Source organism: Tenrec ecaudatus, chromosome 14 (assembly GCF_050624435.1).
Source record: "Tenrec ecaudatus isolate mTenEca1 chromosome 14, mTenEca1.hap1, whole genome shotgun sequence".
NCBI lineage: Eukaryota > Metazoa > Chordata > Mammalia > Afrosoricida > Tenrecidae > Tenrec > Tenrec ecaudatus.
Window position 1 is genome coordinate 43,944,702 of NC_134543.1, and position 576,716 is coordinate 44,521,417.

Here is a 576,716-nt window from a genome sequence, read left to right on the forward strand (position 1 = left end):
AAGAGTCCCCAGTAAAATGATCTTTTAATATGAAAAAAATACATATTATCCAACTATTTGGCCATTAATGACATTAATGAATGCCAAGGTGAGAGGCGAGAGAAATGCTGGCTGTGATGGGAAAGGCTGTACATGCACTTGACTGAGCCATGGTTCACAGTGGTTCTATTGGATGACAGGAAGTGGTCCGCCTCCATTGTTGCCCAATTCCATAGTTCACATAACAACTTGGTCTTAGGAACCTAACTATGTCCAAAGAAGTGAGGGCTGGGTATGGTTTTTCATATTTGTTTTGTTGAATACGCTGCTTTGACCCTGTGAAGTGTCAAAGGAGACAAATCAGTGCAGACGGGCTGATGCAGCGGAAGCTTCTTTGAAAGGGGACTCAAGCTGAGCGCCCTGAAGGACGGGAGGCTTTTTATGAGAGGAGAGAAAGAAAGACATTTATTATGAAAGACAGGGATGAGCTGGTTCCGGAGCAAGGTGTTGGGTGTCAGCTGTCTGGACTGTCTCCTGTATTTATCCTCTAGATGTCTCCGTCTCTCTCTGTACAGCAAGTCCCTATGCCTCGGGGGAGTCACAGGATGCAATGAATCAGCAGGTTTGAAAATGCGTTTGAAGTGCGAGTCCTTAACAGGCAAGGTAAAGAGATGGGTCAGATCAACAATTATTACTGCCGACTCTTCTCTTCTCCAGGCTAAATGTGCCTGACGGTTGGGCTCAGCTGTCACATGGCACGGACTCAATCTGCCGTTCGATGCGAATGGAGTATACTTTACTTTGTGTGTAGCCGCCTTCCCAAAGTGTCCCGCTTAGAATTCTCTTCTTTGACCCTGTCTGACACAGAGTGGAGAGGGGCTGGAACCACATCGGTATAAATATTGTATTTGGATGAATACAGCCAAAAATTCAATTAGCACCATTAACTCTTATAGTCATAATTGTCCACCGAAGTTCCTTTTTGTTCTAATGTGATATGCAATTGTAGCTCCTCCACTCGGTGATTCTGGCTGGAGTCCCTGGGTGGGGCAGATGGTCCATACGCTCAGCTGATGACAACGAGTTGGAGGTTGGAACCCACCCACAGGCTTCTCAGAAGAAAGGCCTGAGGACTTACCTGAGAGACCTCAGCCACTGAGCCACTGTGACCCAGCAAGTCAGCTCCCAGCTCCCCGGTACACGCCTTAGCAATCGAATAGAAGACAAACAGAAGTAGTTGTGCCTATGCTCCTTGCAGCACTGTTTACATTCGCAAAAAGATGCCCATCGAGTGATCAATAGATACGTCAAACGTGGCCGTGTCCAGCCAGCTCTGACTCACAGTCACTCTCCCTGCCACAAGTCCTCCAAGTTGGCCTGTTCGTCTCACTCTGTACTCTCATCTCTGAATGACCTCCACCAAATTGCAGTCTGTAACATGATAACACTCAAATGTCTATGAACAGTCAAATCCTCTCTATTAAAGCTCTCTGTGTCCACAGTCCTGAGGGCCCAGGCCTATTCATTGTTCCCAAACTCAATGCTCCTCAGACTCTACTCATGGTTCTTTCTTCCAAACCTGGTCCCACACTCAAAAGTCACCAAGTTGGGGCCCACCCTCCACCTAGTCACCAAACTCTGAAACCTGGGCCCCTTTAATATTTGTTATTTTCATTCACTGACAATATCTATGTGAGCGTCTGCTATAAAGATGTAAATACCTAAACATTATTTGAAAATCTGCATGATATCATTTAAGTCCATGCAGTGGAGACTGCTCTTTACAGAAATGGAGAGAGACTTATTGGTTAAATAAAATGTCCATACTTATACAGGTAGTACATGACTGAGTGGGTTTGGAAGCAATTAAATTTTATTTCTAAGCTCAGAGCCTAATAGCTACACCACACTGCCTCTTACTGGTTACTCTTTTAGTAATATCTTATATTCATTCTTAAATCTTTATCCTGCAGTTGCTGCCTCATCCTTTCTTGCTTAGCTACAATTGTGTCTTACACATTCTTTTTTTAAAAAAGATACTTTTTATTGGGAGCTTTTACAGATATTATAACATATCATAGTTCCATCACCTCCAACAGTTTTGTGCAATTGCTACCACAATCAGTTTCAAAACACTTTCTTTCTTCTTGAACTCCTTGATATCAGCTCCCCTTTATCCTTTTCCACCCCTCTCCCTACCATCCCCACCCCCCAGGAACACTTGTTTATTTATTTATTTGTCCATATCTTATACATCCAATATATCCATTCACATACAACTCTGATGTCCGATCCCATCGAGTGGGGTTATACACTCATCAATGTTATCAGCCCCTATTCCCACTTTCTCTCACCCTTCTCTTCCCATACCCGCAGGGAATCATTACTTCTGTTACTGTTTCTGAAGGGTTATCTATCTTGGCTTTCATGTATCGAATGATCTTAAATATACAAATAAACCTATGCAAATCTAACATGAGTAATGAGGTAAACAAATAAAAACCATAATTGGGAGTGGAGGAAATATTAAGGAACTAGAGGATAGTTACATGGTTCATCAGTGCTATACTGCACCCTGGATTTATCATCCCTTCTGTGTGACCCTTCTGAGAGGGACTGTCCAATTATCTTAAAGGTGGGTTTTGGATCTTCATCCCGATTTGGTTTTCTGTTTTTGAACTTCTGATACCTGTGTCTTAAACATTCTTGACTCAAATCTAGATTGATCTGAAGACAACTTTCACACAGCCACCAAAGCAGGTATTTAAAAACAATTCTAATCATTTCTCCCCTCCATTTGTAATCTTCCATTAATCTTCAGACTTAACTCTTCAGCTACAAGACACCATGTTTTCTGGTCACCATGTACCCTCCTAGCCTGATGGAGCATGCGCCATTTCCCCCATAATACTTTTTACATCTCTAAAAGGAGACGTGACATTACAGCCCCAAGGCTTTACATGTGTTTTCCCTGTTGCTGAATAGTCTCCCAACTTAGATGGGTGGCTCTGTGGTTGCCTATTTCTACAGTCTCTTCTATCTTACTGACTCCCTCTCCAGGTTAAAGACTAAACAAAATAAATCAGCTATTTTTAGCTCTTCCCTTGCACATAGGCATGCCCACATGACTGGTTCTGGTCACTAGGAAGCAGTTAGAAGTCCGCTCGGACCTCTGGGGAAGAGGACGGGGGAAATCAGTGCTGTCCCCGTCCCTCTGCTCTGAACAGGGACAGTATTTTTGGAGTGGTGACAGCGATGTTGAAATCATGAGGCAACAAAGCAAAGATGAAACATCGCTATACCAAGGATGCTAGAGCAAAAGAGAAAGTAGAGCATCAACACACAGCGGACTTACTGTTGTCTACCTCTGGGTTTCTCATCTAAGCCACTGCGTGTCAGAGGCTCTGCTCCTTGCAGCCAAGCCACGTGCCAAGTGACTTTCAGGTCTAGCATCTTCTACTTTAAAATCCAAAGTATCTTTCCTGGGGAGTATTTTTTTTTTACTTTGAATCCTGATCCAGATGCTTTTTCTTTGGCTCCTAAATTTACTATGTATAATTCTTTCATAGAACTCATCACACTTAATGTAACCATTTATTTGCCTGCTTACTCCATTAGACTATAAGGTGTTAGAAGACAAGACTGTGTCCTATTTGATTTTATAGTTCCAGGGACTGTCACACTGTCTAACCCTTGGTGAGCCTTCAGGACTTTACACAGGCTATGCTGGAAAGTATGAAATACCCTTTGAATTCTCCCTTTTAGGCAAAAGATATGGAAATTTCTCATAATTACTGTATTGTATCCTTTAAAGTAGGAAAATCAATTTTCTGGTGTTAAATTGGGCATGTTGTTGTTGTTAGGTGCCATTGAGTCGGCTCCGACCCTTAGTGACCCTGCGCACAACAGAACAAAACACTGCACAGTCGTGCACCATCCTCACAATTGTTCCCATGTGCGAGCCCACTGATGCAGCCACTGTGTCCATCCATCTTGTTGAGGGCATTCCTCTTTTTCACCACCCCTCCACTTTACCAAACATTATGTCCTTCTCCAGGGACTGGTCTTTCTTGACAATATGTCCAGAGTATATAAGAAAGTCTTGCCATCTTTACCTCTAAGGAACACTCTGGCCTTATTTCTTCCAACACAGATCAGTTTGTCTTTTTAGCAGCCCATGATACTTTCAACATTCTTCTCCAGCACCACAATTAATTCAAATGCATTGATTCTTCTGCAGTCTTACTTTTTCAATGGCTTAGGTAAGGTGCACCTCCGTCTTCAAAGAAACATCCACGTTCTTCAGCACCCTGATGAGGTCTCGTGCAGCAGACTGACTCAATGCAATACGTCCTTTGATTTCTTGACTGCTGCCTCCATGAGCATTGATGGTGGTGTAGAAAGTGCCCAGAGGAGAAGAACTCGTAGATCCGGAGGAAGTTTGGAAACAAGGACTCTCAGACAAACAAACAGAAAAAGGCTTTTGGCAGTAGATTTTTTGCTCAAAAGGCATAGTGCAGGACATGATTTAGGCAGAAGATGGAAATGTAGTCTTTCAGGGAGGAATGCAGAAAAAGGGAAACAGCAAACACGTGAGTAAAACATGATGGTATTGACTGAAAAATAATAGTGATTTGTGGGATTCAAACTTTGTAGGAATAAAAGACATGGCAACACCAATTATACTTAAAAGGAGGCAAATGGACTTAAATGTTATAAGGTCCCTTTGTTGTCCTAGAAGTATGAATAGTACTAGTGTACAGGAGACTTTAGTAAGTAAAGGAGTCCTGGTGGCATAATGGTTACAGGTCAGGCTGCTACCAGTAAGGTCAGTGGTTAGAACCCACACCGTAGCTCCACAGGAGAAAGATGGGACGTTTCCACTCATGTAACAGGTGACCAGCTCGGAAACCCACAGCGACAAGTCTACCCTGTCCTATAGGGTCGCTGTAAGTTGGAATCAAATTGATGGCAATGCATTTGGGTTTTTTGTTAATAAGGAAACGGTACATGTTTATAAGCTATAGTAGCCACACACACACACACACACACACACTTCAAGAATGTATGATCAACAAGTTAGTGAAATCAGTTACCATCAAATCGGTCCCAGCTCATGTGACCCCCTGTATGTCGGAGGCTAGCTGTGTTCCATAGGATTTTTCAATGGCTGATTTTTCTGAAGCAAATCTCCAGGCGTTTCTTCTGAGATTCCTCCAGGAAGGCTTGACCCGCGGATTTTCAGCAGCCAAGCACATTAATCAGTGGCATCACCCAGGGACTCTGAGCAAACGAACACAGACTAGGGTATGAAATTATAATTTTGAAAATGTTAAATTAATGTAAGAAAGGAGTGAAGAGAGAGAGGTGAATAGAATGGGACAACTAGTAAGCAAAGAGGTAGAAAGTGGACTGAACCCCATATGATGGGTCCATTGCCCACCACCAAGCAGAAAAAGCCAACTGGCAGAAGGCATGTGATTATGGAGGAGCATGTGGATGGAGGAAGGCAGGGAGGAAACTTCGTGACTTCAGCATGCAGGAGGTCGTAGTGATATTTTCAGCTGACTCTCTCGCTTGTTCTCCATGATTGTGAGCTGAGAGTGAACGCCTCCTACATCCTGGAAATAAACTCTCTTTGCTGAGCTAATTTCAAGCAGGGTCTGTTCCAACCTTCTGGTGCACACAAGTGACCCCTGACTGAGACAGCGGTCATGGTCAATAGGAGCTGGGAAATATGGTCTCATTAGCCCGGTGTCTGGGGAGGAAGCGCCTGTGCCTTGATCACACAGCTTCCAGCACTAGAATGCTTCCACGGTCCAGGTTTGATTAATGCTGATTTTCCTTTCCTTTATAGCCATCAATACCCAGCTAATCACTCTGTATTCATTTGAATAGAATGGTGGTATTACTTCTAAAATAACAGAATGCTAAAATGTGCAAAGTGAAAACATTTCATGCTAAGGAAACAAAAGAAACACAAGGGCCTCTTGGTTGTTGTTTTTTTTTCTACCATGACCATCTGGTTTTATAATTAATGTCTTGCCAATGCACTGACATATTTTCTATGTAAATCTTTTACATTCTTGCTGCACTTTCAATTAAATTCCCTGAATTAAAATGTTGTACCGTGAGTCAGCAGTTAAAGCAAACATGTTTTTCCCATTCATTTTCCTTTGGGAAAACCCAGTCCCAAATGAAGAATGCCTGCCATCCTTAAGTTCTCCTTTTCATTGATCCAGATGGCCAGAATTCCTTCTGGAGGTTACCACAGTGCTTTGCCCTGCCAATCGACACCATTTTCTCCGTGATTGCTAGTATGGCTTCTCTTGCCCTTTGCTTCTCCCAGCAGCGAGTAACGGAATCCGTACTCTGCAGACCAGCAGACACGGAGACTCCTCAGTTCTGTGGGTGGTTCCAGGCATGACGTGCCATTTTCCATCCATGCCGGAACCCAGAAATTCTCGCTTTGTATTTCATTTTAGAAGTACTTATTTTGTTCTCTGAATTGTACGGGAGAAAGTTAATATTTTCAGAAGGAGAGAAGTACAGTTCTCCAAAGAGCATTACAGAAAGATCACTTAAAGGCATTCTTTATGAGAATGTTCTCCAAAGTGTGACCCAAGCGTTATCAAGATCCCCGTCAACTTTCTGTTGGCCTCAGACAAATGACCAAACGACCATCTGCCGCACATGTGAGTTTGAAATGTTGCTGAGCTCAGGGATGTCTTGTTCCCGAAAAATCTAAGGCAGCAAGCACTTCTTTTTTGAAAGAGAAAAAAAAGTCCTTCTGACGGCAGCCCACCAAGGACACAAACTTAGCTGTGGATGCACTCCTCGCCACACCCGCTATAGCCAACTTGGTGAAAATGATGTCCTACAGAACGTCATCCAAAATGTCAAGAAAGACTCGGCAGATCAGACCACTGGCCATTTGGTAGAACTGGACTATAGGTTGTACATTATTCCAGGAACTTTACCACCATTCTCTCTAATCACAACTGAACCGTGTTAGCCCCATTGCACAGATGAGGAATGGTTAATTTTCCCCAAATGTATACTTCGGTATTTTCTTTTACAGGTAGAGATATTCATATAAATTTAATTGAGTCTAAGAGAATTTGCTTAGGACTTGAATAATAAAGGGGGGCGGTACGTAATCCTGAAGTGATAACAGGGAAATAGAAAATTTTAATTACATTTTAAGCTTCCTACCTTTTTCATACATCAAAACAACAGTAAACTATTTAATACCCTGAAATAATGTGTCATCATTTAAGACACACACACATGGTTTAGGAAAAGTTTCTGGCTCTTCACATGCTTTGTCCATCTCCCTGCCAGTAACCAGGCATGAGTTGAGGGTAAATAGACCTAACCATGTGGGTTATATACGCGTATGAATTAAGGGATAATGAATTCTAAAACAGTGTGCATTCGGGGTTTGATCAAAGCCGAATTACTCATGAAAAATATGTGATCTATAAGGGGCCTCCCAAAAAGTGCAGGGGAAAATGGACTTAAGAGCGCTTGCCCACATTTTGGAAGCCCCCCACCCCCGCCATGCAATCTGCAGCAGCGGCATCCCTTCCTACACAGTGGCGAGGCACATCAGAAAGAGGGAGGCAGAACCAGCAGAAACATTCAGACCCAAATGCTTAACATACTTTTGTTCCAGAATTTTCCCACAGACGCCCAAAATATCTTTTTAAGAGAATGCAGCCCATTAGACCAAGGGAAAATGGCAAAGTGAGCAAAATCTCATTATCTTAGCAGATTTAGCACAGCTGCTGAAGCGCAAGAAAGCACCGGAATGACAGCAATAGAACCCTCCTCTCCTTTCATGAAACCCACACAAGCCCACTTGCCATCGAGTAGATTCTGACCAACAGGGACCCTATAGGACACAGTGGAACTAATTGCTCACTAGAGTTTCTGAACCTGTAAATCTTCACAGGAGCAGGGAGCCTCATGTTTCTCCAGAGGAGTGGCTGGTGGGCTTGAACCATCAACCTTGTAGTTAGCAGCCTAACACTTTACTCACTGTGTCACCACATTTTCTAGCTACGTCAGTTTGTGTCACTCTTTCTCTGGTTGGAGAAAGTCAGATTTTCTCACTGGTAGTGTTCCTGGGGCAGGTTGATAGCCATCAATCCAAGCTCTAACTGACAGTCGGGGAATCAAGCTTCTTAGTCAGCACTCTCTCTCCCTTTTACCTTGATTTTGGAAGTTGATCCCCTAACACCCTCCCCCGCCTTTGGAAGCTGTTGCAGTTGTTTCTGAAGATGTCTGCTTTGAGATGATGCTCAGAAGTGTTTTCCCCTCTGAAGTATAGATGCATTCATTCCATGAATGAATGAATAAGTAATTGACATCAGTGCTATGGAGATAAATGAGGTGATAAAACTGGAAGATGGCTGGGACTGGGGTACGAGAGCTCTTTTGAAATGGTAGTAGGCACTTCTTGGAGAGTGACATTTGCGCTGAAAGACTCAATCATTCAGGGAATGATAGTTTCAGGCAGAGGGGATGGGAGGGCAGAGCCTTGGGCAGCAGGGAGCTGAATGTCATCAGAGAACAGAAAGGTCAGGAAGGAGGTCAGGTAGCTCAAACAGAGGGAGAGGGAGAAGGGTGGGAAGCCGGATGGAGTGGGGCAGCACAGGGAGGGCCTGGCTGGGAAACACAAAGTTTAGATTTTATTCTACAGACAATTGGAACCCCACTGAAGGGTTTACAGAGAGAACGTGACATGCTATAGGATTTCAGTTTCTCAAAGCCCACGTTGGCTCCAGTTTGGGAACTGGAGTAAGGTGAGCATGGAGGCAGAGAGGTGGCTTAGGAGGCTGAGGCAGATGGGAGAGACCCCACTGCCCCCCACCCCTGTGGGGAAATAGCATGAATACTTAAGTTGAAGGAGGTTGACCACCTGCTTGACCTAAGATCCCAGAGCCTGCTAATAGGAATTTTCTTAAAGGGCTAGAGAGGGGAAGGGCAGTTGGGAAACACATTTTGTTCAGCACCCTGCCTTATTATATAGTCCTGTTATATTCCTCTATGTGTTGAATACATTACCTGTATTTTTATATCTATTTTATCAGTCCGGTGATCTTCAAAGTAGGACATTATTGAACTCGATGTTGCAGACAAACAAGTCAAGGCTTAGAAAGGCTAAATGATTCATCCAAAGTCACAAAGCTAGTCCCGTATATACTCGTGTATAAGCTGAGTTTTTCAGCACATTAAAAAAAATCATTTTATTGGGAGCTCATACAACTCTTATCACAATCCATGCGTATATCCATTGTGTAAAGCACATTTGTACATTTGTTGCCATCATCATTCTCAAAACATTTGCTTTCTACTTGAGCCCTTGGTATCAGCTCTTCATTTCCCCCCCTCTCTTCCTGCTCGCCCCTCCTTCATGAACCCTTGATAATTTATAAATTATTATTATTCTGTCATATCTTAAAGCTGTCTGACGTCTCCCTTCACCCACTTCCCTGTTGTCCGTCCCCCAGGGAGGTTGTATGTAGATCCTTGTAATGGGTCCCCCTTCCCACCCCACCTTCCCTCCACCTTCCCAGGATTTTCATTCTCACCACTCATCTTGAAGGGATCATCTGTCCTACATTCCCCGTGTTTCCAGTTCCTATCTGTACCAGTGCACATCCTCTGGTCCAGCTTGTAAGGTAGAATTGGGATCATGATAGTGGGGTAGGTGGGTGGAGAGGAAGGAAGCATTTACGAACTAGAAAAAAGTTGTATGTTTCATCATTGCTACACGGCACCCTGACTGGCTCGTCTCTTCCCGGAGACCCTACTGTAAGGGGATGTCCAGTGACCTACAACTGGGCTTTGGGTGTCCACTCCGCACTCCCCCACCATTCACTATGATATGATTATTTGTTCTGTTAATGCCTGATCCCTGATCCCTTCGACACCTCGTGATCACACAGGCTGGTGTGCTTCTTCCATGTGGGCTTTGTAGCTTCTGAACTAGATGGCCGCTTGTTTATCTTCAAGCCATTAAGACCCCAGATGCTATACCTTTTGATAGCTGGGCACCATCATTCAGCACATTTTTAATGCAGTTTTTGTGGTTAAAATTAGGTGCCTTGGCTGATATTCGGGCCGGCTTATCCTCGAGTCTATACAGTAACCGATGACGATGCAAGATGAACAACTCCTTTCTTTCACCATGTCAACTGGAAGAAATAAAATGGAAGAAGGAAAGAAGGACTTGGGTTCTATGAAAGACCATAGAAGCGATGGCTCTGAGTTCACTGACTGGTTACAGTGATGTTTACTCTCAACACAAACCAGAAATTACTTTTAAACATTTACTTCCCATCTGGGCTTACTGAGGATGATGGGGAGCAAGATGATGGTTAGATCAAGCCTTTGGAAAGCAACAAGATTTGAAAGCATCGTTATTGACAAATAACCATTCACTCTTATTGAGTCCCTGCTGACTCATAGCGACAATATCGAACAGGGTAGACTTGTGAATTTCTGAGCCTGTAACTCTTTATGGGAGTAGAAAGTCCTGTCTTTCTCCTGAAGAGCAGCTAGCTGGTGGTTTCAAACTGTTGGCTTTGCAGTTAGCAGTTCAATGTGTGACTACTATGCTACTAGGAAGCCTAACAAGTAACAAGACATGAACAAATTAAGTAACCCACCCTTAACCAAAAAGAAGGGAGTGAGGGGCAATATAAAAAAAAAAACACACTAAAGCCAGATGGAGCAGATTACAACTCAAAGCAACTCCATCCGTATCAGAGTAAGGTTCAGCTCCATGGTCTTTCCAAAGACTGAGGACAGGATAGGAAGGCAAGGAAGCAAGGGAGGGAAGAAGAGAGGAAGGGGAAGGAAGGAGGAAGGGGGGAGAGGGAGATGCTTCTATACCATAGAAACTTCAATATTTACATGCATAGCATTTTAGTTATCAAGAAAGCATCTTCTGTGTAGGCCGACAGGAGAAAGACCCTTGATTTCAATTAACTCATGGGATACAAATGCCCCCTAGAGGGCCACAGATTAGATGTTGACTAAAAACCAAAGATTAGACGTCTAATCTAAGCCACAATTTACATGTTGGCTGCAAGGTTGGTGATTCAAGGCCATCAGCTGCCTGGAGGGAGAAAGAGGGGAGTCCCAAGAGCCTTCAATACAGGGTCACTGTGAGGTCGAAGGTGTCAAGATCTTTGTGGTACTTGGACCCATTATCAATGCTCATGGAAGCAGCCGTGAAGAGACCATAAGACATGCTGCATTAGGTAGATCTGCTGAATAAGACCGTTTTATAGTATTTAAAAGCAAGCCGGTTACTTTGAGGACTAAGGTGTGCCTGACCCACGCCATGGTATTTCCCACTGCTTCCTATGCGTGTGAACGCTGGACACGGGATAAGGAAGACCAAAGAAACATCGATGCATTTGAATTGCGTTGCTGGAGCAGTGTTGAAAGTACCATGGACGACTCCAAGGATAAATCCATGGGTCTTGGGAGAAGTACAGTCAGAGTTCTCCACAGAGGCAAGACAGTCTTACATACTTCGGACATATTGTCAGGAGAGATCAGTCCCTGGAGAAGGACATCATGCTTGGTCAAGAGGATGGACCATGGACGAAGAGGAAGGGCCTCAGCGAGCTGAACGACCAAGCGGCTGCAACAATAGGCGCAGGTCTAGGAACAATCGGGAGGACGGCACGGGACCGTGGAGTGCTTTGTTCTGTTGTGACCATGGAGGGTCACTATTGGCCGGCTCGATGCCCCTAACAACATGAGCCAGGGCAGGAAAATAGATAAGGCGCCTACTCCTATAAACAGTGACAGTCTCAGAAACCCACCGGGGCAGTTCTACCCTGTCCTGGAGGGTCACCATGAGTCTGCATGGACTTGACGGCGGTGAGTTCTAAGTCAGGATCTGCTCCATGGGAGGGGGAGGGCTGAGTGGAGGGGGGACTGCAGGTGAGTTGGCTTGAGGGTCACAATCCCTGCTTTTACTGCCTTGTCCAGGAGCGTGCTGAGAATTTTACAAAGAACACTCAGAGCTTTGCCTCATTTCTGTCACTGTTTTTTAAGGAAACGGTGGCCTAGTGAGAAATCGCAGCAAGGTCAGGGCCTGGAGACAGGCTAGTGGGAGACCCCTGCTGGCTTCCAAACACAGCCTGGACTGGCCTTCTGCAGGGAACGCTGATCGTTTATCAGCCCGAGTGGCCTTACTGGGGTTGCAGGAAGGCCCCGGGAACCACCAAATATTTGGTTTTGTTCGGAATAAGGACATCATCTTTTGAATCACATTTCCCCCAGTTGCTGTTGCTTTGTGTCCAGTTGTCCCTCTGTTCAAAGTACACACATGTCTGTGGGCGGGGGGTTCGGCAGGCCCTTGGTTCTCTTGGAAGATTCCCAGATGCAGCAGGGACCTGGGGCTTTCAGTGAGCCCGCTGCAAGCGCCTTGGCCGGGGCCTCAGAGCAGGCTCCATTCCCAGGCCAAAGCAAACGGCCACGGTTGCTGGAGGCCCCAGGGAGCCGTCTGCAGTGGCTCCCACCGGCTGTCTGAACAGGCAGGTCGCTTCCCTCTGGGTGCCCCCCCCCCCTTCACCCTTTTCTTGGCTGGGGATGGGGGCAGGCAGAGAGCTGAGCAAAATCCTTCTTGGAACCCAAAGCTGCCCACCCTTGGGGAGTCCGGCCAATTATCAAGCTCTTCCCAGGAGACCCTGAGTCCTCTTCCTGGGCGGCCGGCGGCAGCGGGAATACATGCTGCTGTGTCTCTCCAATGGAGAAACGGCCCTTGGGACTAACCCAATGGGGGGTCAAAAATAGGACACATAACATCTAGTCTCTCCTCTGCCTAAGGAGCTCTGCTGAAATTAAAATGGCTTGTTCAATGTTTAACTTAACCCTTCCTAATGACAACACTCTGAATCAGCTTCCAGAAGCCAATGATCTCTATGGTGTGCGTCCCCTCAAGCAAATGCCGCCCATGGGGTGGGGGTGCGGGTGGGGGTGGCGGAGATCTGGGCCTGGATGTGGTGTGACAAAGAGATGTGGCATGCTCCTCCTCAAGGAGCTTGAGCCCAAGCCGGAGGCCCCCCAAACCCACTGCTATGGGTCGGTCGATTCTGACTTACAATATAGTTGGGGCTCCCTAGGGTGTGAATCTCTATGGGGCAAACAGTCTCCTTTCTCCTGCAGCATGGTGATGGTGGGTTTGAACCTCCTGACAGTGCTACCAGGACTCCACGTCAGAGACAGGGCTCACCAATCAGCACACAGCATTCTGAAGAGGCTGCCCTAGCTGGCTCCAGGCTTGTCCCCCTACCTAGGGCTCCGGACCAGGTATAGGGTAAGGCAGGTATAACACACAACCTAGGTGCAACTGAGAAGGTAGGGGCGGGGGGCGGAGGGCCAGAGACAGGTCTCCTCACCATTGCAGTTTCCATCTCCAGCAAAAATCGGGTTCATTGAGGAATCTGAATCAGATGACCAGCAATGCTATTTTCTGTACACACAAAACTGAAAGAGCTCGCTGTCACGGAGTCGATGCTGATTCCCAGCGACCCTAGAGAACAGGGCAGAACTGTCCTTCGATGGGTTTTTAAGACTGTAACTCTCACAGCGGCCGAAAGGCCCGTCTTTCTCCTGCAGAGCGGTTGGTGGTTTTGAACGACTGACTTAACCTCCTTCAAAGGGGCTTCAACAAATGGGTGGAAAAAATGGAATGAATGATCACGGAATTTTCCCATGGACTTTTTGAAACCTTCTCAAACAACCCCTCTGCTCCTGTCACATCCCACGTGGTCAGCCCCCGGCCCATGCAAACATAATGCTTCGACAGAGCAGGGCTGGCAGAGCAAGGGCCTTCAAGGGAAATTAGGCTGGAGTTGCCCACAGGTGCTCCCCAGGTGGTCTCAGCCCCTGGTGATGACCTGAGGAACGCCCAGGGGAACAGTCAGCTGCAACCAATCCTCTGAGCTGCCTGCCAGCCTGCCTGCTGCCTTGAAATAGTCCAGGTTTCACTTATTAAATATATTAATCTGAAGTGCACGATTTGTGGTAGTTTCACTGAGTGGCTGGAGGCAGGGAAAGCATTTGATCCGGTGGGAAGGCTTAACCCTGATGGGCTCAGTGGCTTTCACAGCCTGATTTGGAAATACCTGGAAACAACTTTGAAAGGACTAGATGCGAGGAGTCAGAGAAACACAAACAAGGCCCCTCCCCTGCTCGGCCCCAACCTGCCATGTGACTCAGAGGACATTGCTTAATGCAGTGACAGCATTTCAAACAGCTGCCCAGAGGGGCTTTAAATAGACTTGATGTAATTCAGTGATTTATAGAGCACAGGTTACCAAAATATGAAAGCTCGGAAATGTCCCCAAACCGAGACTGCTCTGGGAGTCGAGCATGCATATGTGTGGCTCCTTCAGAAAGCTGACTGGTGCGAATGAAGGGCCCGGAAAGGGGGAATAACATCTGACGGGGGCTTCCACATAGAAACCTCCTCTCCCGGCAGCCAACAAGTCCCCTAGAAAGGCACCAACATCCAGGAAACAAGCCAGGCAGCTGCTCTTTCACTGCGCGGCAAATCTATTCCAGGAAATTGCAGGGGAGTGTACGAATTGAACGTGGCTAATGAAGTGTCCACAGACTTCTGTGAAATAAGTCACAATGATGTAAACATGTCATAACCTTAATCAATAGCCTCCCCCCCACCAAGCGCTTATCAATTTGGAACTGGAAATTATTTTCATTTTCTTTTCGTTGCATTTGAGCAACCTTCCTTGTTTTCTAATCCTTAAAGAGTCTTTGTGGTTGTTACACAATTTCATGTCAACTTGATAAATGAGAGTGAAGGGGTGGAGTCTAGCCTGTCAGTCAGTTCACAGCCTGGTGATCCCTCCTTGTGGGCATGGCCATTTCATGAGGATTCTGGGACTTTTTCTCTTTCTCCCTGGAGGCGGAACACACAATCTCTCTGTTTCACATTCCTGTTGATGGGCCACATGGAGCCACACTGATGGCAGTCAGAGTTCTGGAGATGGCTCTGCCGCCACTGGATCCGGAAGACTTTCCACTCGCAGGCCTGTGATCTTCCTGTATTCGGCATCATTGCATGTGCTGTGTGAGTCTAAAAAGGAATTTAGGGACTAGTATCAGACATGTGGGTTAATATTGGACTTATGGATTTGATCTAGACTGGGTTGGGATGTTTTCTTAATATGCAATTACTCTTGGATATAAAAGTCTCTTACACACATATGAGTGTCTCTAGATTTCTCTAGTCAAGTCAGACTAACACAGTCTTCTACTTCAAAAAGTATGCTCTGAACCAAAGATAGGTCTCAGAGTTGGGACAGTTTAGATCTTGTCAAGTATAATGAAAGATGACAGGCTATCCTATTTAGACTTGTAATGGGGTCATTTGTTTGAGGATACCCTGCTAAGGTTACTTTGGAGACAGGAAAGTTTCAGGGTGAGGAAGACTATGAAGATGAGGAAGAAGATTATGATGGTAAAAGGAAGTAGTATGGATAAGGAGAATGAAAAAAAAATTGAAGCTCACTGCCATCGAGTCCATGCCAATTCATAGTGACCCTATATGTGTTAGTCTGGGTTCTTTAGAGAAACAAATCTACAGAAACTCATTTATAAGAGGGAGTTTTATATAAAGAGTAAGTGCATATCAAGAAAACACCCCAACCCAGTGCTGACCATGCCCACTAATCCAATACCAATCCACAAAGTCCTTCTCCAGTTCACAAAACACACACAGTGATGCTGACTGCACAGGAAAAGCCTAGTCAGTGAATGTGTAAGCATCTCAGCGCTGGCAGGGGCCTCCACACGGGTGCTCCAGCACTCAGGGCTGCATCGGGGTAGGCCCATGTGGCTTCTCCTCAGGGATATCTTGCATGAAGTGATCCCTACCAGCTGAAGCAGGGAACTGACAAAGGCAGCTTCACCCTGGTCTGACCATCAGAAAGCAAGATACCCAAGAACTAGAAAGGCGAGGCTCACTGAGTCATTTATCCCTCTGCCTTTCAATTAACCCCACATGTGTTTATCAGCCAGGTTGGCACAATAAACTAACTGCCTCACCCTACAGGAGAGAATAGAACTGTTCCTCTGAGTTCCTGAAACTATAACTCTTTATGGGAGTAGAGAGCCTCATCATTCTTCCATGGAGCAACTGGTGATTTTGAACTGCTGACCTTGCAGTTAGCAGCCCAATGTTTAACCTCTATGCCACCAGGGCATATTTATTGGTAAATGCTTATCTTATAAATAAGGGAGAAGGACTCGGAAATGAATTGGTGCTTTTTGCTACAGGCATGGAAGAGAGTGGTAAGAATGATTAGCTTTCCCTATGTATTTATCATCACAACCACCATCAACATGACCTCCACTCCTACTATCTGCCATCTTCACCATTGTCACCATCGCTGCCAGTTAACCACCATCAAGTCTACCACCACCATCAATCACCAGGACTGCCACAATCATTACACCTCCATCTCTGCCTCGACCATCTCCATTCTTGCCATCACCATCCAAAAGTATTATTTCTCTGGGATAAATTGGACATCCAAAATAGATACTTCTTCTCTTCCTCTCGATCCAAACCAATTGGAATATAACCAGATGCACTTCTACCTTTCTGCTTTGCCAGCATTCTTTCTCTTGCTTAAGTTAAGGCCCTGACAGGCCTAAGGGAAAGAGCCTTAAAGAGAGGGGAAATGTACCAGTGCTGGGGTGGACAGTGGAAAGAAAACTCGATAATATGGCAATCTGGGGCCTTCTCTCGTAGGTGGACTTGTCAACAGTCTGACAAGGTTTCCTAGCCTGCGTGCAGAAGACAGGGTCATCTCAGGGACGATCTGACACACAAAGAACTCTTCTGAAAGAGACACAAAAGCAATGAGTCCAAGTCCCCCAACTTCATCAGCCTAGAGTTTTATATGGAATAGGAAGAAAGTTTTATATCAAATGCTAATTACCATTTGTTAGCCATGGCTTTTTGGGCCACTAGGTTGACTGACACACACACACACACATATATATATATATATATATAATTTTCTTCTTTCTTTCCTTTATCTTTTTAAATCATTTTATTGGGAGCTCTCAAAGATATTATAGCAATCCATAATTCAATTAGATAAAGCATAATTGTACAATTACTGCCACCATCATTTTCAAAACATTTCCTTCATTCTTGAACTCTTCGATGTCTGCTTCCCTTTATCCCCACCCTATCTCCCTGCCCCTATCCCCCAAGAACCCTTATTCTTATATTATAAATAGTTATTATTATTATTTGCCACATCCTATACCATACACTGCATCCATTCCCCTACAATTCTGTTATTCATTCCCCTTGAGTGGAGTTATATAGTCATTTTTGTTATTGGTTCCTCCTTGATACATTTTTTAGATTCAATAAAGAAAAGGACATCATTCACATTCATATACATATAAATATAGTGACTAGTTGCTAATTCATGCCCGTAGGAGAGAGGATAGAAATTGTTGCCCCAGTCACATTCATATGTCTGACAAGTCTACATTTATGTATGATCACACACTTAATACTGATAAATCCATGCTTATTGGTTCATATAACCAAATCATACAAAACCAGAGAGAATGTGAACCGAGACATGCATTAAATCCCATCAGGATATGCTCTGAGCCTCTCCTCTCGGCTTGTCTTGGTTGGTGTCTGCTCCACTCTCCCAAACTCACTTTCTCCATCCCCTGGAACAATGGGTCACTGGCAGCACCCTGGTGGCATCTTGGGAAGGTGATGGACTGCTAATCACAAGGTCAGTTCCAAACCACCAGGTGTTTGGCCAGAGAAAGATGAGGCTTTCTACTCCCATTAAGATTTGCAGCCTTGAAAACCCCTGGGTGCAGCTCCACTCTGTCCTATAGGGTTGCTTTGAGTCAGAATGGACTGGGTGGCAGTGAGTTTGGTTTGGGATTGGTTTGGCAGCATCAGAATCAAACACTCATGGCCTCAGGATTAGAAGAAAAGAGTCTTCCTCTGAATTTACCTGTTTATGATTGGGAGAAAAACATATCCTGGAGGAAGGATTCTGATGGCTTAGCTTGAGTCGGTGGCACATCGCTGCGTAATCACTGGGGTCAAGAGGTGGGGCATGGCACTTAGCCCAACGTAGGTCAGACACTTATCCTCAATCAATAATTGGAGCCAGTGGGATGAAGTCCCATACACAGCCATTTCTTTTCATTTGAACCACATGGCTAGGGCAAGAGAGAGTGAAGAGGAGGAGGGTTTGGCCTCCCCCAACAAGAGTAAGCAGAACAGCTGTAGGTAACCAACAGGAGTTACACAGCCGCTCAATTATGCCTCCTACAGAAGTTATTTGAAAAATCCACACTATAACTCAGTTATATTTTAAGCAAAATATTTTTTCCGGCCCTGTAGACCCCGCCAGCTCTAGAGACAGTTGTGACACCATGCCCTAAGGTCACATATAAGACTGCCTTCTTCAGAGTGTGGGAGTGGGCATAGCATGAGGCGCTACCTTTAACCAGCTATTCCTTGGTGTCTCATGCTGTTTCAATTATACAATGAAAAGAATGAGTCTCTTTTTACCCAGTATCTCAGTCCCAATATCTTTTCATCACAGTCCTAAAAGCCGTAGGCATCTATTTCCCAGCTAACCCACACCCCCAGGCTCTCACCCTTGCCTTCCTCCCCAGGACTCCTTGTCTTCCTACAGTAGACTTGGCTATGGTGAACCACCTAGGTTTCCCTACAGGGCTGACATCTCATTCTCCCAGCTTCTGAGACTATGATGCCCCATTGTTCCAGAAATTACCCCTGAACATGAGTCCAGTGCCCTCCTGCATCCATTGATGGTCAATCCGGGATATAAAGGACTGAGACCTTCCTGCAGGGCAGGGCGATTCTGAAGGACTCTCCTGGCCCCAGCGATTCCTGTGGGCTTAGTGGAGTCTTGGTTGCACCACACCACTTTGTGTTTAATCCTTCTTTCCTTGGCCAAGTCCTCCTTAATCCACTCCCCCCAGCCATGCTGGTGTGGAGGGCTCGGGAATGAACTTCCTGTACACAAGCTCTATCTCATTGTCCATGTCTCTGGGGACAGCCTCACACACCCTCAACCCGAGCACCTCAGCCTCCAAAGTGCCTTTTTTCCTTCCTCTTGTAAGAGTTACAGAGCGCTGGTGCATTACTGGTCACACGTTGGGCTGCTAACCACAAGGTTAGCAGTTCAAAACCACCACCCAAAGGGTGAAAGACAAGGCCTTCTACTCCCATAAAGAGTTATAGTCCAGAAACCCACAGGAGCAGTTCTACCCTGTTCTATAGGTCTGTTATAAATCAGAATTGACTCGATGGCAGTGAGGGAACACACATCATTAGTTCCATGGCCCTATTTTCAAAGAATCAACTACTTTGGCTAAGAAGATGAAGGGTTAATCTAGGTCCCCATTAAGGTAATAAGTTTGTATTTCAGAAAAACTTTCTGGATAAAGACAGCAGGGATGGAGTTGTAAGGGACAAATTTTGATTCAAGCTAATTACGTTATAACATAGGTCCTAGGAAAGTCTGGATGGAGCCCAGAAGCGCTACTAGTCAATAGGTTGGGTGTTTAAACCCACCAACCGATCTGTGGGAGAAAGAAGAGGTTATCTGCTCCAGTAAAGATTTACAGCCTCAGAAACCCTATGGAAGGTTGCTATGAGCCAGTGCGCACACAGTATACATGTCTTTGTGGAATGGGAGAGATGGTGACTACCCTGTCTCTCCCTGAGAATTCTCATGACTGGTATGTGAGGTAGTACATGCAAAAGCCCTAGGTTGAAAAGATAGCCTGCCCATTTGCCCTAGCTCCCTTGTAATCCTGAACCTCACACTCTCTAACTTCCATTTCCCAAACCATTTGGAGTGGAGCATAAGTGTTTCATACAGTGCTTTCCTAAGGATAATAGTTATTATTGAGTCGTCATGGGGTACACGTCCTACTAACGACCACCATAGCAGAGCCCCAAATCCAAAGCAAACCCATCAAGTCAATTCTGACTCGTATCGACTCTTTACTGGGTTTCCTAGAGCCCTGGTGGACTGCTTACACAGTGGGCTGTGATCAAGGTGCAGTTCAATACCACCAGTTGTTCCATGGGAGGAAGATGAGACTTTCTACTCCTATAAGGAATTACAGTCTTGAAAACCCACAGGGACAGTTCTACCCTGTCCTATAGGTTCGCGATGAGTCAGAATCGACTTGATGGCAATGAGTGAGTGATTGAAATCCTCCTACTGCTTGTGGGTTTGAACTGCCAACCTTGTAGTTAGCACTCCAACACTCACCTGCTAGCACTACCGGGCTCTTCCTTGACTAAGCAGGGAAGAAAATTCAACACTTTGCTCCCCTTCCTGCTGACAACGCTGGAAAGTGCGTGCTTGCTCTGTTTTATGGATGATGAAGGTGACCACTGGCAAGTTTGTCAACCTGTCTAGTAAAGACTGAGGTAGAGCCGGAACCAGTTCCACCTGATACCAAAGCTCTGAATGATTAGAAAAACTGTCTGATAAGAATGCTTTGAGAGAACCACCGAGCCCACGTGGAAGAAGCACACCAGCCTGTGCCATCATGAGGTGTCGACGGGACCAGATAACAGAAAACTGCAACAAAAAAACCCCAAACAAACCAAAAAAACGTATTGTTGAGAACAAGTGGGGTGGGAGCAGAGACCCCAAACTCATCTGCAGACATTGGGCCATCCCCTCACAGAAAGGTCACAAGGAAGGGATGCATCAACCCGGGCGCAGCAGAGCACCGATGAAACACATACTTTTCCTCTGGTTCCTTGAGGCTTCCTCACCCCCTGCTCTCATGACCCCAATCCTGCCTTTCACTGCGGGCTAAGCCAGAGCACATGCACAGGTACAGAGATAAGAGCTCATGGCACACGGAATCCAGGAACAGGAATGGAGTAGCAACATCAGAATGGCAGGGGGAAGATGGGGACGGAAGGGGAGGAAGGGGGAACCGATCGCAAGGACTGACACATAACCACACACTCCCCTTCAGGGGGACAAACAGCAGAAATGGGGTGCTGGGAGGTCAATATAAGATATGAAAAGAAAATAATAATAACTTATAATTTATCAAGGGGTCATGAGGGTGGGAGGGTACGAGGAGGGAAGCGGAGCTGATACCAATGGCTCAATAGAAAGTAAATGTCTAGAAAAGAATCATGGCCACATACATACAAATATGCTTGATACAATGGATGGATGTAAGAGCTGTAAGAGCCCCCAATAAACTGATCTATTAATAAACAAATAAAATTGGGGGTGGGGAGAATGCTTGGGAGATTATCGCACCCCACCTTAATGATGTCATTTCGGGAGAAGACTGAGCAGCTCAAGGAGTTCCATTTTTCCTGGGTGTGGAGAAAGGGTTAAGGCCCTCCCTGCAGGGCCCTCTCCTAAGCTGGCTGGAAACCCTGCCTTTCTGTGGCATGCCAAACACAAGAGCACTTTCCTGCGGCTCCCGGGGCTATAACATCCTCGCTGGGGCTGCGGCTTATGACCTATCATCACCTTGGAGATCAGCTTGGAAAGTAAGAAAAATATGACGTGAGAGGTTTTTCTCTCTTAAAGCCAGTCTTCAAGACCAGCTACTTTCTGAGGAAAAGCAAGATTGTTGAAGGGCCAAGACACAGTGGGTTTATTTCAGCCCTCGGTGATGCAGTAATAAAAGGAAGGGGTGGGGGGCAGGGGACATTTTGCTTAAGGAAAGTCTGAAGCGTACTGGGAGTCGGCTGGCTTGGGTTTAAGAGTTGGTGTGCAGCAAAACAACCAGATATAATTCTTTGGGGGGAAAAGAAGTCTAAAAAGAAAAGTGTGTGTGTGTGTGTGTGTGTGTGTGTGTGTGTGTGTGTGTGTGTGTGTGTGCAGGGACCACCTCCCTACGCTTGGGCAAGGGCAATCAAGCCTAAGAAGGTGTGCCGCGCCGTGCCAAAAGCCAAAGAGTATTTCCCTAAAACCACAGCCCCAGTCATATGTTATTACTTATGCTCTGGTTGACAATGACTGGCACAGGGCATAAAACAGTCATGTCTGGTGGATTTGGCATGGCTCTATGTTAACAGGAAACTATGCTCTTTTGATTCTGTTGATTGGTTTCCTGCTGAAGGCCATCCATGAGAGAGCAGAGAGTATACAAGACTATTGTCCAATTTCCATCTTTCCCAGGGCCTCTTGCTCTGGCACGGGAAGTTGGCAGGCTCTGTTGGATGTGATCAGGTCCCAGTCAGGCACAATAATGCCTGCAAGGCTGGTGGTAAATGTTGCGTTTACAGGTTGGTCAGGGTAGGAGGTACCATTGAAATGCAAGAGCGAACAGCATACACAAACCACCAGAGTTGAAACGTGTTTATTCAAGGGCAAACACATAGACTTGATTCATTCATTTCCATCAAGATCAAGGGGACCCTGCCACAACACAGCAGGAATACCTGCCTCCCAAGGAGATACTTGGAAATGCTCCAATGGGATGCTCAGGCACAAGGGAGAGGAAGGAGGATAGGTGGAGGTTGGCTCGGCTGCAGGTCTCCCTCATTCATGGTTTCTAAACCAATTTGTCTCAAAAAGTCACTGAAAACCGGAGGGAAGTTGGGTCTGGGCTTGAGAAAACCTCTGTTGACTAGCCCCTGTCATCTGCCTTCTGTGCCCATGTGCAGGTGACATAGCCTCAGAAGCACCATGCATAGACTTTCTTAATTGGCATAGATCATGCATGTTTTCTGTTGGTTTGATTTCAGGATGGAGTTTTGAGCAACTTTCTGTTAGTTTAATATCACGTTTGTAATAAAGCAATTCCTTAAAAAAAAAGATGAAAGAAGTCATGCTAACAGTGGGCTTCAACTGATCCCCCACAAAGCAATGCCACCACTGCCAGGCCACTTCCAGTCTGGAAGTTCCCCACTGCCACTGAGCAGTCACCTGCTGCCAGCTGAGAGGAAGGGAAGGTTTGCTCTTCTGTTTTGACCAGAGACATGAGCAGCCCCAGAAGGGCATCCCGTAGGTTTCTCATAACTCTCTTCGCTGGGCTGGGTTATCCCCCATCACACGCACTGTCTCCTACTTTAAGTAACAATAACTTAGTCCATGGAATTGCCAAGTGAAGTAAGTCACAGGATGTTGATGTTGTTCATTGCTGTTGAGTCTGTTCCTACTCATGATGACCCGGTGTGTGTGTGTGTGTGTGTGTGTGTGCGTGTGTATGTGGAGTGGTTCTGCTTATCCACAGGATTTCTGAGGCAGATCGCCAGTCCAAACTTCCAGGTAGTACTCAAGCTGTTAACGCCACTCAGGGGCTACATGGTAGAGAAGATACTATACAGCATAGAAGAGAATCCCGACATAGAGGAGAATTTCCTATGCAGCAAGCCACATCAAGTCAGTTCCACTTCTTGTACACACAGGACACTGGTGGGTCTGAACCAGAGCTAAAACCAGTTTATTTCACTTTGACTCTCTAATGAGAATTTGCATTTCCACCTTAGGTGCGCTGATGCGTATGTGCACAGAAAATCTTGTTGAAATGCAGATTCTAATTTAGCACAGATAGGGTGGAAGTAAGAACCACCTAGGATCTGTGGAAATGTTCCAATGGGGAGCCCTGAATTGGTATGGTAATGGCATGGTTGGCAGTTCAAATCCACTAGATGCTCCAAAGGAAAAAGATGAGGCTGTCTGTTTCTATAAAGGTTTACAAAGCCTCAGAAACTCTGTAGGAGTCTTTGTGAGTTAGAATCAACTCGATGGCAGTGAGTATGGTTTTGCTTTGTTTGGGGTTTGGGGTTCTTGTTAAAAATGTAGCTTCTTATTCAATCTATCTGGTGGCACTACGAACTGTCAGCAGGGTGGCAAGCTCAGCTCCGAACTCCACTCTCTGCAATCATCAAAGCTCTGCTCTGCCACTCCCTTAATGGGCTTTGCTGAATGACCTAGAATGGGCCTGATGGGAAAGAAAAGGCCTTGGAGGGGAGCCTTTAGCTCTCACTAGTAGGTTCAAGGTTAGCTATGGGCAGGAGTGGGAGGGGTTTCTTGCTACTCTGCTGGTGGAGGGTAGGAAAAGGCCAAAGAGTTAAGGGCAGAATTTTAAGAGCCAAGCCCACAGAGAGCAAACGATTACACGAGGAGGTTCCTGGGGGAGAAGTTGGTGGGGCCGCGCACTCATTGTCCCCGGGGGTTAAGGGAATTGATGGAGCAGTTTACAGCGCTCACTTGGTTTACATTAATCACGCGAGTCTCCTCCAGATGAGGCCTTCGCATGGCGGTCTCTTCCCGTGTTTCTTTTCTCTCTCTGATCCTCTCCATCTTTCCATCTCCTTGATGGCCATGTTTTGTTGCTATCTTTAATGAAGTCTTCACTCCAATACTTCCCATCCTGAATGGGTGGCTGGGTGAGTCAGTCAAGAGGTCGAGGCCCTGAAGGATGGGTTACAATGTGTGCTCAAGAGAAGAGCTAAGGGCAAGAGGGTGTTTGGAGGTGGGGGGCAGGGTTGGGGGGATGGGAAGGGCCTGTCAGTGAGTTCTCAGCTCTGTGGAGAGAACGCAGGGCATTGGTGAGGGACAAGTGCAGAGCAGGTGGGTCGCCAGGCAGCCATCCAGGCCCTTCCTTGAGATCCTCCTGGTCTCCCTCCAGGAGAGACAGGTCGGTCCTTTACCTTCTGGCTTCTTGAAGGGTCAGTGAAATGCTGGGATCCTGGTTGCTCACTGCAGCCTTTGCCCTTGGTCCCTTTGTCTCCAAATCTTTTCAGGTCCTCCTCTCCATTGAGGCCCTTCCATGAGCCCCCCAATGTTCTATTCACCATCCAGTTTGTACAACTTGTCAGAATTGGTTAGCTTCAAGCCCAGTCTGGGAACAGAGATCTCTGATTCCTGGTCCCTGGGCTTTCTGATCATGAGCTTTGTCCCCTTTTACTTTCAAATTACTGACTGTGCTGGTTAAGACTTTTTGTCCACTTGCCTGGGTCAGGATACTCAATGCTTTGGCAATTAAGATACCGAAATCTCCCAGGATGAGCTGTCAGCAGGGTGTGGCCTGCTTCTAGTATCAGAATGCTGTGGAAAAGCTCGCTTGCTCTTTTGCTGGGTCTGTATCCTGTATCTGGCTGGATCCATCATCTGACTTCCAGTTCTTTCGACTTGAGCTAGCAGCCTGCTGTCTTGGCTGCTTGTGGTGAAGTGAAATTATTTGCTATGACTCTTTATTCATAAACTTTGTAACTCCCGCCCAGTGGCTCTGTGGGGACATGTAAATAAGTTGCAGAACACTCTAGCTCAGGGATGGTCAGTTTTGCCTTTCCCCTGAATAGAAAATGAGCCATCTCAGAAGCACTGTAACTGTACTCATGCAGAACCTGTATGGGGACCAAGAGAGACAGTGGTGTGAACAGAACAGGCAATACTGCTTGGTTCAAAATCAGGAAAAGTGTGAATCAGGCTTGAATCCTCTCACAATATTTATTCAATCTGCACGATGAGGAAATCAGGAGAAAAGCTGAATTATGCATAGAAGAATGCAGAATCAGGTTGGAGGGAGATTTATTAACAATCTTTGATATATACAGTAGCACAGTGTTGCTGGCTACGAGTGAGGAAGACTTGAAGCACTTCCTGATGCAGATCCAGGATGGCAGCCCTCGGCATGGATGACAACTCAATGTAAAGAAGGCCCAATCCTGACAGCTGGACCAACAGGCAACATCGCAATAAACAGAAAAAGACTGGATTGTGTCCTGCTTGGATCCACAATCACTGCTCATGGGAGCAGCAGTCAAGAGATCAAGGGACACATTGCCTGTATCCATCAAAAAGAGGGGAAAGGTCATGGAGTTTTACATTGCTGGGGAAGAATATTGAAAGTACCGTGAACCGCCAAAAGGACAAACAGACCTGTCTTGAAGGAAGTACGGCCAGAGTGCTCCTTGGAAGCAAGAAAAGCGGGCTTCATCTCACATGCTTTGGACGTGTTGGCAGAGAAATCAGTCTCTGGAAACACGATCATGCTGGGTCAAGTCGGGTGAGGGCAGTGGGAAAGAGGAAGACCCTTGACATGATGGATGGGCACGGTGGTTGACAAGACGGGCTCAACCATAAGAACAACTGTGAGGATGGTGCAGGACGAGGCGGCCCTTACAGTGGTCCACAGGGTCACTGTGAGTCAGAACCGGGTCGAAGAACAGAGAACCCCACAACCTTGAAGAAAGAAGAACCAGATGGGTGCATGGGAGATCCCTACATAAAGTGTCCATGGCAGCGGAGGCACCAGAAGCTGCAGCCCTGAAACCACAACTCCCCTGACTCATGAATATCTGGGAGTTCTGTGTGGACATTGCAAATGAATTACTGAACCCAGCATGGCAAGATGACTGAGTGTCAGAATAAGTAAAGAAAGATGACCATAGAGGCATGTCTGACCCTGCCTCATGGAAATCAGGAAACCAGAGGAGGTCATATGTGATGATCAGCCCATTCCTACCCCCAATCGCCTACCATGTCCTGCAGCACTATGAACACAATGACTGGATCCACAATCTTTTCTAATCTGCACTTCTGGCTACTTGGTAACTTCCCTGATAACCCCCTCATAATCATGAATATTGTCTGTCTGGCCAGTGCAATGGAATACCAAGTGGTATTAGTCTGGGTAGACTAGAGAAACAAATCTAGGGAGACTCATATTTGTATAGGAAAGAGCTATATATCAAAAGGCAATATTATATATTGAGAAAATATCCCAGCCCAGTCCAGCTCAAGTCCATAAGTCCAATATCAGCCCACATGTCTGATACTAGTCTTTACATCCCTTTTTAAACTCACACAGCACATGCAATGATGCTGAATTCAGGAAGATCACAGGATGGTGGGTTCAAAGTCCTGCGGATCTAAAGGCAGCATCTCCAGGGCTCTGGCTGCCATCCGCGTGGCTCCATGTGTCCTGCCTCCAGAGAAGAAGAGAAGAAACTCCCAGAATTCTCATGAGAAGACCATACCCAGGAGGAAGCATCAATCAGGCTGTGACCTGATTGACAGGCTCAGCTCCACCTCTTTACACATAGTGCCCTCAAGTTGACACGAGATTACGTAACTACCACACACACTCAGTAGGGTGGCCTGGGAGGCAGGGTTTGTGTCAGAATCGGGTAGAGGTTGGAGGTCTGACCTCTGCCTCTTAGGAAACACTCTTGGGCAGACGTGGAGCTGGATTTTTGATCCTCTGGCCTAGTCAGAGGAGGTCATATCGTTTCTTATAGAATTTCACTGTTGATCCTGAGAGTTGACGGCAGCCTGCCAGCCTTGGGTGCATTTGCCTCTGCAGCCAGAAACCTGCCGTCTAACCTGCCGATCCTGGGTTCATCAGCCCTTGAAGCTACATGAGTCAGCAGAAGCCTCCAATCTGACATCTGACTTAGACTTGGAACTTGCCCACCTCTACAACTGTGTGAGCTATTTCTCTGAGGAAAACTTCCTTGTATATGTATGGATTGTGATAAGCATTGTACAAGCCCCCAGTAAAATGATTAAATAAACAAAAACACCCTCCCTGTATATGCACACATATAAGCTTCACTAGTTCTACTTCTCTAAAGAGCCCAGCCTGAGGACACTAACTGCTGCCTTCGGTAAGAAATAACCTTCGATATTTCAGGTCCAAGCCAAACTGGAAACCACTCTGGTAAAAAGTGCTTGGGTTTCTTTCTTTTTTTTTTTTTCTGTTGGTGGCTTGAAATTCTAGTTGACTGGGGACATTGTTTTTCTTGTGCCCGTCACCCTTTCAGTCTCTGATTTTTTTTTCTTTTTGCCTTTCTAAGGGATTTTTATTTTTAATTAGTTGGGATTTCTTTTTTTTTTTGAGCAGCTATTTTATTTATTTATTTTTTTAATTTTAACAATTTATTAGGGGCTCATACAATTCTTATCACAGTTCATACATATACATACATCAATTGTATAAAGCACATCTGTACTGTCTTTGCCCTAATCATTTTTTTCTCCTCTTTTCTTTTTTTACATTTTATTAGGGACTCATACAACTCTTATCACCATCCATACATATACATACATCAATTGTATAAAGCACATCCATACATTCCCTGCCCCAATCATTCTCAAGGCATTTGCTCTCCACTTAAGCCCCTTGCATCAGGTCCTCTTTTTTTTTTCCCCTCCTTTCCCTTTCCCCCCTCCCTCATGTGCCCTTGGTAATTTATACCTCATTATTTTGTCATACCTTGCCCTATTCAGTCTCTGATTTAATTGGATATTCTGCTCCCATATTTACATTATCCTCAAGCGACATTTTAAAATATCTGTTGCTGTTGAACGAATTTTAAGTCATGTGTGAACTGGGCCCCACAGAGTTTTCAATGACTCATTTTCCCAGAAGTGGATCACCAGGTCTTTCTTCAGAAATGCCTCTGGGTGGACTCAAAGCTCCAGCCTTTGGATTGGCAGCCCAGTGTGCTAACCATTTGTACCACCAAGGACTCCAGACAAACGTTGTTGTTACTGGTAGGTGCCACTGAGTTGGTGCCAACTCATGGTGACCCTATGTTCAACAGAACTAAGCACTGCCTGGGCCCATTCCTATGTGTGGGCCCATCTTGTCACATGCCTTGCTCTCTTTTGCTGTTCCTCTGGTTTACCAAGCCTGATGTCCTTCCCCAGGGATTGATCTCTCCTGACAACATGTCCAAAGTATGTAGATGACATCCTGGCCTCTATGGAGCATTCTGGCTGTCCTTCTTCCAAGACAGATTTTTCAATTGTGGGTTATGCATTGGGTTGCTAAACACAAGATCAGCAGTTCAAAACCACCAGCCACTCTGAGGGAGAAAGATAAGGCTTTCTACTCCTGTGAAGAGGTACCAAGGCAAGCGTAGGACTCACGTAATAAGGGGAATCAGAAGCATCAAGAGTACCCTATGTTTCCTCCTTTAGTGACCATCTTTACACCATGGCCCCTTCTTCCAGGAGAGCGATGGGTGTGGGGCTAAGCAGGTGCAGGAGTCGGGACTCCCGGGGAAGCCTTGACCTGCTGAGGCTCAGCCCTGTTGCTCAGGGAGGGTTGCCACCCTGCAACAAAGTGCCTCTAGAGCCCCCTGGAACTCGATGCTCGGAGTCACTATCCATTCAGACGTCAGAGGGGCTGGATTCAACAGCGCCGTTTGATTTCCACATTCTTTGCTCTTGCTCTCTCTCCCTAAGATTAGCCCACAAGTACAGGCTTGTATGTGGTTCTCCCTGTGTTTCTGGTGCTTTGAACACAGTCTGCAGGATAGTAAGTTCTCAACCAATATCGTGAAATACATGAGTGAATAGCGACTCCGTCTCAAACAGTCTGAATTGCTGTCATCACTGTAATGTAAGAAGGAAAAGAAACCAACAAAGCCACTGTGACATGTCCATCTGGCTGCTCTCCACCCTTCAAACACCAGAGCAACGAAACTGCAAACTCAGAGACTCCCAAACCTCCTCATTCCGTTGGGAGATGATATCGATCTCCTCATTGCCTTTGATACCTTGGGGTTGTGGTGCTGGTGGAGAATATGGAATATGCTACGGACTGCCAGAAGAATGGACAAACCTGTGTTGGCACAGTACGGCCACCACGCTCCTTACAAGCAATGACGCTGAGACTCGGTCTCATGTATTTTAAACATGCTGTCAGAGGGAGCTCTGGTAGTGTAATGGGTTATTCATTGGATGGCTACAAGGTCAGCTGTTCAAATCCACCAGCCACTCCATGGGAGAAAGATGAGAGTTTCTACTCTCGTGAAGATTTACAGTCTCGGAAACACACAGGGACAGTTCGACCCTGTAGGGTGTCCTGTAGGGTGGCCATGAGTTGGAATCAGCCTGATGGCAGTGAGTTTGGTCGGCTTTCTCAGGAGGCACCAGTCTCTTGAGAAGGATATTGTGCTAAGCAAAGTTGGGGGTCAGGGGAAAAGAGGAAGTCTCTCAGGGAGTTGGACTGACCCACGGCTGTAACAATGGGCTTATTAAGGATTGCAATGATTGTGAAGATGGCGTGGATGGCGGCGGCGGCATGTTTTGCTCCCTTGTGCATGGCCTGGCGATGAGTTGGAACTGAGTCAACAGCATCAAACCACAGCAACAATGTCCTTCCCTTTCTTGCCTTGTTTTTCTTTCCATTCTTGGATGTCTTCAGATCTACTCATAACACAAGTGACCCCATTCCCCTTGCTGGTTCCAAACCACATCCATGCCATTTTCCCCTTCAGTTTGCCTCTAGTAAAAGAAAAAAAATTCAAATCTCCCAGAAATGTGACTCAGAGGGAATCGACTTTAATGTCATCCAAGGCCATGGGGAATTTCTCCACCATGAGCCACATCCCCTATGCTGAGAACTTGGGTTTCAATCCAGGCAGAGCATTTCAAACCGACCCCCCCACCCTCCCCAGCCTCGTGCCCAGTGGCCACAGGAATTTCTCCTTGTCATCTGTGTTGTTGCCTCCTGGGACCAAATCGGTGAAGGCCCCCTTCCCGGCCCAGCAAGCCTCAGGCACAGTTGCCCTGGAGGAAAGCAGCCCGTCAGGATGCTTCCGGCCGCTGTTCCTCGCCCACAGCTGTGGAGGGAAAAGCAGCCCCCAGGCAGGTTTCTCGCTGGGCTCGGGGCCAGGGCACCTCAGATTTTCCACCCCAGCTGGAAACAGGACATGAAAGGTACAGGTTGGGAAGGAGCCGTGACCGCTGAGTTCAAAGGCCTCATTCATAAAGTTACCCAAAAAAGGAAAAAGAACCACTTTCACTATTTTGATTGCTCTGCGCTCTTTGTTCTTTCTCCTTTCCTCTCCAGTTGGCGAAACAGGTCCTGGGCTTGAATTTGAACACGAGAGAGGCGGGTGGAGGGAGGGCAGGAGAAAGGAAGGAGATAAGTTCACCAAAACACACGCTCAAGGGTGACACGCAAGCACACGTTATCCAAACAAGAGTTAGAAGGAAGGCTTTACCCGCATGTCCAGGCAGTGGCAATCTGAGAACCCACTACCTCGGTCATGGGAATGTCATTGACAAATATTCCAGCCCTTCCGGAAGCAGGGAAATGCTTCGGGCAGACCAGCGACTTTGATGAATACTGCAAGGCCATGTTTGAATGAGAGAAGCTGGGGAGCACCGGGGGAAGGGCACAAACCAGGAGCCTGTCCAGCCCAGGGCTCAAATAACAAGAAGCAGAGGAAGTAGCCCGTGCAAAAGGGGATGGTCCTGGCACATAGCGAGTCTTCAACAAACACTGGTAGAGGAATGAATAATGATGTGAGGTGCTTCGCGAAGACCAAGGAGCCCCGATGGTGTAATGGCTTACATATTGGGCTGCTGCTAACCACACCGTCAGCAGTTCAAACCCACCAGTCCCTCTTCTGGCGAAAGATGAGACTTTCTGCTCCTGTAAAGATTTACAGCCTTGCTGATGTGTGGAATGTTATAGGAGCTGTAAGAGTCCTCGATAAAATCATTTTTTAAAAAGATGTATATCCTTGGAAACCCATAGGACAATTCTACTCTGTCCTCTAGGGGACGATGAGTTGAAATGGATTCGATGGCAGTGTTTCATTGAGTTTTGTTGTTTGTCTCTTTCTTTCTCAAAGATGTGAAGGGATGCTGGCTTAATAGTAGCAACAGCTGCGGCGGCAGCAGCAATCGTGTCATGGCTAAAGCTCATTGTTTGAGACAAAAGGAATCTATCCATTCCTGTTTCTGACCTTGGACTTGGCCAGCAGCTGCCAGAAAAGGCAGGACCAGGAGGAGGCCCAGCTACATCCAGGGTGTCTAAGTCAGGCTGATGATGACCACAGTCACCTCTGTGGTGGCAGAGGCAGAGCAGGCTCACAGCTCTCAGAAAGGACAATGTCAAAATGGCTAAGGCTCAGAGCCCTTCATGCTCAGGCATTCCAGATGCTCTAACCAAGCACCCTGGGGATGAAGGAATGTTTTCCTATGCCTGCTATTTTAAAGACCAAACCTTGAACTTTAAGGTGTCTGATGCCTGAAAATTTTAAGTCAAAGTGTAGCAGACTAGCAGGGCTAAGAGAGAAGCTGAACATTATCCAGGCAACACTGCACTGGCGGAAAGGCTCCATTATTTAACAAAAAGAAAGAAGCTACATCAGACTATTTTAAGTAAAGAAGGACATTTCTCGGCTCACCAACCAAACTGTTAGAAGATAGGGCTAAGATTGACGTTAGGCACTAGTGGCACCAGGCACGTGAACACAGTTACAACCCTTATCGTAACTCCTAACAGTCCCAGGTTTGTTTCCAAGCTCGGTTTTCACTTCTTCATCTGCAAAACAGGGAGATTAATAACCCGCTTGCCTACCACACAGAAATGGAAAAATTAAAAAACTTAGAAAATACTTGCATTGAAGTTGTCTACAGTTGACCTTGCTAATCTGCTCACTTTGGGTCTCTTCCCTAGTGAAACTTCTGTTTAGGTCTTTTGCCCAGTTCCTCAGGGGGTTAGCTGTTTTTCTTCTTTTTTAGGCTAGGAGGGTATTTTAGATTTTAGTAACAAGCCCTTTGCCTGTTGTGTCATTGCTACAAAGCTTCTCCCAGTCTACGGGTTCTCTTGTTACTCTCTTGGTGAAGTCTTTCAATGCACACCAATGTTTTATCCTTAGTATCTCCCACTTGTCAATTTCAGTTTCACCTGTGTGTGTACCCTTCCTTATTGAAGTTAGCCTACGTATTCCCTGTGCCAAGTGTCTTAGGTTTGCTCCAATTCCTTTGTTGATGGTCCTGATGGTTTGGAGTTTTACTTCTAGGTCTGTGATGCACCTTGAGTTTGTTCTTGAGCATGGGGTGAGATAAGGGTCTTATTTCATTTTTCTACAAGTGGATACCCATTGTTTCCAACACCACTGTTAAAGAGGGCATCCACTTCCCACTTGATATTTTGGGGGCCCTTGTCAAAGATCAGTTATCTATAAGCTGATGGTTTTATTTCTGGATTTTCTATTCTTTTCCATTGGTCTGAGAATCAGTCATTATGCCAATACCACACTGTTTTGACTACTGTAGTTGTGCAGTAGGAGTTCAAGTCCTTTGTCCTTCTTCTTGAGGCGTTCTCTGCTAATTCTGGGCTTCTTCCCTCTACATATGAAATTGGTAGTCAGTTTTTCCAATTATTTGAAGAAGGTTGTTGGTATTTGAATAGATATAGCATTAAACTTACATAGTGCCTTTGGTCAAATTCACATCATTACTATATTGAGACTTTCTGATCCATGAGCATGGGATATTCATCCATTTGTGGAGGTCACTTTTGGTTCCCTGTAGTTTTCAGTATATAAATCTTTTGGTGTTTTTTGTTGTTGTTGTTAGAGATATCCCTAGACATTTCAATTTGTTCTTAGCTGTTGTGAAGGATAATGCCTTCTTGATCTCCTCTTCTGGGGTCTTGTCTGATGTATATAGCAAACCAAGACTTCTGTTTGTTGATTTTATGTCCTGCCACTCTTTCCCATTCCTCAATCACTGCCAGTACTCCTGTTGTGGAGCTTTGGGGATTTTCAATGTATAGAATCATGTCATCTGCAAATAGTGATAGTTTCACCCCCTCTTCTCCCAGCTGGACACCTTTAATGTCCTTCTGTTGCTTTATGATGTTAGCTAGGACCTCCAGTATGATGTTGAATAGAAGTGGGGACAAGGGGTGTACCCTTGTCTGGTGCCCTTTTTCAGTGGGATTGTTTTCATCTTTTCTCCATTGACTATGATGTTGGATGTTGTTGGCTTTTTGTAGATAACTTGTATTAACTTGAGAAATTTTCCTTCCATTCCTGTCTTCTTAAGTGTGTTCATTAGGAATGGGTGTTAGATGTTGTCAAATGCTTTTTCTGTGTCTATGGATATTATCATCTGATCCTTATCCTTTTCCTTATCAATGTGGTGAATAATGCTGATTGACTTTCGGAGGTTGAACCATCCCTGCATCCCTGGAATGAATCCCAGCTGATCATGATGGATGATATGTTTTATATATTTTTGTATTCTATTGGCCAATGTTTTGTTAAGGATTTTTCATCTATGTTCATTAGCAATATCAGAATGTAGTTCCCTATTCCTGTGGGATCCTTGCCCTGTTTAGATATCAAAGTTTCACTGACTTCACAGAATGAGTTTGGGAGTTTGCTGTCTTTTTCTATGCTCTGGAATAATTTGTAGAAGGTAGGTGTCAGAACTTCCCTGAATGCTTGGCAGACTTTTCTTGTGAAGCTGTCTGATCTGGGAGATTTTTCGATGGTGGTTTCTTGATAACCATATCTATTTCTTCTTTTGCTATGGGTCTTTTGAGGTTCTTGACCTCTATCTGGGATAATCTAGGGAGGGATTGTTTTTCAAGTATTTGTCCATGTCTTCCACGTTGTTGAATTCATTCGAATACAGACTTTCCTAGTACTTTGTGATTATCCTTTAAATCTCATTGAGGTCCATTGTGATTTCTCTGGTTACATCCCTCCTCCTTGCCAGTGATGTTTGCTCTTGGTTAGGTTTGCCAGAGGTCTGTCATTTTTTTGGTCCTTTCAAAGAACCAGCTTTATGCTGCATTGCTGGGTTTGTTTGTTTTTTCATTTTCTATTGTCTTCCCACTCATTTAACTGTGCCCTGATTTTTATTATTTCTTTTCTTTTGCTATTGGAGTGATTGTTCTGTTGACTCTGTTCTAGTTGCTGGAGGTTTTGTGATAGCGTATTAGTCATAAGTCTCTCTTCCTTTTCATATATGCATTAATCACTATTAAACTTCCTTTGATAACTGATTTTGCTGGATTCCATATGTTTTGGTGTGTTGCATTTTCATTCTCATTATTTTCTAGAAATTTCCTAATTTCCTCTCTAATCTGAGCCAGTACCAGAAGATTCATGTTACAGAAGATCGGTTTTCCTCTTCTGAGAAGTTAAAGATTATTGTGCCAACCTGGTCGATAAACACACGTGGGGTTAATTGAAGGGAGGGGATATAAATGGCTTGGTGAGCCTTGACTTTCTAGTTCTTGGGTCTCTTGCTTTTTGATGGTCAGACCAGGGTGCAGCTGCCTTAGCCAGTTCCCTGCGTCAGCTTGCAAGGCTCACTTCCTGCAAGACATCCCCAAGAAGAAGCCACATGGATCTACCCCATACAACTCTGGGTACTGGAGAAGCCATGTGGAGACCCCTGACATTGCTGAGATGCTTACACGTTCACTGATTCCGCTTTCCTCCTGTAGTTGGCATCATTGCGTATGTTTTGTGGGATGGGAGAGGATTTTGTAGATTGGACATATGGGTTAATGCTGGACTTATGAGCTTGGGCAGCACTAGGTTGGGATGTTTTCTTGATGCGCACTTAACCTTTATATAAAACTCTTATACATGAGTTTCTGTGGATTTGTTTCTCTAAAGTATTCAGACTAACACATCCTCCAATTGTTTGCCCTTGTTTTTCTGTTGTCCTTTGGAGTTCCAGCTTTATGGTCTGGTGGTCTGAGCGGGACGTCTCAGTAATCTATGTGTTTGAATTTACAGACTGGATTTGTGACCCAGAATATAGTCTGTTTTTGAAAATGAGCCATGTATACTTGAAAAGAATGTTATATTTTTTGCATTTGGATGGAAAGCTCTATAAATGTCTATTGGGTCCAGTTGCAAAGAAAGGGGTAGCTGACACCACCCTGCTGGACCTGGTGAGGGGTTATCGGAGCCCTTAGGCAGATGCAGTGAACTTAGAGCATTTCAGCACATTCTTGAATTGCTATTCAGATGAAAATTGCAGGGAGAGGTCTGAACCAGACCCCAGTATACTGAATTTCCTTTTAGCACCAGCTCCCAATATTGGCCTCCTTTCCTCTTAATTTTCTGGTCTAACAGCAGGAGTGCCGGGCAGGTGATTCTACCTGGATGCCATCTTGACTCCCTTCCTAAAATGTAATATTATATCATTTGACCTCCGTTTTGACCGATCTAAAAGTTTTTTCGGTATGATGTTTTTTTAAAAAGTGAAGGGGAAATGCTAATGGCCCAAGTCTCTGGTGAGCCCCCTTTGATCATAGGTCAGGGATGTGACTAACCATGTTATCATGCAAAACACACTGTAAAGTGCATCATTGCAGGTGCAGATAGGTTAAAATTTAACACCTTATCATTTGATCCCTTTTAAATTTGTTCTAGTCTTTCAATATATTCTCCTTTCTTTTTGATCAAGGCTTTTCTGTTTTACTTTGCTAGTGTTGTTAGTTTTTGTTTTGTATGTTTTCTGTATATGAAATTTGGAATAGATAGATCTATACAGACAGTGGCTGCATTCATGGTTTCTTGGGGGTCTGGCAGGGAAGGTTTCAGGGAAACGGGAAGCTGGTAACAATGAGGACAAGAAAGAAGAAAATGTTCTAAAATTGATTGTGGTGATGAATGCACACGTTTCTTGATATGCTTCAACTACCGAATTGTATAATATGTAGATTATGCGCCAACAAAACTAATTAACTAAGCACATTGGTTCTAAATAAACTCTAACACTGATCTGTCATTTTCTTATTAATTGAAAAACTCTACATAGGTTCATATAGATTTTTAAGGATCCCTAGAGGTGCAAAGGCTAAGTGCTAGGTTGTTAATAGAAAGGGTAGTGATTTGAACTCAACAGCAGCTCTTTGGGGAGGTGGTATGGTGTAAGACAAGGCAATCTACTCCTAGAAAGGTTCCGTCTAGAAGCTTATGTTAGTCCAGGTTGACTAGAGAAACAAATCCAGAGACACTCATATGTGTAAAAGAGAGCTTTATATCACAGATCAAATGCATATTGAGAAAACATCCTGGCCCAGTCCAGATTAAGTCCATAAGTCTGATATTAGCCCATATGTCTGATACTAGTCTAAAAATTCCTCTTCAGACTCACGCAACACATGCATTGATGGAAGATCACAGGCTGGTGGGTGAAAACTCTTGTGGATCCAACGGCAGTAGAAGCATCACAGGGCTATCTCTGCAGGTCTCTGCTACATTGCTCCCTCAGGTCTCAGGTAGCTCCACATGGCTTGTCCACAAGAAAACAAAGGCAGAGAGAATGTGGAAGTTCCCAGAATCTCATGAGAAGGTCATTCCCACAACAAGACATCATCAGCTGTGACCTGATTGGCAGGCTAGACTCCACCCTTTCCTCTGAATACCCGCAAGTTGACACGAGATCATGTAACTACCACAGAGACCCTTATGGGGGCAGTTCTGCTATCGCTGAGAGGGCTGTCGTGCATCGAGATCGACCCAATGACACACAGTAGCATCGTTTTTTAAATTGCATCACTGACAACGGTTTGGGGTATTATACACTTGGCACCTTTTCTCTTAGTCCTACGATTTCCATTGTGCATGTTTGCAAAACCAAAACAAAGTCCACTACCATTGTGTCCATTCTGATGCCATGTTATAGCAGAATTGACTGTACTGTAACTTAATATGTATATAAAGATATAAATGCATGAGACTGTTACTATCTGGATCCTTTCATTTCCTTATTTCTCTACACCGAAGAACAAGAATGCTCCAGAAATCCCTCTGTCTCCTAGCAGCATGTTCTTTTCTTTTCAGGTCCATTAATCTTGTCCTTTCCTCCCTCGGCTGCCTGCTAGAAGCCTTGCACTCTGTCAGAAAAATGGTGTGGTCTCTCTGGTTTGCATTTCCATTAGTTGAGCCTCCCCTCCTCTTCTTCAGCATCAGGAGGTACTGGCTGAGTGCACAGGAGTTAACTGTAGCTGGCATTCTTTCCAAGGAGACATAGTACTGCAACGTCAGCAGTTGAAACCCCAGCCACTCCATTAAAGAACGATGAAACTGTCTCCTCCTGGTTTATATTCTCAGAAACCCAAAGGGGACAGTTCAGTTGTATGCTGTAGTGTCCCTGTGAGTCAGAATTGACTGGACCGCAGAGGGTTGGGTTGGGTTGGGTTGGGGGCACTTTCCCAGGTAATGAAGGGAGCAGCCATTGAAAGCAGCCATAACTCTTGTGTGACATGGATTTGCACTCTCAGAAGCAGCCTTGAAGGCCTGGGGGCTGTGGGCTGGGAGTCTCCAAGCAGTCCTTGGGCTGTTCTGGAGCCCCACTCTCCTCAGGCCTCTGCAGGTGTGCCTCTATGAAAGCAAGGCTGAGACCAGCCCTGCAGGAGATGAGGAGGCTGGGATGGAAATCAGGCTCAAGGTTACCTAGAAAGCCACGTCTTCACGACTGCTATTTGTAGACAGCTTTTCCTGGGGAATTTTATTATTCCTTCCTGGCTACCTAACACATGTCAGAGTTTGGAAAGTCAAGGAAATCCCCCACTGGGTAAGCTTTATTTTACTTTAAAAAGTGAGTTTCTGGCTCTTCCTGTTTCTGAACTCCAGTAGCTTTGTCTACATAAGGACACCACTGTGTGGCTCGGAGCAGCCAACCTCAGAATGAAAGGTGTAAATTATGTAGCTGCAGTGTGGTAGAAACTTCAAAACCACATCAGTACAAAGAAGCCTAAAGGTGGGGACAAGAGAATCCTTCTGAAGTCTGAAAGACTTTCTTTAACCTCTGAAGTTTGGCTGAACGGTGTGTGATTTAGGACCCCTGGTGGTACAGTAGTTAAAGCACCCGGTAGGAGATTGAAAAATCAGTGGTTTGAACCAACTTATGGTTCTGCAAGAGGAAGACATGGCAGTCTGCTTCCATATAAGATTTACAGGCTTAGTACCCCTCAGGGGTACCTTGTCCTTTGGGTCACTGTGAGTCATAATCAACTCAACAGCAGTTAGGTTTGGGATTGGGGCTCAAGAAGATGGAGTTGCTAGATAATGTGAATGAACAATACACTTGGCTAACCCAAAGGGTGGAGGTTCAAGAAGGTTGCAGAAAGGCCTGGTAACCTACTTCTGTAAAATGACACTCTGTGAAGCACAGCTCTACTATGACACATACAGGATTGCCATGGGTTGCAATCAATTCCACAGCACCTGCTTTTTGTATTCTTCTCCCAAGAAGAACACATTGAATTTGACTAGCAACTAGGAGAACTGTGCATGATTCTGACTCCATCTCCTGCTCCCTCACCATCTTTACTTCAGCTTTAAATCACAGGCCACAATAGCATAATGCTGAATAGCTTCTGCCACAAGACAGTGTTTATAGCTTGAAGGAAGTGTGTGTGTTGGGAAGGCTGCTTTGGAGAAACATCTGAATAAGCAATGCATTGCTCTGAAAGCATCGACTCTGAAGTTCAAGAGTTTGCTCAAGAGACCTCCTGCTGAGAAACGAGATGAAGTCCAAGAGGTAAGAGCTCTGTGGGCTCTGGGGTCAGGCTACTTGGGTTTGATTTTTGGGTACCAGTTTCCTAGAGGTCAGGAAGTCACACTAGCTGATAACCTCTATTTCTTTACTTGGTAAGGGCAGGCGACAGTATTACATAATTCATAGATTATTATGAAAAGTCAATGGAAAATTCATGAGAAACCTAAATACATCCATCGAGTGTTAGCTATTTTTACGCACCTCATATTACCGTATGAATATAAGGAAATAGCATGCAGGTCCATGCAAAGTACCTATTGCTATTTTCAAGAAGTGAACGTCACATAATGGTACCTTCCTCCAGGGGTTATAGTCAAGGGTAAGTGAGTTGCTACAAGCACAGTGCCTGGCACACGCTGCTGTGTTGCGCTGTAAGGTGCCATCGAGCTGGTTCTGATTCACAGTGACTCCGTGGCCAACAGATTGAAGCGCCGTCCGATTCTACCCATCTGAACAATTGTTCTGGTGCTGGAACTCATCGTTGCAGCCACCGTGTCAATCTATCACATAAAGGATCTTCCCCTCTCACTGTCCCTCTACTTTACTAAGCATGGCGTTCTTCCCACGGACTGCTCTCTCCTGATAATATGTCCGAAGTACAGGAGACGAAGCCTCACCAGGCACCTCTAAGGAATATTCTGGCTGTTCTTCTTCCAAGACAGATTTGGTTGTTATTTTGGCAATCAATGGTACCTCCAATATTCTTCACCAACACCCTCATTCAAATGCACCCGTTCTTCTTCAGTCTTCCTTATTCAATGTCCACCCTTCACATGCAACATAGTGGTCATAATGTCAGACCATCTCAACTGTACATACAGAGCTCTAGGTAAGTGAGGGAGGAGCACATAAAACTATTTGTTACTATTTTATCAGAGGTACACTCCTCGATTCTTTTTGCCTATTTGGGTCCAAATACAGTCCTTTTTTAACGCTAGTCTCATGAAATTATATGTGAAGGAATCCTGGTTGAATGTTGGTTGGGAAACACATTGCAGAATCAGGAAAGTGATCACAGAGACAGCATAAATACACAGAGCCCACACCCATGCCCCCAAAGAACTCCCTGGGCCCTTCCCTCCCTTCTGTAATGAGCCTGCACCACTACTAGGGGCAGTAGTGTGCTACAGTGCACTCCTATCAACTTTCCAGAATTGATCTTGCACAGACCTGTCTAGCTCTTCCCTCAGTAACTCCCGTATTACGTGCTGAGCACTGGGTTTGCAGATGGTTACAGTTTACAGTGGGAGCCCTAAATCCATTTTGAGTCTCTATATGAATTCAGTCTCCATGAAGTTCTTTTTGACTGGCAAGATTAAAAGCTTGGCCTTCAGCCAGAATGAGTTTGAAAGTAGATTGCTTAGATTCCCCTGACCAGGCGATGGAGGGCCAATCTCCCCCTCAGTGACTGGCCTTCCCTCAATATGATGTTGATGGAAATTAGGGAACTGGAGTTGCATGGTCATGAATCATACCTCAATGACAGTGGTTGCAGGGCTCCACGGGGGTCGGAGGGCCCCAGCACCAATTCTGCGAGCTTTTCTAATCTGCGTCCGTGTACATAGCCCCATCATGGTCCTTTTCTTGGTTCCTAAGTGTCATGTGTGTCTCTGATGAATTGGTCTACCACTGTGGTAGTTACATAATCTGGTGTCAATTTGAGGATTAACAGTGAAGGGGTGGAGTCTAGCCTGTCAATCAATGTATAGCTATTGAGGCCTCTGTGTGGGCCTGACCTTCTCCAGAGGATACTGGAAACTCGTGTATTCCTCCCTGGAGGCAAAAGACACACTTTCTCTTGGCTCACTCCCTTGGAGACTCTCTCCTTCCCTGTGAGACATTCCTGAGCAGAGGCCACATGGACCTACCCTGATGCAGCCCTGGGAGCTACAGAAGCCACGTGGAGACCCCTGCCAGCACTGAGATGCTTACAACACCACTGTATCTACAAGACTTCCCACCCACTAGCCTGTGATCTTCCTCATTTGGCGTCATTGCATGTGTTTCGTGAGTCTGAAGAGGACTTTATAGATTGGTATCAGACATGTGGGCTAATATCAGAATTATGGATTTGATCTGGACTGGGCTGGGATGTTTTCTCAATATTCAATTGCTCTTGTATATAAACTTCTTTCTTATACACATGTGTGCATGAATTTGTTTCTCTAGTCTACTCAGAATAACACAATCACCAATCAAAATTTTGTGATGAATTGCCTTTTTTCCCCCCATGCTCTTTAACTTAGTCAGGTAGTTGTGAATATGGCCTCATGACAGGATGGTCTTCCTCATCTCTATGATTTGTTTTCAGCATTGTCTTGTATTTGTCCTGCTTAAGGCTAAATAAAGGGATCTCAATAGAATAGATTTACATTTGGGATTTTTTTTTTCTTTTCAAGTACTCCATGTTCAAGTTAATAACCTGTAACTGGTCAGAATGGGAGTATTTACACCACAGAAATTGGCCACGGCCACAATTAGGGAGTTTTTCTATGAATAACCCTTTCTTAATTTACCAGCACACCAGACTGCACTATGGTATGAAGGATGTTCATTCCCTCTTGAACAAATCCTACTTCCAGAAATTCCCCACAGACTGAGGACGATCTGCCGCTTCTGGCTTCCCTTCAGCCAGCCTATGATTGCCAAGCTGTGGTCCTCCTGAAGTACTGCCCACCTTTTGCTCAGGGCAGGAAGAGGCAGGATGATTCCCTATCCCATTTCACTTACATGCTCAGACACCACCATACTAAGGCACACACTGAAAAGATGCAGGAGCTTTTAAAAAATGGTAGTATACTCTTAAGAGGAAATCACAGCACAGAAGAGACTAAGGTTGAAACAAATGCTAACTTGGTTTTAAGTCCTAGGTGTGTCCTCGTGGAGAAAACGCCATGCCCTCTCTTTGGAAACGGTACACCTGTGCTCCCCTGGGAGAAGATTCCACTCCCAGGATGCTTCCTAAGAACTATAGTGCAAATGAATGACCTCCCTCAACTCCTTCAACCATTGGTAGGGTGAGTATGAGTGTTTACAGCCACCATTAAGCTGGGGAGACAACGGGGAAATGAGGGAGTCTCGGTAAGCTCACGGATGGGGTGAGCATGACTCTGTGAATTCACGTTTACTTCGCAACATTCCACATCAGAGAGAAACGCAGGACTTCCACTTTCAAACTAGTTGACCTCTAAAAGGAAATAAATACATTTCCAAAAGACAAATATGAATTTTTCATCAAAATAGTACAAGCTGAATAAGCGGTTCGTTCTCAACTCTGGTTGCACATTGGAATCCCCAGGGAGTCATTTGAAGACGCTGATGTCTGGGTTCCACCCCAGCGTTGGGCTTGGGCCCGGCCATTGTTATTTTTCGTACTCCCCAGGAGAGTCTCCTGTGTAGTCTGATTTGGAAACCATCATTCTAAATTAATGTTCAGGGAGGAGCAGTTCCATAGTCAGCTCAATGGGTCACCATTCTTATGTCAAAACACTATCTGGATGACCAGGCCAGAGAACTGGTCTTCATTGAAGTCTTTAATTCAGCAGTCCCTGCTGACTAAGGGAAGGAGGGAGAGAGATTGCCAGTCCCTTCCACACACACGATTTAACTAGTCGTTGATCTTTCCAAGTTATGTAGTGAGTCAACCATTAATTGCTAAAAAGTAGCACCTGTGACAAATTTGAGTTTTGTCTTTTGCTGTCCTTTCTCCCTTTGGCCAAAAAAAACCCCCCAAAACCGCAAAAACCAAAACTCATTGTCAGAGAATCAATGTCGACCCAAACCCATGCCCTATAGGACAGGATTGTCTCTATGGGCTTCTGAGACGAATTCTCGTGGGAGTGGAAAGCCTCATCTTTCTCCAGTGGAGTGGCTGGTTTTGAGCTATGCACCTTGTGATTAGCAGCCCGGCTTGCAACCACTGAGCCACGAGAGCTCTTCCCCCTTGAAGCAAGTCCTGTCAAAATCACAAAGTGAACCAGTAGACAGAGTAGGACCAATCTTGAGACCTGGTTAATCTACAATTTGAGTCATTGCCATGGTTGTCAGTAACCGTCCACGTCTAGTCTGTCTGTCCCTGGCTAGCTAGATGGAGGGGGGGTTCTTACTAGTCAGTGTTCTTTCTCAGAACTGAAATGCCCTATGGTCCAGGGCACCCCGATCGAATCCTTCCTGTTGGCTTCCATGGACAACTGCCTCTAGACAGGTCAATAGTCACTCCTTCTTGACGAGTAGGAATTACTCCTCCCAGACTGTTGCCCAGAATGCTGGCGCTCTCCCTCTGATGACCAGCACCGCCCAGACCAGGCTAATAGAGAACTAGGGGAAGGCAGAGAATGTGAGGAGGAGATAGTATATTGAGGTGACTCAGAGAGGACAAAATCAGACAATCATGTTTGGCAGAGTCAAGAGAGAGAACAAAAATGGAAAGTGGGCACTCGGAGGTCTAAGGAGGTAAGTGAAGTCCCAAATTGGAGACATTGGCTACTTTCAAGACTGGGATCCACCCACGGCTGACGTACCTAACTCAGCTAGAGGGCCATGGGATTTTGGGAGGGGGGGAGTTTAAAAGGGAGGCTTGGGGACTTGACCAAAGACTTGGGCTACTCTCAATTGTCAATAAGATCTCTCCTTGCTCTGAAATTAAAATCATTTCCAGGAGAAAAATTTTCTTTAAGTGTGACGGTCGAGGTCTAAATTTTGAATTCTTGATTTATATTTGTGGAGACAAAACCAACTTTTTTGTTTCTCATGTAAAATTTAAAAAAACACCCAAACAAAAACATTTCAGCTGGAATACAACCTCTTTGGTTCCCTGAACATTTTGAAGTGATTTATCAGATGTTTAAATCTAGTCCCAAAGCGAATATATGTTGAGCTATACTTTAATTATTAAAAATTGGAGTATGTTTGAGAAAAAATTACCTTCATATATGTTTCATTTGCATTCAACTCTTCAAAACATTATTTAAATGTTACTTCATTAAAAATGATCTTTCCAGAATTAAAACGCAGGAAGTTCGGTTTTATAAGAAAACAAACAGATTTAAACACTAAACTGTTTTCTTTGGGTGGGATCTTAGACCAAAGAGATGGAATGAATTTTAAAATTGGCAAAATATAGCCTTCCCTTTCTGATTTATTCGATCACAGGCAAAAAGCCACAGAGCGTTCATAGGAGAAAACTTTCACATGTATTCTTGATTTATGTAACGCTTTGTTCATATCAAACTGAAACAGAGACTTAGCAAGCATGGCGAGTTTCTGTGCTTTATGTCATGCTTCCAGCCTCATTTCTCATGGAATCTTGTGTCACGGGCTCAAGTTTAACATTTTCCTAGCACTCGGCTCTCTTGGGGAAGAGACAGTCCTAGGACACGTCTCTCTCATAGGAATAAGCTGGTGTTGTATCCACTGATTACCACCACAAGAATTTATTTTGTCATAAACTGTAGCGATCATGAGAACTGGCTTGTTACATTGAAAGAGGCAGAATATTAAAATCCCTAAGTGGTTTTCCATGTTAGTTTGTGGTCACCCCCTTTTCTCTCTCTGTCTCTATCTGTCTCTGTGTCTCTGTCTCTCGCTCTGCCTCCCTCCTTCCTCCCTCATCTCCCTTCATTTCTACCTGGGAAAGGCTATTCTGTGAAATAATAGGATTGCAATTATTGCTGAGTTGATGGAAAGCTTACATGTAGGTTGACCACAAACTCATAAACTTAATAATCTTGTTATTAGGGTCTTTGTGATTATAAGAAATTCAAACCCCAAAACTAGATTTATGTTTAAGAGGTAAAAAGAAATATCAGCAACAAAAGATACTGCCCTTCTTTCAGATTTGCTATTGGTAACTTTTGCCTTGTATTTTCTTAATCAGCCTCACTAGAACTTGATTAATTTTCTACTTTGTATCAAGTGATGAGCTTTTATTTTACTCGATTCTCTCTTTTTCTACCACTTACTATTTTACTTGTTGGTACTTTCAGCTTTATTATTTCCTTCAAGTACTTTCTTTGGGCTTAAGTGAACTTCCTTTTCTAATTTCTTAAGCTGTGATAAGAGTCACAGCTTGCGTCTTCTCTGTGCAGTCATTATTTCCAATTTTCTTCTAATCACGCCTCTAGTTTCATTCTGCAAGTTTTGATATATTGTGTTCTCATTTTAATTCACCTCCAAATGTTTTCTAAAATTCTTTGTGATTTCTTTCTTAGTCCGTGAAACATTTTTAAATGAGTTTTTAACTTGTGAGCCTTTAGGGATTTTCTGTTATTTATTACGAGTTGGATTGTTCTGCTCAGAGAATAATTGGGTCTGATTTCAATCTTTAAAATGTAGCAATATTGATTGATGGTCTAGAATATGATCTAGGTGTTATGATCTAGACAATTTTCCATGGTCTCCTGAAAAGAATATGTATTCTGCTGTTGTGCGCAATGTTCTATAAATACCAATTAGGTCAAGTTGGTTGACAGTGTTATTCAAGTCTTCTATATTTTTATTATTTTTGTTGCACTTGTTCCATCAATTTCTTAAGAGATGAATATTGAAATAGGCTGCTATAATGAATATTTGCTTATTTTTCTTTGAGGTCTTTTCATATTTTTGAAACATTTTATTAGGGACTCATACAACTGTTATCACAATCCATACGTACATCAGTTGTATAAAGCACATCTGTACATGCTTTGCCCTCATCATTTTCAAAGCATGTGCTCTCCACTTAAGCCCTTTGCATCAAGTCCTCTTTTTTTCTTTTCACATTTTTAACATTAGGGTAGCTTTAGGCTTATAGAAAAGTTAGATTATAAGGAAGAGTTTTAAAATAGTGATGAAAATGTCAAATAATACCTGACAAAAATAAGAAAACTGTTATTTAAGCTACTTCCATATTGTTTCTTGATTGGCATCCTCATTTGCAACTTTCTTTACTTTTATCTGAGCATCATCGACTGTGTAACTGATCCTCGACCATCTTGTCACTGTAGGAGCAGGGTCCTAGTCCTTTATAGATGTACCAGTTAAATAATAGTCTTTGTGCTTGGCAGTGTAGAAACAGGTGGCTTCTCTTCTCTGAACATATGATCATCTTTGAAAAACCCCTTCCGCTTCTACTGGATTTACAGCAACTGTTCTGACAATATTTTTAGCTCTTTGAACAATTTCACAACCTTCATAATCCACTCATGGATATCTCATGAGGATTTGGGATCTAACAAAGCTGAAACAAATGACAGAAAGTGTGTCACCCTCTGATTGGCACTTTTTCTCTTGATGTTACATATTTATCTACTGGAGTAACAAGCACTAGGGAATCATAATGCAGTATTTCACCAAAATTATAATGAGCTTTGTGAAATGTATAAATAAATATTACAAACATAGTTCCATCTAATTCTTTATACCTATGGACAGAATGAACATTACTTAGGTGCTTAGAATACACTGTTGCACAGAGAAAGGTGAAAAATGGGTAAGGAATATAAATTTGTGATTTTGACATTGGGTGGCTGGGCAGCTTGCCTACCTTACAGAGAACCTGACTTCAAGTGTCATTTTAATAACTGATTCCCTGAACTCAACAGAAAAGTAGGTATCAGGTGTGAACCAGTATGAGCCCGCTGAATCCCATCACTGACTATGAGTCTGACTTCACTCAATGGCAGTGAGTTTGAATTTGAGTTACAGACTTTTGGGTGCAAGAGTACACATAGAAAGTGCACATGCTAGTAACATATCAAAGGCACATGCTAGTAACATAACTTATCATTGATAATATTATGTTAATTATAGTGATAGTCTATGCAAGGCAGTGTGTTCCAGGTACTTTCTACCTGAATGTGACTTTCTCCCCCTTTCTACACTTAACTCTTTAGAAGAGAAGTAGGCAAGACCATAGTTAGGGACTGGAGAGTTTAGCTCCACCTACTCGAGGGGTGGAGGGGATCTATATAAATGGTTTTGAACTTCCCTACCAGCGATTTTTGTCCATTTCTCTCAATTATTTATTTAATCATTTTTATATGAATGCAGAGTTATGTATATTTATTTTATACTTTAGGCTATAATACCATATTAGTTTATTTATATATTTGTTGCTCAAATTGTTCCAGCTTTGACCATTGGGAACTTTGTCTGGTTGGTGCTCGTTCTAATTGGTTTTGCTTCATGTTCTTTGAAGTTGTCTTGTTAGGGACGTGCATACGTGCATCCATAGGAACATTGGGTGTTTCTGACAAATTGGCTCCTCTGCCATAATAAAAACAGTCATCCCTTACAAGAATGAAGGCGATGTTCTAAGACTGGCTGTGCTGATATTTGTACAGCTCTTCTGGGTGCGATTGAATTGTATGATATGCTAATGATATACCAATAAAACTGCTTGGGGAAAAATAATTCTCTGTGTCTGGAATTGTCCAATATTGTGGATAAATATACTGACTTAATCGGATAGTGTGTTGGGGAAAAAAGTTTCTAAAAGGTTCGTTACCCTACAGAATAAATAAAGGTCAGTTATCCTGCTTACCTCAGACTCGGGCTACAAAGCAATGTCTGAATCACCTGCAGATCCAAATGGAGCCAAACAGAAATTCAGTTGGCAAGAAAGTGCTGGAGTGCCTTAACATATTTTCAAATATCATGGTTTTGAATCTACCCAAACCAACAGGAAATTAAAATTCACTGAAAATTACTCTACCAAGGCTCACAAACCAGAATGAGTCAAATATGAGATGATGAAATGTCAAGATTGATTTGTGAGCCCTTGGCTCGTGAACTTTATGGTTACTCCCCCCCGTTTTCTTCTCTTCCTCGGTTTATTCTAAACTTTTCACAAATTTGGACAAATGACGCCTGGCTATGCCTGTTCTTTCTACAGACACTGGGAATGTCTCCATGTCCTTCTGTCTCCATGTCCTTCTCCCCACACCCCTCTCGCCTTTCTTTCATTTCCACTTCTCTCACTCCTTTCCCCGCTTGATCCTTCTCATGAAACGTGCATTTATCAAGTGTCCGCTCTGCGCAACACACAATTTCTCTCAAGCTTTTGGATCATGACCCACAGTAGGAACCACATTTGACATCAAAGCCCAGCGCACACACCCTTTACTGAACTCTCTTCTTCACCAGGCACGGTGTGGCATGACATTCTCTTCTATTCCATTCTCATTCATTTATCTCTCTAATGTGTGTAAAGGCCACTAAAAATTCATAACCCACAGTTGGACCATTACCTGCAATCTAGAAATGTAGCTGGGAGGGCTATTGAAAAACCCACACTCACTACGATCAAACAGATTCTGGCACGGCGACCCTACAGAACAGGGTGGAACTGCCCCGGCGCCTCTCCGAGGCTGGAACGCTGTCCAAGACGTTTCATCTTTCTCCCACGGAGCAACTGGGTTTAGGGTAATGGGTAAAACAATCAGTTTCTCACTACAGCGTTTCCATTTATTAAATGTCTTTTGTTGGAGAAATTGTGTTCTCTAGGTCCCACTTTCTTTTTCTTTAAAATAATAATTCTATCCTATAGTGTTGATGCGAAAATCAAATTAGATAGCATATCTCAAGCAGTTTTCACAGTAGCCAATATAGAAGGTGTGTAATAAATGGAAGCAGTGATGACTTCATTTAATTAGCATATAATTGTATAGTGTGCACTGTGCCGGCATTGCTCTAATCACTGTATCGATATTAACTCAGTTGATCTCATACAACCATGTAAGGATGGTCCTATTTCTAGGCCTTTACAGATAGCAAACAGAAACAAGCCATTGAGTAACTGCTCAACCGATAAGCACCAGCGTTGACTTATAGTTAAACCCATGGCACGCCCATCTTCATCTCATTCATAATAGCAAGGTGATGGAAACGACCTAAATGTCCATAGGTGGCAGAATAAAGAAACATTGGTACATACACACAATGGGAGACTATGCGACATTTAAGAATAACGATGAATCTGTGAAACCCCTCATGACATGGATGAAACTGGGGGACATTATGCTATGTGAAATTAGTCAATCAGAAAAAGACAAATATTGTTTGAGACCACTGTTATAAAATGTTTCTTTCAGGTTTTTCACATGAACAGAACCTGTCTTTGTTGGCTGCCTGGGGTGGGGAGGAAGGAAGAGAAGCGACATCTCAATGTGGTGAAGGGGAAGACAATGTCCAACCCGAGGGAGATGGGCTAGACATGGCGAAAGAGAGCAAGTTGTTTGGAGGTTTGATAAGTGTTGAAGGTAAAATTGATGATCTTCTCCATAAACCTTTACAATAAAAAAGGCTCGAACAGAACACGAAATGCACAGACCTAGATGGAGGCTATGCCGAGAAACAGAAGCTCCCCATTTTATTTAATGAAGGTTTCGGTTTCGCGGGGAGGCTGGGGGGTTGGGGAGCTGATAGCTGATAAAATGTTAGGGATGATCGCACAACTCTTCTTACCATGGCTGAGCTATTGAACGTCTTAATATGACTAAGATTGATATATGAATTATAATCCAATAAAACACAACAATAAAGGTTTCTATGATGTTATAGCAATAAAAGTGCATCCGCCTTGTTGAATCGGAAACGTTTTTTCTCAGTAGACTTTTACTCAAGTCGCAATGAAAAGTTTACTAAGACAAAGAAAGCTGCTCAGGTGACTCTGAAGCATACCAAGCTTTGAGAGTCATGTTTAACTTAACTGCGGTCTCAGCTCCTCACACCTCCTTTCCCAGACATCTGGGATGAAAACACCGAAGGCAATGGCCCGAGTCACCCAGAGTGCCGAGGCGAGAGCCCTGCTATTCTGAACCTGCCCACTCCTGCCCCTCCATCCCCCGAGAAGCTGAACACAGAGGCAACTCAATGCCCTGTGTCAATCACAACTTTGACGGCATTCTTAGACATTGTGCCTACCCTTAACAACAACACTGTTCACTGGTCCCTAATAACAGTCACACTATCAAAAGGGTTCCAGGACCTAGGCAGCGTCGTGACAATGACCCAGGATTTTGTGACTCATCGGTATTAATCTTCCTTCTGGTTAAACTGGCTTGGACAAAGCCCAAAGGGAGCCTATTCTTTTTCGTAATTGTGAGGAAATGCAAGGGATGTGACTTCCGGGCTGATTCCCCACTGAGTGGAACCAGGCTGCAAGCAGAGAGGAGGTGAGAGTGAACCCAGCCCCCGTGCTGATGCCCATCATAGGGCCAGCCTGTTGGCAGCCCTCATGTCTGCAGCTCAAGCTGAGCGTTGGATGCCTTCATGCAATCCACACATAAGGCAATGAAAACACTAAAGTGATTTTCTTTGAAATCTTTCCCAAGTTCCCTTTCCATGGTTGTTGTAAGAAATCGCAGAAGGAAGAACAGCGAATGAGGCATTCCATGCAGTCCTCTCTGGAGGAGACTTGGAGGTGCGGATCCTTGGGCCGATGGTGGCCAGGCTTCTTCATAACCTAGGAAACCCCATGCCTACACTTCTCCAGCTAGATAATAAAATCAGCTAGTTGGCTTCAAAAGCCAAGCTACCATCTCTAGCCATAATTGCGTTTTGCCAATTGGCTGTTGGCCTAGTGATGAATAAAGACGTAGAATTTTCTCCACTTGGAACGGCTATCAAGGTCCCAGCAAGAAAACTCTTAAAACCAAACTCCCAGCCATTGAGTCGATTCCAACTCAGATGGCAAACTCAGAAAGGGTGGTGGAAGATGATTCACGAAGAGATTATTAGAGGGTGTGAGTACACGTACAAAGGTTAATGAAGCACCCCGGCCCACCACAGCACCACTCCCTTCCCACATTCCGTCCTGAAGAGGAAGCTGTTTGCAGAGCCTGCTGAGAGCTGTCATCACAGGACCTGTGACTGCTAGTCAGGGAGGCAGCCACTTCCAGCCCTCAGTCCAGCAGGTAGACTGGAGGAGTCACTACACCAGCCTTCCTCTCTGCCCCCTCTCATCTCCCACTGTGCCTCTTGGTGGCTGAACCCTCAGGAGACCAAGGGACAAGAGATCTACCTGATGCGGTCGTCCAGGTATATGCAGAAGGGTAAAGTAGATCCAAGGGACAGGGGAGAATGTCCGGCCAGGCTGGACAGAGTCCCAGCAAAAGGACAACCCCTGGTATGCACCTACAGAGCACACACTCCCACACTGTCGTGATGCCTGCCTCTGAAACTCGGCAAGGCACACCAACACGCACGATCAATGGTAAAAACCTAGACATTTCCCAATGCTTATTTTTGTTACTCAAAGACAAACAAACCCCAAACCCTCGCTGCCTGGAGTCAATGCTGACTCATAGCAAGCCCCTGTGGGTTTCCGTGACTGCAAATCTTGCAGGGAGTTGAAAGCTCAGTCTTTCTCCTGCTCAGCTGCTGGTGGTTTCGACCCGCTGACCATGCGGATCACAGCCCAACTCCTAACCAAGACGCCACCAGGGTTCCTTCTGTCATTCAAAGGGAAACTGGAAAAACCCAGCAGCTAAGGGCTGAGTAAATAAAGCAAGTGAGCAACCTCAATGATCCCTGGTAGTGCAATGGCTAAAAGGTTAGCCGTTCAAAGCCCATCCCCACCCCTACCCCGGCCAGTGGCTCTTCAGCAGGGAAGACCTGGTGACTTACTTCTGCGAAAATGACACTCAAGAAAACCCTATGGGGCCGGTCAATCCTGTCCCCTGGGATGCTCTGCACCGGAACTGACTGAGTGGCACCCAACAACAGGAAACGAAGGGACAGTTGTGGCTCAGTGGGGAAGTGTTTCCCTTCCATGTGGAAGACCCGGCTAGATTCCTGGTCAATGGCTTCCTGCGCAGCCACAGCAGACCTGAGAGTGGAGGCAAGCTTGTTTTCTCTGAGACTGGGTGGGTTTCAGCAGAGCTTTCAGATTAAGGCTAGCAAGAAGACTCTGGTGAGCCACTTCCCCAAAGCAGCCAATGAAAACACTACAGCTCACAAGGGGCTGGTCTACAGCGGACCGTTGGAGGTGTGTGGGGGGTGGGGGTGGGGAGGTTGCAGCATCTCCTTCCATTGTCCCTGGAGCGGCCACGAGTGGACTTCTCAGGCTGCCTCCAGGTCCATTCTTTGGTGCATTCGGCTCCAGCTGCAACGCCAAGTGTCTCCTCCTGAAAGTCCAACAGTGTCCGCCTGCTCACTGTTGATTTTCCTCTCGCCTCAGCTCCCGCAGGGCGGAATGTCAGCCGAGTGGCAGGGAGCCTGCTCACCAAGGAGCTGGCAGATTGCTTTGGAAACCCATCCCTCTACTGGAATTTAATAAAAACCACCCACCAGACTCGGGGTGGGGGCTCTCGCTCTTCAAACTATTCTTTTCAGAGAGAGAGAGAGACAGAGAGAGAGAGAGAGAGAGAGAGAGAGAGAGAGAGAGAGAGAGAGAGAGAGAGAGAGGGAGAGAAATCTATCTGTTGCAGAAAAGACATGGGTGATGTTCACTGCCTAGGAATCAGCATTCAAATGCACCAACCTGAGCTTTGGCCTCAGGTTTCTACCAAGTGCCCCCACTCTTCCTTCTCCCCTGCCTCTGTCCATCTGAGTAGCTTCATGGGTGTTTCCTGGGCAGTTCCAGGTATGTTCCCACCCATGCTTTCTTCATGTTGATTCAGAGCAGGAGTGATGTTGACCCTCAGGCCATGTTTAGCAGAGTGTGGAGAACATTTTGATTTTCTCGACTGAGGAGAAGGTTGTATTGGCCTCTGATGGGTACAGGCCCCAGGGATACTGCCAAACATCTTACAGTGCACAGAACGGCCCTCACAACAGAGAATTGCCAGACTCTAAGAAATCCTGCCGGAGACTGAGCTTGCGTTGTCCCCCTCAGTCCCCACCTCCAAATCCTCTCCATTCAGCGATATCTAAGCCTCTGTTGTCCAATGTAGTGGCCATTACCACATATGGCTCTTGAAGCCTTGAACTCCAGCTAGTCCTCGTTGAGATATGCTGTAAGCGTCAGATACACACCCAACTTAAAACTTAGTATAGAAAAATGGAATGAAATATTTTGGGAGGTATTTTCATAGTCATTGTGTTGTGAAGGGACAATACCTTAGAGACAGAGCAAAACAAAATACATTCTCAAAATAATTATTTTACCAAACATTATTTTGTGGCTTTGTGAAAATGTAAACTGCACAGGAGGCACGCATTGTATTCCGATTAACAGCAGGGTCTCTGGTCCTGGAGGAATGATCTCACTGAGACATTGTCTTCCTTACTGTGGACACGCTATCGGGAGAGACCAGCCCCTGGAGAAAGACAGAATGCTTGATAAAGGTCAGCAAAAAAGAGGGAGCTCTTCAACGTGGATCGAAGTGGCTGCAGCAATGGGCTTCAACATCCCAATCATTGATGCAGAAACAGGCGACGGCTCACCCTGGATGGGCTCACTACGAGTCGAATTGACTCCGTGGCGGGTCTTAGGTTGGATGTGGTATGTGCTCGCCACGAGTGAGAACCAACTCAGCAGCTACTAACAACAGTGGTCTAGGCAGAGCATCGACAACCTTTTTCTGTAAAGTCTTCTCTTCTCCTGCTCATCCATCTTTCTTACCATTCGCCTCCTCCTTCAGCCCATGAAGAGCCCAATATAAAGCTGGAAGGCCAGATAAAAGCAGGCCCCAGCCCATTCAGCCGGCGGGTTATAATTGACTGGTCCCATCAGATCAATGGCTCCCAAGAAGCAATCTTTCCTTCCTCTGTTCATCACAGTAGAGGACTTGACCTCCTAGCACCAATCATGGCCCTCCTCTGACACCTGGCATTTGTGGCTTGGTCGCAGCCCCCTCTGAACTCATTGGCTCCTAGCTACAAGAGGACACAATACCTCACACCAAGCATGGCACCCAAGGTGTGGCTAAATCCTCCCCCTGCACTGGATGGGGAACGCAAACTCAGAGGATTCCTGTGATCATGCAAGTGTTCAATGGAACACAGCATTTGGCTGTGAACCTACCTCTTTGTGATGATTTTATATGAATAATTACTCTGGGTGTTCAAAATTAAGTATGCATTGACTTGTAGAGATGAGAGGAATATGAAAATGGTTTTGCCATTCTGCTTATAGTTCGGATTACCTTCAAGAACCCAAGTTTTTTATTGAGTTGAATTAGAAAGTCTATAGAATTATGGTCTGCTGTTTCCAAAACTCTGATTGTTTTTCCAGGGAGTTACACACACGCATAAATGTGTGTATGTTGGCAGCTGAGAATAACAGAGTATTATTTTAAGTTCTGAATTCCTCTCAAATGGGAATGAAGTGTTCTCCTGACCCTTCCTCCACTCCGTATTACTGCCGACATCTGCAACTAATTGATGATCTATAAGTCAAAACTGTGACCAATGCAAAAAACCTTGAGCAAAGCCTGCCTGGGCTCCACTGACCCTTCTTAATGTCTTTCAGATTACGAGTAAAACAAGTCACCTTTTGACTGTTCGACTGAGTATCAAACAGTAGCGGCGAGTCTTTATCAAACATCAGCTAATATAATCAGATAACATGCTTACCGGTGAAAATCTAATTTAGAGCATTTTAAAAATTCATTTGGATTGTTTAAACCTAGACATGTGTTGAACAGTATGGAGGATGATATTGTCAGCATGCAATACAACTTGTTAAAGCCACATTTTTAAGTTCACAAAATCCAATGATGCGCACTAGAATACCTTTGCCATTAATGAGTGACACTTCAGGAAAGCACAGGCCAAGATGGCATGGTGTTTTGTAGATGTGTGTGGGGACAAACAGCCATGTGTTGTCTGAGGGAGGCGGCGCTCATGTACAACCTCACTGAGCCCCTCATCTGTAAAATGGAGACGGTGGACATATCCTCAGGGGGGTCTGGTGAGGATTCAACTTGACAGAGTTTAAAGACATGCTGGACGCATTGTTACTAGGTGTCACAAGCCAGTACAAACAACGATACCAAAGGCTATAAAATAAACAGTAATAGGCAAACATAAGGAATAATACCTTTACATTATGTGAAATACCTAAGTCGTGGTCTTTATACGGAGCCCTGGTGGCACAGTGGTTAGATGTTTGGATGCTGGCAGGAATCTCAGCAGTTTAATGCCAGCCCCCACTGCCCTGTAGGAGAAAGATGGGGCAGTCTGTTCCATAAAGATTTCCAGCCTGGGAAATCCTATGGGGCAGTTCGACTCTGGCAGCATCTCTTTGATGGCAAAGGGCTTAATAAGTTATGGGCTTGTTCTCCTATTTGTGTGTGTTTACAGAGTGGCCTGCCTTGGGTTCATGGAGAGAATGGTTGACCAGTGAGTGTCTGCTCCACTCCTCTGGGTGCCCCAATGCAAGGCTGTCCACATGAGGAGCACCTTGCTTCCAACTCAGGGGTCAGCCATGGCTGTGTGGTTTCCTGGCCCACTGTCTATACTTTTCAGACCAGCTCTTCCCCAACAGTCAATCAGATCACCTGAACTGTCAGCTTCATCCACGCAGGAGGATGACTGCTGATCTTGTGAGATCCCCCCCAGGGCAAAGCTGACATTTTCTGCTACCCCACCCCTCGACCACCCTCTCAAAGAGGCAGGAACGTTCGGGCTCTTTTCACCTGCTGTGGTCAAATCAAACAAGACACAGACGCTTTATTTCCAAAATGCATTCTGTTTCTTCATAATGCACCTCATTCCAGAAAATGCATTTGCTGTGACAGATGCTTATGTATTGTAAAGTGTTAGCAGCCTTGAGGATGGGGATTAGGGTATAGACCCCCCACCCCCACATGATGCAAGCTCTGGGATGGGGATTTGCTTCATGGGACACCTGTCCTCCCACCTCAGCTGCTCTCCTCAGCTCTGGGACACTAGCCTGTGGAATGAGGTGGCCCGAGAGCCAGGCATCTCTGCAGATGAAGGATCCCCCAGCCAAGGCTGGTCAGAGAGCCAAGCTCCTGGGCAGGAGGCTGGTACTTTTGACTCCCTCCTTCAGTATTAAGCAGTGAGCCCATTCTGGAGGCAGGTGTGTATACTGATGAACAGTCTGTACCAAAGTCCACTCAGCCTGTTCCAAAGGCCCCTTTGGCACTGCCACTACTGGTACTGAAGACAGTCACCAAGGAGCCCAATTACCTGGGACCACACTTAGGAGGCTGTTGATGGACTGGGCCAGCTCTCGTCATGATCTGGGTGGGGTGTGTCCAAGGAGCAAACAAATATCAGAGGTGACCAGTACACACTCATACACACATTGCACACACTCACAGTAACTCACTCATATGCACACACACTCATGCACACTCATTTCTGCCTATATTCTCCCTCACACAGACTTGCACACTCATATGCACACTCATGCATACTCACACATTCATATACATTCCTACATGCCTACCCATTCACTTATACACATCATGTATGCACATTCATGCACACTTTCATGATCACTCATACACATACACTCACACCCCTTGTTTCACATACTCACTCATAAACACACTCAGTAGTGTGCAATGCAGATCTGTGCACCCCCATGCACACCTACACACACTCACTCATACACGCAGACTCACCCACACACATTCGCCCACTCTCAGCACTATCTACGCACTAGCCGTCTGCTCGGCTGGAAATCCCTCTGAGCTGAGCGAGAGCTGGCCAGGCCTCCACAATGCTGGGCCGTCCATCACTCCTGTCTCAGGTTTGCTCCTCGGAGAGCCGCTGTTGACCACAACTGCCTTGGCGCCCGTCCACCATGAGGGAGTCACAAAACTGGCATTTAAGTCCGGAGCGGAAAAAACACCCCAAGCTTGTTCGTTTTTCTGACAGGTGCTGGAGCCCATGAAAGGTCAGATTCCAGCGCACAGTCACATCCTGGCTTAGCCGGCTCCGGGCGCACAAAGGCCCGTCTGTCTCCCCGGAGCAGGGCTGTGGGGACCGAGGCCAAGGGCTTGAAATGGCCGCCGGATGGCCCGCTCCTGCTGATCCATTCCTTCACGGACATTGGCCTAAATGGAGCATCGGGAACCCCAGCTGCCAAGGACGTGTGAAGCCGGCGGAATGAAGAAGAATGCAGGCTTTTTTCTTGTTTGTAATTGCAAGAGATATTAACCCCCCGGCGGCCCATGAATTGATGCCCTGACACCAGCCTGCTGCGGCTCATTTGTAAAAGCCCTGGGACCCTCCTGTTTCATGTTCAAAGCCTTGTCTGTCTGAAAAATCGAGTGAAGGCGGGCCTGTCAAGCCCTGGGTGCGAGGCTGGGCGGGAAAGTGTCTGTTCTCTTCCCTGCCCAGGGATCGGGGCGAGCCGGGCATCGCAGCACCTCCTGGAACACCGTGCGCGTTTCACTGAATGTGGCCACATGCTTGAACGGGGTGCGTTTGTTTTTGCAGCCTTTATGAGAACAGCGCCCCAAGGTGCCTGACTCCAGGACCCCCATCCTGGATTTTTCACTCCTTCTAATCAGCAGAAGGTCGAGAGTCTTTCACCCCTCTAACTGCTGTCGCCCAGTGGTGGCTTTGCAAGTTGCCAGGTCGCCGAAGCCACATCGCCAGTGTTTCCAAGAGCAGCAGGGTCACCCCTGGTGGACGGGTTCCAGACTAACAAGAAAGGTCTAATAATGCACTTCCCCAAATCAGCCCACGAGCGTGTGCTGGATCTCAGATGACCGTCTGATACGGTGCAGGAAGGACAGTCCCCTAGGTGGGGAGAGAGTCAAAAGGACAGCTGGGCCGTGACAGTAGACTTAATCACCCTAGGGTTCATGAAGATGGCCCAACAGAGTAACGTTCATCCTCAGACACATTGTCATGCCGCCATGAGTCACCGCCGACTCCATAGCAACCACGACAATGTCTTCCAAAGGTCACCAGCTTCCCCAGGGGGATCCCTTCTCGGGTCAGGCCATTCCTTTGCCTCCTTCCCCTCTCTGTAACTCTCCACCGGACCACGGGGAAGGCACGAGAGAGCGCGGCTCCTGCACACCACCTTGGTCAAGGAACAGGAAGACCCTGGTCTTGTCGTAAGAAGAGTTTCCTTTACAAGGTCCTTTCACATGGCGAGCTCAATGAAATACTGCCTGACGGGGGAAGTAACTTATTTTGGAATTACCCTGCCTCTTCCATCGATCAAGATCCTGTCATTAGACAAGAAATGTTCTCAATAAAATAAGCAACAGACAAGGCCACGTGGAAGAAGCACACCAGCCTGTGCGATCATGAGGTGTCCCTGGGACTCGGTAACAGGCATCAGACGACCACAAACGAACAAACAAGCATATTGCTGAGAATGAGGAGGGTCGGAGCAGAGATCCAAAGCCCATCTGTAGACATTGGGACATCCCCTCACAGAGGGGTCACAGGGAAGGGATGAGTCAACAGGTCGCAGTAAACCACCAACGAAACACACAATGCTCCTCTGGTTCCTTGGTACTTCCTCACCCCCCACTATCATGTCCCCAGTCCTGCCTTTCTCTGCGGTTAGACCAGAGCATGTGCACAGGTACAGATAAGAGCTCAAGACACATGGAATCCAGGAACAAGAATGGGAATAGTGATACAAGAAGGGTAGGGGGCCGGTGGAGAAAGGAGGGGAGGAAGGGGGAACTGATTGCAATGATTGACACATAACCATACCCTCCCCTCCAGGGGGACAAACAAAAGAAAACACGGGGGAAGGGAGACAGCGGTCGGTGTGAGATATGAAAATAATAATTATTTGTAATTTATCAAGGGGTCATAAGGGTGGCAGGGTGGGAGAGGGAAAAAAGAGAAGCTGATCCCAAGGGCTCAATAGAAAGCAAATGTCTAAAAAAGAATGATGGCAACATATGTACAAATACGCTTGATACAATTGAAGTATGGATTGTTATAAGAGCTGTAAGAACCCCCGATCAAATGATCTTTTCATAAAACTAATAATAAAAAAATAAGCAACAGACTGGAAACTTCGACCCTGGCTTTCTGTCTGAGCTTCCCAGCCCCCCCCCCTCCCCCGCATTCTCAGGGTGCAGAGGAGTGAATTCCAGCAAGCAAATGAGAATGGCTGCAAAGCCCTTCCTGGGTTCACCTTCCCGAAGAGCTGACTATGCGCCCAAATCCAGCAGTCTGTCCCCACTATATCCAGTTGGCCAGATTCCATGGCAGGGGCTCTGCAGTGCTTTGTCCCGATGAAAATTTGCTAGCAGCCTCTGGAAAAGGACAAGACGTTGATGGGTCCTATCCCACCCACACTCCTGAATTTGACCAGCCCTCTGAATCGCTCCCTGTTTCTTTCCAAACCATTCGCTGCTCCTTTTCACAGCGGAAGCAGTTTTTTTTTCTTTCCCTCCCTGCTCTATGGAGTAGGTGATGCAAAAGGAACCGGAAGTTCAGAGAGGCCCCTGGTATGGTGGAGGCAAGACTCCAAAGACCATGTTCTTAGTCACCGACCCTCTCACAATCACTCGGCTGTTAGAAATAAATACTCCCTCAATCATCATTTTAAAGAATATAGTAGGAAACCAAACATCCCCAAACTCACTGCCATCGAGTCAATGCTGACTCCTCTTGACCCCCTGTGGGTTTCTGAGAGTGTAGCTGTTTATGGGAGTAGAAAGCCCATCTTTCTCCCTCCAAGCTGCTAGTGGTTTCGAACTGCCGCCATGCAGCTCACGGCCCCATGTGCAGCCGCTACACCGCCAGGGCTCCTCATGGTAGGAAACTGCATGGTCAAAATAAAGCCAGTTGCTGTCATGTTGAGTCAGTCCCAACTCCTGGCCACCCATGCATGTTAGAGTAGACTGAAGTCAGGGTGGTGGGGAGAGGGGTCTCAATCGCTGTGGCCATTCAGAAGTGGACTACCAGGCCTTTCTTGGGAGGTGCCTACTGTGGACTTGAACCAACATTCTTTTGGATGTTAGTCTAGTGTTTAACTGTGTGTGCCATGGGGATGCCATGGTCATCGTACTAATGCTAGGTGTCATCAAGTCAGAGCATGAACGCTGCCCAGTCCTGCGCCATCCTCGGAGTCCTGGCTGGACTTGAGCCCAGTGTTGCAGCCCAGTATCAATCCATCTCGTTGAGGGTCTTCGTCCTGTTTGTGGACTTTCTACTAGGCGTGATGTTCTTCTCTAGGGACTGGTCCGAATGCCCATAACAGCTGGCATTTATTGTATCCTCAGTAAGTACCAGTCATTTCCAACAGTTTTGTGCAAATCTCCTATAACATTCCTAGCAGGTCAGTAGTAATGTCCCCATTGTACATGCTAATGACTGGTGAGACACAAAAGACCAAGCGATAGCCTGACCTTGATCCCAGACTCTAGGCTTTGGCAATTCAGCCGGACTGTGCCCATAAATTGGCAACACTCATACAGCCCACGGTCATTTATTAGTATCAGAAATAATAATGAGGACACAGAGTTAGTATGGAAACCCACCTGCCTCAAAGCTCCTTCCTGCTAGGTTTGTGGACCTGCTTTGGGAATGAATGTCAGCTTTCCAAAACTGTGAGTTCTGTGATTTCCCAGACTGCCCTGGGGCTGTGTGTGTGTGTGTGTGTGTGTGTGTGTGTGCGCGCGCGCGCGCTTGAGCACATGCAGGTATGTGTGTCTGTCACACTGCAGGGAGCTTTTCCTCATTTAAACAGTCAATTAAAACCCACTTTGGCACTTAATGCATGACACTGCTTCTCAGCACTCAGCTGCCTTCCCAGCAGGCCTTTAATTTGATAAAGAGCTTCTAATAACGACTAACAGAGGCCCAGTAAGTTCATTAAACCTTGTCCTTTATTTTGCTTTCAAGGTGTGCCCTTCTCGTAAAAGGCCCAGGGTTTGTGCTTGCAAAGGGCTGTAGACAATGTTCCATGCTTCAATGAGAAAAGTATGTCTGTCATGTCCTGGCAAGTTACCCTAAAAGTCTCCATTTCAGCATCATGTCAGGCTTGCACGGAGGCCAGGAGCAGATGGAAAAACCTCTGCACCCAGTTGTGTGGAAGCCAGGGTTCAATGGGAGATGGGTTTCCTCTGAGAGCATAATGCTGAAAGATGACCTGGCTGTCATATTGAACTCCATTTATCCCATTTCTCTAAAGTAATCTGAGAGTCCAGATGGGTTGTATAAACAGAAGAGGAGGTTCCTGGGAGTTCACCAGCTTAATGAAGCCCGTATGTTTGACTCATATAATAAGTATTTAATCATGCTGATGAAATTCATTTAAAGCTCAGCCACACACGCTGTTGTCTAAGCCCCGATGACGCCCTATATCACTCCTAGAGCTAGCTGGGCCAGACAGAAAGTTGGTGACATTGAGGGTGGAGACGGGTGCTGGAGGGTTATACAGGGAAGAAATATAATGAGAACGGAGAGCTGGCTTGCAGACCCATTGCCTCAAGTCCTCGGCGCTCTGCTCAGCATCTGCCAATGGTGAGGCACTATGGGCGGGGCGAACCTCATGCATCTCTTCTCTTCTTAATGTCTGAGGGCCTAAGGCAGAGACAGTAGGTAGGTTGGGAAGCTTTCCACGTCAAGTAACAGAAGGCCCAACTCAACCTGCTTCAACAATCTAAAAGTTGTCTGGATTGGAAATCCTGATGTGTGATGCTGCTGGATTAGGTGAGTTCAACAGCTTGACCGCCTCCAGGGCCCAGGTCACAAGATGACTGATTGCACACATTGAAGACCTGATAATGTCTAGTGGAAGAAGAGAAATCATTTCTTCCTTATTTTTAAAATAGTTTCATTGCCATATAAGTCACACACAATTCAATAATTGAATCCCATTAAGGAGGCTGATGTCCACAATCAATTTTAAGACATTTCTTCATTCTTGTAGTAATTATTGTGAGGTTCCCACTTCCCCTCAACCTCTCTTGCCCTGTCTCTAGACAATTATTAATTAATCCAGTAACTGTTTTCATAGATTTATCTAGTTACTATGGAACTACTAATTCACACACAGAAAATCAAACAAGAAACAAACAAAACAAAAAACCCAACTAAAATTACAAAATAAAACAGACAAGAACCTCAATCTAAAAGCAGAAAATATTAAAGGATGGAATAAATTTAAGTGGGTCACGAGGAAGATCAAATGATAGCGTGTTACATTTAAACCCAATTACATCTGCCATGATCAACTTTACAATGCTCTCTATCTAAAAGCCATAGATCACTGAAGATATGGTCGCTGTAGCAAAGTGTGGTAAGAAATCAGATGGTGTCTGACTCTCACAATGAATAGGGTTCTTCTGGGGTCTTCAGAGCCTGTCTTCAAACAAGCAGCCATCTAAGTGAGACATCCACTAAGTCCTCAGGGAAGAAGCACACCAGCTTTTGTGATCCAAGGAATGTAAACAATAAAATACAAATCTGGAGGAGGGAATAGTAGTTGAGCTTAAATTCTAAGTATCCAGTTCGCAGAAGGCTGTGGCTCCCCGTGGGAACCCCAAATCTCATTTGCAGGGTTCTCATGTGGAGTAAGCCTCTGCTGGATCCCTCTGACCATCATCCAGGGATTTCAATAGCCTTGCTGTCAGACAAAGAGCATTTCTTCCCTAATGACAAAGAAACCTTTCCTAAAAGTGCCCCCTTACCCTAATCAGTTTTCTGCTTACAAGCCAATCACTGGCAGAGGGTGGGCTCACCGTGATTGACTTAAACTAATACCCCTGAGCAGCAATAGCACAGAACCGGTGTAGCCAGCTCGTGACAACTTGTGCGAGCTGAGAATGGGCATCTCTAAAATTAAGGGACGCACCACTAAACAACAGTAGCCTTCCCACCACTCCCTCTGGAGGCTGTCCTCGGAACACACTGTTGTGTTAGCCCGTGCTGGCGGGTGGTGGAGAGGGAATAAAGCACACAGCGCCTGGCTGCTCTCTCCAGGGGCTTGCACTTGCTCTAGGATGAGAACTTCAACACAGGGCAGACCTAACCGTGGGTCTATTTCAAGTTGTGGGGCTTTTCCCTGGCCATGTCAGGAGTTTGTTCTCTTATGAATGCACTCAACCTGAGATCTATGAAGTCAGTATCTTGTGCGGGGGGAGGGGGCGGGGGGATCCACTGGGGAGAGCTGCTGTGACTCCAGGTCTTGGCTTGGGTTCTGGAGCATTCCATTCACCAAGTATCTGTTGGTAAAATGTCCCCGATGAGTGGGACATAAAGTGTGACCTCCAGGAAGCCGGAAAGAGAAGAGCAAGCACAGGGATGCACGATGGCCCAAAGGGAAGGACACTAAGAGCGTGCACTGTTGGAAAGGGGCCTTGAAGGCAGGTAGCATGACAGCGTCCGACAGCAGAAGCAAGATTGTAAAGGGATGACCAGTCTCCCGGTGGTGCTGGCCTGGCTGATAATGGAGGAGCCAGGTTGTGTGATGATACAGAGAGCCTGGGTGCCTGTGCAAAATTGATGCTGAAATTCACAGAAGCGTGGGCAACCCTGAAAGGGATTTTGGCATAAACTTTTGTTAAACTCAAGCATTTATGAAAGGCCACAGTCACACATGGTCTTCAAAAGTAAGCCTAGCCACAAAGCTAGTGGCTCCCCTACCCGCCATACCCATGGGGGAGACTCCCGATCAACGTACATCAATAATGACAGCCATGATCATTGTGGATTACATTTATAGGCCATTTTAGGATTTAAAAATCATGTGTACATGCATCATTGAGGTCTCACAATGCCATGTGATAGATATGATTACTATTGTTCTTAATTTACGAAGGCAGAAAGCAACCAGATCACATATGCATAGTAGAACCCCGGACACTGATCCCTGACACTGACCCCTGACGCTGATCCCTTCTAGAAGGAGCGTCGAGATGCGATGCAGTGGAGTTCTGAATCAGTTGTTCCCATAAGAAATAACTGAAAATGCTGTATCCGTTCTCAGCCCCCAAGTTTTTACCCTAACCTTGCCTTTTTATACAAAACATTACACAGAAATGTCAAAGTAAATGCGTTCAGAGTTGAACAATATAATTTAAATAAGAAACACAACATTTAAAGTGTTTAACAACCACAGTCTGGCCCATACCTTGAGACAGATGAGGATCTGGACCTGTGGACACGGGTGTGGAGAGGACACATGGAGACAGTCGTTGTTGGGAAGGGGAATCCCTGTCCATCAAATCAACTGGGAGCTGCTTCTCAGGAGGGTTTGTCCCCCACTTTTTGCCTCTTTTCACTAGGACCCGGCTGGTTTTCTCTAAAGCAACGGTTCTCAGTCTGTGGGTCATGACCCCTTTGGGGGCTGAAAGACCCTTTCACAGGGGTCGCCCGATTCATAACAGTAGCAAAATTACAGTGATGAAGTAGCAACAAAAATGATTTTATGGTTGAGGGGTCCCCACCACATGAGGAACTGTATGGAAGAGTCGCTGCATGAGGAAGGTTGAGAACCACTGCTCTAAAGAAAAAAATCTGTCTAATGCGGGCTGCCGTTGGCGCTTCCGGAACTGTTTTCTAAAAGGTTTTACTAAATTATCAGCAACAGTATTGATAACACGGTTAACCAGTTCCTTATGATGATTCGTTTAAAAACACTCTCTTATGACCCATGTTTTTTATCTAAAACAGTACAAAAAGCCACAAAAACTAAGAAAATTCTAGCAAAACACTTGGAACACAGCTGCAAACGGTTTAAAAAACACAATCTAACAACGCTAACTAACGCCGAGTGATCGAAACACAGACTGCTTTTGTTTACAAGAATCACGTGCGTCGGGTCGGATTCCGATGTTTTGTTCAAGCTTCGATGCAAAATGTTCTCAACATTTCACAATGAAATCCAGTTATGCCGTGTCCTGATGCGGTCGAGTGCTGGGCTTCCACTCGATTGGGAAGAAGAATTTGGAGCCCTCTCCCTTCTAGTCTCATCCTATCAATAGTTCAGACGTTAAAATGATACTGTGGATGCATATTCTTCATACACAAGCCTGGCCAAAATACATTAAAGGCGTTAAAAAATAGACAGTGGAAGTCATACAATATATACTTGACGGAACACCTGTGGGACAGAAGGTACTAGAGTCCGTCTGGTGTTAGGTCACCTCATGGTGACCCTGTGGACAATGGTCTGAAGCAACGTCCAGTCCTGCACCGGCCTCACAATTGGTGTCGTGTTTGAGCGCGTTGTCTCAGCCACTGTGTCCATCCATCTTATTGGCGTCGCTTCCTTCTTCACCGACCCTCCACTTCACCAAGGATGATAATTTTGTGTCAGCTTGACTAGGCAGGGATTCACAGTGACTGCCATTTAAGACCAAGGAAGCCCCCAATGGTGGCATCTCCCCAAGGACATGGCCTGCTTCCCACATTGGCAGATGTGTGACAAAACTTGCTTGTTTGGGGCCGAGTCTGGATCCTGCATCTGGCTCATGGGCCTCCAGTTCTTTGGACTTGAGCTGAATTGGGTGCTGATCTGCGGCATCCTCGCCCAGCTGCAATTCATTTTTTAGTCTCCTTCATGTCTCCCCAGCGATTTTAACACTTTAAAGAGCAGCCCCCAAGCAGGTTTGCCCAAGGCAGCATGTTGTTTGATTTCTTAACTGCATCTCCATGAGCATTGTTTGTGAATCCAAGTAAAATGAAATGCTTAGCAGTATCAATCTGTTCTCCCTTTATTGTGATATTGCTCACTAGTCCAGTTGTGGGAACTCCTGTTTTCTTTATAGTCTGTTGTAATCCATACGGAGGCTACATTCTTTCCTGTTCATTAACAGGTGCATCAACTCCTCTTTGCTTGCAGTGAGCAAATTTGTTCCATCTGCCTATCACGGGTGGTTAATGAATCTTCTTTCTCCAATACCAATACGTTCTATCGTCCACCCTCTCAGGTCACTTGCTCGGCATGTGCACCGAATAGCGTGGTGACAGAAACAACCTTGATGCCCCCTCTTCTTGAGTGTCAACCATTCGGCACTGCACAGCTGGTTCTTGGTCTGCGTGTAGATTCTACATGAGCACAACGAAGTCTTCTGAAATCCCCATTCTTCACGCTGTTAGCCATAGTTGGTCCATGCTCAGTCAAATGCTTTTGGATAGCCAAAAACCCACAAGGAAACATTTTTCTAGTATTTTCTGCTGTCAGCCAAGATCCATCTGATGTCAGCAATGACAACCCTCCTTCCATAGCCCCTTCTGAATCAGCTTGAATTGCTGGTAGCTCCTGCTGACATAGCCATGCCATGGCTTTATCTCCAGAAAAATTTTACTGGTATGTCAAATTAATGATAGCATTTAATAATTTCAGTGTTTGATTGGGACACGTTTCTTTGGAATGAGCACAAAAAAGGATCACCTCCTGTGAGTTAGCCAGGACACTGACTTTCCAATTTCTTGGCCTAGACAAGAGTGCTTTCTAGTGCTACATCTGCTGTTGAAACATTTCAATTGATATTTAGTCAATTCCTGGAGACTTGTTTGCCACTAAGGTTTCAGTGTAGCGTGACATTACTCTTCAATACCATCAACTCTGGATTGCCTCTTAAAATGCTTGCTTTAATGTCCTCCAGTCCTTTTTGGTACTGGGCTGTGCATTCCTTTCAGAGAAGGAATCGATGTGTCCTGCGGTACACAATAGTTTGCCTCCAATATTGAATCCAATATTGCAACTTAGGGAGTGAGAATTGATTTTTCTCTTTTGTTTTCGGTTCTTTCTGCTTGAAAAACGCGGAGCGTGTTCTTCCCTTTTGGTTTTCTAACTCCGGATCTTTGCACATCTCAATATAAAAATAAAATTTCTGTCCCGCTCTTTCACTTCATCATTTCTTCCATTTGCTTTCACTACTCTACATGAAACAACAATTTTCGGAGTCTCTTCTGGCACCCAATTTGGCCTTCTCTTCCTTTCTTGTCTTTTTAATAACCTTTTGCTTTCCTCATAAATGATATTCTTGACGCCACCCCACAACTTGTCTAGTCTTTGGACATCAGTACCCAAGGCATCAAATCTATTCTTGCAATAATCACTAAATTCAGGTGAGATGTGTTGAGCATCATATTTTGGATCCCCTGGGCTTGTTTTAATTTCCTTTACTCTTATTCTGAACTTCTTTATGAGCAACTAATGGTCTGTGCCACAATCAGACGGGACCTGCTTCGGCTGATGACATTGACCTTCTTCGTGGTCTCTGCTCACAAATGTAGTCAGTTTGATTTCTGTGTAACCAGTCTGGAAAGGCTCGCGTGTCTAGTTTTTGCAGTTCCTGAAGTTGGACCAAAAGGTGCATTGCGTAAGTCATGGATCGTGCACAATTTACTCTTCACTCTCCAGCTTCACCTCCATCACCAAGGACGTGAAGGGACATTTTCCGCTGACCAATCCTTCCACTTTGTTTCCAGTTTGGGAATGCAAATCACCAGTAATTATCCAATGCATCTTAATTGCAGGTTTAATTGATTTCAGACTGAAGAAGTTAATGGTGTTCTTCAGTGTCTTCATCACTGCTAATGATAAAGAATCTCGCATTTCTATTCACCTGGGCAGAAACCAACTGAAATATCTACAGTCACAATAACCCTACATTGGAAACAGCCCAAATGTCCATCAGCAGTAGAAAGGATAAACAGAGAGAGGATGAACAAATTATGATTATGTTTGTACAGTGGAATACCATCTGCCATACAAATGAACACACTACAGAGACACAACCACATGAGTGAATATCAAAACCTATTGAGCCAAAGAAAATCAACATAAAAGAGTATATATACTCTGTGGTTCAATTCATATGACATTCAAGAAAGGTGGTATTGATTGGGAAATCTTCTTAGGTAGGGAACGGACTATCTTTTGAGGTGGGAGCAAGTTACACAGGTACCTACATGGTAGATCAGACCAGGGTTCAACCAGAGAAACAGAAATGCGTGTCACATGCACACATGCAAGTGCATGCATGTGTTTGTGCATGCTATCTACAGAGATTTGATTTTGTTTGGAAATAAATTGGCTCATGAGGAATTTGTAGAAGCTGGATAGGCAAGTCCAAGATCTGAAGGTCAGGCTAACACGTTGGAAACTCTTTGACAGCTCTTTCTTAGGGAAACCTCAATTTCACTCTTACGGCCTTTGAACTGGTTGGAAGAGGCTCAAGAGACTATTGAGAATAATCTTTACTTAAAGTCAGCTGATTGTAGATGTGAATCACATCAACAAAATACCTTCACAGCAATACTCAGGTGTACTTAATGTTTTTATATCTGTAGGGCCCAAGGGGCATTGGTGGTGCTGTGATTTAGGCGCTGAACTGCTAATCTAGTGGCTACAAGTTGAAACCCGCCAGTCTCTCTGCAGGAGAAAGGTGAGCCTGCCTGCTCCAATGATGAGTTACAGCCTTAGAAAGACTGTACTGGGTGGCTAGGAGTCAGAGTCCACTGGATGGCAGTAGGTATAGACTAGTCCCTTACCTCAGTCGTACGAATGTTTGACTTCCGTGGCTAGTAACCGTTGGAAGTTCTGTGTGTAGTCTACTTCTGAAAACTCTGTGCAGCATGCAGACATGGGTCTCCATGACTCTCGGTCCACTAGACAACCTAGCCACGATGAAACATACAAGTAACCATGCGTGTGTGCCAAAATCCACCAACCTGTACACTTGGGATTTATGAACTTTAACCAAAAATACATGAACAATGATTCTCTATTTGTGGAGAGAGTGTTGGGAATGGCCTGTTTCACTTTCTTCTTCATAATGTTTGGATAGTGGTTGAATTTGTGCAGTAATTAGGGATTGAACTCTTTTTAGTTGGGCCATTTGTTGGTTTTAAATTACAAGTGTGAGCGGTAGGATCTGCTTTAGTGTCCTTCCCAGGGCACTCTGCCCATATGGCTGTCACACTGAAACATGGCACAGGGACAGACTAGTCCTGCCAGGTCTTCTCCTGTCTCAACTCTGAAACCATGTCTCTGGAATGAGCTCCTGGCCTCCAGCACCATGAGGTTTTCTTTCACTGGTTCACATCACTCCCTTTTATTAGCAGCAGCCGGGTGATTTATTTACCCATCATTCCATGTAGAGAAACCATCAGCCTTGGAAGCTTCTGGAAGTGGGTTTTAGCACCAAATTTTGCCAGAATTGATTCATAAACAAATATACAACTGTCATGGCATTTCTCAGAGGAAATATCTCCTCAGGAAATACCCCTTCTACAGAGAACTTCCATATCCATATTTCACTGGTCTCCTAGCACATCAAAAAGACCTTGGTGGCCAATGTTTCTTTGTGTTTCATGTGAGACCTGGCTGCCTTAGCTCATCATCTCAGATGCCTCCTGTTCCACTGGCTCTTCTCTCTCCTCACCGCAGCCTGATGACGGCTGCTCTCCTTCGTGCAGGAAAGTCTCACGGCAGAAATGGAAAAAGAGATGGAGAGGAGAAAATTTTAACTCTGAAGTTTTGAGCCAGAACGGGCCTGCTATTAAAAAATAACCAAATTCTTTGCCACCAAGTCAGTCCTAACTCATGGGGACCCCATGTATGCAGAGCTGAACTCTACTCCCTAGGGACCTCAAGGCGGTAAGGGGCCTTTTTTCGGTGGTCCCTCTAGACAGGTTTGGACCACCATCCTTCAGTTAGTTGTCAACTGGTTAACCATTTGGCAACCCGGAGAGTCCCCAGGTCTACTGTCAGTGAGCAAAACATGGGCAACCAGAAAACCACGTGTGTGAACCCAGTGGCTGAAACTGTGGTCCAGGCACCACACAAAGGACTGGAGGTGCCAACAAAATAGATGTGGCTGCCGACCAATAGCCATAAGCCTCTCCTGACAGCAGGTGCAAGAGAGAGACGGGAGCAAATAGAGCTCCTTTGTGCCTGTCATCGCAGGCCGGTGTACCCACAGTGATGCGCCACCCATTCGTCCCGGGAAGAGGAGGAAGAAAGAGGAGAAGGGGTGGGGGGGGGAGTCTGGCTCAACTCTGGAGCCATAAATCACTGAACGAGAGAGCCTTTGCCCAGTGAAGCTAGAGACTCTTTCTGGAACTGCCCGTGGGTGAGCCTGAGTCTCATAAATCACCAAGGCTCTGCCAGCTGCAGCTCCACCCTCTGGCCCCATGGGAAGGGGGTGGCAGTTTTGTTGGTGGCTAAAATGTAACTGCCCCAAAGGGCTGTGGGGCAGGTGTCTGCCAAGCTGTGGGCACAGGCCCATTGTGTGTGCTTTCCTTGGGTGTGATAGGGGAGAAGGAGCAGGGATGGCTGTCTCTGGGAACATGGCCTGGTGGCCTGGCCTAGTGGAATGTCCTTGGCCAGCTCTTTGTGAGTAGTCAGAGGCAGTCAGGAGATGAACCTCATGACCAGATGACTTGGGCTTGCTGGAGCAGCTCCAGGCTTCAGAGTCATCTGAGGTCACTGGAACGTCCTTGCTAGGTCCCTCAGGTGGCTCTCTGAATTCTACGGGCTCAGCTTCTAATTTTTAGCTGGACTGGACATATCCAGGAAGTAAATGGATCATGGTTGACCTTTTAAGACTTTACTAGGTTGTCCCATACACAGAAAGGGACAGAGTGCTGAGAGTAGTTGGTTCCTCCTCACTCCTCCTCCCTGGTGAGCTACGTAGAACCCTGTTCCTGCTCATGACTCTCCGAACCGGCAAACACTTCATCACACTAAAAAATAATACTAATAACAAAGCAACAACAAAAAACCACTACTCAAACTGATTACAAGGATCGACCTATAACCCCCTCCCTTGGGGACGGACAACAGAAAATGGGTGAAGAGAGACATCATACAGTGTAAGACATGACAAAATAATAATTTATAAATTATCAAGGGTTCATGCAGGAGGGGGAGCAGGGAGGGAGGGGAAAAATGAGCTGATAACCAAGGACTCAAGTGGAGAGCAAATGTTTTGAGAATAAAGTTGGCAACAAATATGCAAATGTGCTTGACACAATGGATGGATGTATGGATTGTGATAAGAGTTGAATGAGCTCCCAATAAAATGATTAAAAACAAAATTAAAAAACCAGAAAATTAATAAAACCAAAAGTTGCTTCTTTGCTATAATCAAAAAACAAAAAAAAACCCAACTCACTGCCATTGAGCCAATTCTGACCCATGGTGACCCTATAGGAAATGGTAGCCCGTCTGTGGCTTTTTAAGACTAAACTCTTTGCCGGAGTAGGAAGTACCTGGTGGTTGAGAACTGCTGACTTTGAGGCTAGCAGCCCCAAGCATAACCTTTACGTTCTACTCAAACGTCTTCTGGGAAATCTTCCATAACCCCTACCTCATACCACCAAATACCCAAATCTCAGAGAACCAAAAAGAACTCTACCCTAAAAAATTATTAAGCCTCTACTGTGTGTCCTATAGAAGACCCTTAGCCAATGAAAAGTCTATTCATCACCACAAGTCATTATGGAGATGCTCCTGGACCAAGCAGTATTCTGTTCTGTTGTGCCTTCATTCACTGTAAGTCAGCACCAGCAAGCATGGGCCAGACACCGTCGAAACAGGAGCAAACAAGGTAGATGGCATGCCGGTCCCCACTTTCATGGAACTTTTCTTATGGATGAGAGACACAACATTTAAAAAAATGAACAAACTAACATGGTCACCATTTGATACGTGCTCACAGAAAGAAACAAGAAACTGGAAGCAAAGAATGGGGCCGAGAATGAAGAAGCTACTTTAGATGAATGAGGGAAGAAGGTCTCTGCGCAAATGACGTTTCAGAGAAAACTGGAAAACCAAAAGGAACCGGACACGCGGACCGCAGGGGGAGGACACACAGAGTGCAGGGGGAGGACACGCAGAGTGCAGGGGGAGGACACGCAGAGTGCAGGGGGAGGACACGCAGAGTGCAGAGGGAGGACACGCAGAGTGCAGGGGGAGGACACGCAGAGTGCAGGGGGAGGACACGCAGAGTGCAGGGGGAGGACACGCAGAGTGCAGGAGGAGGACACGCAGAGTGCAGGGGGAGGACACGCAGAGTGCAGGGGGAGGACACGCAGAGTGCAGGGGGAGGACACACAGAGTGCAGGGGGAGGACACGCAGAGTGCAGGGGGAGGACACGCAGAGTGCAGGGGGAGGACACGCAGAGTGCAGGGGGAGGACACGCAGAGTGCAGGAGGAGGACACGCAGAGTGCAGGGGGAGGACACGCAGAGTGCAGGGGGAGGACACGCAGAGTGCAGGGGGAGGACACGCAGACCGCAGAGGGGAGGACACGCAGAGTGCAGGGGGAGGACACGCAGAGTGCAGGGGAGGACACGCAGAGTGCAGGGGGAGGACACGCAGAGTGCAGGGGGAGGACACGCAGAGTGCAGGGGGAGGACACGCAGAGTGCAGGGGGGAGGACACGCAGAGTGCAGGGGGGAGGACACGCACAGTGCAGGGGGAGGACACGCAGAGTGCAGGGGGGAGGACACGCACAGTGCAGGGGGGCGACACACAGACTGCAGGGGGGAGGACACACAGACTGCAGGGGGAGGACACACAGACTGCAGGGGGAGGACACGCAGAGTGCAGAGGGGAGGACACGCAGACTGCAGAGGGGAGGACACGCAGAGTGCGGGGGGGACACGCAGAGTGCAGGGGGGAGGACACGCAGAGTGCAGAGGGGAGGACACGCAGACGGCAGAGAGGAGGACACGCAGAGTGCAGGGAGGAGGACACGCAGAGTGCAGGGTGAGGACACGCAGACTGCAGGGGGGAGGAAACGCAGAGTGCAGGGGAGAGGACACGCAGACTGCAGGGGGGAGGACACGCAGAGTGCAGGGGGGAGGACACGCAGAGTGCAGGGGGAGGACACGCAGAGTGCAGGGGGAGGACACGCAGAGTGCAGGGGGAGGACACGCAGAGTGCAAGGGGGAGGACACGCACAGTGCAGGGGGAGGACACGCAGACCGCAGGGGGAGGACACGCAGAATGCAGGGGGGAGGACACACAGACTGCAGGGGGAGGACACGCAGAGTGCAGGGGGAGGACACGCAGACTGCAGGGGGGAGGACACGCAGACTGCAGGGGGAGGACACACAGACTGCAGGGGGGAGGACACGCAGAGTGCAGGGGGAGGACACGCAGACTGCAGGGGGGAGGACACGCAGAGTGCAGGGGGGAGGACACGCAGACTGCAGGGGGGAGGACACCCAGAGTGCAGGGGGGAGGACACGCAGAGTGCAGGGGGAGGACACGCAGAGTGCAGGGAGGAGGACACGCAGAGTGCAGGGGGAGGACACGCAGACCGCAGGGGGGAGGACACGCAGAATGCAGGGGGGAGGACACACAGACTGCTGGGGGAGGACACGCAGAGTGCAGGGGGGGGACACGCAGACTGCAGGGGGGAGGACACGCAGAGTGCAGGGGGAGGACACGCAGACCGCAGGGGGGATGACACGCAGACTGCAGGGGGAGGACACACAGACCGCAGGGGGGAGAACACGCAGAGTGCAGGGGGAGGACACGCAGACCGCAGGGGGGAGGACACGCAGACTGCAGGGGGAGGACACGCAGACCGCAGGGGGGAGGACACGCAGAGTGCAGGGGGAGGACACGCAGACCGCAGGGGGGAGGACACGCAGAGTGCAGGGGGAGGACACGCAGAATGCAGCGGGGAGGACACGCAGAGTCCAGGGGGAGGACACGCAGATCGTAGAGGGGAGGACACGCAGAGTGCAGGGGGAGGACACGCAGAGTGCAGGGGGGAGGACACGCAGAGTGCAGGGGGGAGGACACGCAGAGTGCAGGGGGAGGACACGCAGACTGCAGGGGGGAGGACACACAGACCGCAGGGGGGGGGACACGCAGACTGCAGGGGGAGGACACACAGACTGCAGGGGGAGGACACGCAGAGTGCAGGGGGGAGGACACGCAGACTGCAGAGGGGAGGACACGCAGAGTGCAGGGGGGGGGACACGCAGAGTGCAGAGGGGAGGATACGCAGAGTGCAGGGGGGAGGACACACAGACTGCAGAGGGGAGGACACGCAGAGTGCAGGGGGGGGACACGCAGAGTGCAGGGGGGAGGACACGCAGAGTGCAGCGGGGAGGACACGCAGAGTACAGGGAGGAGGACACGCGGAGTGCAGGGGGAGGACACGCAGAGTGCAGGGGGAGGACACGCAGAGTGCAGGGGGAGGACACGCAGACCGCAGAGCGGAGGACACGCAGAGTGCAGGGGGGAGGACACGCAGACCGCAGGGGGGAGGACACACAGACCGCAGGGGGGAGGACATGCAGAGTGCAGGGGGAGGACACGCAGAATGCAGGGGGGAGGACACGCAGAGTCCAGGGGGAGGACACGCAGATCGTAGAGGGGAGGACACGCAGAGTGCAGGGGGAGGACACGCAGAGTGCAGGGGGGAGGACACGCAGGGTCCAGGGGGAGGACACGCAGACTGCAGGGGGGAGGACACACAGACCGCAGGGGGGGGGACACGCAGACTGCAGGGGGAGGACACACAGACTGCAGGGGGAGGACACACAGACTGCAGGGGGAGGACACGCAGAGTGCAGGGGGGAGGACACGCAGACTGCAGAGGGGAGGACACGCAGAGTGCAGGGGGGGGACACGCTAGTGCAGAGGGGAGGATACGCAGAGTGCAGGGGGGAGGACACACAGACTGCAGAGGGGAGGACACGCAGAGTGCAGGGGGGGGGACACGCAGAGTGCAGGGGGGAGGACACGCAGAGTGCAGCGGGGAGGACACGCAGAGTGCAGGGAGGAGGACACGCAGAGTGCAGGGGGAGGACACGCAGAGTGCAGGGGGAGGACACGCAGAGTGCAGGGGGAGGACACGCAGACCGCAGAGTGGAGGACACGCAGAGTGCTGGGGGGAGGACACGCAGACTGCAGGGGGGAGGACACGCAGAGTGCAGGGGGGAGGACACGCAGAGTGCAGAGGGGAGGACACGCAGACGGCAGAGAGGAGGACACGCAGAGTGCAGGGAGGAGGACACGCAGAGTGCAGGGTGAGGACACGCAGACTGCAGGGGGGAGGAAACGCAGAGTGCAGGGGAGAGGACACGCAGACTGCAGGGGGGAGGACACGCAGAGTGCAGGGGGGAGGACACGCAGAGTGCAGGGGGAGGACACGCAGAGTGCAGGGGGAGGACACGCAGAGTGCAGGGGGAGGACACGCAGAGTGCAAGGGGGAGGACACGCACAGTGCAGGGGGAGGACACGCAGACCGCAGGGGGAGGACACGCAGAATGCAGGGGGGAGGACACACAGACTGCAGGGGGAGGACACGCAGAGTGCAGGGGGAGGACACGCAGACTGCAGGGGGGAGGACACGCAGACTGCAGGGGGAGGACACACAGACTGCAGGGGGGAGGACACGCAGAGTGCAGGGGGAGGACACGCAGACTGCAGGGGGGAGGACACGCAGAGTGCAGGGGGGAGGACACGCAGACTGCAGGGGGGAGGACACCCAGAGTGCAGGGGGGAGGACACGCAGAGTGCAGGGGGAGGACACGCAGAGTGCAGGGAGGAGGACACGCAGAGTGCAGGGGGAGGACACGCAGACCGCAGGGGGGAGGACACGCAGAATGCAGGGGGGAGGACACACAGACTGCTGGGGGAGGACACGCAGAGTGCAGGGGGGGGACACGCAGACTGCAGGGGGGAGGACACGCAGAGTGCAGGGGGAGGACACGCAGACCGCAGGGGGGATGACACGCAGACTGCAGGGGGAGGACACACAGACCGCAGGGGGGAGAACACGCAGAGTGCAGGGGGAGGACACGCAGACCGCAGGGGGGAGGACACGCAGACTGCAGGGGGAGGACACGCAGACCGCAGGGGGGAGGACACGCAGAGTGCAGGGGGAGGACACGCAGACCGCAGGGGGGAGGACACGCAGAGTGCAGGGGGAGGACACGCAGAATGCAGCGGGGAGGACACGCAGAGTCCAGGGGGAGGACACGCAGATCGTAGAGGGGAGGACACGCAGAGTGCAGGGGGAGGACACGCAGAGTGCAGGGGGGAGGACACGCAGAGTGCAGGGGGGAGGACACGCAGAGTGCAGGGGGAGGACACGCAGACTGCAGGGGGGAGGACACACAGACCGCAGGGGGGGGGACACGCAGACTGCAGGGGGAGGACACACAGACTGCAGGGGGAGGACACGCAGAGTGCAGGGGGGAGGACACGCAGACTGCAGAGGGGAGGACACGCAGAGTGCAGGGGGGGGGACACGCAGAGTGCAGAGGGGAGGATACGCAGAGTGCAGGGGGGAGGACACACAGACTGCAGAGGGGAGGACACGCAGAGTGCAGGGGGGGGACACGCAGAGTGCAGGGGGGAGGACACGCAGAGTGCAGCGGGGAGGACACGCAGAGTACAGGGAGGAGGACACGCAGAGTGCAGGGGGAGGACACGCAGAGTGCAGGGGGAGGACACGCAGAGTGCAGGGGGAGGACACGCAGACCGCAGAGCGGAGGACACGCAGAGTGCAGGGGGGAGGACACGCAGACCGCAGGGGGGAGGACACACAGACCGCAGGGGGGAGGACATGCAGAGTGCAGGGGGAGGACACGCAGAATGCAGGGGGGAGGACACGCAGAGTCCAGGGGGAGGACACGCAGATCGTAGAGGGGAGGACACGCAGAGTGCAGGGGGAGGACACGCAGAGTGCAGGGGGGAGGACACGCAGGGTCCAGGGGGAGGACACGCAGACTGCAGGGGGGAGGACACACAGACCGCAGGGGGGGGGACACGCAGACTGCAGGGGGAGGACACACAGACTGCAGGGGGAGGACACACAGACTGCAGGGGGAGGACACGCAGAGTGCAGGGGGGAGGACACGCAGACTGCAGAGGGGAGGACACGCAGAGTGCAGGGGGGGGACACGCTAGTGCAGAGGGGAGGATACGCAGAGTGCAGGGGGGAGGACACACAGACTGCAGAGGGGAGGACACGCAGAGTGCAGGGGGGGGGACACGCAGAGTGCAGGGGGGAGGACACGCAGAGTGCAGCGGGGAGGACACGCAGAGTGCAGGGAGGAGGACACGCAGAGTGCAGGGGGAGGACACGCAGAGTGCAGGGGGAGGACACGCAGAGTGCAGGGGGAGGACACGCAGACCGCAGAGTGGAGGACACGCAGAGTGCAGGGGGGAGGACACGCAGACTGCAGGGGGGAGGACACGCAGAGTGCAGGGGGGAGGACACGCAGACTGCAGGGGGAGGACACGCAGAGTGCAGGGGGAGGACACGCAGAGTGCAGGGGGGAGGACATGCAGACCGCAGGGGGGAGGACACGCAGAGTGCAGGGGGAGGACACGCAGAGTGCAGGGGGGAGGACACGCAGAGTGCAGGGGGGAGGACACGCAGAGTGCAGAGGGGAGGAAACGCAGAGTGCAGGGGGGAGGACACGCAGACCGCAGGGGGGAGGACACGCAGAGTGCAGAGGGAGGACACGCAGACCGCAGGGGGGAGGACACGCAGAGTGCAGGGGGGAGGACACGCAGAGTGCGGGGGAGGACACGCAGACCGCAGAGGGGAGGACATGCAGAGTGTAGGGGGGGGACACGCAGAGTGCAGGGGGGGGACACGCAGAGTGCAGGGGGGAGGACACGCTGAGTGCAGCGGGGAGGACACGCAGAGTGCAGGGAGGAGGACACGCAGAGTGCAGGGGGAGGACACGCGGAGTGCAGGGGGAGGACACGCAGAGTGCAGGGGGAGGACACGCAGACCGCAGAGTGGAGGACACGCAGAGTGCAGGGGGGAGGACACGCAGACTGCAGGGGGGAGGACACGCAGAGTGCAGGGGGGAGGACACGCAGAGTGCAGGGGGAGGACACGCAGAGTGCAGGGGGGAGGACATGCAGACCGCAGGGGGGAGGACACGCAGAGTGCAGGGGGAGGACACGCAGAGTGCAGGGGGGAGGACACGCAGAGTGCAGGGGGGAGGACACGCAGAGTGCAGAGGGGAGGAAACGCAGAGTGCAGGGGGGAGGACACGCAGACCGCAGGGGGGAGGACACGCAGAGTGCAGAGGGAGGACACGCAGACCGCAGGGGGGAGGACACGCAGAGTGCAGGGGGGAGGACACGCAGAGTGCGGGGGAGGACACGCAGACCGCAGAGGGGAGGACACGCAGAGTGCAGGGGGGGGACACGCAGAGTGCAGGGGGGAGGACACGCAGACTGCAGAGGGGAGGACACGCAGAGTGCAGGGGGGGGGACACGCAGAGTGCAGAGGGGAGGATACGCAGAGTGCAGGGGGAGGACACACAGACTGCAGAGGGGAGGACACGCAGAGTGCAGGGGGGGGACACGCAGAGTGCAGGGGGGAGGACACGCAGAGTGCAGCGGGGAGGACACGCAGAGTACAGGGAGGAGGACACGCAGAGTGCAGGGGGAGGACACGCAGACCGCAGAGCGGAGGACACGCAGAGTGCAGGGGGGAGGACACGCAGACCGCAGGGGGGAGGACACACAGACCGCAGGGGGGAGGACACGCAGAGTGCAGGGGGAGGACACGCAGAGTCCAGGGGGAGGACACGCAGACCGCAGAGGGGAGGACACGCAGAGTGCAGGGGGGGGACACGCAGAGTGCAGGGGGGAGGACACGCAGACTGCAGAGGGGAGGACACGCAGAGTGCAGGGGGGGGGGACACGCAGAGTGCAGAGGGGAGGATACGCAGAGTGCAGGGGGAGGACACACAGACTGCAGAGGGGAGGACACGCAGAGTGCAGGGGGGGGACACGCAGAGTGCAGGGGGGAGGACACGCAGAGTGCAGCGGGGAGGACACGCAGAGTACAGGGAGGAGGACACGCAGAGTGCAGGGGGAGGACACGCAGACCGCAGAGCGGAGGACACGCAGAGTGCAGGGGGGAGGACACGCAGACCGCAGGGGGGAGGACACACAGACCGCAGGGGGGAGGACACGCAGAGTGCAGGGGGAGGACACGCAGAGTCCAGGGGGAGGACACGCAGATCGTAGAGGGGAGGACACGCAGAGTGCAGGGGGAGGACACGCAGAGTGCAGGGGGGAGGACACGCAGAGTGCAGGGGGGAGGACACGCAGAGTCCAGGGGGAGGACACGCAGACTGCAGGGGGGAGGACACACAGACCGCAGGGGGGGGGACACGCAGACTGCAGGGGGAGGACACACAGACTGCAGGGGGAGGACACACAGACTGCAGGGGGAGGACACGCAGAGTGCAGGGGGGAGGACACGCAGACTGCAGAGGGGAGGACACGCAGAGTGCAGGGGGGGGGACACGCTAGTGCAGAGGGGAGGATACGCAGAGTGCAGGGGGGAGGACACACAGACTGCAGAGGGGAGGACACGCAGAGTGCAGGGGGGGGGACACGCAGAGTGCAGGGGGGAGGACACGCAGAGTGCAGCGGGGAGGACACGCAGAGTGCAGGGAGGAGGACACGCAGAGTGCAGGGGGAGGACACGCAGAGTGCAGGGGGAGGACACGCAGAGTGCAGGGGGGAGGACACGCAGAGTGCAGGGGGGAGGACACGCAGACCGCAGGGGGAGGACACGCAGAGTGCAGGGGGAGGACACGCAGAGTGCAGGGGGGAGGACATGCAGACCGCAGGGGGGAGGACACGCAGAGTGCAGGGGGAGGACACGCAGAGTGCAGGGGGGAGGACACGCAGAGTGCAGGGGGGAGGACACGCAGAGTGCAGGGGGAGGAAACGCAGAGTGCAGGGGGGAGGACACGCAGACTGCAGGGGGAGGACACGCAGAGTGCAGGGGGAGGACACGCAGAGTGCAGGGGGGAGGACATGCAGACCGCAGGGGGGAGGACACGCAGAGTGCAGGGGGAGGACACGCAGAGTGCAGGGGGGAGGACACGCAGAGTGCAGGGGGGAGGACACGCAGAGTGCAGGGGGAGGAAACGCAGAGTGCAGGGGGGAGGACACGCAGACTGCAGGGGGAGGACACGCAGAGTGCAGGGGGAGGACACGCAGAGTGCAGGGGGGAGGACATGCAGACCGCAGGGGGGAGGACACGCAGAGTGCAGGGGGAGGACACGCAGAGTGCAGGGGGGAGGACACGCAGAGTGCAGGGGGGAGGACACGCAGAGTGCAGGGGGAGGAAACGCAGAGTGCAGGGGGGAGGACACGCAGACCGCAGGGGGGAGGACACGCAGAGTGCAGAGGGAGGACACGCAGACCGCAGGGGGGAGGACACGCAGAGTGCAGGGGGGAGGACACGCAGAGTGCGGGGGAGGACACGCAGACCGCAGAGGGGAGGACACGCAGAGTGCAGGGGTGGGACACGCAGAGTGCAGGGGGGAGGACACGCAGAGTGCAGAGGGGAGGACACGCAGAGTGCAGGGGGAGGACATGCAGAGTGCAGGGTGAGGACACGCAGACTGCAGAGGGGAGGACACGCAGAGTGCAGGGGGGAGGACACGCAGACCGCAGGGGGGAGGACACGCAGAGTGTAGGCGGGAGGACACGCAGACTGCAGAGGGGAGGACACGCAGAATGCAGAGGGGAGGACACGCAGACTGCAGGGGGGAGGACACGCAGAGTGTAGGCGGGAGGACACGCAGACTGCAGAGGGGAGGACACGCAGAGTGCGGAGAGAAGCTTAGGGACAGACACTCAGCAAGCAGTTGGAGAACAAGCTGCTCTGGGTCACACCAGCTCCCAGGGAGGAGTGGAGTGGTAGCCCTCGCTCCCTACCGCCCAAGGCCACCAGGTGGCTCCGATTCTTGGTGACCCCATGGGTCTGAGTAGTCCTGTCCACAGGGGTTCCAATGGCTACTTTGGGGGAAGTGGATCACCAAATCCTTCCTCCAAGGGACCTGGGGGTGAAAGCAAACTGCCAACCTTTTGGGTTCCAGCAAGCTCATTAACCAATGGCCTCTTTCATAGAGCATTTAGTGCCCTTTTGGCAGGTGTCCTGGTGTAGCGGTCTCACTGGCTTACTTGCCTCTCTTCCCAGCAGAACTGTGCTCTGCTCGTTATTCTGCCTTCAGCACTAGCCCATCTATAATGGATGAATGTGCAGGCAGCTGGTTCTTGAGACCCATGTGGATGGATCTCATGCCTCTTTCCCTCTCCCCCTTCCCTCTGTTCCAGAGGCGAGGAAGAGGCCCCTGCTGGCTCTGGTCTTGCAGGAAGGAGATCCAGGCCAAGTGGCCGGAGCTTCATCCAAGACTTGGCCTCCGTCCTGAGGTAACCCTGGCATCAGAGCTACCATGCTCACGGGCCTAACTGCTGCAGGTTCTGAGTGTCTTTTCACCTGCTGGTGATGCCAGCGTTTCTCGCAAGACTGCCTTTTATGGACTCACCCATGTTTTGAATGCATGCCTGAGACTCACGGTCAAGTCTGTCCAGTGTTTAGAATTTTTTACAATATATAATATCTGGTAGGTATGAATGTGCTTCTCAACACATGACTTGCATTGTGGTGACCTGCTCTGATTATATACAAACTTTTCCATTTGGGTTTAGTGCAGGCCTCTGCGCCAAGCACAGGGAGGCTAAGAACCATACAATTCCTGCCTTCAGAGAGCTGACGATTGGTTGGGGATTGGGGGGGTGAATACAGTTACAAGCAAATAGCCAGTTAACCCACTGATACAGAGCTTATCTGTCTCATAGCGACCCCATGTGTGCCATGGTAGAATTGTATCCCACGGGGCTTTCCGTGGCTGAGGTTTTGGAGGTAGATTGTTCGGTCTTTCTTCCGCAGTACCTCTGGGTGACCTCCAACCTCTAGTGCACTACAATTTGCACTACCCACACTCAGGGACACTGTGAACAAATACATGCTGGAAAATATTTTCTTTGTTTAAAAAATCATTCTATTGGGGGCTCATACCTCTTATCACAGTCCATACATGCATCCATGTGTCAAGCACATTTGTACATTCATTGCCTTCATCATTCTCAAAACACTTGCTCTCCACATAAGCCCTTGACACCAGCTCCTCATTTTCCCCTCCCTCCCCTCGCCCCCTCCCTCATTAACGCTTGATACTTTATAAATTATTATGTTGTCATATCTTACACTATCTAACGTCTCCCTTCACCCACTTTTTGGTTGTCCATCCCCCAGGGAGGAGGTTATATGTAGATCCTTGTAATAGGTTCCCCCTTTCTTCCCCACTTTCCCTCTACCCTCCCCGTATGGCCACTCTCATCGATGGTCCTGCTGGAAAATATTTTCATTGCTATGATACAGATATCAGTTCAGTTCTCACCCAGGACAGTGGTTCTCCACCTCCCTGATGCCACCACCCTTTCATACAGTTCCTCATGTGGTGGTGATCCCCCAACCATTAAATTATTTTCATTGCTATTTCATCACTGTAATGTTGCTACTGTTATGAATCAGGGGACCCCTGTAAAAGGGTCATTTGACCCCCAAAGGGTCCACGACCCACAGGTTGAGAACTGCTGACCCAAGATGATGAAGTTTGCTTGTGTGGAGAAGGTGAATAGGGGCAGTGGGAGAAAGTGAGTCTGTGGTGATCAAGCTGACTGGAGAGAGGGAGGGGGCCCTTCAGGAAGAGGGAGCAGTATGGGCAAAGAGGTGGGAAGTGGTCTGTCGTGTTAACTGCAAGTCTATTTATTGGCAAATCTCAGAAGTGGAGGCTGGAGAGACATGTGGTGGGCAGTGGTAGAGATGTAGAGGGATTTGTGTACTCAACTCAGGAACTTGGACTCCATCCTGTTGGCACAGCGGGTTCCTGAAGAGTTCTAAGTAGGACGGTGGGGAGAGGTCACATTTACCCTGGAGAAAGACTGCCGGCATGGCAGCAAGAAGCCTGGAGGAAACCAGTCCCGCGTAGAGTAAGAATGGTCATCGCACTGCATCTGGGAGCGAAGAGCACATTATGGAGGTGTCAGGGATTTGACAGCACTGGGACTGAATCCCGGATGGGACATGGAGAAGGAGGGGAAGTGAGAAGCTGAGAACAGGCTCTCAGGGGTCCTATGGGAGTGGATGGGAGTGACTTGCCCAGAGATCGAATACAGGGGGAGGAGTAGCTTTGGCAGAAAACCCAACTCGTGTTGGAGAGCTCGATGTGGAAAACTTAGTTACATCCTTAGAACTGGGCAACCGGACTCCCTGCTCTGGCCCACTTTCTACCCTTTACCACAACCCAAACCAAAACACACCTCAAAATCAAATTCATTGCCAACAAGTCGATGCTGGCTCATAGCGACCCTATAGGACTGGGTAGAAGGACCCCTTTGGGTTTCCAAGACTGAACCTTTACAAGAGTAGATTGTCTTTTTTAATTCTCCTCCCATGACACATCTGTCTAGACTTGGCTCCCGAGGAGTTCCATGTTCAAATGGCCCCAACATGTGATCTTCGTAGGTCTGCCCTCCCAAGGGAAGCAGCCCTGGGACATAGCGTGTCAGCGTTGTGCAGTCCCCTGGAAGGGTGGTGACTTAAGCCTACTCAATGGCTCTTTGGGAGGCAGGACCGGCGACGGGCTCCTCTGAAGATCACAGCCCAGGAAGCACCATGGGGCTGTCCGGCTCTGTCACAAATTGACTTGACAATGCCCCGCAAGGGAGGCTCACATTGCTCGTGTCACAGCCCTGGTCCCAAGCAGTAGCCAAGGGGCTGCTGTTTCAATGGGCATGGGAATGACGTTTTGATGTGCACCTAGCTTGCCCCCACACTTATGATGGTATAAAATCTCCTGCAGGATGGGACAGAGTAGGGGTTTGGGAGAGAAAGAGTTTCCATTTATCTTCCATCCATTCAAGAATAGACCTAGAAGTAACTAGGGACATCAGCTTGGTTTTCTGGAATCTTCTAGACTCATTCCAATATCTTTAATGCCCAAGTTGGTCTGTCTTGATTTTCAGACCCGTCATCATCTTGGTTACCCTGCTTTGAATGGACAGAATTTTGCCTAACTATAAAGTCAGATCGCTGCTGCATAGGCCTCAGCGTGGGCTGGCAAGGACATGGATGTGCATGGGCCTGGGTTCCCCTCCCAGAGCAGGGTTACAGAAACTAGCACCACTCAGACACCTGGCCTCTCTCCACAGTCCCAGCAAGGAGATCACCCCTGTTGCTTTCCCACCAACGCCCAACCCTTTCGGGGGGCCGTCTAGGTTTCCAAGGTCCCCATGTGGCACTAAAAAGTTTGAGCTTGGCTGCTAACCCTGGTCCTACAATCAGGGACAAATCAGGGACTACAGCTACCTATACTAACCCCCCAAAGGCATTGTGGGATGTAAATGAAACTCAGGTGCGTGGGAGAGATACTGCCTGGGAAAGAGTCCAGAGCCTCTGGGCTGCACTTCTGATAAGCAGATAAGCTCCCAAAGAACAAGAGAGAAGGAAAGACTGAACTTTGCATCTCATGATTTCAGCAAAGCCCAAGTTAGGAATTCCCTTTGCTTTCAAGTCCCGAGGCCTTGACCCAGCCGCCCCTGCTTTCTTCTTTTCGTCTCTTTCACCACAATCAGCAAGCTGACCCCTTTCTCTCGGCTCTGATTACCATGTAGGTCTTCCTCTGCAGAGCAACAGCCATCTGGACCGTCTTCTCTGGGCGCCACGGCCTCAGCAACTCATCACCTGCCTAATAATCTAACCTGAAAACATAGCCTTTCCCATGTGCTCTGAGCTCCTCTCTCCTCCAGCCACCTCCCCCTAATTCTGGTTACTTTATACGACACTAGAGGCTTGGCTGCTGAGCAAAAAGTTCGATCATTCAAACCCACCAATCGCTAGGCTGGAGAAAGACGTGGCAGCTGCTTCCATAAAGATTAACAGGCATAAAAAAAAAAAAAGATTGACAGGCTTCGGTGCCGACTGCACAGCTCCGATAGGTTGGAACTACTGAATTCTGTGATATGTGAATGATGTCAATAAAACTGTTCAAATGAAAACAAACCAAAAAGACTTACAGGCTTATCAATAGCACTGAATTATACATATAGAGGTCGTTGAGCCGGAGGATGCTTTGTTGTGCATCGTTTTGCTAGAATTGTCAGGGGAGCCAGCCCCTAACAAATCATCACAGCCCCAGCAGGTGAATTGTACAGCGATAATAAGTAAAGATTAGAGCAAAGTCGTGGAAATAAGAGAGAAGAGAGAGACTGAAATAATGGAGTCAGACACATTTCATGGTAGCATGCTCACCTCAGCTCCTCTTGGGGTACAGGGTAGGAGAGAGGGGGAGGGGAAGGAGGACAAGGGGAGAAGGGACAGGGAAGCAAGAATAGGTGGGTGGAGAAAGCCTTTTATTGCTAACCAAGGCATGCAAGCCCCATAATTATAGGTAAAGACATACGTCACAGGAAGGGGGTGTACTATAGGTAATACGGTAATGAGAGGGGGCGATCTAGGGGTATACACACTCAATAGGAAGGGGAGGGACTGGGGCACACATGTGACAAGATGGGCGCATCCTAGATTCAGGATGGCAGCCTAACTTTGGATGTCACTGAGCAGGTTTGACCTGTTCTCTGGATCTCCATGGAAATAATTACTGTACTTATCAGTAGGGTGTGAGCCCCACCTATAGTGGACCAGACTGATGGCTGAATGCCTTCAGGGAGAATATCACTTAAGCATCTGACCTCCCACCACGTGCTGGCAAACAGCCTCTAACATTTGGCTTATCTTTCGGGGAGACAAAGCTGGAGAAAAGTCTTTTTATCTCCCATACAGAATTTTAAATATATATATATATATATATATATATATATATATATATATATATATATATATATATATACACACACTAAGTTCAATGAGCACAAGGAGAAATGTCCTCAAATGGATTGTGGTCATGATTGTACAACCCTTCTCGGGGGGTGGGGGGGCTTGGGCTTCTGAATTGTAAGACATGTGGCTGGAGTGCTGCTCAAACTGTTAAAACAACAAAGGTTCTGTCTGAGAAGCCCCAAGGGGGCAGTTCTCTGTGTCCTCTAGCGTCACTGTGAGTTGACTCAAAGGCACTGGTTTGGGGGATCAGTGAGGGTGGGGGCAAGAGGGGGTGGACTACCTAGAGCACACGCCTTACAGAACACACTCATATGGTGACGTCTCTGGATTGCCTAGATGTCGTCTGGCTGTGACATTTTCCGAGGTCCTCACTGCCGTCAGTGTGGACACTCGCTTCAAAGCCACTCTGTTCTTGGTTGGGGGCATCCCGAGCTCACACGTGTTCATCAGGGGGCCCCTGGCACGCTGAGCCCTCTCCAGCGGAGGGGTGTGCAGATATGAATCGCAGGCCTACAGAGGCCTGACTTGGGTGTCCCCGCGGTGTTTCATAAGCCCTGACAGCCCCTTACTATTGTTTTCAGGAAAAGGGGGGGCTCCCCTGACTCTCACACCCCTGGAAATGAATGAACCTTGTTCCAGAAGGAGGGAAGGGGTTCAACGTTTCCTGCCATCAGAAGGATCAAGCATGGCGGAAAGAAAAGAGGCCAGCCGTCCTCCTCGTGTCCGCCCAGCCGGAGCACGAGGCCAGCCGCCCCTTTTCATTGCCTTCTTCTGTGGTGCCCTCAGCGGGGAGGCCGCAGGCTGACTGTCAACAGCTCTATCTATAGCAGGAACCGGGGCAGGCCCTTCCCTGACCGCCTGGCCACTTGCACAACGCCTCGCTGACCCGAAGCACAGCTGTGGGAATCAATCACCTCCTTCCAGAACTCACCCTCAGCAGCTGCGGGCCTCAGCTATTTTGATCACCCCAGGAAGGCCGTGGCCAAGGACGTGCCGGGCTACTACCTTTGCGGGAGGTGGTGTTGTCAGGGCAGCTGAGCCTACGCCTCAAGGTGAAACCCAGAGGGCCTGGGACCATGACAAGCACTTGATCTCCCGCCACTCTCCTGTCGCAACGAGGGAATGAGTCCAGGGACGCGGTGGAAGGTCCCCTCGTGGGTGGGAGAGGACACCACGTGTGTGCAGGAGCCTGGATGTCCCCCACAAGCAGGGCCACAGAAGTTGGCACCACCCGACGGCCTGGCCTCTCTCCACGGCCCCAGCGAGGGGATGTCCCTTTTGGAGAGCCTTCTAAGTGTGCAAGGCCCCCACATGGCACCAAACAGTTTGAGCTTGGCTGCTGGCCTGAAGGTTGGTGGTTCTAGCCCACTCAATAACATCACAGAAGAACGGCCTGGCGATCTATCTCTAAACTGTATACCTGAGAAAACCCTATGGGCGAGTTCTACTCTGTAACACACAGAACCACAAGGTCCGGTTTGTTTCGGTTTCCAGATGCAAAGCTTGGGTGGGGGCCGGCCGGCCCTATTTTCCCTGGAGTTGTCCTGAATCGAGGAGAGGACAGATCAGACCATCACCAGACCCACGATGATCCTTTGCTTCTACAGCTTCCTGCCTCGCACTTGGGCCTTTGCCCGGCCAGAGTTTATAACTACCTCCTAGCTTTCTTCCCCAGGGAAGAGACTTTGAGGTGTTAGGGCAGCTGGTGCCAAGGCATTTTATATTTCTGAAGGTCCATCCGATCCCCAAACAAGTTCCTTTAGCCCGATCCTCTGAGGTCAGTCAGTATTTTTAGTGTGTTTAAAAATAGGCTGGAGAAGCAGTCTCACTGTGGTGCACGTGTGCTTTCTCAGGAGGTGGGGGAGGCCGTGCTGGCCGGCACCCTTGCCGGGCAGAGGGCAGCAGAGGTCTCTGCATCTCCGCACAGCATCTCAGCGCATAGGAGGAAGGAGCTGGGAAGCAGCCTGAGGCTCTGCTGCCGTGTGCTCCTGGGGGAGAGGCCTTTTAAAAGGGGAAAACGGAATTCTCTTCTCTCTCTTCTAGAAGGATGGGGGGGATAGAGTCGCTAGTGTCCTGGGTTCTAATGAGGGGGAAAGAAATGAGTGTGGTGGGCCCAGAAACACAGTCCTGTCCTGAGCTACAATGACTAGTCTGCCCCTGTCTACCCCTAGCCATTGAGGAATTGCTGAGAGGCGGAACCAAGAGCTGCCTAGTCAAGATGCCTTTCCAACGGCAGAGGTGGAATGAGAGCTACCCAGGGGAGGGCAGGAGACAGGAAGAAAAGTCCGTTTTGAAGTCCTGAGCCAGTAGATGCCCTTGCCTCAATAAGCCTGCAGACCCAGAGGCCCTGGGAGACAACCCCAGGGTCCTGGCTAGCAGGACTGTCTCACTGCCTGGGGCTCTCTGTGGCTGTGGACCTGACCAAACATGTGGCCGCCCTGAAACCCGAGTCTTGGCCACAGCCGATGTCAAATTAACAAACCATTGAAAGAATAAAGTCACTTGGTGGCACTCTCATTCACAGCTGGGGACTGTGCTCATTGACATACTCCTCTGCAGGACAACTGGGCAATTCGTTTGGGACCTTAAAAATACGCATGCCCCTTGAGCTCCTCCGTTCAGCTTAGTGAATTCCCCCAAAGCAGAGACTGTCCCCCCAGAGCCCAACAGTGCGATGAGTAATGGTGAAGCCAGGTGATGAAACCGTGGCATTAAGTGCCGGAGGGGTGGGAAAGTGCTACAAAGGCAAGGCTGAGTTTTTAAAGACTGTATAGAGAGAGGGTGCGATGTTAAGATCTTACTGCTGTAGCAGTTGCTAGAAAAAGAAAGGCCCTTGCTCTGGACAATCCCTTGATAAAGCCACTGAATCAGAAGGTAGAGGTGTTGACAGGTGTGCAGAGTAACATCAGAAAAGACATTTGGAGAGGTGGTGGGGGGTGGGGGTGGGCAGGGATGCCTGGGGCCAAGGGAGAAGCAGGGTCAGGAGTGTGAGACCTGGCCAAGTGAAGGGCCCAGGAAGCCCAGTTGGACTGCCTGTTAGGCCGCTCAGGAACAAAGGTGCCTGCTGTTCCATTTGAAGTTGTTACCAGGCTCCGACTCTGGGAGTGAAGGTCTTTTGTGAAAAGGGAATTTGGTGGGGAGTCTCCATGGGAAGACTCAATAGCCTCCTCTAAATCTGTGAGATGCACAGTGATCACAAGAGCTGTAGACATGGATGCCGGAGAAGAGGGGGCTCATTGTGATGATAGGCACGCTGACCTCTTGGAGTTTGCAGAAACAATGGGGGAGATCTGGGAGCCCTGGAGGGCAGAGAACAGGGTTCAGCCTCTTCCAGGTAACAAAGACTGGGAGATCCTTACTGATAACAGACTGGGAGAAATAGAATTGAATAAAACAATAAACTGTAAATCCCAACCCCTATCAGTGGGTTTTTTTTAATGTATGCTAATGAATAAGGTTAGTGTTGGGTATGACTTTAATCAAGCTCTTTGGAGCTATATCACAACCAAACCAAGCTCAGCACCATCAACTTGATGCCTTCTCATAGGGTTCCTGCAGGACAAGGCAGAAGTGGCCCGGTGTGCCTCCACGACTAGAACTGTTCACAGGTGGAGAAAGCCCTGTGTTTCTCCCCCTTTGAGATAGAAAGGAGATTAAACCTGCGAGTGAGGGAAGCAGAGATGGGGGAAGAGATGCCAAGTTACATGAGAAGATCGCCAGAAGAGAAGCTCAGAGTCTTCCTCCAGAGCCCACAGAGCCTCCTGTGATAAACTACACTTTGTTGCTGTTGTTGCTGTCGTTAAAATCACCCACTGGTGGCATTTCGGTTATAGAGGCACTAGATAACCCAGCCACAGACTTATATGTATATCCGTTGACACAAATCTATACACACAGGGCTGAAATAGTACAGCGTTGTACCAGTGAATACTTCTGATGCTGGGATTAGGGTGATACTATTTCCCTATTTAGATTAGAATTTCTTGATGTGTACCGATGAAACATAAAACACACATGTAAATCCAAAATGGCACCATCCCATGTGAAATGTGGAATGGTGTGGGTCTCTCTGGGGTGCTCTGATCCCACCATAGAGGCTGCTCTTCATGCCGTCAGGCTCAGACCTGGGTATTGCCACTCACGCACCCGAGACCCTTGAGCTTAGAGACATGCTAAAGATGTTAGATGTCTGGAGTTGAAATACCTCAGTTCTCGGCTTCCCGCGATGAAAGAATTCACGCTGAGCTGAAGCCCGTTTTGTAATCCAAGTGGGTTTCTATGAAGGATGGGACAAGTTTCTAGTTTTACAATCTCAAAGAGGTTCCAACTGGGCCAGAACAACCATATGCAAAAGAGCACCCATATGTGTGGATCTTGGTGGGGGAGGGGGTCGAGGGGGATCCCAGGAGGTCAGAAAGTCAAGAAGCCTAGAGGCTGAGAGCATGTGGACAAAGAGGCTGTGGGCTTTGAGTGTGCAGAGCGGCAGCCAAGCAGGGACCCTTCCCCTCTACCTGCCTCTGACCAGGAGCAGGTTACAAGAGCATCCTGACCCACTGGGTGCTCCTGCCTTTAGTCTAGCCCACCCCCTGGCTGGGGGAAGGCGGGGTTGATGGTATTGGTTGACCCCATAGGCTGAGTTAGTCCCACCTGGGTGATGTCATGAGCCTGGGCCTAGTTTGGCCCACCCAGGTGTACCTCCCGCCTGGCGGGGTGGGGGTGGGTGCTTGGAGTAGGAGCATGCTCAGTTTGAGGTCCTCATAGGTGTCTAATGGTTGCCTGATTTCTTCCCAACCTCCTCTAGGGGGGCCTTTGCAGGCATGGGAGGGACAACCCCTGTCCCTAAGCTAGCTCCCTAACAAAGCCTAACAGTCTCATCTGCGACCCCATCCACTGCTCATGCTACCAGTCCCTGCAAATGGAGGGAGAGATGATCACAACTCTTGAGGCATGATTGACTGTTATTTTTCTGGCTTCTCCAGCCTCCTCTGTTTGTTTGTACACCTCTCCTAACAGCTTGCGGCAAAATATTTTCCTATGTTTTTCTTCTCTTTCTAATGAAGCAGAAACTTTCCCCTGCTGGCTTGGTTTTCTTTTGGTAAAGAGAAATTCTGAACACAGAAAACAGAGTAGACAAGATAACAGACTCATCTGCTCATTACACTCTTTGGTCGAAAAGGAGAACATTTGTGCCTGACTGGCCTAGACGATAATATTGCACCGCACTCCCCTACCATCCCTGTGTCAGATGTGAACATGCTTCCCTGCCCCGCCAGTAATCCTCGAACGTTCCCTCAGAAGGCAAGGAAGTGGGGAAAATTATTTGGAGGGTTATTTTTCTGGTCCGCTTTCAGAGTTTTTTTAACTATGACCAATGTAGGGGTCACAACATTCCCTTCAGCACATCTCCCCTGCTCATTCCTTCTTTTCCGAGGAAAAACAAAACAAATCAAAAACTCAGTGATAATTAAAAAAATTAGACAGGAATTTCTTAAAAGTATATTACAAAAATATACACATGGTTTTATTCAGGCAGTCCCAGGTTACAAATGCCCGATGTATATCTACAACCAGTTATGAACCAGCCCTTGTGACACTGATATTAAAAATCCAGGGTACACACAATGGTTCATAATAATAAGCATTGATAGACAAGCATCAACGGGAACTGGTGGCGCTGCTGGGTAAGCACTGAACTGCTAACAGCAACGTTGGCTGTTCAAGCCCACCAATCACCCTGCAGTAGAAACGTGAAGTTTTCCTCTCCCATAAAGACTTATAGCCGGGGAAACCCTAGATAGGGTTGCTATGAGTCAGAAGAGGAGTGGCCACTAACTGCAAGGCCAACGGTTTGAAACCACCAGCTGCTCTTTGGAAGAAAGCCTGGGCTTCCTGATGCTGTCAAGAGTTACAGTCTCAGAAAGTCAGAGGGGCAGTTCTACCCGCTCTTATAGGGTCATTGTATCCTGGCATCAACTTAATGGCAGGGAGCTTTTTTGACATGAGTTGCAATCCACTTGATGGCAGTGGTAGAGGTGGTCAGATGCACATCCCCGAATCTAAGCCACAGCTAACAGCCTCTCTCCATTCATGACAAAGACGAGTGACGGAAATCATGGGCACTTGGAACCATCAGTCCAAAAGATCAATGGACCACGTGAACTTCAGCCTCCACAACCCTGAGATCAGAAGAACAAGATGGTACCAGGCTACCTGCGTGGAAGGTCCTGGATAGAGTGGGAGAACATGTAGAGATAACTTCAACACAATTAAAAAAACAAAAAAAAGACCAAGCTTGCTGTTCTGATCGAGACTGATGAAACCCCTGAGGGTATGGCCTTGAACTCACCCCCAGATCTCCGAGGTGATCGATAACAGCAGGGGGCAAGCACCCCTTAGAGCAGTAACCATCCGAGATCAAAGGGCAGCATTGCTCCGAAGGCAGGCAGGGACCGGAAAGGGGCGGATGCACTGACAAGCCCCGTTACAGTGTGGGAAGTACAATCAATGTCAAAAGATGCAGGAACTGTTGATGGGGAAACCAATTTGCTCTGTAAACTTTCACCCGGATCACAATAAAGAGTGTTTTAAAAGCTATGTTTGGGGACACACAGCTGCCTACAGCATGGGCGCAGTCTCCTATAGGATGGATGCCCTGGGCCTGGGCATCAACTACAGTTCTTGGATATCCTTAGGGGAGTAGAAAGGATGGTGTGTTAGTCTGGGTACTTTAGAGAAACAAATCCACAGAGACTCATGTATAAGACAGAGTTTGATATAAAGGTTAAGTGAACATCAAGAAAACATCCCAACCCAGTGCTGCCCAAGCCCGCAAGTCCAACATTAACCCATATGTCCAACACCAATCCACAAAGTCCTCCTCCATCTCAAAAACACACGCAATGATGCAGGAGGAAAGCCAAATCAGTGAATGTGTAAGCATCTCAGCACTGGCAGGGGTCTCCATATGGCTATTCCAGCACCCAGGGCTGCATCAGGGTAGGTCCATGTGGCTTCTCCTCAGGGATGTCTTGCAGGAAGTCAGCCTTGCCAGCTAAAGCAGGAACTGGCTAAGGCAGCTGCACGCTGATCCGACCATCACAAAGCAAGAAACCCGAGAACTAGTAAGGCGAGGCTCACTGAGCCATTTATCCCTCTGCCCTTCAATTAACCCCATATGTGTTTATTGGCCAGGTTGGCACAATAAACTACCTCAGATGGCATGGAGGCAAAGGTGGAGGGTCAAAAAGAATCTGTGGGAAATGGAGAGACCATGCAAGAATTGTGATCATGCAAGACAATGGCAGTCACCCTTCAGGGCCATGTCCCCATGCCAAAGGCTGAGTAGGGCACCAAGGGACCAGAGCAGGTCGACCTTCAATCCAGTGAGGCCAGATTATTGAAGACAGATGGCCGAGAAGGAGACAGTCACGGTGTGGACTGCGCTGCTGGGGCCAGCTGGGTGGAATTGGAGAAATCTTAGGGCTCACTTGGAAAGGAGGGGCAGTCTTGGCGAAGGTGCAGGGTGAGGACAGGGAACAATCTGGACAAAGGGTGGCCAGTACATTTCGCAGAAAACACACTGCTGTCCATGTTAACAGTTCCGACATGTGTCCCTGACGCCGAGTTGGACAGAGATTTTTCTCCTTTAATAAAAAATGGTCTTCAGCGTGACATCCCCGTGCTAACATGGAAATATCAGGAAATTGTTAAGCTAGAAACTAAAAATTAAGCAACACCATGTGACTCAGTGGTGGAACCCAGTGACTAACAACTGGAACCTGTTCAACACAAAGTCTATTCTATCCCGGAGACTCCATGTCCCCAAACCTCCCAGTCAGGTGACTCATAGGAATTCCCCCCTCCCACCCTGCACATCAGGACTAGCTGTCCACCTGCTCTTCCTCACATGTATATAGACAATGCATGCTCACACATGTTGACATGGCACACACATACCTGTATGTTTATACAGAGGCACCCAGGTGGTACGGTGGGCACTCACTGGACTCTGATATGCAAGGTCACCAGTCTGAACCCACCAACCGCTCCTGGGAGGGGAAGGAGGGGCTTTCTACTCCTGTAAATAATTCCGCCCTCGGAAACTCACAGAACCTGTTCTAGCTGCCATGCAGGCCACTAGGAGGTGGCATAGACTCGGTGGCAGTGAGTTTTGGGAGATGTTCTGTACATACCTGACAGTAAATGACAATCTACTCTCCAGAGCAGCGCTTCTCAACCTGTGGGTTGCGACCCCTTTGGGGGTCAAGTGACCCTTTCACAGGGGTCGCCCGATTCATCACCGTAGCAAAATGACAGTGATGAGGTAGCAACAAAAATATTTTGATGATTTGGGGGGGTCACCACCACATGAGAACTGCAGGAAGGGGTGGCGGCATGAGGAAGGTGGAGAACCACTGCTTCAGAGGGCCGTCCTGGCCATCCAGAAAGGGCTCTGTGGAAGGAAAGAGTCTTTCCGACCCTGGGTATCATACCATTTGGATTTGGGTTTTGCTCGAGGTCCATTTCTGTACAAAGAAGACTTGGGTCCGTTCGTTCCTACTGATGATGCTCTACAAGGTGCAGGCAGGGAGGAAGCCTCGGGGGACAAGTCCAGCCTAGTCTTGCCCACGTGCAAATTGACATGCCGAAACGGATCCCAGGGACACAGAGAGAGTTTGGCCAAGCCCCAAAGCAAATAAAACTCTCTGGCCCCAAGGAGGCAGACAGTCCTGATTCCGGACACACGAGGTAAATGCCGAGTGGAAACTCAACTGCTGCAGCGAGCGATTGCTCCGATGGAGCAAATGTGCTGTGAAATCAGTGCTGGAGAATCATCTGGAGTTCATCTTAGTGAGATCCAAAAACAATAACTGCCTCCACGGCCCGCCCCAGAGGGAGCCTCTGAAGCTCGCTCCCAGCGGCAGAAGCCCGGAAAGCCAGCCGCAGTGGGAGCCAGGCTCTGGGTCTCCACTCTGCCCTTGTTTATTTACAAACCGGCTTTTCTTTCCCACCTCAGTTGATCCCTCCTCTCTGCCCCCTGGGCGCCCAGCGCATCCATCATGTCTCTCACAGGCAGGCAGCAGAGACACAAATAAAAGGGAGAGGCCATTAACGCCTCAGTGACACGACCCAGGGACACAGCCCACACTGCCTGGAGTGCAGGGTCCTGAAGGGACCTTGGAGTGTGCCCCAAATGGCTCTTGAGATTCATGCTGGGCAGGTGGCTAAGCCAAGAGTTTTCCCAAGTGAAACCCAGGCATCCTCCCTGGCCCTGGCCCCCTGGTCCCCCTGCCCACAACTGCGAAAGGGTACCCTGGAACCAGAGGAGGTGAAGCCAATGAACGTGGCAGAGGTGGTCACGGTGCGGTGCGGGCTGCACTGGCTGGGCCCACTGTGCGCATTTGGGGGCATCTTGGGGCTTGTTTGGAACCAGCGCTGGGAGCACAGAATGGAAGTGCCTTGGCTGCTAACTGCAAGTTTGGCTGTTCGAAGCCACCCAGGAAGACCTAGCGATCTGCCCCCTTAATGATGGCAGCAGAGGGAAAACTCCTCGTCACGTGGGGTCACACAGGGTCAAAATTGATACGACACGTTGTTACAGAGCTGGAGGGAGTGGAAAATGAAGGCAGTTGCCGAGTTGGCCTAGAAAAGACACGACCCTTAAAGTTAGGCTTGGTATGTCCTGGCGGTCCCATTCGTCAGCCACAGAGGAGCAGCTCTAGTCCCTGATCCTGCATCCTCGGCCCTGCTTGCAGACTCCTTTCAGCACATCAACTCTTCCAGCGGAGCCAGGAGGCCAGCCCAGAGAGAGGTCACCTCCCCACTAGCCAGGAGGCCTCTCAGCCTTTGAGCAGCTTAATTATGGTACTTTCTCCCACTGACAATGCTTGGAGCGCTGAGTAATTTAGGGATTAGCTGCCATGTGACAGGCAGGTGTTTGATATCACAAAAGGTAGACTGAAATGGGAGAGATTTGGAGACTTCAGCCTCCCCTCTGCCATGGACACCCGCCGGGACCCTGGGGCCAGCCCACTCAGGCTCTGTGAGCTCACTTGGAAAAATCAGACGGTTGGGCCGACTGAAGAAGGGAAGCAGCCATGGGAAGGAGTGGGAGGATGTTTGTAAGCTGCTTAGCAGACGAACGTGACAACATGTCAAATTTTCCAAGCAGGTTTCCAACCCATTCTGCTAATGGGTCTTCCAGAAGCCCCTCTCAACAACATTCAAGAGGTTTGGTTCCCAAGCCTGCCTGCACACAAGCCAGTCAGTGATGCTCCTACAGAGGACGAAGCCCACCGACAGAGCCACACCTGTGCACAGGCCCTATGCACTGCCTTCCGCACACCCCTTCTCTTCCCACACAAGGAAGGGGGCTGGATTGGAAGCAAGTGCGAAGGACATTACCAAGGAGTGATAGAGGGCCTACCCTGATCATTTTAAATTACTGAAAGAATCATTGCCAAACCTTGGGTAGGGCTGTGTTTGACACCTGGGAACATTGGTGTGTGTGTGTGTGTGTGTGTGTGTGTGTACACCATCATCCCAAACAGGGTCCACACCTTTCAGAGGTGGTGGCCTGGGGCCTGTCAGCATTTCTACCCCTAACCATTATAGACTGAGATACTCCACATCAGGGTGCCGATAATTATAAGGACCCTCACACCTATGAGCACTCACTGTCATCCAGTCAACAGTAGAACTGCCCTTGGGGGTTTCTGAGACTGTAACTTTTTACAGGACTAGAAAGGCAAGTCTTTCTCCTGCTGAGGGGCTGGCTGGTGGTTTTGAATTGCTGAACTTGTGGTTAGCAGCCCAATGCATAACCACTATGCCACCAGTACACCTATGATGGTGAGGACCCAAAGAGGCCATAAGACCTGGGAAAGATACAGAGCTTCTTACATGGAGCTAAGAGACTGGGCTGGCAATGAAGGTCTTAGGATGCTGGAGTAAAGAGTATATGTGAGAGAAATCCCCAGGAAATGGGATAGAAGAGTTCTCTCTCCGTATCTCTAGAACCTGCTTTCTATGGTCTACAGCCCAACCTCCATAACACTGGTAAATTCTCCCCCTTTCCGTCCTGCCTCAGAGAAAGCAACCCAATACATCTATGAGGGGGAGTCCAAAAGTGTTGGCTTCAATCCGCAGATGGCTGCGAACGAGTTCTCTCCGTAATCCACACGCTTGTCTTCGTCCGGTCATGGGGCCTTCCAAAGGCAGTCCAATGACCAAAAAAAAAAAAAACGTGGCTTCTGAGGGGATTGCTGCACCATTAAAATTCAAGGGAGAGAAGCCATCTCAGAAGGTTGTGGCAACTGCTTTGGGGAACTCTTTTTTTTTTTTTTTTTTTTTAACAATTTATTGGGGCTGATACAATTCTTTTCACAGTTCATACATATACATACATCAATTGTATAAAGCACATCTGTACAGTCTTTGCCCTAATCATTTTTTTCTCTTTTCTTCTTTTACATTTTATTAGGGACTCATACAACTCTTACCACAATCCATACATATACATACATCAATTGTATAAAGCACATCCATACATTCCCTGCCCCAATCATTCTCAAGGCATTTGCTCTCCACTTAAGCCCCTTGCATCAGGTCCTCTTTCCCCCCCCCTCCCTCCCCATTCCCCCCTCCCTCATATGCCCTTGGTAGTTTATACATCGTTATTTTGTCATATCTTGCCCTATCCGGAGTCTCCCTTCCCCCCTTCTCTGCTGTCCCTCTCCCAGGGAAGAGGTCACATGTGGATCCTTGTAATCAGTTCCCCCTTTCCAACCACTCACCCTCCACTCTCCCAGCATCGTCCCTCACACCCTTGGTCCTGAAGGTATCATCCACCCTGGATTCCCTGTACCTCCAACCCTCATATGTACCAGTGTACAGCCTCTGTCCTATCCAGCCCTGCAAGGTAGAATTCGGATCATGGTAGTTGGGGGGAGGAAGCATCCAGGATCTGGGGGAAAGCTGTGTTCTTCATCGATACTACCTCACACCCTAATTAACCCATCTCCTCTCCTAAACCCCTCTATGAGGGGATCTCCATTGGCCGACACTTGGGCCTTGGGTCTCCACTCTGCACTTCCCCCTTCATTTAATATGATATATATATATATATACATATATACACACATATATATACATGTACACATATATACACATACATACACACACTTATATCTTTTTTTTTTTTGCATGATGCCTTATACCTGGTCCCTTGGGCACCTCGTGATCGCACTGGCCGGTGTGCTTCTTCCATGTGGGCTTATTTGCTTCTGAGCTAGATGGCCGCTTGTTCACCTTCAAGCCTTTAAGACCCCAGGCACTATCTCTTTTGATAGCCGGGCACCATCAGCTTTCTTCACCACATTTGCTTATGCACCCATTTGTCTTCAGCGATCCTATCATGGAGGTGTGCAGTCAATGATATGATTTTTTGTTCTTTGATGCCTGGTAACTGATCCCTTTGGGACCACTCGATCACACAGGCTGGTGTGTTCTTCCATGTGGACTTTGTTGCTTCTGAGCTAGATGGCCGCTTGTTTATCTTCAAGCCTTTAAGACCCCAGTCACTAAAAAAAAAAAAAAAAAAAAAAGACCCCAGTCACTATCTCTTTTGATAGCCGGGCACCATCAGCTTTCTTCACCACATTTACTTGTTCACCCACTTTGGCTCCAGCCGTTGTGTCGGGAGAGTGAGCATCATAGAGTTCCAATTTAATAAAAGAAGGTATTCATGCATAGAGGGAGTGTTTGAGTAGAGGCCCAAGGTCCTTCCGCCACCTTAATACTTGACCTATAAATATAGACACATAGATCTATTTCCCCATCCTTCTATATATATTTGCGTGTACGTCTTTGTCTAGACCTCCATGAATGCCCTTTGACTCCTAGCTCTTTCCTCCATCTCCCTTGACTTTGCTTTGGGGAACTCTTAAGGGGAAACCTTGCTAAGTTTTCTCAAAATGCACAGGATGACCACAGTGGCCTACTTAACAGAAGTTTTAAGGACATAGAAACTGCATTGGTGAGAAAAAAGGCCAGGAACATTGCACCGAGGATGTTTTTTTTTCCTCCGTCACAATGGATTTGCTCATTCTTCGAGAGTAGGACAGGCTGTCCCATGAGCAATTTGTGGAGAAACCGTTCCCCATCCACCCTACAGCTCTTCCGACGTCCTTTTAGTCCCAAATCTCAAAGAACATTCCAAGGAATCTGATTTGAGTCCCTTAAGGGCACCCTCAGTGGTCATTTTGATGTGGTGTAAACCGAAGAGCCCAGAATTCTTTGGAGAAGAGAGAAAGAGATGGAAACACCGCCTTTAGAACTGTATATACACAGGTGGAGGCTCTGTCACGAAGCAGTCACGTGGCACTTGGGATTCTTTGTTTAATAAAGTTTTCTGTGCCTTTGCAGCAATATTGCCTCACCCTTGTATTTCAGTGACTGCCGGCTGGGTGGGAAGAGCCACCCGGCACACTGCCCACCACACACCACACCCGACCTGCCTGTATCTTCGCAGCCAGAGGTGACCAAGTCTTGTTTCTCACACAGTGGCCGCAAACCAATGATCCCCTGGGAAGGCAACTGCTCCGAGTCTCAGAAGTTCCTGCTGGCCCACTGGCAGGGTCCAAGGTCTTTCGAACTCATTGGATATTGGGATGCAATAGAAAGCAAGAGGAAGATTCCACGCGTTGTCGTTGCTAGGTGCTGCCGAGTTGACTCTGCCCCCCAGCAATCCTGTATACCACTGAACGAAGCGCTCTCAGTCCCGTGTCATCCTCGCAATTGCCGTATTTGAGCCCTCTGTTGCAGCACTGTGTCCATCCATCTTGTAGTGGGGTCTCCTCTTGTTTTTCCTGCTCATAGATGTCACCAAGCGTGATGTCCTTTTCCAGGGACTAGTCTCTCCTGTCCCATTGGACAACATGTTCTAAGAATGTGAAACGAAGTCTCACCATCTTTGCCTCTAAAGAGCATTCTGCTGTACTTCTTCCCAGCAAGATTGGTCTGTTCTTTTGGCAGTCCATGGTACTTTCAATATTCGTTGCCGGCATCATTGTTCAAATGTATAGATTCTTCTTTGGACTTCCTTATTCAATGTCCAAATTTCACATGTATATGAGGCAGTTGAAAATACCCTGGCCTTGATGAGGGCAATGAATGTACAAATGTGCTTTACACAACTGATGTATGTATGGATTGTGAGAAGAATTATATGAGTCCCTAATAAAATGATTTAAAAAAAAAGAAAATATCCTGGCTTAGCCTCAGAGTAACCTCCTTGATTTTCAACACTTAAAGAGGTCTTGGGCAGCAGATTTATTCTAAGGCAACACGTCTTTTGATCTCTTGACTGCTTCTTCCATGAGTATTGAGTGTGGAGTTCAGCAAGACCAAACCCTTGACAGCTTCAATCTTTTCTCCATTGTATCATGATGTTACCTATTGATCCATTTGTAAGGATTCTGGCTTTCGTTATATTGAATTGTAATCCATGCTGAAAGCTGCCATCCTTGATGTTCATCAGCAAGTGCTGACCCTCCTCACTTTCAGCAAGCAAGGTTGTGTCACCTGTGTATCACAAGTTGTTAAGAAGCCTTCCTCCAGTCCTGATGCCATATTCTTCTTCACATTAGCCAACTCCTTGATTGTTTGCTCAGCATATAGATTGAATAAATAAGATTAGATAATACAGACCTGACACACACCTTTCCTAATTTCAAGCCACGCAGAAAATATTCCCTTGGTCTGTTCCCATAACTGCTTCTCATCTGGGTAGAGGTTCCGCGTGAACACAATGGTGTGTTCTTGAATGACCATTGTCCTCAAGGCCATCCATTGTTTGTTATCATCTCCACACTCAAATGAGTTAGCATAGTCAATGAAACACAAATAAACATCTTTCCAATATTCTCTGCTTTGAGTCAAGACCCATTTGATATCAACAATGATATCCCTTGTACCACATCCTCTTCTGAATCCAGGCTGAATCTCTGGCAGCTCCCTGTCAATGCACCGCTGCAACTGTTGTTGGATGATCTTCGGCAAAATTTTACTTGTGTATGATATCGATGGTATTGTTTTGTAGTTTGAGCTTTCGACGGACTCATTTGTCTTTGGAATGGGTACAAATATAGGTCTCTTCCTGTCAGTTGGTCACGTTGTTGTCTTCCAGATTTCCTGGCAGAGATGAGAAAGTGCTTCCAGTGCTTCATCGGCTTGTTGAAACATTTCGATTGGAGTCCATCAATTCCTGGAGCCTTATTTCTGGCTAGTACTTCCAATGCAGCTTGAACTTCTTCCTTCAGAATCATTGGTTCTTTCGCACATGCGCCCTTTTGAAATCAACTAGTTTGGGGAAGAGGGTGTTGACTGTGTGTCCTTCCATCTTCTTTGGATGCTTCTTGCATTGGTCAATATTTTGCCCGCAGAAATTTTTAATACTGCAACTGCAGGTTTGAGATTTTCTTGGGTTCTTTCAGTTTAAGATAGGGTTGGTGTGTTCTTCCTTTCTTGTTTTCTAATTCTAGCTCTTTGCACATTTCATTATACTATTTCCCTTTGTCTTCTAGGGCTGCCCTTTGAAATGTTCTGTTCAGGAGATCCCCACTTGCCCCACTCTTCTAATCCTCCCTCAGCACCTGTGAGCAAAAGTCATGGCGCTTGTACACCAAGCCCAACTGACATCCACATGGAATTGCAAAGAGGCTGGCTTTTTTCACGACGGGAGTTCTTTTGTGCCTTTGGTTTGAGAGATTTTGAGTCGACGATTGTAATTCAAAGGCTTGGCTTATTAATTTGTGGCATCTGGGTCCTTGCCTGGCATTTACCAATGTCTCTGGCAAGAGATTTCAAGTTGCTTTTGTTTTTTTTTAATAGTTTTATTGTCCTATACCTCTGATATCATACAATTTGATCATTCAATCATATTAAGATGTGTGCAATCATCACCACATCAATTTCAGAACATTTTCTTCTTTTACTTGTTGTATTTTTAGCTCCTTCTGTGCCCCATGGCCCCAGGCAATTATCAATCCATGGATCCATCCTGAATTTCATATGCAGAAAATCATACAAAACACAAACAGGAAGCAAACAAATAAACCAAAAAACCCAACAACAATGACAAAGTAAATAGAAAAACTTCAATCAAAAAGAAGGCAGATGATAGATCCGGGGTGTGGTATGGCACTAATGAAACACATAACTACCCTCTAGTTCTTTAATATTTCCTACCCTTACCATTATGGTTTTTATTTGTTTTGCCTCATTAATCATGTTAGACTTTCATATGTTCATTTGTGTAATTAAGATTGTTCGGTACATGAAATCCAAGCTAGATAATGCTTCAGAAACAGTAATAGAAGTAATGATTCCCTAAGGGAATGGGAATTGAGGGGAGAAGGAAGGAGAAGAAGGGGGAGCTGATAGCCCTGATGACTATAACCCCACTCGAGGGGGACAAACAACAGAATTGTATGTGAATGGATACATTGGATGGTGTAAGATGTGGCACCAATAATAATAAATAAGGGTTCCGGGGGGGGTGGTTGTGGATAAAAGGGAGCTGATATAAAGGAGTTAAAGAAAGAAAATGTTTTGAAACTGACTGTGGTAGCAATTGTACAATACTGCTTGATGTAACTGAACTATGGAATGTTACAATATCTGTAAGAGTTCCCAATAAAGTGATTTTAAAAATCAGGAAATATTAAAAACTGAAACAACTTGAAATGGGTCAAAAGAGAGCTCAAATGACATTATAGACTAACTGCGCCTGTCCCAATTGACTCTACAATGCTGTCTGATAACAAGGCTAAGCACATCCCTGGACAGTGGTCAGAGGGGATTCACCAGAGGCTTGATTCATATGTGGTACCAGCATATGGATATGGATATGGGGTTTCTATCGTCATTCAGAGCCTGCTGTAAACTGGGTGTTCACAATTTAAGCTCTAAAACCATTCCCTCCTTTGGTTCTGGATTTTATTATTTATAATCCTTGCATCACACCGGCTGCTGCGCTTCTCCTGTGGACTTACCTGACCCTCACTTAGATGGCTGCTTGTTTTGAGACAAGCCTTTAAGACATGACACACTATTCTTGAGCACCATCTGGTTTCTTCGCCACACTTAAAAAACTTCAAGTTTAACCTTGGTTTCTGAATCCCCAAGACAATGGCCTTTAGACACCCTTCAAACCTGGCACTGAACGCAACAGTAGACAGACCCGTAAGGTGAAGAAGAACACTCTGCAGGAACATGCTACTCTGAACATTCAACTGCAGGAGACCAAAAGGGCAGCATTTTCCACAAAAATCAGAAGGTAGGACGGAGTAGGAAAGCTGAGTGAATGGGAGGGTGGAACCCAAGGTAGAAGTGGGAAGTGTGTTGACCCTTGGAGGGGACTGCACCCAAAGTCACAAAACAATCTATTATCTATCGTGACTTGGGAAATTAAAGTGTCAGCTTTCACTTAAGCCAAAATAAAAACATTACCATCAAACACGTGCATACACACACAACTTTGTTTCCTTGTTATTCACTTCCCATATGCTCCAAGGTGGTGCAAAGAACAGACCGCATATGGCCCCAGCGTCAGGAAGCTGATCTTCTATGGGCAGAACCAGGCAAGAATTAGACAGGATCAGAGATGTCACCTCTGAGAGGGCAGGGATTTTTGTCTTTGTTTCCCCAGACCCTAGAATAGTAGTTGGCACCTAATAAATGCTCAATAAGTGAAGAAGTGAATGAGCAAGAGAGCCTCAGTCAGAGTTCAAAGCGTAACATCAAAGTTAAGCCCCTCCACGGGCTGCTGACTGGGAAGGTGGGCAGTTCAAAACTACCATCCTTTCTTGGGGGAGAAAATGAAGATTGTCCACTCCGCTAAAGACTGACAATCTCAGAATCCCTAGGCAGGGTTGCTATGAGACGGAATTGGCCTGATGGCAGTGGATTCTGTTGTTGTTTTGGTTTGGGTTTAAGCTTGAGAGGGGGTGGAGGTGAGCTCTGGCCAAGGCGGGCTGCTGTAAAGATTAACTCAGTAACTCACACGGAACAGATCATCAGTTCCACCCCAAGCCCCAAACCCCAAGCCCCAAACCCAAATCCATTGCCATCAAGTCGACTCTGGCTCGTAGTGACTCTATAGGGTTGCTGAGACCAAATCTTTCTGGGTAGATGACGTTCTCGCTCTTAAAGAGTGTCTGGTGGCCTTGAACGGAGGGCCCTATGGCTAGCAGCCCAGCACCTGACCCACAGCGCCACCAGGGATCCTTCATCAGTTATCTGGTGAGTGTTTAATACATATCTGGATGTGAAGGAATCCACGAATGGTACAGTAGGGAGCCCTGGTGGGGAGTGAGGGTTACATGTTGGGCTACTAACCTCAGGGTCAGCAGTTAGAACGCACCATCCACTCTTAGGAAGAAGATTCCAACTCTCAGCTCTCAGAAAGATTTATAACAGCGGTTCTCAACCTGTGGGTCATGACCCTTTTGCTGGTCCAATGACCCTTTCACGGGTCGCCTCAGACCAGCAGAAAACATATTTCCAATGGTCTTAGGAACCAAGACACCACTCCTCTATCCGTCTCCAGGGGAGTCCATCCACATGTAAATATGCCCACATATGAGTACCTGGCATTAAGACTGTTACACATGCTACACCATGCTTCAAGACAAAATTTCATTTATTTGTCATTAGAAATAAATATTTCACAATATATAATTACATATTGTTTTGTGATGAATCACTATGCTTTAATGTTCAATTTGAAACAATTAAAATACATCCTGTCTATCAGATATTTAGATGATGATTCATACCAGTAGCCAAATGACAGTTATGAAGTAGTAATGAAAATGATTTTATGGTTAGAGATCACCACAACATGAGGAACTGTATTAAAGGGTCGTGGCATTAGGAAGGTTGAGAACCACTAATTTATAGCTTCTGAAACCCAAAGGGCCAGTTATATTCTGTCCTATAGGGTCTCTATGAGTCGGAATTGACTAGATGGCAGTGAGTGAGTGAGTGAGTGAGTGAGTGAGCGAGCGAGTGAATACTACAATTAACGCACTTGGCTGCTTCTGAAAGGTTGGAAGTTCAAGTGCACCCGACGATATCTCGGAAGAAAGACGTGTCAATATACTTCCCCAAACATCAGCCACGGAAAATCCTTTAGCTCACAGTTCTGTTCTGACCAACATAGGGTCACCATAAGTTGAGGCAACTTGATGGCAACTTTCAAAAATTATAACTACTACTAACAATAACAAAAATCAATGACAAGAGTCAAACAGAAACCCAGCCCAGTAACAATAAAGTAAAAACTTTTGCTTAACTAGCTCAAAACCATCCAGCAGCTCCGTGCTGTCTAAGATGAAAGTTGGTAGTCAATGGCTCCACAACGAATCTTTCTCTGGTTCCGCAGCTTCCTCTCCTGTGCAGGCCATGCCTCCCGGCAGTCACTCTGTCTCTGCCTGGCATCCTTGCTCAGGCTGTGTTCTCTTCCCTGCTCCCCGTCTCCCATGCCAGCTCAGCGGCAGAGCCCAAGTCCAGGCGCTGCTCTCTCAGCAGGGTTCACCAGGCAGGGGCCCAGCCCACTTTGAAGAACAGAGAGACTCTTGGGGATGTAGGGAGGACTGAGGCACCCAGGGACCAGCAACAGCACGAAGCCATCATCACCCCTGACCACCACAGAGGCTCTGGGTTTACAGGAAGCAGCCGATGCCAGAACCATGGCTGGGCCGGGTAGAGTCAGGGAAAGAGACCCTTGGCCTCATTTCACTTCTGACCCCGAGTATCCTCCCAGTAACTCCACTGGCAGGTCCCCCGGGAAACCAGGGCAAGGGGCCTGTTGGTGCTGCCAATGCGGTCAGCCCTGGGGACCGAGCAGGGAAGGGAGAGTCTGGGGCAGCCAGGACACAGGAAGCACGCCCCGCTGCCCTCCCGAGCCCACAGGGCACTTTGTGCCGGGGCGCTTATTTCACCCTAAGCCAAACAGAGCCACACTGGCTAGCGACCTTTAGTTCCAAGGCGGGTGTGTTGTCTCTAAAATTAACCACAAAAGAGCCCCGTGGTCATCAAGTCGGTTCCAATGCATATTCCCCACGTGTGGGAGCAGAGCCGTTCTGTGGGATTTCCCAGGCTACGGTCTGGATCGACGTAAAGCAGCACAAACCAAGCCAAACCCAGCCCTCCGCCACGGAGTGGATTCCAACTCATACACGCCTGCCCTTTCTCCCTCAGTCAAACCACTGGCCTGCGGTTCACAGCCCACTGCCTAGAGATGGCCTGAAAAGTCCAGTGGTAACCAGATCCATTTCCCTGGAGTCTATTTTGACCCACAACCTTCGTAAAAGAACAGAGGACAACTGCCCCATAGGGTTTCCCAGGCTGTACATCCTTCCGGGAACAGACTCCCACATCTCCCTATCTTTCTCCCTTGGAGTGTGGAGTGGCTGGTGGGTTTGAACTACTGACCTTTGGGTGAGCAGCCAACCACTTTCACCCCTGTACCACCAAGGCTTCTCCCATAAAAATTATACTCTAGAAAACGCTATGAAGCCATTATGGGGTAGCTCTGAGCCAAAAATCAACGTCGTGGTGCCTGACAACAATCATCTTTACAGACACAGCTGGCCAGGCCTTCCTGCCTCTTCGTAGCTGGATGAGTTTATTCCACTCATCCAGATGGAGTTTAAACTACCATCCTAGGGTAGTGGTTGACATAAACTATTTACACCACACAGGGATCTAGTGCTGCTGCCATGGCTAGCGTGCAAACCCCAAAGCAGGGGTGGGCTCAGATGCTTCCTCCATCCCCTCACTACTCCATACACCCGCCCCACTTACCACCATCATATCCCTACCCTACTCCCACCCCCACCCCCATCGCCACTTTGCTGTCTTGCTGAGTACAGAGCTGACCTTGTAGTACGTGCTTAGTAAATCAGTGCTGAACGCTAGCTGGGGTCTGGGAGATGACGCGTGGGTGGGATCAGTGCAAATACATATTGAAAAATCACCCCTCTCTGGAAGAACAATTGTCAGGCCCATTTCCTGCTGCAAATGGAGCCAGGAGACACTCGGGGCTTGGCAAGCTGACAGCTGAGGAGCAGCCAGGGAATTTAGCAGGAGACAGAGAAAATGAGTCCTGCGGGTCTGGCCCAGCCCCATCAAAAGCAGTCTCTCCTCCCAGAAGCAGCAGGCGAGGTGGGGCTGAGGCTGGCTCTCCTAGCTCAGGTCTGTTAGGAGCCAGAGCGTGGGAGTCAGGGAGACAGTGGGGGCGGCAGTGGCATGCTCCTGAGGCCAGGCCAGGCTCTGGGGCCACAGTCATTGTCACCTGAAGGGCAAGCAGAGTCAGGAAGAACTTCAGCCTTTGACAGAATAACTGAACCTCTGCTCCAAGTAACCTGCAAGCCATGCTCCGCCAAGAAGGCAGCTCTATGAGATGATAGGTGGCCTTGCTGAAGTCCTTTTCAGGTGGGAGCTCTGTTACTTGCAGCCAAGAGCAACCTAATGGATGTCACCTGAGAGGATAAACGTCGGGCCATCTCCCTCTAGGACAGGGGTGGAGGACCTTTCTTTTTGCCAAGGGCCACTGGGATATTTATAACATCAGCTGAGGGCCCTACTGGTCCAACGTTTCAGTAACTCACCACTGATGTGATGCTTGGAACTGCTTCTCTTGGATGAGACGTGTGATGTTAGCTGACATTGGTGATTTCGTAGACCTTGGGTGCCCTGTTGACCACATGTCCCCCATCCCTGCTGTAGGACTTCATCAGGCCAGTGCCCACCCCATCCCCCAAAAATACATCTCAGCAGTGATGTATTTGGCATTTCCAAAGTCACCAGCTGTCCGTCTGTGATGACTTGTGGGTTGCTAAAATGCTGGCAGTGTTAGGCAGATAGGCAGGGATGGGATGTCCATTGATGCATGCCCAAGAGAGCCAAGCACGAAAACAAAGGCCTAGGTTCCTCCCTCCCCCCCTCCCCCCGCCCCACCCCGCCCCGCGGTAGGCATGGATGGGCGTTAAACCTGGATCAGCCCACCTGGGCCAGGTGATTGCAATTCAGCCAATGGGGTCGACCTTGGGTCGTTTACCACGCCTCCCCCTGGAATCCTTGAAAAGGCAGGAACCCAGAGGGAGAGAGGTCTTTTTTGGAGGAAAACTTGGGAGAGAGATCTTTGTGTGACCCCAAGCAGTCTCTGCCAGGCTACATGGTTGAAAGGAATCCTATGGGTGCCGCGTAAAACCTGAAGCTTCTTTTAACTCTCATTAAACTCACTTGGATCAGGAACCAGGCTTCGGCGTGAATTCTTTCTCGTGCGGAGCCAAGGACCAAGGTGTAACTGTAGCCCAGAGTGAGAGAGTACCTTACAGCAGCTCTGTTACCAGTATTTCAAATACCAGCAGGGTGGACAGGCCTTAGGGAAGCTTCTGGACTAAGACAGACTAGGAAGAAAGGACAAGGGAGCTACTTCCAAAAATTAGCCAATGAAAACCCCGTGGATCACACCGAATATTGTCCATTGTGGTGCTGAAGGATGTACTTTCTGGGAGGCCGGGAACACTCCAAGTACACAGGAGCCACAGTGATGGCCTTGGACATGCCCACCATCATGAAAGGTGGCACAGGACCAGGCCATGCGATGTTGTGCCACACGAGGCTGCCATGGCAACCAACAAAAGCACTATCAACCCATGACACATGTATCCTTCTACAACTCAAATATTTATGTAAAAACTGTGAGTTCTTTTAAAGAGACTATTGAGTGAGCAGTAGGGCAGGGGTGTGTGTGGGATGTGACTGCCTGAATGCATGCCGGTTGGCTAACAGGCTCTGGATCAGCTAGGAATAAGCAGACACGGTAGACGTGAGCGAGTGTCAATTCAGCAACTGCATCCAGCCTGGGCCAAGTGCTGACAACCCAGCCGATGGCCTGTCCTGCTCTCCTGGAGCTTCCAGCCCAGCAGGGCACGCCTTGTCTCAGGACCATCACGGCAAATTTTCTAAGGGAGGAAAGCATTTGATCCAGGGCTTTGTCTGGAGGGGATGGGGCCACGGCGCGGGGGTAGGGGACAGATTGAGGAAGGAACTACTCAGGGAGCTGCCACTCATATTGGTCCAGCTCAGCAGCAGGCCCCCACTAGCCTCCAAATAAGCTTTGGGATTTGGGGCATTTGCAGTAGGAAGAGCCCAAGTAACTGTGAGAGCAAGTAGGTCGGGCTTTACAGAAGGGGGGTGGGGGAGGGTGTACCTGGGCACCATGCCTCCTTTCCCCTCAAACATGACTGAGTCTCACCGCCCTTCCTTGCCCCCACTGGGACCATTTTAGTAGGACATCACCTTCCCTCCTGGACGAGGACGAGCTGATGAGGAGAAACCCACCCACGGCCAGGTGATATGCCCCCTGATGTTCCAACCTTGGACCCTTTTAACGACCTGCAGGGAGAAGAACCTTTTACTGCCAGGAAGAGGAACACCAGGAAGCCAGCTCCCTGCTCCTTGGGCACAGGGGGCCAGTGGGGCGGGGTAAGATTCTCCGACCCTGACTCACATGGTGTTTCATGGGGAAGGGAGGGAGGGTCGTCATGACCATACTGAAAAGCAGTTAAGCCCAGTCGCACGGCAGCAAGAACTAAAACTGCGCCATTGGATCGGGCTTGCAGGAAAGTAGCGCACAAGCACAGTGGGCGGGCGAGCTCGGTGTCCTGAGGCGGGCAGGGCGCGCATGGCAGAACTGGGATGGGCAGCCTGACTCAGGGCAACCCCCCAAGGGACAGATGAGTCTGCACTGGCTGAGAGGTAGGCAGTCGTAGGAGCGCTGGTCCCGTAGAGGTTACGCGTTGGGCTGTGATCCTCCAGCAGCAGCTCGGCAGGAGAAAGACTGGGCTTGCTAGCCTCATAAACGGTGACAGTCTCAGAAACCCACCGGAGGCGGTCACTGTGAGTCCGCACTGCCGCCATGGCGTGAGTTTGGTTTGGATTGAGCGGTATTTGAGGAAGGAGGCTCGATGGTGCCGCCACGTGCTAGATCGGGGCTGCTAGCCACAGGGCAGTCATGTGCACCCACTAGCTGCTGCGCTGAAGAGAGATCCCCCAGGCTGTGGGCTGCGATGTAGATTTAGCCTCTCAGATACCCTGTGGAGTAGTTCTCAGCTGTGGGGTCACCATGAGTCAGAACTGACTCCATTGAGTGTTTTCTTGTGTGTGTGTGTGTGTGTGTGTGTGTGTGTGTGTGTGTGTGTGTGTGTGTGTGTCTTAGAGGCATTTTAGAAGAGACCGGCCTGGCAATTTGCTTCTAAAGGTCACAGCCTTAAAAACCCTCTGGGGTGGCTCTACTTAGCAGGTATGGGGTCACCTTGAATCCCATCCCTAGGTCAGAGTACCCAACCAGGTGCTGTTGCAGGGATCCTGCCTCCGGTGGGCAGATCAGAACTCAAACTCACTGCCATCGAGTCGATGCGGACCCATAGCAACCCTATAGGCAGGGTAGAACTGTCCCTGTGCGTGTCTGAGATGAATTGTGTACAGGAGTAGAAAGCCCAGTTGGCTGGTGGTTTCGAACTGCAGACCTTTGGGATCACAGCCTAGTGCATAACCAGTACGACACCAGTGAGCTGTGTCCAAAGCAGATCACCAGACCTTTCTTCGGAGAGACCTCTTAGTAGATTCAAGCTTCTAAATTCTGGGTTAGCTTCACAGTTTGCATCAGCCAGGGACTGTCTGAGGCTCCTCTGAAATCAGTGCTTGGGGGTGGGGGGGAACACCCTCCAAACTGGCCTCTCAGTGGGAGGAGAGCAAGGTCCTGAGACTCTAAGCGTGAGGCCTACCGCTCTTCGTCAGAAGAAAAACCTCAGGCTCCTGGGGGAGGTGACAGATTTGTATCCATGGCTAAAGCTGCTGAGTTTTTCCATTCCTGGTGTTTCTGGGCCTGAGCAAACACTTCCAGCAGCAGGAAAACTTGAACAGACAGCCCAGAGGAAACCCGGAGAAGTGGGGTGGGGGGCCCAGCAGGGAGAAAAACAGGCCCTTTCACATAGGACAGGAGATTGACAGATGTTAAGTGGGGGGGGGGGTTGAGGCTTAACCAGGGGCGGGTGCCACCCACCAAGAGTCAGAGCGGGGAGAAGCCCTCCTTCCATGCGCCAGGACGCTGGGCATTGAGCACACCCAGTGCAGCTTGTTGGCATGCCCCCTTTCATCCGTCTGTAAGCGCTTCCTGAGGCCCAACTCTTTACCGGGTGTAGGACCACCAGCCGAGGGAAACGCCACAATGGGAGCGTGTTCTTTGGTGCCTGCCTTTGTGCTCCTCCCTCCCTGTGCCCACACCTGCCCCAACCCCGCTGGCTCTCATCTTCTGGTTGGCAGTTCCCACCGACCCGGTGGTATCACGGAGAACAGGCTGGAGCCAAGAGGCTTGAAAGCTGGATACCACAGCAAAGGGTGCTTTGATTCCCCTCGGGAATCCCTGGGTGGTACCAGCAGTTAATTCACCAGGCTGCTAACTGAACGACTGGAGGGACCAGTCCACCCAGAGGCACCCAGGAGGAAAGGCCTGGTGGTCAACTTCTGGAAAATCAGCCATTACATCCCCTAAGGAATCAACTCAATAACCACAACTATCTTTGCCCCCACTTTCAGTGATGTGAGCCAGAGGCAGGGATGGGCACAGTGGGGGAGCTATTTCTGCAATCTTTTTGCTGCTGTCCCTGTCTCACCCAAGCCACATGCGCTGGTTCCCGAAGCCAGCGAGCTGCCTGTGCTGTGTCAGGGGGAGATGCAAAGCAGCATGGCTGCAGGACTTGCCTACAAAGACTCTCTCATCTTAGCTGAAAGAAGACACAGTGTGTGCAGGAAACCTCCCGCAGAGCACAGTAGAGGTAAACAAGAGCCAGGTGAACATCCGGGGTCTTAGAGAGCCAAGAAGAAGCCACTTGGTCCTACAGTTCCTGAAGCCTGCTTCGAATGATGCCTATCCTGGATTAGAGATGAGCACAATGAACGACGCCTTATTCTCCTAGCAGACTCCACTTCCCACCGGACCTTCATCCCTGTGAGACCACAAAGCTTGCTTTCCCCAAAGTCTGTGAGCATAATCACAGGAAGACTGACTGAGGGCCTTCTGTGTGTCGGGTTCTTCAGTCCCGTCTTCACAGTCATTCCACCATATACAGGTGGCATCCCATTTTACAGAAGTGAAAACACAGGTCGCGAAAAGATTAAGTCACCGCCAAAGGCCACACAGCCGAAGGCAGGATTTAATGCGGGAGAGTCCGAGTCCGAGTCCAATCCCAAAGGTTTCCTCCCCAGCCGGCCTTCCACTGCGCAACGTTTCCATGGCGGTAAGACTACGGCCAAGTCCATTTTAAGAATAATAAATTTGTAGTGCATCTGAAAGGGAGGTGAGCCGCTGCACATAGACCCATGTGTGCCCTTCTCTTGAGCAAGACCCAGGAACTCGTAAAGAACCACAGGTATACCTGGAATCCGCTTCTCCTTCCGGACAGAAGTCAGCAGCCCTCTTCAGAGCATCACAAGGCAAGACAAGGGCTGCTCTCAGCACGGTCTCCTTGAATCCTGCTGTGCACGAAGGAGTTATTCTAGGCACCCGGCTGCAGAGCGTGGTGACCAAAATAGAAATGCAAGTCTTGCATACTGCATCCTCAGAGCCCAGCAACCTGACCTTTTCCACGATGGGCCGGGCTGGCTGCTCTGCTTGATCGAACTGCATGGACCCTGGCTCGGTCCAAGGTTGGCTGGAAGTGCCAGGTGCCCTGAAGGTGATAACTACTTTCAGAAAAACACTTGCACCCAAAGTTAATCTTTTAAAACACTTTAGCCTCACATGATGCAGCCTAAGAATAGGCACTGAAAGCCGACATGTTGTTTCACAAGATTTGGGCCAAAGTCAAGCATGGTTTTTGACTTGACCCTTTTAAATCCTGACCCTGATGGTCCAGGTAGCTGCTCCTGGAGATCAAGTTCTGTTCCCTCACAGTCACAGGCTGGAGGTGGTAAAGCTAGCACATGGGTAGGGGTGGACTGTTGACTCAATAAGCAAGGGAAGCACCACTCACATTCTTGCACCATATCAAAGATGCTCTTTCTAGGCATGGTTGGCATGTGTCTCTCTTTAACCTTGTGGTGCACCAAATTACTCAATACGGCCTTTCTAGGTATAGCCCGTCTTCGCAACGCTCACTGGGTCAGACAGTGAACATGGGAAGCGTTTGTGGTCCACTAAGAGCTTGGGTAGCTTGCTAATAATGCAAATAAGATGTACGGCACCCTTGTGGGGGAAGGGCTGTGCAATTTAAGGTGCATGGCCCCCTAACGAAGGTCATGCCTCCTCTCCCAAAAGTCCCAAATGAGCCCTCCCAGAGGTAGACAGGGAGGCCTCACTGCCTCCGTAAAAGAAGAGCCAGGTAGGGATCAGGTATCAGGCATCATCAGAACAAAAAATCATAGTGAATGAGGCGGGGAGTGCGGAGTGGAGACTCAAAGCCCATCTGTAGGCCACTGGACATCCCCTTACAGAAGGGTCTCGGGGAGGAGACGAGCCAGTCAGGGTGTGATGTAGCAACGATGAAACATAAAACTTTCCTCTAGTTCCTAAATGCTTCCTCCTCCCCCACTCTCATGATCCCAATGCTACCTTACAAATCTGGCTAGACCAGAGGATGTACACTAGTACAGATAGGAACTGGAAATACAGGAAATCCAAGGCGGATGATCCCTTCAGGACCAGTGGTGTGAGTGGCGATACTGGGAAGGTGGAAGGAGAGTGGGTTTTAAAGGGGGAACCGATTACAAGGATCTACATGTGACCTCCTCCCTGGGGGACAGACAACAGAAAAGTGGGTGAAGGGTGGCACTGGACAGGGCAAGATATGACAAAATAATAATTTATAAATTATCAAGGGTTTATGAGGGAGCGGGGAGTGGGGAGGGAGGGGGAAAATGAGGAGCTGATGCCAGGGGCTTAGGTGGAGAGCAAGTGTTTTGAGAATGATGAGGGCAATGAATGTACAAATATGCATTACACAATTGATGTATGTATGGATTGTGATAAGAATTGTATGAGCCCCTAATAAAATGATTCTAAAAACAACTGAGGTGCAATAAAAAAAGAGTAGAAAGAAAGAAGAGCCAGCGCACTTCCTTTGGACACTTTCCCGGTGCTGAAAATCTCCCAGATCCAGGACACAAAACCAAGAAAGAACTACAATCCTGAAGACAGTCAGAAACAGCAGCAGAGAAATGGTGACAGCAGGAGACTTGAAGAAGAGAGTGCAGTGGGCCTTGAGGGCCCCATAGGGAGAGAGCTGAGTGCTTCATGCAGAAGGCTTGTTGACAGGGTGTGGTGCTTCTGATAAGTTGGTGGAACTAGGTTTGCTGAGCCACAGAACTGAGCACTTTGGGGCTGAGGCTTACTGGGAGAGTGGTGAGCCTCTGGGTACTTATTGGCAGAGTTAGAAGAACTTTGTAATACTTGCCTGAGCGGGGTAAAGGGCCAAGGACGAGTAGGACCATGAGACTGAGATGAGGCTGTCCTGATTGAAGAACGGTATCCTGAATAATTTCTGAATCTGAGTTGTAACCGATTAGTTTCTTAATAAATACTATCATGGTGATTAGTGACTATTGTAGGTGTGTTCTGTGTGGTCACAGCAACGAATTCTCGAACCCAGCAGAGAAGTAGAGAGTGCTGTGGAAGAGGCCGTTGGTATTGGAATTGGTTTAAAAGAAAAAAAGGTTGAAAAATGGAAGCATGTCTCACCTCAAAGGAATCAGCCTTGGACTCCTGAGCTTGGTCCTCCCCCTCCTTAATAACAGTAGTGAGGCTGTGGCGGGACCTGGCAGGGCTTCACTCTGTCGTACATAGGGCCACCGTGTGTCGAAGCCGGCTCTGTGGCACCTAAGACCAACAATCCCCTTGAAATGCTGGGTCCCACTCTTCCCCCGTGTCGTTTGTACACACCGCCTACTGAAGCATACTCTCCCTTTCAGCTTCACAGGCCCTGACTTTGACCCATGTCTTGTGGACATGTCCTCAGGAGAGACCCGTCCTGGAAAAGGGCATCAGGCCGGGTAAAGTAGAGGGGCAGCGAAAAGAGAAAACACCCGCAGCCATATGGGTCGACACCGTGGCTACAACAATGACCATCAAACCTCACAACTCTGAGGACCACACAGGACCGGGCGGGGGTCGTTCTGTTGGGCACTGGGTCTCTGTGAATTCGAGGTGACCCAACGGCACCAAATCATAACAGAGACAATGTACCGCAAAAGCAAGGTAAGCTTGGGCTTACTTGTGCTTACTTAACTAATCTATAGTGGAAACTGTCTCACAGTTTCACAACTGTTCACCACAGATGAGTAAATAAATTTAAGGAAATGCACGCCTCCCTCAATGACTGGCTTATCTGCCCCTGGGCATGGAGACAGCCAATGGGAAGGTGCCAGGGGAAACAGCGGGTCCACCTTCCTCAGCATCTTCCCATTTGGTCCCTGCTGGTGCCCAGCTCGCCCGCACCAGGCGTTTATGAACTCGAGTTCCTGCAGCCGGGCCCAAACGTCTATCTCCATGCAAGCAACAAACGAAAGGCTGCCAATTCTTCCCCGAAAGGACTCTTCTCTGGGCTGACGCTTCACCCTCCCCACTCCTTCGGTGGTTGCTGCTGTTAACATATGCCTCCTCTTAGGAAAGGTGCTTTCTTTTTAATGTTCTCTCAGCAAAACAAAATGTTATCGTACCTTGTCAGGGGGGATCAGGCGTTTGGGAGCATGTACTGGCTTGGGAAGCCCGGGCTTAAAGCATCGGTCTCAGACAGCTTGTCTTTAGACTCAATCCAAAGTCCAGACCAGCTCAGGACGGATGAGCTTGCAGGTTTTCCCCAGGAAAGGTACGAGCCCTCCTGCAAGTTGTCCAGGGAGAGGTGGCCCGAGAAGAGGCCTGGCCCGACTCCAAATGGGGAGGGGAGCCAGGCAAAGACAGACTGTGTTTTCTTTAACCTTCTGCCAACGCTCTTCCTATCTGCCTCACCACCAAACCCAGAGGGATGGGGGTGGGAAAACAAATCCCCGGAGGAAAGAGAAAAGGAACTGGGCCGATTCCAGTCTGGAAGGGATGTTCATTACGGATGATTTCCCAGCCTTCACGAAAGACGGGTTATTATGGGGGCATCACTTATCAGCATTCTCCATCTCTCCAAAGTCCAGAGAGAGAGAGGGAAGGGCCTCAAAATTAGGGCAGAATGGATCTACTTAGGACTTGCTGCGCCTCGTGTCCCCCGCCCGTCTGCCCTTTGTGGGTTAACTCTTGCTCCGCCTTTGTCATCTTCCCAGTCCCAAATCAAGCAGTTCGCGCAGCCTCTGCCCCGACGCCCCAGGCAGGCCCAGTGGTTCCTTTCCCCCCACTTCCCAGGGAGCCCTGGGCTGCTGTGGGAAGGCGCCAGGCTGCTAACTGCAGGTTAGTGACTCACAACCCCCTCTCCAGTTTTCAGAAGAAAGCTAAGTCTCTCTGCTCCTGGCAGGATGTGCAGACGTGGAAGCCCTCTAGCAGCCGGTCTCCACCTTCCTCAGGCCACCACCCTTTCCCACAGTGCCTCGTGTGGTGGTGACCCCCCAACCATAACATGATTTTCATTGCTACTTCGTGGGTGACCCCTGTGAAAGAGTCCTTCGACCTCCCCCGACCCCCCCAAGGGGTCGTGACCCACAGGTTGAGAACCGCTGCTCTATTGGGTCCCTGTGGGTTTTCAGGCTGGCACTTCAGATGAGGTATTTTTTAATAAGCCATTTTCTCTTTGTCATGAAAACATCCCGGTTCAAATGTGGAAAATGTGAAATGCCAATGGCAAGCTTCGGTCAAATTCCCTCTGCGCTTGGCTCTCCTCTAGACCATCTATGTGTGTTAACCCTGGCATCCAAAGCATTGTCCCCTGACTGTCACAACAGCAACTAGCCCCACCGTCTCAGCCGCTCCGGAGCCTGGGGAGGCTCCCACACCAGTCATCAAAAATGAGCCCTCCCGGAGGCAGAAAGGGAGGCCTCACTAGCACCATGAAGAAGAGCCGGCAACAGAGCACTTCCTTTGGACCCTTTCCCTGTGCTGAAAACCTCCCAGATCCAGGACACAAGACCGAGAAAGAACTACAACGCTGCCGGCCGGCCCCAGCCAATGCCTCCTCCGGAACTTGAACTTGCCGTTTACCAGGAAGCCAGCAGCTGGCTCGGGCTGTTTTAGGTGTCGTCAAGCTTAGAAAGGCAGACCTGGGTTAGGTGACACGTGGGGGCTTCCTCCAGCTCTCTCATGTGGGCATCTGCACTTCAGAGGCGCATTTGGCGTGTGCATCCATGTGCGTGTGCGCCCTCATAATATACCAGTTTATCGATCACTGACTGGCTGCTAGAGTGAGTGTGTAACTCCGTCACCGCCTTGGACGCTCTGAAGGTGTGTGTGTCCCCAGAGGATCAGCCAATTAGTCCCTTATGCCCGTGTTCATTCACACTTCTATTTTTAAGCAAAACTATTTACTTACTTAACTAACGTTTGGCTAGCACAGCGAGCTGGTGTTTGGGAAGCAGGAAACATCATAAACCATGTCGATGTTATTCCCTGAAAGGGCTGTTTCTTTAAAACCAGCCCTGTGCTCAGAAGGCAGGACAGAGCTGGAGCAGGTCCAGAGAAATGCAATCAGATGGTCAAGAAAATGGAACGGCTGTTACACAGACTTCAGGGGGGAAGGAGGGTGGGGGTCTCTTTCTTTATGGAAAGATGAAGGATGGAAGAACATGTGGTACAAAGTTCTAACATTGTGGGTGGAGTTGGGGGCAAAACAGACAATGAGCACAGGAGTTGTTTCCGAATCCCCAGACAGTAAACTCCTTTTCCTTTCTGCATTGGGCCTCACGGTAGGTTTAGGCACGCAAAAAGGAAGCACAGTTAGGCATCACTTAAAGCCCATGTACATTCTATGAAACACGGCATGAGGCAGCTGGAAGGTTGTGCCAATGTCGTCTGATCCTGCTTCTTGTTCCCAGCATCCCAGGCAAGCTCCAGGCCTTAGCGGCGACCCTCACCATGCTGGGAGGGGCTCACTGGTGTGTTTGGTCCTTACTTTGCCTCATCAGCAATTTCTTCCTGTCTGATAGAGGTCCCAGGAGCCCTGGTGGGTTAGTGGTTACACCCTGAGCTGCAACCGCAAGATCAGCAGTTCAAATCCACCAGTGGCTCTGAGGAAGAAAGACTGGGCTTTTGACTCCCGTGAAGCATTGCCGTCTTGGAAATCCAAAGGGGGTGGCTTTGGGCCAGCACTGTATTGGTTCGAGGTCCCACTTTCATTTTTTCCAGCCTTATAGGCTGTTGTGGGGCCCAGCCTTGAACCACTTGAAGGACTACTTTTTCCCTTTCTTTTAAAGACTGTGGTGATTGTCCGGTTGCGATGAGCCCGGGTCAGCCAATAAGCACAGTATGCAACAGCTTGCATTGACCAAGGTATGCTCTGGCTTAACTGTGCTTGCTTGCCAACTGGTGGTGAGCAATCTCGCCTGGGGTTCCAGTTGGAACCAGGCGCTGCAGATCAGTGGGCAGGCACCCTTGGTCCTGTGGAAACCTTGCTCATTGAGCCATCTGGCTCGGGTGAGCAAGAACAGTCGCTGATTTTCCACCCTGTGTTGTTTAATGACATTTTGTTTCACATCCAAATCAATTCCTTCTCCTCGGCCTCTTGCTGCTGCCTGCACCAGCGCTAGGTTTGCTGTCTTTGGAAGCCAGGATGCACTTCATGGTCCGATTTTCAAAAGAAAATGCAAGAGCAAGATAACTACGCCACTTAAGAAATGCACAATGCTCTCCCTCAGATGGTGCTGCCTGTGGGTTGAAGGTGACACTGCTAGATGACAAACTTCTTCGATAGAAAGGGCAGTCCAGTACATGCATAAGTGTCTATCACAACTACCACACGGGTTATAGTTTCTCGATGCACTGTGCCGTTATGAGCCTGCAAGTACAGCTGCTTTGTGTACAAGAGACATGGGGTGTGCAGACTGTTTGCTGGAAGCTATTGCTGTTGCTCTGTCCATTCTCGGATTTTTGAATTCATTATAACCCAATGGGACCGCGGATGTACACACTGCTGAACATTTGCCCCAAAGGACACTATACAGCGGATGGCTATGCTACTGCTTAATTGAGTAAGAGGCTTGCTTTTTTTTAATACAACTTCCCACGCATATCCGTTTCATTGTTTCCTTTTGTATCTGTGCATCAGTTAGAGCCTCATCTAAGTGGTTAGGAACTCGTCTAGAGCCTTAGCAGTCCAGCAGTTAAAGCGCTGCGCAGGAGCCAGAACCACAAACTGGTCGCTGCTTTAGAAATGGACGAGCCAAGGAAGCACAAGTTAGTGAGGGAGCCCGGGTGCAGCAGCGGCTTACTCATTTGGCCGCTAACTGCAAGGTGACGGAGATAAAGATGAGACTTTTTAGTCTTGTAAAGATGTACAAACTCAGAAACCCACCGGGGCAGTTCCACTCGGGCCTATGGGGTTACTGAGCTTGTTTGAAAGGCTTACAAGAAAAAGCAGGACCAGACTACATGAATCGGAGTGGACTCGATGGCCGTGAGCTCTGAGCGTACAATAATAAGAGAAAACCGGGCGGGAGGGCGTTTCCTAGGCTGATGTTGGTGCTGGCATTGTGGGCAGCTGTGCCCTCTACCAACCGTGCCTTAGGCGAAATATTGGGCTGAAGGGACCAGACATCAATACATACAGACGCATGTAATGCTGTCATAGCCTCTGCTATGTGTGCCTCAGTGAGCTGAGGAGCCCGGCAGTGGGCACACAGTTAAAGCACTCAGCAGCTCCCCAACGCTGGGCAGTTCGCACCCCCAGTCACCCCTTAGGAGGAAGAGGATCGCTGTCACAGCCTTGGATACCCCATGGGACGGTCGCCTCTGTCCCATACAGTAGCTCTGAGTTGGAATCGACTCGATGACAACAGGTCTAGGTTTTTTGTTGGTTGGTTTTTTATCAGTTAGCTAGCACATTTAATTTTCGTTCATTTACAAAAATAACCACACCCCACTCAGTTTCATGGTGTCACTGTTGTATAAAGAAACATTTTTTTTAGTGAGGAGTCATGTCAGGTGACAAATAGCAGTCCTTCCTAACAGTCGGACCAGCAGCAGTAAGGAGTGCATGGACAGTCTCTTGGAAACATCAGCTCAGTGGCTCCTTTTGCCCAGAGCACATCCCTCTCTTTCTGAAATGGAAACCATCAGTTGCCAGCAGGTTGCCTCCAGGGACGTGTTCCGAAGCACAGAAAGGGGTGATGAGAAGAGGCTAAGACCCCTGCATAGGTTTTGGTTCAGCAGGTTGTTCCCATTCCCTCTGGCTTCTCCTGACAGAGCCCTTACTTAGCAGATAATCATGTTTCGGCCTCCCGAACATGTGATTCCCATTAGTTTTGCCGTGTTGCCTAGCAGGGCGGCCAGCTTTCCTGGGTTGGATGCATGTGGCTTCCCTCCACAGAGCCAGGGGAGCGCCAACATCTTCGGCTCCAAGTGAAGTTTTGGAGATCTTTGCCTTAAATGGTAATTATTCTGGCAAAAGCCCTTCCTACCTTGCTCTACATGCCATCCCACCCAACGCAGAAAATGACTTTCGGCAACGTCTTTCTTGATTTGAAAAAATAGCCTTGGTAAAGGTGCAACCGCTTTATAAATGGAATCTGGGCGTTTTTCTAGGCCATTTGAAAATGAACTTGCAACGCCTAATAGCTATTTTACACACCCATTCCCCTCTCTCGGAGACCTTCCAGAAGTCGAGATCCCAAACCAAACACTTTCTCCTGTGCTCTCAGACCAGTTCTTCTCAAGGCAAGCAAGACATTCCCATGAAACTCTCGCTTTTCCAGGTTCCAACGGACTGTCCCACGGGGACAGAAATCCCTTCAAAGTTGTTTTTCTCGGTTTTAGGATACTTTATGAAGACAAACTCTTAGTCCAATCCCCTTGGCCATGTAAAAGATGTCATCGGTTGTATTTTGGGTCAGGCGGGAGTGTTACAAAATAAGCATCCCCCTATTAGCGCACACGGGGAATGTTTGCTGACACCTCCACTCGAACACAGTAGGTGATTTGGCAAGAATTTGGCAAAAAACAAGCCACTCCTTAATGAGGTGCTGGACAGTGTTTGCTGGAAATGAAATATGAATTTAAAAAATAAAATAGGCTGCATCTTAAGCATCAAACTGAGGTCTGCATGTGGCCTTTAAGTCTGAGTTCCCCTGGCTTAAGGTTTGTGGCATATCCTGGGCCGGGCAGGGATAGTGGTCCTTTTCCTAGCATGACTCTGTTTCTGAAGTAGGCTGCGGAGAGAACCAGGAAAGTTCTTTTTTCTCTATTTCCCCTAGCAGACATTCCTTTCTGAAACTACTGACAATTTCTTTCATCTGATTCCCACTTGAAAGGCCCAGGCACGTGTAAGTTAACAGGTGGGATCATTGCTGGTTCTCCTGGCGTTTTTTCCTGTTCCACACACTCCCGATGCACACCCTCACCCCCACCCCCACCCCCCAACACAGTCACACTCCATTGTTTTGATGAGCCTCCTCGGCCCTGACTCAGTCTTTCTCAGCCACCTCATTGAAGGGTGAGGACAACAGAGATGGCCATGGGCCCTCAAACTCAAGCCCTTATTATGCCCTGCTCTCCCCTCTAGGTCCAGCCTTTCCCAAAGTACCCTTCTCCCCCTCCTCCTCCTCCCCCCCCCCCACACACACGTGCACGCTTTTGTCTAGTTTTAAGTCCTTGGTTTGTAAGTGGACTAACAGTTGTGAAGTAGTTAACAGGCTGATCCTTCCTAGGTACATTGCAGAGTCTCTGGCAATATTTCTCTTAAACCTAATGCAGAAATGTCAAGACATCCGACAAAACACAAGGAGCCCTGGTGGCCCAGTAGTTACACGTTGCGCTGCCTTCTGCAAGCTCAGCAGTCCCAAACCACCTGCCGCTCAGCAGGAGAGAGATGGGGCTTCCTGCTCCCTGAAAGAGCTACAGTCTTGGAAACTGTCTGACAAGCTTGCTCGGAGTCAGAAGAGACTTGATGGTGGTGAGTTTGAGTTTTAAGGCGAGGGCAAAAGAGGGAGGATTGAGCAGTAGACTGACCTTTGTGGTTTCTTCCAAACACACCACCTGTTCTAGTGGTTCCTGCGTCCAGCTTGTGGAGGTGGGAAATTTCAACATGGTCCAGAACCCAAATGGTGATGGTGGTGGTAGTGGTGGTGGTGGTGGTGGTGGTGGTGGTGGTGGTGGTGGTGGTGGTGGTGGTGATGGTGATGGTGGTGGTAGTGGTGGTGGTGGTGGTGATGGTGGTGGTGATGGTGGTGGTGGAGGTGGTGGTGGTGGTGGTGGTGGTGGTGATGGTGGTGGTGATGGTGGTGGTGGTGATGGTGGTGGTGATGGTGGTGGTGGAGGTGGTGGTGGTGGTGGTGGTGGTGATGGTGGTGGATGTGGTGGTGGTGGTGGTCGTGGTGGTGATGGTGGTGGTGGTGCTGATGGTGGTGGAGGTGGTGGTGGAGGTGGTGGAGGTGGTGGTGGTGGTGGTGATGGTGGTGGATGTGGTGGTGGTGGTGGTCGTGGTGGTGATGGTGGTGGTGGTGCTGATGGTGGTGGAGGTGGTGGTGGTAGAGGTGGTGGTGGTGGTGGTGGAGGTGGTGATGGTGGTGGTGGTGGTGGAGGTGGTGGTGGAGGTGGTGGTCATGGTGGTGGTGATGGTGGAGGTGGTGGTCGTGGTGGTGGTGATGGTGGAGGTGGTGGTCGTGGTGGTGGTGGTGGTGGTGGAGGTGGTGCTGATGGTGGTGGAGGTGGTGGTGGTGGTGATGGTGGTGATGGTGGTGGAGGTGGTAGTAGTGGTGATGGTGGTGGTGATGGTGGTAGTGGTGATGGTGGAGGTTAGGTGCCACCAAGTCAGTTCCAACCCATGACAACTCGACGCACAACAGAAGGAAACACTTCCCAGTCTTGCATCCTCCTCACAATTGTTCTGAGGTTCAAGCCCATTGCTACAGCTGCTGTGTCAGTCCCTCGCATGGAGGACCTGCCTCTTTCTCATCGCCCATCCACTGTACCACGCCTGATGGCCCACTCCAGGGACTGGTCTCTCCCGAGAGCATGTAGAAAATATGCAAGACGAAGTCTCACCACCCTCACCGTCAGGAGCACCCTAGGTGCACTTCTCGGAGACAGACTGGTTGGTCCTTGTGGCAGTCCATGGTGCATTCAATATCCTTCTCCAGCACCACCACTCAACCACATCCGTTCATCTTCGGTCTTCCTGATTCCGTGGAGAAGGCCCTGCGGGGGTTAGGTTTACTTTAGTTCTCAAAGTAAACATCCTTGCTTTTGAACACGCCAGGTCTGTGCAGCAGATTTACTCTTGACTGCTGCTTCCATGAGCATTGATTGGGGATCCAAGCAAGACAAAATCCTTGATAATTTTAATGTTTAAAAAAAATCATTTTAGGTTGGAAAGGGGGAACTGATTACAGGGATCCACATGTGACCTCTTCCCTGGGAGAGGGACAGCAGAGAAGGGGGGAAGGGAGACTCCGGATAGGGCAAGATATGACAAAATAACAATGTATAAATTACCAAGGGCACATGAGGGAGGGGGGAAAGGGGAGGGAGGGGGAAAAAAAAAGAGGACCTGATGCAAGGGGCTTAAGTGGAGAGCAAATGCCTTGAGAATGATTGGGGCAGGGAATGTATAGATGTGCTTTATACAATTGATGTATGTATATGTATGGATGGTGATAAGAGTTGTATGAGTCCCTAATAAAATGTAAAAAAAGAAAAGAGGAGAAAAAAATGATTAGGGCAAAGACTGTGCAGATGTGCTTTATACAATTGATGTATGTATATGTATGGATTGTGCTAAGAGTTGTTTGAGTCCCTAATAAAATGTAAAAGAAGAAAAGAGAAAAAAATGATTAGGGCAAAGACTGTACAGATGTGCTTTATACAATTGATGTATGTATATGTATGAACTGTGATAAGAATTGTATGAGCCCCAATAAATTGTTTAAAAAAATCATTTTATTGGGGCTCTTACAGCTCTTGGAACATTCCATACATCAATTTTATCAAGCATATTTGTACACATGTTGCCATTATCATTTCCAAAACTTGAGCCCTTGGTATAAGCTCCCGTTTCCCCCCTTCAACCCCCATCTCTGTGAATCCTTGATCAATTACATATTATTATTTCATATCTTACACTTCCCATTGTCTCCCTTCACCCATATTTGTTATTTTCCCCCTTGGGGTGGGGGAATATATATCCAACCTTGTGATGGGTTCTTCCTTTCTCCCCCTTCCCCCTCCCTGAGTATCCCCCTACCCTCATGCTATCATTACTCCCACTATTCCTGAGGGGTTTATCTGTCCTGAATTCCATGTGTTGATCTCTTATCTGTACCAATGTGTGTTCTCCAGTCTAGCCAGATTTGTAAGGTAGAACTGGGTCACGGTAGTGGGGGCGGAGGACGCATTCAGGAGCTAGAGGAATAATGTATGATTCGTCAGTGCTATACTGCACCTGGGTTGAATCATCCCCTCCTTATAATCCTTCTGTGGGGGGGATGCCCAATTGGCTCCAGATGGGCTTTGGGTCTCCACTCCAACTCACCGTGTTCGCATCCATAGAGTTGTTTGTTTGGGATCTTTTGATACCTGATACCTGATCCTGTTGACACCTCATGATCACACAGACTGGTGTGCTCCTTCCATGTGGGCTTATTTGCTTCCCTGCTAGATGGCTGCTTGTTTAACCTCAAACTTTTAAGACCCCAGACACTATATCTTTTGATGACAACTTCAATTTTTTCTGCACATATCATGTTACTTATTGGTCCATTTGTGAGGATTTTTGTCTTCCTTATGTTGACCTGTAACCCATAGTGAAGGCTGCAACCCTTGACCAAGCAAGTGCTTCAAGTCCTCCTCACTTTCAGCAAACAAGTTTGTGTCATCTGCATATCACAGGCTGTTAATAAGCCTGCCTCGAATCCTGATACCACATCTGTCTTCATGTAATCTTCATATCATCCAGCTTCTCTGAGCACACAGATCAAATAAGTATGGTGAGAGGATACATCCCTGATGCACGACTTTCCTCATTTTAAACCTTGCAGCATTCCCTTGTTCTGTTCACGCAAGTGCCTCTTGATCCATGTCAAGTTCCACATGAGCACAGTGGAATTCCCAAATTAGTCTCCATGTTTTAACATCATTTCCATCTGAAAGGAATTCTATTTCGTTCCATTGGAAAGCTTGTGAAGAGTACATGCTTGATTAAAAATGAAACCTTCTGAGTTGCGCTCCTGCCAAGTATGCAGACAGCCCAAACCGAGCGTTGCTTCTATTGTTGTATGAGTAATAACGAACAAACGCCAGAGGAACTGCGAAGTCCCAACTTTCTTGAGCCCATCAGAAAGCTAAAGTCCCAAGGAGGCCAACCCCTGGAATCCAAGAAAAGACATCTCTCCCTCCCAGGAAAGATGGAGCAAGAGCATGGCCTTACACCTGTGGGTGGGTGTGAGAAGAAGAGGCCCAGGACCCTGAGCAGCAGATGTGTGTGTGTGTGTGTGTGTGTGTGTGTGAATGTGTGAGTTTAATGTAGCTAAAAATGTTATCAGTTTACTAAAGGCAGCTGTCATGCGTGTAGCTCAGCCTTGAGGAATGCAATACAAGGAGAGTTCACCCTTCCAGGCAGGCTCATCTCCACAGCCTTGTCCTCTGCTTGAGAAAAGATTGAAGGTAGGACAGGAGACCTAAGACCCTATAACCACAATCTTGCTCCTCTTTGTTCCCCCAACTCAAAGAACTTTTAAAAGTGACAGTCTCAAAGATGCCCACACTGTCATTTTGAGGTGCGTATTTAGAGAGGTAGACAACACCTGCAGAAGTATGCAGTTTAAATGAAGGATATTTAGTGGGGGTGGGGGGGATAGCCTCATATTTTGGGACTTTTGATTAATAATGGGTTTATGAGTTTGCATTTATGTGTGTGTGTGTGTGTGTGTGTGTGTGTGCACATAGAGAAAGAGAGGTTGGTTTACTTCAAGGAAACAACCTACATAATTGTGGGGATTGGCAAGTCCCAAACCCACAGGTCAGGCAGCAGGCTTGAGACCTCTGCTGCAACTGGGCCAATTAAAACTCGTTGCCTCTGAGTTGATTCTGACTCAGACCCCATAGGGCAGAGTACAAGAGGAGGCAAGCTGTTTTCAAGGTACTTAATCTCCATGGGAGCAGATTGCCACATCTTTCTTCTGCAGAGCAGCTGGTAAGTTTGAACCACTGACCTTTCAGTTAGTAGCAAAGTGCTTAAATGTGAAACTGCAGAATTGGCGGGGCAGATGGTGGCTAGCAAATCCCAAATCTGCGTGTCTGCAGCAGGCTGGAGACGTTGGCAGGCTGCAAAGTGCAGAGTCAAGAGACCTTCTGCCAGACATCCATTTATATTCAGGACGCAACCACACCCCCAGGACAACTCCCTCTTTCAACTCATTGGTTGATCACAACAGATCACATCACGGAAAGTAATTACATCCCTTCACAGTAGATTTCATGACAGCAGCCAATCCAGTGGCTGCCAGACCACTGAGGAGCACAGGTTAGGCAGAAAACATAAAATTAATCATGATACCATACCAACCACACAGCCCAAACCCAGCTCAAGTCCTGATGAGAGCGTCTCAGCCCTTCACAGTAGATGTCTGATCCTGGGAGATTAGTTAAACCAAGGACGATAAATGTGTGCAAGGCTAAACAGGGCAGCGCTATGAATATGGCTAGATGTTAGCTGTGCAGGTGAGGGGGCGGGGCTTAAAAAGTTGATGGGAAAATGGAATTAAAAGATAATGGAATTTTCCCATCAACTTGTTGAGGCCTGCTCATATATGGTCAAAAGATCTGCAGAACAATATAAATTGCACGATCCTATCTTTTAATGTGCATACTCACAAACACACAAATTGTTGATGCCAACGAGAAACCAGCACTGGGCGTCAAGTAGAAAATAAGTTCCTTGGAAGGATACTGAGTAGCCAGAATCCACAGAAAGCCTGGAAAACCAAGCTAAGAATTTTGGGTGGTAAGACAGCCAACGACATACCCAGCTTGGTGTTTTCACCACATCGACAGGAAGGTGGGCACCCATGGGCTCCTGATTCTGCTGTCCCCATGAGAAATCTCAAAACATGCCCTATATTGTTGCATTATTTCCTGGAAATCTGAGTCTTGAATGGGAGGATTTGACCCAGTCTCATTCATAGAGCTTTCCCAGAACCAGACCAAGCAGGAAACAGGGAACGACATAGCTGCACCCTTTTGCTTCTGTGCTGGGAGACAGTGCTTTGCCTCACACTGGTTTGGGAATTCTCTTCAAATCAAAATGGTGTTTGGATGCTGTGGTAGTTAGATTTTTGGTCAACGGGCATGTGGAGGGGTGGAGTCCGACCTGATGACACCTCCTGGGGGGTGGGGCCTTGTCCTAAGAGAGACGCTGAGGACTCCTCTTAGCTCTTCCTGTTCACCTTCCTGCTTCCTGGGACTCTGTGCTCCGGTCTGGGAACGGCTCCATGTGGGCCACCTGCCTCTCAGGTCAGGTTTCCACTGACGTTGGATCCGTGCGACTCTGTACCCATCGGCCTGTGATCTCTGCCCAACCCCTTCACCTCTTGGCATCCTGTGGCCTGTAGCTAAGCGAGTCAGAAGAGGCCTCTGACTAGCATTGGACCCAGAGACTTAAGTTGGACGGGGCTGGACACCTTCTTAATATGAAGTTGCTTTTTGATATAAAGTCCTTCCTTATACGGATATGAGGTCACTGACTTTGTTTCTCTAGACAGCCCGTCTTAGCACAGATACATACCGACGGTTAGCAAGCAACAGAAGGTCACTATACAAACAGACACACACACAGGATAGTCACAAAGCTCCATGATTAGAAATGTGTGTGTTAGTTCTAGGAATGCCTTTTTTTTTTTTTTGGTTTTCCGATACATTGGGATTTCGTTTCTATATAAACACTTGTGTCATTGTGAATGGGGCGGTTGCATTTCTACACTGTTCATCTGTGATGTCGGCATTACTTTTCATCACCTACTGCAAGCTAGGGCTAGGGGAAAGCATTCTGTTTCCACCACGAAGCACAATGCTCATCGTAAGGCTTTTTGGAGGTGGCCTGTCTCATCGTGAAGGATCCCAGTGGTGCTCTGCGTTAGGCAGAGGGCCGCTAACTGCAGAGTTGGCAGTTCAAACCCGCCAGCTGCTCCAGGGAAGAAAGGTGGGTTCCTCTGCTCCCATAAAAATGCACATCTCAGAAACCCTGTGTAGGGTCTCTGTGAGACAGAATTGACTTGACCGTGGTGAGTCGTTTTCTCATTTGGCGAAAATTCCCTTCTATTCTTGATTTGCTGAGTTGTTTTTAAGATTGCGAATGGGTGTTATTTTTGTCGAATGCTTTTACTGCATCATTAGTGTACTCACGTATTCGTTCTCCTTTCAGCTATGACAGCACAACTTAAATAAATTCCTTAAAAATAGTCTTGCCTTTCCCAGGTAAACCCCACTGGTTCAGGTTGTAATTTATCACCCCTAATCCTCACTTATCAATGTTCTTATTTATCTGCTCTTTGGCATTTATGGCTATAATAAAAAATGCACAGTCTAGTTTGTACATTAGCAATGTACATCCAGCAGGAAGAAATGCTGAATTGTGAGGAGAGTCAATGTTGCCTGTGATGGTTATGATTGTGTGCCAACTTGGCTGGACCAGTGATGTGGCACTTATGTAATGATGTAATCATCCTCTATTTTGTAATCCCATGTGGTCTTCCTTCATTCTCACATTCAGCTCATTTTCATATAATGGTCTGGTCTTTGGAACCAAATCATAAATGAAGAGTGAGTGCATTTTAACGTAGTTATGATATTTTAGTAAGGACTTTTGCATCAATGTTCATGAAGGATATTGGCCTTCAGAGGGCTTTCTTTATAGTGTGTGGTTTTTTTCTTTTTTTTCTTAAATTAGGATAATTTTGGCCTCATAGAATTAGTAGTGTTATTTAGCCTCTCCTCTATTTTGGGGGGACAGATTGTATAGATTTTATTATTTCTCTTCTTAAAACAATTGGTAGAGTGTTCTGAAATGAAACTGTCCCTCTTTGCCTGAGTGATTTGTTGAATTTCTTGAAAAACTTCCCAAGTAGAATTCCATTTCTTTTTGGATATGACTCGTACAATTCTTCTTGAGGGGGTTTCAGCAGTTTGTGTCTCACAAGGAATCGGTTTCCTTCATCTAAGCTGTCAAACGGAGAGGCATACAGTTGTTCGGAGTATCCCTAATTTCCTTTTCCTTGTCTGTGGAATTCATCGTGATGGCCACCTTTTTACTCTTGATGTTGGTAATCTGAATCTTCAGTGGAGCCTCTGGATGGTGCAAATAGTTAACTCGGCGGCTCACCAAAAGAAGTGTCTCGAAAGAAAGGTCTGGAGACCTACTTCCGAACAGTCAGCCACTGAAAAGCATGCAGGCCACAGTACTATGTGAGCTCACATGGAGTCACCGCATGTCAGGATCATGACTTGACAGTAGTTGGTGCTAGTATCAACTCTATCCCTGGCCCCCAAAAGCCATTTTATAAGCCATTAATCCAGACATTATACCATTCCATAGTTCAATCATACCAAGCATCAGTTTCAAAACATTTCCCTCTTGAAGTTTTTCTATCAGCTCCCCCTTTCCCCACCCCCTCCTCCCTGCTGTTAGCCCGCCCCCCCCCACCCCAGGAACCCTTATTCTGGTTGCTATCTCTATATATTCCTCTCCCTGGGGTTTCACAAGCATAGAAAAATCACATAACAGAGAATCAAGAAAGCTGGCAACAATGACAAAATACAACAGGGTAAGCCCCAACATGAACCAAACAGAAAACATGAACAAAACCTGATCAAGCCCTCTGACTGAATTATGGATTGTTTTAACCTCTGCAAGAGTTCCCTGCAAAATGGTTAATAATCATAACCGATCAAGACCCCAAATGTATCAGAAGGGAGAGCAAATGACAAGGTTTTAACTCTATGTTTATGTCAGATGTATCCTTTTCATCCACGATCGTTTTCTAATCCTGTCTGATGACCAGGTTATTCCCGTGCCTCATTCAAGGTTAGGGGGAAAGCACTGGAGGTTTATCCCCTATGGAGATCCTGCAACTCTATTCTGGGCTTCCATAGTCCCCCATAGCCCTCTGAACCCCAGCAGCTCACAATGTAACCTCTGACACTGTGCCCTCCTTCAGATTTGCATTACATCATTTATTCAGCTCTGTTTCTCTTGCACAGTAGGGATGGTAGTTTGCCAATTTCATTGAAGAACAATGTATTGGATTCACTTATTTTCTCTATTGTTCTGTCATGATTGAGTTCTATTCCTCTTGTTAGTATATGAGGGGGGAAACCATAGTAAACTCCCCAAAATGGAATTTTTTCAAAGTTTTGTATTTATTTTATTTTATTTTTTTACAAAACAACCTCATCATCTTCAAAGTACTTTCCATTACACTTAAGACATTTTTCAAATCTGATATTCCATTCCTGGAGGCTTTTTCAAACTCATCTGCTTGGATAGCCTACAGCACCTCCCTCGTTTTTTCTTCACCTCTTCTACATCATCCAATTACTGTCTTTTTATGTCCCTCTTCATTCCCAGAAACAAAAAGAAGTTGCGTGGAGTGGGATCAGGTGAGTCAGGTATATGGGGCAAGAGAGGCATGCCGGTTTTTGCCAAAAACTGACACACTGAGACGGCTGCATGGGCAAGTACATTGTCATGGTGGTAAAACCACTCCCATCTGCCACAAATCAAGCCTTTTTTTATCACACACTGCTACATAATCTTTTCAGAACCTCTAAATAGAAACCTTGATTAACAGTCTGACCTGGTGGAATGAACTCTAATCGCACTACCGAGTCAACCTTTTCACCAATTTGGAAAGTTCACAGATGCCCAGAACGAGGTTTGTCAACAATCGACATTTCGACTTTTTTGGAATGAGAAAAATCACTTACTTGTACACTCGAGTTTTTCCCATAGTACGGTCCTTGTAAGCTGTGTCCAACATCACAACAGTTTCTGCATTTCCTGAGCAAGAAACAAAATTTCACAGCATATGCTGTTCTCTTAACTCAGCCATCACAAAAACAGAGGTTCAAGCAAAACTCACAGAGAAGTTTCCCAGGTGATGCCAATGCTCTCCCAAGGGGAAAAATGTGTACTATGAAAGATCTGCCCAGCAGAGTTTTCCAGTTTTTTTCTTTTTTTTTTGGGGGGGGGGACTCCCTTGTATCCTTTGCACGGGATTCCATGTCTTCTGCTGCTTTAGGTTTCATTTGTTCTCCTGTCATCTCTTAAGGAGGAAGCTTAGATTAAGAACTTTGACGTTTTCTTTAAGACTTCCTCTGTGGCTCATAGGTTATCTAAAAGCATGCCATTTAAATTCTAAATGTTTGGGGCTTTTAAAAAATCATTTTATTGGGGGCTCATACAGCTCTTACCACAATCCATCCATACATCCATTGTGTCAAGCACATTTGTACATTTGTTGCCATCATCATTCTCAAAATATTTGCTTTCTGTTTGAGCCATTGGTATCAACTTTTCTTTTTTTCCCCGCCCTTCCTGCTCCCCTCTCCCTCATGAACCCTTGATAATTTATAAATTATTATTTTGTCATGTCTTACACTGTCTGACATCTCCCTTCGCCCACTTTTCTGTTGTCCATCCCCCAGGGAGGAGGTTATATGTAGATCCTTGTAATCGGTTCCCCCTTTCCAACCCACCTTCCCTCCACCCTCCCAGTATCACCACTCTTGTTTGGGGGTTTTATAGATGGGTTTTTACTTTTTCTTGGTGACTTCACCATTTAAATGGTCCCCCTAGAATCATGCTGACGTGTTGTCCTGTGTTCCTACGCACATGCAAGTTGTGATGTGCCTCACCAAGAAAATCCATGTTGGGCCTTCAGTCGGGCATGAGCTCCAGTGCTGTGCATGGTGTCTCCACATGAGTGAATCCACAACAGCCACTACACGGGATGTCTTTGTGGCAAGACAGCTGCACCAGGCACTGTTTCGATGCACTGTTTCGACGTCTGTTTAAATGTGGGAAGGCTGTGCACTGTTTGTTTGGGGCGGGGTCCTTCAGGTGGACGTCACTTCCAGGGATGTGGTTCCTTGCCTTTGTCATTAAGCCCTCTCACTGGAGTCTCAGTGTGCACATCAGTCATTGTCCCTGGGAAACGGATGGCATGCCCTAAGAGGTGGTTTAAAAAAGATACGTAATAAGAAACATTTAAGAAAACCAACCATGGATAGTGAAGTTCCCCCAGACTTAGTGACAATGGGGCTGTTCCTGTGGATGAGGGGCAAAGGGGGGGGAGCAGTTCCCCAAGGACAGCACTCGGAGGCTTAGGGAAGGAGGGGTGGAAACAGGAAGTACAGGGAGGAAGCGATGGCCCATTGAGGGGTTGCAATGGATGAAACAAGGTTTGTGAATGGTTGAAGGGAAGGCCGATCGTCTGCTCTGTCAAGCTTTGCCTCATCCGCAGTCAAGTGTGGTGCTTTGGTCTAAACAGTTCCCATGTTGCAGTCTTCTTCCCTGACCTCTCAAGCCTAGTGTAGGCGCCCCCCAATGTGCTCCCAGAGTGTCCTCCGTGGTCCTTCTTGGAGCACTCTGACAAGCTATCTGTTTGCCGGGCTAAAACCGAGATTCGTAGACTAGAAAGTCCATTTGAGGGGACCTGCCATGGCAACAGGCCATGGTCTAAATCCTGAAAAAAGTGAAAAAGGAGGGCAGTTAGCAGGACTGAAAGAACATTCTTCAAACTTCCTGTGAAGTGAGGAAGCTCTCTGACTGTGCACTAGTAGCGGGCACCAAGTGCCCAAGATTGTAATAATATGCTTTAGAGAGGAGGACAGCACAGCTGAAAAAATGGAGATATCCATCCATCCATCCATCCATTTCCTTGGACTGTGTGTGTGTGTGTGTGTGTGTGTGTGTGTGTGTGGCACGCATGCGCACTGGGCTAGGGGATTCAGGAGAATGATCCCTGCCATCGACAATAAGACTGCTACTCCACTGTCACTTCCCTGGGGGCACAGACTGCCTCTCTTGCTTTATTGACGCCCGGCACTGAAGAAAACGCAGCACACCTTCATGGTACGGAGCCAAGCTCCGATGATGGAATCTATCTTCTATCCTGGTTCCTAACAGCTGTGAACGAGCAGCTCTTGGGGGCAGTTTCCTGATAAGGTCACATGAGAACGGTCCTAGTGCCTTCTGCAGAAGACTGCTTGGGGACAAAACATCTAGTAGCACAAAGTAAGCCACAACTGTTAGTTGTCTTTTATTGGCAGGAGCACCGGGGGGCTGTGCAGCGACCTGACTGTCGGCTGGACTGTGGGGCTCTCTGGAACACGAGGGACGCAAACTGGGCCTGGAGAGGCAGCTTTGGGATTTCCGTGCAGGGACAGCAAAAGGGTGGGCTCAGTCCCGACACCCCACACTGGCCAACATCAACCCCCTGCTGAGGCCTCTGGGCTCGTCTCTTGTGCAACTGGGGTTTTCATTCTTCCGTCAAGCCTTCCTGCTTCCAGGTCTGGCTAATTCCCCCTTCTGCTCACAACCCCCCCCGCCCCCCCCCATGCCATCAGGCCCTGTAATTCCATCCCAAGGCTCCAGAGGTGCAGAGCTGCAAACCAGCATGTTAGCCACCATCGCTGGCTCCCCCTTCAGCACATAAATCTAGTGCCGGGGATTACCTCACGCCAGAAAACCGAAATCCAAGTCAGATGGTTAAGGCATTAAATAGCAGCGAGTGTTGTAAAGACTCAACAATGTGAACCTTCCAAAACGAACCATCCTGACCTCCCTCGCGCTGACAATGCGCGTGTGACATCATGTGTAAATGAGCCTTAAATTTGAACCAGGTGCCGAGAGCTGTCTGGCGTCTCCTGGCTGCTGTGTTAACCACTAACATGCACAGGGGATTCTGAGGCAGTGAAAAGGAGGGAGGCGGTGGCAGCGAGCATTCAAATCGCACCCACCGATTGGGCCCAGGGCCCCCAGGCCCTGTAAGGCACATTTCCGGAGGGCTGGGGAGCCCACGGAATTTGGCTGGCTTCACTCAGCAACGAAAGCACCTCCATGCAAATCCACCCGCCCTCCGTGGCTCTCCGGATTGAGCCGGGCTGTTTTGATTTGCCTCCGCGAGGCAGGACTCTGAGGCTCAGCCCGTCTGGTGACGGAGCAGGCGTGCTGGTCCGGGCAGCTGGAGATTAGACTCAGAAGGCACAATTCCCAAGGAAGACGGCCAGTCCCAAACCTCAGGTGCTGGGAGGTGTCGGAGGCTGGGGGTACCACGGATTCCTTAAGCCGGCCTCTCCCTACAGCAAGGCAACAAGGCACACATGCTATTGAGAAGACTGAGTGAAACTTGGAGGGATGGAACGGGGTGCGTGTCAGGGCTGGGGTGTCCCGTCTTTGGTAATCACAGGTGTGAGAGAGTAGATACATGGACGACCTAGGAAGAAACCACTTTTGAAAATGACTCTTGCGTCCAGTAAAGGGTGTGGTGCTGGGCTGTCGGACGCTCCCCTTGCACGGTGTGAGACCAAGCAGGGCCACAGGAACGGGAGACGGCAAGGACCACAGAGTGATTTTCTCTCGTTGCGGATTATTCTAGAGCAGTGCTTCTCAACTTCTCATGCCGCGACCCTCTCATACAGTTCCTCATGTTGTGGTGACCCCAACCACACAATTATTTCCGTTGCTACTTCATCACTGTCATTTTGCTACTGTTAGGAATCATCATGTAAATATCTGATATGCAGGATGGAGTTTCATTGTTAGACATTGAACAGCATTAAAGCGTAGTGACTCATCACAAAAACAATATGTAATTCTATATTGCGAAATATTTCTTTCTAATGACAAATCGATGAAATGTTGTCTCGAAGCACGGTGTAGCATTGGTCACAGTGTTCACGCCGGGTACTCATCTGTGGGCGTATCTGCATGTGGGCGGACCCGTCTGGAGACAGACAGAGGAGTGGTGTCCTGGCTCCTAAGGCCATCGGAAGTATGCGGTTGAGAAGCGCCATCCTAGAGGTCCCAGGCATGCTGATGGAAAGAAGCATGGAGTGGAAGAGAAGTCAAGTCTGGGCTCCGGGGATCCCACAGGGTGTCATCTTCAGAGAAATCCTCTGTTGGTCAGGGCAAGCTTGTAAGCCATCCCCGCTCACCACGTGGTTGTCCTGAGCGCAGTCTCCTCAGTTGGTGGAGTGGTGGCACGGATGGGAAGTAGGTCTGGGGTGGAGGCTCTACAAGAGCTGGCCCTCTTGTGTCTTCTCTAAAGGCGATTACAACACGATCACTGCTGTCCTCGGGTACTCTCACAAGGCGGTTCCCCCTCCTGGTACCACAAAACACTGCCCGATCCTCCACTGGCCCCCCAATCCCTCCTGTTTGAGCCCAGTGTTGCCGCCACGGCTTAATGCTACACTCTGGTGGAGCCTACGAGTAGATAAGAATGGCATAGAAACGAGGTGAAGCATCAAGATGTTGGGCACGGGAGCCCTGAGTAATGAGCGAGCAGAGTTCTATGAAGTCAGACTTGGAAGTCCTTCCACAGGAAGTGAGAGTTAAGTCTGGAATAAGCACGAGGAGCCGTGAAGATAGCATGATCGGACTGTGGGAAAGTGGGAGGGCAGGAAGCTAGAGGGAGTCTCATAGGCTGCCAGAGGTTCTCATGGGCTCTGAAGGCATGAAGGCACCAGGAGCCACGCGCCATTCCCTGGAGCTGAACGTTAGGGCAAATTAGGTAGAAGGGTTGCCATGTCTCGTCCTTGAACTAGTCACTCCTGACAACGTGTCCCAAGTATGCAAGACAGTCTCGCCACCCTTGCCGCTAAGGAGCACTATGGTCATGCTTCTTCCAAGGCAGAGCCCAGTCCCTGATAAAGTGGGGGGGGGGGGGGCACGGAAGAAGGTCCTCACTGAGATGCATGGGCCCCGTGGCCGCAACGACGGCGCAGGACCGGGCAGTGCTTTGTTCTGTTGTGCACAGGGTCGTTTTGGGCCGGAACCGACTCAGTGGCACCGAACAACAACAGTCGTTGAAGGCTGACCGGGTTTTTGTTTTGCTTCACACAGCGTTTGGAAGGTGATGGCAATGCAGAGAGGCCATCGTTGGCACCCCCACTTTGATCATGCTTCGCTCAGAGGCCTTCAGCTGGGACTCACCAGAATTCTGCTTGACCTCAAGTGCAGACGTGGCCAGTTTTTCGAGATTCTCTACAAGTAGGATGCTTCCACCTCCTCGCTCAAACTGCCATTGTGTCAGCTAGCTTGCCATGCTCAAAACGGCTTGTCATGTTCAAAATAAAATTCAAAACCAACCAACCAACAAAACCCCTGCTGCCGTGGAATCAATTCTGACTCATAGCAACCCTCAACTGGGCTTCCGAGGGAGTAAATAGCCTCGTCTTTGTCCTGCAGAGCAGCTGGTGGGTTTGAACTGCCCACTTACTGGTTAACAGCCCAACACCGACCATGTTGCACCACCAGGACTACTTACTAACTTCCAAACATGCCCTGCATTTTCCTATGTGTCTCCCCTCTAAGTAGGAATCCCTGCATCCCATTCTGCTCTCTACTTTGACTGCCCTTCACGTTTACTTAAGGAGTAACCTCCTCCACAAACTTCCTAGTTCTCCTGGGAAGCAGTGAGAGCCCACTCCTATCGCCTTGTCCAGTCCAGCTTTTATGGTCCCTGACACACATCAAGTTACGCCAGTCCTCCCAGGAGGCGAATATGCACATGGCACACCCAGCAGCCAAACCATGTCCTATAGGACATACAACGCAAGTCACAAACTCCAGGAGTGGTTGACCTGCTGGGGATGACAGCTCTGCTGGGGATGCCACGCAGGCCTCTGGCCCGGTTGAGAATCTGACCTCCCCAGAAGGAGGGCCTCCGTTGCTGGAGGGCCACTCTCCGATTCGTGGGAAGCGAGTTTGTGTTTCACTACAGAAGTGACAACACTGGGAAATGTTTGGGTCTGGGAGTGATTAGACATCTTTTGGAGGACTTGATTGAAAAGAAAAAAGTCAAGGAAAACCACTTTTACACTCACATTAAAATGCATGAATGCAGCTCTATTTAGTCTGACTAGCTAATAAATTGAGAACTATTCTGAGTGGATGAAAGCAAAGAATGTATCTGAGTGCAAAAGAATGACAAATCCTTAGACAGAGACATGAGAGCTCTCTAAATATCGTGCTTCCCTGAGAAGCGTAAATATTATCATGGTGTCTTTAGAGATAACCGTGCCCACTGATGGCATTTGTTTCCTAAAATGCTCCGTCAAATGCTTTCTTCCTCCAAATCCTGAAAAAGCTGTCAACAGTTTTATTAATCTGTAAACCAGGAGTTGATTAGGTACTTTCCCAAAGTTTAGAATTAGCAATGATTTTAGAGGCATGGAACTCAATCAGACATTAAGTTAGTTTTATAACCAAGATTTCTTCCTTCCAAATATAAGACGAAGTCAATGAGCCCCAAACCAAACTCCCTGCTGTAGGTCCTCACAGCCACTTCACAGGGCAGGCAGAAGGGCCTCCGTGGGTTGTTGAGGCTGTAAACCTTGGCGGGAGCAGAAAGCCGCGTCTTTCTCCAGTGGCACCGCTGGTGGATTCAAACTGCCGACCTTCCAGCTAGCAGCCCAGGGAGTCACCCACTTCGAACCAGAGGCCTCAATGAGCCCTCCAAATCAAGCTCACTGCCATGGCGTCAATTGTGACTCATGGCAACCCTATAGGACAAAGTAGACCCTGTGGGACCGTTTCCGAGCCTGTAACAGTTTACAGGAGTGAAGCCTCGTCTTTCTCCCACACAGCTGGCTGGTAGTTTCAAACTGCTGACTTTGCGGTTAGCAGTCCAACACATAACCACTACATCACCAGGGCTCCTTTCAATGAGCCCTAGGAGAGAAGAAATCTCTTGATGTTTTGACATAAACTCTGTTTAGACTGGTAATTTCCAAATGTTAGTGCATGTGAGAGTTTTCACTGGTCTTTGATATGAAAAATAAGGATGACGACATATTTTCCAGCAACCTAGACCTACTGAATTTAAAATAGCTTTTCTTTATAATATGGCCTTAACAATAGTTTTCATATTAAAGAATGATGACAATTTGTTTTTAATGTCCCCAACTTGCACAACAAAAAGTTGGCACTCTTACAAATGTCCCTACCATTTATTTTGCAGTTCCAAAGAGTCCAAAGAAATCCAAATGTCTTAGAAACACTGAATTCGATTATTAATGGTCTGAGCTATACTTGGATTTTTAAAATTGTATTTGGAGAGAGTAATGGAACACAGAAAGTTGGACTTGGGGCATTTCAAAGCATCCAAGTTCCCTCAAAGTCTGATTGACATATATTGGAACACACTTCTGCCCTAACTTAATTCCCTTACCTCTTTGCTTTGTCAGAATTTCTCCTGAAGCACTTGACTAAGAAAAGCCCGTCATGCTGGGGCAACAGACCATCGCTCAAAGAGCAGGGAGTGGCCCCGAATGCTGGCTGCCTGGGTTGATAGAACAGACGTAGGTGCAGCGTTTTAAATGAACAGAGCTGCCTTCTGCACCGTCGATATAGATGGTGGACTCACTCTTGAGTACAGCACGTCTGTCGAAACGACTCCTAGCTGTGTCTGCTAGGCATTCACGATGAGCAGGCTAGAAACGCACACAGACTTCCCCGTCAAATGTGATTTTCCCTTCTGGATACAGGGCCTTGGATCCAGTTAGCCTCATTACATCTCAGAAACAAAGATTTTTTTTAATCTGTCATGTTTGGTGAAAGTTCACACCGAAAGCAATTAGGTCCCCACTGTGCCATTTCCACACAAATGGCTCGCCGACATTCAGTGAGTTACAGCTCACAGCGAGTGCCAACCTTCTTTGTGTGCCGTTCGGTCCCCGAGCCCTGACCGTCTCGTCTTTGCTTCTAAAATGATATCATTGATGTTTTGGTCTCCTGCTATCGGCTTTTAAGAAGGGCACTGACCCTCCAGGTCCTGCCCTCTGTTTTGCGTGCACACTCTGCCACCCCACTCAAAGGCCATCTCGGGATAGGCTCGGGGCTGGGCGGAAGGAGTGGCTCAGGGTGGCAATCGAAGGGAGATCTCGACTGTTCCCATTGGCCTTTTAAGAATGTGGGCTGTGCCCCACATGGTTCTCCCCTAAATCTAGGACCAACTCTTGTAGCCCTGGACTAAACCGTAATTGTCTAGTCCATTACGTAGAGGGAACATAGCTGTGTGGCCTCAGATTGTGCCCACCTCACATTCATTGAGACAGTTTGCTTGCATAATGCTTGGTCTATACACAGAAGCAAGAGTTCTTATAATCACATTGCCATGCGTTCAAAAGACCACACTCAGATTTGTCTCACAGTCTCAGGGCTAGTACAACTCCTGGCACATACTACCTGCTAAGTAAACACGTGCTGAGTGAATTACCTCGCCCCTTTGCTTGTGATGTACATCAACCCACCGATCAGTGTGGCATAAAAGCACTTCAACCACCATTGAGAAAAGCAAGATGCATTCTCTGCAAGTTTTCCTTTTGCGTTTATTGCATCTCGTAGTACTAAGTCTTGTTCTCCCATCTGTTGTTCCCCCGCTGGCACCTCCATTTCCCTCTCCGCCCATTTACTCTGTCCCTTAGGTGAGTAAGCCTCTCACTCCCACCCGTCCATCTGGCCATCAGCCAACACGAGGCTTCCTGCGCCTCCTACCTGCTCGTCTTGATTGAAACGTTGACAGTGGGTCACGACTATAGTAACCACACAAGCCAGATTGCTGAGAAACAGAACAAAGAATTGTGATGGGAACGATCTACTTTTCCTTTAGTAGAAGTTTGTTTTCTGTTAATCCTAATACATTCGGAAAGGCTGTCATTGTAGGGAAATGATTCGTAGGAGGAGGAATAAATAGTGTGGTGTGCAGAAGAATTTTCTCAGAACTGTGAAAGGTTCAGAGTTCTAAGCCCCCAAACTGTGACATACTCAAAATCCAAGCAGAGAAATTTGCAGGAAGCAAAATAGGGTTGTATCAACATGCCAAGAGAACAGGATAAAATTAATTCTGCTATAATCCCTTGGTTTCAACCATCTCTTTTCCATCTCTGTGTACTCTACCAACAAAGTCAGCCCAGAGACAGCCCAGAGAGGAAACACTCTCCACACCCTGCTACCCACAGATTATCCCTCCAGTAACCTGACCCTGCAAACATGCAGAGCAGAAAAAGAAAAAAAATCCGTTTCCCTTTATTATTTTTTAAAATTATTTTATTAGGGACGCATACAACTCTTATCACAATCCATACATACATCAGTTGTGTAAAGCACATTTGTACATTCATTGCCTTCATCATTCTCAAAACATTTGCTCTTCACTTAAGCCCCTGGCATCAACTCCTCATTTTCCCCTCCCTCCCCAATCCCCCCTCCCTCATAAACCCTTGATAATTTATAAATTATTCTTTTGTCATTTCTTGCCCTGTCGTACGTCTCCCCTCACCCACTTTTCTATTGTCCGTCCCCCAGGGAGGAGGTCACTTGTAGATCCTTGTAATCGGTTCCCTCTTTAAAACCCCACCCTCTTTCCACCCTCCCAGTATCACCACTCACACTACTGGTCCTGAAGGGATGAACTGCCCTGGATTCCCTGTGTTTCCAGTTCCTACCTGTACCAGTGTACATCCTCTGGTCTAGCCCGATTTGTAAGGTAGAATTGGGATCGTGATAAGTGGGGGAGGAGGAAGCATTTAGGAACTAGAGGAAAGTTGATGTTTCATTGTTGCTACATCACACCCTGACTGGCTCGTCTCCTCCCCGAGACCCTTCTTTAAGGAGATGTCCAGTGGCCTACAAATGGGCTTTGGGTCTCCACTCCACACTCCCCCTATCATTCATAATTATAATATTTTTTGGTTCTGATGATGCCTGATACCTGATCCCTTTGACACCTCGTGAAGGCACAGGCTGGTGTGCTTCTTCTATGTGGGCTTTGTTGCTTCTGAGCTAGATGGCTGCTTGTTTACCTTCAAGCCTTTAAGACCCCAGACACTATATCTTTTGATAGCCAGACACCATCAGTTTTCTTCACATTTGCTTATTCACCCGCTTTGTCTTCAGCGGTTGTGTCAGGAAGATGAGCATCATAGAATGCCAATTTAATAGAAGAAAGTGTTCTTGCATTGAGGGAATACTTGAGTGGAGGCCCAATGTCCTTCTGCTAACATAATACTAAACCTACAAATATATGCACGTAAATGGTGACATCCTCATAAATATATTTGCATATGCACATGCCTTTATTTAGACCTTTATAAATGCCCTTTGCCTCCCAGCTCTTTCCTCTATTTCCTTTGACTTTCTTTTTGTCCCACTATCATGTTCAATCTTCATTTGGGTTTCAGTAATTCCTCTTGGTTTCATTACCCTTGATCATGCCCTACCAGGCCTCCTACACCCTCCTCACCACCAATTTGGATCACTTGTTGTTCCCTTCTCCCTGAGTTTGTTAATACCACTACCTTTCCGTCCACCTCCCCCTCTCCCACGTCCCCCCAGAACTGTTGGTCCTGTTGTTTTCTCCTCCAGATTGTTCATTCAGCCTATCTTATTTAGACAGACCTGCAGAGATGACAACATGCACAAAAACAAGACAGAGGAAAAACCAAGCAACAATATACAACAAAACAACAACAAACCAATGACAAAAACACAACAAGAAAGAAAAGCTTGTAGTTAGTTCAAGGACTGTTTGTTGACCTTTAGGAGTTTTCCAGTCCAGTCTGTTGGGGCACCACACCCTGGCCCCAAAGTCTACCTTCAGCATTCCCTGGGGACCTCAGTGCTCCATTCCCTTGCTGTTCTGTTGCACCCTCTTAGTGTTTTGTCTCGGTGTGGCGGGATCCAATCGGGCACAAGTTCCACCTACACTGTATCTCCGGTGTTGTCCCCTGTAGGGCTATGGGTCAGTGAGGGACATCATGTCTCATAGTGGGGCCGGCCATGTGGTCCTCTCTGTGGACTGGCTACTCTCATCAGGAACATCATCATCAAGGCCTGCTGGGCCAGGATGTGCTCCACTTTCTCCTTCTCCCCCTTTATCTGCTCCTGTGTGCTCTGATCAGACATATCCCTCTCCCAGAGCTGCAGATTCAATGCCGTCCTTTGAAATAAATTTTTTGGGGGGGAGGGTGCCAGTTTCCCTTTAAGAGATATTCCTAATTCACTAATATCTCATGTGATGCTTGTCACTTCATTTCTGCTAAAATAACCTTGTCCTGGGTCCTAATGTGAACTCCTTTCCAGGGACTCAATGGTTGTACACATTCACCCCTGGATGGAATGTCCATTTCAAACACAAAATATGTAGCATTGTTGCAAATTTCAGGACACTTTGAGAACGAAATCCATCCTTCCTAACTGATCTCTGCTCACTTAATTTCCCAGGTGTAAGGGGAAAGAGACAAAAAGTCCTTAAAGTTGGACCCTTTATAAGTATGTAAACATAGAACATGAGAATTTGCAAAGCTAAAAATGCTTTGAGGAGTGTACCCCACCAAGAAGACTTAGTTAATGAGTAGTTCATAAATCATATATAAAGTTTACTTGGACCTGCCGAGTTTCGTTTCTGTTTTTCCATTGGCAAGTTTACCAGGACACTACACTTAAGTTTCAAAGATGGGGCCACGGGAGGAAGTACTACAGTGCAGGAGCAAGCCAAAGAAGATGGTCGGGCGATCTGATAACTTGTTCTTACAGGCCATTGAGTTAGTTCTGACAGCTGTGCCACGCACAACAGACCGAAACACCATCCGCCCCTGTACCATTCCCACAATCCTTCTTCCCTTTGAGCCCACTGTTGCAGCCACTATGCCAGTCCATCTCCTCCATGGTCTTCCTCTTTTTTCTGACTTCCGATAGAACCAAGCATGTTGGCCTTTTCCAGGGACTGGCCTCTCCTGATAACCTGTCCAATGGACCTGATGCAAGTTTCATCCCCCTCGAACATAAGGTACTTCTTCTGAGACAGATTTATTTGTTCTTCTGGTAGGCCATGATATTTTCAATACTCTTCACCAACACCATAATTCAAATGCAGGCTTTCTTAATGTCGATTCAAATTCTTCTGCGGTCTTTCTTAATGTCCAACTTTCACATGTGCATGAAGTGACTGAAAGTACTCTGGCTTGCTCATTGGACCTTGGGTGGGACCCCTGGGTGTCCTAGGAAAGGGAACTCAGAACCACTATATATTTAGTACTTCAATGTTCCTCTTGCATTAATATGGCAGGTATTAATCTGATAGGCAAGGATCTGCCCTTACAAGAAACGGTACAGGGAATTTTTCCTTAGCACCAACCTCCATGCTCAAAGTAAACAAGAGTTCAATAAATTAAGAAATCTATCTGTAGAAAGAAACAACTCATGGATTGTAGCTTGCAATTGGACTGTATTTGAATCAACTCCTCATGTCAACAGTACCTTAAATACTATGCCACTGGAAAATCATTGATGTTATCAATGCAGTCAGTCACCTTATACCCCAGGAGGATGATTGGCAAGGTTTTCCTTGTTTTCTCGGGGGAAGGGGGGGAAGAGAGGGAGGGTCCTCTTGTTTTTATTATTGGTTTCGTTTTTGTCATCATATGGTAACCAAAGTAAACCAGTCATTCGAAACCCCCATGTAGACAAGCTGATGGATTCTGGGCCCCACTTAATTCTAGCCCCAATCCAAGAACTGTTAGTTCTTATAACATGGCCTCGTTCAATACTTGCCTACATGAGATCACTGAAGGTGAGGACGATAGAGCAGAGTGTAATCAAGAAAGCAGATGGTGCCAGCTAGCCATTGGAATAGAGTCTGGGGTCTTAAAGGATTATATTCAAATAAACAGCCACCTAAGTGAGGCGTCAACTAAGTTCACATAAGCACCATCCAAATATGATGGAGAAATATTAGAGCTTAAATTGTGAACACCTAACTTGTAGAATGATATGGAGGGCAGTGGGAGCCCAAGATCCATTTGTAGAGTATCTAGTCAGATTGATCCTCTGGCAGGTCCCCTCTAGCCACAGGCGAGGGACTTAAAACAGTTTTACTATCAGACAGATTATGGCAGATCGAACCATGGTATAATATACTCGGTCAGTTGACCTCCCTCTTGACCCATCCTGAATTTGCTCTAGGCTCAAATAGTTCTTGCTTGCTCCACAAAAGAAATGTCTTCTCTGACTTTTTAAATATTGTTGGCAGTCTTTTCTATTTTTTTACCTTTATATTGTTACTTTCTTCTTTTTTTTTTTTTTAAAAAAATTACTTCTGCTAGGTTTCCCAGTTTATGAAGCACAGAAGGATTGGATGCAGAGGTAATACTGGTGCAACAGTCTGTCTGGGAGGGGGATGGGAGAGGGAAAGAGGGACGGAGGGAGCCAACAAAGAATGCAGGAAGCAGAGGGAGCACTAGAATTGATTGTGATGACATAAAGGAGAATTAACTATGGAAGTATACTATATGACTACTTCTCATATCTAAGGAAAACTACTTAAAAAAAAAGAAAAAGAAACCCAATGTGACCAAAGGTTACCATGAGTGAAGGAGGAAGAGTTTTTCCTTAGGGGGCATTGGGCTTATGTTAACAGTGGAATAATTTGGAAAAGGATGTCAATAAAGGCTATATCACACGAAGAGCATAATCAATGGCACTGAATTACACATGTAGACGTTGTGGAATTGGAGAATGCTTAATGTGTATATTTTTGACAAAATTTTGTTTTAATTACATAAAAACGAGTACAAGATATTCTAAATTTGATTGTGGTAATAACTGAACAACTCTTCTTCATATGACTGAACTATTGAATTTATTATATGTGGATGAAGTGCCAATAAAATTGTTTTAAAAAAATGCCCTGGCTTCGGCCAACCACACTCTGGTCTTTGACATGAAATCTGTTTGGTGCAGATTGGCTCCATACAGTGTATTGTGGGCTGTCTTAATGCTCTCTATTTTACCGCTCTTGGTTCTAATATCCATTGGAATGGCTACACAGACTCACAAAATTCATGATTAAAGGGTTTATTAAGGAAATTAACAAATTGTAATGCCAATGAAAAATGTTCAAGGTTGAGTTATTTATCAGGATAGGTTACAAAGTTCTTTCAGGTCTCGTAATAAATGCCCAATGGGACATACTACTGCACAATAAGCCTCGACTCAAAGGCATTCAGCTCAATCTCCAAGAACCAGGAAACCCAGCCACCCTGAATGAAGTGTACAGAGGCTCCCCACTCCCATAAGCCTCAGCCAAAGGACCTCTGCTCCACTTCCATGGGTCAGCAAGTCCAGCTTCCCCATTTAAATGCCCAGAGACACCCACTCTGCAAGCCAGGCTCTTGCACAAAAGCACTCAGTCTTACTTGCTTCATGGGTTGGGGAGTCCATCACCCTGCTCTGGCTCCTGGTTCTGCTGCTGCCCCTCTGGTGGTATACCTGTTTTCTGGATCTAGGAGGTTCACAGTGTGAACATCTTGGGTAGGGGAGATGGGGTCCATTCCTGGCTGTTGTAATGAAATCCCTCCTCCTTAGAAGGCTCATTTTATGCACAGCAGGCTGGCATTACAGAAAATTCTGTTCACAATTACTCACAGGCGAATCCTATCAGTATTTTCCCCATCTTCTTATCAAACCCATGCAACATAGGTCTTTTGATGGGAGTTAGAGACTTTGCCAGAAGAGCTACATTAAATAGTTCACAGCCGCTGCATTTGATTTCTTGACTGCTCCTTCCATGAGTATTGATTGTGGGTCTGTTAGGTAGCAAGATGGGGGGGTTGTTCCTCTCTATGCCTAGGGGCCCCCTACAGGAGGTTGGAAGCTCCTGGTTAAAGGGCAGGTGCCAATTCAGGCCCTTGAGCCATGTGGGCTTAATTCAGTCAATGGGGTCAGCCAGTACCATCAACCACGCCTCCCGGCAGAAGACCCTAAAGAGCCGGAACCTGGAGAAGACCTCTCTTTTTTCCAGCTGCTCCTCTGCCTTCCACTCGGCTGGGCTGCGGTTCCGCTCCACCAGGCTGCGGTCTCTCTCTCTTCTCTCTCTCCCTCTCTCTGTGGCCTCAGGCTGTCACATGGGCGTGCAGTGCCACGGGGGTGCCTGTGTTCGGTTTCCTGTCATGCCTGAAACTGCTTCTAGTTTATAAAACCCCACTTGGATCACAAACCAGGCTTTAGCGTGGATTTCCTTCTCGTGCGAAGTCAAGGACCAAGGCGTTTCCCACCCGAGGAATCTAACAATCCACACAAAATTGAATGCTTGGCAACTTCGATCTTTCTTCATTCATCATGATGCTGTCTGTCCGTCCAGTTGTGAGGATTCTGTGTTGATACTGAGCTATAATCCACAGAGAAGGCAACAGTCCCGGAGGTCACTGGCAGTGCTTCAAGCCCTGCTCTTGTTCAGCAAGCAAGATGGTGTCCTCTAGATCTCGTAGGTTGTTAACAAGCCCCCTCTAATACTGATGCCACGTTCCTCTTCATATCATCCAGCTTTCTGATTATTTGCTCCTCTTACAAATTGAATAGACTTGGTGAAAGGATGCCACCCTGACACACGCTTTCCGGTGTTCCCTTGTTCTGTCTGAGTGACTGCCTCTTGGTCTGCACTGATTCTGCCAGAGCACAATGACGTGTTCTGGGATTCCCATTCTTCTCAAGGCGCTCCATAGTCTGTTAGGATTCCACACAGCCCAATGCATTTGCATATTCAATAAAACACAAGTAAACATCTTTCTGCTATTCTCTTTCAGGCAAGCTCTCATATCATCTTCTCCGCTGAATCCAGCTTGGATTTCTGGCATCTCCTTATCAATGCAGCAACACACTGCAACTCTTGTTGAATGATCTGTAAAACTTTACTTGCATGTAGTATTAACATAGTAGTATTAATTTGCACATTGTTGGGTCACCTTTCTCTGGAGTGGGAACAAATATGGATCTCTTCCAGTCAGTTGGTTAGGTAGCTGCCTTCCAAATTTCTTGGCAGAGATCATTTACGACCCATCCAATGCCACAGATGGAATTGGCAGCTCGTAGAGTCCATGGTACTTTCAAGATTTCAATCCTATACCTAGATTGTGGTGCATTTGAGATCTTGTTTCTAGATGAAGAAGAAGGGGGAACAAACCAACCCAACTTCAAAGGCTTCCATCCCGTGGGTGTTCAAAGGGCCTCCACATAGTAAATCAGTGTACTGCTGTCTTGTTTTCTCTGCAGGGAGACAGAAATCATAGAGGTGTGAATTGCCCCCATTCTCCTTAATGGAGTGTTAACTTCAAAGGCTGTTTTAACCAACTAAATGCCTAGCTCCTAAGTAAACATTCCCCTTTTGTTTTCTGTTGTTATTTTTTTTAAGTATTTTAAACATTTGCCTCCCAATTAAAAAAAAACTAATTTATAATCTTAGCATTTCAGGTCTTTTAATTTAGTAAACAAGTCTCCAAATGTTAAAAAAAAGCATCTATTTTTGTACTTCACTTCATTTTAAGAAGTAATTACCCAATCCATTATGAGCATTAAGCTCATAGAGACACACCCAGATTTTTCAGGAACACTGCTGAGGGGTGGTGCCTGGATGCTGTTCTGGGTCATCCTGATAAGAGTAAAAGTAAAGGGGGCCATGTTCTTACCACCTCTCCTATCCCCTTCCTCCTCTCCCGGGGCAAGTTGTGATTCCAAACAGCCAACTAGGTTAGGCAGAATGTCAGAGTAAAATGAAAATAAATGCCCCCACCAGTAACATCTTTGCTTGTAGCTAAGTATTGTGCAGAGTGCTCAAGAAGTTACTTGTCCTGTGGTCAAATCTCCCACGATCCTGTTCTATGAGCAGGTGACAAATGTATGAGTTGATGCCCAGCTGTCATCATACTTACCATTTGCCCAGGGGCACCCTTGCATCTGTTGCAGATTTAGGGTTATTTTGGTATTACTGGAGTTGGATTTATTTAAGCAGCTGAATCATTTGTACGTGGATCCATAATTTCATACCCAGAAGTGGAGAAGTGTCAGATTGGTGAGCTGAGCTGACCTGAAGCACTTTCTAAGGCCAGGTCTGGCTGTATCGCCAGGGGCTTGCTGAATGCCCAGTTTCAGGAGGGCATTTGCGGGTAAACTGAGCAGGGGGTGTGGAGGGGAACTGCAGGGAGCAGAACACTTCACTGTCACCTGGGGCCCTGCCCTGTGAGCAAAGGCGAGAGAAAGACTGATGGTAGCAGCTTGTGAAAGATGGAAGACGAAGAAACTCAAGATGGACCATGTCCTTGAGTCAAAGCAAGTTCACTGTGCTGGTCCCGATGACGAAATCGGGAAAAGGGGATAAACACTCTAGTGGCATGGCCTGTCTGTATGAAGTGATAATAACTCATCCTCACAACATAATCCTATACAGCAGCGGTTCTCAACCTGTGGACCGCGACCTCGTTGGTGATTGAAAGACCCTTTCATAGGGGTTGCCTAAGACCATCAGAAAACGCATTATTTCCCATGAAGACACTGTTCCTCTACCCATCTCCAGGTGGGTCTGCCCGCATGCAGATACACCCACATATGAGTACCTGGCGTGAGGACTGTTACCCATGCTACACCAGCTTCAAGATGAAATTTCATTTATTTATAATTAGAAATAAATATTTCACAAAATAGAATTACACATTATTTTTGTGATGAATCACGATGCTTTAATTATGTTCAATTATGTAACAAAGAAAATACATCCTGCATATCAGATATTTATTTACATTAGGATTCATAACAGTAGCAAAAGTATAGGTATGAAGTAGCAACAAAAATAACTTTAAGGTGGGTGGTCACCACAACATGATGAATTTTATTAAAGGGTCATGGCATTAGGAAGGTTGAGAACCACTGATCTACAGTATCAACTCAACTCATAGATGTGAAAATTGAGGCTTAGGGAGGTGAAGCAGTAAGTGAGGTCACTGACATTTGAACTCAAGTTGTTCTGATCCCCAAATGGGGGCTTTTTCCATTCCACCATGGGGCTGTCAAGTTGCCTGGGAGTATCTTGGTCCAAAAAAGGCAGCTCAGCTTTCAGATTCTTCAGTCCCAGTGTCCTAAGTGGGAAATAAAAGAGCACCTGCAAAGATATGTATTTTCATATATGCAAACGATCACTTTGCATGTAATCCCCTACCTTCCCTGTGCACCCGGGCAGGATTACATATTCATGCATACACCAAGCTTTGGAAGGTACTTTACTGAGCCCTTTGCTGTGCCCACCCACCAGGAGCAGAGCCAAGCTTCTGGTTTCTAACCAGTAACAGGGCAGGTCAGGGGGAAGCCAAAATTATTTAAAACTCTCAAACAAAATATGATCTAAATTATCAAGATTTGTCTCTGCTTGCCAAAAATAAATCATGTTTTAGTGACAAACTGAAAAAGCTCAAGAGAACTTTCAAACACACAGTCACCACCACAGTTTTATCGTATAACGAACAACAGAGGAAAATCAGCAGAGTTCTGTCAACAGGAGTTGGGGCAGAGCGAGATACCAGGTGCAACAGCCATTCCTATTAGATTGCTGTAAGAGGTCGATGTTGACATTAACCCACAAGGTAAGAGGCAATTTTCTATATGTATTTAAGGCACGGATTTCCCTAAATCAGAAAACACACAACATGCTAAAACAATAAAAAAGCAAATTAAATCAAAACAAACAGGCAAACAAAGATGTCCCAATATATTTCAGAGCCTACTGAGGTTGCTTCTTAGATGAATATTGAAATGGCAAACGTTTTGTTATCGTTACCACAAACAAAACAAAAACAGCTCTATTCCCACTTCCCCCTATTCCTTACTAGTTTGTTCTGCTTTTCTGTTAATTTTTATAGAAACATTAGCCCATATAAAAAGGATTCCCTCCAAACATCTTCCAGAATCATTCTTCTTGCAGTTAATGGCCACTTACTCTTCATAAAACACGGGAAAAAACTTCTTTCATTTATTAGTCCAGGTAAAAATGATGAGTGCTAAACTGAAAGTTCCAATCAAAATTCCAAAGACGAGCAAAGCACATGCCTGTGGAAATAAAAGTTGGCAGTGGGGATAAAACAATTTAAGAGTATTTTTTAACACCCCACCCATCATAATAATACACTTTATGTTTTATAATACAAATATTTCTTGATGTAGATAAAATACCTAATATACGATGATAAACTATTTCCTAAAGTAGGAGATTTCTAGGAGAAAAATCATTCAACCTACCCCAAGCTTTTTCCGTGAGAAAAAATCTTCTCTGCTGAGCTTAAGATAAAACAGCCCAGGGAATACAAAAATCAAGCAGGTTGCTGTGCTGGCCCCTTGAAGCAGGAGGGAGGGGTGAAAAAAAGCGTGTTACTAGGGTTAAATGTGAGCCTGGGTAACAATTTTTCCATCTTATCTATTTTGTGATGTAGATTTTTTTAAAATAGAAAACTTACCAACCACACCAAATATATTTCTAATGTCAGGAACATATATTGCAAGCAAAACGATGATGATGTTGAGTGCGAGTGTGACCAAGGAATGGCGGATCCATGAGAACGGGAAAGTGGAGAAGAGAATCATCATCAACGCTTTCCGGGCCTGCGCAACAGAGAAGGAAATGGGTTTAAGCAAAGGGGGTGGGTCAAATGAGACAGGGCCACACAAACGGTGATGACATTCTTGTCTCCTAAACTTTCGATCCTAGAAAGATAGCATCAAAGGGTCTAGACACACAAACTAAGAAATGCAGCCGCAGAGAAACTGATGAAATTCTACAGGCGTTTTCTTTTCATCTTGAGGCGTTGTCTTGCACAGATTTTCTGTGGGTTGCGAAACTGTTAAGTTACCCACAACACTGTGTGATGACATCATCGTCCTGTGTGATGACATCATCGTCGTTGGCACTAAATTATACTGATAGACGAGCTGAGAAGCTCCCTGCCATCAAGTCAATTCAATCCGGGCTCACAGCGGCCCTCGAGGACAGGGTACAGCTAGCTGCCCCAGGGGTCTCTGAGGCTGTCATTTTTTACGAGAGTGGAGAGCCCTGTCTTTCTCTCAGTGGGTGGTGGTATCAAACTGCTGACCTTGTGGTTGGCAGCCCAACACGTAACCACTTTGCCACCAGAGCTCCTGGCAGAAAAACCAAAAAATCAAAGCCGAGGAGAAAGTAGGCCACGGGGCAGAAACGGCGCACTCACTACTTCATTTGATAGCGTCTGTGTCATAGCACGGGAATCCGAAAACCCACTCACACACTTCTCATCACTCAGGCAGGCAAGCCGAGGTCATGTCCCCAAACCTGTTTTCCCAGAAAGTGGCCCCACCCCTCCTGCTCCTGCCGCACCATCATCCACACAGCAAGGCCCCTTAGAGAGCTAAAACATCCACCCAGACGCTTTTACACCCAAGCCTTTGTTTCTATTTTCTCAGAAATGCTTAACATTCTTCTATATAATAATTTCAGCAGAATGTTCATCTGTTTTATCCCTTAAATTAGTGTTCCAGAGCAAACACACCATTTTGATGAAGATTAAACAAGACCGTATATGTGAAAATAAACTTGCAATACGCCAGCAGGAGCTGATTTTGCTAACTCGACTTTTTACCCTTCATGCACATTCTTTTGAAAACAGAATACAGAATTTAAAGGGGGGAGGAGGGAATGAAAACGACAAACTAAAAAAACCAAACCCCAAATGTTAGAAGTACTACGGTCTCTAAATTGGAAACAATGCCGTGGGAGAGCGTAAATCTAAACTGGATCTCAAAAAGCACAAATTAGCTTAGTGGTCTGCTGTTATTTTTGTGCTTTCATGGGGCCATATGTGAGTATGAGGTCTTTGATCAATTACTCGACAAATGAATAAGATATACAGGACTCGATGTGATTCCATCGCTCAAGTCTGCAAAGAATTAGGGTTGCCATATTAGGGGACCGCTACACGGAGCCACAGGCCCTGGAAGGGCACTTACCGGGAAGTGGATGAGAGGGACTGTCAGAAGCACAGCAGAGAGAATGCACAACTTCACAGCCATGACAGCCACGTCATGCGGCAAGTATTTGCTGTAACCCCGCAGTAGTTCTGACTCCACGTTGTCTGTCAGTGAAGAAAACAACGAGGATCACATTAGAAATGATGGAGACAGCAATACAAGCAAAGTTGATTTTCTTTGCACAAGTGGCTTTTATATTTTGGAATCTCAGTACCGACTCAACAGTCTTCCAGAGCCTATGAAAGCTAGTCTTCTTTTTCCTGTGTCTTCCCCCCCCCCACCCCACCCCCAAATAAATTAGAAAGGAGCCCAGGCAGAGCCTCTCCCAGAATGGTAAGGAAAAGGTGGATATATATTCTCTTTTGAAAGCCTTTCCATTGTCTCAGGGTCTTCGAAATTTAGGTTGCTTGCTTATACAGTGCTTTCAAGTGTATTATTGAATGTTATCCACACAAGAATAATAGGAGACAGAGAAGTAGATTCAGGAAGATAAATGACTCGACCATGATCACAGAATCCCAAGTGGCAGTGCTGCAAACCCCAGTTTGCGTGTGGCCAAGTCTAGGCGTTCTCTGCACTACTACACTTTGCTGCGACCGCAGCCTTCTGCACGCGCGCTCCGCTTCACTGACGGTCAGCTGGGCATTTATCTCTCTCGGAGCAAGAGAGGAGCGTGAATGTGGTCGGAGGGAAGCAGCTGGAGCAGGAGTGAGGGACCGGCGTGGAGAGCTGACTGTGCTGTGTCCGCGCAGTTCCCAGGGTGTCCTTCCCCCCTCTCAACGACCCCCCAACCCTGCTGGGCGTCTGAAGGCAGGGGTGTTGCATGGCAGTGTCAGCTGGGGACGCTGCTGTGGCTGTGGGCGGCCATTGAGTCCGACCCCATCCTGACTGACTGGGGATCAGACTGTGGTCATCTATGGGGTTTTCATGGGCTGGTTTCCAAAGGGGGGCTACTGTGTTTGACAGACATCTTGACTATGAAGATTATCACCCAGTAGCTGAAAGACCACTGGCTTAGTGTTCAGGAAATATGCTACTAATTTGTGACGGGTTCATGCACCTAGCTGGGCATCGATGGCTCATCTATAAAAGGAATGAAGACCTCCACTCATGGCCACCAATCTTTTTGACAAGATTTCAGGCTATAAGACCATCAGTTACTGTTAGACTGATAAAAAGATACGATAAAACTTTTCTTGGTTATGATGAACAAGTACAAAAACTCCATCGTGAATAGCAAATTGATAGCTGAACATTTTTCTACTTTTGAAAAATGAATGCCTTTTATGTCTACCTGGATGCTATGTATCTAATCCTCCTACCGTGTGGTTTTCCTCCGTTGACTCTTTCTCCTCTGCACAACATGTGGGCACTCTGGAGAATGTGTGCGGGTGGTGGTGGCTGAGACAACACAGCAGGTCTACTTGGTAAGCGCGCAGATGCCGAAGAAACCTTTCATTGACTTGCATAAAGTCTGTAGGCTCTGTGTGGCCTCTGGGGTCATACAACAATTACAGGCAGATTACAAGAATTTATCCAAGGTTTTGTCATCTATAATTAAAGAATTTAGGACCTACAATGCACAGGCACGCAGGCAAGCGAGACAGGCAGACAAGGAGGTAAATATGATTGGAGTTTAACCCAGATTTTTCCAAAAGTTCACTTTAAATTACACTTGGTGCAGGGGCAGTGAATTCTTTAATGTGGCTCTTCCAGACAAAGTCCCTAACTCCCACCAAACGTCTTGTCCTACCTAGGTCTGGTAAGAAGGTGAGGGAAGATACTGATAGGATTCACCTGTGAGTAATTATGAACAGGTTTCTCTGTAATGCCAGCCTGCTGTGTATAAAATGAACCCTCGGAGAAGCAGGAGGAGGAATCTCATTACCAGCAAGAGCCAGGAGTGGAGTGTGTCCTCTGGACCCAGATTCCTGTATAGTGAACCTTGTGGATTCAGAAGACAGTTATAATATCAGAGGAGCAGCAGCAGAACCAGGAGCCACAGCATGGAACTGAATGTTGGACTTCCCAACCTATGAAGCAAGTTTAAGACTGAGTGCGTTTGCGCAGGAGGCTGGCTTGCAGAGTGGGTGCCTCTGGCACTTAATTGGAGAAGCTGGGCTTGCCGACCCATGGAAGTAGAGCAGAGTGCCTCTGGGCCGAGGCTCACTGGAGTGGGGTGCCGCTGGGCTCTTAATTCAGGGAGTTTAAGCGGAATGGCTTTGGGTTGGGGCTTATAGTGGAGTGGTGTGCCCCATTAGGCATTTATTAGCAGACTTGACAGAACTTTGTAGCATCCCTCGATAAACAACTCAACCCTGAACATTTCTTTCCGGCATTATAACTTGTTAACTGCCTTCATAAATCCTGTAATCATGAATTTTGTCTGTGAGTTCTGTGTAGTTATTCTAACGGATATTAGAAACGAGAGAGAGAGAAAGTATAGGCCGTTACTGAGTCAGCAAACTTGAAAGAAGAGCAAGCTGGGTGCAGTACAATTCCCGACAAGGCAGCAACAGTCATCGAGGCACTGGCTTGGGAGACAAGTAGAACTGAATCCAAATCCCAAGTCCACTATTTGCGACCGACCTGCGTGCCTCTAGCCACATTGCTCAACCTCTGGGAGTCTTACCAGGGTGTTGCAAGGATTGAGTTAGGCAACTTATGTAAAACCCCTCGTACCTACTTAGTGCTGTAGTACTAACACAATCAATGTACTAGCGTCAACCCCTTCTCCAGTCCCCTCTGAATGCAAGCTTGCTTGTAATCTAGTACAACTCCTAAGCATCTAATTGGGGATTCACGTAACTATTTCTCAGTCACCCTGGAGAGAGGTCACTTGAGGTTTCTCCCACAGAAAACTCAGGGCCATCGAGTTGACTCTGACCCTCAGAGACGCTGTAGGCCAAGGTCAACTAGGGGTTATCACGGTAGCCTTTCAGAGGCGGCTTCCTCACTTGCCTTCCACAGAGATCTGCTTGTGTTTTGCTGGGTCGGACAGTCAGGGTGATGGGTCAGCAAAGGAAAAAGGAGGAGGTCTATATTGAAGATCCTTGGATAGATTTGAGCGAGTGACAATTTTTAAATATAAAAATTGGCAACTATCCCTTGTGGAATCTTACTGATACAATTTAGGGAACTCAAGTTGTCATCCAAACCAACAAACAAAAACAGGGTTTCTAGATTCCACGACTTCTGTTTTAGTAACAATGGCTTACTTCTCTTTGTGATCTGTCCAGCATGCTATCATGCCTGTCCTGACGGCGGCGCCCACTGGGCTCTCCCACTCTCACCCACCAGGCATCGTTGGCACGGACACATGAAAGCCAATACGAGAGATTTAAACTAGTGGAAGCTTTGATTACTGCTGGGCCAATAGAAAATAGCAAGAAAGGGGCATCTAGCGCAACTGCTGCTTTCTCACTTGTAGGAAATTCCACAATCAGAAACCGCATGATAACACTCGAAGCGTTGCCAGATTAAAATTAAACGGCGTGAACACAGTAAGAGAAATGCAGTGCGGAGCAGCAGAGCATGTGAAATCCCACAAGTACCGTAACACCGAGAGCAGTAACGCTAACACACCACCCGCAGTAGCCCTGTGTGTAGAGGACCCCCAGAGACCCCTGGAAGCCAGGCCTGGCCTTCCACTTGCCAGCGCACAACCGCTGCAAACCTACAGAGCAGCGTGCTGCCCGGACACTCAGCGTCCAGTGGACTCAACAGCAACTGGTTCTGTTCTTGCTGCATGTCCGGTACTGTAACAGGTACTTTACATATAACTTATCCCCTCAAGTTATCCCCATGGTAAGGGCGGCTAAGAGAGGAAGACACTGGCTGGCTGAGTATGATTTGTGCTACGATTTCTTGTTTCCAAACTAAAGAAACATATTTGAAAATTAAATGAGAGCTACTGTTTCTCCCCCCCTTGTTCTGGAGTTTTAAATTTTACTTTGGCTTTTTGAGATTTTTATCAAAAAGGGTGAAAACACACTAAACTGTCAACCTTTCAAATATGAAGACACCCTAAGTTTGACTTTATGGATAGAAAAGAACAGCTTTTAAGGATTTAAGAAGCAAGTGGTGGTGCATTCTTGAACACACACATATGCAGAATCCTGTGATAATTCAGCCTGAAGGCAGAGGTCTCACCTGTAAATATGTAACTCTCATCCAGTACGAAGTCTTTTCTTCAATTGTTTCTATGCAGTTAAGATAAAAGATGCCTGCCCCATATGAAAAGCCCCCAATGTATCAAATTCTCAATTAAAATACAATCATTATTAAACATTTTATACTAGAGAGACATCAGTGTCCTTCAGCTTGAAGTTTTCTTGAAGGTGTTTTAGAAATTCATATGAAGTTCTTAATACTGAACTTGCTTGACCTTCGTAAGAGAGGGTAAGCCATTTCTTTAAGGCTCCGGGAGCTACCACATTAACCGCTATTGTAATCTGACAGCCCGTACAGACTGATTTACTCTTGAGAAGCAGTTCAAGCTGAGGTGTGAGACCATTTCTACAAGAATCTATCCAAGGCGGTATTAGCTATAGTTAAAGAATACACTTACCATAAAAAGTCAGGTAGCCAAAGAGGGCAGCTACAAAGTAAATGAGGAAACTTAAAGCGACTGCCACATTGGTTACATTCTGCATCCTTTTCTTGGACGGGCTAAAAGACAAAATGGCAAAAGCCTAATCAGTGATCTGATGTATGTCTAAAGAAACAAATGTCCCTGAACTTAACCAAGAGGATATCTCATTTATTCAAGACCCAGGTAGTCATAGCAACACACCAGACTCCCTGATTTGAAATGGCGACACAAAGATTATATTTCTGGACATCATTCTCAACTTGAACAAAATTAATTCTTGGTTTGTTTGTTTTTAGTTTTCCTTTCTGTGGGTGTTTTTGAAAAACTAATGTTTAGCATCTAGTGACAAGAACGCAGACTCATAAAGGGGAACGTCATTCAATCGGAAAGGCCTGGGGTAACAAGACATACTTCACATATTTAAAATATCCCAGGAAGATGCAGTACCTTTGAAGTTCACAGTAGATGGGCAATACTGAGGTGTGGCAGAGAAATGAAAACGCCATGGTTGGTATGGCGTAAGCACTCTGGAGGAGAAAAAGAGACAAAATTATTAAGAGCCACTCTGTTGAAAGAAAGGTTTCATCAGACAATAATCTCGAATCTTTTAAAAAATCTGTTTGGTTACATTTATGTCATCTTTCATGAATCATGTCTTTGTAAGATTTAAAAATTATTATTAAGAGGGACACAGTTATGGCCCAACAGCAAATGTCTGCCGGGATTGTCGGCTTGCCTATACAAGCCAGAATACTCCTTGGCTCCTTTCCCACACTGCAGTGCGGTTCCTAACAACACTACAGATTTGTGTTACAGATGAAGTTGGAGAAGCAGATGGAGATAAACATTCACCCCTGGGTGTGATGAGCTGGGGTCGCTTGACAGGACTGGGTTTGGCATTTTTGTTTCGTCCAAACAAACCACAGTTTTGGCTTATGTATAACACCGATTATTTGATGTTATTGGGTTCAGATTAAAAGTAACTTCAGTATGAGGATAAATGGTAGTTAGGTTAGATAAGCACAATACCACTTAGACATGTTCTTATTGTAATTCCACGCTTTCCTAACGTACACAATTTTAAAACATTCCATTCTCCTGAACAATAAGGACTTCAAACCTGCTTTCACTCTAAGCAGCAGTTCTCAAACTGTGGGTCGCGACCCCTTTGGGGATGGAACGACCCTTTCACAGGGGTCACCCCATTCATAACAACAGCAAAATGACAGTGATGAAGTAGCAACAAAAATAACTATGGTTGGGGGGCCATCACAACATGAGGAACTGTCTGAAAGGGTAGCGGCATTAAGAAGGTAGAGAACCGCTGATCTAGAGGAATAAGGGAAATATTCTTAATCTACAGGAGATATTAAAGTAGGAATCCCTTTCATGTTGCCAGCATCTCTATGGTGTCTCTTAATGAGAATGAACATCACCTATTCAAGACCCATAAACTCTTCGTGATCTAGTGTGGGTCTCTTTCTTCCTCTTCTTTCTTTCACTCCTTTCTTTCTTCCCCTTCCTCCTTTCCATTTTAATAGTTAACCAGCGCTAAAGGAAGTGCCACAACAAACAAATGTTACCACCTAGAGAAAAAGACTGTCTGCAAAATGCACGGTGGTGATTTACTCTCTCTCTTGGGTGGAGGAAGGCCAGCCCCACCCCCAACACCAGCTAAGAGTTCACTTTAGGCTCATTTGCAAAAGAAGCTCCAGATGATTGCCCCGCCTTATCTGGGGACACAAAGCTTAGAGACTCCTAAAGCTAGTGTCTCCTGACACTGGATTAGGGACATGAGAGTTGAATTCACACATTTTGCTTCATACACACATCAATCTGCTGGCTGGCCAGTGACCTTGCCAAGATCTTCAAGGTATATAGATCTTTACCTAGACAGCTTCCCTCTGGGGCTTCAGGGACATTAAAGAAGAAGGATCGGAAGGGAAAAGCTACATGAAGACGTGAGCACACTAATATCCTCTACCAAGAGAGCTGTGAGTGGAGAGAGAGGCCTGCGACCCACACGATCACTTTTCTGCACAATCAACAGGTGTGAGGGGAACGGTTCAGCAGAGAGAGGTCCAGATCACAATTCCTGTCCCTGCGGATGTTGGGGAGCTTTGCAGGTACTTCCAGTGTGTGGATGGAGAAGTAGGCTCTCCTCGGGCCTTAGTGACTTGTTTTTCTCTTCTGCTCCAGGTCTTGGAAATTTCAACTTTGGAATGTCAGCCAGAAGGCATACTAACGGTACTCAATCCGCTGATCCAATGACGAGCCCCAAGGTTCTACTCACAAGGGACGGATTTTTGATATAATTGACTATTTAGCTTTACAAGTCCAGAGGGCAACAGGAAGTCTGTATTCAGACAGGACCTTCTTGGCTAGACCAGACATTCAGTAAATCAGTTCTCTGAAGCAGCGGCCCATTTAAAACAGGTTCCATTTAAAGACATGCCAAAAAAAAGAGTTGACTGTTTCATAATGGGCCACCCTGTGTCAGATAATATTATTCTTCTGGTAGGTAGCCCTATACTTAACACTTTCATGAAAATTAATTAGTTACAGGTACAAAGGCCTAAGAGACCCTGTTACACAAATCTTTTAAAACTTGAAATGTGGGGGGAAAATCAACCCAAAGTATCTGTTAATAACTTACACACCTCTTTGGAGAAATGAAAGAGCTTTGGTTTACAGTCATCTGTAGCATTTGAAATCTGTTAAGAGGATGGAGGGGAAAAGAGAAACCAACAGCAATTAAAAAGTCCCAAATACATCAACCAAAATGACAGGCATATTACCATATACACTCGACTATAAACTGACCTGAATATCAGCCGAGGCACCTAATTTTACCACAAAACTGCATTAAAAATGTGCTGAAAAACTCGGCTTATTCTAGAATATTTATGGTATTTCACCTAGGTGTTCAAATATTTCCAAACAATGTTCCCCAATGCAAATCACCATTACGTTTTCATTAATTAGAAATAAACTATTTGTCTGGGTTTTAAAAATATAATTTTTATAGATTACAATAGTTTAAACTATAAAGGATAGAAAAATAAGCTATTACCTGGAAATATTCCTCTCTGTAATTTAATGTCAGAGGACAAGGAATGGACCATTTTTTAATGATCACCTATAAAAATATAAAGACAGCATGTGCTTTAGTTTTTTAATGAAATGTATGAGAAGAGATTGATTACTAATAGAGCAACTTTATCTCACATAAATCTAAAACCATAACAAAGAAGATGCTTACAGACTATTCTCTGCTCATAAGATTTCCCCCACTTTTATATTTAAGCAGAGCTAGTTAGACAGGGATCGTGATTTAATAGAAAAATGAACGTATATGGTCATGTGTTTGGTTTTTCTTTTTACATTTCGGTTAGTGGAGATCCGCCCCCTCCTCCACCCCCCTAGTAATGACCGAGCGTACTCTTATGCCAACGTTTAAAACGCTAATAGCAACGTGGCATTGAAAAAGGAAAAGAAAAAATCCAACTCCAAATAAGACACCCGTTTTCAGTGGCAGCAGTCTGAGTACAGGGTCATTGGCAGGCTGGGAGCAGTAGCATGGAGTAAAACATTAACAGCTGTTTTGGAAAAGGTCATAGGCAGAAAGAAGTGGAGACCCTCATGCAAAGGGGGAGCTTGGAGATTTGAGATTTCTCAGTGCTGCCCTGCCCCAGAACCCCCCTCCCCCCACTGCAATTCCGGTTTGTTATTTTTGGTGACTGGGGAGAAAACTGGCTAAGCAGCAGCATAACAGGAAAAACCAGCTGGTAAAAATAAATTGGAAAGGGGGAGAAAAAAACACACACCAAGACATTAGAAGAACACCAGAGGGATGTTGTTTCCCAGAAAAAATCGATAAAAACGCTTCAGGATTTGACTCTTCATTGAGGCATCCTGCTCCCAGAGCTGGGACTGTGCCAACAGCAGCCGGGCTGCAGCCATCTCGGGCACCTAACCGCTCCCTGGGCAAAGGTGCGCTGCGGCGGAACCCAGCACACAGAGGCTGCAGACCGGTTCCGCTAAACACCATCCTGATTCCTAGTGGGTATTCATCTTATGCTGAGTTTTACCGAATTCCATCAAAACTTCACATGGGGACAAACGGAATTATGGGAAATCCATGCTTTTAGGATTAAATTAATGAGTGAGCAAAAAAAATACCCCTTAATTAAAGCCCTCTGAATTCCTCACCAAGGAGTGGAGGCAAAGGTACAGATAAGCAGGTACCTGTGCTTTGCCATTGCCAGGTTTGTTGTTAATAGGAAATAAATGTGAATGATCAATTTAACAAAAGAAAATAAAAATATTCTCACAAGCTTTTCTGATAGGTTTTCAAAATCAGAATGAGGCTGGTGGGGGGGCACTGAGAGGTTCAGTTATTACTGGTTTCTCTTTATACTCCACTTTAAATTTCTTTCTTTTAAAAATAGATTTATTTTATTATTAATTAGGAGTTAATGTACATATCATTCCATAGTTCAATCACATCGAGCAGGACTGTGCAACTGCTACCACAGTCAGCTTCCAAGCATATTTTTCTTCCTGGACTCCTTAACATCATCTCCTTTACACCCCCACCCACCACTGTACCCCCACACCCAGCTCCAGAACGCTAATTCTGCTTGCTGTCCCTATAGGTTCATCAATTAATTTCCATGTCTAATGACCTCAGTTGGTAACCAAGAGGCTGGAAGTTCATCCATCCAGAGGCAACTTGGAAGAAAGGTCTGGTAATCTATTTCCAAAAAAATACAGAAGAAAACCTTATGTAGCTCTAGGCTGACACACGAGGCATGAATTAGAATGAACTTAATGGCAACTAGCTTTGTTTTCAGCACAGGTGGGGGGAGCAACAACCACTTACTGAGCCCTTACCATAGTGGGCTATGCAAAGGACCAGCTACCCACAAGGTCAGCAGTTCGAAACCACCAGTCACTCATCGGGAGACGACGAAGCTTTCAACTCCTGTAAAGAGTTACAGTCTTGGAAACCCATATGAGCAGTTCTAGCCTTGTCCTATAGCGGGGTCGCTAAGAGGGGAACTGACTCGATGGATGTGAGTTTGGTTTGCATGAATTTATCATGTACCAGGAGCCCCTGAGTAAGATATGCTGGTTGTAGTGAAATGCCATTGAGTGGATTTGAACTCATAGCCATCCCATGTGTGCAGAGTGGAACTGCTCCATAAGGTTCCCAAGGCTGTGACCTGTCAGAAGCAGATGACCAGGCCCATCTTCATCTTCCCAAGCATCTCTGGATGGGTTCAAATGATCGAGTTCATGCTTCACACGTTTGATGCTACCAAAAAGGTTAGCCATTTGAGTCCTCCTAGAGAGATCTTGCAAGAAAGGCTTGACGATCATGTTCTAAACACCAGCTCCGGACCCTCGAGAGTCTAGTTCTGGCTGCAAACGGCAGCAAGTGAAAATGAGCAGAGACCTTATGCAAAAGTGGAGCTCAGAAATTCTAAGTGCTGTTCCCCTTCCTTAGTTCTCCTGATTTGCTTGGTTTTGTATATTTTAAAATTTAACACTTAGAGATTCTAAAATAAATAAACCAATTAAAATAGCTTTAAAGTATACAGTGTAATTCATTGTCCCATTGGAACTCACATTTAAATTGTGCTCACAGGTAAAATAACCTGAACGGTTGGTAAAGCATTATAATGAATGCAAACTGCAGTTATTATTTCCATATGACCGTTACAGCAGAATTCTGCATCATGTATGTCATGACGGACATGAATACTATGAAAACTACAGGAGACATCAATGCATCTGACCTGCTTCAAAACGACGGTGAAGGTGAAATTACTTCTACCCAGAGGAGCCCTAGTGGCGTAGTGCTTATGCATTGGGCTGCTAACTGCAAGGTCACTGTTCGAAACCACCAGCTGGTCTGAAGGAGAAAGATGAGACTTTGTACCTCTGTAAAGAATTATGGTCTGGGGAACCCCGAGGAGTTGCTCTACTCTGTCCTATGAGTTGAAATCAACTTGAAGGCCGTGAATTTGGTTTTTGTTTATAGAAAACCAAAGAGGAATTGATGTCCTTGGATCGGAGCACTGGAGAATAATATCAAAAATACTATATGCTACTAACAGAACAAATAGTATGTTGGAACAAGGATGCTACTCAGAAAGCTCCTTAGCAGTAAGGATGGTGAGATTTCGTCTTGTGTATCAGGCCGAACCAACCCCGAGAGGACATTATGCTTGGTAAAGAGGGGGGCACAGAAAAACAGAAAGCCTTTCCACATGGCAGATCAACACATGGCTCATGTGAGGGTGGTACAGGACTGGGTCGGGTCTCCTCCCACCACGTGCAGGTTGCTGTAAGTTGAAAACAACTCCATGGCACCTCACAACAACCACATGTGCTTTCTGTGACATGTATGTAGCCATACTGGTCAATTATGATGGAAATGTTTATTAGTTTCCCCTCTTCATTCAAGATCCTATATACTCAACTCGTTTATTTGTAAGATACGTGTCACAGACAATTTTGGTGGAGGACAAAAATTTTAATGTTGGTAAACAAATGATTGAATGCAAACACTAAGTTTTAACTTTTAGTTTTAAGAGCATTCATTTGGATATACATGTTTATTATGTATACTGAAACCAGGAACAGGTCTTATGGTAGTTACATAATCTTGTGTCACCTTGAGGATGTTAAGAGTAAGGGGCGGAAGAAGCACACCAGCCTGTGTGACTAAGAGGTGTAGAAGGGACCAGGTATCAGATATCAAAGAAAAAAATCATAACAGTGGGTGCCAACCTTCCTGATATGATCACTGAAGACAAATGTGTGCATATGTAAATGTGGTGAAGAAAGCTGATGGTGCCTGGCTATCAAAAGATATAGCCCACATGAAAGAAGCACACTAACCTGTGTGACCATGAGGTGTCCAAGCGATCAGGTATCAGGCATCAAAGAACAAAAAATTCTATCATTGTGAATGAGGGGGAGTGTGGAGTGGGGACCCAAAGCCCATCTGTAGGCAACTGGACACCCCTTTACTGAAGGGTCGCAGGGAGGAGACGAGCCAGTCAGGTTGCAGGGTAGCAACGATGAAACATACAACTTTCCTCTAGTTCTTAAATGTTTCCTCCCTTACTATCATGATCCCAATTCTACCTTACAAATCTGGCTAGACCAGAGGATGTACATTGGTACAGATAAGAACTGGAAACACAGGGAATCCAGAACAGATGATCCCTTCAGAACCAGTGGTGAGAGAGGCGATACCTGGAGGGTCGAGGGAAGGTGGGGTAGAAAGGGGGAACCAATTACAAGGATCCACATATAACCCCCTCCCTGGGGGATGGACAACAGAAAAGTGGGTGAAGGGAGACGTTGGACAGTGTAAGATATGACAAAATAATTATAAATTATTAAGGGTTCATGAGGGTGGGGGAGAGGGGGGGGTAGGGAAAAATGAGCTGAAACCAAGGGCTGAAGTAGAAAGCAAATATTTTGAGGATGATGGCAACAAATTTACAAATGTACTTGCCATAATGGATATACGTATGGATTGTGATAAGAATTTTAAGAGCCCCCATAGAATTATTTTTTTAAAAAGAGTGAAGGGGTGGAGTCTAGCTTGTCAATCAGGTCATAGCCTCATGATGCTTCCTTGTGAATGTGGCCTGAGAATTCTGGGAACATCCTCTTTCTTCCTGGAAGTGAGCCTTACACTTCCTGCACTTCCCCTTCCTGTTGAGGAGCCATACTGGGAGCACTGGAAGGAGCCATGTGGAGGAGACCCTGCACCAGCGCCAAGCTGCTTCCACTGGCATTGGGTCCACAAGACTTTCTCCCATCGGCCTGTGATCTTCCTGCATTTGGTTTTAGTGTGAGTGACTATGTGCGGCTGTCTAAAGGGGAATTTATGGACTAATATCAGACATATGGGCTAATATAGGACTGATGGATTTCATCTGGCCTGGGCAGGGGTGTTTTCTCAATTTACAATTACTCTTTGATATAAAGCTCTTTCTTACACATACATGAGTGTCCCTGGATTTGTTTCTCTAGTCAACCCAGTCTAACACAGGTCTTTATCAATCACATTTAAATAATTTGAAGTGGTTTTATTTCGTGGGTTAACTATATTCTATATGGCTGTGACAGCTCTGAAATCTGGCACTATCACATGGCTTAGCTACGGGTAGAATGTTTTGCTGTAACAGATGGCAGTTTCCTATCATAGAGAAACATTTATAAAAAGGGAGAGTTTAAACATGTGTATGAAAGGAACATATATGTGTACAGATACATATATATTTTTTCTTGGCCATTTCAAAATGTTTAGTTGCAGTTAAATACTGATTGTGGAGTAAAATGCTATGCAAGGAAAGGGAAGCTTTTCTCTCCTGTTTTTTTTTAACCCCTGAAAAATTTCACACTAAAGAGACTGACTTCTAGAGGTTAAAACCTATTTTAGAGGAATTAAAAGGAAATCTGAAATGCAAATTCCCTTTCATCTTTATAATAAACTGTTTTGTGAACATAAGAAGAAATTAAATTAACCATCTGATTCTTTCCTATAATGATATTGAGCTAGTTAAAAAGTGACAAGACATTCTCTATGTAGAAAAATAGCATTAGTCTTTTAAATGAGCATTTTCGCTGCTGAATTAGATCAAACTGGAGAACTGAAGCATTCTAGTTATTAGTCCACCTCAATGGCTATGTCCCCAAAACTCACGGGCACGGAGTCAATTACCACCCACAGCAACCCGAGAGGATTGCGTGCGACTGGCCCTGTGCGTTTCTTTCCAAGGCTGTAGCTCTTTGTGGGAGTCAAAGCCTTCTGTTTCTCCGAAGGAGTGGCTGGTATTTCAAACTGCTGAACTTGAGAGCAGCCGTCCAGTATGTGGCCGACTTCGCACGGGGCTCCTGCTTTCACGGAACAGGAGACTACAGCTGATGGCCAGCATGGCGGTGGTTTTATAGGTCGGATTCTCACGCCTAAACCCGCACACATAGATGCTCTCAGCTAGATATAACATTGTACCGCACCTAGAGCTTTAACTCTCGAGATGCTGTGTCTGAAATGCTACCCCCGAAGCCGTTTCGAAAGAGATCGAATGAAGGAAAAGAATTCTGTGAGACAAAAGCACTTTTAATGATACAGCGAAATAAAGTAGGATGCCCCTCCCAACAGCAGAGTTAGGGGGCGGGGGGAGGGGAGAGGCAGTCACACAATGCACCAGTTTCAGTGAGGAGATAAGCAATGCATTGTGTTTTAAACTTACCACAAGCGCAAAGAACACCATAAAGAAAAATGATAAACTACTTGTGTAGCCAAGAAAGCCTGTAAAATAACAGTAAAATAAAAAGCAATTTATAAGGAAAGTGATCCCAACACACAGCTACAGCTATCCATCCCAGGCATGTCTTCGATTACAGTGCTCGGTATCTGGGGCTCAGGGCTCAGAAGAACAACATCATTTCTGTAGCTCTGTTGAGCAGAATTGTAACTGGCTGACCACTAATGGTACACTGTCAGGAAGGGCTGCTCTTCACTGTTCCGCTGTAAAGATTTCATTTAGTGGGGCAGACTACTGCAAACCAAGGGTAGGTGACGAGGCAGGGCCAAAGGCTGCACTACCTAGAATAAGGCCAAGTTGAAAATGATTCACAACTGCTAAATATGTGACACTATGGTGTTTAGGAGCCCCTAAATATTTTCTTGCCTTTCAACAAATCATGTGTTCTTTTAAAAAGACTCACCTATTTGGGGAAGAAGCGCAAGAGGAAACACAATGGCCATGCAAATAATTAAGAGTAGTGTCTGTCCATCAAGATACCAAGATCTGTGAGGGAAAAAAAGTTCAAGTTTAGGCACAAGACTCCCTAGGATTGTGCTTGTGCATGTGTGATTGCACACGTGTGCACACGCACATGCGGGCAAGCACACATAAGTTATAACCATTACAACCATCCACTGGGAAAAACCTGCTTCATTTTCTTGAAATGATTCTTGTGAGAGCCTATAAGACTGATTTGCAAATTTACATGAAAGAGGTCAAAGTCATGTGACTCTTTAAAACATTTTTTTCAATGACCAAATGGCCACATCTTTAAAAACAAGGTAAGTGGTGATGCTGGCAAGGAGTGATGAGGCGTGAGTAAAACTGGTGAGAACAATTGACGCGCGGTCTCCAGAGAAGCCCTCAGACAGCCCTAAGGAAGCTCTGAGAGTCCTTCTGTTTCGCTAGGAAGGCTCCTGCCTTAAGAGCCATCTGGCTTGTCTCATCTTGACTCCCAGAGTTCGGAAGTGTGCCTCGTGGGAATTTGGGACTAGTTCTCTCAGGAGCCGACTTGGAGCTGCAGACGGTCTCCAAGGGATGCTGGAGAGATCTGGCTGAGGCTGTCCAAGACCTATGAGGAGCTGGATTTCCCATCAAAGTCCTACTGCCAGGACAGACCCTCTTCAGATACAGCCCCCTACTCTGCAGACTTCAGATTTCCATTTAATGAGCCTCAAAACAACTCTCAAGACCACGAAGTACACAGGCACACACATCAATATTTCCATCCATATGTCGATATTGAGAATCAACAGCAGAGCGTCTTTGAAGATCGAGGGTGTAGAGCTCCCTCGGATGCTATTTTCTTCAATATTTACACCTCTCTGGGAAACAGGCTAGGGGTTTTCTATATCTTATGTATATACAACAGCAGGATTATACCATGATTGTTTTATTCGCTCAACAATATTGATGGTATCTCTCTCCATCTTACAAAAACACAATTTTCTTGAAAGTGGTTTTAATAACTTTGTAAAAATCATTTAATAAACACAGAAAAATAATCCAAATAAATGCCACTGAAATCTCTTCAGCACAGATAGGAGGAGGTGGGCATTCTTTCTGATACAAATTCCTCAAAGCCACATGTGTATAATTTCCATAAATAGGATCATACTATATAAGCTATTTTGTCATACCTTTTTCTTGTCGTCTTCTTTTTTTTTCCCACTGGCTCAGAACTAATTCCAGGACACCCAAAGTGTGTCAGATCTTTTTTCTAACTCAGGGAGATCTCATGAAGATTTTCCCACATTAATAATAACTAAAACCCACATCATCATAAAAACATGACAAAAGTTGGTGGGAGGACAGATTGTGTAAGTTACCTCTCTAAAAATCAATTTGGCATGAGATATTAAGGCCTTCAAATATTTTTACCCTTTAACAAAATATTAATAAAAATTAAACAACTAGCAACAAGAACAAAGATTTTTATAAAAAGATGCTTATTAAAATAAAGATAATGAAAAATAGAGATAATTTAAATGTACAAAGCCACAACAATCTTAAACTCTGAAACAATCATTAATGAGAACATTTTACAAGTATAATAATCCAGTGAATTTTGCAGTAAATCTCATAGAACTCGGAGGGTAAGTTAAGAAGTATTGCGACTATAGTTCCAGCTTAGATGTGCACAGGTTTATTCCGAACAATGCATGTTTAAACATGTTTCTGTGAGCCATGAATGGCTAAAGACAAATTCTATTAATAATACACTTGTCTTAGTCATGGTAGGGTGTCTTTAAAAAAATCAATCATAACAGCAGCTTCTGAGTCGACCTGCTGGACCAATTCAGTTCAAGGCAGAGGTCAGTTCAGAAGGTTAATGGCAACTGTTTTGGGGGATTCCAAAACAGAACTCTTGATAGATTTTCTTGAAGGATACAGGCTGATCATAAGGGCTTATTTGGAGGAAGCTTTAAGAAAACTGACAACTGCACTGGTGAGAAAATAGAGGTAAGGTTGGTTTTGTTTTGGTTTCTCCCATCATAGCAATGCACCAGCTCCTTCTTTGACCACAGCAAGAGAGCTTCCCTACAGGACTATTGTCGGCTAACTTAATCCATCTACCTACTGCCCTGAGCCTGCCCTTCTCAAATTTTGTTGTTGTTGTTCCCAATGCTCAAAGAACATTGGAAAGGAACCCAATCTGAGTGCCTTTCAGATGCCAAAACGAACTAAACAAATAAAGATGTCAAAACTGCTGTTTCGACACGGTGCATGTTGAAGAGCGCACTCTTGTTTCAGGACGGGTGAGAGGGGCAGACGCTGCCTTCAGAAGTATATATGCACAGATAGAGGAGAGCTTTACCTTCTGGTATTTTTAGCTTAACAAACGTTTCTTGATCTCACAGCAATACCTTTTCACTTACTCTTATTTCTAGGTCAGTAAGAGATCAATGGATGGTTACACAGTTTTTAAAAAAGATAAAAATAGAAAATTAGTAGAAAATACTAATGACATATTATTCATTATGTGAAAAAAGTCAGGGGGCCCCAAGGGGGGAAAATCAATGGAAATAATAAAAATACCCTTCTTAAATTTCTGTAATGTAGCTACAATCCTTTTATATGGTAACATACACATATATCAGGTAGATACACTCAATAGTAAAGTAAAATTCTTGCTAAAATTGAAGTTGGGGGCATCGAATATCCATAGGGATTACCAACTTTGTTTTTAAGTTTGTGGGAGAACTTGTATTATGGGGGTGACTTAGAATCAAAACAAATCTGTAAGTAAAAGTATATTAGTCACAAACTTTTAGACTTTGATTTTGGTTACCAGTTACTTGTACATTCCTTACCCAGTGCTCAAGTAGACAGTGTGAGAGATTGGCGCTAACTGCGATATTGTTCCATAAAAGACAAAGCTACATATGAAAATGGAAAAGAGTTTGCCACAAAATATTGAAGTCTCACCTTAAGCAAACGGAGCCTGTTTTCTTCATTTGCGTAGACAACCACTAGACAGGCACACACTAAACTAGTCAGGCTGAGAGAGGGGTCCATGGAACTATATCCACTCGTTTCTCTCAGACCCCTGGGTTCACTTCACAAATGACTCACAAGGAGACTAAACGAACAAACAAAAAACCAAAGAGCAAAAATCTCACTGCCCTCAGCTCGATGCTGACTCATAGCGACCCGATAAGGCAAGGTACAACTGCCCCTGTGGGTTTCCCAGACTGGAACTCTGTACAGTAGAGCCTCACCTTTCTTCCCCAGGGTGGCTGGTGGTTTCAAACTGCTGTCCTTAGCTTGGGGTTAGCAGTCCAATGTGTACATCCCTTCATCACCAGGGCTCCTCACAAGGACACTGGGGACTACTTTTCCAAGGCATTTAGCGACGTTCTCAGAATTCCACTGGTGTCCTCTTACCCTTTCCCACCAGGCCGTTACACTCTCCCCCTGCCATGGTAAAGCAGGTCTTCCTCAACACAGAAATCCCTGGCTTCGAACATGCATTTTATGATTCGCTGTTTCTTTTGCACCCTGGCTAGTGAGGAAGTCCTCTCCAAAGTAACTGTAATCGTTACTAGTGGGTGTCGACATCTTCCTCTTTAACAGAATAAGCAGTAGCACAAATCACCCTGCTCCTAATTTTTCCTTCTAATTCACGTCTTTAGGAAACTATGTGTCAGAAACGGAAAACTTCGCACAAGCGTTTCCAGCTCGAAGGGGCCTGAAGCAGCAATCTGTGGATTCCTATGTACCCCTCAACTTCTGGTATGTGCAAGGCCCTGAGAGTACACACGTTAAAAACATAAAGTGATACTCAATGTGACCTTCCAGTCACTCTTGAATAAAAATCAAAATGGGAACGTCAAAATGTCCCTCACTGAGGAAGTCCTGGCAACTGTGTTTCTGAAGCTGGCAGAGAGCCTGGGGCTCGCCTTCCTTCTGGGGCCCAGCGTCAGGCCCAGACAGCCGCGGTGCCAGGAGGCGGAAAGTGCTCCAAGGGGCACCCGAGCCATTCCATCGGTGAGCTGGGCCGCAGGAGACTGAGCTGCCAAAGTAGCACACTGGCCCCGAGGCGCAAAGACACTTCTGTACTTGGTATCAGAATGAGACATTTTTCAAAATCCTGAACTGTTTCTCTATCCTATTTCAGAGAACAGTTCATTCATGTCTGTGGAGGCCGCCTAACTGCCCAAAGCGCAGACTGGCCTGGGGAGAACTGTCCCCTCCCAGCAGCCACGGGCTTCAAGCAAGACGGGCCTTACCGCTCAGAGCTCTCGGGGTTCTCAGTGGCATTTCCCACATGGGTAAAATCAGCCCGGGCAGGCCGAGCTGAGTGACATGACGCACTCTACTCGCTCGCAGGTGAGGGCACTTTCAGATAATGCCTCCATCTTTCAGGATTGAACTTTACACTCTTCACAGGGGGGCTTTAAATCCCTACCATAACACACGTTTCTGGCAAACAACGTCTCTATCCTGATTTGTCTACTGGTAATTAATTATTTCTTATCCTTTAAAATTTGTGTTAATCAAGCCAATTAGAAAGACAGTGCTTTTCTTGACTGTTCTGAACCATAGAGGCAATCCAGTCATGCGCAGTAAAGTGAGTTTAGGAATCACGTGCTGGTCACACCCACCTGAATTGTGTTTGGCAATGGATCATGTCCAAAGAACAGAAATGATTAAACTCACAAACAAAAACCCCAGCGTGAAATGCAAATCAGTAAAACTCAATCTCAAAAAGCATTTATTAAATTTTAAAAGCCCAGACTTTAGAAGGATGTACTAACGACATATTTCCCCAGTCTTCATTATCTAGCAGAACTCCTGTTCTCCAACCATGATCTAAATACACATTCTCTCTGAGCCAGACAATTAAACAGCTGTACGCTTCCTAGAAAACCCACTTGCTCAGTGGATTTAATCCTATGTGATAAAGCGCTCCAGGTATGCAGTGCAGAGTAGAAACCCTGAGCTGTATTGAAAATGCTTTGGCATGCAGATGGTTTTTTCCATATTTTAATGAAAACCAGATTTGATTCGTAAGTTGCTTTAATTTCATTCTCGAATGGAATGGGACAAGAGGATCATATGTTCTGAATTAGGATCTTACTCACATCCCATATCAATTATGTAACTCAAATGCAAGACAACTTAATTGTGTCAATCATATTCCCCTGACAAGATCATTAAATGTTAACAGAGAGCTTCCAACTTTTAATAGCCACAGATTTAAAAGTTATTCTATGAGAAATTTAGATGCAGCTATATATAAGTTCAATGGAAGTATTACAGCCTGATTTCTAATAGCAACTTGTGAAAGTCTAATCTGAACGTTCAAGTGCCATAGAGAGCCTGGAAAACAAGCCCCTTCCAAAGGTCTCAGCTGCAAAATTCACTGTAACTCAGATGCTGACGTGAAAGCATATCGGTGTCACTTTGACCTTCAAGAAAAAAATTGTTACGTAATTCTACCAAGAACAAATATACCCTATTTATTTAATTACCACAACATTTGTTTCTTCATTATTTTACAATATTAAGCTATAAAAACTGGCAATTTACCTGCATTGTAACCAAGTTGTATGATTAGTCATTGACAAATGTTTTTTTAAAACTTTAAAATCCAAAGTGAGGAAATAATCATTACATTTGAAACAAGATATGGTTGTTAAAAACACATGCAGTTGTAAACAACCTAACAGATCATGCAAACTGGCACAGTAGTTCTACTAACATGAGTACATATGAGGCAATTTTTGGTGGACCCATTGCTATCAAGTGGATTCTGACTCATAACAACAAACCAGGGTCACCTCTCCCAAGACCCGAACACGAACACTCAATGATATAAACGGTTATGGATTTAAAAGGAAGCTCAGGTAGAAGTACTGTATTAAAGAAGCCCTTCATTTAAACATCAGTTCTGGCAAATACTTACCACTGTAATTATTTCTAAAATTTCATGTGTGCTTATATCCCATCTCTTTCCATAAGACACAGCACATAAAAAATTTAAACAGAAACCACCAAATTCAGGACAAAGAGAAAAGTACACATGACAACGATTATGATGACAGTTCATGTGATGTATTTAAACTTGGCTCTAAGCTTCCTGGTAGTCAGAGCAAAAAGGGAAATGAACACCAATTTTAGTAGTAGCGGTACTGGAAATTTTTCTCTACGTTTACATTGTGCTATCAGCTTACAAAACCATGTGTTCGTACATCTTCTTTGATCATCTCCCCTCTTGTCAAAAAGACAATGTGGGTACCCCTGGTATCCCAGGTAGAGAAGTGTAGAGCCTCTAAGTTATAAGGTTAACAGAGGAAAAGTGAACTTTCTGAGATTGTTGAATATGAAGCAGATAAACTAGAAATCACAACTCTCAGTAAGGCATTCTTTGTTCTACCTCCTATTGCCCTTAATTCCTCAAGGGAAATTCACCTTTTCCTATCCTTAAATTATTAAAAAAAAACACAATTTCTCATGAAAGTTTTTTAGGACTGCTGGTTGTCCTCCATATTTTTACAGAAAACACAAAAGTGATTTTCACATAGCTATTTATTGAAACAATCATCTATCAAATTAAGAGCATAAATTTAAAATGAAACCAGACAAAGCTATAGATAACACAGGGAAGTTGTATCGACTATGAAAATGAAAGACAATTTCTTCTCCTGATGAAAAATCTCTAAGGACTCCGGTCTCCGGTCTCTGAACCATCATGTCGTGCATCTGAGGCAGATGGAAAGGACGGCATGCTTGCCTCACAACTACGTATCTGCAGTTGCCGACGTGGAATGTTGCAATAGAAGCCACGTTGTAAAAACTAAACCGAAATTTCGAAAGCTTGGCCCACATTCCAGAACAAGTTCAATTATGGAGCAAAGCAACGAAATATTAAAATCTATCACTCTGCCCAGTTTTCTTTTGTGGCTTAAGAGCTATGTGAAATGATACCTTGATGAAAATTGAAAGGATTAATTCTGTCTTCTCAAGTTCTCAAAATTTCTTGTTCTACATAGTAAAAGAAAGGCCTAATCAATCTGTTTCCTTTCCCCCTTTACAGTGATAAATATCAATAGGTGGATGTGGTTTAGTGTTTTTAATACTGTTTTTAAAATAGGAAATGAAACAATTTAATCCCTACAAATCACTTATTCTCTTTACCAAGCTTTCTAATAGCGATCTCACACTCATTTGGTTTTCTGTCACATTTTTTACCATATGATTTGCCGAGAAGTGAAACAGCATTATACACTCCCCTCCTTTGTTTAAGATCTTTATTGTCAGCGCTTCCAGCCTTTCCTTAGTTCCAATATTCCACATCCTCAGGAACTTCTCCTTTACTCCTTTTCCAGAACCATCTCAAACCCTTCTCCTCTTCCATCTTGGTGCCTCCCCCACCCACGAGGAGCGCACAAGGACTCGGTCTGGTTTCTGATCATTCCCAGCATGATGGGTAATCAATAAATGGCTGCCAACTGTCTCCTCCTTTTTCACTATCGCCCTGATTGTTAAGTGTCTGGAGGGCAGGGACTATATTTGTTTTGCTTCTCCCTACCCAAACCCAAACCAAGTCAAACTCACTACCACAGAATCGATGCCAACTCATGGAGTTCCTAGCGGACTCTGCCCGGTGGGTTGCTGAGGCTGTAAATCTTGACAGATGAGAAAAGCTTCATCTTCCCCCTGGAACAGTGAGTCGATGTGCACCGCCAACCTTGCCGCTGACAGCTCAACGGATAAGCTACGATGCCATCAGGACTCCTTGCTTTTCAGTAGCGTGCAAGAAATATTTCTTGTATTCAGAAATGAATGGACAGAGTGAAACATTTTTTTCTTACCCGCTGTAGTCTCCAGGTAAAAATTCTGAAATAGCTGCAGGAAGTTCAGTTTTAATAATTAAAAGATAAGATGACATAGCTGGGGAAAAAAAAAAAGCTCCTATTAGAACTCTATTTTTTCCATGTACAGAATAATCTATCCACAAACATAGATGTCCATTAAGGTTCATGATAGCATGTGGAAAATTAACTTATTCTCTGTGGAGAAGCATTGTGGAGAAGTTCATTAACATTTTTATTTACATTGCAAGCCCAGAGCAAACTATCTAGGAAAGAGGGCGGGTCATCACTACAGGTCGTTTATAAAATTCGGTTGGAAGCTAAAGCTCTCATAGGTTCTTACCTCTGTGCAAGACACTGGGGTTAGTTTTGGAGCAGCTGACAGAGAGGTTCAATAAGTAGAGCTAAGAGTTTTGATTCGTTCCTTCTTACTGGAGACAAAGCTCCCCTGATGCCGGGCTCCCTCCCACTCGCTTTCTCTTCCTCTCTGCTCCGCCCACAGGCGATGAACCCCATTGTGAGGCAGAAACAAGCCCTCTGAGGAACTACATTCTAAATTACCCTCTAAAACAGATGAGAGGAGTTAATGGAAACATTAAGCTTATTAAACAGAGTTAAAAATGCTAGCTTTTATTTTATTAACATGGCTCATCTGGCCCTGAGGCTAGCGTTATTTCTCACATTATAATGACGAGACCCAAATAATAAAAGCATTGGTAGCATTTTAATGATGATCCTATTTCCAACGTAGCTACGAAAAAGAAAATTGTAGGAGCCTTCTCTAAGATGGTAGGAACTATTTTAGTTTAGTTACATAATACAGAGGCCATTTATATATACACACTTGAGTTTGAACTTAAATGTGTTAGTAAACAAAAACTCCGATGACCTGGAGTAAGTTTAAGAAGCAAGAGTCTCTCCCTCACCACCCAGATATTGAGTCAAAAGAGAAACGGTAGTATGAAAATGCTATGGAGAATTAATCGTGTTCTCTGTGTGTACATCAACCTAATTGCTTACATCTATTTCATGCAACGTTATGTTTTCTCCTTGGACCTAGAAAATTAAGAACACCAAGTCTGAGTGGCAAAAATCTAGGGGGGGGGGAGTTGATTCAAAGACTAAAATGGTTTTAGAAGAATCTGAATGTCTTAACCAATGTATTTGTCAGGAGCCCAGCTTCTCCAGGCTCAGCACAATGCTTCCGTGACCGTAACTGTGACCGCGTTCCACTGGGGACAAAGGGGTGCTCTCTGCAATCTCTACCACTCCCAGCAGGATGCGTCACATGGGATGGGTGCCATTTAGAAACTTTAAACTTTTTCAAAAGAAAAACAAGCAGCAACACATTTTTGGATTTTCAGGTAGTGTGACAAGTATATTTCCAGGGTTTAAAATGCTTTAAGAAGCTTAATTTTATGTGTTTAAAAATGAAATTTTATGAAGAGCAAATCTATACTGTATTGTGGTTTTATTTTAAAATAAAACAAACACACCACTGTTGAGACAAACAATATAGAATATACAACTAAAATAGTGCGAGGAGTCAAGGGGAAGGATTATAGTTTCCAGGCGAATTTGTATGAAGACAGACCACAACGCTCCTCCACAGACACTCCATTTTCTTAGTCAGATACGAGGAGACTGTCTCCTCTCCAAAGCGTCCGCGTCAGAAACCCCCCCAGGGCCGTTCTCCCCTGCGTTACAGGGTCACTATAAATCTGAATTGACGAGATGGCACGAGTTTGGTTTTTCAGTTGTAACTAAGTAAAGCGTCCTCAAACCTCACTGCTATAAAACAGTTAAGTTGATATCATTCTCTGTAGTGAAAAATGTGAATGTGTGTGTATTTAGTTTATGACCGTTATTTCTTCCTCCACAGTGAACGTGCCGCTACTGACTAAAACTCATTGAGACATTTCTTCAAAGTCTCTTTTCGTTTGGGAGCATTATAATTGACACGTGAGAAGGTATTCTCTATTGTGTATATTCTCATAAGGAAACACGTTACTCATTTGGCACAGAACAGAAGGGATGGTTGGCTTGCCCTTCTCCACTCAAGATCTGAAGTCTTTGTTTGTAACGCTTTTCCCATTCCAAAGAACTACACGCATATGGTGTGACGATGACAATCATGAATTGAATTTTCTGAAACTGGCCTCGAGCTACTTCAATACATCCTGCAAAGGAGAAAAAAGGCTAAAGAACTTTGCAACAAGGAATGCAGACTTCCTACACAATGAAATTTTTATCTGTCCATCAGTCTTTCTTGCTTGGATTAATCCAACACCATATGTATTTCTAAAGTTTCTGAGATTTATCTCTCAGTAATTTTCTATTATTTCTTTTGGATCTTTAGTTGTAAAAAGCTTCAATGAATATAAGATCCTATTTCTTTCTAATATGCAATCTGTCATCCTTCCCAGAATTTCTATTAGCCCCCAGCAAAGCATTTGATCACTTTTATCCTCTGTTGTAGCCTTAACTCTTTGGTTTTCAAATGAGAGTCCTGTTTCACTAGTTTTCAAGCTGTAGTATCATGTGCATTGCTAGAAATGTGCACTCACCAAACATGTTTCTCTCACTCTCAAACAAACAAACACAAAAAAGCCAGCATATAAAATACAAATACAATAAAATGTGTAAAATGTTGCTTTCTTCTTAGAGAATTCTTGTTTATATCTTAAGAATTACAAAAAGTACAGCTAACTCTAAGGGAAAAACAAACATTAAACAAGTGAAGTAGAGAATGTTAGTTTTATTAACTAAAAGTAGACTTTGTGCAAAACGGCTGCCTTAGCATGTTAAATACACAGAAAGGAAACAAACAAATAAAATCACCAAGTATGCGCTGCTGGGAAACATACCTTAATTAGGTTCACAGAAAAAGAAAACCAGTTCAATAAAATAAACTGGAAATGTTTTAAATCCATCAATAAAAAAAGAAAACCGAACCTACTACTATCCAGTCGATTCCAGCACATCATGGAGAAACCCTCTGCCAGGTTTCTGAGGCTTTGTAAATGGCCAGACATCTCTCTCCTGCACAGTGGTTGGTGAGTTTGAACTGCCAACCTTGCCATTCATTGGCAGTCCTATCAAGACTCCTTGAAGACACCAATGCCCCCAAATCAAATTCACTACTATCAGGTCTATTTCAACTCATAGCAACCCAATAGGACGAAGTAGAACTGTCTCTGTGGATTTCCAAGACCATACATCTTTATAGGGAAAGAAAGCCTCATCTTTCTCTAGTGGAGTGGCTGGTGGCTTCAAACTGCTGCCCTTGTGGTTAATAGCCCAACGTGGAATTACACCACCATAAAGCTCAAACTGCCAATGTTTTTAAGCAAAATGTCCACTGGGCCAAAGAGCTACCTGTTACATCTTTTTTAGTCTCATGACTTCCATGAATGGCATAAGGAAATGTTAGACACAGGTCATAAACAAGAATTTATCAATGATTTTTATGACATTGACACAAAACAAAGACGGTTAAAAGAAGACCCATCATGTTGTACTCTAAATCAATTGCTGTAACAGGGTTATCTCTAGGAGCCATGATGGGCCTGGCTTCCACATCACCAAAGCCAATCTTGGTTCTGCACGACAGACCTTGACGACAGCTATCCAACCATTACAAAATATTCTGTTTCCTCACACTAACTGATTACGTGTATCCCTCTCTCCTTCACTGTAAACCTTACTAATAGAACTGCCCTGGGAAGGGAATTTAAAAATTTGTCAATCTAATCAAAACACAAAATTTAGAAGTATTCTCTTAAACCCATGTGGAAAAACAACTCCCACACAAAACATGACAAAATCAGAGTACGATGTGATCAGGTAATAAAGTTGTAAGGGATGAATACAGGTTTTCCTGGTCAACAAGAGAAGTGTGTGTTGGCAGCATGAGCGTTGTGGGGAGAGAAGCTGTAAACAGCAGAGAGGCAGGGGCTCTGTAGACGCAGAACCAAAAAGCAGTGAACACGGATAGCGTTTTGGGTTCTGACCACACACTTGGCAGCTAAGTGGTTTACATGCATTTCTTTATGTAATTTCCACAACAAACACATGGGTGCCAGATATGACTTTATTTTAGAGATGAAGAAATCAAGGCAGGAAGCATTAAGTCTTGCCCGAGACAACGCAGCTAGGGAAGGTAGAAGTGGCCAGTCCACTTTAAGAAATCTGCACCATTAACTAGTACGCTCCGAGAAAACACAAGGGCAAAATGAAGCAGGAATCAATCGAGAGAAATAAAAGGGAGAAAAATCAACCCAAAGGACCAGTCCCAGAATTTCATTTCACTTATCTACTTACTTATTTACTTCAATCAGTCTTTACACAACAAACTTCTTCTAGATGTTGAGTTTAATAATTGGATTATAGGAGAATAAAGAATTTATATGACCCCACTGCCATCCAGCCAATTATGTAGAACCCATAGAGATTCTATTGGGCTGAGCAGAATAGGCCTTGTGAATTTTCAAGACTATAACGCTTTTATGATAATAATTATCATTTCACCTGGAGATGTATTTTTACTTGTGTTTCATTTCAGGGCTGTAGCTGGGTGGCTGATGTGATTAATTCATGTTTCCTCAGAGTAGCTCGTGAGTAGAACTGTTCAGAATAGAACTGCCGTCTACTGCTATGAATTCACACATCTACAGCTATCATTGTAGTTTGGGGAGAAAAATGTTCCCCCTGTAGTATATCTCAGGGAGCCCTGGTGGTGTAGTAGGCATGCACTGGGTTGTGATCCACAAGCCGCTCTGCAGGAGAAAGACAAGACTTTCTACACCCGCAGAAACTCACGGGCAGATCTACCCTGTCCTACAGGGTCACGATGAGAAGACAGCAACTTGGTGGCGCGGAGCTTAGGGTTTGTTTTTAGTTATAGTAAGTCTCTAGGACAGTATTCCTGCACCAAAGAGCAACAACAAAAAGGCAATCTCTTGTCCCACAAACCAAGGGCTTCTAGGAACTGCCCCCTCCCAGCACTCTGAAAATGCTTCATAATTTGTCATTAAACAAGTATACAACAACTTTAATCAAAAGACAGAGACTTAATTAGAAGTCAAGTCTAAAAAATCATAAGTTTACAGACATAATTATCCTTTTTGTTAAACACTTAAAATGCATGTATAAAGGCAGGATTACTTACAGCTGGTTTGAAAACAGAATTAGGTTTTCAGTACTTGGGGAGGTTTAGCAACTTCTTAAAGGATTAGTCAGCAGCCAACCCTAAACAAACAGATGTACTATGGGAGGAAATAAAGGTTGCCTTTCAGCCAAAGAGATTTTTTATTTTAAACATGGTTGTAGTTATGGATAGCAACTGGTTATTCTATTAAATGTGCCTTACTAGCCTACTAAATGTCCAAATGCCACTAATTTTAACCCCATTCAAAACAGTGCACATATAATCTGAATTTTTTTAATCCTGAAAATGATGTGATTTCATTAATGGGTCCAAAAATGAGAGTATAAATATATAGGTACAAATGCTCTCCATTAAATCTTAAAATTGAGAAAACATTTAAGTAACCATATCTATGTATTGTTCTCAGAGATCCTATAGTTCAACAGAAGTGATTAATAAAAAGAAATTATTTTTCTTAAAAATGATGTCGCCAGTAAACTTTGTCAGAAGTACTTGAGGAAAAGATCCCTCCTTGAGAATTTCCTGTACTCTTCCAGAGCATTATTTGCTTACTTCCCAAAAAGCTGCGGACTGGCCACAGATGAGCTGACCAGCAGGTGGCGTTAAAACAGCACAGCTAATACCAGCGTCTCAGGAAGACAACACAAATGCCATAGAACTGAAAGAGGCCACACTTCATTATCCTCCGGTAAAAAGAAAAAAGGAAAACACAACACCTCAATGGTCTCAACTGTATCCGTGTTAAATGGAGAATTTGAAAAACTATTAAGCATCTGTGGCATTTATACTTTTCTGCCAATGAGATTTAGAAACCATGCTACTCAAACACACCAAATTGTCTTGTTGGGTTTCTCTTTAAAATTCAGATTCCCATTTGTGCCTGAGTGAATGTCGGGGCATTCTGGTAATCTCAGGGAATGTCATGAAAATGAGCAGTAGGGCTCTCTTTTCACAGTACGTTGCTGAGTGGGGTGGCAGTTGCCACCAAGTAGGCCTGACTCACTGCAGCCTGATGTACAACAGCAAAGGTTGTTCGATGTTGGTATGTTCGAATCCACTGTTGTGCCTATTGTGTTAATCCATCCCATTGGGGGTTTCCTTCCTCTATTTTTGTTGACTCTTTATTAAACACGATGTCCTTTTGAAAAAAATGATCTCTGATGGAATCAAAGTAAACAAGCCAGAGTCTCATCCTCTTCAATTCTCATAATGTCTGTTGTTGTTATGTGTTGTTGAGTTGGTTCCAACCCGTCACAAGCCTATGCCCCATCCTCACAATCGTTATGCTTGAGCCGATGGTGGCAGTCCCTGTGGTAGTCCCTCTCCTTGTCGGTCTGCCTCTTTGTCGCTGACTTTCAATTTTGCCAAGAATGAGGTCCTGCTCCTAAGAATGGTCTCTCCTAACAACATGTCCAAAGTACATGAGATGAAATCTCACCATCCTTGCTTCTAGGGCGCTTTCTGGCTGTACTTCTTCCCAGGCAGGCTTGTTGGTTCTTCTGACAGTCAATGTTCTTCTCAAGCAGCATAATTCGAACACGGTGATTCATTTTTACTCTTCCCCATTCATTATCCAAGTTCCAGGCATATTAACGGATTGAAAACCATGGCTAGGGTCAGGTGCATCTTAGTCCTCAAAGCGCCATTCTTCCTTCAACAGCCTTGCGCAGCAATTATTCCTATGCAGTAAGTGATCTGATTTCCGGGCTCATGCTTCATGAACATTGGCTGTGAGTTCACTCAAAAGGAAATCCTTCACAACTTTGACATCTTCTTTGTTTATCATGATGTCATATTGGCCCGGCTGTGAGGATTCATGTAGCTCACGTGAATAACTGCAGTCCTTGATCTTCATCAAGCCTTGCAAATCCTCCCTTTTCAGCAAGCCTAATTGTGTCATGTCTGCTTATCACAGGTTATTAACAAGGCTTCCTCCAATCTTGATGCTGTGTTCTTTTTCATAAGGTTCATCTGCTCTGATTTTATTTGCTCAACATACATATTAAATAAGTATGGTGACAGGATACAACCCTGACACGTTTTACCTGATTTTAAACCTTGCAGTACTCTCTCGCCCTGTTCCTACGCCTGCCTCCTGGTCCATACACAGGTTCTGTATGAGCACAATCAAGTGTTCAGGAATTCCCACTCTTCTCAATACTATTCATAGTTTATTATACTCCATAATTCAAATGCCTTCACCTAGTCAATAAAAACACAAGTAAATATCTTTCTGGTATTTTCTGCTTTCAAGATCCATCTGACATCAGCAATGACATCTCTCATGCAATCTTCTCTTCTGAATCCAGGTTGAATTTCTGGCAGCTCCCTGTACTGCTGAAACTTGTTGAAAGAACTTCAGCAAAATTTTACTTGCATGCAATATTAATTATATTGCTTTTCCATTTCCACATTCTTTTGGATCACCTTTCTTTCAATGGGAACAAATACGAATTCTCTTCTAGGAGGTCGGTCAGGTAGCTATCTTTCAAATTTCTTGGCATAGATGAGTGAGTGCTTCCAGTGATTCATCAGCTTGATGAAACATTTCAGTTGGTAGTCTGCCAATTCCTGGAGCCTTGTTTTAGGCTAATGCCTTCAGTGAAGCTTGGACTTCTTCCTTCAGGATCATTGGTTCTTGATCATCTGCTACTTCTTGAAATGGTTGGAAGTTGGACATGTCTTTTTGGTATGGTGACTCTGTGTTGCACCTATCATCTTTTGGTGCTTCTGACAAGATCCACATTTTCCCATAGAATCCTTCAATATGGCAACTCAAGGCTCGAATATTTTCTTCAGTTCTTTCAGCTTGAGATATTTCCTTTCTGGCTTTCTAAATCCACATCTTTAGCACTTAACTATAATGCTTTACTTTCCTAACTCCAGGTCTCTACACATTTCATTATAATACTTTGCCTTCTCAAATTGCCCTTTGAAAATTTCTATCAAGCTTTTTTACATTATCATTTCTTTCATTTATGTTAGCTACTCTAGATTCAAGGGTAAGTTTCACAGTCTTTTCTAACAACTTAAGACATTCTTCTCTTTTTAATGAACTTTCGCTGTCCTCATATATGAATTTCTTGATGTGATTCCACCGCTCATCAGGTCTTGTCATTAGAGTTCACTGTGTCGAATCTGTTCCTGAGATGTTCTCAAAATTCAGTCAGGTGAGATATACTCAAAGTCATTTTTTGGTTCTCATTGACTTGCTGTAGTTTTCTTCAACTTCAACCTGAACTTATAAATGAGCAATAGATGGTCTATTCCACAGTTGGCCCCTAGCCTTGTTTTGGCTACTAATATTGAGCTTCTCAATCATCTCTTCTGATAGATGGTAGTCCATTTGCTTCCTCTGTATCCTGTCTGGGGAGGTCCATGTTTACAGTTCCCAGTTATGTTGTGGCCAAAAAGTATTTACAATGAAGTCCTTGGTCTTGTAAAATTCTATCATGAAATCTCTAGCTTCATTTCTATCTCTAGCTTCATTTTGATAGTCCAACGACTGTCCCTTCCTCTGTTTCCAACTTTCACATTTCAATCGCCAATAATAACCAATGGATTTTGTTCTCAGGTTTGATCAATTTCAGACTAAAGAAACTAGCAGAATTACTCAGACTCTTCATCGCTAGCTTTAGCAGTGGTTTATAAATTTGAATAATATTCACATTAACTTGATCCTCGTGTGGGTTTTATGTATTATCCTATCACAGACAGCATTGTATTTCAAGAAAGACCTTGAAATGTTCTTGTAGGCAATGAATGCAATACCATTCTTCTTGAATTGTCATTCCTGGCATCGTCAACCACAATTGTCTAACCCCAAACAGCCAAATACATGCTCACTTCAGCTCATTAATGCTTAGGACAACGATCTTCATATCCCATTTCTCCATTTTCCTAGATTCATACTTTGTACATTCCATATTCTGATTATAAATGGATGTTACAACTGTTTCTTCTTATTTTGAGTCCTGCTCCATCAGCATGCAGGTCCTGAAAGCTTTACACCACTCACACCATTATGGCTGACTCTATTTTGAGGAGTTTCTCCTCAGTCATATTTTGAGTATAAAATAAATCACATCAGAAAGAATAAAGACTTGAATTTGGCAGAGTAAGTTTTAAATCTGGGCTTGATCATGAAGTAAAGGCTACCCTAGCTCTCTGAGCATTGGTCTCTTCTTCTTTTTTATTAAAAGATCATTTTATTGGGGGCTCTTGCAGCTCTTAAAACAATCCATACATCAGTTGTATCAAGCATATTTGTACATGTTGCCATCATCCCTTTTTAGGCATTTACCGTATATACTCGAGTGTCAGCTGACCCAAATATCAGCCGAGGTACCTAATTGTACCTCAAACACTGCATTAAAAATGTGCTGAAAAACTCGGTTTATACATGAGTATATAGGTACTTTCTTTAGGTCTCTTCTTTGTAAAACTTAGGATAATATCATCTACCTTGAAAATTTATTATAAAGGCCACATAAGTATATGCCATTATTTTTTAATTCCACTTTTCCATGATTTTTGAAAACCCTTGTATTTAAAGTATCTAGTACTGCAGTTCTCAACCTGTGGGTCGCAACCCCTTTGGGGGTTGAACGACCCTTTCATAGGGGTCGCCTGATTCATAACAGTAGCAAAATTACACTTATAAAGTAGCAACGAAAATAATTTTTTGGTTGGGGGTTCACCAAAACATGAGGAATTGTATTAAAGGGTCGGTTGCAGCATTAGGAAGGTTGAGAACCACTGATGTAGTAGAATGCTTAAATTAAATAGCATCTATTGTACTATTTTTCAGTTCTAAATCATCACTGTAAAAAACCAGACCATTAATCTTCAAAACCATGCTATCTGAACTGTACTTGTTACAGACGGACACTTAAGTATAAAAATTCAATTTGATACTACATACCGACTCTTCACTTATTGTACAAGGGGAACCCCCCCACTCCCCAAAACCTGGATTTTCTCCCCCAAAATCTATGTATTTACATTTTTATTTTTTTTTTACAAAACAGCCTTAGCACATTCAAAGTACTCTTAATTAAACTTAATACAACTGTCAGATCTGCGATTCCATTCTTGGAAACATTTTCCAACTCATCGGTTTGGATGGCTGACAGCACCTCCCTCGTTTTCTTTCTTCACCTCTTCTATGTCATCCAATTGCTGTCCTTTCCTGTCCCTCTTCATTCCCGGAAACAAAAAGAAGTTGCACAGAGCCAGGTCAGGTCAGGTCAGGTGCATGGGGCAAGAGAGGCATGCTGTTCTTTGCCCAACACTGGTGCACTGAGATGGCTGCATAAACAGGTGCGTTGTCGTGGTGGCAAAACCAGTCCCAACTGCCACAAATCAGGCTTTTTTCTTTTTCGGTCATACACTATTATGCAATCTTTTCAGAACCTCTGAATAGAAAGCTTGATTAACAGTCTGACCTGGTGGACTGAACTCCAAATGCACTATGCCCCTCACATCACAAAAGAAATGAGCATCTTGGTCTCTGGTTTCACTTGAAGCGCATTGTGGAGCAAGTGGCAATGGCATCTTGCACTGGCCCTATTGATGCTTGCTTTAAGGGTCGTAAGAACAGCACCACGTCTCATCGCCAGTAATGACCTTGGGGGGAAATCTGGGTTGCTTCGGAGCTGTTCTTTCAAAACAGGCATGTTTCCAGTCAATGCTGTTGTTGCTGGTCAGTCGGAACGTGAGGCACACATTTTGCAGCATCCGTTCCCATTCCCAAATCTTCATTAAAATTCGCTGAACTGAGCTCCCAGATTGTCCAGATAACTTCCCCATCTCTTCAATGGTCCATCGTCGGTCTTTGAGCATGAGTACAGACATTTTCATCTGTTTGGGAAATGATGGATGTCCAGAACGAAGTTTGTCATCAATCAACGTTTTACCTTTTTTTGAAATGAAAAAGCCATTTGTAAACTTGAGTTTTCCCGTAGCGCTGTCCTTGTAAGCTGTGTTCACCATCATACCAGTTTCTGCGGCGTTTGCCTGAGCGGGAAACCTAATCTCACAGCTGATCACTATTCTCTTAAATCAGCCATCAGAGAAACAAAGTCCAAGGGAAACTGCTTTTATGAAAAAATTCACTGTGACCAGAGGGAACCTTCCCAGGTGACTCACTGAGTGCACTAACTCAGACTGAGTTAGTTGCTCAATGCTTGCTTAGTAGGGAAAATGTGTACTATGAAAGTTTCATCTATCGAGCTTTTTTTTTTCCTTTCGGGGAGTATAGCCATGCATATTTGTTATCTGGCATATAGGAAAAAACTATACACTATCCATTACTATTGCACACGAGCTATTGATATCTAGCAGTAATAAATAGCTAATTGTAAGTAGAGAGTAATACTGGCTGTGAAGATTAAGACTGTGTGTCAATTAGGCTGGGCCATGATTCTCGATGGCTTGGAATTTATATAATAATGGAACTCGACAGTTATGTAACAATGTGGTCTGCCTCCATTACATGATATGATATGATGTGCTCATTCTCCTTTTTCGAATAATGCCAATTTTCACAAATGACTGGTCTTTGTAATTGAACCATGCTAATAAGAGTGTATATACATCATGTAATTTTGTAACTATCCAATGTATTTCCAATTTATAAATAGTCCAAATTTATTTTGAAAAAGCAATGTTTTAAAAATCACAAATGTGGCATATTACAAAACAAAACAAAATACCACCACCAACAACAAAGCCACTGCCATTGGGTTGATTCCAACTCATACTAACCCTGCAGGGCAGAGCAGAAAGGCTCCTTTGGGGTTTGGAGGTTGTGAATCTTTACAGGAACAGAACGTCTCTCTATTTTTTTTTTCCTGACAACATATTAAAGACCTCTCAAATAAATATATTGTTTCTTCTCAATCATACACAATTTATCATTAGCAACTCCTGAGGAGTTTCATAGGGGTACTTTTATATTAGGAAATTACTTCTTGTTTGAAGATAACCAAGTAGCCATCTAGCTGAGAAGCAGTAAAGCCCAGAAGGAAGAAGCACACCAGCCTGTGTGATCACGAGGTGTCGACAGGATGGGAAGAGCCAGCCAGGGTGCAATATAGCACCAATGAAACACACAACATTCCTCTAGGTTTTTAATGCCCCCCCACTACCAGGACCCAAGTTCTATCTTATAAATCTCGCTAGACCAGAGCATGTACACTGGCACAGATAAGAGCTCTTAAGACATGGAATCCAGGACAGATAATGCTCTCTAGAATCATAATAGGGGTGGCGATATCCTGAGCATAGGGGGGAGAAAGGGGGGACCAATTGCAATAGGTGGCGTATAATCACACCTACCCCATCCCAGGGTGATCAACAGACACATGGATGAAGTGAGACAGCAAACAGTTTAAGATATGAAAATAATAATTTAAAATGTATCAAGGGTTCATGAGGGAGGGTGAAGGAGGGAGAGGAAAAAAAGGAGCTGATACCAAGGGCTCAAATAGAAAGAAAATGTTTTGAAAAGGATGATGGCAAACTATGTACAAATGTGCTTGACATAATGGATGCATGGACTGTTATAAGAGCTGTAAGAATCCCCAATAAAATGATTGAAAAAAATTACTTCTTAAGGCTGGAGTTCTTAGACTTGACCTCACTAGGCTCAGAAGCTCTCTTAAAAGGGTGATCCCTAAAAATTAAAAATAACAAAGGAGGTGTACTCCTTTTCTGAGTGACAATGAACCAGCATTTGCAAAAGCTTTTAGGATAAAAGTTGTTGGTTCGTTTAAGATCCCAAAGAACAAGAGAGCGATCATCATCTGAACCAAGTACAACCCTTCCACTTCACTTTCCTATACTGAAATATATAAGAATTCCCCTAAGAATTCTTATGGCTCTGTGGTTCAGTGAATTACTTGATATGGTTGTTCTATTCATAGCCAAACAACTTGTTCCTGAAGAGGTTGTAAGAGAAGGTGGGGAAAGTTGATGATAGATTGCAGTTTTGAGTGATTGGTACTAGACCTAATTGTGAAGCATGGAATTCTGCCTTGTGGACCGGTCAGTTTTGCCATCCTCCTGTGTAGAAAATGAGCCACCTCCCTTACAGAATGAAGCATGAGCTACAGTGGTAGACTACCGTAGTTCACCAAGCAAGTAAAGCTGAGTGGCGTCAGGCAGGAGGCTCACTTGTTGAGCTGGGTGTCTCTGGGCACTATATTGGGGAGCTGGGTTTGCTGACTCACCGAGTTATAGCTGAGTGCCTTTGGGTGGAGGCTTATGATGGAGTGGGGTGCACTTTGGGTATTTTTTGGCTTCTGTACATGACACTCAGACAATGGGCCAACCAGCTCCATTTGACTGTTTCCAGGGAGCCTCTCACCAGGATGTACGTAGGCCATTCACGTCACCACAAAGGCATATCTAATGCGCAACCCAAGCCAGCTTCACTATAAACTTTTGCCCATGAAAACCAGCTTTGTCCTCCGACAATACTGACTTGGTCTAGTTTCCTTTTGGTATTTCATGTTTAGCTTTAAAAATATTTGAAGATAATGATCAAGCTACCCTGGCCCCCCTTCTCTTCTTCATAAATACATCCAGAATATTTTAACACACTTTGAAAGAGGACAACACACAAATCTACTCAGCTCCATTCAGTTCCACAAAGGTTTGCCAAGTCACAGGTGCTGTGCTTCAATGTGTTCGGATGCAAAGAGAATTTAGATATAATTCCTTCCCAAGCGGACTTCACAAATAGTGGGAGAGAGTGGCATATACGGAGATAGCTTCAATTGAATAACAACTAGTACTAAAATAGAGTTGTGCCCAATAGTAAGTACATATGAGGGAGCTTCAAAACGTTTGTTGAGAAAAGTAATAAAAAACAATCAAGTTTTTCCACGAACTTTGTGAAGCTCCCCTCATGTAAGATCAGAGCACAAGGAAGGGGTCAGAATGAAAAACAGCAACTGCTATTTGGGGCATTGTGCAGGGTCACAAATTTGGATCTCAATTCCCAAATCAAAATTTCTCTATAAAATGCTACAGAATGATTCAATATAACGATTTTTACTATTCACATGGACAGGATAATGAGGAGTTGAAAATATCACATCGTATGTTCTTGTTCCAAAGTATCACCAATGTTCAACTATTCAATACATACTGCTAAAGTAAATGATTTCAAAGGCACTCGTGTGTGTGTGTGTGTGTGTGTGTGTGTGTGTGTGTGTGTGTGAATTTGGAAACAAAGTTTTAATTCTACCTTAGTGTGAAATATGTTCAAGGAGAAAGTAGAATGGCCATTTCAAGGTTGTTCTTTTTAAAAAAAAAATACTTTCATTGGAGGATCTTAACATCTCCTATCACAATCCGTACATTCCTCCAGTGTGTCAAGCACATTTTACATATGCCGCCATCATCATTTTCAAAGCATTCTCTTCCCACTTGAGCCTGATATCAGCCCCCTATTTCTTCCCCCTCCCTCCCCTGCCTGCTCTCCCTCATGAACCCTTGATAAGTTATAGATCATTTTTTCCATATCTTACATCGTCCTCTGTTGCCCCTCACCCACTTTTCCATTATTCATTCCCCTGGGAAGGGGTTCTAAATTGATCCTTGTGATTGATTCCTTCCCCTCCCCACCCATCCCCTAATCCTCCTGGTATCTCTACTCTCCTTGTTGGCCCTGTGGGGTTTATCTATCCTGGGTCCCCTGTGTTTCAGACTCTTATCTATAGCAGTGTGCATGTTCTGGTCTAATCCGACTTGTAAGGTAGAACTGAGGTCATAATAGTTGTGTGAAGGAAGTACCAAAGAGCTAGAGGAAAGTTGTGTGTTTCATCAGTACTATAATGCACCCTGATTGACTCATCTCCTCCCTGTGACCCCTCTGCGAGGGGATGTCCAATTGTCTACAGATGGGCATTGGATCTCCACTCCATACCCCCCCCACACACACATTCACCTTGGCTATTGTTTTATTCTGGGTCTTAGATGCCTGACAACTGATCCCATCCACACCTCATGACACACAGGCTGGTGTGTTCTTCCATGTGGGCTTTGTTGCGTCTCAACTAGATGATCACTTGTTTATCCTCAAGCCTTTAAGATGCCAGATGCTATATCTTTTGATAGCTGGGCACCACTAGGTTTCTTACCACATTTGCTTATGCACCCAATTTGTCTTCAGCAATCATGTCGGGAAGGTGAGCATCACAGGATATCGGATTGTTAAAACAAGTGTTCTTGTGTTAACGGAATACTTGTGTTGAGGCCCAATGTCCATCTGCAACCTTAATTCTTAACATATAGATATGAGTACATAGTTCTATTCCCCTCTCATTATATGTATATATTTACATATGTACATGCCTGTATTTAGGCCTCTATAAATGCCCTTTGCCTCCTTTCCTCTATTTCCTTTTTACTTCCATCTTGTCCTACCTTCTTGTTCAGCCTTCATTCGGGTTTAGTAATTCTTTGCTGCTACATTGCCCTTCATTGAGGTCCACTTGGCATCCTATGACCTTCGTTAAATTGATTTTAGTTCACTTGTTGTTCTCTTGTCCCTGGGTTGGTTCTCCCACCCCCTTCCTTTCTCCCACCTCCCCTTCTCCCATATCCTCCTGGAATCACTGGTCCCGTTCTTTTCATCTCCAAGTTATTTATCCCGCCTATCTTATCTAGATTGACATGCAGATACATTAATAAGTGCAAAAACCAGGCAAACCCAAATAAAACAACAAAGGAAGTCAAAACCAACAAAACAATAACAACAACAAAAGGCAAGAACAGAATAACAATAACAAAATGAAAGCCACTCACAAACATGGAAAAGCCTATAAACAGTTCAAGGTTTGTTTGTTGGCCTTTATGAGTGTTTTCCGATCAAGTCTGATAGGGTGCCTCACTCTGTCTCCCAAGTCTATTTTTGGTATTCCCAGGGGGTTCATCATCTGCTCCCCTGCTGCTCTGCTGCATGCCCTCAGTGCCTCACTCCAGCGTGATGGGGCCAGATGGTCAAAGGCAATCTTGAAGTCATAAAGGAAGAAATTCATTTTCCTGTCTTCTGGTGTGGAGGGTAAGGTTTGTGTGCTAGAAGGAAATTATTTGGTATACTATCTGAGGAAGCATTCACTTCATTCTCTAACACCTTTTGTTCCCTATGAAAATTCAAAAGATTAAAACACAAAAGTTTAAGAATTCCAAGACAGTGTCAAACACAATTATTAGAGGGAATAATATTTTTTTCCTCGGTCACCAACAAACTAAGAAGTACAGTTGGAATTTGGTTTACAACAGTTTACGTGCAAAAGCTCAGATGTTTTCAGTATCAGAGAGAAACTTGATTAAAACTGTCAATGTCAAATGATTTTGAAGATTTACATGCAAAGATTAACATTTTCTCTGATCACTTGTGTAAGAGCCAAGGGCCATGCATTTCCTTCTCTGCATTTCCTTTTGAACGAGTAACATTTACTTAGTCCTCCAGTCACTGGTTAAAGAAAATTAAGGCTCAGTTAAGCACCAAGTAACTTCTTTGCAACATATATAAACACAATTCCCAAATTATAGAATTACATGTTTAATACATTTAGTAAGTCTCATTGCCATCAAGTTAATTCTGATTTTTAGTGACTGTAGAAGACGGAGTAGAACTGCCCCTGTAGGTTTCCCAGGCTGTAAGTAAATCTCTACAGATGTAGAAAGTCTAATCTTTCCACCACAGAGTGGCTGGTGGTTTCAAACTACTGACTTGATGGCTAGCTACCCACCACATAATCCACTACACCACAGGGCTCCTTCCTTTAGTAAGTAACTATTCACAATTAGAGTAAATTTTATTTCTACATGGGTCTCAATATCAGGATCAGTTTTTAATGGAAATACAATAAAAGATACAGGCCTTTAAAAAGGATTCCTATTTATTTCACATCTGCTTATTTTTGAAAACCAGTTGATCATTTTCAGTTTCTTAGAACATTACTTACAAGTTGGGTTATGACTGTAACACTGATGCTGATGTTCTGCAAACCTTCACCAGACTCACCATTAAAAGCTTTAAAAAGAAGACCAGCACCACTCTCTCTAAAGTAGGATCTGCCACTGAAGGCAGATGGCACGATAGAGGGCTAATGCTTTGTAATAGCCTAGAGAGATTTTCTAAACCGTATCCTATCATAACCACAGAAAACCAATACTTCAGAAGAATGATGAAGACGCAATAACAGGCTGAGGCACTTTTTGAAAGCCAAGGTTTGCCTGGAAGTTCATTTAGAAGTTACTGTCACAAGGGCTATTAAAGCAACTCCATCACATCTATGCGCACGTGGTACATTTCAATTGCTTACCTCCAATATTCTGAATTATTATGGTGCCTGCCACCACCACCTATAAAAGAACAAATGTATTCAGAAGATGTAAGAGGAAATAATATAAAAGGATTGTTATTTTATTAAAGCTCAAGCACTAAAAGTAAAAAATAGGTGCAAAAGTCACGAATGGAGAAAAATTGGAAAGAATAAAAATTCCTAGCCATAATACATAAAATTAATAATCATCACATAAAAAAGTCATTCTTTAATAGTTCCACTGTTGCTATAAAGAACACTTTTGAAAGTTTTCCTGGCAGTCATTTTTAAAGTGTTAAATGCCAGTAATGGGCAGATTATCAAAGTCCTGAAAAGAGTGAAATGGAATCTACTTGGCCTCATTCTCCTTTTTTCACTGGCTTTACCACACTCCTGTACTAGTGCACTGGGACCATGTGGGTGTGTGTACCAAGGCTGCATGACATAGAAGGAAATGATATGGCCTTAAGCCAAGCTTTTGAGCATCCCTGTCCCAAGAATTAGAAGGAGCCCTGATGTCGAAATAGACTACGATGCATTGGGCTGCTAACCTAAAGGTGGGTGGTTCAAATTCACCAGCAGCTCCATGGGAGAAAGATGACGCCATTAACTTCTATAAGTACTTACAGTTCTGGAAACTCAAGGGAGTGATACTCTCTAATAGAGTCACTATGAGTCGAAATGGACTCAATAGCAAGAGGTTTGGGCATGTCCCGGGTATTTAAAAAACATGGATTCAAAGATTTTCCAGCCCAAACAGCCTCAGATCCAAAATACCTAAGGAAAATGTTTCAGGCTCAAAACAGAGTGAAGCAGGTAGAAAATAAGAAAATTGGCAGTAGTAATGACTAGTTGACAGAACTCCTTCCCTTTCAAAGGGGCAGTGACTACGCAATGCTGACCAGGTGCTGACAGAGGCAAATGTGTATTCAATGCAGCCAGTTCCGACAGTCCAGAGAGAGCTTAAAAATTCTAATGCTTTCAAAATGTCATGACCAGTTAAAAATAAAGAAGATTTGAAACAGATGGAATACGCTTGAGGACCAGGTTCAACCTGCAAGCTTGCTATCTCATGATCTTTGACTGACGAGACTCCAAGGAAAGTCAACATAGCACTTTGCCATGCTCATAATCAGAGAAGGTGGTTCAACATGCTGCTTCCAGTTGGGCTTTTCAATGACTCCGATCACTGTGGATCTATCTGAGCTGGCGCACCCTCAAGGGTATATTTCATATATGTGGAGCTGTTTAGCCCTCAAGGATCACCCAGACCTTTGACTGGTAACAGATCATCCCTCCGGCCCACTTCTCCTAAGAATTCCATCAGAGCTCTTGCCTATCTTGGGAACAATCTAAGTGTTTGGGACTGGAGGCCTTGGGCTCTGAATTCTGGCGAGAAGTCATGGGAGATGTGCTGTCTGACACTAACATCTTGCAAACAAAACTATGCATATAAACCTTCTCAAAAGTTACCGCCGATCAGTCACAGCGGTTTGGGAAAAATGGTTTTGTACTTTTGTATATAGATTGTCCTCAGGTTATGAACTGTCCAACTTAAGACAACTGGTACAGTCTCTTTAGTGTTATGCAAATTTACCCTCACCTTTGAAGCTGTGACACAACAGACTGCAACACACGCCTCATCGAAATCCCCTTCATTTAGTGTGTGTGAAGCTTTGTAATCACCGAAAAGCCTTTGAAGTTTTTCTTGCACCAAAGTCAGGAGGAATTAGAACCCTCTATTCCAGTGATCCTCAACCTTCCTGATGCACTGTGGTGGTAAACTCCCCAACCATAAAATTATTCTTGTTGCTACTTCATAACGGTCATTTTGCTACTGTTATGAATCAGGCAACCCCTGTGAAAGGGTCCTTCAACCCTCAAAGGGGTCATGACCCACAGGTTGAGAATCACCACTATATTCCAATTTACCACACAAATTCAACTTAAAAGAGACGCTTAGTAACAGATCTCGTTCATTTTACCTATGGACATCTTTTACATGCTATAGATATTAGATAGCTACTATTAAAAATAAATTGGATTTCTCCTCTATTAGCATATTGCAAAAAACAAAATAATAACAGCTTAGTAATCATTATCTTTCTGGTATTTGACAGAATTTAAGCATTTAAAATCTAGAAAGGCAGGATACTGATTTGTTTATTTATCAATCAGTGTCTACACATGGCATTTACTTTGGTAAGTGAATAAATAAACTCATGAACTTGTAAATAAAGTTAACGTCTTCTTGATTATGAGAAGAATGATCTCATATATCATATCCATATGATTTCTGGAAAAAAGAGCAGTTGAAACCCAATTGTGGAACTGAGGACGAGATAGAGAACAAGCAAACAAACAAAAGAACAAGCTCCTGATTCAGAGTTTGCTCCCCCTCTAGTGAACCTGCCTACAAAGCATTGGGTGCACAGATTAAAATGATATTGCGACTACACTAGTGCTTCAGGTAAAGGAGGCTTTCAACAATCTTCCAATAGCCGCCCTTGAGACTTTATTGTATACAAGGAATACAGAGCAAATGTACTGTGAAATAATGACGAAGACAGTGATAAGTCATGTTCACAGATGATCATTTTAATTGACCAGAGATTGTAAGTATTTTTTCTTCTTCCTTGGATAAACTAGATGCAGGAAATTACTTATTTTACCAAACATCCTGATCTTTAAAAAACCTGAAATTGTTTCAAGCAATGACTGATAAAACCCTTTACCCTCAGATAAGGCGCCCAGTGGCATTGTGGGTTAGGCATTGGGCTGCTAACCTCAAAGTCAGTGGTTCAAACCCACGGATGGAGAAAGAGGAGACCGTCAGTTCACATACAGATGTACAGTCTTGGGAGCCCTCTATAGGGTCACCATGAGTCAGAACCAATTTGATGGCAGTAGGTTGTTCAGGGACTACCCTCTGATAACACATCTTTGTTTTGTTCAGATTTCAAGGTTATTAAGGTCCAAGACGTAAGAGGACATGGCATAAAATAGAAACATTCCCTTTCGTACTCGAGCTGTTAGCCACAAGGCTGACTCAGGTTCAAACCCACCAGTTGCTGTCAGAAGGAAGACGCTGACTGCTCCCACGTGGATTTCGCAGTCTCGGAAACGCTATACAGAGTTGTTATGAGTCAGAACTTATAGCAATGGCTTGGGTTGGGTTTAGTTTGGTTTGGTTTAGTAAACTATCTATAATAGAGAATCCAATAAATAAACTGTATTTCCTTATTCTGAGCAGGAGAAGCAGCAGAATTTGAATATGGGGTTCTAGAATCTGGTACTGCCTTTAGGTAAATGGGGACAAGCAGGGCCTCAATGTCCTCACCTAGAATTGTGGAGACCATTGGGTAATCTCCCAGCACTGTGGAACTACTAATTGAAATGACTTTCTAATTCTCAGTTTCACAAATAGTCCGGTTATAATTTTAATCCTGGGCTGATTATTCATCTGTCTTTATCAGGATTTGCTCAGAGAATACCAAGTTATTAGGAAAAGCTCAAAATAGGCCATTGGTACTGCTTTGAATGTATGTCGTTCCTCCCCAATAGGGTAAAATAGACTAAAAGATTTAAGTGCTGAATTAAAGGTATTAATGTATTTTAGGAAGGGCAAATATTGCTCCCATCATTCTCTTTTTCCCCCATTTTACTTTAGGTTTATTCCCATTTATTGCTCTCTACGTTTATACCTTTTCCCTTAACATGTGGGGTGGGGGGTGGGTGGGGGGATTGGGGGTGGGACGTAAATTGAATTTTGGACAAAGTAAAGAAGAAAAGAAAATTTACCTTTCCAGGCAATCCAAATGCAAAGAGTCCAAGGTCTTCGTAAGATGTCACAGCTGTTAAGAGAAATGATCATTTTCACGTTGCATATAACTATTTGACTGCTAGGTCTTAAAGAGAAAATCATTCCACTATTAGAAACTATGTATCATTCTTATGATGCCATTCAATGAGGACTTGTCATAACCCGAGAAAAGAAAATTTTCCCTCACATGTTCCAATAGAAGTAAAAGCAAGAAAACTCTTACTTAATTGGACATTTTATATAAATATCTATGATAATTTTCTGCATTAAATCTTAACTTTCATCCCAAATTAAACCCCAGAATGCCTACGATTTTCAGATGTCTTTGTAGACCAGAAGTCTCTCTTTTTATGCATGCCTAGTGGTTTTCATTCATTTTTAATCGCCAAGGATACTATGTATGATGGTATTACACAGTATCTTGTATTGTCGAAGCCTCTGCCTCAACTGCACATATTAGTCATTATTTTCCAGCTTGCTAACCAGGAGTTTCTGATAAGGCTGTCAGAATTAACATACAATTTAGTCACCAACTACCATCCATACTGAAGGACTGCATTTAGTATGGATTACAACTCAATGTAAAGAAAACCAAAATGCTCACAATAGGTAGATCAATAGGTAACATCCTGATAAACTGAGAAAAGTTTGAACATGTCAAGGATTTTATTTTGCTTGGATCCACAATTATTGCTCATGGAAGCAGCAGTCCATAGGTCAAAACACATGCATTAGGAAAAATCTGCTGGACAAGACTCCTTTAGCGTGTTGAAAAGCAAGGATGTTACTTTGAGGAGCAATGTGCGCCTGACTCAAGCCATGGTATTTTCTGCTTCCTCCTATGCTTGTGAAAGTTGGACACTGAATAAGGAGTTCAACTGAAGAAGAATCCATGCGTTTAAACTGTGGTGCTGGAGAAGAACAATGAAATTACCATGGACTGCTACCAGGACAAACCAATCTGACTTGGAAGAAGTACAGCCAGAGCGCTCCTTAGAGGTCAGAATGTCAAGGACATACTTTTGTCAGGAGAGACCAGTCATGCTTGGTAAATTGGAGGGGCAGCAAACAAGAGAAAGGCCCTGGATGGCACAGTGGCTGCAACGACGGGCTCAGACATAGGAACAATTGTTGAGGATGGCGCAGACCGTGTAGTATGCCCTTCTGTTGTGTATAGGGTCGCTATGGGTCAGCACCTAACAACGACAACTATGCAAACTGACCCACCTGGCATCTATTTTTCCGTTAGCTAGTAAGGGATAATTATAAATTTGTGATTTCTCTCGGGCATACTGAACTACCAAAAGTAGTGTAAACATTTTTATTATTAATTTTTCAAATTCCTAGTTGCTTAGTCCTTAATGTAGGAACAACTGCCTTTTACAGTTAGACTAAATCTAAAGCAAAAGCGACCACTTTCTTGAGAAACGTGTAGATTTGTGTTTTATGAGGATACAGTCTTAGGATGGGTTCCAACCCGTTCCAATGTGAAGGCTATCTAAAACCTGCACAGAGTGCACTCCCTTCGGCTATCACTTGAGCGGTCTCCTATGTACTGTTGATCATGCAAAGGCCTTCAAGTGTGCGGATCTTAGCAAACTATGGAGAGCCTTGAGAAGAACGGGGATTTCAAACACTTCATTGTGCTCAAGTGGAACCTGTACATGGATCAAGAGTCAGCTGTCCCACAAAAATACTTCGTGGTTTAAAATCAAGAAAGGTGTGTTTCGGGGCTGTGTCTTCTTGCCAAACTTATTCAATCTGCATGCTGCACTAAAAATCAGAGAAACTGGACTATATGAAGAAGAATGGGGCACCAAGTTTTAAGGAAGGTTCATTGACAACCTGCGATATGCAGATGACATAACCAAGCTTGCTGAAATTGAGGAGGACTTGAAGCACGTGCTGATGAAGATCAAAGATTGCAGCCTTCAGTGTGGATTACAACTCAATGTAAAGGAATTCCAAATCCTCATGACTCAGACAATAGGAAACATTATGATAAACAGAGAAAAGATTGAAGTTGTCAAGGAGTTCATTTTGCTTGGATCTATAATCAATGCCCATGGAAGTAGCAGCCAAGAGATCCAACAATGCATTGCACTGGGTCAATTTGCTGCAAAAGGCCTCTTTAAAGTTTGAAAAGCAAATATTTCACTCTGTGGATTAAGGTGCACCTGACCCAAGTCATGGCATTTTCAAGCACCTCATGTGAGTGTGAAAGCTGGATACTGAATAAGGAAGACTGAAGAAGAATCAATGCATTTGGATTATGGTGCTGGTGAAGAAGACTCCAAGTACCACGGACTGCCGAAAGAACAAAGTCTGTCTTGGCAGATGTAGAGCCAGAATGCTCCTTAGAAGTGAGGATGGCAAGACTTTGTCTCACATGCTTTAGAACTGTTGTCAGGAGAGACCCGTCTCTGGAAAGAGACGCCACGCTTGGTAAAGCAGAGGGGCAGCCAAAAAAGAGGACGACCCTGGATATGATGGATTGACATCGTAGCTACTACAATTGCTCAGAGAGAGACACAATTGTGAGGATGGTGCAGGACCAGGCAGTGGTTCGTTCTGTTGTCACAGGAACCGAGTCAATGGCACCGACCACCACTAGTCACGAGCAACTCCACCCTCACAAAACAGGTCTTGCACCCAATGCAAGTCTTCACTGGCAATGGTTTCTAAAGCCTAGCTAAGTAGTTAAAGCCATATAACGAAGGTACAACATAATTTTAGGGATGCCCATTTTTCCAGGCTAATGGAAAATGATAGGATCGTGATAATATTCATGATAAAACAAATACTTTTATCCCACAATAAGTAGGGGATGTATTTTTTTCATCATAAAATAACATTAAATTACCATATATACTCGTACAAAAGCCGAGTGTTTCAGCACATTTTAAATGCAGTTTTTGTGGTAAATTAGGTGCTTCGGCTGATAACGGTCAGCTTATACTCGAGTACATATGGTACATTTCATCTCATCTATTTAATACATATAACAATGAAATGGTTCGGAAAAGCAACAAATTGAGTTGTTGGCCTAGTACTAACAGCAGTTCTGCTGGTAATAACAAGAGAGTAGCCAAGACCACGTGCATAATCCTATAGCTTGAAAAGTGCTTGCCCTTAAATTGTTTATAATCATAATATGATGTGTATACTTAGCAAATAGATTTTAGAGCAGAAAATTAAGAACTCAAAATTTTTCTTCTATGTAAAATGTCTAAACATTTCTTTCTCAAAATAAGCATATTTAAAGTGAACACACTATAAAAATTCTTAATTTTATGAAATGGATCTTTACTAGTTCTACTACTTTGTTTTACTATTCTGCCATAGAATTGAGTGATGATGTTACACAGGGGCATAATTTCCTATTTTTATCAGTTCATTGTCCTGGTGTGTGTGTGTGTGTATACATACATATATACAAATATATTGAGAATTTGATTTTGTCATGTTCATATTATGTTTATAAAATAGACCCCGGCCTATTATCTGTCACTGTGCAACATGAAACTCAAGAAACATCACTTCATTTTAAGCAACCTTCTTTTGAGCTAGTTAAATACATCTACTCTTAATAACAAAAACAAAAATCAAATAAAAAAAACTCTTATAAAAATTTACAGGAAAAGTTTTTATTTCAGGTTGCCATATGAGAATATACAAAATACCTGCTTTTACAATGATCTATTTTACATTCGTTTCTTAGGCAGTGAGTATATTTTTAAGACAATAATCCATCGCCATCTAACAGATTCAGACTCAGGGAACTATATACAGTTAGCAGCAGCAAACGTTCGGAGCGTTGTTTTCTAGTTTTGTAAACATAGATAGCTCTACCGTGGCAAGCTCCCAAGGCAAGAGTGACAAAAGTTAGCGTTTAAATGGAGACTGCGTCCAGCACTCATATCCCAGCTCTCTTCGAAATCAGGATGTTTGGCTAGTCATGCAGCTTCGTCATTGCCAGCCTTCCACTTCTCTGTTGTCATAAAGAGAAGTACCTTTCTAGGTCTGCAATATCATGACTATAAATCATGGCTTTTGGCTTAATATTGAGGCCTTACTTGAATAAACTAGGTTCAATCAATCCAATGCTGTAGCTCACCAAAGTTTTCCGGATCATTTTGATATGTAACTAAAAAACCATCAATGAAATGTACACTTAAAGTTCTTTTTCTATCAATTGGGCAAGTTCCTAAAATACTAGCAATCGTGTAAATTGGTACTGACTTTTTAAAATGTTATTTGAATCAGGAGTCTTTCGGTTGTCAACCTTGGGAACTTATATCTTAAAAAATAAGACTAAAACTAAATTCAGAAATAAATCATTACATGCAAAGATACACATCAAGACATTATTTACATTAAAAAAAACCCAGAAGTAATCTGAATGATCAATAATGTAAGGAGTTAAGCTATAGTATGTACATCTGTTGGTATTAATAGGTAGCCATTAAAAGTATGTTTTATAATAAACATGAAAAACGCCAATATTTTTACATAAAAAAATTGAATCCAAAATTTCTTTTTTTCCCTCCCCTTTGATTTTCTTGGGGGTCGGGGAATAGCCTTTTTCAAATATTCTATAACGACTATAGTGGGGTAATGGAAATTCACTTTTAAATATCATATCACTTGAACAATTCCATTTCTCCCACCATACAGTTTAAATGCTTTATTTAAGCTGAAATTTTTGTTTTCTCCGGTATTAAGTAATGGAAGTATTACTTAGTCTAACAACATGCAATATAGTCTACCCTCTGATATGATTTTTTAATACCTTATTTATAAAGCAAGAGTCCCATCCCCAACCCAGAGATGCCAAAATAAGAAGCAGTGATCATAAATTGCACTCACAGCATATTCTTATAGAACAGGGATATCACTAATTATGAAACTTATGAAATTAATTCATTCTTTTATAAGAATTCATACAAGCCATGCCTGCATCATCTCCCATAACTAAATAAATGAAAGCAATCGTTAGCAGTCTATTTTAAGAAATTATAGTTTGGTATTAAAGAAACCATTGCTGTGTTTTCAGGGCACAGAAACACTGTAAATCATAATCAAGTAAGTTGAGGAAAATTCCTCTTTGTGCACGCCCCATCAAGACACACGGCAGAGCTGTGTTGGCTAGCCCAAGAGTCTGGCCTCCACAGGAACCATTGGGAGAGCTGCTTTCCATGAAGTAGTGGAATATTTCCAGCTAGTTAAGACAGTGTTCTGTCTGCTTTGCATTTTTTCCTCAATGAAATAGGACAATTAATAAACTCTGGTACAGTACAAAGCCCAAGTTTCAGCAGCAGCAATATTATCTTTGGATCAGGATTGAGGGACATAAGTTATTCAAATATAGTTCAGCTCTCAGAAAGCTGGCCATTTGGAATGTTCCCTTATTATTTTAAAATTATTTTCCTTCTGTGTTTTCCATCATTTTCCCCTCACTTTGTTTCCTCCCTGAGAGTGTCCAAGAAGGTCATTCTCTGATTGTCTACTGTGTAATTTTATGGCCACTTCTGATCTATTTTGGTAACATATGTAGGTGCCAGGTTACCAACTAAATGTGGCATAATTTGAGGGCATTTGATACAGTAAAAGAAAACAGAGGAGTATTTTCCTTTCAAGTGGCTCAAAGTTTGTGATACTGAATGCACAGAGAAGAATCCCCACACAATACTTTGCTCTGCAGTGAACAATATTTATAGAAATAAATCCAATAATTGCAATTCAACTTTTAAACTCAACCTGAAGATCAAACATGAAAAAACTTAAATATGATGATAAACCCAGAAAGCAAATATTATCAACCTTGACAATGCAAAGAAACAGAAAGCAGGCTATGGGAAATGGAAGGGGAGAAGTTGGTGACAGGAAGAATTTGTTCTTGTTGCTGGTGGCAATGGACTGACTCAGAGTGACCCCATGTGACAAGAAGAGAACTGCCCCCAGCCTAGCTGGGTTCTTGCACGGAGAAGTGGTAGCAGGACTCCTGAAGAGAGATCATGAGACAGAGCAGCAGGCTTCCGGGCCCGTAGAATGAGTAAAGCTGAGTGCATGACTCGGAGGGCTGGCTGGCTGAGAGTGGAGTGACCTTTGGGCACTTTTTTAGGGCCCGAGAAGCCCTATAACATTGGCCCAAGCAGGGTAAAAACCAAGGAAGCATGTGGCTGAGAGGCTGAGAACCAGAGAGATGTGCTGATGACCGAAGAGGTGCTGTTGTGAACCACAGTACTGTACCCTTAATATGCTCTGATCATGACTTAACTTCCCCAATAAACTCCCATATTCATGAGTATTCTCTGTATGTTCTGTGTGGCCATAGCAACAGATTATCAAACCTAGCAGAGAAAGAGCAGTCCATGGGAGAGATGGTTGTCTGAATAAGATAAAGGAAGCTGGAAGGTGGACACATACCTGACTTCTGTCTACAGTTTTCACGATTGGGGAACAGTCTCATCTTTCCCCTGCAAAGTGGCTTGGGTGTTTGAACTGTTGACTTTGCAGTTAGCAGAGCAATGCTTAATCCACCATACTGCCAGGCCCCTTCCTTTGTACCTTACCAAAATGAAACTCACTGATGTTGAGCTTATTTTAAGTCATAGAGACCCTATAAACCAGAGTAGAATTATCTCACTGGTTTTCTGAGGCTATAAATCTTTATGGGCGAAGAAAGTCTCATCCTACTCCTGAGGAGTGGCTGGCGCCTTTGTACCTTAGATATTAATAATATTACACTATTTTTGGAACCTCAAATACAGTATGTAGTATAATTCCTCTGTATGTGTTGGAATATTCTTTCTTGCCCGGCTTAATAAGCAAACCCCTCAGTCGTGCAGAGTATTTACTGACTTTCACCCCCAACTCTGGGCAACTCATTCCCTCCTATGAGCTGTCTCCACACATTGCACATGTTCAAAATGTTACACTTAATCCACTGTGATAGTTAGGTTTATTGTGTTAACTTGGCAATAAGAACATGTGGGATTAATAAGGTTGCAGTCTGACTGGAGGGGAAAGAGATAAATGGATAGGCAAGCCCTGCCTCTCGCTCTCTCTTGCTCTCTGGTGATCACACTAGCATGCGGCTGCCTTAGCTAGTTCACTGCCTCAACTTGTGAGCTACACTGCCCATGGGACACCCAACCCATGGATCATGTTGCTATAGCTTTAGGTTTCTTCAAGACCTGCTTCATCATGCTACTGGTATATATATATCACTTGAGCTTGGGACTGTTGGATCCTGTAGTCGGGATGACGGTAGGTGACCTGCCCTGCTGTTTGCTGCCTGTGGCCAGACTACCTGCATTGCTCTAAGGAAGACTCAGCTGTCTGCTTCCTAGACCTTAGACCCAGCAGCCCTCTGTGAGTTGAAGGATTTCCAGTATATTAACTGTTCCACGGAGGTGAGTTGAACTGAGCCCTCTGTACTGCTGTGTGGACTAATTAGCTGTTATATTCCTTCATGCTGTATATATCTATTCATATATATATACATATATTATATATAATGTTAAGTGTCCTAGCTTTGTTTCTCTAGAGAACCTTGTCTAATACACACACTAAATTAAACTTAGGCATTTCATGCATTTATTTCTCATATTAACTAAGAGCTTTTTCAAAGAAGGAACGGGTTCTTATTTATCAATAGGTAAGTGAATGACTCATTATCCTGAATTGTTTAACTAGATAGACTTTACAGTCTACTTGTCTAAAATGAAACTTGTGTTTATTTCTAACCAACTCCTCCTACTGTGTTACTCCCTTCGTTGGCAACACTATTATTAACTCAGTAGAGTAAGTTAGAAACATGAGTTACTCCAGGTGTCTCTTTCCACACTGAGAAGAGAGTTTCGTGATTCAGTCAGTCATCACCTCTTCTCAATTACTATTCCTCCAACTTTCTTAATTTAGCATTTTCTTTTATCATCACCTCTTCTCAATTACTATTCCTCCAACTTTCTTAATTTAGCATTTTCTTTTATGTCCCCCATTACTGCCTTGGTTGAATTCTTCACTGTTCTTAAACTTTTGTAACAACCTGGCTGTTGTTAAGCTAATAATTACTGTTTGTGATAACTGGAGGCAGACATTCAAATTAGAGGACCCTCCTTCAGGTAGAAGAGTAAGAAAAGAGTTTCCTTCCTGAGGACAAACCCAAAGGCAAACATAACCTGGCCAGCTGACTATGCCCTTGTAAAAAGGACGACCTCAATTCAGAGGTTACTCTGAGGTCTGCCCCTCTAGTTGCCATCCTGGGAGTTCCTTTCAACTCTTCCCAGAGCTAGCACCCCTGTTTCTTTGTAGTCCCTAACTTTGTCAAAGGGTATCCGCCATTGATCATTCAGAAAGAGCACAAGGGAGATATTTTTTTTTACTTCCTGAATGTAAGAAATGCCATTGTTCTACTTGCAATTTAAATAATACTTTGGTTGGGTATAGGATTCGATATTAAAGTCATCTCTACAAGAATTCTGAAATTGCTTCTAAGAAGCTTCTAAAAATTATGACATTTGATTCTTGGTAGAAGACTTTCTTCTGTTTCTCTTCTCTGCAAGCTTTTTGGATATTTTTATTATAACTGGGTTTCTGATTTCTCACATTGACTTGTTTTATTGTCAATTCTTTTACCACGATTATATGAGGAGGTACTCTCCCTGCCACCGCCCGCCACCCCCCACCAATGGAATTGTTCAAAGCTATGTATTTAAATGTTTTTTACAAACAACCTTATCACCTTCAAAGTACTATCCATTACACTTAATACATTTGCAAAATCTGCAATTCCATTCTTGGAAACCTTTTTTCAAACTCATCTGTTTGGATGGATGACAGCACCTTTCTCATTTTTTTCTTCACCTCCTCTATGTCATCAAATCCCTGTCCCTTCATGTCCCTCTTCATTGACAGAAACAAAAAGAAGTTGCACAGAGTGAGGTCAGGCAAGTAAGTACATGAGACAAGACAGGCATGACAAGTAAGTACATGAGATAGTTTTTTGCCAAAAACTGGTGCACTGAGATGGCTGCATGAGCAGGTTGTGGAGGCAAAACCAGCCCCCAGGTCTGCCACAAATCAGGCCTTTTTTGTCATACACAGTTAAACAAAAATTTTAGAACCTCTAAATAAAAAGCACAATTAACAGTCTCACCTGGTGGAACGAACTCCAAATGCACTATCTCCCTCAAATAAAAAAAAAAACAACCAAATGAGCATCATCTCGATCTTTGATTTCACTTGCCAAGCCTTTTGGAGACAAGGTGACAATGGCGTCTTCCACCAGTATGATTCATGTTTGCTTTCAGGGTGGTAAGAATAGCATCATGTCTCATCCCCAGTAATGCCCTTGGGAAAGTAGTCTGGATTGCTTCATAGCTGTTCTTTCAAAACATGGCATGTTTCCAATCGATGCTTTTTCTGCTGGTCAGTCAGAACCAGAGGCACAAATTTCACAGCGACCCTCTCATTCCCAAATCTTCCATTAAAATTCGCTGAACTGAACTCATCGGTAGCCCAGATAACTTCCCCTCTCTTCAACGGTCTGCCATCAGTCCCTGAGCACAAGTAAATGAATCTTGTCAACATTGTCATCTGTTCAGGAAGTTGATGGAAGTCCAGAGCAAGGTTTGTCATCAATCGACATTTCACCTTTTTTGAAACAAGAAAACCACTCGAGTTTTCCCCAGAGCACTGTCCTTGCAAGCTGTGTTCAACATCATAACCGTTTCGGTAGCATTTTTCCCAAGCAGGAAACAAAATTTCACAGCTGCATGCTGTTCTCTTAAATCAGCCACCACAAAAAAACAAGGTTTGAGGGAAACTGCTTTTATGAAAAAATTCACTGTGACCAGAGAGGACCTTCCCAGGTTAGGGCCACTGGTGCACTAGCTCAGAGCGAGTGGCTGGATGCTGCCTGTGGGGAAATGATACCTATGAACGCTCCACCCAGGGGAAGTCTTTAGGGTTGCTTTCTTTTGGGGGGGTCTGGGGGGGGTTGCCCCTCGTATTAGATACAAAGAAGTCTCTTTCCATTTAGAAGGTAATTTCCTTCTGCTGCAGAGACTTCCCTTCTATTTTGCTGCTGGCCGTTTCTTGTACTGCTCCATTTGTCTTTCCCTGTGTGAAATTCCTCTCATTTGGATGTTGGACCTTCTGCACTAATCCCAAATTTTCTATTTTCAAGCTTTCCCACCCCACTCTCTTTAATTCTAAGGAATTTCCTGAACTTTTTTAATTCTACTACTCAATTAATTCTAATTTTATTTTTAATTTCTACTACTATTATTATGTAAATGTACCCCATTTTATAACTTCCTGTTCTCGTGTCAGTATGCAAAATCTACTTTTAGCTCTCTGAGGTTATTCAATATAGATATTTTTTAACCAAAGTTTTCATCTGCTTCTTGAATTTATCTGTTTCCTTTTATTCCTGTGTTCCTTTATCGCTTACCTTCCTTCTTTTATTGTTATAAGCATATACCATTCATGTTAACGGTTTTCCTCAAGTGTCTGGTGAGATTAGGCTATCTGTTGATTGTCCAGTCAGTGTAAGACACTGAAAGGCTAAGCAGAAAGCCGCTCTATGGGCATGACTAAGGCTTACTGAACGGCAGGCTAAATTACATGACAGTCAGGAGGAATTCAGAAGTTCCTTGGAGTAGCCTCAATTCTTTGTTGGTACAGGTATTTCTTCTTGGACCGAGGAGATTCCATAGACAGCATTCCTCCAATCCTTTAACTTGATGTCAGCATTCTCAGAACTCAGGAGAAAGGAGGCGGGGATTCCCATCAGAGAGCTGACTTCTCTTAGTGCCCGTGTTTTGAGCAAGATGACCGGCTCTTTCTCTACCTACTATCTCTGAGTCCAGAGTAACTCTGGTTTACCGTCTCCCAAGAAGAAAAGTCCAGACTTCTGAGAAATCTGGGAGAGATGGTAGCACAATGTAGAGGAAAGTGAACTCCGGAGATACACTGACTGGTTTGAGTATCGGCTCTTCTACTGGCTAGCTGTGCAACCTCCAGAAAGTTCCTTGATCTCTCGGTGCCTGCTTCCTACTGTCTAAAATTGAGAGAATCTTATCGCATAAGACTTGAGAAGCTTATCTCAAATCATGATCAGTGAAGAGAGCATCAAGCACACAGTAGTAACCTGATGGTTAGCTTTAAAGAAAAACAAAAAAACCCTGAACTGATGGTTGCAGTTAGATTTTAGGTCAACTTGAAGATGCAAGGACGTGTGGGGGTAGAATCAGGTCCGGCCTGACGACGTCTTCCTTGGGGGTGTGGCCTTCTTATAAGAAACTGGGAACCTTCAGCTCTCTCTGCCACGTCACTTTCCTGCTGGCTGAGACTTTACATGCCTCCAAGGGTGGTCGCATGTGGGCTGCCCAACCCTGAGAGCTGCCACTGCCCTGCCATGTTTCCCACTGACTTTGGATCCATGTGACTCTGCTCCCACCAGCCTGGGATCTCCCAGCTTCCTCTTCTGCATCACCAGCCTACAGTGACAGGAGTCTGAAGAGAGCTCTGGCTTGTAGACTTGAGTTAGACTGGGCTGGGATACCTTCGTTATGTTTAAAGCTCTTTCTTATACATATATGAGTGTCACTGGATTTGTTTCTCTAGACCAGGGGTCCTCAAACTACGGCCCGCGGGCCACATGCGGCCTGCCGAGGACATTTATCTGACCTGCCGGGTGTTTTTGCCCCTTATGTTTTTTTTATTTCAAAATAAGATATCTGCAGTGTGCATAGGAATTTGTTCATAGTTTTTTTTTTTAAACTATAGTCTGGCCCTCCAACGGGTCTGAGGGACAGTGAACTGGACCCCTGTTTAAAAAGTTTGAGGTCCCCTGCTCTAGACAATCCAGCCTAATACACTGATAGAGGAAATGGCATAATTGTGTTTCCTATCTCAGACCCACTTACCAGATAAACATATGTTCATCGGGGCGCAGTGATTATGGGTTGAGCTGCTAGCCAAAGGAACAGCAGTTCAAAACCACCATCCTCTCCACGAGAGGAAGATGAGGTTTTCTACTCTCATACAGATTCATAGTCTCAGAACCCATAGGGGCAGTTCTACTCTGGTCTACAGGGTTGCAGAGAGTCAGAATCGACAAGCTGGCAGTGAATTTTTAGATTGTTTATTTAAATTTTAATTTTCTCCTTTCTTCTTTGAAATCATATGGTACACACACGTTAAGATTCAACACAATTAAAATTCCCAGTGAGTAGTTATGGTCTATACTGCATAGTAGCATTTAGAAATCTTTACAAAGTTGAATGGTGTTGCCCCAAAGTGTGAGGTACAGGAGACATGAGTTCAACTGGTTGGTACCATTCTCTGAGGCCACGTGAAAGCTAACGAATGGAATGGTGAACGTAGTTGAACATGCCTCTGGGGTATCTATGCAGAGATCCAATTACATTGTGAATACTCGAATCTAGAGATTGGATTGGAATCATGAGCCCATAGATTTTTGTTAAGTTATGAAAGTTTACAGTGTTACTCAGGGACAATGTATTATAAGCCTGGCCAAAGAAGAACCCTTCAAGGCAGAGACTGCTGCATGTTTCTCTCTTTCTACCTGAGTAACAAAACCCACTACCACCTGTAATAAAAATGGTATTTTCCAAGCCCCATTGCAACCATTTGAATTAAGTACTAGAAATAGGTTGCAATCGCATTAAGGAGGGAGGAATCTCTTTAACTCTACTGTTGGGGGAACGGCCTGCCTCCTGGCTTCCCATTAAAGCAGCAAGAAAAAGCCTTAATAAGGGGACTTGGAAGTGGGTTACCTCTTCTCTCTCGACTCCTTTTGCTTACTGGACTTTCCAGATCGGGGTACACAATAATTCCATTTCTTACTCATACAGGGGTACCATATGGGACCTTGCTGGCCCCACTTCTACATCTGTTCCAGGTGGGGAAGGAACGAGATCTCTTGAGTGTAGCACAAGAGGATAGACTGTGGAACAACTGCCCTCTACCAGTGTCCACCAGTGAACTCTACCAGTCACTCTGTCTCTTCCTGTGTGAGTGAAGTGTTTACCCACTGACTAACACAGCTTGTGTGGCCTGTCACTTGTCAGTGGCCTCGAACAGTGGTACAACATCTGCTCATTACAATGTGGAGGTCACAGCTGGAGTTTCAGAAGTCATCCTGGAACTCAAGGATCGGCGGTGTTGGGGGAGGGCAGGAGCAGGGCAGCACACATGAATGTTGGAACAGAAATACTGCCCCTGTGATGCACCCTTAATAACACTGTTATACAACCATACCAGTTACAGATTGCTGACGTCAGGTTCTTTTTACTGAGAAATGATTTATCTTGTTCAAGCAACTATTTTCTGGGTGTTTTAGTCTATTGCCTTTTCTAAGGCAATAGTTGAAAGAGACAAATGATAATGGTAGAGATCGTTTATTGAACAATTATTACAACTAAGCCAGGCTTGGGTTATCTGCATTCTTTTATTTACTCTTCAAAATAGCCCTGGTAGCTACTGTATAGATAGGCTTAATTATCATCCCCATTTCTGATATTTGAAAAGTGAGGACCAGAAAGCTTATGTACCATTTTACAATTAACCAGCTACAGAGTTATTATTATTATTTTTTACAATTAAGGCTAAAGAGATTAAGTCCTTTATATGTAACTTCAGTTCTCAAGAAAACTACCTATATATCCCAAACCCTGCATAGGAGAATTTCATAAAAGAGACCCGTCATTTTTAAAAAGACAAAACGTTCTCCTAATCTTTTACCTTCAGGCAAATCGATGGAGATATTCATGTGCAAAGGATTATGATAATCTTTCTTTTGACCACTTAATCCTATCTGAGCATATTCATTTAGTACAATCCAATAAACTAAGGGGAAAATTGGCTACACACGATTCTCTAGTCTTTTGCTGCATTGATTGTGAAAAATAAAAAGCCTACCTCCACAGAGAATCTCACAAGGACTGAGGGGATTCAGTCAACAGAAGACGGGTACATCAGTGAGTGTGAAGGAGCATGAAGAAGTTAGTCCATGGACCCAAGGAAGCTGGGGAAATCAAAGGAAAAGAGGAAAAAGAGAAATCGTTTTCACTTTATAATTCCCCAAGGTAACAGACAGAAAAGAACACCAGATGAGTCCAGAGCTTTAAAGCTAAATATAGACCAACTGACAGGCAGGAAAAACAGGAATACTACCTGCAGATTTCCACCAACTCAAGTAATCATTACGCCCAAATAAGTGAGATGAATAAAGCAAAAGTGTTCACAGAGACAAAATTAATGAAAATCTTAATTTTCATTAGCATCTATAATTAAAAGAACATCTACAGTTAAGTAAGTATTTCACACACACAGAAGTGAAATGTCAAAATATGTCTTTCAAAGGCCACTCAAGCCTCGGGATCTACAAATACACTCACCAATGCATTCATCGCTGGGAGCCCTGGGAGCACAGTGCACACTGGGCTGCCAACCTCAAAGTCAGCAGTTTAAAACCACCAGCAGATCTGAGGGAGGAGGATGAGGCTGTCTACTCCATGAAGATGTAAAGCCCTAGAAACCCAGGGGGCAGGTCTGCCTATTCGAAGGTCTTGATAAGTTGCAATCCACTCCATGGCAGTGAGAAGGCTATCATTCCTGAATTCAGGATGCCATGGTGAACACTTGTCCCTTAATTGTTTCCTTGTACTTGTACTTGTCTGTACGTCCACCCAAGTCCATTGAGATCAGAGCAGAGCCCTGCCCAGGAGGGCTGGCTAGGCCCAGCTAAGTCAAGCCTATATTCGTAAAGTAGATGGCCAATGAAAACAGTTCAGGTTATTCACCACGTGGAGATGAGAGAACCAACTCTGCCTTTGCACAAGAAACATCTTGCGGGCTTGTCTATAAAATATCCTCCTACAGAGTTTTGGAATGAGAATCCCTGAGGTTTATAAATCTGTAACTACAAGATCTGTAACTGTTTCTGAGGCACAAGCAGGCTTTAGAAAATCAGACTTGTGCCGTGGTTTCTTTGTTTGTTCTTTAATACTTTTGTTGGAGATCTTACAGCTCTTTTCACAATCCATACATCATCCATCGTGTCCAGCACATCTGTACATATGTGGCCATCATCATTCTCAAAACATTGTCTTTCTACTTGAGCCCTGATATCAGCTCTTCCCTCCCCCACCCTTCCTACCTCATGAACCCTTGAGAAATTATCGTCCTCTGTCTTCCTTCATCCACTTTTCTATTATTTGTCCCCCTGGGAGGGGGTTATAGGTCAATCCTTATGATCAAGTCCCCCTTTCTCCCCTCCACCTTCTCCTTATCCTCTTGGTATCTCTATTCTCATTATTGGTCCTGAGGGGTTTATCTGCCCTGGATTCCCTGTGTTTCCAGTTCTTATCTGTAGCAGTGTACATGCTCTGGTCTAGTCAGATGTGTAAGGTAGAACTGAGGTCATGATAGTGGGGGGGAGAGAGGGGTGGGAGGAGGAAGCATTAAAGAACTAGAGGAAAGTTGTATATCTCATTGGTGCTATACTGCACTCTGACTGGCTATCTCTTCTTTGTGACCCTTCTGTAAGGGGATGTTCAATTGTCTACAGAGGGGCTTTGGGTCTCCATTTCACCCCATATACCTCCCCCAATTCACACTGATATGATTTTGTTCTGGGTCTTAGATGCCTAATACCTGATCCCATCGGCCACTCATGATCACACAGGCTGGTGTGCTTCCTTCATGTTGCTAGATGGTGGCTTGTTTATCTTCAAGCCTTTAAGGCTCCCAGATAGCGATAGCCGGGCACCATCAGCTTTCTTCACCAAATTTGCTTAAGCACCCATTTTGTCTTCAGCGATCGTGTAGGGAAGGGGAGCATCACAGAATGCCATGTTATTAGAAAAAAGTGTTCTTGCCTTGAGGGAGAACTTGAGTTGAGGCCCAATATCCATCTGCTGCCAATGCAGTGGTTTTAGAACTATTTTTAGAGTCCTGGAATTTTCAAGTGGTACCTTTGGGCTACCCTGTCTTGTTTTGCCAGAAAAGTCTCACTTTAATCTGTATTATGTACCTGCTTAAAATCTAAAATATCGTAAGACAAGTTAAGAAAAAGGAGACTTCGTCTACCTTAGAACTGAATCTGTCACTCTCTGAAGCCAAGCTTACTGCTGTCCATTCGGATTCACAGAGACCAGCAGGAGATGCCCCATAGTTGTTTCCAAGGCTGTAATTCTTTACAGAGGCAGACTTCCGCATCTTTCTCCAGCAGAGTGCCTGGGGGGCTTGAGCCACAGATCTTCTGGTTAGCAGGCAGGTACTTAACTCACTGTGTCACCAAGGGCTTCATCCAACCTCTCCTTGCAACCAGTTCTTCATCCCCATCACCTTCACTTGATGCCATGCAGATTTTTAATCATTAAGAAGGCTTTGCGCCTTCTTTTGTACTAAACCAAAACCAAACTGAACTACCAAACTCACGGCCATCAAATTGATTCTGGCTCACAGTGACCATTTAGAGCGGAGCAGAACTGACCATATGGTTCCTGCAAATCTTCCCAGAAGCAGATTGTCTCATTTTACTTCTACGGAGTGGCAGCTTGGTTTGGCCTTTGTAGCCAGGGCCTTTAACCACTGCAATATCAGGAATGTTTTCTTGCACTAACCCACCGCCATGGAGAAGATTCTGATTCAGTAACACTTTAAGATGGCATAGAACTACCCCCTTTAGTTCACAAGGCGGTACTTCTTCATGGGAGCAGACAGCCTCATCTTTTCTGCAGAGGGGTTGGTAGGTTTCAACCACCAGCCCTGTGGTAGGTTTGAACCACCAGTCCTGTGGTTTGAACCCATGGCATCACCAGGCTTCCTTTCTTGCAATAAAACTCCAAAAAATTTACTGTCGTCAAGTCACTTCTGACTTAAAGTGGTCCTGTAGGGCAGAGTAGAACTGCTGTGTAGGTTTCTGAGGCTATCAGTCTTTATGGGAGTTTGAGAAAGCCTCTTCTTGCTCCTGCAATGCGGCTTGCAGTTTCAAACTGTTGACTCTGCAGCTAGCAGTCCAACGGATAACCACTACACCACAGAGACTCTTTACAGTATAGTACGGCTAAATAAGAGCTGTATGCACTTGTTACAACTCACAAATTCCATTTAAAGACGCAGATAGAACAGCTCTCATTTATAACCAGGGCAAATTGTACTTATTGCAACTTAAAAGACCTTACTCAATACATAGGTAAATTGCATACTAGAGTTCCAAATGGAAAACACCCACCCAAACATGTTGTATCAAACTGCATAGACTCCAGTCATTTAGAAGAAGAAAAAACTACTTTAATCCAGACTTACAAGTAAATACTAACAAAGCAAATCTAGCTTAATTCCAAAGTTTTGCAACTTCCCCTCCTACACGCCACCTTCTGCCACCTTGACTTCTGACAGAAGAGGGCAGGGGCAGTAGGATTAAGCCCGGGAAGGCATTCTTGAGAAAATCATCGCCCAGGATCCGACTGAATGCCTGGCTGCCGCTTTCCCATGAGGAAGGACAGTAGATATCAAGCACCTTCTGGGAGCTCACCAGCTGACTCTGGGCCAGACCTCTGTGCGTGTGCTACTGAAAAAGGCAGGGGAGGACACCACTGTCCTCCTCCCCTTTGGTCCTAGGATAATCCCCCAGAGGCTTAGGTCTGGATGGCCTGACCTTCTGAAATTCTCCATTCCAACACCCAACAAAACCATCGAGTTGACCACAGACACGCCAGCCTGTAGCAGATACACTCTCTAGCGGCTGTTTTACCACCTCAGCCGGCATCGTGGTTTCACTTACCTGTGTGAACACACATACTAAGCAGGAGATGGACTGAGTAAGAAGCCAGGAGAGCAACCATCAGCAGCAAGCAACTAAAATGGCAAAGGATACAAGTCAGGATCCCCCACGCTTCAAACATCCCACCTTCATTTTGTACCTCACTAGAGGCAGATGGCCTCACAATCAGATGATCACCACTGCGCTGATGCCCACTCATGGAGAACCCGTGTGACAGAGGGGTCCCCCAGGGGCCCTGATAGCACATGCTTGAGCGGAGTGCTGCTATAGGGCCGGCTAGCAGTCAGAAACCACACACCCCTGCGGGAGAAGGATGAAGCGGTCTGCTTCCTGAGAGAATGCAGAAAGCCTTGGAAACCCTACGGGGCACGTCTCCTCTCATTTATGGGGTCATGGAGTCAGCTGCAACTCGATGGCACGCAAAGTATTTTCAATGGCTGCCTTTTGGGAAGTAGACAGCCCATCTTTTCCTCCAAGGCACTGCAAGCGGACTGAAACCTCCAACTTTTTGGTTAGCAGCTGCGCCATGATCTTCAAAGAGAGCCCCAAAGTATGCTGATTTTGTCTTGCCTTCAAACTGACTCACAGCCATCGAGTCGATGCAGTGAGTTCCCGAGACGGTAACTATTAGCAGTAGAGAGGCCCAGCTCTCTCCCACGGAGCGGCTGGTGGTTTGCACTCCTGTCCTGTAGATAGCAGCCCAGGGTGTAAAACCTATGCCAAGGCTCAGGCGTCATTTTTATTTCTGAAGTTTTAAGATCAGGAAAATGTGGGTTATATTGAAGCGGCACAATAACATCTGTGATCCTAGGATTGTACATTATATCATCCACATCCAATGAGGGAATGGTATCAGAGCTTAAACTGTGGGATTCTGATATGCCGGTGGTTCTGGATGACTACAGGAGCCCCAAATGTATGTGCAGGACCCCGTGATTGCCCTCAGACCCTGACTGAGGGACGGTAATAACTTGAATGCCAGATAAAAAACACTACCATCGAGACTGTAATCGATTTTAATGATACATCTGACTTTAATGGCTACACTTGTCATTCAGTCTCCCCTTTGATACACTTTGTACTTAATTTGTTTTTTTAATATTCTCTGGGTTTGACTTTTTTTCCATTTGGTTTCTCTCTCTCGTATTTTGCCATTGTTGGTAGACTTCTTGACTCTTATGTATTTTTGTTTTTCAGTATATGAAACCCCAAATGGATGAATCTATCGAGATCAAACTAGAATAAGGGTAGGCCAGCAGGGCACGGCAGTGGAGGTGGGGGAGCGCATGGGGAGCTGGTATCAAGGAGTACAAGAAGGAAAAAAATGTTTTGAAACTAATTGTGGTAGCAATTATACAACACTGCTTGATATGACTGAACTATTGACCGGTATGATGTCTGGATTAGGTCCCATGGGAGTTACGTAACTTCACGTCACCTTAAAGATGTATAAAAGTGTAGGGTGGCATTCAACCTGTCAGTCAGGTCACAGCCTGATGGTACCCCCCTTGTGGGCGTGGCCTTCTCAGAAGGAGGATATTGGGAACCTTTCTCTCTCTCTGCCTTCGCCTCCTGCTGGTTGACCCTGATGGCAGCCAGATCCCTGGAGATGCAGCAGCACCATTGTACCCACACCCACGTCTGTGCCCTTTCTGCCCTCCGCATCGTTGCATGTGGCTGCGGGAGTCTGAAGAAGGGCTTGTGGACTAGTCTGGGACTGGGCTGGAATATTTCCCTGATATACAGTTACTTCTTGACATAAAGCTCTTTTTCACACAGATATGTCGCTGGATTTGTTTCTGGAGTCAACCCGGTTTAACACAGGTCCTAATAAAATACTTTGAATTAATATATATGTAAATGGGTGAATATCAATAGTAAAATAAAAAATAAATTCATCATAAAATGAAATAGTCCTAAACGAGAGTCCATACATATTTCATTTAAGGTAAGCTTTTCATTGTGAGCTGAGTGAGGTATATAGAGTAAGTTGGTTTTCTATTCAAGAATTCATAAATCTTTTGCCTCATGCTATTGTTTGTAATGACAACAGTGCATTGGCTTGTTTCCCACTTTGTTACTCTTCTCTACTTGCATTTGTCCTTCTTCTGTACCTTCTGAGGCTCATCCCAGAGCAAATGCTACCCCTTTGGTTGCTGATGGTGATTGTTCTAGGCAGTGTGTCCTTCCCTCACGTTACTGATACCTTTTAGGCCTAGCTCCTGTCTCACTGAAAGTTCAACACTGAGGTGACCAAGGGCTATGATCTCAGGGTTTCTCCTGTCTCCATTGGACCAGGAAGCCTGGTCTTTTTGTTTTTTTAATCATCATTTTGAGTTTTTTCCTACGTATTTCTCTGATTCTATCTAGGACCCTCTATGGTGATCCCACTTAAACTGGTCAGTGGTGGGAGCAGAGTACCTCTAGTTCTTCATACTTTAGACTCATTGTGTCCATGGGTCTTAAATTTTTTTCATTCTTCTTTGCTCTGAAGACCAACAGTAGCATTTTAGATGACCACTAGAAACCCCTGACCACTACTGACAAAAGCAGAATGTAGAACATTGTCTTTTGAACTGTTATGTAAAATGACCTTGATATCCCAAGACTATAGTACCAAGCCTCTAGGCCCAGTGACTCTTTCCCTTAGTGCTAAGAAGTGTATATACCTTTGCTCCCTATTTGCTGTGGTGGCATCATGGGTTACCCGTTGGACTAACTCCAAGGTTAGCCGTTCGAATCCACCAGCTGCTCCTTAGGAGAACGGAGTGGCTTTTGACTACCATAAATAATGAGTCTTGGAAACCCACAGGGGTAGTTCTAACCTGTCCCACAGGATCAGGTTTGAATCTGTACCGACTAGATGGCAGAGGTTTGGTTTACTAAAAAAAATGGGAGTTTATACCATGTGCAAATATACATAGAAATACCACCTCCCAGATCTATCTATGGGAATAAAGTCCCTTTCACCTACTCATCCTGCCTGTCTGCCTGTGTATCACTCAGATCACCGTCTTATGTCCAATAATGCAAGTGATAACTCTCCTGCACATCTCCGAGTCTTCCGAGTCTTTAGGGCTATTGTGTTGTCCAGCCCATTGTTTATATGTCTTTCCCCTCTCCCAAAAACACATATGCCAATTATTAGGAATCCTGGTGGCACTATTGGCTAGCTACTGGGATAGTAACCCCAAGTTTGGTGGTTCAAGCCCACCAGCTACATAGGAAAGGGAACATGCTTGATGGGAGTCTTTTTGTTTCTTCCATAAAGATCTGCAGTCTTGGAAATTCTTTACAGGGTCACTACGAGTCCAAATGAACTAGAAGGTTGATCTTGGTTTATTGTCTAGTTAGTGACCTCCTCTCCCCTCCATCAAAAAAATGTTTTCTTCTCTTGGTGTAACCCTTTCTTTGACTTTTTATATTAGTGGACTCAGACAACAATTTTCCTAATGTGACTGACCTACTGTCACTCAGCACAATGTCCTCTAGGTTCATCCACATGACATCTTCCTTGGCTTCTTCATGACTACCGTAATTAAAGTTGCATAATATGCCATTATATGTATGTACAATCACCTATACATCCAGCCATCTACTGATGGGCACTTCGGCGTCTGTCATCTCCTTGCTTTTGCGGGTGATGCTGCAGTGAACACGGTGTGCAGACGCTCTTCTTTCTTTAGGACAGTGAGGGACTGCTGGCTCAGATGGGAGAGAGCAACACACCCTTTTCCACGGTGGGTCCGTATAACGGTCCGACGGCAGTGCTTGAGAGCTCGGATGGCCACGGTCCAACGGCAGTGCTTGAGAGCTCGGATGGCCCCACACCCGTGCCTGCATTTTTCTGTCTCGTTGACCCTTGCTCAGATTACTGTAGTGAAACAGTATCTCAGCGATGCGCTGATTTGCATCTCTCTAAGGGCTAAGGATCGTGAGCATGTCCTCTTGCGGTTGTTGTCTTCATGTGTTGTTGTTTGGGAAAGTGTCTACTTAGCTCCTCTGTCCATTTTAAAATTAAGATTTGTCTGTCTTTTTGTTGGTGACAAGTTGAAGTTTTCTACACATTTTCACATTAGTCCCTTTTCAGATAGGCCATTGTTCAATATTTTTCCTCCAGTCTTTTCACTCTTTGCGAGAGTCGTTTGATGACCATGAGTAAATTAACTTTGAGAAAGTCCTAATCATGTAATATACACTCAGCTGTTTGTATATTTCTGTGAATTTTAAATTTCCTGGTAGGCTTCTACAAACAAAACAAATACAGTATTCATTCATTCTCTTAGACATACTGCTTGCCAGGGGCTACCGACCAGGTCCTGTCTTACAGGTTTTCAGAGTTCAGTAGAGCTTTAAAAACAAATATGAAAACATTGTAACAACAGAGTGACTGCACAACATGCTAACAGACAAAGCAAAGAAGCCCTGTGGCACACTGGGTTATGTGTTGGGCTGGTAACTGCAAGATCAGCAGTTTGAAACCACTGCCCCTCCCTGGGAGAAAGCTAAGGCTGTCGACGCCTATAAAGATTTACAGTCTCAGAGACCACACGAGCTACTCTACTCTGTCGTTTAGGGTCGCTGTGAGTCGCAGTCAGCTTGACGGCAGTGAGTTTGCTTTTGGGGGATTTGGAATATACAAAGCACAAAAACCCAGGCATGTCTTTTGTGGTGGACAAACTGGCATCATAACCAAGCCTTGGAAGATGAAATGGAAAAGTCAAGAGAATAGGTGTTGAGCCCCCAAAAGGAAAGCAGGATTATTTATGAATAGGAGGCGACGAAGAGGAATCAAAGGATTTTATGCTTTATGCACCTTCTTAAAAGTTCTGTTCATGAGTAGCCTGCCTGGTGACTTTAGTTCATTTTAGCCAAGGCTATGAATTGAATTACGTCCTCCGCAAACGACGTGTTACAATCCTCACCCTTGTAACTGTGGGTACGAACATCTTTGAAAACTGGGTTTTCTGTTATGAAGGATGTGTTCTGAACCAAATCACTTCTGAATGAGAAAAAGCAGATTCGATAGGAAGCAAGCACAAGGGGCAGGGGTGGTAAGGAAGGGATGCAGGTAGCATGCAGAGGGAAGAGACTCCACCCCAGGGTAGGCGGAGCTTTCTCCTGTGACCAAACCAAAACACCCACTGCCATCAAGTCAATTCCTACTCATAGCGACCCCATGCCCTTAATTCATACTTGTAGCCTGCATCTGAGAAAACACATTTCTGTTCCGTAAAACCAGCCACTTGTGGTACTTGTTACAGTAGGCAATTTGATACAATGACTTAGCCATTTCTTAATTATGTAAGAGCTACAGATCAAGTTTCGACTTTTAAAAATCCGCCATCCTTAAAGAAAATGATAAAAAGTATTCAGTAGTGTTCACTCCACAAGGAAGGCAAGCAAGAAAACGCTACACTCCTAAAAATAAGGTAACTAGAAATTACAGACTACCGTTTTACAGGGCCTGACTCACTCTTTGCCTCTCTGTGTACTTCCCCGTGGGGGTGGGGATGGGGAATAGTTAAAACAAAAACTCACCTAAATCCAAGGATGCCAGTATTCGCCATAACAAAAGCTAAGCCAAGGATGCCACTTCCCATGATAGCGTTCATCAAATTAAACACAGAGAAACCAAAGGAAACACCTCGAGGTCCCTGGGCATGGCGTTCCTGGAAGCACACAAGTGTAATCCTGTTAAAACGTTTGGATGGGAAATGTCTGGTCAACTCATTGCAAAGTTCTCTTGCCACCAGCCAGGCAATGTGACGCAGGAGTGTCTCAATTAGCATGGATTCTTTTCTTTTCCCTCCCCACCTTTCACCTTTCTTTTTCTCCAACTCCAGGCATACTTGAGCTTCCTAAGAACGTCAGCAGTACAGAGACCAGGTAGACCTTAAGGAAAACTCATGACCAACCTTATGACTGCAGGAGATAAAGATAGGACAGGAATGAGGGGAGGCAGGAGTGGACGCACAAAGGCTGGAGAATGAAGTCAGCTTGAGGTTGCTGGAATAAACTACTGCTCCCCAAATATTAGGATTGCATAACCAACCGCTGGTAGACCTCACTAAATTCGTCCAGCTGATGGGCAGTTAGGAACAGAAAAAAGAAACGGAAGCATATTGCAAGGGGGAGGGGAACGCTGTCCACGGGCTTCCTCCAAAGAGCATTTGGGAGCAAAGTCCTAGAAACTGCTACTGTCCAGGAATGTGAGGTTCTCTGCATGTTTTAGAATCAGAGAAGTGGTATGCACACATTAGGCCCTCCACTCACTCCCTCATCGATAAGTATCTCTGTAGTAAGATGTTTGTAGCCCCCTCAATGATTAAGGCAGAAAAGCAAGTCTCGTGACTTTTGCAAAGATCTGCCAAAACTGGTAGTGGAAAGAGGAAGCCGACAAAGAGGCTAACGAACAGCACTGAGTCACTTGAAGCCCGGGCAGCTCCTCCAGTCCTGACCCCAGTCCTCACTGAGGGCTACATCTCTTTCATCCAGGTCTGCACCTTTTCTTTTTTTGTTTTAAATCATATTTTGGGAGGCTCATACAACTCTTAACACAATTCATACATACATCAACTGTGTAAAGCACATCTGCACATTCATTGCCCTCATTCTCAAAACATTTGCTCTCCACTTAAGCCCCTGGCATCAGCTCCTCATTTCCCCCCCCCTTCCTCCCAGCTCCCCCACCTGCACCTTTTCACTTGTGGGTTTTGGCAGTGGTTCTCACCCTGTGGGTCGCGACCCCTGGTGGGGATGTCCAACGACCCTTTCACAGGGGTCGCCCGATTCCTCACAGTAGCAAAATGACAGTGATGAAGTAGCAACGAAAGTAATCTTATGGTTGGGGGTCCCCACCACAGGAGGAGCTGCACCAAGGTGGAGGAGTCCTGCTAGGGCAGGACGGGTGTCGCCCACTTTCAAGGGCTCCACTGGATCGCATCTGGAGCTCGGCGGCTGCCTTGGGGATCCTCGCCCCTCCTCGGGCAACACAGAGGGTCTGGGTTTAGCCTCTCCCCGCTCCCCTTCCAAGCCCATTCTCATCCCCGTCTTGGCAAAACTCGAGCAAAGCCACGGGCACCAGGGAGGAGCGACGCCCACTTACGTTGCTTAGCAACGGGCTGGCCTCTTCTGCCTCCGCCTCTTCAGGCTCCTGGGCAGAGACATACCAGCCCCGCTCGACGTTGATGCTCCCCCAGGGCGCCTCCATGTTCGGGGCCGCCGACTGCCGAGCCCGTCTGCGGCCGGGACCCGAGCGCTCCGTCCTCAGCCGCGCCGGGGCGGGGCTGCCCGACGCGTCCTTCCGGCATTCCCAGCCTCCTGGCCCAGGCAGGCGGCGGCGGCGCGATTTGATGACGCCGCCCGCGGAGGCGCGCGGCGATGACGTCACGGCGGCCCGGCCCGGCGACCCATTTCCGACCGGCACCGGAGCATGAGGTGAGCGGTGGGCTCCGGGAGCCGGCGGCGGGACGGCCGGGGTGGCGCGGCGCCGGGGATGAGGTTGACCGCCGGGTGCCGGCTCTCGGAGCCTGGAGCGGTGGTCGCGATGGCCGTCCCGGGCCGCTCGGGGCGCCTCTGCCTCCAGCCACTTGGGCGCCGGAGCATCGCCATGCCTGCCCGCCGCTTGCCCTGGTGCTGAGTGATGTCCGAGTTCGGAGCAATCGGTTTTACGATTTTCACAAACTCTTTGACCGTGGCGGGAACCGAGGCTAAGTGACTGCTGGACCATCCCACGGTCCTCTGCCGGAGCCCGTGTGAACCCAGCGTGCCAAGTTTGACTTCATTGTCCTACACGGTTCCGGCACTGGCCTCGTTCTTTTTCCCGCGGAGACCTCGGGTTGTGCAGTGCAAGGGGAAGACGTGAAGCTGTTGATGCGATGTGCACCCGCGTCTCAGCTAACTTCTCCTCTTCCAAAGCCTCGAGTTGAGGCAGGACGTGTGGAGTAATGCGTCAAAGACAGACAAACAATAGATCTCACAGGGAGGCCAGCCGGTCCTGACTGAAGCCAGTCAGTCTTGAGCCTAATGTCTGTTCAGCCCCCTCTTAGCAACTAGTTAGTAGACTTTGAGTTCACTAACCTACTTTTAAGATTGGCCTCACCCTCTCAAAGGGGATAATGTACGTGTCCGGTCAGCACAGCAGCGGACACAGTCAGCACCCCGAAGAAGATTATTATGAATATTGCCACTGGTAAAGCCACAGATGTAATGACCGATTCATTTAGAGATGACCCTTTAATTCAAACGTTAGCCTTCCTGTTTCAAAGTAGTTCTGTAGGAAATTGTGGGTGCTGAGATTCCATGAGTATGGGGAGGCAAACGAATCACTAGGCCTTCTGTCCTGGCAGCAGGTGGGTTGAAGGCACAAATTGCCTTATCTACCACTAACAAGTCATCCTGACATGGAAAACAATACACTTCATCCACAACACTGAAACTGTCGTTGTCCACATACAACAGCATTTAGAGATCTCTTCTCAAATGCTGTTGTGGACATGCAAGTTGGTAGCTTTGTGGCATTTTAAAAATGATTGTCTTTTGTAGGATCTTATGGCGGCCATTTGGATTCTCAAGAATACTTCTGAAAGTGGGGCACTGGATCAGTACTGAACCCAAACCACCGATTCCACCAGCACAAAAGCTGAGGACATGTGCCCTTGTCTTGGAGGGTCAAAGGAAGCATTTCTCAACCATGCCGGAAGTAGAAGCATGCCGGAGAGACCCTGAATTGTTCTCCCCACCCTCCAGTGTCCGAGGAATGACGGAACTGGATAGAACAGCTTTTACAAAGATGGTCACCATTCCAGTCCTTAAAGTGAGAAAAGAAATAGTCAGTCAATTGATGCGCTCTCTTAAAAGGGCAGCTCTGCAGCGCCCGGGCATAAAACGGGTGATTGAAGATCCTGAAGACGAAGACGGTAGGCTCATTATGTTGGATCCCTATAAAATGTTTTCTTCCGATCCCTTCGAGAAAGCAGAACTCAATCTTTTAAAGCAGCTCGATGTCAGTCCACAGATAACAAGGTATAATTTGGAACTAACTTATGAAAACTTCAAGTCAGAGGAAGTTTTGAAAGCTGTGCTTCCTGAAGGCCAGGATGTGACGTCTGGGTTCAGCAGAATTGGGCACATCGCCCACCTGAACCTTCGCGATCACCAGCTGCCTTTCAAGCATCTAATTGGTAGGTGTGTCGTTATTAATGTTCAAGTGCTAGGGAGCAATTCTAGCAAGACCTAGTTTTCGTTCTGAAAATGTTTTTATAAATAGCGAATTACAGAAGTGGGCATTTAACCATTCTAGCTTTAGGCTGGGTCTTGAGCTACATCTTGAAAATGCCCTTTTGGGGTAGTTTTTATGGAGTCTGTTGTGGCCCCCAGCTAGAACTGTGCTCCACAGGGGTTCAGCTGCTGGCTGGCTTTTCTGAAGTGGCTCTCCCCAGATCTCTTTTCCCAGGTGCTTCTGAGTGGTTAGCAGCCCAGCACATCCAGGGCTTGTACCACCCTGGGACATCACTCCAGAGTCAGAAAAAGCAAAAAAACACTGCCATCAAGTCAGTCCTGACTTACACTGACCCTATTGGACAGAGTAGAAGTAACTGCCCCCTAGACTGCCACATCTTTCTCCAGAGCTGGTGGGTTCGAAGCATCACCAAGCTACCAGTTGGCGAATGTGCTAACCACTGCACCACCAGGGCTCCTTCCAGAGTCGTAGCCCATGGAACTCCACTGTCATGGAGTCCACCCCAACTGGCAGGGTCTCTGTGTGGTTTCTGATGCTGTACATCTTGACAGGAGCTGACCACCTCACCTTTCTCCCTTGGAGTAGTTAGTGGATTCGAGCCAAGGACCTTTTAGTGACCAGTCCAACGTTTACGCAGCAGCATCGCCAGGTGTCAGTCCGAGCTTTTATTTAAAGTGCGGTATAAGTTAAAGATCCATTTGATCCAATTAATCTACTGTATCTATTAAACTTTAATCACTTGCCTTGGCAGAACTGGCAGCTGCAGTGAACGGAGTACCTTGTTGGGGAACAAGACTCGTTAGACTGTTGGGTGCTAGTTTCTTACTTTTGGGAGTTCTATAGTCACAAGTCAATAATACTTATTGAGCCTCTTCTGTATGTTAAGGACCATACTTTGATTGTATTTTTACTGCTCCATGCCCATGGGAACCCTGATGGTATTGTTGAGTAAACGTTGGACTGCTAACCACAAAGTCAGTGGTTCAAACCCATCAGCTACCCCTTGGGTGAAAGATGAGGCTATCCGCTCCAGGCAAGATTTAGTCTTGAAAACCTATGTAGGGGCACTATATGTCAGAACCAACTTGATGGTAATGGGTTAGTCTTTAAGAAATGATGCTTTTGCTCATATTTGGGTTGTACTGGATTTGAGCCTGGCTTCCTAATTCTGTAGGACAAAAAGGCAAGAATGAGTCAGAAGTCACAATTTTCCTTATATAAATATTTGATATACATGCCGTCTCCAGGTAAATAATTTATTTTTATTTTTAAATGCATCTGTTAGGAATTCTGGGAATCATTTTGACAGTAGCCTGCATCAGTAGGCGTTCAGGCGGGTACCGTGGTGCATGGCCTGTCTCTTGATGAAGGGGCAGATAACGTACAGTAGGAGCACAATAAACACTTAGGCAGACCCAGATCCTTGTGACTGGGGCTGGGTGTAAGTGAGTCCACTGCCTACTTTAACTCCAAAGGCCCTTTGGCATTCCTTCGTTATTGCCTCTTTCATAGAGAAGCAGGCATGGGGTCAGGAGCCCTCACGGTACCCTAGTTCCCGTGCAGCTCTTTAAAGGTAAAACAGGCTCATATTGTGCCAATTTTTAAATGTTTACTATAGACTTTCAGAATAAGCTTTGTAAAAAATACTATCTCATTACAAATTAAACTAATGCACCTTCAAAATTGAATTCTGATACTTGAAACAAAGTAGGGTAAGAGCAATGATTGGTTTGTTGATGATGTATTCAGAAGCAAGTGCCTAATTTTGAGAGAGAGATGCTGGACAAACTGGTGGTGTTATATTCAGTACTGTTATGAACTGACAGATCAAGTTGTCCTTAGGCAATGGGAGAGCATGTACCTTAGAAATGCTGTGAGTGAAATGTTTTAAGACAAAAAATAAGTTTGGAATAAGTCCTCAATATACTATTTTGGTATATGATTCTCTATGATCATTGTAGCTTGTCTGTTCTGGCAAATGTTTGAGAAAAAGAACCAATTAAGTAAATAAACTTTTATTTTGCTGTGACGCTAAAAGAATCTGTTTGTTTTAGATGGAAAGGTGGTTTGGCTGACATATAGTGCCAAAGTGGAAGCATTTGTTTCAAGCACACAGTAAAGCAAGCATTTGCTTGGAAGCCAGTGGGAACAAGCCGGTGTTTTTGTGGGTGTTTTCTGAGACCATTTGTTGCCAGTATTCCTCCATCTCTTTCCTTCCATGCAGTTCCAGTTCCTTCCTTGATGCCGTCTTGCTTACTTGTGCTGGAATACTGGAAGTTTAGTAAAAGCATGGAGGCTCACAGAGTTGTAATAATCTGCTGAATTTTGAGGCTTGCCTGCCACTCTCCACAGGGAGGGAGCTCTGGTGGCGTAGTAGGCCAGACCTCGGGCTGCTAACTGCAGGATGGGCTGTGTGAACATACCAGCTGCTCCCGAGGGGGAAGCTGAAGATATTCCCTCCCCTTAAGATTTCTAGCCTCAGAAACCCTGGGGAGCATTTCTGCTCTGTCCCATAGGGTCATGAGTCAGAGTCGACTTGGAGGACAGTGAGTTTGGTTTGGCGTTCTTACACACCGTAAGGAGTTACTGTCTTATGAGCCATTAGAAAGTACACTTCCTTCAGTTTCACATTTGCAACCAATAGGCAGTCTTATGAATTTTCATCTTTTCTTTTAGGCCAAGTTATGATAGACAAAAATCCAGGAATCACTTCCGCAGTAAATAAAATCAATAATATTGACAACACTTATCGAAATTTCCAAATGGAAGTGCTGTCTGGCGAGGAGAACATGATGACCAAGGTATGGGGTGTATGTTATCATCTTCTGCTGTGGATTATCAAGATTCTCCAAGAGTCAGAAGCCAGGATTTGAAAAGTATTTCTAGCACCCAGCGTTGATGCGTCTGTGAGACTGTGAGCCCTAGCGTAGGCATGAGGACGAAAGGGGACACAGAAAGTGTGTGGTACTGGCTCAGTCTTTTTTATTTTTTAAATCCTTTTATTGGAGGCTCTTACAACTCTTATATCACCGTCCGTCCGTCCGTCCGTCCATCCATCCATCCATCCATGGTGTCAAGCACATTTGTACATTTGTTGCCATCATCATTTCAAAACATTTGCCTTCTACTTGAGCTCTTGGTATCAGCTTCTCATTTTTTCCCACCCACCCTCCTTCCTGAAACCAACTTGATGATTTATAGTTTTTTTCCATGTATTACACTGTAGCTCACTGTCTTAAATAGGCTGCAGCATCCTAGTAGTAGGAATTTATTCTAAGGATCTAATTGGACAAAATAGTAAAATGGTTTAGTTTCTCCACGATAGGTTTTATAATAAAATAAGCAAACATATAAAGCCACCTAAATGTTCATCAGTACAGAATTAGTTAAATTCAAGTGTAGCAATAATGTGGTCATTAATCATTAGAGGTTCTAGGGAGAAGTGATCGCAATGATCGACACACAAACCACCACCACCCCCACGCCAGGGGACGAACAACAGAAATGTTTCTGGCAAAGGGAGATAGCAATCAGTGTAAGAAATGAAATAATAATTTATAAGTTATTAAGTGTTCACAAGTGGAGGAGGAAGGGAGGGAAAAAAGAAGAGCTGATACCAAGGGCTCCGATAGAAAGTAAATGCTTAGAAAATGATGATGGCAACATATGTACAAATAGGTTTGATACAATTGATGTATGGAACCTTTTAAGAGCTGTAAGAGCCCCCGATAAATTATTTTTTTAAAGTCACCCATTGGTAAATTAAGTGATATACAAAGGAAGATACAAGACAGGCTCTATAGTGATTCCATTTTATTAAATATGTGGATATGCACGTAAGAGGGGCCCTCAGGGAGCTCATGGGAAGATGCTGTTCACCTTCCAATTCCATAACCCGTTTGCAGTCCCCTCACACGGGGGCAAGTGAAAAGTATTGTTACTAGGATCCCAGCGCAGGCGCACACCGGCTCATTGTGAATGAGATGTGTTGAAGCATGTCTCTGAGGGCAGTGCGCTGCTCTCTTCTCCCGCTAGTCCCAGCCTCAGTCTCAGGGGGCGTCAGAAAAAGAGCTCACCAAAACCCTGACTTCTCAGGGGACCTGCCGAATGAGTTGAGTTCAAGGTAGAGAGGTCAGCTCCGAAGGTGATGTATTTTAGGATTCCCAAGGGGTAATCTGAGCATATTTTCTCAAAGGACATAGGACGATTCCAGGGGCTTATTAGGAAAGTTTTTAGAAGATTGAGGAAAGGGCCAGGAGAGTTGCGCTGAGGAATTGATTCCGTCAGGACAGTGCACCTGCGCATTCTTCACGGGTGGCTAGGGCTGTACTAGGAGACCTTTGTGGAAAAACCTTACTCCCTCCACCCTTCAACCCTGTCTTGCCCCTTCAGACTGTTTGTTCCACAAACCTGACTATTGAGGAGGCCAGTGCTACTGTCTTGACGTGTATAAATCAGGCCATTCTTTCAGGGACGGCTTAGAGATGGCAGTGCTGCCATGAGACAGGTACAGACCAGATGGAGGAGATGGACATTTCGCTATTTTTGTTTAATATTTCACTGTTTTTGTTTAACAAACATTTCCTTTGATTTGGTAGCTGTGCTTTTTAAAAAAATAATTATTGTGAGCTCTTACAGCTACAACAATCTATAATTCAATCCGATCAAACGTAATTGTACAATTACTGCCACCATCAGTTTCCAAACATTTGCTTTCTTCCTAAATGCTTGATCTCAGCTCCCGTGTATCCCTTCTTCCCCCCTCCTGCCCCCCAGGAACCTTTATTGTTATGCTTTTTGACTTCGCTTCTGTTTACAACGGAATGTAAATAGTGGCTCTCTTTCTACATGCGGTCTTTATGTTCTTACTGAAGGAGCAAGCTCAGGGCTGTTGAGCGTACCTTGAGGTTAACATTTCAAACCCATCAGCTGCTCGGCGCTGCTGGAGAAAGATGACGCTGTATGCTCCTGTACAGATTTACACTCTCAGAAACCCTACATTGCTGCGAGTCACAGTCGACTCGATGGAGCTGGACCCTAAGTTTGGTTTGGGTCCTGATTTCAGTGGACATAAAGTCATATTTGTTAGTAGCTTCACAAATACTGTAGTTGATCCTCATTATCTGTGAATTCCATATTAGGTGTTGACAGTGTTTCGTCATTAGATTTACAGAACTGAAGAACTCCAGCCTTTTGTTTCTTCATCCATAAAATTAAGGGACGTAAATAATGGGCAGTTTTACCCCACAACTAATTTTGGTTTGGTTTGGTTTTCTGTCATAATACGGAGCCCTGCTGGCACAGTGGTGCTCCACTGCTGCTCTGAGAGAGGCCGGTGAGGCAGTTGGCTTCCTTAAAGATGTGTCGCCGTGGAAACCCTATGCCCCGCCATGTAGGGAGTTGCTGAGAGTCGGAATCGACTCATCAGCGGTGGGTTTTATCATAATCCCAAAGAAGTGGTTGAAAGTCTTCACTTTCTTTCTAAGACGAGCTTCGTTGTATATACTTGGTTTATCCAAGAAAATTGGGAAATGTAAAAAAATGGTAATGATTTCCTATATAATGGCTCTAATTTATAAACAAAAAACTTGTAACAGAATACCTCAATGTCATATCATATGTCTGCCACGCCTGTTACAGATGGAAAACCAAGAGGAAGGAAGCCGGCGCCGTGTACATGTTCTACCTCCAAACCAGCTGTTCTCATGCAGCTGTGCCTCATGTACTTTTCGAGTTCAGGGGCTTTCCTTCTCCATCTAGTAACATGCGAGTATTAAGCCAATCAGTTGGCACATGTGTAAAAAGTCATATGGTTTGCAAAATATTTGTTGGTCCTTTAAGATGAGAGAGACCATTTGGCTCTAAAGAGCTAACTTTTCTCATTACTCTAGTGAAAGGTATTTAGAGGCTTTTGATGTAGCATAAATACCAGGATTCTAGTTAAAAGCCCTTAAACGCACTCTTATTTACTCTATGAGGAAAGGTGTGTGTGTGTGTGTGTGTGTACACACACCAAACCAGCTGTCTTTAGTTAATTCCAAGTCATCATGATGCCATGCATGTCACAGTAGAGCTGTGCTCCAAAAGGTTGCCAGTGGCTGTTTCAGCAGATGACGGGCACCTTGGTGTAGACGCGAACTTACAATCTGTGGGGTAGCAGCTGACCGGCACGTTGTTTGTACAATCCAAGGGCTCCTGTATACAGACCCCCCCCCCATATTTTTTAAAAACATTGATCGGTGCCTGGAATTTGAGAGTAAGCACTTTACTCACAAGTATAATATTCTTTTTCAGGTGCGAGAAAACAACTACAACTATGAATTTGACTTTTCCAAAGTCTATTGGAATCCCCGTCTCTCCACAGAGCACAGCCGCATCACAGAACTTCTCAGACCTGGGGATGTCCTATTTGATGTTTTTGCTGGGGTTGGGCCATTTGTCATTCCAGCAGCAAAGAAAAATTGCACTGTATTTGCCAACGATCTCAATCCGGAATCCCATAAGTGGCTAGTGCACAATTGCAAATTAAATAAAGTGGACCAAAAAGTAAAAGTCTACAACTTGGATGGGAAGGACTTCCTTCAAGGACCAGTGAGAGAAGAGTTAGTGCGGCAGTTGGAACCGTTGTCAAGAGAAAGAAAACACTCTGTGCATGTGGTCATGAACTTGCCTGCTAAGGCTGTAGAGTTTCTCGGTGCCTTCAAATCGCTTTTAGATGGGCCGCCTTGCCGTAGTGAGCAGCTTCCCATAGTGCACTGCTACAGCTTTTCCAAAGATGCTCATCCTGCTGAGGATGTTCAGCAACAAGCTGGAGCTGTGTTAGGGGCGTCCTTGGAGGCATGCAGCTCGGTTCACCTAGTGAGAAATGTGGCCCCTAATAAGGAAATGTTGTGCATCACCTTTCAGATTCCTGCTGCTGTCCTCTACAAGAACCAAGCCAGAAACCTAGGTAGGCCCGGATATATCTCTTCACTTAAGTCACATGGTTGGTATAATGGTTACACATTGGGCTGCAGTTTGAAATAACCAGCCACTCCACAGGGAAAGTACTAGGTTTTCTACTTCCATAAAGAGTGAGTCTCGGAAATCCAGAGAGGCAGTTCTACCCTGTCCCAGAGGGTTGCTGAGTCAGGATCCACTCTGATGGCAGTTGGTTTTAGTTAGACTCATTGCTTATCCACTCTGGCTATCCAGCAAGTTTGTTTGCGTTTATGACAATTAGTGCAAAATCTAACCATACTCACCAACGAGATTTTGTGCATTAACCAAGTTTGGGGGGAAGAGTAGTGCTGGAGGTAATGGTTAAGGTAAGCTTGGCAACTTGGCTGGGGCATGATTCTCACAGACTAGACAGTTCTGCAATGATGTCGTCAGCTTCCATTTTGATCTGCAGTGGCCATCCTCCATTTCCCTCTACTCTCAACTCACTTCCATCGAATCAGTGCTGACTCATGGTGACCTGGTGTGGATTTTTGAGACTGTGTACGGGAGTAGAAGGCCCAGTCTTTCTCCTGAGAAGCTACTAGGTGGCTTTGAACTACTGACATGTGGATTGCAGCCCAACACATAACCACTACGCCACCGGGCTCTCCAGTCCCCCCTGTGTGCAGATTATTTCATAAAGACTTGGTCTCTGTAACCTGACCATGTCAGTAAGTGAGGAGTGGGAGTAGTTTACATTCCTTAGTAAATCTGGAAAGCGGAAGGCTAAATCTTGTTACCCAGATTCAGGAACCCGCTGCCAACTAGTCAATTATGACTAGTTTCTGTGAATCTCATGAAGTTTAGTATGTATGCTGTTCCATAAAATAGTGGATGATTTTGTTAAAATATAAGTCCCTATTAATACAGTAGTCCTATTTAAGTTGACTAGATTGCAAGTCTCTGAAATGCCTGTATTATGTAGTCCAGTTTTCAAATGTTAAACACCTTACCTAAAATATGTTTTCTGACTTTGTTACAGAGAATCGTGAAGAACCACCTCTTAAACGGCAGAAGACAGAGAAAGCCTTTCCCGAAGAAAAAATACAAATAGCAGCAGACATTTAAATGGAATAGTTTCTCTCTTAGACTTTTATATAGTAAACTACAATTTATGATTTTAAAAAATGTTAGCAATTTCGTAACTATTGAGCCATTGTGTTGAGATTTTTAGATCAAGGGGTAAGTGAACCATGCCTCGCAGCTCAAGTCTGACCCACCCCAACTTTCTGTATGGCCCACAAGCCAAGAATGGGGATTAACAGTTTTAATGGTTCGCAGAATCACACGAATATTTTGTGACACGAGAATTATATGACATTCAAGTTTCAGAATCAGAAGTAAAATTTCTATGCAAACAGGATGTGCTCATTTCTTAACTCATTGCCCGTCGTTGCTTTCTGGCTGTTCTGTGGTACCGTGGAGCGGGATGTGCCGCATAATGAGCCAGTGTATAACAGGGAAACCCGGCCGGGTGCTGTGCCACCGTCACAGCTGTTGTGTTGGAGCTTACTGTTGCTACCCACTGCGTCTATCCATCTTGTTGAGGATCTTTCTCTGGTTTGCTAATTCGCTACCAAGCCTCTCTGTAGGTACTGAGCTCACCTGATAAAACTGTCCAAAGTATGTGAAACCAGACCTTGTCATCCTTGCTTCTGAGGTGACCAATCTAGCTATACTTCTTCCAGGGCAGGTTTGTTCTTCTGTTAGTCCACAGTACTTTCTATTTTATTCACCAACACTATAATTCATAAACCAATTACTGTATATACCCGTGTGTAAACCGAGTTTTTCAGCAATTTTTTGTGCAGTTTTTGTGGTAAAATTAGGTGCCTCGGCTAATATTTGAGTTGGCTTATACTCGATTGTATACATTACATTCTCCAATTTTCTTAATTCATTTCACACATACACTATAGCTTGGGTCAGGCCCACCTTTTCAAATAGACAACCCTGTTCTTTAAAACTAAGTGGGCCTTAGGCAGCAGATTTGCCCAATGTAGTGTGTCCTTTGATTTTTTGACTTGCTTCCATGACATTGATTTTTGGATCCAGTAAAATAAATCCTTGGCCACTTTGATCTTTTCTCCTTTTATCATAATGCTGTGTATTGGTCTAGTTGTGAGGATTCGTGTTGTCTTAAGACAATGGTAATCCATACTCCTTGATCTTCATTAGTCCTTTCAACAAGCCATGCCGGTCTTTTCTGCCTATCAAAGGTTGTTGATGAGACTCTAATCCTGAAGCTGTGTTTTTCATATAGCCCAGGTTTCTCATATTATTTGGCTCAGCATACATATCACATAATTATGGTGAAGGGATATAGCCTGGTGCACACCTTTCCTGATTTTAAACCAAAAAGTCTTCCCTTGTTCCACTGCGATGAGTGCTTCTGTGTACAGTGAGTTCCTCATGAGCACAGTGACGTTTGCTGGAATTCTCCATGTGGTCCCACATGCTCCTCCGGGTGACCCATTGTTTTGATCCACACACTCTAATGCATTTGCAGAGTCGATAAAACAAGGAAATATTGTGCTGGTATTTGTCTTAGGCAATATCAAATATTTTTGGCTCCAGCTTTGTTTCAATTTCTATAATAAAGTAGGCTCAATTTAAAACAAGTCTTAATGTTAAGTATAATATCAAAATATTCTGTTTACTCATTTGATGTAAATGTGTTATTAAGGTACTGAGAACAGGGAACAGTTCTTCAGACGGGGTGTTTTATTTTGGCAGTTAAAAGCAGCAGTCTGAACCATGAGACCAGTGACACTGGCCTTCTCTTCCCCTGGAAAAGCCAGTTTCAATTGGGGAATACCTACCACACAAAAGGAATAAGATCCGTCTGGTGTAGTTTGACAGAACTAGACTTGATTTTTAAAAACCTGTGTTCTAATCCTGGCTTTTACGGACTAATATGTATGATCATGGCCCAGTAGATTATTTGGTTTTCTTATTTATCAAAAAATAGCGTGTGTACAGATAAGATGCATGTTTGAAAGTACCTATTCTGTAAAATAAAATGGAGTCATTAATATAGGGATATCACTCCTCGTGGTACCACAAATCTTGTTTCACAAAACTAACCAGGTGTAAGCATCAGTTATAATGTACATTTAACAAAATTCCTTAATTTTTCTTGAGAAACCATGTCCCATCTCATGGTCTATGTGGCAGACTCAAACAAGACTGAGATGGTGCAAAACATCCATCCTATCTACATCCCAACGTGTTAAGGAAAACCTTGGGCATAATAAAAGCTTTTGAAGTTCAACAGAAAACTATCGGAGTCTGCAATTTATAAAGAGGGAAATTTCACTGAAAAGGTACCTTTTCTAGTCTCTAAGGTTTCGTCATAAAGTGAGCTCACATCTGAGGTGAACGGTGCCATTTAGGTATTAAATTTTATTAACTTCTTTGAAATTTGTCATTAAAGTAGGGTTATACTGTGCTCTGGTTTAGCCTGTGTGGTTCACAGCTGGGAACTCTAGCACCTTGATCAAGGCTTGCCCCACTTTCCACAGCTTCAAACACTTACTGGGTCCCCAACACTGAAAAAGGAACATTGTCACAGGTCAGGTTTTACTTGCCACAACCTGCAGGTTCAAGAAAATATGTCCACTTGTCTGGACTAGTTTTAAGAAGACATTGGGAAAAAAAGGAGTTGGGGGAACATTTTATGAGAAGAAATAACAGACTTGGAATATTAACACTAAATGTTGTAATCAAAAAGGCATTTAAAATGTGTTCAAGTAAAACACTAATAAGAGAAAAACCACAAAATTTAATATAAAGTCTAGCTTTATTTTTAAAACAATTTTACAAGTCTGTCTGTTAACCTCAAACTTACATAGGTGAATTAGCAATATCTTCCATCAGATGGCTTACGGCCTTAGTCCCTCAGAAGAATGGAAGTGAAAATATCAATCTTTTTCACAACATGCATCCACCGTAACACCCAGGTTAACTCTGAAGTGCTCTCTATAAAGACTGGCATATAGCTATGCAACACAATTCTGTGGTGGTGCAGCTGCCTGGGGCTACAACTTTACAAGCTTGCTTTACTGTTGCCAACTGCTGGTTCTGCTCCACGGTCCAAATCTTGTAAAGTAGGAAGGAAAAGTTAACTGGGCTGCCAGAAAAGCCCACTGAACGCATCCTGCAGCGCCCGGTGACACGCCAGGGAAGAAGTGTAGCCTCCAGCAAGGTCCTGTGGAGCGGCTGCTCGGACATGGCTTAGGTACCTGAAAGGAAGCACAAAAGGGCAGCACTGACATACACCGCGTGTAGAAAACTGGTAGCATTTTTAAAACAACAGTAAAACTCACATTTTCAAAGGAATTCTGCAACCAAAATGCTGAGACTACACATGGATGGCTGCCTTCCAAGAAGAAACGTGCAAGTGCATGGAACGCCTAAGCTTCAAAACTATCTGAGCGCCGCCGCCCCTCACCCAAGAGCAATAGCCGTCCTACCTCTGCTGAAAAGGGGACTTCGGAAAATGCTCTCTAAGAAATATCTGGGATGGAGCCTAGGTTCAAACTAATGTCCCAAATCACAAATATAGAGAACTTACAAAATCTCACAAGACAGCCCATCTCACTTCTTTCTCTCCAGTGGCCCACTTCTTTGCCGCGCTACCACAAACCAACATTTATGTTTGTCCCTAGGTCATGAGATGGGCAGGGAAGCCAATTTGGAAATTGGTTTCAGCAAATCTGGAATACTATACAAAGGAATATGGATAATTCATTTATCCAAAGATAATCTTTACACATTTTTAAGTGAATATACGAGCGGGTATACACAAGGGATTTTTTTTCCCCCCAAAGCTACGTATTTAAAAAAAAAATTTTTTTTAACAAAACAACTTTATCACCTGCAAAGTACTCTCCATTACACTTAATGTATTTGACAAATCTGCAATTCCATTCTTGGAAACATTTTTCAAAGTCATCTGTTTGGATGGCTGACAGCATCTCCCTCATCTTTTTTCCTTCTACTTCGTCAAGTCGCTGACCTTTCATATCCCTCTTCATTAGCAGAAACAAAAAGAAGTCACATGGAGTGAGTGAGGTCAGGTGAGTAAGGTTCATGGGGCAAGAGAGGCATGCTGCTTTTGGTCCAAAACCAGACGCACTGAGATGGCTGCGTGAGCAGGTGTACTGCTGGGTTGGCAAAACCAGTCCCCCGTGTGCCACAAATCAGGCCCTTCCACCCCCCCACCCCCCAGTTATGCAGTCTTCAGATCTTCAAAATAGAAAGCTTCAGGAAGTTGATGGGCGTCTATAACAAGGTTTGTCATCACTAGACATTTCACCTTTTTTTAGAAAGAAAACCATTTAGAAACTTGAGTTTTCCCCATAGCATGCTGTCCTTATAAGTTGTGGTCAACATCACAACAGTTTCTGTGACATTTTTCCCAAGCAGGAAACAAAATTTCACAGCCGCCCACTGTTCTCTTAAATTAGTCATTAAAATAAAAAGGTTCAAGTGCTGTTATGAAAATATTCAGTGACAAGAGAGAACCTTCCCAGGTGATGCCACTGGGTGCACTAACTCAGAGTGAGTTGTTGGATGCTCGCCTAGCGGGAAAAATGCATACTCCGCCCAGTGGAGCTTTTTCCATTTTTTTGTGTGTGTGTGTGGGAATACCCTCCCCAAAAGTCTAGTGAACTAGAATTTTAGTATGATTAATCTGGAAGTGGAATATACATTTGAAAACAAACGAGAATACCATCTGACTTTGGTAAGCAGTTAAAGTAAACAAGAGTCCACTGGTTTCCTGGGATATTTGCCTGGCATCTTTTTAAAAGAATATACTTAGCCAAACATGTTTAAATGATTAAAGTTATCTGTGACAAGTCACTAAGTTGTTTTTAGAGAGCACTCAATCAAATTATTATTTTGGTTTTAAAAACAGAAGAAGAGACCCTATTTACTTCAATCATAAACATAGTCTTTAAACAATTGTAAATGTCTGCATTGACGAAGGTAGATAAAAGAGCTTGAAAAACAAGATAATCCTAGCCAAAGAAAAAGCAGCTTGCTAGCATGACTACCAGCACAGCCAGAAAACAAATATTCCAGCTTTGCTTTAATGCTGAGTTCAGAAACCACATTGTTTCTTGAGGCCTCAGGAAGTAGGAGCTTCACTGGCCTTAGAATTACCAGTGCAGCAAAAGAATAAATCAGGTACCACAACATTTTAATAACTTGGAAACTTTTCTATTCATTCATTCAAACTTCCTGTGTGTCAAGCATTTGATGCATGAGCAAACTATTATTTCTAACATAATAACAAGTCTGCTTTTCATTTGTATTCATGTTTAATAAGCCTGTGTGATTAAAAAATATATGGCAATATAAGAGACCAAATCGAAAAAGCAGTCAAAGTAAGACACAGTCTACAGCCCCCGGAACTGGCTGTAATTTATTCACACTGCCACCAATCAAGGTGTTAACTTCATTCTTTGCTTCTCTGCCAAGGGGGAGGGGAAATGGGAGGTGGGAGGGAATTCATATTTATTGAGGAACAATCTCAGTTTTTTTGACAATATACATATGTTAGTTTTTAAATTTTCCAAAAGCTGTACAATTATTTATAAATTATACACGTATAGTATGATTCTAAGGGAGAAAAGAGACCCCAAATTCAAAACAAATTTATAAAAACAAAGTCCTGGTTATGAAGTCTTAAACAGGACAAAGAAAAATCATCTGCATGAGAGATCATCATCACAAGGGCATTATGGTGTCCAAGGATTCATAGACATTCAGTCACTTAAACAGTCTGTGGAGAACAAAGGAAACTTCCAAAATCCTGAGTGAGGGAGATCAATTCACAGGTCCAGACAGGACACAAGAAATAGGGAAGGGGCTGTCTGTCCCGGGGATACCAACAATACTGCAGGTTCGCAAAGCTTACACAACTGTTTCAGGGCCCTCTGATCAAAGGCTGTCAGGGTTGTAATGTTGAAGGATTCCGCTGGCAACATGTTTAACATTACAGGAAGCACCAAGTCAGTGGAAGGAGTCACTGTAGCCCCCCCACCCCCACTCAATCCATGTTCAATCATTTCACAACCAAGTTGTACAAAAGGAAGTGGTCTAAACTGCATTGAAGGCACTAGCAAAAGCAAGGCTCCAGGAATTGATGGAATACCAAATAAAATGTTTTGAACAAGATGATGAAGCACTAGAAGCACTCACTAGTCTGCCCAGAAACCTTAAAGAGTTACCTGGCCAACTGACCGGAAGAAAGGCGTATGTGTGCCCATTACAGAGGAAGGTGAGGGAACAGAATGCAGAAATTACTGAACAATATCAATATTAGGACAGTAAAATTTTGGTGAGGATTAAAAAAAAACCGGTGACACTCATGAAAAGGCGGTTGCAATAGCCCATTAGCTCGAGAGCACCGTTCCCTTTCTGACACACACGGGGTCACGCGCTGGAACTGATCCACCAGGACTTTGTCCACACACCAGATGATGCTCTATCACTCTCATTTCTTTCTTCAGACCCTCAAAAGAGCACAGCTACTGACTTCTGGCACAATTCAAGCACCACAGTCTGATGCCTATCAACCTCAAGAAGTCAACGATAATAAATAAGCAGTGGTTTCTGTAGCTGTGATACAAACCACGGAGCAACTGACTGTTTGGATTCATCACATGCTGGTACAACTTGCTTCTGGGAAAGTTGAGTCATACCTTCTCTAGCTTGGCAATTCAAGCATAAACTTGGAGTGTGCATACAACTTTTTATATGTTCTCCTGAGAAACCTGAAACAGCTGCACTGCTGGCAAGAAAACACAGGACCACCAGTAAAATCCCCCAAACAGTTGCATCTTTTAATTTATGACTGTGCACTGCTTCTATAAAGAATATATAAAACAGTTCAACTTTCATAGGTAAAACATAATAAGCAGTCATACTCATTGATGTCATAAATGTGTAAAAAAAGTTTATTTAAAATGATTAATGTTTGAAAATAGTATTTCTTGAACCTAACATTCATAATACAGGGCAATGAGCAAATATTTTAAAATCTGAGTTATTAATACTAAGTTGTATGAGTCTCACTGCCAAAATCAAGTCAATTAAAGTCTCTTTGGAAAGCATTGAAGAAAATGCACTTCCCTTCTAGCAATTATTTACATTAAACATGCCTGTGAATATGGTGTTTAAGAGTCCTTCTTATTTACATTACTGTTTTTGATCTCTAGGGCTGCACAAAACGGTTACTGTTAAATATTTCAACCAATTTTCACCATGGCAACCTACATTAATTCCAATTTAGAAAAATAAAACATAGTTCATTCTTGTTATTCAGCTGTGGGCTTTTACTTTCTACATATCTAAACTTAATGTTCTTAAACCCTTTAATTATTGTGGTGCACCAAAGTATTTTAAAGGATCTGCCACACTGAAACCGCACAATGAGAATCTAGTGCGTTGCCTACTTTTTCACATTAATCCACATCTGTGTTGCTTTAATTCCTCCACGACTGTTACAAGCACATCACTGACCAGGGTTCCTGGGGTTTCTGGCAGAGGTCAATATCATTTCGTGTACACCTTTATACAACAGAAGGAGGAAGAAGTCGTTGCCAAATTTATTTCCAAACGTCAAGCTCAGTTGGGTTTTGGAGCCTGGAGGTAATTGCTCTATTTAGCCAATCCCAGGACACAATTTCTGCTTTCCATGGGCTTATTTTAAATACCTGTAAATCTTATAAGCAGAAACCAGGAATGTAAAAGAGGTTTGCTTATTTTGGTACCTATACCTTATTTTTACTGAAAGCAGACTAAACTCAAAGATTTGAAAAAAATATATCTTTGATTATTTTCTTAAGAAGACCTTTAAAAAGTATATTTTTAAAAGCATGTCTAATATAATTCTTATTAAAAAAGACATTATGTCCTAATTTATGCTCTGCCTAAAGTCACCTTCTGTAGCCATAACCCATCAGAGTCCCTTTCAAATGGCTTTGGAGAAAGGAGAGGGACACAGCGGCTCCTGAGCGGGGAGGAAGAAAGGCTAACTAACACACATGGAGGTTTGTTCCAGAACCTTGACTTCCTACGCTCTCGTTTTCTTCTGTACCCTTAACAGCTTTTGCTCCCAAAGAAGGTGGTATAATTTCCACTTAACTTCATTCTCTCCATTCTTTAACATAAGGGAATTCCACTGAGATTACTATTCCCCTTCCTTTAAAAGCCCTGTACTGACCATCTGGCTGGAGTCTTGGACTTAGGTCATTTTAGTGCTATTCAACAATGCTTTGAGTCATCAGCCAGAGGCAGAGAGGGGACAGGGGTTGTCTCACACAAGACCAAGAGAGGTAGCATCTTCCCCTCCAGTCATAATCTGCACATGATAATCTGCTTTAAAATCATGACTCCCGAAAATCAAGAAATCTCAGAGCTTAAGTTGAAATGAAAATGTAAAAGTTCCTATCAATTTCCTCCATCTGAAAACGCCAGGTACTATGGGGAATTAAAATTTGGTTCAAACCAAGTGAAGGCGTTAACTCAAAAGGCTAATAAGCTTTTACTTTTACAAGGTAAAAGGGCTTTCTCTTCACAAGGTAAGACTTACATTTTGGAATCTTGCATTAAATGGACCAGTGGCAAATAGCTCTACCTCCTAGCCCAAAGAACTCACCTCTCAGCGCCATTATAGGAAGCTGGCCAGCGGATCCCAGCAATCAGGGCCAAGAGCTCTTATAAGAAAATGAGCTGAACCCTCGTGGCATTGCCGTTACGTTTGGGGCTGTGATCTGCGTTGTCAACAGTTTGAAACCACCAGCAGCTCCACGGGAGAACAACAGGACTTTCTACTTTCGTAAAGTTACAGACGTGGAAACCCACAAGGCGCTTACTATTGAGTCATCATTGGCTCAATGGCTGTGAGTATAAAAGATTTACATGAACAACATTAAGTCTACCTTAACAAGATATTCAAACAAGGAGAGTACCGTATATGCTCAAGTATAAGCTGACCCGCATATCAGCCAAGGCACCCAAATTTACCACAAACACTGCATTAAAAATGTGCTGAGAAACTCAGCTTATACACGAGTATATACGATAACAGTATGTGCAAACAGCTATTACTTAAAACAAACATTCTGATAACTGAATGTAGTGCTCAGGTGCCCTAACCTGTCAGATCCCGGTATGAGAATATCAGCAACACTGTCTACAGAGAGGAATGGGCAAAACTATGGCCTGAGATGCATGAAAAGGCACTGTACATCAGAACCACTGTGCATAATGTTGCTTATAAAAACGTGTGACTTTACAACTAAAAAACACAACCGACTTCCACAAGCTCCCATGATGTTACTATTCACAACAGTATTACCTAGCGAGCATGTGAGAACACAATGAGTTAAGAAGGAAGGAAGGAAGGAAGGAAGGAAGGAAGGAAGGAAGGAAGGAAGGAAGGAAGGAAGGAAGGAAGGAAGGAAGGAAGGAAGACTGGAGGGCTGGGGGCATTCACTGCCATCAACTCATGGTGGCCCTATAGGGCAGAGGAGAACTGCACCTGTGAAGGTCCCATTTACTTTTAACTGTGACTCCTGGATTTCTGTCTAATATAACTCGTCCCAAAATAAGGTGACCAGACGTCCCGCTTTTTAACAATTTTTCCCACATCCAGCAGCATTTTAAAAAGTCCCGATTTTTTTGAAAGAATGCACAACAAGCCAGAGTACACAGTTTTCGGCTGCCATGTGGGTAGTTCGCCAGGATATGAGTTTTATCAATGGTGTCCCGCTTTACCAGTGCTAAAATCTGGTCACCTTACCCTAAAAGAAAAGACAAAAGTTCCCAAGACTGCCTATTTGTTGCAAAATAAAAACCCCAACTGCAAATGTGAAATTGAAGGGACAAGATTTTCTAATGTCTTACAAGGTAAAAACTCCTTATTGTGTATAAAAAAAACAAAACAAAACTCGCTGCCATAAAGTCCACGGACTCATAGTGACCTTCAAAGACCGAGAGGAAATGCTCCCCAGGTGTCTGAGGCTATCACTGCTCAGGAGAGTATAATGTCTCGTCTTTCTTTCTCTTGCAGAGAGACTGGTGGTTTCAAACTGTTGACCTTTCAGTTAGCAGCCCGGTGTGTAACCTGCACCACCAGGGCTCCTTAATTCATCAGAGGGAGAACATGATAAACAATGATATGCGTGCTCCTTAGAAGCAAGGCTGGCAAGGCTTCACGTCCACACTCTGGACATGTCATCAGAAAGGCCCAGCCCTTGCAGAAGGACAGCATGCTGAGGAGAGGGTCAGCAGAAAAAAAAGGTCTGAAATGAGATGGACTGGCACAGTGGGTACAACAACAGGCCCAAACATAGTAACAATTGTGAGGATGGCAGAAGGCGAGGCAGTGTTCCAGCCGCTAAAACTCAAATACAAAGGGGAGCTTGAAAAGCATGGATTATGCTGCTTCCCCAGGTCAATGAGTGGAATCCAAAATGCAGGACATGAGTAAATGGGAAGGAGAAGCAATGAGAAGCGAAACAATTCAGCCATTGGGTTGCTATTCTTTACAAAATATATACTTTTTCTAACCCTGGCGCCCTTGAGCAGTACAAACAGTTAAATGCTTCACTGCTAACCGAAGGGTTGATGGTTCAAAACCTGGGAACACAACAAGTCTGATGATCGGCTTCCAAAACAGTCACAGTCTTCAAAGCCTAGTGGAGCGCAGTTCTGCCCCGCGCATAGGAGGGGCTTGTGCTCAGAATGAACACGACAGCAGCTGGTTTCCATTCATATGTATATGTATGCATATATAACACATTATATGATATTGCATATTTCTCTATTAAAAAGTAATACCTGAAGTAGTCATAACTATAGATGCTGGGGCCCAAACAATCTACATGTAAATACCATCTCAACTGAAAGGTCCAAGTGGATGTCTCCCAGGCAGCACTCCATGGGAGGGGGAAAGGCCTGAGGCCCAGCTCCTGTAAGGATGACAGTCTTGAACACGCCAGGGGCAGTCCGATCCTGCCGTGTAGGGTCACTGTGAGTCCGAGAGGAAGTCAACAGCAACAAGTAATAAGTTGTTAAAAACAGAGCTTTGAAGAAGCAGTTGATTCTGGTTTACCCCCCTACTGAGATACACTGAATCTGAACCTACATTTGAAAAAGATCCTAAGTTGATTCTTCTGCATACACAAGTGTGGACTTCAAAAAGTTCAAAGAAAAGTAATTAAAAGATAATAGAAACACCAGTAAAACCTCGGACACCATTAGGGCCTTGTGCTAATGGTCTCCCTCTAAATGCCTTTGTCTTTGTTGTGCCCTTGTGCCATCTAAGACTTTGATAAAACTGTCTTTAAAAAACAAACAAACAAGGATAATGGAATTTTCCCCATACAATTCTGAAGCCCTCTCATATATTCGTACCGTTAGATCTCCAGTTATCTGGTTAAAATGTCAACTCTGATTGAGTGTATCTGGGGTAGAAAGGCAAATTTCCACTAAGGGTCAAACTGGAGCCCAGGTTTAAAAAAAAAAAAAAGACCTAATAAAGCATCTAAACGAAGTGGCAATCAAAAGGACAAGTGCCCCAAATCTGCCAGGAGAAGGCAAGGGGGGCAGGGAAGCAGACAAACGGAAGAGTGCTGACCCATCACAGGGACAATCGGTGGATGAACAAATGACTGGGAACACTTGCTAGGAAGAAGTAGTAAGTGACACAAGCTAAATGGTAAATCTGATCATCTGGAAGCTTTACCTACAGTAATAGTGCAGATTTTTATTTCTTTACCAAAATGAATTAAAACGCACTGCGATTGAGCCAATTCTGACACCCAGCAACCCTATAGAGCAAAGGAGAACTGCTTGTGTGGTTTCCAAGGTTGTAAATCTTTACCAGAGCAGAAAGCCTCCCTGTTCTTCTGAGGGTTTGAACCAGTGACCTTGCAATTAGCATCTCAATGAGTAACACACTATGTCACGGGCTTCTAGAAACACACGGTGGCTAGTATTACGGTAATTCAATTCCCCACGCCACGCTAAGGTAGTTATTTAAGCACCGTCCTAGTTTTGCCGAAGGAAAACTTTCCCTGTTGCTGTGGTTTTCTGCTGACTGTTAACCCTCTAAATTAAATATAAACAACTTTAGTTTTCTCCTTCCACCGGTTCACCTTTTTATACCAACCACATAAATATATATAATGGCTTACTAGAACAGCCATAGGCTTTGGAAACATACATTTGTGTTAAAATCACTCACTCGCTGACCAGTCACTAACATGATTTTGCGAAGTATTTGTATTTCCCACACCAGTTTCCCTGTCTGTCGGAGGAGGATAAGAAGAATAAGAAGATAGGGATAATAATATACATATTCTGGAGGCTCTTTGAGGCTCAATGAGGAAGTCAAGTAAAGTGGTAGGCTGGGCATTCAGGAAAGTGTAGCACCCCTTTCCACACGACATCTGCTCTTTGATGTTATGAATGCAAAATCCGTTTGCACAAAGGGTGGGCCTCTCACGGTCCTGATTCCCAATGTGCTCTGCTCTCTGCCAGTTTGTTGTACTGTGGAGACTTGCATGCTTGGGGATTCCATGATGCTGGAACTATGTGACCAACGTTTTGGAGACCAGCTGGTATTTTGAATACCATGGCAGACAGGTTTCAGTGGCACATCATATTAAGACAGATTAGGAAGAAAGGTTTGGTGATTTATTTGTGAAAATTAGCCAAAGAAATCCCTCTGGATCACAATAGAACAGGCCAATAGAGTGCTGAAGGCCCCCGCTTGGAAAGCACTCGGAATCCGAGTGGCCACAGCAATGGCTCAGGGCACATCGCTGGTCGATGGTTGTGAAGTCAATGCAGGGCGAGGCACCATTTCATTCCATCTGTGCTACAGAACCTGGGTCACCATGAATTAGAATCACTTGTGCACCACATAACAACAATGAGTAAGTAGGAAGTTCTCCTTCCCCGCTGGTGACTTTCCTGTCCACTCCCTAATCTAGTCCAATGATAACACTGTCTTCTTTAATTGGACCGCCAATGACAAAGATCTAACTGGGACACAGAAGCCTTGTTTTGTTTTAATTAGACAAAAGATAAGAAGCTGACCTACACGTTAATCTTTTTTCGTGGGGACTTGGGGTAGCCCAAGGATATTAAGGCATACCTAGCAAAAGGTAAATGGAAAATTTTATAAAAGTATATACACACAAGTTACCTTGGTATTCACACATATGTGTACAGTTCTACATAAGCACACCCTCCAAACCAAACTCTCTCACTGCCATTGCGTTGATCCTGACTCATAGCAACCTGTAGGACAGGGTAGAACTGCCCCTGTAGGTTTCTAAGACTGTGAACTGTTTATGAAAACAGAAAGCCCTATCTTTCTTCCCAGGAGCTGCTGCGGTAGTTCTGAACTGCTGACCTTTCAGACAACAGTCCAATATGTAATCCCTAGAAACTTTTATTTCAAACGTTGAATTGACAGGTTATTTCTACTCTTGGCAACTCCCCAGGTAATCCCCACATCCTGTGCCTCGACTGGCCGTTCTCAGATCGTCTTGCTCCTCGTTGTAATCTCCACTTCTCAGGCCTGGTCTCGGACGCTGGCTCCTACCACATTGGATTAAACACAAGCCATACGTTCCCAAAAAAGCACGAAACAAGGCTCCCCAAATTCTCCTTCATTACCTGCTCCCGAAATCATTAGCTCTCTGCTTGGCCTACCACCTCTCTTCGTCACTCACTCACTACTCTTTGAAATCTCTCTGAAAAAAATAAATAAATAATAAAAAAAGAAATCTCTCTGAAATACATCGTTTCTGTTATCACCTCTTTCTGGATAAGCCTTACTTCTCTCTCTCTTCAGCTCGTCCCTCTCCCCTTATAAAACCCAAACAACCAACACTGTCACAGTGGAGTCCAACTCATAGCAGCCCTACATAGGATTTCTGAGACTGTATATCTTTCTGACAGCAGACAGCGCATCTTTCTTTTAGAGCTGATGGGTTAAGCAGTAGATAAATATTAACATCTGGAGGGAAAATGAGTGATTTAGAAGCAGAGTTAAAAGGATTTAAAATGGGGGAAGGGGAACACTAAAGAAGATATTACCATATATACTTGTGCATGAGCCGAGTTTTTCAGCACATTTTAATGCAGTTTTTGTGATAAAATTAGATGCCTCGGCTGATAATTTTAAGTATAATTCAGGTCGGCTTATACTAGAGTACATGAGTACACTAAGAAAGAAGTTAAATCTCAATGGTAAGGAATTAAGAAGCAACAATAAGTCAAAACAAAATCAAACATGGTAATAAAAATAAGAAAAATGGAAGGGGAAATTTTGAACTTAAGTATTATGGTAAGGTGTTTATTTTGCTCAGAAGAAAGACAGATGAAACACTTGTCCATTCTAACTGATAAGCTTCCTTCCAGTTTTTGCTCTCATGTAGTCATTTCCAACTCATGGCAACCCTACGTGTATCAGAGGAGAACTGGGCTCCGTGGATCTTCATTGACTGAAATCATTGCGAATGGACAACCTCAGGTCTTTCTTCTGAGGCACCTCTAGGTGAACACAATCCTCCAGCCACCAATTTTCCAGTTTGCAGTCACACACATGAAGCGGTTTGCATCACCACTCGCTGTACTTTCCTGCTTGAAATATTTAATAACTTTGTTAAGATGCCACCCCCTCCTCGATACCACTCTGGATTGGCAAAAAAATTTTCTGCTCTGAATTCACATAGTACTTCACACATTTGTGTATACCACAGCCACAATGTAAACTACATATCTTTTCACTAAAAGTTAATCATATTTTCTATGTATCCTAACTTGTAGGCAGAGTACAAGTTTTTAAAAATTAAACCAGCGTTCTCAGGAGTTGAAATGTAGATCCAAAGTGTGATCATGATAATTGGTGGCAAAGGAAAATAGAGGGGCTATGAAAAGAGTTACCGCCATAACTTATGAAACTGTGGAGTAAGATAGTAGAAATTTGAACAAAGGATAGACTGGACTTCAGTCCATGAGGAGGATGGAAGATTTTCTGATAATTAAAAGGTGCCTATAACGATAGGGAGGTGAAATATAATATTCATGCCACCGGGTCCATTCTGATTCATAGTGACCCTTTCAAAAGGGTGGAACTGTTTCCAAGACTGACTTTGCAATTAACAGCCCAACTAGTACCCACTAAACCACCAGGGGTCCTTGTAATATATAATCAACTGTTTTAATGACTTTATCTGAAATATAAATGTCTGTATTTTAATAGGTATATTTGAAAATTACTTTGAGATTTTAATTAATCCTGTCCCATTAGCAGAACTCTTCAGAGTGTTAACCAATTTTATACACAAAGAATTATAACAGGGTATAGCTATAAAGACAAAGAAAACCATGAAATTCAAACAGAAGTGGACACACCCAATGCTACATATTTTGTAAGATATTTATTTTTTCCATTCAAAGCACCTTCTCTGAAAAGCTCTATTTCATACACTGGAATCTCAATTGTGTCAACAACTTGGATAAATCTCTAAAGCAAACAATAACAAGCAAAGACACAGTCAAGTGGGTAAAGTAACTGATGTTTTCTCTTAATTATGGAAAATTCTATTTTCCAGCAAGTGAAAACAGGTTCATAAAACATCTACTCAAGTGACTCTTGCAGTAGAATCTGAAAAAGTTCCAAGAGTTCTGGTTTAATGCATAACAATTTCAAGAAGCATTTTTAATACTTAAACCCACAGAACATTTGTATTCTCTTCCAAAGCAAAACCACAGCATCACTTTGAGAAAAGGGTGGGGATGAGGGGGAGAACAAAACTATACCCATTATCAGAGTAATGTGCTAATGCAATCAATGGGACAAAAAAACTGAAGCTTTTCTGGACTAGAATGTTTTAATAGACAATTCAGTTAGTTAAATACCACTTGGACTAAAATCTTCTCGTGTGAAGAAAATATTTTCCTCTTATTTAAAAAACATAGCATTATTATCAGTCTTCTCCTTTGCTTGCAGCCTACATTTTTGGCATGTGACTCTGTACATGCTGGTATAACATTTTAAATAAAAGCACATTCCAATGAGTTACATATGACTTATTTTCAAAATTATGATTTTTTTCAAAGTTCATTTTTACAGAACATGCTTCAATACATTATAAAATATTATAGTTATTTTACCTCTTTAAAAAGATTAAAGTAAGAAACCCTATGTTGTTTTTTGATTTCTACTTTCTGGGAAAATAATCATTTCTACCTGACATTCCACACTTCATAAAATAGGCTAAACAAATTTCTTATCTCCGTATCATGCTCTGTGTTGGAACTTCTACAACACACCCGAGAGTCAAAAAGTGAAGCAAAGTTCAAACTAAGAGACATTGTTCCTTGATATATTTTGCTTCTAATCAGTTTTGATTCCCAAATCCTCTATTTTGGGGAACTAAAAATAGGACAATTCTATTTGAAATAATATAAAGTAAATATCAAACATAAAACCCTCTCTTAAAAGATTACTAAATATAACTTTTTATGATTCAAAATAAATTAGAATAGCAGTAATAAAAGACAAGTATGAAAAGTAATAGAATAAAGAAGATAAGGAGAAACCATCTCATCTCCATGTCTCATTAACAACTAGAGCGCCTGAAACCCAAATTGTTTAAATTTTTTCTTCTTGGGAAAAAAAATCTATTCATTGAACAAACATATCTTAGCCATTTACTATGTTCCTATCAGGTATTATCCTAAATTCTAGGTGACAATATACTGTACATACACAAGTAGAAGCCAACCTGAATATCAGCCACGGCACCTAATTTTATCACAAAAACTGCATTAAAAATGTGCTGAAAAACTTGGCTTACTGTCAAGTACATACAGTAGTTCTTTGTCCACAAACATAAAGTATACTACAAAGAAGGCCATGAAATAATCAATTTTTAAATACAGAGGAATTGGAAGTATGGAGAAGTCAAGAGAGTGTTCCCAGAAAAATCTAACACATAAGTTGATACTCAGAATTGAGTACAAAGAGTCCCTGTGCCAAGAAGAATTAGTCTATATTCAATCATTTCAGGAGGGAGCACATGGTCATGAATTAATGGGTTCTGAAGGAAGAATTCTAAGACATTGGTGAAAAATAAGGTGCTAGGAATAGACCAAAGACCAGTTCCAACAAATGAATATGACAAAGGAAGCACTCACTTGTTTATGCCAAGAAATTTGGAAGAAAGCTACTTCACTAACCTGTTAGAAGCCATCCATCTTTGTGATAATTCCAAAGAAAGGGCATCTAACAAAATGTGGAAACTATCAAACAATATCATTAGTATGACACTCATAAAATTTGCTGGAGATCATTTAAAAAGAGTTGCAGCAATATATAGATAGAACTGTCAAAAATTCAAGCTGGACAAAGAGGAGGACCTGGAACAAGTGATACCAATGCTGATGTCTGACAGATCTTGGCTGAAAGAAAGAGAACAGCAGAAAGATGTTGGTTATCTGGTGTTTCACTGACTAGGCAGGCATTTGACTGTGTGGATCATAGCAAACTACGGATAACTCTATGAAGAATGAGAAGCTCAGAACACTTCATTGTGCTTAAGTGAAACTGTACATACACAAAGAGGCAGTCCATAGAACAGAACAAAGGGTTTACAATCAGATAAAGTATGTATAAGGGTTGTATTCATTCACCATAGTCACCATACTTAATCGGTATGCTGAGCAAACAATTCAAGAAGTTGAACTAAATGAAAACACACAATTAGGACTGGAAAAAGTCATTATCAGCCTGATGATGTAGCCTTGCTTGCTAAAAGTCAAGAGAACTCAAAGCACTTACTGATGAAGATCAAAGGCTTCAGTATAGATTAAACAACATAAAGAAAACAAAATCCTCACAATTACAAAGAAAAGAAACATCATAGTAAACAGAGAAAAGATTGAAGTTATCACAAAGATTTCACTTCACTTGGATCCACAATCAACACCCATAAAAGCAGCAGTCAGGAAATCAAACACCAAATTTTTACAGTAAATCAGCTGCCAAAGAATTGTTCAAAAAGCAAAGATGTCACTTTGCGACTATGGCACACCTGACCTAAGCGGTGGTGTGTTCTATTGCCTCATAAGCATGTGAAAGCATGACAGTTACGGAACAATGAAGAAAAATTAATGCACTTGAATTATGGTGTTGGTGAAGAATAATGAAGATATTGTGGATTGCTCCAAGAACAAACAAATCCGTCTAGGAAGATATAGACCACAATGCTCTATAATAACGGGATGGTCAGACCTGTCTCAGATACTTTGGACATGTCAACGGGAGGGACAGTCCCTGGAAATGGGCATCACGTTTGGTCAAGTGGAGGATCAGCGAAAGAGAGACAGTTGGACACAGGGGCTGCACCAATCAGGTCAAACGTATCAACAACTGTGAGGATGGCACAGGACCAAACAGTTCTTTTTTTCTACTGTTACTAAGGGGCTTCCAAAAGCTCACGGAAAAATCCCACTATCTTTCAGTTCCATTTTTCCACAAACTTTTTAAATCCTTTGAACAGACAGTCACTATGAGTCAACTGGATTCACATTCAATAAAAGTTATGGGGCTATAACTCTAAAAACCTTAAATGTCTAATTATATGTGAGCTAGAAGAGAGACTAAATCTTAAACAACTTGTGGGACCTGGACGTGGAAGATTGGCTCAGCTAGAAAGTTTTGCCATAGCAGGATGTACAATAATTGGAGTAGATTTCATAAGAAAAATAATAAGTTATCTTTGAGACATAAATTATTATACTTTTTAGACATATGAGTAGAAAGGTAAAGATATACAAGATTCAGCTGGAGTCTTGAGTTTAAAACAACAAAAAATAAACTTACGTAAGTTTTGGATTTAACAGAAATCATTGCACCTTCATAACTGGCTTCCTCAGAGCCCTTAGTTTTGAGCAAGTGCCTCTGGGACATCAAGGGGTAGAGTGGGAAGAAGTGTCAAGGAATCACAGGACTGTCAACCTTCACTCCAATCACAACAGAGTCATTCTGTCTTGATCATTTTACATTTGAAAGATGATATTAAAAGAAAAAATTGCTTTTAAAAGTTTGATAAACTATTATATCATAACTTTATAAACAAACAGATTTGGTGTTAAGTTCTAACTATCCCCCTTAGTAGCATCCTAAGTTACACAGTTGGTTAGGATAATTATAAATTATTAGAAATGAAAACTGCCTAACACCAAATACGGTACACAGTAGGTACTAAGTAATATGAGGCGAGACTAAAGGTAAAAGAAGGGCTTGGCATAAAAGCATCATTTAGGAATAAACAGAAGAAGCAATAATGACCAGCAAGATTTAGAAGGAGTGGGCCAAAAAGAAAGAAAACAGAAGGGAAATAGTGTAAAGACACAGTTTGTAGAGCAAGAATGGTCAGCAGTGTCCAACGACAGAAGAGGTAAAATAAATAGAAGGATCACAAAGGGCCTTATAATTTGTAACTAAGACGTCAGTGATTATATTAACAAGATCAGATGTTAAATAAAACAAACAATAAGGAGCCCAAAAGCCTAAGACTTCTTCAAAATCTGGCTGTGAAGGTAGAACAAAGGCAGTAGTTGAGAGGAAAATTCGGGGCTGCTGAAGTAAGGCCCTATGTTGTTGCTAGCTGGAAATTTGCTTATGCTCCTGTGGTGAGGGAAGAATGCCAATGGAAAGGAGGAGACCTGAAAAAAGGATGGGGACCAATGTGACGGTACAATATCTTTTCACTGCATAATCGCCCTGCTATTGGATTGATGCTGACTCATAGCTTCCCCGAGGGTTTCCAAGCCTGTAACTGTTGGCAGCAGTAGAAAGAGCACAGAGCACGGAGCAGCTGGTGGTTTCAAACTGCCAACCATGGGGGATCACAGCCCAATGTGTAACCACTATACCACCAGAGCTCCAAAATGGCAAAAGACACAACCAACAAGTGGTGTAATTAGTCTCAGAGGCAGGACAGATTCCTCTCTTCTTCTACAAGGATAAACAGAAAGCGTTGACATTGAGTGCAATGTTAACTTTTGAGTATGACTTTTGAGGGAATGAGTTAATATTTGTATTTTCTCAATGAACTGGTGGAAAGGTTAGCTGTGAGTGTGAAGGAAACGTGTTGAGCTAGAGAGATTGGGAGAAATGGTGATTTCAGAAAGTCACTGCGTAGTGACTTCAGTCAAGTAGGGGTTTATGCAAAATAATTTCTGATTGGCACAATCTGCTCAGTTGTGTGATTTCTTTGCCAGCTGTCCTCAGCAAAACTCAAATATTTTAAGGAATCTCCAATTGCTCTTTACATGCAGGTTTAATACCCTGTCCTAGAAATACTAAAACATTCACGCGATCTTGACTCACAGAACAATGACTCAAAGAATAATGTATGGTATGTGCATATAAAGGAATTTTAGAAAGTGCTCCAATGGAGAGGTATGCTCTTATGTCATGTGGTTATGAAGAAAAATTAAAATGCTTTTTATAGATAATGGAATTTATATTCATGAAGGTAAGAAAAATATATATAGTTAGAATTCCATAATAAAAATATCCTCTGTCTATTCCCTAGCAAATAGCTCTGGGCGGGGGTCAAAGTACCCGACCTGTCTCTACAACTGAACTTTTTTATGACACACTGTAAGTTCAGAATGTTTGTTTGTTTTGAAATGAAAATATCACCCGAGTTTCATGAAAACATTTCCCAACTCAATAGGACACTCTAGGTTTGGGATCATCTCTACTCAATGAAGCTTTTCTTGTGCAGGAAAGCGCCTGGCTGAGGCCTGGTGAGTAAAAGCACTGGAGTCCACATGGTGATGGCAAGTGGCACTTGGTAGCTTGGAGACTGATTCATGCCTTCACATTAGCTGCTTAATTGCACGGACTAAATTTTTCATTAGCTGACCAAATACTGCTTTTATTGGCTTTGGGAAACTGCTATAATATATTTACAGTAAGAATTTTCTAAATATTTGTGTTCTCGGAGCAAACATAGACTTAACACTCTGAAGTTCTCATTATTTTTCTATGAATAGTTAAGACAGTAAAATGGATCCCAGTACTGGTCAAAAACTAGAGATTATTTCTCACAGAAAATAATGAGTTCTAGAAACCAAAATTGAAGTACTTAGCTTTCTAGAATTTACACAAATTGTAGTTTTATAATTCTTAGTAAATTTTATGGAAGCAGCAGTCAAAAACCAAATGATGTAATGCATTGGAAAATCTGCTACCAAAGACCCCTTTAAGTATTGAAGAGCCAGGATGCAGCTTTGAGAACGAAGGTCCTAAATGATGTTATTTTCAACCACCTCAGATGCATGCAGGAGCTGGACAATAAATACGAAATACCACAGAAAGCTGATTTGAATTTGAAAATTAAATTTATTTGAATTATGGTCTTGGAAAAGACTATACACCAAATACCATGGACTGCCAGAAGAATGAACAAATCTGTCTTAGAGAAAGTACAGTCTTAGAAGTGACAATGGTAAAACTTTGTATCATAAAGCTTTGACACGTTATCAATACCTGAAGAAGCACAACATGCTTGATAAAGTTAAGGGTCACTGAAAGAGATGAAGACCCACAAGGAGATATATTGGCCCAACAACGGGATCAAATATAACAATCGTGAGGACGGTGCAGGACCAGGTAGTATCTCGCTCTGTTGTACACAGGGTTGCCCTAAGTCAGTACTGACTTGACAGCACCTAACAAAACAAGAAGGCCTGTGACAAGATGGACCGACACAGCAGCTACGACAAGATGGACCGACACAGCAGCTACGACAAGATGGACCGACACAGCAGCTACGACAAGATGGACTGACACAGCAGCTACACTCATGCGTAGGAACAACTGTGAGGTTGGCCCACGAGACAACCTTATGAGTCGGAACTGGCTTGACGGACGCAACAATAAGGTCTCCAAAGGGAATCAGCTTTGATGGTGGTATAAGCCAATATATCCTGTAGAGAATCTTATGCAGCCAAAGATTTTGCTCTGAAAAGTTTGTATTTCACTGACTTTCGAAACTTGACTTAAAAAGGACAGGGCAATAGTCTTGCTATATGCCCATACAGAATTATTTATATGTTATCCTAATAGTCACTATGAACATTAAATAAAATTAATTTTTAGAACCTCAATTTTGATAAACAATATTCTTTTTGCTTTTCCATTTATCATACATACATTCTTCTGAATTATTTCAATTGCAAGCATATGTTACTAATTGGCCATTTAGTGTTGAACAGGAAAAATCCTGTTGCTATTTTTTAATTCTTCAATGAAACAAATGTTTATCAATCCCTATATTTAAGACTTAAGACAAAAAAAGACTTAAGGCATGTTATTTTTAAGGGAAAAAATCACCTTTTTCTTTTTTGTAGATAATACTTAGAGTATTTACAGAATGCACTAACCAATTCATCAACGTTTCATTATCTTGAAGCTTTAGAATATGCATTTTTTTACAATACAAGGCATAAAAGTCACAATACAAGGTAGGGAGAGAATAAATTTAAATGGAATCTACAATCTTCACAAAACAGGAGGCGATGAGGTTGCATCAGGGTACAGTTTCAGAAACCTTACAGGAGTGAGAATTGACAGGATGACAGTGGGCTTGGTTTTATCTCTAGACAAGTATCAAATATGCTGTTCTGGAAGGAGGAAATCACAATCCTTAGAAGTTATGACTGAGAAAGCAGAAATTTCTTAGCTTGTGTCTCCTGGGTTAAGCATGCTATTTAAACTTGCGATTGGAAATCACAAATAAAAATCTATTCATGTATGACCACATTGTTGTTAGGTCATCAAGCTGGTTCTGACCATGATGACCCTATGCACAACACAATCTCTCACGGCCCTAACCTGCACCGTGCTCAAATAATTCCTGTGCCTGAACCATCTCCTTGGGAAGCTTCCTCTTTGTTGCTGTCCCTCTACTTTACCAAGCATTCTTCTTCAAAACCCCACCGGATGCCTGGAATTTGGATTCATGAAAGTTACCGTATATACTGAATGTAAGCCGAGCGCCAAGTATAAGACAAAGTGCCTAATTATTACCTGGGAAACCAGAAAAACGGATTGACTCGACTATAAGCCTAGGGTGGAAAATGCAGAAGCTATTGGTGAGTTACAATAATCAAAACAAATGAAAATAAAATTACTAAAAATTAAGACATCAGTGGGGTAATGTATTTAAATATTTATTTTAAATTAAAAAAACAAATAAAAGAACAAGTCATTTAACATTAGTAAATCAGCACAGTAAGTGGAAAATAGAGTCAACAAAAACAATAAGGTATCAACAATGATACCTTAAGAGTACTATTCCCTGAGCTCAATCAGCAACCAAGCTAAAATGTAAAGAGTTGAAATCCTTCAAAACTAGATTCCTCATCATCATCCGGATCCCAATGCAGAGCTTCAGCTGGTGTGAGGTCATCATAGACACTGTCCTCACTGAGATCACGGTCATCACCATCACTGCCGTCATTTTCATACAAAGCGCAGTCTTCACTGCTATCCATAGCACTGCTAATACTACATTTCTGGAAGGCACGTCGCACCATGTCTTCTGGAATGTCTTCCCATGCATCTCGAACCCACTTTGCTATGAACTCTATGTCAGGATTCATGAGATTTCCTCCTTTTGTTAGTCGGGCATCACCAGATGACATCCATTCAGGCCACATCCTTTGCACACGGTCTTTAAAAGGCTTATTCAAAGATACATGCCATAGGACGGCTCTGATTGGTTAGATGTGAGTAAACAAACATTCAAAGCCCTGCAGTGTCAGCGGAGCTTTGAATGAACAGCAGAGAAATGGCAATCGCCTGCGAGATAATGGGCACTCGTCTAGTTACCTCGGAGGGGGGGTGGGGTGGGACAGCGAGATGTTACACCTCGCTGGGGTACCACTGACCCGTGTATAAGCAGAACCCCAGTTTTTCAGCACAAAAATGTGCTTATACACAAGTATATACGGTAACTACTTTTTCACAATAATGTAAATAATTTTAAATGACCAGATGAATGCTGAATTCTGATAACTTGGATTATAAACTGCAGGAACAAACAATTAGAATATTTACCCACTGCCATTCAATCAATTCCAATTCATAGAACCCATATTCAAATGTCTGAGGCTGTATGGATTGTAATAAGAGTTCTAAGAACCCCCAATAAAATGATCTTTTAATTATAAAAAAATCCGAGGCTGTAAATCGTTACCGGATGTGTTAGACAGGGTTCTCTAGAGAGACAAACCAGATTTCTAGTGATTATATATGAATATATTTATAAAGATAGATATATAATACAAGAAATGAACCATTAAATTATATACAGATAGATAATACTAGAAATTAACGGTTAAATTATAAAGCAGTGAGGCACAGAACAAGCAAGGCGAGGCTCACCGAGCCATTCATCCCTCTGCCCTTCAGTTAATCCTACTTGTATTTATCGGCCAGGCTGGCACAATAAACTATTGCACCGGAGCAGATAGCCTCTACTTTCTGTTGGGTTTAAACAACTGACCTTGCAGTGAGCAGTGGATGATCAGCCCACAGCGCCCAGGGCTCCTACTAGAATATGTGAGAGTATGGAAACTCCCTCCCTTTTGCGTTCTCAGGTCCGATTACAACGAGGTGGCTAGAAGTACAGATAAACAACGACAGGTCTGGGTGGTCACAAATCTGTAATTTATAGTGCTGCAGAGTTTTATTTGCAATTTTTTCCTAGGACAAAACTCTCACTGCCATCAAGTTGATTCCAACTCATTGCAACACTGTAAGACGGGTAAAACTGCCCCCTTGGCTTTGGAGACCTGTAACTCTTTACTGGAGTAGAAAGCCTCGCCTTCCTCCTGTGGAGCAGCTGGTGTTTCCACCCTGCTGACCTTGTGGTTAATAACCCAATGTGTACGCAGTATGCCACCAAACCACCTTAAACGCTCTTTAAAAACTGAAAACCAAACTCTCTGCCCTCGAGTGGATGCCGATTCACAGTGACCCTACAGGACAGGGTAGAACTGTCCTTATAAGTTTCCGGAACTATAACTTTTTACCTGAGTGGACAACCTCATTTCTCTCCAGCAGAGTGGCTGGTGGTTTACCATTTGCAGCCGAAAACAAAGTAACCCTACGCCACCAGGGCTCCAGCTCTTTAGGGATACTCAATAAAAGATTTGAGACCAAAAGTTTAAAAATCTCTGTGATTAATGAGAGTACCCATATTGAACAAATTATTTCAATCACAGAAGCCACTTCATTTACTAGTTTGTTTCCCTAAGAGTGTTTTGATCAAGTTAAAATAATAACAAAATAAGGGAGAGTGGAAAAGAGTTTATCCAAGTGTCCCTGACCTTTGAATAAGAAGCAACTTTCAGTTTTTGACTGTTAACAGTTTTAAGTCTTTGGAATGAGCAAGTAAAATAATTGGTCGATTTTGTTGTACCTTATTAGAATCTATTTTTAAATACTGGAAATCTTTAAGGGAAATAAAAGTTTTCTGTCATCATTCTCTAGCTATATAATTTTACAATTTAAATTATTTTATTGAAAATATTCTATGTCTGAAGACAAAGCAAGTGAATAAGCAAATGTGGTGAAGAAAGCTGATGGTGCCCAGCTATCAAAAGATATAGTGTCTGGGGTCTTAAAAGCTTGAGGGTAAACAAGCAGCCATCTAGCTCAGAAGCAACAAAACCCACATGGAAGAAGCACACCAGCTTGTGTGATCACAAGGCGCCAAAGGGACCAGTTATCAGGCATCAAAGAACAAAAAATCTTATCATTGGCTACACACCTCCATGATACGATCGCTGAAGACAAATGGGTGCATAAGCAAATGTGGCAAAGAAAGCTGATGGTGCCAGGCTATCAAAAGGTATAGCATCTGGGATCTTAAAGGCTTGAAGGTAAACAAGCGGCCATCTAGCTCAGAAGCAACAAAGCCCACATGGAAGAAGCACACCAGCCTGTGCAATCACGAGGTGTTGAAGGGATCAGGTATCAGGCATCAAAGAACAAAAAAATCTTACCATAGTGAATGAGGTGGGGAGTGCAGAGTGGAGACCCAAAGCCCATTTGTTGGCCACTGGTGGTCCCCTTAAAGGCTGTCTAGGGGAGGACACGAGCCAGTCATGGTGCGATGTAGCACCGATGAAAAATACAACTTTCCTCTAGTTCCTAAATGCTTCCTCTCCTCCTCCCCACTATCATGATCCGAATTTTACCTTTCAGGTCTGGCTAGACCAGAGGATGTACACTGGTACAGATAGGAACTGGAAACATGGGGAATCCAGGGTGGATGATACCTTCAGGTCCAGTAGTGTGAGTGGTGATACTGGGAGGGTTAGAAGGAGAGTGGGTTGGAGAGAGGGAACTGATTACAAGGATCTACATGTGACCTCCTCCCTGGGGATGGACAACAGAAAATTTGGGGATGTGAAAAAATAATAATTTATAAATTATTAAGGGTTCATGAGGGAGGAAGAAGCATGGAGGGTGGGGAAAAAATGAGGACCTGATGCCAAGGGCTTAAGTGGAGACCAAATGTTTTGAGAGTGATAAAGGCAATGAATGTACAGATGTGCTTTACACAATTGATGTATGTATGGATTGTGATAAGAGTTGTATGAGCCCCTAATAAAACAATTAAAAAACAAAATAATAACATATTCTACTTAATAGTAACACCCATTTGTTACAACAATTTCCTGAATTGGCGGGGATTAAAAGACCAAAGAGAAAATAAATTCATCATAAAAACATTTTTTTTTGGTGAGTAACAAAGCAGTTGTATAACTGAAAGATTTTTTTTGATCTACCATTTTTTTAATTTAAAAAACATAAGTACATACCCAAATAAAACAAAACTCCGATACACTACAAAACTAACTTGGGATACTATACAATTACCAGTGCTTAACAATGGCATGTCCTGGAAATTTTAAACGGAATCAGTAATTAACACTAGGTGGCAGAAAGTCATGTTCTTAACTATAGTGCGTCCCCAGGTTATGAATGCTCCACTCACAGAAAATTTGTACTTGCTTTTTAATGTGCTGTGCATTTGCCCACTTCGAAACAGGGCTTCGAAGCAGTAATCGCTGGTTCTGTAATCACTGGCAGAGTGAAACTAAGGTGGATCAGAACTTGCAAGAATAACTAGATGGGGAAAATTAAAGGTAGAAACTGTAGAATGGGAGACTTGGATTGGATTATTGTCACGGAGCCCTGGTGGTGAAGTGGGTTACAGTTGGGTTGCTCATCACAAAAGTCAGCAGTTCAAATCCACTGAATCCAACAGCCACTCGTAGGGAGAAAGATGTGGCTTTTATACTCTTGTAAACAATTATCGTCTTGGAAACCACAGGAAGAGTTCTACCCAGTCCTACAGGGTCACTATAGGACAATATGAGTCGGCATCTACTTTGTGGCAGTGAGTTTGGTTTGGTTTGGTGGAGAGCAACACACATGGGAACCAGGACATCAGTTATCATCTTGGAGAAAGAAACCCCTCGAGGAGATTTGGCACTGTGCGCACCACCCGGGTTTTTAAGAGGCACATTGAAAATCCAGCAGGGAATCAGCCCAGACCTTTCCCCCACCCAATTATCATTCCAAACACATTTTGCAAATTCCAGTTCATCTTGGGTTTTACTGCCTCAGGCATGACCAAATAGAAACTAGTGAATCAATTCCTACCTACTCACAACAAACTATCACAATTTGCTGCACAAGCAGCTTTTAAATCATTGAAAAGGCTTCAAACTTTTTCTAGCACCAAAGTATGGCTAATACACACCCAGTCAAACTTATGGTCAAATTCAACTTAAAGACATTCTTAATTGCATTCATAATCTAGGGAATGACTGTGTACCTCAAGTTTTAAGATTTCAATAGAAATCAATTATTGATGCCCCAAACTCATTCTTGGGGGGCGAAAATGAGGACATGACCTTTTCAGATCATCCATGTAATTTTGAATCTTAATATTTTGTAATACTGAAGAGATTTATGAGAATAAAGAACTGAGTAAAACCCATCCTTTTATTTTAGCTCATCCTAAGTCTTGGTAGTGACTGAATTAAAATAAGTAACTAAAAAAGGTTTGATGTTGAAGTTCCTCCTTTTCAGTGACTTTCAGCCTAATCTGTATATTATAAAACCCACTCCCATAGAGCTGATTCCAATTTATAGTGACAGAGTAGAATTCCTTAGGGTTTCCAAAGCTGTAAATCTTTACGGAAGCAGACAGCCTCCACTTTCTTTCTCAGAGCAGCTGCTAAGTGTGAAGTGATCTTGCGGTTAGGAGCCCAATGCTTAGCTTACTGCATCACTGAGGAGCACTGTCAGACAAGGAGGCCCAAACGCGAGGCTTAGAGCAGAGATGATTTTCACATCTCTCTCTGCCTTCCCTATTTTGACCTCTTATCCCTGGCAGTTCTTCATCATTTAGCATTTTCTCTCTTCATATTATTGGGCCTGGTACCTCTCCCTGTTCATCTAATACATCTGCTGCATTAAGAAACAAGAAAACTAATCAAGATGGACATAGTTAAGGATGGGATAAAAACAGCATTTGGTTTGTTGTTTTGTTTTTCCGCTTTGCTTTGCTATGACATTTGCACAGGAAAGGACTTGTGAACCATGCAGAGGGGTGATGAAAACACAGGCTGAATTAAATAAATCTACATCCTCCTTCTACTGTTCTTCTGGAAAATAACCTATGACTAAGACTTGACACCAAACTACATGCATATCATCTCTACAGATTAGCAAGTGAAGCTGAGTATAGCAATGTTTGCCTTAATTTGATTAATCTCTTCCTGAAGACATTTTTTAAGATCCTTTTTCTTATCCTTTCTCATTTAGTTTTAAAACTACTTTTTATTTGTAATCAAGGAATTTAATATGACTTTTTCATGTTATCTTTGGAAACAATGTTAATTCATTACATGATATGAATCTACTCATTATTGTGAATCTTTCAGCACCTCAATTACTTCATTATAAATTAAAGATGTTGGACAAAATAAAGTCAAAGGTTCCTGCTTTCTCTGAATTCTATGATTTATTCATTTCCTCACTATAGTTTCTTATCTTTCCTACTGAGCAGCATGAAATAAAGACAAGGACATCTTGCCTCCAAATAAAACAGCTTAAACAGTGTTGATCAAAAATGAAAGGAATTCAGAGAACAACACGGCTGGCCCCACTGAGACATGAAGTCCCTCAGTGACTAAGGGCAATACAGGGGACAGCACCAGAGACACAGTGTGGGAACTGCACCTGACCTGATCCCACCACACCGAGGCAAATCACTGGGGGAGTGTAGCGGAACAGCAAGGGAATGGAGCAGCAAGGTCCCCAGGGAATGCTGAAAGTGGACTTTGGGGCCAGGGCGTGGTGCCCCAACAGACTAGACTGGAAAACGCTCCTAAGGGCCAACAAACGATCCTTGAACTAACTGCAAGCTTTTCTTTTGTGAAGTGTTTTGTTTTGTTCTTTGTCAGTGGTTTGTTGTTGCTGTTTTGTTGTCTGGTTGTATACTGTTGCTTTGTTTTCCTCTGTCTTGTTTTCGTGCATGTTATTGTCTCCACAGGTCTGTCTGAATAGGACAGGCTGGATGAACTATCTGGAGGAAAAACAATGGGACCCACAGTTCCGGGGGGGACTTGGGGTGGAGGGGTAAGGAAGTGGTGTTAACAAACACAGGGACAAGGAAACAACATGGGACCCAAAATGGTAGAGAGGGGGGAGTGGCAGGCCTGGTAGGGAATGATCAAGGGTAAGGTTGTGTAGAGAAGAGGTATAGCTGTAGCCCAGGTGGGGACATAGCATGGTAGTAGGGCAGGAGGATAGTCAAGGGAGATGGAGGAAAGAGCTAGGAGTCAAGGGGCATTTATGGAGGCCTAGACAAAGACATGTACATGCAAATATATATATATATATATATATATATATATATATATATATATATATATATATATATATATATATATGAGGGTGGGGAAATAGATCTATGTGTCTATATAGGTTTAGTATTAAGGTGCCGCAAGGACCTTGGGCCTCTACTCAAGCACTCCCTCAATGCATGAATATTTTCTTTTATTAAATTGGCACTCTACTATGCTCAGCCTCCTGACACAACTGCTGAAGCCAAAGCGGGTGAACAAGTAAATGTGGTGAAGAAAGCTGATGGTGCCCAGCTATCAAAAGATATAGTGTCTGGGGTCTTAAAGGCTGGAAGATAAACAAGCATCCATATAGCTTAGAAGCAACAAAGTCCACATGGAAGAACACACCAGCCTGTGTGATCGCGTGGTCCCGAAGGGATCAGTTATCAGGCATCAAAGAACAAAAAATCTTATCATTGGCTGCATACCTCCATGATACGATCGCCAAAGACAAACGGGTGCATAAGCAAATGTGGCAAAGAAAGCTGATGGTGCCCGGCTATCGAAAGAGAGTGTCTGGGGTCTTAAAGGCTTGAAGGTGAACAAGCGGCCATCTAGCTCAGAAGCAACAAAGCCCACATGGAAAAAGCACACCAGCCTGTGCAATCACGAGGTGCCAAAGGGACCAGGTATAAGGCATCATGCAAATATATATATATGTATGTATGTATGTATGTGTGTGTGTGTATGTGTATATGTGTGTGTGTGTATACCATAGTGAATGAAGGGGGAAGTGCAGAGTGGAGACCCAAGGCCCATTTGTCGGCCACTGGAGATCCCCTCAAAGAGGGGTTTAGGAGAGGAGATGGGTCAGTCAGGGTGACATGTAGTACCGATGAAGAACACAGCTTTCCCCCAGATCCTGGATGCTTCCTCCCCCCAACTACCATGATCCGAATTCTACCTTGCAGGGCTGGATAGGGCAGAGGCTGTACACTGGTGCATATGGGAGCTGGAGGCACAGGGAATCCAGGGTAGACGATACCTTTCTGGACCAGGGGTGTGAGGGGCGATGCTGGGAGAGTGGAGGGTGAGTGGGTTGGAAAGGGGGAACTGATTACAAGGGTCCACATGTGACCACCTCCCTGGGAGATGGACGGCCGAAAAGGGAGGGAAGGGAGACTCTGGATCGGGCAAGATATGACAAAATAACAATCTATAAATTATCAAGGGCTCATGAAGGAGGGGGGAGCGGGGAGGGAGGGGGGAAAAAGAGGATCTGATGCAAAGGGCTTAAGTGGAGAGCAAATGCTTTGAAAATGATTAGGGCAAAGAATGTACGGATGTGCTTTATACAATTGATGTATGGATTGTGATAAGAGTTGTACGAGCCCCTAATAAAATGTTTTTTAAAAAATGAAAGGAATTCAGAAGGCTGTGAATGTTCCAGGGACTTCTGAGAATGTGCAAATTCCTCAACCTGATTCAATTACATTACAACTTACTTTTGCAACCCTATCGTCTACTATTCCCACTTATGGAACTACTGCTTCAACCAAGCTTCAATATACATTATGCCCCATATATATGGGAACTTGAAAAGTATGTAGGAAAACTCGTTATCCTTTCATTCCATTTTTCCACAAACATTTTGAAATCATCTGTATGCCCTCCTGCTTTTCCATAATTCCTTACCTGTTCACCAAATATCTACAGCAGGAAGGTCAGGTCATTTTTCTTTCTTTTTCTTTTAATCGTTTTATTAGGGGCTTATATAACTCTTACCACAATCCATACATACATCAATTGTGCAAAGCACATTTGGTCAGGTCATTCTTCATTCTACTTGCCAAAATTCTACCCTGGCTGAAATTCCGGAACATGTTCCCCAGAGCTTTCCGAAATCTCTTCCAAAGAATGGAAAGCATATATAAGGGGACTTCAAAATGTTTCAGGGGAAATGGAATTAAGGATAAAGGAATTTTTCCATGAAACTGTTGAAGTTTCCTCAGGCCCTTTGGAATCAGACAGTTCAACATTTAACTTCTATCTCTCTCAAGTGCACTTGCTGTGGGAGAAATTGCCCTCTATGAGGCAGGGTGCAGGAGTCATGGATTATTTCCTGTGGCTCTATAGTCAAAGTCTCTGTAACTCCCACCAAACAGCCTTTCCCTGCATGGATCTGGTAAGGGAGAAGATACCGATAGGATTCACCTGGAGTGCCCTACTGGTGTAGAAGTGCCCTGTCCTCTGAGAAGCAGGAGGAGAGTTCTTATTACCAGCAATAGCCAGGATGGGAGCCTGTCCTCTCGACCCAAGATCTCTGTGCAGTGAACCTCTTGGATCCAGATGACAGCTACCCCATCAGAGAGGCAGCAGCAGAACCAGAAGCCAGAGCATGGAAGAGAGGGATGGACTTCCCAAGCCCAACCCAGCTGGGGCTGGGGCACTCAGTTAAGGCTGAGTTCTTTTGTGCAAAGGCGGCTTGCAGAGTGGGATGACTTCAGGCGCTAGATTCAGGGAGCTGACCCAGGCAGTTTAGGCTGAATGCCTTCGGTTGAAGCTTACAGGCGAGTAATTTATTAGCAGACCTGAAACCTTGTAACTTGTCCTGGTAAACAACTACCCTGAACATTTCTCATAGGCAAACGCTTTAATCATGAATTTTGTCTGTGTTTCTGTGCAACCATTGCAATGGATGTTAGAACCCAAAGGAGCGAAATAGAGAACACTAATTAAGACAATACATAAGGGAAGGGATTTAAGTTATAGAAAAAACGGGGCTGAGAAACAGTAAAGCAGCAGTTCTTAACCTGGGGGTCACGACCCCTTTGGGGGTTGAACGACCCTTTCACAGGGGTCGCCCAATTCATAACAGTAGCAAAATGCCACTTGTGAAGTAGCAAGGAAGATAATGTTATGGTTGGGGTCATCACAAGAGGGCTGCGGCATGAGGAAGGTTGAGAACCACTGCAGTAAAGCCAACCAAGTAACAAAGTTGTAGTTGCCCTTAGGTCATTTCATCCCCTTTGCACTACCTAAACCTTGAAGAAAATTACAGTGGGTTTTTCCTAGGGTGACCCATTTAAGGCACCCTGTTCCTATGTCGAAGACATCACAGCATGGGCCAAAGCTCTTTAAAAGCACACCATGTCACAGAACTAATCTTGCAAGTAAACAAAGAACAGCAACACAATTATGGAAAGTGTTCAGACTTTTCTTCCTACTCTGTTCTTAGTCTAAAAAACTCTATAGAAACATGTTCACCGGGGGTGACCCTTGTAGAATTTGAAAGACTGGTGGCACAGCTTCCAATATCGGAATAACATGCAAGCCACTTCAGTACAACAAACTGTCAGATGAATGGTGTCACATGGAGGTATATGAAGGGGTTTCAAAAAGCTCATGAAAAAATTGTTATACTTTAATTGAATTTTTTGATGAGCTTCTTGAAGACCTCACCCTCCTCCCTCCCCCCCATATAACAGGAGAGGGTATGGAGGAAATTTTTAGTAATTACATTTAAAATTAATGAAAACTAATATCCTTATAATATGAAATTTAAATGAGGAAAAAATAAACCTAGTAAGAAAAAGAAGTCTGTATATTCTAGAAACAGAAAATAATTTAATTACAAATTATTCTATAGGTACATATGATGGCTATTCCCATCATAAATTTCCAACATGATCAAATAAACTATTTCAATATCTCATTGAGTACCTAGGGGGGTAACATAATTAATCCATTATTGTTTTCAAAAATTGGACTATCTTAAAAATATTTTACCTTGACAAATAAAGGCTCTTTTCAGAGTTTCAAACAACTACCTAACTATAACATTAAAAATAAGCATGTATCTGAACTTCAACGTAGTTAGGAGTATTCACCCACATTAACAAAATAGTATATATTAAAAAGCTTCAGCCATTCAGGTCTAAGATCTCTAAAATCATACAGATTTTAAAATTACAAGACACTAGAACACACGTTGGAGAGTGATCACAAAAAGAAAATGATCAGTTCCACTCAACTGTTGCAATGGGCTTTGTTATGACAGAACATTTTACAGTGTACCTACTTCAGGCTAGCCCAGCAGCTGTGCCGAGTGGTAGCAGTGAGTCAGGAAGTGGCAGCTGCACATTCTTTTTGGCAGCAGAAAGAATGCAGTCCCTGTCCCCCACTGTCTTCTTCTCTTCTTCGGCCTCCAGGACACATAGGCAACAAGAGTAAGCAATGTGAAAAAAAAAGAAGGCAGAAGCAGCTGCGCCAAACGTTGGGATGTTAGCTGTAACTCTCCCACGGGCCATGCAAAACTGTGAGAAGACGAACTGACGAAGATCCTCACCAGGCTTGTGCTCATCAAGCCAAGATGTGGGGAGTTTTGCTAGATTGTCCCTTCCATACCTTCCACTTGAAGTTGGTCTAATCAAGTCCTATTAATTCTACTCATTAAATCTCTCTTGAATGCATTCTTTCAACTCCATCCTCACAGTATAGAACTCTGTTTAGGGTTCTTTAGTTGTTATTTCAGTCCTGTAAATGTGGTTGCCTTAGGGGTTTTTTCTCTAAAATATGAATCTAAATATCATTTACCTATTAAAAGTTCAACAGTTCCCTATTGCTAAATATAGCCCAGAGCCCATTTAGAACCAGCAGTAGTTTTCAATCTTCATTTCAAACACACACATACACATAAAATAGAAGAAAAGTGTATCACTCAAATATGGGCTTCAAAAATTTCGTGGAAAAATTCTATCTTTTAATTTCTATTTTTCCACAAACTTGTTGAAGGCCCTTATACTTAATATACCAAGAGTCTTGGAAGTGTAGTGGGTATTTGCATTGTGAAGCTAACCTCAAGGTAAGCAGTTCAAAACCACCAGCTGCTTCACGGGAGAAAGATGAGACTTTCTATTCCAGTAAGGAGTTACGGTCTCAGAACTCTACTGGGGGAATTCTATCTTGTCCTGTAGGGTTGCAATGAGTGGGAAGCAAATCATTGGAAGTAAGTTTGCTTTTTGTTTTAATACTTAACATGTCTAACAAGGGTCTTCATGATCTGATCCCAACTAAAAGTTGTGTTTCACAATATGTTCTGTAAAATGCGATGCTACATGATTTGGGCAATGTAATAAATCATATTAAAACCTGTTGGGAGCCTGCTTCTGGCTTCTTGTTACCCTTAAGGCTACTGCTGTTACTGAAGGTGCTGGTGGAGGCCAGCGGGATAAACACTGGCAGCAGCTGAGAAGACAGCTGCGGGAGTGGAGAGAGGGGCAGCAAGTGGACAGCACCTGGCCCTGCCTGCTGTACTGCCCACATGTCCAGAGAAAGTCGAAGAGTTTGTACCCTCTGCCTGCCTCACCTGTCTGTATCCCACCCATGATCCAGTGCTCTAAGAATCAGGGTCTGGGGTCTTTAAAACCACTATGGCACAAGGAAAGCTGCCTTCCCTTTAAAAAATAAACAGAACCTTATGGGATCACAGACATATGTTGTTCAAATGAGTAAGTGGCACAAACCTGTAGTTTTTTTATCACTCTCTGAAACGAATACTAATCAGTGCTCTTCTCAGACTGATGTACTTACAGGTACTGAGCCCTTTGAAATCTGAATCTTTCTCCTGTGACAGAAGGGTGTAGTCCAGTGGTTCTCAACCTTCCTAATGCCTCAACCTTTTAATACAGTTCATGTTGTGGTGACACCCCCCCATCCCCACTCCAACCATAAAATAATTTTCATTGCTACTTCATAACTGTAATTCTGGTCCTGTTATGCATCGGGTTACCCCTGTGAAAGAGTCATTCGCCCCCCCCCAAAGGGGTCACGACCCACAGGTTGAGAAACGCTGGTCTAGTCAACCTGTGTTTATCCTTTACAATGGACCTAAAAGGGACAGCATCTCTGTGAAGTCTTCCTTGACCCTCTCCAAAGTATGGTGCTTTGACATAACAGTCTCCCTCTCGAGCTGGAGGCACAGGGAATCCAGGCCGGATGGTCCCTTCAGGACCAGGGGTGTGAGGGGCGATACTGGGAGGGTAGAGGGTGAGTGGGTTGCAAAGAGGGAAGCGATTACAAGGATCTATATATAACCCCCTCCCTGGGGGACGGACAACAGAAAAGGGGGTGAAGGGAGACGTTGGACAGGGCAAGATATGACAAAATAATAATTTATAAATTATCAAGGGCTCATGAGGGAGGGGGGAGCGGGGAGGGAGGGGGGAAAAAAGAGGACCTGATGCAAAGGGCTTAAGTGGAGAGCAAATGCTTTGAAAATGATTAGGGCAAAGAATGTACAGATGTGCTTTATACAATTGATGTATGTATGGATTGTGATGAGTTGTATGAGCCCCTAATAAAATGTTAAAAAACAGTCTCCCTCTCCAGAATGGCAGGTCTTGAGGGAATAGGTATAACTGACTTGGATATTCATAATTCATCTAGCACAGTGACATCTAATATACTTCAGAAAGAAGAAATTTGGCACTTGGTCCTTCAGTGGCAGTGAATTATTTAATTATGGTTCTTCTAGCAAAAGTCTCTAACTCCCACCAAATGACCTTTCTCTTCCTGGGTCTGCTAAGAAGGTACGGAACGATACTGACATGAGTAATTGTGAGTAGGATTCCTTGGAATGCCATCTTGCTCAGTATAAAGTGAGTCCTCTGAGCAACAGGAGGAGGGGTCTTATTACCAGTAAAAGCCAGGAGCGGAGCACATTATCTGGACCCAAGATCCCTGTGCAGTGAACCTCCGGGATCCAGAAGACAGCTATGATGTCAGAGGGCATGGAACAGAGTAATTGACTTCCCAACGCGAATCCACAGAGCCAGTAAGGCTGCGTGCTTTTGTGCAGGAGGCTGGTTTGCAGTGTGGTGTGCATCTGGGTACTTAATTGAGGAAGTTGGACTTCCTGCCCACAGAAATGGAGCTGAGTGCCTCTGGGCTTAGGCTTACTGCAGTGGGGTGCCTCTCGGCACTTAATTCATGGAGCTGTGTTTGCTGACCCAGGAAGCTTGCACTGGGTGTCTTTGGTTTGAGACTTCAACCCTTCGGTATGACCCTTTGGGTATTTATTAGCAGACCTGAAACTGAACCATGTCCTGGTGAACAACTACCCTGAGCATTTGTTAACTTCCTTAATAAACCCGTTAACCATGAGGATTGTGTCTGAGTTCCTGTATAACCATTGCAGTAGATATTAGAAACTAAAGAAGTAAAATAGAGAACATTAATTAAGACATTTCAGGTACTATCAAAATTCTCTTTAATTATCTTCAGTTTAAATTTTTATTTGTGAAACATCTGTCTGTATCTTCAAAGCACTATGGAGTAGTGTGAAGAAACAAAAATGAATATAAGATGTTCTCTGACTTAGAAGAGCTTACAGGAAAAGATAGAAGGAAAAGATACAAAAAGATAAAGTGGCTCTTAAGTAATGTTTGTTGAAGCAGGATGTCTCCTAAAGTAAATGCTCTGATATTACCTAATGGCAGTGTTTGTAAAACAGCCAAAACTAAAGAGTTCCTTGTTGCCTTCTTCTTTTTAAAAAACTTGGACAAGTAATCAAGGAAGCCAGTTTTGCTTTTACCAAGACGTGTTATATTTTTTTCTGACCTCTGAATGCAACATTTTGGGTTTGAAGTGTGAAGCAAAATTTAGACCTTTGGCTTAAAAAGTTAGAGGTTGCTTATATTAGGTTGGAAGAGAAGGATTGTTGTCAAAATATCTCCTGGCTTGGGAATCATAAACCCTCTTGATCTAAAGCAGTAATAATAACTATTCATTTTAAGATTTCATTATACATTGAAAGGAAAGATTTGAAATGTTTCCTTTACATTTTTCATTAAAAATAAAAAAATTCCTTAGACTTAACACATACTTGTGTTTAAGATAGGCTAAATGCTAAAAATATACTTCAAGAGAAGAAAAGTCAAGGAGAAGTCTAGAACTCAAGAAGCAAAAAATTTTTTTTAAAAGAATTAAGTAGCATTGCTTCCACTAAGATTTACTGAAAAGAACATGGAATATACATGGCTCTAAAAAATTCAATGCAAGAAGGATTGTTTGTCCACAACTGGGCATCTATGTGCAAAAAAGACGAAATTGGTGCTTATTTCAACCATGCATGAAAATTAATTCAACAAGGACCAGAGTACTACGTATGGGAACCAAAACTATAAAACTTCATGTGAATTAGGTGGGGGGAGGGGGGGAGAGAAATACCTTATGTGATCTTCATTTTTCTCTTTAATGTCTTAAACAGCTTTATGAAATCTCCCAATGGCTTGCTCAGTCCCCCTCTCTTTTCTTTGCCTACCTCCCCATCTGATAGTCCATTATCTTCCTCTTTCCCTAAGTTAGCAGCTGACTACTGTCTAACGGTTAGAAATAATGCCTGTGCTGAGGTTCTCAACCTGGGGCTCACAACCCCTTTGGGGGCCCAAGGACCCTTTCACAGGGGTCTCTCCTAAGACCATTGGAAAACACATATTTCCGATATTCTTAGGAACCAAGACACCACTCCTATATCCATCTCCAGGCGGGCCACCCACATGCAGATATGCCCACATAAGAGTACCCAGCATGAAGACTATTACCCATAGCTACGACATGCTTCAAGACAACATTTATTTATTTGTCATTAGAAATAATATTTTGCTATATATAATTGCATAGTTTTTGTGATTAATCACTATACTTTAATTATGCTCAATTTGTAACAATGAAAATACATCCTGTACATCAGATAGTACTTACATTATGATTTATAACAGTAGCAAAATTACAATTATGAAGTAGCAACAAAAATAATTTGATGGTTGGGGTCACCACATGAGGAACTGTATGAAAGGGCTTCGGCGTGAGAAAGATGGAGAACCGCTGCTTTAAACCATTGATTGCATCCCTTCCCGCCTTTCCCTTCTCATCCCTGGTAACCATCAGAGCCTGTTTCTTTTGGGATGAAAAACCTTTATAAAGAAATCTATCAGTGGTCTCGTTTATTATTTATTCTTTTGTGACTAACTTCACTCAGTATGTCCCCCAATCCATCAATGCCATGAGGTGCTTCCCAGTTTCATCATTTTTAATGATGTTTAATATTGCATTATGTATATTAAAACTCGTACACTTTAAGGCTAGGCAAAAGTTTCTTAGCTGGAATATCAAAAGCAAAAAGTTTTAAAGGAAAAAAAGAGATAAATTAGACTTCATCAAATTCAAAACGTTTGTGCTTCAAATGACATCATTAGAAAATAAATACTTGTAGAAAGTATTTATAAAATACTTAATGGAGAACTGTTATCTTGAACATATAAAGAAGTCTTAGTGAGACAACCCAACTTAAAAATGAGCAAAAGATCTAAACAGACATCTCACCCCAAAAGATATATGAATGGCTAATTACATAAAATGATGCTCAATATAAATAATCATTAGGGACATGCAAATTACAAATATAATGGGACCACTTTTCATCTACTAAGGAAAATACCACACCTACTGCCATCTAGTTGATTCTGCCCCTACATAGGGTTTCTGATACTGTAAATCTTTACAGAAGTGGGCAGCTTCCTCTTCTGAGGGGGCTGGGGAGTTTGAACCACTAGCCTGTGGTTAGCAGTCCAATGCTTATCCCCCAGCTCCACTGGGGTTCTGCTTTGACCTACTAAGACAGTTATAATTAAAACAACAGATGATAATAAATGTTGCCAAAGATCTGAAACAATGAGACACTCTTGTTAAAGTAAAATGGTACCAAACCAAATGTACTGCCATAAAGCTGATGCCAACTCATAGCGCCCCTAGAGGAGAAAGGTAGAGTTTCTGAGACTGTACCTCTTTATAGGAGTACAGAGCCCCATCTTTGTCCTGTGGAGCAGCTGGCCTCATGGTTAGCCGACCAATGCATCACCACTGCCCTACCAGAGCTCCTCATCAAATGGTACAAGCCCTATGAAAAACAATTGGGCGGTTCCTTAAAAAATTAAACATAAATTTATAACATTATCTAGCAATCCAATCCTAGGCATATACCCAAGATAAATAAATGTCCACACAATACTTACATGTGACTGTCTTCTATAGCCTTATTTCTAATAAGCAAAAAGTAGAAACTAATCCAAATGCCCACCAATTGAATATGGGGGTACATGAATGAAGAAATAATTGTATATCTATTCAACAGAATATTATTCAGGAATAGAAATGAGTAAAACACAAATGCATGCTACAATAAAATGAATCAGACACAAAATGTCACATGTTGTGCGCTGCTCTCTGTATGGTATGTGCGGAATAAGCAAATCTATAGAGACAGTCAGGAGATGATTGCTGGCTGCCTGGATCTGGAGGTTGGGGGCCGGGGATTAACTGTAAGCTGGCACAATGGGTCTTTTTCAGGGTGAGGAAAAGCTTTTAAAACTGGATTGTGGCTAAGGCCAGCAACATAGTGTGAAGGCGGCTAGAAAATGAAGATGGGCCTCTGGTTCAAAAAGCAAAAAGAGATCATGTCCTTCAAACGTTCTCTCTTGTCCGGCCACATCTCTTTTGATCTGCTATTTAATGCAGTGCACACTCAGGCATGGGGTTCCTCACAGGCACACGGTGTACATATAATAGACCTGACCTTCTTGGACCTCCAATCCAAAGGGAGGTGGAGGGCATTAGTGGCCACTGGGCAAGGCAGCAGTTAAGTAAGTAAGAACTTGTCACAGGGAGATGGGCCCCCATGGCTCCAAGTCCCAACAGCATTCCCCATCATTTAGAAAACAAAATGTCAAGATAAAATCCATCACCCTCACTGGCCCTCTACTTCATTAAGCATAACTGGTCTGCTCCAGCAACAAATCCATCCTAGTGACGGTACAAAGACAACAGGCTGAACAGTGTTCTACTGTGACCTACACAATTTTCATTTGCTAATTGTCGAAAGCAGATCTCAGGTCTTTCTTCCATGTCTGAATTCATCTGCAAGCTTTGCTGAAACCTGTTCACCACGGACAAACCTGTTGGCATTTGAAATACTCGTGGCATAGTTTCCAACATCAGAGAAACACAAGCCACCAGAGTATAGCAAACCAACAAAGGAGTGCTTGCCATTAACCCAGTTTATATTAAAGGGTTGGTTAAATTCCAAATAAATAAGCACATAATACAGCAAATGCAGAATTTCATAATAATGGAAGAAAACATAAAAGGTAACTTGATGGAGAGGGTTTGTAAAAAAGGGTTGAGGTTAACAAAAGGGTTGACAACAAGGGCAAACGTAAAATGCATGAAAAGTGGGGAAATTCCAAAAGCATCACTTCCAAGACAGAGAGCCTAGTTTTTAAAACTAAGCCAAGAGAATGAACATCCCACATAATACTCTACCCATTCCTCAGAGGTTTGCAGAATTTGTGGTAGTTATATAATCTGTTGTCAATTTGAGAAGATTACGAATGAAGGGGTGGAGTCTAGGGCCTCTGTGTGGGTATGGCCTTTTCCTGAGGATTCTGGGAATTTCTGTATTCCTTCCTTGGAGGTGGGAGACACTCTCTCTCTGAGCTCACTCCCTGGGAGACGGACGCTCTAATGACAAGACATATGGCACTACGCTGACAGACCCTGTGCCCTGGGAACTGGAGGAGCCTCGTAGAAACCCCTGCCAGTGCTGAGATGCTTCTACCGCCACTGGAGCCACAAGACTTTGATGCTTCTACCGCCACTGGCCTCGGATCTTCCTGCATTCGGCAACATTGGATGTGCTCCATGAGTCTGAAGAGGACTTTATACATTGGTATTGGCCATATGGGTTAATATCGGACTTATGGACCTGAGCTGGGATGTTTTCTCAATATTCAATTGCTCTTATATATAAAACTCTTTTTTATACACATATATGAGTGCCTCTGGATTTGCCTCTGTAGTCAACCCAGACTAAAAGTATTCAACTATATTAATTATCTATCTGAATTCAGTTACTATAACTCTGTAATGAAGCATACTCATTTACCCTTCACAGGTGAGCTAATTTTTAATCATAGATACATGTTATATAAACAGACAGTGAAATGATTGCTGAAGACAAAATGGTTGCATTTAAGAAAATGTGGTGAAGAATGCTGATGGTGCCCGGCTACTAAAAGACAGTGTCTGGGGTCTTAAACAAGTGGCCATCTAACTGGAAAGCAACAAAGCCCATAAGCAAGAAGCACACCCGCCTGTGTGCTCAAGATGTGTTGACGGAATCAGGTAAGAGGAATAAGACCCAAAACAAATATTCATATTGTTGAGAACAAGGAAGGTCGGAGTAGAGACCCCAAACCCATCTGTAGATAACTGGACTTCCTCTCACAGAAGGGTCACAAAGAAGGGATAAGTCAGGCAGGGTGTAGTACAGCAGCAATGAAACATAAACGATTCCTCTGGGTCTTTGAGGTTTACTCACCCCATATCATGGCCCCAGTTCTACCTTACAAATCCGGCTAGACCGGAGTATGTATACCAGTACAGGCAAGAGCTCTTGACACACGGAAGCCAGGACAGATAAACCCCTCCGAAACAGAAATGGGAGTGGCACTACCGAGAGGGTAGGAGGAATGTGGGGGTAGCAAAAGGGAAACGATTGCAATGAGCAACACATAACTCCCCCCGCGCCCCCCACCCTGCCAAAGGGGAAGAACAACAGAAACATGGATGAAGGAAGACAGCGGTTCGTGTGAGATATGAAAAAATAATTTACAATTTATCGAGGGTTCATGGGGGTGGGAGGGTGGGGCAAGTAGGGGGGGGAAAGAGGAGCTAATACCACAAGCCCAAACAGAAAGAAAATGCTTAGAAAATGATGATGGCAATATACGTACAAATAAGCTTGATACAAGTGATGTAGGGATTGTTATAAGAGTTATAAGAGGCTTCCAGAGGCAGGAGGGGGGAAACAAGATGGGAAAAAAAAGAGTTATAAGAGCCCCCAATAAAATGGTTTTTTCTTAAATGGGCAGTGTAACACAGCAGACTGTATTTGAAGAATCGTGGATCCATGTTATGAAGACTTTAAAAAAATGAACATGGCATTGGCGAGAAGAAGGTCAGGGAAGTTGCACTACAGGATTTTTCCCATCACGACCATGTACCTGCTCAGTCTGGAGAGCGGCAAAGGCCGCCCTGTGAACATTTCATTAGGAAAACAACTTATCCACCTTACACTCTTGCCCTTGTCCCTTCACAATTTTTGTTCCAAACACTCAAGGAACATTAAAAAGTAGTATGATTGGAATTCCTCCAGCATACCAAAACTGCTACTTTGACAAGTTATAAATGGAAGCGTGCAGAATTCTTCGGGGAACAGGTAGAGAAATGAGTAAAGAGAGAATCTTCAGAAGGGTCTAGAGCTCGATGGAGGTGATGTGGAGAAACAAGAGCTTCAAAGTGCAATGCTTTTGTTTACTAAAGCTGTAGGATTTTACAGTAATACTTTCTTACTTGTCCACATATTTTTTTCTCTATATGGGCTTAGTGTTTTGTTCTGAGAGTCAGGGAGTGGGCTACTGTTTGTCTGATTAGTTTTTAAAAGCACAAAAGTTCAAGTATGTGTAAATATATAAAGATTTACCATTTCCTAAAAGTTGATGGGTGAAATTTTTTAAAAGATGTGTATTTCATAGTTCTTCCTCCAAGTAAAAAGCAATGCTTAATTTTTCTTAATATGGCTGCTAAAAAAACAAAACAAAGTTCTCCATTGTAATCTGTAACAGAGATTTGCTACTGTCAAGCATGTAGGCATGGAGCACAATTTTTTAAAACCCAGAAACTGAATTTGAATCATTTTTTAAATAGTACAAAATTAGTAATACAAATGTTTAAGTTAAAAACTCTACGTATATGTGAAGTGATGCATCTGAATTGCGGTGCAGGCAAAGATTACTGAAAGGACGATGCGCTGCTATAATGACCAACTTGATCTGTCTTGGAAGCAGCAGGGCCAGAGTACCCCTGAGAGCGTGGTCCTCAACCTTCCTGATGCTGCAACCCTTTCACACAGTTCCTCATGTGGTGGTGACCCCACCCTCAACCATAACATTATTTTCGTTGCTACTTTATAAGTGTCATTTTGCTACCATTATGAATTAGGAGACCCCTGTGAAAGGGTCGCTCGACCCCCAAAGAGGTCGTGACCCACAGGTTGGGAACCACTGCCTTAGAGGCAAGGATGGAAAAACTTTGTCTCAGTACTTTGGACATGTTGGCAGGAGAAATCAGTCCCTGGAGAAGGACATCATGCTAATACCCCAAAACCTACTGCCATTGAATTGATTCCAACTCATATTGACCCTATACGATGGGACAGAACTATTTCTCTGGGTTTCCTGGACTGCAAATCTTTTTTTTTTGAATCACTTTATTGGGAGCTCTTACAGATAACATAACAATCCATAATTCAATCACATCAAGCAGTACTGCATAATTGCTACCACATCAGTTTCAATACATTTTCTTTCTCCTTGAACTTCTTCATATCAGCTCCCCTTTCTCCCCTTCTTCTCCCACCAGGCTATAAATCTTATGGGAGCTGAAAGCCTCATCTTTCTCCAGAGAAACATATGGCTGGTGGGTTTGAACTGCTGACTTTGCAGTCATCAGTCCAATGCTTACTCACTACACCCCCAGGACTCCTTAATGTCAAGTGCAGAAGTAGTTAATAAGTTACAATACTGAATACTATAAATGATGCAAAGGATAAAAATGGATGATTCCAACTCAGAGATTATAGAACAAAGTAGAGCTGTCTCATAGGCCTTGCTACGCTTTATTCCACGAGAACAAGATCCTTTAGCGAATGGCTGGTAGATTCACACTGCCCACTTTTTTAGTTAATGATTATGCCATGAAGGCTCCTTTAAATATGACAGACAATATATAGTAAATTAAAAGAAATAGCAAAACAATATATAACATTGTTGATATAGCCTATTGTAATGTATGCTATATTGTAATACAGCACAGACTGTTTTAGTGTAAAACACACCTTGTGTAAGAAATTAAGAAAAGTTATAAAAGGCAATTTACCAACATCTGAGTCAGTGATTCTCAATTTTAGTCTGGAGACTGTATCACTTAGGAACCTGTTAGAAACAAAAGTTCGGAAGTCTCACAAGTTCCAGTGAATCAGAAACTCTAAGGGTGGAACCTTAGAGTTCTAAGTTCTAATAAACCCTCCAGTCTTTCTGATACATTAGACATTTTGAGAACCACTACTCTAGATCCTTCATGGGAATTAAGGGCCTTTTGAAAATGTATGGAAACTATGAACTAACTTTCTCTGAGAGAGGTGTACACTTGGACTCATTTTAAATTCTGCCTGGGTTTCAAAGGAGTCATAGACAAACATGAGGGAGAAGGTATTTGCAGTATGCACAGCACTATTTCCAAATGGAATTTACCTAATGATCCCCGGGACTCGTAACCTGTACAAGTAACATGTCCTCTTTAGGCTGCGAAAATTAAATTATGAAAAACAAAGGCAACCCCAACCACTCCAGTCTGGAACATCAGTATTTTTTCGGGTTTGTCTTCACGAGCTCAGATCCCAATGCTGACATAAAAACCTCTAATTTCTGACCTTTACTAGTTTCTAGCTTGAATCTATGGCATTTACCATGGAGAACTATAACATGATCACTACCCCATCTGACTACCAAGCTGCACTTCTGACCCCAAGAGCAAAGCTTTGAAGCAGTGTGTTTTGTTGTTGTCATAATGCACTACATTAGAAACAATGAAGCAGAGAATTCATATGTTCTAAATCTCACAGGGTAAGTGAATCTCTGATTTTTCTTAAATTGATAATAAACAATAGCAAACTACAGAGATCTCAAGTTATAACTTCCTAAGAAAATAAAAAGACATAAATTTACAGGAATTAACTAGACAATTGGAATTTGTCTTCTAATTTTATTTTCCCAAAACAATTGTAGGTTTTTGTGGTAATTTATGTAATGAATTTTAACCATACAAAAGCACTCATGTTATTTTAAGAGAAATATTCCAACCCTTCTTTAAAAACAATATATGCACACCTGCTATTCTCCTATCAATCTGAACAGGAAACCATTCCTCCTCTGCATCATGAGCAACAGAAAAGTACTTATTAAAACATTAATCACAGTCCATTATATTATGACTCACTGCCAAAAGTTCCCATTACATCACTGAAAATACCTATTAACCAAAACCTGCTTCTGACAAGTTACAGGAGTGTAGTGTTTAGAATTTAGTAATGCAAAAGTTAGTTTCAAAAGAACAGTTACATAATTGATTTTGCAGTGGTAGCAAAAATAATTTTTTCCCGACATTTATTACCAAAGGTTGATTTAACTAGTGTTTCTACTGTAAAGTTATTCAAAAATTATTTCAAACTTCACCTAACATTATTAAACACATTCACTATGAAATAAATACCAATGACTAGTTAAAGAATTTCAAAATGTGCTGAATACACCACTATATGTAAAACTATATTGTCTTGCGTAAATATGGGCCTTGTTTAGAGTTTTGTCTCACAGGAAATTGTAGCAAATGAAAACCATCCCCCTTCTCCACTCCCACTCCTCAGGATTTATGTTTTTACATTTAAAACTAGTTATGTAAAGAAAAAATATGGCAACATAGCCTTCAAGTTGGAATAATGACTGTGCTGGACATTCTGTATATGTTGAAATAATTGAATATTATTGGAAGCAAAGTTAAAGTATATTTTCACCCTGGACCAATAGAACCAACTCTCAAGTTTCATTTGGTGCACTGTTTGCTTGGGGAGTGGTGGCACGAGCTTCCTACCTTTAAATTAAGATCAAACCACCCAAAATCAGGAGGAAGGGGTGGATATTTAGGTAATAAAGTGCTATGAAAAAAAGTAGAGGATTTCAGATGGTGATTTCCTGAGAAAAGAGACCACGTATGACTTACTTTGTTTTTGTACATTTAACATGGTAAGTCAGTGGTAGAAACTTGGATAATTTCTCTTCTGTTTGTTAGTAGTTTCCAAGGTTTTCCTATAATGAACATGTGATTTTTAAAATAAGGAAACTCCAATAAACTTATTTATTTTCATAAAAATGCTTAAGATAGCTACAATTGGGAGACTTCAAGAGAGCAACAAGCTTACTTGCTATAAAGTATTATATTGTTTACATATGAAGAGCCCTTGACATATAATTCAAATTCAAATGTCATAACCCTTGTTTTTCTGAACAAGGAGAGAATGATCTTTTCTAATATCAAGTTCAGTGCTTCTAATTTCTACTTTTTAATTTAGTTGGAGAATTCATGGAACAGTGATTTAGACAAAGTCAGGGCATGAAATATATCTTAGTTAATAAGGAGACAGAAAATAAAACAGACCTGGTTTAGAACATGATAACCATAAATTAACAGGGTACTTGATCCCAAGTGCCAGCATGTTTTACATTTGAAAGGTTAAGAGAGTCACCAAACTACACATGCCTAATAATTGCCTAACAACTCAATCTCTAAATTATTCTTCGTTTCCCACTTTAATCTCTAAATGGAAATACATTTTCTAGATAAAGAAGTCATCTCCAAATGAAAATAGGTCTTTAAAAAATATGAATCTCTCAGGGTACACCTCAAAATAGTCACCTGAATTCTAGCCTGTTAGCTCAAATTCTCACCAAGAATTTCAATGAAGAATTGAAGAAAATGAAGAATTAATTAATCATTATACTTTATATAGTACTTTCAAGTATCAAGTTAACTGACACATGATTAAGATAGATGGATGTTTTCTTGCTAATATTTTTAAAAGATCTGTATTTCATGTGAGTACAAATATATGATCCCAATGTGAATATAATTCTTTCTGTACACGATTTTTACTGTACATATTATTACTAAAAGTATTACTTTTAAAACTCAAAATGTCCCTAAACAAACATTTTCCACTAAAACAAGACAACTATAAACAAAAGAAAAATTGCAATGACCTACTATTACCTTTCTCATTTTCCCCCGTGATCCATCTACGTGTTCACCATCCCGATTACTCTTTCTGCTATATAGTGTTGACGATATAATTATTTGATATCTATCTATCAGTTTGGCCAGAAAGTCAATTAAACAGGGCACTATTATTTTTAAATATGCCTTTAAGTATTATTATAATTCATGAATAGCTGAGATTACAAATAAAATCAATATTTAGAATCAAAAGAACCTATTTTTCTTGAATAAGAAATTTTTATACAGATCAAAGAGAAAACTAAATGATCTGGCTACATAATATATTGTTTTTATATTAAAGTTACTTTGGTCCTAAATTGTAATTTGATACTCAAGATGAGAAAATAAACAAAATCAACTAGCAAACTTAAGCTGAATTTCAACTTCAAGAATAAGTTAAAGTTCAAAACACACAGAACTTACTGTGTATAAGCAGAGGTAACAAATGTTAAATCAAATGGTAGTACTTAGTCATAGAATGTTAGTATTAATATGAACACCTAATATGTTTGTACTATTACTCCAAAGGCTTATAATTTATTAATTCATTTAATCTTTAAAACAATTATCTGAAGCAAAAACCAAATAACCAAACTCACTGCCATTAAGTACATGCTAACCTATACCAAACACATATACACACACACACACACACACACACACAAAATCCATGGATTTTCTTTTTCTCCCAACAAAACAATCTTATTACCTTCAAAGTACTCTCCATTACACCTAATACATTTGTCAAATCTTCTATTCCATTCTCGGAAACAGTTTTCAAGCTCATCTGTTTGGATGGCTGAGAGCACGCCCTCATTTTTAGCTTCACCTCTTTAAATTGCTGTCCTTTCACATCTCCCTTCATTCTGGGAAACAGAAAGAAGTTGCACAGAGCAAGATCAGGTGAGTAAGGTGTGTGGGGCATGAAAGGCATGCTGTTTGGGGCCCAAAACTGGCAAACTGAGATGACTGCGTGAGCAGGTACATTGTCGTGGTAGCAAAACCAGTTCCCAGTCTGCCACAAACCAGGCCCTTTTTTGGTCTTATGCTGTTATGCAATCTTTTCAGAACCTCTAAATAGAAAGCTTGATTAACAGTCTAACCTGGTATAAAGAACTCCAAATGCACTACCGAGTCAACATTTTCATCCGTTCAGGATGAAAAGGAAGTTCAGGAAGTTGACATGCATCAGAACAAAGTTTGTCATCAATCGACATTTCATCTTTCTTGAAATGAGAAAACTACTCGTACACTTGATTTTTTACCATAGTGCTGTCCTTGTAAGCTGTGTTCAACATTACAACAGTTTCTGCAGTATTTTTCTCTAGCAGGAAGCAAATTTTCAAAGCTGCATGCTGTTCGCTTAAATCGACCATCACAAAAAATGAGGTTCAAGCAAAACTGCTTTCACAAAAAAATTCACTGGGACCAGAGAGGGCCTTCCCAGGCGGCGCCACTGGTGCACTAGCTCAGCAAGTTGGTTTAGCTTGCTTGGTGGGAAACATGTACATGCCAGAAAGCTCTGCCCATAGCAATTCCGTTTTGCTTTTTGTTTTGTTTTGTTTTGTTTTGGGGGGGATGTACCCCGTCATGTGTGTATTGATATATATTAGTAAGTACTAATATCCTCATTTTGCAAATAAGCAGACAGAAACAGAGAGATAGTACAGTGCTTAAGGTGTTAGAAGAAGTAATGAAAAACAAGACTATTTGGCTCTGGGCGGTCCTGTGCAGAACCTTTGGTTCAAGCCCCTGAGCTCTCTATGGTTGCTACAAGTTCCTTCAGGTCTGTGCATCTTTGCTCTCAACACTCCAAGGCCAGAGCAGGAGAAACCCTGCGGGACAGGAAAAGGAGAGGAATCTCAACAGGGAGAAAAAATAGTGAAAATGAAAGAACACCTGAAAACTAAGGACAGGTGGAAAACGAACAGGCACTGATTAAGGCCAAGCCACACACCACTGACACCCAGAAGACAAGTTAGGAAATGAGTGGAAGACAGAAAAGCAGGGAAAGGTAGATGAGGAAATGACAGAGGATAAGGGAGAGGCTGAGGGTGAGGGGAAATCAAAAGAAGAAAAGCCAGCAAGTGAAAGCAAGGTTGCAGCCAAGTACCCAGCTCAGGACGATATACCCAGAAAAGAAAAACTGACAGTCTCCAGGCATAAGGAAGCCATCCAGGATATGCATTTGAACAAAGAGGAGATGATAAGAGTTTGCTGAGATAGCAAGGGTGGAGGATGAGGCGAACAATGCAATCAGAAACTGGAGGGCAGTAGGTGCATGCAAAGAAGTTGCAGAATTCCTTCCACAGGAGAGTCCAAGGGAACTTAGGGGTGGCTGTAGGGTCCAACAAAGGGGTTTTGAAGCCATACATTCCTTAGGTGAAGTGCCGTTAAGCCTCATTTAATGTTGTGACCCATTAGAACATGATCCACCCTGCTCTCTTCTTGCTTGCATTTCCCTGGCAAACATTTGCCCAGCTCTGTGCTTTAACCTGATGCTGACATTTGGCGTTAGGTATCCCACTAGGTACCGACAGTCCTTTGCCCCAACAACAGCGCTCTGTTTCAGTAGGGAAGCTTCATCCATTGCATGAAATAAAAAATGTTTATGTACATTCTAAAATTAAACAGTTAAACCATTAAAAAATAACAAAAACCCACAGTTTCAAATAGAAGCAGTTGGCTTCCAGAGTCTGTTCTCTTACTCTCTAAACCAGGCGTCCTCAAACTGTGGCCCGCGGGCCACATGCGGCCCACTGAGGACATTTATCTGGCCCGCCAGGTGTCTTTGCCCCGTTTTGTTTTTTTACTTCAAAATAAGATATGTGCAGTGTGCATAGGAATTTGTTCAGTTTTTTTTAAACTATAGTCCTGCCCTCCAACGGGTCTGAGGGACAGTGAACTGGCCCTCAGTTTTAAAAGTCTGAGGACCCCTGCTCTACACTATAAAATTCAGTGTGATAATAAACCTTAGTTTGGAATTGTTACATATTATGATGGCTAAATTAATAGGGAAATAGATGACATTTCTGTTGACAATTTATCAGACTATTGCTGCTCATAAATCGCGCTGATTTTTCATCAGGTGAATGGCGTGTATATGACCCAAACTTCTTGCACGGTGCCATCTACTCCGCTCTGACTCAGATGACGCTGTGCACAATAGAGGGAAACAGTACCTGGTCGGGCACCAGGTCCACGATTGCTTCTATGGTTAAGTCTGTGTTGTCAACCTCTATCATTGAGGTTCTTCCTCTTTTGGCTGAACCTCTCTACGCTGACTAAACGTGATCCACTTCTCCTGAGGCTGGCCTCTCTCGATGACATGGCCAAACTACAAGTGAAAGTCTCCCCATGCTCACTTCTAAAGAGCATTCTGGCTGTAGACTTCATCCAACATACACATTCACTCATCTGGCAGCTGGTGCTGCATTTAATATTCTTTGTCAACACCATAATACAAAGGCATCCATTCTTCTTCAATCTTCTCTATTCGTTTTCCAACTTTCACATGCATAGGAGGTGATAAAAAAATATCAGGGATTAGATGCATGTTAGTCTTCAAAGTGACGGCTTTGCCTTTTAACACTTTACAGAGTTCTTTAGCAGCAAATCTGTCCGAGGTAAAACATCATTCAGCTTGTGTGTATGTAGGCGCCTAAGATTTGGATGAACATTTACAGAGCAAATTCACTTTTCAGTCAACAATTTATACATATTTTGCCTTATAGCATTAGTTACAATTCCCTTCAATGTGACCGCATCCTTCCCACTTCTTCCCTCATCCTCATTTTTTCCCTGGCTTCTGAGCTTTGTTTTGAGTCAAATGCTGCTCTTTGGTCTCTGAAGGTTTATGATTTGGAGGAGGATAATCCTCCTAAGTGGCATCCCTCACTTTATTGCAATGTTGCTTGTTTAGCTGTAAGGTGATCACTGGGGTGGATAAAGTTCCAGATTTGAAGGCTCTCCGAGAGTCATCGTCTCAAAGGTTCTACCAGTCTCTGTCTCTATCAAACCAGAAAATTATTTTTATGATTTTGAACTTTGTTCTGCATCCCCACCCCTACCCAATTCATTCGAGGGTTTTTGTTTTGTTTTGTTTGTGGTCCTGACCAGTCAGTGGTGGTCACTGGGTACCATCTAGCTGTTTTTATCTCAGTGTAATGGAGGCTGTGGTTGACAGCATCCATTAGTCCTCTGGACTAACTGTTCTCTTCAATCCTTAATTTTCATTACTCATCTGGTTTCCAGATAAGGAGAGACCAGTTGTGTATTAGAAAGTCACTCCCTAGCTTTTAAGACCCTAGATGCTATTTACCACAATAGGGTGCAGAGTATTGTCTTTGTGAACTATGTTACATCAATTGACTTAGTTCTCCTTAAGACTGTAGTCCTACACCCTTAAACCCACTGACTCATTCCCACAAGGGATTTAGTTATTGACAGCTGCCTCTATTGGTAATGAGTTTAGGTCTATTTAATAGGCAATTATTGATAACTTCAGTATTCTCTGTTTCTTATGATGTTATATATTGGTCCACTTGTGAGAATTCTTTTCTTTCTAATCCATGCTAAAAGTTGTACTCCTTGATCTTTACCATTAAGAGCTTTTAAGTCCTCTTCATTTTCAGCAAACAAGGTTATGTTATTTGCACATTCTAGGTCGTTAATAAGTCTTCCTCCAACCTTAAGTTGTCATTCTTCATCTAGTTCAGCTGGATAGTCATCATGCCTTCAGTGCAGCTTGGACTTCTTCCTCACTATCACTGGCTCGTAATCACATGCTGCCTCCTGAAATGGTTGACATCAACCAGTTATTTTGGGTACAGTGAGTCTGTATTTCTTCCCTCTTCTTTTGATGCTTCCATGTTGTTTTGTATTTTCTCCAGAGAACGTTTTAATATTCTTGCTGGAGTCTTGAATTTTTTCTTCAGTTCTTTCAGCTTGAGAAATGCTAAGTGTGTTCTTCCTTTTTGGTTTTCTAACACTTGGTCATTTCAAAGTTCATTCTAATGCTTAAATCTCCAAAGCTAGCCCTTGAAGCTTCTGTTCAGCTTTCTTCAGCATTTCTTCCAGTCCCTTTAACTACTCCACACTGCAATTAGCTTTGGAGTCTCTTCTGACATCCATTTTGGTCTTTTCTTTTTTCCTCCAGTCATTGTAATGATTTTACTAACTACCTAGCTAAAAATAGCACCCTACTCCCACTATTACATATGAGTATTCCTCTGCAATGCTAAATTTATCTTCAAAGCACTAATTGCCACTTAATAGATTTATTTCTTTACTTTTATTGATCGTTTCTCGGGCTCTCTTTTGTCCACTGCTGTCTCTTCAGGACCTAGAAAAGTGCCTGGCATATAGTAGGTGCTTTATAAGGAATTATTGAATGATAAACAAGTGAATAACAAGGAAGTATCTATTGTTTCCTCAGTTACCATGGGCTAACCAGTAAAGTTTCATTTCCCGATGGAGACAATTACATATAGGGTCTACAGAGCCTAACAAATTTTATAGCAAATTCTAATAAGAAAATGAACTTATTAGAGTCCAGTAAAAATCTGAATTAAAATATTTCATGGTAATAATTTAGTTAGTACTGCTTTTCTTTCTGAAATTAATGTTAGAATATGTAGAATCACATATTTTTAGTTAATATTATGATTTAATGCTCTGAACATTCTCAATACAAAAAACTACGCTGAAACCAGCTGCATAATTACATTTCCTCAGTGACCTTGTAATCTCGTGAGCATTTACTCTAGACTAAACAGCCTCATTCAGCTGCCCTGTGTCTGACTGTCGATGAAAGAAGCTTGTTTGACAACTGCTTCAACCAGAAACATATTTTTTTCCATGACTGCATGAAACAAGATTTAAAACTTACCAGACTAGAGTCAGCTGAGAACTTAGAAGTTCATGTTAAATGTGTGAGTTGATTTCTAATTCAAATGCCAACAAAAACACTAATAACACTTGGCTATCATGGCTAGCAAAAAATATATTAATTTAGTAATACTTTCCTGATTATAATAAAATATATGTCATGTTATACATGCACACATATTACAGTATTCTGGGGAGTTTTGTATTTCCCCCATTCTTGCATCTCTTTGAGGATGCTAAGATTTTTTTCTAATAATAAAGCTAACACACACAAAAGCTAACACATAACACCTACCGAAGAGTGCTTAAGAACACAACATAAAACAATGCGAACCCCTTTGGTCCACTCTTAAGTCATTCGTTCCTACACTAAATCCATATAAAAAACCCACCTTGGCTCACAGGTATTTTAGAAAATAATCAATATTTTCTAATACATATTCTAAATTATGTTGAGAAAAAGATAGCATCTGGGTAACAAAAAGCAGGTCAGGAGTCACCAGGGGCCACTACTACTTCCAGGATGATTGCAATGTGCGCTGTCCTGAGTGTGGGGGTGGGAGCAACTGTGTGCATTTGCCAGCACTCACTGACACACACACTTAAAATAGGTAGTTACTGAATGCAAACTAATAAATCTGATAGAATAACTTGTAGTTTTGTAAAGTGTTACAGATTGCTTTCAGGTTGTTTCATAGATGGACACCTACTTTCTTGAACTTATCATTCAAAATTACTTATCACTGAAATTCAGTCTTCTCTAAATTCACTTGGAAGTAATCGTTATGAGTAAAGAATATTTGCAATTGAAAAAAGGAATCTCAATACATCATTGTACTTAATAAGCACATCAATAGACATAAAATGAATGCAGTAAAATCAAATCAAAGACAATCTATTCACAATTCAAACGTCTAAGAAGTGACTTCTTCGACACAATAAGAAAACTAACTTAAACAGCCAGCCTCATAGTTAAAGGTGCAACATTTGAGGCATTCACAGAAAGTGAAAAACAAGAAACTGAAGCTAGGACCAGCTATTAGCAGCCTACAAGTTCTAGACAAATTCAATAGAGGAGGAAACGGCTGTCAGCAACACAGCACTTTACAAAAGACAATTTCACTTTTTTAGATGACTGACTGACTCTTAGATACAGATTCATTCACCTAGCAGAACTATTAAAGCTATTAAGAGTTATGTAGCAGACAGATATAAAATATCTAAGAGCTTTCATTTATATCTGCAAGAACCAGTTAGAACATATACTGAAAACAATTTTATAACAACAAAATTACAAGTACAATGAAAATTAATTTTCAAAAAATGTATAAACACTAAATACATTAAAATTATCTTTTACAGAAGATGATGATGTTCCAAATGGAATGTGATAATAATGATTGGATAACTCTTCTTGATATGACTAAACTACTGAATTGTATATATGGATTATGTGCCAATGAAACTTTTTTAAAATGCTCATTTTTTCTGATCGATTTTTAGGTTTGATGAAATTTTTTTTTTAAATCTCAAAAGGGGTTTGGTAGTATCTAGGGAGTGATGGGAAGGCTGTGGTTTAGTTGTGTCATTGAAGAGTTTCGTTGTTTGCTTTTTTCACAGTATTTTATTATGAAATGTTTGAGCATCCAGAAAAGTGGAACGAATTAATATACAGTGCATTGTTGAATTGACCAACAAAATTTACTTAGAAGATCAAATGTATAAAAATGCTAAGAATATTTTTGAAAAAGATAAGCAACAAGGGAGTATCTGCCCCACATGTGGCTGGCAAATTCTAAGCCAGCCCCACGGATTCCCGCCCTGGTGTATATGTGCCTTGCATAATTCCCTTCCCTTGAGGGTAAGCTTAACTATGAATAAGATGAATTTCACTCCTGTGATTCTATTACCTTATACAACAATGGGGATTTACAGACACAAATCCCAAATGGGACCATTGTAAGCCCTAAAAAACCTCACTGCCATCAAGTAGAAAAGCAATGCCAGGATACTATTTAGCCAGTGGTTACTGTGAGGAGGATGAGGGGGAGCACTTCAAAAGGACACAAAGGGAGTTGCCATGTTATTGGCAATATTTTCTTTCTTAAAATAAATTCTTAGATTTTTGTATGTACAAAATGTTGCATAATAAAAATTAAAATAGTCATTTCAAGAGCAAGAAATTTAAAGCATGATTGGGATTTTCTCCTTCTAACCTTGAAGATGAAACCCATCATGCATTCTCTATCTAAAAAGAACCTCATCCTGCCAACAATTAGAGTGAGCTTGGAAGAGGATGAGATGCCTCACTCAGAGAAAACCAGAGCATCAGCCAGCACCTTAATTGGAGCTCTCTGTTGCGCTGAGTGAAGGATCCAGCTAGCCCATGGGCAGACTGCTGAAACTCCCAACACAGAACTGTGAGATAGTAAGTGGAAATTTTAAGCACCAAATTCATGATAATTTGTTACATCGCAATAAATAATGTATCACTCTCACTGCCATCACATAGATTCTGACTCATAGTGACCCTATAAAGTAGAATTGCCCCTGTAAGTTTCCAAGGCTGTAACTTTTTAAGAGAGTAGAAACCTCATCTTTTTCCATCTTGACAGCTGGTAGCTTTGAACTGCTGAACTTGTGGATCAGTGGTGCGATGGTAGCCCACTAAGCCACCAGAGTTCCTCTAAATAATGCAAACACTACTTAATACTAAAATATACCATGAATCTAATAATAGTTGTGTCTGTTTAAAAAAATCCTGAAACAAATTAATGGAAAATAAGGAGCAGCAGAGGAAATGTCTTAGTACATTTAAGAGTTCGTATATGGCAAAAATATCACACATAATGGGGGAAAGCTCAAAAAACTGAACTCATTGCTGTTTAGTAGATACCAATTCATAACAACCCTATGGAAGAGTAGAATTGTAAATCAGACAGCTCATCTTTCTCCAAAAAACTGGCTAGTCGGTTTGAACACACCAACTTTTAAGTTATCAGCCCAATACTTAATCTATCAGCCCAAAGTTCCTAACTTAATGGAGAAAGAAAAGGTTTCTGAATAGGTTATTTTGGGCCAATTAATTCTTTGTAGATTCTTACCATGAAATAAATCCCAGATGAATTTGAAAGTAAATGTAAAAAGTTAAGCCACATAGAAACTAGAATGTAGATCAAACACATATATAAAGTTTTTGTTGGTTTAACAACTTCTTAAGTATGAGAGCAATGGAAAATAAAAAAGACATTATTGACACGTTTTACTGCATAGAGATTTGTTTGAAACTACTATGAATTATAAATATGTAAGTAGAATTTTTTAAAACTAAAAATAAATATTTAAGATTTGAAAGGTTTAATAGCTTAATATGCAGTTGGCTCATAAACATATATGGAAAACATGTTACCCAAATAAAAGAGGGACATGGAGATAAAAAGATAATTCACACATAGAGAGGAAATATGCAAAATAAGTAGATGGGAATAATCTGTGCCACAAATATAAAGTCTCCTTAAAAATCAAAGTATGTGCTATGACACAAAAATATGAGCTAGCACCATAATGTTCTTAGGCAGCCAACTATGAGAGGGGCAGACTATGCATCTCTGAAGACAGACAGAGGTCCGATTATATACAAGCGTTCAGTTCATAAGCTCAATTTATCAATTTTTAAATCAAAAGAACGTTCATGAAATGTATCTCCATGATTACTGTGGATGAAACAATCTCTTATTTCCTCAAGAAGGAAAACTTTTCATTGTTTTGCCAATAATTGTAGGCCCTTTTGCTTAGCAAGTTGATTTTTTTTCAACCCTAAACCTAACCCTAACCCTTGCAAGTTGATTTTTAGCAATGTTCTTTGACCACATAAAAATCAAAATCAGTACGTGCTGATAGAAATCAAATACAATGCTTCTTTTTAATTACCCTCAGGTCTAGCTAACTGAATTAATTAAATACTGTCATTGCTATAGCATGTTTTTATTACTACCAACTATGTAAGAACCGCTAAATAAGCTTATCAGGTGGTTCAGAGTGATTCAAGATATTAAGCCATCACAGTTTACATCTATTTTTAAAGCTCTCATGATTGGTAGGATATACCTTAGTTATGCCAAAGAAGAAAAAAAGGTACAAATCTCATACTATAGAATTTTAGTTTCAAATGGCATCAATCAAACTCATAAATAAGGATAACAGAATACACATTTTACTTAACGGTCTTATTGAATTTGAAAGTTATAAAAAGAAAATAATAGATTTTACAACAAAAGAAATTCTGAAATTTTTGTGAAAGCCAGTCTGATCTTTCAGTTTTACCTATATTATGATTATTTTACCCAGAAACTACAAGGATTTTGAATTATTTGTGTGGTCAATAAAATGATAACTCATAACAAAGTAGCCACACTTCCCAACCTATGTAAATATTTCATCATGTACTATTTCCAAAGCTATGTCAGATTCCCTTCAATGTTAGACAAATTTCTATCTAAGCACATTTTTTCATTATATTTCATTATATTCATCAAGTATTTGAATGGCTTGGAAATCTACACAAAAGCATTAATTCAAATATGCTATGAAGCTCACAAAAAATCCAAGATTTATATAAAATCATACTGGCATAAATTATAAATATTTAAAACAAATTTTTAAATAGCATCTGTGAAGTAATTTTTAGGAATTATGGGAGTAGATTAAGAAGTTGTATTACCTTTACATGGAAAAAATAAAAAAGGAAAACTTGTATTTATTTGGAAAAAGTTATATCTACTCTATACTATTATCAAGCTGGTTTTTAAAATTCTATAAGTTTTTATAAGATAACTCATGTATGTCTTTTTAAAACAGCTTTGTTTGATTAAACCATTTGAAAATTGATTAATAAAATTGAATCACAAATGCTCATAATTTATAACAGTTAAGGGAATAACTCTTCTTTGGACTGAAGGTAGTCAAATATTAACTAGAAAACCAGCTGATTATTAAAAAGACAGTATCATATTGCCAATGAATGAGACTTTCCTAAAGTAACTACTAAAGCTGTAGTCTGGGGAATTTCAATTAGCAGCTAAGTTTTCCCAAAGCTTGCTGCCATTGCCACAGAATTAATAAAACATGTTTACATATTGCCTGCAGCAAACCAGGAAAGTATTGCTAGTGTGATTTAAGGTATAATTATATATCCTTAATATCCTTCTGAATGAGAAATTTATACTTCATTTATACTTCAACTATTTCTTCAGTTTAATTAACTTTTTAGGACAACAATCTAAAAAAATGTGCTTCTAATTTTATCCTCTACCAAAGTTATACAAAAAGACAAAACTGCAGTTCTCCCAGTACCTGTGGCATCCACACCCAAAAAGACATGATTAAAATTATTTGAAAATGCCTACATCCTCAATTTGGCATCAATCTAAAGTGAAACTACAAAGAATTTTATTTAGCTTCATCATGTTGCATAAATGAATAAGTAGGAATAAGAAAATGGCATCAGAGAGCCAATTTATAGTCTATTTGAGTCTACAGAAGTGGAAATTATTTGGGGGAATGAAAAAAGAAAGATGAGCCGAAGCTACCGGCCTGGGTGGGAGCAGAGGAGGGTGCATTACAGAGAGAGACCAGGGCACTCTTCTAGCCCAGATGCAAACAATCCTTAGGAAAGACGTGAGATTAGTAACATTATGATAGCTTTAGCCAACACATGTGCATCCAGTAGCACCCCTGTGCATACCAAACCCTCCTTGAAAAGGCACTTCCCAGAGCAACTTTTAGTTTCTCTCTGAATGGTTCTGAAAATTAGATTACGTAAAGCTATAAGATAAAGAATTATAAGAAAATTATGAAAGTACACCACTTCAAATAGTAATTCCAAGAAGAAAATAAATTGCTGTTAAAATTAGATTAGGTAAGAAAATTATGAAATAAGCCAGTTCCACTGGACAGAGGAGAGGTGCCACAGGGTTACAGAGGCTGTCAGTTGTAGGGACAGAATGCCCAGCCTTTTCTCCATTGGAGGAGCTACTGAGTTTGAACTGCCAACCTTTGGGCTAGCTGCCTCTAGCATTTAACTTTTGTACCAAGAGAACCTTAGAAAATGAACTAGTAGCATTAAAAAAAATCAATTTTGGGATTTATTTTGGCACATATCTAAGTATGAGATCATAACATATCACCAAAGAGACCACTTGAGTTAAAACTGGCATTTAATTCCTTTGTCACAGTGAAAAGCTGTGGAGAGGGAAAGTGTGAAATACAGCTAATTTAATAGAGAAATAGATGTTTCTTCATAGATTATGATTATTTAGAGATCCCTCCCTTCCACTATTTAACCACAGACAGCTAAAAGAAACTGTTACAGTCAATATCTAAAGCTTGCAGTCCTATAAACATGTTTGTATGTAATCAGAACAATTTGCCTTCTAATGGTTGAGCTTACAAAATAAATGTACAGTCTTCATTGAGATAAAAAGGGAGAACTTTTAGAACCCTGGAACTAACTATATTCCAAACATTCAGTAGTTGATGATAGCCCCTTCCCAATGCCACCCCCCCAAATGGGTGATCCTATCTCCTATATTTAAGTTCAGATTTTAAGCGAAAAAACTTGGAAAACGTGTAAGGCAATAAAACTCTATAGTTGTATCTTATCTAAAAGACACTTCTTTGCAATTGAAAATACAACCTTTAACAGTAAAAGCACAATGAAGCCAAAAAGGCCTCTATATCTAAATATCAATTAGGCTATATCTGCTTTATGCCAAATTTTTAAATGGCTAGTTAAAGAAGATTCACATACATAAAACACCATCACCTCACTACCATCCCAGTATATTCAGAGGGAAGCATGACTCCATGGTGGAGGCTCAGTTGAATTGGAAATAATTAAATCTTAAATGCTAGAAGAAATGAACTATTAAAATTAAAAGTCAAGTTTCAGATGCTGGAAAAGGGCAAAGAACTGGGGAAGAAGTTAACCAAAAAAAACCTTACTGCTTCCTTTCACTAGTCTACATCAACACAGGCAAAAACCATCAGCCACTAAGAGAAGCAGGAAATCCACTCATACATAGGGGCGCAGGAAATTCCCCTATGCTCTAGATCAGGGGTCCTCAAATTTTTTAAATGGGGGCCAGTTCACTGTCCCTCAGACGGTTGGAGGGCCAAACTACAGTTTAAAAATAAACTATGAACAAATTCCTATGCACACTGCACTATCTTATTTCGAAGTAAAAAAAAACAAATGGGGCAAAAACACTCAGCGGGCCAGATAAATGTCCTTGGTGAGCCAAATGTGGCCCACAGGCCGTAGTTTGAGGACCCCTGCTCTAGATCCTGAAGTGGGAGGTAGAAGTTGTTTGCTTCCAGGGAAGACAGAGAAACAAATGGGAAAACACCACTCTGAGACTCAGACATAAAGTCAGCTTCAGGGTAGGGTTGGAAAAGAAAAACCCCAAGAAACACCCGTGTTCTCACCACATGACTTACTCCAAGTACAATAAGAGCAGCTTGGTGCGGGGAGGGCCAAAAGTGCGAGCCCTTCAGTGGCATTGGATGGAAAAGTGAGCTGGATGCCGGATGTGGATTAAGACATTACTCTAGCACCCCAACCCTCAAAATTGGCACAAAGTAGCAACAAGCCATAAGGGGTAGAATCTTGTGTCCTTTAGTGTCCTTTAGTGCACAAGATTCACAACCAAATCCAAACCAAGCTCAAGCCCACAGGCTTAGTATTTCAACTCCCCACCCTAATGTCCTGAACAGAAGGAGGGATATAAATATTTCTGGTCATAAATATTATTTAATCTCAAGATGTTCTGTTATATAGAATATCCATCAATCAATAATTGCAGGAAACAAAATGAAAAAAGCAGGTAAAAACAAGCTACTGTCAAGATACAAAATAGCCAAGATAACCAGCCCAAGATATGTTGGGATGAACATAAATAGGTTTTACAATTATCCAATTTTTGAAACCAAAGTTGGAATGAAAATAAGGACTGAAGAACAAAACATATGGCATCTTAAGGTATAAGACATGATCAAAAGGTCTGTGACATATGAAAGAGGTTTCCCAGAAAAAACACCAAAAGAAAATTGGAAAAGCAGTATTTTAAGAGATAATAATTAAAGCATTTCCAAAATTAAACAAAATAATAGATTTTAGAAGCTCCAGGAAAGTTTTAAGATATCTCGGAGGGGATACCTCAAAAAAAAACCTTAATTTTTAAAAAAGCTCTATATTTAATTTTTTTTTTTTTACAAAACAACCTTATCACCTTCAAAGTACCTTCCATTACATTTAATACATTTGTCAAATCTGCGATTCCATTCTTGGAAACATTTTCAAGCTCATCTGTTTTTGTCACTTCTTCTACATAGTCCAATCTCTGTCCTTTCATAACTCTGCATTCACAGAAATAGAAAGAAGTCTCATAGAGCAAGGTCAGGTGAATAAGGTACATAGGGCAAGAGAAGAATGCTGGTTTTCGTCAAAAACTGGTAAACTGAGATGGCTGCATGAGCAAGTGCATAGTCATGGTGGCAAACCAGTCCCCCATCTTCCACAAATCAGGCTTTTCTTGGCTCACTGTTATGCAATCTTTTCAGAACTTCTCAATAAGAAAGCTTGATTAACAGTCTGACCTCATGGAACAAACTCCAAATGCACTACACCCCTCACTTTAACACACACACACACACACAACCAAAGGAGCATCATCTTGATCTATTATTTCACTTGATGAGTTTTTGGGGAGCAAGATGAGAAGGTGTCTTCCACAGGCTTGATTGATGTTTGCTTTCAGGGTCATAAGAATAGCACCGTGTTTCATCACCAGTAATGACCTTGGAAAAAGTCTGGGTCCTTAGCAGCTGTTCTTTCAAAGCACGACATTACTAGTCGACACTCTGGTGGTCAGTCAGAACCTGAGGCACACATTTGGCAGCGACCCTTCTCATTCTCAAATCTTCCGTTAAAATTCACTGAGCTGACCTCTAAGAGAGTCCAGAGAACTTCCCCGTCTCTGCAAAGGTCCGGTGGTTGGCTTTCAAGCACACCTGCACAAATTTGGCGGGAAGCTGACAGAAGTCCAGGAAAAGTTTGGTCATCGATCATCGTTTCACCTTTTGCAATGAGAAAACCACTTGTACACTTGAGCTTTTCCCATAGCGCTGTCCTTGTAAGCTGTATTGAACATCACAACAGTTTCTGCAGCATTTTTCTCAAGCAGGGAACACAATTTCATGGCCACAAGCCATGAAATGGCCGTCACAAAAAAAACAAGGTTAGAGCGAAATTGCTTCACGAAAAAATTCACTGTGACCAGAGAGAACTTTCTCAGGCAACACCACTGGGTGCACTAACTCAGAGTGAGTTGCTTGAGGCTCGCCCAGCAAGAAAAATGCGTACATAAAAGCTCCGCCCAGTGGAGGTTTTTTCGGGTTTTGGGGGGTGGTTACCCCTTATTTGTCTGTAAATGTGTGATAAATTGTTATAGAAAACGTATTTTTAAATCCCACTTTTTAATCCAATCTAGCAAGTTCTGCCCATTAATTAGACTAGCTGTGTGCTGTCCAGTATGGTAGCCACTAGGAACAAATGACTACTTAAATTGAGCTAAATAAAACTAAAAAACTCTGTTCTTTTGCACAAATCCACTTCAAGTGCTCAGTATACAATAGTGGCTACATAATGAAACAGCACAAATATCAAACACTTTCATCATTACATAAAGTCCTATTGAATAATGCTGGTTTAGAACATTTATATTTAATCTTATTGGTGTAGCTAAGATTAAATCTACCACTTTCCTAGGTTTTCAAAGGTCCCATTTATTTTTCCTTCACGTCTTTTCTTGCCTTCTTTTTCATGAGTTTTAATTTTTATTATCTTAATTTTTCCTCTGCTACTGGCTTATTGGCTATACTCTGTTTTATAGAATTTGTTTTTAAGAATTATTTTTTAGAATTTGTTTAAAAGTATATATAATAGTTCTTTAACCCATCTACCTCTAAATAACATTATACTAATTCACATGTATTATAAAACATTAAATCACATACTGCCTTTTCTCTCTTTGCCTGGTTTTTTTGCTATTTTTCCATCCATATATTTTACTTCTGCATGTGCGAGGAAACTGACCTTGCACTATTGTTGTGAATGGCATTGTCCAGGATTGCTCTAATGCATTTTATAAAAACTAAAGAAAAACTGACATCAAAATTTACCCAAGAGCAGAGAATTAAATTATCTACCATGTTATAGTGATCTTAATACAGAGTTTCATTCATATGTGAAATATTACACATCACGTTCTACATTTTGGTTTTAAATTATCCGCAGCATCCAGCAAGGCTGTGCATGTACTTTTCAAATATACAGATATCTACTTGTGCCACTGAAACTGCTATGGCCGTCTACATCAGCCACAAAGCCAGGCGACAGGTTCATTTCCACATTAAACACTGTGATCGTTCGTGCTATGTGTCACTTGTCAGGCTAGGATTCCCAGGGGCTTGGCAGGTATTTGACTGAAATTGCTCTTCCAGAATTTAATCCGGTTCATGGTGTGATCTGATAAAATTAATTAAAAGAGGAGTTTCCTTGATAGTGTCGCAGCCTACCTCTCCCATATATAAATGGATGCTCTGACTTCTAGTTCTTGGGATCTAAGACTAAAAGCCTTCAGCCTTCCATCTGATTTAAAAATTTTAACTGTATTAGCCCCCCTCTCAATCCAATGAGCCAGCAGAAGCCTCCAGCCTGCCATGTAAACTACAGATTTGAGGTTTATCAGACTTTACAACTACATTAGTCAGTCTGCCACCTAACCCACAAATCTGGGATTTGTCTGTGAGTCATTTTCTTAAAGTAAAATCTCCCTATATATTTAGATACACACTTCACTGGTTTTGTTCTTCTAAAGAACCCAGGTTAAGAAGGTACATACATTATGCATATTAAGCCACAAGGCCAGACATACATTATAACTTTTGAAAAAACATGGTTCATTTCTCATCAATGTTTCAATGTAGACAGCAAACAGTGAGCAAATCTACTTTTCTTTTCCTGGCAGGGAGCCCAGCTTTTATATTTTTACTGGCTTATTATAGACTACATTAAGTCCCAATTTCTAAGAAATATATGGTGAGCTAAAAATGAGCAGCCCAGTGAACTGGGCTGCCAAGGACAACCTTAAAGGGAAACTAATGTAATCACGTCTCAATCTCAAGAGCCCTAGGCAAGACCATCCACAGAAAAATTACATTGTATTAAATACTGTTGATGTGTTAAGAAACACTAAAGTTTTTACACTGACAACATTAAGAATGTTAGCGCTAATTAATAAGAGTGAAAATAAATCCCTAAACGTCAGTTCCTCAATGTGACGTTTTGGGGGACACTTACCCAAGTCTTCCTAACATCTCGAGCTCAGGAACATGTGGCCCACAGGACTCTATTTGCAGTGGCTGATATTCATATAGAGCTTCTTCAAGCTTCTGAATAGGTGCTAGTGAAATCTGTTGACCCTATTTAAAAAAATTAAGGAAACTTTAATTTTATTATTTTGAAATTGATATATACCATAGTTGTTTTAAAGACAGACTTCATGTTTTCTTCACAGTAATGCTTCACTAACAGTAAAATTATTATTAGTTTCAGCTACTATTCCATGGGTATCATGCACTGCATTACTGTGACCTATTTTATATAACTAGCATATAATCACTGAGATATGATTAAAGCAGGAAAACCGAATCAATCATTAAATTCAAATTTAGCTTACATACTTGTTCAATGTGAATGATAGAACTGAGAAAAATAAGCGATATCCAATCTCACATTTTCCTATTCTTATTATATAAGAAATTATTATTATATTATAAGAAATTTTAATCAGTGTTCTATTACAAGCTATAAGAGGGAGAAGCTAATAAAATTATTCTCTGCAAAAACTTTGCCAGATAAATATATACTGAAGAATTTATAGTGAGATCAAACTTACTTACAAAATGTAAACATGATCTTAACACTATGCATGCAATTACAAGCATAAAGTTTTATGATAAAATCTGATAAACTGAACAAAGACATTTAGCTATTTCCTGGGAAGAAAGTACTATTTATAAGTATAATAAATGAATCAGAAGACCACACTAGACCATAGGATACAAATTCAAATGCCAAACCGTCATGTAGCACCACTACATTAAGATTTACAAATTTACCATACATGTGAACAGTAAATACATAGTTTTGAATAATCTCCTTCTTAAAAAATATACTGTGTTTTATACAAACAATACACATTATACAGTTTTTTCACCGTTTCAACCCCTTCAAACTTAAGTTTCCTATGATGTGATGGGTATTTTAGGAGTGGGCACATTAGATATGAAAATATAATAAGCAATATTTCTTGATTCTAGTCCTAATCTTATTTTTCTTGGATTTTTAAAACTTTTTAATAAATCCGTAATAAAGTTATTAATTCCATAACTTGTATACTTCCTAATTAATGTACTATTCTTTGATTTTCTGTTATTTTACCCAAAATACTAAATAGGATACTTTTACATTTGATATCTTTTATTTAAAGAAAATAAAAACTGTGAATTAAAACTGCAAAGTCCAATTTTAACAAACTAAGAAGCAAGATGTTTGCAACTGAGTCATAGTTTTTCTCTTAAAGGGGTTTAATTCCTTGTAACATTATCCTACCTCCCATAATAGCCATCTTATTAGCATATCACTACACTATAACCTTAAAAGTATTTCATTCTTTCCTTTCTAAGATGTTCACCTACACTTTTAAAAAATCTCACAGCAAAGAACTGAACTTTAATACCTCCAAAATTATTTGGTTTCTAAATCTTAGAATTCTAAATTCTATTAAAGCACTAAATTCCTGCCATTGTTAAGTGCTGTCGAGTCGCTTCCGACTCAGGAACTATATGAGCAAGAGACAAAACACGACTACTTAGCCCTGCGCCAGCCTCACATTACTTGTTACGCTTGAGTCCTTGGTGCAGCCACTGTCAGCCCAGCTCATTAAGGGCCTTCGTCTTTTCCACTGTCCCTCCACTTTACCAAGCTTCATGTCCTATGCCAGGGACTGGTCTCTCCCGAAAACATGTCCAAAGTACGTAAGGTGAAGTCTCCTCATCCTTGCCTTTAACAAGCATTCTATCAGTACTTCTTTTGCTTTTTTTTAATTTAAATCATTTTATTGGGGCTCATACAACTCTTATCACAATTCATACATACACCAATTGTGTAAAAGCACACTTATACATTCGTTGCCATCATTCTCAAAATTCACCTTCCACTTGGGTTCCTGGAATCGGCTCATTTTCCTTTTTTCTCTCCCCCTCCCTCCCTGCTCCCCCCTCCCTCATGAACTCTTGAAAATTTATAAATTATTATTTTATCTTATCTTATACTGCCCGGCATCTCCCTTCACCCACTTTTATGTTGCCCATCCTCCAGGGAAGAGGTTATATGTAGATCGTTGTGATCAGTTCCCCCTTTCAACACCCCCTTCCCTCCCAGTATCACCACTTTCACCACTGGTCCTAAGGGGTGCACCTGTCCTGGATTCCCTGTTTTCAGTTCCCATCTGTACTGCTGTGAATCCTCTTGTCTAACCAGGTTTGCAAGGTAGACTTGGGATCATGATAGTTGGGGAAGGAAGTGTTTAAGAACTAGAGGAAGGTTGCTACAGTGAACCGAGTGACTCATCTCCCCACTACCCCTCTGCAAGGGATGTACAGTTGTCTACAGATGGGCATTGGGTCCCCATCATGCGTTCCCCTCATTCACGATGATATGATCCCCCCCGCGCCCCCCCACCACCACCGCGGCCTCTGGTGCTTGAAACCTGGTCCCCTCGGCCCTTCATGATCACACATGTTGGTGTGCTGCTTCCATGTGGGCTTTGTTGCTTCTGGGCTAGATGGCCGCTTGTTTACTTTCAAGCCTTTATGTCCCCAGACACTAAATCTCTCAATAGCCGGGCAATATCAGTCTTCTTCACCACACTTACTTATGCACACATTCGGCTTCAGCGTTTATGTGGGGAAGGTGATCACATATGATGGTTTTTGTTCTTTGGTGTCTGCTACCTGATCCCTTCAACACCTCGTGTTCACTTAGGCTTGTGTGCTTCTTTTCTGTGGGCTCTTTGCTTCCGAGCTAGATGGCCACTTGTTTGTCTTCAAGCCTTTAAGACCCAGGCGCTATATTTTTTGATAGCTGGGCACCAACAGCTTTCTTCACCATGTTTGCTTATGCACACGTCTGTCTTCAGCGATCATGTTGGGAAAGTAGGTATCATGGAATGACCGTTTAGCTGAGCAAGGTGCTCTTGTATTGAGGGAATGCGCGCAAGGAGGCCCAATATCCACCTGCTATCCTACTACTAAACCTATAAATGTATGCACATAGGTCTATTTCCCCCATAATCATAAATATATTTACATATGTACATGTCTGTATTTAGGCTTCTCGGTATGCCCTTTGCCTCCTACTCCTTTCCTCTATTTCCTTATGCTTTCCTCCTGTCCCACTACCTTCATTCTGGTTTCAGTAATTCCTCTCAGTTACCTTGCCCTTGTTCACTCCCTGTCAGTACTTCTTCCAAGACAAATTTGTTTGTTCTTTTGGCAGTTCATGGTACTTTCAATATTCTTTGCCAGTACCATAATTCAAGTGCATCGATTCTTCTTCAGTCTTCTGATTCAATATCCTATTTGCATATGAGGTAATTGAAAATACAACGGCTTGGTCAAAGTAACCTTGCTTTTCAACACTTTAAAGAGGTCTTGTACAGCAGATCTACCCAACGCAGCACACCTTCTGATGTCCTGGCTGATGCTTCCATGAGCACTGGTTGTGTATCCAAGCAAGATGAAGTCCCTGACAATTTCAATCTGTTCTCCATTTATCATGATGCTACCTATTCGTCCAGTTGTGAAGATTTTTGTTTTCTTCACATTAAATCGTAATAAAGTTGTATTCCTTGTTCTTCATCATGGGTTCTTCAAGGCTTCCTTATTTTAGTCAAACAAGGTTGTGTCACCTACATACTGCAGGTTGTTAATGAGACTTCCTCTAATCCTGATCCTGAGTTCTTCTTTATGTAATTCAACTTCTGTGATTATTTGCTTAGCATACAGATTTAATAAATCTAGTAAGAAGATTCAACAGTGTCTCACATCTGTCTTGATTTTAAACCATGTTCAACCATGCATTCTGTTCAAAATATTGCCTCTTGATTCATGTAGGTTCCATATGAGTGCAATCAAGTATTAGGGAAATCCTGTCTTCCCAAAGCTATCCATAACTGGTTATAATCCACACAAATAATTTTTGTTTTTCATTAGTTAAAACTCTTTTCATTTTTATTTTTCCCCCAAGTTTTATTGGCACATAATTTACATATCACATAATTGAATAGTTCGATCATTCAAACATATCAAGGTGGAATTGTACAATCACCACCCCATCCAACCTGTAGGATTCTCTGCTCCATGGTTGACTCACCCACAAGTGAGCTGTGCAACCAGAATCTGCTCCTGAGCTCCCTCCCCCTCCCGCCTTCTTTATTTACTCCAGATCTCCTCTTCCCTCTTATCAAATGCTTTTGAATAGTCAATAAACACCAATAAATATCTTTCTGGTATTCTCTGCTTTCAGCCATGATCCATCTGACATCAGCAATGATATCCCTTATTCCATGTACTCTTCTGTATCCAGCCTGAATTTCTGGTAACTCATGGTTGATGTGTTGAGGGAACCATTGTTGAATGATCTTCAGCAAAATTTTATTTGCAGGTGATATTAATGATATCATTTGACAATTTTTGTTTTCTCGTAGGTAATTCTTCTCTAGAATGGGTACAAATATGGATCTCTTCCAGCCAGGCAGCTGTCTTCCAAATTTCTTGACATAGCTGAAACACTGAACATCTTGAACATAGTGAAACATTTCAATGTGCATTCTGTCAATTCCTGGAGGCTTGTTTTTGATCAATGCTCAGTGCAGACTAGCCTTCCTCCTTCAATACCATTGGTCTTGATCATATGCTGCCTCTTGACATGGCTGAATATGGACCGGTTCTGTTTGGTACAGTGATTCTGTGTGTTCCTTCCATCTTCTTTTGATGCTTCCCGCAATGTTCATTATTTTCCCCATAGAATCTTTTAATACTGCAAATCAGGGCTGGAATATTTCATCAGTTCTTTCCATTTAGGACATGCTGAGTGTGTGTGTTTTTTTTTCTTTTTTGAGCTCTCTAACACTAGGACTTTGCACATTTCATTATAAAACTTTACTTTGCGTTGTTGAGCTTCCCTTTGAAATTTTTTGTGCAGCTCTTTTATTTGGTTTCTTCCATTTGCTTTATGGCTACTCTACAATTGGGCACAAGTTTCAAAGTCTCTTCTAACATCAAATTCAATCCTTTCTTTCCTGTCTTTTCAATGACTTTTTGTTTTCTTCATTATAATGCACTTTTTTATTATTAATCATTTTATTGGGGGCTCATACAACTCTTATCACAATCCATACATACATCCAGGGTATCAAGCACATTTGTACATTTGTTGCCATCATCATTTTCAAAACATTTTCCATCTACTTGAGCCCTTGGCATCAGCTTCTCATATTTTTCCCTTCCCTCCCCCACCTCCTCCTCATGAACCCTTGATAATTCATTAATTATTATTATTTTTTCATGTCTTACACTTCCTAAAGTCTGCCTTTGCCCACTTTTTTGTTGTCCATTCCCCTGGGAGGAGGGTTATAGGTAGATCATAGTGATAGTTCCCCCTTGCACCCCCCACCTTACCCTTGCTCTTTTAAAAATAGTTTTGACATATAATTCACAGATCATACAATTTAATCATTCAATCATATTAGGAAGGATTGTGTAATCATTGCCACAATCACTTTCAGAACATTTTTTTCTCATACTCATTGTTGCTAGCTATGTATGATGTGCTTGATTGCATCCTCCAGCTCTTCAAATCTTCTGCCATTAGTGTTCAATTAGTCAAATGTGCTCTTTAGATTTTTCTCAAAATTCAAGTGAAATATACTCAAGGTCATATTTTGGCTCCCAGGGACTTGTTTTCATTTTCTTCAGCTTCAACTTGAACTTAACATATGAGAAACTGATGATCTGTGCCACAGTCAACCACTGATCTCATTTTGGTTGCTGATACTGAATTTCTTTAGGATCGCTTAACACTAAATCCTAGACTTACACTCAACATTCTTGGACCTCTATCACCCTAATCACAATCCTCTCATTTTCTGATTTCTAGGTGATCTCAGCAAGCTCAGAACACTTCATCATAACTATATACAAAGATCCAGAAAAAATTAAGTCAAGTTGCATTAACTAGCTTAACTCTCTCCATTCTTACCTCCTTGTTCACTATATCTGAGAAAGAAGGCCTTTCTCCTTAGCAAAGCCAATCTTTCAGTTCTTTGATTCTATCTGTTCTATTGCTGGCAGTGAGGCACCACCAACCAACCAATCTTCTGACATGGCTGATTTTATACCTAGCAAGATGGCAATCACAATTAATCCTGTTAACACTCACAGCTGAATCATAATGCAAATCTCACCTCCCTCACTTTCTTTATTCCGATGCATTAGGAAACAAAGGACATTTGGTAGGAGTAACAAATTCTATAGCTGGAAGAGCCATATTAAATAAGTCACTCCATTACAAAAAGAGTGAGACTCTGACACTTGGTCTTGAAAAACACCCAAATTGAATAATTCAAGTAAATGTTTATGTTCTTCTGAAGTACAACACAAAACTGAGAACCTTTTCACTTCTGATGTTATTGTCATACAAGTAAAAATAAGTTAATAAATTAAATAATGAGGCTTTGAAAGTGAAAATGTAAAGAATAACCACCGACAAGTATATAACCTTAAGTAATAGGTATGCAGATTTTACATCCCATAATACAACTGACATCTTTAATAATTAAATCTTTTTATTGGGGGCATGTACAACTCTAATCACAATCCACACATATATCCATTGTGTCAAGCACTTTTGTACATTTGTTTCCCTCATCATTCCCAAAACTTTTGCTTTCTACTTGAGCCCTTGATATCAGCTCATTTTCCGCTCCCCCCCCGTCCCCGTGAAGCCTTGATAATTTATAAATTATTACTATTTTGCCACATCTTACACCATCCAACATCTCCCTTCACCCATTCTCCACTGTCCGTCCCCCAGGGAGGAGGTTATTTGTAGATCTTTGTAATCGGCTCCCCCTTTCTACCCCATCTTCCCTCCACCCTCCCGGTATCACCACTCTCACCACTCGTGCTGAAGGAATCGGATCATCTGTCCTGGATTCCCTGTGTTTCAAGTTCCCATCTGTAACAGTGTGCAACCTCTGGTTTAGCCAGATTGGTAAGGTAGAATTGGGATCATGATAGTGGTGGAGGTGGGGGTGAAAGCATTCAAGAACTAGAAGAAAATTGTATGTTTAATCACTGCTACACTGCACCCTGACTGGCTCGTCTCCTCCCGGTGACCCTTCTGCAAGGGGATGTCCAACAATTGTTTATTTTACTCTCATGGAATATAACAAAATGAAGGCTGTATTTCTTCTTAGAGTCCTAGATTATATTTCAATCATTTGCAAGTCAGAAATATAAGCATATGTACGTACATAAAGACTGTTCTAAAATCCAGCACATTTCCATATAGAAAAAAAATCTAAGAGGGGGCGGTTTTAGACACTTAGTGGAAAAATGTAATTTAAAGATAATGAAATTTCCCCATGGGCTTTTTGAAGGCTGCCTCTTACAAACATGTGAAGAACAATATAAATGTTGATAAAGATGGTTATATAAATTTGAATTCCGAAGTAATTGGCTGAAATGTAGTGTTCAGTTTTTCTCACTGAGAAAATTCGAAGGCTAATTTAAAATTTTAGTTTATAATCAAACAGTTTTATCTGTCAAATAATGTATACACTCCAAATGTTATCATTGCTTATTTTATGCCATAAAAAGGCATAAATCATTTTTGAACTAACTAAAATATGGGGGTTGAATTTCCAAATCAAAAATATGACCTAGGTTTCTGAAAGCATTTAAGAGATGATTTACTCTAAAACAACTATTTTTAAAACTCTTGTCATCATGTAAAAGAAAAACAAATTATGATATACCAAACAATTAAGAATAACCTTGTCAAATAAAACCTGTTATTTTGAATAAAAATGACAGCAACTGATTCTATTTGTAAACATCTGAAGATACACTGTTGAAATAATAGCATAAAACACTAAAAATAAAAATTCTGTGCCAATCAGTATATGATGTTGCTAACAAAAGTTTTTTCATTGATAAAGGATTGGCCACCCACTGCCATTAAGTCAATTCCGACTCATAGCAGCACTATAGGACCGAGTAAACTGCTCTTTAGGATTTCCAGGACTTTAAATCTTTACTGGAGCAGATAGCCTCTTTCTCCACTGGAGTGATTGGTGGGTTCAAACCACCGACCTTGCAATTAGCACTTCAATGCATAACCTATTGCATAACCAGGACTACTAAAATATCAGTAGTTAACAAGGGCTCAAGAAGAAAGCAAATGTTTTGAGAATGATGATGGCAACAAACGTACAAATGTGCTTTACACAATGGATGTATGTATGGATTGTGATAATAGTTGGGCCCCCAATAAAATGACTTAAAAAAAAGTATCAGTAGCTTAGGATAAGATAATAGGTAAAATAATCCCAAAAGTCCTTTAACACATTTTAAATTCTGGGTCTAGTTTTGCTGTCTTCAACTGCTGTGCACCAAATAAGCCTGTTTTTCATCTCCGTTCCCACAAGATCAGTGTTCAGTACTTTACCTTATGGAACAGTGCCTTCCACTGAAGAGCTGCTCAATAATTTGGTGTGAATAAAAAATACAAAACAACACGTAAGAGTTTCCAAATTGCTAAATTTAAGAATGCTATTATTTGGGCATAAACAATTTGAATTTTGTTAATCACATGGATTGTGAGGATAGACAACGTCTACTCCAAATTTCCTTCTCTAGACTTTAGTACTTTTTTCTTTCACTCACTCATTATTGCGTATTAGTGGATGCTTTTTACTCCTACTCATTTTAAGACCATTTAGAATAACGAAACATTTTGATTGTTCTGCCACACTTACCACCTATTCATATACCTACCATGTTTCAGGAACTGGAAAGTACAAAAAGACCTCAGGGAACTTACATGCTAGTATATCACATTAGACATCTAGTAAATCGCATCCCAACCAAATTATGCCTTCTCCTATTCCTCCTTCCCAAACCAAACCTAACTACTCTTAGAGCTCCCCGCACAGGGCTCCCAAAACTGCAAATCTGTATATAAGCAGACAGCCTCATCTTTCTCGTGTGGGCTGGCTAATAGGTCCAAACTGCTGGCTTTGTGACTGCCAGCTCAAGGAACAACGTTCCAATCATGACATGAGAGAAAAATGAGGCTGTCTCCTCCCATACAGATGAATGGCCTCAGAAACACTAGATAGGGTCAATGGATGTCAAGAAGAACTTAGGGTGGTGGTTCGCTTAAACTCATAATATTGAACTTATCAAATAATATTGAACTTATCAAATATTGAACTTATCAAATTCTATAGAATACATTACTATTAATAAATGGAGTTAGGAACCAGAATATTTCACTGTTCTTACACCATTAAACCACTACAATTCTAATAACCATTTCCAGATAAATAGCTATAGGAAATATTGAAAACGCAAATATTAAACACAGAATCCAGGAACAGGAGTGGGAACAGTCATACCAGAAGAGTAGGGGAAGAGGGGAAGAAGAAGAAGAAGGGATGAATGGGGAACCAATCGCAATGATCGACACATAACCATACACCCTTCAACAGAGAGAACAACAGAAAACAAGGGAAGGGAGACAACGACCGGTGTGAGAGATAAAAATAATAACAATGTACAATCTATCAGGGGGTTACCAGGGCGTAGGGGTGGCAGGAAGGTGGGAAGAGCTGATACCAATGGCTCAAAAGAAAGTAAATGTCTAGATCAGAATGAGGGCAACATATGTACAAACATGTCTGATTCAACTGATATGTGGACTGTGATAAGAGTTGTACCAGCCCCTAATACAATGAATGAATTTTTCTTAGATTGGGGCTTATAACTTATTTTGTTTCATATGTTTTTGTGTGTATGAAGTCCAGCACAGGTAGATCAATAGAGAACAATGATTGGATTAATGGTTTCTTAGGGTTTTGTTAGGGCAAGTTGGGGAAAATAAGGAGCTCATAATAATAATGAGTACAAGAAAGAATAAAATTAACTGCCATGACTGCACAAATCTTTTTAGTAAGACTAAACCAGTGAACTGTTTGATATATGAATTATGTCAATAAAATAGATCTATGTGCATATATTTATAGGTTTAGTATTAAGGTAGCAGAAGGTCATTGGACATCCATTCAGGTACTCCCTCAATGCAATAACACTTTGTTCTGTTAAATTGGCATTCCATGATGCTCACCTTCCCGACACGATCACTGAAGACACAGCAGGTGCATAAGCAAATATAGTGAAGAAAGCTGATCGTGCCCAGCTATCAAAAGTTAAAGCATTTGGGGTCTTAAAGGTGTGAAGATAAACAAGCGGCCATCTAGCTGAGAAGCAGCAAAGCCCACATGGAAGAAGCACACCAGCCTGTATGACCACAAGGTGTCAATGGGATCAGGTATCAAGCATCAAAGAACAAAAAATCCTATCATTGTGAATAATGGGGAGTACGGAGTGGGGACCCAAAGCCCATTTGTAGGCAATTGGACATCCTCTTAAAGAATACTTGTGGGGAGATGAGCCAGTCAGGGTGCCGCGTAGCAACAATGAAACATACAACTTTCCTCTAGTTCTTAAATGCTTCCTCCCCACCATTATCATGATCCCAATTCTACCTTACAAATCTGGCTAGACCAGAGAATCACACTGGTACAGATAGGAACTAGAAACACAGGGAATCCAGGACAGATGAACCCCTGAAGACCAGTGGTGAGAGTGGTGATACCAGGATGATGGAAGGAAGGTGGGGTAGAAAGGGGGAATCAATCGCAAGGACCTACATATAACCCCCCTCCCTGGGGGATAGACAACAGAAAAGTGGGTGAAGGGAGATTTTGGACATGACAAAATAATAATTTATAAATTATCAAGGGTTTATGAGTAAAGGGGGTGGGGAGGGCAGGGGAAAATGAGGATCTGATACCAAGGGCTTAAGTAGAAAGCAAATGTTTTGAGAACGACGATGGCAACAAATGTACGTAACACAATGGATGGATGGATTGTGATAAGGGTTATTTATACAAGTCCCAATAAAATGAAAAAGGTGGGGGGTTATTCCTCACAAATGGACCAATAAGTATTGATGAAAAATGAAAAGATTAAAGTCATCTGGTATTCCATCTTACTAGGATCCACACTGTAAGAAATGTGATAGTGGCGGCAGCACCAGATCGCCTCTGACTTCACAAGAGGGAAGGAGGCAAATCTCCATCAGCAGCAGCTGAAGGACAGTTCCTACAAGAGGAAGTCAGACATACGTTGACCCTCTTCTGGCACCAACCACCCCTCCTGCAGCACTCTCTATTTCTCAGATGGGTGTGATAAATTATTGCAACAGTCACGCAGAGTTCACAAATCATACTCACATTATGAGATTGGGGGAGCTAACAGGTTACAATTTAGGGTAAGAAATGCTCAAGAATAAACAGTCGACACAATCTTCTCAGTCATAGACACAACTCTTAAGGTTCTTCAGCTCTGTTGGAAAAGCCCACTGGGCACTACACTTCACCTGAAGGCACTTTGCACTAGCTCCATGGGTCAGCAAACCAATTTCCCCCAATTAAAAGCCTAGAAACATCCCACTCAGCAATGGAGCCTCCTGCCTCAAAGTACTTGGCTGCATTTGTTCCATGAGTCGGGAACAAAGCACACTGTACTACGTTCTGGCTGTGCTGCTATCATTTCTCTGGTGTTTCTCTGGTGACACACTTATGTCCTTGGATCAAGGAGGTTCCATGTACAGGCACCTAGGGGGTCCAAAGGATGTGTTCCACCCCGGCTCTTTTTTACTGACAGCAGTGAGACTCTCTCCCTTCCGTTTCATTTTAAATCCAGAAGGATTACAAAACTGGCCAATTCCATCATTTGATTTCTATGTTGTAACAATCACAACTAACCTGCTAACAATCATCCACGACTGATTCATATAATCCTATCACTCTTTCTCTTACATAGACCCATCAGGAAAAAGTCATTTGGGGACGTTACCAAAAATAGGGCTAGAAGGGTCATATTAAATAATTTACTGCCTTACACAGCACATACCCATGGAAGCAAAAGTGAGCAACCAAAGGACACATTGTGTTTGGAAAATTTGCCTGCAAAAGACCTCTTCAAAGTGTTAACGCAAAGACGGACTGGCCCAGTGGCGGCCACAATGGGTAGAAACCACAATGACTGTGAGGAAGGCACAGGACCAGGCAATGTTGGGTTCTGTTGTACAAAGCTATTTACAATCAACTCCAGGGGACCTAACAACAACACTGACTTACACTCGTGTATCAGTTCTGAAGAGCACATGTTAGCCTTTAAAGTACAGTTCCAATAGTCATTTGAGGAACACTGGGGTCACAGTAAGGAGTGTTGGTGGTGCACTGGGGGAAATGTTGGGCTGCTAAACCACAATGGGGGTTCACACACACTCGCTGTTCTGCAGGGGGTGAAATTAACCTATCAGTTCCTGTTAAGATTTACAGCCTTGGAAACTGTGAGTCAAGATCAACTCAACTGCAGTGGGTTTGGTTTTGATTTTGTTGGTGGCACAATAGTTAAGTGCTCAGATGCTACCGATTCAAACAGAACAGTCACTCTGTAGGAAAAGTTGTGACCTTCGGTCTCCATAAAGATTGTTCATGTTGTCAAACACCTTGAAGGGCTTCCAACTCACGGTAGCCCTGTCTACAGCAGAAGAAAACACTGCCTGGTCCTGTCTCTATCATACAATCATGGCTATGTTTCAGCCCATTTTTGCATGCACTGGGTCAATCCAACTCATTCTAGGGCAGTGTTTCTCAACCTTCCTCATGCCGCAACCCTTTACTACAATTCCTCATGTTGTGATGACTCCCCGCCACAACCATAACATTATTTTCGTTGCTTCTTCATAACTGTAATTTTGCTACTCCTACAAAAGGGTCATTTCACACACACACACACACACACACACACACACACACACACACACACGTCACGACCCACAGGTTGAGAACCGCTGTTCTAGGGTCTTCCTCTTTTCTCAGACTAGCTACGATACCATGTATGAGATTGTTTTCCAAGGATTGCTCCCACCTGATAACATGCCCAAAGTACATCAGACAGAGCCTTGCGATCGTCAATTCTAAGGAGATTCCAGCCACTTCTTGAAAGACAGATTTGTATGTTCTTCTCGTACTTCATGGTACAGTCAATATTCTTTGTCAAAACCATAATCAAAAGGCATTAATTAATTTTCAGTCTCCTTTAGTCATTGTCTAGCTTTCACATATGTACTAATACAAGGCTTGGGTTAGACCTACCTCAGCCTGAAGTGATATCTTTTCTTTTTAACACTTTTAAAATGTCATTTCCAGATTTCCTAATGAAATACATTTTTAACTTTCTGAGTGCTGTACCTATAGGCACTGAGTGTAGATTCAAGTGAAATGAAATTCTTGAAAACTTCCTCAATATTCTGTTCATTTATGAAGATGTTGCTTATTGACCCAGGTGTGAAGATTTTTGCTTTCTCTTTGTAGGTATAATCCATACTGAAGGCTGTAGTGTTTGATTTTCAACAGTAAATGGTTTAAGTTCACTTTCAGCAAGCAAAGGTTATATTATCTGTATATTACAGGTTGTTAGTAAGCCTCCCTCCAGTCCTGATGTCTCACTCTTCCCCACATAATCCAGCTTTTGGAGTTATCTGCTAAGCATATGGATTGAACAAGTGAGGTGAAAGGATACGTGTTGTTACTGAGTGCCAGCAAGTCAGTTCCAACCCATAGGGACCCCAGGTACAACAGAAGGAAACCAGCGTGGTCCTGGGCCATCCTCACAATTCTTCCTATGCTTGAGTCCACTGTTTCAGCCATTATCAATCCATCTCGTGGAAAGCCTTCCTCTGTTTCAGTCCCTCTACTTTACCAAGTATGATGATCTCTTCCAGGAACTGGCCTCTCCTGACATGTCCAAAGTATGTCCGATGAAGTCTTGCCAACCTTGCCTCAAAGGTGTACTCTGTCCAGGGCAGCAACTCTAGATTTGTTTTGTTTTTTTCTCGAGTTCTTTCAGTTTCAGATATGCTGAGCATGCGCTTCCTTTTCAGTTTTATAACTCGAGGTCCCTTACACATTTCATTGTAATATTTTACTTTGTCTTCCTCGAGCTTCTCTCTGAAATTTTGTTTAGCGTTTTGATGTAATCATTTCTTCCATATGTTACTTTATGATTAAGAGCAAGTTTCAGAATTTCTTTTGACATCTACTTTGTTCTTTTTCTTCCTCTTTTTAATAACTTTTTATTCCTTCCTGTACAATATTCTTGATATCATCCCATATCAGGTCTTCTGTCATTAGTGTTAATACATAACATCTGTCTTGAAATGTTCACAAAATGCAGGTGGGATATACTCAAGGTTGTGTATATTGGCTCTTGTAGATTTGGATTCATTTTCTTCAACTTCAACCTGAACTTACATATGAGTAACTGATGATCTGTTCCACAGTCATCCCTTGGCCTGGTTTTAGCTGCTGGTATTGAGCTTCTCTATCAACTCTTTCCACGGATGTAGTCAATTTGATTCTGTGTATTCCATTTGAATAAGAGCACATGTTTTGTATTGTTGAAAAAAAGCATTTTCAATGAACACATCATTGCTCTTGCAAAATTCTACCATACAATCTCCAGCTTTGTTTCTATCACTAAGACCGCATTTTCCAACCACTGTTCCATCCCCTTATTTCCTACTTTAACATTCCAATTACCAAGGCATCTTGAATGCATGCTTGATTAATTTCTGACTCAGACATCAGTAGAATTCTACTTCTGCATCGTTAGCTTTGGTGGTTGGTGCATATTTGAATAACAGTTATATTGAATGAATAACAGTTGTTTTGAGTGTATATGGATAGGCATTATCCTACCACAGACAGCACTGTACTTAAAGTCAGATCTTGAAATGTACATTATGATGATGAACCAATCACATTCTTCTTGATGATTTCATGCCTAGAATAGTAAACCATATGATTTTCTTATTCAAAGTGGCCAATACCAGTCCATTTCAGCTCATTAACACCTAGAATATTGATTTTTTATGTGTTCCATTTCATTTTTAAGGACTTCCAATTTCCTAGATTCAATTTTTGTACTTTCCCAGTTCCAGTTAATTGATGTTTTCAACTGTTTCTTCTCATTTTGACTCTTGCCCCATCAGCAAATAAAGGGCCTGAAGGTTTTTTACTCTCATAGGCTTTACTCCATTCACGTCTTTATGGTCAGCTCTACTTTGAGATGACAGCTGTTCTGCAGTCATACTTTGAGTGACTTCCAATCTGCATGGCTCATCTTCTGGCACTATCTCTGACAATAAATATTCTGCTTCTGTTCATTAACTTTTAAGTCACTGACAATGTTTTGGTGCTATACAAAGGAATTTTCAGTGGCTAATTTTCCTCTCACGTGGACAGCCGTTCATTCTCCTAGTCTGTTCTAGTCTGGAAGTTCTGCCTAAATCTGTTACTCTAAGTGACCCTGCTGGTATTTAAAATACCAGTGACATAGCTTTCAGTATCACAGCAACACACAATCCACCACAGTACAACAAACTGACAGACAAGAGTTGGGGGTGTTCAACAGACCATCACTTATCCCACTTCCTGAATTTCCTGTTCCCATTCCTCCGACTTTGCTAACCCTTTGGTAAATGTCACCCTTTTTATTTCAACTGGTTATTTTAAGTTGTACATACCCCAAGTTGTATTAATGCAAGCGGTTAGTCCGTTCTGAACTTGAAGAGTGCCTAAAGGCCATAATACGCTTGAGGGTTCCACCAGTGTTTATCTAATCAATAAACCTGGTCTTTTATGATTTTGAGTTCATTTCTCCCACTCTATCGAGGACTTTATAATGCTATCTATTTCTAAGCAGTTGTGTGGTAGCTGGGCACCATCTACTTCTTTTAGTCTGAGGGTCGTGGACACTGACATTAGCACAGTCCACTGCTCCGCTGCGTTACTTCCATGTCTACTAGATTCTCCTCCTTCTCCTTCCCTTTATCTGGGAAGAGACCAATAGTTGCCTCTGGGATGGCTTCTCGTTCGATTATAAGGCCCCAGTCACTAGTCACCAAAGTAAAATATATAACATTGTCTTTGTGGATTTGGGTCTCCACTCCACACTCCCCTCATTAACATTGATAGTTTGTTTTTTTCTGGGCCCTTGATGCCTGATACCTGATGCCATTGACAATTCATGATCACACAGAAAGTTTTTTGTTTTTATTTTATTTTAATCATTTTATTAGGGGCTCATAAAACTCTTATCACAATCCATACATACATCAACTGTGTAAAGCACATTTGTACATTCGTTGCCCTCATCATTCTCAAAACATTTGCTCTCCACTTAAGCCCCTGGCATCAGCTTTTGTCCCCCTCCCTCTCCACTCCCCCCTCGCTCATGAACCCTTGAAAATTTATAAATTATTATTCTGTCATATCTTACACTGTCCAACGTCTCCCCTCACCCACTTTTCTGTTGTCCATCCCCCAAGGAGGAGTTTATATGTACATCCTTGTAATGGGTTCCTCCTTTTCACCCCACCTTCCCTCCACCCTCGCAATATCACCACTCTCACCACTGGTCCTGAAGGGATCATCTGCCCTGTTTCCAGTTCCTATCAGTACCAGTATGCATCCTCTAGTCTAGCCAGATTTGTAAGACAGAATTGGGATCATGATAGTGGAGGGGGGGAAGCATTTAGGAACTAGAGGAAGGTTGCATGTTTCATTGTTACTACACTGCATTCTGACTGGCTCATCTCCTCCCCGCCCACAGAAAGTTTTTATACATACAATTCAGTGACATTATTTTTATCATGTTGTACAATAATAACCACTACACTTTTCTAAATTATCCTACCACAATTAAGAGAAATTCCGTACTCCCTGGCCTACACAATGATTCCCTCCTTCCAATTCCCTCCCACCCCTGCCCACCTGTAACAATCTTTAGTCTTGATTCGTTGCCTTATTCCAGATCAATGGGATCAATGTTGTTCTTTACTATGTGTGTGTGCCTCAATTTCTCTTTCAACACTGAAACATTGCTGCTACACCAAGGCCTCAAGTACAAGGCACATGTTTTGAGAAAGATGATGGCAACAAATGTACACACGTCCTGACATGATGGATGATGGATGGATTGTGATGAGTTGTATGAGCCCCCAATAAAATGATTTTTAAAATAAACACATTGCTGCTTCTTTTTAAAGTACTTTGCCTTGCATTTATCATCGCTTGTTTCAAAATGATTTTTTATGGGAAAAAGAGAGGAAATTCTTCACTGCTTTTTTTCCCTGTCTTGGTATTTTCATCTTCAATTCAAATGAGCAAAATGTATATATAACATGACTAGTTAATATGGTGTTTTAATGTTCATTCAACTGAATTTCATGAAAGAAATGACAGGGAGATAGGTTCTGAAGGTTGAATTGGGACCAAAATAGAGGGAAAGAAAAAGTATACCTAGAGAAAGAAATTTCAATGCCAAGAGTATATTCATGAAGTACAGTGGTAAAAATGTAAAAGAAAAAATAGGAATTGAGGAAATAGAAACAATAGACAAGCTTAATGATCCCCCCCCCCACCGGCCCCGCTTAATGATTATTTTTATCAATTTAAGTGAAAGTTGTGAAATAACAGTAGTAGCAGCTTAAATGAAAGGCAGGTCTCAAAGACAACTTTGTTTATTTTACTTTGTTTTGTTGTTCTAATTTTTTTTTCCTTGATAAATGAGGCAGTGTTGAAAAGTATTCATTTTACATTCTTTCTCTGATGCTTGTCTTGCTACTGAATTAACATTTGTTGCCAAGAGGACATAGTGTTCAGCAACTCATATTTGCTTCTATAAAAAGATCAAAAAAGAAAAACATCAAGGAGACTATTTAGTGAGACAAAACCTTAACTCCTTAAAAGATTCTGTATTAATTTCAGGGGGAAATGTACTTCACATAAACTTTAAAAACAATCTTCCAGTATTGACATTTTAGCTCATTTACTTTCAGTAATGACTAAAATAACTTTCAAAAATAATTCTTGGCATCAAAATTGAGCTTTCAACTAACCAACAATAATAGCAAGTTATACATAAGTATAAATTTTGGAACAAGATAAAATATAAAAATTGCTCTAGGTAGGGTTCAAAACAATAACAACTATTATTATTATGTAAGTGAAACAGAGATGTCATAAGGTTAGTAGTCCTCCAAATGCTTTTTAAATTACATATAATTAGATAGATCATATCTTATTCAGACCTTTATCTTCAGTAACTAGTATAGGAGTTAGTATGTACTAAGAATGCTTGTTTCATGAATGAAGAAATATTTTGTAATAATCCACACTACCCTCCAAAAACAAAACTCACTAGTATTAAGTTGATGTCGACTCAAAGCTATCCTACAGGACAAGGTAGAGTTGCTCCTAAGTGAGTTTCGAAGATTGTAACTCTTTACGGAAGTAAGAAGCCCCATATTTCTCCTTCAGAGAATCTGGTGGTTTTGAACTGATGACCTTGTAGTTGGCAGTCCAATGCATAACCACTATGCCACCAGGGCTCCACTTACTACCTGAAAATATTACACAACAGATCTCTTGCTTTACGATCATTTAATTACATTTTATTACAGAATGAGTAAATTTTGTGCTATTCTCACTGTAGAAATGAGAAAAAAAAATAGGGTAGTCTACAACTGGCTTTACCTTTGTTATGTCCTAAATGCAAGCAACAAACACTATAAAAACCCTACTTATTGCAGCTTGCTTTTTACAAAAACACACACATATATCCACCACCTCTCACAGAACTACCAATTAGATCTAAACTAGTTAGTACACTTCTTCCCTTTCACGTGGAATTGGGTATAACCTGTCTCTTAGTAAAGTCATAAGGACATAAATTGTGGTTACTAGCAATATAGTCCTATGCAAAGATCAAAAGAATATATTTGAACACCTATTATAAGCTTGGCACTACACATTTGAGGTATAATTTTGACTATTTTACAGGAAGAGAAACAGAAAGCGAAGTAATTTATCCAATGCTGCCAGAATCCACTAAAATATGTTCCTTTATTTAAAGAATTGTGAAGACGTGATAGAAAAGGGATACTACCCAAACTAAGCCTACTTCCAAGCATCTAACTCGGTGGATTTGAATTCACATGTATTAAACATAAATTAAAACATACTTGTTTTTGTTAAATTATATGTTCAATATACATGTTTTTATTAAAAAATTTACCTTGACCATTGAAATGTAATACTTGTAGTCCTTGATCATTAAAATGTAACACTTTTTATTTAAAAACAAACAACCAAATCGATGTGAAGGAGCATGTATGCAGTGGAGACCCAAAACCCATCTGTAAGAAAATTAGACAGTCCCTCTCAGAAAGGTCAGACAGGCAGGATGAAAAATACAACTTTCCTCTAGTTCCTAAATGCTTCCTCAACTCCCTCCACTATCATGATCTCAATTCTACCTTACAAATCTGGCTAGACCAGAGGGTGTACACTGGTACAGATAGGAACTGGAAACAGGGCAGATGATCCCTTCAGGATCAGTGGTGAGAGTGGTGATACTGGGTGGGTGGAGAGAGGGTGGGGTCGAAAGGGGGAACCAATTATAAGGATATGCATGCATATAAACTCCTCTCTGGGGGACGGACAACAGAAAAGTGGGTGAAGGGAGACATTGGACAGTGGAAGATATGACAAAATAATAATTTATAAATTATACTGGGTTCATGAGGGAGGGGGAGCGGGGCGGAAAGAGGAAAAAATGAGGAGCTGATGCCAGGGGCTTAAGTGGAGAGCAAATGTTTTGAGAATGATGAGGGTAACAAATGTACAAATGTGCTGTATACAATTGATGTATACATGGATTGTGATAAGAGTTGTATGAGCCCCCAATAAAATGATTTAAAAAGAACATTATGATACATTAAAAAAAAAATCCAGGGTGCGGTATAGCACAGATATACCACATAACTATCCTCTAGTTCCTTAATATTTCCTCCCCTTACTATTATGGTTTTTATTTGTTTTACCTCATTAATCATGTAACATTTGTGTATGTTCATTTGTATATTTAATATCGTTTGGTACATGAAAGGCAGGATAGATAAGCCTTCAGAAACAGTAACAGGAGTAACGGTTCCCTGAGAGTAAGGGAAGTGTGTGGGCGGATAGGACCTGATAGCACTGATGACTGTGTAACTCCACTTGAGGGGAGCAAACAGAATTGCATGTGAATGAACTTATTAGATTGTGTAAAATGTGGCACACAAAAACTATTATAGGGAAAAAGTAATAATAAGGGCTCCGGGGGAAGGATGAGGGACAGAGGGAAGCTGATATCAAAGGAGTTCAAGAAGGAAAACTTTGTTTTGAAACTGATTGTGGTAGCAATTGTACAATATTACTTAATGTGATTGAGTATAGATTGTTACGATGTCTGAGTCTAGGCTGTCAAACTGGAAATAGCCAATGAAACTTCCGTGTAGACATGGCCTTCTCCTGAGAATTCTGGGAAATCTTGTACTTCCTCCTAGGAGGCGGGAGACACCTCCCTCTCTCTGCTGACTCCTTTGGAGAGCCACATGGACGCACCCTGATGCAGCCCTGTGTGCAGAGAGCCATGCAGAGACCTCTGCCAGCGCTGAGATGTTTCCAATGCCACCGGATCCAAAGACTTTCTACCCACTGTCCTGTGATCTTCTACATTCTGCATCATTGCATGTGTTTTGTGAATCTGAAGAAGACATTATAGATTGCCGTCGGATATATGGGCTAATATCGGACTTATGGACTTGATCTGGACTGGGCTGGAATGTTTTCTTAATGTACAATTAGTCTTTATATAAAACTCTTTCTTATACACATATGTGTGCCCATCGATTTGTTTCTCTAATCTACCCAGACTAACACAATATTTTACAACTTAATAACAAAAAAAAACAACTTAGACATTTCACAAAGGAGGCTATTCAAGCATCCGCCAAGCACAGGAAAAGACACTTACTGTCATCATGCATTACAGAGAAACAAGTCAAAAGCAAAATGAGATTATCATCTCACCATCAGAAAGGCAATCATCACAAACACACCCAAACTAGAAAACAGGAGGCATTGCAGATGTTGAGGAAAACCCAGAACACTTATGCACTCCTGGGAATGGAAAATCCACCGTGGAAAAAATGTGGACCACACATTACCATCGAAACCTAGCAGTCCCAATCGTAGGCGTGTTCTCCAAGGGGTGAAGGCAGGAATGAGCACAGGACGCTGTATACCAACGCTCACTGTAGCGCCTGCCACGATGGCCAGAAAGTGGAAACAGTGAAATGTCCATCAACAGATAACTGAATATATGGCATACGGTATAGACGTATAATAAAGTATGCAGTCACAAAGCAAAATTAAATTCTTATATATGGCACAACATGGGGAACCTTGGAAACATTATGCTGAGTTAAATGTGTCAGCTATAAAGTACACAAATTTTATTATCTCGTTTATATAAAATAAGTAAATATACAGGAATCAAAAATATGGAGAAAAGAGGAAGAGAGATTGTTTGCTTAGAAGTCAGTGAGTTTATATTAATGGTGGTAGAATGACAGAAAGAATGGTTGCACAACTTGAAGAATGTAATAAATGCCACTGAATTATATATGCAGAAACTGCTGAATTGGTGTATACTTTCAGTACAATGAAAAGCTTTATTTTTACTTCAGTGAAAACTAAAAAGACAATCAGTATTGATCAAGGCAGGAATTAAATACTTAAACTTTTTAAAGTAGTGCAGAGAAATTACAATCCTTGGTAAAACTTTTATCTGGAAACATGTATGAGGGGGCATCAAAAAGTTTATGGGAAAATTCCATAATCTTTTTTTTAAATAATGTTTTTTACTGTAAACTAGATGGGGGGGGTTACATATTAGGTCATTCGTTTTATATTCAACAGTTTAAACTTCTAACCAACACCCCCCACCCCCACCCCAACCTCCTATAGTTTCCCCTTCAGTGGCTCCTTGATTTCTCTTCTCTCTCTTATGAATCACTATTTTCTATTTCACCCAAATTAACACCCATCAACATTCTGGCCTATTACTTTCGCTCCCCGCCCCTGCCTCTCCCACCATGGAGTCTGTATTAGTGTTCATTTGGGCTTTTTCTCTTTCCCTTTACAACAGAGGTGTCATATAACACGTGTGTCCTCTGGTGATCGGTTCATCTCACTCAACATTCATAATGCTCTCTAGGTCCATCCATGTCGGGAGGTGCTTCATGGTTCCCTAATTGCATTTCAGTTCCATTTTTCCATGAACTTACTGAAGTCCCTCGAATATGTTCACTGGACCCACATAAGCAGCTCCATAAAAACAAAGGAATACACAGGCTATCACATAATTTGCTTTAGGCTTATAAAATTTTATATACTTTATTTTACAACCCTCCTTTCATTTATAAATAATTATTTTAAAACTGAGGCAAATTTGGTAAAACGGTGTCAAAGGGGGCACAAAAAAAGTTAGTTTGGGAAAGTTTCATGAACACAGCTGTGAAGCCTCTCTGGAAATAACAGGCTTGATAAAAGACCTAATGCTGTACCAGTTGCTGAAGCAGGTGTGACTGCCACTCAGCCGCATTTGCAGAAGCACATTCTAAACATTGCTAGTAAATCTCAATACTGCAACCAATGGCTGCCTGCCACTTCACTATGACCATCATTTTTAAAAATAAAGAAAGTCACTCTATGACCAAGAACAACACAACGTAAAACAAAACACAACTGCATGTAAGTTCTATAGTCCATTACCGTATATACTCGTGTATAAGCTGAGTTTTCCATCACATTTTTAATGCAGTTTTTGTGCAAAATTAGGTGCCTCAGCTGTTATTCTAATCCGCTTATACTCGAGTATATAAGATGACTGCCTAATTATATATTATATAATATATATATAATTTTTTGGTATTATTCATCCTAAGCCCAAAATTTCCATTGGATGGGAATCTGAGTTATGTCTTTTTACTATAAATATATGAAAGCATTTGTGAGATACTCCCAAAAGGGTCCTATTATATGAAAAGAGGGTGGCATTTTCCCTGGTCCTACATTTTGACCGTTTCTATTAGAGACAGAAAGCTCAGGAGAAATCGGATGATGGCAGCATTTTCCTCAGACTGTTGACCCTTCATTCAACCCTTCATTTGAACTCACCCACATCTCCATGCCCCCACCCACCCCTGCTACTTTGTTCTACCATGCTCATATGCCTACCTTTAGCATATTACCACTATTCAGAACACTGGAATTTAACAAACATTCAAATAGTCAGCGCTTCCAAGTCTGCACAATTATTATGAAAGTGAATCGAAAGTTCTTTAGAAATATGCTGGCATAAGTGCCAAATAAATGATTTTAACTTCTTTGAAAAATATCTAAACACATGTAGATACATTTTCTAAAATTAATTTGACGGTTCTTTTGAATGATTTTCCACTGTTAACAATGTTTCCTGAACTCCAAGCAACATGGTTTCTTGTACCACATTTTTAAAGTTGCTTTCATTCAGCTGCATGTGTCAGTGACCTCCAAAATGACCTTTACAAAAGCAGTTGTGCACTTTACTATGGTGCAAATCCTCACAGACAAGTTGAACCTGTTCTTTTTGGCTCTGAGCCCTTGTACTGAATACACAGCTGAGATTTATTATAAAAGGGGAACTAAGGGGCATTATTGCACAACATTTATCCTTCACGTATAGCCAAATATAATCTTTTACAACCTTTGAGAGCTCTTAAATAAACAGATCTTCTATTAATTGCAGTTTCTTTTTTGTCACCAATCATATGGCATATTGAGATTCATTTTACATTAGGAAAAAGCTAATACACAAAGTACATGTGCTAGGAGTTTGTAAAGTAGTTAGAATTCATCTCTTTCTAATATTTATTTTTAAATATTATTTTTCATACTCAGATCTAAGGATACCTCCTTGCTGTCTTTAGCAAGGTCAGTGCAATGAAAAAATTAATTAAAATCTGTCTTCAAAATTTTACACTTAAAAAATTGAATAAAACTAAATTTTCCAGGAGGGGGGAGGGGGAAAGGTGCAGGGGACGTGGATAAAAAAATTAAAATAAAAGTAAATAAGTATTTTTCCTACATCACCCTTGAAAGTCGTTTTAGAACATATTTCAGAAAACATTAACCTTAACTACTCATATTCTTTTATATTTTGTAATTTCAAAGTTCAATTTTAATTCAGGTTTTTCCACAGCATTTTAAGCACTCTTTCTATTCTAGATTATTTTCAACTGAACGCTCATACACCAAAGATGATTACCAAGTTACTTCTGAAGTTCAAGTAGATCTGATACCCTGTGGGGAAGAACCAACTTCATAAATTCTAAGAAGTCATTCTAATACCAGGAATTATCACACCATTTAAATGAATTTTTCAAGATTTGCTAAATGACTTCTTGTTGAAAGAAAAAAGTTAATACAGTCTTGAAAGTACTCTATCCCGACAGTCATGTTCTAACTAGCTTATCAGTTAATTGTACAACATTAAGGAAACTAAAATATGTTGATCCGGGTGAATATTTTCTTATCTAAACTCTAAATTCTTCTAATTTTTCCCTTAATATTAAGTGCACATACAATTGAAAAAATGCTTGTATACCCGTTCCTAATTATGTTTAAAAATGATCAAGATTGTTAAGCTGATTATTTTTTAATGTGAAAAAATTCCAGTGATGCATTTTTAGGATGTAGGTGTTTAATAGTGAACAAGAGAGGCTATTTTGGTCTGGGGTCTTAAAGGCTTCAAGATAAACAGACAGCCATCTAGCTGATAGCTGAGAAGCAACAAAGCCCACATGGAAGAAGCACACCAGCCTGTGTGATCATGAGGTGGTCAATGGGATCAGGAATCAGACATCAAAGACCCAGAACAAAAAATCATATCATTGTAAATAATGGGGAGTGAGGAGTAGAGACCCAAAGCCCATCTGTATACAATTGGACATCCCCTTACAGAAGGGTCACAAGGAAGAGATGAGCCAGTCGGTACAGTATAGCACTGATGAAACATACAACTTTCCTCTAGTTCTTTAGTGCTCCACTCCCACTCCCCAATGACCTCAATTCTACCTTACAAATATGGATATACCAGAGCATGTATATGGGTACAGATCAGAGCTGGAAACGCAGGAAATCCAGGACAGATAAACCTCTCAGAACCAATAATGAGAGCAGTGATACCAGAAGGGAAAGGAGAAGGTGGGGCGGAGGAGAAAGGGGGCACCGATCACAAGGATCTACATATACTCCCTCCCAGAGGGATGGACAACAGAAAAGAGGGTGAAGAACAATATCGGTTAGTGTAAGACATGAAAAAATAATAATTTATAAATCATCAAAGGTTCAGGAGGGAGGGTAGGGGAAAGAAGAAAAAATAAGGAGCTGATACCAAGGGTTCAAGAAGAAAGGAAATGTTTTGAAAATGATGATAGCAACAAATATACAAATGTGCTTGATACAATGTATATATGTATATGATAAGAGTTGTACAATCCCCCAATAAAATGGTCAGTGGGGGGGGGCGCATTTTGAACAATTTATATCCCTAACACTTTCCCCAATTCTGTCTAGGGAAAACAAGTAAAAGTTTGTGAGTCTGAACATAACTTTTATTCATCCTGACAAGAAAAAGCATTCTTCCTTTAAATGTATAATCTTTCATGGAAAAAAACAATTACCATTTTAAGTGTTTCATAGACATTAAATCTTTAAATAGATATAAAATAGTAAGAATATTACTGGTTCATTTTAGTGATAATAGCAATCCAAACTACACAGCAACATAAAAATTGATGAGAACAACTTTAAAACAAAGGTCAAATATGTAATAGATGTTACAAGACATGATCTGACTTTATGTCAACACTGGTGAGCTTTGAAATTATAGTCTCTAATTCATCCCAAAATACATGTGTCTTAATAATTCCAAATAGCAAAAGCTATTCTTAGTGAAGGCATAAAATAATAAAATGTAAAATAACATGTGAAGAGCCCACAGATACAATGTCAAGCAGGTTAACCTCCAAATCACTGAAAGCAGCTGTTTAAGAACAGTCCCAGTCCTGCTGTTGTGGGTCTTCACACCACAATACTTCTCCCACCTATGTCTCCTCCACAAGAATGCAAGCATATGTCCTTCCTATAACTTCTTAGTCTCTAAAATCTTCATATGTGTCGCCAGGAAAATACAGTTTTACAAATAGGACTATGAAGTCCAAATACTGAAATCCTACCTCTTCCCAGATTAAGATTTGTAATAATCTTCAGTTTAACTATAAAATTGGGGGGGTTTCCTTTCCTTTTTTATTTATTTTTTATTTTATTTATCTATTTATTTTAGTCATTGTATTAGGGGCTCATGCAACTCTTATCACAATCCATACATACATACAATTCTGTAAAGCACATTTGTACATTCATGGCCCTCATCATTCTCAAAACATTTGCTCTCCACTTAAGCCCCTGGCATCAGATCCTCATTTTTTCCCTTCCCTCCAACTCCCCCCTCCCTCATGAACACCTGATAATTTATAAATTATTATTTTGTCATTTCTTGCCCTGTCCAACGTCTCCCTTCACCCACTTTTCTGTTGTCTGTCCCCCAGGGAGGAGGTCACATGTAGATCCTTGAAATTGGTTCCCCCTTTGCAACCCACCCTCCCTCTGCCCTCCCAGTATCACCACTCACACCACTGGTCCTGAAGGGATCATCTGCCCTGGATTCCCTGTGTTTCCAGTCCCCATCTGTACCAGTGTGCATCCTCTGGTCTAGCCAGACCTGCAAGGTAGGATTCGGATCATGATAGTGCGGGGTGGGGGAGAGGAGCATTTAGGAACTAGAGGAAAGTTATACGTTTCATTGTTGCTACATCACACCCTAACTGGCTCATTTCCTCCCCAAGACCCTTCTGTAAGGGGATATCCAGTGGCCTACAAATGGGCTTTGGGTCTCCTCGCCGCACTCTCCCTTCCCCCTCATTCACTATGGTAAGATTTTTTGTTCTGATGATGCCTGATACCTGATGCCTTCGACACCTTGTGATCACACAGGCTGGTGTGTTTCTTCCATGTGGGCTTTGTTGCTTCTCAGCTAGATGGTCGCTTGTTCACCTTCAAGCCTTTAAGACCCAGACGCTATACCTTATGATAGCCGGGCACCATCAGCTTTCTTCGCCACATTTGCTTATGCGCCCATTTGTCTTCAGCAGTCATATCAGGGAGGTGAGCACACAATGATATGATTTTTTGTTCTTTGATGCCTGATAAAGGTTTAACTAAAAATATATACTGTAGAACATAGCAAAGTCAGATATCCACAAAATATTAGCAATTATTAATTCTACACCATCATCATAAGGAAGGAGTATTTCATGCCATCTCTACCAACAGCCATTTACAACTAGTTCAAAATCATATCACATCAAAGATAATTTTTCAAAAGATAAGATATGAAACATCTTCCTATAGAAACAATTCATAGGTTCCCAAACGTATTTGGCTTACCTTTTTTTTTCTGAAAAAGAAATTATTTAGTACCCTTCTGGTAATTAAGTTTGTGTGATTTACTCCATAATCCAGGCTAAAGTGCAGGTAGCTACTTTTGCAACCGCTCCCCAAATTGCTCTAATGCTACCCAGTTAACAATATTGCCCACTTTAGGAAACATTGGTATATATGCTGATACTATCTCAAATTGGGAGCATCTAAATTACATTAATTATCTTAAATTTAGTTCAGGACCCTGGAAGCAACACTGGAAATAAAACAAAGAAAAGATTAGGTGCACCTACTACCTTTCCCCAGCCACTATTTGCTCCTAAAGATGAAGCTGTCTGCGCTAGTAAAGATCGACAGTCTAGATACACCCTATTTAGGGTCAGTGTAAGTTGGAGCTTACTCAGTGCCAGTGGGTTTGGTATGTTTGTTTATTTGTCTAAGGCTATGAACACTGAGTCCTAATTGGAAACACTCACCCAAATCTCTCTGGGTATGTGCTCACAATTCAACCATTTGCAATTCACCACAATAGAACCCTCCCTTCAGAGTAGCTGATAACAGTAAAGTGTAAACAGGGAGAAATTTACTTGGACAGTTTTGCTTAAACAAACACTTAGTGTCTAGCTTTTATTATATTATTATTAGTTTCTAAAAGAAATTTAAATATTGCGGAGGGGGTTGGAGAGAGGAAGACACAAAACAGAGCAGTAGTTGCCTTTAAAGAGATGACCTAAAAAATACCAACTTATCTTTTTTTACCTTGCATAATATTTTTTAAACTTTAATATATGTTCAAGGAAATTACCTAGGCCAATTGTTTTCATCTTCATACTTCTCTATATTTATTTTTTTTTAAACATAAGCAAACAGATTCTTTAAAAACACTACACTTTTCACAGCAACTCGATGAGAGTAGCTTCAGGAATTCAATAAGGACTAGGAAGGTTACAGAAGCTCTAGGTAATCCAGGTGTATATAAATAATAAGAATCAAGAAATATCAGCATTAGGATATTAAAGATAATCTCCAGTAATATTCACCAGCGGGTGTTTTTTAATTACCGCTCCAGTATGCATGTCACCCTGCAAAGAAAGGCCAAAGCACCAAAATTGTCTATACAGGTATGTCTCAGGACTCAAAGGCCCAAAGCCTGGGGTTTTCAGTAGTACAATTCTTACCTTCCATGCAGGAGATCTGGGTTTAATTCACAGCCAATGAATCTCTAGTGCGACTACTACCCCTATGGTCAGAGAGGCTTGTGCATTGCTATGGTGGAGCTATTTAACCAAAGCAAACAAGGGAAAAAAGGTCTGAAAGTCTACTTCCAAAAAAATCAGCCAATGGATCCGAATGGTCCAACCCCAAGCTGATCACAGGATGGCCAAGGACCAGGCAGCATTTTGTTCCCTCTTATTCCAACAGATCAAATTCCACATGTCTATTAATGTACACAGGAACAAGGTCAACAGTTCAAACCCACTGTGAGGAGAAAGACCAGGCTTGGACAGCCATAAGGGAAGTGACTGTGTCCTACAGGTAGGTCTCTGTGAGTTGGAATTGGCTGCTCGGCAGTGACTAGTAAAACATACAACCACAGTATTAGTTTCACAAAAGTTGAGCTACAATTTTGCTTTTCTCCAATGGTCTTTGTCTCATAAGGTATTCTAGAATTAACTTTTGCATAAGAAGAATATTTTCTTGCTGAGAAAAGCGCATGGATGTCAATATATATAGTAACAAAAATACGTACTTCTAACTTCTTATGGCAGCTTCTGTAATTACATTATTTTAATCAAGAAAACACCAAAGTAACTTTTATCTATGGCTTCATCCAAGGTTTTTATTTACTCTGCATTTTTGGTTTATGCTTCAGTAATTTCAATTGACAGGGAGAGCAGTGTTTGTTTTCATGCATTTACCGACAGTATCTGCTCAAAAGAAATTCCCATGGAAACCCAGTAAAGAACTGCTTTTAAATTTCCTAGTATCTACAAAGTATTATCCTTAAGGAAAGTCATTAATCCTTTTTAATGGACTGTATTAATAGCTCCTAGTATAACACTGAATGTGTTATTCTACCTTGTCATTGAAGGGTACTGTTCTAAAATGTTTAGACTGCTCCTACTTTTGGAAGATTCTACTTCCAGTTTTAAATTTTACATTTGGAGTTAGTCATTTAATGACTTTCTTCATTATTGCTGCTGCTGTTTCATCTTTTCTTTTTGATTAATCTACTGTGTTATATATGGAAAAATTATAGGTTAATCTGGTGACAGTCTTTATTATTGATCAATTACAAGAAAATCATTGCTAGAATTTTCTGAGTATATTTCATTATTTTATTCTTATAAATAACACAATGCAAGGTACATAAAGGTTGGAAAAATCCCATTCTCTTTTAATTCTATTTTTTCACAAATTTTTTAAAGCCTCTTTGTACTCCAAGAAGGAAAGAGGTTATTTGGTTATGGCCCTATAGGTATTAACTCAATCAGAATTTAATCGAACTCAGTCTAGTGTTAAAAGCGCTTGCCCCTTCTCTCACTGCTATCCTGCCTGTCTTCTATGAAATGTGCGGGGGAAAGTGGCTAATCAGTGGCACGAAGCTAATATGAGAACTGCCTGTGTATATACGACAGAGAAAAGGGAGGTCTGCTGGCCTTGGATACAGCACAGAACCGTGCTAGCACTGATGACAACAAAGAAGAAGAATGCAACATTATTTGCCATTTCAAGGATACAAGACCTTCTGTCAGAAACAGGTCATTGTATTCGATGATCTGGTTTCCAGAACTAAAATCAATAATATAACAAAAAGACAATTTTACAGAGCCCTATCAAAACCATTATTTCTCATTCAAGAAACAAAGCATGCACAAAGACACTGAATGAGTTCCTATTACTGATAATACAATTAGCTCAAGGTCTAATATTATTTTTCCAATCAAATTCTTTTTCTTTTTATTTCTATCTCTACCTCTCTCCCACTTGGCATATTGACATTCCACTACAATAATTTAAAAAATCAAAAACTAAATCTGTTTTTGTTAACTCCGATTTTAAAATTTAACTGAACTTAAAAAAGCTAAACTCTCCTTGATTTCGATTTTTCTATGCTTAGTAAACATGTCACTAAAAGAGATTAATAATATCCAGTGTTTTTACATAATCCTGAAAACCCTCAAGGACAAGGAGATAAGACTGCCACAGTGGCTATAATAATAGGCTCAGACAATGATTTTGAGGATGATGCTGGATTGTGCAGTGCTTTGTTCTGTGGGTAGTTTGCTATGAGATGGAACCGATTCAACAGCACCTAACAACATATTCACTACTATAAAATGTTCTGCAATTATAAAATCTTAGTATTATTACAGATTATAGATATAATAAAAATCTAAGGTTGGAGCAGTTCAACACACCTCACTCTAGCGACTTTAGGTGCATCATAAAAAGTCCATTTCCATTGAGAACACTCACTTTTAGAACTGAACAGAACCCTGGAAGACTATGACTACTCAGGAAGTTTTGAATAAATATCTGTCATTTATTTGCTTTAATTGCATCTATCAATATAAATATTTATGACCCTCAGAATATATTGTCAAGATGACGTGAAAGAAAGCACTGTTATTTATCTTATAAAAAATAAGCCCCAGAAATGAAAAGTCCCAGTAAAATAATCTATAATTATATTTATATTAAACATGAATGATTTGCTGTTTCTCCAAAATAACATGCAGGAAGTCAGCAATTCTCAAACGTGAAAAGTATTTCCATCTGCTTAACAAGAAATATATCCAAAACAAACAGAGCTTATGAAATTGTACTATTTTTATTTCTGTGCCATCTGTTTTTGTTCTTTTTTTTAGTCCCTCAGTCTCACTCACCTTCTTCCTTTCAGTTGCCTGCTTAGAGCTTACGGTAAAACTTCCTCAGAGAATAAGGCAGCACAATTAGATACCCAGTTGGGGACTCTAGCCCGTACTACTTGATACTACTTGACAATGACACACTCCAGAGCTAACTATTTAGATACAGAATCTCTCAAAGAGACTAATATTATGTCTTAACGCATATACTAAATATTCTATGATAGTTTTAAGCTAGTCTTAAAGATGAGTATGCAATATTCATGAAAAGGCAGACTAAATTAAAATGGTCCTCAAAAAAGTCAATTATCTTTGATTACGATGTGTCTTATTTTTACACATGTGTTTTTATCTGACAGAAAAGAAATATATGTGCCTATATATGTATAAAATTCTAGGAGGTAAGGATAAAATCTGAATGAAGTACTTAATGCAGCAATATATGAAATAAAATAGAAAACTGAAATAATATTACTGTTTCTCATCAGCAAAATTACGTAAGTACCCCTTCCTAAAATAATGTTATTGCATCATATAGGTCTATAAAATTTTGAGAACAATGACAATCATAGGATAATATGATTCAATAATTATTTTTTAATCATAATGCTACTCTACAAAATTTTCTGTTAGGATTACCTGTTTATGCCAAAGCTCAAAAAGGGTGTTAAGACTAGGGACATTTAAGCCCTAACAAGGAACAAAATTAGGAAAGATAAAGTTTGAAAATACTTGCCACTAACTTAAATTGAGGCCCTAACATGGAACCGTGAGGAAAATGAAGAGAAGGCATCCCTGGTTTCCATTCTTTGGCATGAGTAGCACTTGTTAGTCTACCTTTACTACAGTTTACTGTGCCAGCCTGGCCGATAAACACAAGTAGGATTAACTGAAGGGCAGAGGGATAAATGGCTCGGTGAGCCTCACCTTGCTTGTTCTGTGCCTCAGTTTAAAGGGGTCCACTACCTGTGGGATGCCTAGCCTGTGGGCTGTGTCGCTGTAAGTTGAGGTCCCTTTAAGCCCACACGATTGGAATGTTCATCTCTGGAGCTGGGGACTGACAGTTGATGACAGTTGGGGACCTGCCTTGCTGTTTGCTGCCTGGGTATATATAGCCCAGCTCTCTTTACAGAAGGGGACTGGCACCTGGCAGCTCTCAAAACTTGAAGGACTGCTAGTGTCTCACCGCTTTATAATTTAACTGTTAATTTCTTGTATTATCTATCTGTATATTATTTAACGGTTTATTTCTTGACTTATATATCTATCTTTATAAATATATTTATATATAATTAATAGCAATCTGGTTTGTCTCTCTAGAGAACCCTGTCCAATACATTTTGGTACCAAGAGTGCTTCTAGTGAAATAAAACTATAAAAATTGAATTCTTAAATTGGTTTTCCAACCTATTTAGTCTTGACGGGGATACGTCTACTACCCGTACTAATCCACGGTGTGAAATAGCTAATATAATACCTAAAATAGCACCTAAAGTAGATGATGTGCTGGATAAAGGAGATGCTCTAGGCAATCGAATATTTGATATTTTCCAGGAGTTTTGTGATAATGACAAGTATAGGGAAGCTGGTTGGCTGGTCCTTTGTACAATGGAAAGTGTTATTAAGGAGAGGGATGATCTCAGAGCCTCAAAAGCACGCCTCACGTGCAGACTAACAGATTTGAAAACTTCCATCTGTGCTATAAAGGAGAGCCTTCTCTCCTCTAGTAAAAGAGCTGACATTGCTGAGAACCAGGTCCAGAGTCTCATTATACAAGTGGCTGAATTACAACGGCAGCTGAATTGCAGATCTAGAGTAGTGTCTGAAACCAAAGTAAGGGCATTAATTGGGAAAAGTTGGGACCCTGAAACATGGGATGGGAACATATGGGCTGATGATCCAGAAGAGGAGGATATTGAGCCCTTAGAAACACCTGAGCAGATTAGCCAAACTATTCAAGTTGATATGGCAGGTGGGGCTGCATCAGTAGCATTACCTGAGGAAGATGCCTCGCAAGATATTGCTGAGAGCACCCAGGAAACACTCTCACCACCCATGATTTCCACTAGACCTGTCACTAAAATTAAGTCTCAGAAACCTCCTAAAGGTGAGGTTGAGAGGATTATCCAAGAAGAAGTGCGCTACACACATAAAGACCTGTTCGAGTTCTCAAATACATACAAGCAAAAGCCTGGAGAATACCCCTGGGAATGGTTACTCAGGGTGTGGGATACTGGTGCATGAAATGTAATATTAGACCGGTCTGAGTTTCTGGATATGGGACCCCGAAGCACAGACTCTTCTTTCAATGTCTCTGCGAGACAGACTAAAAAAGGATCTAAGTCTTTATTTGGTTGGTTCAATGAAGCATGGACTGCCAGATGGCCTAGATTAGACCAACTTGAAGTACCGGACCTACCTTGGGACACTGTAGAGGAAGGCATCCAAAAGCTTAGAGAAATTGGTATGTTAGAATGGATCTATCAAGATATTCCCATAGATCCAAAAAGGGGGTGTCCTGAAGACATACCCTTTACCACGACCATAAGGAACAAGTTTGTGAAGTGGGCCCCAGCATCTCTTAAGACTCCTGTTATTGCTATTCTATGTGCACCAGGATTAACAGTGGGCACTGCCCTAAGCGAACTCCAACATTTGCCCACAATAGGGCTGATTGGTCCCCGTGATGGTAGAGGGCAGGTGTCAGCACTGAATCAACAGACAGGGTGGGCGTGGTTATAATAGACAACAAGTATTCAATAATAATCAAAGCAACCTGTCTCCTGTGGAATTATGGCATTGGCTACTTAGCCACGGTGTCCTTAGGAATGAAATAGATGGGAAGCCTACTAAATATTTGCATGATCTGTACAGGCAAAAGAATGGTAGATCAGGTGAACAGCAGAACAGACAGTTACGATCACTCAATCAATTCCGAGACCTGAGCCAGTTTACAGACCCACAACCCCTTGAATGAAGGGGAGGCCAGGTCCCTTGTAAGGAGGATCCTGCTACATTACTGAAGGTTTATACTGTTAGTCTTTCTTCTAGCCTTCCCCAAAGGGACCTGCGGCCTTTCACAAGAGTGATTGTTCATTGGGGGAAAGAAAATAATCAAACTTTTCAGGGATTACTAGACACTGGCTCAGAACTGACACTAATTCCAGGAGACCCAAAATGTTTCGAAGGCCCACCAATCAGAGTGGGGGCTTATGGAGGTCGTTATCAATGGAGTTTTAGCTCAAGTACGCCTCACTGTGCGTCCAGTGGGTCCCCGGACCCATCCTGTGGTTATTTCCCCAGTTCCAGAATGCATCATTGGAATAGACATACTTAGTAACTGGCAGAACCCCCACATCGCATCCCTAAAGTGTGGAATAAGGGCTATCATGGTAGGAAAGGCCAAGTGGACACCATTAGAATTGCCATTACCTAAGAAAATAGTAAACCAAAAGCAATACTGCATTCCTGGAGGGATTGCAGAGATCAGTGCCACCATCAAATACTTGAAAGATGCAGGGGTGGTGATTCCTACTACATCCCCATTTAATTCACCAATTTGGCCTGTAAAGAAGACAGATGGATCCTGGAGAATGACAGTGGATTATCGTAAACTTAACCAGGTGGTGACTCCAATTGCAGCTGCTGTCCCAGATGTGATTACATTGCTTGAGCAAATTAATTCTTCTCCTGGTACATGGTATGCAGCTACTGATCTGGCTAATGCCTTCTTCTCCATACCAGTCTCAAAGGACCACCAGAAGCATTTTGCCTTCACCTGGCAGGGGCAACAATATACTTTCACAACTCTCCCCCAGGGGTACATCAACTCCTCTGCCCTCTTCCTGACCTGCTGATCCAAATATAGCAACCTTCAAGTTTGAGAATTCTTTCTTTGCTAGCTGAAATGTATCATTGAAACCTGCAAAATTTCTTATTAATATCTTTGAAATATATATGACTATTTAGACAAAAATTGCAATATGAAATTGGTGCTGTCAATAACACATGTAAATGTACTATATATTCCATTTACAGCTTTTAGATTAGGAAGGACAGATAAATTGGCCCATATAGTTCCACAAAGGAAGTCTTGTTGCACAATGGTTCAGTACCTGGCTGCTAACCAAAATGCCAGTAATTTGAACCTACCAACTCTTTAGGAGAAAATAATCCAGCAATCTACTCCTCAAAAGATTAAAATCCAAAGCTATCAAGTTAATTTCAACTCATCACAACTCTATAAGAAAGTAGACCTGTCCCCACGGGTTTCCAAGGCTGCATATCTTGATGGGAGCAGAAAGCTATTTTTCCCCCTATGGTTGATGGGTTTGAACCACTGACCTTCAAGTTAGCAGCTCAACTTGTCAGAGCCCCTATTCCACAGAGCTACCATAAAGGTTACAGCCTAAAAAATGCTATGAGGCTATTCTACTTTGTCCCTAGAGCAGCAGTTCTCAGCCTGTCGGTCGAGACCCCTCTGGGGGTGGTCGAACGAGGGTCGCCCGATTCATAACAGTAGCAAAATGACAGTTATGAAGTAGCAACGAAAATAATGTTATGGTTGAGGGGTCAGTCACCACAACATGAGGAACTGTATGAAAGAGTCAAGGCATTAGGAAGGTTGAGAACCACTGCACTGGAGAATTGTTCTACATCAGAACGGACAGTGGCACACAACAACATGGTGCCAAAGCTCCTTCATTTTATATGAATTGTCACAGTGATGTGTGACTAAAAAGGTAATATAATAAGTCACATAATTGAAATTAAGATGGAATTTTGGAAAATGTTGAATAAAAAGATAGGAAGCCAAGAAATGAGGAATAAAGGGACAACAAATACTAAAAACCAAACTATATCAATAATATCATAAAACGTCGATGGAATGAATTAAAAGCCAGAGATGATTGGAATGCTTACAAAAGAATCATGCAAACATCTGTCTCCAGGGCCCTGAGAACAGAAAATCCAGACAGTGCTCTGCTACTATTACCAATTGCTCTAAAAAGAATCACATTATAAGGTCTTGGGTAGGGTAGGAGATAAGCATGAAGTAAAATGCAAAATAATTTTTTAAAAGACCTGGCTTAGTGATCCTACAGATACCAATAGGACCCTCAACACTGTGGTCTTTGGTCTTTCACTGTATCTAGATCTGAACTCATTCCTGGGGCTCAGTTTTTAGCCAAACAGTAAACATATCTAAAAGAGGACTAATAACAACATTAATGTGCAAAAATATTCAAATCATCAACAATTTCCCAAGGACAAAGGGGCAGCATTTCCCAAGGACAAAGTTCAGAAAAGAAATGCAGACAGGAACCAAGGACAAAGTTCAGAAAAGAAATGCAGACAGGAACACAAGGAGATAGGTGATGCTTTGTGGAGAGGATTGCAATGAATGAGATGAAAGTAAAATGACGATCAGCTCTCTGAACCTTCACCCAGTTCACTACAAGAAGTTTAAGTGTCGAGGTACACAAACACACACACACTTGTATAATCCAAGGATTGTGAATGATAACATCCAAACCCAAAAGAGAGAACAGTCTCAGGGTTGAAACTGTGAACACCTGGTTTGTGGAAGGCTATAATGGCACTGCGAGCCCAAAGTCCATTTGCAGGATTCACACAGGGCTAAACCTCTGATGAGTCCTCTTTGATCAGAGACAAGGGATGTCAACAGCCTTGTTATCATGCAGAGTGCACTGGGTTTTGTTTGGTTTCTGTATTTTGTTCTCGGTGTTTTCCTGTATGAAATCAGGATGAGTACAGCTATACACAGTGGCTACATTGATAGTTTCTCAGGGGTTATGGCAGGCGAGGTTGTGGGGAGACAGGAAGCTCATAACAATGAGCACAAGAAAGAAGTAAATTTGATTGTGGAGATGACTGTACAACTCTCTTTAATGTGACTGAACTATTATATTGTGTAATATGAGAAATATATACTACTAAAACTCTTTTAAAAAAGAAAAAAAATAGAAAAAAACAAACTCACTGCCATCGAGTTGATGCTGACTCATAGTGACTCTAGAGTACAACAAGGTAGAACTGCCCCTGTGAGTTTCTAGAACTGCAACTCTCTAGAGCAGCGGTTCTCAACCTTCCTCCTGCCACAACCCTCTAACAATTCCTCAGGTTGTGGTGACCCCCAAACTATAACATCATTTTCCTTGCTACTTCATAACTGCAATTTTGCTACTGTTATGAATCGGGTGACCCCTGTGAAAGGGTCATTCGACACACACCCCCCCTTCAAGGGGTCACGACCCACAGGTTGAGAACCACTGCTTTACAGGACTAGAAGGCCATCTTTAGAGTGGCTGGTGGTTTTGTACTGACCTTGCTGTTAGCAGCCAAGTGAGTATAAAAAATATTTAAAAGGAGTCCTAAAGGTATTTGAGAGTATATGTAAAGTATTTAGTATTTTAATGGTATAAAATAAATAGTTATAAATGACAAAGTTTACCTGCAATCAAAATTTTACTTTTACTTTTGAAGAAAGGGTCTGAAAGCCACATCTGACATTCTCCAGCTACAGAAGGGAAAAGAAAAATTCAGCTTCACATCTGCCAAAGGCTGATTCTAACAGGGCAGAGGTCAGACATGCCTGTACCCTTCATGCTTCCATACCTTATTCGGATACCAAGCATCCCTGCCCAGGCATTCTACTTCTCTGCTAGGTTCAATGATCCATTCCAATGGACAAGAACTCACAGACAATACTCATGATTAAGGGCTCATCAGGTATTCCCAGTATAAATTACCAATTAGACATTACTAGACTTTGAGCCTGAAAAGAACAAATAAGGCAAGACCCAAGCACAACACAGACACAACCTAAAGTATATGGGAAATGCCTGAAATATGTCAACAAAGCCAAGCTCATAAGTTAGAAGAGACATACTGATAAAACAGATTTATAAACAGCAGAACACTGGACATTACTCTCTTAACTTGAAGTTGTCAACACTTTCTTTTCCTGCACTTGGTGACTACTGAGTTCTGGGCCAAGAGGCATGCCAGCAATGTCCCCTTGCTGGAAGCTCGCAGCCTGAGGTAAACAGGCTGGCTTCTCCATGCACTCAGAGACTGATGAAGTGCATCTAAGCCCAAAATGGGTCCCAGTAGCATTTCCTCGTTGCAGGAAGTGCTGCTGACCACAACCCCCAAATGAGTAACCTTCCTTGCCAAGACGCTGATCCTTCCTTGCAAGATGCTGACACAGCACCTACCTTAGACTAGTAACATAAGACTCTTTTGCTTAAGAATTTGCTTATGAGATTTGAAAGTGTGACTCTCTCCTATGGGAGCTTAGTGGAGCTCCTCCTGTATGAGTTATTTCCAATAGTAGCCTGTGAAGAGCGGGAACAAAAAGTTTTTCATCTTCACTCCTTTATACATATATGACTACTGACTGCAGTATATAAAACTCCAATTTACAAAGGCAATTCAATGTCTCCTATATATGTTATAGGATTTTCTTAAAATGCCAGGGAAACTAAATTACAAAATATTAAGAATAGCAACCCTACATACCAAAAACAAAAAACCAAGCTCACTGTCATCGAGTCCATGTTGACTCACAATGACCCTCTAGGCCAGGGTAGAACTGGCCCCCTGTGAATTTCTGAGACTGTAACTCTTTATGGGAATAATAAGCCCTGTCTTTCCCGAGGAATGGCTGGTGATTTTGAACGGTAGACCTTGTGGTTTGCAGGCCAATCCATAACCACTCCGCAATCAGAACTCCTACAGAATCATTTATTCCATCTTAAACAGGACAAAGATAAGATTAAGACAGACCATCAAGAGGAGGTCATAATGACATGCATGGATTCAACATGTCCAAGTTATAAAGCACAGAAAACAGGAAATATATCACAAAACCATGATTCGTGGCATATAACTGATCATAGTCACAGGCGAGACTACAGACGTAGGAAAGACACCACTACTATAAATTAGAAAAGTTCATAAGATTAGTTTCAGAGTCCTCTGACTACGATATAACACATAACCATGCAACCTTAGCACCCTAGTTTTCATCAAGGGCAAGCACAAGCAGGGTGCTGAAGGCAAGATTGTCCCTTCTAGGGCTGGCTAGGGGAGTGGTAGCAAAGGCACTTTGCCTGAGAGCAAAGTTTCTTACAGTGCTGGTCACGAGGGTGGAGGAAGAAGGGAAAACAAGGAGCTGATACTAAGGGCAGAAATAGAAAGTAAATGTTTAGAAAATGGTGATGACAACATATGTCCAAATATGCTTGATATAATTGATTTATGGATTGCTATAAGAGCTTTAAGAGCCTCCAATAAAATGATCTTAAAAAAAAAAAGGTTGAATTTATGTGGTAACTCAAAATGGATTTAAGGTTCCCACTATAAAGTGCACCTTTCTGCACACCTAGTGCTCAGAATTTATAAAACAAAAAGAAATTTAGAATGCTACCATTAATCTAAGTTCCAGAAGACTAAATGAAAGCACATGACTTCTACTGCTACCTTCTGATTTGCTACCTAAGTCCAAATTATATATTCTTTTAAAAACAAGTAGTATCCTGTCAAAGTTTATTTTTGTTTTACCAGCAAAATGATAAAGCAATTAAGCTGTCTGGCACAAATTCACAGTTTTATAGATTATTCGGGGGGGGGGAACAGTGTCATTTCATTGAATCAATTCTGACTCATAATGACCTTATATGATATGGCTGAGTAGAAATGCCCCTTTGGGTTTCTGAGCCTTTAAATCCGTGTTTGCAAGGGGAGGGATACCACCCCCTGGGGGCACTGGAACAATCCAGAGGGGCTGCAAAAGCAGATGCTTACACTTCATCCTGGATCGTGGACTGTAGTACAAAAGTTTCTAATTGCCAGGGAAATGCTGAGTAATTTTTTTCTTCTGAAAAGGGGGCAGTGGGCCAAGTAAGTTTGGAAACCTAGGCTTCATATCTCTATGGAAGCTGACAGCCTCATCTTTCTCCCATAGGACAGCTAATGAGTTCAAACTGCTGACCTTGAGGTTAGCAGCTCAATACATTGCCCACTATGCCACCAGGGGTCCTTAATGTCTAATACAGAAGTAGTTGGGCAAGTTACTATATAAAATACTGACTATTTAATAAGGTATTTTCTTGTTTCAAATAGAATCTTTGGTTATATTCATTTTCTGTAACTGTTTCCTAAATGATAAAGCACTATGCATGTTAACAAATAAATTAATGACTGGAAAGGATTAAGTAATAGGTGAAGCTAATACCTAAATATGTATTTGTTACATTCGGAAAAAAACAAATCATGTCACAAATCAACACTTCTGGCTCAACCACAGATCATCTGAATTAAAATTTAAAATTAACAGGGTTAAAACACACAAACTATTTTCCCCGTTTGCAATTGCATGGCATGCCCTCTCATACTCCTCCCCAATTACCAACCACAAAACCAAAAAACTGTACTTAAAAACAGGCTATCATTGTCCTTCAGTTTATTTACAGTTGGCCTTGGTTGGAAGCGGAGTTTAGTTTAAAATGATAAGATATACAAAATTACCACACGGATACATGATAAGGAATGTGATTTACATTGAATACGACATAAGTTAGGGATTAACAGTATTCATTCATTGGTATATTATTCAGTCATAAGAAGGAATTAAGTTTTGATATTTGCACATATGGATGAACCCTGAAAAGATTACGCTAAGTGAAAAAAATTAGGTATAAAAGGATAAATTATTCTATGAGTCAACTTACATGAAATAGCTAGACTACACAAATTCAAAAAGAAAGTAGATCAAAGATCACCAGAGGCAGAGGACAAAAGAAATGGAGAATTGCTGTTAAGTGGGTATTGAGTTTCTATTTGGGATGATGGAATAGTTTTAGAAATAGATAGTAATAAAGGTTGTACAGTATTACAATGCAACTAATGCCAGCAAATTGTATACTTAGACTCTTAAAGGGATTAATATAGATAATTTATATGCTATACAAAAGGATTCCAAAAAGTTAGTGGGAACATGAAATTAAAAGATAATAAAATTTTTCCACAAGCTTTTTGAAGTTCCCTTGAACATATTGTACCACACACAAAAATATTTTAAGCTAAGCATAAACCTAATATCTGATGCAGAAATTCTACTTCTAGATATTTACCCAAGCAAAAGAAAAGCCTAAGTTCCCACAAAACCTACATATATGTTTATAAATCATTTATTCATAAACATTAAAAACTATAAACAACTCAAACGCCTCTAACATGCTCAAAGGAACAAAAGTAACCTTTGCCTTTTAAAACTGGAGTCTTATCTCTAAATAGAAACACACTTTGGTAACGCTTTACAACGTTGTGTTGCGTACTTACAAGGCTCAATTTGCACCAGTAGGTCCATTCTTGAAGAGTGTACACATCTTGTGTCATCTGAGCACTAAACTTCATCCCTAAAAGGTACTGATTTGACTTCAGATAACTCCTCTCACTTCAATACTGCATATCTTTAACACTACCTTTAAAATACAGGCATACAGTAATAAAAGTCAGCCAATTCTTCTATAAATTCTATCATATTCAGTTTAAAGATAGGAAGAACAAAATAGAATATTCCATTCCAATTCTACATTCTTTCATAGTTTATTGAGTGGTCTCAATAGCAAAAACATAAGCAATGTGCATCATGTTTATGAGTGATTCATTCTGTCTCTAAAATCTACTTCACTGCTGGTGTTATTTTCAAAACAAAACAAAAAAAATATTTGACTTACATCAGAACTGCCTTATGATGGAGCAGCTGGGCTGGAACCCCATCCTAAGCCCGGGATCTATTGAGGAACCCTTGGTTGTCTCTACCTTTTGCTTGCTCTGAACATCGGTGTGCAAGCATCTGTTTCAGTCCCTCCTTTTCAGTCTTTGAGAGATGCATGTACTGGGGATTGGAAAATCTACATCTTTTTCTAATTTTATCTTTGAGTATCCGCCCAACAGTTCTCCACAGTGGCCACATCATTTCACATTCCTACCAGCAACTAAATGACAAGAATTCCAATGTATCTATATCCTCACCAACACTTATCTTTGTTTTTCTAGTAAAAGCCATCTTAGTGCTGAGTTTTAAAGTTTGGGTTGTTTTACCTGTTTTGCAATAGTCTTCCTTCAGCCCTCACCTCTTGTGTAACTAATGTTTATAACTATTTCTTGCTTTACCAACTTCCAAAAGGATCTCCTCGTTAGTGGGGGTGGGGTGGGGGTTGATGCCTCACTAACATGGAATAAATTAGTGTAGATAAGGCTTTGAGACATTCATTCTCACATAATTGGAATGCTGCATTTGCAATAGTAGATACATTCTGGAAGTGTCTACACATCTCTCATATCAACTGCTGACATTAAGAATCACAACCAGTACCATTTATTGAGAACGTATTATGTGTGGGGGATTGTGCTGGGTACTTTATTCATATAATTTAATTTGTAGCCATCCGCAGTTTATGAATGTCAGACTTACAAACCAATATTAACCAAACCAAAATCTCTGCCAAAGAGTAAATGCTGACTCATAGTGACCACCTGCTTATAGAGTAGAAAGCCCAATCTTTCTCTTGAGGAGCTGCTGGTGGTTTTGAACTTCCAACCATGCGGATCAAAGTTCAACACATAACCATTACAGCACCAGGGCTCTTGTACAGACAAATATTAATTGCCCTTTAATATTAGGTAAGTTTGTTCTCTCCTAAGACTAAATTGAATTCTACTTGCAACAAATTCTTCATCACCACTACCTGTACTTGCCGTACATGGAGCGTTTGAATCACTGAAAAAGCTTCTAGCTTCTTCTTGCACTAAAAACGTTTTAAAAATCAAATTCATTGCCATTGATTCAATTCCTACAAATAGCAACCCTATGCAATAGAGTAAAACTACCCCTGTGGGTTTCTGAAACTTTAAATCTCTCAGGAGCAGAAAGTCTCGCCTTTCTCGCAAGCAATGGCAGGTGGGTTTGAACTGCTAACCGCAGTTAACAGCTCACTAAGGCCCACTGCACCACCAGCGGTGCTCCTGTCCTAAAGTAAGGTTATCTCAGACTCATAGCACCTGTTCCAACATTTACATAATCCACTTACAGACTTAAAGACATAGTTAGGAATTGATCTCATTCATAATCCAAGGAGAGGTTATAATGTATCAATAAACTTATGAGATAGCTATCATTATTACCCTTTTACAGATGAGGGGTAAAAAAGTCTTGGAGAAGGTAAGTAATATGCCCATGGCAAAGAGCTGTTCAAATCAGGGAGCTGTTTGGCTACCTTAACCATGACTTTATAATATCATCACACTTTCTGTACTACTCTGAGGAAAGTATTGAAAAATATATTTAAGGAGAGTTACATATTTCATAGTAGCTGTACATTTAGGGTAGCTCAAAAGGCCTGGAAAATAAACCTCTATTTTAAAAGTATACACTTGATGAACATTCCAAACAAACGGATCCAAAAAAAAATCCTATAAAATTTCCAAACATATCAAAAAAAAATTTCCAACATATCATTAGTTTAAAGGATCTCTCCTTTGAATGAATGGCTGAAATCAATACCTGTTTAAATTCTCATTATTCTATCACGATTGTAGTATAGAAATTTAGAAAGCTAAAAATGGCCTAAATTGTAAAAAAGCAATATAAAAACAAAACAAAAGGCAATATGGACATAGACTAAAACATAGAAGGAAAGACAAGAGAGAGATATTTTGTTTTCTACTTTTTATCGGCAGCCTTTAACTATTTCTCTAACAATTATAACAATAAGAAACATTTTCCTACACTGCAAGTTTAAAAGTCCATGTAGCATAAGAAAATACATACAAACATAACAGTACTTACAACATAAAAGTCTTGTATACCTTGAACATGTCTTATTGATGGCTTTTCAGTTTCTTTTACACTACACATATCGATAATCATAGCTATCTCCCCAGCTCACACACACTTTTAAACACCTGAAGCTTCCAGTGTTATCTCTAAAGGTGCCCAAGGCAAAGAAGAAAGCCCTGCCCCTCCCAAAATGGAAGCCAAAGCAAAGGCCTTAAAAGCCAAGAAGACCATGAAGGAAAATGTCCATAGTCACACTCACCAACACCACCCTTCCAGCTACTCAAGATCCTGAAGTAACCAGGCAGCCCAAACACTCCTGGAAGTGTGCCCCAGGAGAAGCAAGCTGACCACTGTGCCATTATCAAGTTCCCCTTGACCAGAGAGTCTGCCACAAAGAAGATTGAAGATAATAACACACTTGAGTTCATTGTGGATGTCAAGGCGGACAAGCACCACATCAAAGAGGCCATGAAGAATCTCTAAGATGTGGACGTAGCCAAGGTGAACACCTTGATCAGGCTTGACAGCAAGAAGACATATAATTGACTGGCTCCTGACTATGATGCTTTAGATGTTGCCACAAAATCAGAATCATCTAAATTGACTCTAGTTAGCTAATGTTAAAAATAATCCTTTTCAATACACATATATAAATACATATATAAATATACACATATATATGTCTATAGATAGATATGTGTGTATAAATATATATATATCTTTCAAGTAAACAAAAATAATAAGACTTACCATTTTGATGCCTGTGGAAAATGTCACTGGCTTTATAGATTTGGGTTTCTCAAGTTGCATTTCCAGTTGGGTAGATCGATCTTTATGCTGAGCCAAAAGCAGAGCAACAGGAAGATCTGAACTCTCCTGAAAGAAAAAATAATTCATGTGAAGACGTGAATAAGGAAAGCGACAAAGCAAAAGGCTTTTATATTTTAAAGCATGCCTTTTTCAGAAGCACTAAGTCAAACTAAACATTCACTTTATGGAGAATAATTTATAGAAAATATTAACATTCCATAATAAGAAAAGGCTGCCATAGACTCATAAATCAAAATAACCTGCTAAGAAGTATTTTTATAAAATCCACATTAAAGACAATATAATGGGGTCCTATTTCATCTGGCAAAGCCAACCCAATTTAGTAAAATAAAAATAAAAATTTTGAAGCTAATCACAAAAAAAGAGTAGTACAAAGTAGTATAACTTAGATCAGATGTTTATCTAAGACACATTCTTCCTACCAGTAAATTCAGGCCAGTATGAAATTGTTTCACATTAGATTCCACCTGAGGCTGTTTGGAAATGATCCTTGTTATGTTTTGCACAATAGAACTATTGTAAGTCCTACCAAATATATATTTATTTTCACCTTTACTAACACATTTTTAGAAATTAAATGCAATTTTTTAATTAAATAAAAAACTATAAACATTTTTAAAATCTTACATGGATATTAACTCAAGACCATTATTTATATATAACTGCAAGCACACATATTAGTAATGTAAGCAAATTACTAATTGAATAGTTTTTACATAAACCCTCATTTATTTATTTATTCTGTTTAACATGAGGTTCTCTTACATATTTAAAGTGCTTTGAAGCTATGATCTAAAACAAATGATATCCAGACATTTCTTTTGAGTTATCAGGTTAAGTACATAAGAATACCAGAGAAAGAAGCCAAGAGGGGAACAGATCATACAAAAATACATACTAGCATACACACAGTACCTTCTATATTAGTAAACAAATATGAAGGTACAAATGCATTACTATCTCCTATATTAAGGATACCAACAAAAACAAACATTATTCAAATGATCTAAAAATTTTTTCTTTTTTACTAGCAATTACCCCAAAATAGTCTGGCACTCTTGTGGTGATGTCAGGAAAACACTGGACTGCTAACAGCCAAGTTGGCACTTCAAATCTGCTCCCATAAAGATTTACAGCTGTGGAAACCCTATATGGGGGCACTATGAGTCAGAATAGACTCAATGGAAGCAGTTTTGGGTTTGCCAAAAAATAAGAAGAGTTCCACTATTCATCTTAAAGTAATTCTAAAGAAACCCTATCATTAACATATCACAGTATGAAAACAAATAAAACCAACCCACTGCCATCTAGTTGATTCAGATTCTCAGTGCCTATGAGCTTTCAAGGAATGGCAAATCTTCACTGGAGCAGACAGTCTTAGCTTTCTCCCAAGGTATCTGATAGATCGGAATCTACAACCTTGAAGTCAGTGGTCCATTACATACCCAAAAGCACCAGCACCACCAGGGTTTCTTGAAAAAGTAACTAGCAGATTGGAATTTTCTTCCCAAACCCAGAACTTAATATTTTTAAGAGAAGAATGTGGCTAATTCATATAGTTAAAGAAATAGCAAACAATAATTCTTAGTAAAATAATTCAAAAACATAAAAAACAATCTAATTCAACAGAATTTCCCTAAAATAGAGTTGTACCTCAAGATTTTCCAATAAAAATGCTTTGAAGAGCAATGTTATAAAATTTTTAACTGTGAAAAAAATTTTTTTAACTGTAAATAGAATATTAATTTTACTTATAAAACGTAGCCTCTTGAAAGGAAGAAAATCCGAGACCTAAATTTAGCAATAATAAAGCAGAATTAATGAAATATTAAAAGAGAATATACTTGGCAGCTTTCATATTCTATAATAAATCACTAGTATTACATTAGTAGCAAATAGGGTTTCTGTAAATTCCTACAGCTAGGTTTTTCTTAAGAATTTTATAATGAAATATGTTAAAGAATTTCTCAAATTATACTCCAAATCAATCCAAATGCTCTACGATAGCTGTCCCTGGAGAAGGACGTCCTGCTTAGTAAAGAAGCAGGGCAGCAAAAAGATTAAGACCTTCAACAAGACGAATGACCAGGACGAACTATCTGGAGGAAAAACAATGGACCGACAGTTCCGGGGGGGACTTGGGGGGAGGGGTAAGGAAGTGGTGTTAACACAGGGACAAGGGAACAACATGGGACCCAAAATGGTAGTGAGGGGGGAGTGGCAGGCCTGGTGGGGAATGATCAAGAGTAAGGTTGCATAGAGAAGAGGTATAGCTGTAGCCCAGGTGCGGACGGAGCATGGGAGTGGGGCAGGAGGAAAGTCAAGGGAGATGGAGGAAGGAGCTGGGAGTCAAGGGGCATTTATGGAGGTCTAGACAAAGACATGTACATGCAAATATATATATGAGGATGGGGAAATAGATCTATGTGTCTATATTTATAGGTGTAATATTAAGGTGGCGGGAGGACCTTGGGCCTCTACTCAAGCACTCCCTCAATGCATGAATATTTTCTTACTTATTAAATTGGCACTCTACTATGCTCAGCCTCCCGACACAACTGCTGAAGCCAAAGTGAGTGAACAAGTAAATGTGGTGAAGAAAGCTGATGGTGCCCGGCTATCGAAAAAGATAGTGTCTGGGGTCTTAAAGGCTTGAAGATAAACAAGCGGCCATCTAGCTCAGAAGCAACAAAGCCCACATGGAAGAACACACCAACCTGTGTGATCGAGTGGTCCCGAAGGGATCAGTTATCAGGCATCAAAGAACAAAAAATCATATCATTGGCTGCACACCTCCATGATACAATCGCTGAAGACAAACGGGTGCATAAGCAAATGTGGTGAAGAAAGCTGATGGTGCCCGGCTATGGAAAGAGATAGTGTCTGGGATCTTAAAGGCTTGAAGGTGAACAAGCGGCCATCTAGCTCAGAAGCAATAAAGCCCACATGGAAGAAGCACACCAGCCGGTACGATCACGAGGTGCCAAAGGGACCAGGTATAAGGCATCATGCAAAAAAAAAAGATACATGTATGTGTGTATACCATAGTGAATGAAGGGGGATGTGCAGTATGGAGACCCGAGGCCCAAATGTCGACCACTGGAGATCCCCTCATAGAGGGGTTTAGGAGAGGAGATGGGTCAGTCAGGGTGCAATGAAGTACTGATGAAGAACACAGCTTTCCCCCAGATTCTGGATGCTTCCCTCCCCCAACTACCATGATCCGAATTCTACCTTGCAGGACTGGATAGGGCAGAGGTTGTACACTGGTGCATATGGGAGCTGGAGGCACAGGGAACCCAGGGTGGACAATACCTTCAGGACCAGGGGTGTGAGGGGCGATGCTGGGAGAGTGGAGGGTGAGTGGGTTGGAAAGGGGGAAATGATAACAAGGATCCACATGTGACCTCCTCCCTGGGAGATGGACAGCAGAGAAGGGGGGGAAGGGAGACTCCGGATAGGGCAAGATATGACAAAATAACAATCTGTGGATTATCAAGGGCTCATGAGGGATCGGGGAGCAGGGAGGGAGGGGGGAAAAAAAGGACCTGATGCGGAGGGCTTAAGTGGAGAGCAAATGCTTTGAGAGTGATTAGGGCAAAGAATGTACGGATGTGCTTTATACAATTGATGTATGTATATGTATGGATTGTGATAAGAGTTGTATGAGCCTCTAATAAAATGTTTAAAAATTTTTTTTCAATATTACACTGCACCCTGAAAAAAAAAGACGAATGATCCAGGGCTGCATTTACGACGTCCCACACAAAAATAAAGGAGGTGAACCTGGCTGTGTGTCATCCTGTTGTACACAGAGTCGCTGTGAGTAAGAACCAATCCAAAGGTACCTAATAACCTCTCTAAAAAACAAAGGTTCTTATGAGGGAAAAAAAAATTTTTAAGACAAGATGATCACTCAAAATGTTTCTAATCAAAAAGCTAGCCTGTCTAAAATCCTAGCTTCACATTAATAAAAAATGACCTTAAAGTTAAAATGTCGAGCTGAAATATCAATAAATATTCTAAGGATCTAAAAACTAATTTTAATACTAAGGCAGATATTTTACTTCAAGCCTGCTTTGCTTTAGTTCAAAGCTGCAGAGCTTAAAAACCTTAGTTGAGTGTTAAACTAAAATGAAGCAGGCACTCACATCAACGGCAACAACAGAAACCAGCAAAGGGATAAAATGACTATGTGAAACACATTACTCTGGAGAATTCATAAAATGCAGATTCAGAACTTGCAAGCTATTTCATTGTTCTAGCTTCCACTTTACTATGAAAGGTTCCCTAACCTACATTAATTGCCTGTAGGCACACTGCTTAATATTTAAAGAAATTTAATAAGCTTGCCAGTAATACTCATTAAAAGCTTTATAATGACCATTTTTAAAAAGATTATTTTAACTGACTTTAAGCTAGCCATCTGGCAAACAATATTTCTAATAAAAATCAGCTACCGGGTTTGACAGCAATATTAACCCATACAAAATTTAATGTATAAACTGAAAAGAATTTTCAAACAGGAATATAAAAAGATTTAATAAGTCAGGATCTATTTTAAAATCCTTTTCCAAACTGCTGAATAAAATGAATTTATTTAGGATTAAATAAATCGACATTTTAGGCAACATTATGGCAAAAGCGAAGCCATAAACATTAAGACCATAACATCAGAATCCTATCATATACAGTATAATGCAATGCCAATGCTTTTTAAGAGGTTAAAAAGTTACTTTTAGCACAAAGAACAAACTCAAAAGCTGGAGGAAAAATATATAGTAGTAGTTTTGCCTAAATTATGTCCAGAGAATAATTCTACCATTTAAGCCTCTAGATGTATTTATATACACCAATGCTTTTCAAAAATGTTTCAATAAAAAAGTTTTAATAAAATCAAACTTATAAATAAACAAAAGAAAAGCAATTTACCCATTTTGTACCTTATAAAGGATTATTTCAATCAGCTGATAAAGTCTAAAAAGATGTTAACATTTTTAACAAAGAAATTTTAATAAAGATTCAAAATTAAAGTAACTAAGGGTCTTTAGAAATAAATTTTAAAATGGAAACTAGAAATACAAACTGCAGGGGCATTCTAAACCAATCTGTTGTAATTAATTGTACTAATGAATACAGTAAATTACTATGGATTACCTAACCGCCATGTTACAAGATCTGAACAGCGAAGGAAGTATGCACAGTAATGACTTGCAGGTGAAGAAAACAGGAAGGATTGGGGGTGGAAGGGCCTCACAAAAACCAGTATTAACTCCAGACGATACAAAGTGTACAACACTGGAAGTTTCACATCTTGCTTCATGCCTCATTGAATTAAAGGGGAGCTTCATGCCTACAGCAGTTCAATGAGGCAGCAAAACTTAATACTTCTGAGGACTAAAAAGATATGCAAGAATAAATTGCTATGCAAATGAGCAGACCTCAAAACAAAGTCTAAAAATCCTTCATTTTAGGTAGAATTGGAATGCTAAAAGCAAATTTTCAACAGGGAAAAATGAGGTGCTGATGTCAGGGGCTTAAGTGGAGAGCAAATGTTTTGAGAATGATGAGGGTAATGTATGTACAAATGCGCTTTGCACAATTGATCTATGTATGGATTGTGATAAGAGTTGTATGAGTCCCCAATAATATTTTTTTAAAAACAAATTTTTATCTCATATCATATCAATATGTATTTAAAATTTAATTCAATTAATTATATAGAGCAAAGCATTACTTTAAAAAAATGAGAAGCCTTTCAATCAAATACCTAACTATTAACATTAATGTTAACTAATTCATTTTTAAGATTTTTTTTCTTCGCCAAACTTATGTCTACAAAATTGTAAAACACAGACACATGTCATTTCAACTGTTAAAGCCATACTTTCAACTTAATAGTTTCAAGAAAGAGCTCATGAAAGTCGCTAAAGAAAACACCATTATTCTGTTTTATATGCTCTGACCCCATTTCAGAACAAAAATTCACATTCCACTCATAGAAGATAGACTTCTATGAAATCTTTCTCTACAGAAACCTTATTAATGTCCTTACTCTTCGTTTTCCTTTACTTTCTAAACTACTTTAAAGTTAGGTAATAATCCTTTCTCTTTTTATTCCTTGTTATCTGACTTAATGGTTTGGGGGCAAAATCTCACACACACACACACATTCCCCTCATAAAATACCAGCAGATCAACTAAGCAGGGAAGCTGAGTGTGTTAACACTGAAGGAATATCTCCTGGGAATAAATTATGTGGCCAGAATGAGGAGAATGCAAAATAACTAACCCAGAGAGGACGATTTTCTAGTTGTGATTTCATAAAAATCACACAGGGTTCGAAGCATCAAATAATACAAAAAAGAGCTTGAAAAGATCCTGGAAAAAATCCATTATTTTTTTATTCTATTTCTTTCCATGAAGGTTTTGAAGCCTCCTCACACAGTGTCAGGTCTAGTTATCATTACTGCTATTATCTAACATGTTGACTACTTGGAGAGTTAATTGCTGCAATACTTCTTTAAAACATGTTAAAACTGTGTGCAAAAATATAAAGTATAGTTTTAACAAAGTATCAGAGTGATTATAAACTTCAACATGGAGCCCAAATACTTCAACACCCACCTCATGACCCACTCTAGTTTCTAACCCAAAGAGCTGTTAGCATCAGAAATAAAAGAACAATTGTTGGTTGAGGGAAGGGAGGTAGGCTCCTTACTCAGCAATAGTTATCACCAAACGACAACCTGAACCCAAGTAGAAGCATTCAGATGTCCAATGTGAAGCTGTGGAAGCAAACCCAGAAGATGAACAATGCTGGTCTTTATCTTAATTAGCATCAATACACACCAGTTCATCTAAAAACGCCTGCTTATTCTTCCTTTTTAGAATCTGCTGCAATTGTTCTTCTTTTTGTATAAACAGTCTCCTTTGTTCATTTTCCTGTCGTTCCACTTCTAAAGCTTCTTCCAATTCTTCCTGTTCCCGAGTCTAAAACAAAAATATTTATATCTAGCATGGTTAAATTTATAAACCAAGATCTAATTCTCTTTTGAAAGCTTATGGCACACTAATCACTCATGGCTTACTAGTACAGCAATTGCACTTTAAAGGTACTAGATTTCATTTTATTTCAGGTGGATAAAGACTGATACCTAGCACAAACCAAATACCTACAAGGCACACAAGGTCCAGCTGCATAACTGTATGGGAACTATGCTTAGTAATAGACTCAGGAATTTATAATTATTACAGACTGTTTCAAATCATTCATTTTAACGAAGGAGGTCACAGGAACAATCTCCACACAGAACCCTTGATAGAAACACTTTATTTAGTAGACTGATTTTAATAGAAACTATTTTCAGAACATATTAGATAATGAAAAGTTATCACTTTCAGTCAAGCTTCTTTCCAAGCTAAAATAAGTGTTTACAATAGTAGGGTCCCAAATAACAATCATTTAAGCTAAATTCTGAAAAGCTGAAGTTCTATTTTCTAATGGAAAAATATTAATTTTAAGTCTTTATAAACAGCGATATTCAAACCTGAATACTGACAGAATATAGACAGAAAAGAAACAGATTGGCTGGCTTCCTCGTTATGAAGTTCAGCAGGCTTGGAAAATCATCCCAACTCTAACTTTTATTTAAATGTAACATTAATACTTATTCTTTGCTCTTTAAGTCTTGTGACGAAGAAACACAGTAAAATCTGAATGGCTCTGTCTTAAAGATGTTACTCTGTCATAAAAATATTATAGTAACTTCTTTATAAAATATTCAGCAAACGACTAAAAATATACAGCACCTCAAAGCAAATACGGAATGTGGAGAAAACAAGTTTGGAAATCACTAACATAAAGGAGCCCTGGATGGGTGTTGCGTCGCTAACCAACACGTGGACCGTCTAAAGGCACTAGCTGCTCCATGGGAGAAAGATGCAGCTGTCTGTGCCCACAGAGATCTCCAGTCTCAGAAACCCTTAATGAACAAATTGACTCTGTCCGAGTGCTCAACTGGGTCACAGTGAGATAGTGGGGTAACATAATATGAATTACCGGGGCCTTCAGAGAAAAGTGTATTTTCAAATATGAAATCATATTTAAAGACTAGCAATTTTTTTTCAAATTCACATACTTGACAAATGTCCTAAAAACAAATGTCCATGCTGAAAAGATGCTGACTTAAACTTTAAACGCAGTCTGTTCAGAGTTCATCACCTGGTCCCACAAAGCTGATCTCTTTTCTTGTTCCTTACTTCTTTGCCTAGTGCGCACCACCCTCTCAAGGAAGCCAACCAGAAACCTGTTTACTCCTCCCACCTCCATCCTCCTTCAATTAAATCAGTTACGAAGACCTATTAGTAATGTTTTACAAACATCTCCTCCTCTATTACTAGGTCACTATTCTATCTCAGGCCCCCGTGAAGAAGGGAATTTAATCATGATTTAGAAAAGTTTCTACACAAATAAACATATCCAGTTAAGAGCTAAGATGTAAGGCCTGGAAAAGTGAACCACTTGATTAAAATCCCAGAAGCAGAAAAAGATGATCGCATCACAAGCATAAACAACTATGGCAAGTGTTGCACAGGTAAGCACACGCAAGAAAGCGGAGCCACAGCTGACAGAGAAGCAAATTCTCCTTGGGATGATGAAAAACAGGTAAACTCAGAAAAGGTTTCACACTGAGGTTGAGCTAAGACTTCACGAAATAGTTATTTGACTCCATTGGACATTGGACCAGCCATGTAGGCAGGCAGAATTAAGGCAAAAAGACATGAAACAAGATGTTATGCTTAGTACAGCCATGTCATGAAGTACAAGGGATGAGAAAGTATTCTAGAAAAAAATGGAGAGACCAGCAGAAGGCAGATCATGGAAGCTCTATATCAAGGCAAGTGGAGAGACATTAAAGGAATGAATTTATAGGGTCCCTTTGGAAAGGTGGAGGAAGGTATGCAGACAGAGGGTGGCTCAAGAATAAAGATAAGGCCAGTTAGGAGAATATCTGAACAATGCAGAAAAGAAATGATAAGCTTCCTAAATAAGGTAGTAATAGAAGAATTACGGGAAGAAACAGGTTTGAAAAAAGGAGACTATCAACAGAAAATGCAGACTGACCAGATAAGGCCTGAAGATAGTAGATGCTGGCACCATCCACTATACGGACTGTGGCAAGAGAAACAGGTGGGAGAGTGAAGATAAAAATGTCATGTCTGCAGTAAACAAGTGGCCATCTAGCTCAGAAGCAACAAAGCCCAAAGGCATCAAAGAACAAAAAATCAAATCATTGTGAATAAGGGGGAGTGCAGATTGGGGACCCAAGACCAATCTGTAGGCAACTGAAAACCCCCTTACAAAAGGGTGATTGGGAGGAGAAGAGCCAGTCAGGGTACAGTGTAGCAATGATGAAACACAACTTTCCTCTAATTACTAAATGCTTCTTCCTCCTCCCCCCGACCCCATCATGATCCCAATTCTACCCTACAAATCTGGCTAGACCACAGGATGGACACTGGTACAGATAGGAACTGGAAACACAGGGAATCTAGGGTAGATGATCCCTTCAGGACCAGTGGTGAGAGTGGCAATACTGGGAGGGTTGGAAAGGGGGAACGGATTACAAGGATTTTCATATATCTCCCTCCCTAGGGGATGGACAACAGAAAAGTGGGTGAAGGGAGATGCCAGACAGTGTAAGATATGACAAAATAATAATAATTAATAAATTATCAAGGGTTCATGAGGGAAAGGGGACCAGGAAGGGAGGGGAGAAAATAAGGAGCTGATACCAAGGGTGAACCCTTGATAATTTGTCTTCAGCGGTCATATGGGGGAGGTGAGCGCATAATGATATGATCTTTTGTTCTTTGATGCCTAATACCTGATCCCTTCGACACCTCATGATCACACAGGCTGGTGTGCTTCTTCCATGTGGGCTTTGTTGCTTCTGACCTAGATGGCCGCTTGTTTACCTTTAAGACTTTAAGACTCCAGATGCTATATCTTTTGACAGCCTCACACCATCAGCAGGAATTCCCCCAACATCTCCTGGTGGAGGGCAGGCGGGTTTTCCCCAGCCTCCCAGCTGAGTGGAGTGCAGGCATAAATAGCCTAGGCTAAGAGGAGTGGTCTGGAGGTCAGCAGCGGGGTGTGAGAGAAAATGGAACAGGCAAAGAGGGAAAAACTAAAACAAACAAAATCTACGCCCTCTGAGACTGGGGGGGGGGGGCAGTATAAAGAAGAGAGGGAAACAAAAATAACAATATAGCTGAGCCCCATCCCTGACCGTGGGGCTGCAAGGGTTTAATCCCGGCCCTGAGGCTGCAGCACACTGTGGCTGTCTGAGATAAAGCCCCCATGCTGGCAGGCCTAAGGTCAAACCCTAGCCGGCCTCCAATGTGGTAAGCCCAAAGCCCCCAGCCCCTCAAAACCTAGTGGATCTGTGCCTACTTATCTTTATGATGCTCCTCCTGCGATCCGGCAGTGTGGAATTTCCTTCTTAGTAACCCTCCTGGACTGCTTTCTGCAGTCACTCTAGTATGTTACTCAGTTGCCATCTTCCCAGAAGTCCAAAAACTGGAAATAATTCTTTAATGCATCTTTGCAACTTAACTTCTAAACTGAACTCTAAGCTTACCTAAACAAATGCAAAAACCTCCCACCTTTCTCCCTGACTTCCGGCTTGCTGTGGTTGTCAGATGTCTTCCCAGCAATTTTAACACATCATGACTCCATGTGACAGGGAAGCACCTTTTTTTTTTTAATTTAAATCATTTTATTAGGGCTCATACAACTCTTATCACAATCCATACATACATCAATTGTGTAAAGCACACTTAGACATTCATTGCCCTCATCATTCTCAAAATTCACATTCCGCTTGAGTTCCTGGAATCAGCTCATTTTCCTTTTTTCCCTCCCCTTCCCTCCTCACTCCCCCCTCGAGGGGAGGACCTTTCTAATGGGAACAGATCTCCGGCTCTTTCTCCCACTGAATCATTAGGTGAGTTTCAAACGCCAACCCCAGAACAACTTATTTATATAAGTCCAAATTACTTTTTCCGTTACATAAGGACTTATATGACCTTATGTGTCCTTTTTATTTCTTCAAACTGAGCTCTGTCTTTATATTTTGGCAACACAGAACTACTTATAACTCCCAGAATTCCTCATGTCATCATGATTTTTCCTTGACCTGTAATGTCCTTGTGGCAGCTTGCACCTCCATCTCAATCACATCATTTTTCACCTGCTAACTTCTACTTGTTCTTCAAGGCTTCATTCAGGCATTATCGACCTGGAATGCCTTTCTTCATCTTCCCAGACTGGATTAGATCTACCTCCTCTGTTCCCATAGCTCTTTCCAAGTACTTTTGCTCTTGCACAGAAATTACCCTATCTCTGGAGGGTCAGGACACTTACTCGTCTAAGTATAATCTGTACCTCTCAGATGTTTATAACTGTTGGCTACTTTCATTATTTTAGAGGTTGAATTGTTAAACATTCTATCCAGTAATTTCAACTCTGGCTCATGAAAACCCAGAAGCTAAAAGTAAAACATAAGATAATCTTCCCTAAGACTGTTTGAAGATTAGAATGCCTTTATTAATTTCTCACTGCTCACTCTAATTGATGTTGGGGCCAACTCTACCTCCTCAAGCGACAACTAGACAACCAGGGCAGAACTAGATTGTTCTTTCCTTGCAACTCTCAGTCTGATTTTCCTGCTCAGAAATACAGACGTATTAAGCACTCACTTTAAAGGAACTCATTTCCAGTATGAAGTAATTCACTAGGGTTACAGCAACAAGTTTCCTGGATATTTCGTTTTCATGCATCTTCTCATGTACTCAGAAAAGAGAGGAGAGTAAAATATGCCAAGAGTAGTAACATGTATTGCATACGCATACTCTCCGAGATGAGACAGCATTTTAAGGAAACCAGGCTGGTTATGAACAGAATGAGAACATAGTGCCAATATCCTGACAGTTGGATGGTAGGAAAGACTGACTAAATGAAACAGTGAAAGCAAGAAGCACCTCCTAAGCGCAGTTGAAAATACCAACTAAGGGACTCAAATATCACTACAGATGACTACAAATTCATGATAAAATGTTTAACTTCTGTTTACATCAAAAACTAAACAGTTTATACTAAAAAAAGTATCCCTGCCATTGAGCCGAAGTCAACGCATAGCAACTCTACAAGACAAGGTGAACTGCTCTGTAGCTTTCCGAGATTATAACTCTTTCCAGGAAGAGAAAATCGCATCTTTCTCCAAAGTTACACTAAAGAAATAATCAGATATCTGTATCCATACACTTCTTTTCACCTTCCAGAATTTAAATCCTTAAATATATCCAAACAAATTTTAACACGAGATCAATTAACACAAACCAAAATTATACGTGGCACTGTTACTAATTTAGTAGAAAAAAATGGTAACTAATAGAAAAGCCAGAGTTAAGTTTAGTCTGCAAGTATGTTCCTCTGATTTACCATCTTGGAGGTGTGTACCTTAGTCCTCAAAGTAATGTTTTTGATGTCAACACTTTCAAAAGGCCTTGGCAGCAGATGCACCTACTGAGATGCACTGTTTTGATCCCTTGACTGCTGCTTCTGCGAGAATTGATTGTGGAATCAAGCAAGACAAAATCTTTGACAAGTTCTATCATTTCTCTATTTAGTGTGGGTCAATTTTGAGGATTCTGGCTTATTCTACATTGAGTTGTAATCCATAATGAAGGCTGCAATTGTTGATCATCAGCAAGAGCTTCAAGTCTTCCTTATCTTCAGAAAGCAACGGTTTGTCATCTGCATATGGTTGTTAATAAGCCTTCCTCAATCCTGATGCCACATTCTTCTTCATATAATCCAACTTCTCTTGGTGAGAGCATACAACCCTGTCACATACCTTTTCTGATTTTAAATCATGCCATATTCTCTGGTTCTGTTAGCATGACTGCCTCGATCCAGGTCCCAGTCCCCATTAGTACAATGAAGTATTCCAGAGTTCCCAGTCTTCTCAAGGTTCATCAGTGTGTTAAGACCCACACAGTCGAATGCCTTGGCATAGTCAATGAAAAACAAGTAAACATCTTTCTGGTATTCAATTTCAGCCAAGATCCATTTGATATCAGCAATCATATCTCTTATTCCACTCCATCTTCTGAATCCAGCCAGCTCCCTGGTCAATGTACTGCTTCAACAGTTGCTGGATGATCTTCAGCAAAATTTCACTTGCATATGTTATATTGTCTTTTGAGTTTCTGCAGGGTCACCTTTCATTGGATAGGTGATCTCTTCTAGGCAGTTAGTCAAGTAACGGTCTCCCAAATCTCCTGGCCTAGAAGAGTGCTTCAACACTTCATTTGCTTGGTAAGGCATTTTGATTGCTTTTCTATCAATTCCTGGAGCTTTGTTTTTTCAATTATTTTATTAGGGGCTCTTACAGCTCTTATAACATTTTTCAGACATTAATTGTATCAAGTATATTTGTACATATGTTGCCATCATTAGTTTCTAAACGTTTACTTTCTATTTGAGCCCTTGGTATCAGCTTTGTCCCTCCCTCTCCCTCCTCCCTCTCATGACCCCTTGATAAATTATAAAGTATACTTATTTTCATATCTTCTACCGACCGCTGTCTCCCTTCACCCACGTTTCTGTTGTTCATCACCCTGGGTGGATGGGGGTTATGTGTCTATCATTGCAATAGGTTCCCCTTCCTCCCCTGTCTCCCACCTTTCTCCTGCCCTCCTGGTATCAATACTCCAATTTTGGTTCCTGAGGGATTTACTGACCTGGATTACACGTGTCATGAACTCTTATCTGTACCAGTGTACATGCTCCAGTCTAGCCAGAACTGAAAGGCGGGACTGTGGTCATGATAGTGGGGGGTGAGGAAGCCTCAAAGAACCGGATGAATATTGTGTGTTTCATCAGTGCTATACTGTGCCCTGGTTGACTCATCCCTTCTTTGTGATCCTTCTGTGAGGGCATGTCCTATTGTCTACAGATGGATTTGGCATTTCTGCTCCAACCCCCCCTCATTCTCAACAATGTTTTTTGTTTTGTTTTGGGTCTTCTGGTGCCTGCTAGCTGATTAGGTCGACACCTCATGATCACACAGGCTGGTGTGATACTTCCATGTAGGCTTGTTGCTTCTCTGCTAGATGGCCACTTGTTTATCTTCAAGCCTTATATGCTATATCTTTTGATAGCCAGGCACCACCAGCTTTCTTCATTACATTTGCTTATGTACCCATTTTGTCTTCAGCAATCATGTCGGGAGGGAGAACATTACAGAATGTCAGGTTGTTAGAACAAAGTGTTCTTGTGTTGAGGGAAGGCATGAGCAGAGGCCCAAAGTCCATCCACTTCCTCAATGTATTGCTAGATAAATATATGTACATAGACCAATACCTCTATTTTTATGAATTAATATATTTACATGGATACACACCTATGTTTATACATCTATCCATAGCTTTACTTCCTACATCTTTCCTTTAACTTCATGCCCCACCATCACACTTGTCCTTCTTCTGCCTCTTAGTAATTCCTCTCAGCTAGACTGCTGTTGCTCCAACACCACGGGGATATCTACATCCTCTTCATTACCCAGTTGTTTCCCTGTATATGGCATTGTTTGATCACCGCTCCTTTCCACCGCCTCCTCCACCTCAAGTCCCTCCAGAACCATGGGTCCCATTGCTTTCTCATCAGGCTTGCTTCCCATGACTATCTTATGGGAGGTGAGGTAGGTGAGTTAAAGTTTATTGTGCCAACCTGGCTGACAAACACATGTGGGGTTAATTGAAGGGTGGAGAGATAAATGGCTGTTAACCTCGTCTCGGGTCTCTTGCTTTGTGATGGTCAGACCAAGGTGCCACTGCCTTAGTCAGTACCCTGCTTCATTCAGCTGGCAAGGCTCACTTCCTGCAAGACATCCCTGAGGAATAGCTACATAGACCTACCCTGATGCAGCCCTGGGTGCTGGAGCAGCTGTGTGGAGACTCCTGCCAGCACTGAGATGCTTACACATTCACTGATTCAGCTTTCCTCCTGCAGTCAGCATCATTGCATGTGTTTTGTGAAATGGAGGAGGACTTTGTGGATTGGTGTCAGACATATGGGTTAATGTTGGACTTGTGGGCTTGGGCAGCACTGAGTTGGGATGTTTTCTTGACATGCACTTATCCTTTATATAAAACTCTCTCTTATACCTGAGTTTCTGTGGATTTGTTTCTCTAACGTACCCAAACTAATATAGAAGGCAACACAATAACAGAGACCAAACAAAAAGAAATAAAAAGATTGAATAAAAGGGGGGATGGGGGGGTGTTAAATAGCAAAACAAAACAAAAAAGAATACATAATTCCAGGTCTGTCTCATGACCTTTATGACTATCTCCCTACCAGTCATTGGGGCGGGGGGCGGGGGGGGGGGGTTCTAGGAACTCCCTCTCACAGCCTGAAATCTATTTGGGGGGCTTTTAGGAGCTAGGTTTTGCTCCAGTTGCTGATCTGTTATGTTCCCTTCTTGGTTTTCCTACTGTGGGGGTTGCCAGACCAGAGTCACTCTCTGCCGATGTCCCCAGTATTGTCCTCTGTTGTAGTATGCTCCAGCTAGGAAACATGTCTCGAGCTCTTTTCAGCCCTACAGTGCTCTCTGTGCCTTAGCAGCTCCATAAATGGACATCATCCTCAGGGCTTGGTGTGCCAGTATGGGGTCTAGTCCCTGGCTCTCCCTTTGACTAGTACTTTCAGCGCAGCTTTAACTTCTTTCAGTACTATTGCTTCTTGCTCATATGCTACTTCCTGAAATGGTGGAATGTTGACTACAGTGTACCTATGGTGTAGAATGGCTCCAAGCTCAAACTGTCCACTACTGGAATAGAAAAGTTCAGGAAAAAATCTATTTGGTGTTCATAACTTTGCTCAATAGTCAGCCACAAATTCAACTTGAAAAAACCTGCCTGGGTCTACAGTGAGTCACAGGTTGCATCTCGTTGCAGACCCAAAGGGGTGACACGTTAGTCTAAGCACCGCTCTCTCACTCAGACAACATATAATGCTTACATTAGTGAGTCAAAACATTCGTCATCGTGCCTTTTGCACTTTATTTACATAAACTATCATAATCATTGCTCCAAAGAAAGTGATACCAGCAGTAAAGGTACAGAGAAAATGATGAGAATCATGATAGAGTTAAAGAAAGATACTGTTGTGAAATTTGACTCAAGTCACCTGATTTGGCAGCTGAATACAACATGGCCAAATCAACACTGTCAACTTTTTCAGGGGGGTGGGAAGGAATGAAAGCGGCTAATGTAGTGAAAGGTGTGAAATAGGTAACCACAGAGCAAAGAACCCAGACCATGGAAGAGGCTGAAACATTACTGTTCATTTGGATAAATCAGAAACAACTCGATGGCAAAAGTGTGTCCAAGGCAATGCTCCTAGGTTTTTTGGTTGTGTGAATCTTTTTTTTAGCAAGCACTTTTAGAGAAAGAGATACACAATTTTTTGAGCCCTCTACACAGAGGGCACCCTAAATTTAAAAAAAAAGTGTATCCAAGGCATTGATATGCGAGAATGTTAAAAGTAAATTCATAAGTGTAAATTTGGGGCCTTAGAACCAAATATTCAATTTTCTGTTATATCTTCTCAAACTTCTTGATTTTCAAACACAAATCTGGAATGAATTGAGTTCCATAACCGAGATACCACTTTAGTTCTTTTTGGTTTAGTGACTCTTGATTCTTTCCATCTTCGTTTGATGCATCCTGCATCATTCAGTATTTTTGCCCAGAGAATCTTTCCACATTGCAACTCAAGGCTCAAATGTCTCGAGTGCTTTCGGTTTCAGGAATGGTAAGCACTTTCTTTCCTTCTGGTTTTCTAACTCTAGGCCTTTGCATATTTCATTATAATATTTGGCTTTATCTTCTAAAGCTGCCCTTTGAAAATTTCTAACCAGTTCTTTGACGTTATCTTTTCTTTCACTTACCTTATTGTACGATTAAGGGTAAGTTTCAGAGTCTCTTCTGACATCTTTGATTTTTTTTTCTTTCCTGCCTTTTTAATGGCCTTTTGCTTTCTTCATGTCCTCCCACATTCATCAGGTCATCTATCATTAGTATTCCATGCATCCAATGTGCTCTTGAGATGTTCTCAAGATCCAGGTGGGATAAGCTCGTGTAGGCTTTTCATTTCCTTCAGCTTTATCCTGAACTTACACAGCGGCAGTTGAAGCCTGCATAGTGGCCCCCGGTCTCATTTCAGCTGCTGACACGGAGCTTCTCCGGTATGTCTTCCCAAAGATTTAATCAATTTGATTTCTGTGTATTCCATCTGGTGAAGTCTATCCATGTGCATATAGTCACTTCTTGTGTTCTCATAAAAGGTATTTGCTACAAACAAGTTGTTGGTTTTTCAAAATTCTATCATGCACTCTCCAGCTTTGTTTCTATTACCAAATCCTTATTTTCCAAATACTGTTCTTTCCTGTTTCTAATTTTTGCATTCCAATAGCCAGTAATTATCAATGCATCTTGATGCATACTTGATCGATTTCAGACTGAAGTCATTGCTAGAATTCTTCAATTTCTTCATCCCTAGCTCTTGTGGTTGGTGCATAAATTTGAATAATAGTTACATTTATTGGAATTCCTTGAAAGCAGATAGATATAATCGCATCACAGACAGCATTGTACTTCATGATTGATTTTGCAAGGTCCTTTTTTGACAGCGAATGCCATACCACTCCTCTTGATTATTTCATTCCTGGCATAGTAAATTATATGATTTTCTGATTCAAAGTGGCCAATACCAGTGCATTTCAGCACACTATTGCCTAGGATATCTATCTTTATGCAATTCCTTTAATTTTTTACAACTTCCAGTTTTCCTGGAAGATTCATATTTTGCACATTCCAAGTTCCGATCCTTAGTAGATTTTTGCTGTTGCCTCTCCTTACCTTGAGTCGTACCCATCAGCAAATGAAGATCACGAAGGCTCCACTCACCTCATTCTTACCATGATCAACTCCACTTCTAGAAATCAGCTCCTCCTCAGTCACACTTCCGGAGCCCTGGGACCCCAGGGGCCCATCCTCCGACACTACCTCTGCCAATGTTCTGCTTCAATCAATTAGGGCTTCAGGATCTGACAATATTTTGATGTTATGCACACGGTTTTAAGCAGCTCTTTCTTCCAAGCCCAGTCCTTCTTTGCTGTCTGGAATTTCCACTGTAACCTGCTCACTTCAAGTGACCTTGCTGGCATTTGAAATACCAGTGACATAGCTTCCAGCATCACAGCGACACACGAGCCACCGCAGTCCCACAAACTGACAGACAATGCATTATACAGTATGTGCATTATTTGCATTAAAATGTTCATTGTGAACTTGTGTTAATTTCTAATCAATAGGGTGTTTACCTCCCACTTGAGACCTTCATGAATGCCTAAGTTTCTCCCACTTTTGATTGAGATAAAAAAAGAATGTCCAAGTATAAAAATGAACCTCCATTATTTTATGACTATTCTCCAAATGCACACTGACCAGAGAATGAGACGAACAGGCAAAACTCGCATTAACAACCTACTTTCAGGATTAAAAACTCACTGCCACTGCATCAATGCCACCTCAGAGTGACCCTACAGGACAGGGGAGAGCTGCTCCTGGGAACTCTGAGACTAACTCTTCACAGGAGTAGAAAGTCCTTCTGTCTACTACACAGTGAATGGTTTAAACTGCTCACGTTGGGGATATCCACCGAAGGCACAACCCCTATGCCAGTAAGGCTCCCACCTTAAGGGTCCACACCACTAATGCAGAGTTCTTTTTGCCACAGTAGCATGTACCTATTTATATGCCTATATACACATATCAGTGGTTCTGATTGAAATGTTAACTAAACTCCTTGGAAGGAAATGTTACCGGTTTTTTAAAAAGACGGCATTTTAAAGTTTTTAAATATTTAGCACCAACCAGCTTCAGCTTATTTTTCTGAATCACATCCTTGTTTTCCTTTTGGTACTGCTCCATTTTCTTTTTGGTGTTGTCCAAATCCACATTGTTGGTCAAGTTGAAAACTGTATCAGAAAGAAAACAGTGACGTAAAATGCAATTTAAATATAAATCTTAACAATTAAACATTCATCACAGCAATTTCTTATTCATTGAACGTGATTCCTTATAGTTGTTTGTGTCCTTGAACTTACTTTACTACCTATTTTAAAAACTACTTCCAGGCACTACATCTGTATTTTCTGAGTCAAATACAAAAACTACCTGCTAAATATCCAGAGAAAAAAAAGCAAATCCACTGTTCGAGTCCATTCTGATTCACAGTGACGCTATGCAGGGTTTCCGAAGCTATAAATCATTTGGAGATGGTGCTTGTTTAACCTGTATACACCCTGAATGGGTAAATGTTTACCACATACATGCAACTAATCAAAAGATTAAAGGCCATATTGACCCAGTGGTACATTGAAAGAAAGACCTGGCAATCTGCTTCCCAAAAAAATCAGTCATTAAAAAGCCTACCAAGCAGAGTTCAATTCGGACACCCATGGGGTCACTATACGTCAGATTTATTCAAAGGAAACTAGCTTATCCCCACTGGTCCCCAGAACCTTCTCACGCTCACCCTTTGCTTAACCTAACACCCTCTCAAATAGTTTCTACACAATATTATCATAACGGCAATCATAGATAAATCAATGCTAATCTTTGTAACTCCATCATATTATAAAGTACCAATTAATCACTGAGAAGAATAGGAATTCCATAACACTTAATTGTACTCTTGTGGACCCTGTACGTTGACTTAGTTCCTTAGATTAGAAAAAGGGAATGGTCTATGGTTTCAAATGAGGAAAGGGTTGTATCCTGTCATCATATCTAATCAATCGATATGCTGAGCAATTGATCAGACATTGGACTAGATGAAGAAGCAGCAGCAGGATTAGACGAAGGCTCATTAATAACCTGAGATATGCAGATGGAACAACCTTGTTTGTTAAGAGTAAGAAGGACAGTGAGCACTTACTGAGGAAAATCAAAGAGTACAGCTTTCTGTGTGGACTGCAGCTCGATGTACAGAAAACCAAAATCCTCACACTGCGCCAAGAGACAACATTACGATAAACAGAGCAAAGACTGGGTTTATCAGGAATTTCATTTTACTTGGATTGACAATCAATGTTCATGAAAGAGGTAATCAAGAAATCAAATGACATATTGCAGCACAAGCCCTATTGAAAGTGTTGAAGAGCAAAGATATCACTTAACATGTGCCTGACCCAAGCCATAGTATTTTCAATTACCGCATATGCGCGTAAAAGGGAAGAAGACTGCAGAAGAACTGATGCCTTTAAATTTGGTGTTGACAAAGACTGTACCTCAAAGTACCAGAAGAACAAACAAACTTTTCTTGGAAGAAAAATAACCAGAATGTTCCTTAGAAGAGAGAAGGAAGACTTTATCTCACATATTTTGGACTTGTTATCAGAAGAGACTGGTTCTTGAAAAAAGTACATCATACTTAGTAAAGGGTGACTGAAAAAGAAGGCCCTCAACAAGATGGATTTGACACACTGGCTACAACATGGGCTCAATCATAACAATTAATGAGGTTGGGGCAGGAAAGACAGTGTTTTGTTCTATTATAAAATGGGTCATGATAAAGTAGAACTGACTGAGTGGCAACTTATAGCAACATTTACAGTTATTGATGCATTAAAATAACCACGTTTTAGATCTGAACAAGGCAAAGTAAACTAAATTTCAAAGTACAAGAACAAAGCATCTTGGATTCTTGTGGTATGAATCTATTAAAAAGATAATGAAATTGGGATCCTATGTAAACCTAACAGTTAAATATACACAGTATAATCGTAAGCTAGACATCTTACTATTGATCAAATTTTTAAAATAGAACCCAGAAATAGGTAACTCCAAATTTGAAGTGTATTTAATGTTTCTTTTTCATTAAAAAATGCAGTAATCCTCAAATAAACAATTTACTTATTTCATCTTTTAATTTCAAAAGCAACTAAAATCAAAGTCAAACTTACTGCCACTCAGTCCTGATTCTTAAGGCAGATGCAAATCCTCATGATAAATAAAGCAAACCTCTCTTTAAAAACACAACCATAAAAATGCATTCATGTCATTGAAATCTTCCAAATGAACCAAGCCTTTTACATGTCACAATCAATCCATTTGGTATAATAGCCTTAAAGAAAAGGGAATAGAAGCTACTTTTTCTATAACAATTCTTTGGCCCTGGTTTAGCTCAGCTATTGACCTGTCTCTAGTCAAGTATTAGAAGCCAACAAAAAACCTATTGTATTCCCTGAAAGATTTAATGTTAAGCATAATTTTGAAGTCTTTCTGGCATCCAGAATTTATAATTAAAGCCCTTGGGACTTTCTCACCCTTTTAGAATAAGTATTCTCTGAAGTAAAAGCATAATCTGTTGATTGTGAAATGAAAAGAAAACCTTTGAAATAACCCTGGGGGCCAAAAGGACCAAGAAATTCATGTATAGATGTCATAACTACAGAAAGGAACATATTGTTAATGCTAGGGAAAAAGTTCATCTCCATGTGTAAATTATTGATGCTGTTATTCAGAGTTACATTTTTACATTTTTGTATTCATAATGCTCAAAGGATTTATGATTAAATTTCTATAATGAAATGACTTCAATCCTCAATTTATAAAAACTACTAACTAAATTCCTCTTACTCTAGGCTTTAATATCTGCAATCGCACTCCTCTCTATTAACTACACTCTGAACCGCCCAAGTATGCTCATGGACCTGGTGGATTTAGAAACATAGACGTTCAACATTTGGCTCCATTATTTACTAGCAATACGATTTTCAGCACGGTTCTCAACCTCTCTGAGCCTCTTCTCTGTAAGGTAAATGGGGATAAAAATGCCTGTGGAAATTACATGAGATACTGTGGCTACAGTCCAGTCCAGCATTTAGTAGACTCTTGGTACTCTAAATTAACATTTTATAAAACTGGTAAGCACAAATGAAAAATAGCCAAACAGATATCACACACATCTACTAATCTTTATTTTTCACTAATCAAGCCAATATAGTTATCACAAACATCTACTAATCATCTTTATTTTTTACTGAACAGCTTTTAAAATATGAATAAAACACAAAGATACCTGCATAGAGAAAAATTTTGTGTATTTGTAATACAGAAAAAGCTGTATTTACACCGTAACAATGTCACACTACTAATTGGTGGAGCCAGAGGTTAAAAACAACTTGAAAGGTCTAAAACTAACTTCTTTACTTTATCCTTCATTTATACACACGTCCAGTTTCTAAAATAAACAAAAAAAATAAAACATACTGCCTATTTTATTATCTAGATTAACACCATACAACTATTGAAGTTTTAATTTATCCATGCTTGCTCTTCTAACTCCCTCCATCAAATCAGTCACTTTATCTCTAAACATCCCCTTTGCTTATGCCTACAGTCAGCAACCAATACCACAAGCCTTCACTATCTTCACTAAATCAGTGTAATGGTCCCTTAGGAATGCTTTCCCTACCCAAGTATCTCCTCTCAATGTTTCACTTCACCACCTCACTGTTCCTGCTGACTCACTTTCAGCCTTGAAAAAAACCGTAAACCCCAACAATTCAGCTTACAAAGCCCTCCATAACACAGATCTCGGCTGGGCTTGTTTGTTGGTTTGGCTTTTGTATCCAACTCATGTTAGTCAGTCCCATGTTCTATTTAACTGCGTGAGGGCTACTTTCTTATTCTCCACTATGTTCAACATCTCATTTCTGGGCCTTCTTCGGTGCTTTTTTTTTTTTTTTGTCCCAAATTATCTTCCTTCCCCTTTAATGTCAAACTCAAAATGTAACAGTTTCTCTGAGCTTTCCCTAACTCACCTCTGTCTCCTAATATTAAGTGATCTGCTTCCTGAAGTGTACTTCCATAGCACCTTATAAATGCTTGTAAGACTCATTACATCAAACTATACTTGTTTAAAAAAATATTTTAAATTAGTTATTCATTTATAGAATCATCTCTCCATTATAGTCTGAGTTTATTTGGGGCAAAGATTACATATTCCCAGCAAATAAAGCTGTTCACATAAAACAATATGAGCCAAAGTTCAGAAAATAAACAATAAATGCATGAAGCTACATCTCAAATGTCATCTGTTTCTTCAGATATAAAGAAGCCCACTTAATCAACATGATCAAGATTAGTAATTAATCATATAGGAACACCTATTCAAAGAGAAAAACACACAATCAAATATCTTATTTTAAAACATATACAGTACATAGACTGTCAATCTCTGACTTAATAGCAGACCACCCCAGCTAGTCTTCAGCTGGAGTTTTGCTTCTGTCTTGGATAAATCATACCCACCATCTGTATTGTCCAGTTTCTATTTTTAAGTGGAATAAATACTTGAGGAGCAAAATCCTTACGGAAGTTTGCAAATTTCCCCACCTTTATATACTATTTAAGTAAATAATATAATTACAATACCAAGTTCAACTGGCCTGAAAAGATTTATTTACCAATGCAACTAACTTTTAGTATATAACTGCTGAAGACAGACGTGCACATGGGAGCAGCTTCGAATGGAGAGTATTCATTATACTGTGGACATCAGCCAGTACATTTTATGGATGGGCTGGGCATCTCAGTTACTCCACTAAGACAATTAAATGGGGGCTGGTTACAAGAGCATCAATATAAGCAAACAGAGACAAGCCTTTCTTGAACATAAGAGTACAAATATACCATAGCAAAGTCATCTTCAAAGTATATGTTCTAGCTATGTTTTCTTTGCTAGTCAAGAAACGATATCACACTATATATTCCTAATATAAAGATCTGTTCTTACCTGCTCATCTTAATTCTGACTCCCAGACATAAACCTGCTTTTACCTATAAGCCTTGAATTATCCACACCTTTAACTGATTCACATCTCATAGCAGCAGACATTATATTTTTAAGATTACATATTGTAAAGGACTTACATTGTAAAGCCCCCATATTGTAAAGGACTTATCTAAAACTCTGTTGCAGAATCAAGATGCAAGGTCAGCAGTTTGAAAGCACCAGCCACTCTGAGGGAATAAAAGATGAGGCATCTACTTCCATAAAGAGTGACCATCTGAGAAACTCACAGGGGCAGTTCTATACCGTCCTAACGGGTCTCTAAGAGTCGATATCGACTAAATGGAAGTGAGTTTGTGATAGTCACACTACCTAAAAAGTGAGTGTAAACTGAGTTTCTTCCTTTTTTTTGTTTTTTCTTCCTCTTTTCTATACAATTGCTTGCCCTATGCTTAATATCTACCTAGCATCAAATTTCTACATGCTTGCTAACTTGCCCAGTTCTTGCAATATTTTATCCTCATAGTCTGTATTGTAACATTCCCATTTTGCAAAAGCACTCTTAATTTTACTATTTTTTACATAAAATTCTTAGCCACTCACTCGTGGTTGCTAGGATTATACAGAAAGTACAATAAGCACAATCAGAAGGAGGGGGGAGAAACAGCAACTCTTAAGGACTAAAACATCCCAGAGTCTAAATTATGCATTGAACATGCTATGTGCTATGGCATAAAAAAAAAATCTAGGTATTTTAAAAGAGGTTCAGAAACAGTACAGTTGGGGCGGGGGATACTAACTTTTTCTTTTTCTTTCTAACTTTTTCTTAGTACAGATATTAAACATGTTAGAATACTCCATTCCTCAATAATTTGAATTTTTGTAGTTTAGTACATATGCATAAACCTCAGGCTTCCTCATGCCGTGACCCTTTAATACAGTTCCTCATGTTGTGGTGACCTCCCAACCATAAAATTATTTCCGTTGCTACTTTATAACTGTAATTTTGCTAATGTTAGAAATCAGGTGACCCCTGTGAAAGGGTTGTTTGACCCCCAAAGGGGTTGTGACCCACAGGTTGAGAACCGCTGCTCTGAGGAATGACCGATAATCATAGTGTAAATGACTACTTCTTAGAACTCCAAATTTACAAAGAAATTGTGCAGAAAAATACCCGGTTCCCAGAGAGACCTCACCCTCCTGCACACTGTTCCCCTTACTATTAACAACTCGCATCCTTCTGGTACATTCTTAACAACCAGTAAAATAATATTGATATACTATTATTTACAAAAGTACATGATCTACATGGGTTCATTCTTTCTCTTGTACAGTGTAGTACAGTGAGTTACTCAATATGCCCTTGTAGCCACACAACACCTACATGGACCTGTGCAAATAAAGTGCATGGAACCCGCAACGGTAAAAAGTACGTGTCAGCTCAGCTCAACTGTGATTTTCAGTCATTGACAGTTAAGTTATAATATGATTTGGCAATTATATAACGATGCAATCATCCTCCATTTAGAAGTCTGGTATAATTGTCCTCCATATTGTAATGAGTATTGTAAACCTAACCTCTGTACCTATGGCTATGGTCCCATTTGGTAGTGAGTTCTCTATTGTGTTCATGATACAGGATGAGGATGGGAAGTATCTGGAGTTTCCACCTTACCGGAAGGTATGACTCAAGTTTCCATCTGTAACCCAGCCATCACCTTTGTCACGTGTATTCAAGTCACACACTAGCATTTTCTTGCTCAAGTAATGGAAGTTTCCTTGAGGGTATGGTCCAGTTTATATACCGTTATATTTACAGGTAGTAGTTGAGCTTAAATTCTCATCACTCTGGTTTGCAAAAGGTTATACAAGGCAGCGACAGCCTAAAATCCAATGGCAGTGTGCCACATAGATTAAGCCTCCATTGAAAGCCTTCTGATCATTAGCCAAAAATAATCTTGCCCTCAGGCAGAATGCCTTGGCGAGTGGTCTGCCCCCACCCCTCTCTGGCCAGCCCAGGAAGAGGCAGACTCTCCCTTAGGAGGTTTCCTAGGTGTGCCCTTGATGGTGATCACTGTACTGACAGTACAGAGGGTTGCAGGCATGAGTTTGGCCTCTCAGTTTAGCCTTGACTGCATTGGCCAAAAGGCTCTGGACCAATCTTATAAACCCTTCTATCTAACAATGTACATGTCCCAATCAAGGTCCTGTCCCTGCTTCGGTAGTCTTACCTATAACCGTGATGTGTTGATCTGCCACCAATCATGCTTTTGCGATAGCTTCCTTTGTCCGCCCATTGCCCTTTGAAAGCATGGCATCATAATCAACTGTTGGATGCCATTTTAACCTCACGTTGATGGTCTGCCTCGTCTGGATGATGTGTCTGTGTCTTTGTGTTGTCTCTGTCTCTTTTAAGACTTAGCAAATGTTCTCTGTAAATTATATTTGAAATAGGGGTCTCTTTTGTACCCTAAGACTACATAAATGCTCTGGCAAAGTTCTCTCCCTTGCTTTAGATCCAGCATCCAGTTTGCTGCCCTCTGCCCTCAAGTTCTTGAGCTAGCAACCTATCATCTGATCTGGTTCCCCAGCTTCTGAAGCCTGTCATCTGACCTGCCAATGTGTCTTCATCAGACTCTGCAACCAGGCTACTCACAAGAGCTCTCTAGCCTGGTGGCTGGCTGCCTGACCCCCAGTTTGGGGACTTGTTAGCCTCCACAAGCACACGAGCTGTTTTCTTGATGATTCCTGAGTTCTGTGAAATACTGCAACAAATTACAGAACCCAAAGATGGGAAGGAGAATCTGGGAGGAGGAGGAGGAGGTGATGTTAGACATGATTGAGTGGTACAACAGCTTGGAAAAGTTGGACATTTGGGATATCTTTAACCTCCGATTCATTTTGTGCTGATCCTCATAAAATAAATTATTCACAGTCCCATGCATTTTTGATAAATGCATGCCAATTGTATCTAATACTAAAGTACCATGAAGAATAATTTAATGTCATCATTTTAAATATGAAAAACGTGGATATACTTTAGCTTTCAAGTTTCAGAAGAAAATAAAAAAGAGGACTGTTTGATCCGCATCGCTTCATTCTATTGTCACAGGCCGTAAACTCTGTGTCGTCGCCCACCCTGGACGCTGCAATAATGGCACCTTTAGAAAACGCCATTAACTCTGGAGCCAACAGATAATCACTGCCAAGTTTTAATGTCTTTCAAATCTTAGGAAAACAGAAACAATATTCTTTCTTATAAAAGCATCCTTTTGACTAATCTCATTAGAAAGAAAAGATTACACTAATCTCTGGTTCCTGAATAACAAAGAACACCACTTCAACAGTCAACAGCTTCAAAGTATTTAAGACTACTGTATTCTCATAAGCATAAAATGATGACAAACAAAATATGCTTTAATCAGAGTGGATAAAACTAATGAAAATAATACAGAACAATGTCTGAATAGCCTTTCTTTTTGTTTAAACTACTCTAGTAATATCACCAGCTAGACTGGCCTTCCTTTCTAGTTATTAGGCAGTACCATAGTTTTTCATATTTTTCCTAAAACAAAATGTTTATTACTTTAACTTAAATATGTCTTCAATCTGACCATTATGATTCAAGTGTAAAAGAAAGTAATTAAACCATCAGCTATCACAATGAGACTGGTTAGAAATTTTTATAAAGGGGCTTAAAAAAGCTTGCAGAAAAATGGAATTGAAAGGGTGAATTTTTTTTCCGTGAACTTTTTGAGATGGTCTCCCAGCCATTGAAAAAGATAAAAGGGCAATTTCTGATACATTAGCATACCAAAAGCGCAAGTATTGCAAACATACCAATTTCTTCCACTTCTTCCAGGAAGTCATTATATTCTCTTAGACTAGCAAAGTCTTCTTCTCTTTTATTGTATCTTTAAGACATGGAGGGAAACAGCAACATATTACACATCACTTGTTTTCAATCGTAGCTCACAGATATATTTGTTCTTAATTCATCAGAACAAAAAGGAATTGCTTACTGTTTTCTTGACACCAAGGTTTTAACTAAACCAAGTATGCAGTAGAATTAGGAGAAAATGGTTCAACATACAAAATCCTTCTAAGACTTAAGAGAAAGGAAAATTAGGAGCTTGAAGTAATTGAAATTAAGCTTAACCAGGTTTATAACCAGAAATTAGAATGTTGTTTAGTTCTCATAAAAAGATGTACTACTTTTCCATAAAATTAAAATTTTTAAAAGACCCTCCTGCCCCTCCTTGTCATGACATCTAAAACAACCTGTATTAGGAAAACCTTATTATTTTAATATACCTGTAAATAATTAGAAAATTAATTACAAGAGTCTAATCATAAAAATGTCAGGATCTAAGCAAAACTCTCTCTCAGAATTAATCCAAATAATGAAAGAGCAGCTTGGGGCACTAATAAAGGAAGGTTGGGTAAGTATCTAAAAAGATGCTACTATATAACACTGGGTTGAAATGGACAGATTCTCCCAAGAAAAGTTTTTTAACCTTTACTTTCTAAAATGTTTTGATTACTGTTAAAAAGAAGGATAAAGTAGCTTAAAGTAAAAGGGCAGAAAATAAAACACAAATGTATTAGCAAAGAATAAGAAGTAAAAACAAAAGTGGTAAGAGATAAAATATATATACCAATACATGACTTTTGCAAACATCCTTCAATATCAACTTGAGTGCCACCAATATTCAACCACTAACTTTATAGTATTTTTCTCTACCTATAATTAAATTGCTTTATTGCCTGTCTCTAGACCAAAGCTTCGTAAAACATTGTGGGTCACAACCCCATATGAGGGCATGGATCTGAATATTGAGGGGAAGGGTGTCACAAAAAGTTGGGCAATACTTAAAGATTTCTGAACCTGGTTTCTGAACCAAAAATTAATTCAAAATCCAATACATAAAGAATCCGAGGTGTTTCTGGCAGCACTTGGCACAGCATTTGTCTGTGTGGCAAATTTCTCAGGTGAAGGGGGGGGGGCGGAGTCCTCGAATAGGAAAAGTTTAAGAAGTCCTGCCCAGAAAACCCGTTGCTACTATACTATAAGCCTCGTGAGGGCAGGACCTGTAGCTATTTCCACTCAGTTTCACTTCCATTGTCTAACCTGCCTGAAACTGTTTGAGCACAGTAGATTCACAATGCGAGTCAGTTAAAGTAAATGTAGCAAGTAAATAAAGCAAGCGCATTGGGAAACCATCAATCAAGATTTAGTCTTCTCTGACAACATTACTGCTAGTGATGTTACTAGAAGTTGAGTTCTCTAAAGGATTAGTCATCTATACACAATACTGGTACTCTAAAAGGGGCGGGGGTCAAAGCAGAAATGTACATGATCCTTCATTTGCTTTCAATTTGTTCATTGCTAAGATCAACTAAATGCCTGCCACAGAACGCACACTTGCTTAATAAACTCTGTTGAAAAAAATATAGAGATGAACTTACTTATTCAACTGACAATTTGTCCACATTTATAGAAGGGTAAGTCAAATAATAGTGCTAATAGGGTTTCAATTTATATGTGATTGAGTTTATTTCAAATAAACATGTTAAAACATGTCTCAGAGCAGTGATGGCTGCTGGCAAGTTCTCACAGTAAAACACTGTCTGAGTCTTATAAGGTGCTTTCAAATGAACTTTAATCAAAATAATGCCTTCTGAGGGGATCTGCTGGGCCAGCTAAATTCAAAGTGGATAAGTCAGCTTGGAAGGTTATGGCAACTGGATTTTTGGCGAGGATTCCAATGGGGTTACCTTGATAGATTGCCTCAAAAGACAACGGACAATCATGGAGGCATATTATGAAGAATTTTTCTGAATACTGAATTGGTAAGAAATAGGACAAGAAAGTTATACCAAGTGATTTTTTGCTTTATAACAAAAAAAATAACAGTGTACCTCCTCATTCTTCATGGATTGCAAGTCTAGTCTAGAAGAATTTTATTGGGAAACCTCACCCCATCCTCCCAACAGTACCAATCCTGTCGTTTCAGAGTTTTTTTGTTTCCAAAACTCAAGGAAATTGATTGAAAAGAGGCATAATTGAGTTCCTGGAGGATGTCAAAATGGCTCTCTTGATGCAGCATAAATCAAGGAGCAGAAAATTCTTCAGGAAAGGGTTACAGAGACAGAAACACCACTTTCAGACATGATAGAGACAATCAAGAAACAAAATGTTTTACATTGTGACACTTTTATTGAACAAAAGTCTCTATGATTTTTGTAGCAATACTTTTTTGCTTACCCTGGTATGATTTGCTAATGATATCAACAATTAAAATAATTTTATTATAAATCCTGTTTGTTTTTGTTTTTACTTGTGTACACTCTTTATTAACTATTTTTTGTTTTTCTAAGTCCTCTATGTTGGCGTAAGCATTCAGGTAATAATACTTACATCTTTAACACTTTTTTCCTAATCTCAACCTCTTTGTCAACAGTAGGATCTTCAAAGAGTTGTACCCTGAAGTTGCTCTTTCTAAGTGGAGTGCCACATTCAGGACAATTTCCAGCTCCTCTCACGAAAAGCAAATCCACACAACTTTCACATCTGTAAGGATAAAAATACAAGGTAGTTTAAACTAGTATTCAAATTTGTAGCAAATGCATGGTTTGCCAATTTTTCTTTTAACATGAAATCAATCATTGTTACTTGAAATCTTACCAAAAGCCTGTTGGCAAGTTTTCATTTTTATCTGAAGCGGATTTTTCAGATAGAGATATACCAAAGAATATTGGTTATGTTTTATAAATTAAACCAACTGAGTGGGGTCCACGAGGATTCCGATAGAAAAGCTAGGTGAATGGCAATAGCAAGCCCAGGGAAGATTTGGGAAGTGGGCTATGGCACTGAGTAGATTGCAACTAATGTTGCAAAATGAAATGTGTGTATGTTGTTATGTGGGAAACTGATTTACTCTATCGACTTTCCAACCCAAACAACAATGTTTGTTTTCTGACTGGATTCAGAAGACAGGAAGACAAAGAGGCCTATAAAAAGTGATCACCTCCATCCTCAGTCCAGCATCCTATTTATACCAATGCAAGAGAAACCTCAGTGTACTTAAGTAAACTCCCCCAAGAAAAGTTTTTTAACCTAATTTTCTAAAATATTGAAATTATTAATGTCCAAAACAAGGATACAGTAGCTTAGAGTAAAAGGACAGAAAATAAAACACAAATGTATCAGCCAAGAGCTCCAGCCTCTGGAGAAGCCTGTAGATTACAGGAATTAAAACAATGCTTCATTTTCTTTCAACTTGTAAGAAAGTGTTTTGCAAGCTCCCAGCCAACAAGAATTAGAAGGAACAGGTGCTAGCTCAAGGAGATGCTCTAAGGCAGAGAATGCAGCGACCTGGAAGTGGCCCAAGGTGTATGGAAAAAGAAAAATCCACCCCAGCTCCTGCACACAGAAACCCAAAGACAGAATGGTGGCTTGTAACAATTTTAATCACTTAAAACTGGCTGCCTCAAATCAACCCAAGTGATTGCCTAGGTAAGCAAGGTTTCCCAGATCACTTCATCCCCTCTGCTCTCAGATGGTGCAATTCCGGAAAAGGTTTATTATTTCTTGGAAGGTTTCAGGTGAAAAAGTATTAGGTGAACCTCTCTGTATCAGATTCTCAGGGGCTTATTTCCTCGGGGCTTAATGGAAACTGTTGCTGTGTTGTTTTGGGTAGGTCCAGGCACCTCCTAGTCAGTCATCCTTGTTCTGCCCAACAGACTAAGGTTTTGGAAAGGCTGGCTTCTGTAGCCTCTGCATCTTGAGGGGGTAGATGGGCAACTAGAAACTCAGGCTACATGAGAAAACTCAGGTTAGTTCAAGGACAAACCTTGAATTAGAGCTCTTATGTATTATGCAGCTAGTACGTAGTTGTTTTCTTGTGGAATTATATTTGAAGTATTTGAAAATGCTTTGAAACTATGCATAAAGTTTTCAGTGGCGAAAACTTCTTCCGAAGTAGGGACCTAAGTCCTTCTTCATTGTCCTTAGTGGGGAAGCTCCTCGGAAACCTGTTCACTTTGGGTGATGCTACTGGCATTTGAAATACCAATGACATAGGTTCCAGGGTCACAGCAACACACAAGCCACCACAGTCCAACAGACTAACACACCAGTGATGGTGAAGATGAATGTTTAAAGTAAGTGGACTACTAAAAGCCGATCTGTATTAGAAGAAGGATCGAATGTTCTTTAGAGGTAAGGGTGGCAAGACATCACCATACTTTGGACTTATTGTCAGAAGAGACCAGTCCCTGGAAAAAGACATCAGGTTTGGTGGAGGGGCAGCAAAAAGAGGAAGGCGCTCAAGGAGATGGACGGACACAGTGGCTGAAACAATGCGTTCAGACACAGGAACAATTTTGAGGATGGCGCAGACTGTGTAGAGTTTTCTAGTGTTGTACCCAGGGTCGCTATGGGTCAGAGTTGACTTTATGTCACCTAACAACAACAACCACATGTATAAGTGCCCAATCGATCCTAATCACCCATTATTTTATTTTCTTCACAGCACTTTTTAAAAACCTCAAACTCACTGCCATTGAAGTGACTGCACTCTTAGCGACCCCACAGGACAGAGCAGAACTGACCTTGTGGGTTTCTGAGGCTATGTAAGTTTTACGCGAGTAGAAAGTCTTACCGTTCTCCCAAGGAGCAGCCGGTGGTTTCAAATGGCTGACTTTGCATTAGCAGCCCAATGCAGAACCTATGACACTATAAGGACTCCTTCATATCACTTAACAGTTAGTGTGTGTGTGTGTGTGTGTGTGTGTGTGTGTTTTATAATCACTTCTGTCACCCTCATCATTCCCGTAATCTTATTTCCTTTATAGCACTTAGCAATGAATGTTACTTAATCGCTCCTTATCCTCTCCATAGAATTTAGCAATGGAGATATATATTACAAGAAAGATGTGTGAAAAACAGTCAAAATTAAAAAGAACAGAAGAAAAAGTTAGCAATACATGAAACTGTCTTATCTGTGTAATGACTTTTCTCTCTCTTTAGCTACTATGTATATTTCATGAGGCAAGGACATGACCAACCTTGTTTTCTGTCCCCAGTCTCTGATACTTATGACGTACTCAAATAAGCTTCACTAAACAAGGATAGATATAAAAGCAAATAAAAAGATAAATTCTAAAGAATAAGATAGGCATTTGACATATAGAACAAGCTAAATGAGAAGAATAATGCTAGGAAATTAGAGTTTTTAAGGATTTTACTAAAAATTTGATATTGATTTTACCACATTTCTATCTTTAAAGTATCATTTTTTTAAATAGCAGGAAAAATAATCCCAAAGAGGAAGAATACAGACATTTGTCATTACCAAGATCAACAAAGCCCCAGAAAAAAAACAACAACATTTTAGATTGAGGAAGATTGGGAGCGGTGCACCTTCCCTATTCTTTGTGGTTAGAAAAATTCAACCCGACTAGAGAAGTTGGAAACAGGCACACTTTCTAACTACACTGAGTCAAGATAATCCTAAGCAAGGAACCATTCAAACAATTCAAAACTAGAGTTGCAAATAATAGTCTTTATTTCAAAGTCTTGAAGACTAGGCTAAGTGCAGAGATCAGTTAACAATGCAATCTATAACATGTTAATAATTCTTAAATTCATACTATGTATTATACATTAAATTATTTGTTTAAATTGTAGTAAGGAACTTTAAAAGGAGCTTATTATTCCATGCAATATTTTTCTTCCTGATTTTAAATGCTAACAAAACATACAGTTAAAAATAAGAGTTCCAATATATAGAAGTATATAAAGAGGAAAACTTGAAGTTCTATTTCTTTCGGCAGCATACATCACTTCCCCGAGGTAACTTACTTCTGCTGAGTGTAGGATTTACATGGTCAGCATTATTTCCACATGTTTATGAAAGATATGAGGAAACCAGCCATAGACAAAAAGAACAGGAGAACAAGTTGATATTTGTTGATTCAGTTCATCTGGCAACAGAGCAACCAAAACGAGTATGTGGGCAATCTTTTACCTCCAAGAGAACAAGGAATCCCCCCCACCCCCCCCAAAAAAAAATCTTATAATCTCCAGAACACAGGGGGAAAAATGCTAAAAAAGCCAAATCTTCAACCATTCCTTAGTTCCCAAAATATTTTATGGTTTTGTTTTTTTTCTGGGAGTGAGGGGGTTGGTTTTGAAAACCCAGAAGGGTACACACCCTCCCTTCTCTCTCTGCATTAGCTTATTTTTAGCAGATTGTATTTTACTTTATCACGAATATTTAACTATATCGAACACTTACATTAGAAGCAGAGCTGGAATACTGTCAGATATACTCAGAACTGTATGAAAACTGGTGAAAAGCTGTCAGAGTGCATGCCAGAAGATAAGCCCCTCAGGATGGAAGGCACTTAAAATACTACGGAGGAAGAGCTGCCTTCTCTAAGAAGAGTCAACCATAATGAGGTGGATGGAGGAAAATCTTTATTTGATGTGACATGACTCAAACTGAGAAAAACAGCTGCAAACATCTAATAATAATTGGGACATGTAATGTACAAAGTTAAGAATCTATAAAAATTGAAAACTGCCTAAAATCAATGAATAATGATTGATAACCTAGGCATGAGTGAGCTGAATTGGCACTGGCCGTTTTGAATCAAGCTATCATGGAGCCCAGGCAATCCACATGGCAGCTGCTCTGCAGGAGAAAGATGGGTGGTACAGAGCTACGGTCTCGGAATCCCATGATGCACACCTTCCACACACGATCGTCAGAGACAAAGCGGATGCATAGGCAAATATGGTGACGAAAGCTGATGGTGCCCAGCTATCAGGAGATATAGAGTCTTGAAGGCTTTAGGACAGACAAGTGGCTGTCTAGCTGAGAGGCAGCAAAGCCCACATGGAGAAAGCGCACCAGCCTGTGTGATCACGAGGTGTTGATGGGATCAGGCATCAAAGAACAAAAATCCTATCATTGTGAATGAGAGGGAGTACAGAGTGGGGACCCAAAGCCCATCTATAGGCAACTGGACATCCCTTACAGAAGGGTTGTGGGGAGGAGATGAGTCAGTCAAGGTGCAGTATAGCAACGATGAAACACTCTTTCCTCTAGTTCTTAAATGCTTCCTCCCCCCACTATCATGATCCCAATTCTACCTTACAAATCCAGCTAGACCAGAGGATGTACACTGATGCAGATGGGAACTGGAAACACAGAATCCAGGACAAATGAACCCCTCAGGACCAGTGGTGAGAGTGGTGATACCGGGAGGGTGGACAGAAGGTGGGGTAGAAAGGGGGAATTGATTACAAGGATCTACATATAACCCCCTCCCTGGGGGACAGACAACAGAAAAGTGGGTGAAGGTAGACATCAGACAGTGTAAGACATGACAAAATAATAATAACTTATAAATTATCAAAGGTTCATGAGGTTGGGTGGCAGGGGAGAGGGGAAAAAACAAGGAGCTGATACCAAGGGCTCAAGTAGAAAGCAAATGTTTTGAGAATGATGATGGCAACAAATGAAAAAATGTGCTTGACACACAATGGATGGATGTATGGACTGTGAAAAGAGTTGTGCAAGACCCCAATAAAATGATTTTTTTTTTAAAGAGTTACAGTCTCAGAAACTCACAGGGGCAGCTCAACAATCTCCCACGGGGTTGCTATGAGTCAGTATTTGTGTCAGTGAGTTTGAGTATCTCTTTTTACAGATGGTTTATTGTACCAGGAATGGCAAATTCAAGAAGTGTCACATTCATCATCAAAAAGTACATTTCAGGATCCATTGTGAAGTAAAATTCTGCTTATGATAGAATGATATCGGACAAAATCAGTGCCAATTAAATCAGAGAATTTTAGAGGTGGAAATTGCCCCCTGTAGCTACCCTACAAGACAGAGACTAACTGTCCCTGTGGATTTCCAAAACTGTAAATCTTTATGCGATTAGCCTTAACTTTCTCACATAAGTAAAAACTGCTGACCTCAGAGTTAGCAGCCCAATTCATACAATACACTACACCTTGAGGGAACCTCCAAAGAAACAACATGACATATAATGTTATAATGTTTAGGATCAACTAAGTTAAAGTGCCCATAGAAGATAAACAATGTATTCAGCATATTGCCCTCCCCACACCTCCTCTCCTCTCCTCAAGAGACAATGGGACCCTGGACCAGACTGACCCAGAGCTACATATAATGAACTTAAGCTAAAAACAACTGTAAGCATTGCAAAGGCCAGGCAGTGTTTCATTCTGCTGTACACAGGGTCACTATAAGTCAGAACAACTAGAAGACATGTAACAACAATTAATTAGAATATAGATGTGCAAACGTGTAAAACAAGGGTACACATTTCATGAACTTTTTGTGGTTTAGAAAACAGTTATTTTCATAAAAATATGCTTCTTGTGTTACTATGTAGGTTTATTTTTAAATGAATCAATATTTTTAAATTGAAAAGATAGTAAGTATTAAAAGATGTAGCTTTTTAAATAAATGCTTGTTCCTAACCAAACCGGCAGCCACTGTGTCAATTCTGACTCATAGCAACCATATAAGCCAGGGTAGGATCATTGGTGCATTCAGTAGACTTGCACTGGTTAAAAAGAACCAATATTTAATGTTTTGTTGAGTTCAGCAAACTACATCGTTGTTAAATGGCACTTAAAATCTGAGTTCTCTTTAAGGTGGACAGCTGGCAAGCCCCAAAGTGGAAATCACAAAATTACATTGTTTAATCTTTTTTAATGTTCTTTTGCACAAGGGTATTGTAAGTAATGTTCATTCCGTTCATAGATGTAAAAAATTAGATGGAACTATGCTTGTAATATTTATTCATTTCATAAAAGTTATACTATTAATGAAATATTACATTTTTATTCCCTTGCACTTTTTATTTCAGTAAACAAATATAGAACATCGAGAAAAGTGTCAAACAAGCAGTGGGTCAACACTGTCATTCGTTTCAGCTTTCTTATGCCCCAAATTCCCACAAGGCATTATGATTGGATTAGACATTCATGAAAGCGTTCAAAGAGCTAAAATAATAAATAAAAGTGTCAGAACAACTGCTATAAGTTCAGCAGAAGCAAAAAGAGATTTTTTCAAAGATAAGCATAATATGTTCACAGAAGAGAAGTTGTCTGTTTCTGATAAATCAAACACAATGACTAATGTCTAATTGGCCTACTTCTAAAGGAATGGGAGGGATCCTACTCTTACAGTGAAAAGACGGTTAAGGATAAATCACACAGCTGTCTATGCTTGGATAAAAACAAAAATTATTGCAAGTGAGGATACCATTTGAGAGACAATACAGAAAAACCTTAAAGAACAATTTTATTGTTTTTGTCAAGTATTAATACTTTTCATTAATATTTTAAAACTTTCTTTTAACATAATCTAGTTTTACATACCTCCTTTATTGTTCTTATTTAAGTATTAACTGTATGAAGTAATAAACTACCTTTTGGTGTGTCATTTTTTTATACTGTAAGCAGATATTAGGGCGCTAAGCCAATGATTACAGTATTTGACTCCCATCGCTGGGCAGAACTGCCCCTGTGGGTTTGCAAGACTGTCACTGTCAGTCAGCAGCCCAGCATCTAACCATGATGCCATGAAGGCATTTTCACGAAACTCCTCTAAATTTGGCTTTCATAAATCTGTATTTTTCTATTTTCCAATTCATTGATTATTGCTTTTCTATCATTTCCTTCATTCATTTTTCTTAGTTATGTTTTTATTTTATTTCTTGGCATATAACAGTCCATTTTCCTTTTTTTATTATTATTCTGAAAAAACACAATGAATTACGGTAATACGACAGTAAATTCCAGAAGATCCATGGGGGGGGGGGGGGATATAGAGGGGAAAAATTGCCATCAAGATAATTCAAACTCTAAGTGACCCTTTACAATGGAGTAGAATGATCCTCAAGTGGTTTCCAAGGGTCCATCTTTACCAACGCAACTGACCCATCTTTCTCTCTCAGGTTCAAACCACCAATCTTGATCAGTTCCAGTGTTTTTATCGACTGTGCCACCAAGGCCCTTTCATTAAGTCAAGAAACGGATTTAATTTACTACAGTGGAACAGTGGTTACAGGGCCATCAACCATTTTATAAGCAACAGGTGTGGCAGTCTGCTTCCACAAAGGACCACTAAAGCAAACGACACTCCCATCAAGCTGATTCAGACTCATTTCAGTAACTCATACTGGCCCTGTGCATTTCTGAGATGCAAATCTTTGTATAAGTGGAAAGCCTCGTTACTCTCCTGTAGAGCAGCTGTTGGTTTCAAACTGCTGACCTTACAGTTAGCACCCCAATGCATAACCTACTACAATACCAAGGCTCCTTTCCACAAAGATTACAGTTTTGAAAACCCTGTGGGGCAGCTATTCTCTACCCTATAGGGTAGTTACAAATCAAAACAGATTTAACAAGAGTAGATTTTGAATGCAAAACTCAACCTTATAAGATTATAATAACAGAAGCAACAAAGCCCACATGGAAGAAGAAGCACATCAGCCTGTGTGATCACAAGGTGTTAAAGGGATCAGGTATAAGGCATAATCAGAACAAAAAAAATCTTACCATAGTGAATGAAGGGGGAAGTGCAGAGTGGAGACCCAAAGCCCATTTGTCGGCCACTGGAGATCCCCTTACAGAGGGGTCTAGAGGAGGAGATGAGTCAGTCAGGGTGCGATGTAGCACCGATGAAGAATAGAGCTTTCCTCCAGTTCCTAAATGCTTCCTCCCCCCATCCCCCCACTATCATAATCTGAATTCTACCTTGCAAGTCTGGCTAGACCAGAGGATGGACACTGGTGCAGATAGGAACTGGAAACACAGGGAATCCAGGGCGGATGATCCCTTCAGGACCAGGGGTGTGAGTGGCGATACTGGGAGGGTAGAGGGAGAGTGGGTTGGAAAGAGGGTACTGATTACAGGGATCTACATGTGAACTCCTTCCTGGGGGATGGACAACAGAAAAGGGGGTGAAGAGCAGATGTTTTGAAAATGATGAGGGCAATGAATGTACAGATGTGCTTTACACAATTGATGTATTTATGGATTGTGATAAGAGTTGAATGAGCCCCTAATAAAACGTTTTTAAAAAGATCATAACAAACTTGAAATCTATTTAAAACCTAATATTTTATACCTGTAATAATTTTATTTATCTAAATGGTAGTCAATACTTTTTCATTGCATTAATAAAGATAATTTTTTCAACTTTTAAACAAATCAGTAGTCACCTAACAAATACTTAAATGTTACTACATATAAAAGAACTTAAAGCATGGGCAGGCGGCTGGTAGCCGGAAACTGGACTGATCTCAAAGAAACCCATCCACTGCTGCTCATCCAATGGCCCCCGGGGGCCCTCTCACTCAGCAGAACCCAAACCCACCAGATGTCTGGTGAGCGAGGAAGACAGGTGCCGAGTCCAGGCATTTGTCTAGGAATCAAGATGAGACATGCGTGTGTGTGTGTGTGTGTGTGTGTGTGTGTGTGTGTTTTGGTTGGTTGGTTGGTTTTAGTATGATTTTAGTATAGTTTGTTAAATTTCCTCTCTTTTCCTATTGATTTCAGTGGATGGAATCATATGCTACCTTGACTGGGCTGTGCAAATAAGTGCATGTTACAAGTATGTACAGGGTTGGAACAACCAAGGTGCTTCACACACACACTTGTGAGAATTTCAGCGTGGCTCCCCACTCTAGAAAGCTTGCCTTACCCCCTTAGCATTCACAGAAACATCTTTAGAAGGCTCAAATCTTGCTGGTTTTGTTTTCTCTCCTGCCCTTTAAGGCCAGGCTCCATGGGAACACCTCGTGTCTGTCCCACATGGTCAAACAGCTCAGCCTGGTCTGCACCATGCTCAGGCTGAAGACTTAAATGCAAATTTTTCCTTTGCAGGGTCCCCTCCTTCAGACAAAATTATTACTGCAATAAAAGCGTATGTCAAGTTATGTGAATAATTCCAATATTTAGGAAACATTTTTGAGAGTGGTAGGAGACCTAGTTCATATAAGGTTCTAATTTTATGTTGCATAAAACCTCAAATTCCTCACATGGGTTTTGTTTCATGCACCATCACTTGGACAAGCCGGAAAGATGACCTGATCATTCTGCGATCTAAGTGTTAAGGGCAGAGGAGGAACACATCAACATTTAGAGGGAGGGAAAGATTGTTTTTATACCCCAATCAAGAGCATGCAAGCATTTCTATTCCTTGCAGGGTTGTTTTTTTTTTAACATTTTATTAGGAACTCATACACTCTTATCACAATCCATACACACATCAATTGTGTAAGGCACATCTGTACATTCATTGCCCTCATCATTTTCAAAACATTTGCTCTCCACTTAAGCCCTTGGCATCAGGTCCTTTTTTTCCCCGCTCCCCTCTTCCTCATGAGCCCTTGCCCTGTCCGATGTCTCCCTTTACCCCCTTTTCTGTTGTCCGTCCCCCAGGGAGGAGGTCACATGTAGATCCTTGTAATCAGTTCCCTCTTTCCAACCCATTCTCTCTCTACATTCCCAGTATCGCCACTCACACCCCTGGTCCTGAAGGGATCATCCGCGGGATTCCCTGTGTTTCCAGTTCCTATCTGTACCAGTGTACATCCTCTGGTCTAGCCAGATTTCCTTGCAGTTTTTTTTTTGTGTGTGTGCCTTGCAAATAAATAAATATCTATCTTATGTGAGGAAAAATAAGTAAACAAACCGTACCAGGAACATAAAACCAAAAGCCAAAGACACTACCATAGAATAAATTCTAACTCATAGTAACCACTTAAGGCAGAATAAAAGTGCTCCTTTGGTTTTCTAAGGCTGGAAATCTTTACTGGAGCAGAAAACCTTAATCAGTCTCCTGTGGAACAGCTGGTGCGTTTGAACTCATGACCTTGTGGCTAGTAGCCCACTGCTATCACCCACACACCACCAGGATTCCACATAGCACATAAACCAAACTCACTGCTATCAAGTCAATGTCGATTCATAGTGACCCTATAGGACAGGGTAGAACTGCCCCTCTGAGTTTCTTTTTTTTTTTTTTAACATTTTATTAGGGACTCATACAACTCTTATCACAATTCATACATATACATACATCAATTGTATAAAGCACATCTGTACATTCTTTGCCCTCATCATTTTCAAAGCATTTGCAATCCACTTAAACCCTTTGCATCAAGTCCTCTTTTTCCCCCTCCCTCCCCGCTGCCCCCTCCCTCATGAGCCCTTGACAATTTATAAATGATTATTTTGTCATATCTTTCCCTATCCGGCGTCTCCCTTCACCCTCTTTTCTGTTGTCCGTCCCCCAGGAAGGAGGTCACATGTAGATCCCTGTAATCGGTTCCCTCTTTCCAAACCACTCATCCTCTACACTCCCAGTATCGCCCCTCACACCCCTGGTCCTGAAGGTCTGGATTCCCCGTGCCTCCAGCTCCTATATGCACCAGTGTACAACCTCTGTTCTATCCAGACTTGCAAGGTAGAATTCAGATCAAGGTAGTAGGGGGGTTTGGAAGCATTTAGGAACTGGAGGAAAGCTCTATTCTTCATCGGTGCTACATCGCACCCTGACTGACTCATCTCCTCCTCTAGACCCCTCTGGAAGGGGATCTCCAGTGGCCGACAAATGGGCTTTGGGTCTCCACTCTGCACTTCCCCCTTCATTCACTATGGTAAGGTTTTTTTTTTAATGATGATGATGCCTTATACCTGATCCCTTCGACACCTCGTGATCACACAGGCTGGTGTGCTTCTTCCATGTGGGCTTTGTTGCTTCTGAGCTACATGGTCGCTTGTTCACCTTCAAGCCTTTAAGACCCCAGACACTATCTCTTTTGATAGCCGGGCACCATCAGCTTCCTTCACCACATTTGCTTATGCACCTGTTTGTCCTAAGCCCTTCTGAGTTTATGAGTCTGTAATTTTTTACTGGAGTTAGAAAGCTCCGTCTTTCTTCCAAGGTGTACCAAGTAGTTTCTACTGCTGACCTGGCAGATTGTAGCCCCACGCATAACCACTAGGCCACCAAGAGTTCCTCACCTAGCAAATACTAACTGTTATATTAGTGTTAGATGTGTGACACTGTTGAGTAATTATTGGACTACTAACTACAAGTTAAGTAGCTCAAGCCCACCAGCCACTTCCTGGGAGAAAAGTGAAGCTGTCTGCTCTCATCAAGATTAACAGCCTCAGAAATTCTATACAGGATCACTATGAGTCAGAATCAACTGATGGTAAAAGAGAATTTCATCCTATTTTCCTTTTAAGTATTCTACAACCTCCAATATATAATAGATACTACCTGAATCTACTCTCTTTAGAGTATTAATATGTAAATTTTTCATTTTCATTGACTCCATGGGTATATTCTAGAAACGTATTTCTCAAAAATCACTAAAATTAAAAAATGATTACCTCTAGAAAAAAATAAATCTCAAAAGCTAAATATTACATCTGATGACAATAGTTCTTGATTTGTCGTAGAAAAGGCTTACAGAAAATATATGAGCAAAACTTCCAGTAAGGGAGGATAAGTTTGCTGACTCCATTAATAAAAGCCAGCTTAGTGATCTAGTTAATTATTCAAATTATATATAGCCAACAGAGTTTAAGTGAAATTTTTTAAAAGACTAAGGATGCAAATATCTAATAGAGCTAAGCAATAATAAGCAAAACTCAAGACACCTACAGCTTTTACCTGGGTTTATATTATCAAAACTCTAAAGATTTGTTTCTTTTGAAAGGATTTCATATCTAAGCAAAATTATTGCTTACTTTCAAGAATTTAGACTAAATTAACTGTCTTTAAGAATTTATTGGTGTTTTAAAATTAATTTCACATATAACCCACATATTAACAATTGGCCTTTTTTCCTTAAAAAATATAAAGCATTGTTTTTGTGACAAAGAATAATATAACTATGCTAAAAATTACCTGTACAGCAAAATGTACTACTTATTCCATGTAAAGCATTAAGAATAGTCTGTAATATGCAATATTCACACTGAATCCTCTTCTGGTAATCTATAGAATCTAATTTTATTGATAAATATTATATAAAGCTATAAATTATAGGCATAATTTACAAAATGCCAGTAATAGACATGCTTATAAAAAATTAACAAGCATAGAAGTTAGTAGTTCATTAATTTAAAATTAAGCTATATAATTTTAGCATCTTATTTATTCATTTATAAATTTAGACAAGGAGGGAAAAATCAGGTTCTTAGTCTACAAGGGAATATCTTGATTCCATGCCCAATATCCAGGCAACCCTTCCCCAATGATTCAAATAGGACTACAAATCAAGTCAAGCCACTTATTTTTTTTTTCCTTATCCCCTATCCAGAGGTAGTCAATGACTGACTGGCTTAAGCTTATCACTAGATGCCATCCTCCTAACAATCAAGGCTAACTGAGAAACAAGCAAGCAATACAACACTGAGATATTAAGAGAGATTTGCTGGGACCCTCTGGGGCAAAAAGTTTCCTCTCATCCCCTCCCTTTAAGCCTAAAAGAGAAAAAAAAATCTGTTTTATTTATCTAGACATCTCTATCTTGATGCATACTACAACAAAGATGAACTTTGAAAATAGAATGAAACAAGTTAGTCACAAAAGGATATATCTTTTATGCTCAGATGGAATGTCTAGAAGAGGCAGATGTATAGAAGCATCTTCCACAGTCCATATTTGAAAAGAAACCACCAACAGGAAAAAAATTATTTTTTGTCGAGAAATAGAAAGGAACTACATAGACTCTCTAGTTACTAGAATAGTCACATTATTGAGCTATAAGATGAAGCCTCATTTTAAGACCACCCCATACGGGGGCTTCAAACAGGTTCATCAAAAATTCCATTATCACTGACATCCATTTTCTATGAACCTCATATCTGCAGAAAAAGCATTTACACATTGATATTGTTCTTCTATCACTGCTTAATACCCATAAGTAAAATATCTACAATTTATTTTTGCTTACTAGAAATAGCAAATCTGCAAGTTAAATGATTAAAGTAAAATTGTGAAGCTTATTCTCTTTGGAAGTTACAAACCTAATAGTAAATTTAGGATTCATTCCTTCAAAACCTTGATGTCAATTTTGATAACCATCACTCTCAAATTTAAATAAAATGCATATTTAAAAAGAAAATGATCACCTAAAACAGTGGTTCTCAATCTTCCTAATACAGCTCCTCATCTTGTGGTGAATCCCCCCAACCATAAAATTATTTTCATTGCTACTTCTTAACTGTCATTTTGCTACTCTTATGAACCAGGCAATCCCTGTGAAATGGTTGTTCGACCCCCCCAAAGGGGTCACGACCCAAAGGCTGAAAACAGCTAATCTAAAAGGATGAGTTAGGATTTACTTCTTTAGACACTTGATTCTCTGCAATAAGTATAATTGACGGCCAAGAATTATTATTAAACATATAAAGCCAGCCATTTACGATCATACTTGTTTTAGGCTGGGTGGTTTAAAGAAACAAAACCAGTGATACTAATATATGTAATAAGAAAGAGTTTTATATCAAGGAGGTATCCCAGTCCAGTCCAACTCAAGGCCATGCGTCCAAGGTTATCCAGAGTCCCCTTCAGACTCATGCAGCTGTAGGCCAATTATGCAGCAAAGTGAAGCAGGAAGCAGGGAGATCACAGGCCAGTGAGTGCAACAAGTGCAGATACGAGGTAACTGGGAGCATGGCAGGATGATGACAGCTCCCAGAGTCGGAGGTGCACATGGGACCACCACAGAGGCAAACAGTGAACCCAAGCCAGGAAATAGGCAAAGGGCCAGAGAGAGAGACAGAAGCTCCCAATATCTCTTACAAAAAAGTCATACCCCACAGAAGGCATCATCAAGCTGTGACCTAATTGATAAGCTGGACTCCACCCCTACACTTTCATTGAGGTGCAAGTTAACATAAAATCTAACTACTACACATACCACCTTTTTCTACTCTGAACAGCAACATTATTGTTATTAAGATTGGTTGGATCCATTCTAACTCATAATGACTCTATGAACAACAGAATGAAACAAATACCCAGTCCTACACCAACCTCACCTTCACTGCTGTTTTAGTCCATTGTTGCAGCCACTATTTCAATCCCTCTTATTGATGGTCTTCCTTTTTTCACTAACCCTCTACCTTACGAAGCACGATGTTTTCTTCCAAGGAAGAAATGCAATATGTCACTTGATTTCTTGATACTACAGTCTTTCCGGCTGCCACCCATCACTCCCATTTACAGAAAAATTATTGAATCAAGAGTTCTTCTTCATATCCCATTCTCTCTTTAACTCATTCCAAACAGTCTTTTATTTTTTACTATGACAGAGAATTTTGTGTTCTTATCCTACACCAGTGGTTCTCAATCACGACCCCTTTGGGGATTTGAACAATCTTTTCCAGGGGTAGCCCGATTCATAACAATAGCAAAATTACAGTTATGAAGTAGCAACGAGAATAATGTTATGGTTGGGGGTGGGGGTCACCACATGAGGAACTGTATTGAAGGGTCGCTGCATTAGGAAGGTTAAGAACCACTGTCCTAGCATTAACACAACTGGCCACTTCCATGGATTATCAGCGGGCTACATCTTTGGATCCATTCAGCCTATCTCAGATTCACTCAGTTTGGCATCTACAAGCATGTGGTCTTCTAACTTCATCTCTGTGCTTCCTGTTCATCAGCCCCTGCAACTATATGAGTCTGGAAAATCCTTCAGCTTATATCTGACCCATGAACTTGAACTGTTCTGGACTTACCCATGTCTACAACTGAGTGAACCATTTCTCATATAAAGCTCTTTCTATATACATACATATACAAACACCAACAATTTTGCTTCTCTAGAGAACCAAGCCTAAAAAAATGATAAGTAGAAAAAATTTTTCAGCTGTCAAGGATTTCATTTTATTTGGATCCACAATAAAGACCCATAGAAGCAAAAGTCAAGAAATCAAATAACATATTACACTGGACAAATCTGCTGATAGAGACCTCTTTAAAATGGTCTCAAAGCTGTCACTTTCAAGCCATGTTAATTTCATTTGGCTCACATGCATATAAAGCTGGAGAACGAGTACGAAAACCTGGAGATGGAACAATCCCTTCGAATTATGGTTCTAGTGAAGAATATTGAATACATCACAGATTACCAGAAAATGAGCAAATCTGTCTGAAAGAAATGCAGCTAGAATGCGCTTCATAAGCAAGGCTAGTGAAATTTCATCTCAATATTTTAGACATGTTGTTACAAGGGACCAGACACTAAATAAGAACATTATGCTTTGCCAGACAGAAGGTTTGGGGGGCGGGGGGGGGGGAGAGCGAGACGACCTCCAAAGAAATAGACTCTAATTCTACAGATCAACTATATGAACAATTGTGAGGCAGGTGCAAGACTGATCAATGTTTTTTCTATTGTCCATAGAATCAGAACCAAGTGGAAGGCAACTAACAACACCATCATGAATGATAAGCAATGCAAGATTAAATTTAAGATTATAGTTGTATTGTAAAGGATACAAATGTAAAGGATAGTTGTATTGTAAAGGATACAAATCAAAATCGGGGGGAAAAAATGGTTCCCAACCTGGAAATTCTGGGTCCCAAAAAGGAACACACTACCCTTGTACATGCATTAGTGTTGTTCATGGACGAAAGTCCCTAGAGCCTGTACTGAGATCTCATTATCTACTCCAGGTGTCCTGGTAAAGTGGTATGGTGGGTTATACATTGGCTGACAATCTGAAGTCACGATAGCAGCAGTTCTAAACCTCACAGGCGCCGCCCAATTCATAACAGAAGCAAAATTACAGTTAAGTAGCAACAAAAATAATGTTATGGTTGGGGAGGTCACTACAACATGAGGAACTGTATTAAAGGGTCATGGCATTAGGAAGATTAAGAACCACTGCACTATAGGATCCTGTGGGGCTCTATAAGGTCAATATGAGTTGGAATCAACTCAAGAGCAGTGAGTTTGTTTTTGAGTATGTAGCATCGTGGGTTACAAGTTGGGCTGCTAACTACAAGGTCAGCCGTTCCAAATCACCAGCTGCTTGAAAGAAGAGAGGTGAGGCTTTCTATTCCCATAAAGAGTTACAGTGTCAGAAATACACAGGGCAGTTCTACTCTGTTCTACAAGGTCGCTATGAGTCAGAAGGGATTCAGTCGCAGTGAGTGAGTCATGACTGATGATATCATACCCCATGGAGATCAGCTGATATCTGGCTACTTGGTGGTCTTTCTACCTGGACAGCCTGACCTGAGTCATCTCATTAGAATAAGCCCTCAGGTGTAGTATGGAGGACTCATTGAAAGTATTTCAATTATTAGGGGACTTCCAGTTTTAGAGATTATCCCTTAGGAATCAGAGAACAAGGGCCAAATTACTCTGGATAAAGTTCATGTACATCCCACACGGTCAGAAACTCTGATCACTCTGATTTTTTTAAGGCTTTCTCTTCTTGCCACTCAACTCCCAAGTCAAACGTTCCCTCTTCAGAAATAACTTATTGGAAAACTGTCCATACTCCTCTCTAAAAGAAGCCCGAGGATGCATTAGTTAAGCATGCAGCCACCTACTGAAGGATCAGTGGTTAAAACGCACCACCAGTCTGACATGTGAAAAAATTCTGACAATATGCTCCCACCACAAGGATGACAGTCTAAGCAGTTCAACTTTTGTCACGAATTATCTCTATGAGTCAGAATAGACTCATATCTAAAACAAAATCTCTACCTATGCTTAAAAACAGCCAAGATTCTTGTTGAAACTTGACCTCTCCATTTTTAAAAATCTTACCCATCAGATCTCAACGTTGTCTTCCTTAAAGACCCTCCCTTGCTACTTAACCTAAAATTGATAATCCTGGTGGTTTTTTTTCCCTCACAACTAATTCTGTCAGATTATTCGACAACTATCAATCCTAGACAACTCCTCATTTTATACATTCTAAGCTCTCTCCTATATATATGAAAGTTGGATGCTGTAATTGAATTATGTAAAAGTATCATGATCTGTCAAGAAAAACCTGTCTTGGAAGAAGTACAGCTAGAATGCTCCTTACAAGCAAGGATGGTGCAACTTCATCTCATGTGCTTCGGACATGTTTGTCAAAAGAGCTAAGTCCTTCCAGAAGGGTATCATGCGTGGTAAAGCAGCGGGACAGCAAAAAAGAGGAAGACCTTCCACAAGATGGACTGACAAGAGTGTTTTCATCGTGGGCTCAAGCAAACACTGTGAGGATGGCACAGGACCCAGCAGTGTTTCAGGCGGCTCTACACAGGATCGCTAGGAGTTGGAACCCACTCTAACACCTAACACCCAACTCTTAACTCTAACACCTAACAGCATGCTCTCCCCATGGACTAGAAATCTGAGAACTACATTTTCCAAAATCCATGCCAACAAGGCACAAGTTTTAATTCGACCTCATGTGAAGCATCTGGAAGAGTTTTAGAAAGCAAAGGAGCGGTAGAAGCCTTGTTGCTCCCACAATAGCAGACAGAACTAGGAACTTCAGTGCCCTTGTGGTACTGTCAGGTAAGTGTTGGCCTACTAACTACAAGTTCAGCAGTCCAAATCCAGTAGCTGCTCAGAGAGAAAAAGACGAGGTCATTTGCTCCCATATTTACAGTATCTTGGGAATAAGGCAGAGGAAGTTGAGAGGAGAGCTAAAAATGATGAGTATATGAATGAAGAAAATGTTCTAAAACTGCTTGTGGTGACGATTATACAATTATTCTTGATGTGATTGAACTGTTGAACTGTATGATATGTGAAATTATATGACAAGAAAACTGTTGAAAAGTAAAACTTATAGTATCAGGAATCCTATATAGGTTCACCACAGATCAGAATCAACTAGACAGCAATAAGTTGGTTTTGGGTGAACTTAAGCAGATGACCAAACCAAAATCCAAACTCACTGCCATTGAGTCAGTGCTGACTCATAGCAACCCTGTGTGGGTTTCCAAGACTTTAACTGTTTACAGAGGTAGAAAGCCCAGTCTTTCTCCAGCAGAGCCACTGGTGGTTTTGAACTGCCAACCATGCAGATCACAGTCCAACATGTAGCCACTCCACCACATGAATTATACCCACAACACTCAGGTGTTCAATGAGTTACCCACTTACATGAAACAGCAGCAGCTCTTCAACCCTGCTCTTCCTAACTTCCTGAATGTGGAAGCCTCTCTTCCCTTACAGTCCCAGCCTTTCTAACAGGTTTATAAGCCTATGATTGCTTGAAAGACCTAGGGTGGTTTTTGTTTCCCTGATTAAATCCCAACTGGTACACACCTGCACTTTTCATGCATAATCCACTTGTCAACATCAATAATTTTATATTTACTAATTTTTGTGTTTATTGACTGTCTCTCCCAATAGATTATTCCACTAAAGCACAGAGATCACACTTGTTATGCTAATCATTGCACCCCAAGACCTTTGTTCTAGAACAAATATCAGCTACTCAGCACATCAAGGTAAGTGCTCCGACTCTAAAGTCTCTGTAGCGTATCACAAGTTCAACCAACAGCTCTGCAGAAAACACTTTGTCATGCCACCTCAGAGCCTCGGAAGTATTCTTCATCTTACCCTGGCATTCCACAACCTTTACTATATCAATATATACAATTAAGAATTTTCAAATTGGCTTTTTACTTTTAGATGCAAAGAACTGTTTCATTTGTGATTAATATGAAATTATATTATCTCTTCGATAAAGAAATAAGTCCATTTCCAAATAGCTAAGTATCTGGTTTGGATTTTAACATAAGATTCCTAATGAATATCCTACTATAAAACTAGCATAATCCAAAGTAATTTTAGGTCCCTTAAAAGTGTTTTATCTACCTGGCCCACCAAGCCCTGAGTACAATATTTCTGCTCAGAGCAGCCAATGCAGAGAGAGGACCAGAGGTCCAGGCCCTCCATGAGACAGGATGTCCCTCAGTGCCCCATAGCGCTACAGGGACAACACTAGAGACACACTGGAAATTGTGCCCGATCTGACCCTACTACAGCGAGGCAAAACACTAAGGGTGTGCAACAGAACAGCAAGGGGAGCACAGCAAGTGAGTCCCCAGGGAGCACCAAAAGTAGACTGTCGGGCCAGGGTGTGGCACCCCATGGAAAACACTCAAAAAGGTCAACAAACAGACCTTGAACTATTTATAGACTTTTCTTTTCTTTTTTGTCATTGGCTTTTTGTTGTTTTATTTTCTTTTGTTAATTTGTTTTGCTCTATCTTGTGTTTGTACGTATTATTACCCCTGCATGTCTATCTAGGTAAGATAGGTAAGATAAATACGCAATAAGCCAGAGGAGAAAACAACAGGACCAACGGTTTGTGGGGTCATGGGAGAGGAGTAGGCTAGGGAAAGGAAAGGAAGTAGGTGTTAACAAACCCAGGGACAAGGGAACAGTGACCGAAAATCACTGGCAAGGACGCTGTAGATGCCTGGTAGGGCAAAAGCAAAGACAATGCAACCAAGAAGAATTACTGAAACCCTACTGAAGGCTCAACATGATAGTGGGACAAGAGGAAAATAAAAGGAAAAAGAGGAAAGAACTAGGAAGGAAAGGGCATTTATACAGGACTAAATACAGGCATGTACATATGTAAATATATTTATATTAAATATAACGATGGAAAGGGGGAGAGGGAAGGGAGGGGGAAAATGAGGAGCTGATACCAAGGGCTCATGCAGAAAACAAATGTTTTCAGAATGATGATGACAACAAATGTACCAATGACCTTGACACAATGGATGGATGTATGGATTGTCATAAGAGTTGTACGAGGCCCCCATAAAATTATTTTTTTTTAATTTTAAAAAGAAGTTACAAAGAACTGTAAGAGGCCCAAATAAAATGATTTTTTAATCATTTTATTAGGGGCTCATACAACTCTTATCACAATTCATACATACATCAATTGTGTAAATTACATTTGTACATTCATTGCCCTCATCATTCTCAATACATTTGCTCTCCACTTAAGCCCCTGGCATCAGCTTATTTTGCCCCTCCTTCCCCCATAAAATGATTTTTTTTAAAAAGAACATACAACTTTTCTCTAGTTCTTTAATGCTTCTAACCCCCCAACTATTATGACCCTAATTCTACCTTACAATCTGGCTAGACCAGAGCATGCACACGGGCACAAATAAGAGCTGGACACACAGGGAGTCCAGGACAAATAAACCTCTTGGGACCAATATTGAGAGTTTCCATACCAGAGGAGAAGGGGAAGGTAGAGGGAGAGAGAGGAACCAATCACAATGATTTACCTATAACCCTCTCCCAGGGGGATGGACAAAGGAAAAGTGGGTAAATGGAGACACTGGACAGTGCAAGGCATGAAAAAATAATAATTTATAAATTATCAAGGGTTCATGAGGGCATGAAGGAGGGTGGGAGAGAGAGGAGAAGAATGAGGAACGGATACCAAGGACTCAAGTAGAAAGAAAATGTTTTGAAAATGATGATGGCAATAAAATGTTCAAATGTGTTTGACACAATAAATATACGTATGGATTGTGATCAAAGTTGTACGAGCCCCCAATAAAATGATTTATTAAATAGAAAAAAGTTTTATCTAAATAAATATTCAAACAAGGAAAATGAAACTGTTTATAGTATAATTGAAGCCATGTACAAAATTGTACTCCATTATTTATTTTACAGGAAATTCCTATTTATTCAGTAAAAAGATTTTCAAAGCAAATGTACACACCATAAAAATGTAATTTATTTATTCACCAAACTCAAACTAGATCAGCAAAAGTGCATTAAAAAAAAAACCTGCTGTCAATTCTGCCTCTGAGCAACCCAGTAAGAGTGAGCAGAACTATCTGACAGGGTCTCTGAAGCAAACCGTTAGAGCAGCCAGCTGCCTCGTCCTTCTGCCACAGAGCAGCCCAACACGTAACCCACTCTACGACAGGCACTGGGAATACTACCTCAGGGAGAATATTAAAATGGTGCAAAAAAATTAAAAATAAGTGGTATAAAGGGGCTAACCACAAGGTCAGATGTTCAAACCCACCAGCTGCTTCATAGAAGAAGAGGTTGCCTATGTAAAGATTTATAATCTCAGAAAAGTGTGGTTCTACTCTATTCTTAAGGGTCACTATGAGTCCCTCAGATGGCAGTAAGTTTGGTTTGGGTCTGGGAGAATATAAAAAATGTCTGCCCTCATGAAGCACTATGGACATAATGTTGGATGGAAGGTGATAAGAATTATAAAACAAAAATAGAACAAAATACACAAAATGCTGAGGGTAGCAGCAAGAGTGACGTAGACAAAGCAAACAGAAAGGAAGATCAGAGTGCAGAATGTAAGAGCTCATGTTAGGCAGGCAGAACACTAAAGACTCTGCAAGAAACGGGAAACCAACGCAGGGTCTTGAGCAAAGAACTAACATAAAGAGGAACTGCTTATTTAAAAGTTTACTCTGGCTGTTTTGTGAAAAATAGACTATCAGAGTAAACACAAAAAAACATATAAACTAATTAGTCATTCTAATGTCCAAGAGCCTTGATGGCATAATGGGCTGCCAGTTGGACTGTGAACCACAAGATCAGCAGATGGAACCCACCAACTGCTGAAGGTTTCTGTTCCTATAAAGATTTTTAAGCTCAAAAACCCACAGGGACAGTTCTACTGTGTCCTATCAGGTTGCTGTGAGTCAGAACTGAATGGATAGCGGTGAGTGGGTAAGATTATTATAGCCAAGCAACAGATAGTTCTGACTCAAACCAAGCTAGTAACAATAAACATATAGTGACATTTGGTCAGAGACTCCTCAAAGTCATTTTGAAGAAGAATAGTTATTGCCAATAAGCATGAAAAGATGAACAATCAGGAAGATGCATTCTAAACCAAAGCATTTAAAAAATTAGAAATCTCACAGTATAATAGGGTTAATGGTTTTAGGGTTATGTGCTGAACAGAATTTTTTCCAACTTTTCTTTCAGGATAACAGTAAAATCTTATGTTTTTACCCTAAAATTATACAATCCCTTGGAAAATAATTTGGCATTTCCAATTTAAAAATACACATACCTTATGACCTAATACTTCTACTCAAGAAAAATCTCCCAGAGTAACCCTGGCCCATGTGTACCTTGAGACATGTACAGGAATGGTGTGACAACATAATTTCCAATAACACTATCCAAATGTCTATTAACAATAGAATAGGTAAATAAATTGATCCAATTAAATAGTATTTATAAGTAGACATGAACAAATTACAACTATGTACCATCAACTTAGATGAATTTCAAAAGTATAACTCAAAGTCACAATATTGAATCAAGTATCTACTGAAAAAACAGATATATAATACACTTACACAAAATTCACAACTAAATTAGATGACTGTTTAGAGATCTAGTAATATGTGGCAACTTTATAAAGAAAAATTCAGAGTATTATCTATGTAGGAAAAATAAGAAGGTAAGATAGAGTAAGGAGAGACTTCAAATTATTAGTGATTCAAATTATTAGATTTCTTAATCTAAGTGCTAATTACACAGGTGTGTGATTACTGTATGTTCAATGTCTACATTTTTATCTGAAAAAAAGAAAAGGTTATTTTTACAGAAACAATTTTTAAAACATTTTAACTTAAGAGATGTGAGAACTTTTGAAAGCACGTGCATGGCCTTGCGATCCCCGTATTCTGATACAGAAGAGCAAGGCACAAAAGGGATTTTGGAAAGAACTGAATGAGGCTGTCTATTTTAAGCCTCAGAACTCTTAAATAGGGCCAGTATGAGTCACAATCAAATTGATGACAATAGTTTTTTTAATAGTAATTAGAAGCAGCTTTATCATCAATTAGAACTAGCTGAATCCAGGTTGAAACATTTACAGGTTTGTGTATTTGCTTTTACTTCAGGCAATTTATTTAATATTTCTAAATCTCAATTCCATCATCCATAAAAATTTGATGTTAACAATGCAATAATGATGTCAGGTAAGCATTGGACTGCTAAACACAAGTTTGGGGTTCTAACCAACTAGCTGCTCGCTCTTCAGGAGAAAGAGAGAGCTGCTGTTCGCATAAAGATTTACTCTGTGTAATGTTATTAGTCCAGCTGTGAAATTTTTTGTCTTCTTTATTCCACACTGATAGCTGTAGTCTTTGATCTTCATCAATAAGTACTTCTTCAAGTTCTTTTTACCAGCAAGGTTTAGTCATCTACATATCATAGACCATGAATGAGTCTTTTTCCAACCTTCGTATATTACAGCTTCTCCAATTATTTGCTTATCATACAGACAGAACAAGTATGGTGAAATAATTCAACCCTGATGCATGCCTTTCCTGATTTTAAGCCATGCAGTATCCCTTTGTTCTGTCTGAAGACTGCCCTTGGACACATACAAGTTTCACACGAGCACAATTAAGTCTCCTGGAATTCCCATTCATCACAATGTTATTCATAATTCATTTTGATCCAAGAAGTCTTGTGCCTTTGTACAGTCTATAAAACATGCAGGTAAACACCTTTCAAGCATCTCTGGTTTCAGATAAGAGATCAGCAATGATATACCTGTTCCACACCTTCTTGTGAATTCAGCTTGAATGTTAACCCAGCAACTAAAGCAAACCCACTGCCATCAGGTCAAATCCAACTCACAGGATTCCTATTTAGTGTTCAAAGGTTGTACATCTTTAACAGAGAGCCTCAATTTTCTTTTGTGAAGCAGCTAGTAGGTTTGAACCACCCACCTTACAAGTCAGCAGTCCAAAACTTCCCTGACAGAGCTACACCTTCCAATTAGTTATATAAAAATTTAGTAAAATAAAGGGATGGTGGGTTGGAAAGGGAGAACCAATTACAAGGATCTACATGTGACCTCTTCCCTGGGGGACAGACAACAGAAAAGTGGGTGAAGGGAGACGTCGGACAGGGCAAGATAATAATTTATAAATTATTAAGGGTTCATGAGGGAGGGGGGAGCAGGGAAGGAGGGGGAAAATGAGGATCTGATAACAGGGGCTGAAGAGGAGAGCAAATGTTTTGGGAATGATGAGGGCAATGAATGTACAAATGTGCTTTACACAATTGATGTAGGTATGGATTGTGATAAGAGTTGTATGAGCCCCTAATAAAATGATTTTTTAATTTATTAAAATAATAAAGAACATTCAATATTGTACCTAGAATATAGTAAGCATTTCTGCATTAACAGTATAGTACTTTTTAAACCTTGGGTTAGTCTGATTTCACTCTTTCCCCCACCTCTGTTTGAAAGACTTTAGTGTTATCCTGAAAGAAAAGTTGGAAAAAATTCTGTTCAAAAACATAACCCTAAAAAAAAAAAAAGAAAGAAAGAAAGTAAGAAACATAACCCTAAAAACATTAGAATTCATCCTGGTGTTCCCATATGCCATTATCATTTATAAAGATGAAAACAAAATTTCAAAAGATCAGCCAAGACTCTTAAAAGTCCACGAAGGATAAAGTTATTAAACATGCAACTCCTCAAAATTACAACCACCCTATTTATGAGAAACAGTATGCAGTTCTTAATAAATGGATTATATAATATACTATATATTCACCCTCAAACAGTAAGGGAGTATGCCAAAATGAAAAAAAAAATTGTATTTTCTTTGCCTCTAAAATCATTAAGTATAATAGATACAATTAACCATTATATTTCATTCCTGCCCTGGGTCATTATTTTGGCTTACACCTTAAGTATCTCTCAGAATAGACCTTAAACTTGACTCTATCCTGAAATGTACACAGTATCCAAGAAAAATCCCAGTGGAATAAACTGGAATAAAACTGTGAGCTAGCCAGAGGAAGCAAGGTGTGATAAATTCCAGGTTTGTGGGGGTAAGAATTTGCATGCACCAGAAACACATAAGTCACAAATGCACGGAGCACAAGGGTTTCTTGTGCATATTACCAGTGACTTGTTCCCTATTCACCTTCCAAAGTGTAGTTTAGGTTTATATTATACTCTGAATCCAAAAGTGTATTGTTAACACCTCAAGAGGCATATGGAAATCATTTCCCTGATCTATTCCTATATTAAAAATATTTACTATTAAGAGAAACAGATCTCTGAACCCAAACTTTAACAGCTTATTAAAACAGAAACTCCCAAACTTGATTTACATTTTTATTACTAAATAGTAACTCTCTACCATTTCTCCGAATTAATATTTTCTTTTTGAAAAAATCATTTTATTGCGAGCTCTTCCAGATATCATAACACTCCATAGTTCAACCACATCGAGCATGTTGTACAACTGCTATCACAGTTTCAAAATATTTTTTCTTCTTGAACTCCTTGATATCTGCTTCTCTTTATCCCCTCCTTCCCCTAATATACCCAAGAAACCTTCTTATTTTTTTGCCATGTCTACACTTACTCTTAGTCAAAAGGCCAAGAAGCAATATTCTTTGCCATGATGTTACACATCTGCTATATCCATTCACATACAATTCTGCCAAGTGTCCTCAAACAACGGCCCGCGGGCCAAATGCGGCCCACCAAAGACATTTATCCAGCTCGTCGGGTGTTTTTGCCCCATTTGTGTTTTTACTTCAAGATAAGATATGTGCAGTGTGCATAAGAATTTGTTCATAGTTATTTTTAAAACTATAGTCGGACCCTCCAGTGGGTCTGAGGGACAGTGAACTGGTCCCCTGTTCAAAAAGTTTGCAGACCCCTGTATCTAGCCCATCAAGTGGGGTTATATAGTCATCAATGCCATCAGCTCGCTATTCCCCTGCCCAAATTAATACTTTCTATTTCTAAAAACCTATTCACATTTTTTATTGTTTCAAATTTCCAGCTGCAATGTAAATGAAGTTCTAGCAATTATCCATTTTATTATTGTAATAATTAAGTTATTTTATCATAATAAACCTCCAAACTAATATCTAAATCATCATATAAAATAGTATTAAATATTTGCTAATTAATTGTTCTACATCTGGTAAGTTTCTCAAAAGGTTTTTAAAATCAAGACAGTTACCAGAAGGAATAATTTTATTACATAATAGCTGCTATCTTTTTATGCCAATTGCTATCATTTTCTTAGGTAGTACCAAAAAAAACTTGAAAAATTAAGAGATTCAGGTTTAAATTCATTATTTTCCTATAGGAGAATCCTGATCCCAATAAAGAAAAATGTGAAACACAATTTAAAATTCCAAATGAAGTCCAGACTCTGACATCAATGATGTTGGATGCGGCCCAAGAACTACTTCCCTACAATAGTCTTTACACCTTAAACCTCAAAGCAAAACTAGCCATGAAGATTTCTTTGGACCAAATAATAGTTTAGCTTAATGAGTAAAGTATGTTCATCTTGAGCACTATACTACATTAAAGAATTATCTATGTAGAATCAAACTGACAATAGCAACTCAAAAGGTTAGGAGAGAAGCTTAAAGGGGAATGAGTTTATGTTAATAGCGCTAGGATAATTTGAAAAAGGGCAGCAAGAAGAGTTATATAATTTAAAGAATGTAGTAGTATCACTAAATCGTACATATACAAATTATTGAAATGGTGTCTTCGGCTGTACATATTTCTACCAAAACAATCAAATATTAAACATAATAAAAAATTCATGTTACATTTTTATTTTTGCATGCAAAAATTAAATATATAGTATGTATAAGTAATAAATTTTGAATACTGTATTTATATATACCTATCTATAAACTTAATATTTTATGTATAAAGTTTTAAAGTTATAGATTTCAAAATGTACAAAGGCAGATTTTAAGGGTTCTACATTTAATGAAGGGTGCTTCCATTTTCTACATCTGTCACATATAAAACAAAAATTCAAAAATTTAACACATCTTAAGTCAGAATTTTTATTTTCTATGTAACCAGAATACAAACTGTTAGCAGTAAACTACTCTAATTACATCTCTGCTTTCCAATAATCATTTTTCTATTTCTCAAATATTTTTAGCTTACTTGTCACTAGATTTGCCAGGGCACAGTATCAACCTATTTAGTTATGTTACAAATTTTGTCCATAACCACCTAGCTACCTACTAGTTATCAATTCCCCATTACTTATACTGACCCCTTGATCACATTCAAGCCTTCAATTCATTGATATTATCTTTAAATCCCAATTACATGTTCAAGCTGTATTTCCATTTTATAAACACTCTAGATTCCAAAGCCAACCATATCTGCAATCACCACTTGTCAAATTTGTGTATTTGCCTATTTATTTATGCATTCCCTGTCTTATTCCAGAAAAAAAGTTCATTTAACCTTCAAAATCTCACTCTTCAGATAATCATCAAATTCCCAAATAGATTGTGAATAGGACACTAACCCATCCAAGGGGGTGGGTAGGGGGGTGTTGTTTATATCTCCACAGGGAAAGAGGGACCAGACTTCAAGCCAGTGCTCCAAGATGTGAATGCAACATACTGGCATGAAGCAGAGAACCAATAGAGAGATTTGAGGGACCAGCCCCATCCCAACTACATGGATAACCCCTTCTCCCCCCAGAAGAATTTGCTTCAGAGGACAGCAATGAAGCTACGGCTCAAGGAGAGGGACATGTCTGATCAGAGCACAATGGAGCATATGAACCGGGAGGAAGAGAGAGTGGAGCACATCCTGGCCCACCAAGCCTTGAGGACAATATCGCTGCTCAGAGCAGCCAATGCCCCACTACGAAAGACGACATCCCTCACTGACCCATAGCCCTACAAGGGAAAACGCTGGAGACACAGTGTGGAAATTGCACTCGCTTTGACCCCACCACAACGAGACAAAACACAAAAGGCATGCAACAGAACAGCAAGGGGAGCTGAGCAAGGAAGTCCTACAGGAGTACCAGAAATAGACTTTGGGGCCAGGTCGTGCCCCACCATCAGATTCGCCCAGAAAACACTCCTAAAGGTCAACAAACAGACCTTGAACTATTTACAGGCTTTTCTCTTTTTTTGTCATTGGTTTTTTTGTTGTTGTTTTCTTTTCTTTTGTTGCTTTGTTTTGCTCTGTCTTGTTTTTTATGCATATTATTATCTTTGCATGTCTATCTAGACAAGATAGGTGGGATAAACAATCTGGAGGAGAAAACAAAGGTTCCAGGGGGAACACGAGAGAGGGGGAGGTGGGGGAAAGAAAATGGGTGTTAGGAGGCCTGGGAGGGTGTAAGCAAGGGCAAAGTAATTGAGAGGAATTACTGAAACCCAAATGAAGGCTGAGCATGATAGTGGGACAAGAGGAAAGTAAAAGGAAATGGAGGAAAGAACTAGGAGGCAAAGGGCATTTATAGAGGACTAAATACAGGCATGTACATATGTAAATTTATTTATATATGATGATGGGGAAATAGATCTGTGTACATATATTTATAGGTTTAGTATTAAGGTAGCAGATGGACATTGGGCCTCTACTCAAGTACTCCCACAATGAAAGAACACTATGTTCTACTAATCTGACTTTCTGTGATGCTCATCTTCCCTATCATCTTCCCTACACAATCCCTGAAGACAAAGCAGGTGCATAAGCAAATGTGGTGAAGAAAGCTGATGGTGCCTGGCTATCAAATGATATTGCATCTAGAGTCTTAATGGCTTGAAAATAAACAAGCAGCCATCTAGCTGAGAAGCAAAAAAACTCCACATAAAAGCAGCACATCAGCCTGGGTGATCACAAGGTGTCAATGGGATCAGGTATCAGGTATCAAACAACAAAAAAAAAAAACCCTATCATTGTGCAAGAGGGGGAGCGTGGAGTGGAAACCCAAAGCCCATCTTTAGGCAACTGGATGTACCCTTACAGAAGGGTTGCAGGGAGGTGAGCCAGTAAGGGTGCAGTATAGCAACAAGGAAACATACAACTTTCTTCTAGTTTTTTTAATGCTTCCTCCCCCGCACTATCATGATCCCAATTCTACTTTACAAATTCAGCTAGACCAGAGGATATACACTGGTACAGATAAGAACTGGAAACACAGGGAATCCAGGACAGATGAACCCTTCAGGACCAATAATGAGAGTAACAATGCAAGGTGAGGTAGAAAGGGGGAACTGCTTACAAGGATCTACATATAACCCCCTCCTGGGGGACTGACAACAGAAGTGTGTGAAGGGAGACATTGGAGAGTGTAAGACATGACAAAATAATAATAATTTATAAATATAAGGGTTTGTGAGGGAGGGGGGCAGGGATGGAAGAAAACGTTTTGAGAATGATGATGGCAACAAATGTACAAATGTGCTTGACACAAAAGATGGATTATGATAAGAACTGTATGAGCCCCCAATAAAATGATTTTTAAAAGAAGAGAGAAAAAAATTCCCAGACAGGTTATCTTAGACAATTCTGTCTTACCTTCATGAACATATTAACAACAAATCTTCCCAATTTACTTCTATCTCAAATCTTACCCATTTTCTTCAATTCAACTCTAACATATCAATGTCCTCTTCACACTCATTAATCAAACATAAAACATGGGGTTCAAAGTATAACCTCTAAAAGCAAACAGACCATTCATTACAAATCATTTGTGATAACCTTTACCTATTAGATGATTTGACAGCTGGCAAACTATACTAATCAAAATACAATGAGCTTCCCATTAAATCACAATCCCTAATCTAAGAACAATTAGTTTTTAACAATGGTTTTGATCAATATCTCCCCTCATGAAATGATTACTGAAGATATGGGTGCTACAGTGTAGTGGGAAAAAATCAGATGGTGTCCAGCTATAGCAGAGAATAGCATCTAGGAGCTTACAGGCCTGTTTTAAAAATAAGCAGCTGTCTAAATGAGTTGTCAGCTAACACTACATGGAAGGCATATGTGATCCAATCCAAGATCGGAGAAGGAAATTATATTAGAGCTTAAATTCTGAGCACCACATATACAAGCCTATGTATTGCAGTGAACGTCCAAATTCCATTTGCAGAGTACCCACTTTGATTAAAGCTCCATTGACTTTCCATGGACCATTGACCAGGGATGTGAATCATCTTACCCTCAGACACAGTGCATTGGAAAGTAGATTGCTGCAGATAAAGTTAGATTAACATTTAACATATTATCATTTGTTTCCCTTTTGATTATTTTTAATTTGTTCTGGTTTCTATTATCTTTTCTTTTCTCTCTGAGATTTTTCTGTATTTTATTTTGTTGCTTTTGTTGAGATTTTCTGTATGACTTTTCTTTATATGAAACTCAGGATAGGTAAATATATAAAGACAGTAACTATATTACCAGTTTCTATTTTGAAATGCAATCTCCTGAGTCCTACTCCAAGGAGTTAGGGGAGCTCCAGGATTTTGCTTTTTAACTACAGTCTCAGGTGATTTACTAGTTTGACAACTCACACTTTAGGAAAACAAGGACTTATGGGAATATGAAAGAGAAACGATAAAATGCAACATAAGGTTGTAACATTCACAGATGGTGGTGGTAATAGTAGTGGCAGTGGTGAAGATTACAATAAAGATATTACTAAATGAAACAGGAAAAGATTAACAAATAGGTAATATAATATACTTTATTTAAAAAGAGAAAGATTTTCAGTAAGATAAATTGACACAGTGGCTGCAACAATGGGCTCAAACATAACAACAAAATAATTGGGAAGATGGTACAGGAGTAGACAGTGTTTTGATCTGTTGCACAAAAGGTCACTATGATTAGGAACCAACTCCATGGCACCTAACAACAACCTAGTTTCTGAACATTTGTTGAATTGTTTACATTTCTCAAAAAAGAGATATAAGGTTACACATAAAAATAAATGCATGCATGTGTTTTAGTTAACATTCAAAATTAGTCAATAACACTAGCCTATGGGGGGAAAATATTAAAAACCAAGATAACGATTTTCATAACAAAGGAAAGAGAGAAAATAATTGTCAGGTTTAACTGCTTTAAAAACTGAACATTAAAACACTGTATAACCTGCAAAACCAATCATTTTTCCTCGCTGGGCAAAGAGTCAAGAATCTAAAACTCTCACCAGCACCTGCATTAAACATAAAGCCACACAAAAATCAATTGTCATTGAAAGATAAATCCATGTGACTGTTATCTCTGGAGCTTAAGCAAAATTCGTTTACATGAAACAAAACATCTTATTAAATGACCATATCTAAAGCAATTCTTTGTTTTGACAATAAGTAACTTAATTACTTTTTTCCATCATTGTGGATCTAAGAGGTATGTTAAAATGTTATACTCTGCCAGGTGGATTAATATGGATTTTTTAAACTATGCTCATACTAACACTGTTTCCTGGTCATTGTAATTCTAAATTAAAGATAATAACAGGTTTAGAGAAATGATTCTGCTCTATTACTACTCACCACAAAATCCAAGTTTTCACTGCTTGACGACTTCGACTAAGTGGGAAAGCGCATGATATATATAGCACATTCATAAGCTGGAATTTAATCAAGTGAAAGTTGAATTTATAGAGCACTGAGGTCTCTAGCTTTACTAAACTACAGTGGAGTCAAACAAACAAAGTAGATCGGACAAATCAAACAATCTGAACACTACTTTATTCACCTATAAAATGGGGCATGGGTCTAGATACTAAGATGGTATAAAGAGCTTATGATTCCAAGGCGTTACCACATGCATATACGAGGCGGTATCCCCCAAACACCAAAATTGCTCGGGGCGGGCAGAACTTTCGAAGTGCACATTTTTCCCTCTAAGCGAGCATGCAGCACTCTTACGTTAGTGCACCCAGGAGCACCACCTGGGAAGGTTCTGTCTGGTCACAATGAATTTTTTCATGAAAGCATTCGCTCAAACCTCGTTATTTTTTTTTATGTCAGATTTAAGATAACAGCATGCAGCTGTGAAATTTTGTTTCCTGCTCAGGAAAAATGCCGCAGAAACTGTTGTGATGTTGAACACAGCTTACAAGGGCAGCACTACGGGAAAATCTCAAGTGTATGTGATTTTCACATTTCAAAAAAGGTGAAATGTCGATTGATGACAAACATTCTGGCATCCGTCAACTTCCCAAATGGATGAAAATGTCTGAAAATGTTGACTGGTAGTGCATTTGGAGTTCATTCCACCAAGTCAGACTGTTAATCAAGCTTTCGATTCAGAGGTTCTGAAAAGATAGCGTAACAATGTGCACCCAAAAAAGGCCCGATTTGTTGTGGCAGACATGGGTGGTGGTGGGGGGCATGGTTTTGCCATCAGGAAAATTCACATGCTCACACAGCCATCTCAGTGTGACAGTTTTGGCAAAAAACAGCATGCCTCTCTTGCACCACACACCTTACTCACGTGGCCTCTCTACAAGTGACTTCATTTTGTTTCCAAGAATGCAGAGGGACATAAAAGGGCAGCAATTTGAGGCCATAGAAGAAGTGAAGAAAAAAACAAGGGAGGTGCTGCCAGCCATCCAAACAGATGAGTTTGAAAAATGTTTCCAAGAATGGAATTGCAGATTTGACAAATGTATTAAAGTGTAATGGAGAGTACTTTGAAGGTGATAAGGTTGTTTTTAAAAAAAATTTAAATAATTGGCTTTGAAATTTTTTTTCAGTTTTTTTTCTTTTAGTACCCCCTTGGATATGCTGGAAAATAACCCATTCATCTTTTAATGAGTCAATAAAAATTATATAGGCTTTGTTTTATTCCACATTTGTTTGTGTAAGCAAGTATCTATTTTAAGAAACCCTGGGAAGCACAGCTACTGTGGAAAGCTCTAGCCATGCCTTAGCAGAGAAGCAGCTTAGAGGGTCACACACAGTCAAGATAATAAAGAAGAAATGTCTAAAGAATGCGGAAAGGTTTACCAAAAAAAATCTACTTTTGCTCAAATGTAATTTTTATCTCTCGTGAAGGAAGAGATTATGAAAATGAATAGCCCAATTGCTGTTTCATTGAGGTCTGGGTCAGGAACCAAATTCTGTTTGAAGGTGGAGACAGAAGGGAGGGCTCTTGTGAGGAGGCATAAAGGCTTTGTTTGCCTTGGAATGGGAAGAGGGAGTTTATATAGGTTCTAGCTGTTACATTCATTAAAAAGTGAGCTTTACAATACAGCAGTTTCCATTTCATCTATAAATTAGCTATTACAGATAAGTAGTTAACAAAGACCACTGCATCTATTTGAATATCTGTATTGCATTAGACAAATCTGCTGCACAAAAGCTCTTTAGAATATTGAAGAAGAAGGGCGTTACTTTGAGGACTAAGGTGTGCCTGACCCAAACCCTGGTATTTTCAATTGCCTCATAATGCATGCAGAAGCTGATAAATAAGGAAGACAAAAAAGAATGCCTATGAATTATGGTGATGGCAAAGAATATTGAAAGTACCATGAACTGCCAGAAAAACAGCAAAATCTGTCTTGGGAAAAGAATAGCCAGGGTGCTCCTTAGAAGCAAAGATGGTGAGATTTCTAGAAGGCCAGCAAAAAAGAGGAAGACCCTCAATGAGAAAGACTGAGCCAGTGGGGCAGCAATGGGCTCTAATATGGTAAAGAACGTGAAAATGTGCAGAACTGGGCAATAGTTCATGATGCTGCACTAGTCGCTATGCACCTAATACCAATAACAGGAAATATCCAGGGGTACCAATGAAAACGGTAATAAATTACATTAACTCTCTAGAAAGGATTTGTTTCAATCTCACAAATTTAGCTTATTTGGAGAAGAGGTCAGCATGAATGTGCAGTTTGAAAGCAAAAACAGCTTCAAATTTTCAAATCTACTTGTTCATTAAAATATTAAAATAAAAAATGTGTACAAAATTCATTAGGCTTTATAAGAGTCTTTAATGATAGTAAGTTATCTATATAGCAATTAAACTGGGCTTCAAATAAAGTTAAAAAATGTTTATTTTCTTCCTTTTTTCTTAATATCTCTTAGATACAATTAATCATGGCTAGGCAAGAAAAAATTCAAAAGATAAGTCACAATTTAACTATTGATGGAATAAGCCTAAAAATTGAATAAAAACCTAAGAATACTATTAATGTAAAATATTTTACCATGGAGCATTTTAAAATATTTCCTATAATTAACTCTCTTGAAAATCTATTTTGAAAACACCTAGAATCCACTATATGAAGATGAAGTAAAGAATTAACTAAAAATCTTCCAATGTAGATGAGACGTGCCCAGAAAGTATAGTAATTACAACAAAGAATCTGATAAGGTTTTAAGTCCCAAGAATTAAGGGTGATATTTCTAAACAAACAGAGATTACAGTCTCCTAGGTAATGGGCTACAAACTCAAAGTGAGGCAGAAATTTGCTATGGCTACAAACTCAAAGTGAGGCAGAAATCTGCTATATGATGAGAGCAGATGATTGCTTATAATATGAAGAAAAGGAAGGAAAAATGTGAAGAATGGAATAAAACATGAAAAATATTAAAATATTATTTTTAAAACTAAAATGCTATCATTATAAAGTACCAAAATTAGAATTTAACCCATAGATAATAGTTTAATTGCACAGCCACCACATTAATTTATAATATGATAAAAATTATCAACCCACACCAAAAAACAAGTTCAATTATACTTTAAATAAAAGTACCACTTAGAAAATCTTGAAAAGGTAATCTCTAAAGTCTTTCAAAAAGTTTCTATTCAATAATGAAAAAAAATCTAATAGTCAGGCCAAATATAAGATTATTCTGTATCTATAAGCAGTACTCAGCACATAGGAGTATTCAACAATCATCGAATAAAAGAATACTTTCCTACATTTACTGAACATGAACATAGAATAAACTCTTCAGTGCTTCCAATAGTTTAAACAACCACCTAAGGGCTAATAACTGAAATATGAACAACTTCCAAATCTGAAAAAAAAATCTGAAGTTTTAAAATAACAAGCCCTTTCTTTTCCTCAGTTATATGAGTAGACTATAATTTTCTCAGCAGCTATTCCAAGTATTGTTATGTTTTTGTTGTTATTGTTTTACTTAAGGGTATTATTACCTAAGTATGGAATATCTGAATAAAACTATTTTTTAAGTTATTGTGAAATGTTTACCTCAGATACTCAATGAGAATAATACCTGTTTATTATGTGCCGTGGATATTGTTCTATCAGAGGGACCCCTTCCCATCCTATCACAGCCCAGGTTATGAGCTGACACAAAGAGCCCTCCACCAACACCCTTCCCTCAGGTTCTACACTGAAAGCGATCGTGGCAGCAGTAAGGCCAGAAGGAAAGAGAGAAAGCGAATAAGTATCTACAATTTTCAGAGGTTCTATTTTCATAAGCATTTATCCAGAAAAAGTGCAATGGCCAATGGAATGAGTACTATGCATAGCTAAAACACAATGATAAAACCACAGAGCACTCATGGCAGGGATCCACCTCGAGACCATCATGATGAGAGAAATTAGTCAATCACCAAATGGCAGCTATTATATGAGACCACTGTTACAAAGGGGGGAAAGAGGCTACATGAATGTCTTCAGCAAAGGAAACAGACTTTGGAGGTTATAGATGGAAAGGATGCCAAGTGAGGGAAGTGAAGCAATAGGCTGGAGAGGTGACAGGTATTTGCTTGGGTTAGTTAGTGAACCACATGCGGGAAAGGTAAATCAAAGGAGGGGGGAGGGTAAGATACAAGTTATTGGGGGTTTTGATAAATATAAACTGTTGAATACAAAATTGATTGTCTTAAATACAAACCTACACCTAATTCACAATAAAATATCATTAAGGAAAAACAAAAGAAAAAGTGCAATGGCAAGAAAAGTTGAGCAAAAAATATTTTCTATTAAAAATGTTAAAAATCTCTGGTGTTTCTTTGTTATATTTTTAATAAATTGATACAACTGCTGTTGAATGAGCAAACAGGCTGTGCCAGGTTACAAACTTCAGGCTGACTTTGGAGCAATTCTTATTTGGCCTTCAATGTCACAGGAATCTGCCCTACTTTAAAATTATGAAAAGAACTCCTCTCGCAACAAAGTCGTCATCATTTGCTGCACATGCAGTTTTGGAATCATTGAGAAGCTTTGAGCCTTTTGCACGCAGCAAAGCTCAGTAAGAACTGAATTCCCGTGTTTTGATGCACCTAAAGTTTTGTAAAGACACAGTTAGGAATAGATTTCATTCAGACTCAGGAACTGCCTGTACCCAGCTGCCATCTGAAAATCAATCGTGCACCTGGTAAGTTCACAAAAGACTGACTCACCTGTGTGCAATCCATTATCCTTTGAAAAAAGTCCAAATGTGGTACTAGAGGCACAATGTACTTTTTACCAGAAAAGAAAACAACTTTTCCTTGTCCTGCTTTCCAGCTGCCCTAAGAATAGATCTCATACTAATTGTAATATGACTCCTTCAGAGAAATAATAGAGAAAATGCTTAAGACAATAGCTATTTCATGATATTGTATTTCTAAATGTTCTTTCAGACTCTCATTATTCAGAAGTTTTGACGATTTTTAAACTAAAACTTGTACCTGTGTGTTTGATTAAAGCACAACCAACTAGGAGGGGGAAATGCCTTAAGTTTGTAATATTTATAATTGGAAACTCATTACTAAATAGTCATATGAAAGACAATAAGCTGTACCTGTGACAGCGGTGAGAGAAAGTTACTGTGGCCTTGATGAAAGTCTAAGTGTTGCAAACGTATACGGAGAAACTGGCGCTTTCATACACTATCGAAAGGAGTTAGTTAGTGCATTTTTTAGATTTTTACAAAGAGCTATCAAAATTTTACATTTCTAAATTTAAATCAGTAGTAAAAATATATACAAAGAAATATAGGCTACAAAGGAGGTAAAATGGCATATACTGATACTCAAGATCTATCATCATTAGCTGAAAAAAGCAAAGGAAAGTGGTATACAGGGTTACTCACTGAACTGCTAACCACAAGGTCAGTTCAAAACCACTAGCCACTGTTCAGTATAAAGATGAGGCTTTCTACCTGTAGAGTTAGTCTCAGAAGTCCACACGGGCAGTTCTACTTTGTCCTCGAGCGTCACAGTGAGTTGGAATTGACTTAATGACACTGAAATGATTCTCCTTGTGCAAATTACAAAAACCAAATACCATATATGCTCGAGTGAGTTTTTCAGCACATTTTTTATGGAGTTTTTGTGGTAAAATTAGGTGCCTCAGCTGATATTTGGGTTGGCTTATCCTCGAGTATATATGGTATATAAGCTCTTTTTGGAAAGCACTTCTTTGTAGTTGCTTTGGTGGGGTATGAGAGGGCAAAGATAACTTTCATGTTATACCTGTCTGTCCTTTTAAATGTTTTTATTACATGTACATGCTATTTTCTTTTTTTTTAGATCATTTTATTGGGGGCTCTTACAGCTCTTATAACAATCCATATATCAATTGCATCAAGCATATTTGTAGATATGTTGTCATCTTTATTTTCTAAAAATTTACATTCTATTTGAGCCCTTGGTATCAGTTCCTCTTTTTACCCTCCCTCCCCACACTCCTTCATGGCCCTTTGATAAATTATAATTATTATTTTCATATCTTAAACCAACCACTGTCTCCCTTGCCCCCCAGTTTCTTCTCCTCTCCCCATCTTCCCTCTACCCCCCAGGTATTGCTACTCCAATTTCTGAGGGGTTTATCTGACCTGGATTCCGTGTGTCCTGAGCTCTTGTCTGTACTGGTGTACATGCTATGTACATGCTGTATACATGTTCCGACCTAGCGAGGATTGGGGGCATGATAGTGAGGGATTAGGAAGCCTCAAGGAACTAGAGTAATATTGTGTGGTTCATTGGTGCTATACTTCACCTTGATTGACTAATCCCTTCCTTGCGACCCTTCTGTGAGGGAATGTTGCATTGTCTACAGATGGGTTTGGGTCTCTGCTCTGACTCTCCTGTTCTCAACAATATGTTTTAAACAAAAAACAATGTTTTGTTTGTTTGTGGTCTTCTGATGCCTGCTACCTGATCCCATGGATACCTCTTGATCGCACAGGCTGGTGTGCTTCTTTCATGTGGGCTTTGTTGCTTCTCTACTAGATGGTCGTTTGTCTAACTTCAAGCCTTTAAGACCCCAGATGCTATATACCTGGGCACCATCAGTTTTCTTCATCACATTTGCTTGTGCACCCATTTTGTCTTTAGCGATCATGTAGGGAGGGTGAACATCACAGAATGCCAGCTTGTTAGAACAAAGTGTTCTTGCACTGAGGGAGGGCTTGAGCTGAGGCCCAAAAAGTCCGTCCACTTCCTCAATGGATTGCCATATAAATATCTGTATCTATGCCAATACCTCTATTTTTATGAATATATTTACATAAGTACACAGCTGTTTGTAACTCTATCTATAGCTTTGCTTTCTAGATCTTTCCTGTTTCCTTTTACCATCCTCCTTTCCTACCATCACAATCACCCTTCTTCTGCCTCTTAGTAATTCCTCTCAGTTAGATTGCTGTTGCTCCAAACCCCCACCCTTCCAGGATCTCTACATCCTCTTCGTTGTTGATTTTAATTCCCTAGTTGTTCCCTTGTATATGGCACTGTTTGCTCACAGCTCTTTTCCTCTACCTTCTCCTCCCCCTAAGTCCCTCTGGAACCTTCGGTCTCATTGCTTTCTCCTCGGGCTTGCTTCCCATCCCTATCTTACATAGGTAGGCAAACCAACAAGAACTTAGATAACACACACACACATAAAAACAAACAGAAAATTCAATAGAGAGAAATAGAAATATATATAAAGAAAAACAATAAAAACTAATAAATAAAACCTGAAAAAGAGATAATTCCAGGTATGTCCATTGACATTTATGACTATTACCCTACTGGTCCTAGGGGGTTCCAGGAACTGCCCCTCTTAGCCTGAAGTCTATTTGGGGGGCTCCTTAGTGGCTTGGCTTTGCTCCCATTCATTTTTTAATTATTTTAATAAATTAATATATCATATCATTTAATTAATGTGTAAATTGAATTTATATTATCCCCTTGAAATGCATAATTGCACAAGCTGTGTGCAACTATATGCTTACACATTTCAACTTCTTTTATAACATCTTTTCCCTTACCAAACTGGCTTCAATTTTCTGCTATTATTTACATGAAAACTAATTTGAAGAGTTATTCTTACATGGTAGTATATTCCCCTAGCAGAATAAACTGAAAAAGTAAAAATTACTATCCCAAAAAATAATATTCTTCCTTAAGTCATAGAATGATTATCTACCCATTCCTCACTTATCAACATGGCTTCACTTATCAACATGGTTAGGTTCCAAAGACCAATTTGTTAAAAATCAGTATTATACAAAAACAGAGAATGGCCATGTGGCATCAACTCCCTTCATCTGTACTATGAAAACCCCACCAATCCCTGAGGTCATCTGCCAACGCCACCTCCCCTCTCCTTCATGACTTCAGTCAGCCCCACTGCCACATGCAGAGGACCACCCAAGTGCTACTCTTCTCTTCATCCTTGTGGTCCCTTCCCGCTCCTGTTATAACTGGATTTTCAAGATGGGTGGCCCTATTGTATCCCCTCAACAATCTCAAACAGTCCTTGGTGGTTGTGTCAAGAATAAGGGGCTCCTTGTGCATAGATAGTAGGGCCTGTGTGTAGTGGGAGAAAGGGGTGCAGCTCCCTGCTGGGTCCCATCTCCCCTCCCCACCTATTAGCCCCCATTAGGAAAGAGCAGCGAGGAAGCATAAGGGGACTGCAGCAGTACTGGTAAGCTGCCATGGGGACCATGCCCTGAAAATCTGAGTGCTCCATCTCAAGGGTTCATTCTGACGACTGCCCAGCCCAGCCATGCCACCCCTTGGGGCCATGAGCTGAAGTCAGAAGCCAGAGCCCTGCTTTCTCATGGGTGCCAAAGGTAGCCCATCTTCAGGGCACTAGCTACCACTTCCCTGGTCTCAGCTCCTATGGAAACCTAAACCCTACCAGGCATTAAGTATCCTGCTGCCATGGAGCCTCGCCCAAGCCCCACCCACTCACTCTGCCTGGCACCCAATTAACTCAGGGAGACTGCATCCCACGAATATCACACCCCTTTCTTCTCTCCCAGATAATGGAATACAACGCAATATGAGCTTCCTTTCTGGTTCCACAAGTCGGGGTCCCCCTTGTCAGGGAACTGGGTATTTATTACTGCTAGACATGAATACTTAGAATATAAATTGCACATAATTTCAACCCCACTGCTCCATAGTTTACCACTTATAGAAATAAGTCTGTGAACAAAATTAAGTGTTTCAGAAAGAATCAGCTCCTCAAACTTCTACTTCAGGTAGGCTGATCAGAAAAAAGTACAAATCAAGAGCAAGCATGAAAAAAGAATTTTCACCACAGGTCCTAAAAGCATTGAAAGGCTAAGTAAATACTATGAACAACTGTATGCCAACAAATTCAATAACATAGAAGGGGAGAAATCTGACACAGGAAACAGAAAATCTGACTATGCCTGCATGTGTTTGCAGTAAACGGCAATGGAGGTAGACATATCTGACCTCCTCTAGTCCCCTATTGCCATGAGGCAAATGTCAGACATTTATGTATTACCTATTTATTACCTATTCTTACACTAACCATTCTTCCCACCCCACTCTAGATCTATGCTGGGTTTGATAATTTCCTGCAATGGCCATGCAGAAATCACAATTAAGGGGATTACAGAAGTTGATAGGTTAAAAGTCAGGATCAGCAAACAGTATGGATACTGTAGTAGTTATATAATCGTTTGTCAATTTGACAGGATTGAGCGTGAAGGGGTGGAGTCTAGCCTGTCAATCAGGTCATAGCCAATGAGGCCTCTGTGTGGGCATGGCCTTCTCCTGAGGATTCTGGGAACTTCCATATTCCTCTTTGGAGGTGGGGTCTGTGTGTGTGTCTCTCTCTCTGCTCACTCCTTGGGGGACACTGCAGCTGACAAGACACATGGAACTACCTAAGTGCCCTAAGCTGGAGAAGGCACGTGGAGATCACTGCCAGTGCTGAGATGCTTATGTGACTGGATACAGAGACTTTCTACCCACTAGCCTGTGATCGTCCTGCATTTTGGCATCATTGCATGTGTTTCCTGAGTCTAAAGAGAACTTTATATATTGGTATCAGACATATAGATTAATATTGGACTTATGAGTTTGATCTGGACTAGGCTGGGACGTTTTCTCAATATTCAATTGCGCTTGAATATAACGTTCCTTCTTATACACACATGAGTGTCTATGAATGTTTCTCTAGTCCACCAGACTAACACAGATACACTCATTGGGCTGCTCAGCCAGCAGCCAAGTGCTTTTCCATTCTCAGCCTCTCAACTATGTAGCCCTTTGGCAAAGGAAGCCAGTTCTTCTGTCCCCCAGTCCATAGTCTCAGGCCAGAGAAGGAGAACTTGCTACTATCAAGTTGATTCCTACTCACAGTGACCCTATAGGACAAGGTCTAACTGCTGCTGTGGGTTTCCTAAACTGTAACTCTTTAAGGGAGTAGAAAGCTTCATCTGGTGGTTTCAAACTGCTAATCTTGTGGTTAGCAGGTCCAATATGTAACCACTACACCAGAGAGCTCCTCGGATAAGAATGTACTCCATAGTCTCAGTGCTGTTCCTCTTAGTCTCCGTACCACAGTGCATTAGGTGTTGGTGGCCTCAGACAAAGAACTTGAACATGTTCTTCCATTTTTTGGAGTGGTGTTTGTTTTCGTTTTGTTTGGTTCACTGGGTACATTTTATCGTTAGTAATATGTACTACATGCAATGTTATTTTACATAATGTAATATTGCCAATATAGAGCAGTGCATATATAGCTCGCAAAGAAGAGGAATTGACAGATAAGAATTTAATGGATTTTGGAGAGGAAAGAAATGCTGAAGAATAAATAATGAGGAAAAGGCAAGAAATCAGTTATTTATAAATTTTTTACGTGAAGGATGAGCTGAAAGTTATTTCTGTACTAAATCAGGAGCTTCAGTTGCTTCAAATCATGAACACAAATTCTGATCAGTTTGCTTAAGTTAAAAGCAATATTCAGGAAATGGAGAGATGTTACTACAAAACATATAAAGCAAAAAAAAAAAAGAACTACAAGGATAACACTCCAAGTCAGAAATAGGAAAAGAAATGGAATGTGCGGCTCACTATCTCTACAATCTTTTCACCTCTTTGCTATGTGACTGAAAGAACTAGATGAGGTCCTACTACCATTAATTGAACATACTGATCCAAGAGTATATATGTATACAGAAGAATCCTTATCAAAAGCAGAAAAGTGCAGAACAGAATCTCACATACTCTTAAGATCTTTCTGGAGCCAGGGAGGCTATATGAACCACTGAAACTACTACCCCAAGATAATCTTTAAACCTTAAACATTAAATTAAAATATTCCTGGATGTTTTCTTAAAAGAAGTGTAGCATAACTAGTAAAGAATGCATGCTTTAAACACTGCTCATTTAAGATGCACCTGCATGGGAACAAATTGACAGCAGCAATTCAAAGGATTAAATAGAAAACTAAATGGGGTAGTAAATTGATGTCAATGATAAAGGAACGATAAGAGAACATGCAACCTGAAAACATAATCCATGTCACTGAATGACACAGTAGAAATTGTTGAATTAGTATGTGTTTTGCTGTGAATATTCTTAATACCACCCAAAATGAAAGACCACCTAAAATGAAATAAATTATTTTTTAGATCACTAATTTTTCCTTTTCAAAAGGCATCTTTAAGAAAAAGGTAAGGCACAAACTTGGAGGAAAATGTTATATTTATATATACAAATACATATATATATTCTATATCAGCTAAAAAACTTCTATCCAGAATATTTTTTAAACTTTGTATTATAATCTGAGTGAAAATTCAGAGTAAACTGGTTTTCCATTCAATAATTCATAAACATTTATTGCAATCTCTACAGTATAATGACTTTTTCCATTTTCTCCCTTTGTTTCCTATTTCCAATCATCCTTCCAACCTTCTAAGCTTTATGCATGGGCAAATACTACCCTTTTGGTCTTAGGTGGCTGATTATTCCAAGGAGCACATCCCTCTTTACTGTGGCTGCTCACCTTATAGGCCTATGCTTTGGCTGAAAGTTGCACCACAGGGTAAGTTCTATGCCAGGTCTGAAGGGTTTCGAAGGGCTAGTTGCACCAATCTCATAACAGACCAGTAGAGCTGGTAATTTTTATTCTTTTCAATTTTGTTCCATGTTTTTGTTCAGAATATTATTTTCTTGGTAATCTAAAAGCTTTTTAACAAAATGATGGGAACACGGTCAAAAGATTTTAAAAGACGCTTTACAAAAGAGGTTATATGGATGGAAAATAAGTGCATGAAAAGATGTTCATCATCACTGACCATTATGGATCTGTAAATTAAAATCACAATGAGCTACCACTACACACCCATTAGAATAAGTAACGTTGTTTTTTTAAGTGACCATACAGTGTGTGGCAAACGTTGTGGAGCAGTTGGAACACTCATAAACTGCTAGTTGTAAAACAGTACAACCATTTGGAAGTTTTTAACTGTCCTAAAGTCACATGACTTACCATAAAAACTAGGCACTCCAATCCTAGATGTTTACCCAAGAAGTAAAGCACTTTACATGATTTTTTGGGTAATAGTTAACTGTTATTGTAGGCAATAAAAGACACCTTAATCTCAAATTTAATTTATGCAGGACATTTATGAAATCTCCAGCAGGACAAAGACACATCACCCAAATGAAGGAGGCCATCAGCACATGGTCATAATGACATCCAAGCGTTTCCAGAGAATCTGTAGCTTAAAGAGAGGACATGAGAGAACGACGGAAACTGTCACAGATGCATGACTGGCAGCAGATCAATATGTCACCATTAAAGTGTGACTATAGAAACAGGAATAGAACCATGACTGGGACACATACTAACGAGATGGAAGTGAAGACAAGATTGATCCAGGGCCTTCCTATCAAGGCAGGCAGGGTAGGACTCATGGTTATGTGACCAGTACCCTCATCTCCACCAAGGAAGAGCCCAGGCAAGCCCTTCTAAGGGAGACTACGCCAGCCCAAGAATGGTGGTGGTGCTCAGTGTCAGTGAGTTAGTTTCAACCCAAATTGACCCTGTGCACAAAGGAACGAAACACTGCCCACTCCTGCCCCATCCTCACCATCATTCTGACTCTTGAAGCGAGTCCACTGTTGCAGCCACTGTGTCTAGCCATCTTCTTGAGGGCCTTCCTCTCTTTTGCTGCCCCTCTCCTTACCTAATATGATGTCCTTCCCCAGGATCTGGTATTTACTGACATGATGTCCAAAGTATGTAAGATGAAGTCTTGCCATCCTAGCCTCTAAGGAGCACTCTGGCTGTACTTCTTTCTTCCAGTCTTTTTAGCAGTCCATGGTACTTTCAATATTCTTCGCCAACAAAATGTATCAATGTTAGTAAACCACCCTCAAGTACACTCTACCTGAAAGCAAAGCTAATTCGTCTTGCTGGTTAATGGTCAGAAAGAGATTTAATGGAGGCTTAATCTATGGAGAGATGTTGGATTTTACTGTAACTATAGTCTTCCATCTGTGATATGCAGATGACACAACCTTGCTGGCTGAATGAAAGGAGGACTAGAAACACTTGCTCATGAAAATCAAGGATTGCAAACTTCAGTATGGATTACAACTCAAAGTAAAGAAGACCAAGCTCCTCACAACTGGGCCAATAGGTAGTTACCGCATCATGACAAATGGAGAAAAGGTTGAAGTTGTCAAGGATTTTGTCTTGCTTGGATCCACAATCCATAGCAGTCAAGAGATCAAATGATGCAGTGCATTAGATAAATCTGCTACATGAGAGCTCTTAAAAGTTTTTACTTTAAAGACTAAGATGTGCTGGATCCAAGTCATGATATTTTCAATTGTCTCATATGCAGGTGAAAGTTGGGTATTAAATAAAGAAGACCCAAGAAGAATCTATGCATTTGAATCGCGGTGCTGGAGAAGAATACGGAAAGTACCATGGACTGCTCAAAGGACAAACAGATCTGTGTTGGAAGAAGTATAGCCAGAGTGTTCCTTAGAGGCAAGCATAGCAAGACTTCATCTTCCATGCTTTGGACATGGAGTCAAGAGAGACCAGTCCCTGGAGAAAGATATCATGTTTGGTAAAGAAGAGTAACAGTGTGAGTGGGTTGGAAAGGGGGAACTGATTACAAGGATCCATATGTGACCTCCTCCCTGGGAGATGGACGGCAGAGAAGGGGGGGAAGGGAGGCTCCTGATAGGGAAAGATATGACAAAATAACAATGTATAAATTATCAAGGGCTGGGGAGACCCTTTTCACGAAGATGGCGCCGAAAGCAAAGAAGGAAGCTCCTGCCCCTCCCAAAACGGAAGCCAAAGCAAAGGCTTTAAAAGCCAAGAAGGCCGTGCTGAAAGGCGTCCACAGCCACAAAAAAAAGAAGATCCGCACGTCACCCACTTTCTGGCGGCCCAAGACCTTGAGACTAAGAAGGCAGCCCAAATACCCTCAGAAGAGCGCCCCCAGGAGAAATAAGCTGGGCCATTATGCCATCATCAAGTTCCCCTTGACTACAGAGTCTGCAATGAAGAAGATCGAAGATAACAACACACTTGTGTTCATTGTGGATGTCAAAGCCAACAAACAACAGATCAAACAGGCTGTGAAGAAGCTCTATGACACTGACGTAGCCAAGGTCAACACCTTGATCAGGCCTGACGGGGAGAAGAAGGCATATGTTCGACTGGCTCCTGACTATGACGCTTTAGATGTTGCCAACAAAATTGGAATCATCTAAAGTGAGCCCAGCTGGCTAATGCTAAATATAAACTTTTTCAATATAAAAAAAAATTATCAAGGGCTCATGAGGGAGGGGGAAGAGGGAAGGGAGGGGAAAAAGAGGACCTGATGCAAAGGGCTTAAGTGGAGAGCAAATGCTTTGAAAATGATTAGGGCAAAGAATGTATGGATGTGCTTTATACAATTGATGTATGTGTATGTATGGATTGAGATAACAGTTGTATGAGCCCCTAATAAAATGTAAAAAAAAAAAAAAAAAAAGAAGAGTAACAGTGAAAGAGAGAAAGGCCCTCAAGGAGATGGACTGACATCCTGGCTGCAATGATGAGCTCAAGCGTGGGAATGACTGTGAGGACAGCACAGGACCAGGCAGGGTTCGTTCTGTTATGTGTAGTATCGCTTTGGGTGGAAACCAACTCAATGACACCTAACAACAGCAACATAACCTTCCAAACACAGTGCTCAGAATTTAGCTTCTAATACACTGTTAACAAGTCAGCTTGGTTAGTGGATAAATTGTGATATGCATATGCAAGGAATACTACTCAGTAATATAAAGGAATAAACTGTTAAAAAGGTAGATGTAGCTAAAAATTAGTAAACTGAGTAAAAGAACTCAAAAATACAGACTATATGACTGCAAAATTCTAACAAATGTAAACCAGGCTATGATTTGAGAATGACGAGGGCAATGAATATACATATGTGCTTTACACAATTCATATATGTATGGATTGTGATTAAGAGTTGTATGAGCTGATTTTTTCCAAAAAAAGGAGTGTTTTCCAGCTGAGTGTGTTGGGGCACCAAGCCCTAGCACCAAAGTCTATCTCTGGTATTTCTTGGGGACTTTGTTGCTCTGTTCCCCTTGCTATTCTGTTCCATGCCCTTAGTGTTTTGCCTCGGTGTATTGGGATCAGATTGGGTGGAAATCCCACACTTTGTCTCCAGTGTTGTCCCCTGTAGGGCTATGGGTCAGTGAGGGATGTCCTGTCTCACAGTGGGGCCGGCTATGTAGTCTTCTCTGTGAACTCGCTGCTCTGAGAAGGAATATCTTCCTCAAGGCCTGGTGGGCCAGGATGAATGCACTCCTCTCTCTTCCTCCCCCTTCATTTGCTCCTATGTGCTCTGATCAGACATGTGCCTCTCCTGGAGATGCAGATTCAGTGCTGTCCTCTGAAATAAATTCTTCTGGGGGGAGGGACAAATGTCCACATAGTTGGGATTGGGGCCGGCCCCTCAGACCTCTCTAGTTTAGACAGTTATATACTTGCGAAAACACCACAACTGAGATAACACATAATTTTGTCACCTCCAGAAATTTCCCTGTGCCCTTTTGTAATTCATCCTTCCCTCCATCACCAGAGCCTTACTGGCACAGCAGTTAAAGCATTTGACTGCTAAGCAAATGGTTTACGGTTGGAACCCAATACCTGCTCCTGGGAGAAAGGTGACAGCTGACTTCTGTAAAGATTACAACCATAGGTAAGCCCTATGGGACAGTTCTACTTTCCCCTAAAGATGAACTAGGAATAAGAATTAAGGCAATGGCAGTGGATTTGGTTTTGTTTTCTATCTCCATTCTTTTTTCTTCCCCGCCCCCTCCATGCTTTCCCTCCACCCCTACCTTGAATCTTAGAGTACGGGAATTGCTGAAACCCAGGTGGGGACTGAGCAGGATAGTGGGACAGGAAGAAAGTCAAGAGAAATAGAGGAAAGAGCTGGGAAACAAAGGGCATTTATAGCGGTCTAGATAAAGACATGTACATATGTAAAAATATTTATACATGAGGAGGAAATAGATCTATGTGCCTATATTTATAGGCTTAGCATTAAGGTAGCAGAAGGACATTGGGCCTCCACTCAAGTACTCCCTCAATGCATGAATACTTTCTTCTATTAAATTGGCATTCCATGATGCTCACCTTCCTGGCACAACCGCTGAAGACAAAGCGGGTGCATAAGCAAATGTGGTGAAGAAAGCTGATGGTGCCCAGCTGCCAAAAGATATGGCATCTGGGGTCTTAAAGGCGTGAAAGTAAACAAGTGGCCATCTAGCTCAGAAGCAACAAAGCCCACATGGAAGAAACACACCAGTCTGCATACTCACGAGGTGCCGAAGGGATCAGCTATCAGGAATCAAAGAACAAAAAATCATATCATTGTGTGCTCACCTCACTGAAGAAAAATGGATGCATAAGTAAATGTGGTGAAGAAAGCTGATGGTGCCCAGCTATCAAAAGATATAGCATCTGGGATCTTAAAGGCTGGAGGGTAAACAAGCAGCCATCTACCTCAGAAGCAACAAAGTACACATGGAAGAAGCACACCAGCCTGTGTGATCATGAGGCGTTGAAGGTATCAGGCATCATTAAAACAAAAAGTCATGTCATTGTGAATGAGGGGGCATGCAGAGTGGAGACCCAAAGCCCATCTGTAGGCAATTGGACATCCCCTTATGGAAGGGTAGCAGGGAGGAGACGAGCCAGTCAGGGTGCAGTGTAGTAACGATGAAACATACAACTTTCCTCTAGTTCCTAAATGCTTCCTCCCCACTATCATGATCCCAATTCTACCTTACAGATCTGGCTAGACCAGAGGATGTACACTGGTACAGACAGGAACTGGAAACACAGGGATTCCAGGGCGGATGATCCCTTCAGGACCAGTGGTGTGAGTGGTGATACCGGGAGGGGGAAGGGGGGGAGGGGGAACTGATTATAAGGATCTACATATAACCTCCTCCTTGAGGGACGGACAACAGAAAAGTAGGTGAAGGGAGAGGTCGGACAATGAAAGATATGACAAAATAATAATTTATAAATTATCAAGGGTTCATTAGGCAGGGGGTAGTGGGGAGGGAGGGGATAAAAAGAGGAGCTGATGCCAGGGTCTTAAGTAGAGAGATGTTTGAGAATGATGAGGGCAATGAATGTACAAATGTACTTGACACAATTGATGTATGTATGGATTGTGATGGGAGTTGTATGAGTCCCAAATAAAATGATTTTTTAAAAAGTCTAAACTAAATAAATTATATGATTAGAGTACCTACCACTGAGTGAAAATCAATAACTCAATAAAGGTGGAAAAAAAGCAAGTTAAGCAAAAAGGAAAACATTTCATCGGTGACAGCACCAAAATTGTAATTGCATACTCTGCTTTTAGAAGCTTGTTCTATATTCATAATCACATGTATACAATCACACAGTTGTTCAATGAAGAATTACAGTGAAACCTGTGAGAGCCAGAACGCAATGGGACTGCACTCTTTTTCCAAGTCTCAAAAGTTCTCCACCTTTGACAAGGTCCAGTCTTACCATTCTTCTGTTTTTCTGTAGCAAACATTTGCATTTTCCCACAGGTTCTGGCTTTCACAAGATTTCTGTAATAGCAAACATCTGAAAATAACCAAAATACCCATGACGATATGGCAGGTTAAACATATTCGGGCATTTTAAGAATATGGAAAACTCTACAATCATGGAAATGATGTCCAGCTATATACATGAACAGAAGTTAGCCAAGATATATTAAATGAATAAATAAAGCAGCAAAGAAATTCATATGGTATTATTCCATTTGTGGATACCTGGTGGCATAGTGGGTTATGCACTGGGCTGCTAAACAACGTCAGCAGTTCAAGACCACCATGTGCTCCACGGTACAAAGATGAGGCTTTCCACTCCATAAAGAGCTAAAGTCTTGGAAACCCACAGGAGTAGCTCTACCCTGTCCTATGGGGTCGCTATGAGTCAGCATCAACTCAGTGACAATGAGCTGAATGATTCTGTGTGTGTTTAGTTTTCCTAAAATTAATAGCAGAGAGACTTCTAGCTATAATTACATCTAGTTAACCTTAACCTATTTAAAATCCTGTTAGTACACATATTTTATAATTTTCACAAAGATACTGTAACTCTCCAAAATAAGCACAGTAAGTATCCCATAAAGGTGAGTTGCTAGGTCCAATCATAACATGCTAAGCACTTGGTGCCAATTGTCATTTCTTTAATCTTCACATCAAAACTATGAGATTTTTATCATCGTTTCACAGATTTAGGAATTTGAAGGTTAAAAAAGTTGAGGAGATACAGAGGGTCAGACAGCTAGTACACTGTAACACAAGGGCTTAAACTCAAGGGGTTTTTATGCTAAAATAATACTTTTAATCCCTATATCAAACTGTCTCTCTGTAAGCATACATAATTTAGAATGCAAAAAACAATAAATGAAAAAAACTTTTTTGAAAAAGGAAATAAATGAATTCAGCAACCAGGAGTACAGTAGAGACAATATAATCAAGAAACAGGGGTTCAATTTCTAGTTTTATCAATTGGTTTTGAAAAGAAAAACTTTTGTTGTTACATAAGCATATGTTGCATCAAGGGAGCCCTGGCGGCGTAGCAGTTATGCACTGGGCTGGGATCTGCATGGTCAGCAGTGCAAAAGTAACAGCCCCCTCAGTGGCAGAAAGATGGGCTTTCTACTCCTGGAAACAGTTACAGTCTCAGAAACCCACAGGAGGGTCAACATCAACTGGATGGCAATGAGTTTGGTTCTTACAGTTCATCAATTAATTCACTTCAACCATATGGCTTTAATCATTTCTCATTTTTTATATTCCAAATTCTGCTTGTACAATATAAAGACGAGTTCCTATTCTAATGGCAAAAAGCATAAATTCAATTAATCTACATAGCAAATAGAAGATACAAATTTCCAAAAGGAATGACAAGCATTAAACTTATACTAGCTGTGGCAATTTATGATTATGGATATTATTTCTATTATAAATCATATGCTTTTTGCATTTAGTTGTAGCACATTACATAGAAAACTTTTTGTAAACAGCCTCTAGGATTAAATATTAGTACAGTATCAGATGTTATTAAGAGAAATAATAAGACATTCATTATCTGAAACTACAGAAGGAATATCTTTGGGAAATACGAGTAGGGAGTGGGAGACAGGAAGGGTTAGGGGGTTGAGGAAGCAAACAATGTGTGTGGGGGCAGAGTATTCTCCAGAACTGATGATGATTACACAACTCAATTTTAAAATGATTTAACAAAAAGAAATAAAATTAACCATGGGGCAGGCGAGAGAGTTGGGGGTGGTGGGAGAAAAATGTTCTAAAGTTGATTGTGGTAATGATTGTATAACTCTTCTTGTCATGATTGAGTTGTGTGATATTGGATTCAATGCCAATAAAACTGTTTTTAAATAATATTCATTATAACATTGCATCTTACAGTTTACAAATAAATTTACCTTTACTTAGGAGCAGTGTAAATTGTCTTTAAATTTTTTGCTTAACATTAACTTAAAGAAATTCATTCTTAAATTGTGATAAGAATTGTACGAGCCCAAATAAAATTATTTTTTAATTCATTCTTTCTGCTATCAACTGCATTAAAGCAAATATGAATAAAGAACTTTTTCTGATAGTTTCATATTTTATTATTGAAGTTTAAAATCTCAACTAGGTATTCATTTGCTTTCTAGCATTCCTAAAAAAGAAAGCAATGCAAGTTTAGCAAATTCCTGTTAATAAATCATGTTATTTAAGTTGCTACCTGTCTAATTATTTATTCACTTTCTATCTAATTAAGCTTGGGCCAGCACACAGGAATCACAAAGCAAAAGTTTAAATGAGTCTTCTGTAGAACCATTGGGCACAACTTTTCTTTCTAAAAATATTTTTAGAGAGACAATTTGGCATCTTTTTAATAAAATTAATAAAAGAGCAGTCTTTAAAATAAAACAATGAATCCCCTGGCTATGGGCAAAGAGACACCTGATTGGTGGTGGTGCTCTTATATCAGTCAGGGGCAGAGCAGACTGGCAGCCCTTTGTTCATCCTAGCTTGATGCCTAGATCGTGGCCAGAGCTGTTTCATGCCTAGGGCACATTAAAAAAGAAAAAAAAAAAAAGAAAAAAGAAATAAAAGAAAACAATGAATGAAAATATTTTTTTAAATCATATTCCTAATGCCAAAAGAAGGCACCCTGGTGGCACAGTGGTGACGTGGCTGCTAACCACAAGGTCACTGGTGCGAGCCTACTGCCACTCTGAAGAGATGCTGCAGTCTGCTCCCAGCCTGCTAAACCTACGGGAAAGTGCTACTCTGCCCTGGAGGTCAGTATGCGTGCAATTCAATGCAAGGGCAACATGTTTGAATGAGAGAAAACTGGGAAATAAATCATTAATATGGTACTTAGGTAGTCTCTAATTGATTTCCAAATTAAAAGTCAGCCATGTCACACTTTTTCCCCTGTCGAAGAAAAATGTATTAAGCAAAATTATAAATATGTGAAACCATTATTTTTCAACATATCCTCTATCTAGGTCTACATACTTTTTTTTAACTATCATGTCATGTTTTATAATCCTATTACTTTAAAATACATTGAAGAAGACAAAATACTTTAGTAACATTATCTAAAGTAAAACTAGACATTGATTGTTGGCTTGTTTCAAGACAAGTTAACAGGTATACTCAGAAAGCAAACACTATAGAATTACCCAAGAAGCTAAACATAACACTGGTAAATTCAGAGACATTAGATTTAATGGAGTGAACTGCTTATAAGTAAATCAGAGTTGCTACTAAATGCAGTTTGCTTCAGTTACCTGAAATTAGAATAGCAAGCTCATTAAATATATATCATTCAGTGATGCATAGGCACTGCACCATATTGATGGAGCCCTCATGAATTTTCAATAACATAGCCACTATCACATCTGTGTTCTAAAAACACTGAGTGGGTTATATAATCATTCTTCACTTCAAAGTTCTGGGGTTTTTTAGATTCCAATATAATAATACAAGAAAAGAAAACTTAATACTCCATAACACTGTTAATGAATTCCATTACATTTTATATCCACTTGTCTGTTTTTAAGATATGTATTATATACTTCTTTGTGCATCCATATACTGCAGGGCAGTGAATTATTTAATGTAGCTTGTCTAGCCAAAGTTTCTAACTCCCACTAAATATTTTTCTTCTTCTATCAGTCTGGTAAGAAGGTGGGGAAAGATACTGGTAGGATTCACCTGTGAATAATTGTGACCAGAATTCCCAGAAAAACCTTCCTACTGTGCATAAAATGAGCCCTCTGAGAAGCAGGAGGAGGGATCTCATTACCGGCAAGAGTCAAAAGTAGAGTGAGTCCTCTGGACCCAAGATTCCTGGGAAGGGAATCTCCTGGGTCCAGAAAACAGCTATACCAATAGAGAAGCAGTAGAGCCAGGAGTCAGAGCAGGGAACCGAGTGATGGACTTCTCAACCCAGGAGCAAGTCAAGCTGTCTGCTCTCCTGCAGGAGGCTGGTCTGAGGAGCAGGGTGCCTCCGGGCACTTCATTAGGGAAGTTGGGCTTGCGGGCCCTTAAGAGTGGAGCTGAGTGCCTTTAGACTAAAGGTTTGGCATTTATTAGCAGACCTGAAAGAATGTTGTAACAAATCTTGATAAACAATTGAATCCTAAACATTTCTCAATGGCATTACAACTTGTCACCATTCTTAATAAACCCTTTAATCACGAATTTTGTCTGTGAGTTCAACGTAGTCATTGCAATGGATATTAGAACCCAATGAATGGTGTAGGAAAATTAACTAAGATATCACATACATTATGTGTTCATAATGTTTATTTCCTGATATACAATATGAAAAATAAACATGTAACATAAAGATACTATAAAATTAATTATCCTCCAAATCATTTCATCACATACACAATACAATCCATTTAGGCCTCCTAATGTTATCCGGTTATATCTTTAAAATATTGTATGTTGATACCATAAAAGATGATCAATCAAAAATAAAGTTGTGGTTAAAAAATAGGATTGGTGTAAAAATAATTTTGGAATATTTAAACTAATATATTTTTAAATTTAAACTGGCACCTGGAAATTAAACATAAAGGGAAACATGCTTTAAATATATCAAATTGATTTTAATAATATATTATTTTGATTCTACACATAAAATTAGTGTAAGTTGAAACCTGGCTATATTAACATGAATTTTATTTAGCAAACACATAATCAAATTGTAATGGATAACTCCTACATGGGATTTATGCAGAAAAAAGAGAAATTAAGTTTACCAGGTGGGCTGCATAACCATATAACCTTACTCAGGCTTTAATTTCCCCATTTCTTTAAAAAAGGGAGGAGGGAAGGAAGGGGGCTATAAAATGGTTGCTAAATGACTTTCCATTTTAAATTAACTTCCTATCAATCCTTAGGACAAAACCAATAGCACTGAACAGCCTGCACTTTTGTGCAGGCTTCCAGCCTAACAGATCAGGAGAAATACATTCCCCCCATTCCCAAAGGTGCCAAATTTAAGATCCTTCCTTTGAAACTTCAGTGCCTGCTTGAACAAAAAAAAAGCCTAAACCCATTTATGCACTTGGAATCACCTAAACATTTTTGTTCCTTTAATGTTAACGCTGCAAAAAAATCCTCAATATTTAGAATGTACCCACAAAAAAGCATTCACTTTCCCAGAGGCCCTTTTCCAAAATCAGCAGATAGCTAGGATTAGGCTGCTAGAACTTCAGGTTTCTATTTCCTTAACAAATAATACTTTTTGAACATATAGCTTATTTAACAAACAACATGAAACTCACTTTCCATCTTAATTTTTTTCCTATTTTTTATCTCTAAGTCCTGCTTTTCTTCCTGGCCATAAGAAAACCCTAATTTTCTTTTAGTGACTCAAAAGGACTAAAAAGAGGTACACTAAAAAAACCCTGGGGGCAGGAACTATGCCAGCCACATTCACTGTTGTGCTCAGCAAAGGCAAAAACTATGTGAGCATACATTTGCCCAGATCACTCGTTTTAAATGCTCATCACAAGGTCAGCAGTTCAAATCCTCTAGTCATTCCCTGAGAGAAAATTGAGACTTTCTGCTCCCATAAAGATTTACAGCCTTGCAAACCCATGGTGGCAGTTCTACTCTGTCCTATTCAGTCACTATCAGTGGAAATTTACTTAATGCTAGTGAACTTGAGTTTCTGGTTTTCTCCTGAACAGATAGGTGGTGGTGGTGGTGGTTGCTATGCCATCAAGTCCACTCCCACTCACAGCTTCCCTATGGGGTAGCACAGAACTACCCCCAGGGAGTTTCCTAGGCTGGAAACTTAATCCGAGCAGATCTCCTGGTCATTTCTCCCACAGAGGCAGCAGCAGATTTAATAGCTGACTTTTTCACTAGCTGCTAAATGCTTAACCACTGTGTTACCAGTGCCCCTTAAGATCTAAGTAGGAAAGCTACTGTATACAAACACTCCAGGGGTGAGGTCCAGATAGTATGGCAAGGGGCCAGACCAAACCCAGGGGTACATACAGTAGCCAACTAAAATGGGGGTGGAGGGAGGAAAGGGGAAAGGGGAAAAAAATGATGTGTGATGTGGGAATAGGGCACTGACCCACCCAAGGGGAGGGTATTGTTTGTGTCTCCGCAGGGAAAGAGGGACCAGATATAAAGCAGATGACTGCAGTGTGAAAGCAAGGAGTGGGAAGTCAGTGGAGGGGCCTCAGGGCTTGGCCCCCATACCAGCTACGTGGACAACAGCCCCTCACCCCAGAAGAATTTACTTGAGAGGACAGCACTGAAGCTCCAGCTAGGGGAAAGGGACATGTCAGATCAGCACAAAAGGGAGCAAAAGAAAGAAGAGGAAGAGAGAGTGGATACATCCTTGGCCCAGTAAGCCTGGAGGACGATATCCCTGCTCTGAACAGCCAATGAACAGAGGGGACAATATGGCTGATCCCACTAGGAGACACATCGTCCCTTGATGACCCAGGGCCCTAAGGGGGACAACACTGGAGACTCAGGACCGAGACTGGCCCAGACTGACCCTGTGACACTGAGGCAACACACTAAAAGTGTGCGACACAGCACCCGTGGGAGTAGAGCAGTGAGCCCCGAGGGAGTACAAAGGACAGACTCTGGGGCCAGAGCATGGTACCCCATCGGACCTGACTGAAGGACACGACTAGAGATCAAAAATCAGACCTTTATCTATTTACAGGTTTTTCTTTTAAAATTTTTTTTCTTTTAATTAATTTATTCTTCTATGGGTAATTGGTTTCCCTTTTTATTGTCATAACTGTGTTCTCACTCATTGCCTATCTTGCAATGACTTAATTTTTGGTGCATATTATTATCTCTACAGATCTATCTAGAGAAGATGAACTGGACGAATAGTCTAGAAGAGAAAACAACGGGACCAATGGTTCCGGGGGGACATGGGAGAGGGGAATGAGGGAGTAGGGAGGTGGTGCTGACCAACCCAGGAACAGGAGAGCAATAAGTGATCCAAAATCAGTAGCAAAGAGGGTGTGAGTGGCCTGGTAGGGAGTCAGCAAGGGCAAGGTAACCGAGATAAATTACTGAAACCCAAATGAAGACTGAGCATGATAGTGGGACAAGAGGAAAGTTAAAGGAAATAGAGGAAAGAACTAGGTGACCAAGGGTATTTACAGAGGTCCAAAGACTGGAATGTACATCTGTAAATATATTTATATGAGTGTGAGGAAACATCTATGTGCATATATTTAGAGGTTTAGTATTAAGACAGCAGATGGACATTGGGCCTCCGCTCAAGCAGTTACTCAAGGCAAGAACACTTTGTTCGAATAAATTGGCATTCCATGATGCACACCTTCCCAACACGATTGCTGAAGAAAAATGTGTGCATAAGCCAAGCTGACAGTGCCCGGCTACCAAAAGATATAGCGTCTGGAGTCTTAAAGGCTTGAAGATAAACAAGTGGCCATCTAGCTGAGAAGCATCAAAGCCCACATGGAAGAAGCACACCAGCTTGGCTGACCACAAGGTGTAGAAGAGACCAGTTGTCAGATATCAAAGAGCTAAAAACCATATCAGTGGGTGCTCACCTTCCTGACACCACCACTGAAGACAAATGTGTGCATAAGCAAATGTGGTGAAGAAAGCTAATGGTGCCCAGCTATTAAAAGACATAGTGTCTAGGGTCTTAAAAGCTTGAAGATAAACAAGTGGCCATCTAGCTGAGAAACATCAAAGCCCACATGGAAGAAGCAAACGAGCCTGTCTGACCACAAGGTGCAGAAGGGACTAGTTATCAGACAGCAAAGAGCTAAAATCCCTATCAGTGGGTGCCCACTTCCCTGATACGATCAATGAAGCCAAACGTGTGCATAAGCAAATGTGGTGAAGAAAGCAGATGGTGCCCAGCTATCAAGAGAAATAGCATCTGGGGTCTTACAGGCTCAAAGATAAGCAAGTGGCCATATAGCCAGAAGCAACAAAGCCCACATGGAAAAAACACACCAGCCTGTGTGACCACAAGCTGTCAAAGGGATCAGGTATTAAGCATCAATGAATATAAAATCATATCATTGAAAAGGTGGGTGAGTGCAGAGTGGACACTCAAAGTCCAAAGGTAGCCAACCGGACACCCCTTGCTGAGGGGCTGTGGGGAGGAGACGAACCAGGCAGGGTTCAGGGTAGCAACAATGAAACATAACTTTCCTCTAGTTCTTAAATACTTCCTACCCCCCCCCCACCCACTATCATGATCCCAATACTACCTTGCAAATCTGGCTAGACCAGAGGATGTACACTGGTACAGATAGCAACTAGAAACACAGGGAATCCAGGACAGATGACTCCTCCAGAACCAGTGATGAGAACGGCGATGCCTGGAGGGTGGAGAGAATGTGGGATAGAAAGGGGGGAATTGATTATAGGAATCTACACATAGCCTCCTCCCTGGGGGAGGGACAGCAGAGAAGAGGGCAGGAGGAGACGTCAGACAGTGTAATATATGACAAAATAATAATAATACATGAGTGATGAATGGTTCACTAGGTGGGGGAGTGGGGAGGGAGGGGGAAAATGAGCAGCAGATATTAAGGGCTCAAGTAGAAGGCAAATGTTTTGAGAATGATGATGGCAACAAATGTACATGTTTTTGACATAATGGATGTATGTATGGATTGTGATAAGAATTGTATGAGCCCCCAATAAAATGATTTTTTTTAAATCTAAGTAGGACCCAGAAATTTCTTAAGCCCATGAGAAAGACTAACTGTATAGTTACTAATAAATATGAATAACTAAGAAATTACTGTTAAGTCTTTGCTTTGAAGTTTCCATTTTATTCAATTAATGTCAACCCACTTAATGTCTCAGGAACTTGTTGCTAAGTAAACTTAAAAAAATTCCTGGAACTTAACCCAAAAAGTAGAATTCTTTTGCATTTAAAGTGATAGAAATAGCACGTGGGGCAAACTTACGAAAAAATCTTAAAGACATAAACATCTTGATAGAATCACTGGCCTTAGAGCTCAGAACCATGGTCTCAGGTAACCTCAGGGTCAACTAGAATAACACGGATCAAAAGACAATGTTCTACATCCTACTTTCGTGAATAGTGACTGGGGTTTTAAAAGCTCCTGAGCAGGGATACAGTGCAACTACTGTTCACATGGAGCCAATCAGTCCAACAGACGAATGGACTACTCAAACATCAGCCTCCATAACCCTGAGATCAGAAGAACTACATGGTGCCCAGCTACCACGATCACCTGCCCTGACAGGGGTCACATTAATCACCTGCCCTGACAGGGGTCACATTACAAAGTCTTAGATCAAAGGAGATACAACATAAGGACAAAAGCTCAAAGATCAAAGACTGCTGGAAACCCCAAGACTATGGCCTTTACCAGGGGCATGATTGATAATGTTCTCCAAAATAAAATAAGAATGTCTCTAAAGTGAACTAGAGACATATATAAACCATAGATAATGAATAGATTTGGAGCTTGCACTTAATTCTAACCCAATCTAAGAACAAATAGTTCTTATGACACGGCCCTGCTTGATGCTTGCCCTCATGAAGAGATCACTAACAATACGGGTGCTACAGAAAAGTGTGAAGAAACTAGATGGTGTCTGGCTATCAGAAAGAAAAGCATCTGTGGGCCTCAAAGGCTTGTCTTCAAACATGCAGTCATTTATGTGAGGTGCCAACTAAGTCCACGTGGAAGAAGCACACAAGCTTGTATGATCAAAGGATTGTAAATAATATACCACATATACTCGAGTATAAGCTGACCAGAATATCAGCCAAGGCACTTAATTTTACCACAAAAACTGCATGTAAAATGTGCTGGAAAACTCAGCTTATACACAAGTGTGTACAGTAATACAATCCAAAGGACGAAATAGTATCAAAGCTTCATTTTTTTTCAAAGCTTAAATTTTGAACACCTGGTTTGCAGAAGACTAGATGACAGTGGAAACCCAAAATCCATTTGCAGGGTCCACAACTGGATTAAGCTTCAGTAAATTCCTCCTGACCATCCATAGCCAGGGATGTGAACAGCCTTGTTATCAGACAGACAGCACCGTGCAAAGTTAAAAGTTAATTATAGCAGATATGGTTTGGTTAAAATGTTAACATCTTATCATTTGCTCTCCCTTTGCCTCATTTTAAAGTTGTTGGTTTAAAAAGAAAAATGAGCAGGGGAAATACATGTGGATGAAGCCTACAGTGCCTCCCCTTCTGACCACAAAGCAGGGAGGTGAGCAGCTTTGCTCTCATGCAGAAGGCATTGGAAAGTAGGTTACTAAAGATGCAGGTGGGTTAAAATTTAACACCTTATCATCTGATCTCCCTTTTGAATTTGTTCTAATTTTTAAAATTTTCTGCGTTCTTGTCAATTGAGATTTATCTGCTTTGCTTTGTTATTGTTGGTTTTTTGTTTTTGTATGTTTTACTGTACATGAAATCTAGGGTAGGTAAGTCTATAGAGACCATAACTGGATTGATGGTTTCTTGAGGGTATGGCTGAGGAGTTTGGGAGGAAATTAGAAACTAATAACAATAAGTCCAAGAAAGAAGAAAATGTTCTAAAAATGATGGTGGTAATGAATGTACAATTCTTCTTAATATGATTGAAATATTGGATTGTATGGTTCAATTTTCAGCCAAACCATAAAATTAAAAAAAATTTTAAATACTCATTGCTGTCCAGTTGATTTCAACTAATAGCAACCCTAAAGGGCAGGATAAAACTCCCCTTGTGGGTTTCTGAAACTGTAACTCTTTCGAGGAGTTGAAAGCCTCATCTTTCTCCCAGAGAAACAGCTGGTAGTTTTACACTGCAGACTTTGCTGTTATCAGTCCAAAGCGAATATTAACACTAGGAAGGTTGTATTCCTTTGAATAATCAACATTTATCCAAAGACAAAGATCCGAAAGGTTAGGAACGATAGGAGGAATGGGTATGAGAAACACAGGAAAGAAGGGGGATATGTGATGTTACATTGCTGGGATTGCAGTCACGGGATGAAGCAAAATATGTATGGATTACTGAATGGAAAATGATCTGTAAGCCTTCACTCAATTAACAATAAAAAGCTTTAGAAAAGAAAGTTCAAGAAGGGCATGCTGTTTTCACTGATCTGAGTAAGCAGAAATCAGCAATCAAGGTAACTCATGTGCCTAAAATCTACAATCAGAAGTTCCAGAAAGGGGCGTCAGAGGGAACAGGGAGGGGGTTTGAGTCTTCCACAAGCCTTGGCCAAAGAATGGAGTGCACATGTAAAGACATAAGAGAGAGCAGCTGAGAAAGGAATGCTGCCCAGCCAGAGTAAAGAGAACACAACGCCTCGGGCAGGGGTCAGAGGCACCAAGGCCTCACAGAAGAGTAAGGGCAGAGACAGCTAGACTCAACCTAACAGAACCTAAAATCACACCCCAGCAAATTGTATAAGGAGGAAGGAAAGACATTAAGTTGTTGTGAACCCCAGAAATCAGAATTAGGTTAGAAACTAGAGGTTAAACCCTAGGCCCTATACCTGCAGCTGTAATGCCATTTGGGAAGAGGAATTTTCTGGTTATGTTTATGAGGTTCTATCAGCGTAAAGTGTATCTTAAACTAATCGATCGCCCATGAGATTTTTTTAAATGACCACATTTGGTATAGAAACATGGAAGCAGAGAGCGAGGACAGACAACACAAAGAGTGCCCAAGGAAACTCATGAAAGGCAGCTCCTTCCCCCAGAGTCAAGCTAATTGCGGCGTGGGAGATTACACAATGGGCTGCTAACTGCAAGTTAAACAGTCCAAAGCCAGCAGTCAGCTCTTAGAAAGATGAGGCTTTCTACTCCTATAAAAAATTTAGTCTCAGAAACCCACAGAGGCAGTTCAACTCTGTTCTATAGGGTTGCTATGAGTCAGAATCAAGTTGACGGCAGTGTGTGAAACTATGAAAAATAAATTTCTGTTCTTTAAAACCACCCATTGTCTTAAAGCAGCGGTTCTCAACCTGTGGGCTGAGATCCTTTCATAGGGGTTGCCTAAGACCATTGGAAAACACATATTTTCAATGGTCTTAGGAACCAAGACAGCGCCCTATAACTGTCTCCAGGTGGGCCTGCCCACAGGCAGATATGCCCACATGTAAGTACCTAGCATGAAGACTGTTACCCATGCTATACCATACTTCCAGACAAAATTTCATTTATTTGTAATTATAAATAAATATTTCACAACATAGAATTACTTACTGTTTTTGTGATTAATCACTATGCTTTAATTATGTTCAATTTGTAACAATGAAAATATATCAAAAATAAAGAAAATAAAATATATCCTGCATATCAGATATTTACAAAGATCTACATGTGACCTCCTCCCTGGGAGACAGACAACAAAAAAACAGGTGAAGGGAGATATCAGACAGTGCACGATATGACAAAATAATAAATTATCAAGGGTTTGTGAGGGAGGGGGGAGCAAGGAGAGAGGGGGAAAAATGAGGACCTGATACCAGGGGCTTAAGTGGAGAGTAAATGTTTTGATAATGATGAGGGCAATGAATGTACAAATGTGCTTTACACAATTGATGTATGGATTGTGATAAGAGTTTTATGAGCCCCTAATAAAACAATTAAAAAAGAAAACAAGAAGAAAAAAAAAGCAGTCATCTAAATTCACAAGGAAGGAGCACACCAGTCTGTGTGATCCAAGGATTACAAATAGTTAAATACATGATCAGAGAAATGAATTGCATAAGAGCTTAAATTCTGAGCACCAGGTTTGCAGAAGGCTGTGGATGTCAGTGAAAGTCCAAATTCCATTTTCAAAGTCCCCACTCGGATTAAGTCTCCAATGAACTCCTTCAAACCACTGATTACAGATGTTAATAGGCTTGCCCTTAGAGTGCACTGGAAAATGGATTACTGCAGATATAGTTTTCTTAAAACTTAACATATTATCATTTTATTTCCTTTTAGACACATTTTTTAAATTGTTTTATTGGGGGCTCATACAGCTCTTATCACAATCTGCACATAAATCGTGTCAAGCACATTTATTGTACATATGTTGCCATCATCATTTTTTTTTTTGCCATCATCATTTTCAAAACATTTTCTTTCTACTTGAACCCTTGGTATCAACTCATTTTCCCCCTCCCCTACCTTCCCCTTCCTCATTAACCCTTAATAATTTATAAATTATTATTATTTCATGTCTTAACACTGACCCATGTCTCCCTTCACACACTTTTCAGTTGTCCATCCCCCTGGGAGGCAGTTATATGTAGATCATTGTGATCAGTTCCCCTTTTCTCTCCCCACCTTACCCTTACCCTCCTGGTATCTCTTATCATTGGTCCTGAGGGGTTTATCTGTCCTGGAGTCCCTGTGTTTCCAGCTCTTATCTACAGCCCTATTTAGACAGATTCTTAATTTATTCTAATTTCTATTATCTTCTACTTTCTTTTCATTTGAGGCTTTTCTCTGTTTTGTTGTTGGGGTTTGGGATATGATTTTCTTCATATGAAATACAGGATAGGTAATCTGTAGAAACAGTAACTGAATTACAGTCTCCTAGGGTTATGGCAGGGAATATTGGGGGTAATACCAAAACTCACTGCCATTATGTTGATTCTGACCGATAGAGACCCTATATATAGAGCAGGGTAGAATTACCCTTTTGAGTTTCTGAGACTGTACTCCTTATGGGAGCAGAAAGCCTCATCTTTATCCCTGGGAGTAGCTGGTGTTTCAAAAACAGACCATGCAGTGAGCACCCACCATGGGTACAAGAATGAAGAAAAACATTCTAATTGTGATGATGACTGCACCATTGAAGTGTGTGGTACGTGAATTATGTGCCGATAGACTGTTAATAAATAAACTAAAAGTAAAACTAATGCACATGTAGCATTTCTAATACATTAACACTAGATATTAGAAACACCAATGATAGTAGTTAAGTGTTAGTAGATGCCACTAAGTCAATTTTGACACATGGGGAACTCATGTGGCAGACAACTATCCTTTAGGATTTTCTAGGCTGTAAACTGGACCAGAGCAGATTGCAAGATAATTTTAAAGTCAACGGTGGGTTGAACCATAAACCTTTCAATAAGTAAGTGAGCACTTAGCTGCTGTACAACTAGGACTACTTCAGGAAATAAGGTGAATATAAGATTATATCTTACTACTTCACACCAACTAGGATGGCTATAATCAAAAATAGATAACAGCAAGTGTTAACAAACATGTGGAGAGACTGGAACCCTCACACATAATATTGTTGAGAATGTTAAGATCGTGCAGCTAGAGCCATGGTGGCACTGGTGGGTAACCACAAGGTCACTGGTTCAAACTCACCAGCCAGTCCACAAGAGAAAACCCACACAGGGTGAATAAGAGTCAGAATCCACTCAATTGCAGTGGGTTTCTGGTTTTGTATTAATTATTCTAATGAGCCTGGTGCACAGTGGTTAAGCACTCTGCTGCCAACCAAAGGTCAGCCAATGGAACCCACCTTTGTGGAAGACAGATGTGGAAACTTGCTTCCTTAAAGGTTAAAAAACAAACAAACTCACTGCCATTAAGTAGATTGCTACTCATAGGATCCTAAAGGACAGAACTGGCCCTATGGGTTTCTGAAGTTGTAAACCTTTAAGGGAGCAGAACGCCTTATCTTTCTCCTGCAGAGCAGCTGATGAGATTTCAACTGCTAGCCTTAAGTGGGAAACCCCAGGGAGCACTTTCACCTGTCCTACTACCGGGTGCCTAGGAGTCAGACCGGATGCTGCAGCAATGAGTGTATTAAATAGAAACATAATATTTATAAATATAAATATTTGATCATGTTTCTACATAAAATTGACAACTTAAGAGAAAATATAGAAGACAGCAGAACGTATTAAACAGCTATCATAGGGAAGCAATTAGCAAAATTTAAACTGGAAATTTCAGGACAAACCCAAACATCAACAAATATGAGACAAAAGAGGTGACTGAGCGAGAAAAAAATCTTAATATGGAAAATATTGAATTTTGTAAATTAGGAGGGTGAGTACATGTTTTGGCTTATTATATTACAAGTGCTTTGTGTTTTGTATATATTCTAAAAGAAATAAGGAGATTTAGTGAACCAAATATGTACAGTGATTCTACAGACAGGTCTTACCAAGAATGGTTGGAATGGCATTTACATCAGCATAGATCAGTTAAGTGAGAAGAACTAAATACAATTGACGCCATCTACTTCAATATGCCTCCGAATTCTCTGGAAAGCTCACCTCTTTAAATAGATGACCCTGCCAGACAGACAAAGAAAAACTATCCTTGCTGTAATTAAGAAACTGTTGATCCCTCCCTGAACTAAAACTCAAAACTATGAACTCCAATCTTTTTCTGTGTCCATGCAATCAATTTCTATGGGTGCTTCCTGAATTGAAATGATACATAGAGAATATGCTTCCTCAGTGGCTACCTGCTACAAGAGAAAATGTTGCCATTACCTTTTATTTTCTCTCCTCTTGATTGTTCTCTTCTCTTTCCTCCCCTCAAAGGCACAGGCTGTGTGCTCCGCTTACTGTGCTTTGCAGATGACTGCACATTGCGCAAGTGGTGGGCTTCCACAGGCCTGTGCTGAACAACACTGTCAGGGCCATGCTTTCAATAACGTGCTCACCTTGTGTCTCTGTGTCACATTCTGGTCATCCTCACAGCATTTCAGACTTGTCTATTGTGCAATTGCACACTTGATAACTACAGAATTGTGTAAACGTAACTTTTATATGCATTGAAAAGTCAAAAAACTCACGTCATTAGAATGACAGAGAAAGTCACTTCCTTGTAGTGGTTTGGAATCAAACCTGTTGAATCTCCAAAGTATGCCTGCACTCCTAAGTAATCTCATCAACTCCTCTTTCCTGTCTTTCAGGAAGCACAGTTGTTGGGAGGAAAATCGATAAACGTTTTGGGCAATTATGAGATAATCCTTATCAAAGTTCTAAAACCATGTACTCTCACTTAACAATTCACCTGATAGCTTGCAGGTTTTATCTTATGCTATACTTGTGTAAACGCTCAAAGATAGGTGTATAAAGATGCTTACACCAGTGAAAAGCTGAACATCTAAATAGATGTTAGAGTTGGTTTCATGAATCACACTATAAAGCAAACAGTTCAGATGCTTTTCAACTTAAGAATGAAGACAAATACATACTGATTTTAAAAATAACTAAGATATACTTAATGAAAAAGGCAAGGCTATCATAAGGTCATTTACGAGTATGCTGGGGGTGGGGGTGGGGGAAGGTTCTCTACCGAAGCTTGCATACCCACAGAAAATGTCCAACTTAAGCAACTTAAAAGTTGCTAGTTCCAGGAAAATGAACCAGTGAAATTTCCACTTTTTGTTTAATACCCTTATGCTGTTTTAAAATCGGATAATTTTTAAACTGGTTAAACAATTTTTAAAAAGCAGAGCGTGCTCTCTTTTATTCACTGATACAGAGTTGTAGCCTAGTTGAAGATCTCTTAACAACCTTGCTGCCATGGATCTGTTTCCAAACCACAGTGACCCTGCTTACACAATAGCCAGGATAATGAAGAACTCCAACAAAACAGATCGTGAAGATGACACAGGGCTAGGCCACATTTTGTTGTTGTGTACAAAGTTATTATGAGTCAGAGGCAACTTGAGAGCAACTAAGAGTAACAAGTTAATTTTTAAACACTGTGATGAAGTACTACCTCTATTTTACAGATAAAACAAACAAGAGCCAAAGTTACTCAGGGCTGCCCAAAGTTACACAAAAATAAAGAATATGAATTCAAGCAGACTGATTACAGAGCTTATACGCTTAGGCAATTCCTTCTTGAGCAATACTAGACAAAATACTGAATGACACTGTAATACGTCAAGTCAAAAAAATTACTGCAAAGTGGTCTGCAGCTAACATGTTAATAAAACAAAATACATACAATACTAGAACGAAAAAGACAAGCCTTATTCTTATGAAATAGCATACCAGACTAAGGATAGAATAAAAGCAATTTCCAATAAAAATAAATACAACAGTATAATAAAAATGCCACTTATTTGACTGAAATTCCACAATCTTTCCTAAAAAGCTGATTTCTGTTAAGTAGAAATTTCTTCCAGTCAATTATAGCTAGCACCCTTCCAAAAGAGCACATTTGAACAACCCCGTCTCCTTTAGGACCAAGGGTTAAGAAATGTATTACAGGAAAATAATGGTAAACTAGACAAAATCTCTGTAAAAACCCACTGTCTACAGGGCTTGCCTCACTTCCTGCTTCCATGCATTCTATATTACTGTTGCTTTATTTCTAGCCATTTAATCACAAGTTTTACTGTACTTCCTTTGCTAGGTAAGGTGAAAGCAAATAAAGACTAATTAGAAAAAGGGGCCAATTAATTAAGGTAATAAATTCTATCATAAGTTACTAACAATTCATGCAAATTGTAATTACCTAAACACCTTGTCTTCAACATCTTTTTTTTTTTTAATCTCTAAGAACCCTCAGAAAAACTCCAGGAATTGAACATCATATCCTCACCCCTGTATGGGGCCTTTCATTCCAAAGTACTTTAATAGATAGGGTCTTATTACCACAAAATGTGGCAAGGAACCGTTTAACCAATTACTGCATTTATTCTTCAAAGTACTCAAGGTCAATCTCCTTCTTTTCCCACCTCAAACCAGCAAAAAGAAATCCCTCGCCTCAAAATTGGGCATTCTCCAGAGTCAGACTTCCAGATTCCAATTCTAACAAGAGCTCATGAAATAAATAAGGCTGACACCGGTGCCTGCTTTCACAGGACTCTTCTGAGAATGACCTGAGATAAGCCAGGATAAGACCCTTAGAACAGTGATTGACACAGTGTACGCGAAGCATCTCCAAAATTAACTCCGTAGAATTGGGATTGTGCCCCCTTTCAGCGATGAGCCCATTGTGGAACTCCTTCGGGACAATTGCGCGCAGAGATGAATCCATACAATCTAGAACTGCTGTATCCACGCATCGTAATTTTAATTCCTCACAGCCTTTCGCACTTTTCCAAAGAGGTCATGCAAAATTAAATACACACACTAATACCCTACGCCACGCTTTCAACCCGCGCTACGTCAGGAGCCGGTTTGGCAAACCTGAACCTGGCACTGACCGTGGAGGTTTCCGTGGGCTATGGGGGAAGAACCTGCAACCCAAAGCAGGCCGGGGTCGCTCGGCGTCAGCAGCCACCGTTCGTCTCCAGAAACCCACGCGTTTTCCTCCCTCTGGTCAAAATGAACCGCCCTCTTCAGCATCCTGAACCGAAGCCACACGTCTCTGAGAGAAGGCCCCCTCCCGCCTCGCCCCCAACGGCATCCGCACGAGTACTTACAGCGTGTGGCCACACACATTCACCATCAGCTTCAAGGAGGGATTCCGGTACTTGGTGGTCTTACATCGCGGGCACCCCTGGTCGTCCATGGTCCCTGCTCCCCCACACACACGCTCCCCGAAGGCGGCTTCCCTCGCAGCCCCGGCCAAGCCCCTCCGCCCGGCCCCGGCCGGTCCCAGCAGCAGGCGCCCCGGCGGCGGCGGTCCGCGGAGAATGCGTGCCGGCCGGGGCGGGCGCTGCGGCGCCAAGGTTCCGCCCGGAGGCCGCTCCGCGCTGGCGCGCCGGCCTAAGCCTTCCCCGCTTAGCAGATCACAACCCACTTCCCCTGCCAACAGGTGACCTTTCATCCTCTTGGTCCCAGAGTTGGAACCACATCATATCGTTTTCTGTAAGGCTTGAGTCGCAGAGATTAAACTCTAAAACGGCTATTTTTATGTCCTATGAAAATATACAACTGTGAATCAAATGAACAAAACTACTGAAATGAGCTCTGTAACCATATACCATATCATTGTGATAATGCTACAGCGTTCGCGGACATTTCTTGTCTTTTTTTTTTTAAGAGCTGCATGTGATTTCACTTTTCCAGCTCTCTCGGGAATGGTCTGTGGGTGTTATTTTTATTTAGTTTGGGGATTAGAATATAGCTTTGTGAAATTGACTTTACAAATCATTACCACTATCAGAAAAAGAAAATAAAACGTTTTTACAAGGCAAATTGGACACAGCCTCATCTCTTGCACCCAGTCGGGTTTTTTTCAAGGTGCTGTGCACAATTAGAAAGATAAATTCCATTCCACCCTAGCTAAGAACATTCCCATAAACTCAAATAGCTGTGGCTGGTGTTATAACCAGTGACTAGTAATTTCTTTTGGAAATTTTGATAGCCTGTGCTTGATACTTTTCTTTTGTATCTGTGAGCTCAACATAAACAAAGAAAATACTGTGAATTCTTACATATGAAAAGTTTGGAAATTTTTATCTACAATTATACCCTAAGTGCGATATATTTTCACTAAATAGCAGAATACTTATACAAATAATAAAATAATATCTGGCAAGGGTTCTGCAAAGGGGCTTACCTCAAGACTGTCAAACAAGCCTAAGAATCTCTACACGCACACACGCACGCACGCACGCACAATAAAAAACAAAACACACAAAAAACAAAACTACCCTGCAGTTAATTCTAACTCCCACAGCAGCCTTACATCCCAAAGGAACAAATTCATAATGGCTCGATAAGACGTGGTATACTGCTGCTCTGGGTTTCAGAGACTAAAGAACTATCTAGCTACAGGAGTAGAAAACTTACTATTTCACCTGAAGAAGGAACCTTGATTGCCTAGTGGTTATAGGTGGGGCTGTTCACCACAAGGTCCACAGTTCAAAACCATTCCACAAGACAAAGAAAAAGTTGTCTATTTTCATAAAGAGTTAGAATCTTGGAAACGCACGGAGACAGTTAGAACTGCTCCTGTGAGGTCACTATGAGTTGAGGAGTCAGGATCGGCTCGATGGCAGTGAGTGTTTGGATTTTTGTTTGTGTAGTTGGTTGGTTTGGTTTGGTTTGGGGGAAGAGGGGGACTCCTGTGGAGTAGCTGGTGCTTTCAAATGGTTGACCCTGATGTTGGCAGCCCTGGGCTAACCTCCAGGCTGCCAGGGCTCCTAGAGACTCTATAGGGAAGAGTAAAACTGCTACAAGGGGTTTCCAAAGTGATGAATCTTTGCAAAAGCGGACTAACGCATAACTCTCCTGTAAAGGGGTGGGTGAGGTCAACTGAGGACCTTCTGGTTAATAGCTGAGTGGTTTATCCACCTAGTACCGAGCGAGCCGAATGTTTGTTTCCCATTCCCATCAGATATTCATTTTCCCAAATAATAAAAAGGAAAAACATTACAAAATGGTATGCAACTTTAGTTCAGTAATTCCAAGATCTGAGACTGGAATCTTTGCAAATTGAAAGCCAAATTCAGACCTTTTATCAAGATTATAAAATGAACTATGTAAATGACTCTATCAGATAATAAACTTGTCTGTCCTATATAAGTGACCACATCTTATTGACTCTAAGACATGTAAACAAGGACTTGTTGATACTTATTGACTAAGTAGAGAAAATGATGACTAAGTGAATGATCATCCATGATAACGTAATGTAAAAATGTTTATGCCATTCTCTCTCGTAATTACCTTCATCTGACTTAAATTCCCTCTAGACAAGTGCACACGCAGAAAAGATTTTCAAGTCAACACATACAATTACCCAGTAATTTTAACTTTTTATATTGCACTCTTTTCAGTAAAAATAACATTATTTTTACTGGAGCAAACAGAACACCAAGGGGAGCAAAACAAAGAAGACCCTGAGGAATCCTGAAAATAGACTTCAGACTTGGAGGACAGGGGTTGGTACCTCATCAGACTCAATCAGAAAACATTCATAAGGGTCAGCAGACAAACCTGGAACTATTTACAGGCCCTTTTCTTCGTCTTCCTCCTCGTCTTCGTCTTTGTTTGTGTCTATCTATATAAGATAGGCATGATAAACAATCCCAAGAAGAAAATAATGAGACCTATGGCTCTAAGGGAACAGGGGAGAGCTGGAGGCGGGGGAATTAGAGTGAGGAGACAACAAACCCAAGGAGAAGGGAACAACAAGAGATCTAAAATCGATGGCAAGGAGTGTTTAGAACACGTGGTGGGGTTTGATCAAGAGCAATGTATCCGAGAGGAATTACTGAGAGCTGAATGAAGGTCAGACATGATAGTGGGACAAAAGGAAAGTAAAAGGAAATACAGGAAAAAACTAGGAGGCAAAAAACATTTATAGAGGTATAAATATAAGCATATATATATATATATATATATATATATATATATATATATACCATATATACTCATGTATAAACCGAGTTTTTCAGCACATTTTTTTAAATGCAATTTTTGTGGTAAAGTTAGGTGCCTTGGCTGATATTTGGGTTGGCTTATACTCGAGTATATAACAATAGGGATATAGGTCTATGTACATATATTTAGATATCAAGTATATTTAAGTATCAAGGTAGCAGATGGACATTAAGCCTCTACTCAAGTCCTCCCTCAATGCAAGAACACTTTGTTCTAATAATTTGGCGTTCTGTGATGTTCACCTTCCCAACACCATCGCTGAAGTCAAAATGGGTGTGTAAGCAAATGTGGTGAAGAAAACTGATGGTGCCTGGCTACAAGACCATATAGCATCTGGGGCCTTAAAGGCTTGATGTCAAACAAGAGGCCATCTAGTAGGGAAGCAACAAAGCCCACATGGAAGAAGCACACCAGCCTGTGTGGTCACAAGGTGTTGATGGAATCATGTACCAGGCATCAGAAGACCCAAAACAAACAATTATATTTATGGTAATAAGGGCAGTTGGAGTGGAGACCCAAAGCCCATCTGTAGACAATTAGACATTCCATCACAGAAAGATCACAACGAAGGAACAAATCAGCCAGGGTGCAGTATAGCACTGACAAAATACACAACATTCCTCTAGTTCGTTCATGCTTCCTCCCCCCACTATCATGACCCCGGTTCTATCTTACAAATCTGGCTAGATCAGAGCATGTACATTGGTACAGATGAAGCCCTCGTGTACAATATTAGGAGTAGCAATATCATGAGGGTAAAGGGAAGGTGGAGGTAGAAAGGGGAGAAAGTACAATGCCCCTTCAAGGGGGACGAACAATTGGAATGTGGGTGAAGGGAGACAGTGGATGGTGTAAGATATGAAAATGATAATAATTTATAATTTATCAAGGGCTCACAAGGGTGGCAGGATGAGGGAGGGAGGGAAAAAAGAGGAGCTGATATCAAGGGCTCAAGTACAAAGAAAATATGTTGGCTCTGCAAGACATACCTGCTGACAAGCCACATGGAGCTACACTGATAGAGTTAGAGGCCTGGAGCTAGAGGAGTCACATGGAGACTCCTGCCTGACTGAGATGCTTCCACTGCCACTGGATCCAAAAGACTTTCCACCTACTGGCCTGTGATCTTCCTGTATTTGGCATCATTGCATGTGTTTTGTGAGTCTGAAGAGGGATTTATAGATTAGTATCAGACATATGTGCTAATATCAGACTTATGGACTTGATCTTGGCTGGGATGTTTTCTCAATATAAAATTGCTCTTTTATATAAAGCTCTTTATTATACACACACACACACACACAAAAGAAAATATGTTGGAAATGATGACGGCAACATATGTACAAATGGCGACACCAAATGTTGTCCTGAAGTAGAGACCTATTATCTTCTTAAAAGAGATCACACGCTCTAATCCAGTGGTTTCCAACCTGTGGGTCGAAACCCTTTCACAGGGGTCATCTAAGACCATCAGAAAACACATACCTCCGATGGTCTTAGGAACCCAGACACCTCTCCTCTATCTGTCTCCAAGCAGGTCCACCCACATACAGATACGCCCCCATACAAGTACCTAGCGTGATGACATCATCGTACCAACCCCATAACATACACCCTGTACAAATACAGGTGTATGTGACAGGGTTGGCACCATAATGTACTTGTGCAGACCAGTCACATGTGTGTAGAGAGCAGCTACGGTGCAAAGAGCAGCTACTGTGTAGAAAGCAGCAGTACATAAGGTAATATGACACTTCAGGAATTACATATTGTTCTTGTGGTTAATCACTATGCTTTGATTATGTTCAATTTGTAACAATGAAAATACATCCTTCAGAACATTACAAGGCTGCCCATAAACATGACTAAAATGTATTACTGGACCAAGGGTAAAAAAGTTTTACAAGACAAAATTTGGAAATTAGAGCAAAATCTCATTACTTGATAAATAAAACAGAAAAGAATCATGATCATCCTCAAATGAGATAGAAAAAGCACAGCCTAATGCTCCCTGGTGGTGAATGGGTTAAGCATTGGGTTGTTAGCCATAAAGCTGGAAGTTCAAGCCGACTAGCCACTCTATGGGAGTCAGAAGAGGCTGTCTGCTCCCATAAAGACGTACAGCCTTGTAAACCCTACGGCGCAGTTCTACTCTGTTGCATAAGGCTGCTATGAGTTGTATTCAATTCAACAGTCGTAGGTTTGGTTTTTATTTCATGATGAAAAGTCTCAATAAAATAGGAAGAGAAAGGAAGCTTCTCAACATAATTGCAAGTATGCATACAAAACTAACCACCACCAATATCCTCAATAAAGAGAGGTTAGAAGCATCCCCCTTTAGAAAGAGAATGAGAAAAAGATGCCCATTGATTACCACGCTTGTTCAATGGTGCACTGTCAAAGCAGTCCATCAGGACAGAGAAATAAAGGGCATCCAAATTGGTAACTGTTGTCTCAAGAAGAAGTAGTGGCTATAGGGTGGGGGAGGGAGGGGATAAAGGGGAGCTGATGTCAAAAATTGCAAGAAGAAAGAAAATGTATTAAGTGATGGTGACAGCAATTGAACAATTATGCTGGACTTAATGGAACTATGGCTTGTACTATCTGTAAGAGCTCCTAATAAAATGTTTTTTAAAAAAAGAAAATACATCCTGCATATCAGATATTTAAATTAGAATTCATAACAGTAGCAAAATTACAGTCAGTTTAATACCATCACCAGACATTGATTGTGTCCTATAACAGGATACCCCAACCACACTGTGAAGTGAATTGCATTTCCCGACTCCTTGAGATCAAGGCAAAGAAAGCAGATGGGCAAGTACTAGCGGGCAAGCCTGGTGGCAACGACTGGTTGGACACTATCAGATAAGTGTTAGCCATGCGCTTAAAAAAAGAGCCCACTGCCATCGAGTCGGACTCAGTGACCTAGATAGAGTTTCCAAGGCTCTGAGTCAGGGGTTCACAACCTTCCTCATGCCGCGACCCTTTTGCGACCCTTTCATACAGTTCCTCGTGTGGTGGTGACTCGCCAACCATAAAATTATTTTCCTTGCTACTTCATCACTGTCATTTTGCTACTGTTATGAATCCGCATGTAAATATCTGATATGCAGCATGTATTTTCAATGTTACAAATTGAACATAAGTAAAGCATAGTGATTAATCACAAAAACAATATGCAATTATATCTTGTGAAATGTTTACTTCTAATGACAAATCAGTGAAATTTTGTCTTGAAGCATGGCGGAGCATGGGTAACAACCTTAATCTAACAACAGGAAACTACATTGCTATATTTTGAGACAGTATGCATAAAAAGCCAATGTCAGTGCCAAGGTTGAGATAGCTTCATTCTCACCAGATCAGCATATCTGCATGTGGTCGGACCCACCTGAAGACAGAGGAGCAGTGTCTCGGTTCCTAAGACCATTGGAAATATGTGTTTTCCAAAGGTCTTAGGCAACCCCTGTGAAAGGGCCACGATCCACAGGCTGCGAACCACTGCACTAGCTGCTCTGCAGAAGAAAGGTGTGGCAATCTATTTCTGTGCAGATTTCCAGCACTGGACACCCTACAGGGCAGTTTTGTCCTGTCATGTAAGGTTGATATGAGGCAGAATTGACTTGACAGCAGCGGGATTGGGTTTTTTGAACAAATAAGATCTGAACAACAGTTTGCCATTATTATTATTTATTATTATTATTAATTAGTGGTGGTGGTGGTGGTACTGTTGATAGCTACTATCAAGTTAACTTGACTCACTGCAACTTTATATACAACAGAACAAAGTGTTGCCCACTCCTCCATTGTACTCACAATCACTAGCATGTTCAAGAGCATTGAAGCTATTGTGCCAATTCATGGAACCAAGGGCCTCCCACATCCTCATTGGCTCTCCACTTCACCAAACATAATATCTGTCTAGTGACGGGTCCCTCCTGGTGTCCAACACAAGCAAGCCAGACAGTGTTCTGATGTGATCCATAAAGTTTTTATTGGCGAATTCTCAAAAGTAGTTCACCAGTTCTTTCTTCCTTAGTCTAAAAGGATCTGCTGAAACCAGTCTACCATGGATGGCCCTGCTGATGTTTGAAATATTGGTGGCATAGCTTCTAGGATCATTGCAACATTCAGGCCGCCACGGTGCAAGAAACCAACAGATGGATAGTCTATCCAGTGCCATCTAGTAGATTCTGACTTCCAGAGAGACCCTATACGTGGGTAGTAGTAATATACAATGGGGATAACCTGGGCTTAAGTCAGACAGACCCGAGTTCGAACCAAGTTTCATCACTTTACTTCCTTTAAATAATGCATTTCAGAGTTGCTTCGATGGTTGATTACATAATATTAGAAAGAATTAGAATTCTTCCACAAACATTTTGACACTCCCTGGAACATGCATATATAAAGCGCCCTCAATAACAGGCACTTGGAAATGCATGCCAGTCGTCCAGTGGCTGTCACTAACAGAATGGTCAAAGAGCTCGAGGAAGACAGCACGGGCAGTGATTCGTAAAGCTTGAGGGCATGATGAAATGCAAAAGCCAAAGAAAACCACCGGACCACAAAACTCCCCACCTTTGTTAAGGCAGGTACGTCACACAAGTAGAGCAGTTAAACCCTTTCTTTCTTTTCCTGAATTTCATCTTCTAGCATTCCTCCCTCAGGTAACAGCTGAATCCATCTCCCTGAGCCAGTTCATCAAATTAAAACCCCCTTTTCCAGCCCCAAGGGTGCAGACCCAGGTAGACTTTCTTCATCTAACGAGGACAGTTACAGTTCTGCCCCTTGAGTAAAGATAGCACACCTCCTTACGCTGGAAAGTAGCTCCTCTCCCACATGCCTATGTGGTTTTTCCAGGCCTATAAACCCCAAGGCTGGTCCTCTGACCCAAGGATTAACACACAACCCTGACTGGACCAATCAGAGATCTGCCTTGGGATTTGTCAAATTGCACATAACTCTTCTCTAATGAATATGGAAACTGTGACCTAGGCATTCCTGACATCCATGATCCTGACTTCCTAAAGAAAGTCTTTTTGAAAGGTGACAACTAAGTTGATGAGAGGCAGAGCTAATGAAAAGGGACAGCAGGTCTTCCGGTCCAGCCAGCTGCTCTCCTGATCTTCAGGTTGCTTGGTGTCATGATCCATTTCTCCTACGCCAGTTCAAGTGAGGTTTCTGACTCCTAAGGAAATTCTTAACAACAAGCAAGGGCACAAGTGTTGCTAAGCCTCTGAAATGACTAGAAAACTAAAACCCACTGTTACTGAGTCAATTCTGACTCATGGCAACCCTATAGGACCAAGTAGGACTGCCTTTTCAGGTTTCCTAGATTATTACATTTTAACAGGCGCCAAGAGCCTAATCTTGTTTCTGCAGAGCAACTGGTGAGTTCAAATGTAAGACTTTGTAGTTAACTCGATGAGTGACCCATTCCACCACCAGTGTAGTGACTTCCTCCTAGGAAATGACTACAACCTGCCATTCACTCAATCTTGACCAGGATGATATATCTCCACTGTTGCCCATAGAACTCACCTTGATCACTCCCTTCTCAACTACTGCCAATTAGTATCTTCAGGCAAATAATTTGGTCTTGGAGAGTCCTAGTTGTTGCATCCAAGGTTGCTTCCACTAGTCAGAGATGAACTCTTTCTCTCGTTCAAGTGTAAAGAGAATTCTGATTGGCTTGGACTCCATGGTGACCGATTAACTGTGGCCATGATAGGAGGCACCAGTGTGACCACTATACATGTCCACCACAGCATGTTATCCAAAAGTCTTCATAATTTGTTTCCTTTTAAACTCATCTCCTACCACACACTTACATAAAACCCACCCTGGAGACACACTACATTATTCAATATTTCAGAAATATCTATCACTTTCATGACTCCACGCTTTGCTCATTTTGTTCCCTCTGCCTCCAATGAATGTCCATGCCTGTCCTCCCACATTTTTGTTTCTCTTTCAAGGCCCAACTGAAAATTCACTTCCCATTGCCCTCCTCTCCTCAAGACGAGGCTCGCTCTCCTCCGCATACCCATGTCTACTTTGTACTTATGAATATGCTTTAAGACCCCCGACTAGATTTTAAGCTTTTCACGAACATAGACTCCAATGTATTCGCCTCTCTAGCCTTTAGTATCTGATTCAATGCCTTATCAGGACTCAATCAATGTTGACAAATGAATAAGCCTTCAGAACAGTTCACTATGTCTCATCATCAGCCATCAGTCACTAGATAACAGTGCGTGTATCAGCACTAGATAACAATGGAATATCTTCTCTGCTGAGAACTCTAACAGGTGCATACATTTTCCAAAATCGAAAGGAGTCACCAAATGATAGGTGATAGGGCTGGCCTCTTGCTTTCAGACAGTCAAGGTTGGCCTTAAAATGGGAAATCACCATTCACGGTGGCAAAAGAAAATTATATATATTGAAGCGCAAGCAAATGGAAGCTTTTTCTTTCTCCCCCCCCCCCCCCCTGAGCAGGAATTTTCTTCAATGTACTAAATATACCAAAGGATTTTCACATATTCTTATCACGATCTTCAGACTGGAGGGAAAAGTGACATAAAGAAGGACCTTGGTTTTCTGATCCTATTCCCTGTCACCCAGTTCTAGACTCTGCTCTGTCTTCCCAATCACTACACAGTCTTAGACAGCCCATCACCACAACAGACTCAGTGAGTATAGATTACAGATTTAGGAACAAGTATTTCTCAAATTCACAAATAGAATGTCAAAAGCAGCACTCTGAGGTATATCCTACCCCCTTCTTTTCCATTCCAATGTAGCTGACCATGTTTGAGAAGAAGACTCATGGTCTACTTTGAACTGCTGGCAGAATGAGCTCCAAGGCTCAGTCTACTAAAGAAATCTGGAACCCAGTGTTGGATTTCACTTTTGATCCCACAGGGATCTTCTTTGGGATCTATGGAGTAGAAATGTAGTTATAGACTAGTAATGTCACAGAAGGCCACTGCTGCTTCTGTCTACTCTGTTGAACTTGGTGCTCTGGAGGCAATATAGAGAAGATATGCAGAAATAAAATAAATGATTTTCCAGAGCAATGTGCTGTATCTGATTGAATATAAACATGTAGTAGACTCCAACGGTCTGACCTTGCATAGCCTCTTATTGCACAGGAGCTCCTAGTTGTGCTGTTGGGTAAGCATTAGATTGTTAACTGCAGGGTCCGAGGTTCAAACCCACCAGCCACTCCATGGGAGAAAGAGGAGGCTCTCTGCTCCTATAAAAATCTAAAATCTCTAAAAAAAAATTCAATGCCATCAAGTCGATTCTGACTCATAGTAGTTCTATAGACCAGAGTAGAACTGCCCCTGTGGGTTTTCAAGACTAATTCTTTATAGGAATAGAAAGCCTCCTCTTTTTCCCATGGAGAGCTGGTGGTTTCAAAATGTTGGCCTTGCTGTTGGCAGTCCAACATGTAATCATCATGCCATTAGGCTCCATCTATAGCTTAGGAGACACATTGGGTCACTGAGTCAAAATCTGCTCATGGGTAGTAGGTTTTGATTGGCATCCCGTAGCAAAAGGAGGGGCCCTGGCAGGACAGAGGTTAAAGTACTTAGCTACTAACCTGAAGGTTAGCAGTTCAAACCCACTAGTTTCACTATGGGACAAAGATGCCTGCTTGGGCATCTGCTTCTGTAAAGATTTACAACCTTGGAGACCCTGGGTGACGGTTCTCCTCTACCTATAGGGTTGAGACGGGTCAAAATCAACTGAACAGCAATGGGTTTACGAAAAGAATAATTCCATTAGGCACATACAAATGAAAAGTCCCCTGCTTTGCACTAATATATGGAAGAAAATAAACATCTATTGGGCATTCATTATGCACCGGGTGCTTTTGACACGTCACCACCCTTAATCCTCATAAGAAGTCTGACCACTTTTAGTAATAGTCCAGCGGCTAGGATTAAATCTTTATCTACCTAGCTGATCTCTAAATCCACATCCTTTCTACTCTACTGCACTACCTCCTGTTTACTTTGCTCTGACAAATATGTTCTAAAATTCTAGGGAATCATATGCAATGTGATATCCTTGATTGGACTGCGGAATAGAAAAAGGAAACATTAGAGAAACTGGTCAAATCTGAACAAAGTCTGTTGCTGTTATTGTTGTTGTTGCTCGGTGCCGCCAAGTCAGTTCTGAGGCGAAGAGCCCCTGTGCACAGCAGGATCTTCACCATTGTTGCTGGGGTGGAGCCCCGTGTTCCAGTCACTGATGTCAATCCATCTTGTTGAGGGTCTACCTCTTTTTTGCTGACTCTCTACCAAGCATGGTATCTTTTTTTAGGGACTAGCCTCTCTCAGTCGTATTAAAAGTATAAGAACTGAAGTCTAGAGATTAGTTAAGAGCAACTAACCAATGTGAAGTGCTTTTCATAAATGTTGCCTAATAAGTAAGGGTGCTAGAATTAGAGGAGACTGGGTGAAGAGTGTGGAGGAACTCTTTGTGCGACCTCTGTCATTTTTCTGTAAATGTAAGTTATTTTCTGTAATAGTTCTCAATGAAGTCATAAATCTCAGGCATTGTCCAGAAACTGGTTGGAAATGGATGTTTCTAATCAGTTGGAAGTATGTGGTCTTTTTGATGATTCACCAAACTCATTGTCTTCTCATTGATTCCAACTCACAGTGACCCTGTAGGACAGGGTAGAACTGCCACTGTGGGTTTTCAAGACTGTAACTCTTTACATGAGTAGACAGTCTCATGTCTCGTTCTCAGCGAGGCTGATGGTTTGAAACTGCTGACCTTGCAGTTAGCAGCCCAACTTGTAACCACTACACCACCAGGATTCCCAGGATTTCATTGATTAGGAATTTTGAATCTACCAGAGAAGTCACCGCTGACTTCCTTTTATTAAGACAATATTAAAGCAAGCTAACTCCAGTATCAAGTGGCCTCTTGTTTGACCAGCACTAAAAGTAAACCTGTACACACACACACACACACACACACACACACACAGAGCTCACCAAGCTGATCATGACACAGCTGCTTTCTAATATGCTGAAGTAGCCGGCTGCTATGAGTAATTGGGAAGCCAAAAACAACAGAAGGCTACCTTGAAGTAAAGGTTAGAATGGTGTCCTTAAAATGTTGGTTTTGAGCAAGAGCACCAGTAGACAGACCCACATAAGCCAGAGAAGCAGAGATAGGCTCTTCCTTAAATGAGTTAAGATCTTATGCAAACAAGAAGGAAAGGCCTTAATGGTAGCAAACTCCAGCCCCAGGCACTTCAACCTCAAGCCAGGGGGCTGTCTTCCACCATCCGCCTAGTCCTGGGGAAGGGCTGCTCATCCCCATTGGTCCGGAAGACATCTGCACCTACACATGGCGTTTCTACCTGGACTATCATCTTCTAGTAGAACTAGTCATACGCATACACTTTAAATGTTCATGTGGAAGATTTACATTTCCATACCTTTATTTTAATCTAAAGCTTGAATTCCTTCCCCTGGACTCATCCATGAAAAAAAATCTATGGTTTAATATTCTCTACATGTTTAGTTACATTATAACCAACGCAGCTGAGCTGCTTGTTCTAATTACATTTTTAAAGGTGTTTTGTTTTTCTTCTCAGCAGGCCATTTATGCAAGCTGGAGGGTTTCCGTCTTTAATTTACAGTCAATGTTTCCCCCTAGAACATCTCTTAGTGCTAGGTTAATCGTGACCCTGGATAGAGACATCTGGGGGGGCGGAGGGGGGACGTGAATGTGTGATGGTGTTGGGAAAACGCTGGAGAAGCTTCCGACGACGTGTCCTCCTGAAGGTTTTGTCAAGTAAATGCTGAGGGTAGTCTAGTTGCTAAAGGTTTCATCCAGGGCCACGGATATTCCCTCTGGAATGGCAGGGCTTCTCTTTGAAAGAGTCCGGTGTCCGGTTTGCAGGCCACTTTGGGTAATTTCCCGCCCAGGAGCGCAGCCTGAAAAGAATGTCGGTGTTTCCTTCAGGTAGAAGTGCCCGGGGGTCAGGCGGAGAGGGAAGGCAAGGGGTGGAGTAGGAGGAGGGTGATCGACAGGGATACAGCGGTGTCTCCTCCGCCCCCTCAGCGCGAAGTAGCCAATGGGGAGGCTCGGCCGGGCCGGCCCGGCCGCCTGTGCCATATAGTATGCAGCAACCCGAGGAGTCACGTTGGGGGAACGGCAGAAAGCAGCTATCCGTTTACACTACTTTGCTCTAGCTGCTATCTTAATGGTGACTGCGTGGCCGGGGGGAAACCTGATCGGCCAGATCCAGCCGAAACCGGGAGGGAGGGAGTGGGCTTTCCGGAGGGGGGGAGGGGGAGGGAGACGCCGGAGGAGGAGGAGTACGAGAGGGGGAAAGAAAGAGGAAAAGAGTGCGAGGGAGTGAGGGAGGGAGGAAAATAAACAACAAAAAATGTCCTCTTCCTCCCCCACCGGGCAGATTGCAAGTGCGGCGGACACCAAGCAGGAGAATGGGATGGAAAGCGCCTCGGAAGGGCAGGAGGCGCCCCGCGAAGTGGCGGGGGGCGCGGCGACGCGGCTGAGCCCCCAGGCTCCAGCCTCTTTCCCTCTGGAGCCCGGGGATGCGGCGGCGGTGGCCGCCGCCGCCAGGGTGAGCGGAGAGGAAGGGGCAGCGGCGGATCAGGTACAACTCCACTCGGAACTTGTGGGCAGGCACCACGCCGCCGCCGCCGCCGCCGCCGCGCAGACCCCGCTGGCCTTCTCGCCCGACCATGTCGCCTGCGTGTGCGAGGCGCTGCAGCAGGGGGGCAACCTGGACCGCCTGGCCCGGTTCCTGTGGTCCCTGCCCCAGAGCGACCTGCTACGTGGCAACGAGAGCCTGCTGAAGGCGCGGGCGCTGGTGGCCTTCCACCAGGGCATCTACCCCGAGCTCTACAGCATCCTCGAGAGCCACAGCTTCGAGTCGGCCAACCACCCGCTGCTGCAGCAGCTCTGGTACAAGGCGCGCTACACCGAGGCCGAGCGCGCCCGCGGGCGGCCGCTGGGCGCCGTGGACAAGTACCGGCTGCGCAGGAAATTCCCCCTGCCCCGCACCATCTGGGACGGCGAGGAGACGGTGTATTGTTTCAAGGAGAAGTCGCGCAACGCGCTCAAGGAGCTCTACAAGCAGAATCGCTACCCGTCGCCCGCGGAGAAGCGGCACCTGGCCAAGATCACCGGCCTCTCGCTCACCCAGGTCAGCAACTGGTTCAAGAACCGCCGGCAGCGCGACCGGAACCCCTCGGAGACCCAGTCCAAAAGGTGAGCGCCAACTTTCCTCCTCCTCCTCCGGCCTCTCCCCCACCCCCTTCCCAGCTTTCTTTTCCTCCAAGTGCCTGCAAACATGGCGCTTACCTTCCCCACCGGCCTGGTCCGGCTGCCCACCTCTCCCTGCCCCCACCTCTCTCCCGACCCCCGCCTCTTTCCTCGACCGGGGCGGGGGGCGCCGGTGGCAAGGGGCGGGGAAGCACCTCTCTTACCCTCCCCCCCACCCCAAGTTTCTGGTCGCCCGCCTATATCCCAGTCCCCACCCCCACCTCGGCTGGTCACTGCTGCCCGGTTTCCCACCCCCATCCTGCTGCTGGCTTTGAAGTTGCCACTCTCCCCGGTACAGGCCGAGCCCTGGGAGCGCGTGAGGGCGCCGCGGGGACGCTCGCTGCCGCCCGGGGCTGGCGCCGGCCGGGGTCTGCGCCTCCACAGGGTCCCTGCCGACCCCGCGCGCGCGCTCCCGGACTCCCGGGGCTCCGCCGCCGCCACCCCCCACCCCCGTTCCCAGGCCTGCGCTGGAGGTCACTGTCGCTGCTCTGGAGGGAGGGGCGTGTGGGCAGGGGTTGGCGCCGAAGGGGTCTGGGGACGTGGAGACTCTACGTGACAGAGTTAATCATTCACCCTGCGCGCTGCGGTTCCCTTCGGGGCCGCCGCAACGTGGGGTGCTGGCGCGGCGCGGCCCTACTGTGTTTTGAAACCTGATTCTGAACTCCTGTGGGTCGGGTTTCAGCGGGGTTGAGGGCTGCTTCCTGGGTCTGGGCCACTGCGGAGCTGTGTGGGGTGGCGATGGGGTCGGTAAGGCGACCGCGAGGGAAGACTGGGGCGCTATCAGCTCAGCACCTCCTTGAGCGCCCACTCTGTCGACTTTCTTACTTTTGATGGCAGCTTTTCCACTTTTATGCGTTCTCCCGAGTCAGATATTGTGGCTGGTGCGGGTGCTATTAGGTAAAGTAGGAAGGGCGGCCAAACGAGCTGGTGTCTGCAGACCCTTGGGAACAGGAGATACAATTCAAAAGCAGCTCGCGGGTTCTGCTCCGGGGAGAAAGCGAGGTGAAGGTGACCACCCCGCGCACTCCGGAGCCCGCAGCGGGGCGCCCTGGGTGGCTCTTGCCAGTCCTTAGGAGGATGGGAGGAAGGCACAGTACCGGCGCTTTGCCTCCCGGTAACCAAAACAAAACGCGCCCCACGACCTGCAGCACCCTTCGACCGACGTGCCGAGAGACCCAGCGTCACCCCGCGCCACCTACCCGGGTGCCGCTAGAGGCCGCGGGTCCCCGTGCTCCGAAGGCTGGGACAGAGGGTGGGGTGCCGGGCGCCGCTCGCAGGCCAGCTGCCCCTGCAGAGCTGGGCGCTTTCTTCAGGCCTCCCCTGGCCCCCCACTCCCCTCCGCGGGGTTCTTGCCCCCGCCCCCAGCCTAGTTGCCTGGTTTAGTCCCCTCTCCGGATCTACCTCCCACCCAAACTCCAAGTGAGTCACCGTCACTGACGGCGACGGCAGCTCAGCCTCTGCTCGTAAATCAAAGCGCTTTCTGCGCTCTGGGCTCCGAAACCCAAATCCCGGGTAATCCCCTCCCCTTGGCTTGAAAGGAAAGCGACCGCCGGGCACTGCAGGGATGTAGGATCCTCTCTGCTGGGCCAAGTCCCACCGAGCTTCCAAACTGACTCTGCCTCACTCTTTTCTCAAAACCTCCCCCAGCCACAGACTAAATGGGAAACCTTCACGACCACCCCGATTTGATCTGTCCCCCAAATTGGAGTGTTGAGCAACCGAAACACAGGCCTGCCTGGAACCGAAGGACAGAGGGCGCTGGGGCAGGGGTCTGATAGTAACAAGGCAGCTAAGTGACCCACACCCTTTCCCGCCCACCTCACCAGGGCACTGGATGGTGTGTGTTTAATAGGCCCCTCTGGCTTCCTTTGGAATCAGAACGACTGCCTATAACTGTTCTTGGGTTGAAAATACTTTTCCTACAAGAACAGCCACTTTGGTGAATGAGAGAGTCTGGTGGAGTTGAAGTTTGTGAGCAGGTGAGAAGATGAAGTCTTGTTAACTAACCTGCAAACAAAGCTGAACACTCCTCCCTTCCTGCTCTTTGGCGCTCGCTGGAATTCGTTGGAGGGGAGGGGAGTTGCACCTCATTTTCGGAAGGTTTTCGGTGGCCTCCGTGGCACTGAGGAATAGTGCGTCATTGGTGTGGAAACCTATGAGTGTCCCTTAAGTCTGATGAGCTGGCTTCTCTGCTATTCAAACCTCCTGGGGTCTTCCCAGGTGCTCTGCCTGGTCAAGAACTGCTGAAATACTGCCTTTTCTGGGCTTAAAGGCTGGCTTTCCAAAATGGCACTCTGTAAAGTATCACCTCTCTGACCTTCTGAATGCCTTGCTTTTCCCTCCATACAGTGAGTCAGATGGCAACCCCAGCACTGAAGATGAATCTAGCAAGGGACATGAGGATTTATCTCCTCATCCACTCTCTGCTTCATCCGATGGTGTCACCAACCTCAGCCTTCCTGGTCCCATGGAGCCAGTGTATATGCAACAAATTGGAAACGCTAAGATATCACTAAGCTCTTCCAGAGTTTTGTTGAATGGAAGCTTGGTACCTGCAAGTACTTCACCTGTTTTCCTTAATGGTAATTCTTTTATTCAAGGACCCAATGGAGTTATCCTTAATGGATTAAATGTGGGAAATGCACAGTCAGTGTCACTGAACCCACCAAAAATGGCATCAAACATTGTGAGCAATGGCATAGCCATGACTGACATTCTGGGCCCTGCCTCTCAGGATGTGAAGGAATTCAAAGTCCTCCAGGGTTCTGCGGCTATCTCAGCAGCGGCCACCACCTCCTACAGCCCCAGTGCCCCTGCATCATTCCCAGGGCTGAGACCCGGCACTGAGGTGAAAAGAGAAGGCATCCAGACAGTGGCCTCCCAGGACGGAGGCTCCGTGGTGACTTTTACTACGCCAGTGCAAATTAACCAGTATGGCATTGTCCAGATCCCCAGTCCCGGGACACAAGGTCAGTTCCTTAATGGGAACCTTGGATTCGCTCCACTGCAGCTGCCTCCCGTTTCGGTGGCGTCTTCACAAGGTAAAGGTCTCACTGGGTACCGTGGTGCAACAATGAATGCATGTAGGCCAGTTGCTGTAAATGATGCATTATGTGAGAGCTGTGATTGACGGGACCACTCAGGTGCCTTAGGAACTGCCACAGCTGGAGAGTAACCTTGACTTGATTCTCGTCCTTCACAACAAACAGCCTGCTTGGTTTCCTCACATCCTGGGGATGAGCCTTTCTTTTCCTAGCAACTGAATGGAAAAATACCGTTCATAGCAAGTCTTGCCAGTGCCACAATTACAGAAATATGATAAGTCAATCACTGCTTACAAAATAACCCGCTGCTTGACATCTTAATATTAAAAATTAATAATATTGCTTAGAACACAAAATAAGTCTAGCAGCGGGTAAGGACGGTGTATGCTCCTCCTCCATACCATTTATCTGGCCCCTAATCCCCAACGTGTGCAAGAAGACCAAGCTCGAAAGACCTTGTCACTCCAATAATTAAAGCTAAACAGACCTAACGGAACACCCAGGAAACGTGTGCTTGGGTTTCTAGTGGTCTCATGTGTCTGCCCCTCTAAACGTGTCTTTAAGAAGACAGCCACCAGCCTTGTTTCAGAGGTTTATGGATTTTCTATGAAATTCAGGAAACCTGAGGCTGATAAGCTTTTTTTTTCACTAACCGTAAGCCTATCTGGGTCCCTCCATGTCATTTTCTCTACGTTCAAATGACCATGGTTAGAATCTGGCAGTAGATTGCAGAGGAGCAAAAATTTAGAAATGGAAGATGTCAATATGGTTTGCTTTCCTGTAAACAAATCTTGAACAAATCTCGACAGATTTTTTTTTAAATGAAAACAAAACAAGCAATGTCTGGCCTTAAAGTTGTTCAGTTTCTGTAAGATTGTTTTACCCCCACACGAAATATGCACGGTGCTTTCACATCTGTGATTTACTTAAACTGGTTTGAGGAATTAGCAGGAAAATCATTGTGAGAAAAGCTGTAATCTGTATGGGGGGGCTTCTCCTTAGGTAAGAGGTAGTCAAACCCAGCAGTCCTACAACATACTCTACTGAGCTTCCCCCCCACCCCTCATTGTTCCAGGCTTTAGAAAGATTGAATCCAAGACAAAGTGCAAGTACTAAAGTGTTACAATTATTTAATTTACCTTCCTGTCAATATGTAACAGTTTATGGTTGCTGCAAGCCGAGTGCTCACTCTTAACATTTTAAAGACAACAAATCTGAGCAAAAAACGGTGTGTACATCCAAGAAAGAGAAAAGGCAGACATACTTTTGATGTATAGTCTACCAGAAAATGATAATGAACTAATAGCTAATTTTTAATGAGACCTTTAATAAGGATAAGAAAAGCATTTTTCAATTAATGTATGTAAGATCAAGTGATAGGGCTGTCTCTTCGGGTGTGTTGGAGGCATAAGTGTAACCAGATGGGCCCAGGAACGATGTTCCTCAATAGAAGTTGAGCATTATAATTTGTTGTGAAGGCCTTTTCGGATAACTCAGCCTTTCCCTCAAAAGAATAACCTTTCTCCAAAATTTCTATACAAGATAATCTTTCCATAGTTGGGAATTTATATGGAAAAGTAAAATATCCACATATGCTATTCATTTTATAATATAAGAAAAACAAGGGTGTGAGGTTTTTCTTATCATCATTAATAATCTATTGTTATACTTTATACCCATGTGATTTTCAATTGGAATTTTTATTGTCCAATGTATAATTCAGTTGCCATTTTACTTAACCATCAAGCTTTAGATCATATATGTTTCACCCCTTTCATATATATATAAAAATCATTGGCATAGTGGTTATGTATTGGCTTTCAATGTGGAAAGTCAGCACTTCTAAACCACCAGCTACTCCTCAGGAGAAAGACAAGCTTTCTCCTCCTGTTAAGAGGTTACAGCCTCAGAAACTCACAGGGGCAGTTCTATCATGTCCTATAGAGTGATTAAGAGTTGGAATTTTGGTTTTATACATTAAGGAGCCCCGGTGGCAATGTGGGTTTGCATAGTACTGCTAACTACAAGTTTGGAAGTTCAAATTCACTAGCTGCTCTGCAGGAAGAAGGTGGACTTATCTGCTCCCATAAAGATTTACAGCCTCTGACACCCTATGTAAGAGTCTGTGAGTCAAAACTGACTCCAGGTATATGGATTTGGTTTAGGATAAACATTCAGAAATATGATTGACTTTAAATGGCAGTTGGGACAATACAGCATCTATCATATTACTTGGGGGAGCCCTAGTAGTGCAGTGGTAAAAATGTGTGCCAACTAAAAAATGGTCAGTGGTCCTAATCCACCAGCCAGTCTACAGAAGATATGTGGTCAGTGTGCGTCCATAAAAGTTACAACCTGGGAAACCCAATGGGGCAGTTCTCTGTCGTGTAAGGTTGCTCTGAGATCGGATCAATTGGATGACAGTGAGGAATTATGTTATTTTGAGTCTAACAAAAAATAGCTAACAATTTGTTTTCATCTACTCTGGCAAATGATTGTGCACACAAATAAGTAAACATCTATTTTAGCCACCTAAGGGAATTTCTAATTTCAAACCTTTCTCAAATAAATGCAGTTGTTTCACCTCATGTGCACACTGCTCGAAGAAAGGTTTGTCTTGATACCATATTTCAAGGATGAACACTTTCTAAGGGTTAGATGTTTGAAAAGTGTTCACATAGAGTATCTTAGTCATTGTTGGTTTTTCCTCCTGCATTCCTTTGGATTTAGGCTGCTTAAAAATATTTGGAAAACACAAATAGCTTTTTGACACTTATTTACCAATTGTTGTAATTTGCGAGTTCCAACTCATGGCGACACTGCCTGTGTATAAGAACAGCTCCATGGGGTTTTTATGAGAGAAAGACAAGGCTTTCTGCTCCCATAAAGAGTTACTCTGGGGCGGTCTCCCCTGTCCTCTGGGCTCCCCAGTATGAGCCGACTGATGGCAGTGAGTGGGAGGGTGTGAACGCCAGGACAGGCTCATTACTGTTATTCTAATATTTGAAGCAGGGAACATTTGGGGTTACCTTTTAGTTACCTGAAAATACTACTTTTGACATTGTGTTGTTTTCTCAAAAGTAAGTGAATAGTTCACCGAATATTTAGGATTAACATTAAGTGTAACCCATCTGAATTATTAGGTTATAATCTCTTCCCCCAATCTACCTTCCCTCCACTAGCAGGATTTGAAGGCCTGGCTCATCTATTTGCCAGCGTTTCACTGTGCCTAGGTACAGACTCGGGAAGAAAAGGATTTTATTCCATGTGTGTAAGTGTGGGAGAGCTCTTAATTTATCCACCTTGTCTGTGTTAGGATTTGAAGAGAGGCAGTTTTCAAGTTTAGGGGGTTTTGTTTTTTTTTTCCTTTGGTCCCACAGACCATTAGAGACAGAGCCTCAAAAGACAGAACCTTTTAGGCAAGCATTGCCTCCATGCTTTATGTTCATCTGTATTCTAACGGTTCCTTTCAATTGGTATCATGCTTCCTACCCCTACATTGCTATTTGAAATGTCAGATCTGGCACAGCTAAAAAAGGAAAAACCCTCTTGAATGTTTGTTGACTTGACATCACTTTATGGTTAGTTTGGTGAAAGTTTGAAACTTGTCTGTACAAGCTTATATGGTTAATGCTAAGCCCCGGGGTAACTCATTTTGTGTGGTGTTTTCTGTGTTTCTATTATGTCAGTTACTGAGCATCCTGAACAAAGGTTTTTTATTGTGCATTTATGTTTTCTAGTTCTAACTGGCAAAGTTGGCCATAACTATCAACTAAGAGACATCAGTTGATAGTAGCCCCTTACCATCAAGTTGTAAATCTTGAAGGAGCAGCCAGCTGCATTTTTCTCTCATTGAACAACTGGTGGGTTTGAACTACCGACCTTGTAATTAGACCCTCAAAACATAACCCGTTATACCTCTAGGTCCAAGAAGACTGAAATAGGAAACTTAGAATGAATTTCTTTTTTAATTTTTGTAGATGTGATTTCAAAACCACTAATTTTTCCCTCCCAATTGGTCATTAAAATCACCTGGAAGAAGGATGGATGGATAGATAGATCGATAGAAATGGATGGATGGATGGATGGATGGGTGGGTAGATAGATAGATAGATAGATAGATAGATAGATAGATAGATAGATAGATAGATAGATAGATTGGTTCTAGGATCTCCCAGGCATTTAACTGAGTCAGACTCTTCAAGAAATAAACCCCAAAAAGCCAGTTGCCGCCCAGTTGATGATGCCAACTCAGATGCCCCCATGCATATCAGAGCAGAACTGGACTCATGGAGTTTTCAATGGCTTGTTTTCCTTATTCCAAATAGACCATCAGGCCTTTCTTCGGTGGCATGGACCCCTACGTGGACTCAAATCTACATTTAGGTTAGCAGCTGGGGGCTTAGGCGCCTTCAGAAGTGTCCCTGGAAAAATTCCATTATGTTTTCCTTCCATTTTCCCCAGAATTTTTTGAAACTCCCTCGCACCACCCAAAGAATCTATCGTCTCAAGCTCTGTGGTAAGTGTAGTAAAGTAACATTGGGCTCTGAGGATCAGGTGCAAGTGTTGGTTCTTCACAGGTAGCATTGCTGAGAGAAACCGTGTGTGCAAAAAGTAACGCTTTTAGATTCCCTATCTCTGCCATCAACAATAATCTGTACTTTATTCTTTCTAGGCAATATTTCAGTCAGTTCAAGCACTTCAGATGGGAGCACGTTCACAAGTGAATCCACCACAATCCAGCAAGGAAAGGTTCTCTTCAGCTCTCTTTCCCCCGACACCGTCGTGTACACGGTCCCTAATTCAGGCCAGACTGTGGGGTCTGTTAAACAGGAAGGCTTGGAGAGGAGCCTGGTGTTTTCTCAGTTGATGCCTGTCAATCAGAATGCACAACTAAATGCAAACCTGTCTTCTGAAAATATCTCGGCAAGTGGCCTCCATCCCCTGGCCTCCTCGTTAGTTAACGTCTCCCCAACTCAGAACTTCTCCCTGACTCCCCCGACACTGCTCAGTCCCTCCGAGCTCAACGCTGACATGGGCGATAGCCAGCCCATGTCTGCACCTGTGACGAGTCAATCGGCGGTGACATCTGTCAGCAACACTAACTATGCAACTCTTCAGAACTGTGCCCTTATTCCTGGTCAAGACCTAATGTTGGTTCCTATGACCCAGGCTGTCCTGGGGGAAATTGTCCCTACAGCTGAAGACCAAATAGGTCGCCCCTCCCCGGCAGTACACCAGGATTTTGTCAGAGAAAACCGTTTGGTTCTGCAGGCAGTAGCTAACATAAAAGACCATTTCTTGCCCGATTCCGAGGGCAAAGCAACAAGCAACTCCATGATGCTGGACTCCAAATCCAATTACGGCCTCGATGGCAGGGTCGAGACGGTCTGTGAGGATCTGGGAACAGACAAAAAGGAGCTCGCCAAGCTCCAGACTGTCCAGTTGGATGAAGAGATGCAAGATTTATAAACTTTATTTCCCTTATATTTTTTGGCACTCACAAAGAGGTCTTTTCAAAGAGCCCTGAGAACATCAAGCATTTTCACACTGAAAGGAGAACACTCTAGTTTTGCAAGCAGATGTATTTAAGAGATTTTGGATTGACTTGGGTGGCGGATCAGGTGAAGTAAAAAGCAGTGGAGCGACATTACTGTAACCTTTTTGTTCCCATATGCTATCTACCCTCTGAAACAAATGGAGACAAAGGAGCAAGATTAACTGTATCCAGGGAACATGGTTTGGTTCTCTTAAAATAATTTTAAGTTCCAAATGGAACTTGATAAGTAGTTGTGTTTGGGTTTTTTTCTTAATTAAAAATGTGTACATCTATCATAGAAAATGGAAATAGGCCCAGAGCATTTGAAACAATGCGGTTCTCTGTGTTTACTCTTACTCCATGGGCATTGATTCAGTTAGGAAGCATAAATGGAACTCCATCCAAACTGTTCTAATGGTGTATTTTTTAAGTTACGTAGCTTAGCTATATATCTCTGACAAAATATGTATTTATGTTTTCCAGCATTTTCACAAAAACCTTGGTTTAAGTCTCTACCCATTTCCAAATGTGACTGCTAGTAGTTCAGTGTGGCTGAGCGAGTTTGAAATGCCACTGAGCACTCGGAAACTTCACCATAAATGCAAAGATATCAGCTCTATAAGCAGAACTTGAGTAATTACAGTGGGTTTTATTTATACTGTTTGTCTTTCTCTTAGACTTCAGGCACTATGAACTGAAAACGGTTTTCTTACTGTTTAATTTATTTTTATTGTTTGAACAGGAAGTGACCATAGTTGTTTCCAACAAAGTTTTACTTTTTGTAGGATTTTAAAAGCAATGATTTTTATCAGGAGTCTATTAAAGTCAATATAGTAACACTGAAGCAGGAAATCTAACTCCCAATATTGGAATTTTGGTACTCTTTTCACAGCCTGGCTCTTTATTTAGCAACCCTGGTCCATTTCAATATTGCTGGTTGGTTTGTTTTTGTTTTTTAATAGAATTCTACGTGCCTTTTTACCTTGTGGCCTTTTTATTACTCTTACTAAGGTAGAGATATGTCCACATACGCACTGATAGTTCTTCTGTATCCCGCCAGGGTCAAGTTCACCAGAGAACTGCTTCAAATCTGAAGAACTTAAGTTTCACAAATGCTATGTATTGTGTTTATGATGTAATGGATGACTGATGTTGATGCGTTTCATTATGAAAATAAAACCACAATTTAATTCTAGGCTCCCAGGAAGGTAGGCTGTAGGCTCTCCAAGCCACCACTCTAGGGGAAAGGAGAACTATATAAAATCTACTACACAGAATTCTTTCCTATTAAAACTTAGTTTGAAATGTGTTCAATTATTACTGCATTTATGACCCGGGACTCTTGTATGCACTGAATGATCAGGTCCTCTTCCAGAGTACATTTTGGGAGGTTTCTGTCAGAAGCTTGTTTGATAATGTGAGTTGCAGTTACAGTTTTTATCAGGACTTTGAACACACATGTAACAATGCAAATATATGTAGCGAGTAAAATACTCTGTTCTCTGGAAAGCAAGAAAGGCGAGATCGTGGTCACTTCAAAGATGACAACGTTGCTGAGCGGCTCGCTTTCCTGAAGATCAGGACAAAGGGTCCACTCTAGCTCTCTACGTGCTCGTTGGCCAGGCCTTGGCAAAGGGCCTTGGACGATTAACTTCTGTCGCTGCTGCAAATGGAATTTGCAAGCAGAGATAAAGAGCTCGATGAAGAATTCCTCAGCCATTGTTGTGATTAAAAAACTTACATCACCTTTTTTCTTCCTTTTCGGTAAAATTCATGAATGTACCTAAACTGCTGAAACGACATGTTTTGGTTTGGGTTTGGTTTTACAAAGTCAGATTTTTTTCGGAGTTCTCTTCCACTGTACCACTATAAGCTTGTTTTTTGGGGTGTTTCAGGTGTGTGCTGATCATGTTACTGAGCTCAATTACATTGTTCTGTAGTGTAGTTTACATGAAAATGATGTTTTCCACTTGATTGCTGCAGATATCAAGAGTTTGTTACTTATTTAAAAATACCCGTCCAATAAGATAGATGGGGAGATTTTAAAAGTTATATATGTTACATATATATATAACTGGAAAAGTTTTATAGTAAGCATTTCTCTTATTCAGAGTTCTTCCTCTTTTCTCCTTGAAGAAAAAGATAGCACAAAAATGAAGAGTTACCTAGGAAATTCACTCATACTCCCAACGCGATGCAATGATAACCTTATGATCACTCCAGCTGGACAGTATGCCAAGTAAGAATCGATGCACACGATAAAGGACGTACTGTTCTTTCCTATCCTCTTGGTAAAACAAGGGCCAGTTTGTATGTAGCCCATGTGTATGTGAATGAAAATGTGATAAACCTCGTGATCTCCTTACACAGAATTGCAAATACATACATTTTTTTGCAATGCCAAGGGTCAGACTTGGGACCCTTGGAGTGCATGCGGCTGGGTTTCCCTTTTACAAAAACCAGTAAGAATCGATGCACACGATAAAGGGATGTGAGCATTCGTGTGAACCTGTCCGTGCACTCAGTCAACCAGAATGTGTCCTAGTTACATGAGTCAAGGACAGTTACACATGTGTTTAAAGAGGAGGTGCATTTGTTCCTCAAGCAACAAGAGCACCTGTCTTGCGCTGCTTTCTATCTTATGTATATTCATAGTAGCGAAAACACTCTTTAAATTGTACGTGTCTTGGTGCCTTTCTGATGCCTTGCACTAATGAAAGGCCAAGTAGATGTTATAGCCATAGATAAAAATCAGTATAAATTGCACACAGACCTTCAATTTCCCTGTATATGCCCTTGTATCTTGCATGTTAAGAGCTGGATTAGTGGGCATGTGTTGCAGCCTGCCCTGCTACATGCTAGACAAGTGTGCATTAAGTACATTAACCACAATTCGTTATTTAAAATGTTTCTGACAGTTCGGCTCATCACAAAAATATAAAGGACTCAAGAAAACAGTGGGGGAAAAGAATTGCATTTTATGAAAGATCTTGTCAAAGTCTTCCTAAACGTAGTTTTTAAATGACAAAGCCTACCAGTTCCTTTGTATCTTAGTTGATGCATTTCATGTTAATTTAATATTACCATCATGCATTTTATTAATCAGAATTGTATAGCATGTGACTCTTGGCTTTCAGGGCTCTCAAAACAATTTTTTTAAATCCTTTTGTTGGCATGTACTGTATGTTTAGAGGCAACCAGCTATATACTCTATGGTTTTATTGTGCCTTACACAAAGAGTAAATCTATACGGAACGTATATCATGGGATGGGGTACCAAGAAGTCTTTACTGCACTGGTAGGTGATGGCACTCGGAGCATGTCCTGGAACACTCTGTGCTTAATTACCCAACCAAAGAGATCTAAAGTATGTATGTTGTACTGTAATAGGGGGTTATGCCTGGACAACTTAAGTGTTTTATTTGTTTTCTGAAATGATGTGAACTTATTTTTCTAAACACTACGCTAAATAAACTTTATATTTATACATATCTTGTGCTGAAAATTATTACTGGAAACATGGATAGGGTATGGGTTTTTTAGGGGGCCTTCAAATGTTTTTTAATGTGTAGCCCACCTTATTAGATGGGAAACCAAAAAATAATGTTGATCCTATTCCTCTACTTTTGAGAAAATGAGAAAGTAACAAAAAAGGGAGAAAGGCCCTCAGAAGTAGTTTAGGCTGACAACCATGTCTGAGGCTGATAGTGATCTTGTCCTCATAATCTCCATGGCCCTTTGTACAGCATTCTGCAACTCACTTCATCAACTGTGCTCCCATTTGTAGGTCGCATGCAGGGGTGAATGATAAGATTTCTTCAAAGGAAGAAATGCATCCAACATCTTTATGTCCCAAGGGCTGAATATGGTGTCAGGCACACAGTAAGTCATGTGGGTACTCCTCTGTATGATCTAGTTGAATTGAGTGGAAAGGCCCCAAGACCCAGCCTTCCTGAAAGGAGTCAGTATCACCAAAGCATGGCCATTAGCCAAATTAGTTACACCACAGTTGCACCCACTGGTGGTTTGACGGAACTGCATTGCTGCCGAGTAGATAGAAGACTCAGCCTTGGTACAGTTGGCCTGAGTTAAAAATGAACAATTACATGTCTAGCTTTCTGTGCCTCCAACACTGAAAGAGAGACTAGAATATAAATAAAGTGTAGGACCAACCGTACAATTCCACTATAAAATGCTATCAAATTAATTTTTGTATATTGCATCTAGACTTTTTAATATTCTCGTCTTTCAGTTTCTTGAGCAATTTTCTGTGTAGTTTACCCAGGCCAGATCAACGACTTTAAGTGACAGGGATTCCAGGTCAAGATTGTGGTCTGATTACTATTTTGCAACCTTTTAAACAGATTGTTAGACATTTGACAGGGTCCCTGCCCCACTGACTATTTTTGTGTGGCTCCTCAGACACTACTCAATACAGTAAGACTCTCAAAGGGGACTCGAACGCTTCTGCTATATGACTTCATCCCATTTTGCCAGCTCCTTTTAAGAAATCATGCATGTGGAGGTTTACCTTAGTGTGCCACCATTTTCCATGCAAAAGATAGCAGATGAACAAGGTACATTCAGATAATGGCAGTGCCAGAAAGCCATTAACGGTCATGGGGTTGAGAATGAGGAGTGGTGGGGATGGAGACACACATTGCATTGGTCAGGAAAGGTAACTGACGGAGTAATGGTTCAGCAGAGCAGAATGGTGAGAGCAAGGCCCGGGGAAGAGTCTTCCAGACAGGAAAGAGCAGACACAAAGGCCCTGAGAGGAGCTAGATGACAACAGTACCCATGGGAGTCGCGTGGTGGATTCCGTCCGAGGCCAGATCACAGGTAGGAATTTAATGAGTCTGTCAAACAGCACGGATTTATGGCTGAGAAGCCACCGGTCGCTCTCAAGCAGAGAGTGATAAAAGTTGATTTATTCTTTCAAAAGTCACTGGTTACTCTTTGGAGCTCCAAGCTGTGAAGGACAGACTGCGGGCAGGAATTAGGAAGCTGAGTAAATGGCGCAGACTCCATATCTGACCTTTAGCTGCACAAGGGAGAAGGAGAATGCAATTCCTCAAAAGCCCAAGGTCAATTGCCACAAGGCAGAGGTCAGCCACACCTCCCCCCATCTCACTTTACCTATCCTGACACCAACCGCTCCTCCCAGGGCACAACTTTTCTGGTCGGTTCCGTAGCTTGTTGCAATGGCCACACGGTTCACAGACAAAATGTACTAGTAGGGGTTTGTTCAGAAGCGCACAGGTTTGCACACGTCAGGATCAGTAAACAGGAAGGATACCGTCATTGACCCACAGTAGTGCCCCTTTTCAGCCAGCACCCAAGTCTCTGGTCTTCCGCTTCTGATCTCCATGGGCCAAGAAGTCCACCTGCTGCCCTTCCTCACAGCCTCACGGTCTTGGTCCCTGCTCTTCTGCTCTGCCTCGTGGTCTTCTTGCCTTGGCCTCTGGTCCTGCCATGGCGGGGCATCTGCTGCCTCGGCCTCTGGTCCTGCCATAGCGGGGCATCTGCTGCCTCGGCCTCTGGTCCTGGCATGGTGGGCATCTGCTGCCTCTACCACTTCAAGCAGGGATTTCCAATGTGCTGTGCTGGTGGCTTCTTTTCTCTGATAGACCTGTGAATTTTGCCTGTTCTTCTGAGATGGTTCATCCTTATGGAAAGGGGAGGGGCAAATGAAACTGGTCAGTGCTTTCTGTAAGTGTTACACATGCCCTATTTTCAGATAGCCCTGACCAATCATTTGCTGGGAGCTACAGAAATATTGATAGTACTATATTGAGAATATGGATAGTACCATATTAAGACTTTTTTTTCCACTACAGAGGCTAGTGCCATTTTGCCTTGAACTATCCGGAAGGGATTACTCCCAACTCTAAATATGTCAGGCGGTTTGCCCCTAAACATCTGCAGAATTCTATGCTCTGCAAGTCTTCCATCCACTCTGCCTATTGCTATAAGCCAAAATAATTTCCTACTACTGAAGGGAATTGACTCAGCCCAAACCTGCAGCCTAATTCCAGGCTGGTAGATTCAGCTCTCTAGTGGGTATTTTCAGAATATCTTGTTCACCAAGACTTAAAAGTGAAAAATTAAACTAGTTATCTTCTCCCTTAAGCCTTTCCCCACCTCTGGGTTCCCCATCTTCATCATTCATTCAACAAGTTGGCCATATAAAAATCTAGGATTCTCTATGGAGTCTTCTCTCTTTTTTTTCCCTCCCCACTTCCTCCAGATTACTAAACCTTTTAAACTCTGCTCTTTTAGTGTTTCTTCAATCGCTTCCTTCTGTATGTATAAGGTTACTACTATAATTCAAACACTTAGCATTTCTTGATTGAATTCTTGTAATCATTTCATATCAAGATTCCTAGTTTCTGCAGGTACTCCCTCAATTTAAGAACACTTTGTTCTATTGAACTGGCATTCCATGATGCTCACCTTCCAACACAATTGGCAAAGACAAAACAGGTGCATAAGCAAATGTGGTGAAGAAAGCTGATGGTGCCCGGCTATCTAAAGATATAATATCTGCGGTCTTAAAGGCCTGAAGGTAAACAAGTGGCCATCTAACTCAGAAGCAACAAAGTCCACATGGAAGAAGCACACCAGCCTGTGTGACCATGAGGTGTTGAAAGGATCAGGTATTAGACATCAAAGGACAAAAAATCATATCATTGTAAATGAGGGTGAGTGCAGAGTGGAAACCCAAAGCCCATAACTGGGCACCTCCTTACTGAAGGGTTGCGGGGAGCAGACGAGCCAGTCAGGGTGTAGGGTAGCAATGATGAAACATACAACTTTCCTCTAGTTCTTAAATGCTTCCTCCCCGAACATCATGATCCCAATTCTACCCTGTAAATCTGGCTAGACCAGAGGATATACACTGGTACAGATAGGAACTGGAAACATAGGGAATCCAGGACAGATGATCCATTCAGGACCAGTGGTGAGAATGGTGATACCGGGAGGGTGGAGGGGAGGTGGGGCAGAAAGGGGGAACTGATTACAAGGATCTACATATAACCTCCTCCATGGGGGGAATGGACAACAGAAAAATGGGTGAAGGGAGGCATCGGACAGTGTAAGATATGACAAAATAATTTATGAATTATGGAGGGTTCATAAGGGAGGGGGGAACAGAGAGGGAGGGGGAAATGAGGAGCTGATATTAGGGCCTCAAGTGGAAAGCAAATGTTTTGAGAATGATGATGGCAACAAATGTACAGATGTGCTTGACACAATGGATGTATGTATGGATGGTGATAAGAATTGTACAATCAAAACAAAAAAAAAGAATTGTACAAGCCCCCAGTAAAATGATTTTTTTAAAAAGATTCCTAGTTTCTGATGTCATTCCAAAGCACATGACAAGCACACTCAGACAGAATTATCAGAATTTTGGATTTAGCTTCACTGAAACCCCATTAACTGGGAAATACCATTGAAAACACTTAACATATAAAGGTCCCAAGACCCAGTCCCTGCCTCTGCCTCAGTCATATCTCTAGCCATTTCTAAGTGTAATTGTTCCTCAAAGGGACCTGATTCTTTTTTAACCTGCCCACTTCTGCTTCTCCCTTCATTGTTCCTCCTCACATGATGTCATGTTTTTTCAGTAAACCTTGTCTCTCCCTCATATCAGAATACTGCAGAGCCCATAACGTAATTACACGGAGATTGATGATTTCCTTTAATGTAACATTTATCATATTGCTGTAATTATGAGTTTACCTCACTCAATGTTCATTTTTGTTTCTCTGACATGTAGTATTCTGCTTGCACAAAACAAACCAGGTGTCATCACTGGATTCTAGCTCATGGTTAGAATCCCTTAGGCCTCAGAGTACATCTATGTTCAATAGTGTTTTCCGTGGTTGATTTTTTCAGAAATATATTTTGAGACTTTTCTTCAATGTTGCTTTGGGTAAGCCCAAATCTCCAGTCTTTGGGTTAGCAGCTGAGCACAGTGACCAGTTGCCCCACCCAGAGTCAATGCCTATATATCATATCATTCCATATTTCAATCACATCAAGTAGAAGGTACATTAGCTACCACAGTTTCCTAACATTCCTTTCTACCTGAACTCCTTGACATCATCTCCCATTTACTCCACCACCATTGAATAATTTTTAAATTGTTGTGAAGGACAGGATTAGCTCTTCTGTTGCAAGTGTTTGTGGACGCCTGGCCTAGAGCACAGTGGTGGTGGTGCTATGCTGTTGAGTTGTCTCCAACTCATGGAGATGCTACGGACAACCGAATGGAAACTGTACTCTGCTCACGGTCATTGTTACGTTTGAGTCCATTGCAGCCTCTGTGGCCATCCATCCCTTTAAGGCTCTTCCTCGTTTTCACTGGCCCTCTACCTTACCAAGCGTGATGTCCTTTCCCAGGGCCTGGTCTCTCCTGAGAACATGTCCAAAGTACATCTGGAATCTTGCCATTCTCACTTCTTAGGAGCATTCTGACTACTCCTTCCAAAATAGGTTTATTGGTTCTTCTGGTGTCCCTCGGCACTTCTATTCTTGGCCAACACCAAAATTCAAACTCTTTGGGTTTCATTATTCATCGCCCAGCTTTCCCACACACAGGAGGCAGTTGGGAGAAAACACCGTGGATTGAGCCAGGCGCACCTTAGTCCTCAAAGTGACATATTTACTCTTGCACACTTGGAAGAGGTCTTGTGTAGCTGATTTTCCCAACAAAACGTGTCATTTGATTTCTGGACTGCTGCTTCCATGATCACTGATTGTGGATCCAAGTAAAATGAAAGCCTTGATCCTTTCCATCTTTTCTACATTTCTTTTTATATTGCCTATTAGTCCAGCTATATGGATTTCCTTACATGGAAGTATAATTCATACTGAAGGCCACAGAGTAGACACTTTTAAAAAGTATTTGTTGAATGACTGGAGACTCTTTTTTTTCTTTTTTTACATTTTATTAGAGGCTCATACAACACTTATCACAATCCATACACATACATACATCAACTGTATAAAGCACATCCACACATTCTCTGCCCTAATCATTTTCAAAGCATTTGCTCTCCACTTAAGCCCCTTGCATCAGTTCCTCTCCCTTTTCTTCCCCTCCCTCCCCGCTCCACCCTCCCTCACGAGTCCTTGATAATTTATACATTGTTATTTTGTCATATCTTGCCCTATCCGGAGTCTCCCCTCCCGCCCCCTTCTCTGCCGTCCATCTCCCAGGGAGGAGGTAACATATGGATCCTTGTAATCAGTTCCTCCTTTCCAACCCACTCACCCTCCACTCTCCCGGCATCGCCCCTCACACCCCTGGTCCTGAAGATATCCTCCATCCTGGATTCCCTGTGCCTCCAGCTCCCATATGCACCAGTGTACAACCTCTGCCCTATCCAGGACTGGAGACTCTTAACAGTCATCCTGCCCTTAAAATTAGTGTTTTTCAGTTGCTACAAACTAGAGAGCTTTGGTGGTAACAATGGTTACACAATGGGCTGTTAACTGCAAAGTCCATAGTTCAAACCCATTGGCTTCTTTCTAGGAGAAAAACTAAACTCACTGCTGATGAGTCGATTCTGACTTATAGCGACTCTATGGGACAGGATAGAACTGCCCCTGTGGGTTTCCAAGACCATCGCTCTTGACAGGAGTAGAAAACCTCACCTTTCGCCAATGGAATGCCGGGTAATTTCGAAATGCTGATCCTGTGACTAGCAGCCCTAGGCGTCAGCCACTCCGCCACCAGGGAGAAAAGTACGGCTCTGCTGCCCTAATTGGGCAGCTGGCCCCTGTTCTACAGGATCGCTGTGGTCAACTACCCGGCAATATATTTCTGAGGTTATGGATTAGGGAACGACATGGTTAAACTGGTTGCAGTGTCATCTCTATTTAGAATACAAAACAAGTCAATACATTTCGGAGTAAAGCCCTGAGTTGTTCTTGAGTCTTCTAGCATTAAATGGATGGTTGTTATGGTAATTATTTTCCTTACCGCTCCAAGATTTTTACTACTTCTTGTTTGAGGCTGGATTCCAGATAATAGAGGTTGGCTCGAGTTTGCCAGACAAGTGGGGCATTAGCAAAATTGTACTTACCAAGTCTTTTTAGATCAATGTTTCAAAATAGCAGTCGTGTACAAAAAAGCTATTCAGACTTATGAATGATATACTTTCTAAAAGTATTCTCTCTATGGATACCTGCCTATTACTTGCATTTGAATTGAGCAGATGTCTAAAGAGCCTATGAGGAACAGCAAATGGAACATACAGGGAGCTGTCAGGAGATGTATGTGGATTCTGAATAGCTTTTAGACTGAAGGCCCAAGTTCACCTCCCTAGGTCCTATTTCCTGTAAAATGGGTCGGTTGGATATCAATAGATCTGAGATTCATGTAGTTACAAGTGGGGCGGGGAGTCTAATAAAACACGATTACCTCACAGAATTAAGAGAATCAAAACAGTGAGAGTACATTGTGACCTGCTAAGGCATAAGTGTAAGATAAAATAATTCATATTGGGTCAACAACATGGACCCCCTAGCACAAAAGGTGTAGAGCTCAAGGAGGCGTCTCCTCCCCTGGATTCACCTTCCTCCCCAATGGGTTTTGCCTCTTCTCAAGCATTGCTCCCCCTTCCCAAGGGCCTTCCAAGATAATGTGCCAGCCTTGGTGCAATTAACAGCTTCAAGTAGGAAGCTCCCAACCCCCCACCTCTGGGAATTTTTTTTTTTTAGGAAGCCTTTTAAAGATGCAAAGGAATCAGGTTGGATTAATGAATGAAAAGTTGTCGATTCATAATGAGTCTGAACAAGGTGTCTTCTTTGTGTGCTCGCCTTCCCTCCTACGTATTAAGACCTGACACTGGAAGCTGAGTTGCCAAATCCTCTGAAAACAATCAATATAGTGGGTTTCTGCACAGCTGTCTCATTCAGAGCCTGAGAAATTCCCTTCAAGGGAATCACTGAGTTAGACAAACAACAACGTCGTCCTTTGAAAACCCACCGCCATTGAGTCTATGCCACCTCAGTAACCCTATAGGACAGAGAAGAGCTGCTCCCGTGAGTTTCTGAGACGATAACTCTGTACAGAGCCAACGTAGAATGCTTTGTCTTTCTCCCACAGAGTGGCTGCTGGTTTCAAACTGCTGGCACTACGGATCACAGCCCAACACACCAGCTCTCTGGAAACCACAAGACTGCCAGAGCAAACCAGGATTGTTGTTGTTTGTTGTTTGAGGTCCCTGGGTAGTGCAAATAGTTTGACTACCAATCACAAAGCCAGCAGTTGGAAGCCGCCCAACAGGGCCAGAAAAGAGATGCCTGACCACACACTTCCGTAAAGATTGCAACCCAAAAAGCGAAAGGTGGCTAAGTGTCTCACAGCCATGTGCTGCCATGATGTGGAAGTGACTTGACAGCAGCAGCTTTTCCATTGGCTGATTGATTTTAAGCTCTACACTACATAGAAGTTATGCTGAAAAGAAATCAAACTACATTATATTGAAATTTAGGAATATAGAAAATAAAAATATTTATTGAATAAGTAAATTCTTATGTTATTTGTCAAGTGGAGTCCTGGAATTCTTTGCATAGATGTTTTGCACATTACTTGGCAAATTTATTTATCAGCATGAAGTGGGCCTGAGGAGCCTGGTGTCCAAATAGTGAGACACTCAATTGCTCAGCAAAGTCTCTGTGGTTCCATCTGCTCCTATTAAGCCTGCAGTCTAGGGAGTCATAAAGACAAGTTCGGCTTTGTCTACCCAGGCCACTATCGGCCAGGATTGACTAAAATGCACAACAACAAGAAGAAATGGGAACGACGATGGATTAAATTCTGCCTCTACATGAATAACTTCCAGTGGCCTTAATCTTAAAAGGAGATGGGCTGTCCTTTCCTAATTATCCAGGTAGATATTTCCAAAACCTTTCCACTGAACACACGTGAGATCAAAGAATTCACCCCATTTCACAAAATAAGTTCTAGTCTCATGATGCAACCATATGCTCTGTCTTCTGATGAACGAGCACAGATATTCCTACTAGGTACAAACTGAGAGTACTGTGATACTGAGCTTCCGGGAAGATCGTGGAATTATATTAATATGGAAACTGTGCTGCTTCCAAGAGGAATAAACAAGGCTATATCTAACTTTATTTCTTTTACTTTCAGTAGCTCATATTAATAATGTAAACTTTAAAAGTATGACCAAGACTGAATCCATGGGTGAAGTTTCCAAGGTGGAAAACAATGCGCTCAACATTCTGAATGTTTTGGATACCCTTTCAAAGATTCTAGCCGTTGCAATGCATATCACAACAAAGCTCCTTAGGGAGTCTACAGGATATTTTTTAATGTTATTTTTATTTGTGGAAGTTACTACTGACCTATAAATGAAACTGACTTTTAATCACTTTCTGTAATCCAAAATGCTTCATTGATTCACACTGACTGACTTCTCATCAGTCTTCCTTAGATAGGTTTCTCCATGGAAACTTCAGTGTGCATGTGACCAAAGGGCTTTTTATACACAAATGAAAATCATTAAGCACAACCTCTTTTATAATATCTTAAATCTGGTCATATTGCTTTTTGTGCCAAATCATAGATACACACATGAAGCCAGGCCAGTGATTTGGGCTAAGGCTCCTGTATGCAACTGGCTGCTTGTGAGCTTGGGGCAGAATTTCGCTAAAGGACCCACTCTTGTATCTAGAAATGCCAGGAGTTGGCAAAAGGTCTCTAAAGCACTGCATGGTTGAATGGACTAACTTAAACCAGAATCTGTTGTTCATATGCCTAGCACTGAGCTCGGTACTGGGATCCAAAGATGGACAAGTCAGCCTTTACTAAATAAGAACTAAAGTAAATGACTGCATAAGAGCACATAAATTGCCCAAGCTAAAGTGCTATCGCAGAGGCATGCGCAACACGCCCTTCTGGAGCAGTAAAGGCTCACAGACAGGTGATATTGCATCTGGTTCTTAAAGAACAAACAGAAGTACTCCAGGGGGATAGAGAAAAGAATGTTCTGGAGCAGTGGTTCTCAACCTTCCTCATGCCGCGACCCGCCCAACCATAAAATTATTTTCGTTGCTACTTCATAACTGTGATTTTGCTACTGTTATGAATCCAGCCACCCCTGTGAAAGGGTGGTTTGACTCCCCAAGGGGTTGCGACCCACAAGTTGAGAACTGCTCTTCTAGATGGAAGCTATAGCTTTCATAATAACGTTTTTTCCATCATTTTATTGGGGGCTCATACAACTCTTATCACAAACCATACATACATCCATTGTGTCAAGCACATTTGTACATTCATTGCCCTCATCATTCTCAAAATAATTGCTCTCCACTTACGCCCTTGGTATCAGCTTCTCATTTTCTCCCTCTCCTCTCCTCCTTCCCTCATGAATCCTTGATAATTTATAAATTATTATTATTTTGTCATGTCTTCCACTGTCCGATGTCTCCCTTTACCCACTTTTCTGTTGTCCATCCCCCCAGGGAGGTTATATGTAGATCCTTGCAATCGGTTCCCCCATTCTACCCCACCCTCCCTCCACCCTCCAGTATCGCCACTCTCAGCACTGGTCCTGAAGGGATCGTCCACCCAGGATTCCTGTGTTTCCAGTTCCTATCTGTACCAGTGTGCATCCTCTGGTCTAGCAGGATTTGTAAGGTGGAATCGGGATCATGATAGTGGGGGAGGAAGCGTTTAAGAACTAGAGGAACGTTGCATGATAAGCTCATGGTTGTTGTTACTGTGGCTAGATGCCTTGGAATTGGCTGTGACCCTAGCAATCTTATGCACACAGAATGGAACACTGCCTGTTCTGGGCCACCCTCACACGTGTTCCTACACGTGAGCCCTTTGCTGCAGCCCCTGTGTCAATCCATTTTGTTGAGGGTCTCCCTCTCTTTCACTGCCTGTGATAGTTAAGGTTTAATGTGCCAACCTGGCCGATAAAACACATGTCGGATTAATTGAAGGGCGGATGGATAAATGGCTCGGTGAGCCTCACCTTTCTAGTTCTCAGGTCTTTTGCTCTCTGATGGTCATCTCTGGGTGCAGCTGCCTTAGCCAGTTCCCTGCTTCAGCTGGCAAGGCTCACATCCTGCGAGACATCCCTGAGGAGAAGCCACATGGACCTACCCAGATGCAGCCTTGGGTGGTGGAGAAAATGCGTGGAGACCCCTGCCAGCGCTGAGATGCTTACATATTCACTGATTCGGCTTTCCTCCTGCAGTCGGCGTCATTGCCAGTGTTTTGCAACATATGGGCTAATGTCAGACTTATAGGCTTGGACCAGACTGGGTTGAGATGCTTTCTTAATGTACAATTACCCTTTATATAAAACTCCCTCTTATAAAATATGAGTGTTTATGAATTTTGTTTCTGTAGCCTACCCAAACTAACACACTGCCCCTCAACTTTACCAAACACGACGTCCTTCTCCTGGGCCTGTTCTCTCCTGACAATATGTCCAAAGTATATAAGACCAAATCTTGCCTCTAAGGAGTTCTCAGGTCATAATTCTTCCAAGACAGATCTGTTTGTCCTTTTAGCAGTCCATTGTACTTTCGATATTCTTCTCCAGCACCATAAATCAAATTCATCCATTCTTCTTCAGTCTTCTTTATTCAGTGTCCAACTTTCACATGCACATGAAGCAAATGAAAATATCAGTGTGTCTATTGATCTCATTGCTGCTTCCGTGAGCATTGACTGTGGATCCAAGCTCGACCTATCCTTGACAACCTCATCCTTTTCTCCACCTATCATGATGCTGTCTATTGGTCCAGTTGTGAGGATCTGTGTCTGCTTTACATGGAGTTGGAATCTGTACTGAAGACTGCAATCCTTGATCCTCATCAGCAAGCGCCTCCAGTCTTTTTCACTTCCAGGGAGCCAGGTTGTGTCATCGGCATATCACAGTTGTTAATAAGCCTTCTTCCAAGTCTGATGTCGCATTCTTCTTCATGTAAGCCAACTTCTCTATTGATTTGCTCAGCATACAGATTGAATAAGTATGGGGAGAGGATACAACCCTGACACACACCTTTCTGATTTTAAACCATGCTGTATTCCCTTCTTCTGTTCACACAACTGCCTCTTGACCCATGTACAAATTCCACATAAGCACAATGAAGTGTTCTGGAATTCTGATTCTTCTCAAGGCTACCCATAGTTTTTATTTTATGATCCACACAGTCAAATGTCTTGGCATAGGCAATAAAACACAAGAACACATTTCTCTGGTATTCTCTGCTTTCAGCCAAGATCCATGTCACATCAGCAATGATATCCCTTGTTCCACATACTTTTCTGAATCTGGCTTGCACAACTGGCAGCTCCCTGTCAATATATTACTACAACTGTTGCTGGATTATCTTCAGAAAATTTATACTTGTGTGTGATATAGAAGATACAGTGCTGTAATTTGAGTATTCTGTTGGGTCACTTTTCTTTGTGATCAAGTACAAATATAGAACTTTTCCAGTCAGTTAGCAAGGTAGCTGTCTGTCAAATTTCCTAGCATAGACAAGTAAGTGCTTCCAGTGTTTCATCAGCCTGTTAAGCATTTCAATTGGTGTCCATTGATTTATGGAGCCTTGCTTTGGGCTGACGCTCCAGTGTAGCTAGCACAGCTTCCTTCAGCACCATTGGCCCTTGCTCATATGCTACTGCCTGAAATGACTGAATGTCTAACGGAAGGACTACACAGTGTCACGGAACCAAAAAGAACTGGTTGACAGCTACGATCTCAGGAACTCACAGGGGAAGTTCTTGTGTTCAATGCATCAAAGCTGTTCTTGAGATGTTCTCAAAATTCAAGTGGGAGATATCAAAATTGAATTTTGGTTCTTGTGGACTTGTTTAAATTTTCTTCATTTTCAACCTGAATTTATAATATGAACTCATGAGAACATATAGCCCACAGGTAATCATGAAAATAACACTTTAAAACTTCATCCTTCTTCATTACAAAAATGATTATTTACTATAAAAATGTTAAAATGCCACATAATCCCAGCACCTAATGATGATAATAATAGCTAATCCTAAGTGTGATTTTGACAATTATCAAATATGTTCTAATTTTTCTTCCATCTGTTAAGTGCATTATTCATTTATCAACACCCCCCCCTCCAAATAAAAAAACAACAGACAACCCTATGAGGTGAGTGTCCCTGGGTAATGTGATTGGTTAATGCACTCAGCTGCTAACTAAAAGGTTGGAAACCCAACTCCACCCAAGGGTGCTTCAGAAGAAAGACTTGGCCATCTCTTTCCCCAAATCATCCATTGAGAATCCTGTTGAGCACAGTTCTACTCTGAAACGCACGGGCTTCTCCTGAGTGGAAATAGACTCAATGACAGCTGGTCAACTGGTAGGGGAGGTATACTACCAACCCCTATGTGTAGAAGATGACAGCGAAGCACAGAGAATCTAAGTAATTGTCCTAAATAATGCTTATAGCAAGTAAGTGACCAAGCTAGCTCCAAAGCATGCTTTGAACCCTTACCTTCTATTGCATACTGCCTCTTGTTGCTAAAGTTTATATATATATAAACCCAGCCAGCTTAACAGATCACCTCATGGATTTTTGTGAGGATTACAAAAATCATGCACACAAAACAGTTAGTAAAGGGTCTCACTAATATAAACACATAATAATTGCTACTTATTATATTAAACTTTTAAGTTACTGCATAGGATCAATCCCATTGTATGGTAAGATTACAATTTATTCAGATAATTGTCTCCTGTTAAATTTACATTGTCTCCAAGCTTTTTTTTTCATCTTTTAAAAAAATCATTTTATTGGGGTCTTGTACAATTATTATCACAATCCATGCATCCATTGTGTCGAGCATATTTGTACATAAGTTGTCATCATCTTTTTCAAAGCATTTTCTTTCTACTTGAACCCTTGGTATCAGCTCCTCATTTTCCCCCTCCCTCCTCCTCCCTTCCTCTCCCTCTCTCCCTTATGAAACCTTGATCATTTATCTTTTTTTTTCTTTTCCTAATCATTTTCTTTTTTCTTTTTACATTTTATTAGGGGCTCATATAATTATTATCACAATCCATACATATACATACATCAATTGTATAAAGCACATCCGTACATTCTTTGCCCTAATCATTTTCAAAGCATTTGCTCTCCATCTCCAAGCTTTTTAAATAAGAAAAAATGCTTTCTAAAATATCTTCGAAGTGATATCTTTGAGCATGTCCTTGACTATTTCTTTAGGATTAATTGTTGTAAGTGAAATTGTATGGTTAAACAGATTAATGTTTTCAAAATTTTCAATGCATATACACTTACATCTTTTGCTATTTGACTTGCAAGCCTTCCCCTTGAGGTGGAAAATGGAATAGTGTTATAGAAAAATCACAGAACCCAAAAGAGTATATGGTATACTCTCAATGGAATAAGAAAGAAAAAAAGGGGAGGGGGAGAACTTAGTAAAAAGCCTCCAAATTCAACATAGGCCAGAATGTTATCAGTTACTGTCACAGTTGAGTAGAACCATGGGTGTATGATGGTACACTTTTCAGTGTCAAACAAGACCAGGTTCTTCTGAATGTTATAGAAACCCAAATGAAACTAGCTTAGTAAAAAGGACATGTAGGGTAAGAGTGTTGCTCAAACTGACAGGAAGCAGGAACTCTAGCTAACTCTTCTTTTTGCTCCTCTCTATATATTGGGTCAATATTTCCTAAACCTTAGAACCAGGTCACTAACAGATCTCAGGTTTATATATTTCAGCCTTGTCACCAGAGAAGCCACAAATTCTCCCAGGTCTTACTAAAACAATAGCAATCACGAATTATTATTGGCCTCGTTTGAGTCATGCCCAATCGCTGTGCCAATCACAGTGGTCAGGGTGGTAGAAGTGAGATCCTGTGATTGGCCAGGTCGGGTCAGAAATCTAATTTTAGGCCAATGGCTATGGACAGGAGGACAGAAGACAGCAGCACCTATTCTAACCAGATGATTAGTTCAAGGGGATAAGAAAATGTGGTGTACCCAGAGGGAACATTAAAATAACAAATGTCTACTGCCAAGTTTTCTTTTCTTTAAAAAAAAATCATTTTATTGGGGGCTCAAACAACTCTTATCACAATTCATATAAATATACATCCATTGGGTCAAGCACATTTATACATTTGTGGCCATCATCATTCTCAAAACATTTGCTTTTTACTTGAGCCTTGATATCAGCTCCTCATTTTTCCCCTTCCAGCTTCACTCTCCCTCATGAACCCTTGATAATTTATAAATTACTATTATTTTGTCATATCTTACAATGTCTCCCTTCACCCACTTTTCTGTTGTCCATCCCCCAGGGAGGAGGTTATATGTTGATCCTTATAATCAGCTTCTCCTTTCTACCCCACCTTCCCTCTACCCTGCCAGTATCACCACTTCGACTACTGGTCCTGGATCATCTGTCCTGGATTCCCTGTGCTTCCAGTTCCTATCTGTACCAGTGTACATCCTCTGGTCTATCCGGATTTGTAAGGTAGAATTGGAATCGTGGTAGGGGTGGGGGGAGAAAGCATTTAGAAACTAGAGGAAATTTGTATGTTTCATCGTTACTACACTGCACCCTGAATGGGTCATCTCCTCCCTGTAACCCTTCTGTAAGGATATGTCCAGTTGCCTACAGATAGGCATTGGATCCCCAATCTAGACTCCCCCTCCTTCACAATTATATAAGTTTTTGTTCTTTGATGCCTGATCCCTTTGACACCTCATGATCACACAGGCTGGTGTGCTTCTTCCATGTGGGCTTTGTTGCTTCTGAGCTAGATGGCCGCTTGTTTACCTTCAAGCCTTTAAGACCCCAGATGTTATATCTTTTGATAGCCAGTCACCATCAGCTTTCTTCACCACTTTTGCTTATGTACCCATTTGTCTTCAGCGATCATGTGGGGAAGGTGAGCATCATCGAGTGTCAATTTAATAGAACAAAGTGTTCTTTCATTGAGGGAATAATTGAATGGAGGCCCAATGTCCAGCTGCTACCTTAATACTAAACCTATAAATATATGTACATAGATCTATTTCCCCATCATCATATATAAATATATTTACATATGTATATGCCAGTGTTCAGACCTCTATAAATGCCCTTTGCCTCCTAGTTCTTTCCTCTATTTCCTTTTACTTTCCTCTTGTCCCACTATCATGCTCAGCCTTCATTTGGGTTTCAGTGATTTCTCTGTTACGTTGCCCTTGATCAAACTCTACAAGGCCTCCTACACCCTCCTCACCCTTGTCTTTGGTTCACTTGTTGTTCCCCATCCCTGGGTTGGTCAACACTACCTCCTTTCCCCCACCACCCCCTCTCCCATATCCCCCTGGAACCATCAGTCCCATTGTTTTCTCCTCCAGACTGTTTATCTAGCCTATCTTATCTAGATAGAATTGAAGCTATAATAATATGCACCCAAAAAACAAGACATAGCAAAACAAAGTGACAAAAGAAAACAAAAGGATGACAACAACAAAACAATGACCAAAAAAAAGAAATAAAAACCTGTAAATAGTTCAGGATCTGTTTGTTGACCTCTAGGAGTATCCTCCGGTCAAGTCCGATGGGGTGCCACACCCTGTCCCCAAAGTCTATCCTTGGCACTCCCTCGGGACCTCCCTGTGCCACTCCCCCTGCTGCTCTGTCCCGCTTTAGTGTTTTGCCTCAGTGTGGTGGGGTCACTGCCAAGTTTTCAATAAAAGTATTTTCCTTGGCTAATGTGGAGGTGGAGGTGGGGGGATTAAAGGTGGAAAAACGAACACTACCTCCTTCCTTCTAGGTCATAGGTGCTGCTTGCATCTAAGTCCTGTCTTCTGATTTAAGTTTCGGAGTGAGGTTCAGTTCCAAAGGCCCTGCTCTCCACATCTCTTTGGTCTCCTGAACTGGCTGAGGCTGTGTTTATTGACCTTCACAGCACAATACAAAATATCCTTGTTTGCTTTGGCCTGTACCGATGGGCAAGGAGTCCTGAGTTTGCCTTCCACTGTTTGATTTACTAATTCTGTTGTGTACTTTACTCACTTTCTGTAAACATCACTATACACCTTTATTAATGGCTCATTTTTTTCAGGGTTCTGAGAAGACAAAAAAAGATTATGTAAGATTATACAACATGCTCTACTTTCTTATGACTTAATTCACTCCTTTCTGTAAAATTGAGTCTAGGCACCAACCCATAATGAAACATACTTATTATAAATGTATTTCTAAATCCAACAGAAGCCACTACTATTATACTAGCTAGATAATTCAAATCTGTAGAGTTATAAAAAGCTGAGGTTGAAATGCATTAGTCATTGTTAGTCTCCCATTTTGTGCATGAGTAATTGAGCCACAGAGGTCTTAAATAAATTATCCCAGGTAATGCAAATGCCTACATTTGAGGAAATAAAATGTGTTGTTGCTGTTAGGTGCTGTCACATCAGTTCTGACTCATCGTGGCCCGATGTGCAACTAGACAAAGCACTCAAAATGGAACTCCAACTGCATTCCTGCTTTTGCAATTCTGCCTTTGACATTGATTGTATAACCTTGGGCAAGTTCCTTAACCTCTCTGTCTCAGTGGCCTTGTCTGGACAATGAACATGATATAAAATTAATTACTTCAGAGTGTTGTAACAACCAGTTGCCATGGCGTTGACTCCAATTCGTGTGTGTCAGAGTAGAAGAGCACGCCATAAGGTTTTCAATAGCTGTCTCTTCAAAGAAGATCACGTGCAAATAACATCACTAGAACTTTCTTCCAAGGTGCTTCGAGATCGACTGGACTCTCCAAACTTTGGGTTAGCCCCTAAGTGCATCCGCCATTGGCACCACCCAGGGACGTCTCACAGGGTGGGGATGAGGATTAAATGGGGCAAATACACATCAAGTACAAATTGAGGATGGTCAGAATTCCTGCTTTGACTCTCTCCGAGAGAATCAGCAAAGACCGGGGTACTTCCCTGTACCTATAGAGTGCAGGGGCAGCGGCACAGTGGTGCAGCTGGGTCTCAAGTGTGGGTCACCAGAAGCCTTTCAGTTTCTGCCTTGGTCGCCTCAAACACCAGCTCTTTGGGGAGCCAGCCCACCTGCAAAAAGTCTGAGCATCTGTGGTGAAGTGAAATTAATTTCTTCTTCTTTATCCATTTCTCTGTAACACAGCCCCCCCACCAACTAACTGAGTGGGACCGTGCAAATAAGATGGAGAGGACGTCAGCTCAGAGATCGGTCAATGTTGCCATTCCTCTGTGAATAAGAGAGCCATCTCAGAAGCAGGCAGAGAGAATCCCAGGACAAGGAAAAGAAAGAACAGAGCCACCAGCTGTGTGTGCAAGGTCCCTGGCTGAAATGGCGGAGGCAGCAGAAGCTGCAGCATGGGCACCGTGAGACAGAGTAAAGGAGCCATTCAGCTGAGACCATGAGGTGGTGAAGCAGACGGGCAGGCAGGCTTCCTGGCCCACAGAGACAGAGGCCAAGGGACTATGTGACCGAGAGACTGTGATCAATGACTGCATCCTTAGTGTTTTCTGATCCTGGCTTGTGGCAATCTCTTAACATTCCTACTAAGCCCTCATCATTTTCAGTATTGCCTATGAAATCTGCGTGGCCATTGCAGCACGTTATCAAACCCAGCAGAGAAGTCGACTGCGGTGGGAGAAACAGTGGGCTTCAAAATAACGTAAAAAGGGATGGAGGTGCAGAGATGGCTGACTTCTGCTTTGTGGCATTGGCCTTGGGCTGGTGTGGAGTCAGATTCTCCTACCTCATGTAGCCATGAGTGGCCCCCGTGTGATTTTCTCAGCCCCCTACAGGGAAGACCACTAGGGAGACTAAGACTACAGAGAGAGAAGGGGTTCTTTAAGTAGTCTTAGGCCCCCTCCAAGCCCAACATTCTTGCCATCCTGCCAAGGTACCAGACATATGACTGGCACTGGTTTGGACCCTCCAACCAAGTCCATCTCTCAGATGCGCATAGACAATGACCCCACTGGATGCCACATGGAGCCAAAAAGTTGCTGACTGAGTTTTTGTTGAAATATTTTTTACACCATTCACTTTAGTTTTACACTGCAAAGCAATGAATACAAGAACAAGTGTGTTGTGTAGGATACTTATAACTGGTACTGGAATGTAAGCTCTCTAAAGGCAGGGACTTTTGTCTTTTTCCTTCGTTGATGTTTCCCCCAGGACTTGGAGCAACGCCTAGCACGTAACAGGTGTTCAACAAATGAATTTGTGAAACAAATGAAGGCTAAGCACTTATTTTTATTAGTGGCTCTGGACGTCAGAACCAGGACGCTGATCAGTTCTTTGCATTAGTCTCTGTTGACCTGAAAGTGCTCATCAACTTATTCCCTTTTGAGGAAATGGTCTTGGGGGGGCCACGGCTGACCTCTTCCGACGTCCGTAGGGAAGGGACGTTCACTCCGCACTAAGCCAAGGCCAATTCTCACAAAGTAGAGGTCAGACATGCATCCACCCTCCATCCTTTTTGTCCTGTTCTGACACCAATCTTCTGTCCCACAGCTCTCTCCTCTGCTGGGTTTTACAATCTGTTGAAATGGCCACACAGGGCTCCCAGGCAACATTCACGATTGTGGGCTTCTTAGGGACGGTCACAGACCGCCACAAGTCAAGATCAGGAAACATTTCAGAATTCATTGTGGGCTTCTTAGGGACGGTCACAGACTGCCACAAGTCAAGATCAGGAAACATTTCAGAATTCAGTCCTGTTGTCTACATCGTCTCTTCGAAGCCCTGGCAGCAGGCAGGTCTCTGGCCATCACCCTCCCAGTCACATAGGCCCTCCCCTAGGAGTCCAGGGTCACAAGCAAATGTACTGCTCAAAGATGCCTACAGAGCGCCCCCTCCTCAAGCTGCCCTCCTGCTCAAAGACACTCAACTTTACTTGTTCTCTGGACCCAGAAGTTCATACCTCTGACTCTTGGTCTTGGTGCCACAAATTCTGCTACTCCTGCCACCGTAGATAGGGATCTTAGACGTACTCACTTGCTTGCTGGCTCTTTTTCCTTTTTCCTCTCTTTCCTTTTTTTTTTTTTTTTCCGTTTCTTTCTGGCTCTTCTTTCTTAATAGTCGCTGGATTCCTCTGTTCTGGCTTCAGAGAGGTCTGGTTTTTATACTTAGCAGAGTTGCAAGACTGGCCAATCCACTGGTTAGAGTCATCTCCACCTTATTTTCATTTTCCCATCCAGTGACGATGGATAGGAAAGAGCCCCAGCGGTGCAGTGGTCAGAAGTTGGGCTTCGATCCTCTTGGTTGGCAGTTTGAAACCACCAGCAGCTAAGCGGAGGAAAGGCTGCACTTCGGACTCCCATAAATCGTTCCAGTCTCGGAAACCCCAGTGGGGGGTGCTGTACATTAGCATTGGCCCATGGCAATGAGTTTGGAGATCTTATTTATTCATTTTTTTGAATGGGTAGATGAGCCATAGCAAATACTTTCCCTTCGCTGAAACGTCTCCTGAGAGTCCTAGATCCTTGTGCTGAAAATCTTGTGATATCAAGAAAGTTAGAATGGTAACTTTAATTCAAGTATATTCTAACTTTCAAAGATTAGAAACCATCAGGTGAGCTTGCATGGTGTTTCTTTTTTATCATTTTATTGGGGGCTCTTACAGCTCTTATCACAATCCATACATATATCCATTGTGTCAAGCACATGTATACATATGTTGCCGTCATCATTTTTAAAACATTTTCTTTCTACTTGAGCCCTTGGTATCAGCTCTTCATTTTTTCCCCTCACTTCCCACCCTCCCTCCCTCGTGAACCCTTGATAATTTATAATTTTTTTTCCCTGTCTTACACTGACCATTGTCTTCCTTCACCCACTTTTCTCTTGTCCATCCCACTGGGAGGGGGTTATATGTTGATCATTGTGATCTGTTTCCCCTTACTCCCTGCATGGTGTTTCTTATATCAATACTACATTATCAAGCATTTAAATGAGAGCCCTGGTTATGTGTTGGGCAGCTAACTTCTAAGTCACCAGGTCAAAACCACTACCCTCTCCAAGAAAGAAAGACAAGGTTTTCTACTCCCATGAAGAGTTACAGTCTTGGAAACTCACAGGGGAAGTTCTACCCTGTCCTAGAGGGTTGTTATGAGTTGGCCATGATCAACCCAATGGCATTGACTTTGCTTGTTTTGTTTTTGAAGCATTTAATTAATGTAGCATATTAAATCCCTACAACTCTGAAAATTCTCTAATATTTTCTCCCATCCTGAAATCACATGAGGGCACTGGGGCTCACAGAGCTTAGACACCTTTACTAGCCAAAGATAAACAGAGAATCTTCGGGGTTGGAAACAGAACGATTTGTATAGAAAACCATTTACAAAAAAACATCAGTATAAAACAACAAAGGTGGGGGAGAGCCAGTTGCTTTAAAAGGCAGAAATAGCCTCCTGCGTCCCCATCAGTGTAGCTGGCCGGCACTTACGTCACTCTGCTTCACCAGGAAGTGGATACAGTGACTTACCTCCCAGCACAAGGTGGGTGAGTCTTAGAACCCAAACACCTCTATGAACGTGCTTCTGCTGAAGTCTTCTCACCACAGCAAAAGGTTAAAAAAGATGCCCGGAGCTATGGGACTAAACAGCTCCAGTCCACTTTTGACAAAAACAGCTAAAGGAAGTGATTCTAAAGTTGAATACTCTTTGACTGCGATGTAGTGAAATGGCTTCAATATGACTCCTCTGTCCATGTCTTTGTAAATCGTGTGGGGTCATGCAAATAGGGTATGTGACACACTAGTAGAGGAGCATGGTCCATTTTGCCATTTCTCTGAGTATAAGAGAGCCTTTTTCACTAACCCACCCAAGGGGAGGGTATTGTTTCCGTCTCCACAGGGAAAGAGGGACCAGACTTCAACCCAGTGCCGCAAGGTGTGAATGCAACATTCCGGCGTGGAGTAGCGAACCAGTGGAGAGGTCTGGGAGGCTGGCCCCAGTACCAAATATTAAGTGGATACCTGCTACTGCAGCTCCGGGAGAGGGTCATATCTGATCAGAGCACACGGGAGCAGATGAAGGGGGAGGAGAGAGTGGAGCACAGCCTGGCCCACCAGGCCGTGAGGATGATGTTCCTGAGTAGAGCAGCCAGTCCACAGAGAGGACAACATGGCTGGCCCCACTATGAGACATGATGCCCCTCACTGACCCATGGCGCTACAGGGGACAGCACCGGAGACACAGTGTGGGAATTGCGCCTGACCTGATCCCACCACACCAAGGCAAAGCACTGGGGGAGTGCAGCGGAACAGCAAGGGAATGGAGCGACAAGGTCCCCAGGGAATGCTAAAAGTGGACTTTGGGGCCAGGGCGTGGTGCCCCAACAGACTGGACTGGAAAACACTCCTAAAGGCCAACAAACAATCCTTGAACTAACTACAAGCTTTTCTTTCTTGATGTGTTTTTTGACAGTGGTTTGTTGTTGTTTTGTTGTATACTGTTGCTTTGTTTTCCTCTGTCTTGTTTTTGTGCATGTTATTATCTCCACAGGTCTGTCTAAATAAGATAGACTGGATGAACTATCTGGAGGAAAAACAACAGACTGACAGTTCCAGGGGGGACTTGGGATAGGGGGAGGTGGGGGGTAAGGAAGTGGTGTTAACAAACCCAGGGACAAGGGAACAACATGGGATCTAAATTGGTGGTGAGGTGGGAGTGGCAGGCCTGGTAGGAAATGATCAAGGGTAAGGTAACGTAATGAAGAGGTATAGCTGTAACCCAGGTGGGGACGGAGCATAATAGTGGGGCAGGAGGAGAGTCAAGGGAGATGGAAGAAAGAGCTAGGAGTCAAGGGGCATTTATGGAGGTCTAGACAAAGACATGTACATGCAAATATATATATATATATATATATATATATATATATATATATATATGGATGGGGAAATAGATCTATGTGCCTTTATTTATAGGTTTAGTATTAAGGTGGCGGAAGGACCTTGGGCCTCTACTCAAGCACTCCCTCAATGCATGAATACTTTCTTCTATTAAATTGGCATTCTATGATGCTCACCCTCCTGACACAACCACTGAAGCCAAAGCGGGTGAACAAGCAAATGTGGTGAAGAAAGCTGATGGTGCCCAGGTATCAAAAGAGATAGTGTCTGGGGTCTTAAAGGCTTGAAGGTAAACAAGTGGCCATGTAGCTCAGAAGCAACAAAGTCCACATGGAAGAAGCACACCAGCCTGTGTGATCATGAGGTGTCGAAGGGATCAGGTATAAGGCATCATCATAAAAAAAAATCTTACCATAGTAAATGAAGGGGGACCCAAGGCCCATTTGTCGGCCACTGGAGATCCCCTCACAGAGGGATCTAGAGGAGGAGATGAGTCAGTCAGGGTGCGATGTAGTACTGATGAAGAATACAGCTTTCTTCCAGTTCCTAAATGGTTCCTCCCCACCTACTACCATGATCCGAATTCCACCTTGCAAGTCTGGCTAGAGCAGAGGATGTACACTGGTGCAGATAGGAGCTGGAGGCACAGGGAATCCAGGGTGGATGATACCTTCAGGACCAGGGCTGTGAGGGGCGATAATGGGAGGGTAGAGGGTGAGTGGGTTGGAAAGGGGGAACCGATTACAAGGATCTATATGTGACCTCCTCCCTGGGGGACGGACAACAGAAAAGGGGGTGAAGGGAGATGCCGGATAGGGCAAGATATGACAAAATAATCATTTATAAATTATCAAGGGCTCGTGAGGGAGGGGGGAGGGGAGCAGGGAGGGAGGGGAAAAAAGAGGACTTGATGCAAAGGGCTTAAGTGGAGAGCAAATGCTTTGAAAATGTTTAGGGCAAAGCATGTACAGATGTGCTTTATATAATTGATGTATGTATGGATTGTGATAAGAGTTGTATGAGTCCCTAATAAAATGTTTAACAGAAATAAATTTTTAAAAAGAGAACCATTTCAGAAGCAGAGAGAGAAAAACAATCCCCTGAGCCTCAAGAGAGAAGAGCCATCAGCAGATCATGTACAAAATCCCCCCATGTGAAGTGGTGAAATCGAATAAAGAAGGATGGAGGGTGGAGGCATGCCTGACCTATGCCTTGTGGTCATCAGCCTTAGGCTGGTGTGGGATTGGATTCTCTTTCTCCCTGATGTCGTTCCAAGAGGTCAGATGTGACCCCCTAAAGTAAATGGCCACATCTGACCATATCCTCATTGATAAAGCAAATTGAGTTCAAAAGAAATAAATGTTAGTGTTTATGAAAGAGTCCCAAATTAAGCATATCCATAAAGTGACGTTTTTCTTAACGTTTATTTGCCAATGTGGTCAAAAGCTCAAGTTTGGAAGTTGAAGATTGCTTCCAAGCTTAAATCCTAAAACACTTGGTTTGTGGCCCTAACTCCATCCTTGACATAAATTCAGATGTCATTTGAATTTTTTTATGTTACTTCAATAATGCGATTTTGCTTAGGCAAGTCCAGGCAAGCCAGGGGACCAGCAGTTTGCCCTCAGGAAGAATGTAGTTGAAAGCAAATGACAAGTCTTGGCCAAGCCCAGGGAGTGGCAGTTTGCCTTCTGGTTTATACAAAGAACTAGGGAATTTGTCTGGGAGCGCCCTTAATGATTTACCGAAACATGTCATCTAATTTAAGTTAAAAGTTGGGGTCCTGGTGATTATGAATCAGGGCCACCCAGTCATGAATCATACCCCATCAGGCAGCCAGGTGGTCAAAGCCTCAGAACCAATGCTATATGATTTTAATAATTAATTTATGGAAGCAAATCATCTGAGAAACAGAACTATATGAAGAACTCAGTTTCAGAACTGGAGGAAGGCTCTTGAACAATCTGTGGTATGCAGATGACATAACCATGCTTGCTGGGATCAAAGAGAAAGTCATTACTGTTGAAGGTCTGAGACTACAGTCTTCAGTACGGATTCTACCTCCTCGTAGAGAAATAGAGAATGATTGGAATAAATGGACAAAAGATTGAGGTTGTCAAGATTTCATTTTTTAAAATTATTGCATTTATTTATTTATTTATTTTAAAAACGCATCATTTTATTGGGGACTCTTACAGCTCTTACACCAATTCATACATCAACTGTATCAAGCATATCTGTACATATGTTGCCACCATCATTTTCTAGATATTTACATTTATTGAGCCCTTGGTATCAGCTTCTCTTTTTTCCTTCCCCCCAAGATTTCATTTTATATGGGTCCACAATCAGTGCTGCTCAAAGCAGCAGTGAAAAAAATCCAACAACATGTTGCGTTGGAAAATGCCAAAGACTTCTTTCAAGCGTTAAAGAACAAAAATGTCACTCTGAGGACTAACGCGCACCTGACGTAAGCCACGTTTTTAAAAGCCGCGTCTGCACGTGAAAGCTGGGCGGTGTGCGCGTACGGGAGACCGAAGACTGGTTGATGCACGGAATGACGGAGCGGTGCCGATTACTAGACAGACAGCGTCATCCAGACGAAGAAACAAAGCTGTTTTCGGAGAAGTGCAGATGATTGTCCTTAAAAGTAAAGATAGCAAGGGTTTGTCACGCATACTTGGGACATGTGAACAGGTAGGGCCAGCCCCTAGTGACGGACATTGCACTTGGTAGAGAGTCGGTTAAAAAGAGGAAGATTCGCCATGGGATGGATTGCCACAGGAACTGAAACAACGAGTCCACACAGAACAAAAATTGTGAGGATTGTGGCTAGGGTCACTATGAGTCAGAACAGACTAAATAACGCGGTGGTTCTCACCCTGTGGGTCGCGACCCCTTCGGGGGGCATCGAACGACCCTTTCACAGGGGTCACCCGATTCATAACAGTAGCAAAATGACAGTGAGGAAGTAGTAACGAAAATAATTTTATGGTTGGGGCGTCACCACAACATGAGGAACTGTATTAAAGGGTCGCCGCATGAGGAAGGTTCAACCATCGATAAAACACTTAACCAACAACAGCGAGCATTAATATACGTATCCCAATCACGGTCCTTTCTCGGCGCCTGTAATCCTGCCTTCAACGCGAATGGATTGTACCAGCCACCAAGAACGATCTTGTGTGTGTGTACCCGACAACCATGACTGCGAATCAGTGGACTGCACAGGACTCCTGCCAACAGTTTCCCTCCTCCAGATAATTGTTTCTTTTGACCTGTCTTGTTTAAAACTGAATACAGGAGTCTCTATAGAATATGTTTGAATCCAGGGTGTTTTTTCTTTAATTTTACACAATATCAGATTTGGAAAGTCAGAATGTGTGTTAAAATATGGCTTTTATTCCCACTCCAATAACTTGGAGTACAATAGTAAAAGCATATATATAAATTTTTGAATGAGAGAACAGTGCTTTCAGTGCTGCATGCAGGTCAGAATATTCCCCACTGCAGGTGCTGACAGCATTGCGTGACACATTTTCAGCCATAGCTCCCAGTGTTCTCTCTACGCTGAGACAACCCGATCAGAAGGGACACCAGCTTCAACAACACACCATAGGCAGGCCACCCATGTCACCCATTTCTGTTCCGGAACCAGGCTTTCTGATTACCTTGCTTTGTGGCAGTCACTGTGAGTCAGAGTTGTCTTGATAGCAGTGGAGGGTTTGTTCCTTTGTGTTTCCCTTGTGGCAAGTTTTGTTTGAGTCTGTTGGTTTGTCCTTTGCTACCAATTGGCCTCAGTCAAGATTATCTCAGTCCTTCAGTCATGCCCTAACCATGTGGAAGCACAGACAAGGAAATAGTGACTCTCAAATATCCCTGCAAATTTACTCATTTCACCCCCACCACTCTGGGTCTCACTGTGTAAACCAAGCCAACCCCACTTCCACCAAGTCAGTTCTAACAGTAACCTTACCTGGGTTTCCTAGGCTGTAATTCGTTACAGAGCAGAGAGCCTCATCTTTCACCTGCCAAGTGGCTGGTGAGTTTGAACTGCTGACTTTGTGGTTAGAAGTCCTGTGCTTACCTGATAATGCAAATCAAGGGTTATTTTGGTAAGAAACTTCTTTGATAAACCACTAAAGGTCTGGCAATTTACACTTTCTCTGGACACAGAGGCATGATTAGCATACATTTGCATAACAATGATCAGTTTCTGCAGTGATTCCTGTGAAAAAGAACAGGAAGCATCTTGCAGTTTTAAAACAATGTTTTTTTTGGGTTTGCTTTTAACAGTTGTATTGACATGTAATTCACACACCATACAATTCAGTGATTTAAATATATTCAAAAGAGTTGTGCAATCATCAGCACAATCAATTTTACAACACTTTCTTCATTCTTGTATTATTAGCTTCTCATTTCCTCCCAACCACCCTCTGTAGCCCTAAGAAACTATCTAAGTTAGTATCTAAGTTACTGTCTCTATAGATTCACCTATCCTGGATTTCATATAAATAAAGACAGTCATATACATTAAAACACACACACACACACAGCAAATTCTCAATCCAAAAGAAAGCAGACAATAAGAAAAACTAGAACACATTTTAAATGGGTCTAAAGGGTAGTAAGAAGATGGGGAGAGTGGGGGAGGAAGGGGAAACCCATCATAATGATCAGCAATAACTACACCCACCCCACCCCCGTCCAGGGGGACAAAAAAAAGAAACCATGGGGAAAGGGAGACAGTGGTGGGTGTAAGATATGAAAATAATAATAATTAATAATTTACCCAGGGGTCATGAGGGCAGAGGGGTGGGAGGGAAAAAAGAGGAGCTGATATCAAAGGCTCAATAGAAAGTAAATGTCTAGAAAAGAATGATGACAACCTATGTACAAATATGCTTGATACAATTGATATATGGATTGTTAATAAGAGTTGTAAGAGCCCCCGATAAAATGATCTTTTAATAGGAAATGGAGGAATGAACTAGGAGGCAAAGGACATTTATAGAGGTCTAAATACAGGCATGTGTATATGTATATATATATTTTTATATAACTATAGGGAAAGATATCTATGTACATATATTTATATGTTAAGTATTAATGTAGCAAATGGACATTGGCCTCTACTCAAGTACTTCCTCAACACAAGAACTTTGTTCTAACAACTCAGCATTCTGTGATGCTCACCTTCCCTACATGATCACTGAAGATAAAATGGGTGAATAAGCAAATGTGGTGAAGAAAGCTGATGGTGCCAGGCTATCAAAAGATATAGCATCTGTGGTCTTAAAGACTTGAAGATAGACAAGTGGCCATCTAGCTAAGAAGCAACAAAGGTCACATGGAAGAAGAACACCAGCCTGCATGATCTTGAGATATCGATGGGATCAGGAATCAGGCATCTCTAAGACCCAGAACAAAAAAATCATTTCAATGTGAATGAGGGGGAGTACGGAATGGAGACCCAAAGCCCATCTGTAGACAATTGATATCCCCTTACAGAAGGGTCACACATACAACTTTCCTCTAATTCTCTAATACTTCCTCCCTCTCACTATTATGACCCCAATTCTACCTTACAAATCCAGCTAGACCAGAGCATGTACATGAGTACAGATAAGAGCTGAAAGCACAAGGAATCCAGGACCGCTAAACCACTCAGGACCAATAATGAGAGTAGAGACACCAGGAGGGGAAGGACGAGGTTGGGGAAGAAAGGAGGAACCAATCATAGTGAGCTACATGTAACCACCTCCAGGGGGACAAGCAACAGAAAAGAGGGTGAAGGGAGATAGTGGTCAGTGTAAGACATGGAAAAAAATTTATAAAATGTTTTGAAAATGATGATGACAACATATGTACAAATAATGGATGGATGTATGGATTGTGATAAGAGCTGTATGAGCCCCTAATAAAATTATTTTTAATAATTAAAAATATTTTAAGATCTTTTAATAAAATTAAAATATCCAATATATGAATAATAATAATAAAAAATAAAATGGGTCTAAAAGGAAAACTGCAATAAGTTGTTAAATTTTAACCTATCTACATCTGCATTAATCCACTTTCCAGTGCACTCTGTTAGCAAGGCCATCCACATCAATAACCAAAGAGAATTCACTAAAGGCTTAATCCATCTATGAACCCTGCACATGGATTTGGGGCTTCCACTGTCACCCATAGCCTTCTGCAAGCTGGATATTCAGAATTTACGGTCTAAAACAATACCTTTCTCTACTCTCGGATTTTCATATTTACAATTCTTGGATCACAGGTGCTGGTGTGCTTTTTCTGTGTGGATTTAACTGACACCTCACTTAGATGGCTGTTTGTTTTAAGACAAGGCTTTAAGACCCCAGACATTATTCTTTTGGATAGCCAGACACCATCTGATTTCTTCACCACACATTGCAATATTGAGTTGGGTCAATAAGAATTAATTCCTCAGACTGCCGACTGGTTAGAACAAAGTGTTCTTGTATCAAGGGAGAGTATGAGCAGAGACCCAAAGTCCATCTCCTACCTCAGTGTATTGCCATATAAATATACATACATGGGCCAGTACCCCTATTTTTTTGGATTAGGAAAGGAGAAAGGGGAAACCGATGGCAATGATTGACACATAACCATACACCCCTCTACAGGGGGAAGAACAACAGTAAACATGGGGGAAGGGAGACAGTGGTCAGTGTGAGAAATGAAAATAATAAGAATGTACAATCTATCAGGGGGTTATGAGGGTCGGGGGAGGGGGTAAAGAGCTGACACCAAGGGTTCAATAGAAAGTAAATGTCTAGAAAAGAATGGGGGCATCATATGTACAAACATGCCTGCTTTAATTGATGTATGGATTGTGATAAGAGTTGTATGATCCCCTAATACAATGAATGAATTGTTCTTAGATTGGGGCTTATGACTAAGTGTGAGCTGAAAACCCATTCATACATATATGGTTACAGTCTTGGAAACCCACAGGCACAGTTCTACCCTGTCCTATAGGGTCGCTATGGGTCAGAATTGACTCAGTAGTAGTGAGTTAGGTTTGGTCTGCTTTAGGACAACATTATCATTTTATTGGGAATATGATAAATAATCCCCATGGGCCGGCCATATGGTAATTCTATTAATAGTACTGTGAATTTAATCAATGGTTTAGAATTTTAAAATATGTTGAGAAAAGGAAAGTATACATGTATAGGACAGCTTTTTAGACTAAAATACATGGATTGTTCACTTTGTACAGATTCAAAACTTAAGTAAAAAAAACTTAAGTGAATGAAAACTGCAAACAAATATGATTGGAGATTGGAGACTTTCAATAAAGCTCATTCACAACGGCAGACTATGCCCACAGGACTTAGATTTGCAAAGGTTATGTTTAAATCACAATTTATTTAGCTGAAAATTTATCACACTGGGTACACACACACACATACAAAGAGAGAGAGCTAGGTTTGGCTACCTTAGCACCCTGGTGGCATAGTAGGTTATGAATTGGCCTGTGATCCATAAGGTCTACTGTTCAAAACCACCAGGCACTCCTTGATAGAAAGATGAGGCTTTCTACTCCCAAAGGGGTTTTCTACTCTATCCTATTAGGGCAGCTGTGAATCAGTAATGACACAATGGCAGTGAGCCCAAACTCAAATTCTTGAATGTTTCCAGGATCTATGAACATACACTCTTACCAGTTCTCCATGCAAGAATCTGGGAGATTCTAAAACTGATTTGAACTTTGTTTTAAATTGTGAATTTTACTATTAGAATTCAATTCAATAAGCAAAAATCTAGCCTGTGTGATCACCAGGTGCCGAAGGGATCAATCATCAGACATCAAAGAAAGAAAAATCATATCATTGTGTGCTCACCTCCATGATACGATCGCTGAAGACAAGTGGATACATAAACAAATGTGCTGAAGAAAACGGATGATGCCTGGCTGTCAAAAGATATAGTGTCTGTATCTTAAAGGCTTGAAGGTAAACAAGCAGCCATCTAGCTCAGAAGCAACAAAGCCCACATAGAAGAAGCATACCAGCCTGTGCGATCACAAGGTGTCAACGGGATCAGGTAACAGGCATCATCAGAAGAAAAAAATTTACTATAGTGAATGAGGGGGTGAGTGCAGAGTGGAGACCCAAAGCCCATTTGTAGGCCACTGGACATCCCCTGGCAGAATGGTCTCGGGGAGGAGACGAGCCATTCAGGGTGCGATGTAGCAATGATGAAACATACAACTTTCCTCTGGTTCTTAAATGCTCCCCTCCGCCCCACTATCATGATCCGAATCCTCCCTTGCAAGTCTGGCTAGACCAGAGGATGTACACTGGTACAGATAGGAACTGGAAATACAGGTAATTCAGGGCGGATGATCCCTTCAGGACCAGTGGTATGAGTGGTGATACTGGGAGTATAGAGGGAGGGTAGGTTGGAAAGGGGGAACCGATTACAAGAATCTACATGTGACCTCCTCCCTGGTGGATGGACAACAGAAAAGGGGGTGAAGGGAGACATCGAACAGGGTAAGATATGACAAAATAATAACTTATACATTATTAAGGGTTCATGAGGGAGGGGAGAGTGAAGAGGGAGGGGGTAAAACTGAGGAGCTGATGCCAGCAGCTTAAGTGGAGAGCAAATGTTTTGAGAATGATGAGGGCAATTAATGTACAAGTGTGCTTTATACAATTGATGTGATAAGAGTTGTACGAGCCCCTAATAAAATGATTTTTTTAAAGAATGGACATAAAAATTAGGATTATGGGGGTACCTAAGTTTGGGACATTAAATTGGTGAAATGTAAGGGCAAAATAGTTGGTGAGCTTTGATACCCTTCTACATATATGTTCATCTTTAGGACTTTCCGTGTTGGAAGGCTCCATCAATACTCCAAGCTCTATGTGTGTCCTAGAAACATTGTCAGACGCCAAAGGCAAGATGTGTAGGATGTTAAAAATCACAGTTGCTGAAATGGTACACCAGATTCTGGATCTACTGTCTGCAGACGTGTGCTTCGTTCTAATTTTGCCACGTCCACTTGTGACTTAGTGGGAGGCAGATCCTCCTGGACTCAGTGGGAGGCAGATCCTCCTGGACTCAGTGAGTACTTGCTTCATATTCCTGCTTGCATGGTTACGGGAGATAAAGAACCCTCCCAAGCATCCAGTAAGTGAGCAACAACCTGAGCCACTGTGAGGATTCGAATCTGTTCTCAAATGTGAATGTGTCGGGCAATAGATATGGGTGACGGTAGCACATCCTGATGGGCGGAGCTGGTGTCCCTGAATTGTACATGGGAAAATACTGGATGGGCAAATGCTGTGAGCTTTGTCTTTTCACAGCAATTGAAAACAAAAAAAGGAGCAGAAGAATCACAGACCATATTTTGAATGATTTGTTATAGTCATTGACATTTGGCTACAAATAAGGTAAAACAAAAAAAATTCTTTGGGGAATGCTAAGACTTTCAGTTTGCAAATCACACCACTTACTTGCAGCTGTGCCGCTACCTTCTGTGACGGAAGCAGTTATTTCCGTTAGGTATTTTCTATCTCTTTTTGAAGTCATGCTCACTGTTATAAAACGCAGAGAGCGAAGACTAATTCAATTGGGAAGATTCAGCCTCTTGTTACTGCCTTGATAGTTAAACATTTAGCTCAAGTATTGATTCTTTTTTCATTTAAATCAATTTTGGATGCTAACAATATGCAATCTAATTGCTAGTGACCCTACAATTAACACAAGGACACAAATCATGAACAGCGAGTACAACATATTAAAGTCAGATAATAGGTAATTTTTTCTCTTAGTTCTTTAAGGTTATTGATCAAGTACAACATAATTTCTCTGTCCAAATGGAATTCCGGCTCTTATATTCGAATGGGAAAGTAAGACATCCCCTGGAAAGGGCTATCAGACCTCCCTGCCTGGGCTAGGATGTCAATTGAAAGGAGGAAATGCAAATGAAACATCACAGCTGAAGCACAGATGGGAAATTGGATAAGCTGCTCCCCCTCTATTTTGATGACTACACCATTTTTGAGGGCTAAATGCCTGATCTGTGTTTGGGAATGACAGTAACTCTGGCAAACAGAAAGGAAATGAAAGATCCCATCAACATCGTGATGTGGTTGTGATTATCGGCATTGAATCTAACCTTGTTTTGGAATATGATGAAAATCTTGATCCGTTTTAAAAGTTCCAATGTGGCAAGACTTTCTTCCCTGTCAGCATCCCGAAAAGCCTTTTAAGTAGGAACTCCACAAATGAAGGGGGAGATACAAATGGAGTGAATAAGCCTCTAAATGGTTTACAAAATTGCAGTGGTCTTTTCCACAGCCGGCCATGCTCTGCTCTCAAGGTCACCCTATGCTTGTTTTAAGGGAATAATGTTCAGTGGAGGGAAAACTCAAAGTTGGTCTCTAATGTAGTGTATCCGGTCCTTGGCATGGTGTTAGTGGTTTGTAGAGCCTCTCCAACCTCATAGTCTCTTCTTCCCCATCCTGCGTGAGGCCAAGCTTACGTTGACAGGAATGGTGTTGTGCATATGCGGATTTACTAAATCATGCAGTCTCTTGTTCCTGACCTCTTTCACTCACCCTCTACTCTCCCAGTATCGCCCCTCACACCCCTGGTCCTGAAGGTATCATCCACCCTGGATTCCCTGTGCCTCCAGCTCCCATATGCACCAGTGTACAACCGAAAGAGATCCTCTTACTGAGAATCCACCGATTGTCATTCAGTCAGTTTGGACTAAGAGACTCTACATAGAGTTCCCGAGGCTTCAGATCTTCATGGAAACAGGTAACTTCCTGAGTTGATCGTTCTCCTGAGGAGTAGCTGTGGGTTTGGACCTTGCAGCTAGCAGTTCAGTGATTGCCTGAAAATTCTATGGTGCCAGGTTGTTTAGTCAAATGCTACTTGAGATTTGCTATGAAGATATTTTACAGTTGCAATGAATATTTATAATCAATTGACTTATGTAAGGGTGATTATCCTCAATGATGTGGGTGGGTCTCCTTAAAGTCGTCAATATTTTGTCAGCGAGTTTCTAGGTAAGCAAGTAGTTAGGTGATTGGATACAGAAAAGGTTGTCAATTTATTACCCCCCAAAATTATAGCCATTACAAAACTTACGGAACACAACAAACCAAAACTCGCTGCCATAGAGCTGATTCCAACCCATGTCACTCCCATTGGGGATTGCTGGTTTCCAACTACTGGCCTTGCAGTTCGCAGACCAATGCCACTATGCCAACAGGCCTCCACTCTCCAACTCAAAGTGACTGTTATTTTGCGAGGCTGTAAACCTTTACTATGAGATCAGGTAGCCAAGCTTGTGATTATTAGCTGCTGTCCAGTGCTGCCCAGCAGTGCCAGCAGGCTCCTCTGTGGAGCACAGTTCTATTTTAAAACACAACTATCTCAGAGCAATTAACCATATGGTACCAAAACGACATTATTTTACCGACAAAGCTCAGGAGGCAGGAGCAAGCAGGATAGAGAGTGAATAGAAAACAGAGAACCCAGAAAGAAGAGTGGAAAGTACTGTCATACTAAAGGGATGACAATGAATGTCGTGAAGTAGAATGTGTACAGAGTGTTAAATGGGAAACAGTTTGTTAAATGGGAAACATTCATCCTGACCACAGTAAAAAGCCTAAAAAGCCTAAAATAAATAAATAAAACATGTGGTTTAATCACAACAAAATTAAGGGTCGCAGAGAAAAGGAGAGCCAGGACATCAAGAGATTGAGAACCCAGTTCTCCTGACATTCACAGGCCTCCTAAAGGCAGCCTCAAAAGACCTCTCCCTGGATCTTCACACATTGTGGCAGTTTCATAATCTCCTGTCAACTTCAGCAAAGGAGTGGAGTCTAGTTTGTCAATCAGTTCATAGACAATCATACATCTGTGTGGGCAACGACTTTCTCCTGAGGATTCTGGGAACTTCTGTCTTCCTGCCTGGAGTTGGGATACACTCTCTATGCTTTGCATTCTTGATGACAAGCCAGATGGAACTATGCTGATGGAGCCAGAGCTCTGGAGCTAGAGGAGCCATGTAGTGACCCACACCAGGCTGGGATGCTTCCAGCACTGAGATGTTTCCACGGCCACTGGATCCACACGACTTCCCACCCACTGGCCTGTGATCTTCCTGCATTTGGCATCATTCCATGTGTTGCATGAATCTGAAGAGAAATTTAGACTGGTATCGGACATATGGACTAATATTGGACCTATGAATTTGATCTTGACTGGGCTGGGATGTTTTCTTAACATACAATTACTCTTTGATGTAAAGCTCTCTCTTATACACATATGAGTGTCTGTGAATTTGTTTCTCTAGTCAACCCAGACTAACACACAGATAGACATTTAAGCCACTTTCCATTGGGTTTTCCATCACTAGTGACCAAAATGGCCATGAAAAAGTATATCTGCCTAGCCCCCCAAATACTGCAAGGATCAAATAAGATATCCAGTACCAATGGGCTTTCTAAATGGTAAAGGGTTAAACAAAGTGCTGGAATAATTTTATGGTGTCTGATTTTTTTTCACTACCCTTTTCCTATTTTCCCAGTCTCTGATTTGTTGCTGTTGTTGCTTTAAGAAAGATTGTGGGAATCAGGTGCAAAGATTTGACTAGCCATGATGTTTTGGGTGGGAATTACATCATATGCATTACTGTTAGAGGTGCAAAAGTTAAGCCTTTAGCTGTTAACAGAAAAGTTGGCAGTTCAAACTCAACAGCAGACCCTCTGAGAGACCCGGAAATCTGCCCCCCCCTAAAAATAACGGCTAGGGAACCCTAAGGGATGGTTCTCACGATGTGCTGGGATTGAGTGGAGGGCAACTAACAGCAAGTTAAGGATGGGTTTCCATGGTCATGTTTTTAACACATAGGAAAAGTTACATGATTTAATATCTGAGGAAAACCCGGAATTATAATTATGCACTAGTACACAAGGAAGACTGAAACTAAATGACCAATATTTCAACTTGAGAAGCTAGAAAAAGAGCGAAACAACAACAAAAGGGACCCCTGAAGAACGCAGATGGAATGAAAAGACGCTGAAAGAAAAAAATGACTACAAAAACAATAGTAACGATAGAATCAATTTTTAAAAAGCAATAACTGGGCTTTTAGGAGATTTGTAAATTTGTTTGAGACAAAATTTGGTGATAGAAAAGCACATCCTCTTCCTGGCAAATGTGTGAGTTTTCACACATGCTGGAAAGTAGAACAAAAGCAACCTTTAAGCTACTTCTCCACCTCCTCAGCTGTAGTGGGGAACAGAGGAGAATCTTTGACCGGAGAGCAGTAAAGAGTTCCAGTTTCCTCCCTTTCCTGGTGGGATATTGAAAGGATACACGTAAAAGGGAGCTGTCACACTGGGCCCCATTGCCTCAGACTGCGTGGGAGAGAAGTCCACAAAAGCCTCACTAGTGGCCGTTCAGGAATTCAGGGCCAGACTATGCAGGTAAATGGATAGACAGGTATAGGAAAGCAGACTTTACTTCAGCATAAAATTTCATCCTAAATGTTGCTCAAAACATTTTTGTTCTTAAGTAATAACGTTGCACTGTAATCAAATTTGCTTAGACTAGTGCTTTAACTGTCTCCTAAAGAGTGCTGTTACATTGTAGGGATTGCACTCAATGTCCTAATCAAAATGTCTATTGGGCTGTTGAATGGAAAACCAATTTGCCTTGTAAATTTTCACCCAAATAACAATAAAACATTTTTATAAAGAAGAAATAGGAAGCTTGGAGAAATGAACAAAACTTCCAAAATAAATAAGTAGATTTCCATAGGTTGTGCTAGGGGGAAAAGACCACAAATTCAAACGTATTTTATAGAGATCCTTTCAGGAAGCCTTGAGCAGGAAAAAGATAAGACAAAGACAATCTTCTAGGATGAGGGAAACCCACAGTACACAGATGCCAAAATGGAGTCCCAAGATTCACTGCCATGGCGATAATTACTGGGAAAGACAGGAGACCATCACAAAAGCATGACTGGTGGCAGATCGATCCACCACTGTTGTAAGCAGGACTACAAGAAGGGGGAAAGGACTATGGTGGGGATCCATGATAACTACAGATTAAAAGCTTACAGGATTCGTTCTGAAGCTTTGATCATGCAGACTTCTGGTGAGTAAAGCATGACTCATGACCATGTGGTCTTTAGTCACCGTCACCAGGTCCCCAACTTTTAAGTATAAGTGAATTAACACATGGCTCTTTACAGTAAATCGTTGAAGACACGCGCAATCAAATTTTTTAGCAAGCATGGGGACAAAACTGGCCCTGGCTGAGCTCCCCTTGGAATAGTAACATGCTTTCAAACACACTTTTCCTGCAGGGAAAATACCATAAACCAAACAAACTGCCATGGAGCCCATGACATGCCAACCTTTAGGGCTGGGAAGAACTGCCCCTGTGAGTTTCTGAACCTGTCTTTCTCCCGGGAGCGAGCCACAGGCGGTGTCGAACTGCCGACTTTACAGACCGAAGCCCAACACATAAATAACTACTATGCCACCAGGACGCCTCCCAAATAGCCACGGCGCTGGTGAATGATCAATGGAGACTGAAGTCCATTGTCAAGACTCGGAATGGATGTCAAGCTCTCACCATAGATCGCCCTCTTCCACAAAGCAAGTGCTTTAACAATTAAGCCCATCTGTAGACAACTGGACATCTGCTTAGAGAAGGGACACAGGGACAGACGAGCCAGTCAGGGTGCAGTATAGTATAGTATAACAGTGTAGCACATACAACTTTCCTCTAGTTTTTTAATGCTTCCCCCTCCTCCCCAACCCCCACCCCATACCACCACCACTGTCATGACCCCAATTCTACCTTAGAAATCCGGCTAGACCAGAGGATGTAAACTGTTTCAGATCAGAGGTTCAAACACAGGGAATCCAGGACAGATGAACCCCTCAGGACCAATAATGAGAGTAGCGATACCAGGAGGGGAAGGGGAAGGTCCTGAGAGAAAGGTGGAACCGATCACAATAATCGACATATAACCGCCTCCCAGGGAGGCGGGCAGCAGAAAAGTGGGTGAAGGGATACAGCACTCGGTGTAAGACAGGTTAAAAAAATGATAAATTATCAAGGGTTCATGAGAAGGGAGGATGAAAGGGGGAGGGAAAAAACGAGGAGCCGATACCAAGGACTCAAGTAGAAAGAAAATGTTTTGAAAATGATGATGGCAACATATTTACAAAAGTGCTTGACACAAAGGATGTATGTATAGATTGTGATAGAGCTGTCAGAGCCCCCAATAAAATGATTAAAACAAAAAAAAATTTAAGCTGTGATATAAGACCCAATGGACTTTACAAAATAAAAGCCAAACTCACTGCTATCGAACCGATTCTGACTCATAGCAACCCTACAGGGCAGGGAAGAACTGTCCCTGTGTATTTCCGAGATAGTAACTGTTCACAGGAGTTGAAAGCAGCATCTTTCTCCCGGTGAGTGGCTAGTGGTTTCGAACTGCTGACCTAGCAGTTAGCTATCTACTGCAAAACCACTATGAGACCAGAGCTCTTTGAGCCAGTTTTCTTTCTTTCTTTTTCTTTCAAATGTTCAAGGAAAAGAAAGACAAAGGAAATATATATGGGAGCTTCCAATCTTAGTATAACTAATACCATACCTGGGTGAAACATCAAGAGGGCCTAGAAATCCTTGAAATTGTTTGGAAAATTGTAATTATATAAGTAAGATATAAGGTGTCCTTGTTTGTGTGTTTCCCTAAATAGATGACATAAGACTTTAATGTAGGGCCTATAAAAATAGTATTGGCAATAAAGCAACTTCACTAGGGAGTATAGATAGATACGTTGTAAATAAAATATTAATGAAATGAATCCAACAATGTATTAAAAATCATTATATCAGCATCTAAAAGGTTTTATACAGAAATCAGAGATGGCCAATACAAACAGATCTATTTATGTTAATGTTTTAATTTCTAGGTGATGGTAAAACAACATTTAGTTTTCTCATTTTGGCTTTCCTGTATCTTTAAGTTTTGCAATAATGTATATGTATGGCTTCTATAATAATAAAAAGTACATAAAATAAAGCTGAATATTAAACATTTAAAATTATTGTTGAAAAAATCTTAAAGGAATCTACATAAATTATGTTCTCTATTAATAGAGAAAAGGAAAAAATCTGTAAATTCATCTTTCTAGAGAACAGGAAAAGTATTTACTGAAATTTAACTTACATTCCAGATTAAGAATTTCAGAACCCAGAAATAGAACATTTATCTAATGTTAGTGACTTCTACATCTTATTTACATGCTCCCACCCGTTTACACCTATTACTAACAACCTGCAATATGCAGATGACATAATCTTGCTCAAAGTGAGGCTTTAAGGCCTTGTTGATAAAGATCAAGAATTGCAGCCTTGAGGAAGGCTTATAGCTCCAGGTCAAGAGAACCAGAATCCTCACAACTGAATCAATAGGTAACATCCTGGTAATCAGAGAAACAAATGAAGTTGCCAAGGCTTGCATCTTGCTTGGATCCATAATCAATGCTCAGGGAAGCGGCAGTCAAGGGATCAGAGGATGCCTTCCATCAGGTAGTTCTGTTACAACAGACCTCTTTGCTCTTTGAGGAAGACACAGCCGTTGTCCTGCAGTGCTCCGTCCCCAGCGCCCATTCCTGACTCACCGCTGTTCGCTCTAGCCACCGAGGAACAAGTCGGTCAGGAAGCGCCCTGCCGCCATGGCATTTAAGGACACCGGAAAGACACCTGTGGAACCAGAGGTGGCCATTCACCGAATTAGAATTACTCTGACCAGCCGCAACGTGAAATCCTTGGAGAAAGTGTGTGCTGACTTGATCAGAGGGGCTAAGGAGAAAAACCCGAAAGTGAAGGGACCAGTTAGGATGCCTACCAAGACTGAGAATCACGACCAGGAAAACTCCCTGTGGGGAAGGTTCTAAGACTTGGGATCGATTCCAGATGAGGATCCACAAGCGTCTCATTGACTTGCACAGTCCGTCTGAGATCGTGAAGCAGATCACTTCCATCAGTATTGAGCCTGGAGTAGAGGTTGAAGTCACCATTGCAGATGCTTAAATCAACTATTTTAATTAATTGATTTATCTGTTGGTTAAAAAAAAAGACCTCTTTGACGTGTTGAAAAACAAGGATGTGACTTTGGGGAGTAAGATGCCCGTGACCCAAGGCAGTGTTTCCCATTGCCTCCTATCACGTGAAAGTTGGACATGGGACAAGGAAGACTGGAGAAGAACCAATGCATTTGAACTACGATGTGGACAGGGAATATTGAAGGTCCCACGAACCGCCAAAAGAACAAAGAAATCTGTCTTGGAAAAAGTACAGCCAGAATAATCCCTAGAGGCAAGGATGGCTAAACTTCCTCTGGAGTTCTCAGGAAAGACCAGTCCCTGGAGGAGGACATCATGCTAGGTAAAGTAGAGGGGAGTGAGAAACACGGAGGCCGTCAATAGAATGGATTGACACAGCGGCTGCAACAATGGACTCAAACGTGAGACCAACGGTGAGGGTGATGAGGGACCAAGCGTGTCTCCTTCTGTGCACATGAGGTCAGTATGTCGGAACCCAGCTGACAACATCCCACAAGAACAAGAACAACCCATACTTCATTATGGATAAAAAAACAAAACCATACTTAGCAATTTTACTTCGCTACATAGAAAAAGAAGTAAAGACATTTTGATTAATGTTAGGAACACAAAGATTAACCTCCCTGCCATCCAGTAGACTGTGACACATAGGAACTCTATGGGGCAGGGTAGTCTTTCTAGGAGTAGAAAGCTTCAGGTTTCTCCCCTGGAGGGGGTGGGTGGTTGGAACTGCAGGCCTTGTGGTTAACAGCCCTCCACGTGACCAGTATGCCACCAGGCCAAAGATACCATATTAAAAATGTCATTTTTGAGATGGATTGATGCAGTGACAGCATCAAGGGGCTCAGGCATAGGAACAATTGCAAGGATGCTGTCAGACCACGCAGCGCTTCACTCTGTGTGCGTAGGTTCACTATGGGGAGCACCTAACAAAAGCAAGCAAACAAACCAACAAACCCCAAAGCATTCACGATTCAACATTGAACTTTAAACAAACACCATTTTTTTAGCATTTAACCTTTTTATACTTCTGCACCTTAGAGCTCAAAGAGCTTACTTCATCACATAAAGTTGTTTCCATTTTCAGTTGGAAGTACATAATAAATTTGAAATATTATAAACAATAAATCAAACATAATAAAAGCTAACTATTATAGGCAAAAAAGTCATTTTTAGTCCACATTGTTAAATGGCAATTTCCTATGGTTCAACATATGTTTGAAAATATGAAACCTTTATATGATGGTCCACCTAGAAAACTGAAAGGAATAACAGAAATGACTACAAAAATATGAAGGAGCAATAAAGAGGCCAGATAAAAGACAACAGCTTTCTTACAGGCTCAGCAGTAATTCGATTTTATCGTTGTTCCTAGTGACCCCATTTACTACAGACCCAAATCCTGCCTGGTCCTGCACCAACCTCACAATGGCTGTTCTGTTTGAATTCACTCTCATTATTGCAGCCACTGTGTCAATCCATCTTGTCAAGGGCCTTCCTCTTTTTCACGGACCCTCTACTTGACCAAGCAAGGTGTCCTTTTCCAGGGGCTGGTCTCTTCTGAGAACATGTCCAAGGTACATTCGGGGAAGTCTTGCCATCCGTGCTTCTAAGGAGTAGTCTAAAAAGTAATTGGAAAGAAAATAAAACAACCAAAAAGTTTGTATTTGCTGTTCATCATAGCAATGAAAGCTACAAAACTACTAGGAATAAATTTTAAGAGAAATTTGCAATGTGTTAATAAAACTCTGAGACTTTCTTGAAGGACTTAAAGCATGAGCTGAATAGTTAATATAGCATGACATCTCTGAACAGGAGGACATAGGATTATCCTGTAAGGATATTTAAGAGGTATATTCCTGAATATACTTACAATAATTTATGTGTATTCCTCAATATACTTAGGATATTTTCTGTAATGACTGCAGGAAGAATGTAAAAAGAATAACAAACAATCAAATGGAGATAAAATAATTACTAAAAAAGAAATTGGAAAAAGTAATGAAGACAAGATGAAATCAATAAAAAAACAAACAAAAAATTGTAGGCTTAAACTCAGTGATTTCAGAATGTGGATAATATACTGTTACCTTTTAAAAGAAACATTCTTTTATGCTATCTATTAGAAACACACCTTAAGGATGACATAGGTGACTTGAAAGTAAAAGGCTTACCCAAAAACATACCATGAAAACAAATAAACGAACCAAATGGAAGTGGGCATGGCTATGAGACAAATGGACTGTTGGGCAGAAGTACTGCTTGATGGAAAGAAAGACATTTTATAACAATCAAAGTGTCAATCAAGAGAAAGGTCTAACGATTCTAAATTTGCAGGGCTATAATAACACAATTTACAATTCATAAGACAAATATTAACACAACTAACAGAAAAACATAGACAAATCCACAAGTATAATTGGTGATTTAACACACAGTACCTATTAGGAACAAGAAAACCAAAAAGTCAATAAGGATATATTTAAACAACACTGTTAAGCAACTTGACCTAATTGATATTTATAGAACTATGCCCAACAACTTCAAAGTATACCTTCTTTTCAAATGCACATGAGAGGTTCACTAAAAATAGACTTCCCTAGCTCATAGACCAAGTCTCAAGATATTTCAAAGGACTGAAGTCACACCAATTATATGCTCAGAATATATATTAACACCGAAAGATAAGCAGAAACATCACAAAATATATGGAAATTAAGGATCATATCATACTTCTAAATGGGGCCAACAAGGAAATAAAAAGGGGAATTAGAAAATAGTCTGAGCTTAAGAATAATGAAACTATAACATCAAAATTTGTGAGATGCAGCTAAAGCCGTCAATAGAAGGAAATGTATGGCTCTTACTGAGTATATTAGAAAAGAAGGTTTGAAATCAATACTTTAATTTTCATATCATGAAGCTAGGAAAAGGACAAATTAAACTCAAATAATGTAGAAGGAAGGATATAATAAATGTAAGTGCACTAAGTAATAAGAGAGAGGCTCGATAGAGAAAATGATGAAAACCCAAAACTTGTTTTTTACACGTTGTTGTTGTTGTTAGATTCTGTCAAAGGAAGGGAGCGCTGCCTGCTCCTGCACCGCAGTCACAATTGTCAGTGTGTTTGAGCCCATTGCTGCAAGCACTGTTTCAATTCGTAGAGTAATTTACCTCCAGTGGTAAACTCTATTACGCATAGCAAGAATGAGCAAGAAAAAAGAGAGAAAACATAAAATGATCCCTATCAAGAGTTTGAACATGTAATATTACTACACATTCTACAGATATTTTGCCAAATAAATGTGATAACTTAGATGAAATGGAGTAATCTGAAGATATGAAATAAAAATAAAAACATACTGATAATTGAATCTGGGCTCACTAAATTAAATCAGTAATTATAGTTCCACAAAGATAATCCAGATCTTATACCTTCAAAAGTAAATTCTTCTAAATATTTACATAAGAAAAATGTCAGTCTTTCTCAAAGTCTTACAGAGTGTAGAGAAAAGGGGACACATATACCATACTTACTTTAACAGTCAATGTAAATCTGATATCAAAACCAAATCCTTTCTGAATATGGATGCAAACATTAAATAAAACATGAGCAATTTGAATATTATCCCAGACTAACCAAACTCACTGCCACCAAGTCTATTCTGACTGATAGCACCCTAAGAAGAGAGTAGAACTGCCTTCGTGGGTTTGGAGATTCTAACTCTTCATGGTAGTAGAAAACCAAGTCTGTCTTCCCAATAGAATATAGTGAAAGAAAAGAAAAAAGAAAAATAATTACACCAGGTGTAGTTTATTCGAGGACTGCAAGGCTGGTTAAACATTCTAATTTTGATATTAGCCCTATATTGTCAAATCAGTCACTGCAATTTGCCATATTATGAGAATAAAGGAGAAAGAATGTATATACTACTTCAATAGATACAAAGAAAGCATTTGACAAAAAATAGCATTGTTCAGGATAAAGATTCTCAGCAAGTTTTGGGAACTGTCTCAAAAGAAAAAGCTACAGTTGACATCATATCTAACAGTGAAATAACAAATCTTTCCATTTTAGGTGCTCATGTGTTTTTGTCTGTTTGCTTAATAAGTATGATGCTATATTGGATATTAATATGGGGGAGCATACCCCATTTTACATAATAAACAAAAATTAATTTAAGATGAAGCATAAATATAAATGTGAATGTTAAAAACCAATCTTATAGAAGAAAACAAAGGGGAAATATTTTCATGATCTTGGATTAGGCAAAGTTTTCACAAACAAGATACAAAAGGTAATAGTTAAAAAAATAGATTTCATTTGAACTAAGAATTTTTCTTTATTAAAAAAAAGTCAGTGGAAAAGTAAAGAAGCAAATAACAACTTAGAACAATATTTTCATAATCTATCCATCCATCCACCATCTATGTACCTAGTAAAGGCTTATGTCCAAAATGTATAAAGTAGTAATACAAATCAAATATTACAAAAAATACTTTTTTATGAATAAACCCTTGAAAAAGTATGTAAAAGGTAATATACAAATGGCCAATCTATTGATCAGGATAACTATTCATCAGGGAAATGTAAATTAAACCAGAAGTTACCACTATACAGCTCCCAAGCAAGTTAAAATTTAAAGACCTGACAATTCTAAGATTCACCAAGGATGTGAAACAACTGAACCGGTCACCCAGTTGTTGGCGGAGCTGTAACTTCAGAGAACGAATCGGCAATAGCTGCAAAAGCGAACCCCACTCCGCTCTATGACTCAGTAATTCTCCCCAGGTAGAGAGTCGAGAGAAATGAGGCGGTGTCCAAGAAAAGAAAACTCGAAGGATGTTCACAGGGACACTCTTCCTTACAGTCAACAACTAGGAACACCCCAGAGGGAGCACTCCTCTGTAACCTTGTCCAAGGGATGACAGCGAGGGATGAAAAGCACCCACCGATGCACCAACAGGGTGAAGCTCACAGGTAGGTACTTCGTTGCACCAAGGAGGCAAGTACAAAATGATATGGCTCCGTTTATATTCAGTTCTGAAACAAGAAAAAATGGTTGGATATTGATTGAAGAGAGGACTTTTCAAGTGATTGAAATCTCTTAGAGCTTTGATAAATTACTCATATATATAAATTAATCAAATGATACACGTCAGCTTTGATAATTTTGATATCTCATTAAATCTACTTTAGACGTTGAAAATACTAAACATCACTATTAATAAAAAGGGAAATTTAAAAATTAGCCTTATATTGTCAACCAGAGCTACAAACACAATATAATATATAGGTGGGCACTTGGGAAAAGATCATCTCCTGTATGCTGCCAGTGGAAAACAAAATGGTGCAAACTGTTAAGAGGAAATTTAGTAAGGCACATTAAAATTTTAATATACATACTCTGTGGCTCAGCAATTTCTCTTTGAGCAATATATTTTAAGGAAATAGTTACACAAGTACTCAAAGATAATCACTGAATCACATAATGGAAAAAAGTTGGCAAACAAAACAAAAATATCCATCAACAAGAGAATATTGTTAACGAGCAAAATATCTATGAAATAGACTATCTTATAGTAAGGGAAAGGCTTGTGGTACATCTCCATGGTTCGACTTCATAGAAATGAGACTATGAAACTGGTCAATAAGGATTGAAAAGTTCAGGTTGCTAGCCCGAACTCTGTCTGCCACTTATCCAATCACTTAGTCACTAATTGTCTCGGTTTCTTTATTTGCAAATAGATTTGAGAATATCGTTCCTTTTGAATCATCACATATGCGAGGATCAAATGTCAGAAGAACCTGAAAACCAGAATGCCGAGTATTATTCTTGAAATAGCATTCTTTTGTTAAACATCACTTTGTGTTCATTTCTTTGAAATCGCCGCTCAGTCCAGATTTCTTTCCCCTATCATTTATTTAACAAACACATAAGAATAAAAATATGATCAGCAGACCAATGCCTATCAAAATCAACATGGAGAACTTTTTTTTTTAATAGGGATGAGTGAGTCTGGTCCTGAATTTGCCATAATTTTGGAATCCCCAAAGTTAGATGGAAACAAGCCTAAGGCAACCGTTCCCACTTTCCTTGAGGAGAGGTGGCCTGCACTCCCGGCCTGGTAGCAGGCCCTCAGGTTTGGCTTTGATCTGCCTTGACTTATGGTTTGCCCTGGCTGCTGCCGCTGCCGGAGGGCAGTGCAAATGGTGCCCTCCTTCACTCAGCCCCAAGAGCAGCCAGGGAGCATTAGATGGAAAGCACAATGTGATTGCCGCTTTGTAGACAAACAGGAACCCCGTTCGGCTTTAAGGACTGAAGCTGTTGGAAAACAGGCTCCTGGGCAGCTGCTTTGGCTACTGTCCCCAATTAACTTAGCAGAGTCTCAAAAATAGAAGGCTGCCTCTGTTCTGTTATATAATAAACAGTTCTTTATTTGAAATGACAATATTTACTTTTCCTATAGTGAACTCCAGCAGCCTAGTAGGCCGTGGGCAAACAGTAGAAACACGGAAAATGGAAACTTGAGAAAGCAGTTTTGCGGGTGCAGTTTACTCTAACTTTCTCCTTGGCCAACAAGTAATTAGAGGATCCCCTCCATGTCACTCTCACGTTTTATCTAGTTTGTACAGGATCATGGATTCCGTGTGAGTTTGCTCCCACCACGCAGGTCTTTCCTGTTTGGGTGAGTCTTGAACATGCAGACCAGATGGGAAGAGGCGGGTTCTGCAAGAGTCGAGTTTTCAGAGCTGAGAGGTGCTCCTCCAAGCGGGATTACTAAGGCTTTCTCTTTGGAGTGGTAAGATCAGTTATGTTTCCCTTATCTCATTCTGAAACAATTTTGAAAAAGAATAACTGGTCACTCGTAACCTTTCCCAAGACTGAATCTCCCTTTCATAAGCAAGAATCTGTGGTTTATGTAGTTATGTTCTATGAATCATATTCTAGGATATTGTAAAAACCCTTTCTATATCTTGATAGGCAGCAATCACGCACTATTTACAATGTAGCCACCACATGTCATTTCATTTCTTATGCTTCCTATCTTCCTTTCCTTGTCCCGTTCTGTGGCTGCTCTCCAGAGCTTCCAAATGTCCTGAAAATGCACAGCATTCCGACTGAGTCATCCTGGTGGCACGGTGGCTATGAACTTGGCTACTGGCTGAAAGCTGAGCAGCTTGAATTCCTTTCAGCCTAGGAAACCCGATGGGTCAGTTCTACTCATGAGTTCACTATGAGTTGAATTGGAATCAACTGGGTGATACAACCCACAACAATATCCTAAGGCGGTCATGCATAAGGAAAAGGTGTGTGAAAATCTTTGCTTTTTTTGTTTTGTTTTGCTTGGAATCTTTGCTTCTTAATAATCTGCCATTTAGCAGGCAGGAGTGCCTTGTTGTCTGCTGTGTTCCGATTCCCTGGTTGGGACACAACAGATTTTGCTAAATTTTTGTGAACGATGCACAGATTTTCCAGAGATTTTTCTTTTTTCATTCTCTTCCCCCAGTGTCATTTCCCTGATAACCCTTTCAACAGGAGAAATCACTGAACTACAAGGGATAGTTTCCTAAGTCTAATTATGAGTTAGAAACGGTTTACTTCTCAGAAAATTCATCAGAAACTCCTTAGGATTCTCTCCACTACCTGACACCAAATCTAAAAGTCCTCTTTCAAAAAGGTACAGAGAAAAAGTCAATTCTGGCTAGGTACAAACCTGGGGTTTAAACTTTATTCCTATTGTTGATTCTATTCCAATCACAATACTATAAGGACAGACTACAATTGCTCCATAGGTCTTCTGAGACTGAAACCTTTGTAGGACAGACTGCCTCGTCCTTCTCCTTTGGAGGGCTGGAAACTTTAAATCTTATGGTCAGCAGCCACCTGCTCAACCTCCTGGACTCCCAGCCCCCTTAATCCTACGGATCCAACCTTCTTTCTTCATGTTGCTATCTTAGGTAGAATAAGTGTTTATCCTCAAAGTGCAGACTGTCCATCAGCTATATCATTCCTTGGGGGTGGGGGTGGAGTGCTTGTTAAAATGCAGATTTTGGAGACCCACTTAAAGCTAGTGAATCAGAAACTCTAAGGGTGATGCCCAGTCAGCTGTATTTTCACAAGCGCCTGAGGTCACTGGTATGACCATTAAGGTTTGTAAAGCACTACCCTAAAGACACACCAAGTCCTTCGTTTCAGAGAATGTCTAGTATTTCTTTCTCAATAAGCCAAAGAAAGGACGGTAAGGCCCTAGTAAAGGCCAAATCTTGTCATCGAATATGTCCTTTATGGTAACCCTGTTTATGAACACTTAATAGCTTCTCTGTGGAACAGTTAAGCTGTCGTAATAACCTCATGGTTCTGTAATCTGCATGTCCCCTCCCACGTGACCTTTGTTCCCACTAGGATTATGGCTTATTTCCAGGCAGGATGAAGGAACGACCAGGTCTTGGTGCACTGATGCCATTTCATGCTATATTTACTTGTTCTTCATTTAAAGACATTAATGAATTTCTCAAAAGCGTTGAGTCTGAATGATAGTCTAATTTAAGGAGAAAAATCTTTCTATAAGGACTCAGTCAATCCAAAGCATTTTCATGACTGATCTCTATATGGGAAGTGGCTTTTTAGATAAATTGGAAAGGACCTGAGATTGGTCCCCAATCTGTCTCTGAATTACTTTCATTTGGGCCGAGGATACATCCTCCCTGCCAGATTATACCTCCCCAGCGTTCTGACAAGATGAATGAGTTCAGGCTTGTAAAATGCTAAAGGTTCTTGAGTGAGGGATGGCTATAAAAAGTGTAAATTATTAGTATTCCTTTTATAGGTCTTTAATGAGTCACTGACTCGTCAATGATAAATTTGTCCCTTGAAATATTTCCCTTTTCTTTCTTTCAGGCTTACTGCTCTTAAATTGCTCTAGACTTCTCTAGGGGCTTTAAAATTTAGTAAACATTTAAAAAGCAGTATTATCCCTTTCCCAAACATACATACATGCAGAAGCATACACAAACCCATGGCCTCCCTAAGACTATGAACTCCCTTTTCTTCCCTTTCTGTTGACTGGATTGATTGAACTTACCAAGCCATTTGGGTCCTCAAAGCTTCAAGTGCTTTGGGTTGGGGAAAGAATCGCAAAGTCCACTGGCTCATTAGCAGTAAACCCTAATGTAGGAAAAGTGATTAGAAATGAATTATTTACTTGATGTCATTCTTGGTTGTGAAATCGTTCTGCCCATCTGTGGCTGCAGTTGCTGTAAAGCACAGGCTAGTCTGAAGTCTCTGCTCATCTGAAATTAAATGTTTTCCAGAATCTAGAAACAAAGAAGAGCAAATCAATCCCGAGCTGCTTTCTGGGTTTTTTTGTTTGTTTTTGTTTTGTTTTGTTTTGAAGGAATCCCTGGTGGTTTAGGTAGGAGAACGTCTGACTTCTTCCAATGTTATCCATTTGCAGAATGGGAAAGGGATTTTAACATCTCACTTAGTTTACTTGTTTGAAGTTGGCTACTATATGTAATTGTCATCGTTTTAAAAGTTCATTTTATAAATTTAATGAAAACTTCGAAAATATCATTTGCAGAGAGTTTGTGTTTAGTGACATTTTATAATATTTGACTTCTTTGGAAGTAGAGGATACAAAGAACCAAGCAGATGGTGGAATATAGAGGTGATCAGATAAAATAGGTTGACAGAGAAGGAGCAACAAGGAAAGAATGGATGCTGTATTGTGCTGAGGCTGCTCCTCTTGAACTTAGGTCCATATGGGGGTTGGGAAAGATTTCTCAAACGGAATGAATGACAAATCACTATTGGGAAGTTTCTTGCAGTGTTACATGAAAGCAAAGTATTTCTATCCATGCCCACAGTAGCTGCAACAGGGTCTGGGAACCGTTCAGTTGCTTGGTTTGGTCACTTCTTGAACAAATTTGAAGATTAAACATTCACAAATGTTCCCAATATTTTCTGAACAAGGAAGTGAGATATTAGTACATTGGTTTTTTTTTTCAGTGCTACAGCTACCATTATAGCATCTGCCAGTTCGCCTTAACTTTAAACTTTAAAGAAGAATCACTATATTATAGTTTACAAGTTTCTCCCACATGGTAGAAATGAAATGTGAAATTTCAGTAACTGGCATGAAAATTTTTCGTAGTACCGAAACTAGAGCTTTTTACAGAACGTAAAAGTTTTAATGTTTTGAAGGTTCAGTAAATTATGGAGTGTACTAGAGCGAAGTCTAAATTACCCACTCAGAAGGGTAACCCTATAGCCCACATGTCTGAATCCATGTATGCAGATGGGCAGATACACTTCATTTCTCCTGGGAAGTTGAGTTCTAAAAAGCCATCACTCAAAACCGACAGTTTTATGATTGCGTGAAAAGAAGAAGAAAGAGGACAGAGTTGTTATACAAAGAAAGAAGGAGAAAAGAAAGGCCTTTTGGAGTAGTGAGAGCCCCAAACATTACAGCTTAAATGAAGATGTGTAACAAAAATCAACTTAAAACTACAAATTAAGGGGAGGGGAAGTGGAACAGAGGGTTTGAAGCATATGGACACCCACCCAGCTTGCAACAAGGGCAAGGCGAGCCCCAGACTTTAGCTTATTAAAGATGACCTTTCCCCTCTCTAAAATTTCAAAGCTGAAGTTTCAAGTGCTGAGCAGACTGTGCCATATGTAACATGACCTCAGCTGCGCTCTGCCCGAGCACTGATGGCATCACTAATGAGAGGTGAAAGGTCCTTTTCTTGCAGCTTTTTAAGAAATCTACCAACTCTTGCCTGTGAAGGCGGGCTCCTCCCTCGCCCCCCCCCCCACTTGATTTCCACAGACTCGCATTTAATACACAATTTCAAAACACTTTTTATTACTGGTCGTCTTGCTTATAGCCACAGCCACAAGGCAGGATGTACAGTCACATAAAGAAGAAATCGTTTATTTTGACTCCCAAGGAAAAGGGATGAAGAGAACATTGTATTCCCCTTGCCTTTCATCTGTTTTAAAGGGAAATTCTCCAGAGGTGTCTATTGAAGTTCTTTTATTTTTTTCCACATATAGAGAATCAAAGATCGCTAGCAGACCAGGTGTGTGTTTATCTGAGGGGAGGCGAGCATTGGAGAATTGGAAGGCGCTCTGTTAGGGAGAAAGACAGCTTTCACCGAACTGGGGCAGAAACGACAAGATGTATGTGCTGGAATCTGTTACAGGCGCTCCTACCAGTCAGCCCTTTTTTTCCTGCTCTTTGGAAACAAAATCTCTCTCTCTCTCTCTTTTTTTCCTTCACTAGGAGGTTGTTATCGTATTCATGGCATGGTCAATTTCCGTTCGCCAAGAAAATATTTAGACTGATCAAAGAAATTAGAAAATCGGATGAACAGAAACAGACGTTGCCACAAGAGAAGCAGTTCCCAATGTGAAGAGCAAGCTGACGGCAGCCCACCCAGTTACTTGTAGGAAATCCCACTCCTGCCAAAGGCGGAACTACAGGGCCACCTGGATTCTGCTGCAGGGGCTACGCCAGAGTCACGGTGTCCCAGGAAGTTCACGTGGAGCCTTGAGAGAGAGACGTTCGGGTGATGGATGTAGGAGCGGATTCTTGCTAGTATCTTTGTCAGTTCAAGAGGGTCTTGACGCTCCTTGAGTCAGTGGGACTTCTCCAGACAGAAGATGAGTGAGTTCGGGATCCTTTTGTTTTGCTCTGCCTTTTGTTCTGAACTGGGAAAGACTGAGGCGCGGCTTCCTTTGTAGAGGATAAAGAGGTGTGTACTCTTGGCAAGTCTGCTTCTCACGAATGAACGTAAATTCCCTGTTTTAAATGTGTGGGTTTGGGTGGGGAATGCTTGGCAGTAATGGTCTTTGGGACCTTCACCCTAACCAATGTATGGCTGTAAATAATAGGCTCTTCCATCTCTTCCTAGTTCCTGGGCAAGAAGTGGGCACAACAGGTGGGGACGTGCCCAGACCCTTCTCTTGGGAAGGATTGGCAGGCATGGCAGTTTTTTGTTTTGTTTTTTGTCCCTGGGCCCCAAGAAACAAACAAACAAACAAACAACAAAAACTCAGTCTTCCCTTGAGGAAAGAGAATTAGGACTCTCTCCCCACCCCACCCGACCCCGGCAACTTGGGGCACCTTGCTGGCCAGCAGCCAGCCAGCCAGCAAGTGCAGCAGCGCTTACTCCAACGCCTCCAGCTTTTTGAGGGAGAAGGCGAGGGGGAGGGGTGGGTCTGGAGGGAGGCAAGTGGAGGGAGATTTCTAGGAGTTTCAGCGGATCCCTTGCCAAGAGTCCCAAACGGTGGCAGGGCAGTGGTCCCTCGGCTGTGGGCCGAGCATCCCCGCCGCCTCTCTGCTCCTCCCCGCCTTGCACCCCTGGCCCCCGGTCTCTGCTCGGCAGATTTTTCTCTTTTTCTGTTTGTTTCGGTTCCTGACGGCCAGGCTGGGGCTCCTTTGCCAGGAAGACAGCGCCCTCTTTCCTCCAGCCGCGCCCGCTGCCGGGCCGGCGGCTCCGGGGGCGCCTTCTCCTCGGCCCCGCCTTCCTGGATCGCCCCGCCACCCTTCCCGTCGCCTCTCCGCCGCCCGGCCCGCCGACCGCCCGGGGACCGATCCGCACGGGGAGGGGGCCCGGCTTAGGTCCCGACCGCCCTGCCGCACACCCGGCCGGAGCACGCGACCTCGGGCCGCACGACTGGGCGGAGCCGTCCCCGGCGCAGACGCCGCGCCCCAAGCTCTCGCGGGGTCCCGGGGAGGGGGCTCCCGGCGCTGGCTGCCAGGCAGGGGCTAGGCCCGACGCCCGGAGGCGGGACGGTCCGCCCGCCTGCCCGCCCGTGGGGCCGAGAGGGAGTTTGGGGCACGGCGACCTCTCTCACGCCCCCAAGTGCGGCCACTGAGCCTCACACGCGCACGCAGCCGCGCGGCTGCACCAGACTCCGGGCTGGGCGGGCGGAAGCTGGGCGGAGGTCTGCTACTGGGATGATCTGGGGCCCGGGTGGCTGGTGAACTTGGACGAGAAGACCTTAGGGCCTTCTTAGAGCTTACAACATGGGGGTCTGCGGCCTCGAGGCCTCTTCCTGCTGACTTCCAGGAAGAGGGCTCCAGGCTTAGGGGTGTTGGAAACCAGGCGAGGGGGCGAGACTTGCGAAAGGGCAGGGGCAGGAGGTAAGTGAGGGTGGGCAGTGTCCTCGCACCTTCAGAGGTGGCTAATCCTCTGGATCCGAACCCAAACCACGTGGCCGTGTGGGGGTTCAAAAATAGAATTCCCACGGCGTGATGTGCTCTGACACATGGATGGGCCTGGAGCGCTCCGCCCCCCCCCCCCAAACCTCCAGGGGGCTTCGCCTGGCGCTGACCCCGCTGCCGAGCGCAGGCGGCTCCCAGAACTGCGCTAATTGAGTCACAAACCGCTGGCCGCCGCTAACAAAGCGATCCATCTCGGGAACTCAGCGCCCAATTTGTCCGCAGCACTTTTCTTCCGCAATTCAGATGCATTATCTTGTTTTAAAAAGTATCGCGGCAGAGACGTGGCAATTATCCTGGACTCGGGTTACGCTAAATGGCTTTAGGCCGAGAAATGGAAGACTTCAAAAGCCGCGAACGTGCCGATGGCCTCGCTGCGGGCCTGGGCCCCAGGCAGAGGCGGCCAGGGGGTGCTTAGTCGGGAAGAGGGCGGTGCGGGGCAAGTTCCCTTGGGTCCTCTCCTCCGGGGGTGCTACCAACGAGAAGGAGGTGCTGGGCTCTGGTCCACAGCGGTTAGCGATTCCGAATGGGTGGCCCCCTAAGGTCGGGGCCTTTTCAGAGCGAGGGCGACCTCTGGACTCGGAAACAGACTTCTGCATCTCAGTTTTTGTCGGGAACACCCTGGTCTTCAGGCCCTGGTGAGGCGGAGAAAGGGAGAGAGGTCACGGGTCAGAGTGCGGGGAGAGAATGCTATCTTTCCTTTGGGAATCCGCACGAAAACTGGGGAGCGGAAAGGCACTGCGAGAGAACAACCCCAGCAACCGGAAAAGGGAGCTGGTTCATGGACGAGAGAGGAGAGAGAGAGAGGAGAGAGAGAGAGAGGAGAGAGAGAGAGAGAGAGAGAGAGAGAGAGAGAGAGAGAGAGAGAGAGAGAGAGAGAGAGAGAGAGAGAGAGAGAGAGAGAGAGAGAGAGAGAGAGAGAGAAAGAGAGAGAGAGGTTTCCGGGCAGAGGACAGGCCTGGCCCCGGGAGCCAAGGCGGCCACTGCAGGCTGTGGACCAGAGAAATGGAGAGGCCCAGAGACCTCTGGGCGTCTTCACGCGGGCGGGAGGCGGGGCGGCCTCAGCCCGTTGGGTTGCGTTTGGGAAAAGGAAAGGCTGGGAGCATAGGCGTCCGGGTTCCCGAGCCCGGAGTTAGAAACGCCCGCTCACCCCAGCCGCCTGGCCCGCGATGGCAGCCACGCTGTGCGCTTCTGCTGCAACCAGCCCCCTACATCTTGAAGTAATCAGCAGCCGAGAATGGACTCGTCCCCCTGGCATCTCAGGTTAAAGAAGGAGGTCCAGGAAAATGTGGTAGAGCCATTACAAGAAACCCGAGCCGCAGTCATCAGGGACTCCAATTGCCATCGCATTAGGATTGATTAGAGACCAGCAGTACCGTAATGACCCGGAAAGAGGGGCAGCCAGGGATTATTAATATCAGAATGTGGGGGGCGGGGTAGGGAGGGAAGAGCAGAGTGGGGAGGGAAGAGTTTTAAGTTACTAGGATTTATATATAAGTGCAGGCTTACCTGAGGAAACCGGATAGTCAGGAAAACAGTAAATCTAATTGCATCTAAAATTTCATGAAGCCTGATTTTTTTTGGGGGGGGGGGTTGGATTGCAAGGAAGGAGGAAAAACCATCGTGAAAAGTAGGCCAACATGTTCGATTTTATGAACAGTAGTTTGATAAACTATAAGGGCCAAGTAAAGGGCGGAGGAGAGCGCTGGATGGGCTCTGCCTTTACCACTGGGCCTCTAATGGGCTCCTCGTCCCCTCATTCCTTCTCTGTGCCAGTGTGTTTTTGAATCGCTTTGGGTGCTCTCTCCAGGGCCACGAGGCAGCGGGGTGCACATTTTTGCAGTCTGCGGAGGTGTAATAAACCCGATTCTAACTGAAGTCGTGAGCGAACTACCTGGGAAGCCGTTTTTGTTTTCTTTCTTTCGCTTTGTTTGAGACCTGAATGATCAGGATTCCAGGGAGATGTGAAGAAGAGAGAGGTTTGTCTCCTTCCTTGGACCATGAGCCAAAACAAATCAGCCCCTGATGGTCTGCCTTGAAACGCAGCTCACTGGATAATTAACTCCATCTTTCCAGTCCACCCTAACTGTTTATTTAGTGTCACCCTGCGTTACCGTCACTAGCACTTTCCTCTGCACAGGCGGAGCTGCAGGCCTTCACCTCCCAAAGGAAATTCCTCTTAGCTTAGACAGATGCCTTATTCAGGATGCACATTAGTTTAGGAAGAACAAAAAGTTGATTGGAAATCCAATGGAAGATAAGGACATTTGAAAGGTTTCATTTTGTAAACTGGCCTGCAGATGTTTAAAAAAAAAACAAAGGAGATAGGGGGTCAAGAGTGTCTTAAATTCTTAAGAACTAATTATCCTAATCACCTCACCTTCACTTCCCAGAAAGGTACTTGGCATTTGAAGTTGAGTGCGGTCTCGGACTCAAACCTGGGAAGCGGCGAGTCTGCACAGGAGCCTGCTCCCCCTCCCCCCAGGTGGCCTCCCCACCTTCTCCGGCCTTTTCCGCGGGCACCCCCATCTCTGACTGGCGCCTCCATTCAGCTTGGCATATCCTCACCGCCTGGGTCTGGCGCCCCTGCCCGCATTTCTGAGTCTGGTAATCCCGCAGCGGCCTGGGTGCACCAGTCAGCACTTTGGGTCTAAGAAATGAGGCACCCAGAGCTAGTGGGGACCGAAGCGATCATGAGAGAGAGGTGCAAAGAGATGGAGAGAGATTAGGACACACACACACACACACACACACACACACAGAGTCACACAGACATCTAAAGCGGTTCCTCTTTCAGATTGGGAAAGAAATGGATAGAAAGATACACACTCCCAGTGCTTACAGTCAGGGTGAGCTCAGACGTGGGGGGGACGTGGCGCTGGGAGGGGGGGACATATACTGGGAAAGAAAGGGAAGAGGACACCTCCAAACCTTCCCGCCCAGCTCTGACACCACCCCCAGCCCCGTCTGAATTCCCTGGGGCTGTCTTTCTGTCCACTCTGCCCCTCTCATTCACACTCTCTGGTTCTCTGTTTTCTGCTGCTTCCAAAACCGGGAGAAGGTAGCTTGAGGGGTGGGGGCGAGGAGCGCGTGGGGTGCAGGGATTTTAGCTGCATTCCCCTCACCAGTCCTCTGTTTGTCCAGGTGTGGGCGGCAGTGTTTGTCCAGGCAGTGCCCCGGCGTCCAGGGCCAGCGCTGGTTTTCCCACCAAGGAAGCGGGAGGCTCAATTTGAGCGCTTCCCGCTTCCAGGAGAAAGCTCCCTCCCTGCCACCCTCCCTCCATACATAAATATATTAGGGGAGCAGACAAATCCTCATTGTTCAGAAATAAGCCGAGGAGGCCGGCGATTCCCCTCCACTCGGCCGAGCGAGGCAGGCAGGGAGGCGGGGGCCGCACGGATCCGGTGTCACGTTGCAGATTCCCACTAAAGATAACGAAACGTGATCTATTTTTCAGAACAGCAAGTGGATGGGAAAGAACCTTGACAACACAAAACTCATTTACTAATGGACTGGTTTTGGGTTTCTCTTCTCCGAGCCCGCAAATCGCCCTGCCTGAGCCCTAGGCCTATTCAGACCTTGCAGGAAGCAGCAGCCCCCAGGAGACAGGTGGGAGGCAGCGTCACCGATGTCCACCGGGAGAGTCGTGGGTACTCTGATCAACCCAGGAAAATTATGAGCGTCGTTGCTTCGGCCCGGATTTTGGAGAGTCCTAGGCACTGACCCAAAGCAACCACAGAAAGTCATAGAAGAGACGCCTCCCGGTTGCGGCCCTTTCCAAAAGTGTGTAGGCAGTGTAGGATCCGCACTACTGTTCTTGATGGCCATGGAATTCCAAGAAAGCGGGCACTCGCCACTACCTTAGGTTCACCCAGCGGAGAAATAATGGCATCTCCTCGCTAATTTTCTGCCCATCGTGCCTCCTCATGGGCGTTTCTTTCTCCCAGTTGTGCGCACCTGGACCGCTCCCTGCACAGAGAAGCCAAGCCCACACCCCCAGCCCGGGCCAAGTCTCAGCGTCCCCCTAGCTGCGGTACCTTCCCGAACCGTGACTAGCCCGGGGCTGGGCGGCAGCCGGCTGGCAGTAGGGATTCATTCCCTTTAAATCTCCAGCGCATCTCTGTTTTTTTGTGTGTGTGATTTGCATTAACAGCAGAGGTTTTATGTTACCAGAACAACTCAAACCTCTCTGTGTTCGATTTAAAATGGATCATTTGGTTTATGTGGTTTGTGAATTCATGTCATTTTACCTCTTTTAGTGGCTTCCAGTGCAAGGCTCCATTTTGGGAAACCTTATATAGCCGAGCCAACAATTAACACTCATAACAATTGGTTCCTCTAACCCAGGGATCGAAATAGCAGGTAGGCTTCTTGGTACAAAGTCCACAGAACCTTTCTTTTCTAGTTAGGAGATCTTCTGGATTACAAAAGAGAAAAGGCATGTTGGCAGGCCCGGGCAGGGCCTCCAAGGGCAGAGAACCCCTGATCCACTCTGTGTCCTCAATCCACACAGAAGTCTCCGAAGTGGTTGTCAATGTCTAACACGTTCTAATTCCATGAAGTGGGAAGGGACAGTCTGGAGGCGGATGGGAAAGGTGGTCGTATTGGTGTATCATGTCCACCTCCCTCCCTGCTCTGTGTCATCCCCTGACAATGTATGCCTGCCCTTATTTGTCCAAGTTCTGCCTCATTTCCTTATACGAAATTGTTCATTACAATGCGCACTCCACACTGGCTCAGTGTGTCAGTCTTCTTTTAAGAGAGGTGGTTGTAGTTACAGCCCTCCTCCTCACCTCCCCCACTGTAATTCTGCGCACTTGCTCCAGACTTTAGGGTATTAACTGATTTTTAGAGCTGGGTTGAAGCCTCTGTTCCGGTCCTCACACAGCTGCCTTGTCAATAAAGATCTATTCCAAGCAAAGGCATTCTTTCTGGCAGGACACTGCAGCTCCTTAGGACTTCATCTGAAACATCATGAGCATGAAACTAAGTCGGGAAGGGAAAATTACCAGACACATGGGATTGGGAACAACCATGTCCATGCCACACTTCCAGTTTCGAAAGTAAGTCCTTAGGCACATACCATGTGGCAGGGGTGCCTTCAAAACGATAGGCATGCAGTAGATGCAGTTTTAAAAACATTGCTGTTTAATGAAATATTAGGATCTGCTCCCACGGTTTCATTTCAAGGAAAGCACAGTTCCAAGGATGCAGAAAGCATTGGGAAGGTGTTTTAGTAGCCCGAGAAACTGCTTGGAATCTCCCAAGGGGCTACCTGGAGGTGGGAACACTTTGAGTCTAAAATGCAGGTTGCAGGGTGCATTTGACAGGGCACATTATTTTAAAACCATATAAATAATACAGAGGGAAGCCTGAGTAAGTACTTCCCATTCTCCCACTTAAATTTCAACACTCAAATGGTTAGGTTGTGCTGGGCTCTTTGGCTGGTGGAACCAAAACATATTTAAAGAAGACAAACGTGTTTAAAGAGCCTCAGAGTTTGTTCTTTGCATTCGTTAAGAGGACACATTTAAATCAAAAGCATTTTTGAAGTGTACTTAAAATTCTGTTTTGAACTTATCTAATCAGAGATAAGTATAGTCATAAAGTCCCTCTCCTTCCACCATTCTGCTCCCCTTATCTCTAGGCATTGTTCTTATCTCCTGCCACTCTCAGCTACTGACAATAGATTATCTTTGTTTAGAGAGGCAAATTGTTTTCAAAATCTTTTTAATAATTGCTTTGGAACAAGGTGTGCAAATGAGGCTTAAGATAATTACAGTTCCATTAGTTTGTGTAGTTTTACTAAGCATTCCCCACTCCGACACAAAATAGCAGATGATGGGACTTAAATGGAAAAGCATCTTTCATTCTCTGGTAGTAAAAATAGGCCAGAATTGCAACACACACACACACACACACACACACACACACACACACACACCTCTTTATTTAACCTTTCTTGGAGCCCCTGTTGTCCTCGCTTTGAGGGCAGTGTCTCTCTCAGGCCAGGGTAAGGATTATGTTACAACAGGACGGTTATTGGAGCCCGGCACAGTTTTATTTAATTTACACCCAACCAGTGCCTTTCCTACGACATTCCCAAAATATTCTTACTATTAGCAAGTTCAGCATCTCAACATTTTTCAGGAGAGGTGGCATTGAAAAACGCAACTGCACAGGTGGGGAAACTGGGTATATATGCACCTAGCGGTTTAACCCGAGAATTTTAAGATAAATCACAAATGGACCTATCTGCTCAGCAATTGAGCTTTAACCCTCTTCTGTCCCTACCCCAGTGGCTGCGGCCCTTTGAGAGCAGGGGAAGCGCTGTCCAGCGGCGAGTACCTGTGCTCTGTGCCCGCGCTACCGCCGAGGCGGCGGGGGAAGAGGAGACTAGGTTTGGACTCCCGCCGCGGCTGAAGCAAGCCCGGAGAGAAGTCGCTCTTTTAGTGGCTGCAGCCCGGAGCCTTCGCCTGCCCTTGTATAATTTATCGAAACCCATAAGCTATTCATCAATCCATTATTTATTCATCCCAACATTAGAGTAATTAAATATGAGCTCACCGGGAAAGGGCTAGCCTGCAAGGGACAGGGACTGGGCTTCGGAGAGAAGGGGAATGAGAAAGTCTAGAGTCATTGATTTGTGCCCAGAAGTGAGTGGCTACCCTTAGGTGACACTGGGGAGGAGGCTGGAGTTGCAGGGTCCTGACGGGCTCATCCCCGGCAGCTCTCTCTCTCTCTCTCTCTCTCTCTCTCTCTCTCTCTCTCTCTCTCTCTCTCTCTCTCTCTCTCTCTCTCTCTCTCTCTCTCTCTCTCTCTCTCTCTCTCTCTCACCTCTCTCTCTCTCTCTCTCTCTCACCTCTCTGGGTCCTTCTCCTCCCACCACCCACTCCCCCCCTCGACCCAGCTCCGCTGCCTCGCCCACCCCGCGCAGGGAGGCGCAGCCTGACTGCCCCGCCGGGCGACGCGCGGGCTGGCCAGCCCCGGATAGGCGCCGCCTGCAGCCAATCAGCTTGCCGGGCACGCTGTGCGCTTTAAGGCTGCTGCAGGGAGAACAGAAACCAAGTTCCCCAGCAACCAGCAGCATCCACGGGGCCGGAGGAGGCCGGAGCTAGTGAGGCCTGCAGGGCTGAGAGGTGCGCTTGCGGCTGGGTGCCCCGCTCGCCCTCATTCCTCCTCCTCTTCCTTCTCTTCGTCCGCCCACTCGGGACAGCAGCCTCCTGGCACTTCGCCCCCGCCGCCAAGCCTAGGGAGGGGGTTCGGAACCGGTGCCCCCCTCCCTGCCGCCTTCACCCCTTGGCCCTTCGGGCTCTGCGTTCCTCGGCGTGCGCCCGGTCGTGCGCCCCGGCAGACCCCAGCCATGTCGATGCTGCCTTCGTTCGGCTTCACGCAGGAGCAAGTGGCGTGCGTGTGCGAGGTGCTGCAGCAGGGAGGGAACCTGGAGCGCCTGGGCAGGTTCCTGTGGTCGCTGCCCGCCTGCGACCACCTGCACAAGAATGAAAGCGTGCTCAAGGCCAAGGCCGTGGTCGCCTTCCACCGTGGCAACTTCCGCGAGTTGTACAAGATCCTGGAGAGCCACCAGTTTTCGCCGCACAATCACCCCAAACTGCAGCAGCTGTGGCTCAAGGCGCACTACGTGGAGGCCGAGAAGCTGCGCGGGCGGCCGCTGGGCGCCGTGGGCAAGTATCGGGTGCGCCGAAAATTCCCGCTGCCGCGCACCATCTGGGACGGCGAGGAGACCAGCTACTGCTTCAAGGAGAAGTCGCGGGGCGTGCTGCGCGAGTGGTACGCGCACAACCCCTACCCGTCGCCCCGCGAGAAGCGCGAGCTGGCCGAGGCCACCGGCCTCACCACCACGCAGGTCAGCAACTGGTTCAAGAACCGGAGGCAGAGAGACCGGGCCGCCGAGGCCAAGGAGAGGTACGCGGCGCGCTCGCTTCCAGCGGCTCGGGCCACCCCGGGAAGCCTTCCCGTCCCCTCCACCCCTTCCTGTCCCGGCCGCCACCCGCCGCTCGGCGGGGCCGCGCCCAGGCCTCCGCGGCGCCGCACGCCAAGTTCAGCGACTGGGGAGTCGCCGACCGAAGAAGGGGGCGCGTTTGTTCGGAGTCCCCGCGCGTGGGATCCTTCGGGGTGTCAGTGTCGGAGAACGCGAGCGCTCGGCGGTTTTTCCTGTCGGACCCCGGGGGAGGGGACACTGGCTGGGAGAGGAGGGGGCCGGAGAGCGAGCCTCCGGGTGCCGGAGAAGGAGGTGTGCGTGGGCAGCGCGAGGAAGGCGGACGCGCATCCTCTCCTGGGGCTCTCCCAGGGGTGGAGCCGGCCAGGGTCGTCTGCTCGACCCCCAGCCCCGGCCCCGTCCGAGCCATTCGGACTGGAGGTGACGGGCTTCGGGCGCACTGGCAGGACAAAAGGTCCCAAAGCACCTCCCCCCCCAGAAAAGAGCTTTGAGGAGTGGGCGCTGCGTGGACGCCCCGCGCTCGGAGCCCAAGAAGAAGGCTTCCTGGGTCCATCTGTCCATGCCGCTTCTGGTCTGGTGGGGGTGGGGCGGGGAGACCCGTCTCTGCTCCCAGACTTCGGTCCGCCGAGCTCAGAGGCAATGCGTTATTTTAACCTGCCTTTACCTCCTCTCCTCCGGCGCCAACACCGGGCCCACCTGGCCGGGTTCCTCGCTTCTCGCAGTTTCCCACCGAGATCCGGGAGGGAGCCGGGGACCCCAGGGCTTAGGGGGAAGGCGGGCGCCCGGGAAGGCCGGCTCCTCTTTGTTCCTTCCAGAGTCTAGGGGGCCAGGATCTCGCCTCCTCGCCCCGCTCCGTGGGGAAAAGCCGGAGGGTGGATCCATTGGGGCACCTGGAGCTGCCTGCTTGTTCCGAAAGGGGAGCGGCCACTGGGACGGGCTGGCCGGCGCTAGGAAGCGGGAAGGGGTGGCGCCGAGTACGGGGTCGGCGGAAGCCAGGAGGGCGGCCGCGTCCTGAAGTGGACGAGAACTGGGGGTCTGGCCGCCCCCCCCCCCCCCGTGCGCCTGGGCACCCGCTCCCAAGCTGATCAGGCCCTCGAAGTTTCCCAATCGAGCCAGGGGTGCGCAGGTGTGGCGGAGCATTTGAGAGGGGTCGTGAGGGGCTGGAGTTGAGCGAGTAACCCGGGAATAGGGGGCGTACCGTTCCAGCTAGACTTCAATTACAAAGCAGCTGTCCTATAAGCCAGGCCCGAGGGCCCACTGCCTGATAAAATCGGAGAGACCGGCTTCTTCGCTCCCACTGTTGACTCAGGTCAGTGGGCCGCTTTGGGCACCGCTTCCCATGACCCGTCCGGCGTCTGGGAAGCCACAACCTCCGGGCAGGGGCAGGGGCAGGGGAACTGGACGTTTAATTGTTTCCTCAGATGGGAACTGGGCAATTGACTTGACTCACCCCCAACTTGTGTGCACCGGGAGCTACGTTTGTCTCCTGCTCACTTTCTTCCTCACCAACAACCATTTGTTGGGAGGTGTTTAAAGCTGAGTTCTTCCTAGGCCTGATGTGACATGATGTCTAAACCTGGTATGTTAAATGACTGCTTAAACGAAACGAAAAGAATCCGTTTCGTTTGTTTCCTCCTAAGCCCTGCTCAGCTTGATTTCTGAAATGTGGAGGGTAGTCATTCCCTGTGGCAGGCCAGTTCTCCACTCTCCTGGGCCTCCTCACCTCCCCCATGACCCTTGGGGATGGGTGGGAGGACAGAGCTCTTCCATTTGGGTCGGTGACAGATTGCACAATGGCCCTTTCCTCCCCTTCCTCTTCTCCTCCCTCCATCTCACACTTTTTTTTTTAACCTACCTACCTTTCTTTCTTCTTGTCTTTTTAACCATATGGTGTTGTCCTCTATTTCTCAGGGAGAACACCGAAAACAGTAACTCCTCCTCCAACAAGCAGAATCAACTCTCTCCTCTGGAAGGGGGCAAGCCGCTCATGTCCAGCTCAGAAGAAGAATTCTCGCCTCCCCAAAGTCCAGACCAGAACTCGGTCCTTCTGCTGCAGGGCAACATGGGCCATGCTAGGACCTCAAACTATTCTCTCCCCGGTTTAACGGCCTCACAGCCCGCTCATGGCCTGCAGGCTCACCAGCACCAGCTCCAGGACTCTTTGCTGGGTCCTCTCACCTCCAGTCTGGTGGACTTGGGATCCTAAGTGGGGAGGGACTGGCGTCTCCAAGATATGGCTGGAGCAGCCAGCACCTGCAGCGACTAGGGACACTTGTAAATAGAAATCAGGAACATTTCTGCAGCTTGTTTTCGGGGTTCTTTGTGCATAAAGGAATGGTGGACTTTCACAAGCACACTGAGGAAAAAAATCGAAACCAACAACAATCTCAAGCTTAGTTACCCTCTTCTCTCCGACTCTCTCCATTTTTGCATTTCTTCTCCCAGTACAAAGATTGCGGGGTGTTGGGGGCGGGGAGGGAGAAACAAAAACCCAAACAAGCAAAGGCACCCAGTCAAAACCCAAGTCTTGTTCTGAGCAACCAATCCCTGCTCCTGCTTCCGTGATTTTTCTGTTTTGACAATGAATGGGGATGTCAAATCCACCAATTTTATTTCCTTCAAATTTATTTGTGGAGAAATGTTTGGGGAAGAGGACAAGGAAATTTCAAAGAGAGGAGAGAGAGAGATCCAAATTGTGGAAGGGGAGAAAAGCACCTCCCATCTGGAGGGGAATGGTTGCTTTTTCGAAGTGAGTAGGAATACCATGATCATAGAACTTTTTGATGGAGGGAAAAATTAAGTTTACATTTTTTCATATTTAGTGTTAAACCATTTTATGTAGAGTCAAATGAAAAGTACAGTATTAGGGAAAACAAAACACAGAAGCCAAGTGCCTAAATGTCTTAATGCTCTCTCTGTGAGGCAGTTAGAAATAGAAGCGACCGCTAGTCACACAACTATTTTTGTCAAATTTAGTGGGTATTTTTGGTTGTTGTTGTTTGTTTTCTGGGTTTTTTAAATTTTATGGTGGACTTTTGAAATGAATCAATGTGAAGAAAAAGAAGAACACTTTCCTGAATGCCATTACTTCTCATGCCCTGGAAGGGTTCATATTTGTGGCTTACCTACTCCTCTGAAGGATGTCTCCTCTTCCTAGTTTCTAGTTTGCAAAAGTATGTGGACAAATCTGGCAACCTGGTCTTTGTTACCAAAAGAGCATGTGTTTTTCAGGTCTCTTTTCTATTGTACCTAAAACCCATCTAAATTAAAACTTAGTAGAACACCAGGAGTACGGATTCTATTTCTGAAAGGTGAGTTGTGGATTGCTATCACTGGGCCCTAATTTTTTTCAAGTCATAGTTTCTCTCTTGCTTACTTAATGGTGGCACTTGGATGGCCATCATCTGAACCAAGAATAGTGAGTTGGCTAATATATGGCAGTAAAAGAATTATTTTAATTTTTATTACTATTTAGGTATGCAGTATTGTTTATGATGAGAGTTTCTCCACAACTTTCATATGTTAACATAGTGTTTTGATGTTAACAGAATTATGACAAGACTGTGAAAGTAAAATATCTGCATCAGTTTGGAAGGGGCACAAAAACCAAAGGAACCCAGAACAAGCATAGCAACATTGTGAGTTAATTTGTACAGCAGGGCAGTCTCTGCACTGCTGCCAGTTTTGGGTCCCGAAAGAAAGAAAGAAAGAAAGAAAGAAAGAAAGAAAGAAAGAAAGAAAGAAAGAAAGAAAGAAAGAAAGAAAGAAAGAAAGAAATTCCAATTGTGTAGGCTCCATATTATTTTTGCCAGGGGCAAAAATGATGTATCTTCTGTATCCAGCTTTTAAAACTAGTGAAACAACTGGCATTATTTATTAAAAATCTACTCAGGATAACAGGATTGGCTTGCTTGTGCTTTGTAAAAATATTGTTCCCCAGAGAGAGTCTATTATTTTCTAACATGACAGTTTCATAATTTTGATTTTTTCCCTCATCCATAAGTGTCACTATTAATACATTCCTTTCTTTCTCACTCTCTCCCACCTTTTGTGGCCTCATCCAGGAGCCCGAGGTGTTTGGAGGGGAGGGGCGGGATTGAGGCCTTCTTAAAGATGAGCACTTTAGCTTTTCTTTTTAAAAAGAAGCTATCAAATGACCTTGGCGGAAGTGCAGGGAGAAAGGTCACTGTACTTAACTGTAGTCACTTTTACTTATAAAGTCATTTCCCCTCAATGATGGACAGATGTGCACACAGCCGCTCTGAGACCATCCAGTTGGCTTGGGAGCTCAGGGTCCCAATCTCCCTTGTTAGTGTTTTGGATCATTAAGTCGGTGTTTATTTAAGTCACTAGGGTGTTTATTCTCCACGTCTTGGGCCACGGAGAAATGCCACCCTCTGCAGGAGGGGCTCTCATAGGGGATCTCCACACATTCTTTACATTCACTCCCCAAAGCAAACACCCCGCACAAAGATAGCTTTCAATGACCCTGACAGGCTTCAAAGGACAGCGCGGAAATCTCCCTGGAAAATAAGGAAGGGCCAATTACTTTAATTTCTTACATGCCCTCTCTTCCTACCCAGGTGACCACCCCCCACTCTTCTAGCTTGCTCCATGCAATTTTAGACTGGCCAAAGTTCGGTTTCCCAGGGCCCACTTCCTGCTCGCTCGGTTGTTGAGTCTTGGACGTGTCTGCCAATCTGGCGAGGAGCAGAGCGCGTCCTGTCCTGTAAAAAAAGTCCCCGTGATTACTGCTTGTAAACTCGTTAAAAGGACAATTTTCTGTCACAGTCATAAACTCTTTGTAAAATCCCTGGCACTCGGTCCGAGCGCGCGCCTTCCAGATGTGTTTCATAAGAAATTGCACAACGTGCCTCCCTCAGTCTGCCAAAGGCGAGCCGAGCAGGAGGAAGCGAGAAAGCCGCTGTGTTCGTTCGGGCCATCGGCCGAGAGCCATCATTAGGGGGGCCTAACCATGCGTTTTCCTTTTTGTTTCTCGAGGAAATTTTGGAGGACCAGCTGGTCAGGGACCGCCCGCTTTCCTGATCGCCACCCGTGTCAGTTTAACGGTGTCCAAGGGCACTTCCCGTTGGTTTCTCCTCCACAGATCATGACCATAGCCAAACGCAGCGAACAGCGGTTTATTAGAAATAAAGTGCTTTTAGGACGGAACCGTACTGCATGGTTGCCAAGCGAACAGAAGAAGTATCTAGACGATTTTATCTTTCCCCCTTTCTGGACCTTTTAAATCTAAGCGCCTGATGGCTCGGGCCTCCACTGTCTGCACGCCGTGACCTCTTGTTGAGAAGGAAGCTTCCTGAAGGTTGGGGTCAGGGGCTTGGCGGAACCTTCAGGAGTTTGTGCTTAGCAGATGGGGATGCGTGGCTCCCCAGAGTTCCGAGAGCGGCAGACGCGGCGGAAGGCGCCGCTGGGCCTGGCACCTCCAGTCCTCACCAGCGAGGGCAGCTTGGTTTTGGACCTCCAGCTGGAGTGGAAGCTTCCAGAAAGAGGAGGTGCGGTGGGACCCTGAGCTGGGTGCCCAGGCTGGAGTTCCGGGGCGGCGGCGCTAGTGGAGAGCGCCCGGTGGCGGAGCACGACCCTTGGCACCAGCTTGGCTCCCCTGCACCGGGAGGGGAGGCTGCGCGGGGCAGTCCTTGCCAGGCTGGCAGCAGCTGCTGCGTGAGCGGCCTCGGCGTCTGCCAGGGGCTTCACTCCGCCCGCCCACCTCCCCAGCCGGGAGGGCTTCGGTAAAGCCCCAGGGGCAAGACTCCAGCGTGAGCTTCCAGAAGCTCACCGCCCCGGCTGCGGAGCCTGCAGGCGCCTCTCCTGCCCCTGGCCCCCACTGGGCTCGCTGGTCTCCCGGCCCGGGTCACCGACTCGACTCGGACCTGAACACAAGACCCTGCCAGCGGGTCGTCGGGTGCCCCGGGAGCCGAGGCCGCCAGGCTGCCTCGTGGGCTCTGAGCCGGGGCGGAGGCCTCGGCCTGCAGATCTCGGGCATCCCCATATCGGTCATCTGGGGTACCCCGGGGCCTCCCCCTAGGCCCAAAGCCCAGGCGCCCCTTTGGAAGCCAGAAGCGCGGTTCTCTCCCACCCACCCTCCCAGAGAGGCCCCGCTGTAGGCTTGGCTGATGGCCCGGCCCGCAGGTGGTCACAGCGCAAGGCCTGGCCCAGCCTGCGCCCTTTGTCGTTTTCTGGGGCCTGCGCCTTGACTCTGGGACCCGGGCTCGGCACAGAGGGGTGCCAGCCAGAGAGGGCGCGCCTTCCAGGGCTGCCCACAAGAGACCTGGGGCCCAGAGACCCGCTGTCTTCCAGAACCTTGGGCTCAGCCGGCGGAAGAACGATTCCTCACTCTGCTTCGGCCTGGGCCAGGAGGCAGGTAGGTTGCGGGCCCATTCCACCAGGCTCTCAGGGTGCCTCTGGCTAGGGTTGGTTCAGGAGAGGGAAGTCGCCGGCCATTCACCTTTCCACTCGCTTTTCCAGGAGTATAACGTCTAAAACAGTGCTTCCCAAATTTCTTAATGCTGTGACCCTTTAATACAGTTCCTCGTGTTGTGGTGACCCCCCAACCATTAAATTTTTGTTGCTACTTCATCACTGTCATTTTGCTGCTGTTATGAATCAGGCGACCCCTGTGAAAGGGTCTTTCCACCCCAAAGGGGTCACGACCTATTGGTTGAGAACCATGGTTCTAAAAACTACCTCCTTCCCCTACTACCTGCTGGAAGCGCTGCTTCTATGTCTGCCTTGTACCGGAAGGACACTAGAGGGTCAGCAGTGAGGTCAGGATGCACTTGGCAGTCCCTGCAACCATAGCCAGGTGGAGGTGTCTCAGCTTTCCAAGGCCACCCCTGGACATGACCCAACCCCAGTACCTCCAAAGACTGATCCCCTACATGAGTGGATAGATCAGTAGTAAGAGCTGGGGACAGGAGGTCACACTCTGAGTGAATTGCTGACTAATTCTCTACCCAGTGAAAGGAGTGTCCTGGGAAGTCTTCCATAGTGTTTTACACCCAGAACACACACCTAACTGTGCCCTGGCTGATGGAGTTAGAAACCTGTTCTCCCACTGAGGGTGACAACCAGTGCTTGTGGAGCATTGTGGTCCTTTCAGACAGTGAGAAATGACACTGCAGTAGCATTGGAAAACAAAAAGACTGCTTGCAAGCCCAGGAGCGCCTGCCTCTGCACATCCCTACATCTGTGGTTCAGCTTCTCTCTGTGAGCTTGCTAATGTCCTGCCAGCTGAGAGGTCATTTCTACCCAGGTAGAGGAGAGAACTATGTACCCTGAAGATTTGCACCTTTCTATTGCTGGTACTTGGAATCTCTCCCTTTGGTTTGAGGTTATAGTACCCTCAAGCCAAACTCATTGCCACTCTGTCCATTGTGACTCATAGGGACCCTTTAGGCCCCATTAGAAGTGCCCCCTTTGGGTTTCCAAGGCTGTGAATCTTTAGCCGGTGGGTTTGAACTGCAGTTAGCTCCCCAACACAGAATCCACTCCGCCACCATCCTTGTCTTTGAAGATGTGTTCACTAAAGATTTTCTTTTACTAAGAAAATGAAAGAGTTTAAAAATCTCACTCTTTTCTGTGATCAAAATAAGAAAACCCCAAAAGAAAAACAAAACAACAAAACCCCAAAGCCCCAACCAATACACGCATCTTTTAGAGGAGGGCAAAGTTAACTTCAGTTTTCATCTCAAAATAAGTCCGGAAAGTGAATCCAAACCATTCCGATTTGTAACAAACCCTATAGAACATAGCAGACCCACCCCATAGGGTTGTAAGTCTTCTAGGAAAGTAGACAGGTAGACTGCCACATCTATCTCCCTCCGAGCGAGCGCTGGTGGGCTTGTTCCAAGAGATGCCCATTGGGTTAGCTAGCAGCCCTGGAGAGCCCGGGGCACCCTCTGAAGTGCATATTCGGCTGTAATGAAAATTCTACTAGGTGGTAGGGGCTGCTTTTTCTTCATCACTGCCCTAAGAGTTGTCGCTGAAAACATGGATTCTGGCCCTTGCTCTATGAAGGGGTCATAGAAATGTGTATCATCCCCTTCCAGGAGGGCTCCTATTCTGCTTCATCTCCCCAAACTTAGAAGATAATGGGATGGGCATTGGCAGATTCATGGAAGGCAAGTTTATTTTAATTTGTGATTTTAAATCGACGATAACTTTTAAAATGTCATCCTTATTTATAATAGAAACATGATTTTTTAGTGGGGAAGGAGGCTTGGACCTGACCTGATATGTATGTAGGGGTCTTAAAGAAAGAAAGAAAATGTCATAGACGAAGTATTTGTTACTGACACATATCATTAAGACTCATCAAGAACCCTGACATGGAGCTGGTGAGTCAGCATCCTAGACGGAAGAGCTGCAGGTTCTAGCCAGCAAGCCTGTACATTTGAACTTCCATGTGTCTTTTTTCTTTATATTAAGTATTCTTTAACAACTTGACTATTCACTCCCCCCACCCCCCATGCCTGCCACTTATGGCAAGCCTTTAGGTGCTTGGCAACATTTTAGGTTTCACTTCAGCTGTCAGTTATCTAAATGGTCAATTACCAGGAAAAGGCAAGGGAGCTGGGAAGCAAAACAAAACAACAAAAACCAAGAACAGCAAACCAAGCCAGAGTGGAGACATCTTTGCTTGTCCCTCACACAGACATCACATTTAAACTGAAAGCAGCTATATCCAAAAACTTTCCCCTTAACCTTTGCAGGTTTTTTTCAAGAGGCAGTGGTTTCCACTGTTGCCGGTGGTGGCAGGGAAGAGAAGCTTCCAGGCTTAACAATATGCACATTTTGCGGGTGTGGCTGAGTAGTTAGTCTACAATACTTTGCAAAAGGAGGTTTTACCTCTAAGTCAAAGAGGTAGACAGCATTAGCTCTTTATTTAGAAGGTGGCAAATATAAGAATGAGTAACATGACTTAAAAAAATTAAGCTACATAGGCCATCATGTCTTAGTGTCTATGAAGTGAAAGGAGTAAACAACTGAAAAAACAACAACTGAAGTCTTATCTATCTTCAGATATATATGTGATGAATCTTTTCTGTGCATTGCTATTGTTATATAAACACAACACGCTGCCTTCTAAATTCAAGTTCTTGATTTGCATCGAAGAATATTGCCCAGGGCTCTACCTCTCAGTACAAATGGCTAAATTAAGAAAATCAGTTCTGGGAATCTGGAACCATTGGCTATTTTTAAAATAAACAGACAACATTGTTATAAAGAAGACCAGGAGGATGACTCTATACGGCCTGTCCTTGATTTCTCATTAAAAAGCAAAGAATGATAGATGTTTCCTTACCATATTTCCATTAAAAAATCCATCTGATAATAAGTTTCCCAAGCGGTCTGGTTAATTTTTCTATTAATATCTCTTAGGGGCAAATCTGTATCCACCTCCTCTTTTCCTCTATTAAAAATCTTTTTTTCCATTTCCTCTAAGGCGAGGAAAAAGATGTGAGGGAAGGGAAAATAGAAGACATAAAAGCCTAAAATCTGTACTGTAATGCTTAATAAGTAGTAAAGAAACCCGTATAAACACACACACCAGTAAGCTGATTTCTCTTCCTCTGACCACCTACGTGATCCAGAAGGACTTTTTAAAAATTACTTCCGAATTAAGTTAGAATTTGAAAGGTTTTAGATTTTTTTGTAATATGAATTCTCCATGCAGATGATTCACAGAAGGGTTTAGGGGAGGGGGCAGAAACTCCCCCTTTCTTAATAGAAATGTCTTACACACGTGTGTTGTTGGAGAGATTTTCCCTTTTGTTAGGACCCATCTAACTGCGCTTACACGCAAGCAGGAGGGAGATTTTGCAGTTTACCTGAGGGGGGGGGCACACCTGTAGAAGGACCAAGTGACCTGAAGATGCTCCCTTCTGTCTCCGGTCCTCCAAGCTCCAAGTTCCACTTGGCCCACAGACTAAGGAAATGTAAAGTGGAGGCGGATGTATGATCTCCCCTCGATCAATTAGTGTGATGGCAGTTTTGGGGTTTTCTGGGGTGGTGGGGGTGGGGGTGGCATTTTCAGTTCCCCGAGGGGACAAGAAAGAGTTAATTGGTTTTCTGACAGGTTTCACACTGTGGGCAGGTCAGCCAAAAAGGAGAGGAAACGGAGAACAGCCCTATGATTAATTCTACCTGTTTTTCCCATGAAGGATCACCTGCTCCAGGGGTCATGAATAGCAGGTAGCTCTCCCTCTCCTGGGCTCTGAGAGCTTCGTTTGTTTGGTGACAGCTGAGTGACAAGGTCTGAAACCCGAGCCCCCACCCGGCCTGATGTGGGGATAAAAACCCTGGATGTTCCCTCAAACATTTCAGGAAATGAAAGTTGTAACGCGATCCCTCCTGCGCCCACATCTCCCCCAGCAAACACAAAAGCTCAAAGGAGGCTTCTCAGATTGAATTCGGCCTGCAGTTGATGGAGGGAAAGCGGAGCCCCGCGCGGGAGGCGGGAGGCGGGAGGCGGGAGGCGCGCCGCTCCCGGAGCCCGGGGAGGCGGAGGAGAAGAGCGGGCCGCGCCCCTCGAGGTCAGCGCCCCGGGTCCCGGGCGCCCCCAGACAGTTAGCCCTCTTTGTCTGGGTCCCGCTGGCACGCGTCCGAGCCAGAGTCCGGGGAGCCCCTCGCGGGCAGCGGGCTCGTGCGCGCGGGGCCTGGGCACTCGGTGGCCGCGAGGCCCCGGGCCGTGCCTCCCGGCCAGGCGGCGGCGGAGGCCCATTCCCGCGTGCGCTGGCCCCGCCGGCTCGGGAGGCGGTCCCGGGCGCACGAGCGCTTCCGAGCGGCCCGCGGGGAGCGCGCCCAGCCGCGCGCGGCCGCCTCCATCCGCCAGCGGCTCCACCGGCCTCGGCCTCGGCCGCGGGCGCGGGCGGTGGGGGCGGAGGACGCGAGCAGGGAGCGCAGATGCGGCCGCCCCGACCCTGCGTCGCGCTCGTCGTCAATCAGCGGGCCGGCCCGGCGCAGCCTCCGGGCAGGTCGGAGCAAACGGGCTCGGGCTGCTCCTTCGGGCGGATTTCCCTTCTCTGGCCACACAGCTGCCGGGCTTTGTTCTCTCGCAGACTCTTCTTTGCTTTCCCCTAGAGTTCCGAAATCTTTCCGGGACAGCATGGTCAGGCCCCATCCCTCTCCCCATCCTTTCACGAGGACTCGAAAGGAGACTGAAAACAAAGGCACACACAGAAACGTCGAAGCCTCTTACAGAGAGAACTGGCCTAAGGCGCACGGTCAAAGATCCTCCTTGGACACGCTTGCAAATAAGGAGTGACTTTGAGCAGGTTAGATGCCTCCATTTCCTATTGGGGGGAAAATGGCAGCTGTGCCACTTACAGGGCATCGGTAGGTGCCGTGAAGCTTCAATGATCTGAAGTATTAAGTGTAAAGCGCTTGGTACAATAGACATTTGATGAATAGTAGCTGTAATTACAACATGCTGGAAGTCTCACACTGCCACAAAGCCGCCTGGGAAAATTCCCATGATGCTAGAGTTTCCAGTGAGGGCAGATTATGGCCATTTTCTCCTTTTGTCTCGAAAAACTGCAAGAAGCACAAGGTATTCCACAGAGATCTGAGGTCTGATTAGGCTCAGAGGGAGCCAGAGCTGCGAGTTTAAGACCTAGAAGTTTAACTCTAGCAATTCAATTCTGGATTGATATTGAAATCTGGAATGCTGGATTCAGTGACTTCTAGTCTTCATAGGGAGTTGAATACTTATGTAAATATCCTCTTATATGTTAGAATTCTACTGATGAAAACGCTCCCTCACTAAATGTGCCTGAAAATGATGCCTTATTTAGAGAGCATTTAGCTGAGTAGCGAATTTAATGACACCCAAGTATGTCAACATAAAGTGTAGAATAAGAAACCATTTTCAAGATGTAATGTCTGACTGGTGTTATCACAGTATTGAATATAAGCGCACCATATATATACATATATATATACATACACATACATACATATATATGGAGAGAGAGAAAACTCAAAGGACTGAGCTGCTGAAAAGACAGAGTCTTAAGATAGAACTCAATTCCCAGAGTTGGAATTGTGCAGGACTCTCTTGGGCCCATTTCTTCTCTTGTGACACACTTTAATAATCACCAGGGATGAATAGCTCATTTTGACATATCGAACTCCCTTCTCTTATTTCAAGGTCTTTCTCATTGTTTTTCAGGTATTGTTGAAGGTAAAAATGCATGGCCAAAATTTGTTTGGTGCCATCCCAAAGAGCTTGGGGTGTGTGTGTGTGTGTGTGTGTGTGTGTGTGTGTGTGTGTGTGTGAGAGAGAGAGAGAGAGAGAGAGAGAGAGAGAGAGAGAGAGAGAGAGAGAGAGAGAGAGAAGAAAAGAGAGGAGGAAAGAAAAGGAGAGGGGAGAAACTGAAACAGTTTCTGGAACCAAGCTGCGATTGCTCTTCCCTTAGACTGGCTCCGTGGCAGAACTACACAGGAGTATCTCCCGCAAAGGCAAGCATGAAACTCTGGAGTAAGTGGCAGAGGCATGTGGCCATTGTCTGTCAGGATGGATCTTTAAGCACTACCAGCTCTTCACACTGGTTCACTGTCATTGCTGGAAGAATCTTTTGAATTCAGCTCTTTCACTCTGGGGTTTCCCATGGCTTTAAAGGTATCCTAGTTACTGAAAACTAGATAGGATTTAGTTTTTGGTTTAGGGAAGCTAATTAGTTTGTAGGTAATCAACATTTGCATACTCAGACCAATTTTTTTTGCTTAAAAGTTCTTTATTACATTCACAATTTTCTTGTAGACGTAGAGGTAGAGGAAGCAGATACAAGTTTAGAAATTTACCCCCCCCCCAAAACCTGGTATATACATATACATATACATACTCATGGCTGCACAATTGCACAGATCCACACAAGTGTTGCTTGTTTTCGGCAAACATATTCTAATACCATTGTATTTGCAAAGTAAAGATTTGAATGTAAGCAGTACACAGACAGAAGTGGATAAATGAGAAAGTGAGCTCTCAAGCCTATTACTTTGATGAAAGTGTTTTAGAGCCAAAGAAACACTGGGTAAGACCTGTGATTACATGACTGCTTAATCATTTGCATGCTATGAAATGATTTCCATAGTGCCAGGGCCTAAAGTTCCCAGAAGTATGTTCTTCCCAAATTTCTGCCACCGCTTCTAACATAACTGGAATAAAGAGATGTGTAGTTTTTTCTTTCTTTCTAAATTGTTCCAGCATTCCCATGTTTAGAAACACAAAAAATATGTCCATGTGCACACTCAAAAAAAAAAAAATCAAGAAAGAGCCCTCTGTGCTGAGGGATCAGTTAATTTAAATTAGATTACACTTTGCAGAGGGTGCTTCAAGGAGGTCTGGGTGGGTTCCAAACCTGAGCATATCATTCAAGAAATGAAAGGCCTCAGGACATTCCAAAAGGCATGTCCAGTCTACATCAGCTTTACTTCATTCCAAATGAAAAAAACTTCATCTGTGACTGAACGTGAAGGCTGGACAAAGAGGAGAGTCATTTCTCTTCTGCAGATGCATCACAGTGGAACAAAGTAAGTGTGGAAATCCAAGCCCCCCAATTTTAGAGTTTCTCGAGAGGATTTGTCATAACTGCTGAAGCAGTCGTTCCTGTTCATTCACTGGGCCTCCATGAAACTCAGTCTTATCTGCCGCTATGCTTAGAAGCCTAGTAACATTCTTTCGGATGGAAATTAGTTATAGCTAAAATGAATTAGCCTTCATGAAGTGCTTAGAAGACAACATGCTAGATGTTGTCAGCATATTTCACAGTACATGACATTTTGTGACTTTTCACCACAGGTCCGTTTCCAATAACTGGCATTTCAACTGTGAAAAGTAACTTTTTTCTTTTGATTAAGGTCAAAAACAATGAAAAAATAAGTCTGTGTCTTATAGGATGAAAGTATTTTGACATTGAGCTGAGTTAACCAAAGTATGAAATGAAATGCAAGCTTTATTTTGTCCCAAGTTAAAGTTTTCAGCATTCTGTGTTGTCAAATTCATTGTAAAAACATGCACCGGGCAAATGTTATAATTAATGACACTTTCCATTTACCCCCGCACAAGACCGGTTTAACGTTGAGTTCCGGATAATACCAATTTCCATTGGGACCATTAGCTGACGTAGTTAATTTCTTTTCTTTTTTTAACGTAAACTTCTAGTTCACAGGTAAAATATAGTGAAAGTACTAAATGTATGTGAAGATAAAAACCAAACCACAAACAAGACTCAAGATGGATTCTAATCTTCCCTTGTGCTTCTTCCGAACAACGCAGTGATGAAGGAAGACCTGTTTTATTTGCGGGGTGCTTTCAGCCAGGCTTGAGAGGCATGCCAAAGGGAGCATGGCGATGCGCTTAGGCGAGTCAGATACTGCCAGCCAGGGGGCGCACAGGAGGTTGTGTTACTGCGGGAGTGGAGGCAAAGGACCCATAACACAGCCTTTCAGATTCAGCTTGTCTCAAGTTACATTGTGAAATCCAGTGGTTTCTGCCGTCGTAGCTGAGTTGGTGCTTGAGAATTAAACAGAATTGGGGTGGGCCAAACCTTGTGCAGAAGGACATGCAGGTGCTAGCAGAAGCATTGGGGCTTGTGGTTTCCTACGTGAAATTCTTTCAGTGATTGCGTGTCCTCCTGGGTTGAATGGGTAAGAGGCTGGACATCCGGAGCTCGGTCTCCCTCCTTCCTGGTCTCCAGGCCAGTTCACACTGTGAAGACTAATTTAATGCAGACTATTATTTCTTATTCCGGCATTGGCCCCACCGCTCTGGCCCAGAACCTCAAAGTGGTTAAAAGACGGAAATGGCAGCCTTCTATTTCTTAAGAGAAGAAATTCACCATGCCCTATTTCTTAGCTGGGAAAGAAACCTCAAGTCCTGACCACTCAATTCACCTTGATATGCTTTCGTTCTCTTGGACGTTGTAGCAACAGTCCTGATATCCTTGTTGAAACGCCATGAAAGGTCTCTCTTTCGCCTGTTTCTGTTCTAACCATAACTGAAAATGGCATTTACTCTTTACTTCCGGCTCTAGACATTGGTGGGTGGGGTTCTTGTTTGGGGCAAGGGGTGGTGGAGTGAAGGTTAACTCTACAGTTGCTGTTCTCTGATGATTACGAAAAGTTGTATCTGTCGTTCTTCCAAAGAAGCATTGGGGTCTTTCTGTTTGGGCACCTTTGAATGATTTTTAATCTCTTAAGGCACAACAAACGAATTTAATGTCCATAAATCCTGTTTCTGGGAGAAAAATGTATAGTATCGCTAGGTAAATTATTGGGATAATCGGTACTAATTGTTATATAGATTTTGAATTTTAGAACTACAGATTAGAAACTTATAATATTTTTTTTGTAAGAACAAAAAGTCAACCATTGGGCTTATAGAAATCCATCAGGTTGAGTGGCTGTGTGTCCCATTGCTTAGCTTAATGTTAATTTAAAAAATTCTGGTCCTGGATCAGCTCCTTGGAGAGAATAAAGGAGACCAGTAGTGAATTGCTAGTGTCCGTAGGTTTTGGCAACATGTACAAAGTGAGATATCACTAACTTTCATATTTCCCCAGTAATATGACCTTCTAATTACCTCTCTCTCAAGCCTTGGGCTGCTCACCCAAAGGTAGGTGGTTCAAACCCACCAATTACTCTGAGGAGAAAGATGGGGCTGTCTACTCCGATGGCGATTTTCAGTCTCTCAAACCCTATCGAGGGCTGCTCCGAGTGGGAACTGAGTCGATGATAGTATTTGCTTGTTTTGGGTTGGCTTATATCTGAAATCGCCTCTCTCTCCCTCTTCCTAACTTTTCCTCTTTCACACGTTTTCATAATTATTCCAGATATGTTAAGTGCGTATGGCTTACCTTGCCTTTTATTTATTAGATAATTGCTTCACTAGTCAATTGTGAGCAATTAATTAAGGCTAGTAGGAGGAGACGCCTGAACTGGCACTGGAGATGGATTTAAAGGGTTAAGAGAAAACGTTTTCTCTTCTTTCCTGATAAGGGCATGCCTACATTAAGGCGAAGATGTGAAGAAGGAAAAATGTAATGCTAGACGGGATTAGGTGGTTGAAAGAACTTTTCTGTGCTGGTGCTGCCCGCTCAGCCCAATGCTCGCCTGCTGGGAGGCAGACGTGTCAGCACAGCCATCTCGGCTAACCGTTTGGCCTGCTTGCTTTCACCAGCAACGAGTCCAAACACTCAGCTGTGCTCGCAGTATGTTTGCCTTCAGCGAAATCGTGGAAGAAGTGAAGGTCACTGCCACATGCATGCCTACAAAAGCAATGGGATGAAAAGTGAGGGTTCAAACAATAACCTGCTCACGAGACTTTGATACAGCCTTTTGGAAGCAAGAAGGGGAGCTAGGGTGCCCCTTGAGTGCTTATAAGAATATTTTTTTCTGCCTTAGGAATTTGATGATAGCCAGAAAATCGCCAGCAAGAAATGCCTCTTCCCTCCTGAGAGTCTGCTTTAAGCTACTGGCTGTCTCCAGAAGACCGTCCACAGCCACTAGCTAGTCCACACATGGAGGCCAGCATCGGGTTGACCAGTTGATTACAAAGAAGCTCTCCTTCCTAACAATGAGCGGGAAACCAAGGTTAACAACAAATCAAGCTTCAAAATATTATTTATGGACAATTCACAAGGTGGGTCAAATCTAGCATCACCGGTGGGGATGTGGCCGTGGCCTCCAGATTCAAGTTTGTCTGACATAGCTTTGTCTGCCTTCCCAAACTCTCCTGATCGGTGTGTGCTGAGGCAAAGGAAAACCGCTCAGGTAGGTGAGCCACTGCCCTTGAGACAGCTAGTCTCTGAGAAACGGGAAGCAGTGCCCTGGACAAGCCTCTGGGAAACATCCCCAATTCTATGTCCAAAGTGTGGCTGGTTTCATCGAGTAGTCTACGCTATTACTCGCACGAGGGAGTGATCAATATTTTAATCATAAGATGAAAAAGTAGAGGCCCTTTCCCTTTAGACTGTGACTTTAAACCTTTGCTAAGTATGGTTTTCCTTAGAAAACACAAAACAAAACTGCTGCCAAAACCCCGGGGAGGTGTGAACCGTAGTAAATATTCATAAGGCAACGGAAGAAAGATTTATATCGAGCGCAGCGTGGATTCAGTGCACAGCGTGGTGTTTAGCTGCGTAGTAAAGCAGGGGACACAATCTCACATAAACACGGTGCTATCTTTTGGGGGTGCAATTGCAGCAATCTTGGTGAACAAGTATAAGCACGGGTCTGAGCGACAGCTGCACTCTGAACGCCAGCTTCTTCTCCGTGCCCCGGGCTGTGCCGCACACGGCTGGCACCACCATTCTGTGAAAAACACTGACCACAAACAGAAGACGGCAAAGGCTGACAAAAATAAGCTTTGGACAAATTCGTGAGAACGAATAGAATCATATAGGAAGATGACAATAAAGTTCAACACAGAAACTATATTGTAGAATATATTAATTAGAATATTTTAGAAGACTTTGATTGTCTCCTTTGATGTCCATTCAGAGCACCTCACTACTTTTCAGTTGTTATTCCCAGAAGTAGTAATTATGCTCTTAATAACCCCCTTCTAGTCTTACTCAAAGAGCCCTGGTGGCAGAGTGGGCTAGGTGGTGGGCTGCTAACTGCAAAGTCAGCAGTTAGAATCCCACAGTGGCTCTGAGGGCGAAAGTCAAAGTTCTGTGCTTTTGTAAAGATTTACAGTCTCAGAAACCCAAAGAGGCAGTTCTCTACTGAGCTGAGTTGAATCCACCGCATGGTAGTGAACTTGGTTGTTTTGAATCTTATTCAGGAAGGGCTTAGAGAGGTGAGAGCAAATTTGGGTTTAGCGCCTTAAAGTCTAAAGCGGGTAGCACTTGGGCTCAAATCCCAAGAGTATCTCATGGATTCTCAAACCGCCCACATTTCAGATGGGACCAAGGTGCAATGAGTTGAGGGCCTGCTAGGAGCCAGCACCTGCAGGTGGCATCATTGGGCCTCTTTATCCCTCCCTCCCTCCAGGGGAGAAGCAGGGGCTCCAGTGGTGTAGAAACAATGTGGACACTCATAAATATTCACTACAATGTCTTTGGAGTACTCTGATCTTTGTGTATGACTGGGTAAGAGGTCTGCAGGAAGCCCTGATCCACATGTGAGACCAGGGGAAAGTGTGAGCAGTCTGAAATTTTCCAAAGCCTCATTCTTGGTCGTGTACTCTCTGCACCCCCCCCCCCATTTTGCTAAACCCAGATACCCTTGGTGTTCTTTCTTTTCTCCTTCATCGTGCCAAGCTTTACAGCTCGGTTTGTAGCGCCGCCAGGTCTCGCCAGCAAGAAGGACGCGCCACAACAGGATTGCGCCACAACAGGATTCCTCCACAGGCGTTTAATGCGGGTTCGATTTGCAGATGCGGAAAAAGCCCCAAACTACTGCTGCTTATATACGCTCTATGGGGACGTGCTGTGCATTGATTGGTGTGTTCGCCAGAACCCTCGTTTGCATACTCCAGGGTGGAGTTGTGACTACGTCATCTAAGCAGTGCGCATGCCTCAAGTGGTTGTTTACCACTTAATGGGCCACCGCCCTGACTGCCCGGCGCCATCTTGTAATGGCGGCGAGAGCTGCGGCTTCCCACATCGGTTGGCATGTAAGCAAAGGTGAATTGAAGTAGAAGATGGGCATTAAAAAGGGTATGTCTCATTTAGGTTGGGATGGTCAATGCCAACTCAAGGCCGACCACCAGAGAGTGCTCAATAGGTACTTTTTAACTGGATGAAGGAGTGATGTTCAGGAACCTAACAGACAATGAGGGGTAAGGCCCTTTTAAAAATTTCTCTTCGCTTATTGACTGCAGCACAAGAAGGAATCTGGTTGGCTATACTAGTACTAGCAAAGACTGAAGGGAGAACAGGATAAACCGGAGCTCTTGGGACTTCTTACCTGGAAAAAATGGGAAAGCCCCTCGATTTGAAGGATGTAAAGAATGGGAGAGATTATTTTTGGAAAGTGATCTTACCCAGGGAGACAAAGGTCCCAACCATCTCTAAATCACCCTTTCTTAAGTGTGGTCTGTAGCCCACCCACATTAAAATCCACCGGCATGCTTACGTCATTTTAACACACGTTTCTTCTACAAACCGAAATTTGAGAATAACTCTTCCAATGAATGCAAGCCCCAGCTGACCTCTTCCCTTAACCTGGATCTTGCTGAAGCTCCCCCCCACCCACTATGCTCCCCCCCTCAGTTTATCGCCCCCACAGCAGCAGTCAGCACGAGCACAGGATTGCGTCACATCTCGCAGAGGGCTTCCCATGACACTTCAGACATGACCTGCAAGGTCCCTCACGACCGTCTCTGTCTATCTTAGCTTTTTGACACTCTCTGTCGGTCACCTTGCTCCAGACTGATTAGCTGACTTTTTGCTTGTGCCTCAAATAGTCAAAGCCACCCACTCTTCCAGCTTTCCTCTGACTCTTAGGATCGCCCTCCCGTCCAGTCCTTTCTGCCCCCACTGTGTGCTACCTTCCCAGAGAAGCATTTTCTCTAAGGCTAGCATGGAGCTAATGTGTCTGGGATGGTGAATGTCAGAAAGCTCCAACCCAACCTGGCTAAAACAGGAGGGGCTTCAGGCACAGCCTAGTGGGGATTCCACTCACCGCAGTCATCTCGCTGCCACCACCTCTGCATGGTGGGTGATGGCGTCTTCAGCAGTTGGGCTGCAAGGCAGCAGAAACAATTCTGGGCACTGTATCTTGTCATAACCGAATCCAGAGGGACAAGATGCACTTTCTTTCCCCGGATCTCTCAGGAGGGTACAAGCCTTTTTCAGATGTCCCCACAACATGCCTTCTTTATTTCTCATTGGGTCACATGTGAATTTAGAAATCAACTGGTGTGGGGATTAGGGACATCCTGATTATTGGCCTTGACTAGAAGTTCTTAGCCTGTGCAAGTTCCCTTCTCAGAAGAATATTTTTAAAAGCATCTCATTGAAATGAATGACTGAAATCAATTGTTAAAGAACTCTCCCTGTCAGATCACTAGATGTTGATCTAGTAATGTTTCTTAGTAAGTTCTGATAATTAATACAAATTGCTCTAGTTATAATTAGTGGACATTTGGAGTGATGAGCATAAATGGTACTTTGAAATATCTGCAACAATTGTCATGTGATTTGAAAACATTGTTATTTTTATTGGTGAAAATGTCATAGATATTATGAATACCACGTTCAGTGATAATGCAAAGAAATGCCAAATTTCATTTAGAGTTGATTAAACTATGGATAGGATGTTTTCCCCACATCTAATACAAGGATACCCTGAACTTAATCCTGCTTTAAGAATTCCTCGCCTAAAAGAAAGACATTGGGAGGAACACCCAACAGTGGCAAACACCTTACATCTACCATCCCGAGAAACAGTAGTGCCAATCATCCGTTGATCATAGTAGATTATACAGGAAGCAAAAGGTCTTAGTGACAACGAAGCATCTTGACAGAGGGAGTAACTGGGCCTGGGGGTTCAGGCCCATCCTCTTGGGGGCCATTCATGTCAATTGGCACAAAGTCGTTCACAAAGAAAATGTTCTACATCCAACTTTGGTGAGTAGCAAATGGGTCCCTACACATACGAATGGTAATCTAAAATGTAGCTATTGGTCTCTCCCACTGGGGAGCAAAAAAAGGTGAGGTTAATCAAAGAAGCGAGGAAATTGTTCAAAGGACTAATGGACTACTCACGCCTCAGCGTCCACAACCTTGAGACCAGAACTAGATAGTGTCTCCTACTGCTGACCACTCTGGAAGAGATCACAGTAGAGAAGGTGGTAGAGTGGGAGAAAAATATGGACAAAACTCAAAGTTATAAAAAGACTAGGTTTACCGGTCAGATAGAGACCCATGGAAGCCCCAAGATGATGGCCCTTATTCCTGAGACGGAACTCCGTTTTGTGGCTCAGGTTTTAGCTGAATGACAGGTCTATAAGGTGAGCAAAACCCCGTGGGAGGTATGTCCTCCTTGGAAGAATCAACCATTTGAGTTCAAAGGGCAGCCTTTTCCTAAGGATTCAGTACAGAAGGCAGGAAGGGTTAGGCAAGAAGGAGGGATGGAAGTGGGATAAATGACGTTACGTTGGGTGGACTACAATCAATGGCATGCAACAAACAATGTATGAATTACTGAATGGAAAACTTGTTTGCTTTGCAAATAAAAAAATTAAAAGGAAGAATTCCTGGCTTAGGTGAATCATTTGAAGATTAAATAATATAGTAATGTACTTTAAATGCTAAACATGGTGCCTAACACATAGACATTCAAGAAGTGATAGCTTAAAACACAGAGGTCTTGGGACTCAAAATGCCAACAAAATGCCAGTTAAATCAATTCACTTTGTCCCGATGAACTAGGAATGGGATTTCATTGCAAAATATTGCTGCTCCCAAGCTCTAGGGCAGTGGAGGAATGGCAAGTGAATGGATTAACTGGGTGGCTGGACAATAACGTACTAAAGCAGTTGAAAATCACATCATGCTTATTGACGCTACTCTCCGGGAGACATGCCCCTTAATGCTATGGTTCAGCAGCACCACTCGCTGTGATTTATGTACCTGGACTATGCCACTCACTCTCAGCCACGGTTTTGATATAAGATAAGGACAAAGACTTGGCTTTTTGTTTTACAGTGTGGGAAACTTGGCTCAAAATGGGGTGGTTCTGGCCCGCCCCAGGCATGGGTCTTCATTCCATTCTAGTCCTTTACTCTCCATCCTTGAGAAAGATGTAATTTTATGCACATTAATAGATCACATTCTGGTCAGGTAGACAAAGTCATCTCAGTGGGTCAGGGGAGGTACTGCTCGGCTCGTGTGTGTATGTTTGGGAAAGCAATCTCAAAAAGACAGCTTTCTGTTGCCTGGTGACCATTCTTCTAGGTTGTCTCCATAAAAGACAGTAATCTTCCACATTTCTAGAGGTGTTATTTAGTCTCAGAATCCCTCTGGTTTAGACATTGGGGGTGGGGAGTAGAACACTGTCTCATTCCAAATAAGCATTGTTGGGGGTCGGGGGTGGAACATGGGAATAAACATCCAAGTTTTAGAGTCGGGAAGACCAGGTCACATTCTGACTCCCTCGGTGCTCTCCGTGTGACCGTGAGCACATGACTTAACCGCTGTCATAGTTAGAGCAGTAGGACTGATAGTGAACACATATTGTTGACTTACTCGCCCCTTGTCCTCCAGACTCCTGTATTTCCTTCTTTAGGGGAGGCATACAGAGATTATGTACTTTGCCGCCAACCCTCTTTTTCTGTGTTGAAAATTGGAGTTAGTTGTACTACTGCCTTCATAGGAAAACAAACCAAAACAAATCAACAAACAAAAACCAGTTGCCTTGAGTGGATTCTGCGTCACTGTGAACCCCATGTGAACTGCATTCGATCTGTGCTCCACAGAGTTGTAATGGCTGATTGTTTTGAAAGTACAGTGTCAGTTAGCAGCTGAAAGTGGAACTATTTGCATGACTGTGAGACTCCCATCTATTTCTGAGGGTTGCTTTAAAGATTACATTACCGAATACTGCATGCTTTTTACAGTGGATCTATGATGGGACTACAGAAATTCATGGGAAAATTCTCTGATATTTTAATTCCATATTTCCCTGAAATTCTCCCTGCCTTCATGAACTTTTTGACACCCCTTGTCTAATTAGAGTAAGTGATTATGTTAGTTATTATGAGTATACTTGATCTTCTATACAGCTAACAGGACTTTATTGTACCTCCATTTACTAAAATAATAGTAAGCGTGCTTATTCAAGAAGTAGGCGATATGGATCAGAATATTTAGCACATGTGAATTTTAAGCATAGTCTATAGATCAGGATAATCCGTTTGGTTTTTCAAAATAATTCCTGGGCTGCCACAAGCTGAATTGGTCAGTGTAGCCTCTACTGTCATCTTAAGAAACGATTTAGTAAGAAAAGTCGTTTAGTTTTCTCTGCTCAGTCTGTTTTTTCCAAAATGGCTTTAGCTAGCGTCTTTACTAGTCAGAGTGATACATGAGTCCTTAATATGTTTTAAAATATTGCCAAATCAGGAGAGAGACAGACAGAAATATCTTAGGCTAAATACTTTTGCCCACAAAATCGTATGTTCAGTGTGGAATTTCTAAAAAAAAAAAAAAAAAGGCATAAATTGGCTGGTTGCTTATTGTCAATGTCAAAACTCCGTTTACGATGACACCAGGCATAAAAACCCTGGTCTTTCGCTAAGAGAGCATCTGTCTACTATTTGCTTTGCTGTCCCAAACCCATTTTTTAGTGAACAAAGATTTCCCAAGCTAGTGGGGGAAAGGTTAAGCTTCCATCGCCTTGGATGTGAGTGCCACCTGCTGGAGACAGTAGTTAAAACGTCTCTCTGGACCTTCCTTGATCTAGGAGTGTTAGTTTTCAACGGGAAAGTGCCAAGGAACTCCCTTTTGATTTCGGTCGCCTAATGAGTAATGTGATCTTTGGGTAAGTGTGCGGATTTATAAGAAAAACATACTCAGGAAACAAACTCAATGCAAAAATATTCCACTGATCTATTGTTTATCAACTGGCCAGTGCCAAGCACATGGTAAACAGTTCTCTGTTTATATTATGAGCTCACTGAGTTTTGGACACCGGTGACATAGGCCGTTAGTGGGTGGCTTTTTTTTTTTTTTTTTGATTTGGGGAGGCTGTACCTATATTCTGCAGAAGGGAAGGAAATTAGGGGCCCCTTGGCTGTGACTAGATGTTGGCTTCCACAGAAAAGATGTGATTTCATCCTGGAATTTGGGTTTGGGAGCTGTAGTCCCTGCTGTTTAGAGCTTAAGGCAACAGCACCCTTTCAAATAACTCTGCCTTGAAGCCTTTGTGGACGTCATTTCCCCCACGGTTGGTGGAAGGAACTCCCACCGAGGGCGAGGAGGTGGAAACGAAGGCTCTTTAGGAGGACTAGATAGATGTCGTGCTCTGAGCTTCAGGAGCTTCTTGTCAGGCTGGAGGTTTGGGAAGGACAGGACAATTGCCAAGTGCTGCTTGTGTTCTAGCTACCTGGAAGAAGGGAAAGGAAATGGACCTTGGAAAAGAGCCATCCCTTAGCCTTCTCTTCCTAGGGTCATCCTTGATGATTTTTGTAGCCGTGTGGAAGCTCCAGGAATTGATCCCTAGGTTTTGGCTGACCCCAGATTATCTTTAGCATATTCTTGCAGTGGTGAGACCAGTTTTCAGCTTTCAGGATTTCCAAACCCGGGTGGCATTATTACCGTTTTCCCATCGCTGAACAATATCACGCATAATTTACAAGAGTCTGTTGGGCCAAAGTAAAAATTCTTTCTTTGTTCCAAGGTTGGTTAATGGATCCTTGTGGCTGATTTTCGAGACCTATAAAATAGGATTTGGATTTGGAAGGAACTCAAGAGCTTTTAGTTTTTATTTCTGGTTCTGTACAGCTCAGGGTCCTGATAACACAAAAGTGTTCAGATTCATTACTTTATGAACAACGATTTATGCTCGTTGCTATTTTCCCAAAGATTTTTTGGTTGCCTAAAACCTACAGTGTTTCAGATTGTTCCACATTTGACAGCCTTGTCTTTTTTAAGAAACCATTTTATTAGCACTTCATCCACATGTCATACAACTCAATAATTCAGTCACATTAAGAAAAGCTATACAATTATCACCTCATTCAATTCTAGAACATGTTCTTCCTTGTAGTCGTTGTAATTCACGTAATTATTATTTTTTTCTAATTGTGGCAAAAATATACACAATAAAATCTTCTCCAACCCCACAACTTCTCCATGTATAATTCAGTGCCATTGATTATGCTCTTCGTGTTGTACAACCATTATCGATATCCTTTTCCAAATTCATTAACATAAACTCAATGCCAAGCAACAAATCTTTCTCCTTCACCCATGATAACCACTGGTCACGTTTGTCTTTTCTTTTTAGTTTTCATGAAATAATATTCACACATCATAAACTTTCATAGTTAAACACTTTAAAAATGAGTTGTATGTATGTACATCAGCACAATCAGTTCTATTGTTCCCTCCCTCTCCTACATTCATTGTTTGCTCCCCAAACCCCCTCACTCGCCCCACTTGCATCTCTGCTCCATATCCCCGATTAACCCTTGCACCAGTGACTGTCTCTATGCGTCCACTCCTTCTGTGCGTCACAAACTGGGAAATCCAACAGAAACAACAAGAAACAGAATCAAAACAAAATCGCAAGAAGAAAATCGTTAAACCACAAAGACAAAGATACAAATACAGTGTAATAAAGAAAAGACCACCGTGAATATTTAAAAGACCAGAGAAGAAATCTCTGTCCTGGAACAGGTGAGAAATACTTCAACCTAGAGCAAATTCAGGTTGGGTAAAAAGCGAGGTTAACGGATCAAGCATGATATTATACGGTGGTTCGATCTACCATAATCAAGTTTACGATAATCTCTGATAGTTGAGCTGTTCGAGTCCCTTGCCTGTGTCCAATGGGGATCTGCTAGCGGCTTCTCTGAAGGTGGGGTTTGGGCTCCCACTGTCCTCCACAGCCGTCTACAAATTGGGTGTTCACAATTTCAACTCTGATAATTTTCCCTTTGTCACATTTGGAGCTTGTCGTTGTCCTCTTTGGACCACGCAGACAGCCTTTGCCTTCCCATCATCAACACCAACCTAGACCATAGGAGGAATGGCATAATCAGTTCATAAGGTTGAGATAGTGTACAGATGATTGAATATTTAGATTTTTGGCTTCTCTTGGCATGCTTTTCCTGATTTAACCCAAGCCGTTGAGCTGAGAAGCATGAAGCTACTCTTCGCTGGAGGTGAATCTCAATTATTATTTAACTTTGAATCTCTAGGAAAACTCTGCCCACTCTCTCTCTTACACTTCTAGCCTGGGGCAAGAGTGGGTCTCCTCCTTTAACTCCTCTACTTCATGATATCCAACTACAGTACTTCTTTAGCGTATCCTTTAAATTATTTGATTTGTTCTTTAAAAAAAAAAAACACACCCCCAAATCCTAACTCACTGCCCTCGAGTAGATTCCAACTCACAGTGACCCTGAAGGACAGGGCAGAACTGCCTCTGTGGGTTTCTGAGACTGTAAGTCTTGATGGGAGTCGAAAGCCTCATCTTTTACGATGGCTCAACTGGTGGGTCCAGACAGCTGACCTCTGGTTAGCAAGCAGCCCAACGCATCACCTGCTGCACTGCCAGGCTTCTAGGCTTCGGTATACTTAATCTAAGACGTGTCGTTTGACTCTGTCATTCCCGGGGTCACCAGGAGATAGCGTAGACTCAATTGCAACTGGATAGTTACTAGCAGATCATAGATTTGCATATGCTCTGTGTAATCTTCTTGCTTTTACAGTGAGTGGATGGTAGTGATACAGTCTCTGCTTTTTTTAACTACTGTGTTCTCAGCAAACGTTGCCAGGCAGAAATTTGACTCTGAGCCCACATGGACCAGCAGAGAAATGGGCCCCTCCATGTGCGGCATACAGACATAGGCCTAGACTGTAGAATTCACCAAGTTTTGCAAAAGGCACTTGAAATGAGACAGGACCGAGAGTGCAAACCTCAGTGGGTTCTTAACGTTTCGTCACAAAGTCCTGTGGTCAAACCAAGATGAAACCACAGCTTTGCTGCGGCCCAACCGGCCCTGGAAGCATGACTGGTTTCCAAGGTTAGCCAAGGTCAGGAGGAAACTATGCGAACCCCAGATCTACTGAGTTTTGCATGGTTTGGGGTTTCCGAGACAGAAAGCACTTTGGGGCACAGGCCAAACCTGAGGTCTGAGGACTAAGGGGAAGAGAATTTTGTTTTGTCTTGGTTCATACTTCAGCTATGCCAAGGTGAGAGAGTTGATTCCCACAGTTGTTAGCCGAAACGTGCTTACCCAAAGAGAGGAGCCCGGGTGGCACAGCGGTTAAAGCACTCGGCTGCCTAACCCCAAGGCCTCAGTTTGAACCCAGCAGCTGCTCGGTGGGACAGAGATGTGACAGACCGCATTGCAGACCTTTCCCCACTGTAACCTTGCCGGCCTTGGAAACCCTGCTGGGGTAGTTCTACTCCGGCCTGTAGGGTTGCCATGAGTCAGAATTGCCTGGGAAGCCGTGGGTTTGGTTTGGGTTTTTTGGGGATTCTTTGGAAATTTACAAGAAGCTAGCATGTCTTTCCTTTCAGTCTCTCTCTGTAATAAGAAGGCCAGGTTCTGCTCTTAGAGTCTCCAGACATTTCTAGAGGTCATGGGAAGATTTAGTTCTGGAATAATTTCATGACTATACTCAACCACGCATCTAGACTACGTTCACTGTCTTTCAATTGATATTTTGATAACTCTGTAGGGGTAAAGTTTGCCTAGTCTGCAAGATGGTATTTACTGTAACCAATAGGCTGAAATTGTTCATGTTGCTCACTCAGAACGAGAATTTGAACAAAACACTGAACCCATCAAGGTCAGATCCTAAGTTTTGTCCCTCAGAGGGTCTGGGAAATGTGCCATGGGAAAGACGCAGTCCTTTGGTAACCTGTCGGTCACCCACGTCCTAGTTAATCAGCAGTGGATGGTGTGACCCTAAGAGTGGCTCATGATACCAGAACCAAGTCTTCTGAGAGGTGGTAAAAATCATTACATCAATCAGATCTGTTTGTGTTTTTTAGCCACCAATTACAGAAAAGGATTCTACCATGTTTCCATGTCATAGGGGGTCATTTGTTTTTTCTCAGTAGGAATGCAAGCTTTGTAATGTGGCTCATCGATGTGAACAGGAACCTCGACTCTTCTTTCCGTTCCACTGTTGCTCTTGTGCTGGTCAGCGTCGGGTTTCAGGCTAATGTGGCTGCAGACCCCATGTCTGCATTCCAGGAAAGAGGATGATCGGGAGCAGAAGGCCACAGGCCAAACAAAGCCTGAAGGTAAAAATGGTGAGCAGGTCCATTTTATCAGGAAAATTCAAACTTATGCAGAAGATTCAGCCAGCAGGTTGCCACATGATACCTCAAGTTGAAGGTGCCTGGGGAGAATGGGGTTGGGATGTTGGTGGGATTATCCAGTCAATGCCTGTCTCAACTGGTTCAAGACAGATGGTCAACAATAGGAGGGTTCCCGGAAACCACGCTGTTGAGCAGGTGTGAAGTATTCATGTTATGACAGGTGTCATTCATAAATCAGGCTCAAAGAATGGCCCCAGGACAGCCCTCCGGTTAAGCTTTAGTGGACTCTCAAAAAGAAGGGGTCTGCCTCGGAGGTCCGGTGGACATGGTCTCGCACAAGTATCGGACACGAAGCGATTAGGCAGCCATAGTGTGAGCTGCTCCTGACCAGTAAAGCTCTCAGAACGAGCAAACCAGCTAAACCCATGTCTTCCAGGGTTTCGTCTTAAGAAAGCACTTCTTTTTCCTCCGTTCCCTTCTCTTTTCTTTCCTTCCTTTCATCCTTCTGAGTTTTTAATCGTGAACAATTTGAGTGCACAGAAAAAGTGAAATAACTAATAGCCACATGCCTTGTATCAAGCTCTAATCCAGTAAACTGTCAATATCGACCTCTTTTGCCCTGTCTTTCTCGCATATATGTGTTGCTGTTTTAGGTTCTGTCAGGGTCTCAGGGGGCCCAAGTGACAGAGTGGAACTGCCCCATACAGTTTGTCAGGCTCTAATTTTTCACAGAAGCTGATCACCTGGTGGAACTGCTGAATGGGTTCAGGACACTAACCTTTCAGGGAGCAGTTGAGTGCTTAACTATTGCACCCCTGGGACAGACAGACACACGTGCATACTTAAGTAGGTTGAGACTAAATACTTGGGTGTACAATGCTTAGAGACATTCCTGTCTGGATGTGTAATCATATTATCTTTCTGTAGTAACAAGGTTAAAGAAAAGAAAAAGGTTATTTAGACAGAGAGTGAGACAAAAGCAATCCACGAAGCAAGTATGCACAGGCAGAGAATGCACAGCTTTCCGCTGAAAACAGCCTCCCAAACACGGCCTGTTCCCCGTGTGCAAAGCCCCCAACAGAGAAATCCCTGTCTCAGAAAACAATAACTTACTTTTCTAACTAGCATAATTTCGACCAAGTGGCACAAATGACTTCAGTCAACTGCTAACCTGAAAGGGTGGTGGTTGGGACCCACACCACAGCGCCAAGGAAGAAAAGACCTGGTGACCGACTTTCATTAAGATTAGTGCCCCCCGCCCCCACCAAGAAAAAAGATTAGAGCCCGGAAAACCCTCTGGAGACGTTCTACTCTGCAGCACAGGGTCACCATGAATTAAAATCAACTTGATCAGCACTGACAACACCGACAACAAGTCCTTATTATTATTAATAATTTTATTGTGGGCTTGTACAACTTTTATCACAATCCATCCATCCATCCATTGTGTCAAGCACTTTTGTACCTTTGTTTCCCTCATCATTCTCAAAGCATTTGCTTTCTACTTGAGCCCTTGGTATCAGCTCCTCATTTTTTCCCTTCCTTCCCCTCTCCCCCTCCCCGATGAACCCTTGATAATTATAAATTATTATTATTTTGTCATATCTTACACTGTCTGATGTCTCCCATCACCCACTTCTCCACTGTCTGTCACCAAGGGAGGACGTTATATGTAGATCCTTGTAATTGGTTCCACCTTTCCACCCCACCTTCCCTCCACCCTCCTGGTATCACCACTCTCACCATTGGTCCTGAGGGGTTCATCTGTCCTGGATTCCCTGTGTTTCCAGTTCCTATCTGTACCAGTGTACCTCCTCCGGTTCAGCTGGATTCGTAAGGTAAAATTGGGATCATGATAGTGTGGGGGGAGGAAGCATTCAAGAACTAGAGGACAAATCCTTATTTTAAAGAAGAGAAAAAACGTCCACATGGGAAAAGTTTCCAAGTTTTCCTACTCTTCTTTCTTTGAAGCCAGGATTTCCCAAAGTGGGTGACACTGTCCCCCGAGGAGTGCAAAAGCAGACACCTACACTTTATCCTGCTATCAGTTATAGAACAAAAGTTTTTAATTGACAGGGGGCGCTGAGTCATTTTTTAAAAATTTCTGAAAAGGGGGCTGTAAGCCAAATAAGTTTGGGGACCGATGCTCTACACTAAGTTTAAAAATTTGAAACTTAGAAAAATGTTCTTAAAAGAAGAGACCCTCATGTATCCATCACCTAGTATTAACAACAACAAAAAGTAAGAGTAACTTGCGTATTAAGAAAAAGAACAATAATCTTAATCTTCACAGGTAAATGTTTCAGAGGGAAAGGACTACATGGTTGTATGGGAACTTTTCCACGTGAAAGTTGTTCTGGCAAATGAAAGGCAATGAACAGTCGGAGCACAAGCCAACAAGGGTTGGTTTGATTTAGAGAGACATTATAATCCTGAGGATGAAGCCACATGGAATGGGCTAGAGGAAGCAAGAGACATTGTCAGAGGCATTCTCTCAGGCCCCTTCCAGGAAAGAGCAGCTTGTGCTTTGCTGTAGGTGCGAGTTCTTGAAGAGCTGTTCAGTAAAGAAGCACAAACCTCCCTCCCCCCAACTCCCAGGATCCCAGTTCTACCTTGCAGACCTGGTTAGACCAGAGGATGCACAGCGGTGCAGTTGGGATCTGGAAACACAGGGAATCCAGGACAGATGAACCCCTCAGGACCAACGGTGAGAGTGGCAATACCAGGAGGGAAGGGGGTGTAGAAAGGGGGAACCGATCTCGGGGATCTACATATAACCTCCTCTCTGGGGAATGGGCAACAGGAAAGTGGGTGAAGGGAAACGCTGGGCAGTGTAAGATAAGATAAAATAGTAATTTATAAATTATTAAGGGTTCATGAGGGAGGAGGGAGCGGGAAGGGAGGGGGAGGGAAAAAAGGAAAATGAGTTGATTCTAGGAACCCAAGCAGAAGGCGAATTTTGAGAATGATGAGGGCAACGAATGTATAAGGGTGCTTTACTCAATTGATGTATGTATGGATTGTGATGAGAGTTGTATGAGCCCCAATAAAATGATTTATAAAAAATAAAAAAAGCACAAACCTCATTGCTGGCCAGTGGGGAAGACCAATCCAGACAGTTCTGGAGACAATGTCCTCCCCACAACTTAACACCCCCCCTCCCCCCCGCCCAGGAGCTCACCTGTTCCTCCCATCTTCAGCAGAACTGTGATGGATGGAGGGGAGGGTTGTGAGGGAGCCAACCTGCATCTGTGGTGCCTAGACCTGCCAGGTTCCAGGCATCGCATGCACCTTTCAAGTGAATGGCGGTAGTTAACAAGCAGTGGGGCTGACTTTGAATCAAAGGTGAAAAGTGAGAGTAGGGACTCAATCAACTACAGGCAGGAGAAGATTGTGGCATCCGTGCCGAGGACCCGGACTGCAGTTGTGTTTTTTTAAGTCAGGCAAGTTGGCTACCAAGCACTGCCAAGTGCTGTGGAGCTGGGCGTTGTCCGTTCCAGAAGCATCCGCTTTTAGAGGACTTCAAGGGCAAGCATAATTGTTCTGTTTCCTTGCTTAGATTTTCCTTTGTTACACTCTTACTTTTCGTTAGCTCCTCTGCTGTGTCTGCTCTTGCCCCTGCTACTCCCATCAAACCTCCCTGGCCACAGGCAGCCATAGATGCCGCTGGATTACAGGACACACAGGTGCTCTCACTGGCTCCTTCTGGTTTCTCTGGTGGGGGTCGGGCGGTGGGGGGTGGTCAGGGTACTCCTTTGGAGAAATCATTTTTCTATTTCTCTTGACTTTTGAAGTCTTTCTTCCTTTTAATGGGTTATACCCAAGGCCCAGTTCTCTCCCAACGAGAAAAGGCTTTCAAAAGCAACATTCTGCGTATTAGCTTGCCAGGAAGGTTAGCCAGCAAACGCCCAGCTCTAGTAAAATGTCTGTGTTCTCCAAGGAACGGGACTCCAGTTAATCCAAACTCGCTAGCAGGAGACTTTGTCTGTAGAGGATTTTGTTTTTAATTCTTCTTTCAGATTTAGAAGAATGACTAACGTGTTTATTATCAGCCTAAATTGAGAGCAAGTAAGTGTCCTTATCATTCAAAAACAAATACACCTGCCTGGCGCAGGCACTCTGCCTGGCTTTCTGAACCAGGAAAATCAACACTGTATTAAGAGCCCTGCCTGTAAATCTGAGGGGCCTGTAAAGTCATGCTGGTGAAGGGGTTCATTGTTGAAGGATCAAACCTTGCAGGGGCTCAAGAATTTCCACTAGTAGGTGCGAGCTGGTAGTTCTGCTGTCTATACAGATTCACAAAGGAAATAGCAGCCATTTCCAAACCCTGTACTCTAAATGTGGAGTATCGGTGACACACTGAAAAATGAATAGGGAGGAGGCCTAATGGATAAAGGAAAATCAATATATGCTGTGAGTTACTAGGTGGTGTAAATGGCTAATGAGCTCAGCTACTCACCAAACGGTTGACAGTTTGAGTTTTTCCATAGGCACTTCAGAAGAAATGCCTGCCAACTTACTTCTGAAAAGTTAGCCTTGGAAGGCTCTATTGAACCCGAATGGACTCAGTGTCTGTCGGTTTCTTCTTAATAATCAATCAAACGTAGATGTCACTTCTTCTCTGAATATGGCTGTACTCTCCGTGTAGCTATACCTCCTCTCACATGATTGGGTATGGTCAGGCAAATAGGGTGTGTGAAACCCTAGTAGAGGGGGTTAGTGAGTCTGAGTTGCTCTTCCTCTGGTTATCAGAGGGTTATCTCAGAAAGAGGAACAGACATAATGTTCGGGACCTTCATGGAAGAAGAGCTAAAGTGGCGCAGGTTTGAGATCACGCTCTGCCTCAAGTGGCCTAGATCAGAGGCATCAGAGACTGTCGCATGAAAAACATGGAACAGAGCAAAGGAGCCATGCCACGACCAGAGGTTGAGGCAAGGAGATCTGGAGGCAGCGAGGTGGAGCCCAGCCAGGCTGTCCAGCACGTGGAGATGGACCCTGTGGCTGAGAAGCTGAGGATTAGAAAGACCAATTTGGCTGCTGGCTGAGAAGAGGTGTTGCTGTGGGCCAATGGCATGTGGCCCTCAATGTTTTCTCATCCGGGCTTGTTGTTGTTTAGGTGCCATCGAGCTGGTTGACTCACAGTATCTCCCTGTTGAAGTGCAGCAGAATGACACACCTCCTGGGCCATCCTCACAGTTCTGTTGGCGCCCGTTGTTGCAGCCACTGTGTCAACTCATTAACTACAGGGTTTCCTCTTTTTTCACCACCCCGCCACTTTACCAAGCATGATGTCCTTCTCCAGGGACCTGTTCCTCCCGACAAGTCCAAGTATTCGAGGCAAAGTCTCGCTACCCTTGCCTCTGGCTGTACTTCTTTCGAGAGGCATCTGTCTGTTCTTCTGGCAGCCCAGAGTGCTTTCAGTATTCTTCGCCAGCACCACAATCACACGCATCAATTCTTCTTTGGTCTTCTTTACTCAAGGTCCAAGTTTCACATGTATATGAGATGATTGAAACTACTATAGCTTGGGGCAGGCACACCTCATTCCTCGAAGTAACATCCTTGCTTTTCAATACTTTAGAGGTCTTGTGCAGCACATTTGCCCAATGCAGCGAGTCCTTTGATCTCTGACTGCTTCTGTCACCAGCATTGACTGTGAATCCACGCAAGATGAAATCCTTGACAACTCCAATCTTTTCTCCATTTATCACAATGTTATCTTTTGGTCCAGTTGTGAGGATTGTGGTTTTCTTTACACCGAGTTATAATCCATATGGAAGGCTATAATCTTTTATCTTCAATCACTAGTGCCCAAGTCTTCCTCACTTTCAGCAAGCAAGTGTTATGTCATCTGCATATCAAAGGTTGTTAAAAAGCCTTCCTCCAGTCCTGATACTGCTTCATCTAATTTGGCTGTTCTGATGCTTTGCTCAGCATACAGCTTGAATAAGTATGGTGAGAGGATACAACACCTTTCTTAATTTTAAGCCACATGGCATATAAGCCATATGTTTGTGCACCCGCCTCTGGATCCATGTGCACGTTCCACATGAGCACAAGGAAGCATTCTGGAATTCCCACTCTTCTCAAGGCTGTCCGTAGCCTGTTTTGATCCACACAGTCAAATACCTTGGCATAGTCAGTAAAACACAAGTAAACATCTTTCCAGTGTTCTCTGCTTTCAGTCAAGATCCATCAGATATCAGCAACGATATCCTTTGTTCCATGTCCTCTTCTAAACCTGACCTGAACCTTTGACTTCTCCCTGTCAATATTGGATGATCTTCAGTAAAATTTTACTTGCATGTGATAGTAATAAGATAGCATATTATTTTCTAATGTATGCATTCTGTTGGGTTTCCTTTCTTTGCAATGAGTAAAAATATGGGGTTCTCTTCCAGTCAATTGATCAGGTAGCTGTCTTCCAAATTTCTTGGCACAGATGAGTAAGCGCTTCCAGTGCTTCATCAGCTTGTTCAAGCATTTCAATTGATATTCAATCAATTCCTGGAGTCTTGTTTCTTTGCTAATGCTTTCAGTGTAGCTTGGACTTCTTCCTTCAGAACCAGTGGTTTTTGCTCATAGACTACCTTTTGAAAGGGTTAAATGTCGAGTCGTTCTTTTCGACGCAGTGACTGTGTGTATTCTTTCTGTATCGGTCAATATTTCGCCCATGGAATATTTCAAGATTGTAACTCGAGGCTTGAGTGTTGTCTTCGGTTCTTCCAGTTCGCCTTCTCCGGTTTCCTAACTTTAGAGCTTTGCCCTTTCACCATAACCGTTTACTCTGTCTTCTGGAGCTGCCTTTCAAGTTTCTGTTCAGCTCGTTGACTTCATCGCTTTTTCCACTGGCCGCAGCCACTCTATGATTAAGATCAAATTTCAGAGTCTCTTCTGCCATCCACTTCCTTGTCTGTCTTTTTAACGACCTTCTGCTTTCTTCATGTATGATATTCTTGATGTCATCCCACAGTTCATCAAGATCCCGGTGTGTAGTAAGTAACCTGTTGGAGCCCCTGATCTGCTCCCTTAACTGTGACTATTGCCTCTGAGTTCTGTATAGCCACTAGGAAGATGGATTGAAACAAGCAGAAAAGGAGAGTGTCTGGAGAAACAATTGCTTGTCAGACGAGGGTGAAAGAAGGATAGAGGGTGGAGGTCTGTCTGACCTAGGCCGTGTGGCAATTGGCCTTTGGCTGCTGTGAAGATGGAGTGTCCTTCTGATACATTCTCAAATTACACCACCTCCACCATGGTTCGCCACTGGAGGACCATGCCCGCCTACGCATCACTTGGAGAGACACTGGGTTTGCTTCCAGACACTGCGATAAAGTGAATGTGCAGTTGAGTAAGACACATGACTTTTCCCACTCGATCCATGCGTTATGTTAGCACTGCACTGTTAGGTCGCGGCTGTAAGTAGGCATCATCGACTCCACGGCAGTGAGTTTGGATTTTTGGTTTGGTAGTTAATTAAAGAACCCCTGATGGCACAGGGGTTACGCGTTGGGCTGCTAACCGGGAAGTCAGCAGTTTGCAAATTGCAGCCGCTGGGAGGGAGAACGAGGAGGCCTTCTCGTTCCTAAGCGCGATGGCCTTGGAAGCCACAGCGGCGGCTCTGCCCTGGCCAGCTGTGGGAACTGACTCACTGGCCGTGAGTTTGGTTTGGTAGTCTATTAAGTGAGAAATAGCGTGATGAGAAAGTGAAGCATTGTGAAAGTTAGCAAACCGTGACATGGAGACGCAAAGTGAGTACATGATGTTGAAAAAAAACCCCAGCAAGGACAGGCCTGCTTGACAAAGTATTGCCACAAACTTATAAAAATATTAAAAGCAATATCTCTGACATATAATAAAATAACGTCTGCCTGTATTTTATTTTAGTTCATCCTTTCCTCCCATTCTTGGCTTTTCTCACTTCTGCTCTTGTTTTTTCTGGCTGGTCTTGTCTCTTTGGCTTCCCTCCTTCTCTCTGTGGATGTTTGTTTTGCTTGTGTTTATTTTTCCATCGTGAACTTTGCTTGAGTTCTTTTCTCATTTGCCTCTTTTGCAGGTGCCTTTTGTCTTACCTGGGGTTCCAGTCCTCTGCACATAGACCTCAACACCGAATGCTGATGTTGGACTTGGTGGGGGCAGAGGGGGTGGGAGGTGTGTGGGCTGGCGATGCGTTCTGAGCCTAGAGAAAGGCTATTGGGAGGTTGAAGTGGTTTGTGGTTTGCCGATTTGCAGACATATTTCAGTCCCTGGCCAGAAGCCTGACCCTTGCCCCCATGGGCCCCCAAGGGTTTTGAGTCTGCTCTGATTACTCTCTCTCCCTGTTTCTCTACCCAGTTTTCCCTTCCGAGCATCCTGCTGTCTTGCTCTCGGAAGCGTGCTTTACCTATTACTGTTGTCTAGCATTTCATTTCTGTGGAATATTTGGAATGGGGGTAATTTTTTAAGAGGAGGGTTTGTTATTGCTAACAGAAATAAGAAAATAGTTGTATTTAAAGTGACTATGCTCACACACAAAGCCCAACACAGGATGGCAGGAACTTGTGGACTTGGGCTCATCAGGCATCGATTCCTGATGGGAGCTGGAGGCTCCAAAGGATGAAATATACTAAAAGGAGTGGGTGGGGACCAATAAGTGTTCTGGGTTCTGAGTATAATTTGATGAACTGTATACAGAAACTCTGTCTTTCGCTGCATTTGCTGATCTAGTTGTGCTCCTAAAGGTTAGAACCTTTCTATCTACCACACCTCACTCACTGCCATCGGCTGATGCTGGCTCACGGTGGCCCTATAGGGCAGGACAGAGCTGCTCCTGTGGGTTTCTGAGACTGAAACTCTTTGCAAAAGTAGAACACTCCTGAGGAGCGGCTGGTGGTTTTGAACTGCTTACCTTGTGGTTAGCAGCCCAGTGCATAACCACCAGGCCATCAAGGCTCCTCAACTCACAGCTAGAATGTTTTTTAATAGTTAAATCTTATTTATTTTTAATTTTAAAAGTTTCATTGAATTATATAATTCACAGATCATATAATTCAGTGGTTAAACATATTTTAAAAAGTTGTGCAATCGTCACCATGATCAAATCTACACATTTCCCTCTTTCTTATATTCATTATTATTAGCTCCTCCTTCCCCAACCCCCACCTCTCCTGCCATAATCCTAAGAAAGTAGGGTTACTGTTTATAGAGATTTACTTATCTTGGGTTTCATATAAAGAAACCACAGCAACACACACGTACCACCTTAACAAGAACAAAAATGAAACAAAAAACCTCAATATAAAAGAAAGCAGAAGATAATAAAAACCAGAACAAATTTAAAATGGGTCAACAGAGAGAACAAATGATAACTGCATCAGCAGGGGCCACTGTTCAGTGCACTCTTACAGTAAGGCTATTTACATCTGTGGTCAATGGTCAGAGGGAACTCATGAGAGGGTTCATTCACCCGGGGACCCTGCAAATGGATTGTGGAATTTCACTGTCATCCACAACCTTCTGAAAACTAAGTGCTCAGAATTTAAGCTCCCGCCTCCTTCAGTCTTAGATTTTCTTATTTTCAATTCTTGGGTCACATTGGCTGGTCACACGTAGTATTTTAAATTTGGACAGTTTTCTATATTGGAAGACGCCACAGATGGGAGATTCGAACTTGAGAAGCAATGATGCATCTAGTAGTACTTGTGGACAACTGTCGATGACTCCATAATTATCTATCATTTTATTATGAACAATTTTAACAAACCTAAAAAGACAAGCAGAATGACCTTCTCTTACCTGCCAGTTTCAATATTTTGCCAATCGTGTTACATTTTCCCTCCACTACTGTTTCCCTAAAATATTTTGATGCGAATTCCAGACATCATGTCATTTACCCTTTATTTCAGTACACGTTAAAAAAGACAAAGACTTCCTGCCCCTCCCCCGAAAAGAACTTGTTCCAAAGGACGACATTGACCCTGCAGCTATGGGAGATGGACATATTTGATCAGAGCACACGGGAGCAGATGAAGGGGCAGGAGGAGAGAGTGGAGCACAGCCTGGCCCACCAGGCCGTGATGATGATGTTCCTGAGTAGAGCAGCCAGTCCACAGAGAGAACAACATGGCTGGCCCTACTATGAGACATGATGCCCCTCAGTGACTAAGGGCGATACAGGGGACAGCACCGGAGACACAGTGTGGGAATTGCACCTGACCTGATCCCACCACACCGAGGCAATGCACTGGGGGAGTGCAGCGGAACAGCAAGGGAATGGAGTGGCAAGGTCCCCAGGGAATGCTGAAAATGGACTTTGGGGCCAGGGCATGGTGCCCCAACAGACTGGACTGGAAAACGCTCCTAAGGGCCAGCAAAGATCCCTGAACTAACTACAAGCTTTTCTCTTGTGAACTGTTTTGTTCTGTTCTTTTTCAGTGGTTTGTTTTGGTTGTTTTGTTGTCTGGTTATATACTGTTGCTTTGTGTTCCTCTGTCTAGTTTTCGTGCATGTTAGTGACTCCACAGGTCTGTCTGAATAGGACAGGCTGGATGAACTATCTGGAGGAAAAACAACGGGACCGACAGTTCCGGGGGGACTTGGGGTGGGGGGTAGGGGGGGGTAAGGAAGTGGTGTTAACAAACCCAGGGACAAGGGAAAAACATGGGACCCCAAAGGGTAGAGAAGGGGGAGTGGCAGGCCTGGTGGGAAATGACCAAGGGTAAGGTTGCTTAGAGAAGAGGTATACTCTAGCCCAGGTGGCAATGAAGCATGGTAGTAGGGCAGGAGGAAGGTCAAGGGAGATGGAGGAAAGAGCTAGGAGTCAAAGGGCATTCATGGAGGTCTAGATAAAGACATGTACATAAAAATATATATAGGAGGTTGGGGAAATAGATCTTTGTGTCTATATTTATAGGTCAAGTATTAAGGTGGCAGAAGGACCTTGGGCCTCTACTCAAACACTCCCTCTATGCATGAATACCTTCTTTTATTAAATTGGAACTCTATGATGCTCACTCTCCCGACACAACAGCTGGAGCCAACATGGGTGAACAAGTAAATGTGGTGAAGAAAGCTGATGGTGCCCGGCTATCAAAAGAGATAGTGACTGGGGTCTTAAAGGCTTGAAGATAAACAAGCGGCCATCTAGCTCAGAAGCAACAAAGTCCACATGGAAGAACACACCAGCCTGTGTGATCGAGTGGTCCCAAAGGGATCAGTTACCAGGCATCAAAGAACAAAAAATCATATCATTGACTGCACACCTCCATGATAGGATCGCTGAAGACAAATGGGTGCATAAGCAAATGTGGTGAAGAAAGCTGATGGTGCCCGGCTATCAAAAGAGATAGTGTCTGGGGTCTTAAAGGCTTGAAGGTGAACAAGCGGCCATCTCGCTCAGAAACAAATAAGCCCACATGGAAGAAGCACACCGGCCAGTGCGATCACGAGGTGCCCAAGGGACCAGATATAAGGCATCATGCAAAAAAAAAAAAGATATAAGTGTGTGTATGTATGTGTATTTATGTGTATATGTATATATGTATGTGTATATATATATTATATTAAATGAAGGGGGAAGTGCAGAGTGGAGACCCAAGGCCCAAGTGTCAGCCAATGGAGATCCCCTCATAGAGGGGCTTAGGAGAGGAGATGGGTTAATTAGGGTGTGAGGTAGTATCGATGAAGAACACAGCTTTCCCCCAGATCCTGGATGCTTCCTCCCCCCAACTACCATGATCCGAATTCTACCTTGCAGGGCTGGATAGGACAGAGGCTGTACACTGGTACATAGGAGGGTTGGAGATACAGGGAATCCAGGGTGGATGATACCTCCAGGACCAAGGGCGTGAGGGACGATGCTGGGAGAGTGGAGGGTGAGTGGGTTGGAAAGGGGGAACTGATTACAAGGAGCCACATGTGACCTCTTCCCTGGGAGAGGGACAGCAGAGAAGGGGGGAAGGGAGACCCCGAATAGGGCAAGATATGACAAAATAACGAGGTATAAATTACCAAGGGCATATGAGGGAGGGGGGAAAAGGGAGGGAGGGGGGGAAAAAAAAGGAGGACCTGATGCAAGGGGCTTAGGTGAAGAGCAAATGCCTTGAGAGTGATTGGGACAGGGAGTGTATGGGTGTGCTTTGTACAATTGATGTATGTATATGTATGGATTGTGGTAAGAGTTGTTGGAGTCCCTAATAAAATGTAAAAGAAGAAAAAAAAAAAAGACAAAGACTTTTATTTTTATACAAGCTCCATGTCATTATCCTATGGAACAAAATAAATTATACTTGTACAATATTATCTAATTTTGGTTCACACTTAAATTTCCTCAGTTATACCTTTTATTACATGTCCTTTTACTACAGTTGTTTTGTACAGACTGGGACCAAAACAAAATTTATTATTACTTTTAGTCCATCTATATCTTAAATATTTAATGGATAGTTCTATAATATTAGTTTCCTCTCCATTTTCCTTCTATAGTTTTGGTGTTGTAGAAAGTCATGTTTTCTGTAGTGTGCTGGTTAACTCCCCCATCATTACCAGTGCATGCTTCTCATAGCTCTAGCAAGTGTAGGCTGCTGATGCCCACAGCCTGATCTAATAACCGGTAGTCTAGGAGGGAAAGTACTTGGCTCCTTTGTCTCCATCTGAGACAACTTTGAAGGACTATCTTGACTCGTTGTTGTTCACGCCCCATTTCCTGCCAGCCTCCCGTGCCATATCCCTTTGAATTTATTAATCCATTTGTTGTCTTTATAGGTTACCTATCTTGTTTTCATATACAGAAAGCATACAAAATCAAAACAAAATACGGACAAAATGCCCAACAACAATGGCAGAACGAAACACCTCAATCAAAAACAAAGCAGAAATATATTAAAAACGGAAACCTGAAGTGATTATACATTGGATCAAGGGGGAGGTCAGTGACAAGGTGGCCATTTTGTACTAGCCACAGCTGCAGTCAGTCCCTACGATGGACTCTGTCCGATAGTAAGGTCTTCCCTATCTTTGGCCCAGTCAGATTCTCCAATGGCTTAGTCTGCACGGGGGACCATGCTAATGGGCTTGGACCCTGTGAATGGGTATTTGACGGTTGTACCAATTAGATATTATGTCGACATGAATATCTATAAAAGTTTAGGGATGGGCTCCAACTTGTCAATCAGGTCACAGCCTGATGATACCTTCTTGGGAAGTGTGAGCTTCTCATCAGGTTAAAAACTAGGAACCTCTTTCTCTCTTTGTCACTTTGCCTTCCTGCTTGACGAGGCTCTGCTTGTCTCCAGTGGTGGCCCAATGTGGGCTGCCTGGCTCTGAGAGCTCTAGGCATCCTGCCATGCTTCCATTGACCGTGGATCTATGTGATTTTACACCCATGGGCTTGTGATATTCTTGCATCCTGCTTCACCTTTCTGTGTCATTGGTCTGCAGCTCTGTCATTGGCCTGCAGCTATGTGAGACTTAAGAGGACCCTGGTTAGCATCAGACTCATGGACTTGAGTTGGACTGGGCTGGGGTGCTTTCTTGATATAAAATTACTTCTTCATATTAAGCTCTTAGCTGTACATATATGAGTGTCATTGGATTTGTTTCTCTAGACTACCCAGCCTAACATAGTTGTCATACATAGCCTTTTGCAAACCAGAATTTAAGCTCTAACACCATTCCCTCCTCTGTGTTTGGACTTTATTATTTACAATTCTTGGGTCATGTAGGCTGATGTGCTTCTTCCGTGTGGACATAGGTGGCACTTACCTTAGATGGCCGTTTTTATTTTTTTAAATCATTTTATCGGGGGCTCATACAATTCTTATCACAATCTATACATACATCCATTGTGTCAAGAACATGTGCACATTTGTTGCCATCATCATTCTCAAAACATTTGCCTTCTACTTGAGCCCTTAATATCTGCTGCTCATTTTCCCCCTCCCTCCCCACTCCCCGCTGGCCGTTTGTTTTAAGACAAGCTTTAAGACCCAAGATGCTATTGTTTCTGATATACAGGCACCATCAGCATTGTTTACCATACTTTGCTGTAGGAAAGTATGTTCTCTTCAGTGAACACTTCATGGTTGTAGGTATTGAGCAGAGTCAAAGCCTGGATTTTAATTCAGTTCTTTCAGTTTGAAATATGCAATGTGTCTTCTTTCTTTTTAGTTTTCCAGGTCTTTGTATATTTCATTATAACATTCTACTTTGTCTTCTCAAGCTGCCCTTTGAAATTTTCATTCAGCTAATTTTCTTCATGATTTCATCCAGTTGCGTTAGCTATTCTTTGTTCAAGAGTCAAATGTTTCTGCATAGCCATTAGAAGTTCCAGGTTCTCTAGCAATTGAACAACATTACTTGATATTACTGAACTACTGAATGGTATGTGTCTGGCTTATGTCCTAATAATTTTAAAGTTTCAGATTGTCTTCTGACATCCACTTTGGTCTTTTCTTTGTAGTCTTTTAATTGACTTTTTGATTTTTTCATGAACGTTATTCCTATGTCATCCCACAGCTCTTCAGTTCTTCTGTTCTTAGTGTTCAATGCATCAAATCTGTTCTTGAGATGTTCTCTAGAGTCAAGTGGGATATACTCAATGCTGTGTTTTGATCATCATGGACTTGTCTTAATTTACTTTAACCTGAACTTGCATATGTGCAATTGATGGTGTGTTCCACAGTTGGCTCCTAGTCTTGTTTTGGCTGATGATATTGAGCTTCTCAGTAGACTGTTCCCACAGACACAGTCAATTTGATTCCTCTATAATCCATCTGGTGAAGTCTAAGTGTAAAGTTGAGACTTATGTTGTTGAAAAAAGGCATTGAGTATATTGTGGGTCTTGCAAAATTCTATCATGTAATTTTCAGTGTAATTTCTATCACCAAGGACTTTCTCCCCCCCTGCCCCCCGCACCCCCTCCCATCCAACTACTGTTACTTCCTTTGCTTTCAATTTATGCAGTCTGTGGTAGTTAGATTTTTTGTTTGGAAGTGTAGGGGTAGACTCCAAACTATCAATCAGGACACAGCCTGATGATGCCTCCTTGGAAACGTGGCCTTTTCTACAAGGGGGGCAGTGAGAACTCCTTCCTATCTACCCCTGCTTGCTGGGACTCTGTGTCTGCCTCCAAGGTGGGCTCATGTGGTCACTGACCCCGGGAACCAGCCTGGGAGCTCGGTGTCCTGCCATGTTTCCACCGACCTTGGATCCATGCGACTCTGCACCCAACAGAGAAGTGGACGATCTCGCTACATCCGCTTCACCTTTTCTGCCTCATTGGTGTTTGGCTACACGGATCTAAAGAGCTCTGGCCCTCCTTACCTTTGAACCCATGGACTTGAGTTGGACTGGATTGGAGTGCTTTCTTTATTGATATAAAATTCCTTCTTATACATATATGAGGGTCACTGGTCTTGTTTTATTTCTCCAGACAACCCAGCCTAATACAGATTCCAATTTTCAATAATTTTTAATGAATTTTGAACTCATGCTTGATCAAGTTCAGTCCGAAGTGATACATTTTTAAATTTATCACTAGCATTAGTGGAGTACAGTGTAAACTGAGGTAGGGATCAGATTTTGCAAAGCATTCTAGGCTATTCTAAAGTATTTTGTTTTAATCCCAAGAACTAAAGGAAGCTATCTAAGGATTTTAAGTAGGACAGGTGTGTGGCGTCATTGGTTTTACATTCTGAAATTACAATTCTGGCTAAAGTGTGGTGAATAGACTGGAAGAGGCCAGAGTGGTTAGCTCTGAGATAGTGGGTTAGGTTGGTCTTGGTGATGGTGATGGAGAGGTGTGGGTGATTTGAGAGATCCTATGGAAGGAGGTGGGACTTTGTGATTGATGAAATACAATGTATAAGAAGACAGTGTCAAAAATTACTTGGGTGTTTCATTTGTGGAAACGGAATGTGTTGTTGAATTAATTCACTCAGGAATCCTTCTTGGAAAAGAATCAAGTCTTGAAAGGTTGAAAACCAATGAATTTTGCTTTGGGGTATATTGAATTGGAGTATGAGGTGGCTTTGAGTCATATAAAAAGTGATGTCAAGAATGCAGTTCAATATTAAAGTCTGGAGTTCAGTCTAGAGCATAGGGCAGGTCTATTCATTTAATAGAAAAATGTAGCTCACTTTTTCCTATGTAATTATGTTACAGCTATTCTATAGACAAATATTTCATAACTACAATATGTGTGAGAATCAAGGATTCAAAGAAATCTATATAAAGCTTTTTTTTGTTTCACAAATGGGCACGTTCATTTTTACAGGAAAAGCAATTACCTTCTGCCTTCTTTTTGCTGTTTTCATTGTGAATGTGGAGAAATTGTGGCAGTAGTTGAGACTTTTTGAGCCAAGTATGCCTTAGTTTTCTCCTGCCAGTACAGTTTTTCCTTTCCATGATGTGTATTTGCCAGTAATCAACTAGATCGACTTTCTATGGAGGGACACTTCTCTGGAATTATAATCTAGAAACTTCTAAGCAAGAACATTCCTGTCATTCCCACTAGAGAAAGCAACTGGAGAATTGTTAATAACCATGTTGACAGTCAGGTTCCAAGTACATTTGAAGAATAGAACAGAATGCCGTATGCTGCGGTGGGGCGGTGGAGGATCTGATCTCCCTTTCCACTTTCAAAGCAATCTGCACAACTTAGCTTCTGTTAATGATTTGGTCTTTTTAAAGGCTATCGCTTCCTTTCATGACTTTGGGAAATCCATATCCTGTGGTTAGTTGCTCAATTTTTATTTTGATTTACCCAACCTACTGGAGAACCACTTGACTGATGGCTGTATTGTTACCTGGGAAAGGAAGACCATTGATGGTACTCTCCCAGCTCCTTTGATGACGCTGAAAGTTCATTATCCTTTCCTTGCCGGGCCTGTTCATTAACCTATAGGCTTTCTTAATTGTGTCTTAATTTTTTCAGATCAGTCTATGGCCCTGTTAATAGCTCAAATGATCCAAACAATACCTTTGATTTATCTAATCCCTTTCTCCTGACGTCCTCCATGCGTAATTTCATTGGAATTTCTATATTTCTAAGGGCAAGTTTGGGAGGGGCAATAGTTCTTTTCCTCATTTCTTAGGATGAGGTAAAGAGAAGGAGGCCCACAGAATTAGTGAACTATGCCGGGACATCAGAGTTGTTATTTGTCCTAACAAAAAAAGGAATAAAAAAGAAGTAAGTGACAAAGGAAGAGATATAAGAAGGGACAGGAAAGAGAAAGTAAAATGTTCAGTGAGTTTCTCAAAAAGCCTTTTTCTTTTTGTGTTAGTAGCTTCAAATTCCATCCCTGAGAGTATAACTAGGAGGTGCGTGCGTGGCAGGAGCTAAGACACCCGTGGAGAGACGGGCCCACATTATGTTATTGCACCATGGGAGGATTATTGCACCATGGGAGGATTAGCAGTGGGCCATGGGAGAAATAGTGGATAAAATTATAACACAAAGTAATTTTTTCACTTTTAATTTTGAAATGTCTTTAGATGTATAAAAGATTTAAAATAATATTACAGTGGTCCTTTGTTTCTTTTATACTATTTCCCTTAACATATAGTAAAATTAACAGAACTAACAATGGTATCATATTATTGGCTTAACCACAGACATCTAATTGATGCCGACTCATGGTGACCCAATAGGACTGTAGCTCTTCATGGGAGTAGAAAGCTCCATCTTTCTCCCGGAAGCAGCTGGTGATTTTGAACAGCCGACTTTTCAGATCTCAGCCCAATGGGTAATCACTATGTCATCAGGACTCCTACAGATATTACTCAGATTTCACCATCTTTTAAAATTATTTTATTGGGGGCTTATACAACTCATCACAATCCAGACATGCATCCATTGTGTAAAGCACATTTCTTTTTTTTATAAATCATTTTATTGGGGCTCATACAACTCTTAGCACAATCCATACATTCTCAAAATTTGCCTTCCGCTTGGGTTCCTGGAATCAGCTCATTTTCCCTTTTCCCTCTCCCTTCCTCCCTGCTCCCCCCTCCCTCATGAATCCTTAATAATTTATAAATTATTATTTTATCTTATCTTACACTGCCTGGCATCTCCCTTCACCCACTTTCCTGTTGCCCATTCCCCAGAGAGGAGGTTATATGTAGATTCCTGAGATGGGGTTCCCTTTCTATCCCTCCCCTTCCCTCCTGGTATTGCCACTCTCACCGTTGGTCCTGAGGGGTTCATCTGTCTAGATTCCCTGTGTTTCCAGATCCCAACTGTACTGCTGTGCATCCTCTGGTCTAACCAGGTTTGCAAGGTCATGATCATGATAATTGGGTGGGGGGGGAAGCCTTTAAGAACTAGAGGAAGGTTTTGAGTTTCTTTGTTGCGACACTGAACCCTGAGTGACTTATCTCCTCCCCACTACCCCTCTGCAAGGGATGTTCAGTTGTCTACAGATGGGCATTGGGTCCCCATCACGCACTCCCCTCATTCACGATGATATGATTTCCCCCCCGCCTTTGTTGCTTGAAACCTGGTCCCCTCGGCCCTTCATGATCACACATGTTGGTGTGCTGCTTTCACGTGGGTGTAAAGCACATTTCTATATTCGTTGCCCTCATCATTCTCAAAACATTTTCTCTCCACTTACGCCTTTGCCAGCAGCTTCTCATTCCCCTCCCTCTCTCCTCCCTCATGAACCCTTGATAATTCATAAATTATTATTTTATCATATCTTACACTGATGTCTCCTTTACCCACTTTTCTGCTGTCCATTGCCCAGGGAAGAGGTTATATGTAGATCCCTGTAATCGGTTCCCCCTTTCCACCCCACCCTACCTCCACCCTCCTGGTATCGCCACTCTCACCACCGGTCCTGAAGAGATCATCTGTCCTGGATTCCCTGTGTTTCCAGTTCCTATCTGTACCAGTGTGCACCCTCAGGTTTAGCCAAATTTGTAAGGTAGAATTGGCATCATGATAGTGCGGGCCAGGGTGTGGAGGAAGCATTTAGGAACTAGAGGAAAGTTGTATGTTTCATCATTGCTACACTGCACCCTGACTGGCTCGTCTCCTCCCCCCGACCCTACTGTAAGGGGATGTCCAGTTGCCTACAGATGGGCTTTGGGTCCCCACTCTGCACTCCCCCTCATTCACAATGGTATGTTTTTTTGTTCTTTGATGCCTGATAACTGATCCCTTTGACACCTTGTGATCACACAGGCTGGTGTGCTTCTTCCATGTGGGCTTTGTTGCTTCTGAGCTAGATGGCCACTTATTTACCTTCAAGCCTTTAAGACCCCAGATGCTATACATATTTTGATAGGCGGGCACCATCAACTTTCTCCACCACATTCGCTTATGCACCTGCTTTATCTTCAGCGATTGTGTTGGAAAGGTGAGCATCATGGAATGCCAGTTTAATAGAACAAAGTATTCTTGCATTGAGGGAGTACTTGAGTGAAGGCCCAATGTCCATCTGCTACCTTAATGCTAAGCCTATAAATATATGCACATAGATCTATTTCCCCATCCTCATATATAAATATATTTACATATGCATATGCCTGTATTTAGACCTCTATAAATGCCCTTTGCCTCCTAGTTCTTTCCTCTATTTCCTTATACTTTCCTTTTGTCCCACTCTCATGCTCAGCCTTCATGTGGGTTTCAGTAATTCCTCTCGGTTACACTGCCCTTGATCACGCCCTACCAGGCCTCCCACACCCTCCTCACCACGATTTGGATCACTTGTTGTTCCCTTGTCCCTGGGCTTGTTAACACTGGTTCCTTTCCCCACACCTTCCCCTCTCCGATGTCCCCGAACCACCAATCCTGTTTGTTTTCTTCTCCAGATTATTCATCCAGCCTATCTGATTTAGACAGAACATGTAGTTGCATATCTTTATTCACAAGTCTCATCTGCCAACTTAGTGTTTTCCACCAACCCGGGGAGCAGAACATTCTTAGGCTACTTTTGCTGAGGTGCTGCCTTGTGGGAGTCTTAGGAGCAGCCATAGCTGTCCTTTTAGGTGTTTGCTTTGCCTTTTTTCTTCCTTGGCAGTGTTGATAGGCTGTTCTCATTAGGCCTTTCTAACTTCAGGTTTCTGGTTCCTCTTGGCCATGATATCAGCAAGAGTTGCCCTAGTGATAGATAGTTCTCTGCAATGTGACTGCACGGTGGATTCTTTTCTTCTGAATTTCTTCCAATTGCCCCTTTTAATGCTTCCTTCTATGGAGAGCAGTCCAGTTTATCTGCAGAGGATTCTTCTTGGAAAGGAATGCTGGTTTACATTAAACAAAATTAGAAAACCTTTCCAGTGGCCCTGGTGTAGCACCTCCTGTGTCTGAGATAAATCTTGTACCTACTGAAACTGCACAGCTTAACCTTCATGGCTGTAAGAGCAGAGAAACAAGTAAATGGTCTTGCAAAATTATATCATGCAATTGCCAGAATAATTTCTGTCATTAAGGACTTGCTTTCCAACTACTGATTCTTCTTCTTTTCCCACCTTTTACATTCCAAGCACAATTATCAGTGCATTTCAATCACATGTTTGATCAATTGCAGACTGCATAAATTGATAGCATCTTCAATTCCTCATTGCTGGCATTACTGGTTGGTCTATAATTTGAGTCGTACCTGGTCTTTCGTATATGCACATGAATGATATCGCTAACAGTGCTTTTCATATTATTTATTTATTTTTAAGTTTAAGAAATAATTTTATTGGGGGCTCTTACAGCTCTCGGAACAATCCATACATCAATTGTGTCTAGCACACTTGTATATATACTGCCATCATCATTTCCCAAACATTTTCTTTCTACTTGAGTCCTTGGTATCAGCAACTCTTTTTTCTCCTCCCTCACCCACCCTCCCACTCGTATGAACCCTTGATCATTTATAAATTATTTTTTCATATTTTACACCATCCACCGTCTCCCTTCACCCATGTGTGTTGTTCATCCCCCTGGTGGGGGGGGGGAGTGTTGCACATCAATCATTGCTATTGGTTCCCCCTTTCTCCCGCTTCTCCCTCCAGTGGATTGACCCCTATGTATTCCACCTTCCCCCTACCCTTATGGTATCACTACTCTCATTATTGGTCCTGGAGGGGCGGGCAGGTGGGTGGTGGGTGGTAATCTGTCCTGGATCCTGTGTGTCAAGAGCTCTTATCTGTGCCAGTGTATGTGCTCTGGTCTAGCCAGATTTGTAAGCTAGAACTGGGGTCATGATAGTGGGGTGGAGGAAGCATTAAAGAGCTAGAGGGATGTTGTGTGTTTCATTGGTACACACTGCACTCTGACTGGCTCATCCCTTCCTTGTGACCCTTCTGTGAGGGGATGTCCAATTGACTATAGAGGGGCTTTGGGTTTCCATTCTGACCCCCCTCATGTACATTGAAATGGTTGTTTGTTTGGGGTCTTCTAATGCCTTATCCTATCAACACCTTGTGATCACATGGATTGGTGTGCTTCTTCCATATGGGCACTGTTGATCCCCTGTTGGATGGCCACTTGTTAAACTTCAAGCCTTTAAGACCCCAGACGTTATATCTTGTAATAGCCTGGCACCATCAGCTTTCTTCACATTAGCTTATGTACCCATTTTGCCCTCAGCGATCTTGTTGGACAGATGAACATCACAGAATGCCAGGTTATTAGAACAAAATGTGCTTGTGGTGATGGAGGACTTGAGTAGAGGCCCTATGTCTGTCTGCTATCTTAAGTACATCTACTTAACCTATAAATATATGTACATAGACCTAGATCCCCATCATTATATATGAATATATTTACATATGTAAATGCATTTGTAAACATCTTTTGCCTCC

At 42.9% G+C, this 576,716-nt stretch overlaps 5 protein-coding genes, 1 non-coding gene and 1 pseudogene across 10 annotated transcripts; 5 read left to right on the plus strand and 2 right to left on the minus strand.

Moving 5' to 3' along the window:
• Positions 1–148,884: 148,884 nt before the first annotated feature.
• Positions 148,885–220,953, minus strand: SLC38A6 (solute carrier family 38 member 6). Of its 2 annotated transcripts, none has more exons than XM_075532080.1 (17): positions 220,731–220,953; positions 219,164–219,294; positions 213,623–213,696; positions 195,774–195,826; positions 191,973–192,012; positions 174,459–174,537; positions 166,559–166,641; positions 166,081–166,139; positions 159,870–159,935; positions 159,457–159,510; positions 157,244–157,323; positions 156,773–156,873; positions 152,182–152,306; positions 150,660–150,804; positions 150,445–150,539; positions 150,146–150,255; positions 148,885–149,291 (listed from the first exon to the last, which is right to left on the minus strand). In XM_075532080.1, the coding sequence occupies exons 1-16, from the start codon at positions 220,833–220,835 to the stop codon at positions 150,175–150,177; spliced, it is 1,371 nt and encodes a 456-aa protein (XP_075388195.1). In that variant the 5' UTR covers positions 220,836–220,953; the 3' UTR covers positions 148,885–149,291; positions 150,146–150,174. The 2 variants fall into 2 exon arrangements, with proteins under 2 accessions (XP_075388195.1, XP_075388196.1); XM_075532081.1 differs by having other exon boundaries at positions 148,885–149,314.
• On the plus strand, positions 220,946–231,208 carry TRMT5 (tRNA methyltransferase 5). 3 transcript variants are annotated; one of them, XM_075532078.1, is made up of 5 exons: positions 220,946–221,062; positions 222,170–222,807; positions 225,543–225,667; positions 229,161–229,815; positions 230,830–231,208. In XM_075532078.1, exons 1-5 carry the CDS (start codon positions 221,058–221,060, stop codon positions 230,913–230,915), a joined length of 1,509 nt encoding a protein of 502 aa, XP_075388193.1. In that variant the 5' UTR covers positions 220,946–221,057; the 3' UTR covers positions 230,916–231,208. The 3 variants fall into 3 exon arrangements, with proteins under 3 accessions (XP_075388193.1, XP_075388194.1, XP_075388192.1); XM_075532079.1 differs by having other exon boundaries at positions 222,170–222,543; XM_075532077.1 differs by lacking the exon at positions 220,946–221,062 and having other exon boundaries at positions 222,138–222,807.
• Positions 231,209–233,638: 2,430 nt separating this feature from the next.
• On the minus strand, positions 233,639–440,065 carry MNAT1 (MNAT1 component of CDK activating kinase). Its single transcript, XM_075530818.1, has 8 exons — positions 439,878–440,065; positions 371,713–371,865; positions 369,132–369,205; positions 360,365–360,468; positions 348,206–348,346; positions 341,273–341,398; positions 296,161–296,282; positions 233,639–234,091 (listed from the first exon to the last, which is right to left on the minus strand). Exons 1-8 carry the CDS (start codon positions 439,964–439,966, stop codon positions 233,971–233,973), a joined length of 930 nt encoding a protein of 309 aa, XP_075386933.1. The 5' UTR covers positions 439,967–440,065; the 3' UTR covers positions 233,639–233,970.
• On the plus strand, positions 423,907–424,050 carry LOC142427164 (small nucleolar RNA SNORA48). The gene has a single exon (XR_012779978.1). It is a non-coding gene; the product is annotated as a small nucleolar RNA SNORA48 (small nucleolar RNA).
• A 12,852-nt stretch (positions 440,066–452,917) lies between the features above and the next one.
• SIX4 (SIX homeobox 4) lies at positions 452,918–466,175 on the plus strand. 2 transcript variants are annotated; one of them, XM_075530817.1, is made up of 4 exons: positions 452,918–453,037; positions 453,248–454,068; positions 456,472–457,163; positions 461,842–466,175. In XM_075530817.1, exons 1-4 carry the CDS (start codon positions 453,035–453,037, stop codon positions 462,636–462,638), a joined length of 2,313 nt encoding a protein of 770 aa, XP_075386932.1. In that variant the 5' UTR covers positions 452,918–453,034; the 3' UTR covers positions 462,639–466,175. The 2 variants fall into 2 exon arrangements, with proteins under 2 accessions (XP_075386932.1, XP_075386931.1); XM_075530816.1 differs by lacking the exon at positions 452,918–453,037 and having other exon boundaries at positions 453,178–454,068.
• Positions 466,176–505,354: 39,179 nt separating this feature from the next.
• Positions 505,355–505,750, plus strand: LOC142425653 (small ribosomal subunit protein uS10-like; annotated as a pseudogene).
• Positions 505,751–526,172: 20,422 nt separating this feature from the next.
• SIX1 (SIX homeobox 1) lies at positions 526,173–530,827 on the plus strand. The gene is made up of 2 exons (XM_075530660.1): positions 526,173–526,933; positions 528,879–530,827. The coding sequence occupies exons 1-2, from the start codon at positions 526,374–526,376 to the stop codon at positions 529,171–529,173; spliced, it is 855 nt and encodes a 284-aa protein (XP_075386775.1). The 5' UTR covers positions 526,173–526,373; the 3' UTR covers positions 529,174–530,827.
• The last annotated feature ends 45,889 nt before the right edge of the window (positions 530,828–576,716 follow it).

Coding starts and splice junctions, on each gene's coding strand:
- SIX1 (XM_075530660.1), top strand. CDS start 526,374: ATGTCGATGCTGCCTTCGTTCGGCTTCACGCAGGAGCAAGTGGCGTGC. Junction 526,934..528,878: donor GCCGCCGAGGCCAAGGAGAG/GTACGCGGCGCG, acceptor TCTATTTCTCAG/GGAGAACACCGAAAACAGTA.
- MNAT1 (XM_075530818.1), bottom strand. CDS start 439,966: ATGGACGACCAGGGGTGCCCGCGATGTAAGACCACCAAGTACCGGAAT. Junction 360,469..369,131: donor GGAAGAAGTGGAAGAAATTG/GTATGTTTGCAA, acceptor TTTCTGATACAG/TTTTCAACTTGACCAACAAT. Junction 341,399..348,205: donor AGGCGTTTTTAGATGAACTG/GTGTGTATTGAT, acceptor TTTTTCTTTCAG/GAGAGTTCAGATCTTCCTGT.
- SIX4 (XM_075530816.1), top strand. CDS start 453,221: ATGTCCTCTTCCTCCCCCACCGGGCAGATTGCAAGTGCGGCGGACACC. Junction 454,069..456,471: donor TCGGAGACCCAGTCCAAAAG/GTGAGCGCCAAC, acceptor CCCTCCATACAG/TGAGTCAGATGGCAACCCCA. Junction 457,164..461,841: donor TTCGGTGGCGTCTTCACAAG/GTAAAGGTCTCA, acceptor TATTCTTTCTAG/GCAATATTTCAGTCAGTTCA.
- TRMT5 (XM_075532077.1), top strand. CDS start 222,153: ATGATTGTCTTTTGTAGGATCTTATGGCGGCCATTTGGATTCTCAAGA. Junction 222,808..225,542: donor GCCTTTCAAGCATCTAATTG/GTAGGTGTGTCG, acceptor CTTTTCTTTTAG/GCCAAGTTATGATAGACAAA. Junction 225,668..229,160: donor AGGAGAACATGATGACCAAG/GTATGGGGTGTA, acceptor ATTCTTTTTCAG/GTGCGAGAAAACAACTACAA.
- SLC38A6 (XM_075532080.1), bottom strand. CDS start 220,835: ATGGAGGCGCCCTGGGGGAGCATCAACGTCGAGCGGGGCTGGTATGTC. Junction 159,511..159,869: donor ACAGAGAGGAATATTTCCAG/GTAATAGCTTAT, acceptor TCCTCTTAACAG/ATTTCAAATGCTACAGATGA. Junction 150,540..150,659: donor AAATATATTTGGTGTGGTTG/GTAAGTTTTCTA, acceptor TCCTGCTTCAAG/GGGCCAGCACAGCAACCTGC.